Source organism: Calliopsis andreniformis, chromosome 5, assembly GCF_051401765.1.
Source record: "Calliopsis andreniformis isolate RMS-2024a chromosome 5, iyCalAndr_principal, whole genome shotgun sequence".
NCBI classification, from domain to species: domain Eukaryota; kingdom Metazoa; phylum Arthropoda; class Insecta; order Hymenoptera; family Andrenidae; genus Calliopsis; species Calliopsis andreniformis.
In genome coordinates, this window is record NC_135066.1 from 4,427,996 (window position 1) to 4,956,551 (window position 528,556).

Below are 528,556 nucleotides of genomic sequence, written 5' to 3' on the forward strand. Positions count from 1 at the left end.
ACACGTACGTATCACCTCGCCAGGCGTCCTTCTCCGTCGCGATCGATCGGCCACTGCTCTCTCCTTCTCCCTCCCGCCACCTTGACAAGGATACCCCTCGCTGGAGAGACGAGGAAGGGGACACTGCGTACGTAGATTATCGTAATTCTCCCTTCCCTCCATCCCCAGCGCCGCCGATGGCTCTGGTTTTATCCCCGAGTCTTCGGGGACGCTCGTGTTCCCGCGCAGGAAGATGTATCCAGGTACCGCAGGCCTACCCGCGGACGTTCGACGGCTAAGGTCGAGCACTTTTGCCAAGGTGAACGAAACAGATAGCCAGGCCACGTGTGATCGGCCGTCACTTCGTACCTGAGCCCCGAAACCTTCCGGGAGGCTACACTTCGACTTTCACTTCGACTTCTCTTTGTCTTGAGCGGACCGAACGTTCTTCGTCAATCGTCTCTCTCCTTTATCGAGCTTTTTATCGAGGCCAGAGAGAGATTCCTCGGACGCTGCATGAAGCTCGTTGGTTGGTCGGCAAAAAACGACACCCCCTAGGAGAAGAGGAGCAGAGAGAGTAGTGGACGAGGAATAATGGGGAGGAAGGAGGGCAAGGGGGGTCTTGTATCGATAGAGGCACAGATACACGTGCGTGCTATTGATTCCACGACGCGCGAGGGTATATAGACGCAGACGGTGAAGAGGAACGAAGCTGCCGTTGCTGCTTCTGCTGCTGCCACGGAGATGGACTCCGGATCGAACGAGCGAGAGGCTTGGTGGCAGAGGGAGCAGAGGGAGAGGAGGAGAGTGCGTGAGCTGCGATAGAGGGAAGGAGAGGCAGAGGAGAAAATGAGCGAGGGACCGAGACGAACGTGGCTCCTCTTCTCTCCTCTTTCCTCTCTTTCTCTTCCTCTTTGTCCCTCCGCCTCTCTGGCCTCCCTGTTTGGTCCTCCGAGCCGTGCACGAAGGGAGAGATTAAAAAGAGAAAAGGGAGGAGATGGAATTAAAAGAGGAAAAAAAGACGAGTTGTGGAGAGGAAGGGACAGGGACAGAGAGACCGAGAGGGAGGGATAGAGGGGGAGGCGCGGAGGCGAAGCGAGAGGGAGAACTCGTGAAAAATGGGCACCCAGCGAGAGAAGACAGCCTCGGGCTACGTCGCGCGATGCGACCCTGCTCAGGGAGGGATCCGTTCTCCTCGAAAAGATATATAAACTTCGCGGCGGCGAGCGTGAGCCTCGCGTGGAAATTATTCTCGCGCGTTTCTGCGCTAGACGCTTCCCTCCGCCCCGTGGGATCTTTAGCAGGGAGTAATTAGGGGATCGGCTACGTGACAGCGGCGCTGACCAGAGGTACGGATCATTTGAATACGCACGCCTTCCCCCGTGAGAATCGTCGCGATCGTTACGCGTGCACACTGTGCTCGCGTGGGTGGCTGCACGCAACTGCGTGGGCGGACCGAGCCGACGAAGGAGGAGAAACGACCGCGTTTCCTAGCAGAGGGGGCTCCTTCCCGCGTTTTCAGACGGATTCTTTCCTCCTCGACCTTGACTCTTTTCCTCCTACGATCGAACGCTTCCGATCGATTCAAAATAACACGATAGGCACGTCTTTGGGGTGACCTCGAAGTTGAGACTTGAATTTAGAATCTTCTGTTGTATGGAGTTCCAGGGTTCCTTTTCGTCTAGAGTCTAGGGTCTTCTTCAACTTAAGACTCTCTTCTCTTAAAAAATACCTATTGACAACACTGATATTATAATTCTTCATTTCATTCAAATACCTGAGTGTTTCATAGATTCCTGAAATTTCCAGCTAAAGAATGATTCAATCCATAACCACCAGTAAATGTTTTCCGACTAAATATCTACCGTGGTGCGTTTCAATTGGTCGATCGATAGCCTTGAGTTTCTACGATTCATCATTCCGAACGGTAAAGTTCTGCTACGTTTGGTGAAAAGCTCGCGAGAAAGAGTGGGTAAGAGGAATCGCAGGTTTCACAGGGATACAGAGAGCAAATTAGTCGAACAGACATCTGCGAAAGTGCTCGTTCGCATGCAGCGGGATACTAGCATGTTTATTTTATTTGGGATGGCCACAGAGTATGCATCAGTCGACTATTTCGATGGAATAGTGTGCGAGGAGACTCTGTCGTAGGTCGTGTCGCCTGTAATTGCACGCATCTTTCTGGAAGTTATTATCGGAGAAACGCACGTCCTTCTCGATGAGATGGCTATTTGTTATCGGCCACGAAAATCCCTCTTTCGTTCAATTACTTATTTTATCGTTAAGTCATGACTTGAGTTTCTATGAATACAGTGAAACATTGCGTTTTCGTCGCGAAACTTGTATTGAAGCCTAAAAAATTCTTGCTTCATTGTGAAAAGACCTCAGATAGTGCTTTTCACACATAATTTTCCTCAAGAGTTATTCATTACTGTTAATAATAAATAATTTCTGACGCGTTAATATCGCTTGGATTTAGTGCATGTAAATGGAGAAGATGCTGGGTAGTCAAAGAAAGATTTCAATCTTGTGAATTATTAATTTATATTAGCTTTCATGTTCTTAAATTTTTTAAGTGTACCCAGACCTCCGTCTCGATTAAAAATTTAATTATGTCGTTATTACGCTTTACGCGGCAAAAAACGGAGCGTGTAATTCGCTCGGTAATTATGCGAGCAGGAGAGAGTTCAACGCGTGGCGATTGCTTCGGTTGAAATCGCCAAGGGGATTCGACGCTGTTCCTGTGCAAGCGTTGAAGTCACTCAAGGGCTCTGCGCACAGCTTTATTCGTCCTGTGACTTACGAAATATTTCCTGCGCATAAAAATTAAAGATAATGAGTGTCATGCAATATAGATACAGAAGAATGCAGTACAATCTTGAAAATTATATTAAATTATCTGGGAAGTACTTAAAAATATTAAACTTCTCATAATGTACAATTTTATACTGCATTTACAAAAATAGTATAATCTCAGTGATGCATAAAATACAATAGAATTACAAATATAAATATTTGCCTATCCTAAATAATTTTAATTATTTATTCTATTGATGTAAATGATCGAGTACTATGAGGGGAACAATTTCTCTAAAAAATCGAGTAATTATTCTAATAGTCGAGTCTAAATTACTCATTTGATTGTATTAGAAAAAGCATTTCTTCGAAGCTGCTCTAATAATGCTCAACTCCGGTCACCAGGTAGCCCAGTTAAGCGCGCTCGCGCTCGTGTTCCCCTCGTATAATGGTTGACCGACCGGTTCACGCGTTTCATTCAGAGAGACGTCAATGTTGCATCTATTCATGTGTATATATAGGCACAATACATCACATAGGCTACCTGTTCGATGAAAGACCGGTCACTGGTCGGTCTTGCCCGCGTTTTGAAAGTAAACAGAACCCACTTACGATCGAGCGAGGCTTTGGCGTGTCCGCTCGCGTACGACGAGAGTAAAACAATTCCTCGTTCAATAAAAGACAAGTGCTAAAAAGGATTTTACAGCGAGCCATCGCAGCGAAAGAAAGAGCCATTGTTAACGCTTCAGACTTGCGAAGTGGGATTAGTGATTCTCTTCTCGGAACTCGATGTTTTTTCTTCCACCTATGAATTTATAGTACTTGGAAAGAGCGATTTGCATGAATCGCGGAGGCGAACAGGGAAACACTTTGAATTGGTTAAAATATGTTTGTGTACGTTATTTATGAATCATAAATAATCGTTATCTTCTGCTTATCAATTTTACACAATATTATTACAAATATATTCACCATTGCAATTAGTCTCCATTATAATTACTAACCAGGGCACAATGCTCCTTAGAATTTCCTCCAACAAGGACAAATACCTAGTAAGCGTCTCAAAACAAAGAAAAAGCTTGTCGAAGCGAGCTATCTCCCTCATAGCAACGCCACGCGAGTCTCAAACTTTCACCAGGGGCCTGGTGCGAGCATGCACGCGTATCTCGTTAAAAAATATTGTCACCACTTCACCCATCAATTACTGACTCGCGAAAAAAAACCGGATCGTGTCTCCCCCTCCAGCAATTATGTCTCGCGACTCTCGTTTTGAGGCGTTTCCAATCGTGTAAGAAACGGCCCCGCCGCGAGAATCGTGGCAGGAAGCGCGAGTCGCGTCGTGATAACGGTATCGAAAGTGTTACGCATACGAGCGCGCCAGCCTGGCCCGCGAGGTTATCGGTGGTTAAACGCTACGAAGACGCGAGTAAGTTCGCGCGAGCAACCTCTAATTTACATCGTGGAGACAGACTAGTCGCCGAGGAAAATTTATTTTCTATGGGCCAACATCGTCGTGGCGCTTATCACTCGACGTCACAGAAGCCGTGTCACGATTACCTGTAGCTGCTCCAGAAGGGAAGATCGAGCAATCCCGACGTGTTCATCAGGGGAACTCGTTGACAGAGTTCTTGCACAAACTGTTTTGAATTATATATTATATTATTTATTAAGCTGAGAATCGATACATTGACGATGGAGCAGCAGCTGCGGGCTCGTTGAGTCGCTGCTATAAAGGAAGTGGTTATAGCGGATCTACGTAACCATGATCATTTATGAAATAATTATGTTTAATTGGTAGAGTAATACAATCTACTGGGGATATAATTCTTGAAATATTTTATAGAATTACCTGAAAAATTGTTTAAGTAACGCACGTCTGCGAGAAATGTATTACAAATCGGGAATGAAAGTTGGAGAAAAAGTGAAAATAAATAATTATTTAAATAAAAGGCTGCAGCTCCCTCTTTCCACCAATTTCGCCCGACACACGTATCAGCTGACTGCCCACAGACACAAGGAACTGTTCAATAAAAGGGAAGTAGCTAACGGGCACACTTGCCTCACTCTCGACAATGATTGACTGCATCGATTCGCGCACCACGATCCCTGAATAACCAGCCTCCTTTATCTTCTCTCGTTTTTATCAAATTCCAGCGTTCATACGTAATAATTCAACACTGCATACAGCGCAGCCGAGAATGGAACGATAGCCGAGCGGCCATAAAACAGAATTTATCGCTGGAAAATATTACGAGGCCCGTTATTGTTTGCTGAATTCAAATTTTTTGCGAAAAGGCTGCCGGTGGTTCACGCAATTCATCGCGACTCCGCCAGCAAGCTGGCCACTGTTCGATACCCAGGCGGGAACGAAACGCTTGTTCCTCGCGCGATATTGTTAAGCGATGATCGTTATCGGGGACTTTCCCATTCCTGAGAATCGGTCAGCGCGGAAAGCGAACGGCCAGCTGCAGCCGCGTTGTTTTCACTTCTGCACTTTCGCGAATGAGGCGAGAGGTGTCATCGATTTTTCGCGTTGCAACCGCAAATTTCGTTTCCATCGATCATGCCAGCGATATATGGTAAAGATAGTGTTGTCTCGATACGAGCTCGACGATACATTTATGTTCTTGAGAGAATATAAAGCCTCAGAGAAGGCTTTGAAAATCTGTAAAATGAAAGTTTCAATATTTGAAAATTAGCAGAGTAGAAAATTTGAAAATTTGAATATTTGAATATTTGAATATTTGAATATTTGAAAATTTGAATATTTGAATATTTGAATATTTGAATATTTGAATATTTGAAAATTTGAAAATTTGAATATTTTAATATTTGAATATTTGAAAATTTGAAAATTTGAATATTTGAATATTTGAATTCGATTAGGTTGTGAAAATACTTAGTATTTGGGCCCTTCAGTGGCCACTTAGAGCTAATCTTTAAACGCCTAACTGGATTCCAAGTCATCTCAAAAGCAGACAGCTCTATGATCCTCATCTCGCGGTTCGTCTGTGTATTTTCACCCATAAAAGAATCTAGTTGAATTCTTCATGGGATCGGTAGAAAGCCGAAGCGAATTGCGCGTGCTCGTGACGAATCGACGAACGTTTTCCTCCCTTTCTTTCGGTGTTGTGTAATCTTCGCGCAATGCCGCCGCGGTACGCGCACTCCAGTGCTACTTGCAGCATAAAAACTGGTCTACTAACCGACCGTGTCTAAACCAAAATCATTTAATCGAGTCACGATTAATGGATACCATTAGTCGCGCCGGGGGATCGTTGGGGTGCACGATCAGGAACCAGGCTGCCTCGCTGACCTGGCCTGTCCAGAAAAAGGACTTTCTTCGCGCGGTCGTCGTTTCATTGGGACTAACGTATGCGAGCGGATCTACTGTAGAAAAAGCTGGTAATTAATTTGATCAGTGGCTTCAGTGGTTCTGTCTTTTTTCAGATAGTTAGTGGTTAATGAGAGCTGCTCTCTTATTTAGACAGTAGTTCTTCTTTCGTCAAGGTAATTGGTGTTTTGTCATATTTCAATGATTACTTGGCCCATTAGCAAGGAAACCCTGGTAGGCTCTGATAATTTAAAAGTAGGTAGTATGTAAGAGATCTTGTAAGAAGGGAGAATACTGTACGAATTGATATACTTGTTCAATGATAAAATATAAACACGAAAAAAATAAAGTATATTTAATTATACACCTGCTGCCTTATCGTTTATCGATGCAAAACAGTGTACTGTTATGTATGCAACACGAACTCCATTCTGGGAGATACGCGAAATAGACGATAACGTTATCGAACGACGCATATTACAAAGTAACACGATTGTAAAGCTAAATTCTAATTGCTGTAACTATAGTATATCCTGTCTCAATAGTAAATTATGTACACATCGGTGAATTATTAGACGCGTTTCTTTCACGAATTTGACGTTAACAGTGCGAAAATATCGATAACTATTCATAATTTATAGACTTGTGTATGAAAACTGCTTATGATTCCTTATATTAGGTATTCGTCTCGTTAATGAATGAATATCTATCAACTAAGTGTACCTATCTCGTGCAATAATGTTCATAAAATGACATAGGCATTTATCAACGTCTTCGGCTAACCTTTCAGATAAATATCCGACTTGCGTGAAATATATTCAAACAGTTTATCGCTAAACAAAAACATAGACAATATATCATTAAAACTTTACTTTATTATGACATAAAGTCGTTATTTAACGTGCTCGAGGAGCTGGTTGTATTAACCAAGTAGGTAAATACCTCTAAGACTGTTGCGTTATGATAAAACGTATGAAACATATCGACACCTTAACAGATGTGAAAAAAGTGCCTGACGCGTATAAAATTAAACATGCGATATAAATTATGAAAACTTAATAAAGTAGCCTAATAGATAAAAGAATTGAAACTATTTACTACTTGTTACATAATCTCACCTTCGATCTTCTGTTATTCCAACCACATTCACTCGTCATTTAAAAATTCCTGTTCGTCAAGCTCTCCTCGACTCGTCGATCTATTTGGGGACTCGACTCGTTTAAGGAACAGGTTAACGTTCCACGAAAGAAGAGGCAGTGCAGTTAAAGGTTAATCATCGTGGAGGGAGGCAACCGATCAACGGCGGTGCCCTGATAAATCGATCGGTCGACAAATTAAGCCGCTGTTGCGTAACGGTACGTGAAAATCGCGAAGATGCCTCAGGACCGTTCTTGCACGTGTTCGCCGCGAATCAGGGCGAAATCGCGCGCCTCCATGCCCGTTAACTTTTCGCAAGAACGGATAACAGTTACCCCGCTCAGACATGCGCGCTCGAGGGGATAAGGAGAGCGTTTCATTGACTCGACAAGCCTTAATGGCCCCTGTGAAACCTACAAGAAAATCCCTCGCGGCTTCCGCTCTCTTTTCGTTTCACTAACGAGCGGAAATTCGGCTCTGAGCACGTCTTCGATGCATTGAATAAGGTTTGAGTAATCCAAACTGTTGCAGGTATTTGAGGAAAACGTGGAAACAAAAACAAATTTCAGAGAGTTTCAATTTGTACTCCAAAATCACGCATAAGTGTCTAGATAAATTAGGAACCCTAACACGAACCCTAGTCTCTAACCTTGAGAATTTTTTAAAACTACCAATTCCTATTCAAGATTTAAAAATAGCATCTAGACACCACTGTCAGCGTCTACAGTATTGTAGAACATTACAGAGAATCCCGATGGATCGATAAATTAAGTAGAAGGTAGGATCCCAAGTGGCAAACACTTTCTCACCGGAAATGTAGCTGGTCGGTAAAAAGCCGACGACGGAATTTGCATTCTGCTTCGTTAGAACAGCAATCGGGTCGGTGGGCCCGAAACGGAACCCAGATATGCCCAATCAACGGCCACGAGGAAAGAGGGAACGCACACAGTTACCTGCGAGTGTGCGACACTTAAGAGACGCGTTCTTGGTCTCCGTGCACGGGCTCGTACGCTCGACTTATGTATCGTCGACGGCCAACACGGACACGATTCAGCCATCGTGGATTGGTGAACAGCCATTGGGGGCCCGCCATCAAGGATAGGCCTGAAACCGAGCGGCTTTTTATCGGCCGTCGTGCTGGCCTCGCTTGATATCGCTGGTGATTTGAATGCCGGGCTAAGAGATGCTCGCGCGCTCGAGGAATCGAACCGATCGGAATTATCTCGATGGAAATATTATAAAATTCCTCGGGAATTGACGTTTAACTGGTAGCTACTTAGAGTAGTGGAATTCGAGATATGCAGAAATATATTTAGGGGACTCTGCCTTTGAAATGCCTTTAGGAAAGGTTAGTAGCTGATTAGTTTTGTAAATTATTGCGAGATCCTTTGCAACTTTCGCTTTCGATTTGATTGAAAGTGGAGGTGGGAATTATCTTACAAATGGGCATTATGTTTACAGTGATTTCTAGATGTTTTAAGATAAATTAAACCGTTTACCGGATATTTTAAAATAAATATTTCTGAACTTGATTTTTTACAATTTAGAAGTTTGGAAAATTTGATACCTACATTAAAGAAGTATATCAAGAAATCCCAGAATAAATTTCCGAGAACAATAAAGAAACGATTACTGAACTGAATCGAGTAAATAGGTAGCTACCACAGAGTCAGAACAGATCACGAATCCCTCCAATTTATGAACGACCCCGAAGCCAAAATTCCCCACAACTTCTTCGCCCTATTCCAGCTAGTCTTCCAAGAAGCCATTCCCTGAAGACTTGCTAAACAGTTCCGTGGAATGTTGGGAAATAAAGCGTCTGGCAGAAAAGGCAACACGCGGCTCGGTAACAGTTCCATCGAGCTACGTGATATCATCCAGCGGACGTCGTGCTGGCATTCTTCCCGTTACATCGACGAGCCTCGCCGCGAAATCGCGCTTGAACGTTTCCAATTCCCCTATTTAATAGAATTCTGTTTGCATTCTCGGCTCGGGACGCGATTAAGTTCCAATCGAGATTCGGAAGCTCGTTCGCGGGCGAATCGTTATTAGATCGCCATTAAACAGCGTCGGGGGATAATAACACGGCGCGGCTGGCGAACGAGCGTCGACGGTAAACAGCGCGAGCGGCTTAATGATTCCGGTTTACGCGCGAGTAAGCTCTTAAACGATCGTTAAAACCCGAACGTCTAAATAAACCGATAACGCTACATTGCAACTGTCCGCTCTGTCGAAAGTTCGCGACAACGTCGACTTTTCTGCGTCTGTGCTCGCGGCAAAACCGATCGCGGAAACGATCGAGACGGCCGCGCGCGGTTTCACGGTGCGTTTTGCATTTAAATCGTTCGACGGCGGGGAATTTATGTGGGGCAGAGCAATAAGGAACAAGGAACGCGAGATCGTGGGCTGGAAGCTGTTGTCTGAGCCTTTGTTGGCTCACTGTTTTATTGCATTCTCTTTTTAATAAACAATACAGTTTTATGGAGATATAGCGAAGGCGGTGAAGGTAATGGAAAAATGAAATTGTAATTGTAATTAGTGTTCTGGCGTTGAAGGGAAAAAGGGCGGCGCGATTGCGACGAAGATCTAATCACGGCTGTCCCAGAGATATCTTAGGCATCCCTTACCCCAGAAGAGGAATTTACGGTGTATTAGGGGAGAAGGGTTCGAGATGTTAGAAACAGATAGCATTGAGAGTCTGAAGGGAGCAAGAAAAAGTACTTAATTAAACAAGCCTCGCAGATTGGCTGTAAATGCGAGGGACCAAAGTGCAGTATCCTGTTACTTGCTTTGGAAGAATTATTAATTTGAAATTTCAGTGGAAAGGGTTGCTAGCTACAGTACTAAGGGTTCCTAGGTACTGCTTTCAGATTAGCTCTGTTCTACCACTTTGAACGCGAAATAAATAACAGAGTTTCAATTCATAAAAAAGTCAATACTCTACCTACGATCTAAATTAAAACAAATTGAATATTAAAGATACCTAGTAATAACTTCATCCGCTCGCCATCCACAATTTTTCCATTGCCTGCAAGTTTCGACCACTGTCGATCTTCCGACGAATATTAATGATCCATCACTGTTCGGTTATGTTGCAATCGTCGTCGCGATTTTCCTTACTCACACGTACACAGATGCAACGAGGATGCACTTCTCCGTGCACACGTGAGCGCCGCAGCGTCGCGCGTGGACCAACAGACGACGAGATAATTTATCATTAGACAGTTGCGCAATTAACGTTGATGGTTACGCCTCTCCCTCGCTCCTCCGACCAACTAAAAATTTCAACCCGTCGCAATTTTGTCGAGGGATATTAATTATTCGCTTGTTGCGCAATAATACGACAGTTAGCGATGTTTACCGCGATTGGATGCTGGGGAGAGGCACTTGGATCTTCCTTCGGCGTTCGTTTCGCGATACTGGAATATTCGTATGGCATAAAGAATATTAGTATATTAGACAGGTTCGTTTAATGATTGTGATGATTGATGACTCGAAAGGAAAATTTGGAAGGGATAGTATATAAATAATGTTGTGTATTCGAAAGTTTACCTACTGATATTCGATTAAATAATAGGTGATTAAGGGCAGACAGGTTGCGGAAAAGGTCAATCTAAGAGATGAGGAAGTGAGAGTTACTATGTATTAAAGAAGATTAGAAATAAAAATTCTAAAGATTATATATTCGAAGTTCTCGTGTAATAAAACACACTAAAAATGGATATCTCCTATTTCATCCCCTCACTCTTCACAAATCCCCCATTAGGAACCCTTCCAAAAAATTCCAGTTCCAGTCCCCTGTGCCACCTGCAGATAACCCCAATAAAAGTTAGCTCCGAACTTCCTCCACCTCCAACAGAATCCCGCCACGAAAGTGAGGGAGAAAAAAGGAACGCGATCAACCCCCTCACTAGCGATTCACCGCGGATTTTCCACGTGTCTTCCTCCCCGCCGTCGTCCCGTCAGATAATTTTTTTTCCCTTTAGTCACTTGGATGACCTCAGGTAAGGGTCCTGTAGGTATACGGGACTCTCCTACCTGCCTGTCTCGTTCCCTGCGTTGCCTTCATCTACCTGAGCGCGAGGGTATATTTATCTCTCGGCTCGTGTACGTGCATGGGCACACAAACGGAAGCGCGGCGCGCACACATCGTAGAGGATGAAGCGTTGCTGCGTCCGTGGATGCGTTTCGGGCGAAGATGGTGCTCCATGGAGAAAACGTCGGGATGAGATGCACCTGTCAGGTCGAGGAACACCCCCGTCAGGGCTTTACCTGGCGGAGCGTAAAAAGCCAAAAAACCTTTACCACCTCTAGTGGAAGGATGGGCGGAAAGAGGGGGAAAGAGGGGACAGGGTTTCCCTGGTATAATCCGGCACCGTAACTTTTTCGTGGTGTCAGAAGAGCGCGCGAGCGCAAGGACCGCACATTCCAGCCGTGAGAACGGCTTCTTTCTCGTATTTTCGAGGATGCTTTGCTCCGGAAGTTGATGATCAAAAGTCAAGGGAGAAGGATAGGGAGAGTCTCGATAGCATTGGGAGTTTCGAATTGGTTAATCGGTTTAGTAAGAAGGAAGTAGTAAAGTGATTTCTAATATGAGTGCTAGGTGGTTTTAGTATCGTCTGGATACTAAATTTAGTATTGAAGTGATTCCCTTATTTTATGTAACAGTCTTTTTTTATTTTCTATATTTTTATAGTGTCTACTCCGTTAACAGAGTTTCCTTTCAGTCGTCTAATAAACCCAATATCAGTCTCGTCACTCCTGTTCTTCACTGTTCACTGAGCGCACAGTGAAATCGCTTCAGCAGCAATCAAATTCTGAAAAAGAAAAAAAATTGTAACCGATACCAATACCAGTCCAAGTTCTTAAAGAGTGTCGTCGCTAAAAATCGTCAAAGCTCGGTCACTATTATTAAGCAGAATTATTGAAATTATCGCGTTCCACGCGACCAACGTCCTTATTAAATTATGAACATAAATCCGTCGAGCGATTAACATTCCAAAACGGAAAGCCACTGTCGATCGTCTCGGCAACTTTCCCGCGACTCTTTTTTCTCCCTGCTTAATGGGCGAATTCGCGACGGTGAAACTCCTTGCACGAAATCGCAATCGGTGCGTCGATTATACCGGCCATTTAATTTACCATGGTGCCTCGAGAACGACGTTACGTCACGGCCGCTTCAGAGAAACTTTCGACGACGCCGAAAATTGAGTCCTTAATGTCTCGTGGGATCCAGTTGACGTACTTACGTTTCACGATCCACGGTTTCCGGTCCATCGACGATTCGAGCGGGCCGAGAGATCGAGGGCATTCGATTTGAATGTGGAACGAGGACGGACACCTGGTGATATGATAATTAGGAGGACGATCAATGCAGGATGAAGTTTTTAAACAGAATGCGTCAAAGCATTTTCGCTGGAGCCGGACGATGCAATTGGCGATATGATTCGCGGTTGATGAGGGTATATTTTCTGGAGAAGTATCGCGGGACGTGAGTGCTGGATATTATTTTTAGGCTGAATTTTTCTGAATTTCTTCTTACCGTAGAATTCAGGAATGAATTAAAGCTTGGAGATCCGTGTCAAGTGAAATTGATGCAATTTTCTGTCTGCTGGGGAATTGATATGTTTCTCTTTTAAATATTAAGGAAAAAAGAATTCTGTATTATTTCAGTCGAAAGTAGTTGAAATTTCTACACTAGCTAGAATACAAATTTCTAAAGTCTTCAACCTGAATGAAACTTGATCTAGTTCCCTTCAAACCCTTGTCCACAGCATTAGCTAATCTACTGTATTCTTTTTTAATAAAAAACAAGCATCCAACAGTATTTCCTTCTCAAAGCTACATACTTCCTCACCTCATCAATGCAACGCTCCACAGGGTTTCAAGCACATTCACCAAAACAGCCCAATCAGTCGCCATACCAAATCGACTCTTTCAGTACTTATCAACGAGAATCTCGTTCTTGCTCTACTGAATCCCTTTAATCAACTCAGCCAGAGCACCGACCGTGAGAGTCAGTAGTCGTAAATCAGACGGTTATTCGCGGGAAAATATTATCCATCGACGACGGAACCGGTGAGCGCGTAACACGGAGGACCAAGTAGCGAACAGGATCTATATACTCCGGACAGTGGACGAGGCTCACGGTGGGAAGCAAGTCGAAGGGGGTGGGGGGGTGGCGTGGCAGAGGAAAAATACGCGGACGACGCAGGACGACTTGCAATACGAAAACGAAAAGGAAAACTGCTGCGAGGGGGTGAGGAGGGGCGAGCAGCCGTGGAAAAAGAGAAACTGGAATGGAGCACATAGGCGTTTCCTATTCCCCTATCAGCAAATTGCAATTCCCCCCAGTGGCGGGGGACGGCTGACAGCTTTGTGGACGCCTTTTACGTTATTAATTACGACCAGGCATGCGAGACGATTCGTATACGCGGGTTTTCTGCGAAACGGCTCTACCGATCATAATTATTCTGCCAATAATAATCGGCCGAGCGTTTCGTGCGCTCGCGATCACGCCGCCTCGTACAGAGCCGTGTGTCGATGCAGGATTTATGGATCGGCGATCGCGTCGGGCGTAAACAAGACAGCGACTACGATCGTGACGGAGAGCGGGAAAAAGTCGACGCAGACGACGCGATAGTCGCGAGAGGATCCTGCGAGACGGTGGATAGCGACGACGAGGTAAAGAAAAAGGGGTAGTAGAACTGAGGAGACTACGGGGATGAGGTAGCTTCACTTTTTGTACGAGTTTTATTTTATTACGTGTTTTGTGAAAACCATGTGATATAAAAAAGAATCCTTAATGGAGAATTTTTTAAAATTGGGATACCCCATTGTTATAGTGTCTTCGATTAGGTATCTTTAGAGGATGTAGAGCGTCTGTTGAGTGTAGTTTCTAAAATTGTGTTGTGAATTTATGGTGCTGTGTTGATATACTTCCTGCATAATTTGGAATGGTTTCTATGGGAGAAGGTTGAAGAATAGAAGATGTATTAGTTAGAATGAGAGTATTCAAGACATCTGATCTACTTGAAGCGTAGATACCTACTCAATTTCCTCATCTTCTGAATGCCCATAACACAACATGAGTTCCTAGAATAGGCTGTTCCCGCGGATTCTAATCAGGTCGAAGATTTATTCAACACGAGCCCATTGATAAGGATCGCTACGATGAAGTCGTAACGATTGTTGCTACGGGCTAGGCGGAAGCGAGCAGCACGAAATATGAATGCCATCGGTTCGTTTGTTGAATCGCTGCTTTATGGTCGCGTGCTGTGGAGACGTATCTCGGCATTTTTCTAAAGGAGTAATTGTTATTGGGATTGGTATACGAACCTTTGTATAAACCAGTCAAATTGGACCTATAACTTCAGAAGAAGTAACGAAGTATACTTCGTTCTCTTGGACCATAAACTGCATTAAAACTCTGCTATCATTATTATTGTCAAGGTATCCCATACGTAGTATCGTTTCTCATTTTACGTTTTAAAATTTGTTAGAATTACAAAAAAGAACAAGAATCCATGCACACTACATGAAATGCAAGATTCATTAAAGATCCTCTATCATAGCGCTACCAAACGCCATAACAATGCTAATACAGCGACTCTATCTCTTGAGAAATTCGATCTCTTCGTCTCGGCAAGCAAAATGAGCTCCTTAATTACCATTTCTCCGTTCGAGCGAGGAGCAGCAAGTAGCAACAAATTATCATCAGCGTGGCGCGACGCTACAGCTGCTGATTTATGCTCCGTCGATTTCGCGGCGGAGCTCGCGATCCTCGCGTTATTTACGCGTTCGCAGTATCAACCGGTCTCCGATGAAAGAACCCTCCCCTGGTCGCGAAAAAGCCTGCTAATTTCGATTTCTGTCTTTCCCTCGGCCCGCTCGTGTCACGATGGGGCTCTGGGCCTAGCTCCACCAAGCCCCGATCTGAATATCAATGAAAGAGACGGTGTCCCTTCGGGAATCGGCGTTTATCATCGCGTCTGTACCTCGCAATCGGCGGAGATCGCGAATCCAGCCGCGTTTTGCATTGCTAAAGCCGACACGGTGCCAGCGTATCGGTTCAAGATCGAGCCGTATCGCGAACTTCTTCTGCGCGCGTGTAACACCTCGGTGTTACGATCCCTGCTACAGCGCCGGTGCAAATAGCAGAAATAATCGATGGTAATAACGCGACAGTGTTGGACTATGGCTTCGCTAACTAATCTAAATATCAATTCCACGCGGATCTGTCGCTTCCGGAAGTCGGAATAGGCGTCGGGATCAGGCAGTGGTTCTCATGAGAGGATTTAAGAGGCAGGCTGCAGAAATGGGTTTAGTGGATTAGATGGTGCAAACTCTCATTACAGAATCAGGAGTAGGGGTGTCAGAGAATTCCTGGTTGAGAGCGGAAAGTCAACCCTCGCTACGTCCCACACCCTCGAATATCGAATACTTTATGGTCTTTCTTCTACCGATCAGGAAATCTCTGGCAACCTTGGACTAAACTGTGAGGACTATCTATAGACTGTCTTTGTACCTTGAATATTATGACTTCAATGCCTAAATATTTGCGCTCCAGTTATGATTCGTGCTGATTCTGTAGTACCTAGTTTCAAGACGTTTCTAAAATCGACTTGTATACCTGACTGCTCACTCTGCTTTCATCAAAAAAGCTCTGATGCCTCTGATTTCACCAAAGAAGCTCCAAAGCTTTTGTCTGACGTCCTAGTCTCCCAACTGGGAAAATGAAAAATTTTCAAGTTGAACTGAAATGTAACCAAAATTGTTAAACAAAGTATTAGCAATTGAGAGACACTGAACGACGACACTGGTTACGTCTATATACGTGCAGGCGATCGCGAGGGAATTTCTGTCGGTTAATTTCAGATAAAACAGAGATCGTCGCGGCTTAATTACAATTTGAATGTAAATTCCAGCGAGAAGTAAGTTACGTCGCGTGTAATTTCAATGAATGGCCTGGACATCGGGGCGGTTCGAAAGTACGCGCGAGCGGGAAAAACGAAATTGTCCTCCGACGCCGGCGCTGTAATTGGATTGGATAAGAGAGAGGAGAGAGACGGGGCGAAATGTCGACGATGTAATCCTGTCGCTAATAAAAGTGCGTTAATGCTCGAGTCGTTCGCTAATAACTTTGAAAAATACGACGGTACCGCTGAATATCGTATTAACGGGGAGGCTAAATACGAAAAGCTCGTTTATTCGACGAGTTATTGCGAAATACGGTACCCTGGCGTCCTGAAAATTTAATTAATGAAACTGGCTGCGACAATTTAGGGACAGAGCGGTGCACGAAGGAACTCCGTGTCGAAATCCTCGAAATTCCATTTTATTTGCCTTTGCGGTTGAGGATTTAAAAACTCGTAGCACAGAAGCTTCAACTTATTACATATTATACCTTCTAGCCAGCAACACACCCTCAATAATAAATTCTTGGTAGGTATCCTAAATTTCACGAGCTCCAAAAATATTAAGAGCTCTCTTCACAGTCAAATCTCAGCTCCAATATTACATTATATCACACAAATCGCAATAGCCATTCTCCCCTTGCTATCAGTCTTACACACCCTCCCCTGAAAAGTCCCAGAATAGATCGTAGCCCCTCCAAAAAGAAGAGGGGGTAAGAAAAAGAATCACTTAAGCCCCGTCAAGCCGTTCCTTACTTCATTTGCATATATTACGCTCCATTACGTCGTTCCTCCGTGACAAAATTGCGGCGTTCTTCAATTTATGGCGGCGCAAGCCGCTTTTCCCCGTTCCATCAATTCAGCGTATCGCTCAACCGGGATCTGCATTGCAAAATTCGAACGAGCGGCGCGTATCTCGTCGCGTATCTCTCGCGAGCGTTATCGTTCGCAAGGGACAGCTATCAGGGCTGGGCGAGATAGCAGGAAGGATTTAACGGAGCAACACGACTAGCCGCGCGGATGGAAAAGGGACGAGAAGACGGGGCGGAGGAGAGACAGGGAGAGAGTAACCACGTTTACGCTGTTCGCGAATCGGACGGCTGCCCTGTCGGTCCCGCTTATGCTGATAACGCGGCGGACGCGAGCGAATGCGCGAATCGGAGGATCCAGCTCTCTCGTGATCGAGCACCGACACTCGTTTCATCTGGATCGATCCGCCGCGACGTTTTCCAAGGATTTCGACGTCTCTCCAGCTGCTGGTGGGTGGACGTTGATTGATGGACAAAGAGAGGAGCGGTCCCTCTCCGAGTGCTGATTACAAGGACGGTTAATGAGGAAATTTTATACTTGAGGGATCAGCGGGGTGCTGGTAATCGACTGCATTTACTGTGCGTCTATGGCTGCAGAGACCGCGATTTTTGGGTGGGACTGGGTTTAGATCATGGGAAGCTTCTGAGGGTGAGTTCGAACGAGGGTTTGTTTAGGAAGCTTGATGAAGTAGGTATGTGAATTTAGTTTATGACTTGGTTTATGTAGATGGACGTAAGAAGGGATTACTGTTCTCTTTTGATTGGCTGAGGCTTCAAGCGAAAATTTATAGACCATATACTATAATATACTACCTTATACCTACTATAATATACCTTGCACTTGTTTTTCTTCTACTCGTAATTTAAACCAAACTCGCCTAAACCACTCAAAATCATCCACAACTTCTAAACAGCAAACACTGAATATCCCCAAGACAGAAACTTATCTCTATTTTCTTGCACCCTTCAATTACATCCTAACAATATCACTAATTCCAATTACCACTATATTTACATCACATTGTCATTACCCTCCCTCATTATTGCACACTCTATAAGCACTCAATATATGAGCATACGAATGCATTACCATTACAGATCTTACTCTACCTCGAACCCAGCTTTCCAATCCTACCCCTCAATCCCTTGCTCCCTCGATAATTATGAAGCTCGCCAGAACGGCGTCGTTCCTCTAACGCGATAATGGTAACAACGTGTCTGTCGCGCGTGCAACGCGTGCACCCGCCACTATCGGAAGGTGGAGCCTGCCTGGGGAATGGTTATGCATTATGATTTACGTTCGTGCGCATTGGTGCCGCAGTTGCAACCCACCAGCTACATCGTGCAGTTGCATTAGGTGTGCGTGTGCCACGTCTCCTCTAGGAACATCCGTAACGTTCCGCTAAATTGTCACCAGGCCCAGTCAGCTACCAAGGGTCCCGGGGGCGACTGACCCGACTTTAATTAGACTAGCATGAATTCGCTTTAATTAACTCAGATGGATGGGTATGCCAATGCTACGGCATCTCTCCGAGGCTTTGCCCTGTTAGGGAGTAGCCGCTGACACTGGATGATTTAGAGGCCCTGATGCTGCCGATGACGTCTGGGCTCGCATTGCCTCACGGTCTCGATGCTCGTTATCGATAAGATGAGGGAGCTGGATGGGGAGAAGTATTATGGAGGGGTGGAATATTTGGGAGTAGGGGGAGGGAGGGTTGAGGTGGATAAGTTCTCTAGGGTAGAATCTAGAGCTAGCGCAACGATAAAATTTAAACTTTCAAAAATTTAAAATTTTGAAACCTGAAATTCGAAAATTTGAAATTTAAAAATTTGAAAATTTGAATATTTAATATTTCGAAATTTCGAAATGTCTCTTACAAAACCTAAGTGTATCTTTTTTCACTCACAACTTAATGTTTATATTATAGGATCCCATAGTACATAATTCCAGCACACTACCAGTTTCTTTCCTCTCGCCAAAATCTTAAGTTGCATCCCTTCATCTATATGCAATAAATTCCACCCCAGAAATAGAACAATGAAGACGAGTCTCGACTCGCTACCTCCGGATTATGACGTCGCGATAATTAAACGTGGATCGTTCATGGAACCAGTTTAATTGTGAATTATCGTCGGCCTCAGATCGGCAAGGGGGTATCGAAACGAAACAGATCGCGGGCGCAAATCGCGCGACGACATAAAGCATGCCGCGGAAAAACTCGCGGCTCGCTCTCGATACGAAGAAAAATCGTCTGCGTGCGGAACGGCGTTATATCACTGGCGATATAATTTATCGCTGGTCCACGGGGGAATTATCGCGACCAATATAGCGAACATTTATCAGAACCGGCACGGAGATAATGTTCCACCATGTAATTTAGTGTGTATTAATGTGTCGGGGAGTACGCGCACCGATCGAAGTTTTAAGGAATACTTAATTTAATAATACCGCCACTATCTAAAATCTCAATGGCTTGTACGCTCTTGATCTCGAGTGGGGTCCTTATCTTACTTGCTGGAATTAATTGAGTCGATCCGTAGGGCATTCTGAGACCAGGGATGGTTCTTGAGGACTTAGTTTCGCTTATGCAACTTGGAAGGTTCATGAGGATCGATTGAGCTATAAAACTCGATCGAACTTGTTACTTAGGAAAAATTTGAAGAACTGCTTTCAAGAAAACATGACACCCCCTTGAGAAAACTGTTAAAAGATACCAAGAATCCGTGGATATGAATGGAGGATGAAAATGAATCGCTTTGAATCCTCCCTTAGATATGCTGATTTTTAGATCTACATGAATTGTCTCTGAGTTAAAGAGGAACCGCTCGAGTGCTCTAAAATTCAAGCAGAAATTCATGAAACACGCAATCAACTGCGTATTCTATGCACAGTAGTTGAATGGGGAGTAATTCCAGGGAGAGATAGGCGAACTCGCGTTTCTATCGCGTTCATGGCGCTACTTGTGACATTTATCACGCGGCTCCCACGTTTTATGTTAATCTGGGATTCCGCGACGGCGTCGCCGGCAAGGGATCGATATCTAATAAAAGCAAGGGAATCGGCGAAAGGAGAGAAAAAAGCCATTCGTTCGACGGGGAGAGCTAGCGCGGCGCGTCCGCGCGCACGCAACTGGTCATCATAAATCATACTTAACTTCAGCGAAACCTATAACTTGTTGGCTCGCAACGTAACCCTGGCGAAAGACGCTGAAAAGCCCGCAGCATGTACGATACGCCAGGGTATCATCGATTTATGATATCTGCAATTCAGTTGCACCCGATCGAGAACCGCGTGAGACTTTCAACGAGCGCATGTGCTGGTACCATTTCATAAACTTGCACATCCCTGTGAGAGGCTCGCTTCTTTTCTACCCTTTAATCATTTTGGCCTGTCATCCCCTTTGCTCAACTCTTTTACTTCAGTTATTTCAGATTTTCGTTTTTCTTATTACCTGCGAATATTTTGGGATGTTTTGAAGTCTAGACTTTTATTTCTCTTTTGTACTACTGCTACTCATAGTGCTATCCTTTCTTCTTTTTTTATTTTCGATTTAACTTCCTTCTCGATATCGATGTTTATTCACAGAGTTCTTCCACTTTTTAGTATTCTCATGAGTTTCTATAAATAAATTACTATTCTTATATCAGATGTAGTAATGAAACAGTTGTCTTCGTTATAATCGTTTCAGGCAACAATGTGACATTTTGTCAAGTTTCCCTCTTTCCGATTTTTCCTCCCCATCTCTTCACCTCTCTCTACCCTCTGCAATCCACGGCATTTAATTTTCTCCTTCCCCAGCCGCTACTCCGTTCCACCTTGTTTTTATCCTTTCGTTTCATCATCAAAACAGGAACGAAAAAGAGATGACGGCGAAAAAAAGGAGAACTGTAGAGGGAGAAGGGACGATGGGAAGCGAGAGGGAGCGATCGAGCGAGAAATCTGGAAAGGCCAGAAACCGCTTGGAATCTCTTGAGGCGGGACGATGCGCGCGGTATTTTTAGGCATTAAAATCGCTCCATAAATTAAATCCGCAAAACGACGAGGCTGGCCCGCCGGAATGGAACAGCGCCGGTGGAATCGTTTCGGGGCCTTCTTGAGTTTCTCCGTCGGCGTCGTCTCCTTCGTGGCAGCCCCGTGGGAGATAAGCTCATAACATGACCTGACTTAACGCGCCGTTCTGCCTGGCCGAGCTCGCAAAAAACGACGCCTGGCGAATCGTCTTCGACCATTGCGAATGCCTCTGACGCCCGAAATCCTCTAGTCGATGGTGCAGTGAAAAAATCGTGGAAAATCGAAGAGTACTAAAACTACTTTGCAAATTTTAGGAGATAAATTTTCTTCCTCTAGCTATTCATACAAATTTAGATTCTACTATATTTCTACAAATTCATTCTTATTTCTACTAATTTTTCAGTGACCCAATACTGTTTCCACACAAATTGGTTAATTCTGAATGTCACCCAATTTCGCGAATAACCGTACTTTTTGCGAAGATCAACGGCGCCGCGCGTGAAGATAAAAAATGAGGTAAATTAAAGGACACACTCGTTAGGGAAGCGATAATTGGTGGATGGATAAAATGTCAAAATTTCCATCCACAAAAATGCAAGCGATTCGGTATCGAATGCGTCCATAAATTATCCCCTCGATCGGAGCGTTCTACCGCGCCTCGCCTGGGAAGGACGCTCGACTGATAAAATTATAATTTTTATTGCACGCTTCATCCGGCTATTTTCGTCGACGACGTGTACCAAACCGTCCTGGAGCTCGAACATCTTTCGACATGATCGTGGAACATCTTGTAGGAGAACAGAGGAATATTCGTTTTCGATCGTCGACGAGCCTTCGTCGAGGATGTTTCGTGGAGGTTCTTAAGTAACTAATAAATTTTCTGTGGATTGTGCGAGGATGGCGCGAGGTTTCGTAGATCCGGGCAACGAGTCAAATGAATTGCCAGCAGTCGCTGATTTACGGCGAGCGTTTTTATTATTGCGGACGTTTATCAAAATTCACCGCTAAACAGCCGCGGAGTCTTGTAATTTATGTGAAAATCTGGTCTGAATATTTGTCAAGCCCGCGAGAAATTCTTTTCCCTCGGACTTGGGAGAACGATGCATCGGGATTCAATTCCAGAACAAGTTTCGCCTTGGAGAAAAATAGCCGAGTGTTTTAGATAAGAGAAAGACTGTCTCTTTTGGCGGGAATATTGATTGGTGACATTAGTGCGCTGAAGTTTCTTGAAAGTGACGAAAGTTCAGAATAAAATGCAGATTAGATATTTAAATTTCGTTTATTAGTAAAGTTATTAGTATTCATGTACAATTTATTCAATATCTTTCCCTGTATCTAAATTCCAAAGTAACTTTTTTGTAAAACAAGTTCACTAAATTAAATTAAATTTCACTTATGGCGTATGGGCAAGTATACCCAAGCGAAGACCATGGAAGACCATATCAAAAAATGTATTCTACAGTGCAGTCGGATTTCCCTAGTAGAGAGTGGCTGATCACGCGAGGCCCGTTTCAGATTTCTTGTTATCGAGGCTTCACGTGTGCAATACTCATTACCCTGTCGAAATGGATTACTCAAAAAATGAAAAGCACCGTGCGTTTAGCGTGCACCACGTAATAAGAACGCAATCGCTTATGATATAGTTGTCAGCGATATGTCGAGTTCACACTTCATCGGGCCTGACACCAGCGACCTGTCTGACGAGTCGACAGCGCACGGACCTTTTCTACTTGTCGATACTGCACCGAAAGATTGCTCGAGTTCTCCGTAATCACATTTTCTATACTACTCAGAAAATAACTAGGAAACGATATCTACATTATAATTTCGATCTTAAGTGAGTGGAACCTACTTTGAGACAGATAGGAAGACTGCAATTTACATAAGAAAATTTACATACTCCGTTATTAAATTGTATGAAAAATGAAAGTGACAAAAATATCTGGTTCCAGACCTACTTACTATCTTCAACCTTTAACTAAAGAAGAATCAATACTATCACGTTCCATCCTAAAACTTCCATAGCCATTCAAGGCCCAAACCGCATGAAGTATGTCCCTCTAACCAACTACAGCACCAAAACCCCTAACTTAGTACCCATAATAGCACACGTTCTCGAAACCTCAACGTCTCCTCCACCCCTCCCCAAGTCTTCTGAATCCCCGGAGGAGCACGAAAAATCTGCACGCAGAACCGTCTCGTTCGACCGTTGTCCGGTAGCACGATCGCCAGCACGATCGCCAGCACCCCGTTCACGGGCCACGAGCGTGGAAAAAGGGAGGAATTGAAAGGAGCGCAACGATAGCCGAGCACGAAACAACGGACAATGCGAATCTCCTCTCTTGAGAACTCGAACCACTGTCCAGTTCTCACCGACTGCGGATTGGTACCGAACGTGGCCACGCAGATGTCTGCGGGCTCGTGCACAGGTGAACGTGAGGAAGAAGAGGGCCCTTCGGCCTCGGCTGGTTCGACGGCAACCGACTCTGAGGGAGGGGAGGCAAGGGGCCAGGGCAAACGGGGCCCCGCGTAAGACACACGTGAAACTGACCAATAGATCCGGTTTAGCGGGTTTCCGGATTCCGCGGGTCATCGGGCGGGACCCCGTTGCAGCGGTACCGTGGTCAGCCCCCGTTTGCTGCGTCCTCGGCCCGTGAGAGAGGGAAGCGGAAGGTCCTCTCGCAACCCCTTTTCCACGACCGAGCGCAATGCCCATCCGCATACATTAACGCTGTCCATCCTGGCCCTGGAATCCGGTTTTCGACAATACCTGACGCGACGTGCCGCGTCTCCGGACCATCGAGACCGAGGGAGGGAACCTGCTGTCTTTTGGAGGGGTTGGTCGACGTATGAGGCGCGATGGGGCTTGTAGAGAGGGATGGAGGTGTCTGGGGACTGATTAGGAGGGATGCAAAGAGAAAAAGAAGTGGAGAAGTAGAGGAGGACTTCTGGGGAAATGGTTATATTAATTTGTCAGTTATACAGCATTCTCTGTGACATTTTGGAGTTTGGGAATTCTATTTCTGCTAAAAATAATTGTCTGTGGTACTGATATTTTAATTTTGAAAGGCAATTTTATGAGTCGTGGAGTAATTATGAAATGTACAGGATCAAAGAAGGACTTCGCAAGCATCATTTTCTATCATACCTACTTCTTCTAGTTCTCTGAAGGCAGTTCGAGGTAATTTTACAGGGGGTTACAACCCCCTTGGTGATTTTAATGCGCGGATCATCGGTATGCATTAATGGTGTCCATCCTGACCCCTGAAATCCGGTTTTCGACAATACCATCTACGCTGTTAGAATCTCGGGTCACCCTCTTGGAGGGAAGAAATCGGAGGAGACGAAGAACTGGGGATTGATTCGGATCTGACCGAAGAGGACTGAAGAACAGAATACTGCCCCTCCAAATCGGTTTGAAGACGTAAAAATAGAAGTAATGTTCATTTTCTATGCTGACCATGAAGCCCGATCCCTTAGACGGTGACTGATAGTAATTATGTTGGAGGTCCAACCGCCTTGGCGATTTTAATGCGCGCAGACCGTCCGCATACATTATCATTGACTGTCCACTGCCAGGGAAATCCGGTTTTTGACAATGCCCGACGCGCGCTGCCATCGTACGGTATTTTTCTAAGCTGACCGAGGGTCGAACTTTTCACCTTGCTGGGGTTGCGCAAGGGAAACCTTTGGTAAGGAGGAATCAGTACGATTTATAATGGTGTATCTCTAATATGGTAATTGTTCACTTCGAGGGAAGACGTGTAGCCTGTCGACGAAAAGATTCCCTGTCCTTTTGCGTCAGCTAAAAATAAGATCTGAGGATTGGATTGTAGTTGTATGTATTATACAGATGTAGAAACCTAGAAACAGGGAGATGGGAATTTTCACTGCATAGAGACTTAGCTTTCGAGTTATTATTGACACCTCAATCTTACTATCATCACTTTTCATCAACTTCAAAGTATTAGTATTATTTTTACCCTCGGTATCTACGTCTCAGAATATCCATCATTCTTCAAATTTCACCCCTAGAATGCCCCTATACTTGAACTCTTTCAAGACTTCACACACTTCCCCCAAAAATATACGTCTTCCATAATTCCTCTTTCATCGTAATCTCTCGCAACCCCTCAAGAAGCTCCACGAAACGCGCCAGTCCCAACCCTCGCCTGTCCACCAACCCCGTTCCCCGAACTGTCCCCTGTCCATCTCGGCCATCGGTGCCACCAGCGAAATCCGGTTTCCGGACAATGATCGCGAAGGGGATCATGGGTCAGCCGGTTTCCGGCAGAAGATCCACGGCAACCTGTCGAAGAGGTGTGAGAGTAGGGTCGCAGGGAAGAAGGGACAGTGGCCATACCTCTGTCCAGCGACGTCCTTTTCGGGGATGACCACCGATAGTCGCACAGGGGTTGCGCGACTTCATTTTTTTAAAGTCTCCCTCCGCGCTTCTAATTCTCCTCTTTGCTGGTTCTGTGGGAACGAAAACCTGATCGCGGGAGTGCTCGTTTTCACGAACGGGCCAGGCGATAGACAGAGAGGAGAAGCGTCGACAATGGGCGAGGACCGTTCCGAAATTCGCTGTCCTCGAGATATTTATTCGTAACTGCTGCTCGTGATCGCGCGTCCATGCAACGGGCCATGGGAAAACCGGACGAACAGGACGCTGGCCAGTGGCGGAACGGAAGCGTTCGATAAGCCGCCTCGCGTTTCAGTGTGCATGCGCCATCGCGCGCGCGCCCATCCTGGCCCGCCGAAGAATGGAAAAGAAAAATCACCTGGCAGTTGGCCTCGAGATTTCGCGTGATCAGGCGACGGTTACATCCACGCACAACCGTGTCGCCTTTTAACGATCGCCAGTTGGAGATTTACCGCGAGGGGTGGTTTCTTCCGTCGACGTCCTCGAGGACACCGAGATGATCGATCTCCACCGTTTGTTTTTTTTTACTGGCTCTCTTTCGAACGGTTGTATCCGTTCCAACTGAAACGTTTTGTGCGATCGCTTTGACGATAGGGGTGCTAGTCAGTTAACGTTCGGAAGGATTAATTGGTGCTTCACTTGTGTGCCAAGAAGTTCGAGAATTTGAATCAGAATTAGGATATTGGTTTAGTGAGGTCTTCAGGTGATATAGAGACTAGTGTAGTTTTGTGGTAACTCGTTTTCTTGGTGATTTTTGAGAAGCTAGTAATGTCTGATCTTGAAAGGCAAAACTACTTGCGGTTGTACTACTAGCTGTTGCTAAACTACTTAGTAATTTTATTTTCACAGTAATTGCTTTACTATCTGGGATCTACTTATCTGTCTAGAATGCAGAATATAAAACCTGCTTATTTAGAATCTAGATCATGTCTAAAAGTGTCTATAAAAATACACTTCTCCATAAATTCCAGTTAAAAAATTCTTGTTTCATAATTTCCATCTTGTAGTCCACCTCCACACAGCGAAACTTCATTCTTCGTTTAGTTTCCTTTACCAGCGACGCAAGCGTCTCAACAAATTGCCAATTTGCTAATGTCCCCCGAGCTGCCTCCGACTCTGTCAAAGGACCCCGCTGCGTGTACAGGACCTCGTCTTTGCAGGGTTCGCTTGTCTTTGCTCGTGATTGATCGATCTCTGAGCGTTCGTGTTCACCTAACCGCGATCCGATTTGATTTCTCCCGACTGATTCCGCCTGTCATAGTCTGAAGGCTTCATTAGGCCGCTGGTCTTGTTACCCCATGCTATTATCTGGTTCGGAACGCACTGGAACGACTAACGCGGAAACGGAGATTAAACGGTTGATAATTGTTGCTCGTTGCTTCGCCTTCACTTTCGACTACTGTTCAACTTCTGTTCTAGGCTTTCCAATTTCGTAACAAGATACTTGACCAACGTTCTGGCTTGATTTGAACTTTGAACTCTGTTTGATCTCTCGGTGCATGTTTGAAGTAAGAAGGGGTTAACAAATTGTGCTCAGATAACAAATGATTATTTCCTATTACTGAAGGCAGCTGAAAGTATCCTTGGCTATTTTTAAATGAAGCTGAAGGGATAAGTTAGAGATGCATGAAGGGAATCTTATTGCAGAAAAAGGAATCAAGAATCACTTTGAATTCCTTCTTCTTTTGTTTCCTTTTTATAATGTTCGAAACGTCAGAAACCCTCATTCCACATCTAATTTATTTTTTACTCACCCAACGTGTCGTCATTATCGCCCTCGCCATCACGAATTCGCAGTCTACAGGGTTCAGGCTCGTTTTCCTCCTTTTTCAACCTCAGCGAGATGCGTTTTAACGATGCGCCAAGTGAAAATTGATGGCGCATAAATACATGGAACATTGAGCCTGCACTTAAGTCGGCCAATGAATGATAGATTCCTCAAACTTGGCCGCGATAAGGAGCTTGGAGAGGCAGCGATACTGACTGTCAGAGTGACAGGGCTGTCGCTCCGAAACGCACAGGTAAACCGTGGAAAATACTTAAAAACCTTGTCGATATAGAAGTCTCTATTAAAATATTGAAAGTGTTATGATTAATTGCAAGTAGGAAAGATCCTTGCGAGAATGCACGTAAATTGGAAAGCTGAATGCTTATACATATCTCTACAAACTCTTCAAGAATGTCGACATAATAAACAGTATCCCACTAAATTCTTCAAATACCATTCTCTTAGTTCCACGACTCATTGAACAATACGCAAATACTTTTCCCATTCTATTCATTAGTTATACTAAAATCTATACTTATCTAAAGTACTCGCTGCGTTTCTTAAATTCAATCTTAATCTTCTCGAGAGTCAGTGACTACAAACAATCCTTTCAGTCTCTTTTACATTCCTTTAAACTTATCAGCAAGTCTAACAATGCACGTCAAGCTATCGTGCCTCCTATTTTCAAACTTAGCCCAGGCAGTTTAGACTCCGTTCGTTGCGTGTCGTTTCGATAAAACGATCGGAAAGGCATTGCTAGATCGGCGCGATTACTTCGGCCCGCAACCGCCGAGCAATTCTCCACGCGTCAATGGATAATTATGAATTCCGCTGCATTGTCGAACTATCGACAGTCGAGACACACCGTGTAACGGTGATTACGTGCCGCTTTTATCCTTTCCCCGTGTTTGCCCCACGCAATCGTCCTCGGCCTTTAATGACGCCGCGAAATCCGGTTCTCATGTTGTCCCGTGCCCATTGATACATTTTAAAAAGTTGAAGGAGAAGAATGGGATCCGATAAGGCGAGACCATTTATATTTAGCGGGCCTTTCGTGACTTTAGCTGGGGTTTAAGCAAAGTTAAGATGATTAGCATCGTCGTTGGTGGTTTCAAGGAAACTAGGTAGGTACTTTATTTGCGGAGTAATCTATGAAATTTTTTCTTTAATATTTGGATATGCGTATAATACTTTAATAAGTACTAAGCAGCAACTATAGCAACTAATTTCAACTCCAGTAGGCAATTGAAGTACAGCAGGGAATTAATTTGACCAAAGTGACCCTTGAATTTTTTTCCTCAAACATCGACGGGAGGATCTCCAGCAGCTCATTTCAAACGATGAATGAGAAGCCTGTCTTATTTGCAAACGTCCCGCGGACAGGCCTGCTTTAACGCCACCGACACAAGCTAGAAAAACTCTCGACTGTCCGTGTACCTGGAAGCGCCAAGACGTATTAACTACTTGGTGAATGTCATCGGTCGTCGCTAACGGGCCGCGATTCCCTCCCATAGTCGCGACTGCGTTCTTTCTTGTCGTGAATATCGCGACAAGAGTATTTACTTCTAGCACGGTTCCGATACTGATACGATGGTACCGTTAACGCGATATCAACCTGCCGCGCCGTGGGTTGTCGACGACCCGTGGATTCTCGAAGGAATCGCTGAAACAATGCGACTCGCTGCGTGTTCGCTGACGGCTACGATAAATTGATGATACAGGACTGAAGCGCTGCTTTCGACGAACCTGATCGCTGCTTCAGTGTTCCTTGAGTAGTACAACCAGGGAGGGATAAAGAAAAACGCTTGTAGTTTGATGCGGCTTGAGGATACGCCTGAGAGAGCAAATGTGTGGGAAATGTCAAGTGCAAGGTTGAAGGCTATGAGGAAGTGTCTCGTATGGAAGAAGAAAGAGGGAGTCGCGCTTTTTGTAGGTACAAATTTCAATGTTACTGGATGTGAGTGGTAAGCGCATTTGAAAACGTTGAAATTGAAACATTTGAATATTTAAAAATTTGAAACTTTGAAAGTTTGAAAATTTGAAAATTTGAAACTTTGAAAATTTGAAAATTTGAAAATTAAAAATTTGAAACCTCAGCTATTACAAATCTATTTAAATTGAATTTCATAACTATTCCTCAGCAGCACTTACTTTCATCACTCTTTCCTCTCTCCCAGTATACTTTGTATTCCACCAAACATTGAAATCACCTTCTTCATGTACTCCGTACCCAACAGGAAATTCTACACTCATTTCCTCTTGGAATCCTCACGCAATCCGTTTCAAGGATTCATGTATTCTGCTCAGAAGCTTATAATTCATCACATCGACTCTTTACTTACCTGTAATATACTGAATGCCGAAGTGCTTACTGCTCCCAATCCTATCTCGGAATAATAGTATCTGAGCAGCATCCAGGCGTGTTCAATAAATAATTATCGATAGTCTTAGACAGCCCTAGAAAAAAAGAACTAAAACGTAATCATCGTCCTGTTTCTTTATTATAACAGCGGCAATAGTCGTATTACATGTGGACCCATTTTATCGGTTTCCTCAACGTATTTTCACCAGTCGATGGTATAAATTCCATCGATAGGATCTGGACAAATGAAATTACAGGGCGGGCCCCCGTTAGGCCGAGCTACATTGTACAGTGTGATATCAACGAACGTCATCGACTGATGCTGGCGACTCCGGTGAACCGAAGTCCTCCCATGCTGCACGAGACTGCAGCAACAGTGAGCGTTGTATGCCAAGCATTCAACTTTGTTGAGAATCTTGCAGAGATTGATCTTTGTTGCATTTCATTTTTGAGTCCTCTGCTTTAATGTCGAGTGATCTTAAGATGATAGAGGCTAGGACTATAAGATTAGGAAGTGGAATTCTGTGTAGAAGTTGAAGTCGTGAAGATCGCTGACTGATAGAAGGCATATTAAATCGAGAAGCAAAGACTCAACGAAGAATATTCTGGTAAAGAATTTGAAGAAAGTTAAATAGAGAGATAACTCAAGTTTAAGGATTCCTCACGATCACACATACTCGAATACAGTAATAACGCGACGGTCGTCGGGTTCACAGTGTTGTCTTCATCAGGTCATCAATCCGCGTAACATCGTCATCTATTAAACCACAACATCTGAGAGGTGTTTACAATCAGCCTTAACCTTGGCAAGCCTGGCGTATCGATTTCCTCCACGATCGCTTCAGTGTCTCCCATAATTGTCAGAGGACAGCTGAGAGCCTTTAGACGCGGAGCCTCGAAGCGGTGAGGAATGGGAGAAGTTAAACCCAAGGGACACGCATCCCGGTGGAAGTAGAGAGAACATCCGTGGAACAGTTTCGTTCAAACGACCCTCGTTCCGGTTGTCCTGATAAATAATTACCGACGCTTAGCCGCGTCCTAAAACAGCGTTCACGGCGTCGAATGAAGGCCATTATGCCGTTGGCCGCGATACTGGACGGTGTACGAGGCCATATTCACCGACATCGCCCGTATAAATACGGACAGGGACTCGCATTCGTTTCGTTAAAAGCAACGTGTCGTTATTCCCGCGCCGCTGTTCCTCGATGACGATCGTGATTCCAACATAGGATCGCTTAATTTCGGATCTGCTACGACGTGTTGCCACAAAGAGAGGGTTGCCAAGTAGGAGAGTCAGGAGAAGTGTTTAAGTTTATTGAACGTTTATTTCAAGGTATAAACCTACGTTTACATTAGGCGACTTTTGGTCGGGCAATTGTGTTGACCAACCTGAAATTAATCAAAGTTGTTCGTGTACGCCCAATTTCAACCAAGTTGATACGACAATTTTGATCGATTTTAGGTTGATCAACTCGGCTGCCTCACCAAAAGTTACCTAATATAAACGTAGTTTTAGAAGGTAATTGGCAAAATTCTGAAATGTGGTAAATTTTAATACATTAATGTCCAGTGGATTTTCTGAAGAACTAATACCTGTGGTCAGCTATTTTTCATAGAACCCTCTCGAAATTTTAGTCTTCCGATGAAGAAAATACTTAATGTGTCAAGAGTTGGTCTTCGAGTTAGAAATTAGATCACCGAGAGCCAGATTACTGGTAAGTCAGTTAAGTCTTGACAAACAACTTTCGTAATAGAATCCCAAAAATGTTTCGATCCTAATACCATATCAGGGAAGGGTAAAACAAATGTTCCAACTCCCCGTCGATCAACCCACACAGGCCCTTTCCGAAGTGCAGTCCTCGCAAGCGCAGACGAGACCCAGGTGTTCAGAAAATCCGCCGCTGAAGACAGTGTGGCTCAACGCTGATAGAGCGCTCACCGCGCAGTCGTATAACCGAGGGTCGTTCGATAAATAATCACCGTCACTCCAGGGCCCCGAAAGTGGGCCCGTCGCGTCGAACGAACGCCATTACGCCGTCGGCCACGATAGCAACATTATACGAGGCCGTATAGATCAGCGTATCCGGCCTAAGCGCATAAATTCCGTTGCGCGCGCGACGTTCCGCGCTGGCCAGAGCGAAATCGCCCGTGGATCGTAACCGATCGCTCTTCTGTGCCCCCCTCGCCAGGCCGTGATTCCTCGCGGCCCGTTCCGTCGACCGGTTCGCAGGTCAAACAAGGAAGAATCCTTACGGGGCTGGTCCGCGCCATTATCCACCGGTCGAGCTAATTTATGAATGGATTATGAATGGACGCTCTAGCGCTCGTTCCTGTTGCACCATTGGCCCCGACCAACGCGAAACGCGACTGAGATGGAAAATCGGCTTAAACGGTGCTAGGAGATAAATGATTCTACCGGTTGCCCGTAACGAGGCTTCCTTGTCGCGCGATGTGTTCCGTGCCTTAGTCTTCGTTTGATCTGGAATGATTTAAGGCTGACGAGGCTGGAGGAACGATTTGGCGAGGCAGCGCTGCGCGCTGGGGTGGCCTGCTCGTCAGGCGATGGTGTCGTTAGTGATAAGAGGCTTAATTGTCTTTTGGGGGTAGACAGTATTAGATAGGCTAGGAAGCTATCGCGAGTTGAGAATATAAAATGTAAAATAGTATACCCATAACCCACCCCTTGAGTCAGGATAACCTTGCTCATTCGTCGAAAGTGTATTTGAATCATTTTTGTATTTAGAATAGAAGACTATTACTGTTTGCTAAGAACAGTCTTGGTAAAATACACTGGTCTCAGGTGGATTAAACGAAAGTTGTGCAGACCAACGCGAAGTGTTCTTCAATGTTTCCTGGCGTCGATTAGAAGCAACTCGCAATTAGCGCAGTTCGATAGCTTGATGCACCAGGAGGCGGCGCTGGTTCGCGCGACAGCGAGCGCCTACCTACCAGTCGAGAAGTCGGGGACCCATTGGTCACCGCAATGACCAATCATCATTTGACATTCTTTTACCTTGCTCCTAGTGTGCGGTAACCCACGTTGGTCGCGAGTGCAACCGCACACCACTGCTGACGAGAAGAAGAGACGTCTCAGTGCAGTCAGCTCTGGCACAGTCTCGTGCATCGAGCGTTGATAACCCCGTAGGGCCTCCGTGATTTGACTTGTTTGAACCCCGTGTCGCGGAGGCGCGTCTGTTCATTAGAAACGCGACGGAACCGCCTTCCTTACGCACTTTCATTTGCAAGTGTACTCTTCTGGGTTAATATTTGTCCTCGAAGACATTCATTCAGAGATAGACATTCAGAGACTTTCAAAAAATAAATTGAGGGAAAAAGTTTAGTTAAGAGCCAGAGGTAGAAATATTTCAGATAGAGAAACCTCGAGAATTGACCACTATTTTATCTAAGATGCGATTCGCGAGCTGAATTAATGTGGAACGAAGAATCCTCTACCTTCAAAAAATAATCTTTCAAATTACGTCCTTTTCCTAGAAAAGAGGATTTGTGGATCCTTCATTTTATAAATACTTAAATCACTACAACTTCTCAGGCTGTTTCCTTAAATCTGCTTAAAACGAATGTACTAAAATACCTTTAACAGATATTACTGCTTCCATGTTAATGAACCTCAGTGAGTATACTTGAAGCCTGAATTCCAGGAGAGCGCTATCGATCCACTTTTAGGATGCCACAGATTCCCCACGTAAACAGATTTCCCGTAACACGGTATGCTATGCATGGGTGTGTCCCTTTCCATTTCGCGAGCCGAACGCTAGTGCCTTTCGCCAACGCGCTCCGCGCAGGCTCCAGGAATGTCGTGCCGATCTCCTTCTCGTCGATTCGCGATACCTGCGTTCGAGCTACGGAATTTCATTGACCGCTATCGTCCAGGGATCGTCTCGACCTCCAAACCGACACCGCTTGGCAGCCATTTAAAACTGGAAACTTGTTTCAATGAAACAAGAATCTGCCTAGGTCTTGGACAACGTTGCCCGTAGTTCTTTCTTTGTGGTCCACTCGCTATCACTGGTCGCTGAGGACCTATTTTAACTTTGGCTCTTTTGAAAAGCACCTGTAATGCCCAGGTCCCCCTGTTATGTATGTATCTATAGAGATTCTTAGATAGAATGAAGGTCATACTTCTGAGATCGGCTGAAGTATATATAGCCAAGTGCAGTATTCTCGAAAATACTGTGGTGCCAGTGACAGAGTATGATAAATTTATCAGTGTTAAATAACTTCAAAATATATTTAGTATAGTTTCCCTCAAAATAATACTCTACCTTTGAAAAAGTACCAAGCTCCTCTCAAGACACATCAATCGCGCAATCAATGATCCCATAGATGCCTCTAAACAATTTCCCACACAAAACCTGTAGCATCTCGGTACTCCATAGGGCAAAAGTCTCCATCAGCCAAACGCCAAGAGAGGTACGCTGCTCGTAAAATGCCAGAGATACTTTTCTATCGTCCCGCGGAGCGAACACGCTTGGTCGTGCAACGACTCGGTCGTTCGTGATCTTGGATGTTGTCTGGGCTCGCTGCGGAGTCGCCACGGGGCTTAGGGCACCAGGGACACGGGGGTTGTTGATCTCGAGCTCCTCAGCTTACACGGTTGACGGAAAAACGTCGACTTAGGCATTCAACGTCAGCTGCTCGCGACCGATTCCCCGGTAGCACACGCCAGACCAGTTCAGCGAATTGAGTAGCTCCACTTGCCATATCCTGCCGCGTCCTGCAGACATTTTCCTCCCTATTACGGCTCGGGTCGGATCGGCCTCGGGCAAAGAACTGTTCAATGAAATTCTCCGCTCGGCGAGCCGACGATACCAGGGAACAACTCGCGGCTACTGATTCCGCTTCCGTTCTGACGACTCTGGGTGAACTGTGGATTATAGTTTATTAGTTTTTTTCAAGGGAATATTAATTTGGAAGCTTCTTGAAATATTAATTGAGGAAGTTCCTGAGAAGAGATAAAGATGTTTTTTCTCTGGACAGTTTTATGGGAAGTGGAAGTTGGTGGCTGTACATACGTAGGTTTATGAGCGAAACAAAATAATAAAACGAGCTACACTTTTACAGCAGTTAGTCTTAATTAACAATACAATGTATCCGTAAAGTATCCTAATTTTGAGGCCATGTTCCACTAAGTTCAAAGATTAGAAAGTATTATAGTGGATTGAGGCTGCACAGATTTTCCCTCTTTCTCTCTCTAAAAGTCCATGATATCTCGAGAAGATCTTCCGCAGCGTTTCTAAGAATAGAGAGGCCTCTAGAGGCGATGAATAATTTCCCAAGGGAGCTGTTTTCAGAAAGACTGCCATTAATAGACAGATATATAACTAGCCGTGTATGTGAGCATTCTGGGTATGGATAATACAGGCGCATAATATCTAGGTGTATTTTCTCAATGTGGAGTCAGGTTCAGTGATCCATCTTACCTATTTTATTCTTTTAACACCATTCGTTATATGTTACAATGCGAGGGTGATGCATATGAAACCAGTTCAAGCATGGTCATCCTAGTCCAGGGAATAGTCGAGGGAATAGTCCAGGTCCACTCCAGGAAGTCCTCCAGAAGATCGCCTAGAGGCTCCGCACCCGCTGGAGGCCCCGCAGCGAGTGAAGCACTCGTAGTCCTCCAGGGGTATGTATACGACCAATGAAATAAGTTCTTCAATGGTGAAAGTTCCGAGATTTAATAAGTTATATGTATAGTTTAGGTCGAATTATGATAATTATTCATTGCTTTCTATTTCATACAAATTATTCCACTACTATTCATTTATTTCAATAATATTCTACAGTGAATTATAATTATTCCTTTAATTATAATGATTCCTCCAGTATCGTTCTCAGCTCAGGTTGTTCCAACTCAAAATCTTGGCCTAAGGATCATGAAAATTCCAATCAATTTGAAATTTGTCGCGAGCTGCGCGACACAAGCGCATAAATAAGTCGGGGACAGGCGTTCGGTGTCGAGTATGCGTTACGGTTCGCCGCGGAAACAACAATTGCGTGAAAAATGGGCATCGCGCAACGAAGGTCGTTTCAAAGCAGCATTGGCCACTCAATCCACGCGAATCGGTCAGCAGTGCACGCGACTGACCTTTTCCTCGGCCTGTCAAGCGTGACGGTCGTCGCCGGATGGAAAATGCAATTGGTAATGAGTGAAGGTGCAGTCAGCTGAGAAAAGTGCAATCAGGAAAGGTCTTTAATCGTAATAAACGTCGCTCTCGTTGATACCAACGATGACTTGAAACGATATTGGCTGGCGGGGTGAAACGCTATGGCTTCGTATATTAACGTTTCCAATAAAATATTGAAAATATTGTTAACTAATCGAAAGAGAATGGTAATATTGCTCTCGACTTAGCGGAGGTATGAAAATCGTTGACGGTTTACCGATCGTACTCGTTGCCTTGAAATTGCGTACCTCTGTCATAAAAGGCTCTTAACTGAAAATCGAACGAACGCTTTTAAGCTTAATATTCGTTTAACGTTGCAATATGGTATAGGATGATAAGCGGCATATAGGTTTAATTCGTTGTAAATCTTAGGAGATTCTATTACCCACTAAGGTAGACCGATTATACTCGCACGGTCCGTGAAGTACCCTAATGAACTCATTGCAATTAAAGAGTGATTCAAGGATTCAAGTCTTATTTAATGTAAAATCACTTAATACGTACTAGCATGTGATCCCAAGGCTTTCGAACGGTGGATTATAGATAAAAGGGATGTAGAGTCAGAACGAAATCCAAATCGTCTGCTCGTAAACAGAGGTTGATACAGCCACTTTTATATTGTAATTTACGAAATTAGTTTTACTGGCTGTTTCGGAGACTTAATATGAGTATGGGTCTTTTTGCCATAAATCTGAGCGGCTGACACGTCATTTCGGACGAATCAAGAGGCGGATTATTAAAAAAGAAAGAGAAATTATTGTTACGTCGAGCATAAATGGGATGCATTCGGAACTTTCATTAAGCGTGAGTGGAAAAAAGGACGAAACGGGATCTCAAGGATTACTCCGCGTGGCGCAGGACGAAGGGAGGAGTCTCATTGGCGTAGACGTTGCAAGAATTTTTCATCGTGTCTCGTATAAACGCGTAAGTGTCATTAAAAGTCGACGAGGCGGACAAATTAGTTACGCCTCTCCGCTAATGACTGTATCATTCTAATAAAACGTCGCCGATAAATGATATTCTGGGGACGGACCGCCTATGACTATCGAATTGGTACACATAAACTTGCGGTACTGAACGGGGAAGGTCCAATGATCGAATTTTTTATTATTCATTTCGTGCGCATATCTTCTATTATGGCAATGCTCACTGACAGTGATGTTACCCAGTAAACGTCGGCCGCTTCTAATGGGAACTTGGAAATCTTTTAGCGCTAATGACAGAAATAATGAAATTTCATTTGGAGAGATTGTGCTACTTATTAGTGATCTGAAGAGCACAGGCAAAGGGTAATAAACCGATCAATGTAGAAAAAGAATTTTCCTCACACTCTTTCCACAGTTCTACCTTCATTTTTGCTCCCATCAGTCCCAGGAAAAAATTCTACGAATACTACCGATAGAATCCCCCATAAAATCTAATCTTCAAAGCTCCTCAAAAGCCAGCGAATCCTTCCTCCACCCGGGCGTCCACCTCAACGCGCACTTGCTCCGCCGCCCTTTCCCCGAAGCTTCATTACAGAATTTCCTCATCTGAAAGAAAAAAAATCGCCTTCGACCGATCCTCTTGCGCTCGTACGAAGCGTGTGGAGGCTGGTGTGCGTGCTCTTCCTTTCTCCGCGTCTCCGGCTCGAAAAGTCGCAGGAAGGCCGTCGGCAGGGAAGAAGACAGGGCGTGGCCGCGATCTCCCGCGCCGCGAAACGCGTTTATTTGATCGAGAAATTTCTCTCGGCTCCCTCCCCCCTCGCCAGCTCTCTCTCTGTCCCCCTTTTTCACCCGGTTCCTCCCTCGCTCTTCCACCATCTCCTCGCTGCGTCTCTCTCCTCTCCGCTCGCGACATTTCCCTCCTCGTCCAACCGTCCTCATCGTCGTCCCTTTTTCTTCCTACTCCCTCTGCGTCCCCAGCACCCTCCCCTCGCCCCTCAGACTCTCGCGATCTCCTTTTTCCTCGTGGTTCTTCCCTGTCCGCCGTGCTCGAACGGAGGTTCCAGCTCTTTTTCGTCTCCATGCCACGGTTTCCAGCCAGCGACTAGGAGCATGCGTGCGTGCGTGCGCGCTCGCGTCGAGTCCTATCGAGAGGCGCGTCACGCGCGCGAGTCTTGTCCACGGTCGCGAGGGAAGGAATCGCAGGGGCGCGAACCGAGGAAAAAGCCGCCCCCGGCGGTGCTTTAGGCTTGGAGATCGAGGAGACGAGGTCGAGATGGCAAGAGGGGATGGAGGATTGAGGGAAAAGGGAAATTTATGGTGGAGAGGCTAGTCATCGATGGATATAGGATTTGGAGCAGGAATGAGGAAGATATCGGAGAGGAGGGATTGGAATTAGACAAGAGGGTGAAGAGTGTGGCGTTTGGAAGTGTCAGAATAGTGGTGACCTGAGTTTAAAGGGTACTGTTTAGTTCTTCAAGGGATACTGTAGGAAAATAGTTAGAATTGGTACTGAAGTGTCCCTTGAAGCCTCTCTATTTTAGTAGGTATTGATATTCTCATCTGAGATATCAAGAAGGGGTGGTACTTTTTTATTTTGTAATTTTGTAATTTCATGTGTCCTCTGCCGTATAATTTTCTCCTACACTTGCTATCTCCTTCCCATACAGGGTAAGCTTTACTGTATACCATGTCCACTGAAACACAGCTACCCAATAAATCATTTGGCGTCTAAAAACTATCTTATCCACCTGCTGATAACGTCACATTCTTTTACAGTAGAATAAATCTCTCTTAGAATATCCTCACCCTCCTTGATTCATAAACTAAGGCATCAAATTAGCTTTAAGTTAACTCACTGTTCTCTACTCCCAAGCTCTGTCTCACTACTTATCTCTAATTTTCATCCACAGGTCTCTAAATGAGGACATCAGACTAGTACCGACGCGTTCTTCGTAGCGCACGCGAGTTCCGCCGACAAAATTACATCCCCTGATGTTCCAGTTAATTGGGGAGAGGTCGGGGCGTTTTTAACCACGAACGCTAACGAGTAGCGCCGCGGCCTCAGAGGCGTAATTACAGGGCGTGGCAGATGTGGCGCCAATGCTCCGCAAATACTTAGCCTCTGGGAATGAAATTAATCTGCATTAAAGGGAATAGATAGAAACGCCGACGCTCTTCGAGCCCGCCTAATATAACTGATAATGAGGGAAAGGGGAGGCTGACGCTCTCGTAGATATCTACAAGGACAGATGGTGGAGCGCGCGAAAACTATATACGGGGTGGTCTTTAAGAAAAAGATTCGCGAAGTCTAAGGTATGTATATAGGGTGCTCGACAACAGATGTCAGAAATTTTAAGAGATGATACGACATGGGGAAATATATGAAGGAAATATGCCTGACTTGCGACTTATTCTACACTCGTTAAGTCAGACGCAGTGGAGTCAGTAGAATAAGCCTCAAGTCAGACAGACTTTACTTTACCTGTTCTGAAAGGAAACCTTAAACATAAAATTTTGTAATTCTTGATTTTTATTCCATTTTGGTATGCAGAATCTCCCTTTAGAATTTCTGGCACCTGTTGTTGAACACTCTATACACATAGTACTTTTGATGCAGGTATGAGTTTACCTAGAACTCAGATTTCTTTCAAGAAGATTTAAAATTTCATACCTAATGGGTAGCTTTCAAAGTAAAGATTCAAGAATCATAGAATCTCAAACATTTAAAACTGAAGGGGTACACTTTTTAGAAATCACCTAAAATCAACCCCAACCAAATCTCACCAAGGATCCCCAGCTATCCTGAAATTGAAAGTCTCCTTCCCACCGATCGCAAATCTATCCGCAGTAGTCGAGTCGCGAGCAAAAGAAACAGGTCGCTTCCAAGCGACACTGGGCTCAATTCGTTCAGCGAAGGGGATCCGTCGATCGGTCCGCGATACGCGTATCTGTCCAGGGAACGACTTAAAACCGTCCCCAGGCCGGCGATCTCAAAAACGACCTCGATTTCGAGGCGACGTATCGTGACACGGGATCTCGTCAAGGCCGCGTGCACGCTACCGGAGACCCGGAATCGTCCGCCATATATCTCGTGAAACTCGGTCGAGATCTCGAGGATTCAGCTCCCGGAGAGATCTTGGCTCGCGCGCAGCTCGCGAACCGTGCACCAGTGGAAGCATACATTACCGTTCCGCGGCGAGAGAGGTATCGCTTGTTGCTCGTTAATTATCCTTTAACCGTCGTCCACGCGAGACGATCGTTTAGCTGGATCGTCGACGTTAAGTCGGAATAATCGATCCACCGCGCAGAGGTGTTCCCGATCCCTTCGGTGTTTTCAGTTTAATAGCCCCCGGAGACTGTGTTCTCTTAAACGTTCACGCTAATTGCTGTTTGACGAGAGTCAGTGCGCGAGGAGCGGTCCCCTGCCGCCGGCGCGTTCGTTTGCGTCGTTTTGAGATGGCGCGGGATAAAGCCACGTTCACGCTTGCAGCGGGGACCGTCTTAATGCGGCTCGGACGTGTAACGTTGAACGTTACTGCTCCCCTAACGGACTGGTAATTGTGCGATAACTCACTCTGCCAGTTCGTTTGATAATATGTTTGCTAAGCTCATTAAGGGATCGCAGTGGGGGTGGGGCAGCTTACGAGAGGGTGGGGAGAGTGATGACGAGGACTGGGTCTGTTTTACTCGTTGTGTATCCTTTTTTAGAGGGAATACTGTTTAATGTGGGTATCTGTAGTCTTATGTTGTGAGGGAGATTTAGTTCATAGGGACGTTGAATTTAGGTATCTTGAGATTACGCGTGAAATAGGTGAACCTTCCTTATGCTTCATTTCATGTTAATTAATAGCCATTGAATTCTTTAATCTTGGAATGCACTGAAACAAAGTATATTACATTAAAGTTACGTTCGATATAAGAAATTAAAAGATACCCAGTGAATCTCTATCAGAACCCAACAGTTTCCTGTACCTCTAAAAAGGGTTGAAAGGATGCCATAGGATTGGTGTCAGAGATCTCGGCAATAAAGTGCGTCAGCAAATTTCGTCCGTCCCCTTAAAAGCCAACCACCTCGGATCATTATCACGACCGAGGACAGCTATCGGGCCGACCTTCGAGTTTTTACATTCGCGGATTATATTATAGCGCTTCTCACGTTTCCCGATACGCAGCCAGAAAAAGAACTGTCTGACCAAGGCCGTGTCTGCCTCTTCCCCTTTCATACAGGGTGTGCCTTCTCTTTAAAATTTCAACAAGAACTCTCCTTGAATCATTAGCGATAATACTTCCATATCTGCAATTTATAAAAAATTTCGTGAATATTACTAAAGAAGCAGAAGAAAGATACAAAATTTGAACTCTGAAAGGTAGAAACAAATATCGCCTTGGCGAGATGAAAATTATTCCTCCTACAATCTTCGATATAAAAAAGAGGAACCCTCGGGGCAGCAGAGGCGAAGGGAACGTTTCACGCGATAAAGTTAAGTGCCGTGTACCACGGTCGACCAACGAATTTTACTCCCCCCGTCAACTTATTTTATCATTTCCGCCGCGAGCGTGGCTCGGATTCGGCGTCTTTTCGAGCACTCCAACAATATTAATCGCGATAATCCGGTCCACGGTCCACGGCCATAACGAACGCTGTTTATAGGGAGATCGTGGTCCTTCGTGTACCCCCACACTCGCCATATTGTAACCCCGAATTACTGTAAACGCTTTAATTCCACCGAGGCGCAGGACAAAAGCGCCGATCCTCGGCTAATTATCGAATCCTCGGCAGTTTTCTTTATATCCGATTACCTCGATGTACAATTTCTGTCGTAGTAGGATGTCCGACGATGTCACCGTGAAGAACCATCGAGGTTCTTGGTGGCTCGTTAAATTGCCACGTTCGTAAAACTGCACCGTGTGGGGGATAAAAATGTGCGAACGATAATCCGATTCGATTGCTTATTTTGAGGGCGCGCGAGGTGAAAGAGGCAGGAGAGAGGGGGGATTGCCAAAATGGTATTTACTTGCATCAGAGGTTTCAGAGTTTGTTTTTTAATGTTTATAGGAGGTGGGAAATGAGGGAAAAGGGAGAGGTTGAAGGGAAACGACTTTTAAGGTTCACAAGGTTTCTCATTTTTCAATTATCAAATATTCAAATATTTAAATTTTCAAATATTCGAATTTTCAAATATTCGAATATTCAAATATTCAAATATTCAAATATTCAAATATTCAAATATTCAAATATTCAAATATTCAAATATTCAAATATTCAAATATTCAAATATTATCTTCAAAACAAAAAATGACTCTCAAACTGATTCTATAACTTCCTCCCTCTTTCTTATACAAATTTTCCACTTTATTTCAACCTAATTCCCCCAACTTTCATATCCACCTTCATACAATTCAGAGAAAACTCCCCACGCCAGAGTGCATTACATTATCTTCATCCAGGGTCGCGTCAAAATCGTTGGAAATCTGATTAAGGCGAGGTGCACAAGCGAAGGAGACAGAATGAGAGCGTCAAAGGATGAAGCTGGGAAAGACAGAGCTGTGGTAAAGAGAATAAATAAGAGGAGGAGAGTAGAAGGCCGCGAAAACGATGTCAGCACGGTCTGGCAGACAAACGGAGGCGGGGGCAGAGAAAGAGTTTAACCGGGTTCGGTTTTCTCCTCGGTTCCCGTGATCGCGACCGCCTCGATCGGGCGAACAGCAGCGGCAGTCGGTAGCTGGAGCAGAGGAACCAAAAAAGAGAACGTTTCATGAGCGAACTCATGCGGGAGAGCGGATTTTTGCATCGGTCGCACGCGTGTGCGACTCGGCCGCGAGTCGTGGCTCGATGGAAACTATCCCTCTGTGCATGGTGGTGACGGTACGTGGTGGCTTAGAAATCGATAGGGGGATCGCTCGAGAACTTCATCCGTGTAATGAATCTCCGTTTATGCTGGATCGCTTCGTGCCTGAGTAATCCACAATTTGGAGCTGAACGAGAAAATATGACAGGATACTTTATTATACTTACAGATTTAGTGTGATTTGGAATATAGTAAAAGGCAGAAGATCTTGATCTTAGATCTTGAGAAGATCTTAGAGTTTATCAGAGTCTATCAGAATATAAAAATTCCTTGCATATCATTTGCTAAATTTCTGCCTAAGAATATCCCTCCTTGGCTACAATACCATAACTCAAAACTTGCCATTTATAAATTGCCATTTTCAATGGAACAAACAGAAAAACACTTTCTGCATCGAATAACAATAAGAAAATCATATTTTTCAAGTATCCTTCAGAGTCCCATCGCAAACTAAAAATTGCTCCACGCCACAGAACACGTTCACCCAAATTATCCATCACCTACTCTCTCCGCTTCGAATTTAATTACCTCTCTTTAAGAACTGACGAACCGACCTACACGAAGCTCGAAAGCTGCAGAAACAAAAAACACGGCGAGACAGCACCTCGAGGAGGAGAAAGTCCACCTCGGCGATGGCTCCCATGCTACACTTTGATCTCGAGTCGAAAATGAATGGTCTCTGGCAGGACATTGTGAGCCGCGAGGAAAGCGAGCGTTCCAGAGACGTGTCGGTGGCGAGGCGGATTCCTCTTTCGTCGAAGGGCGCGGAATATACTTTGTCGAGATGCTGCGGTGCACGTATCGCGTCGGATTACACGTGGCGTTTGCGGTTCCTCGGGAATGGATACTCGGTTATGGGTTACGGTTACGAGCGTTCACGTCCAGCCGAGCCGAGCCGCGAGATGTGGCACGATTTAACCGTGAACGATGGAAATTACAGCGGGGTGCAGTACGTCCCGGAATTTCGCGCACCGAAATTGCGGTTATTGCAACCGCTGTCTTATAACCAGCGATCATTCTTGTATCTCAATTAAGAGGATTAAGGACAAGCCACTTATTTTTCTTAAACTTCATTTTCTCCATTTATAGTTTCTGTCCTATAATTTTGGGTAGTTAAACAACTGGAATCTTTCGATTGCCAAATACCTGTTTTTCAATATTTCATTCGATCCACTCACCATTAATCGGTAAGTTAAAGAAGTGATTGTTCTGGTAATTATTGTGAAAGTGGTCTAAGTTAAAGCATCCGAAACGTTGAATTTATCACTTATTCTGTAACATAAATCGAGGTATTACTAAATAAGCGATAAATTCAATTCTATTGTCTTATTCAACTCATCGATCTATATTCGCAATGTCTGCACTAGTTGAGTTAAGTTCCTGTCTATTTATACCTGAGCCCAATAGAGCACCCCCCAGTCCCAGTACCCCGTCCTGTCCCACGTGGCCCATTCTAGGGCAGGCACAGACACCGAGTGGAAACAGCAGCGCTTATTGTATGCAGCCAGACGTCCTCCATCGTGTGGGACGTCCCGAGGGCCAGAGCACTGGGCAGCGTCGCAGCTGCAGCTGCCGCCGATCGCGTAGGATTCGCCGCGAGTACATAAAGCGTGACGGTCCGTTTCGCGTCGCGAAAGGCCCACGCTCTCACCGGTGTTCATTTGCACTCGCTCGCCACCGATCGCCGCGGTTTCGAGCGAGCTAGCGCCTGCTCGCATCTGTAACACGCTCGCCCCGTGTCAGTCGAGTGAGCAATTACTTAGGACGATCTGCGAGCGCGCGACTTGCGGTACCTTCTCTCGTGTTTCCCTTTTTATCCTGGCTCCTCGCCTTCCTTTCCTCGTTTCAACCCCGACTGGACGCGCGGCCAGATCCGATCGCGCGAAATTGCGAGATAAATTGGCTCGGGTGTAATCGGAAATTTAATAGCGGCGATTAACCGCCCCGACGAGCAAATTACGGCTTAGAGCAACCGGTTGCTCGTCCTCGTATTAGAAGCCAAGCTTCCACCCGCTTCCGCGTCGGCTAGGGGCGAGTTTTGGTCATTGATGGATGAGGCAGAATGGAGAAGGTAAGGTTGAGAATGAGAGTTCTAAATTGACAGGAGGTGATTGGTATTATACCTGTCTGAAGAGGAGAGGAGGAATTTTAATTGTTGTAAATATTGATATAATTAGAGGCCAGGACTCTTCTAATTACAAGAGCGAAATCTTCGCAGTTGCAAGTGTTAAACGTGATCTTTCATCCCCTATTTCTTAAATGACTTCCAGTGAGTATTGTGATAGTATTGATAAGAAATCTAGTGGAAGAGAAAGAGTAATTTTTGTTAGAATATTTGATATTAGTGCTACTAGAGGGTGAATTTTCACACAGAATAGTAAAATATAGTAATTTTGTGGAGTCCGCTTATCCTATACCCATAGGGTATCATACAATTTGTTTATTTATACATTTATATGTAGTCTCAGGGACCATACCGTTAATAAAGACTGTAAAATATGTATTGTGTAATAGATTCGAAAAGTAAAATGCATATATTCATCGCAAAAAATGCAATTTTCAAATTTTGCCCAATTCATGGACACTAAAACGCTATAGCCATCTAGCGGCGATCCATGAACTAACATTTTCATACCATGTAGGAACTGAATAACATGCTAATCAAGGGGTGGGGGTGGAAAGTATCATGATGATATCACTGCTAGATGGCGCCATCAGCACCATTGCCTCAAAATCGTAACATTAGGATCCGGTGCCTCTCCTAATTATTTAAAATCGTTGAAAAACAATTAATTAACAATACTTTTAGGTAAAACGTTCAGAATAGTCAATAGAGGCGATAGGAGTTGGCAAAGATATTTATTTATTGCTATAAAACTTTGTAAACAATTCGATTAATTTACTTATTCATTCTGTCACCTGCAATCTGAAGGTTCATACTTATTAGAGAACATTTATTAAGGCATAATAATTACTAGAATAATATGGTTTTTGTCTACAAGAGCCACTTGTGTATTTGATTGGGGCGAGAGGTGCGAAGAGGCAGCTGCAAAAAAATCCGATAGATGGCGCGAGGGGTATTATTATGAGAATTTTAGTTCACATAAATGGTGTAAGATGATGCAAGCTGTATTTCCTATCTAAAGTGTGATTAGTTTCAAGGTATTTACGCTAGATGGCGATAGAACTGCAATAGCAGGCGCGATAATTTTATAGTTGAATTCAATTTAAACAATTATAATATGGCAACTTTAGACATAAAGCTTTTTTAATGGATTTTCTGCATAAACTAAAGTATTGGCCTGATTTAGTCGCAGGGAAACATTCTCTTAATATATCGTTAATTCCTTGGTAAGTTTTTAAACTTGCAAGCATAAAAAATGGAAAGCTTGCAAATGCGTGAGCTCAAAAATTCTCAATCTCAGAAGTGCTGTATTATTTATTTATGTAAACTAGTTTTTTTTTTTTTACTAACAGAATTAATTTAAACAACTTATACAATACAACTACAAGGAAATGAATTCTATACGAGTCAACTACGCACATTCCTACGAAAGCTCATGCTGAAGAAAAGTCGAACGTGAGTCTATGCTGCTATAGTGTGATTCTTTTTCGCGAGTACGCGTTGACCAAGCTGAACGTATAAACCAGCACTACACGCTATGGCCTTCATCCATAAATGGTCAGAAGGAGTATGATACCACTAAGGGCATGGCATACGTTACCTGGCTGCTCTTAAAAGGCCGAGAAATGAATAGAAGTAACACGAAGAAACTGTGGAAGTGTACCGTCTTCTTCGTTCTTAAAGTTTGAAGAAAAATTGGCAAAAAGAAATTGAAAGGCTCTTTTCAGCCTTATGTATAAGTATGATCGTGTGAAGAAATGAAGAAATAAATAGACCTACCTGCATTTCCTCCTGTGAATGCAGAACAGGAAGCAGAAAATTATACAGTACATGAAAAGAGCTGGTTCGATTGATACTGCGTGCTAATTCACAGATGAAGCACCTGCCATGTCAACGTAGCAATAGCCGTATCGATTTTTTTTTACTGTAAAACGATAATACTTCTGCTTAAACCTGAAATCATCACGATACAATCTTCAGTTTTTAAAAACGAAACTCCTTTCTGCAAATGGAATGCTTCTTACTCTGTGTCTATATCTCCAGTCAGAAATAAAACAATTCATAACGAATTTATCTTCGAAGAGCGATTCAGCAACAGCACCTTCACCGTAATTAAATAACAATTAGATTTCTTCACGTTTTAATCTCGACAATTACCAAAGTACCATAATTACATACGAAATTCCGTCTTCAAGATTCTTAATCTTAATTAAATTCCTCTGACTGTCAATTATCATTTACCAGGGAGTAGCAGAATTGCATAGAAAATTCAGTATGCCTGATTTCAATGCTCATAAATTCGTTCAGGATACTATTAAATAATTCCCGCTCAAGTTTTCAAGCGAACACTCCAAGACAAGATATTTTTCATTTTCTCACCAGTTTATTAACCCTCACAATCCATCCCTCTCTTTATTGCACATTGTCCCATTCCGCAGAGCACGAACCGAACAGGCTGTCCGAGTTTTCAATGACGTTCGCGCGTCACTCGGGGAGACAGGACGACGTTTCCCCCTCGCCCCGACGTGTCGCGCGTGGGCGTTCTCGTTACAAATATCTCTCGTGCCGGGGGATGCAAAAAACGCGTACCACCGGGGAACAAACGACGATTATAAAAGGGTTGATGCCGGAAGAAAGAAGCAGGGGATATCGAAGGTTCAGAAAAATTGTGCGTTTATTAGTGAAGATGACGCTCGAGCAATTTCACCGTAGTCCACTGTTCGCCGCGGCACGCGCCACCCCCGCCCCCTGTCCGCCGTTTCCGCCCCGTCGGTGGGGATGCTCGAAATCGAGTGTCTCTTGATCGCGTGCCTCGAGGGTTCTTTCTTCGACGTCTCTTGCGTGAAACAGGAACAAAGCGGTGGACGAATAAGTAAGGCGTTGAGTAACGATATCTATCCCTTCGATAACCACCCCGTTTAGAGGGTAGTTCGATCTTCTCGATTGGAATAGTCGAGTGGAGCGAGATCGTTGTTGAAATGACGATGCTTCGAGGAGAGCAAGTAAGGGTCGTTTCATCGGCGGATCGATTCGGGGCGGAAAGTGACCAGACAGAGGTAGCGAAGCATTCAGGGGGTGCACAACCTCGTGTTAACTGAGAACATTCGCGGATGAGGTGTCCTCGCGCTTTGGAACAGGGTTTAAAGAATGAAAAAGTGTCCTCGTGTTCTCCTTCTCTCTTTCTCATCATTTACGCTCACTCCCACCCACTCTCTCCCGCCCTTTCTCTCGCCCTCGCGCCCGATTCGCACCCTTGCCACCCTTACGCTGAACATATTTAGCACATGTACGTGATTTCATATATATTTATAATATATATATATATTTTTTGGTTTTCCTTTTTCATATTCATATATATATATGTATATTTATATATCTGCATGTATAATTAGTTTATCCACCATCCTCGTCGTGTAACTCTATCTATTAATATTATCTACAGGGCAGTAGCCAAATGCTGTGACTGACTGTGCGACTGGTTTTCTCTTCTTCTTCTTTTTTCCCCCTTTTTTACTTCCGCTGTTGTGCAATCGACGATTTCGTTTGATCGATCTCGCGATCGAGGTCTCCTTTCGTCACCCTAAGCGTCGGTGATCGACGAGTTTCGAGGTCTCGTGGACAGCCACGTGGCCAGGGACCAGTTTCGACCCCCCGTTTCGGAGAAGAGAGCTCCAGGAAGGAAGAAATCTGTCGCCAAGTAGATTGGTATATTTCCCTAACAATTGATGTTAAATTCTGTTCTGATTTGATTAAGTTTCAGGGAATGGAGTGACGTGAAAAGGAACGTGATCCCAGTTAAGACGTGTTCACGAATTTTATTGTTCGATTTTCTTTGGTAAATAGGAAAATTTTGCAACTGGAGGGAAACGAAGCCCTGGTCACGTGTCTGATCGTGTGCATGTGTTCGTGTGTGCGTGAGCGTTTCCTGCGCGCACCGCTGAAGAGCGCGACACGTTCAACACCTACTCGTTTCCGGTTCGTACATTGAGTAATCGCGATGAGATCAATTCGGCTATTTGTATATTCGAACAGTAGAGGATGACGTTAATTGCACCGATTAAGTATCCTTTCATAGCGAAAATGAATTGTTTCAGACACGAGGGGTTTACATGGGGGCTGACTCTAAATAACTACTTCAACATTTGAATAGTATTTGCTGCACAATTTCAGTCATCTTCATGCTCGAATAAACCAATAGCCTAAGAATATTCTATTTCAATCGATCATTGGACTTTGCCAACTTTCGACCACGAAACGTTTGTAACGAGTAACTTAAACGTTCCGCGCGAAGGAAGCATACAAATGAGAGACGAAATGTCATGGCACGATCAAGCATCCCTTAATTCTTTCACAATTACAGAATCATACACTCTACACCCTTGCCTGAATCACCTAGTAATTCACTAAAAAGAAACTGTGCCCCCTCAATGATAACCTAAAGGAACAGCTTGCTTCTCCTTAACAAGAAAAATATAAAAAGTTATCAAATCAATTCTAACTTCACAAGAAAGAATTTACTCTGAAATTATCTACTCCCATCCTGTCTACTTAACTATGTAATTATAATTCTAAAAGGAAGGTTTCTACGTGCCGCGGCATTTCATCCCCTTCAGCGATGCGGTACCAAAATGGCGACTGAATTCTGAGAAGTTCGAACTCGCGCTCCGATTGAGTGTTTCCAGCTTAGGCCTTGTTTCCTTTCATCGACGCCATCGTCTCCGATACTGAGTAGAAGCTCGTGCATTTTCACCCCTTTCGTCTATCCTCATCATTGTCACCCTCTTCTTCTTGGTTGTCGAGTTCGAGGCGCTTCGAATCCTTGGAGTGTCTCGTTGGCAGTAACTCGTGGCGCACATCCATTGGAAATGACGAATTCTTCCGTTCGTCGAACGCGTCGCTACGTCGACCCTTTTCACTGTCGACGTCCTAATGGAAGAAAGATGCCGTCGATCCTTGCGAGGCGTCGATGAGAACGGGGAGCTTTTTCTCTTTCTCTCGTCTGCTTCCTCTTTTTTCGTCCTTTCGAACGAGAGGGAACAGAAACAGTCGTCGGTGGATTTTCGATGATTTATGGGTCACTTGTGCTGGAGCTGGTGGTGGAACTCAGTTTGGCCGCGTTTTGAGCAAGGACGAGAAATTTTCGCGGACACCAACCCTTTGCACTCCGAGGTTAATATATCTCGATAGGGTAATTGCTTCTAGGATAGTATTTTCGTTATAGGAAACCGTATATTTTGTGCTTTGGTATGCTCGAAGCAGAAATAAGTTAAGGTCGCTGGATGGAGAGCGTCGAGAGGGGTCAGAGTGCAAGGAGTTGACTCGTTGCCGCGACTGTGAATTTTAATTATTAAAAGGGAACGCGTGATGTGACTGGGTCAACCTTTAATTGCTAATGCGCATCTATTCATGGAGATTCGTCGACTAGATTTGTGCTTAAAGTACCATTAAGTAGAATGTTGAAAAAGGAAGTCCTTGGCATGCGTCATTAGCAATTCAAGGCTGTAAAGATTTTACAAATTATTGTGCTTCGCGATGGACGATTTATTCGAGTTGTTCTTACTGAGCGATCAATTGTTCCGTGAAGACAACTGAAGTCTCTCCTTTAATTTCGATCAGTTCCAGAACGATAATACGAAAGAATTTCGTCCTTTCCTCACCCACAATTTAGAATTCATCGATTAAGTACTCGAGAGTTTCTGAAAGGCAGAATATAAATACAACTCTGCCCTTTCAGTGAAAAATGGTAACAATTATCAACAGTAAATCTTCCCCTTAGATTCTGAATTCAATTCTACGGGCATTAAGAACACGAAATTCTCAGCTTTCGTACCACCGTTCCTCTTGTTATTATCAACCACTCTGCAAAAGAGGCCCTCAACCGTGAGCTAATAAATCGCTTCTCCCTTCTCATGGTCCCGTTACAATAATCGCGATCGCGGTGAAACTGCTTCGCCGCGATATCACAAATAAGACCAAGCAAAATGAAAGTCTCCCACGAAAGAAAAAAACCAATATTCTTAACACTCCTCGACGATCTCTCCCTTAGGAAAAGTCGATTTTATCGAGAGCGAACGTCGAGGGAGGAATGTCAAATCGTTCGCGAGAGTCTCGTTTGCAGAGTGGCTCTCCGCGTAAGAAGCTTTCTCGATGTCTTCTCGCGTATCTCGTGCACGGATTCGATCGACGAAGCTCGTTTCCAGCGATGGGTATTGCTTTTGTCGTGCTGCTCGCTACTTGTTGCGCTGGTAACGCGATCGAAGGGAGCTTTCGCTTTCCTCTGCCGCGCGCAGCGCCACCTAAGTCGAGGAGACTCGAGGGAACGTTCTCCTCATTCAGAACGCGGACTTTCCGAATGGGAAACGAAGGGGATGGTCGATAGAAGAAACGAAAACGGTCCACGAACTCGGTAACTCCCATCGAATCATTCCTCGACGTATTCTGAGTCTGGCACGCTTCGATCGATACCCCGAGGACCACCCAGACGCGACTATCGAGAGGATACAGTAGAAGAGAACGAACAACAGAGAGGGAGAGAAGCAGGTGGGGTAAGCGAAAGCAAAGCAGAGAGAAAGAGAGAGAAATAAATATCGAGCGGCAGAGAGAAGACGCGGAGCACTGTGCCGAGCAAGGAGAAAGAGAGATGGATCATCGATCGCGATGATCAGCCACAAGACACTCTCGGACGCTGAACTTAGGAACTTCCTTCGAAAGGTGAACGTCATCCCCGACCGATCGACCCTCGCGTGCGTATGCTCCGATCCTCGATCGTGCGTGTCATGTGAACGTGTGTACCAAAGAGTCCTGGAAGGAAGAGTCAGTTCAACCTACGCGACGTATACGCAGTATCGTGCTTCTTCGTTTTCGTTATTCTTATTCCCTTCTTTTCGCAGCTTTTCTCTTTTTCAACCTTCCTCGTTCGTTTCGTTTTCTCGCTACTTTTCAATTCATTCGTTCAGTCCATAGTCAACTTCGTGCACGTTCGCGTCGCGGCGAGCGTGGCACGTGGCCCCGATGTGGCGTCGCGCGGAAGAGCGAGTCGCTTTGCGAGAAGTGCTTCGAGATGCCCCTGACCATCGCCCAGGGACACCCGACCCCGTTTCGAGATTTCTAGGGGGGAGAGATCGAGTAGTCTCGGACCCCGCCACGGTCCCCCCCTCGATCGTCGATCGCCGATGGATCCCGTCATCGGCCAGCGTTGACAGCGTCGCGGCCCCTCGCGGAGGGCCCAACCGAACAGACGGAGGGTGTTGGTCCGATGCCACCCTTAGATTACGGGCTCGAGGGTCGGCTGTCCAGTCTGGCTACCCGTCGGTACATCTCGCTGTTTATGAAACGGGGGTACGAGTCGCGGTGCATCAGGGTGTAGATCTGCAGCTGAGCCTCGTCGAAGGTGTGCGGGGTCGGCTGCACCATGTTTCGATTCACTATTTCGCGCACTTGCGAGTCCAGGCTCACCTGGGAACAATGGTCCAAGTTTAGGGGGGAGATAATACGGATTTTAGATAACAGGCTTAGGTATTTAGTCGCTATAATCTTGCAGCTGTCTTTCAATTCATTTTTTACATGAATAAATTTGGGAAATGTATTTCCTGCATTTTTTAAGCTTATTGTTGATAAGAAATTATGAAGCTATAGCGAGTGAAGACCCTGAAAAGTCTCCTGTTTTTGGGGAGGAGTTTTTGTGAAGATATTTTAAGATTTTCTTGTGATTGAGTGGACTAGTAGAGAGATATATGAGGTGAAGCTGCGTGGATGTTTGAGCGATGATAGCAGTGAGATAGAGGTGTTAGCAATGTTTCCACAGGATGTTAGATTTCGTGTATCCTGAGTGTAGAAGACATAAGATTACGAGAACGTTTGGCCACCCTGAGGGGAGACAGCAGATGGCTACTTTGGACACTTCATTGATAAAGAAGACGTTCAGGGACACGTGTTCCAGAAACGTGAACACGACAACAGTTTCTTACCGAATTGTATCATTAAAGCGATATTATTAGAAACCTGTTGGTGTTATCTAAGATAGCTTTTAAACAGACTAGTGTGATTCAAGAGAAGGCTCTCTATATTTAGATCAAGAATACACTCAAATCTTGCCAACTGAATTTGACAAGCTATCTTTAAACCCCATACAAATACTGGACCCGTCATCACAAATTGATATATTACCAGAATTATTCTACTTCACTACACAGTGTCCCAGAGCCAGTGGTACAAGTAAAGCTTCAGAATAGCTTGTTACATTTTTAAGAAAATTAATTTCCTTCTAGCACAAAGAAGTTACATAATAGTTCTATACTTTCATATAAAATTGGCTTTCTATTTGCACCACCGATTCTGACTCACCTTATATAACATACCTAAAAGCTGAAACTCTCCCATTCAATCTTCTACATTTCCAGACTAAGATTCTGAACCCCTACTCCACTAATTCACCCACTTCATTAACGTTCCAGTAATCCCATTGCCACACCACTATCTCTAATCAAATAATCACCATGCAATAGCTCTTAATTAGATATTCTGCACGAACCCTGAGGGTAATTCAAACTATGGCACAGGGCCAAGGAGCTCGTACTCACTTCCTTCGGCGAGAGTATGGATATGTAATCCTCGTAGATGAAGCGCGCCTTCTCCTCGATCCTCTCAGGATTGCTCTCGCGCTTGAGCTGCTCGCAGGCCAGCCAGAATGCGATGTTCTCCTCGCTGTACTCGCTCACGAGGAACTCCCTGAAGATCTTGCGGCCCGCGGGGCTCTTCATCAGCTTCTCGAAGGACGAGCCCCAGGATCTGATCTCTTCCAGGCTGCACTCCATGTTGCCTTCGAGGCCATCGAGGCCATCGAGACCATTCCCAGCACCCCCACCTGCGTGGTCGCCGCCGACTCCAACGCTACCGTGGTCCCCGCCGACGCCCGCGTTCCCCTTCTTTTTCCCCTGGTCGCCCGCACCCCCTGCGCCGCCCGAGTTACCACCGGCTGCCGCCAAACTGTCAAACCGATCGTACCGAACATTATTTTATTTTGTCGTTGGCTTTGGAAAACAATGAAGACTGACTGATTATAGATTTTGGGATTTTTGTTCTTATACTTGTTTGGTTTTTGTTGAGTTGTTGAGTTGCTGAGAGATAGCATGAAACTGACTGGTAGTGTTAATGGGGATGGGAAAATTGCGTTTCAGTAAGGAGATGTATTTAAAGATAATGTTAGAATCGTGGATTTTAATTCCTTTTAGTCCCTAAACATTTTCAAGTTTTCAAGTATAGAAATATTGAATTCTGAAAAGTGGCGCCACGAGGATGTCACAATCTTAGAGACTCCCGCATAAAGGGTTAAGAAAGCTCTGGCCAACGTTCCTTCCCTCTGAATCCCTATCGACCCCCTCGCCGAGCAACTTTCCCGCCTTTATCTTATCAAAACGCAATCAGGGAAATTCACCGTCGTAACTCCGGGCGTTATCGCGTCGCGACGCGGCGATACAAGTTACAAAAGCTGTGGAGACGAGGCAGACACGGAAGAACGTCCTCTTTTCCACGCGATCGTTGCGGGGAAGTCGTAACAAAGCGCAATGCTTCGACGATAAACCGAGCTGGGTCGCGGAACAAACGGAAAATAAAACTGGCTTCTCTTCGTTCGCCATTATGTATTCAGAGAGAAAACATTCTCCTGCCATTCTGCAAACAGTCGCCCTGGACCGATAACGCTTGGGACGAGGAAAACGAGGCGAGTGGATAAATAAGCAGATAAGGAGAACCGCGAGCCAGCGTGGAAAACCGTCCCCTTAGAGCTGGGACAGATTTCCACTGGGGGTGGACACGTGTTACGCAGCCAGAGAGTTTTCTTTTTTCGTGACGTGAGCAAGCCGCGTAATCTATCGACCCGAGGGCAGTTATCGCTGGGAACGGTCCTCGTCTGGAAAAAATTGCCTTCTCGGATGCTGGATGGTTCTATGAATATCTTTGGCGTGGGGAATGCTTTGAGCAGGCGATATCGATATAGTATCTACAGTTTTCGAGTCTGGCTAGGTTATTGAATCTGGAAGTGGGGGTTTCTAGATGGGTTTTCGGCTGGAGTGTGCTTCAGTTGAAAATGTTTCAGGATGTTGCATATGGAACTGCTCTGTTGAATTAAAGGATGTTTGTCTTGTCAAGGTTTCCTAATGAATATTGAGATAATGAAATGTTGCCGTATTTATTGATGGCAATTTCATATGCATTTCGGTATTCAAGTTTACTGTGAAGAGTATACTTAGAAGGTTTTTAAATATGTATCTTAGAGTTGCTTGTTTATCGAGGGGGATGATTGAAAGTACTTGTGAATATTTTGTGAGATGAACATCTGTACAAACAATCTGTATAAATTGGACAAAATTGAGTTTCCCTCTCATTTCTGTTCTTTAAAAAATAAATACAAGTTAATAAATGCAAGTATATTTCAAAAAGTCAAGAATTGAAATATTCACTACCTGTCCAAACGAATCAGATTATAACGATTCTAATCCTCCCCTCAATTTAATCTCATCTTCCAATGTAAACCAAAGGTCTGAAATTTTCTAGCGCCAAATTTTGAATACTTCTTCGAAGATAAATCCTATTCATCCTTATTTCAACCCCCGACGTTTCTAATCCACATTGCGCGACATTCAAACAGGAGAGAACGATTCTCTTAGACAAGCAGCTTTAACGAGTACAGCCCCCGTGGCCTGCTTACCATTTTTTCCTACAGCGCGGCATGAAACAGAGAAAGAGTGAACGGTAGGTACGGCTGCTCGACAGTAAAATAGGTCGTAGCTCCGTTTTAAAGACAATGGACTGACATCGTTCCGCCGACGATTATATTACGAAACGCGGCGATAATGGATTGTCACGCGGCAGGATATACGAGTTATCGCGCGACGGTTTCGAGGATCGATCGTTCCCCCCTCTCCCGATCCCTCCCACTTCCCTTTTCGCGAACGTGGAAACGCGATCGACGAAGTCGAGCACGTCTCCACTGGAGATTCGTTTCAGGCCATTATTTCTCCACCGTATTGACTTTTCATTCCGCCCGTTGTCTTTGAAGAGCTTCCGACATCCAGAACGGAACGGAATTATTTATTGTTAATTGGGAGGAGTTCTGCGTTCTGAACACGGACCGAGGGACGGAGTTAGAGGCGACTGCCTTCGTCGGGACGAATTTTGTGGCACAACTTGTTGGGTGCTTTTGTGTACTAAAGCGTCTGTAATCTTTCTTCTTTTAATGCAATTATATGAATATATATTTTCTCTAATTTTGTGTATATCATTTTCGGTAATTAGTTTGTTATTTAATTTCTAGATTATAGTGTATCTAATCTGGCACCCTTATTATGCAAGGGATCAAAAAAGGAACTGAATTTTTCTACATCCAAACTACTTCCTCAGAAACAATATTTCTCACCTTAAGAAGTTCAAAAATGTTACGCATCTCTATCTCGAAGCAGACCCACCTCCAGGTCGCACAAATCTCGTCCCGACGAAGGGTGATAAAGCAGAAATAGACAGGAGCGATAATACCACGAGCAACTGCAACAACAGCACCAACACAGGCAACAGGTGTCCTTCTTCGATCGACCCATCATCCCAGAGCCCTGTCGTTGCTGTTGCTGCTGCTGTTGCTGCGACGGGGGCGGCTGTTGTTGCTGTTGCTGTTGTTGTTGCTGCTGCTGTTGCTGCTGCTGCGAGGACTGCTGCGGATTGCTGTGCTGCGACGTGCTGCCAGACCCCTGAGCTTGGCTCTGCGCGCGGAGACGGCAACCACCGGCGACACCCTCGCCGCCCCCTGTCCCGTGACTAACGCCGATCCCCATTGCAGTTGCACCGATTCCGCTCGACATCTGCAAACGTCATCTCCGTCTGGTCAGACGACCAACCCTCGCTAAAAATAATCGTGCCACTGGTCTACGCTTCGCCTTCGACCTTAACCTTTGTTTGGGCTCGCAAATGCGTTCCTTTTGATGGGGGTGAAAAGAGGAAGCTGTGGCCAGGGGGCGTGGAGGATACTATTTCTCTATGAAGAGACTGAGATATGTGAGTATGTAACGAAGAAAATGGTTGAGAGGCTTGTGGTAGATTTATGTCCAATTTTAATTACAGTAGCTTAAATTAAGGCTTAAATTAACCAACTCATAAATTTTCTACAGAGAAGGTAGATATTAATAGGGTATTTCAATGTTTGTTCTATTATTAAATTAGAAAATCTAAGTCCTACTATATGTATTTTGGAAAGCTATGATCTACTAAAAACACTTGTACCACTTTTCAAGGGGTGGCTTTTATAAAAGTCAATACACGAGCCTGTTCATCCAATCTGGATACAGTAACACTTTATTTGAACGACTGAAAAACATCAGAGATTCGCGTGGCGAGCGCACGATAAAGTCGTTAAGCTTTAATTGAAACAAGCTGACCGTACGGTAATTGTCACATAAGCTCTCAAAAGGCAGCCAATTAGTTTGGACAGCATTGTCGGTGCGCTCAGCTGCGACTATCGATCCCCTCTTGCGCTCCCAAAGTTGACGCGGAAACAACACTCTCTGAATGCACGATTCATTTAAGTGATTTACTGTTCTTGAATCTCTAAGGAACAGTGAGCGAATGAAAGGTTATTTCTTCTTGGAAGATCGTTGAACTTTCAAGTTTTATAGCCCGATCAAAATACTGTGGGCTGGAAGGAGTAATTTGCAACAGGTGAATAGGAAGGTCTTCACAATGAAAGTAAGAGCTTTTTTTAGTGCGTTTCTAAAATCTGAATGAGTCTATTAAAGAAGGATGAGTAAGAGAAAGTCGTACTGAGAACAGTGAAGGTCTTCATAAGTTCATGTGTCATGAAACCTATTCTCCTGAAAACTCATGACTCAGAAATCTTCTAGAAGCTTCAAGAAACAATCAAACGCTCCTGACCTTGCGATGTACGAACTTCTACTATCTATTAAAACAAGCATTCCTCCAAGTCTACCAGGCAATCTTTGCCCCCACCTTACATATCCTTCTTTGAACTAAACTTCAATAAACAGGTCTGAGCAACTTATATTTCTAAATGAAACTTTCCTAAGTAATAATAACACCATCAGCCCCTTCTGACCTCCACATAATCTTCCATCAAATATCCTTCGAAAAAGTGTTCCAATATCTATTCATATGAGAAGTACCAAAAAACAATTGAGAAGACCCAGAAAAAGTGGAGAAAAAGTGCCTCTGTCCCAAACCCCGTAAACATTCTTCCAACAAATTTGTGTCTGTCACGTTCACCGTGTAATTGCTGGTCCATCACGGTCCAGCAAGTGCTCAGAGCCTCGTGGATCGAGGCAACGATGAGCAAAGCTCCGCGCATGCACAACTTCTCTCTCTCCTCTGTCTCGGGGGCCGCTTTATTTTTACGCTGTGGTGTACATCGATGATCTGCTCCCGCGAGCCGCCTCGCACGATAACGACCATGCCCGAGAGTCGCTAATACGGGCTGTGGGCAGCGATTGATAAACACGCCAGGCAAACACACGAGGATCCACGTGCGTGTGCGTGTATCAAAATGGAAGATCGCTATGTCAATCGGTGTTCGATCAAGTGGTTCATTGCCACTGCTGAAAATCGCAGTCGCGAGGACGACTATGCGAAGAAATGCTAGGGAAACAGGAAATTGAATGTTTGGAAGAACTGGGCTTCTTAAAAGTACATCTTCATTGGAAAAATTCTGGGTTATGGAGTCGATACGGAGATAAATTTCAATGATGCATTGAGGAGTTTGTTGTTCTTAAGATTTGTGAACAGATATGAGGAAGGGTCTGACTTGATTAAATTTGTGTTGTGGCGAATTCTGGAAAATGCAGTTTGGACACTGATTTCCATGTAGCTGTGTAGATATTTTTGGGTTGTTGGATCTGGATACTGAAGATCTACCTTCGATTTTATGTGGGAGTAATTTCACCTAATCTGAGTAAAATTGTTTAATAATTGGTTTTTTGGTAAGAGAAAAAGATACCTAATTTTCGCGACACAGAGATAAAGTTGAATTGAATCCTTGGTTTCACAACTGGGTATTTTTGGAAAAATTCTCCTGCATTTCCTCGACAACAACAACATTATATTTGTACTTCCGTCTATTTTTACACGAGCGTCAAGTCTCCTCAAAGAAAATTGTTTTGCTTCAAGAACAGACACGTAAAAAGCCTCCATTAAGAAAAAGTTTATTAAGAGAGACGGAGATAGGAGATATAAATCACATTTGATAAAATAATATTTACAGGAAACGCAATAGATACACCACGAATGAGGTTCTCGAGGTACTGAATCACCGAGGATCGATTGGAACGTTGCCCAAAAGTGCATTCGCACAGTGTTTACATTCCCCCGGAAAATATGAAAATATTTTGGCGCCAAAAATACCTGTTTTATAAAAGTATTGTCCCTACAACTTCACCCAGATACCTAGTTTTATTATTATTACTATCTTCGAGTGTTTTTGAGAACGTAATACTTGCACTAATTATGCAACGACCTAAGACACTTGTTGATGCGCCTAGTACACTTCACTTGACATTAATTTCGAACGCTTCTTGAAGTCCTACGATGGCTCGTTATCGACGCCAACGTATGTAAGTACAATCGATCCGTAGAAGTGTTGCTCAATTGGAGCACGTGTATAACATGAGGAATTCTGAGTAAACTTGTTTGGGTACGCTTTGCATATTGGTTTGGAACGCTTTAATTGAAGACTCATCAGCTACTATGTAAATTTTTAAGACTCAAATGCACAAAGACTTCTCTCTACAGACCAACCCTAAAAATAAGCTACACCCCAAGGGAGTTTAGAAGAATCTCCAATACCGCAGCAGATAAATTTTCCCCTAAAGCTCTAAAGCTACCACGCGCGAAAGCTCGTTAAAAATTAAGGGTAGCCTCTCTGCCCTCTCATCGCAATTTATCCTCCGCTACCGCGGCTTCTCGAGCTTCCTCCAAACAACACACCCCCACACCACGCATGTCAGCCATCCTCTCTCGGAGAATCGCGTTTCCTAGTCTCGGCGCGTGTCAGCGGCAACAACGGTCATCCGTGACCGAATGTAAATCTCCAGTTGGATCAACAGGCTCTGCCCAACTGATCTCCCCAAACCCAGGCTTCCAGGTGTCCCTGAACCCAACTACCCCTGACGACCCATCCTCCCTCGAAAGGCACCAGTCCTCGTAAAATAAGGATCGAGTCGAAGGCACGCGCGACCACTGGCATCCTCTCGCATCTCGCGGCCCATCGACAGGCAGTGGCACGCGAATCGATATCCAGCTCACCTCTATCATGTTCCATGCGCCCGAAAGCGAGTCCAGCTCGCTTCCCGCGTTCCCTGCGTGATCTCAGCGTCGAAGGACCGCGACGGGGCCACGAAGCAAGTCACCGTTGGCCACCGTCGATCACCTCTCGATCTGGTCCCTTAACCGGGCCCTCCAGCGGGACTAAGGCCACTCAGGGCCTCGCCCGAAGCCAGCATGCTCCCAGCAGCTCTCTGCGCCCCTCGGTGTGCCGCGCCGCGCCGGAACTCTTCACGCACTCGCGGACGGACACATACGCGCGCGCCCACGCACTACGCACGTAATAGAACGCTCGGCTAGGCCAGCCTCGTAGTCGTTGGCCGACGATCGCTCGAATCGCGAGGTCCAGCCGGACGATCCTCCTCGAGCATCATACACAGGCCATTTCCCGCTCTCACCAGCCAGCGTCCAACGACACTCGACGTTCCGTCAGCACGACGTGACCCAACCCCATCCACAAACGCAGAGAGTCGCGGGCTCCGCGCAGATCGCCTCCTCGGCCACACGCACGGGCGGTACACGCACACGGACACGGGCACAGGCACACAGAGGGCACACAGAGAGAAAGAGGGAGTGAGAGAGAGAGAGAGAGAGAGAAGGGAAGGCGAGTGGCGGATGCGCGACGGTCGATCACACGAGTCGAGGGAAAGACGGACCCTGTCCCTCAATGGCGTCCCCTATGGGCAGGCAGCGCACCCGCTGCTCCAGTGCTCCTGTCCCGTCGGGACGACCCGCTCCTGCCCGCGTCCATCGACCGTGCACGGCCAGCGAACTTCCGGGGCGATCGAGGAACGACGAACGAAGAGACGAACACGATCGATCACGGGCCACTGTCTCCAGGGGGCTGGTTCACTCGTCGGTCCGGGTTAGGCGTCCAGGTGTTTCGCGAGGGACGCGAGTCGCGGCTGACTCAGGCCGCTCCTGCCTCGGCGCCGCTTCCCTTCGGGCTGTTGCTCGCGTGGGTGGCCGAACACGGCGCTGTTCTCGCTACGTCGGCCGACTACGTTGACGGTGTATAAATAGGCTGCCGTGGCTGTTTCGAAGCTTCAGGGCGCTGGCGCGGCCAGCTAGAGCGCCGCTACCGCCGCCGTCGTCGTCGCGACGCGTTCCCACCGATGTCGACTGCCGTCGCCGAACGACGCTGACGGCTCTCGGTCGCTCTCGAGGGACACCGGCGTGGCTTTTAAAAGGGTGGCGGGCAAGGAGCGCCGGAAGCGAAGGGGAGCGAGGCGGACGGAAGAGGAAAACAGGGAAGCATCGCTTCTGGATCAACGCATCTCCACGACCTTCTTTTTCCACGCTCGCCCGATGCTTTCGATCCGACGATCGGCTGGGTGAGACGGGCCAGGGAAGAGAGAGAGAGGGACAGGGAGAGGGAGGCAGAGAGCGTGAACGAGTCGGTGCGCCGGTTATTGATTGGCAGGAGACCAGAGGGAGAGACGAGCCCACGGCGCTGGCACGCTGGCCGAGCTGACGTCCACGGGGTCCACGTTTCGTGACAGAATTCAGGGATAATCGATCCCTAGGATCGCGTGCGGGCCAGGACGCGACCCTTCTCGCGGTAGAGTCGTCCCTTGGATCGAGGACAGTGGTAGCCTGTTGTTGACACGGCCGATGTCACTGATCGGGTTATTAGGGAACGCGGTCTTCGGATCCACGGTGCTCTTGTTGACAATCCCCTCACTTTTCTCGAGGCTCTTCGAGGGTCGGACTAATGGTTGGAGCAATGTCGCTTCGAGAGACCGATGTTCGCTGTTTCACTGGACACTCGAGCCACGAATCACCATAAACGGTACACTACCCTCTGCCTCTCTCTCTGTTCTCCCCCTCTCTCCTGTTCACCCTCTTTCACTGGTCGTGAAGAGCGTTCGAGGCGTATCTCGGCGTGTCTCGCGGCGTTGTTGCCCTCTTCCACCACCCCCGTCGCCCTTCGCTCGCGGTCGCTTAACACGGCACGCTGGTGCGCCCTCGTTCACCCCCTGTCGCCGCACAGGGGATCTCGAGGGAAGGTTCGCGAGCAGCCTCTGGCTTGAGAGAGTTCTCGCGGCCAATATGGCGGATCACGCGCTCACGCGATGCGTTGGCCACCACTGTTGCCTCCGTCGACGGTCCCAGCGACGCTGACGCGAGGCGCCGCGACGCGAACCTACCCGCCGCGCCACCGCCGCCCGTGAAAACGCCGACGCCGACGCAGCCCGGGCCACCGCGCCGCCCCGCGCCGACCCGCGCCGACCCGCGCCTGGCCATGGGTTCACAACACCGATCCTGCGTGCGAACGACCCGCTGATGGACGCTCCCGTCTCGCTCTCTTGCCTTCTCTATCGATGCTAGGGAGAGGGTGAGGCAGACGGTGTCAATGAGACGATGGGACACGGTATCGATGATTTCGAGTTGGTTTCAGCACTCTTCACTCTTTAATCGGCTTCACCTGAGGGTGGTTTCAATTCCGCCTTAATGGCACTTCATTTATGAATCGATGTTTCGAGGCTGTTCAAGCGTTAACCCTTAACTGGTATGGTGTCAATATTATGACATAGTGTAGTAGAATTTGTGTTATTTTATCATCAGAAATAAAGGTTATTATTTTCTATAAGTAATTTACGAAGGTTTTACACAAGAAATATTAAAAATGAAGTAGTCCACCATACTAGTTAAGGGTTGATGTTGGCGATATTATAGGTAATATTCAGGGAAATAAATTTAATTCCCTTTAAGTACTTAAGTTCCAAGAATTCGGAAATTTTGATAGCATCTGATACAGGAATGATTATCTGTTACTTACATGGGGGAGTATTTTAGGGGAAAGTTTGCCGAAAACTTAATCTAGAATTTGCTATTGACAGTAGATAGTTTTGGTGGATTTTATTGCCTGTAGTTAGATCACATCTGTTAGAACTGATAACGCGGAATGAATTCAACGTTAGTGGAATATTTGAGTTATCTTTTTCACCCTAAGTAGAGCATGATCACTGTGTTTATCAGTGGTAAAGTATTGACTGTTAATAAACAAGGAATATTTTCTCTACGATTGCTGTAACAGGTGCCGTTTCCCGTGTCGTTCACGTACAATAGTACGCGTGTGATCTGCGTGAGAATAATAAGCGATGACGCGCACCACGTGCAACACGGTATGACGTAGAGCTTTGACGTCGACGAGGTGCATTTAGTCTTATCACGTACTTCGGAAACTTTCTTCCTTTTCAAATGCTCCCAGCAAACATTTTTCCTTGGAAATGTGCTCAAGACGGATTTATCAAGTAGTAAATTAGTTTTGTATTGACAAAGTTCCTTATAATTAAAGAATGAAAAATTTTCTATTGCTATTTTATAAATTGATTCCTCAGCATTCACAAACTCATAGCTGTTGATTATTATTAATAATTTCTTCACTTTTTTAATCGCATAAATGCGTAAAATTCTCATAGACTAAATATCCCTTAATTTTACAAGAAAATGATCACACACATGCACCATAATTTTCCCTTACGCTCGCACACACTTGCACATCCCCATGCGTCATCTTTTACGCAAGATCGAGTGCCCTTGCTGTCCCTTGCATGCACTTGCTTCTCACTTATTTTTAGCGAACCGTGTACTGTAAAAACATGACAAAATACCACCTCGTTCAATTCACGAATAACGAAGCATTTATGCAGGAAAACGTTGAATATTTTAAATTTTCTGAAACTCTCTTATTCACTGTCTTATAAAACCGAGTTCGTCCTATCATTGAAATTCAGAATTCTTAACGCGAAGGAAAACAGGGGAGGATAGGATAATGGGGTGTCACGGGGTAAAATATTCGATTCATCGATGAAACACAATGGATGCACCAGGTAAAGAATACCAGGACAAATTTGTCTCGATACGATCCCTCATCAGCCTCCAATTCTTTTGTTAAGAATAAGAAACCCTTAATCTTTCCTAAGACACAACAAGCGCGTTAAATTTTCCAAACATTACTAAACTTAGAATTTCATAAATATGTTAATAAAGCTTCTAAAGATCTCCCAATTTGCATATCGAAATTTCAATAGACATAGTATACAATCACCCTAAAATTTCGATTTTCGAACCACGTACGATTGAAGGGGTTGATTCATGCTCCAGTTCTCATTGAGAAAGTCGACCACTTGCATGATAAAGTTGCGGCAAACGACTTCGAACCGAAGCTGCTGGCACCTAGTTCCGTCGAGATCAAGCTTAGAAGGTAGCAAAACGAAAACGTCGACAAGGAAACCACCGAGAACGTCGGCGTTCCCTTCTCGTTGGCAAGGCAGTTACCTGTAGCTCGGCCAAACACACGGACACACCTTCCCGACACCGCTGGGCCTCGTTCTACCAAAGTATTTGTGATCTCCACCAGAAACCATAGAGCCAGAAGACAATGAGGCGATTCCTTTGAGCCTTGACTCTTTTACTGCTTAAATTAAACGCTCGACGAGCGGCTATTATATTCCGTAAATGTTGCCTTTAGAATGGATCAAATTTTCCCTGTTCGTGGAAAATTCCTTATTTTTCTTGCCCCAGTTTCGCTGGCGGGGAGTTCGAGCATAAAAAGAATTGGGGTAAAGTTGCTGATTGAAGGGATTGAGCCCTTAGAACTTCTGAGTTTGGAAGAATCGAAGGGGAGACAATTTTCAGGCTCCGCGCCTGATGATCGATTTCTACGACCCAGATATCGAATTTTCCTATAAATAGAAGGCCTCTGAAAAATGTGTTACTTTTATTCGCTGCCTCATGCTTTGGTGTTACGTTCTTGCTAATGTGTTCAGTGTTCCTTTTTTGAAGAGGATTCATGTGAGGATTCTAGTAGGGCAGGACGCATCCTTGACGTATGTATGTCAGTCTGCAATCTCTCCACTTTGATTAATTTAAAGTCTTATGAAGTTCTTCTGATGGAAGTCATATTTAAATATCCCAGAATATTAATCTCTACTCTGCAATATTTTATTCCACGCTGTTACTGTATTTCCTGCCTTGTGACTTTAATAATTCTATATGTATATTATGATATTACTTGCATTCCCTGATCTTCACCTCTTTGAAATATGAATGTCCCTGAATTTCAATGTTGTACCAAATGGAAGCATTCTGAGTCTACATAGAGAATATCTCAAAAACCTCCAGATGGCGATCGATGCAGAGCCTCGAAAAGCCCTCGACGGAATATCTTAAAGGGTTCAACTTGAAATTTCCCTGATCCCACGACACCCAGCTACCAGCAGTTCCCCCATCGACTTCCGTCACCCCCGTTCTCGAGGCAACAGCAAGATCCAAGCAGGGCCAAAAATACAGCCAGAGGGGCCTGCGAAGACCCAAAAGGTTCCAGACCCTTCCGAGGAAAGGTTCCCTCAAGCAAGGACCTCGAAGGGCCTCCGTAAATTCTCCTCCCTCCCCGGTTGGCAGGGAATCCGCCCCTCTGGCTGCCAGGCAGCCTGCGTCCCGAACACGTGCAGGGAGGTTTAGCTGAGCTCTGCTCATGTGTGTGTCCGTGTTTACGTGTGAAGAAGGAAGAAGAAGATGGGGCCCACGGATGGAGAACTGCACGCACACGCACCAACACGCGTGTGAGGCCATCCGTCGTGGGGCTGTTCGAGTGCAGGAAGGAGCAAGCTGAAACTCCGACGTTTCGAACTGCTCGATTTGCTTTCAAGCTGCTTGGAAAAGTTATACTCTCTAAACAGTCTAGAATAGTCGAATTGATGGAGTTTATTAGATCTTTGTTGTGAATCTTTATGGAATTTCTGGGAATATGATTCAGGTACTTATGTTTAATATCGTCGGGTTGCTGAAACAGGGATAGAATTAAGGAAATATTAAAAGTAGAAAATTATTACGTACATTGAGAGTCTTTAATAAAATATTGTTTAGTATTAGAAAAAGGATTAAGCTCTATTAGGAACTGTGATATTCTTCCTATTGAGTAGTATGATTTTATTTTTTTCATTTTATTTTATTTAGTAATTATGGCACTTGGATTGTATATAATATTAGCTTATTTTTTGAGCAATTCTTTTGCAGCTATCTCGAGATTGACGATTATTGATTTGTGCTGTCTTCAGGTTATATTTGTGATAGGTAGTGGGAAGTAAGTAGCTTGAACAGAAAACTGCATACTTAAATGGAGGAAGAGTAGTACAATCAAGCCTGTAAGAATGTAAAAGGGTTGATTTAACCCCCAAGAAACCTCGTTTTCTTAATTTCTTGTACCTATGACCATCCTTTCATCTAAAAACATAGTCCTAATTACCAGACAAGCAAAAGTACACCTTCCTATATTGAATAGAGTTTTAACTGTTAATTACTATCCCCCTCAAAATTATAAATCATAATCTCAGCTGTAAAATATCTTCCAATAAAAACTTCCAGTATCTACATTTTATATCACACTTCTGCATATCCAGTTAACTCTACTAGCGCTCAGTAGTAACTACTTATAACTAACCAAGAACTAACGACTACAAACCGATGAAAAACCCTGAATTCATTCCTCCCGGGGGTGCAAACTCCAAGATTTCCCCAGCAGCGAATTCTCTGCAATCAGAAATTGAATGTATTCCGTCGTCGTCGCAGGCATCATCCTCGTCGTCGTAGATGTTTTAGCCCGCTGGATGCGTGCGGAGAGGGAGGAGGAGGATGAGGATGAGGTGGAGGAGGCAGAGGGTGAGGAGGAGGAGGAGGAGGAGGAGGCGGAGGAGGAGGGAGGGTGGGAGGTAGCGAGGGGAGGGAGGGTCGGGAACAGGCTCGACTGCTCCCCCTAATACTGCAGGATTGAATGGGCGAGGAGGGTGGTATTGGGTTCCCTCACCCCACTCCCACCACCCACACGCCGCTGCTCCCAACCCACCCGCGCCACCCACTTCTGTCCGCCTGCCACCCCGCCTGCCCACCCACTCGCCACCCGACTGCCGTCGAGGAAACAACCTGCAACCGAACCAGCACAACGTTTTCTCGAACAACGAATTTCCATCGGCGGATCGGCCCTGCCTGGCCCTCTAGGAACACCGTGAGTACCGCTCCAACGCTCCTCTCTCGTCTTTCAGCCTCGTCCCGTGGTTCGCGCGCGCCACGATTTTTCCTACCGCTGGGCCCCCCGGCCCGCCGTCTTCTTCCACCTTTCCCTTCTGTCCTTTCTTCACTCCTGTCTCTCCTTCTCTCGGCCTGTCACCGTGTCGTCCCTTCGAGTCCCTTTTCTGCTCGCCTTTCCGCCGCGGCGGGACATCGAATCGGATCGGATCGATGGAGACACGCCGCGAGAGTGACGGGGACAGGAGCACTAGGAAGAGGAACGAGTGTCGTGTGCATTACTCGAGTGTACGTTCGCGGGTGGAAGGAGCACAGTGTCGCGGGGGTGGAGGCGCAGGATTCGACGCAGTTCTACGATCAAGATCCTTTCCAGGAGGTGACGTTTCGCGACACTGTGACACCTGGAGGGCCTCGACGCGCCAAGGTGGACGCGGCTGCACGATGACTGGACGCGTCTGGCGGGCCGTGTTCTCGAGGGGCTCGCTTTACGCAACACTTGGGTGCGCGTGGAGCGTTCCACTGTGCGTCTTCCACCCACGGCGCGCGTCCTCGCGCGTAGGCAGAGCCGAGCCGCGGGAAGGTAGGCGCGCGTGACGCCGGTCCGCGCGCGAGTGGATCGCGCGATAGTCTTCGTCTCGTCCCGGCGCGAGCGAGGGCCGCTCGATACGGGCTCGGCCGCGTGTGCGTGTCTCCTCTGGCTCTGTGTGCCTGCGTGCCTGTGTTCGTGGCCACTTTCGCGCCATGGCCAGTGTCGGACCGGACGGGACGTCGTTTTGGAGCGTGACGTGGTGGTCCGCGCGCGCGTACCGTCCTCCGAGAGACTATAGTACGGACTCTGCCATTTCTAACTCGCTGCGTGCCCGACACCGTTCCGTTGCGTGTGCACGCACGTGAACATACGCGGGGAAGCGCGCGCGCACACGCCAGAGACCCGCTCGCCGTCCTTGGTTAGTCGGTAATAATTTCCGGATGAATTTGAATGGCACACTGCGCGCGCCTTCTCTCTCCCCACCCTGGCCCCCTTCCCCGTCGCTCCGTTTCCTCGCCACCCCTTCCACTCCTCCCCCCACCGCTTTCTCCTTTTTTCTTCTCTCCGTTCCCTCGGACCGTGTGTATGCCTCCCCCTGGTCTGCCCACCCGCATCTCCCCTCCACCCGTCGACAGTTTTCTTCGGAGACAGCGGTGCTCAACCGGCGCAGAACAGACTCGAGCCACCCTTCCTCGCCATCTGTCGTCTCCGAGGGACGCGTCCCCGATCGCTCGGAGGGGAATATTGATTTATTCGCCGCCTGTGTAACCCCTTCCACGAATACCGAGCGTGCCTGACCACCCCCTGGCACCGCCGTGTACACCGCCGACGCGCAACGAACACGCCGTGCACCACGGCTAGGCTTGCTCTCTCATCCCCCCAGAGTGGGGACCACCCCTCTCCTCCTGTCGTTTTCCACTCACGCGGCCGATCAATACACCCGGCTCGCTCCTTCTTCCTCATTCCGAGCGAAAGCGTAAGAAGAACTGCGTCCTTGCTACCGATCGAAATGAATTGGAGTGGGGGTTGGATCTAGATCGATGAGGATTTGGGGATGTGGATCATTGGGGGTTGTTTTGTTGGTTTTTTCTTTGGGATCGGATTGCGTTTACCGATAGAGAGTGATTTGGTCGTGACACTTTGCATGCTAGTTGAGTTACTGGGAATTTTGGCTGAGGGTGTGGAGAGGTAACTCGATTTTGGGAATGTTGATTTGGAGAGGGTTGTTGGTTGGGTAGTTTCTAGGGATGTGGAAGTTGGGTTCTTATTTTGGGAAGTTTTTTCGAGACGAAGTCGTGATTTGATGAAAATTTGAGCTTTGAGTGATGAAGTAGTCCAGTATCCTATCTTGTGAGTAATGTCTTTTTTTTTAATATCTTGTTTTCTAAAGGGTTCAGAAATTTTGTAGATGAATGCCATTAGACACTGCGGTTTAACTTTTGAATAGCATCGCGATGAAAGATCCCGGCACACTCGCTTCGTTTCCTACTAAAGAGGAATTTCCCATGTTCAGGGTCGAACGGTTTCAAGGATCCCTCTTAGCGATCGAATTTACCCTGACGTTTGGAGGGTGGGCGATAGAATTGGCGATCGTGTTTTAGCTAATTGAGTTCTGGACTTTTGTTGAACGTTGCCTCGAGCGACGGAGTAATCGAGTAACAGAGTAATTGATCTCGGCCATTCTTGGAGTTTGATTGGTGGGATCCCTGATGAAAGGGATGCTTTTTCGATCTGCTTTTCTAATTTATCGAAAAAATATCAGGCAGTCTATAAAATACTTTAAAGATTACCCCTCGATGAAAAGCTTTCTCACTGCAAAATTTCAATACTCTATTGAAGAAGCACCCTTTACACTTCCGTCAAAGAACCGAAGGCTTGCTCTCGTTCAAGGTATAAGTGAAGATCGATACCACTTTTCAGTCAGTCTCGAAATTGTACCACGGTCCAAAGGCGAAAGATTTCCCGTTCATGAATATTTAACGCTCTGTAACACAATGGGGGGTGGTTTCCTCCTCCCCCTCCCTCGTTCAGGGATGTAGCCGGTAGGGAAGAGTTAAGACTGCTCACGCTCGAGTGAATTATAAAGTGGCCTTAAAACTTTCGATCGAGTTTCACAAGATCCTCGTGAAATATCCGTAATTGCTCGCCCGTTCCTTCTTCATTATTGCGGTCCCTTTGAGAAGTACACCCGCCTTGAGTACTTTCCCAACATTCTTCAGTATTCCTGAACCGTTTCCTACATCTACAAAGTTAAATTCTTCTAGCGGACAAGGAACAAAATATTACACAATTTCTCTCTGATCCTTTGACTACTGAAGGATGCAAGTAATTCACAGAAATTGTCTGCCGTAATTTCTTCCTTTGCAAATCGGCATTCAAGAGAAAGGAATTGAAGTTTAATTGGATAAAAATTTACAGAGTTAGGTGAGTGTGAAGCACCTCTGCTTCCATGGATTCCTTCATTCGAATCATAAAATCGCATCTAGAGTTTCCTCTCAGGCCGATAGAAGAACGTTCGTCTAGGCACACCCGTCGCGCATAGTAATTACTTCACGTGGGTGTACTTGATTTCCGTGAGCCTCTAATTGAAGATCCGTAACGTCAATCGGTGCTCCTAAACGCTCTGTTACAAGCCCCGATTCTAATCCCGTCGCACCACTCCCGTAGAGAACTCGTTAGCGCCTCTGAGAGGAAGCTTTGCATCCTCGCGAATTCTCCGTATTTAGGAGTCTAGAGTCGCGAGCATTGAACCTCTATTTGCAATGAACAGTGCGGAACTGGCGTTGGTATTATGTTGCCGTTGCTTTGTTCGCTTTGGAGCGTGGTAAATGGAATCGGAGAGGCTGTGCACTAACTTAAAAGAAATATGTTACTTAATAGGTATTATTTCTTTTATAAGAAAGAGAAAAAGGAAGGTTTCCAATCATTTTCGAATACAAATTTAGATAGAGATAGTGTTATTTAATTTATGTACAAGTGGGTACGTGACTTAATGTGCCAACTCAAGCTGTAAGAAGTATTATTACTAATAAGAGTATCAATATTTCCCTTTCTATGCTCCTGAGGATAAAATTTTGAAGGTGCATTTGCAAAGTAGAGTACTGCTTTTAGGAACGAGATGTCTCACCGAGTTGCAGCTGAATATATAAGAGATAAGAACGAGAGGGGACGAAGTGATAGATTCCAAGGAATCCTAAGAGTTTACTTACAAAATACCCGTATCCACTTGACAAAGCGTCGATTTTCAAATTTTTCCTCGAATATTCCGTATGGATAGGAGATAAATTGAAATATCGTGTCGCGGATCAAAATACAGCAGAAGAATTCATTTTTTATAGAAAACGTTACAAGGAACTTCCATTATTTTTAATCGTTGCTTGGACGTCCTCCTATCACCGACGCAGTCCAAACTTCGAAAAATTGAAATTCCCGAGCGCGACAATATTTCACGCCGTATGCTCCGATAGCAGACCCATAAATTCGCGAGCCGATCGAAATTTCCCAACGATACATCGCCACTTAGCACCAGGAACGATTGACTTCGGGCGAAACTGGGACGCGAATCCGACGGGAGTTTACACGGTGATGCATACACCGTCGAGATTTACGAAGCTACCAGAATTTCACAATCCTCCTTCCGAATCCATCGCGAAATCGTCGTTTAAATTCGTCTCGAAGGACACCAGCCACAGCATAAACAATTTCCATCCGTATTACCTCACCCTTGTCTACTCTCATCTAAATATTCCTCTACGAAAGAGGGAAACTTTCATCTGAATAATACATCCCATTCCACTTAACGAAAATCCAGCATTCTGTGCATTTCCGGTGCGTTACCTCGATAAGAGTAATGACGTAATCCTGCTGGTTACGCGAGTCAACCATTCGACCCGAGAAGAGGAGCGAAATCCTCGGACGCCTATTCCAAGATTCAATTAAGATTCGATGACCCAATTAACCGACGTCCCTCTCATCGACTCGACCCCAATTGGCCCTCGGCAAAGTTTACGCTCTTGTAGAAGCGACAGAAGCAGGGTATATACGCGTGAAAGAGTTGCCGCGGGCTGGCCCCGAAATTTAAGGTCAGAGGTGGAGAGGAACGGTGGAAAAACGGACAGGGGGACAGCGTTTCGAGGGATTATTAGTCGTAACCCGACTTACCGCCCCGTCTTCGTTCGCAGGTAGACGAGCGGGAGAGTTTATTGTTCCAAGGATAGTGGGTGACCGCTGAGGGACTTCGGAAATGGAGGGCAGCGGCACGGGAATTAGCAGGCTGGACTGCTACGAGGATATGTTCAAGGAAATCACTAGGAAACTGTATGGAGAGGATCCTGATCACAGAAGTGAGTCATTATACTGGGTTCTTAATATTATTAGGAATAAAATTCTTATAAAATTAGGTTCTTAGTTTTACAAAGTGCCTCGTGGAGTTCATACTTTTGCTTGTGAAGTTCATACTGAATAATTTATTATGAGGCTAAATATGACGTGGATCTAAATTTAAGAGAAACTCAAATTTCGAGGTATTCTAGGGAATCTGATACTTATTTAGTCCTCATCTGTATTTGGCACAGCGTCCAGCGTGCAGAACGAGTTCGAAACCTCGGTATCGTACAAGAACGACGACGATACCGGAAACGGCACCGACGGAAGCGACGATGGGAATTGGACATGTGAGGAGGAGCCACTGAAAGGGACCGATGGCAGTCGCATCGCGGCTTATCATGCTGGAAAAGCTACATGGAGATGCTACGAATGTGGTTGGTAGACAGCTCTTCTTCCCCTATCACCTCGAAATACTTGAAAACTTCCTACAGTAAAACCTCTCCAATTGAAGAATCCTTAACCATCAAACCACCATTCAGAAAATTTACTTTTCCTATTAGGGGAACGGAGGAACGGAGCCTCCTTGCGGTAGCTAAGTGAATTAATTCGAGTCCCTTTTAGCAGAGAAGCGTCTGGCCACCTTTGAGCGACGAACAGTGTTTAAATGTGAGTCACAGAGGTCCGCGCAATTAGTATAACGATGTTGACGACATAGTCGAATTTTCGTTGCGCTGAGTCGAAAATAACGGGTCAGGGGATACGAATGGTCTCTGAGTTAGATTGACACGGAATTGAAGAGGTCAACAATACAGGAACACCAAAGCTGTTCGGTCCTTCCTCGGACAAAGACGGTTTTATTGTCCTCCTGAGGGGCGAGGGGGTGGAGCGCCCCTTCGGTAATTTCCAGAATTCTGTGTCATCGAGGCGGCTTAAGGTTTTGCGTGCTTTGGCGATGGGAGACAATGGCAACTCGCATCAGGGTCTAAATATCCTTAAGCTGGATAATTGTTGCTTTTCTGCCTGTTTTCGAGGAGTCTACAGACTGTTAGCTCGACGCTTTGCTGAAGCAAAGTGACGTGAAATCCAGTGAAAATTACGATAGGAGCTGAAAGTGTTAAGACTATTATGAAAAGTCTTTCACTTTGAGTGCAATTTGTTGAATAGGTGCTTTACAATTTATAAATTAGAATCTTGAGTTAATAAAATTTAGAACTATAGGATAAGTAATTCAGAAATTAGATTATTTAGAGCAAAATCAATTCCCACATTTTGCAATTATTATCACAAGTGATATAGAAATGCTCTCTCCTTCTTGAAACTTCGAGTATTTACATACAGTTGACATTTGGAATTGTGTTTCTATTTCTTATGTGTACTTCTGAGCACGGGTAGGTCATAGTTCGTCTAGTATAGTTCCTTCTATCAGATCAGATTCATACAGGTTGTCAGTCTCTGTTGATCCGTCGATATGGAAAATTATATCAACCCAATTTTCGGATCTTCTTTTCTCAAGATTGAAGCTAAGTATAAATTCTGTTCCCAGCAACCTAACCGATACTCGAAAATATCCTCTACTAGAAATCCAACCTCACAAACCCAGTTTTCCAAAAATTAATCAAGAACTACTGAAAATCTATTTACTTACAGTACTCCAACCCCCACTCTTGTAGGTACCCAACCACCCAGTCCAACTCCCCCAAAAAACCCTCAACCCCACCCCCCCTCGATCCCTCGAGGCGAACCTTCACGAGACCCTTCCAAGGGTACCGGGAGGAGGAGGTGGGGGGAGGTGAAGGAGGGTCGAAAGGTGGTAGGTTGTTGGTATAATTGACGAGTCCCATTGTCCAACAGGCGACGTGATGGGCGGCGGACCGCGCGACGTCGCCGAGCACTTTATGGAGCTTCATTCCTCGAGGATCCTCGCTGACGACAGCAGGAACAGGCACCATTCGCCGCGCAAGGATTACCTGCAGTCTGAGCTGAAGGTCGAAGACGTGATTACGTACCTGGAGAGGCTACGCGAGCGAGCAGAGCGGGTCGCTCCGCCGTCCAGACGGACGCAGGAGACTCAAACAGTTCCTGCTGCCCTGTTGCCTGTCACGTCGACGTTCCTTCTGCAGGAGTTACCTTCTTCCCCTGCACCACAGCACCTTCATCAGGTAAGTTCTGAGAAACACATGGTACCAGTGAGAAGTAGACTGCTGTTGAATGTTGTGTGAGTGAATGTAGAGAGGTTATTGGTGGTGTTGGCAGGTGGTACAGCGATGGGGGGAGTAGGAGGAATCAGATGGTACCATGGTTCATCTGAGAAAATTGGGTAAAAGGGATCTGGGATTGGATTCTGTAATTTGAAGATTACTGGTGAAAGGGATTATATATAATACCAGGAGTATATTTATGTAGTAGAATTATAGTAGATAGTTTCATGAAGACAGTAAAGTAGTTAGTAAAGTGATATGTGAATTGATTTGTTTTTCACTTGTTGAAGTACAGTAGTGAGAATTTAATATGAAAAGTTCCATTATTAGAAGCTTTAATTTCTGAAAGGAACATTAGTACGTGGAACATTCGTGGCGCAGGAAGTAGTATTTAATATCTCTTAAAAGTGGAAACTAATTGAAACTCTATAATAAATGTATTTCAATATTCTCTTCCAAACTAACATCCATCTAACTTTACAGAACACCACAACAATGCCGACGTCAGCCACAGTGTCCGCGAGCGGAAAACGATACACATGTCCGTACTGTCCTTACGGAACAGACCGACGCGACTTGTACACACGACACGAGAATATTCATCGCGAGGAGAAGCCATTCCACTGTTACATCTGCTACAAGCCATTCAACCGTGCCGACCACGTGAAGAAACATTTCCTCAGAATGCACCGAGAGCACGGCTACGAGCTCTCTAGGATACGCAGACCGGCAGGATCGAGTGCACCAAAGCCTCTGCAACAAGACTCTGCTGCAGGGACCACAGGTACAGCGAACACGAATGGCCAGCAGCAGCAACAGCACACGAATTACTCCTCTGGGTTCAACAATAATAAGAGTTACCAGCTGCAGCCAAACCCTGGCAGTGGCGCGACTGCTAATACAGCAGGGATCTATCAGGCGACCACTATGCCTGCGCCAAGTATTATGCAACCGGATGCAGTGAACTGCAATACTGGGAGGAGGGTGCAGAATGGAGGCTGCAACAGCAAGAGTCATTTGAAAGGTGGTTCTAAAGGTGCTCAGGAGCGGAGGTGAGGTTTCAGGGAAAATTTAAGCTGCGTTTAATTATGATATTAAATTTAGTAGTGTAACATTGAGAGGTACTCCTTTGAGGTAATTAAGAAACTAATTTTTACACTTGATTGACATGCTTTGTAATTTTAGGTACACATGCTGTTACTGTTCTTGGAGCGGCGTGGACAATTGGTGCTTGAAAAGACATCTTAATACGCATCTGAAACCCTTTGCATGCACTCTGTGCGAGTACAAAGCTGCACGCGCTGAGCGTCTTGCGACACACGTGCTAAAAGTGCATAACAGGAGGCAGTGCTCAAGGTGCTCGTTCCTCGGCGAAGATGCGGCACAGTTGCAGATGCATCAGTTGCACGTGCATCGTGTCAGCAGTGCCAACGCGCCTGCAACGTCCACAGCTCAAGCCCCACCGCCACCGAATAATCGTCATCAGCAAGCGTTGCAGTAAGGATGCATTTTTACCTACTGAGTCAGAGTAATATAATTTGAGGGTGGATTTTCACGAGGAAACTTTTGTTTCTGAAAGTGCAGTTAAGTTATCTAGAGATTTGAGGGTGGAATACTGTTATAGTAATATCAAGAGATATTATTCTGTACCTCGCAAGGTAATTTTGATTTTAGAGGAAATTTACATAAGCAGATTTCTATTACCCAAAGATTTGAATAGTTATTTCCTCTCATTTATGGAGTACTAACTCTTTACTCTGTAATCAATTCCACACGTGACGTTAATGATGTCTGGTCGTATCTCTTCTAAGTAGTATCATTTCATTAATTACGATGCACTCTCATCAGTTTGATCACTTTCTCTTGACTAGCTTTCAAAAGCTTCGGTAGGTACTAGAACCACAATAGAGATGTTCCACGAACAAAAGGGACCGCTCAGGATGCTTCCGCAGTTAAGTCCGTCAGAACTCAACGAGCACTCATTGACTTTCAAATACCGACATTTCTCCGTAACAACCACTGTTTGTAGCGGTCTCTGGAACGATTATTGCAATTGCTCTTTGATCACCGCGGATTCTTGCCGCAGGTGCCCTCTTCCGCGAACACCCCTTTGACCGCATTTTAATCGCCCTCTCTATTCATACCACTTCTTCGCCAGTTATCAGTACTCTCCAAAGACTCCGAACACTCGTTCCATTCTACTTTTGCAATTCAAAAGACAACAACTGGATCTGCAAAAGATAAATTCCACCGTCCCCCCGAAAAGTTGATCAATTCTTTTCATCGATTTCAAGCCCCGCTGTGCCCCATTTACATCGCGGAGCGCAATCACTCTTCGCGAAAGGAACCCTCCAAAGACCACCCCCCATTCAATAAATCGAACCGTGATGTCATCCCCAGCTCATCCGCCGCCTCTAATCACTCTGAAACCCGATGGAACGACAGGAAAACGAGAAATTCGGTGGCGCACGAAACGGATGGCTGGCTGGGATTCTCGTCCAGCTCTCGTAACATTTTTCCTCCGCGCCAGGCCGTTAATTGAAGTCAGATCGAACGGGGCTGTAAATTCACGTCGGCGTGTTTGGTTTAGCCTCGCGCGCCAGTTTCACCGGGCTGACGCGGCCCGAATGCACCGTCGCGCCTCCGGAACCGTGCCATCGGGAAATTCATTAAAACGATTTAATTGGAAGTCGATCGCGCCGACTGATCCCCGTTACTTTTTCGCCCGCGCCGCACTCCCAGGCGCAGAGCAAACACGTGTAACGAGCGCTCGACGGGTTTAAACTTCGATCGGGACCCCACTCGTGTTTCTCTTTCTCGTTAGCTGCTCTTTACACGGAATTATTCACGATCGTGCACATTTCCCACCCGACCGGACGGGGTCTGTCGATCTCCCGTCGATCGGGAACCGTGGTTGCTGCGAAAATTAACTGTTTGCTTTGGATTTCCAGCGAAACGCTTTGTTTTGGCTTCGATTAGAGTTTCAGGATGGATTGAGGGAGAGTTTTTGCTTGATTTTTCGTTACAGGCGTTTTTAGACCGTGATTAATAGTTCTGTTAGTGTTGAAAGGGAGGAGGGAGGTTTATTTATTGCGAAAGGGTATGAGGGTTCAGGAGATAGTGTTGTTTTTGACTCTATTGTTTATTAGTATCTCGAGAATTGCAGGACTCGTATTCTATTGCTTTTTTATTGATCTTCCTATTGCTTCGAAATTTTTAACTAATGGTAACTTAAGATCTACTTACTCTGGAGTTAAGATTGAATTTAAATCTAATTCTAACTTTAATTTTATCTCCATTTCTGACTCCATTCATATTGAAAGATATTTTATTTCAAAAGCAGTTTAGCAAATACTAGTAACTGATTATCTTTCGCGAAAATATGAATCACGGTAGTACAGTAGCTCATCGCTAATTTGTCGATGGCATTTATTTATCGTTAATTACCGAATTTACAGCCCTGCGGGAGGAGGTCGACCGCCACCTGGTCCGCCAGTTTTTCCAGCACCAGCGCCAGCAATCGCACCTGCTACCACCGTGATACCACCGACAACGATTCTCGGGTAAGCATACTGGCATCCCTGTTATCCGTGCTACTTGTCTGCTTTTATTTTCACCCCCACAACTGAAATTTTCACATACGTGTTTCATGAATTATCCACGCGAATTTCGATGTCACTTCTAGATAGTGGGAAGTCGAGTTGTACAAATGTCTGTCTTATCACAGATGCCTATTGTTAAAGTTTGTATAAAATTTTATTTTTTAAAAGTATTTCTCTTCTGTATAAACCTGGACAAATGTATGGAGTATAGAGGAGTATTTATTTTATGAAATATGTATTTTTTAGAAACCTCTAACTCTGGCAGTCTGATGAAAATAGACATACATCACTTTTAGTAGTTCTCGTGTTAGATTTGTGCCACTCACTTCTTGGAATCTTTCATCTGTTATATTATTTAGAGTTGAACTGACTATTTTCCACGGATGAGTATACTTTCTAAGGAAAATATCTATCAGTGGAAATTGTTTTTAAATCAAATTAGCATTAATAGCATCTAGAATAGAAATGAATCGTTACCAACGTTGGCGAGATCTTGCTTTATGTGTTCAGTTGCGATTTCGATTCCCGCGCTTTTTTTTTCAAACTCTATGTTAGTTCATCTCGCTGGGTCGACATTACCTGCAGCAGGTCGCAAGCAAAAGTCGTGTCAAATTTTGTTATTCAAAAGAGCAGTATTTGACAAACAATAATTACATATCTTCCCTCAGGACTCTAAAGAGATAGCTAGAAAAAGCGCGGTCACATGTGACAATCAAGATTAAAATCAGAGAGAAAAATTGCGATCTGCCTGCAGTGCACCCACTCCCCTCCTCTCCATTTTCTGTTACGTTGCAGCGTCATTTTTTGGTTGGACGTTTTTTCCGTTTGTGCGTGCACGCTTCGTTTCGTTTGCTTCTCGGTGTGCCGCAGGACACGCGCGTCCTCGCTTTGACTGTTGTTCACCGTTGCCTTTCTCTCTCTTTGTGTAAACAAAAAAAGCCAGAAACAGATAGAATAATAATAATAATAAAAAAAAAAGAAAACGTCTCTGTCGCCCCGTCGACGGGCGGTCGTTCACTGGTAGAAAAATGACGCGAACGTAACTTATGGAACAGTGCCGCGGTGGTTGCAGCCACGAGATGGTAAACTCCCCTGCAACTGCAGCGACAATGGCGTACCCGACCTTGGAAGAGGAGAGGAGGCGGTCGAGCGAGCACGATCACGACCACGACCTCGTGGACCAGCCCAAGGTGGGCCGTCGCGACGCCAAGCCCGAGCCGTGCGTCGTCTGTCGTCGCGTCGGCGACGAGCACCCCGATGAACGCGTCGTCGAGCCTTGCAGCGCTTGCGATCGCAGCTCTAGACCCTCGGCCGACACTGCTACTGTACTTAATCGTGATTTTGCGTGCAGCTACCGAGCAGTTCCCGAAGCGACCGAAGGCCAGTCAGCCAGGGAGCCATTCGAGTGGTCTTGGAGCATGGACAGCCAAAGGAAGCCGAACGAGAGGCGATCGAGGAAGCAGAGCCAGCCCAGAAAGGTGACATGGAACCAGGAGTTCGAGGATGACGATCCAATCGCTCCTGACGCAAAGAGTCAGGAAAGTAAAGAGACAGACTCGAGTCCTAGGCCAGGGAAGAAGGTCCTCAGGTTCAATGAGCTCAGGAAGAGGTATACGAGAAGATACGCTGGAAAGAGGCTGCTCAAGTGCCGCTTGTGTCCTGACGACTCGCCTGCCAGGGGATCTGTTTGCCGACCTTATCACACTAAGGCCTCTCTGGCACTGCACAAGCTCTGGAGACATGGCAGACGCAAGAGGACCTTGAAGAACAGCGTGACCAAGGAGCGTTCGACATCCCAGGTGTCTTCTATTACCTTGAAGGCTACCGTATTCACCAGTCCTAGCTATGGGTACCATAGATAACCCTCGTTGAATTGGAGGAAGATATATTCTTGGTTCCTGGGGGCGTAGTGAAGGGGTTCGAGGGTGGATCTTGGAAGACAGTACAGTGGAAGTTTTTTAAAAGAGGGTGAAGATTTTTTTATACTTTAAGATTTCGTCAAGTATTGATTTATATTGATGAGCTTTGTGATAAGTATTGATGTGAACCTCAGCTGATATTGTGTTACATTATACCTGTTTGTGATAAGGTAAAAATGTTTATAATATCGTATAGAGAATTCACAGTTTTTTGCTTTATTGATCTAGAGTAAGTTATTCTTGAATCTTTTTTAGAACCTTCTATAAAAAATTTGATTACCAAAAGGACTATGACTGCCCTGTACCAGTTTTAAGGTTAATGCATTATCATCCAAGATCCACGTACTCGACTGCAATTTTTGGATTCAGGGTATTTAATACGATGCCTCTCGTTGCATCTCAGAGTGCAACCTAAACTAAGATGACGTGCTTCTGAGGAATCTTGGTGTCTCTAACCCCAGGTCACACTCTCGTGTCCATCGAATCGGACGCTCTGCAAAGGTTCCGAGTGATGACTCCGTCAGAGCCAACGAAGCTGGTAGATAGAAAAGAATTTCGTTGTAAGAATAATCGTCGAATGCGACTGTGAGAATATAGTTCGCCTGAGGAAACCAAAAGAGTCCCGCTACCTTGAAGAATGGGACACAGCGAAACTTTAGGATTTAAGTGAGACTAATCGAAAGTACCTTGACTCGTGTTTCCTCTCGATTATTACTGGTCCCGTAACGCGATTAAACGAGGACGAGGAAACCTTAACGCACCGTGACCATATTTTCATGTAAAAATAACGCGCGAATTAAAGATGTCAATGTCCTTTGAATCGATGTCCTGTGCATTTGTCCATCGTCCATTACGCGGTTAATTTTGTTCATTTTCTCTGGAATCAACGGCTGAGAAGAACGCTCACGGATGTAGTTAGAAGGGAAACGAAGAGAAGATCGAGCAACGCGAACACCGCGACGCACTTGATCCGGCAAGCATTTTTATATAAGGGATATTTGTACAAAAAACCACTGTCTTGTTTACGTTATTATATGAAATATATTATATCTATTGTACTTAAGCAGAGGACTCGAGCGATTGGAAGTTCGTAGATTCTTAGAAAACCGAGTGAAGGAGTTACTCTGGGAGTCTGCGAATTTTAGTGTTTCATTTTTTACACCCTTTCCTTTGATTAAAGATTTAATAGTCTAAGGTACATCAAAGCTTATTTTAAAGTTGGTCTGAAGAAGATTTGGAGAAGGGTAATTAATCTTAAATGAAAAATTTAATAAAATCACTATCTTACCATAAAATATCAACCACAAAATTGATGAGACTATTTGTTAGCTCAAGTTACTGATAAAGTACAGAACCCCTGAATGTAGGCAACCTCACTCAAAGGTCCTTTTAAGATCTACTGAAATCTAAGGTATTTTTCACAGTCAAAGTAGAATATTGTTAAACAAAAATTAATATCCTTTTAGATCTTATTTTTACCATATTTGTATACGTACATTGTTAACAAATTGCAAGGAATTGTATATAACCACCTAGGGAAGGCAGCCTAGCGTTACTCTATTGGTGATAAAAGGCTTGCCTCCTCCAAGGCGACAATCTTAAAAGAATTGCAGTGTTGAGTGACGGTGCCCGTACATTTTCCGTGTTTTTAGCATTCTCTCGACGATCTCACGCGAAGGAAACACGGCGGATGCGTCTAAAAAATGCAGAGACGCCGTTTTGAAATTCAAGTCGTAAATTATGAGGCAAGCGAGAAGGTTTTCGCAAAACGGGCACAGCGACTGCGCTCGTAATTCGTTTCGCTTGAATATATGGATGAGTCTACTCGCTTTGTCACTTTTACCAGGTCTAAATTTTCAGCGTTCACAGCTCGCCGAGCGTTCAGAAATGATGCTTCAACTTCCTCGAAACTTCTGGACGATCGAGTGATACCTCTAAGCGGGGTCATTTGAATACTTCACGCTTGTTGCCGCGAAAATGAGAGAAGAAACGATTTAAAAAGTGGAATTCCTCTACGGATAAAATATTGTATGTCCCGGTGGAAAATAACCCTCGAGGAAATTTTCCTGGTTGAATTCTGGAATTGCTCGCAGGGTTTTTTAAACAGTGACCACGTAATGTCTGCGTGACACCTGCATTTCTCTTTGTGTCCTATGGAACACCGAGTTTTGTCCTTACTGCAAGAGAATATTACCAGTTGCGAAGCGTAGTTGCGCTTTTCTCCTGAAAAGAATTATACAATTATTCTTAAAGTAGAGAGCGATTACTTTTTCAAGTATTAAAGTCTTGAAGCGAGGTATATAGAAAACGAATGCTTAGAATTCAAAATAAGACGCTGCAACTTTTTATTATCTCGTAAAAAGACTTCGGGCTCCTAAGAACCTAAAGAACCTCGGTGCAAACTTCTTTTTTAGCACGCCCTTTTCAATCTTTGGAAGCAACTTCGCGCCAAGAGGTTACATCACGCGGCTCCAAACAATAGAATAAGTCAGACGATTTTGTCTGAGTGCCATAACCTGTGTCAAAAAGAATTCTTCTAAAAAATATCAGATTTTCTTTTCACGAGATCCCCAAAGAATTAACTTCTAGTTTGCATTAAATTTGTCACCTTTTTAGAGAGTTTTCTTAAATAAAGGGAACGATGGTGAAGGTGGATACTGGAACCGAAAGCTCCCAAGTCATTCACTATCCCAGTGCGAGCATCAGTCGAATGGAAAACCCCGCAGAGAACGTGAAAACCGAAGCTCGAAGCGGAAGCACGCGACCTGTCGCAAATTTCGCCCTATCGGGTCAACCACCGAGGAAACTAACCGCTGAAGCGAAACAGGTTAGGAAGAAAAAAAGAATCGAAAAGAAGAACGTCGCGTGAGTGTACGCTTGGTCGCAGTCGCATGCGAGCCGCCGATTTATGCGGATTAGTTTAATGGCTTCGCGAGTCGCGACTGCTCAAAATACGCGAGCGATCGTACACGTCTGGCTGTTGATCCTGATGCGCGATTAACGCTGTTAATCGTTCGGTTCGTTCCGGGTTAATTGATTGGAAATTGGCGGGGGTTGGTTAATGATCGGTGAATCTGAACCTTTTTTTGTTTTTCGTTACAGGGATTGGTGAAGTCTAGGGATATTTTCATTCTTTTTTTAAAAGAAACAAGCTTTACCAGATCCCATAAATAAAATTTGTGTACCTCAACGAGTGCGTTAAAAAACTGCAAAATAAAAAGCTCGCTTGTATAAATGCTACGTTCTACTTATCGTTCCAAGGTGTAGAAACGTCAACCTAATAGAATACAAAATTCAGTGCTCGCACCGTTTAGCAATTCCTAAAGAAAACGACGCGGAAGTTATCCAATATGGGGTTGTTAGCGCATTCTTGAGGTCGTGAACGATGAAAGTAGTGGCAAACGCGATCCTCCTTATGTTTGAACCGCCTCGCCTCCACCCACTAAGGAATGCACTTGCGAGCGAGTCATACGCGACCACGTAAAGCGTATTCATGAATGAGCTGGATATCCATAGGACAACAGGGTCGCGTAATGGCGCGTAAATTATGGCGACGGCCCTATCTTCGAAAAATACACTGTGCGTTCTCGGCGTTAACGACACTCCCGTTATCGTCCTCGCGCAGGATCACGATTATCTGGAGGTTACATTACTTGGATGCACTTGCGACACTAATTCGCGCGAATTCCAGTGACAAATATTAGAAGGAGCGCGTGTTGAAAGAGGGAATTGAGAAGAATAGATAAAATTTCGGGGAGCACCGCGCAGAAAATTGACCATTTGTTTGAGTTAGTGAAACCTTTTTGGGGAATGGAAATCGGACGTTATATGCGTAATAGGTTTTAGAAAGTGAATATTTAAATACGAAGCGGTGAATTAGAGGAAACGGGTCCAGGAGCATAAAGGGTGTATATTGGAAAATTTACTGGTAAAAAATAGAAAATTGGGAGGAGTACCATTAATGATCTACTTGTAACGATGCGCGAAGAAATTGCGCTGCAGATGGCATCGGCGTTGAAAGTAGTGCAATTAAAATGCAAAGCGCATTTCGCGGGCGTAAATGAGGTACAGATAAACGATTACGAGCATCAGCGGGGCAAAAAGATGTAAAGGAGGCGAATTCATCATTTGGTTGCACTTGGCGAATGCGAGTTCCCAGACATTTCAAAATGCATCTGATTAAGGAATTAAAAAGGGCTTGCTATGAATATTCATGCGCTAATGCTGCACACGTAAAGATGAAAATGTTATCGTATAGAAAGTAGGCGTTTCTCTGAGATCGATTCAGTGTGTTGAATGCTTGAGTGTTCATTTCCACGGATTTTAAACCATCTGTTCTCTGCACATACGTAATCATATTACAACAGCATATAGTAATTTTATGCAGATTTGGTACTTTAATTTCCTGAGGATATGGGAAATATTAAATTCTCTATAATATCGGCAGCTTCAAATTTTGTAAAATATTAGAGAACCGAAGTAAGCGATTTCCTGAGGGCTCAGAGTATTATAATGATTATTTACTACACCTGTTGTTGAAGAAAACTGATATGATTCAAGAGTACAGAACACGGGGAAGGAAAATCTCGCAAAGAAGCTAAGGGGAAGACAGAAGAGTCGAGTTCCAAGTTTCGAGAGTAGTACAAGCCCCTCGAGTGTACTCCTGTCGCAACTTTGCCGAAAAATTTGCTCATATTTATTGAAGTACGCGGCAGTGTTAACATAAATTCGCAAGTTTCGCCCCATCCGTCCCCTTGGCGTACGAGTTCTCATCACCTGAGCCAACCATGGCATCCCCTATTTCGTGGCGAAGACATTTGTAGAGTTAAGCCCGCACATTCGCCAAAGTAATACTTCCCAAAGCATTGACAAAAGATTTACATGAAATTTTCTCTTTCTGATAAAAATATATAAAGACGGTCAGACAACTTAAAACGCTTTTTTCTAGCTACTTCCCAAACTATAAAAATAGATTATGCATCGATTAAACAATGTGCATTTAATAATTTTAATCAGTAAGCCTTATTTGAGATATTAGAGCCAGGATGTTAAAAAATAAAGATACTGTTTATAGAGGATCCAGCTAACAAGAGGACTCTGAGGGATCATGTAGCATTTAGCCAAGAACCTCCGAAGAATATCGATCCTGAATTTCTATTTAATAAAGAAGTCACCCTAAGTTACAGTATAATTCGTCTTAGCAAATATTGAATGATAAACAGTCTCCCCTGGCGGTCACAACCGCTTCCTAAGGGAAATAAGCGGGATTGAATAAACAGCTAGGTCAGATGTGATCGTTCTACGTCACTCAAGGATTGCAATTAACCACCAGCGAATTAAACTGCTCTGATTGACGCGTTCAAACTGGGATTTAGATTGCAATTAACGTGGATACCTTACATCACGAAATCATGCACCATCCATCTTCGTGCTTTCATCATTTCATTACTTTTATTCTCCTGGATAACTGAAAAAAGTACAGTTAAGACCGTTGAACACAAAAAAATTCAAATTTACAAATTTTCAAACTTAAAATTTTTTAAACCCTCAAATTCAACGAAAAAGCAAGGCGCAGGATCCAATATTTCAATTCTTAACATCTCAAGAACTATTAATCCTACACCCCCAAATGATGCAGTAGTGGCACACTCTGTATAATCTCATTATTATTTCCTCTCGTTTCGACAATAACGAAACTCTGTAATTCCCAGGAATCACAGGTCGGAGATTGACAAGATCCGCGCATTTCTCGGCAGATGGTTTAATAAATATTACACCGAGACGTCTCTCGAATCTTGGGACGTAGCTGAATCCACCATATATATTCGTGACACACTTCGCGCGGATGCTGGATGCTCCGCTGCATATGAATACTTTTCTTTCGTTCTCGAGGCCACGACGTCATCCCCGGATGCGATTTATACGGCTGTGTATGAAACGCAAATCCATCGGACAGTTATGAACTCGCGCGGCTTTCTGCCTCGGGAAGCTGGAGAAGCGGCGGAATCTTGAAGAATTCCGTCGTAATCTCCAACGAGATCTCCCCGCTTCTCTTCTCACGTTGAGGCTGTTTCGATGATTGGAGGCGCCGAACGGGGGTGGGAAGTTTTCCACTCGCTCGCGAAAGAGTTTCGGGGTTAATACGCGGCCACACGACATTGTTGCGAGACGGGGGTCGACAACCTGCGGACACGCGAACCGATTTTCTACGGTTTCCTCTGGCGCAAAAAAGAATTTCGATCCACGGGGGATTGGTTTTGTGATACCGCGACGGATGGAGTATTTGGCGCGCTTGGCTGCGCGCGATCGCGTGATTCCGCGGCTGATGCCTCGGTGCCAATGCACCGCTGATGTCTATTGCTCCAGCGGTGTCGACTGGTCGCTCGGAGGTACCTCGTGAATCGTGTCTTTCGCTTGAGCGATTGAAATCGCGCCTATGATCATTTGGCTGAAAACGTGAGACGCGGGGACTTTGATGCTGTGGGTGATTCGTGTGACAAATCGGTGGAGATAAAATGCTCCTTTGCTGAGGGCGTGAGTCCCATTCATGATGACTTTGTAGATGGAGACTTGGAGATACGGTTCTGAGATCAAATCATGAGTTAGTAGCTGTAGGGTTGAGGACTGATTTATGGTCATAGTTTAGTCGGGCGTAGCATTCAGTCGTCCTGTATAATTACGAAATGAAATGAATATAAAAAGAAGTTACTGTGCTCATACAGGATCATGAAAAATGTTTCGTTATTCTAGAGAATTACCGACAAGTTAATCAAAATTTCTACTCGATTGTCGGTTTTTATTAAAACCATACGATATAAAAAAGTCTCTATTAAATTAAAGTTAATACATACAGAGTCGCTTTTAATTTGCGAAGTAATTACAAATTATTATACAACCACGTAACAAAATGGTATAGGTAGGCAGCCATTGCTAACATGTTCGAGCGATATTTCCCTACAAATCCTCGCAGTATTACTTTCCTCCTTTTCAATATTAAAAACGTGTATTGTTCTGATACGAATATCGAATAACGCGATAATTAATCGCAGGGGATGGAATCGCGTCCGAGTTTCGATACGTCGAGTTATCCAGGGATTAACGAAATGAGATGGATTCAGTCCATGATCATCCGCGGCATTTTTCGCTCGCGTTTCACGATCGTCGCGAATTTTCGAGCGCGTAATTAATCGCCCCCTTAACGCCACTTCGCTCCCATTTCCCTGTGCTTTTTTTCCGTTCCACGACGCTCGTGCCCGCGTTTTCGTACCGTTGCACGACACGGACCAGATCCTCTAGAAAGATATTTAACGTTATTCATAACCATCGATCCCGCTACCGATAAATAATCGCATTAATAATCGCGTAATCAGCGCTTTATGGCCACGCTCGTGCCACTCGCGCGAAATTAATGCGAAGGAACCGTCGCGTGCTCAAGCCATCGACGAACGATCTTTGATGGTGATTCGACTTCGTCCAGTCGCTTGCCGCTGTGTTAAAATGGGACAATAAAAAGTGCACGGTACTTTGAAGGCTTTCGACTGGAAGGTAGTTCGCTGGTCACTCGCGTGTGGAAACTCTGAGGTCTTGCATTATGGGAGATCCAATTTGGTAGAAATTTTTCGAATTTCCAGATTGTACACTCAGCTCAGATGAATCTGGCCGTATCGATATTATGTGTCTCTTTCTTACACGGGAGCCATTAATAAGAACCAAGAATAAGAGGGAGAGAAAGAATGTGGATGCAACCAGAATCGTTTGAGTTGGCCGTACATCGTACAGTGTTGAGAGTACTCAGGGCCTAACAGTGTAGATTTTTAAGAGTCCCTATTTGTGATTTTCTAAAGCTCTGCTGTGTCAATTGATCGTTCAACTCTTTCTATACAAAAATAATTAAAAAAAAAAATGAATTCTCAAAAAATCCTAGACTCGTATAAAAAAATTCACGATTAACCACTCTGCCCCTTAGCAAAGTGTTCACAGATTCCTTCAAAGGCATAGAATCAAAGAAACAAGGTGCCTCATCCTTTCACTCCCACCCGTTTTAGGAAGGCACCTCGCTACTTAACGTGCAGATAAACTTCCATAGCAGAATCTCGCCGGCCATCCTTTTCCCAGTCACCCTTTCGCCCCGGCGCTTTCAGTAAATCGCTCGCGAAGAGATTATCCCTTGAAATCAATTTTCGTTTCGCGGCCTTATCCCGCAGCCGTTCGATCGCCTCGATTTCGTCGAAATAATAGCCAGAAACGATCTCGACTGCCTACGCTCTCGCCACTCTATTCCACGATGTAATATGTAATCTTCCGGGCAGGCGATGGCCGACAGTGGGCATTATTTCCCAGCGTGGCTGGGCAATGACGGGCTTCATTACATCGTTCACCGAAATTTTGCGGAGCTGGTGCCGAAATGGATTACACAGGGTTTCCGACATTGTTAGGCAGATCGATTCGTGGGTTTTATTCAATGATCAACCTGCTACCGTGTTTCCTACGCTGGACGAATGAGCAGCGACGGGTATTAATTAAAAACTGTACAACGCTGCGCGCATAAATTTCACAGATACGAAAATTAAGTTAGATAGTATTTATTCAACTCGTGGGAGGATTTGTGACGAGTGAATTCAGTATTTTATTCGAGTAGGTACCTACGTTTGTTTAACCGTGATTGAAAGAATTTTATGTTCGCAGAGATTGTCTAAAATGTCGATCATAGACTATTAAGTCGAGTGGTCATATTGATAATTAATTTACGTAATTGAAAGAGGCAAAGTTCTCCGCTATTGAAACATATAATATTCTCAAACAATGCTCTGACGATTGAGCTGAACGCACGCGATAGATTTGTACCGTGAGTCTTCTGCCGCAATAATATTCGACGCCTACCTAGTTCGAATCAACATCATTACTTCGAACGATTATTAAAATTATCGGACTCGCTGTTTCTCGAGCGGAATTGATTGGAATTTTGTACAACAGACACCGGCAGATAATCGAGATTGAAACGTAGTACGATAACGGCGAATAAAATAATTAACGAACTGTTCACACAGGGGCGCGCACATGCAATCGTTATATTTGACTTTCCTTATCCAATCAGTTCAATCAAGTGTTCCAATGCAGCAGCTGTATCTATTTTGTGCTCACCGATTATCGCAAATTGAAGCCAATTATAACATAAAACCGATCGATTTTGCTGGAAATTATTATTTAGCGGTTTCTGTTTGCCCATGATACTCGGCTGATGAAATTACATTTCTATTATGGATGTAGCGAACTTTTGATTACGAGATCGATTGAAAAATATGGGGGGTAATCGCGTGTTTGACTTTATGCCCGACCGCGGTCGACGAATATAACAATCGTAACGCACGGATGGCTTTGCATGCTTTCAAGCTGTGCAACAACGACAATTATCAGCAGCATACAGCGCTTTGTCCCTCGTATATTCGTTCCGGAAATGACACTGACCCTGCCTCGTTTCCTTCCTTCCTTCCTTCCTACCTCTGCGTGTCCCCACGTATTGCGGTTGCAAATTCGATCGTCTATTAAGGCGGATTCCGATGCCAGTTTCGAAATGCAATCTCATGAATCTGTCGAGGGGAATTTTCAGTGATGCATGATTTTTATTAACAAAATATACTTGGAAATAGCTGCAATTTCCCGAATTTTCAAATACGACATTTTTGAAGCTCCAAATATACAATTTCACAAATTCCTTAATTTTTTTCAAATTGTTTCACCTGTAAACCCTTTGTCAATTATTTTCAATTACTGTGGAATTTTATATCTCGACTGTTTTCCCATGCCTCAATCACTCTTTACTTTAACGATAAACCAGATAAAACATTTAAATATCACGTTGATAACTCAACATGAAATATTTCAATAATGTATTCCAACAAGTGGAGTAGATTAAATATTCAGCTTTTTATTTCACCTTTCATACTTTTATCTACTTGATTTACCATTAAAGAGAATGCCTGAAGCTCCATCAATTTCTGTCGAGGTATAGAATCAGACTGGGAATATTTTGGCAAACTAGGAAGACAGATGGTTCTTTCTACTTTCTGCCTTCTCACTTCCCGTGAGCTTTCAAATTTTCTGGCTGTTAACACACAAGTTTGCAAATTTTATCGCACCAAGCGCTTGAGCTATCAAGTGTCTGTACTGTTAACTCATGATCCTTTCGGTTTCCTAACCACTACTTCAACTCTCAAGTTTCATTAGTATAGAGGAGCTTGCAGGTTTTTTCACTGCTAACATCCGGGCTTACAGATTTTTTAGCCATTACCGATTGAGCTTTTAGGTTTTATAGCTGCTGACGTCCGAGCTGGCGGGTTTTCTTGGCCACTTGTACCTAAGCTTTCAAGTTTTCTCGTTAGTGTCTGAGCTTGAGAGCATTCTTCCCCATTGGTCCCTCGTCTCCCGAGCTTCACCCTTCCTCTAATTAACGAATAGAATTCAATTCTGAATAGTCACTGTAGCCTACATCCTCTACATTCTACATACTAATGCGACAGACATCCGAATATCATCTAATTCTTCACTTATAATAGGAAGTAACGTCACTTGTCAAAGCAATTATTCCTAAGGTAACGAACATTTTCATGAAATGCCTCGCGATCGTTTCTCTCCGTCGACCTGCGATCCTAATTAATGTAGCTCGTTAAGACTCTCTCGTAGCCTCGTTCCACGTGTCGCTTTATCGCCGAGCGGTTCGAATCACTCGTGATAGTGTCCCAGCCTCGATCCAGATCGAGATACCGAAAGTGGGAAGAAACGTGAAGATCACGACAGTGTTTACCAATTACCAGGTCTCGAAAGTGGATTTAAATAAAATTAACGACTCGGTAAATTCTCGAGCACCAGGGCGATATCATTTTTCCTCGTTAATCTCGCACTCGTCCCGCGAATACCCGCCTCTGAAGAATTCTCGAAGCTCCTCGAGCCAAAGGCACTTGGAATCATTACCAAGATCCAAGCGGTCTCTAATGATCATCGAGCAAGGCTTCATGAGATGACTTCGCGACGCGATTTACGGCTGAACGCGTTCACTTCGACCTAAAATGTATTAGGTCGTACAGTGTCGTGAATTACTTTGTGATCACTGGTACGAGATATATTGGACTCTTCAGGAGGTGTTCCAAGTTAGGCTCTTCTGTTCTTAAGATCCCTATACACTATTCTATAGTGTTTCACATTTTTCTAGTGTTCTTATTTCCATTCTATAATATTTCAAATTTTTCTAGCGTTTATATACACTATTCTACAGTGCTTCAAATTTTTCTAGTGTTACTATACATTATTCCAACGTGCTTAAAAATTTGGCGACAGTGTTCGAAGGAATTGATTACGTCATATGCTGTAGATATCAGTGTAATAGAATCGATGATAGATTCTTCTTGGTTTCTCGGCTGGAACTGATGGAAATTTGAATCGCAATTGACGCAGAAGCCGAACCCATTATCAGCGATGGGCACGGCGTCTATCGCGGTTAATGCTCAGCCTGAGCGAAAAGATTATCGGTGCACGTGTCGAATGCAAGAACGCGTGTTCGACGATGTCGTCCGATCTCAACAGCATATGTGACCGGCCTGGAAGTCTCGAATCGCTTGATAATTAGCGCACATCGATCGGGACAGTAGCTGAGTCTTGTCGGTGAGGAACGTTGCTGCGAATCGACTGAATTACTTTGCCAAATTATGATTTCTGGACGAGGGGAATAGGAAGAGCATGATAAAATTTCTATTTCTAATCAGAATTGTAGGATTTTAAAAGTTGAACAGATTGTGTGGAGTTGCTTGAAGAAAGGAGCAAATCAATTGCATCACCAACGGGCGATTAGTTAGTGAACAGGACGGGAAAATAGCATCGACAGGTTAGAGAAGAAAAAGGGGTCCATTTCGGAGCGATATATCTCGACGAGTCGAGACGCAATGATTTATGTATTAAAAAGAATCGGAAAATCGATCGACCATTAGCGCACGCGGCTGGGAAATATTATCGTGACACGTGTTGCCTCGAAGAATATGAAAATGAAAACGTTCGCTGGACAAACTGGACGTGATTGCGTAAGACTGTATGCAAAATGACGAAAAAGTTATCAAATATTTAAAACACGTAGAAAATCGAATAAATTTATGAATACTAAATAGCTCAGAGCTAGTGACATATCGAGATTGCGTATTATCAATTCTCTGTGGAAAAGTTAAAAGTTTAAATAATTTTGCCCCGCTAAAAAAGTTATAAAAATCGTATATCGTCTCGAATATTACAAAAAGAATTATTGAAAATTATTCCAAGCACAGCGACTTGACATTTTAAAAATTGATAATTGTCCATCGACAAATAAAAGACTCAAGATTCCTTCAACCAGTGAAATATGGAAGCTGCAGGCCTCCAGCATCTCATCTATCAGCTCCAACATCCAGAATATTTTTCTTCAAGGGAATTTTGATTAATGAGTCTAAAGTGGATCTGACAACCTGAAATTCCGACTCACGATGCCGAAAATTTTCAGCTGCACGTAAAACGTCGAGCTTGCAACGAAAATTACCGCAGCGCATTCCCCATTTCCTATGCTACATTTCACGAGCTACTTTGTATCAGTTCATTTACTGGAAGACGAATGAGTGTTTAAGCGGAGTCGCGCTGCTAATGATTTCGGATCGATGTACTCGCGTTTGCGGGATTATTAAGCCCCTGATTAATCGCGTCAGCGGCGTAAATGATTGTTATTAGACAATGAGACGAGCCATCTGACAAGATTGATTGTTGTCGCGAACGGTACACTGAACTCGTGAACGATCGGCCATTGTTATCGGCGAAGGGGGTTGCATTGTTCCAAAACGCAGGGTGAGGGAAAAATACTATCGTCGCATGAGCGCGAATGGCTACGCGGGCATTCATTAATTTTGACGTGGTCGGCCTATTGGCTTCGACATGGTCGAATTTTAACTGTACCTCCACGGTTGCGGTAATTTTAAATACCTTTACTGAAAATGCTGCAAATCTCCGAGAAAATTTATGACAAAAATCCATATCAAATTTGGCGCCTATTATTTCAACAGATCTACTAATAATTAAGTAGTCACACTACCAAACATACTTTCAAATCTCAACAGTGAAGATTACCTAAAAAAAAGCAATAACGTTACATAGAAAGTACATATTATAGTAAAAAATTATATCCACATAGGTGGAATGGAACGAAGAAAATCCCATCCAAGACAGAACCTCTGAACAAAGCAAATTCCATAGACACAAATCCGTGAAACACGAGGCGAGGGGATGAAGCATCGATCAGAGGGACAAAACCGACTCCAGCGTAAAAACCTCTGCTCGGGTCGAGGAAGAAGCTTGTCGAATCTACTTACGACCCTCTCAAAGCCATGTCCCGTCCACGTGACTACCACCAATTTCCATCCACCCCCAGCTGTTCCTGTCACTGAACGTCGAGCGGTGGCCGCGTAAGAGGGCTGCAAAATCGATCGGTGATTAACGGGCTGTCCCGGTAAAAAGATTATCGTATCGCGTGTTAGCTAAGAGATGGAGGATGGCGTCCTCGGCTGAGGAAGGAAGATGGCGAGTATCGTCATCCTGACGCTCGTCGAGCCAGAAAATTGCCGGGACGTCGTCGTCGTCGTCGTCGTCGTCGCTCGTTCGCCTGCTGGATTTATTCCACGCAATTACCGCGATAAGGGGCCGCTTTAATAATCGTTCGTTAATCGTCAACCGCCCGACCCGCCCCTCGTTCATCATTCGAGCTACCCCGCTGCAGATGACCCAGCCTCCCTGCCCGCGATCTTATCTGTTACAAATGACGCACGGACGGTGTTTAGACGTTTTCGAGTTTGTCTCTGTTGATGGATAGTAATGGGCTACTCGTGTTCAGCTTCGACCTGAGTTTGAATATTTTCGCGAGGATTTGGAGCGATTTCCCTCTGCAGCATTTAGGTGGGGTGTGGTTGGGGGTGGTGACCGTTTTGGGTGTTTGTTCATCTTGTACGCGCTCAGAAAAATTGTGATGAGTGTGAGAAATGTTTTAAATAGAGTGTTGTTTGGATATAAGCTCGATGGTACTTATGGTACAGTAGTTGTGATCTTGATAAGTAGCATGTGATTCTTGGCTGTTGTCGTTCATATATGTATGGTGGAAATGGTACGGTAGATTTGATAAGTAGTGAATTCTTCAATAGCTGATTATTTAGTTTCTTCGCTAGACGTATACCTCCTGAGAGGCGAATAAATAGTACGAGCCACGCGCTGAGGAATTAGATAATTAAAATAAATCCATTAACTAGCATGCAGAAGTCAGGAGGCTTAATAAAGGCAGGGACACGGCTGTGCAATTATTTGCCAAAGAGACTGAGCCGACTCATCCTCTCGCGGTCTAATAATACACACCGTAGGTACTAATTACTTCTACGATAATAAAAATTAATTAAAGCTCCGTGACAGGCGTGTCGACTGAATTAAAAGCAGAACAACCAAAACTTTACGCGGTACATATGTATAATGTTACACTCTTCTGATCCTTATTGCGTTCGTTTTTCAGCCAAGTTTCCATAGGCGACGGAACGTTATTGTTATTTTAATTAACAACGACACCGTTCGATATACGTACAAACTCTCGAGCGAATTCCCCAGTTGAACTGTGTAACCGAGGACCCGAAATATTGAAAATTCGTTTCGCCGATATACACGTGTTTCGTATCAATAAAATCAGGGGCGAGCGTTACGCGATGGGAACTTCCAATTACCAATTAATGAAAAACGCGCCGTTAGGGGAACCATGCTCGCCGATCAATGCGAGCGAGAAATCGAGGTGGCTCGCGTTCTTTGTCGATCGGTCTGTAGCGAGAAACTCGATATCTGTTCGAGAGGGAAAATACACGGGGAACGAACGAACGTGGAAACGTCGAATCAACTGGAGGCTTAAAGAAAAACTGATTAAAAGCGAAGCTCTTAAAGCGCTTGAGAATTCCATATATCCTGTACCTACACGGTTCCTACGCTGAAACGGAGAGTAGCGTTTGGATCTACCGATTGGCTTCCATGTGAATTTCTATAACGTTTTAACACGATTTTTGAGTTAGAATATTTTCGCTCTTGGGGTTAGCAGATTCAATTATAATGTGATAACAGAATTTCGATATTAGATATTTATTCGCGGTAGTTCGATAGGATGCAATATATTGGATTATCGAAATGGTTAAATAGCCTCTAATAAACTAATATTTACATATACATATACCACTAACACTTAAATAGGTATAGAATTAATTACAAAATTTGAATATTTCAATATTTGAATAGATATATATTTGAAACGTACAAAGCAATTTAATTAAAATTAACCCAGTACAGTATTTCCTAGTTATAAGCACACAGCTGTCTCTTTTAATCTTGAAAATTATTCTCTCATTTCTTCTTCCTAGGCAAGATAAAATACCTTATCAGTGCTTAATTTGATCCCTCCAACTCGTCGCTTACATCAAGTAGCCCCACCTGCAAGCGTTCAATAGACTCTGTTACAGCAACACGAGAAACCTGAACTATTTTGCTTTCAACAGTTTCTTCTGATGTTCCTCAGGATCTCGAATTTAGGACAGTGGGACCGTCATTGATCCTCGGTTCAGTCAACAAGCTTCCAACTTTTAAAATCAGTTTCGACGGTCACAAAGAAAGCTGTTTGAGTAAGAAAAGGGATGTTCCATGAGGGCATGCTCCGCTAATGAAACACTCGAAATACAAGAGCTCTCAGGAAAGGAGAGTAGTCGGGTAATGGAGGTTCGAATAATGGAGGTCCTACTGTATTAGGGTTGTTACTTATCCTCACATACGTCGAAAACCGGAGTCGTGTAACACGGTTCCACCAATGCCCCCATTACTCCGCGACATTACGCGTTTCCCCTCTTCGCGAGCGTCTCAACCCCCGACTACGAGAGTTACGTCAGCGAGATATTTACACAGGGAGGCGAGACCTGCATCAGGAAGCTGGCGAACCTACGTACGTGACGAGCGACATAACATCTCCTCTACCGATCGTAAATTATAAGCGGCTCGAGCTTTCGACCGTTTCTACACGAGCAATTGCGCAACCTGTCGCGATTGTTTCAGAATCATTGCCTCAGGAGAAACGCGGTTACGTGTATGTAGATTACTTGGAAGAAACCAATATGATGCTTTTTGAAAACCTCCATGTGATGGGGTAGTTAAATGGGATGGTTGTCATTAATTTTTTTGATGGAGCTAGATGGTATTCCTATAAATATCTTATCATACAAGTCCCAAGTCAGTTTTCAGAATCCATAAGCTACGATACTTCATCTAACTTCATCCTCTCATGACATCAACTGAGAAGAACAGAAATATACCTATAGTAATAGATCTTCTCCTTTCAGAAGATTCCTCAGTTTCTCGAGAAACGTCTTCCCTCAATTTTCACGTTCGATTTGAACTTCCGTTTCATGTCAATCCTAGAGTCGTTCCAGCTGCTCCCGTCAGTCCAGCGCGCGCCGTCATTAACGTCTAGGCTGTATCACCGTTCAAGTTTAACAATTAACCTCCGACCGATCGAGAAACTTCATCCAGCCGTCTTCTTCTTCCTTTTCCGATCCCAACTCGACGTCGCTCTCAGCCGCATTATTCCGACGTTAGAACCGACGTCGACAGGTGCAAAAAGCTCGATGCAGTCACTCCAAGTTGACGGTTTTTTCGCAGCTATAATAAGTCACGGTGGCTCCTCGACGCCTTCGAGTCTCGTCTCGTTTTTCTTCCGCGCGCCACCGCCCCCGTCGGCCAGTCATTAGCGTTCGATAACTTCCCCCCCCCTTGGTAATTAATAATTAACGACCGGGGCTCCGTTTCCACGAGGGGATCCGCGCGACGCGACAAAGCCTACCCATCGAGCAGCAGATACGCTATGCGCGCACTATAATTGGATACCGCGTGCAGCACACTAAAGGGGCTTTCCACGCTTGATCGTTCGCCTGTGAAGCGGCCTCAACAGTTCGGCTCGTTAGCCGTGCTTTCGGGAAAAATCTTCCACAGGTTCAATCACCTTGACGAGGGGACTCGAGAGCCCATCGATGGGATTTCTTTCCATATAAGTACTTTAGAGTTTAGAGATATTGGGCAACGGCTTGAGACTATCTCGAAGGATGGTGAGGATACTCGGCGAGAAGGGTCGCTTATGGGTAGAGGAGCACGTGAGGTTTTATGAGCTATTGATGGCAGTCATTAATGTATCACTGGAGTTGGATCAGTCGAGGAATTGATGGAACCCGATTCTCTCGGATGATGGATTCGTTGAATAGAAAGACCTTGATAGAGCTTCTGTAGAGAGCTACAGAAATTGGAAAATTCAGTGGGAGAATTCTCCAGGTGGAATCTATTCAGCTTCCGTATCTTCAGGTACTTTATTACCGACATTAAATTCCTATGTCATTAATAGGAAATACTTATAGCTCTCTCAGCATTTGCAGACCCTATTTCCTTGTTAGACTTTATAAAATATTAATACTTAGAATATAATAAGAATAACTTCATTCAGACCGTGCAGGGTTAATATCGTCTCTCCATCTGGTGTCGAATTATCTAGTAAATTAATGAATTCTAAATTTCTTGTATAAGGGAGCTCTCCAATAGAAAACCTTCGACAGTACCTTGTTAAATTACAAAAACTAAAAATAATAAGAGTTCAGAGACCATTGTTGTCGACATTCTCAAGTTGCAGGCCGTTAATATCGGACCTGCATTTGATGTCGAATCGGTACGAATGCAGGATCATTAGTATCGGCTCGTAGGAAGTTGGTTTCGCTGGATATTGGATCCTCCGAGGCGAGCATTATCGGTATCGGGTTTCTTAAATCTACCCATTCTAGCACAGGCTTCTCCTAGAAACTCAGAGTTTCTGGATTTTGTAAACCAGATTTGTATTACCGAGAAACCTTCCGATTTTTCTTTCCCATAAACTCTCCCTCCTCTAATCCCTTTCTCACCTTCTCGCTCATTTCCTCCTCCCTTAGACCCGGAATCGCAGTCATCTCGAATCGATTCGCGTTATTACGTGGAGGGCGACAGCAAGCACGACAGTAACAGGTGGAACGTAAACCTTGTACTTAGCCTCCTGTAAATATTTGACGAACAGGAGCTATAGCCTGCGGATACGTGGACATTCCTCGACTTAGAACCGCCTGCTGTGGACGAGGGAGCACGAGAGAGAAACACGGCTGATTCTCACGTTTCTCTCGGTTGATCTAATTCGCTCGATTCGAGATCAATGTCAAATACCCATAAACGCGACATAACAGCTTAACACGTACACGAAGCATCGTTGCTTGAACAACGATCGATGTCGAAGCTTGAGTGAACAGTCGAAACAGTCGTGAACTGAAATGTTTGTGAAACAATTTGCAGAGAACTAGGAGTAAAAAAAAAAAAATAACGTTTAATAATCATTTCATCTGTGGTCTCGAATTTACCGAACCCAAGTCCCCAGCTGATCCACTAGCCTAAGTAAAAAGTAACAAAAGTTATGAATTTCTGTGCGCAGTCGTGTCCCCAGTAGTGCCACTTTAATGACTCCACTTTCGGGGGTTGGAGTATCGCAGGGATACTTCACGTGAACCGTGTTTCGAGTTCCTACTTCTTAGTATCTTTTTACGCCCGTATTATCGTGTCGTGACCCAGGTCGAACATCGACATTAAGGCTAGCGAGAAGTTTACGATCCACCTGTTTCCTCGTCTCTCAAAGGGTTCAACGTGCACCATGTCACTTCTAACTGGAGTTTAACCCTCTTCAATGATGGATATAATTTGTCAGCGACACTTTGTCGTGTAATTTTCTTGAATAATTTCCACGCGATCAAGGACACGATATTTTACACTTCTGCTGAAGTTTCGACGTCTCGAATGCTTGAATGTCGACATTGAAATGGGCGTTTCGTGCCCGAGAGGGAGAATAATAGAAAGGGGATTCAGTGGGCAGGGAGATCGTAGATTTGGAGATAGATAGACCGAAATTCGGCACTCCCCGCCAGGTGAATACTGAATACATTACCGACGTAATGCAGTTCGCACATAAATTAACATACGCTAACCGCGGAGTCGTCGTTCCACGAAAGCTCCTTAAAGTTTCAATGGGCCGCGAAAACTTCCCGACGAAATGAAAATTTCCCGCGAGCCTCCCCCAGAGCCCGCCGCTCAATCTTTCCCCGTCAGTTTTACGCAAGTCTCCGGGGTTATTATGAGTTCGTTAAAGTGCCGGATGGAAGGATCGGACCTTATCTGCATCCGCTCCATCGATCCTTCGCACTTTCTGAGCTCCATGGAACCTCTTTGCGACAGGGGATATCTTGATGGAATTTCTGAATTATTTCCTTTTTCCGTGACAGCAGAAATCGCGAGGGCAGATATTAATGAAATTGTGAGAATTTAATTTCATCTTGGTAGAAATTTCTATGATCTTGAGTAATTATGATTTGGTCTTGATATAATATTGAGTTTTTAATGTAATCTTGGGTAATCTTGGGGAGTTTAACTTGATCTTGAGTTGAGTTAATTTCAACCTGATTTTAGGTAGGCTCAAGCAACTTTGTCTTGAAATCTTGAAATGACCTACTCTTTAATTTAAGGTAAAGTAAATTTGAAGAGTGACTGACTTTATTCCACTTTAGCCTTCAAGTAATACTTCTATTATAATCCAATTCCCAGTGGCTACATGTTCATTTTGTAGGTGAAACAATGCAGAAACAGTATACCATTCCATCCCTTTGCCTAAACAAACCTCCATCTTCTCATACCTAAATCCTTATTCCAAATACTCTTTACCCAAGCTATCTAACTCTCGCAAAAAAGAAGCACACACTAGAACCACTATATCCCGAGTAATAACCCAGAAAAGCTGATAGCACCCTCTCTTGACTGCACACCGAGCACACATTTCACTCTAGAATCATTAAATACTTTCCTCATTTTTCAAAGCAACTGAGACTTTGTCATACGAAGAGGAGCAACAGGCTCCAGCTCCAGCCTCCACGCCTCCCTTCCCCCAACTGAGGGACTTAAAAAGGCTTTCACGGTTCGCAGGATCACCAAGGGGGCGCGTCCTGCATCAGCTCCTACCTCTTCTTCTGCGGCACGTTCCTCTTCACTATGGCATGCACGTTGCTATCAACCGGCGTCTGGTGTTTCCTGGTTCGGTTACCCATGATCCATCTGGTGCGCGGGCCCACGAGGATCATCGTGGCCCTCAGCGGTTACGTCGTCACCGTCGCCACGCTCACGTTTCCCGCCTCATGCATCCTGTACCGCGAGCACAACGTGACACGCCGCTCTTTGCTCCCGGTAAGTCGACAACCCCCTTTCACCCCGAAGCTTGCGCCCCTAGGCCGAGGTAATTAGGGAAATACTGCGATTACGTAAGAGCGCGAGATAATTGAAGGGCTTCCGGCTGGTTTACGGTTCTGGGCGGGACGCCTCGGTGAAAATTGGACGACGTTGCGAAACGGGCCGACGTCTCGCGACGTCTCTCGCGACGAGGGGACATTGTTTGCCAAGTGTGCTGCAATTTTGGCGCACCCTTCTTTTTTCAAAGGGGCAGGGAATTTAAAGTAGAGGGTAATAAGTTTTTGGTGGCCTGGTGTTAAGTTTGTAGAGAAGCTTCACGAATGATAATCGCTGTGATTAAAAAAGGGGGAACTTTTTAAAGGATTTTTTCCTTTTAGAATCTGGCTTTTTAAACGTTATCCTTCGGAATGGCTCGTTTACTAGCTTTCCATAGGACGGCTGGGACGCGTTCCCTTTTATCTGTCGCTTTTATCGCGCGACAGGCTTCCTTTTTTTTTACCAGACTTCCAATTTTTTCATTGCCGCCAGACCAGATTGCACCGGAAGATCTAAATTAAAGCGTTATCTCGATGGAACATTTTGGACGGTCCAACTCGTATCCGATCGAACTCTCTGCACGAGCTTCCTATTCCAAACTGGCTTCTAATAATTTCCCTGGAAAATACTAGTATCCTAATCCTTGAACAATGTTTCATACACTCTATCCCAAATTACTTGATCACTATGGACTACCCAGCAAATTTAATCTACTCGAAACTATTTCTACCTCATCATCACTCGCAACTACTAAAGTTTTCGTATAGAGTCAAGCACGTACCGTCCCTAGGAATGGAATATCGAGTCATTGCATGATCGATGAGGGCAATGCCATCCTCGCCAGTGATAATCTAGCGTGCTCTGTCCACAGGACGTAAAAGACGTGGTGCAGTGTCGTCAGATCGTGTCACGACCGAAACTCTGCAGGGAACGTGCCATTCCGCGCCTGTTTGCCTCGCTACCCGTGGACATCGTTCGGAACATCTGCTCTAAATGGGTTAAGAACTGTCGGGACAGTTCACTGCCGACGTTCCCAGCCTCGTTACGCTTGTACTCTGCCCAGCCGATGCTTTCATTCGGTACAAGCCACGCTGACCGATCCTGTTACAGCGTTTTAACAGTGCTCACAGACGCGTGTGATATTTTCGAATGCATTCGGCCAGGATTTTGCATTGGACGACTAAAATACGCTGCTGTTACTGATATCAGTGATAATGGACGATTCGCAATGGTTATGGGGACACATTTTCGAAAATCACGTAATTTCGACGGTGAAATTTTGATTTGGGAAATGGCTTTTGTAGGATGATAAAATTTCAAGCGCTGACGCTCGCGGGTCTGCATCGTTTAATGTATTCTGCACTGTCACGATGGAATTTTGAGTGTTAAAAGTTGAGGAAATGAGTTTGAAGTCATGAGAAACTAGTGGCTGCGTTAGACTCTACTTCAATTCGATCTAGTTTTAGATAACGATTATGTTCAATAAATTGTGAATCTGGGTACAAAGATATGGGAATATCGAAGATAGAATTGCCTCTAATAAATCAACGTCACAAAAATCTGAATTAAAATTCTAAAGATTTCTGCTCCTTCGACAATTCCTATCTTCCCAAATTTTCTACGAGCGAAACAGTCATCCGTTTCTCTAGCACCCGAAGTCCCAGGATCCTGTCATTACCGAAATCGTCGATCACAGCGATCGATTCCTCCCGTGCAATCGGTATCCCCGGAAGTGGCGCGCGCCTTCAGTTCACGCGTGGGTAGGAGCGACCCTGGCCCCGGTGAAGGGGAGCAAAATATATTACGTCGTCGAAGGGATCGCGTCGAAAGATCTTACTCCTGGTAGCATTTTCGGCCATAAAGATAAATTCGAACGGTTACGAGGAAAATCCAGTTTGTAGCCGTCGAGCTCTTTCACGGACTTCCTCGCTTGATAAAATCAATGAAACTCAGCCCCTGCGTCTTCCTCCTCTCGCAGTCGATCAGCCCCGACCCTGTGGCCGCCTTTAGGCTCGTCATCGTCCTGGTTCGAGAGGCCTCTAGAGGGAAAGAACCACTCACCCTATTTCGACGGCGATTCGGGAGTGGACGTTCGCGTAAAATTTGAGGGAAAATTCGGAAGGCGACTGGCGGCTTTCGAACACCTCGAATCGACCACTTAAATCTTCGCGGACGATTTCACTGTGATCTAGAACGGGCTAGATAAATTTCCCTGGGGCCACTGCTGCTGCGTCCCCCGAGAGCCTGCTCGACCTATTAACCCTTGACGCTTCATGGTGTTTCTTTTCTGGCTGAGCTGGCAGGATCGAGGAGCATGGCTATATTGAGGTCGTTCGGAGGGGGGGCTTTGCTTTGTTTAGTGTCCTGTTGGCTCCTCCTTAGAGTCTCCGATACGTGGTTGATAAGAGAGTTGTGAAGAGGTTGCGGCTTTTCAGACTGAAAGGTTTGAATAAAAAACTTGTAGGTTTGTGAAATATCGGGTAATTTAGAGCCACTAATAAATCAAGTAGAAGAGCTTGGCCTGAACTTTTGAATTAGCCTGTACTAGTATGTTGCTATTTCACTTGAAATATTCAGAGGTGCATAAAGTGTTAATTGAAACAAAATTTTTGGTGTGAACATAAATCGCTGTTAAAAAACTGTAAGAGGGGAATAAACGAGGAGTCGATATTGGCTACGAAAGGTGCGGTTATTGATGCATTCCACGCTCTTCGTGTTTGTTAATACATCAGACTTGAGAAGGCCATGTTGTTGTTTTCTGCAGTTGTTCGCCTCGGTCAATTACGGCGTCGAACGAAGATTAATCGCGCTTCGAGCCGCGACCATTTTTCATCGTGCGTGCCGTGCCATCTTTTATAATTATCGTTCCGCGAAAAGTGCTCCGCTCTTTGCCCCCGGAAACAAAACAAAGCGAGGGTGAAGTGAAGTTCTTGGCAAACGTATAGCCGTATTTGATGTATTTCTTCAGTAGAAATATACACTGTGAAGGGGAATTCTTCGATATTTAGTATTTTCATTATGAATTAAAACGAGACCTGTGAAAATAAACGGTCGAATTATTGCAAAATTCGAATCAGTTTGTTTATATCATTTAAGAAATAACTTCTGACCAGTTATTGGATATTCTGTATAAAACCTGATAAATGATCACATATTAATCGTCATTGATTTCCCTGCAGCACGATATTAATGTCAAATTATTTACGCGCCCGCCAATAATCGAACCAGATTTGACTGCTAGTGATTGATACAGATTTAATTCAGGTTAATCCTTTATATTTTCGACATTGCGATGTTTATTACGAATATATTACTGCTCGAAAATAATTCTCTTTTCTGGAAAATTACATATAGGTACCATGGTTTCTTGAGTTAGCTAAAATAATTCATAGTACCGCACACTAAATACATATAGCCGAAAATTGTTTGCTCATTACATTATAAGGAGCTTTACAGATAGTCATAGAACAGCTTGCATTCTCGTTATCGAGTTTCCATTCTGCTTCTAATTGTTACACGTAATAACCGACAGATAATTTTCGTTCTCTTGACGGACATAATTCAGACCGTAGTATTTAAATTTGATACGCTCCATATGAAGTGGAAGATCCAGTTTCAAATACCTAATTTCAATTATAACCAATTCCCCCTATGAATTTTCATAAATTTTGCTCAATTTCCGCTCTTAGATCCCTTGAACCTAAAATTAACTTCCGTATTCCTAGAGAAATTGTAATATTAAGCAATCTCTCCCAATAACACATAACGCGAAAGATAAAAATGTAGAGACCAAAGGAGAAAGATAACAGTTGTTTTAACAAAGAGGAAACGATTTAATGCCAACGAGAGTAGCGTTTCGCACGGCGCGTTTTGAACCACTTTTCATCACTTTGTTTCGCATCAGAGGCCATAAGAGGGGGGACAAAAGAGACCAACTATTTTTCAATATTTGATAATTCTGGAAAAGGGATGTGGCGGCGTGATCCTATTATCGCGCGTCCGTTTCGTCATCCTGACCCGCGAGCACCAAAATTTCAGCTAAAATTACACTAACCTCGTCGGAGGCTGTAATGTTATATACCGAGAAGCGAAACCGATGTTTATATTAGTCTCGCGAACTATGCACTCCGCTGGCATACGGGACGCGAGGATCGCTCGAAGCGTGACGGTAAATTTAATCTGTTGGCAAATCGAGGCGGGCGCTGTGTAAAACTGCCCGTACAGTTTCCCGCGTTTATTAAAACGGTGCTCTTTTCCCTGGATGATAATAGACCGACACTGCGAGCAGCAGTTTGTCAGGGGGAATCTGGAGCTCGATTGTAGCGAATAGACTGCCACGTTTCATTGACTTTTGGTTTAATAGACAATTGTCAAAATAGCGTGCACGAAGTGAGTTGGATAAGCGATACAATTTTTACTTTATATTTACGTGTATAGTCGAGTAGAATGATATGATATGTGATTAAATAGTGATTAAGTAGAAAAGATCATGATATAGCCAGACGGAGCTAAAGAGAATTAATCATGATGTTGTTATCACGAGATAAGTAGAATATACCCGTAATTGAGTACACACAAAGTGATTAGAACAACGAATGTATATATCAGACAGTTATGTGAAACATGTCAACGAATAGATATGCGTATACTAACTAGAATAAAGCACTATGTATAGCGAGGTACTAGGCAGAGTGGAATAACTTGCTCCCTAGCTACCCGAGCAAAGGCTAAGTGAAACAAGTCGCTACATAGTCAGCCATGACAAGTAGAATAAGGCGGACGATGAGCAAATATAGTCTACGTGGAACAACTATCTAACAAGAGAGTAGACACTGTAATAGACTAAGTCAATATTCAGGCAGACTCTGCGTCAGTAGAATAACCCAATAATAGCCGAAACACTTGACACAGCGAATTTCTGCTTCAGAATTTCTATAATAACAATTAAATCCACATCGTTTAGAGGTGCTATAACTTTAACCGTGATTCAACGTCGGACAAGTAGAGCACGGGTTAACGCCCGGACAAATGGTGAAAGATGGTATCTCGCGAGACAAATGGCGTGGCCAAGAATGTGGTTGGTCGTATTGCCGGTAGAATATGATCTGATGGTCGATTCCACCGCGTAATCAAATGCGCAACGACTAATACCGCTATGAATAATACGCTATTGGTTGGTTCACAAAAGATTTCCTAATCGAATTTTCTTCCTTCTCCCCGCTAGTGAATTTCCTCGCAATTTTCATTTTTGTCTCTCTAGACGTGGCCCTCGACCAGTTTCCTTCTAGGAATTTCGAGTCAGCCTCAGTATCAGGTGCAGCTGAGTATTCATCAGTATGCAGACATTGGCATTATAGATCACGTACTGGATTACCTGAACGCATCATGCGGGAGGAATCTAAGCGCAGGTCGATCGAGGCAACCATGTCAATATTACCCTGTGTTATAAATCAGCCAGACATGTGGAGCGATCTGACTGCCTATGACGTCGTTCCAGTTTGCTGACAGGCGATATCTAGCATACGTTATAACTGCACCTCGCGATCTGTAATTAAATATGTTGCAAAATTCCTTTCCTTAATTAATCACAATTCCACGGATATTGTCTGCTAGCTTCAGTCAAAGCAGATTGAAATTGAAACAGAGTCAACAGGCGGCAGCCACAGCGAAACCACTTCAGTGAAATCAGATGAAAGATACCGTCAGAAAGGGGAGTCTCAACTCGATTGTGTCACTGTCATTCCACGTTCCCTTTTCTAGAGGGCTACCCCTAGGATAATATTCAAGTATTTTTATTAAAGTCTCGTCAAATGACGCATCTCTTTTCTACTCTGACCCCTCTATTACTCGTTAACATCTGTTCCTCCCTCGATCCACGTGCCCACCCTCATCTGCAATATAAAGCTAGCGTTATTCAAGCTCTCGTCTTCGTTCCAGTTGCGAGTCGATTCAATCGAGGCTCCCGATTACTCCACTGCCTCTCCATTTTACGCGACCCGTAAGAAGAAGAATACAAGGGAGCATCGATTTTAGATCGTCGAAACGCTACCGACCTCTTCTTTCCGAGTTTATTATAAGCGTCTTGTTCGCGAGCGCACAGGAGACGTAACGAAAAGAACTTCCGCCTCTGACGAGGAACGAGTAAAGTAAAAACGAGAAACGCGGGGGAGGATGGTTTAGCATCAGAGAACGAAAAAAAGGGAGAAATGAGGCGAGGGAAGAAGTAGCGAGAGGGAAGACGGAAATGGTGGAACGACAGAAGAAAGGGAAACGAAGGAGAGCACAGGAAGTCAGAGGGCACCTTTGGGACTCCGCGGCCTCGTCCTCGAAGGCAATTTCACGAACATCTGCGTGAAAAAAGTGGTGGCAACCAGCGTGAAACGAGACGACCGAGAATTCATTTTTTCTGTGACGTAGGCCGACAGGGGATGCTCTTTGCCTTCCGGTGAACACACCGTGAAATTATCGATAAGCTGCTATTTTCCTCTGATTCTTCCCTCTGTTCTCTCTATCGTCCCAAGAGCTCCCCGAATCTGACGAACTTTTTTCTCCTCGAGTCAAAAGAGCGAAATTTTCTGTATCTCAAACTGTCGAAAACGCTGCGCTCTGAATCGTTGCTACGAGCACGCACGTTTATTGTTGCAGTCTATCGACAGGCTACACTGTTTTGACACAACCAGCGCGTTTCGAACGAAATTACATCCTCGATTTTAGCCAAAATCCAACCGAAACTTCAATTCTATCGTTCGATCGATGGTTCACCGCGAAAACAAAAGAGCACGGGCGACGATCGAAAACCGGTGACGACCACAAAAAGCAGGCATAAATTAAATCCTCTTTCTACCGTGTCGATAACGGACGCTGAAATTTACGTCGTTTTCGGGGGATGAAGCTGCGAGGTATAAATCATCTCTACGCGTTATCCGAAGTGATCCAAAAACAGCGGTAGCTGTTTTGATCTTGCATAGCGTCCGTGACGCCACAAATATCGCCTCGACGTGGTAAATAAAGTTGACGTGACGTTACCGAGCGTCCTTACTTGCAGTTAATAAATAATTATTCTCTGGAAATTGTGGCAGAGAGGAAACAGATGCGAGGATTATATGCGTCAATCATTGTATTTGTCAATGTGAAGCGGATTTTCTTTTCTAGATGCAATGAAAACCAAGTATATGTTGGTATATCTACTTCAATGTTGGCCTCGAAGAAGACAAAAATTGACAAGCATCTCTTTTTATATTAATCCCTCAATTTAGGTACAGATATTGAGTCGCCGTCACATCTGCTGTGTTTAGTGTATTTCTTTTACCTCTTGCAGTTTCACGCTGCTCAGTGAAGCAGCATAGCATCCCCATCGTCCATTCCGTCCTCGTTTCGCGTGAGAATGGAGAAGATAAACCCAACAAGTTAAAACATGACCCAGTGCTCATCCTTCCGTTTGCAACAGCATTACAATTACAGCAGACGATGGCGATACATCGCGGGAATTAAAGGAATTTTTCTCTACCTTGAAACCCCGATTCCCGTTGATCATCTGCCTCGAATGCAACCACCTTCCTTATTCTCCATTCTCCTTGTTCCTTACATTTTTCCCTGACCTACAGCGAGGCAAACTATACCACGATTCTTTCGCCTAATTTGCCCGATATTTCTGTGTCGACCGAATTTATGTTTCATCCCTGTCTTCTTATTTCTCTTTCGCGACTTTCGTGAATCTGACCGTGATTTTATGAAAATCAAGACCGAAGCGAAATTTCCAAGAAAATTATACCTCGTCGCCCCAAAGTTTCGCGAGCTTCAACCCCATGCTAACCGAATAAATCTCTTAACGATCTTCCCCAAGAGCCAGCTCCTCCGCTAATTGATTCGAGCCGATAAATTCAACAGCCCTGGCGAAACGTTATTATTACATGCTTATTAATCCGATAAATTCGCACGTCGATAATTCTCCACCCACTGGAACTTTTGCGTATTCGATCTTCTCGAGCGATTCCTACCCTAGTCCAGCGTGAGCTCATGCATGAATCGAAAGTCAGCTCGCGACTTATAAGAGCTGTGGTCTGGCTTCCTGTTGCATGGAACTATCGGTTCATGCATCTTTTCTTGTTCAGGCGATCTCCAGTCCGATCGTCTTATCACCCGATGAAAAATCCCTCTTACCATCGAGTTCCCTGGGAATTTACTGCCTCGACGACACCGAGCTCTGGGAATAATTTATGAATTAAAGGTGAACGTCACGCTCTGGAATCCTCCCAGTTTAATATCCTTCCACAGCCTCTGATTTCGTTTGAGTGATGCAAACAGAGAAATGCATGTTTTGCGTGGATTTAGGGAAATATATTGCATGCACTATCGGCTGGAAGTTTGGGCTCACTTCCTAACTCTCGTTTAAGTTATACTATATATCAGAGGATACTCGGCTTGACGTTATTACTTGGAATAATAATTACAATGTACTTTGTATCAACAGGATGCAATACATTAATACAATTGAATATTGCCATGGAAACTGTGTGTAAATTTAATTCAGAGAACGGTTCCAAACTTTTGGTCAATAGTGTACGATATATTCTGTGTAATTTGGAAACAATAGAGTTCGATATTGTTCAGAATTGTAACTTTGGGAAATCCTGGTGCAAATTTAAGAGCATTGATTAAAATTTTTCAATGCTTCACAGTCTTGGAGATCGTGGAATTTCTAGTATCCATAAATGATTCAATGTCTTCTCAATGATGAAATATAAAGTATAATGGTTATGAAACGGAACGTGTTCAATGTTCCTTTAAAATTTCATTGAAATTCTTCACCGAATTCCAAATTCTCTACAAAAGCTATTTAAATTAGACCATTCTTCTTCTTCGTTTAACAATTAACCCACCTTACTGGAAGAAAAGTACCTCGAATTCCCGGTCAACGATTCACACTTCGTTGGGAATGCTCCCAGCCGCAAGCCAGAAATTAAGGGTTGACCCGGGAGTGCACTCGAGAGACGCGATACGTGGTCGAGAACCGAATTTTTCCGAGGGAATTACGGGCTAATCGGCGAGCATTTGGGAAATTAAGATAAGAGCCATTTGCTTCTAATCCGGCATTTCTTCACGTTGCATCCTTTCGCGAGTTCCCTTCGATTATTCCTCGACGTGGAGATCGTGGTCGACAAATAATGCATCGTGCTACTGTAAAATATGTATACAGAGAGAAAAATAATGCCAAGGTGTATAAAAGTCGACAAAATAGACGCAACGATCGATCCAAATGTAAATATCGTCCTAAGTTCTCTTTTCCTCACGGGCTTTCCTTTATATAGCTCACTTTAAGTTGACTTTCGTCTGGATACACAATCTCAATCATTCCCCGCAGCGCCAGCGCACGTACACGCACACGCGCCTCGATAAAGCCAAATAGAGGCTCTGCAAGTTGACTAAGAGTACGGACACTTTGCGGCTGACGGAAACTTTAGATTGAACTGAACGTGTTATTATAGAGAAATATGGAAGCAAACTCTGAAGTTGGCTTGCCCTCCTGATCGACAAAGTGCGCCTGTTCTTTCATTCCTCTTTCTCTAGTATTATCTAGCTCTGGTAATTCATTTTGAGTGTGTGGTGTCTCCTCACAGTTAACCGTGAAATATAGACCGAGGGGGTAAGAATTATGGAGGTCTTTTATTGTGAGACTTTTGTGTAAGGAATTATTTATACTTTAGTAAGATTTGCAAATTTCGTTGAAGGAAAAGAATGACTATGTATTCTGAAAAAGCAGAATGGCCAGAATCATGATAGTTGTAAGAGGACCTTCGTTTTAAGCGATAGTGTTAGCTAAAAGAAGTATTACACTACTTTCAATTTTGATATTTTTCTTTCTAAAAAGTTCAAGACTTCGTCTTTCTAATGCCTGAGCTCGATCACTTTGCAAAAACTTCCACCCTAGTGCAATGGCAATAAAAGACATTCTCCTCGCAGAGATCGAATCAGACTGTTGACGAAAAAGCGAAGTAGAAAAACCGATACGCTGTAGAACCGAATCAATTTCTCACGACCGACCATGACTGACCCATTCTACTTAGATGCGCCATTCCTCAAAATTCGCCGTGATGAAATCTCTGTAATCCAGGCCACGAGACGCAGAGGAGGACATAAATTTCCGTCTGTAAATCGAACATTACCCGATGCTTGATCGTGTTACGAAATCATCGGGTTTAATAGTCGAAAGCAGCGTATCTACACAGAAAGCTCTTGCCAGGACAGAAATCTGCGAGCTCGCGGTCCGATCGATCGAAATTCTAATACCCTCGCTCTATTTCTTTCCCGAACGGCCCTTCGACGCTCGTACCGATGACTTACCGAGTGAAAAGCCCATTTGTCCGGGGCCAAGTGGCTCCGTTTCGCTGATAAAACGGTTGACCCTATGAATATAAATCCGACTGTTCCGGGAGCGTATTGTGCGCGTAGTTTTAAGCGGCGAGGTGTGATGTACGCCCTGGAAATTTATCCTTCGCGCAATGTCCCGCACTATTCGCCCTTCTATCCTCTAAATTTGATTATTTCGACTGTCTGTGTACCCATGACAAATATTTTACATCGCCATACAAGTGAAAGCATATTCTACTATACGCCTCGTAGGGAATCGGCCCATTGTAAAGCAAACACCAGAGTTGCTCGTTGAAAAATGAGCAAAAAAATACGCACACACCCACAGCCGTATCCATTTCGACAAATTTCGACAGATCGAAGGCAAAGCTGCTGTATTTACTTTCGATCCATAAATAGAATTACTCCGTGCTGCAGCCAAACACGAATAGCCTTTTTTCGCCCGTAAATTCCGTTAGTCATTTCCAACCAAATGGCCGAAGACAGATTTTAATCAATCGCAGGTCCATAAATCTACTCCGATTCTTCGTCAATTATCTCTGTCGCCTGTTTTTCGATATTAAACAAATCCGCCGCGCGTACCTCGCGCGTGATAAACAACCGCGAAACGTGTCTGGCTCGGTGAACGACAGGGGGTGGCGTGGGAGGGGTCGGGGGAACAAAGCGCCTGCATGGGAATTCGGAAATATCTGCGTAGAAAATTGGTCCGTGGATAATTGCTACTGTACCTGAACTAAATGCCCGATATTCGGAAATTACAGCCAGTGACGTGGCTCGGAAAAGCTTCGTTCCTTCTGCATCGTGTAAACAATGCAACGGCGGTCAGTACAAAAAAATTCATTCGACTGCAGGTAGGTGAAACTCTACTCCCAGCCCTGTTTCTCCCTTAATTTATCCCGTCGTTTGGTCTCGTCTCTGCAGTGGTTAAGAATCGATTGCAATGAATGCTAGCAATGAGTACAGTCGAACCTAGATCAATCGGTTACGGAATAAATTCGAAACAACAGTGTCTTTTTAATGTCTAGAATTGTCTAACTCTTTTTATAATTAGTATATTAAATAAATAAATCTCTGAGTAACGGAGAATATAGATATTCGAGGTCTGGTGAATCGAATATTTTACAAAACTATTTCAAAGACGTATCTATTCGAGGGCATTGAACGTTCCACATTTTGTCGAATCGTCGGGGGTGTTTTTGCAGCGCACGAATTTCAATTGCATTAATGCATGATAATTTAATGCAGCTCCTGCTTAATATTCGTTTGCTAAGTGTCTTTTTGGGGTGGAATGGGGTGCATTCCGCTGGCGTGTACGATAGGTATTGTAAAGGCATGGTATGCGAATAGAAGTGCCAGGGTGTCCTAATGTACTGGTCTCTCCAAAATGCATGGACACGCGAAATGTATAAAGAGTGCGTGTTAAGTGCACAAAGAGAACATGCTGGGTGCATGCTCTGTAGTTAATGAGCGGACAAATGTAGAGGGTGCATTTTGACTATACAGTGGATTCATAAAAAATGCATTTAGTTGCATATGAAATTCATAGTGCTAGATTGTACAGAGTGTCTCTAAATTTGTTGAATCCAAAATACAAAACTTAAAAAAAGAAATAAACATACATATGTGTGATATGATCTTGTACTACAGATACCTATAGTTAGATCTGTGGTTCAACGAGTATATATTTTCGAAGTTAGTGACCATACATGGAACATATTATTGAAAATCAAACCTCCTCAGGCTCCCGCTGCAATACTTCCCAAGTATCGATCTTACTCAACACCCCCTACATTTATTCACTATTAATAACCTCAGATTAACCCTACCTCCATCGAAACAGAGACATCTAATCCCAACTCTATCCTCTCCAGCAACGTACCCCATTCTTTTCAAAGCAACCCCGAAAGTTGATCAAGAAATCCAGCAGCATTCTCAAAGATAAAGTACGAACTTAATCATACCTGACAGCGGCAGCACTTGTTCCACCGATGATCGAAGTGCACCAGTAATCCTTTCCCGTGGTCCCGTCCAGCTCGCAGGATTCCTGCAACGGAACACACGCGGCACGTTAAAACCAGCCTTAATCATTTCCAGGGACGCAATCGCGGGCTTCGTCGCCTCATAAATAACCCAGTCGCATCTGATAAATTGCTGGCCGTTTTCATTTTATCACACAGCACGTTCGCGTTAAAGAACATATCGCGCCGCCCTTTAAACCGCTCGCTAATGCCCAGCCGCGTTTAAACCGACGGCCACGAATTTTCCGCGAGTCGCTCGCGAAATTCCTGCGGTGGAAAACGCGATAAATAACGGCGCCTAGTTAAGGAGAGCGCCGGAACTTTCCTCCCGCCTTCCTAAACTTTCGAACCGCGCGTAAATACGCGAGTAGACGTTTCTCTGTCTACCTGCGCGTATACATGTGGTTGCGTTTGGAAAGAACGAGCCCTCTGTAACAGATGTTACGCACGGTGCGTTGCATCGATCTTCCAGCGCGGAAATATACGTCACGGAGGGGTTGAAGCTCGCAGTGCCGTGTTCCTTGTTCGCTGTGTAAATTCGTGCCAGGCGTGTTAATACAAATTGACGTTTTATTGAGCTCACCCGCGGATGCTGCAACAAGGAGCTGGTCTATTTATGTATATAGGGAGGAGCGAAGTTTTCATTGCAGTTGTTTGCTTCTGAAACGCACCCCTAGGCGACCGTGACATGCTACGAGGCTTAAGTGGCGTTTGGCAGGGAAGATGATGGAGGTACGTTGCTGTAACGCGTTGAGGAGTGGAGAAGAGCGTATGCTAAGACAGCGCTTAAGGGGTGTTTCTTTGGAGGTTGGAGTATGTGGGGTGACTTTCCACGTAATTTTAGGTATCACAGTAATGAATTCAGGTTATTACAGAGCTGCTAAGAAGATCTCAAAATTTCAATATTGGAATATTTGAATATATTTTAATTTAAATATTCGAAAATCTTTAAATTTTAATGGTTATTTCAGACTTGAAATATTTAAAATATTAAAAGCAGTCGTGAAACTTTAAACGTCGAGCACTGAACTCCAGTACAGACAGAGGAAGCTTCAATCTCATGATTTGTAATTTACTTTCAGTGTTGATTAAATTTCAGAGCTTGGCGAAGTTGAAAACGGAGAAAACGTATACGATTCTAAGACCGAGAGTTTCGTGTCACGACAGCCACTTCCGTTCCCCATCGCGACCAACGAATTTTCACGAAAAATGAAAAGCAAAGAAACCACACGACTCGTACTTCCTCCTCTTTCCGCGTCGTAGTTGCGTCCAATGAGTCTCGCGAGCTTTCACACGGTTTCGTTTAACCAACAAGCCTGACGGCGACTAATGGATTTCCAAAATAGAGCTTTTCGATTTCACGATGCAGGGATCCTCTGTCCGACTGGACTACCGGAAATCAAGCGAAACAACAATTTCATCCTCTTGTTTTTTGTCACCGTCGACTGTGCTGTATTTTTCAAGCAACGTTTGCGAAACGCTTCGATCGATTTTTCCGTTTCGTAAAAAAATGTTGGCCGAACTTCGTTCGTGGATTTCCTTTTGGCGAGAGTAAGAATTGTTTTCCAGAATATCACTTTTTCTTTCACCTAGAGATTATTCCCCTTTAAAGTAAGTATGTGTAGGAGAAATGAATTTTTCTCTCTCTGTTAGTATTACAAATATTCTAATTGCGTAAAAACGTAGAGAGTATGTACCCTTTCCAAGTTATATCACTGCTGTCGCAGGAAGCAGATAAGGGAGGAGTTGTAGGGCAAGGGTAAATCGTAGGACGGAGGCAGAGGACATTACCCAGAGAAAAAGTGTAATTTCGTTCAGGGTTGTTTATTGGACTCATTAGTAACGCTACTCGGGAGGCTACCATTTTACGCAGAGGGATAATCTTATGGCCAGACTAAAATCAATGATCTGTACAGGGTCACAAAGTCTCTAGAGAGTTCAAATATATTGAATTGTTCCACTCGATCAGTTTTCTATTTCTTTCAGTAGCTTGGGCAACTAATTCAATATATTTTTACGGAATATAAATAAAATCACTTTCATAATCTTTCACCCTGTTCCAACATACGTATATTTCTCTGTTTTGATATTCTCGTGTCCCGTTTTGCATATGCATTCGATAAATTAAGCTGCCAAATGATTGCCATCTTAACATACTACAAACTACATCAATCTACGTTGCAGGCAATTGTGCTGCTCTCCATATGCACAGTATTCTTACTCTGCTGCGCCACCCACGCAATTGTCTTCCGCAGATCCGCCTATACCGATCTCGAGGATCCATCAACGGCAAGTATAAATTTAAATTCTCAACGAAACTGACTCAACACTGTTCGTTCACACGCGTACCGAATGCTAATCGAGTGTGACTGTTTGAAGAATCAATATGCGATGAACCACAAAGAATTCTTCCTTAGTCAAAACTAACTGGCGGAAAATTTTAGAACATATGGACAGCTAGATTAAATACTCTAAGATATTCTGATTTGAAGACTTGAGTATTTGAGGATTTAAATACTTAATAATAATTGTAATACTAATATTGATATAATAGCAGTAGAATTAAACAAGAACTCACCCTAATTGTTCAAAAAGTCCCATCTATCTGTATTCATTAAATTTCCTCCGAGCCACATCTGCTGATGGAAGCTGAAACCGACAGTGTAAGTCGCGAAAAGAACAGAAACGCTGGAAAATGAGGGGCAGGAAAAGATGGGAAAGCAGAACGAAGGAAAATACACGAATTACCGGGGCGTACTCTTGTTTTCTCGGTGCGCGTTTTCATTACGCTTGCTAGCCGTGGAGTCGAGAGGCCGTAGGGCTCTTATCCTTGCACTTCCGGTTCAACAGGCATTAAGATGAGTATCGTTGACATCGTTTCCTGCCTGCAGACGCGGCCGCCGCGCAAAAGGAATTTAACACACAAAAGAAAAACCGTGAACAGGCACAGGGGGCAAAGGCAGTCCGCGTAATGCTTCTGCGCCGCGGCTTTGACCGTTGACGTACTTCCGGTAGGAGCCTGTCTGTGCGACAAAAACCGGAAACTGGTTTCTGTATGGCGGGAAACTACCTTGACATTCGTTTTTCGTAGTTTTTGGGGGGTGAATAATTCGGAAGTTTCAGCGTCTATATATAATTTTGAGAAGTTTGTCTACTTAGAAATATTTCTAAGAAAGAATTGCTTTCCTTAGAAAGAAGTTTAATCTCGTTTTTAATAGCGAAAACTAAATAGATTACCACCCAGAGACAAATCCTAACAAAAATGAAATTTTAAGTAAGCTTGAATCTCCCGAGTCCTACTACCCTTTTCGTAACTTAATCTTTGACACGTACTGTTACTGGAGCCACAACGAATCAGCCTTAAGTCTCGGTCATGTTTCGCGGCATCATGTCAACGACTCCCTGGACTACCCCAAGCTCTCCCGATTGTGTCAGTAACACAATTTCCTCGAGATGCTTGGTAACGAGCATGACGATTTACTTTTTCCCGCTGTACGAACGTGATGCAATCAGGCGACGTAGCTAAAATTGCGAGTCGACGAAAGTGCTATAGTTAAAGGGACCGTTCCTTTTTTTCTTCTTCTCCTCCTTTTAGTCTGTGGCATTATGAGTCGCGATACAGCTTGAGCAAGCGCGATTCGAGTTATCACGCCAGCTCGTGGCGACCAGAAGGAAAAAGTTTTGTCTTTCCTCGTCGTTAGGCATTCTTGCGCATTCTGTCAAGCGGAAGCGCTTGATTGAACCTTGAGGCCGAAGTGCTTTTAAATTTCGTTACAAAAACTCGAGTCGAAAATTTTACAATCGAGGACAGTCACGAAGAAAGAACACTTTGCAAAGTGAATAATTCATAAAATTCTGAGGTACAAAATCAGAACTCAGAGCACGGAAAACAGGTAATTAGAGTTTCGTAGCGTGTGTACTAGAAGCAGTGCGAACCAGAATCTTGCCACTCGAACAATTTCACAAGGCGAATATCCAATAATCGCGATATAACAGCGTGTTCGGAACGCGCGCTTAACATTCGCGTTGGTCGATTAACATCTGCTCACGAACAAAGTCTTGCCCTAGAGAAGCCGACTATTACGCCCTAATTAAAAGACAGATTTAGAAAATTTATGGTCAAACGAGGAGTGCGAGCGTCATGCAATGTAAACAGTACAGAAAATCTTTGCAAAAACCTTCCCAGTTTTTTAACCCATTTCATCATTTTTCCCAGTGAGATCTAAAAGCGATGACCTTCGCCACTCTTTTTATCGAACATTACAAAAGAGTTTCGGGTAAGTACGTATAACAGTACGTTCTGATATTGGACCAGTCAGAAAAGTTTTATGAAAGAAAACTTTGCGACAGCTCGTATTGTATAAGCTATACATCCAAACACAACTTACCCCTCGAATTCTTTTGTACGAGTTCCAGACAGATCGTAAACCTTTCCACGGAGTACAATCAAATTCTTGGAGAACAGGAACCCCGTTACGATATAAGTCAGCGTACGACAATACCTAAATACGTCCCCAGCTGAGGCTTCGGTTCGCGGGAACTTTCGCGCAGGATCGGCCGGAAGCCTTCAAGATGGAGAAAGGCGATGAAGGACTTCCGTGTCGCGCTGCGTGGCGCGCTCTATGTATATCTACATGTTTCTTCCATATATCTTTCAACTATTCGTTTTCGTGAGCAAACAACTTTCGCCGCCTTGGCTTCAGAACAATTGTTGGAGCTCACGAATGCCCCAAATCTCGTAATTTAATTATCTCGCGGCAGGTTGGGAGGGGAAATTTTGTGGTAATAGCCGAGTGCTTTGTTAAATAATAATTTTAACAAAATTAGTAATTTCTAATTTTCCTGTGTTCTGTCATGTATTAAATACTCTACCAAATCAGTGATACCAACTTCAAACAAATTTCGTTCGCTTTCTTCCACTAAATTAATATCTAATTTAATGACAATTAATATAAATTCAACAGACCTGTAAACTAATATAGTTTTCAACCATCTAAATAATAGCCAACATCACCACATGTTTGTGCAACATAATAATCAAAGAACCAATTACGTATAGTACAACCTCAATTAATCGAGGTACAATTATTTGCAGTCCTTTTCACTCAGCAATATTATGTAGTCTAATATTAATTATAATTCAATGACCAACAGAACATTAATTAGTACATGACCGATAGTAATAGTACTCAACTGAAAATAATAAAATAATCCATCAAGAGTATCTTGATCAAGTACTCATGTTAAGCCTGTTAATTGAGTTCCTACAGAATTCACGCACAAAAAAATGAATTAAGATTAAAAAAAAGAAAAAGAATAATTACCGTCTCGTTAGTCCCTGCAGAAAGATGACCGTGAAGAATGCCAGGGCTAAAACGCGAACGAGAGAACGATCGAGGGGCGTCGATGAAGAGTCGTTTGAATCTCGTGCACTGATTCCGCCGGATTTCCGCGTACGGCCCATAAAAATCGCCCGCTCTTCGTAAATCGCCGGACATTTCGGATTTCCGGATTAGCCCCGTCCGCGTATCCGTTCAGCCTGGCCGGTCACGTCGCCTCGTAAATTCTTTTCGCCGAGAACGAGTCGTCGGGCGAACGCGAACACCGCGAGCGTCCTCTCCCCACCCGATTCCTTGCTTCCCACCCCTGTCCTCGTTTGTTCCGAATCCCTTCCTTTACGGCTGGAAATCGCTGCTTCTGCCGCGAGGCAAGTGTCACGGGGGATCATCGAACGCGAGGAGTGGTTTATGGACCGCGGTGTTCTACGAAGGGGATGATCAACATCTTGTAACAGATGTTACGAAGGAAAGGGATATTCTTGGGTGGGGAAGTAGAGAGGAGGGGAGGAGGAGGAGGAAGTCTATGCTCGTAGAAGCAACCTTCGCGGGGAGTAGATTGCACCGTGATGCAGATGTTGCTGTGTGGGAGTTTGCCATTTGTTAAAGGGTTATTAAAATTCTACTGGTAGAACGCATAGTGTAAATAGTTTAGTCCCTTTAAATTTTCAGTTGCGAGAGATATCGAGTTTCTATAAAGTAAAGTGAATGCAAGTTTTTGGTCTGTATAGTTATTAAGACTATTAGTAAATTTTGTTAGAATTGAAGTTTTAATTGTCTAACATGTTTGCAACTATTCTGAGCTCTTAAGACATCAAGAAGCAAGATCTAACCAAGAGAAAGGTAGGAAAAAGGTAGAAATAAAATTACAAACTTTCTATATTATACTGTACTACTGAAACTGAACTTCTGAGTAGTACAAACCAATAATAACACCGTAAGACTTTACAAATAGACTCGAATGTGCATAGGAACCTCCACAAAGCTCAAAGGACACAAAAACTAAACATAAATAGAACTACAGATCCTTTAGTAATCTCCAATGTCCCAAGTAGTGCAAACCAATAATAATACAAACGTTATCAAAAACTCACCGCACCTTCTGCAACTCTCAAAACTCCATACTCCGATCCCACAAACGTCTATCTCCTCTTCTACCCCTAAATCCCTCTCCACGACAAGGTCCAATCGCTCTATCCAAACAATGAAGTCAACTTGAGCCCAACGCCTACTTTGGCCACCCCCTACGAGGATCGAACGCTGTCGCAGACATAATTCCAGCAACTTTCCCTATACATGTAGGGTCGGTGATCGATAAACAGAAGGTGGTCCATCGTATGTACGAGGTGCCAGTTAACGACACGGTGCAAGCAAACAGCGTCTGAGTCAGTTTCGTCGAGGTCTACGAGGGGTGCTGGAAGTTCGCGAGCGAGATTGCGCCAGCGTTGATTACGTGGCCGCGTTTACACATCCACTTCGCTTCAGATCGCTGTAACTTTGCCGTTTTCCAGCAGGACAGGGTTTTATTAATGCCACGGCGAGCGGAACGTCTATTCGGAAGGTTGCGCGGCAGGATTAACGCCACGCTTACTTCTCGTTTACCAGATTACCCGAACTACTCGTTCGTCTGGGATTTAATGCAGGTACGTAACCTTGGGGGTTGGGAAGACGTCGGGGTGGAATGGGTGGCGGTGCCTGACAAGCGGGTGAATGAAAGAGTAATGGGACGGAAGAGGAAAAGCAGAAGGGGGTAAGAATGTGAAGGGGAGAATCAGAAATGATGCCAGACGTGGATGAGAGAGAATAACTGAAGACCTGAGAGAAGTAAATGATAGAAAAGGTGAGAGTGGGAAGGCAAAAATATTAGATCATTCTATAAGTAATGTTACTGAAGATTATTTGATTCCTAAAACATTTGTGTTTATATTTCTATATAATTATTGGGATAATTTTGCGACTTCTTAAACAAATTTATATTCTTCTGAAGCAAAGGGAGAAACGAAAAATGATACTACTTGTGGTGTGACCTAATAAGATTACAGAAATCTGTAAGAAGGGAATGGTTAAAGAGGGTTAAAGAGGACATGAAAGACTACTTAAGACAGGTGCAAGTAGTGGAGAGAGTTCAAGCGGTCAGGGGGCATGCGAGGGAATCCAATAGAGGAAGGAGGTTAAGGGAACTAGGAAGTAGCGTGGAAAAGGATGAGAGAGGGAAGACATAAGAAGGTGCGTCAGAAGGCGGAAGAAAGGTACGAGTGTGCAAAAGTGAAACGGGGGTAGAAAGACGTGGATAGCCAAGAAGAGGGTGAGAAGTGCAATAGAGGACGGTCGGAAAGGTAGCTAGACAGAGTGCAAGATAAAGAACTAATTAAACAAGAAGGAAGTCGAGAAGGTCGAACGAAGAAAGGGTAAATAAAACTAGAAAAAAAGAAGGGAGAGTAGATACGAGGCAGGGGGTGAGCAAATTAAAGGGCGAAGGAGTTATGCAAGTGACAGTTAAGGAGGGAAGAGGGAAGGAAAATAAAATGAGGATGGGGTTGGGGCGAGGTGGAAAGAAAGTTAATGAGCAGAATCACAGAGTAAAAAAAGGTATAAAGAATAAAGAGGTAAAGATAAAAGGACTTCTTTGGTGGTCGAAAATAAAAAAGTTGATCAAGAACCAAAGGTAGCTAAATAGAGACAAGAATCTGGTGCTTGGAATTGCAAAGTCTGGGAAAAGGACAAAAGCGGCGAGAACAGTAGCACAGCAGGGACGAAACTGAAGAGACACAAACGTCTGATAAACATCGTAACGCATTAGCTCTGTTTATCGATGTACTAATCTTCACAAAACGGTGTCGTCACTTCAGGGACACCGACACGCGGAAAAGAAGGGTGACGGACGACAGCGTTGGCAGACTGCCGTTCAAATTATCTAGCTAGAGATCGTTATCGACCTAGTTGCTAGATGACGTCGTTTTTTCCGGTCGAGCACAGTAATTGCCGCTTTTTCGAGCTTGCCCTGGCTATAGGTCGCGGCTTAACTTAATCGATTACTGCTTCCTGCCAGCGGGCTTGTCGCCCCTCTATCAACTCATTGTCAGAGATATTTGATCGATTTTTGGGGGATCTAACAGCTACCATTTTGATCTCCAAACATATACAAAGAATTATCGTAAGTACTTCTTAGCACTTCAACCTATGAATGGCAGAATCCAATTCTAATATAATAAGTAATAGTAATAAGTTAAATAAATTATTATATCTTATGCTCAGTATCGTTTATAGTACTATAATTCATAATAATTATCCGAGACAAGTGTTCCCCAAAAATCGAGCCATCGATGGCTTCCGATTCGGGGGTCAATTCTGAGAGTTCAAGCAGAGTCTTCCGTCAATGGGTCAGTGGACTCTCCACAGCCCTCTCGCTCTGTAACGCGGAAATAAATCGTCTCTGCCGTGGAAAAAAGCGCTGAGAGGCCCGTCAACAAGCTTCCTGGCACGGTGCCGTTGGAATTTCGTCGAAAGATTGTCTTCGACCGCGTTGCCAAACCCCCAAGTCATGCCGCGGAAAACGGGGATTTTTGCGTTGCGAGCCTCCCTTTCACGCTTCCATCGTCGCGTTTCTTCTAAATCAGACTTCAGAACTGCAGGAAATTAATTCTGCTCCTGGGAACTCTGACTTCTAGTCGCACAAGTCATTAATTATTGCTTTCATTAACTTCTTCGCCCCGCGGCAATTCATTTTCGTTCCATACCTTTTTCGAAAGTACAGTGCGCCTTCTCAGAATTACTGATCCATGTACAAGGAATTTCGAAACCTGTAGGCTTCACTTCAAGAGTGAATTAAAAGAAGGAAAAATCTGACTGCATGAAAACAAGACAATATTTGAAGAGACTTTCGTTATTATTATAGACACTTTCTGAATACCGATAACTCTACTATAATAAGTAGAACTCCAAAAAGATTTGCATTACATCGTACACCATTTACTAAAGTACCCGACACTAAATCACAGTCTTTCAAAGTAATTCAATAATCCGACACTGGTACGCTTTATAAGTATCGACAACTTTTTGTCAAGGCACGCTTAGAGTGTTGCGGCATGGATGAAGACGCGGAGTGGGTCAGCAACTCGACGACATCGGCACCCCGAGCGCCCTGTTCCATCAGCCCCAGGTACGTAGCCACCTTACTCGAGAACAGCCTCGAGTGTTCGAGACGACACGGTGACAGAAGTTTCGGATTTAGCGGCGAGTTGCCCTGAGGTCTCGGGCGCAGATGAGAATCCGACGAGCCCGCTAAGCGTCTGAGGCTCCTCTTTAAAGAAACCCTCTCGGTGCCACTTAATCGATCCCGTCCGGCTTTTAGGGCAGGAGGGTGGCACGCTACCGAGCGTCTTCTTGCCAGCTCGCGGAGGACGGTTCAGAGGCCGTGCGATTTATCCTCTGGGCTTCCCTGGGAATTAGCGATTTAAGCTCCCCTTGAATCTTCCGGAAATTTAAGATCGTGTCACTCTTTCGCGTGAGGGTTTCGGTGCCTGTCTTCGGGTTTTGTGGTTTTTCTGGGGTGGTTGGATTTAGTTTCATGGTATTGTAAGCTCTGAAGAGCGTATAATATTGGGGTAGTGTGAGAAACTGATGGAAATGTTGACCTCTGAGATCCCATTTCATGTTTGTGAGCCACTGAACTGAAATAAAGTGTATTGCAGGGGGAGCAAAGGGAAATTGAGAACAAATTCCAATTGCAGGTTATAAATAAACTGTAAGTATTAACGTCATAACTTGTGTGTGAGCTCGAGGTTACTAGAGACACCTCGCAAGTGGTATGTACCCGTCGCGATACCGCCTGTACATTGAAAGTGGGAAGTTCTACAGTGAAGAGATAAAATTTAATGAGAATATCAGCGAGCAGAGTGGCGAGGGTGCAAAAAGAAGAGGGTCGTAACCATTGGTATAATAATAATTGCTACTCGTGTGTCTGGAGGGTAGAAATTTTCGAACCTCCACGATTCTGTGACCTCATCGAGGACGTAATATTCTCACCTCTTCTCTGCCTTGGGAGGATTATAGAACTCGAATATTAAGATCGAAAAAGATGTTCCCGCGAAAAATAGTGCAACAACCCTTGCAGACATCGCAAATCTCACAGTGGTAAAAAAATATAATCCAGGCCAGCGCGAGGAGTGTTTCGAACGTAGAACGGAGATGGTTTTTGCCGAATACGTTATGAAATTTACGAGCCAGTGGCGTGAACCGGAAAAAAGGAAAAAGGGAGGAGTTACTTTCCGGTTGAATTACGAGCGTAGCATAATCGGGTGCTTATCGTGTTCGACCCGACACGAGTTCACGCAAGAAAAAAGAACACCGACGATCCCCAGCTACTTGCGGCCGCAACCCCTTTTTGCCACGGGGGTTGTTGCTTCGCTATCAATTCGACGCGCTGCCGACACGACAACAATGCGAACCAATGCTAATTTCTGGCCATGGATACAAGATCGGGACACGGGGTGCGATTTGCTTTGTGAACTTGCGAATTGGAATGTGTTTTGCTTGTGATTTAGGGGATGTAGGCAAGTGCAAAATCGACTCAAATGATTGATAATGGGATGAATGAAATATGAAGGAGAATAGTAGCAATTACGATTTCCATCCCTTATTTCAGCTAAATTGCAGATATATAAACTTTGGAATATTAGAATTTTTAAATATACCAAGTTTTGGATATTCAGAAGAACCAAACACCGATATATTGGATGTCAAATATTTAATTTAGAAGATCATTTTTTCTATTTAAATTGACACTAGATGAAACCAAACGAAATAGAGGATTCATAACATACAACACGTATTGACGATTCCATTATCAAAAATCTCCAATTCCACAAACAGGCACCAGTTGATAGTCCACAACTAACAGAGGTGTGCTCCCTATCACCTGACGCGAGTCACTCCCTCGTTCCCTATTTCCTGTTAGAGGGCAGTACGAGGGACTAGCTTCGTGTTCACGGGTAAATTATTTTTATCTACCGCGTACAAAGAGGAGGCTGTAAAAGAACGCGGAGGGTTGTCCTACAGGCAAACGAAGCTGAACGCTAGCCTGGAAACGAGTAGATCGATGCCAGCTTCCTGCGTGAAGAGTGTCACGCAACTTTGTTGGCGCATGGACAGTCAACGTCCAAAAAAGCAGAAAATAAAAAAGAAAACAATCGTGGAATCTCCGAGAACGCTGCACAGGGTAACGCAACTGCAATTTTCATCCCCTTGCTTCTACCCCCTTTACTCTGTGCTCCTCGCCTGTGCCTTCCCCTCTGACGCTAATCTCATGAGATCTGTTGATAACGATCGCGCCAGTTGAACTCGTCGACCTACTCGATGAAATTTTTCGTGCGACTGTTCCTCATGATGCTCGATTTTGGAGAGCGAAAGGGACACGCGTCAGGTGGCAGTTCGTCGACGAAATTGATTGAAAGGTTCAGCCAACGAGGGTATGCGGAACATGGGGAAACTTCGCTGCGAATTTATCAGCGAGGACCCTTCGCGAATGTATATCGTCGAGTAGCTTGTGTCTGGGATTACAAAATCTAGCCATGGCCTGTTTCCCTCTTCTGCTTTTCCACTATTTCGCTTTTACTTTGTTTTTTAGCGGTTCAAATGTCACGGGTGAAAGCCGAATGGAGAATTTGTGAATGTTTCTCCCCTATTTTTCTTTTGCCAGAAGCAAATTTTGTCGAGAAGGCTGATCAACTGAAACGGTCGCGTTTAGTGGAGATTACCGCGAGATTGACGCTAATGGAATTCGGAGCACATGGACATGTGAACACTGGTATTCGATAGTCCCGAGAGTATCATTGTTATGCGGCTTGCGAGTAATTAATTGCACCGTTAATGAGGCCTTTGAGTGGATAATATTAGGATTGTTGTTCGAATATGTATGATACATCTTTGAAGAGCTGAGAAACGAACTTGGATTAGTCCGTGTATATCAATCATAATTATATTGTTCATGTATTCCTTCTCATTGTATTGCCTTATGAAACCTATCTCTGAATAGTAATTAAATTTCAATCTGTATGCTGCCAGTGTTACCCTGGAAATAGTACATCGCAATTACTCTATTACAAAAGATACATAGTAGTTACCATAGTTACATAGAGCGTGAGTAATAACTTTCATGAAAAACTACTATTGTAAATAAAACAGACCAAAACCAAACAAAGTCTGGGTCTACTTTCCGCTCCACAGAAAAACGTTCATTCCCAATTTCCATTTCCCTTTCCCTTCACCAACGTCGCGTCAAAATGTATTAATCACCATTTCGTAATCTTATCCCCCCTGCAGCTTCATCAAATAGTTTGATGTAATTAAATCCTTCATGGAAACCAATTGTCATCAATAACCACATGACTGTGAGCTTAATATCGGCTGTTGTGACTGGAGAAAGCGTAAATGAAATCTCTGGCAAACATTCGATTCTCTGCACAAGCTACTTAACAATGATTTTAACGCGAATTTCCTGTTAACGCAATTGCCGACGAGGAAATCCGATTTTCTCTGTAAATCCTGAAGCGTGGCAAAGAACGTCCTCGTCCTTCGTGTACTTTTCGTTCGGATATTTTCAGCGATAAACACGAGTATTATTCGGCTGTTACTGAACGAGCGATTCTATTGATAGCAACTGCTGTAAAATTTATCAACTCAGTTGGCGCGTTATGGCATCAAGCTGGACTGTGTTAATTTTTAACTTTGCATCAACGTCGATGGACTTAAGCAAAGGGAGAAGCATTAATACTATAGCTTTTGGAATAATCATTGACACGACGAAGTTTCTTATGCAGAGAAAATTTGACGGAGCATATTGAAACGTTCATTAAGTTCTGTGAATGCTGCTGGTACTCTTCGATTTGCTTTCACGGACTGATGTTTAATATAGTAGTGAAGTGGAAAATTTGAATCCCTCGTTGCCTCGAAAGTACCGACGAATACTCGGATTTAAAACAAATTTTTTGCGGACCATTTAATCGCATTTGCATTTTTAAACGGCATTTCAGCGACGAAAAAGCTCTCCGCTTATTATTTTATCTCCCAAACAACCGCGAACAATGCAGGAGGCGATGAAATCTTCGTATATTTTTATCTCACGCACTCGTTTTCGAATGGAATTAAATGAGGCTTGTATTCTGCCAAAAAACTGAAGTGTATTTTCAATCCACTCTTCTCGGCTCAAGAGCACATTGATTTTTCATATACAAAGAAGGCTGCGAAGTGAATGGTCCAGCTGTGAACGCTTCCTAAAAGAGCTAAAACATGGATTGAGGCTATAAAACAATAATCATACTTATAAATTTAAAAACTTTCAAATATTCAGAATTCGAAATGTCGAAACTTTTCTACCAACCAAGAACGCGGCTACAATTAATTTTATCGTCACAGAAGTCGCTGATGGGTTCTCACAGTGAAAAGCAAACGGTACAGGAGGATGCATTGTTCGCAGGGTGCTTATTGAAAGTCGAGACGCCAGTTCACGAATTTCCACTCTCGATACGTATTCCCTGTGTATAACAGGCGATTCGAGCATTCCTCCTTATCAGCCTCGTTTCCAGAGAAACCCGGTCACGGAGAATCTGAAAATGTTTGCGATCTCACTTCATACACCACCCTGATACCTTTCGAGATGAATGTCTCACTATTCCTCTGCTTTAAGGAACTAGGCTCAAGAAGTTGGGGGAATTCTCTTCAATAACTGCAAGCGTACATTGTTTCCCTGATCATGGAAATGTGTGACCATTTTCTGGTGATTTATGTATTAGGGAAACACATTTGGGGGAGAAGAAAGTACGATGAGGAAGTAAGATGAACAAATATGGGGGATTTTAGGGGCGGTTAATGAAAATTGATTACAATCATTCGTATGAATGATTTATTGGGCTGTCGTTGGAATTATCTCGTAAGGAAGATTGGATGAAAAATACTTCAAATATTTTGTTCATGTTTTCGAGATATATATTAGATTGAAGATCTGGACAAAATTTAATATTCATTAATATGTACTAAATTTAATATTTGGCAAAATGCAATACAACCTTCAAATGAACCTGAACAAATATCCATCCTGAACTGTAGACTCATTCAATCCCATCCCCAATGTCTCTTATAAGCGATCCTCCCTTCCAAAAAAGGGCAATTAGGAGGATGCTAGCGAAAGCTTGGGTTTATACCCCGCGATCCCTCGAGATTAACGGAGGAGATACGCCCCCTAAAAGCTACTGAAACCGTAACCAGGGTTAGAAAAACTCGATATATGTGCTGACGATATCCCGCAGATAAGGTAAATCGAGTCGATGTCCATCGAGGTCTAACTCGAAACTTGTTAAAACAAGTACGGAGGCAAGAGCGAAAAATGATCGCCGTTCAACTTTCAAACGTAAATATTATACCCTCCCATGCTCCTTCAAACTTTTCTCTTCCATCCACCCGCGGAGAAAAACCTTCGTCACGTTTCTTCTTCGAAGGGAATCTACAGAAAATTCTGAAGAACATCCCCCGTCGAAAAGCGTCGCCATTGTTGTTAAAAATAGTACTCCATCGCGAACAATACCCCCAAAGAAGCGCTATGCAAACTCAACCACTCCCGCTACCTATACCTCTCGGGGTCAACTGAAACGCGTTCGAAACGGAACGAAGGGGGGTGAAAAAGAAATATCGTCCCCGAGCGTTCCGAATCCATTCGCGAACTTGCGAACGTGGAAAAACGCTGACTACGCTCAACGCGGCTCCTTTGTTCCGTCTCCTCTGCGCGCATCTAATTACCCCGCATGAATTAAATTCTACCCCTTGTTCCCGGCGGATCTGCCCCCCATCCGTGCCGCTTTCCGCGTTCCCTCGCTCCGCGCTCGACGTGAACCGCGCAAAAACACACATGCTCGCGCGCACTCGGCGCACCATATTTACCCTCGCCCCCCTAGCGCGCGACCCCCTTCCACTCCCGACACTTTTATGGGCCGATCGTTCGCCGCTCCGCCAGGCGTGAAGCGTTTCCGTTATCGACGTCCTACTGCTTTTCCATGTACTCGCAGGCGTTAATCGCCCCATTGTTCGCCACGTCGGACGTCGTCGTCGTCGCCAGCGACGTCGTCTTCGGTAAGCCTCCTACGAATGTACGCGCCTAAGCCGCCCCCTACACAGCAGGGACAATACACCGACGAGGCCCGAGCCGATAAACACGGACGTCCGTCGTGTATATCGGGGACAGACCTGCTGGCCAGCCGCCCTGCTCGCCACCGAGGCTATATTCATCCCCTGCTCTATGTGTGACACGCGAGCGGACCACCTGGAAGGAGCTTACAGGGGAATTACAGGCCGAAGGGGAGCACAGGCCGCGCCGACGCTGTCCAGGAATGACGTTGAACTAGATTCGCTCTAGTGCGAGAATGGGTCCCCTGGTGGCCCCGATGTCATTGATATTTTTCGACCTCAGAGTTAGAGGGTATTAAGTCAGCCTTTTCAAAGTTTAGGGGAGGGAAAAGATACGAAAGCCTTGAGGTTGAGGAACTGCTGAAAATGTGCAGGTAATTATCTAAAGCCAGAGGAGAGATGTTGTATTTTTTTGTCTGAAACTGAAATTGTGTAGTGGGTATTGTTGCTTTCGGAAGTAAGAGGTAAATTAAATTCAATGCTGGAAAAGAGGTAGAAAGCTGAGTGTGAGGGGTATATTTTGGGTAAGCAAAGTTTGATACATTTTGAGGGGTTGGGATGTTGATATTTTGGGGAAGTGTGCAGGGTTGTTAGGGAAGAGATTATGGTGGATGGTACGTGTTTAGGTTCTGACAGGTGAATTTTCTATGCTGGAAGGTTGTTGGGACGCGTAATTGATGGTAGTGAATTTGTCAGATAAGAGAATCATAAAGGATGTAATAACTATGTGCATAAATATTTTGAAAGGTGGAAAGGGAACCCCAGTATAATAACTTCTACCATAGAATGTTCTACCTGACTGTATTTTGCAGTAAATATATCCGAAAGCTAACATATCAGAAGAAAGTTAAACAGATCTTCTCTTCATCCTCATCGACGTTAAAATAATCATCATAATAATAATAAACGAACGAATTAGCATAGTCACAGAAAAAACCCACCGAAAGCAACCCAGCAAACCAGCAAGTCGTCGAATGCATACTCAACGACCTTCGTTCTTTCATGTAACTAGGTAAGAAGGGAATCCAATGATGATATCGGTCGGTCCAAAATTGCGCTGCCTCGAAAATTGCATTTTTCGTGAGCGCGGTGCACTCGCAGCCGCACTCGAGGCGCACAATGAGCGTGCGGCGAACAACACGCCAGCCTCGGAAACTCGAGAAAGTAAACCAGCACGCGTGCTAATAAAAAAGTGCAACGCGTCGGCGAAACGACGGCGAAGTGTTCCTGAGTGAAGAGGCGAGGATGAACCGGCGCCTGACCGAGCAGAGGGGGGAAGGAAGGAGGAAAAAAAGGAGAAGAAAACCATTTTCCTTTTTCCTTCGTTCTCATCTCTCTACGGTTCTCTGCATGCTGGCAGAAGCTCGAGACGAGGCCTATGCTGTAAGACGCCTCAACGGCGAGCATCGCGAACAATGGGGCAATTAAGACGGCAAGGCAGCGACGTCCACACGCGGAAAAGCGTTCGGCGAGCGAATGGAAAATGAAAATGAAAACGAAGCGTGAAAATGCTGCGCGCTGCGATCTATGAGGTCGTTCGGGAAGGATAATAGCGGCCAGAGAAAAACAGCATGGACTGGGAAGTCGAGGAGTGAGTTTTTAATTAGGGGAAACGTTCTCTCGGACATGCGGCGTGGTATTATGGCTTTTATTGATGTAATGTGGTCATTGTTCTCGGAGAGTTCGGAACATTTTACTGGAAAACTTGAGAAATTTTCTCTCTGATTTCAAATTTAAGATTTTTCATTATTCATCCCATAATGCAACCAAAATCTAGAGTAATGAAATAAAAGAAATGTTCACCGTATGTCTGACCTATACTATTCATTCTACTTACGCTAGTCTGATCTGGCTGACGCACGCTAACAGTAGAATAAGTAAAATAAGTCAGACGCACTCCAAGCTTATTTTAAGTACTTCTTCAACAGATATTGGTTGGAGAATGAGATATTTTATGTCTCTATACAAAATGCGATTTTAAACTCTTTATTGTTCACAATTTATATGTTTTAGTATTGTCGAGCATCAGAAGAATTTTCCAAAACTCCAAAAGCCCAAAACTCTCAGTATTTTCCTTTCTCCAGAAAAAGATTATTTTGATTTCCTGAATTGTATCGTTTCGCAAAAAAGAAGTAAAGGAGCTATTACCATTAACCTTTTTATTTGCAACTCAAAGCTTGGTCCCCTTCGGTCCACGTATCTCTCCCAGCATTTATATCTCAAGAAGCGTAAACACCATGTATTTTACTCAAACATCTTCGCTCCCCAGCCCCCAATAATTAAAGTCATCAGACCGAACTTTAGTCCGCGTTTCTCTAGGTGAAAAATAACCACGAACGTCTGGTAAGAGCGGAAGAAACGGGAGAGGGTTGTTACGCGCACGTAGACGCAGGGCCGTTATCGCGTTGATAACGTCGGGAGACACGAGGCACGAAACAGGCGACATTCATTAATCGACGCCACGGCATCGTCACCCTTTAAGCGCAAAAGCTTTTGCGTCTCATTAGTGTGGCACCGAGAGAGGGTTGCATCGAAGAAGAGCCACGCCAACGCCACTTCGCATTCACCGTTCTACCCTCTTTCCCTCCACTCTCTTCGCCAGTGGCGTAGACAGGAATTTTCATTCGAGCAAGTTCACTTCACGCTCTTACTCCGACTCAGAGGTAACTTGATAAATTTGTTACACTCTAATGTCAATGAACGAAGCTATTGCTAGAATTGGAATTCGGGAGTCGATAAAAGTGTCTTTTATTTTTAGTAGTATTTTTATGAAACTCTACGCCGCGTTTCTCCGAGGAAAATGACTTGTGTAAGGGGAAAGGTCAAAGGGCGTGAGCGCGGAAGTTTAATAGCTCAATCAACACCATTCTCGCTAGTAACACCGAGAGACGCGATTTCGAATCCCGTGGGGACGTACCGCAACCCTCTCCCGATTGCCACCCTATGACTACCTCGATTAGAAGAGACTAGGTGCACTTTCCGCGAAAAAGCGACCCGAGCACTGTAAATATTCGAATAAACTACGTCAAGGAAAGGTCTCTGTTAGGTTGCAGTGGCGGCAGTCTTGCTCCCCTGATAAGAAGACAAAGGAATTTGAATTAAACCCCCGAATATCCAGAATAATCTTTTCCATCCATTCCACATTGATATTACTTATAGGCCCACCGTGTTAAAGAACGATTTTGTATAAAGCGACTAAGGTGAAAGGTAAATACGTAAGTGACTGAAGTAGTTTCTCGAGGAATTAATACGTGAGTATAGAGCCCATCGAGTTTTGCTACGCCACTGCCTCTCTTCACCATCTCGTGAAGTGGAAGAGGGAAAGATAGGGAGAAGAAAATCGCTGGGATGGGGCCCTACACCAATGTTCCCTTTGTACTTAGCCACGACGAAGACGATAACAGTGGGGAGAAGAAAAGAAGCACGCGGCGACTTGGCTGCCTTGATGCGATAACGTTGGATCTGATGTGGATTACGGCGTACATTGTCGGACTCTGTTTCATAGCGATCTTCGCTGACGTTCTGGTGATCTTGTCTATTGGACTGCTCCTCGGGACGACCGACTGACAGGATGACTGATTAGGCTGGTAAGTTCACTGTTCCCTGAGCGAGCATTAGCAGTTAAGTGAGCGATAGGTATTTTTTGTTTCTGTACTCTTGCGATTTAGTAGATTCATGAGGGTAGCAGTTATGGTACACGACACTGTCGTCTTTGATAATAGTTGGGAGTTCTTGAAGATCTTGAATATTTTTTAGGGAGGAAAAAAGCTACGTGCAATGAGTAACGTTTGCAACGAGCTCATGTGAAGTTATGCAATGTTAACAAAGATCTGATGCATGAGTCTCACAACGCAGATGATCCTAGACATACAGAAATGGAGCAACATGGAACAAGACGTTATTAAAAAAAATTGTATTAAGATTGCAAATAATGTTTGAGAATTAATACCTAATATTCAACACATTAAATACATGCTGCAGTAAATTTCAATTATTCTCTTTTTCTTCTTACCAATCTCTACCAATGTCCTCCCTCTCTCTCACAAACCAGGTTCTAAAGAAACCTCAGCAACCATCGAATGACCATAATTTATCGACACAGGACAGGTTCGTTCGATTCCACATGCATTCGATTCCCCACAAAAAGGCAACTTTATCCATACATTTCGTGGACGAATTTTTCCCCGGTGATTCAATGGAAAAAACAGAGCCGTATAGAAAACGTAGAAAAACGGCGAACAGTATTGTCTCCTCTCAATTTTTCCACGGGGGAACACGTAAAAGTGAAAAGTGGAAAGGAAATTCATCGAGTGCTGTGCTTTTGTGCCCAGGGAGCGACGACAATGGAGAAGCGTGGCGGCTCCATGGCGAACAGGATGTCCCGAAAGCGTCGAAGATGCCGTGCGCATCGCGCCGCACGTTATTGGATTTTGCCACGGTGGGAATCCTTGCGTAGACCAGTTGAATTCTTTCAGATCGTGCTCGATCTGCCCAAATTGCCCAGGATTGATTCGTTTCCCGGCTACGGCGAGCCATCGAACTTTGTCGCCGGTGTAAATTCACTGGTCGCCGCTTCATCTGCTCCAATATCGAATTTGAAGGATGCTGGGAGACGGAAGGGACGAAGGGCGACGTGAAAAATACCCTCTGTTGTTTCTCTGTTGGAAAAGATACACGACGATTGAATGGGAGAGAAGCTATTGGCAAAATTCCGACGAGTTAGTATCCATGTTCTGAAAGGATTGTCGAGAAATCTTTCTGTGAACGACTACTGAATCTCTTCATTCATTAGTAGCATTTCAAATTTTAATATTGAAATTTTTTAATTTTTAAATATTCAAGTAGCTATTCAAATAGGTATTCGAGCTTGCAAAATTTAAGTTCCAAAAATTAGAAAAGCAATAGTGATAATGGTACTTTGAATCTGAGTTAGAGAATGTGTTAGGAGGAAATAATTTCCTTCAATGTTCTTTTTCAGCCAAGATAAGGAAATCCCCTTAAAGAAGATATTGAACCACCCCCGCAGAGTGTAAATCAGGGATGTGTCGTTTTCGAGGCTCCTCAGCGTATAGTCACCGTTTCTCAAGCAGAAAGCACAAAAGAGACGTCACTTTCTTCCTTGTTCGCTCTCGTGTTTCTTTATTTCAGCCACCGCGCGTCCTCGAGGCGGTCTGGAAAGAGGTGATTTAAAGCGACCGAAATTAAATTTCCCCCTCCTTTATGGAGAAAGAAACAAAGGTTCCGGAAAGAAAGAGATTGACGTCCTCTTAATCGCGGGGGTTTGTTACAAAGGTGACCCTTTTTAATTAATTTTCTCCCCATGCATTTACTTCGATAACAAGTCTCCGGCGATTCCCTCTAATTATATTCTCCGCGTACATCCTCCCTTTGGCTGAAACTCTATTGTACGCGACAGTCGCTGTGAAGATCATCGCTGCGAAGATAGAGATACGCGGTTCTGTAACACGTAATACGAGCCAGAAGAACGCCATCTCCTTCCTTGAAGTCACAATGGAACTTTTCGAGTTTTCACAGGTGGATCAGCCTCTAATTATCTTAGCAATCAGATAGCGCGACTGGCATTCATTTTGCCTTCGTTTCCCTCACCCTTTTGTCCGAATATATCCTGTCTTCTTCCTTGACAGAGCTCGGTTAGTTAAAGTATTCGTTTCAGCTCGATTCACGTGAAACCATTGACCAACTTTTGAGAATTTATTCTGCTAACTTCTGACAATCTGACTACTTTTCCGTATCTCTGTCACACTCTGTATATTCTACAGAATATCCTTAAATCTTCACCAACTTTAAGAATATATTACGTTGATCGTAATGATAGAGGATGTTACATGAACATTCGTATGTAAATATTATTACACTAGTAACAATTTATAGATACTGAAATACATTGCTTTCCTATGTGAAGCTACTTGTAAAATATGAAATGTTTAATGTTAGAAAATCTCAATTTATTCATCAGAATATTAAAGATATTAAAATCATCCCCCATTTAACTCTTCAATCCTCTTATTTCTCATTTCTAGTCACATATTCAAAATGCTTCAGTATCCCTTTAAATCATATTACGACACATTACGACCAATGTTCTAAAAAATATCTCCAAATGTTTGCGGTATCGCTTGAATTAAATTCCCCGTGAACTCGTTACTTTTCTGCTTTCATAATTTCCTTGGACAGTGTTTATCTTCGCCCCTATGCAAGCAGAGAAAAGCGTTTCAAGCATCCTTAAACGAGACATAGTCTTTACGAGTCTAGACGTCTCAGATGTTCGTCTTTCACGACTGATCTCGTGTTTTCATCCCCAACAGAACACTCTCGGGGAATTTGCATCGCGCGTCAACGGCGCTGCCCAAGGAAAGTGTTCCTTTGTTTCGCTTCAGTAAAGGAAAAAACGATTCATTTGGTCTGTGAATGGTCATATTTCGTTCTGACCATGAGATGGCGCTCTCATGAAAGGAGAAAAATTAATTTCCGCCCTTAAACGTTATCGCCAATTGCGATATTGACGTCCTTCCTAAATGAACAAACGATGCTGATTACGAGAAAAGAATTACTATGCCTGTAGATAACGTGGTTCGTGATTATTCACGAACGTATACAGGATATGTACAATTAGGGGATATTCATCCTTGAAATTGCTACGTTTCGAGGGAATAATAATGCGAATTACACAGAACGTATAATGTTCATTATTCTTGTGGTAAGTGGGTATTATATGTGACCTACAAATCTGTACACGATATCGGCCATAATAGCGGTACTGGTATCAACAGTCTTGAGGTATAATTTCCATTGAAGGAAAAAGTTATTACGCTATTATCAAACATGCTGGAATTACAATTATCAAGTATGAAAATAAGCAATTAATATTTTGTTCAGACACAGTGTCCATTCAATTCATTAGATTCTGGCTATGTACTTCACTTAGTAAACAAAACGTTTCACAGCAATAACACTATTTTGTAGCAAGCGGAGGTACACATACGACATATAGTCACCCTCCAGGGCATGCTATTTCATTTGGGTGCTCGAACTAGCCACAGTTCTTCCATTAACGATGGATTATCGATGGATTTATCTGTTTACATCGACGCTTCATTATCACGTGTTTGATTCTACTTCCTCGTTAGAGTGGAGAATGCTGACCACGGGCGATGGATACGTAATCGACTGACCGAAGGAAGCGATGTTCCCCTAAAACGATCCAAGTGCTTGGGAAACGTTCAAATTGAGCTCAATCAATGAGACGATGTGGTAAGTCCGTGAGAAAAGGTGACAATTTCGAAGCATTCAGAGTGACTGAATTTTAAGATAAATTGGGATACGCAGAATACTGAGGACGTGAGATTCAATAGAATACTGAACTAGAGTTCACTGTATTATTTACGTACCATATACGATTAGAGCTTGATGTCAAGCTAGATCATTTTAAATTATGCGCCATACACTAGTTACCATAAAGCCTCAATAATCGTGTAAGCAGTGGAATAAAATTCACACAATACAAACAAATATACGTTGTATTGCTATCTTGGTAAGTATCCAGTACCACAAAATCGCAGCAATTTAGGATACTGTGTGATAACGCCCGTCGCCAGACAGGATCAGAGGGATTCTCATTTTCCAGACGGGTGGAGCATCAACGCGTGTACGTGTACGTATCTACGCGTCCAGTAATTTCCGAGTGTAATTACAGCGCGATTAAACGACACGCTACGGGGGTCGAAAAATCTCATTTTCACCCCGCACCACTGAATATTCGAAACAGCTGCGGCACACTCCATGGATACGTCGCGTTCGTCACATTCGTCATTATATCGAGGGCTAATCGATTCACAGCGATCTTCCATTACCGTCGATGGGCTGAATGGCCTAAGCGGTTCGTCTCGCGATCAAGGACAGGGATGACGATCGTGAAAAGCGGCAACAATCGAGAATCGTTTTCCGAAGGTCGCCGTGGCCAAATGAAAAGGAGGTAATCGATGGAAAAGTGGCAAAGTAGGAGCTAAGGTGACTCGGAAGATATGAATGTGTTCCAGAGGATCATTTTTTTCAAGATGATCGATAAACTAGTTCGAAGGCCAGAGAAGAATTGGAGACAGATAATTCTCCAATAATTCTAACGTTCGAGCTCTGGCAAAGTGGACTTTCTGGGGGGTTTAAAAATTGATGTTCAAATTTAGAGAGTCGGTACTATGAGACTCTAGCTTTTACGATATCAGATTTTGTGTGCTACAAAATTGGAAATCTTGATGGACGTTAAAAAGATTAGAGCTTGCTGTAATATTAAATTATGGGGGTGCTATATTCTTGCCATCAACTTCTATCTATTTATCGCGTACCCAGTTTTATCTGCATCATCTACCTATAAGTTCATCACTATCATTCCCCGATATTTGTCCCATCGTAGTCATCGCATCATAAATCGCTATAAAGTTATATCGCAACTCGAAACCCCACCACTCAGTATGACAGCGATGTAATTCTCGTATAGCCGTAATATCGAGTTTTATCGAGTAGCCGCTTTCCAGAGCAGGGAGAGGACACAAAAAGCGCAAATCGCGCATAAAGTATTTTGATCGCTACCTAAATGTAGCAGTTTCACGTAAACGTGATCAAAGATCATTCCTTCATCCTGACCAGCTATGTCCCGTTTTACGGTGGAGCTAGAAGTCACGGCGAACGATCATAATCTGTTTCTCCACTCGAGACACGTTTTTCTCATTTAACGAGATTAATGTGACACCCCAACGGACATCCCCCAGGTTAATGATCGCCTCTGCGGCTTTCTGTAATTTATTCGTGTGAGGAATGTTACTTACAGTTAAATCTGAGATTTTGGGTAACATGGGTAAACGACTTCTGAGATATATTCAAGGATTCTTAAATATATATAATTATACAGGTTGATTCAAATCAATAGGTCAACTGACAATGGGTAGAGGGTTGAAGGAAATTATGCGAGAAATATTTTGTACTTCAAGAGTACAGGTACTGTAGGGCTTGAAATGATTTTTAAGACGTTCATTATTTGATTGATCCTCAATATTGAATCGCCTTGTACATTCTGCTACACCAACACAAAAAGACAGTTCGTTATTCATAATCTATGCGCATGCACAGTGACAGAGGGTAGCGAGGAACAGGGACGTATTCTCGACGTATCCATCCAATTTTAAAAACTTTGTCGTCGTGAACGCGGGACACATTTTCCCGCGGCAGTCTCCGCGCCCGTTTCATATTCATGATTTCCGAAATCTATGCGGAGCATATTATTTATGTGACGCGACACGGACGCCAAGCTGCCGCGGCACCTGCATTTACACTAGTAATATAGTGTAATGAGACCCGGGCAGCGTTTGGCACACGGTAAATCCGCGCATAATTTATTGCCGGGCATCGTCTCTCATTTCCCGCTGAGTTAACCGAAAATCTTTGGTAGGAAAATCAACCCTGAATTATCAATGATGCCTTCCTCCTCCAAAAATATATCAAATAAAAGAATCTGCCCTTAAGAAGAGTTCCTTCACTGTAGGGCTCACATGGATGCATCATCTTCTTCAACGATTTGAGGATCTGGAGATTTTCAAATATTCAAATTTAAAAATTTTCAAATATTCAAATATTCAAATTTTCAAATTTTCAAATTTTCAAATATTCAAATATTCAAATTTTCAAATTTTCAAATTTTCAAATATTCAAATTTTCAAATATTCAAATTTTCAAATTTTCAAATTTTCAAATATTCAAATTTTCAAATATTCAAATATTCAAATATTCAAATTTTCAAATATTCCAGTTTTCCCTCCAAATACAACAGTTCCAAATGAAAATGCTACCTATTCCTTTAACTTCCTTAACGATATCTTAATACTCTCTAGTTTCATAACGAGTACCAAATTATAGATCCCACAGCACTCATGTGCAAGGAAGAAATTCAAAATTTAGTTATTAATCATAATATCAACCTTAGTAAGTACAGCCCTACGATCTATGACCCTCATCAAGGAAGATTAATCCCCTGGAAAACGCGCCTACAATCCTGACGAAATAATTCAAACCACTGGCATAGAATCGACTCGAACGCATCAAACACGCAATATTCTCCGCCGTGGCCGCATTATTCAGTTCACTTCCTCGAATTATCCAACAACCGTATTTTCCTAATCATTCAAAACCCCTCAAGCAGCGTATTATTAGGACGGCGCATGAGTATCCTAACGAACCCTTTCGCACGGAAACAGAGAGATCAGCGAAGCTAGAAAGTGATGGGATCAACGTTAATGCGAACAATACGACGGTCGTGATTATATTTTCATTAGGTGGAATCATGAATAGAAATTACGTCGTTAGCGGTCAAAGGTAATGCGAGACTACTCGAGAATCGGTGGTCACAGTCTCTGCCCTGTTTTTTAATGGAGCCCTCTCCCCAGGCTTTTTTCAGCAGAAGGCGAAACCTATATGCAGGTGGGAGTGGTGTGGAATCAAGAGAGAAGAGAGACAGGGAAGTGGTTTTGGGCGGAGAGCAGATGAAACGCGGCGTTATTTGCGTTCTCTGTGCACTGCGTTCTGAACGGTGAAAAATTCAAGGTTTAATCCGGATCCGGATTTAGATCCATTTGAGAGACGGCCATACGCAGCTGACATCTCCGAGTTAGCTTCGATTCCGACGAGTTTTTGACGGTATCATTTTCGAGGCAACTTCCAAGCGTTTCGGTGATTTCTATCGGACAGGGGCTGCATGAAATACAAAAAGTTCCGATACCAATTTCATTGTTCTCAAAAAGGTTTCTCCATTTTTGGACCTCGCAGGAGACTTTCTACAATAAAAATTGAGTGATCTTGAGAAAACAGTTTTAATTTAGGTTATTAATGGAACTTCAATGAAATTTTGTTTGACAACTATCCTTGTATTACCACATTGTGGAATTTTGGATTTTCGATTTTCACTTACTCCTATAGTTACTAAATTTAAGGACTCTTTAAAGATCACTGTTTTGCAATTTTAAATGACTGACATTCACAGACAAATTAATCGCTATTACTGAAAGCACACATTTCTGTACAGACTACAAATAGTATTCCAGAAGTACTAATTTACAGCTTTACCTTCACAAAATACGTACACTAGTCTTTCGAAAGGTTTCGAATCGTTCGTTCTAGCCACAAAAATTGCCCAACAAACGAGAAAAACTTTCAACATTCCAAATCCTCCAAAAAATCTACTGTCCCTTTCTGCACAAGTCCTTCCGCCCCAATAGCGAATGAAGACACGTATTTGGGTCACGCTCTGTATTAATGGGGACGTTTTGATGAAGACCGCATTCGGCCAAGTTCCCTGGATCGTTGGGGTGTGTGAAAAATACGGATTAAGCGTCAGTATATTAGCAGGGGATAAATTATCGTCGTGGCAGGTCGGCAGCTGCCGCTCCCGGAAATAATTGTTGCTCCCGTTGCAACCAAGTGGTCGTAATTATTACCACGACGTCGATTTATGGTCTCGTTCGCTGTTTACGAACTGCTCTCGCCCCGTTTCGAGACTTTGGCTTACAAATCGACTGACCAAGCCCCCGAGCGGTTCCTGTTAATAAGGTGCAGCCGTGTTTACGATGTAACATCCCCCTCTCGACGCGCTGTAAAATATTCCCTTCGTTATGAAGCGAAATCAGAACGCGGAAAATTCGGCGAAAGGAGGCGAGTCGAGTGCAAGGGAATATCTGATGTGAGCTACTTTGGGGGCGGATCCGATTAGCTTCATCTTGTGCAATTTTGAAGGAGACTCGTGAAATCTGCTACAGAGAAGAAACAGACACGTTATCTTCCATTAGGACTGAGAATTGTGGAGACTCTAGAAAAGAGAGTCGCTGAGTAATCATGCCGATTACTTGGGATCAAAAGAAAAGCTTGTTAGCGTTCCTGGGATCTTTAAATTTTCAAATTTAATGCAATGATACTAATACTTCATGTCAAACCTATGGCTATAAGGCAAAGCAATAATAAGACAGTAAATTTGAATTAAAGTTTTCACTTTTTGTGAAAATGTGACAATGTGACATGTTTTGTCATATAATCTCATAAATGAGGTCTCTCGTTTTCCATGAAGTAAAATTATGGAAATATATACACGTCAAGGTGATGTCACGTATTTTCATTATGATCACTGTACATGAGGATTCGGATGACATATCAAATGATATTTATCTTGAAAATTTTGTTTAATGGTAACATTGTAACTATCAATGGGCTGCTGATCAATCACTACTCCGTCATGTTCTCGATTATCCTCCGATACCCTTCAGTCCTAATATTCAATCCCCTTGTATCTAAAGCAGGATTTGTCAGGTAATCTCGCTGACAGACCCTCTGCGTGACGACCACAGTAAATTATATGGACCGAAATTCGTTCCGAAGAAGCTATCTCAACTAGGTCAATAGTCGCATTATGTGAACCAAGTTGAAATGCGAAACAGCTTTAGAAATTATTTCAACAGCATTTTTGAGTCTTTTTCAGTCGACGAGAGATATTTATCAGAAAGCACGGTTCTGGATAAGGCAGAAAGTGACGGAGCAATATTTTGCGATTCTGGCGCATCGCTGCTGACGATATTTAGATAGAAGCCAGCGTTTAAAGTAAATATTTGCGTCGCGTTTAACACGCGACGGTTCTATATGTATTATGAAGCTTGCGAACATCGCACCAGGCCTGTCCGACGTCACATAGTATTTAATTTGATGGCCTTTTTCACTCCCGTTGGTTATTAAATCATCGTGAAACTGGTATTGTCAATGTTTTCTTTTTATCTCTCATGCTACGTGTATCACGTTCAGCTTCTTAAAAAAAAAAAAAAAAAAAAAAAAAAAAAAAAAAAAAAAAAAAAAAAAAAAAAAGAATTCTGTAGCCCTTGTTCGGAGTAGGAACATGACATCTAGTTAGATCACTTCTGGTTAGAATATTCTGTTCAGTCGCTGGTACAAGTGAGACTTTGAAAATGTTTTGTCCCCCTTAACTGAGGATTATGCGGACAATATAAATGAGAAGAATCTCCTCCGAAATTAGATGATATAAAAGCTAACATTTATTATATCCTGCCCCAGGTTTCATCCCTAATGGCAAGTTTTGTAAACTTTTGAAAAGAAAGTTTGCTTCGAGGAAGAGTCTGTTTGGCATTCAGATTTATGAAGCACGTGGCTTTAGTAAGGCTGAGATCGTGACTGTGGTTGTACCGTGACCCCGTTAGACTGTCTCGTGGTAGTAGTATTCGTCAGCACTCCCAAACAGAGGCATTCGATCAGAGGTGTCGCGGTAAATTGACAAACATCGCTTCACGACGTTAATTTATCTTTAAAAATATCTTTATTACCACCAATGGCGGGAAAACATACTCGACAGTAGAAAAATGTGACTTTCAACAAAATCCTGTCACCGTGTTTGAATCAATGAATACAGATTCCCTTTAAGGACGAAGTTTAGTGGATAGAAGATCCCTGGAATCGAGAAAATTTATCAAGTGTCTGGGCGTTGACAGTGCCGCGGTTGTCTTAACAGCGTTTTCTTCCCCAGCATCGTTGAAAGACGTTGTTTTGCTTGGCGTTGAGTCGATGATCTCGGGGTGAAATCGCTCCTCAGAAGATTTCGAGGCGCGGAGCATTTTCGAACCATGCTGCCACGCTATCGAGGCAAACTCCTGATAACAGAGTTGGAACTCTATTAAGTTTAAGCGATTTTATAAAGTGAACTAAGTGAATTCCCTCTGAAGTAGCTGTTGCTTTCAGCTTTTTATTCGACACAATGAAAATGTTATCGCGAAACTGTTCGAAGTCTCTGTGGTAGTCTTCCTTGATAGAAAAGCTTACTCGTGTGATCAGCGAGTCTTCTCCCATTAAATTTTACGCAAGTCTCAGCGACATTCGTTGTTGAACAATATTTATTCCAGGAAATTTCTGTATGTGCAAGAATGGAGTTTTCAATTAAAGTTGAATATGAGGAAATATAAATGTTTTGAAGAGGAGAAAACTGAGATGAATACTTAAAATCTGGATTGCTAGCTTAATCATACAAATCAGTTCCCGATTCGTGGATAATATTTTCGCTTGGTTTTTCAGTATTTCATCAAAAAATCGTCGACGGATCTCTCTTGAGCCATCTAAATGACGTGACGAGAGGCGAATTTTGAACGTGTAGATATGAAAGGGATAAAAACCGACCTGTAAAAGGGGAAACGCGTATCATCGATCGAAATTTCTGGATATTTTTGCGGCAGGCATTCAGTCGTTTGCAACGACGGTCTAAGCGTGGATCGTCAAAAGGGGGTTTCATATTTCCCCAGAATCGATAATTGTTTCCCTACAGCTAGTGATGGATTTGAGACACTTCGGGTTCCGGTTCGAATTCCGCATAGTATTTAAACTTTAAAATTGTGAATAGTAAATCTGAAATTCCGAAGCTCAGTTGTCTCAAACAGAGTTCAATACCTACATGTTTAATTATCCAAATACCTACCTAAATGCTTAGGTATTTTAATTTAAAAAATGCCAAATACCTGAGCTTAATACCCATAGCTATATACAGGATTTAGTATGCCAAATATTCAAATTTCAAATTTCGAATTTCGAATTTAAAATTTCAAATTTTAAATTTCAAATTTCAAATTTCAAATTTCAAATTTCAAATTTCAAATTTCAAATTTCAAATTTCAAATTTCAAACTTCAAATTTCAAATTTCAAATTTCAAATTAAAACTTTCAATGTTCAAATATCCAATAGCCTAAGCATACCAAATGGGTCACTGACATCTAAAAAATTGAAACACTTAAGTACCCAAGAGTCCAAATATTCTAAACTCTAAATCATCCAGTCACCTGAATTAATCTCACCTAATCCCCTGAACATGTCGTTCCTGTGACAAAAAATTGCAATAGAAGTTACTACGCAAAGGGTCGTAATTCTCATCGCTAGTCAGGAGCAGCGGGAGTGAAAAATCCTGCGCCGATTCAACCGATAGAGCATTTAATTGATACAGTGCAACGGTGCCATATTTCGACCGCGCCGGATTTCAATGGTGGAATTTCCGGTCGGAAAGCGTGTGGCCAATGAATGCTTTAATGCGAAGTTTTTGGGGCGATAGAGCTTTAAGACTAGTCTGCGCAAATAAAGACCGATTTCACAGTGACTGCGCGCGTACCGATCGACCACGTGCGTGTCAGCTATTTTTTTTTCTCTACATAAAAATCGTTCAACCGTCCTATTTCGGCGAGAATCGCGATTTTGCCTCTGCATAGAAGAAATGGACGCAAGCGTTCGTGATGATAACGCTCCATCAATTTTTTAATTTCCGTTTTTTAAATAAACACTGATTCATGATTGTTGTTTAGTTTGAACATGGAGCACGGTACAGTTTTCACGATCACTTTCGTCGTTTGATGAAATGCATATATTTATAAAAGAAAATTGGCGCGGAGGATATTACTCAATATATTAATGAAAGCTTTTGTATGTTTTCAGCATTGGTATTAGCTTTTTGTGAGTTTTTAAACAGCGGAAGAAAGAAGACAATCGAATGCTGTATTCTTTACTGTCTCTATCGATATTTTTTTCATTGCCAACGAAATTGATTTCCGTTTCTTCCATTTTGTAGAATCTTATTAATCCCAGCGATGCTTCCAGCCCGTTCTTCCTCCCTTTCATTTCGTTTTGAGCCCCATCTCTTCCGGGTTTCTCATACATAATGATCGGAAGAATGTTCGATCCGATGAAATTGAAAAGGTCTGACCCGCGGTCCTGCATTAATCGCGAGCTGACTAACCGTACCCTGCTTCGTTTCATAGAACCAACGAAAAAAAGAATCTATTCCATTTTACCCGAGCAATGGTACATTTTTTCCAACCGTGTGGGATGAAGTGCAACGAGCTTCATTGAAACAATCGAATTTCGAATGGAATAACTTCATTTTCGAATCGTATAATGAAAGCAGTCACACAATAAATTAATGCATTCCCCATAACTAAATTTCTATAACAAAATACCTTAATAACAGTTTTGTTTATAATTATTAACCATTCAATTCCCTTTCAGTTATTTCCACTGATCTGTATATTAAACTGCATTATTATAATCATATTGCGAGGTGATGGAATTATTAATAATTGCATGTATCGACTGAAATAAATGTATTAATATATTCTTCAATGATGGAAATTACTTTAATTCAAATCAAGCTTTGTACTCTCTAAAGGAAATGCTAGAACCTACCAAAACCAAATCGAATTTCAAAACAGGATTCCAAAGCACAGCCTGTCATTCAATTTAGTTAACATTCAAAGGTTCAACCACCCCTCCCACGCACCCCAATCCATCCCCCATTTCGATCATTATTTGCCCTCGTATCTATGCATCGACGCACGCAGTCCTCGCGACGTACGCGATCCCATGAAAGATCGAATCTTCATTAATCTTCAACCCCCTCTCCCCAGAGTCACACTATCTACAAGTCATACTTTTCTTTGTTGACGCGATCGTCCTATTCTGCAACGTTCCCTTTTGTTACCTCACTTCCACCGCCCCCATCATCCCCTCTTTACCTCCGTTTACCACTCTTTCCTTCTAACGTCGAAGACAAACACCAGCTCGAACTTCTTATGCAGCCTTTGCGCATACAAATGACCGTTTAGAGAGCTCATCCCCATCGTTGTGTTGCTGCCACCCCTTACTAGATCTCCGAGAAAAGTTGCACGCGTAGATGGGAGCTAGGGGTGAAATACTTGAATGGAGATTCTTGAGATAACAAGGAAGAAGTTTTTCTTAATCGAAAGTTAAAATTGCAAGTATTCAAATGACAAGGTATCGACGATTTTCGCTTACCGAACCATGGAAGTATTGAAGCGTTATTTTCGAGACTTTAGTATTTCACTCCGAACGTGGATTAAGACTTGAATTTCTGAAAGAGCCAAAGTGAACTTAACTTAAACTGAGCATTTAAGCCACCCGTTTCAAGCCTCCCAAGGCCTTTCAATGGAACAGCTCCACACAGGAGCCAAATTACAACTTTGACAAATCCTCAAATGAAACTCATCCCTTGGTCCTCCAGCTATCAGATATTAATATCCTTCTCGAACCAGCTGACCCCGAAAATCAAGTGGTCAAGCTCGCAGCAAACATTTAACCAGCGTTAACACCTCCTGCGGATGATGTAAATCATGTAAGCACCTCGACGGTGTTCCACATTAAACAACCAAGGTTAAATCATCAATGTTTCAACAGGCTTAACAGAGTAAAACGAGCACCAGTGGGTCTATCGCGAGTTCCGAGGCCTTTTGTCCCGTTGAAACGAATAATGGATTTTCGGGCAGGGATTTCATGTTCCCGAGCTAGCGAACCAGCGTCGGAATTAGAGGTAGGGGGTCGTGTGAAAATAGAGAATGTAGTTGATAAATGTTGTCCCCGGTAAAACTCGGCTAACGTTGCCTCAGTGAATTATGAACAATTCCGTGGTACGCCAATCGGGGGGATTTAATTATCGATGTGGTCAGGAAGCATTAATTGAGCAACGGGGTCGCAACGCGGTCGCACTTTTTAACGGCGTTGAAGAGGGACTGGGGAATAAGTAAATTTTTAATCGGAGGAACTTGCCAGGTCCACCTCTGGCTCGTGAATTTAACTTTCTTTATGAAAGTTCGTTGGGTCTTCTGATATAATTTGAGGAAACTGACTCTTTTTCTACAAGGAAAGAAGTGAAAGCAGAGATAGAAGAATATTGTGTATGTACAGTACAGGTATAGAGACATATACGATACTGCTAAGTAGCTGCGAATAAGAATTAACCGCACAATAACCGCTGAAATTGCCGCATTTGTGACGCAGAAACATGACTCCGTATTTGCCATCAGTAATGCATGTATTCAACGAAAAACTCGAAGAAAGCGCATGTTCCCACATATTTCACAGGAAACGATCGACAGAAATTTATGCGCGACAGATATGTCTCACTCCTTCATCTCTAAAAATATTAAAAAGTCACCCCGTAAACCTGAATATGTTCCCCCACACTCCACAATTTTTATTTCCATGGAAACACTTCTCTAATATTTTTTGCACACGCTACTCCTCAGTTCCACGCCCCGACAACCCCCTCATCTATTCGCACAGAAAAATAGCAAGTGTCTCAAACACCTTCCCAAAGGATCGTCTAGAATCCGTCGCAACGTTTCACTGTTGCCAGACGAGACGGAAGAGATCGAGCTCTCGACGGGAGGAAGGAAAAGGCAGAGCTTAATAAAATTCCAATTTAGAGAGATTACTCGTGGAGAGCAAGGGGAGGGATTCTGTCGGGGATCGTGCAGAATGGGAGGACAGAGCGAGCATCTACGAAGGGGCGTTGTAGGTGTTGACGGCTGAATGGAGAGAAATTACCTCGAAGAATTGAAATTGCTAGGGCGCAGTCGGGCCCTTTGATTCCGCAGTTTCGACGGCTCGATCGCCGCTTCGTACACAGGAACCATCGCCAGCAAGGACCAGGGGGATGCTGGCTGCTGAAGGGGGTGGCCGAAAAGGTCGCGCGAAACTTTTCATCGCGTCAAACGCGTCCGCTTCTTTGAATCGCTTCCCAGAGCGGTTTCCAGCGTCCTCGTCCCTCACCGCGCCGACAAAATAGGCGGAGAGAGTAAGAGAGCTGAGTGAGTGGACAAACGCGAGCAAAGAGGGAGTGAGGGTGGATAAAGATGGCAGGACGAGAAAGTTCGGCTGCAGGGAGGCTGGACGATTGGGAAATAGCGAGCGGGCTCGAGGGGGATGAAGAAAGCTGGACTGGGTGGAAAGTGCCACTATTTCCGGCTGCGTTTGTAGAGGCTGCTTCAGGGAGGGTGTGTGGTCTGTGAATTAGAATAAGGAAGGTTTAGGGAACTAGAGAATTATAGAGAGGATCTGGGATTCGAAAGTTTAACCTTAGTTGATGAGGTGGAAGCGAGAAGGTTTAGTAGATAGTTAGGTTAATCTTATTTTAGATACTTAAGGAGGAGAAATATCCACAATACACTATGGTAATCACTGAAACTTATTGCAGAGTTAATGAAATTGGTTTACAATAGCTTGAGTAAAGGAGAAAGTCGAGAAATAGCAATTTCTGTTCCTGGTTCGCGTACGGCTGATCAATGCCAGGCTATACTACTGAGTAAGTAGTAAAAAAGTCCTCTCCAATTTCCAGAGTAACCAGACACAAACTCCACGAATACTTTTCACTAAAAAGCATCTCATACCTTCTCATAAATCCTCTCTCTACTTCTACTTAACAAAACTCACCCCAAAGTCGGACCAATCCCTTTGAAACACCCTATACCTCGCAGTAAATTTGTAACAATTCGTGATCGCCGTCTCCATAAAAGAGTCCACGACACTGGAAACGATTTCCCAAGTTCATGCAAAATCCCTAAAGGTTAAGTAGAAGCAGGAGCACTTCGAAATTCTTGAGTAACTTCGAGAAAACTGAATCTTTTGAAAACAGCTCTCCGGCGCGACGGACGGGTGAGTTCCTAGTTTCAATGGCAGCGACCAGCAAAATGCTTCCACTGCCTGTATGCGGGCAAGCGCAAAGTGAACAACGAGTCCCGTTAAAAATTCGTATTGGCAGTTATCGCGGTTCGCGAGCGACGCGGAAGAAACGAATGCCTGGTGGAGCCGCGCGCAATATGCAACCTCCGCCCCTTTGAACAGCAATTTTACGATATCGTTTCGCGGCGTTTACCCCGTAACATATTACAAGCCAGCCGAGCGCGCGGCTTGCAGCTGAACAAATTACTCGTTTATGCACGCGCGAGTCTATGCTCGTTCGACGCCTCGCGTGCCTCGAAGAATGTCGGTTCGAAATTGCCGCAGCGCGACAGGCTCTTAGAAAGAATGGAAAGCACGCGTTTCATCGAGAGAAAATCTATTCATAGAGTGGACTGGAATTATGTAATCGATCGTCGAATATCATACGTCGCTTAATTCAACGGGGACGAAGAGCTCTATCTGTAGTAGTATTACAGGTTTTAATTCTGAAATGGACAGGACAGCGTGTTCTTGATTACAGTTTCAATACGCGAGTTAATTACACGGAAATTTATTAGCCAGAGAACAAAGGGATTTTTGATTTTTAATATTTCATCCTTTCATGAAGATTGAATATGTAGATTCTGAATATTGCTTCCCAAAGTTGCGTCTCTGGTTTTATAACGTCGCGCGTCGATGCCAACGCTAGGTGGTAGACTGAGTGGAGAGCTGAGGGTTCGTGAGCATTTCGTTTTAATGATCGTAAATTAAATGGGGTGCATGTTGTGTATGTTTGTAATTTTTTAACCAGCGTGCAGCGTGGAACCACAATTGAACGCAGTTTCACTATTGCTCGCATAAATGCATACGAGCTAACAACACCACAAATCGCTTTAATGAACCTGCAATGTCAATCCTCCCATTACACCCCTCATTACGTTCCCATTACAACCTATAATCTAACGTTCGCTTATCACCTGCCTGGTTCACCTCCAAATCGAGTTCCACAGAGAGACCAAAATTTGGTTTTCTAACTCTTGCAACTATTAAAACGAAAACAAAAATTGGTAGCCATCCCCAAACTGCTATATGTATAACCTTCTTGTACCCATTCAGAATTCTTAACAAAAAAATGCAGTCTTCCAATATCTCCACAAAAAAAAAAAATCCCAGACTTCCTTACCAATTTCTTACTTCATTTATTAATTTCCCAGCCCTAATGAGGGGCGCTAAGCCCAGCTCCAAACCCAATTTCTCCCAATATCGGAAGATCTCTCTCTAGACCACCCTTAAGAAAAGAACCAAGCCCTCCTATCCAAAAAGATTCCTCGAACCCCCCCAAACAGCCATCTCTCACGCCAACCCTTCATATCTCTTCAACCCCTACAAGTCATGTGGAAGCCGCGGTGTCATCAATCAAAAGCTCGTTAGCCAAATAATACAGGTAACACGCGCGTACAAGGCCAGCAGTCCAAAAAGCCTCGGCGAGAACACGAAACGATAGGAGAGGGGAGCGAAAGAACGAAGGGTGGTGAAGTCGAAGTCTCGTGGCGAGGGGTTGCACGAGCAACGAGCCACTCGTTGGTGCAACGATGTCGTTAGATCTTAATGGCCGACAACGATGCTTAAGGACATTTCGACAAGCAAAACGACCGCTCGGTCGAAGTACTAGGTGGCAGAGGGTGGCCAGACCGTTCGAAGTAGTAGGAGGGTGGAGGGTGTGCGTGTCTGGAGACGAGAAACGGCGGTTTCAGTGGTAGAGCGCTGCGTTCCCACAACTGCTGGGAGAGTGCTGGGAGAAAGGTGGCAGCTACGTAGACGTAATTCTACGTACGTAGCTGGTACGTGTGTCACGTGAGAGTCATGGTGAGAAGTCGTATCACGTAGGAAAGCTGCGTTTTAAGATCACCGCCTGAGATTCACTTCACCCCAGGATCCTGACAAAATTTACTCCTCGGCTGCGCGGCAACGAGAATTTATCGGCCGCGCGCTGAGGGAATGAGCTCCTGGCGTGTACAAAGTACACGGGCCTTTTGTTTTCGTTCGAGGCTTCGGGGGGAGAACTTACCCGCTCGAGCAGGTCTGCTTTAATTTCGTCTCGAAGAGAATTCTCTCTTTGATCGGAGAAAGTTCTGAATGAGTCGTAGAAAGAGGTAATTCGACTGCGACCGACTGGCGGGGCGGGGGAGAAGTGGAATTGAATGAATAATGTGAGGGTCCTGGAGTAAGAGAAATTCAGCTCGAAAGGAGCTTGACGGTGCCCCTTAATGGGGTAGAAATTTTGCTTGGCAGATAAGACAACAAAAGAGAGGAGAAGGTAAGCGGGCAAAAGCGTGGACGTGACAACCGGCGGAACACGTGAGTACGAAGGATGCGAGCCATTGAATCGAGCACCCTACACGAAGTCCAGTTCTCGAATCGAACTTTCAAGCACCGAACTTCGGCGGACAATTCAAGAGGGTTCGCTTCGGGAGCGACGTTTCACGCGGCTTTAACGCGAATGAATTTTTGTGTCTACCGCAATCCAGGGAACGGAGGAAAAAGTTGAGATTGGAAAGTAGAACTGGATGACATAATGTCGATTATGTTTTGTACTCGTCGGAGAAGAAAATTCATTTGGGAAAACAGTCCTCGTTAAACTAAACCATTGTACATCCGTCTCGATATTGTGACACTTCCATGATCGTAGTTTTAATGAAGAGTGGCGCCAGGCTGGAACACCGAGCCATTAATTTAACGACCAAAAACGTGTTAGTCGGCTAAATCGATTGCTCAATGAGCACTGATTAATCAATCCAACCGATTTGCCGGTTAACCGCATCAGCAGCAATTAAAACGCGTCGGTGGTGGTACAAGATTTTATATGGGTCATGGTGACGGTGATTTACTATATACCCGAAGCGCGCAAGCATAGGGGTGTGCAGTAGGGGGTACATATTCGCGAGAATGCCGGCAGTTAACTTTGATATCCTCTGTAAACCGGCTAGGATCTTTCGCCTTATTCAAATGCCGTTCCGTCGGAATAACAGCGTTGTGCAAATTGACTATTGGAATGCATTTTCTGCGCCTCCATTTTCCCTTGCTACTGATACGCGAGAACGAATCCCTGATAAATCGCAGGATCAACGGCAAAACAAAAATTGCATTGCCTTGTTGAATGAGAGACAATTTCAGAATGGCGTCGCAAAAGACAAAATAGGCAGAGTAAAAAAACTTATTTTAGAAAAAATAGAAAGTCAGTAGATATGACCTGGAAAATTGGCAATGAGATTATTTGCAAACAAATTTAGGTCAGAAACCAAACATCAGTGCATGCTTAGGTAAAAAGGTGAAGATTACCTGCAAGTTCAGGTAAAGAGAGGAAGATAACCTGCAAACTCAGGTTAAAAAGTGAATAAAACCTGCAAACTCAGGTAAAGAGTGAAGAGAACCTGCAAACTTGAGTAAGAAAGTGAAAAAAACCTGCAAGCTCAGGTCGGTAAGTGGAAATCACCTGCAAGCTCAGGTAAAAAGTGAACACAACCTGCAAGCTCAGGTAAAAAGTAAGGAGAACCTGCAAGCTCGAGCCAGACAGTGAAGACAACCTGCAAGCTCGAGTCAGAGTGAAGACAACCTGCAAGCTCGAGTCAGAAAATGAAGATAACCTGCAAGCCCGGCTCAGAAAGAGGAAAATCACCTGCAAGCTCCGGTCAGAAGCACAAGGTATCCTGCAAACTGAACCTTTCAACAACACTAAAAGTCCAAGTCACGTTTTCCAAGCACAAAGCAAACTGAAACTTTGTAGCATGATTGAGAGTAACAAAGAACACTTGAAAGCACAAACATTAATACCCATGAAAGCCACGCTTGTCAAGCTTTATGCGAAAGATCAAGGCAATTCGCAAACTCAAACAATTCCTGAACGAGAGCCGCAAATTTCATTCCAGCCTTGCCTGATGATAATAAAATATGATTACGCGGTGGCAGAGCTGTTGTAGAAAATTATTGTCTCGCATAAATCAGAGGCGCGAATGAAGTTACATAGTGCGAACGATCGATCGCCTTACCGCTAATCGATCGCACCATCAACGCGGAAATTGAATTTCCACGGGACAGCGATGAGAAAGGAAAATGTGGCTCAGTTCCAGCCGACGGATATATGCTTTCATTCTTTCCACCAATTTATCCGTAGACCAGCCGCAAGGACGTCTGCGCTCGACGAATTTTCTACGTGGCAACAGAAGGAAAAGAAAGACAAGGGAAAAAAGGGAAAAAGAGGAAGGTAAAAATGATTATCCAGCCGGTGGCAGCGGCAAGGAAAAAATCCTCGGTCGTGAGATCGGGCTTAAACAGTAATTTTCGAGCAAGGTGCAAAAGGAAACGAGAGAATCCCGTTTGGAAGAATCCTCTGCGCAAAAATCGTCCCCAAGCCCATCATCCTTTCAGCGGGGATTATCCGTTCGTGCTCGAACAGATGGAAATGAGCTCCCTGGTCTGGCCAGCGCGGTTGGCCGATTAGACAAACTCGTTAATGGCGTAATTCGCTGATTAATTAATTTAGCTGCGGGACGATATCAAACCGGGGAAGAAAGACTCCTGACTCAGTCGCTGGCTTTGCGATGATAATGGTGGGTTCTGAACAGGGATCGTTTCGAGCGTCGAGACACTGGCCTGAGTGAGATAAAGGCTCGCAAATATGAGACTTATTCTACTAGATCGGTCAGAAATAGTCGTAGTAAATTCTCATTACGTTCGGTAACTGAAATTGTTCGCTTCTGCCATGAGCTTAGAGGGAAACACGTTAAAACAATACTGTCCTGTATTAATTTATACAAGCACGGTGAACCGTATACCGACGTTCGTTTCAGTTAGTGACATCAGTTAACGCGTATTACACGCGCGTATAAATATGTGCCGACATGTGTAAACTCGCGATAACAAATATAAACACGCCGGTTGCGTGAGTTACTTTATTTGCAATCGCAAATGTTTCAGACTCTGGGATTCCATGTAATCCACGTTTCGAGGAACGAGTTAACTGAACGATCAATGTGGAAATAATACTTTCCTCCTACAACGAGACGAAGGGTGCGTTATAAGGATTACGATACGATGCAATAAGGTACGAAACTCTTTGTCGTGCTTAGAAGCAGCCTGGAACCAAATTACTCTCTCACAATCGTTCGCCAGATACAGGGAATCGTATGCATCTGCTTCACTCGTGTGTATCGCGTAGAATATCCAACAGTAAGTCCTCTCCACGTTTCGACTGCATTCAATATTCCTTTGCGCAGCGAGAACGTTCGCGACAAGGGAAACGCGATAGCCTGTCTCCGTGAATATGCATATTGCATTTTTCCTCGTAAGTTATGGAGGTTAACCTGTGCTCAGATTCCACAGGCCGCAGTACAGTAATGCAAGCAGCACAAAAGCAACAAGTAAAGCTGCATCCAGAGACGACTTAAGTCGCCCATGTCGATGAAGAGTTCGTGCCACGAGCTCGAAACATTTACGGAAATATCCTTTTAACAATATTAGTGATGTCGGTGAAAACGAGGGTGGCAGGGAAGTAAAAATTCGATGCGAGTGAACCTTGATAGAATCAACAGGTAAAGGTTAGGCCCACGTCAGCGACACAAACGACGGATGCATAACGAATAAAACGTTAACGTAACTATGAACTATCTTGAATCGAATTGAGACCTCGATGGAGTGTGTGATGTAGGTGGATGCGAGGTCCGACGTGAGAGGTTGCCTTGTTTCATACTTTTCTACTGGGAATCACTGAGTCGATGTTTTATGAGAGTTCGGAGTGTGTTTATGCACAGAGTAAAGGCCAATAAAATTACAAGCGTGGTAGACGCACTACGTTCGTTTATAAATCAAAAGTTTAGGCAGAAAAGGTAAATCAAAAGTTTAATGCAGTAGAATGGAGATGGGTCACCTCTCATGTGAGAGTTACACCAAAAATATTGGTAGATATTTTTAAAGTAGGAATATTTATATGGTCCATACTATGTTAATATTAAAAGTGAACTAAAATTTCCTAACAAGAATTGGAATCTTTACGAATAGTTAAAAAATTTAAAAAGTTCCAAAGCCACGCGAGAAGACAAACTTTATCTGGAGTAGTTTCCACACATAGTAAATCCTGGTCATGTTATCAGTTTCTAACACCTAGGAACGAAATCACCACCTCAAGGGCCACCATGATTACTATTGATTTCCACGACAGGTGAAGGATCTCGACAGTTTTTCGACGGATCGAGCAATCAGACACGATGACACGAACTCTCCCCTTTCTCGATTCTCGATGGTCCGCGAATATATGTGCTGCTTCTCTGGAACCTCCCCGAGGTTGCGAGACGAGAATATTCGTCGTTTTGTCCGGGTCCCAGCGGCCGTCTCTCAATCGAATATTTGCAGCTCGAATTGTCTGATAACGGCGTCCATCGATTTCGCATTTGCCGTCCACACGAAATGCTCGTTTTTGCCCCGCTTCTCTTCCCCTCTTTCGGCCCCCTCCCCCTCAGCCTCGTTACACGTAATTTTGAACGCTTCTGGTGGTTCAATCGCTTCCGACGGATATCGCGCAGATTCCTGTCGTCGCTCGTTGCGCCAACTTTATTCGAGTTTAATTATTCGGAGATGAATGGTCCGACTGGGGCAAGCTGACTTCGCGAGAACTGTGACACATTCTGGGTGAAGCAGTAATTTGGGAATTTTGGGAGAGGACTGACTTCGCGTACGTGGAAACGTCTACAGTTGTACCGAAGGGCTGATGGTTGGCGATGGTAGAGTGCTTCATAGTTTGAGCTTGCAAATTTGAAGTCAGCTCTCGTAGCGTATTGCAGAAGGTACCTTCAAGTATCGGTGATTGCTCTATTTTAGATATAAACTCTTCTTAATATGTACTGTGTTGTCAACTGTACTTCATGCAGCGTCCAGCACACTTGTAAGCGTGAAAATTAGAAACCACTGGTGCTACAGCACATTAATTTCAGCTGAATGGAGTCCCCTATCAAGATCTTGTGACCAAGATCAGCCTGAAAGTACAAAGAAACAGTTCCAGAATAAAACCCGTGCTAGGACCCTCTATCCCTGCTAGACAATGGAAGCCAAGAGACCAGAGGATTTCAAAGTTCACTCTTTTTAATCCGATCACGATCATACGATTGCTAAACAGCGTCGCTCGACCAACTTACGGGCTCTCTCGAGCTTTTATTACTCTTGCTCACGCTCCTGGCGAAAAAAACCAGGCACGTGCTCCGCCAAAGTTCTCGCCCCCGCGTCCTTATAATCATTTCCTTCGGGCTTACGACTCGGTCGCACGCTATAAATTGTAAGGAAAACGTAATTCATTTGCGGAACGGCTTAATTGAATGAACGCTCCCGACTCCAGACCAACGTTCCCTTCCACCCTCTTCATCCACGGAGTTTGTTCCACTCCTCTGCGATAACGTCGCTGCTGCTGAATTCTTAAAGGCCCTTTTAAATCGCAGATTTCAGGAGAAAAAGCTTGGTTTTTGTTTCCGGGACAATGCGACAATGCTTGACGAGTTTCTTGCGCAACATCGACGAGATTGTTTCGGAAGAGACACACAAGAGAGATTCAAGACGATCTCGAGTTCTTCAGAGCGGTCTCTAGTCCTGGATCTGTATTGTCTTCCTCAGGCGATTGTCGGGGAAAAATGCTGCACTGAAATCGAGGTCTTGAACTGTTAAGAACCACTGTTCGGGTAAGTATTTGGGTATGGAACTCAATGGCAAAGAGAATCGTACTTACAAGGGGGTCAGTGAGATTGTTCAAAGTTGCGCAAGAAGAAAGTTGCAGAAAAGTGAGGGAGAGGATTCAAGTGTCACTCAAACTCCAATTTTTGAGAAACAGACTTTATCATATTGGAAAACTTGGAAAATGTGGAAAAAATGTGATTGGAATGTCCAACGATACGAAGTGGTGAGAAGTTCAGCAATGTGCCAAATTAGGTTTCAGAAATCGAGAAATTCAAGATATTTGTAGGCAGAAATAATTTTATCTGCTTGGAAGATATTTTGCTAACTTTATTATCAGCGTACTGACAGTGAAAGGAGATTATTTTACCATTTCACAGAAGTATCGTATCTCCGACAAAGTGACAATTCAGACTGACGTACTGGCTTATCAACAGGATTAACTTCCTGATCCAATCAAACCAACACCATTCGACGTGCAATCACTATACGCCGTTGACCCCTCCATTGGCTTACTGTCGTTTACTTTTATTGGCTTATCCTACTCGATAATCCAGAGACAACTACAGTCGATGAAGCACGTAGATTGACAACTTACTTCTATACTTGGACCAGCTTATTAATCTGATGATCTCATTCGTCGTCGCCACGAAAGCCAACCCTTACAATAATTCACACAAAAAATAAAATAAAAGACACTGCCAGATCCTACAAAATAAAGTATGAAATTTAAAAATTAATTTTTCTTGGTCTTCTATATCTTTTATAATCTCCCATTACAACTGATTCACTTTTTCGTATTTCAGTGATACAAGTCTAAGAAAAGTCTGACTTTCTTATTATTTTCTACTCAGCGTAATATAATTCATAAGTCCTCAAATTTATTCTCCCAACTTAAGATTTAAATCCATTCTTAACTGCTCCAAAGTTCATACAACACTGCTGACCTTCTTCATCCCGCGCGCGTGTCAAAAATTCAGCTGGAAGAATCCTGCTCGGTACCATTTAAATTTAGGTCACGCTCGTAGAACTTTAATCCGAAGTCTCGCGTAACTTTTTGTTTCATTCCGTCAGAGTACATACACTTAACGCGATCGCCTCTAATAGAAGCGAGTTCAGAACAATATTATTTCGACCCGGCAGAGAAGAAAGCTTTCCAGCTTTTATCGTCGTTTCAGGACAGTTGAGAGCGGCGTGTAAAGCTTCCCCCAGCCTCGAGTCCCCGTCGAGCGTAATGTGTTACGTCGATTGGCGACTCGGTGTAATCGAAAAACTTTCCCGTAGAATTAAATGTACGGGTGCCGTGGATGGAAGAGGAGAGAGGCAATTTGAAACTTAAATAACAGCATCGACGACTTTCGAACTACCCTAACGCACTCGTCGAGGAAAAAAGCGGAAGCCGAACGAGCGATCCCCACCCGTTAGTCTTTGTTACCCAAGAAATTACCAACTCTCTCGTCAGCGCGAGCTATCGACGTCCTCGCCCATAAATCGTAATTTACATGCAAATTAATTTAGACAGTAACATAGTTTTATCATTAACGTAATCCATAGTTTCCCCAGAAGAAATGCAATTCGTACATATACATCGGATCACTGACTGCGAAATATTACGACTCAGAAATCATAGAAACTGAGTTCCTTCTATTTTCTAAAATGCAAATGAAAATTGAAGTTTGAAAGTCACTCGGATTATTTTCACGATCACCAGCGCCAATAGACTCTTTAGCTGTGCAAAAAATGAATGGAAGTACAGTGACCTCCAAGTTCAGCAAATTTCTCGTTGCGACAGTAACGACTTCACTCGGCAACGTTCGAATACAATTATTTGGAAGTTCGCCAAGGGCTTTCGCTTCGAAATAAGCGAGGAATGGGGCAAAGGGCTCGCGCTCGGACTTTCTTGGGACTTCGTCAAAGCTGCGCCAGTCTAGAGCGTCGGGAAAGCGTAATTACTTCCACAAAACGGGACAAACTTTTTCAGCCGTCCAACCCGGCCACAATTATCTTCGTCTGCGTCGCACGCGCCCACCCACCTGGCCACCCCCGTTTCTTGCCCCCGTCGAGACCTCGTCCCGACGGCTGACGAAGAAACGACGAGACGAACTCCGATAATTGCCGATGGGAGGAAAACAATTCGTGCTAATTATCGCGCCGACGTCGGGCGCAACATCTAATTACCAGAGTATCCACCCCCGCCGCCCCCTCGCGAGCGTTCCTCATCGAGATCAATTATTGAATCGCTGTGTTTATCCACGCGGAACTTCTCTCTTCGCCAGTGGGAAAGGGAATCCACTGAAGTGAAACAGAAATGAAACAAGTAGAAAACATGCAGTGGAGCGGGAAGATGTTCTTTCATGGTTTCCACTTTTGAAAAGAGAATAAGATCACGTTGGCCACTGCTGTTTTAAATGTACAATCTGCACTTAAGGGCACTTCCACCACTTTCCAAGGGATTACGCGTTGGTTACAGGTGTCCGTGGGTGTAAATGTATGCTTGTTTAATGAAGATTGAAAGATAAGTACGCCCAGAAGGGAGAGACTTTAGAAGGGTATTTAATATTTTACGTCTACAGGACATTTCGTGGTTATTGATAGAAGGCTAATGGACTCTTCGAGTTTGTCAGCGGGTGTCGAAGGCATTGAGATGAGTGACAGCTGTCTTCATGGGACTTAATGGAATCTATGATTCAAGCAGACGAAACTTGAATGGATCATATAATAAGAGCGATGTAGGTACATTTTCAAACTTTCTTAGTCAAAATCCTTCAAAACTCTAAGGCATCCCTATTTACTACGCTTCTGAATCTCCACTCGGAAGCATTTACAACCATAGCAACAGGAATTTGCGATCTTAAAAACAGAAACCACACAAAATGAAACCACATAACTCCCTCGACCATACATCGAAATAGCACCATACCTTCAAATCAAACCGAACCGAACCGAAACCTTCACATTTCCTGCTTCACGAACCCTCCCAAGCCCAAGACACAGACTGCCTCCATTCCCCAAGCATTTTATTATCCCACGCCACCATGGAAATAATGACTAATCAACTGGAGAACGCGCGGAAACGCGAGGCAGCGGACCAGGTTCTACCCTGCTCGTAAAATTGCTGTGCAAACGTTCAACGACCCACTCCAGTGTTAATAACCTGCCCGCGCGATACGAATCGGTGTGGTTGGAACGCGATCCAAACGGCGGAGTTGTGGAAGAAGCGTGGTGGAACGAAACGAGTGAAGTCGAGTGCCGAGAATGGTGGAGAGAAAAAGGCGTGCGCGAAGAAAGGCGCAAATGACCGGCGAGACAAAACACGCGGAGGTAGAATGAAATAACGCGATAGGGAGGGGTGTTGGAGCAGGCGAGACAGTGGAAAACATCGAAGGAAAAATAAGGAAAGGCGGGGCGGGGACAACGGGCAGCATTGGGAAACGGCAGCGGCACGAAGTCAAGATGTAGGTGGAAACGGAAGAAATATGAGTAGGCCACAGCAGCGGGGAAAAACGCAGGGCAAGGTGAAGAGGACGAAGAACGCAGCCGACGACTGCTAACATTTTCCTTCGTCCGTCCGAGGATTCCATTCTTCTCCCAGAACTTCCTTGCGCTCGTTCTTTGTCCGTCTCGCCCGTCCACATCCAGCCATCGTAAAAAGCTAATTTCAGGAACGTCACATCGGGGAGCGTCTCGCGGATATCTCGTTCGCTGCTCTCCCCCCTCGTCGCCCTAGAGCTTCCTCGCCATGTTTCCCGTGCAAGCTTTCCGCCCTGCGAGCCGCCGCCGACGAAACAGTGGGACCAGAGTCGCGTGAAAAACTCGTATCAGAGAGGAGACCACGATTCCAGCGGTTAAGGAGAAATTAAACGAGCTGGAAGTCTCGAGTCCCCTGCCATGGATTCGTTATGAAATTAACGCGTTCTGAGGGGAACCAGACGAACGAAATTCTGTGCTTGGGAGAATTAGCAAGATGTGTGCTGCTTATTTCTTGTTGCGAATGTCTGACGAGCGGATTTGGTAGACAGAGTGCTTGACAAGTGTCAGGAATTTTTAGGGTAATTCTATATGGTAAAATAGAATGAAATTTAAGAATGACGGGCTTGGGGCTTCATTCGAGAGTTATTAATTGTTGGAAAAACGTCTATGGTTCGAGTCAAATGTGTCTGACTTGGGACTTGTTCTACTGCCGACGTGCATTAGTCTGGTCAGACACAGCAAATCCAGTAGAATAAGTCCCAAGATAGATACAGAAAAGTCAGTAGAATGAGAGTCCCGAGTCAGTCACATTTCACAGTTTTAATTTTGAATATTTTGAAAAGATATTCTGCGTTGTTACCAACGATGCATTATCGATTTTACTAACAATATGTAAAAAATAAATACCCACAGATGGGTAGAGTGCAAGATACTTTTTTACCTTTAATAATATACAATATTTGTTCTTTTTTGAAGTTCTACTGAAAACCCTTTTCGAAGTACTCGTGATACGAGTTTAACAATTTTCTGCTGACCTACTTTTAATAAATTTGGAGCGCGAATTGGAATCGTTAAAATAATTCAACTGCATTTGTTTATTAATTCACACACGTGATGGGAGTGTTTTACTGCGAATAGTAGGCCTCGTACAAAGTAACGGAGACACGGGTAACTGGGCAACAGGAAACGGGTCAATTTTCGCCTCGACTGACAAACACACAGTTGCGATTCGGTGTTTACCATTGGAACGCCAGTGGCGCCGTGAACTTTGTAATTCGACTATAGTCAATCGCTGTTATTAATCGTGCTTTGTTCTTGCTGAAATAGGAAAAAGCAGTGAATGGGAAATAGAAGACTCGACCTCTAAAATGAGAAAACCTACAAAAAAGAAAATTTCATGAAATTAGGTAGCACTGCGATGTAATTTTTTCAAGATGTAAAATTCCCAAAAGTCTAAAACAGCAGTTTCAATATCAAAAACATAAAGCGACTAACTTAATTACTTTTCCATTGAAATATTGCAAAAAAGGACATGTCGTTTTCGGAAAATGGAAATATGATGAGTTGATTCGCAGTTACGAATATAAATTGTTCAAAATTTTACAAAACAAAGAGAATGTTAAAAACAGACGACAGAACAGTTAAACGGGGCACACACGGATACACGAATACAAAACAAATAGTGAATTCAAAATTAATTTAGCATATTACCGTCGGTTGGAAACAGTTTTCTCATCAAATAGTGGTCGATGGAATAGGAGATTCGTATTCATTACTACGCACGAACAAAGGATCGATTATACGTATTATTAATCCCTGGTGCAGAACACAGAACCAGAAAGGCACCGAATCCCATCTCTTGTATATCCTTAATCCAAAGCAACATGACCTATTATTACATTCGCATAGTTTCTGTCCTTAAGCCCTATTTGACTTTGTATGTTCTTGCACGCAAATGTTTTACATACTTATACAAAAGACTTAAAGGAGCGAGCAATTCTCTTTAACATTCCTCCTTCCACGCAAGGAATATGTGTACAGACTGCATTAAATGCCTAATGTAACGTAAAACAAGGGAATAAAGATTACTACATCGAGGTATTCCTATAACAGAAAGAATAACGCTCGAGAGGACAGACAGGTAAATCTGAATCGAGATATGCTGAATAGGCGAAAGCCGACCTTTTGTCTTGTTTAGTCATCGTGGGTATATTCATGGGGAAATACGCGAAATATGTATAATACACATTCAGTGGAACGAGCGATTCGCGAACTAGCCGCTTGCATAGTCGGTATGTAGCGTGTAATAATTCTGTTCAGCACGATGCCTACATTTAAAATTATTGAACGTGAATTCAGTTACGTACGTGTAAATTCGGAAGTGGGTCAGGACAGACCGATGCTGAGCAGAGAAACAACCACGCAACAATCACATTGTTTCGCACTCGTTCGCCGCCTCCACGAACGCATGAGAACGTCCTCGAATTGAAATCCTGAACCTGCTCGAAAGTTCACTGCATTTCAGTACCGAAACATTATTGGCTTCCTGCCCAATTGCGGATAATAGCAATGCTGGACCACGTGGCCACCTTCGTTTTCGAAAGTTTTGCGAAACTAACGCATGCATCGCGAGTGTCTCAACGTTAGGGACTTGAACCTTTTTTAGACAGAAATTGAAATTTTTGTTGGAGACTGGAAATCGAGCTGTAAGTCTAAAATGATCAGTCCATCTACAGGCGGATTCAGAAAACAAACTTCTCACTGTTTACTAATTTTCATTTTCAGTGTTTAAAAATGCTTCCACATTGACCACTAATTAAACACCGAGAAACGAAATATTTCCTAATGTGATGGACGAGTGTATTCAGTATTTTCACCGAGGTGTTGCGTCGCCACAATTTACAGGATAACAAACCGGCAGCGTTCATCCACGTTTGTGCAAAATGCAAACCGGAACCGCTCGGGCTTAATAAAATACCGAGGGGTCACTTGGTGCGCCGTCAACACGTCGGACCGCAGCGATACACACACGCTACAAGCCCCTAATTCAGCACAATGAGGAAAAATTACAATGGTGCTAGCTCGCAAAAACTGTTATTCTAGTCGACGACGTTCCTCACGGGCGAACTTCCGAAACTATGCTTCCTCTTCCTCGGGAGGAGGGACCATAACGACTCCTGGCGGAAAGTAAAGAGAGGAAACTCCGTCGAAGCGGATGATACGTTTCCTTCAACTCCGAGCAAGTATAAACATTGACGAACATCTCCCTCCAGCGATTTCTATATAGAAACTATTCCTTCCGAAAATAAGTCGAAATTCTTGCTTCGTCTTCGGGAGACCATTTTGAAGTTCGATGCATAGGGAAATTGATTTTCACGAGACTTCGTGTGTTCATAGAGATCAAAGATGATCGGTGTTACTTGAAATATGTCAGATCTGGAAGCATTTTTTATAATATATTATTTCAATAAATGTTCACGGTGCTTCATTTTCAGAAATAATTTTTGGTACGGTAAAATTGTCTCCAGTAACTCAATATAATTTTATATGAAATTCTGCTGAATTAAATTTAATTTAAATATATGGTTCTACATACTGCTATGGCTAAATGTTATAACAAATTTCAAAAATTAATACATTTTCCCTTGGATACTACTATAGTAATTATTTAATACTAGTACGAATGATTTTCTACTAAAAACTGATGATAGAATAATTCTAAAGTCTCAAATAAAAAATCGAGACGTTTTACTTTCACAAGTCCCTCTTCTATTTCAACCAGAATTCGTTCACGACTGTTGCACACATAATGCAACTCGTAATTCCACCCGCAACACGTGTGATATGCGCGACATTTCTTTGATTCCACAATCGATCGCGTGTCTGCGTGCAACGAGCCTCGCCTTTGAATTTCAAACGCGCATTACGCCCTGCACGCCGTGTCACGCTCCCCCGCAATCTGTCTCACCGGAAATCGGTGTCGCGCCACCTTCCTGTACGAGGGAACCCACTCTACCAAAAGAATCGCGTAGGAGCACCTGCGCTTAAGCTTCCATTTTAGCGAATACGTATCCCTTATTTTTCTAACGCTTCGAAAACATTTAATAAGATAAATCAACAACACAACCCCTATGAAGTGAACTCAAAATTCTGAATAGACTTTCGATATGTTTATTGTACCTATATTAGAACGAGTTTCTGCACAGAAATTGTTATATTGCACCTTGCAGCATTTGGCACACGTGCATTGCACTTTTCAGGCATCCACTAAAATGCATTCACTAAAAGTGAAGGGTAGAAGGAAGGACATTTTATCGAATTCATCTTAGACAAAATCTGAAATTATCACCAACTTCTAAGTCCACTACTAACGAATTTCAATTGAAATCCTCACTATTGTGATTGCTCGCTTTGAAATAATTCTGAAGAACCTCGAAAAAAGATTAAAAGGTTTCTAAACTCGCTTATTCTGACTAGGCAACGAAAGGGTTCGTCGTCCAACTTCGTAAAAGATAATATTCCCCGCAAAAGGTACACGTTCTCATAATTTCCCGCGAAGAAAAGTTACAGGCGAAAGCCGTAAGCCTCCTAATAAACTCTGCGCGAACTTTCCTGGCTTCTTTGAATGCAGGCTTACAAGTTGTGCGGCGTTACAAAAACGCGTGTAACACGAGCTAAAACGTGGATTTACTCGGAAAGAATCTTGGCGAAAGTATAATTAAAAATTTCCTGCTGCAGCGCGAAATTATTAAAGCGAAAAGAAAGCGGCGCTGCAACACGGCCAAGTTAAACTAAATTCGGGGTTGCTTTTCCGCTTAAATCCCCGTCGAACTTGCCAAGGAAATGAGAACGACTTTTCTCGTCCGTGGAACTATTTAATAACACTTCGACTCACAATCGTTCCTTGGGCTTTCACAGATACACGAGATTCTCGAGATAATTTTGTTGCCTATCTTTGTAGCAATGGATCAGTCATTTACGTCCGTGAATTATATACAATTCCATCACACTCCCTCGACGTACCTGCCGATCTTTATTATTTACGTCGCCCGGCGATAAACAACGGTTTTAATTGCATAAATATTCATCACGGGCCGACGCGTTCTCGCGTATAATACGTAATTCATGAAACGTTAAAAATGCACGCGATTCGTCAGCCGTCGCGGAGCGAGTAGCAAGGATTCTCTAGCGCGAGAAACTACACTCCACCCCCGCAGCCTTGGTTATTATTATAATTTAGTGCATTAAATAGCCAAGTTTTTCTTCCGCGCCTGCCACTCGCGACAACGCCAAAATTCAACCGCTGCGAAATTGCATCACCTTTAAAGTAGGCGATAGCTGCGCGACATTTGGGGAACGCGAGCGCCGTAAATTGTCGGAGGTTGCACTCGTTTCGACGAAAGAGGGGAAGAACTTGACGCGACGTTTGCAACTCTGAAACGTACATAGTAGCTGGCGCGTCAAGTACGCGAACAATGCGACAACTCGGTGAATAGTTACCGCGTTATCTAATTAAGAAGAAATCTTTTTGCAAGTGTGACGCAAAATTTCCATGTTTTCAGTAAACTCTGCACGCCCCGTGTGCTTCGTAAACGCACCGTAATTAAATACACAATATTTTTTCGCGAAAGGTTGGAACTGGACTTCTCGTATAATAGGATCTCCAATTAGACAAATTTGATTCGCGAGAGGGTGGAGAACTGTATCAAAGAGCGCTGTTTTCAACGAAACGTTTCTACGCTTGAAGTAACTAAATTTCTCGCTAATGACTGGCGCGATTCGAAATGGAGATGAAAAAGTGTATAGTGAATTTTATACGTGCATCGTTCCATTGGGACCCCGGCGGGGGTTGCTTGGGAAAAAAGAAGAAACAGTGGACTAACGAGATTCTGTGGGTCTCATTGACGGCTCCAACGATACGCATTGTCTGCTCGCGGGCATTTCATCGCGTATGCATCGGGCTAGAATGTCTCCCGAGGCGCATATGCAGCGCGTGTTATTATCGTTTAGGTACGGAATGCAGCGTGCGACCCGCCATAACCTGCAATTCTACGGTTAAGGCAATATTCGTGTAAGCAAATAATTCTCATAGGCAAATGATTGTGAAGGACGAGAGGGAGTCCAGCGAAAGGATTTCTACCATAGAGTGCGAGTTTTGCAGCGATAGAATTTTTTTCAAATACCAGAGAAAGAAGGCGGCTAGAAGAATTTGTATACAGAACAGAGAAAAAGATTTCGCTTCCACAACCACGAGGTTCTCTGAAATTCAGGGTACGGAAGACAAACAAATTTCACTTTATTAGATCTTGCAAACTATTTAATTTTTAATACTCTCGTGGCAAAAACTCTATATGAAATTCACTGGCTTTTATTAACGTTACTCAAAGTGTAGGATAGTATAAAAATCCATTTTACTGCACTTTATGGAACAGAAATTAATTGGAATATATATTCATACCATACTTATTTGAACAGTGGACAAGAGGGAGCTAAATTAATTAAATGAAAATTGTCATGGAATTCATTGAAAACCAAAGAGAAAGGAAAAAACGTAGATTAATTTTGTCAAATTACTTCTGCAAAATCAAAACGAGAAGAATCATACTCATTAGTAGATTGTTTCTTCAGACTCTAGAATCCCTCGATTTGGATCGACTGGAAGATTGTCCCGACTTTCGAGAAACGAAATATATCGTTTCTCAGTGTCACAGGTATGATATGGCTCACATTTACGTAATATTTTCCTAGATTTATTGTTAGCACTGACACTACGTTGCTGCATCGTTTTTCACGGAAAGCGCACTCTCCCCCTCTTCACGTGATTCTTCGACGTCGCTGGCCGCGTTCCCCGTATCAATTCCTCGAAACGGTTCGCCATTTCTAATAATTCATACATTTTTTCCCCCACACCTCGACGGAGAAGATAAAGTACGTTTTCTCGTAACAACTTATTGTTCAGATTTATAGTACGATAATTCACGAGAGCGTCTTGCGAAAGAGGGAGAATTTCGCGAGTAAGACGCGATTAACGCTTCGTCGGCGAAAACGTTTAGACAAATTAATTATTGCGTTTCGGCAAGACGTTCACTCACACGCGGGATAATATTTCTTAAGCTCAGGGAATCGTTATTAACAGAAACGCGAGAACTAATCGGAACGTTGCCCCCGAAAGCGATTAAGACAATTGTTCATAACCTGAAGGCAATTATTCCCAGTGCAGTAATTAGTCATGCAACCAAAGGCAGCGTGCTACTCAAATGAGCACACTTACGGTACTATAGCATTGACTAACAATCAGCATTAAACTGTCTTCTTTTCGTTTGAAATCGAGGAATGGTTCCTTGGCTCGCGAATATTACATAAAAGTTGATAGACGAATATGGTAAGTTGTTTAACAAATTTTGCGAATTCACTCACTACTTCGTAGTCCGTAGAAATCCAGCAGGAAGTTAGCAGAGGTCCACTATTGAAAACGAGCGCCAAACATTTATCACTGTGATGTACAACATTTTCAGTCAACCACTGTAACAAAATTTATTCACCTTTAATTTCGATTCAAATATTTTATTGCTATAGCACTACACACAAGGCACACTAACATTGATACACTAAAGAATATCGAATTCGAACATTCAACACACATCGACTCTGATACCAAAATGTGAGATATGTTTTCGAAGGCAGATCATAACGCGACCGCGGTCAAAATAATACTGAGGCAGCAGTTGTCCTACGAAGGACATTCAGACTTCGAATAGACAACAAATAGGAGGTGTTAGGAAGAGCAGGGGAGGGGCTACATTCTCGAGGTAAGGATTGTTTACACCTAAAATTTATGAGGCACTCGCGTCGTAAATTCTGTTCTATTATATCAGCACATAGTCTCCTCGTTTCAAACTTAAAGACTGTTTCAATTCACGCTGTCGGAAAAATAACCTCCCACCTTCTCCTCAAAATGTTCATTAATAACCATTTTTGTATAAATATTGATAATCTCATTGAATCATCCAGAATTTGCTAAGCCTCAGCTACTTGAATAATACAACTATAATTATAATTATATCAATAAAGTATTTAATTATTCCTAATTAAAAAAAATATTTATGTATTGCAATGTTCCATAATTTCGATTCCGCGAGAGCCGGAACACCGAGAAATTCTATCGGTCGATGTATAAACAATTAGAACGCTGCAACGACGACTGAATTTCATTCTGGGGGAGTGAAGAGGAGAATATTGATATTAATATTGCAGCGCTCACGTCACGGAAATGAAAAGCCACGCTAATGCATTCCGATTCGAGAGCGACGTCGGAGAATTTACGACTCGAATTTACCATGGATGCCGGCAATTCTACAGCGACGAGAGTTAATCGCAGAAAAGCACGTGTCCCCGTGCCCCCTGACCGAAATACGGGCGCGGATTCGTCAAGAATTCCTCAGGGAGGCGCGAATCTCCTCAAGGAATGGCTGAACACAACGGTGGTCTCTGCTCTGTGCGCGACAAGCCGTTTCACCCCTAATGACCGCTATTCAGAACACCCTCCCGACAAGTTTTTCATCGAGTCAAGCATTCTGAAACTTCGCGCCGTCCTCGATGTTATTCGAATCTCGGAATCATTGGAAGTTCTGATAGCCTTCGAGTGCCTCGAGGACTTTCCTGTTCTGCCACCCTCTCGAGAATACGCCTGCGAAATGTATGAACGTGAACTTTCCGTTTCCTTTCCGATCCTTTCTTGGAGCGACACCGAATCTTCGTAATTTGTTGCCAAGATTAATCAAGGAATAAGAATATTTCAGTCGATATGTGTGTTGCAGAAATATTGTGGAAAATATTATCGTTTATAAGTGTATTAGTTATATGTTAGTAGATAAATGGAGGAAAGTAATTTAGTTTGAAAGTAACTGGAGTTTTTCAGAGTCACTACCTTTTCTAATGCAAGATGTTATGTGAATAGCTCAGAAACTGGGACTTCTTTTATCCTTCAATACTATTCACCTGATAATACTTGTATCTCCAAGTTTTCTAAGCATTTATGGGGAACTTTACGTTACTCTTACGTTACACTTTCTCTTGACTACGTTCCTTTTCATCGTAAAAGCGAGTGGAAGAAGCTCGCAATGGTCATTTATTCCTGCCAAAGACACAACGAACACAAACACTCCATAATTTTTCCTGTCAAAACGTAAACATTTTATCACGTATTTACCCTGTATTTCCACGTCTCAAAGTCCTATATAAAATTGTATTTATAAAGGGGCAACCAGTGCACTAGCGTAATATCCAGAGACCGCTTTGCATTGGAATTACGTCGAACCCAACATTCAATTATTCGAGTTTTCATACATTCCCGAACACGTGTTATTAAATTCGACGCATTTTCGCTCGAGCCCCCAGGTGAATTTATTCGGACGTACGAAATATACATACGTACATATATCAAAAATATGTACCTCTAGCATTCCAAGAACCGATATCCCACACTATTTTCTCTTTTCACACCAGAATCTAGGGAAACGCATTATTCATCCTATTGGTATTACTTTCTTCTTGAAACACAAAAACTTAACACCCTTAGCAACGTTTCATACTGCTTCGCTAATCACGTTCACGCTCCTCCCTCCTCCTCTTTAATCAAATTCAATTAAGGTTACTATGTATAATTAAAAGCGAAAATCGTCTTGTATTTTAACCAGCAAATTGAAGGAGCAAACGTTCTCCAAAGCCATTCACTTAAAATTTAACGTCACGTCGACACCTTCAATAGTTTATTTTTGGTATACAATTCCGGCATTAATGAATAAACAACGTCCTATAGCAGAGTCTACCCTCTGAAGCAGACCCCCTTAAAAGTAAATCGCTCTCTGAGAAATACGAAAGAGCATCTTTCACCGAAACTACCTCTACCTGCGCGAAACTATCGCTCGACGCGCTTAAATATCGAAAATAGAGCGATAATCCTGCTACCTTCGGGCAGTGCAAATAATTTCCCGACTGAATCGTGCATTCAATTTCGATTAGTCCCTCCACCGAAGGCGAGCTCGCATTTTCCACGATTTTTCCGAGAGATTACCAGAAAGGGTTTCGGGTCGGGGAACGTTGGGGATGAAGCTCGAGAGCGCATCAACGCCGATGTATACAGACAAATCTGCCCATGTACGCGCGGCTAAGACCAATTTCGTCCTTCGGATCATCCCTTGGACGTCCTGCGAGCCACCGTCACTGAGCGTCGTTTTTCGACTGAATCCTCACGCGAAAGGAAGACGACGAAACGTTGGCGTAGCACAGGTATTACGCTCACGTTCACCTTCAATTTTTTTCTTCTTTTTTTCCCTCCTTTTTTGGAGGATAAGACTATACGTGTCCTCGTGAACGGTACATCATCATGGAGGATCGTGTTACGCGCTGTCCCTTGGGATTGTTTACCCGGGAAAAATTTTCTTTCGGAGAATGACCTCTACTAATTTCAGGTGAATCCCCTTTTTTTGAAAGTTGTAAGGGTAGGATTGGTAGTTTGGCTTCTTGCTAAGGGGTTAAGCTGTGTTCACGTTGATTGAGTTACTTGGCTTCGGGGAACTTGGAACTATTTTACTTATTTGGAAATTATATGGACTTTATTTTAAATTTGAAAGAATAATAGAACATTTGAATACTTGAATAGTTAAATATTTGAATATTTGAATATTTGAATATTTGAATATTTGAATATTTGAATATTTGAATATTTGAATATTTGAGAATTTGAGAATTTGGCTATTTTTGTGAAAATTCTCTAAAGAGTAAGAAAAGCTAATTTTTCCATATGAATGCAACCCTTACAACAGATATGTAATAAACCACAGTTCCCTCAAAAGAGATGCGTTGCCACAAATATGCTAATGTATATGAAAATCCCTCCAGCCTTGACAGCGATAACAAACAACATAATTATTGTAACGAGCAGAGGATCTCTAACGCACAGACCGCATTCTTCCGTCGCGGCAGGTCGACGCGAAAACGCGGAAAGAATCAACCCGTTTTCAAATTCAAATTACCGTCCCATCGTTGGCGCCTCTTCGGCCGCTAGAAATTCGCGTTTCCCAAAGGAATTAGTTTTATTTACCGCGTCTCTCCTTTTCAACGGTGCCCCTTTTAATCCTGTTGACGTTGAAATAATAGTAAAATGTAAATGGAGGGAAATACCGGAAACGGAGCGAACTCGTTCCACCAGCCTTGCTTTTTTCCGCTAAAGCACTTTTTATATGCATGAGTTACGGTTTAAGTTCCGCGACGAGAGCGAGTCGGCGAAACGGGACCGGGTGAGGAACAAAAGAGAAGAGACCGAGTAGAATGTTTAAACCATAACGCGAACGAGTGAATATCATTTCGAAATACGTAGCCGCTGCTGCGATCGAAATTCATGGAAATCCCAAAAATGTGACACGCCATTTCGAAAATTATTTTTACGCTCGGCCGATCCTTTCGCGATACGTTCTAACGTAGAAAAATCCTTAGTGTCGAGCTGCTTGTTTTTCGCGATCCTCTATTTATCTGCAAGCGTCCCTTCTGGCTAGAGAATTCTTTGTCGATAAAATTCCTGGCGCACGGAAAACGCAAGATAAAAGGGCGGCAAAAAGAGGGTCGCAGATAGAAAGGGGCGCAGAGAGATGGTCATATAAAAATTTAGGACAGCCGATCGGCGGAGGTTATCGAACAGAAACACATGTCATGTTTAACCCTCCACCCACTCTTTCTTCTTTTTATGACGCTTTTACCTGCGTCGACGTTCGATGCGTGCAATTTCAAAACTCTCGCGAATTCTCCTCTCTTCCCGTCGCTACGCGAACATTTCCTTTTTCATCGGCGGCCATCTGCTCTTCTCCCATCTCTCCTCTCTTTGATGCAAAATTTATAGCAGATAAACGTATCAAGGTCAGAGGGAGAGCCAGGAAAATCGGAAAACGCTAAAAATATTAGAAACAAATGAAACGGAATGTCCGAAGATGATAGAATTCTCCAGCTTCGTCCTTCTGTTTCATCGAATTTCAAATTTTCTTTTCTACGAACGTAAACGCTGGAATTCGGATTGCTGGATGAGTCACGTTGAGAGGGAAAATAAAAGGCGAGGAGAAGCGGGAAATCACAGCGATATTAGATTCCCGAGAAAAACGGCGGAAGATGGAACAGGAACGAAAGAAAGGCCAAGCAAAAATGGAGAAAGATCAGTGTGTTTCACTCTCAGTAATTGCGTGCTTTTTGCCCGTAGTTGCGCGAATCGTGATGCAAATGCGACTCCATAGTCAAAATTAAAGCAAATCCTTTCTCCCCTAACCATGCTGATCCCAATGAATACAATCCACTGAATTCCTCAAACTTTTCGTTTAGCATAAAAGTCGATTGATTCCCTAAGAGTTTAAGCAACCTTAACGGGGAACAGTTTCCTTTCAGTATTTCCTTCAATTTGTAAAAGTACATTAAAGGATGTCGGGTACCTTATCCTTCAGAACACATTTTTTTCTGAGAAAATTATTTTTTAAAGTATTGTCATTTTATATGTATACTAGATTGTAAGCATGAATCAACATTACCCACTAAACTGAAATATCAATAAATTAAACTACACTGAACTAAATCGAACTATCACTTTAACAATAATTACTGAAGTAAATAATTTCAATGGAAATGTGACTTCTTTACTATTCGTACTTACCATTGTCGCAACAGGAACAGCAAGTCACTATGCAGTTTATCGAAAAAATACAAAAGCACGACCAAATCGTGGCAGTTTCATCGCCCAGTCACCCTGCAAATGCAAAAGCAACGTCATGCTCAGTCGAGCCTCATTTAAAAAACGTGTTAGAATAATTAAACTACTATATCATCGCGTTGTTCCTCGCAACCATACGAAAACACTGCGCATTTGTATAGCCCGAGCAACAAACTCTAGACTTTACCCGAGTTTCCATGTTTTTAGAAGTATATCGGGGCGAAACCGGGTCATTATCGTTAACATAGTTTCAGATTAATCCTCCTAGCGAAAGTAATCGCATTTTCAATAAAAAAAAAAAAATGTATCGTCGACGTACCATAAATACCGTGCAGCGATATTTGACGAAGCAAGTGCACCCCAGCATCCAACGAAGGGGGAGAAAACGTCGAAAGGAGGCCAGGGGACGGCGCATTCATCGCTCAACGCAACGTCCTCATTAACTCATTCATCTGGCCGTACATTCGTGCCAGTACCACCGTCATCGGGATATTATGATTACGCCGAGCACACGAGCTTCGTTTCCATCGATCGCCCGCCGATACGCTCTTCTTTTCCCTCCTGCGTTCCATCCGCGCAGTATCGCGCGGATGCATTCATGTATACGCAAGGAAACGTGCTCAGAGATGCGTCGGAACGCAAGCATCGCCGCGAACCCCGATGGTTACGCGCTCGCGAACCGACAAGATAATAGGGGAGGCGAAAAGCATTTCGAAAATGAAAGGACGGTAGCCACGGATCGAGAATGGTATTCAGAAACGATGAAGCGAGGCGGGAACGATAAATATACTGGAGGAGAATCGAAGAAGACGGAACAGTGAATCAGCGCGACGATAAACGCTCGAGATACGTGACCAGCAAGGCGAGAGGGCTTGGAATAACGAACGGGGAGTGAGCGAGGGTACAGTATACGGAAGCGCGAGTTTCAATTCTGCTCTGTACTCTCGCAGATTTTCGATATGGGCTGGAAAAATGGAGGGAAAATATGTTTGATCTGCGAAGGTCTGTAAATTTACAATAATTCAATTATTTTTTGTTTACCCAGCTTCTTGTTTCAATGAAAATTCTCCTGTACTTTCGAAAACCTTAGAACCACGTAGTCTTTATTAAAAAAAGGGAAAAAATCGATCTTTTCCAATTCCTATTAAAACTCCACAAGCGAATGTCCTTCGAAAACTTCAATATATGAGATCTCACGACATGAAAAAACTGTCAAGGCTTTACATCTTTCAAAAATACGAGAAACTAAATGTACCAAATACTTCTACGGGGTCATTGTCTTTCAGCGGAGCAAATAAATACATATTCGAAAAGCAGTTTTGTCCAAGCAGCGTTGGAAATAATTCATCCAGCGCACGGGTAGAAACAAACGACAGGAAAAGGAAAACAAGGGAGAGCAGTGTGTGGCGTCTCGCAAAAAATGATAGAGCGGGTGACAGGGAAAAAGTGTCGTCAAAGGGGCGGGAAAAAGGAGCAAAAGGTGGTCGCGAAGTTCGAAGGAAAGTGTGAGCCCGTGAACCGCGGAAAAATGCAGCGCTCGAGGGGAAGAACAGCAAAGGGTGGTCGTTTCGAACGTAGATATATCAAGAGTGTTCGTTTATCCCACCGCACAGACCACAGAACTTTGACTGTATCGATAACTTTTCCATCGACAGATATTTTTTTCTATTTGGCACATATTCCATTAGTTTCTTCATTGACAAATTTCGTCCTGCTGTTAATAAAAAAACAAAAAGAAAAAGAAAAAAGAAGACACAGGAATACGAAGTTTTCGCGAAGAAACTTCGTTACGAAGTAAAAGCGAGACGGAGCAAAGCGAACGGCTTAAGCAAACCAATTTATAGAAAAAAAGAAAACGCAAGGAAAACGGAAGTTGAGAGCAAAAATGCGATTAACGTGGGGAAGAGGGTGCAAGGAGAGCTGGGATAAGGGTGGGAAACCCTCGCGCAAGATCAGAGGGAAACAGGTGAATTTGTTTCTCTCTGTAATTAAACACCCTCGACTTCGCTGTTCTATTCAGAACGAAGCGGAGCTGGGACATCGCTATATCTGGCATTAATATAAACGCGAACCTTTGTCATTTCCATTCATGATTCTTCAATATTTTCCTCCTTCATCCCTCCAGCCCTCTTGCCCTGCCTCCTCCTCTCGTTGGAAAGTTTTGCATTCGAGCACGAACACCGACACAAAGACGGGCCTTTGTGCCCCGATAAAGGCAGAGGAAGGAGAAGACGAAATAAAAAAGGAGAGGATGGAACGGAAACAAGTGCGCGTGGAGGACGACGACGGAACGAGGACGTTCGTCGTTAAAAAGAAAGGAAGGAGGAGAAACATGGAGGAATTTGCATTCGATTCTCGGTATAATTGACCGAATCGAACTGATTCGCGCCTCTATTCAAACGTCACCAGGGAGAATGTCGCTTTATTTCGAATTAATAGGAATTCCGTCTTCCTTCGGGCCAACGTTTTCTTTTATTCCTCTCTCCATTCTCCGTTTACATTGCTGCTGTATCTTTCGTGCCCCGAAGCTTTCTTCGCGAAGACACGGTGCTTGATTCCGTTACCAGAAAGAAAACAACGTGATCGATGGGATGACAGAAGAAAAGACTGCGTAGGAGGAGCAGGAAACTAGAGACTGAGACACAGAAATGAGAGGCAGCATACGGCTGAATCAAAGGAAAACAGAAAGGAAGTAATTTATGCGATTAGCCCTACCAGCCCCGTTCACCTATTCGTTATCGAAATTGGCAGCGGCTGGGTCTGTATTATGGAACTCTGACCTACATCTGTAAAATAAGTGCGAAGCTGCCTCTAATGTGTTTGGAACAATTCGAGCGATTTATTGCAGAAGAAAACTATTCCTAGTGGAGGAACACTATGGGTCCCACCTGCTTGAAAATTTTAATCTGAAGTCTCTTCGTTAATAAGGAAGCTATGACTCTTACCCCGGAATAGTGGTTGTAAAAAGATTTAAAATCATCATGAAAGTGACCTGAATTCAGGGGACTTAAAGTATTTAGTTATCAAAGATACGAGTGTCACCCGAAAGAAATGAAGCTCATTTACTCCGATATCTAGTATATATTAATTAAAACGTTACGAGCCATACCTAGCTTCATTCGACAATAAACTCCACTCTCACGTGCTTCCTATTATCCTAAACACTTAAACAGAATCATTCCCCCAATCCTCAAACCATATTCACCTATCTAGCTCCTCCAATTCCTCTCCAAATACCCACATAACTCGATCCCTCAACCCTCACGCGCCTTGCGTAAACTTCGACATCCACGCGCAACCCCTTCAGCGTAAATCCCCCTCACCCTCTACATTCATCTACCGGCTTCTTTCCTCGGACCAGCACGCTACTACGCGTTCTACTACTGGAACAGGCGAGAGAAGCAAACATAGGGTGCAAGAGGTTGAGCCGGTGCACGCGGCAGCTCGGCGAGGTAGGACAGAGACAAACCCACGAGCGAACGACCACGCGAAACGGAGAAGACAGAGCTGCGTTCAATACGCATGCGAGGTAAAGCATGCGCGCGGGCGCGTACAACAGGGCCTCTTTTCGATCGACGTAGCCGCACGTCGAGGACCACGACGACGACGACAACGACGTCGGCGACGACGGCGAGGATCCACGACGTCGACGTCGGCAGCTGGTCTACCCGCAGTGGTGGTGGTGGTGGTGCTGCCAGCCGTGTCGCGCCGCCGATGTGGTTGCCTCGGTGGGGATAGTCCATCTAGTGGGAGCGATAACGATAGTGGGGGTAGTGGGCACGACAGTGGCGACGTCAACGTCGGCCGCGGCAGCTGAGCGCAGCGGTGTGCACCGCACGGCACGGTGCTGATACACAGTGCGGGAGGCGAGCGAAATCTCGCTCGAGTGCGAGTGGCGCGCGTTACGTCGCTCTCCTTCGTCCGTCGGAATCGCTTCGCCTTTGGCCGTCGAAACCCACGGGACCGCGATTTCAAAACCGACGTGATGGTATGACAAACCATTCCAGTGAGGAAGTTTGAAAAAATCGAGCGCGGTTGGGGGACGAGGAAGGGGCGAAAGATCGGAGCAGAGAAACCGGGGGAAACGTGCAAAGGTGGTATCGCGTGCTTAGATAACAGTGATGCTGTTGCTTATCGACAGTGATTTGTAAATATTATATATCGTGCCTGGGAAAGAGGCAAGTTACCAGTGATCGAGTGTTCCGTTTCGAGTAGCATCCGCTTCCGGATCGACCGTTGCTCATTCACAGACGGTGCTCGACCGTGACCTGCCGGTTCCCATTGTTTGGTGTCGATTCGTCCGCGAACATGGTAGTGTACGTGCACAGGGAAGATGCGTGAGGGTGTCAGAGACACGGTGGATACTGGAAGACGGTGAACGAGGAGCCGACGGGGATCGGCGAACGGATGCTGTTCGACGACAATCGGTTGCTATGATCGAGCCGCGGAGAGTTCACGTGGAACGATCATGATTTACCTGAGGCTGCACGTCGGGAGGAGTCTACGGTGCAACGCGACTGCTAGGCACTGGAACGTGTTCATCGTGCCGCTCTTCCCACTCTGGATTATCGGCGCCTTCTGCGTGAAAGACAGTGAGTACTCTTGAACGTCTATGCTACTAACAAGGTGTAAACGAGTATTTATAAACAACGTTGTATGAAAGAAAACCTACCTGTTTAAGGGGGTTCAATTTTTTTCTGCAAACATGTAATGACTCTAATTTTTTCAAACGGAGCTGAAGCCTATAGGCACAGGATTTGACGTAAACTTCGCGTGCTGAAAGCTAGATACAAGAACCAACTTAGCTTGCTAGTTAACCAAGTTCTACTGTTCAGAATTTGAGATTTACTTTTTGTTGAGGAGTACCTTATCTATTTCCACGCTTCACTGAATTTTCTTTCCATATTATGCGACTGTTTCGGCGTGCTCTGTTTCGTTTTGGTATATCTTGGTTATTAGTATATCAGCTTTGAAGCTTTGAAATCTCTGTGAAGCCAAGGTTGACAACGTGACTCCCTCAAATAGAATACACTCGCGATCAAAGGCATCGTTCCTTCTGAACGCCTCGCTCCACTCTCGTTTTTCCAACGACGGAGTTCGATTGTTGCTTCTTATTTGATATTCCATCGGCTTCGTCCTCGATAATCTCAGCCATTCTTGCGTAAGACTTCGTTCGCCTTTAGGACGGTGACTTCGCGACGTCGTTGTTTAAGATTACTCCGCGAGAGAAGGGTCTGCATTGTGGGGGAGGTAATAGGATCGCGGTAATTTCAAAATGCTACTAGAAACTTCTCGCTTTGTCACGTGATCGCTCTGTGCTTCACGTTTATTGGTTGAAGTAGTTCAGGAATTAATTTTGGACCAATCGCGTCGCGTTACTGATAGTTTATGGCTTAACCGATAAGGAGTATAGATTTTCTACTGCGATTGATAGTCTATATTCGGTGACTGTTGTGGAAAGGCAAAAAGTGACGCGGTTCTGTTGAAATTCAATCAGTCTTTATCGGAGGTTTTGGGAGATTATTGTGAGTTGCGGTCATGGAGATAGACGTGGTTTATTGCATTGGAGGATTCTGCGGGGAACTACTGTTTTCTTGGTGAATGTACAGGTAAAAATAGAACAATTGTTTCGAATCGATATTGATGTAACTGTGATCGAGTGGAAGGCAAATTGAATACTAAAATTGTGTCTCGTTTATATGGAAATTCCGCTGATAGATAATTCTTCCAATTCTAAATTAAAGTAAATAACTTAAGTTACACTCTATTTCTGATAAGTAAGGAATTCTCGAATTCTGGTTCTGGGTTAACCTTCCACTGGTCACGTGACCTCTGGAAAAGGCTTGTCAATGAGCGCACGCAACTCTTCTAATGCTTTAACCTTTCTGGTACCCGAAGAGTCAGAATTTAACCTCAAAATGGTTTTGTTAACGAAGCATACACAAACAGAAAAAGAATACTTACATTTCTGTTATTAATCACCACCAGGAATTTTAGCATAATTTCTGAGCAATGTTAGTTTTTCACTGCCACTTTGAGGTTACTTTTTCATGCCTCCTCGTATTTGTCTTTATTCAGCTAAACGCATAACTTTGCTCGCGTTAATCCAAGCTCAATTTGTTACACGACGTCGTAAAGTGCAGACCGGACGTAAAAAGTTGTCAGCACACCATAAATTCAGCTTATCCTTTACTACTAGTCGTTCAAAATTTACGCTCTCAACAGTGTACCGAAAAACAAGGTATACACAATCACCAGTACAAGTCACTTCGACGCAAAACAATAGTGATTAACCCTCGACGTGGTGCTTGTTTCGCTTGAGACATGCGAGCGTATTCGAGCGAATTCGAGCGTGATCCAATGCGCAGTATTGAAGCGTGTTCGAACGCCCGAGAACTGAATTATTGGGTTAGTATATATGAAATTGTAATTTTGGAAAGCTTGAAATATCAGAATATGGTTTCATTAATAAAATTGTATCAGTAACAAAACCATATTGACTGAAATGTAGAGGCACACGTTACCACGTCAAACTCCAATACAAGAATAATGTAATATGTTGTAGAGTTTAACAATAGTGTCATATAACAGCATTAGCTATTCATAAATAGTAGAGAATGTATTGTAAATTCCAACTCCCATGAAATTTTCTATAAAAGTAATAATAATTAGAAATAATCATAGATGCTCTTGAGAAAACACTTTGCAACTCCCTTAAGGATGGCAACACACAATTTAAGAACCCAGGATCTAAATATTCCTAATAGTTCTATTTGTACAATCGAACTAATTATCACCTTGCACACACTGACATACTTATAATAATTTCTCGTTTCCTTCTTCTAAATGAAAATAATGAAATTTAAAACAATTTACGATCGGTAATTTCACGTGCACCAGTGCAATGAAATACGAAGCTCACCAGTGGCATCGTGCGCATATCGAAGGGTTAATTAAAGATTCCGCGGATCGATCGGCCGTAGCCACCGTAATTGACCCGAAATCATGGAAGTTCTCTCGCGCGTTACATATTCATCGGGAGCCGTGGACGCGTCTCGACGCGGCCGTTTCGCGTCAGCTCAAAGACAACTTTCCACTTTGACGCAGGACCACTATACCGTATTAAGCACCGTCTAGGGGGTGGCTTTTACTCCACCGGAACAAGACGAGTTGGGAACTGGACGATTGGTTTCTCTTAGTTAATATTCAGCTCGTTTCTTGGCGTTAGCGGCGTAGGAACGTGGCTCGAACGTCGTTTACAAAAGGTGTGTTGCGAGACGAAAATGGTTCGATTCGTCGCGCTTCCCTTGAAACTGCAACGTCGACGCGAAGTCGAGCGGATTTTGGGAAACGGTGAAGCTCGTGGGATCGTGGAAATGCTCCCATTTGGGAGACAAAGTACGGGGCGCGATGTTTGCTCGATTTTGCGACTGCCACGAGCTCTGAGTTGCTCGACTTTGCATCGATGTCGCTCTCTCGAGCGAAATGCCTTTCGCGGGGAATAGAATGAGGAGATATATCGATATTTCAGTTCCTCTGAGTTCGTGATGGATATTCGTTCTCGCTTTTATTGATTGATATGATTAGATACAGATTTTCTTATTTGGGAATATTATGGTTATGAATTATTTATATCGTGTATTTTGGAATTATGTTTTGTTAGGTGTACCTATATAGGCATAAGTAAAGAAATGGTTCATTAAGTCCTACGTGTCTGCTTCTAAATAGACATAGTGAATATTATAATTCAGTATTACTTTGGCTAATGTCATTATCGGATACTAATTTCATCTCTTGAATTATCTACTATTATAAAAGTATTCTACTTTCTAGTACTAATTTAAAACTATTCTAGTACTAATTTTGATTACACTCTTGATCACACCCCAATTTAAACAAAATCCCCTCGAGTTCTTCATCAAACTCTGCATTTACAAATTTCCTGATTCACAAGATACGACACAATACTCAACTCCTATAATAGACCGTAGTTGTTTATTCACGGGTACTTATCCCTTGATTTCACGAAAGTTAGAAAGGGCGACAGCAGGTTCCGGCTGGTCGTGTATCATAATTCAAAAAGTTCTGACGGGTGCCTTGCCGTCGTCGTTTACACGTTCATCATCGATCGAGGGCTTCTCACGACTCGTCACACAGACGGATCACGTCACCCCATTACGAGCTACACACCCCGTCAGGTTCATCCTGTCGACAAACAGATTCCAATCTGTCGCCTCTCACCCGTTTCCTCAAATTTTCAGTGGACCTAGCTCCTGCCTCTCGTCTGCTAATCGTTGTGTAAATTTAGCGACCGAAGATTGCTTCATTCGTTATTTGCCCTTGGATCTAGGCCTTCGATCCACCTTCATTGATTAGGTCAAGGTCGAGAAGCTAAAGCACGACTGGTATCGCCCTCGTGAATCGCTTTCTTCAATTTCACTCAGACCTTTATAATTCAATTTAAACTCGTTCGAGGGATCATTGAATTCCACTTAAGTGAAAATTAAATATTTTTTAAAAATTAACTCGATGGTGACGCTGAATACTAGATGAGGTTTACCTCAACCCTCAATTGGTGAGACGAGGTTCTGGATACGATAATTATTATAAAATAACTCCAATGAGAAGCTGTAGAAGTTTCATTCCTTCTATATAACCAAATTAACAGTTGTTTAAATAGTCCATAAACAGCGAGAGAAATAAATCAGTAGTCCACATACAAAACAAGGTTCTTTTTTAAAGTGGAGTACATGGAGTCTTTTGATCGATCAATGCTCCAAAAGTTCACCGTCCTTATATATATAAGCACCGACCAAAATAGATACAAAGTTCCGACTAAATCAATTAAACCAAGCAATTAATTCGCTACGTCAAAATAGCACTGCACCCACTTAAATTTCTCTACAGCAGCAACTTTGTTCCTTTAAATCTCGGCAACCTAGTCAAAGGATCACATCCCGTATTATCGTCGTAAATTTCCCGCTAGCAAGGAGGAAAACGTCGAAGATTAAATGGTCGACACGAGTCGTCCATGTCTTCGTTTCGCTCTCATAACAGGAACGTCTGTAGCGAGCATAATCATCCGCTATAATCTTATTATCGCATAATTAGAGTAACAGGGATTCTAGTGGCTACATTGTTGCGCGTTCTACAGGAACATTCGCATATTATTCGACTAGTTCTCATGATATAGATGTCTGTCGGTTTAGAAATACCATCAACCGAGCTTCCTGCGTCCGGATTACGGATATTCACTGACCCTCGTTACACGTGGGTACAGGAGAGTCAGTCGAACCCCACGTTCCTCGATTCGTTATCAAATATCTCACGTATTACATTTGATCGTGCCTCTTCTTTCGTTTTCTCTAACCGTAGAACCTCGTTACCCTTCCTTCGAATTGTCAGCTGTACCAGTTGGAGTTTCAACTTCCTGGGACGTCTGGATGCTTGATTTTTTAGCACATTAAATTTTCTAAAAATTCCTCTTGAAAGTTGCCTTCTACCTAGCAAGAAGTTTGTTTCAGATTTTGCCTCCGAAACTGTGTTTTTTTGTTTTTGAGCTTTCAAGTAGGGGCCTCCCGAAACGTTAATTACCACATTTTAGTTGAAATTTCATAAAAACTGAATTCACGATTCGCGATCTCGCCCCTTTAAGAGTAGATCCTTGATACTCGAACTAGATTAAAAGACCCTAAGCGCCCATGAAAAGGGGTCTTTAACAGCTGCTGTAAGTCGGAAGTATCTTTTTTACCCAGAACCAAGATAGATTCCGCACCATTAATTAATACATCCATATTTCACGAGCGAAACCCACCTCGTTCATCCATCACCCTCAACTAGAACCGTTTTCACCTCGAAGGTGAAGCTTCGCGGCGAAACTGAAGAATATCTCGCACAGTATTGAAGTTTATCCTCGAGGAACTCGAAGTGAGCGGTCGTTGGCGCAGATACGCAGCCTGTCGCGGGCCGACGTTGATGGAAAGTAATAGGATTTCCGCGTCGGCTTTTATTACAAGCGTCGCCCAGGCATAGCTAATGGACGTGAAAAATGCACGGGTCTCCAATAACCCAAGGAGGGTGTGAGAAATTTACGGGCCTCTCGAACGCACCACGAGACAAAGTTTGGTCGAAAGTTTCGGGGGTGACCGCGATCGAAACTGGGAAGCGGATAATTGCGTTATCGCTCGGCGTCTTGGGGCGATAAAGTTGCAATTCGTGAAACGTGATTTCGAGTAATTGCATTATGCGAAAGGTTTGTTAACTTACTGGGGGTAAAATGTTGGTGTTTCGTTTTCCGCCTGCTAGGAGGAATTCAGAGGTGCTTTTGAGCGTAAGAGACGGGTGAAAGATAGGAATTTTGTCTTAAATTCTCCCGAGAAATTCGCTTCAACAGGTCAGGAGTTGAAATTCGAGGACGAAGTTATTTGAGATGTCAACGAATTGAAGGCGTAGCGAGGGAAAATCGTCAGGCTCGTAAGTTTCACGGGCGAGCGAAGTTTACGGGGTCCCTTGGGTGACGTTAATTGCAGAGATTTTGCAAATGGAGCACGGGGAATTGCAGGGCGCTCGAAATTGTAAGGCTTTCCTCCTTCTTCCCTGTTTACGATTATATGCAAATTTCAGGTAGCAAACATTTTATTCGTTTCATTTATTTTGTGACGATTAACGAGTGTTAAGTAGCAGCCACAAGTGTAAAAGTAGAGAATAGTTAAAAGGTGATTGTTTCATCAGAGTGTGATACTTTTCCATTATCTAATTCTACTTGAGAATAAAAGAGTTGCCCGGATTTCGTGCGTAATGTGATTTAGCAAATTCAACGCAAAATGCTGGATTGAAAGGCGGAGCGATGCTCCAGAAAAATCGTCCCATTTATCTGGTCGGGCTTCCATGAAATAGAATTGAGCGCGCCACTTTTTTTCCAAAAGCGCCTTTGCAAATTATGCAAACGTCGTCAGTCGCAGAGAAACGTGAACGATTTGCGGAAATCCCTGCTTTCTGAGCGAGCTGCGCGAACGACTCGAGAATCTATTTGATTGGCGAATTATGCCGCAATATGGTGTGGTTCATTGTAAAACCCTGTCAATGTAACGCGAATCGGATTTCCTCCTTCGGCTCGACGACGGCTTTCAACGCTTTCTTCTAGGGTGAGAACAACACTGAGACGCGATTTCAATCCTTGCTTTGATAGCCTTCGATAGATCAAGGAAGAAAACCTATACAATATTTTTACTATTATTTTATATCTATTGACAATTCGCAGTCATTGCAGACTCACTGGGAGATAGATGGAATCAAAGTTTCATCAATCTCGCTTTAAAAAAATCTTAAGTTCAAACCTTGAAATAGTAAATCGAAGATATGGATGGATGGTAAGTCTAAGAATCAGAAATATTAATTGGATTCATCTTCTTTTGATATCTTCAACCGGTGGTTATTTAAACCTTATGAGTGTATAAATTGAAAATATTAATTGAATTCATCTTCATTCAATGTTTATGTAAAGCATACGAATGTAAAAATTAGAAATGTTAATGAAATCCATTGGTGGATTGCGACGTTTTAATTTGCTACAGACTTAAATGATAATAACGGTAATAAAAAGGGAAAGCATTACATTGGGGTTCGAGTTGGGGGTGGGACAGGGTATGTATAAAATAGGGGAAACAGCAGAGAAGGGTCGGATATATACAAACTGGGGAAATAGAATAAATAAATTTGAATAAAAGTTACTCAAATTTGAAGTTCAGGATGTCCAGTGGTCAAGTTGCCCAATGGCTAGCGGAGACTGGGGCGTCCAGGGTGGTCATGGGTCCAGGGTGGTCAAGGTTCCAAGGTGGTCAAGGTTCCAAGGTGGTCAAGGGTCCAAGGTGGTCATGGGTCCAGGATGGTCATGGGTCCAGGATGGTCATGGGTCCAGGGCCCCTCTAGTGGATCCCCAAGAGGATCCACACCCGCCAGAGGACCCGAGACGAGTGAGGCACTTGTGCTCCTGCAGGGGTATTTATACTGTCTCGGGAAAAATGGGGAACCAATCATAGAAGTTCCTCGGGCGGTAGGAATATCGAAATTCATCTGTCGAACAATATTTTGCTATAAATTGATATTTTCCATAAAATACTCATTTCAGCAACAATTTCTGATACACATATTGTCAATAACAATTACACACTGTGTGCAATTGTGCAAATTATTGACATCTGTAATTGTTTGTTAACGAATCTGGCAATTATTCTTCGTTCGTTTAATCTCACAATTTAATAACTGGTTCCCGATATTTTCTGGTCATTCGCTATGGATATCCCAACGGTTGTGGATCGTCCTGTTGATAATTTAACGCAGAATTCCTTCTTTCTTTAAATTTAGTCATAAAAAATTAGGCATCTCGTTTACAATAAATATGGTTTTTGTCGTATAAATTCTTTGCAACAATATCTTTTGTAAATAACATTTTCATTTATTATTTGAAACTATAGGGATGGTATGCAACACTCATAAGCTTTACTCAGCTTGCAACCTTCTCCAACTCTTAAATCACAACGATATCCATTACTAAAGTACACCCTGTGTAAATCAGTTCCCAACCCATTACATTTATCGTAAGTGAACCAATTCCCCGCTAGCGATCTACAGTCTCAAAGCCTTCAGAAAGTGATTCCCATGTAGTTTCACGTTGCTAAAGTTCCCCGATAAAACGCGTCAGAGTCTAGAGGCCCGATGCCCAGGAGAATTGTAGCTGGTAAAGCTACATCGTGGCAAAAGGCATCAGGGCGCACGTAATGCCGTTTCTTGTACGGTGAATATTTAAGCGTTCGTACTTGGCTGGCAATTTTCATAAAACTCGGTTTTTTACTCGAAGGAGGACGCGTGAGAGGGAAGGGTCTAGCTAAAAGCGCCGTTAACCAGCGGCGGACGTAAAAGCCTGTGGCCTAAATTATTAGCAACATTATTACCATTCTTAATTTAACGTCGTCTGGCCTGGCTGGCCTCCAGCGTTCGTGGCTTCGCGAAATTAGCATCTGCCCCGTATCTTCGACGAGGAATCCATTCTCTGTGAAGCGATTCTCTAGACCAGGGTCCCTAGAGACAGCTAGGAATAGAACCGAACCGCATGGTTCATGTGGACTTGGTTTTGGCCTGCAGATATTCGAATTGTCAATTGACTAGAAACACATTTATTGATGTCCAAGCTGAAAACAGGAGAACAACAGAAGCAGATTTAATTTTGTCATACTTATATAGTTATTGAAGGAATTTTCTCTCACAAAACATTATTGCAAGCATCTCTTTAATGCCCCTTAAAAGCAGCTCTGAAGCGCGAAGGAACGAAATTGCTTTGTCGGAAACGTGAGAATTATATTTGTTAAATGGATTAATAATTGAAATGAAATTCTCGGACCCTGCTGTTTGGCGGAAGTTCAGTGTTGCAGCGTGTAGCTCCGTCAAAGAGGCTCCCTCCTTAAAAGTATCACTTCCTCGGTTGCGTGTGTCTCCTCGTCCTTATCTATTATTCGCGTACTCTAGTTACCTCGTCACTTGCCGCGGGTAACGCGTGCACACAAGAGACCTAGTCCTATATCATAGTGCTCGTCGACGTCGAGGATCTTCGCGCTTAATGCACCTTTAGCTGACAACGATGTCGTACTTCGAGAAACCCTCTATCGGGTATTGTGTTTTGGCATCACGAAGACTCAGTGAGATACCCATTCTTCCGCGGCCTTCGAAATCACTCGACCTACATGATCGAAAGTTTCTTGACATTCAAATGGCCGGCAGGAGTTCGAAGTGTCTGTTTTCTGAAATTCCCAGCCTCGTTTGCTCGCTCTCGTGCTATTTTATGGCCGGATGCGGTCCAAATAACGAAGGTTAAGTGTCTCCGCGAGTAATAATCGAGGGGATGTGTCCTCCTCAGCGAGGAAATTGGTTCCTGACGCTTTCTGTCCATTTACCAGGAAACCGCTCATCCGAGCTGTGTTTAGTTGCTCGATTAAGGCTCAGATTGTAAGCTCGTTACCGATCTAAACTAAGTTCAGCTGAGGGCTACCTACCAACTGTTCCATTTAGATATGGAAATTTGGGGATTAATTTGGATTTTCTGGACAGTAGCAAATGGACGGTCCAAAGTAAATAGATTTGTAGCTTTTGGAATAGTGACATCTTTTGGTTTTGTGTTTAGAGTGATTGAAGAGTATTCTACAGAAGTGGAAGTATGATGTAATGCGAGTCATGTGTTATTTGTCGAATTTTATGTCGCTCCGTTTGCGTTCACAGCTACACGCAACTCTGATCGTCACTTCCATGACACGAATGTAGTTTATGCTGTTTTCGAGGATATTGTCGCTAGTTCGAGAATTTCCAATAGATACTTTCGTCGTTCTGAATAGCAATATCCTCTTCTCGATCGAGGCGTTCAACGTCTTTATTGTTCTTGACGATATCGTTGTCGAGAACCTTATTTTTCACATTTGACGACCGTATCTGTTCTCAAATGTCTCGTCGTCTTGATTCAGAAATAGTCTGTGCAAAATAACGGAGCAATATCTTCAAATAACATTCAATAAAGTCCAAAACCAGGTTATAAATTAGAGGCAAGATAATATTTAATACTAAAATTCTTCTACACCTAAGTCCACTATTCAATAGATGTAGTGTTAATTCAGTTTTCAGGACCAAGAAATTTCCTAATAGTACGTACACATCGACCTAAGTTTCGACTCACCCTTAGTGTCTGCCTAACACCATACTCTACTACTAGCTTCCGCGCTACGCTCAGGAACAAGTAGTACTGGCCATTATAAGTCAGCCAAACTTCGAGGTCCATTATTTCATGGACCACCTCCTCCTCTTAATTTCTCTAAAAGCTTCTAAAAAACAAGTCGACCGTTTAAGTTTGCCCTTCAATCTTCACCGTTAAACTGATTTCACAGCGAATCAGCTGATCGAAGATCATCCACGATAATTAATCCCACATAACCCACTCGTCCACTTCTATCGAACTTCGCTCCGAGTTTAATTAAAAAATCCATGAAGGGCGCTCGAAATTAAGCAAGGAGCTTAATGGCAAATGCAGGACGTTCCAAAGAGGTGTCTTAAAATTCTTCCAGTTCGTCCTGGAGAGGTCGTCGGCTTAAATTATTCAGCCGTGCTTCAGCCGCGTCCGGAACCTAACGACACTCCATTAACACTAATTTGCTGGTTCTCGCGCGCCCCGAACACTGTTGGATTTCGAATTCGCCAACATCGCGTCCTCGCTGCTATCTTCATAATTAATACGTTTCTCAGTCAACGTGACCTCGTAGTAATATTTCTCCCCGAACTTATGAGCAAACTTGCGCCTTCTCGTCATTCATTTTTCCTTCGAAAAGGAACGTCGCAATTAAGCGAATTGATAACACTGATAGAAGGAAAGGGGAAGAAACTCTCGACAGAAGCTATTTCTTTATCTCCAACGCTTAAGCGCCATTGAATTCTTTCGATATTGGAGTCGTAACTTCGACCAGACCGATGGAACTTGCCTTGACACGCAGCGGCAAAGTTTTTTCATTAATATTTCTCGAATGTCGTGTTCGATAATCTCTGCGTTGGCTGAGACGCATTTGGAGACAAAATGGCGCACCATCGACGCTAATCTTGGCAATCTTCATATCCTGCGAGTGCTCTTGAACTCTGCATGGGCACGAAAGGTGCTTACTCGGCCGATGCCACCGCTATCGCATTACCCCCAAAGGCAGCCGCGTCGTGTTATCCTCGAGGGCACTTGGCGGGCCCCCAGGCACCTTAGACGAGCGCGAATTACGAGCAAGAAGGATGTCGTTGACTGAGCCCGCGCCCTGGTGTCCTTTTCCATCTCTGCGATCGTAGTCGAACTGTCTCGTGTTGCCTGTCATGCGATCTCTCGGGGAATATCGAATTATCTGGCGGCTGGGATCGACTTTTAGCGAAGATTAACCTCTGATCGATTTCGTGAAGACTGTATAGGAAAGAGGCTATTGGGAATTTCCTCTGTTTTCCCTTTGTAAAGGTGACTCTGGATGTGTCCTCGGAATTGGTATTTCTTCTCATGTCTTGTCGAATTCAAGGAATAAAATCTGTTAGTCTGATGATTTAAATTATCAGGAGCTTTGATCAATTCGACATTATATGGTTTATTTAATAGTAATCAAGTTTATGCTACAATGCAAAATATTTCCGACCAGTCGTACGATATTTCACGTTGACTTCAAACCCCCGTATCTTATTGTACTTGATAATTTCTTCCCCTGTATCTCTTTGGGTGCTTCTAACGAATAAATATTGTATTTTCCCGTCTCCGACTTTGCTACCCTCTAGAAGGCATAGAAAACAGAGGATCCCAAGTAGCTCCAACACAGAAGCTTGAAAGTAAACGTCACGCTAGGGAGCACAGTAGACCGACGTTTTCTTGCGATTCGCCGAGAGCGGTCAATGCAGCTCAAGTATTCTCGGGTCGTTGGGGAAGTTAGCGACGGTAACCTGGAGCGGCCACGTCGTTTCGACGCGCTTAGCTAACGAGCGGTACCGCACGTCCCTTTACTTTCGATGGAAACCGAATTAGCCCTGGCGACTAGTCGAAACAACCAGGACGAGTTCCCATCCGAACGTCTGGCCCCGAGTCCCTGAGTTCTATAACTGGATTTGCGAAATCGCGAAACGACCGCTGCGTGATTTCCTGGAACGCGCGGCACGCTCCCTCAGGTCCGAGGTTTTTAAAGAATTCTCGAGATGCCGGGTCTCGAGTAACGCCTCGGGCGTGCTGTTGCATCAATTAGCGTCTTCCCGTTGCTCGGGAGACCGGCCTCTGACCTCTTCCCTCGGCTTTTATTCCCTTTGCTTTTAAACGCTGCGCGAACTGTCTCATCGACGTCTTGGAAATTCTTTCGGAGACATTTTGTGGAGCTTTTAATTCGTTCTGATTACTTTGATGGTAGATAGGATTCTGGTATTAAATATCAAGTATTGAATGTCGTGACAGAGAAATTTGGTGTTCAAGATTTTAAGTTCGTAGAAGTCCAAGTCTTTAAGATATGAGAATATTCAGGAAGTATTTATGTGTTGAGGATCAAGGGCCAAGGTTCAAGGCTATTCAAGGATCAACATATTAAAGGATTAATGTGCTGTAAAGTTAAGGATCGGAGTACATATGCACAGGTCGACGAATCGGAGGGTTAATATGAGAAGTTATTAATGTCTTCAAAGTTCAGGACCTTTAGGGTCAAAGGCTGAGGCTTCCAAAGGTTAAGACAATCAGGAATTGAGGGTTATAGTCAATACTCTAAAATGAGACTCTAAAAATTTCAATTTCTTTCAATCAACTTTTTATCAAAATCATTTTCCTAATCAAGCTATCTTTTCAATCCAATAGCTAAGTCTCCCTCCAAATGAAATTTATGTCAACACTTCAGCTGAACAATTTAACTAATAGTCATCCAACCAGATCTTCATTTCAATTCCTTCTCCAAACAGCTTGGACTACATAGTTTGAATCACAAGGTAATAAACAGTGGTTGATGAAACGGAGAAGGGTAGCCCGTGATGATTTCGCTTGTTTACCGGAGAAAGGCAAAGGCAGCACTAAGCAAAGAATCGTAATTGACGAATGTGCTTGTCTCTACTTGATGGAAATTAGTTTAACGCGTCGTGTCCGTCTCCAAGATTGTTTCATTCAGCCATGGGAACCGCGTTTTCCGCAGTTGAATTTACACGATTGCAAAGTTGTCCCGAGCTTTCCGTGACTGGAAGTTGACGCGGAACATCGTTAAGAACGATACATCGTACTTCCAGCAAAGTTTCCACGAGATTTTTATCCTCGACTTAATTACCTCGACCACGTTCTGACACAAAAAGGTAAGGCAAATTTGCCTACCTTCCTGAAGTCAAGTAATGAGTTTCGCATTTTCGCAAACAATGAAATCTTCGTGCATTGAAAACGTGTTCACAGCTTTTCGAAGCGTAAACCGACGATGTTCGCAATTCCACGGAGAGACTAGCACTAGTTACATCTAAAAAATATATTAATTTGGCGTGAAAGCTTCATTAAAAGTACTTTGACTTAACGATCAACGAGGGATGAGAGGCGAGCCGTGAAATTAGTCCACTATTTTTGCCAACAATAAGCTTCATTTCCGCCAGCTTTCGCGCATACTTGGAATATTCGCTTATAAATTATCGCACAGTCGAAATGGTTATGTAAATTAACTTTCATACGATGCAAAATGTTTGTTTTACACACCAACACTATGAAAAGCCATAATAATCATATTCATTTTGCATCATTGCATGGGAATAAATTTCTAATTCGCATTGAACAAGAGATTCAAATTCGAGATATTTCCAATTTCTCTTTTTTCCCATTTATTTTCACTACCTTCGTTCCGCGTCATATTCCAATATTGGTCAAAATTAGTTACATAAAAAAATCGAAAAAATACTGTTTCACCTTTGACCTGAACAATCTTACTCACAGAGTTATGCGTTCCTAGGAACTCTCCGTATGCTATACACACATCACTAGCAGCTTATTACCACTTCTATACCATTTCACTCGCACTCCTCAATTCTAATTCCCTCTAAGTTCTCTCCAACTCGAAGTTTCCTTGATACTGACACTCCGTCAATTTACCTAATTGCCTCCAAACCAGTTGTCCATTGACGTAACAAATAACCCAATTCGCCACAAGATACCTACTAGCGTATAGACAGCTTCCTACTCTACTCAAAGAGTTAATATGTTAATTCTATTTGTACGATTGTTTATCAAAGGCTCGTTAAGAGCAAACGAAATGCTTTAAGCGTCCGTATCATAAAGCCAGTCGCGACTAGGTTCTAGCTCGAAAACCAGCTCTCCACGTTGATCTCAGTCGCTGGCCACGCGCCACCCTCTATGCAAATTACCGGCTGCACTCGCCAATAAAACTGTCGGGACTGCTCGAACTTAATTATCGCCGGAAGTTATGTAACGGATTGCATTGTGCCCCAGCAGGGTCGAGACGAACGGTCGAGCGCGCAGTGGGAATTAGTAAGGGTAAATAACGATACCAATGGAAAGGGAAGAAGGGAGATATGGACGCAGAAAATTCGTTGGAGGGCTGCCCTACACCCCTTCTCGAGAATTCGATTAATTATGGTTTCGAATTAATGAAATATCTACTTCTAAAGTTTCTTTATACTTTTTTCGTTGTAAAATATTCTTCAGTCTTGGACCTCAATTTTGTCAAAATTGAATAGTTGAAAAAAGTTATTCACTTTTCAATATCCTACTAGTGATGCATAGGTCACTTGAGAGTAAGTTCACGAAGGAGCTTGTAATCCAGCTACCCCTCGCAGCTCCTCACTTGAGAATCAGAGTTAAAGAATCTTCGCTTCTTCCGTAGTATATTCAAAGTTGGGCCAGGAGCTCTCTACGTCAGTCGTTTCGCAAATTATTATAGTTCACATGTTCTCACGCTGTTCGCGAAGCAACGCACACAATAGGGGACGCATAACTTTGGACTACATTTGAATGGAAAGTGCTGGTACTTATTTATTCAGATTGGCGCGGAGTTAGCGTGAAGAATACGGTGTGCAGCATGTGTGGTATTCGAGCTTGGCGCATTGTGCTATTGAATATTAGCATTTTAAATGTTTCATTAGCGGGGTGTTAAGCCCGACCTCCTAATTCAGTGGAACTGCTTTAAACGGTCTGCCACTATACTTTAAATACCACGGCAAACCCACTTCATGGGTGTTTCAGAACCCCGGTAAATCTCTGAAAAAGAAACAGAGAAATGTACATAAATTAATTAATAACAAATGAAGCAAATGTCAAATAAAAACTCGAAGAAATGTTTATTATCGAGAAACAGCTTTCTATAACCAAAAAAGTCGAAAGTCCTCGCGGGAGCAAAAGCAGGGGACGAGAAAAAGCAAACGAGTGATGAAAAGAACGTCGGATAATATACAGAGGCGCAGGAGGGAAGCTTCTCGTTGCGCGCAATTTCATTCTGCAGCTAATAAGTTCAAAGTAATGCAGCAGACCGCGCAGCAACAGCAGCGGCTGGAAAAAAGCTCGCGACCGTCTGCGTGTTCCAGCGCCGCTTGTTGATCACATCTTAATATCCCTGTGGCGCGTGTACCCGTGCCTAGCTTCGCAGTCACGTACCGGCCACTCTGTGCTAAAACTTCGACTTTACTCCTACCACCCTCCGCGGCGTTAATCTTCCTTTTAACGCGACCGAAACCGCGTCCCAGCTGCCGTTCTGCTAAATCGAGCACCGAGAAAATAATATTTTCCGAGAGATAAGGGGGTGCATGCTTAGCAGAATAGCTTGAACATTCGAGATCAATTTAATTTTACGGAAGTTTTAACTTCTTTAATTAGTATTTATGGGGGATCCTCGGGGAGCCATTTGGGAAGGGGTTTAACTCTAGATTGGTATGGTTTGTACAAATTTTTTAATATTCAAATCTTCAAATCTTCAAATTTTCAAATATTAAAATTTTCAAATTTTCAAATATTCAAATTTTCAAATTTTCAACTTTTCAAATTTTCAAATTTTCAAATCTTCAAATTTTCAAACTTTCATATATTCAAATTTTCAAATTTTTCAAATATTCAAATCAAATTTTCAAATATCTAAATTTTTAAATTCATTTAGTTCTTGAAATTTCATTTTATTAACCTCTATAATTTCTAAATAGCAAGAACGGAGTTGGTATCAGTGCTGCAACTCCCACTATACAGTTAACGATTCAACATTAAATAAGGGTCAGTGAATACGTGTGGTAAATACAATGAAAATGACCTACTTATTTCCCCTGTTCTATAACTCCTATATTAACGCAATATTCCAGGAATTGCAACAATGCAATCTATGAAACTCGCAGTGCTACACAGTGCTACGGTCAAAACAAGAGAAGAATTACAAGCTAGAACTTCACTCGTTAGGCATCTAACAGGTTTCCATTTACATGGATTCTTACGTTTATAAGAGCTGTGTAATCTGTGTCAAGACTAACGTGAGTCGGCAAGTAACAAAGCGAATCTATAATCCCTCATATCGCATTCTCTTTCTGCATATCGAATAACCGGTCGACTGTAGATCAAGAATAGTTGGCTGGGCAGTTTGAAGGTAGGCTACATCAATACTGGTATTAATTATAGATTAATAATTGATTATCGGGGAAATAGCCTCCACAGAGATTGATGGAAATAATTTTGTCATTGGAATCTTCAATCGTCGATAGAAAGTCGAGAGATTCTCGCACAAACATTGATGCAGTGGAATGACCCGAGCCATAATATAATCTGGGGTACAAAGAAAATTAAAAAACGGCAGCTGGACATCGTGTTTATCTTTGTCCCTGCGTCGCTTCTTTCGGTTTGCACTCTCTGCTGCACCAATCGATATCCGCGTCCATTAGCGAACGAGTCGCATTAAAAAAGTGGCTCATGTCTCATGACGTGTTTTCCGCAAAGTGAACCAGGGAATGTTTGCAATCATAACGAAACTCGATTCCGGAGAAAAAAAAAATATGGAGGCTCGATAATGCCTGTTGTGACTGTATATGATATTCTTGAAACCTACGTGGCCTGATCGTTGGGGAATAGTGCTTCCATTATTAAAGATACTAGGCGGAATAACTGATGGCTACGCCAGCGTGGAATTTAGAGGGCTGTAAAATGTTGTGGGACCCTAAAGTCTACAGTAACTTTACGAATAAGAGTTAAGAGAGAAGGTATTAAATCCACTTGTTTAAATTCTTAAAATATTTTATATTACATTCCTACTGTGACTCTTAGGTTCTTGAAATCCTCCTAGGAGGATCTTCAGGTGGAAAAATCACTTTCACTTTATCTCAGCTCAGAGATCAGCATTTTTGAAAGCCTAAAGTTAATGACTCTCTAATTTTGCTACGAAGTGTATAATAATTAATGCTCGTATGTATAAAATACTGATCCATTAAACATCTCTACAACTCCAAACCAAACTGCATATTACGAAACTCAAAAAGGCACTTCTCCCAAGTCCAAGAGTCTCAAAATCTGAAAACTCAAAATCATCTACCGTAGTTACTCTCCAAATTACATCCTCTGTTAACAAAGCTTGTACAATCCATCGTTGTACACTTGACTAAATACAGCGAGGCAGTTTGAACAAACGGCCCTCTAATTGTTCGGAATTAGATATATTTGCCATGGGTGGATTGGAAGTGTTCTCTCGGTTCGAGGTTCATCGAACAAAGAGCGAGCACACCGACGGTTAGCTTTCCCGAGGAGCTTTTTGGCTCGTTTCTCCGTGGAGAAACGTCGGGAGCCGCTCCGAGAAGTCGAACTCGCTTTGATCCAGTTATTTCGGACGAGCGAATTGCTGGAGGGTGGCGGAGGTCGGTGCCGATCCAGAATTCTCACTTTCGACCTGGCTAAGGTTACTCGAGATTTCTTTGTGGCAAGGAGATGCCTTTCTCGTTTTCCGATTCCTAGGGGCTCTGTTGGTCGACTAGCAGCGACCGATTAACCCCTTCGCGGTCGAATTTCTTTCCGAGTGAGTTCGGGGAAGTTGGACCTCAATAACCGTCAGGGAAGCCACTTCCGTCCGGGGATTTATAAGATTGTCTTAACGCGCCGAGTAAATTTGCCTTGGGGGTAAAGTTTCGGTGGTTGGGGGCCAGAGAAACTGACGCGAAATTGCGAGGAAAAGTTGGACTTCAAAATTGACTGCTCATTGTACTCGCCACCGAGGGCGAAAGAAGCTCGGAAGAGTGCCAGAGGTCTCTCCTTTGGTTATGAAGTTTTCTGGGGTGGTAGTTAGTCAGCTTGGCCTCTGAGCGAGGACCAGTTCTCGTCCCAATCGTGCTCATATCGATCAGCTATCAATGGTCACGATGCTCAGCCGGTTGAGTAGTTAACAGGTGGTCAAGAGATTCGCAAGAGCTGTAATTGAATCAGTCTGTGGGGTTGCAACTGACACCCCCGGGAATGTAGTTTTATCGTTCATATTGATCTTCACGTCTGGAGAATCATGCGCCTGTAGTGGGCAGCGAAGTTAATTCCTGCAGGGGAAACGTTTGTCGCTCAATTCGGGCTAGGAAGGTGGATATTACAGCGTGGATAAGGTAGGATAGAGTGGCTCGGACAGCGAAAACATGGTCGCGCTCGCAATTAAGGAAAATGGAACGTTCTGTAAGAGTAGCCGATGCTTTTGAGGGAAACTGGCACGCAAGTCTTCGCTAACCAGGATATATCAAAACTTGGAGCGGTAAGAAACTTCGAGCTCTTCGAGTTTTTCAAATCCTTCAAATCCCCTGGGCCCTCCAACTTCTAATTACAATTCGAAAGATTCTCGGTCAATGCGCTAGCGGCTTACAATCGAATCAAAAACGAAACCAGAATTAAATATTCTTTCTTTTGTAAGGTTTTTTCGATTTTGCGTGGAATTAGTGTTGCTCCTTGTCGATTCAGAGAACAGCGAAATGTGAAGTGGGAAGAAGCTCTAGAGCGTCCAGGTTCTCCAAGTTTTCCAAACTCCCTAGCCTCCTTAAATCTTACAGGTCCTCAAGTCCCCTAACTTCGAAGCTCTAATTACACCTCGAAATCTGTTTACCCTGTAACTAGCAAAACTGTTGACGAAATTCTCGATTGCAAAACCAACAGCGAAACTTCTTCGTTGCTTAAAGGGTTTATGGAATAATTTGGAGTTATCTCCTGATAAATTCAGCGAGAGTAGATTCAAGCTTCAGCTTGAACAATCCAAAAGATATCCTTTTCACTATCACATACCAGTAGCCTTCACTTCCATTTCCAAACCACCCTGTACATATAGCTAGAAGCTATCAATGCGATATACAACAGCAGAGAATACAGCAGTTGAGTAGCGGCACTACCAGACACGCAACCCCATTCGGTAACCGGAAGATAATTAGCCGCGTGCATTAAACGACCATCCATCGCGCGTCGTCTCGAGGAAGTGGCCCATGAAACCGTTGTCCCATCCCCAGCGCGGTCGATGACGACAGGGTTGGAGACTGCAGGGGTCGTCGAGCAACGATGCCGACGGTTTGGTGGGCCAGGCAAGTGGCGTGACGAGCCCCCATGAAGAATTTAAGCCGTTTCGCCGCCTTCGTTCGCCGCGATTAATTTTTCACTCGTTTTGGAATTCCTCGAGCTCGCGTGTCCGCTTCCTCTGTCTGCCGACGGCAATCCAGCGCCGCGAAATAATTACTCGCACGCCGACGTGTTTCGTGCCTGGGCCCAGCCGATTAATCCTTCGGTTGTCTGGTTAATTTTAATGCGTCTGGGTAAGCGCTAGAACGCGCAGATCGATAGATCGGGCGAGGAGCAGGCCAGGACTCCTGTTGAATTTTAGCGCAACGTTTCTAGCGTCTGAGAGTAGTCCCTTCCTGTTCAGATGAACTACACTTTACTACACGATGCCGCGGAGTTTGTCGGGCACTTTGTTGGAATAATTTTGTTTCTCCTCTGCGGAGATTTAATGGAAGAATCTCGAAGTGGCCTGCTTGGACGACTAACACGATTGAGAGAGTATTTCCCCTGGTTTTAACGATATTTATAGGCGGAGGCGATCGGTTCGAATTTCTTTAAGCTGAATTGTTACGATAGGGGAATTAGTTGGACCGTAGATACTGCTTCCTTATCAGCATATTTAACGAACGGGTCTCCAGGGAGAGTTTATTGCTCTTCTTGTGTCTTCTATCCCCTTCTTTCGTCGCTGTTGCTTTTTGCCACGTAATTTCACAGTTTCACTGTTCTCCGACAATTTACAACGACGACCTCCATAATCCGAGGCGATCGGAACCACCCACCGCCTGTGGGATTACAGGGGTGTTTTAAGGACTTTGTAAAATCCGTCGGGACCAATTGCGCCAGGATCGATTCAACTCATTACGTTAATTGTCTGGTGAATGTCGATAAAGAGGCTTGGAGAATGAGTAGCTCGGGGAAGGTGAAAAGTCTTCATACATTTCGTGGTCTTTGTTGGTAAGTGATGATTGCTTTATCTTTATGGGAAATCTTGTGTTTTAAATTATCTATCAGTATTTCCCTGTGGAAAAACTTCAAAGAGGTGTTGGAAAGTCTACAGACTGAAGTACAATTTTTTGGTAACATGCTACGCCTTATAAAAAACTGGACCTGACCGTGCATTTTATATACGAACGTACAATTTTCGAGGCTTGAAAGGCACTTCACTAGTGACCCTATTCAATACAAATTAAAAGCATTTTTCCCTGTAAAAAACCTGTGCCACAGTGCACGTGTACTCAACTAGAATTGAAACTCAATTTTTTTAAAAACACAATTGGATATCAAAAAAATTGTATTCCACACTTTTCACTTATTTTCTCACATAGTTCGTTTTCACATAGCTCACATATATCGTTTGCTTCACCTCGCATATTCCACCTATAAATTCAAACAAATGAATAGATTTCTCTCATCTTCGTAATATACACAACTCACCTTCCACTCAAAAGAAGAAAAAGAAGCTAAAACAAGTCACACTGTGAACCACATTCCACCATCGAAGTACCTTCGTTGCATAGCAAATCACGTTCCCTATCGTGACTAGTAGGTTACCAAGCAAGTGAGTAGTCGCCAAGAAAGGGGTGAATAGGTTGAAAGGCAGTCTCCAGTGGCCCAGGGTAACACAGGGCTCAGATTAGTTTTTTCACTGCAATAGAAAGAGGCTGTCGTCGCTTAAGTAAAAGTCACGTTCGACGGTTCCAGCGAGTGGCACTCGTTCGAAACAATCGCGAATCGAGGCTAGGGACGCTCGTGGATTGTACGAACCCTCCTAGCTTAATCGTCGCAAAGTGGCGGCAGATCGACCGATAGAAAGCGTGCGCTACAATTAATCCTTTCACCGGTGAAACTCGAGCGCTTAGCGCGCGAGCTGTGCTGAAATCTTCCGGTTCTGAGCGTTAACCATATTCATCGAGGAGTCTATAGGCATTCAACGCGGAAGCTGATTGATTAAACGCGTATCTACGTTCGTGGTATCGGGAGGGTGAACAATTCGATGTAGTGGCAGTTTTGGGGGTAGGAATCGGCTTTTAAACCACGCACCCTAGTCGAGAAGATACTCCAATTGCTCGAGGAAATGTTCCCAGTTCTTTTGTTGGGACAAATTTCGGTGCATTTTTTTTAACATTCTAGAGAAAACAGTTCTGGTGATACACTAATTTCGAGCACAAATATTGGACTCGCAACTAAAGTGCAAATACAAAAATAGAGATATAGGAAATGGTAGCCAAAGTATATTTACGCAACTACTCCGAGAAGAATTGTTTTCTCTGGGAATTTCTAACGCTTTTTGGATCACTAATCCAAAAAACAGTCAATAATTTAGGAGCTCATGATGAAAACGACTCTTCTCAATTTTTACCTTTTTAAGATAGAATAAAAAATATTCGAATCAAAAAATTTGCTAAGGATTACTTTTTTATGAGCTCTAATTACTCGACCTTAATTACAGAAACGTTCTATTGAAACTTGAGACCTAGAACATGAATCCTAGCATACGTGAACGTTAATTGACCTCCCTTAATCGTGGCATGAACAGGAGAGGCGGTTTTCGTTCCGCAAACGCAGAAAAATCCACGCAACACTTGTTTTCCCCGCTTTATTACACGGATTGTAGGCCGTAGGGGATCAGAAAATTGCAGGCCGAAGTTCCGTCGCGCGAACTTCGCTCTAATCGATTACATTATGCTGGCCGTAGTGTGTGCTGCACGCTAACGTGCATGGAGGCTTGATTATCGCGGTGACGCTGCATAATATCGAGGCTGAAAGCGCGGGGACGCCGAAAGCAGGCCTGTTGTGCAGTCGAGAAGCTGTCAGATGAGAGGCATAAAAGCTGCGGTGCAATCAGTAAACGCGACAGGAAAATTGCTTGGAGTGTTAGCGAAGAATTTTTTGAGGTGCTCAGGATGTGGCTATAAATCACTGCAGTCCTAGGTAGGACTTAAAACTTGCATGAAGGCAGTGTTTATATCAGTGTTCTACAGCGTGGCGAGTTCGATACTTGCTGTACCATGGGGGTTTCAAAGTTGGGCTATTACTGTCGACCTTGAAAGCGAAAGCATTTGGTCAACTGTGCAACAGATGTGGTTGGAATAGGTGGAAGATCGTAGATCTTATACAGGAAGAAAGTTACTAAAACACTTGCCGCTTTAGGAATCGTGAAGAAATCTATTCCTGAGGGGGTAAAAATGGTTCAATCGATTCGTTTACTTTACTTACTTCCAGAAGTTTAAATACATACCTGATAAGCCCTGAGAAATTGGACACAAGAACTAAGCAATCCCCTAAGTCATAAAGTAGGATTATAGTAGAATCTCGATTAATCTACTCATGACCAAAGTCGAAGAGCAAATACCTCTTTGAAGCCCAATTTTCTAAACTCCATTACACTGTCATTAAGTCAGGCTTGGTACCAATCAACTCCCTGAATAACAGAGAATGTGGATACTCAAGATTGGGATAATCAAAGTCCTACTGTTCTAATAGCACTACTCAGGTGGAGAATAAATGGCAATAGGAGGCCATCGAGGTCATAATAGTCAACTCTCCTAACACAGCACGTGGACGCCTGGTTCCCCTTTTTCCTCATCCTCTGGAGCAGTTACTGCGATGAGAAAGAAAATCTCGGACATTTCCCTTAGAATCAAGGGGAAGTTACTCGTGCTCGCAACACGCCGCACACTGAATGCTCAGCGTGAAGCTCCCTCGCGGTGTTTCACGGAAGTTGTTGGCACAGAGAAGTTGAAACGAAACGTTGGATGGTATTTTACGGTGGAGATTGCCGCTTCGAGTAATTGAACGAGTGGAGTTCGTAACTGAGACGGGAACGAGTGGGATTCGCGAGTGAAAATGAAAACTATTACTGTTGCGTTTTCAGATGCGAAATCGTTTACGATTCTTACAGACCTTAAGGGCCTTTGATGAAAGTTTCGACCTCCTGCATAGTTGAAGAACTGGTGAATCCTTTCGGAGCTTAACCCATAATCTCGAAATTGAAAATTGATAATCAACTATCTTGATTAATATCCTTTGACGTGTAAATCAACTTCGACACGTTTACCAATGAAACGTGTGTAAATTTTCAGACCGAAGCTCCATTTAGCGATCGAATGGAGTGAAACTGACGTAGATCAACACTTTTTTGGTGAAATCAATGAAAGCAGTGAATGGTAATATTTTACTGAAGACTCAGTTTCCTATAAAAGCTACAAAAACTGATCATTGATGAATCGCGAATATTTTTCAAAACCAGGGATAAAACTTCAATATTGACCAAAGCTTGGGCAAGCTGAAAATCTATCGTAGTTTAATTAAACGGTGTTCTGGGGTAAATACGAAGAGGAAATACGCGAGGCGAATTGAATTAACACTATGTAAATACGTAGAATTAATTTTTCGTGCAACAGACTCTCGCAAAAACGTTCCTTAGAATTCTGTGAAGGAGAGAGCTGTATTATTCGTAGGAGCAAGCGAATTAAAGGAGATACGTACACGTGGTCTTTATACAATGAACTATGGAAATACGAGCCGACTATAGATCCTGTTCTAAACACGATTTTAACGAACTCAATTAAACGAGAACTTTGGATATATGGAAGTTTCCGTCATAATTCGCGATGTGACTCCTCCGTGGTACCATTCGGCCAGTATTACGTTTCTATAGTGTCGTTTTGAATAACTTTGCCTGGCGCTTTGTCGCATCTAATTCTTGCGTTTAAATGGCACGTTAGGCTATACAAACGACCAACTAAGTCTGCGTTCCCCTAAGGTATAGTGTCTATTTCACAGAGATCTGTGGCTATTGCTTCGTTTCTTAGGAATTGAGGTCCAGATACTGAAATATACAAGACAATGTTGGACACTATTGGAAGTTTGAAATTTCAGTCTTTCTAAATTCGAACATTTTAATTGTCAGACAAGTATTTCCATTTTTCTAGACCTCCTCACCTCTTAAATAAAAAAGATATATTCTCCAATTCAAAACATGTCAGCGCCAAACAGGGAACTAAATCAAATTATCTCTCATTAAGGGGCAACGAAAGAAACTGAATTTTTATCCTTTTCCGTGTTTTATCTCCTCTGGGTAAAATTCTTTTAGCCGTCTGAAGGGTAACGCGAGACCCCCTGAGGACATAGTTTTATGCAAATTACGGGACACGTAAAACGGCAGACAGTAACAAGCGGTTACATCGCGGAAGTGACTTTAACGAGCGTAATTAACCGGACAAAGGATGGCTGGTGAAAAGTTTTCGTCGCGAGCGTATCGCGTGGAAGTGATACCTTTCGTTGGAACTTACGCTAAGTGATTTCCACTAGCGACGATTTCCCGTGGAGATTACGCGATAACTCCGTCGTTAATTATAACGATGCAGACGAAGGATGGAAAATTCGACGAAAAACCTGTCGCCGCCTGAAACTTTGATCGCGGAATATTCGATTTTCAACTAGGGTTTGGAGCGACGCGAGGGAGGGAAAATGGCAAAGCCACGTGGATGGAAACTCGGGGCGCGAATAAATAAACCCACGGCAAAAAATAAACAATGTTGCCGCGCTGGGAATTATCGAATAAAACGGCGAGTGGGTATTACGGTTATTTTCAAAGCGACCCACTTTAATCCTTCCAATTCGATTACATCATCGCGGGCGATATGTGGTAGTTCCATAAAAAAAGAGCCACAGAAAGGGGTGCCCGTTCTAAAGCACGCCATGATTCAATAATAGAGGATTTTACTCGCGAATCTCGTGATCGCGATAGACTGCTTCTACATAATGGACGCACTCGTGCTTTCGCCACTGCGCTAAAACTAATTGCATGGATTATTGAATGGATGATCGGATCAGGTGGAACGAGTTGCCTAGGTGTTTAACAATTTCGCTGAACGCTACCCTAATCAAATCAGAAAATTTCAAAAGTTATAGACAGTACTACACAATTTTTGTCCAAACTCGTCCGCATCGATGTCCTCCTAGATTCAATAATATACCCTCGTATCCACTCTTCTCTGTTGCTCTACGCTCCCAAACAATCCTTTTCTCCCCCTTTTACCACCCTTCCCTCGGGTCCCATGTACGTGGGGCGCCGTTTTTCACGCAAACGTCACGCGTGTTCGCAGAGCAAACACATTTGTTCCGGCAGTCGAAGGGACAAAATGGGCAAACGTTGCTACGACGTCGATAGCAGTTGCCGCGACGAACCACGATCGAACAAAAGCTTTCGCGGCCCTGTCCCCCTCTGTTTTTTCCGCCTGTCCATTTGATCGACGCCAACACGCATGGCCGAATATCTCGAGCAATTACCACGGACATCTCGACCGGTAAGTGGCGTTAACAATTGAGAGGTACTCGTTATTTTCGGTGTAACGGTCGGTGGAACGCCTATCGATCCCTCCCGTTCGCGATTTGAATTTTCGAGCTGCGAACTGTTCACTATCCCTAAAAGGACTTTCAGAGTTTCGGGCGTATGACGATGGTAAGGAAACGGTGCGTGAATTTGGCTGACGTTCCTCTGGAGCAGTCTAGCTATTCATTGAGTAAAAATATGGTCCTTAGAATTGGTGTCGTGGACGATAAAATTTCGGTCTCTTGAATCGTTGAAGCAAGTCCCGAGACTGCTTGGAAATATAAATAAGAATTGCTGTTGATGTTGATTCATAGAAGAGCATTTAAATTAAATAGATTGGAATTAGAAATTAGGGGTATTGGAGTGGGGAGAAAATTGGAGACACTAGAAGTCAAGGATTATGAAGTATTTGGAAATGGAGTAGAAGAGCAGGTTAAAGGGCGGACGAAGAAACTTGTATCCTTTTCTCCCGAGTATCATATACCTCGTCATAAACTCAGAGTCCTGAATCCATAACAAAGCAAACACTATACATACATACATGCCTCTTATTCTAAATCAGAGCTGCACAACTGGCGGCCTAGTAGCCGCGCTGGGCTTTCACGTTTATGCCACTTCCTTCATTCGTCGCTCATGGCTCGGGGTGGATAGACTCGCGATCAGTGGTGGGGATGTCGAAGATATTGTAAGTATACTACTTGCCTACTGGGATCGTCTGAGTTACGCAGCCTCAGTCTAAATCAATTTTACTCTTTTGTGAAACACTCTATCTGTACTGAAGATATACATATATCTATATACCGAACCAGCCCATCCACATTGCCATGTATATTCTCTCTAAAGATTGTTTAGCTCACATATATGCTACCATTCAATTTAGTTTGTATTACCTGATCCAATGTTAGAATTGAACACCATTTTGCTGGGGGTATATTCGGGGGACAAAAGTGCACCCCTTCCACGCTTCACGGCGAGCATAAATAACGAAACGGAGGCGAATAAAAATTGTATTACTGTTGCCGGGTTAACGACGAAGCCACCGTAAAACATTTTATTCTGTGTCGCTTTGAAGAATATGTGAGCGCGGCATACCGAGTTCTACCCTGGCTAGGACACTTTATCAGTTTTCGCGCGCGAAACCAGCCCCTCGCTGGGACCATGAAATATGAAATGCAGGTTTCCGGTGTCGTCGTGGAATGATGGGGTCTAGGAATTGGTTCGAGACAATGAAATCGAATCGACGAAACCGGCCAGGTTATTGTGAGCATGGCGACGAGGCTATCTTTCATATATTTTCACGATCAATTCCTGATCATTTTATATTATTACCATAAATGGATACATGGATATGGAAGCGCATAGAATGGATAGATTAAAATTTGGAGGTATAGATAGTGTATGTATTGACAGAATATTAAAATTAAAATTATCGAGATGCAAACAATAACAACGTGAAATATCAAAATATCGAATGAAATTGGAGGGCATCGATGGTGAAAACCGTAGTATGAATGTATGGAGAGTTTAATGCCTTTCGAAGTATTCAGCTCGTGGAAATTTGTATTTAAAGAGAAGTATGTAAAAGTTTCAGAGTATTAAATTTTAGCTCATCGAAATTGTAACGATCAGATTATCGAAGTCACTAGTTTGATTTAACTTTGAATAAAATTTCCATACTGAAATTTATGCAACAAATTTTGCTCCATATTTCGCATCAATTTTGAACGCATCGACCGACAGCGGTTGGTTTATTGGCTAACGAATATTCATAAAAAGCGCACGAATATTGTTTCCCTAATTCCTCTTCCGACTAGGTTGCCTAGGTGGTCGGTCGTAAAATTAGTTTCTGCGAGTTTTAAATTTAATCGCCACGGGTTCGCGCAAGTTCGCAAGCCAGCTGTGAAACGCGGACGCGCAACGAGGCTACGGAAAAAAGTATCGTGTGGAAAACATTATGGAAATATAAAGCGCCCGGAAAATGTGCTACAGTAATCTACTTTCTATGGGAAGTTTTAATTATTTGGATTAGTTCTCTCCGACGCGAAATGGAGAAATATATCCTTCGAAACATGTCCTCTTCTCTGCCTATTATGCGAGAAAAATTGATAGGAGAGGTAAAATTTTGTCAAAATAAATTGAAGTAACAAAAATTGACAAACATTCCTTTACGGTTTTCTGATCAGGTGAAATTAAATGTTAAATCACGTCTACACGTAAGTTTTTATGCAGAGGTAATTAAATATGTGTTTTAATTAACGTCAGAAGTTTAGCCAGACATAATTCAGATTTAATTGAAACACGGAAGTCCATCATAATATTACAAAATGTGTAATCTATTAACCTTTCAAAACTTCTTCTATTCATTCCTGGAGAATCGTCAATGATTTCATACATGATTAATACTTCCCTTTTTTATAGTCTCGCGTTTTGTCCTCACCCCCCGCGAACAGTTCAGTCCATGCGTGAGGCAATTTATCAAAGAATTTCTGTTACCGGTTTCATCGTCAGCAGTCGTACTGAGTGTCCTCTAATTAGAATTCACCTAGCGAACAAAGGATCGCAGATCGTGTTTTCCCTGGTTGCATAATCAACGACGAATCTTCTTTGTTTCGGCGCGATACGTGTCATCGCGCGAACGCGAGGATGAAAGAAACGGCACGGCAGAAGTACGCGTCGCGGCAAGCTTCGATTGCTCTGAATATTCATCGTGAAATTAATTAACAGATACATTCGGAACGAGAAGCGCGCGGTTACCTCAGCAATCATGTTTGCATGAGAATTTATTAAGAAACCGTTGGAACAGTGGATCTCGCTCGAACGTGACGCGGAAAAAGGTGGCTGCGAGCCGCAGGAATATTCACGATGATATTGTTTAGAGGAATCGACGAATACCTCGTCGTTTCCGTGAAATAAAATTCTCACCGCCTTCCGAGTGGAATTGATCCCCATTCCAGCGTTTCCTCCATTCCCGAGGAATAACTCACGCGGTGGAAATAAAATTTTTATCGTCCACGGAATACAGCGGATCTCGTTCCGTCGATTTATTATTTTACGAGTCGAGCTTGACGCGCGCGTGATGCTTCGGAGCAATTGTGCGCGGTATCCTGCATGATGCATTCGGCTATTACCCTCTACTGCGTTAGAAATTAGAACTTGGAACCTTTGAATTTCTAATCTCGAGAATCACTGACCTTTGCTAGACGTAAAACTCCTTGAGTTGTCCCAAAAGTTCAGGTTCTCAGAGGTGAAAGCACTTGACCCGAATTACCAGGATCGCTTAGAATGCAGCCATGCAAAAAAATAAATAAAACAGCGCTCTAGACTTAGATCCAAGAGCTCTGAAAGGAATGATCCGAAATCTTCCCATTGAATGATCCTCTCAGATCTAGAGCGACGATAAACCGTAATAGTTCCCTGCTGGGACGGGAAAATATGTGCTCGAAGGGGATGCATTTGACTGTGCCGATGCAAGGGTGGGGCTGGCGTGGTGCATTCGCTCGACACACCGATCTCTGACCAGAAGCTCGTTTGTCCTTTATGAATTTTAACGAGCCGCGTCGGTTGTTTCGGCAGCCTTGCGAATATTTAGGGGAAACTGTTACCATTCGACTTCCCATTTTTACGAGCTGCACCAGCTCGTCGACTGGTCTCATTGAATTCGAAAGCCGTGAAAACCGACTTATATATCCGGCCACGGGAAATGGAGGGTCTGAAGAATCGTGAGGGCGCTTCTGCTTTAATAATTCATTGAGCGGCGAATAATCCAAACGATCGGGTCTGCGGGCTGGGTAATGGTCGGAATACGTAATTACAATCGGCGAGGGCGTTCGTTTGTGGATCGAACGCCGACCCCTTCCGAACGGTCCTCGAAACTGACCAATAATTGTACGAATTGTCTCATCGAATGAAGTAATTGTGGCCACACGAAACTTGCTCCTGGCCGCTTGTCACGAGTATTAATTGAAGGGAAAAGTTGGGAGCGTGGAATAGTTGGACCGATAAACGAAATACAGTCAGTTGATGAGGTATTAAAATTCATTCATAAAATTTCTTGCCTGTTTAAGGTCATTGGGTGGAGCTACCCCTTCTACGACTTTCTGCTACTCCCATCGCATTTTGTACCTCCTTGTCACTTGCTAGAATTTTTTTAGTTTCTCCAAGCAAAACAATAGAAAGGGATTAAAGGGAATTATCAAACAAATTACATGCAGCGTACTCTTGTTTACGATTAATTAGCAGGCACACACACGAAATGCAGAGGGGAAATCATTAGTTGCGATGACTAATTGCTTGACAAGCGGTTCCAACGATGGAACTAATTATTTCCCAACAACCAAGCTAAAGTGGAGGATCATGAACTTCGTAAAAAACCCTGTAAAATCGCATCTGGGCGATTTCGATTCTAATTACTGTCTTAATTAGTCTGGATGGGCTATCACGGACGCGTTGATTACTCAAGGTATCTCCGTCTAATTAAGGTTAAAGCCTCCTAACAAGTCGAACGGGTTTTCTTCATGGACTCCCCAAGATTGTGACTCGTTTCTGGTCCGATTTAGTTACTGCAACTTATGAAACGAAAGAAGAGCTAAAAGGACCAGTTGTCGAGAGCTAATTGTGCAAAGTATTTGCATCAAACACATTAAATCAGCTACTTTCGAGATATCGAGAGTGAATGAGCCTAGATAGAAATGTCGAGGTGAAAAAGGGAGGTTTCTCGAGATCTGGAGCAATCTTTCTATTGAGGAAGCTCTGTTTTGTCCAGAGGCCATCTAACGAATTCAATCGACGCGACGTTTGTTTGTATCTCGATGCTGAAGAATAACTCGAAGCTTGCTTAGATAAATCTTCAGAGTGACTCATAGACAAAGTTTTTTTTCTGATAGTTATGCAACGAACGAATGTTTCATGCATTTGTTTGCGATGCTTTCTAAAGAGGAACTTATTCTGTGCATAAATAAATTTATTAGCCTTTTGGTGATCCTTTTTACAGATTATCGAACCTTCGTAATGTGTTAGACAGTCATAGTTTGTTCAATAAAAAGTACCAGATTCAAATATATTTCAAAATTATTGTATCTGTATAAACACAATAGTGAAACTCAGATGCAGTGGCGACAGCTACACTTACATGTTTTCCAAAGTTGCTCTTGCAGGCGATTCCTTATCGAATTGTTCGCTTCGGAGTACATCAGGGATATCCATTCGAACGAAAGGTAGTCTGGAGATATAATACGAGCGTCTGATTAAATCTCCACCGCTGGGAGGATATGATATCTCTAGACTATGGAGCGACTAGCAAGAGAATGCATCGAATTGAGTGACTCCGTGATTGAAACCACCTGATTACTATCGTGTTTTTATAGTAAAGCGAAACCAGGAACCGATCGATCACCAAAGTCTGAACTATCTGGCTTTGTACATAAATTGTGATCCATCATGACTGAACCACGCCTGAGTAGCCAGTTTTTTTATTAATTTCTAAAAGTATTTCCTATAAAGTCCACTTGCATGAATGTAGATCCTCTGATCTAGCAATTTAATACATCCATACTATTCTATCTAGTAACTACGAGAGATTTCATAAAAGTTGCAAATTTAAAAATTATGTATTTTCCTAGTCAATGAATTTGAGCAGTTCTTCGTAGCTGTCTTCAATTTTCTAAAATAGACATACACATCTATTTACAATTTTAATTAAACTTACGATATTCAAAGTGTTAGACGGTGATACATCCCTTTAAAAAAACGCAACTCACGTCGCTAAGTAATTCACTAGACAAAATTCGACAATTTTCAAGGTACAGTAGAAGCTTCCCTTTCATTTAGTCTGTATTCATCAGGTCACTACTTCATCAGCGTAGTACCCAATCGTTCGACAGAGTCCCGAATAACGGTGTGAAATCCTCACGTCGACAACCCCAGCGTAAGCGAGGCGCGATTATTTCCAGCCGGTTTGCCGATCCGTTCGTCCAATCGAGAAATAACGAATTAATTTCGAAGTGGGAGGGAAAGCCTCGCGGGAAACCAGCAACCTGTAGATGCTCGTTTCCTGTCATGCGAACCGCGAACCCTCTGTAATCCCAGCACGTCCATGACAGCCGCGGATGCAGCTGCGCGGATCGTGAACAAAGACGACCTTCTAGGCCGGGTTAACTAGAAGACGAGCGTGATCACGCCAAGCACGTGTTGCTGCACCGCGGTAAATCGTGCACAGCATTCTCTGAAAGCGCTACTTTCAGTTAGCAAAAGGAGGGTCATGAAGATGAGGAGGTGCTATAGAAATCTAAACTTCAGATAATGGAATAGTGAGAAAGGATTGATACTCCCTTTTCGAAAATAATCGTGAGTGGAGGAAGACCTGAATTGAGCTGAATTGAAATGAGGTTGAATTTCAATCGATCGAAATACGAGTTTGGTTTTGTTGAACTGAATTTGGGTTGAGTAGAGTTCAACTAGAATTGTAACAAGATTCATATTGAGTAAATTCAAGTAGAGTAGAAGTAGATTCCCAAATTAAATACTTGGATCAACTTCACCTTCTGATGCTTCTTCCAAGCTTTTCTCATTATTTTACCACTGTGTCTACTATATCTTCCACAAAATAGCTAAACAACTTTCTTCCGACTTAAAGATTCCCCAGAAGTTTAGGTCTCCAGCAGCTCCTTTGAATCAAAATGTCTGATTAAACCTCGTACCGACTTATCCTCAGAACCTCTACAAGCTTAAAGACTCCTGACACGAGAAAACTTCTCGATCAACCATACCTCACAGAGTGCAAGTAAAAATAGCTGATCCAAGACTCCCAGACAGACTTCGGTCTCGCCAACCCCATAGACCCTCAGGTGTTTCCATGCTAGAGATTCGTGTCCGTGTGCAAGATGCAGCTATCTGTGCTCGAGGAAGAAAAGTGGAGCCAAGCTCATGCATCATGGCCGTCTCATGCAAGGGGATGATAGGTATGGGCAACGCTATCAGGGATCGACGTTCGAAATTCTCAATGCTAGAGGGGTATCGAATTGAAAGAAGCTCACGAGAAATCTTCTCAGGGAAGTAGATGCAGTAAATACGCGATATATATGCATAGTACGTACCCAGTGAAATTCCGTGGCGAACTAACAACCCCTTAGCGGCGTATTTTAACCGCCCCTTTTCCTGTCGTAGCGTCAGCCCTTCGAACGAGACGAAAAATATCGGAAAACTATGAAATGTCCCTGTGCGTCGATGTCTCCCCTATTTTTGAGATTTCGACAGGCAGTCGCGGAGCGTTCGCGGATTACCAGGGAATTTCTGTATTCACGATAATGGGAGGGGACCAAAAGGCTCGCCCCGATTCGATCCAGATGAATTATCGGAAGCCATAGCTTCCGGGTCCTGATCCCGTGGGTCGTGCAAAACTTCCTGTTGTGTTTGCTGGGTATGGATACTGAGCCACGTATAATAGGATTCGAAACACTCTGTAGAGTTTTCTTACGGAGCATAGAGACGTGAATTTGAGTGGACTCGAAAAGAATTAGGTGTTCCAGGGATCTAGGAGAATCTTGAAATGAAATAATCGCTGCTTTTGGTATGCACGAGGATTAGGATCTGGTTTTCTTCCAATATACTTTGTACAGAATAGTGGAGGGTCCTGCAACGTTAGACCTCCATCACTGTGTAGAGAAAACCCTACGCTGCAGGAGATTTGGCTTCTTCCAGCTTCCTCTACAGATATTCGTCCTCTCAATTACACAGAAACACCGCTGACAGAGATAAACAGCCACGGGATTAAGGACTCCCTGGTGAGGGGAGGGAAAAACGTAGCCCGCGGCGGTCTGGCTCAATTTTGGGTTCCAGCCCCGCAGAATTTATGTAATTAGTCGTGAATTATCAGGCGGCTGTGCTTCTGGCTGATAGCAAAGTTTTTACTATGCTGATTCGGTGTTATCAAGTAAGACGTTCCGCTGGGTTCTTTATGGGTCATGAATTTTTAGAAAAACGGGAGAATGCAAATTTTTGGGGCGAAGTGAGTGGCAACTGGTACAGACGTTCTGGGAATTTGATGGTGTGGAAGCTAAGGTATGTCAATAGTGTGGTAATGAATATCTTAAATACCCGTATATTCTAATTGCTGTGACTCATGAATTTGTGCAGAAGTATTATTAAATTCAGTAGGTGCTCAAATTCTGAAGATATTTCGACTTAAACTCAAATGCACTCAGGAAATACCTCCACCCCAAGTACCTACTACCCCAGATACATTACTCTCTCAATATCCCAGGTACTCCAAGTACCTACTATCTCCAACACACTATTGCTCCAATATCCTACGCATTCCAGGTACCCACTACTCCCAGGCACACTACTACTTCGATATCCCACGTACCACAAATACCCCCTCCTCCAAATATTATCCAGCTTCAAGTGTTCGGTTCCTTAGCCACTTTGCCACTCTAAAGATTCAACGTCACATGCACTTGAATGCACCAATTATCCCACTAGCACTACTACGAAAGTTCCTTTACATGGTGAACTAATTTCATCACGAAGCACACCCCTGTAGGTGATCAGCAACATTAATCTAACAGGTAACTCGTTGTACGCGCTCCGAACAGAACGTGGTGAAAGCTAATCACCGTCGAACGTCTGAACGATCGAATAATTCCGCTCGGGACACGCTCGAGGGTAATTAACGTGCCGGAGTACTCTAGATTTAACTCGAATGATCAATCATACAAGCTGCACGCTGTTCCCAAGTTTCTCGTGTTCGAGCGCATCTCCGTGCCGACGGTATCGCGAAATCTTGATCGAACTGGAGCTCTTGCGATTGCATTAATGCCTGTCGGTGCACGTTCCGAGAGTTCCGACTTTTCCTGTCGCAGGAAATTAACGGTGAATCCAGCTAGGACACAAAACCAACAGCTTTTCGTAAGGCATTAACAAAGGCTTAAGACTCGCTCTCGAGGGAATCTGCATCCCTTCTGATGCACAGTAATTAATTCCAATAGCTTTAGAATCGATAGCCGAAGGTCGCAGAGCCTGACGGGAATGTTGGCACAGCGAATTCCTGTATCGTATTCGGCCCAGCAAGAATTGGGGCAGGCACAGTTACGAATCACACGAAACATAATGTCGAGTCAGCGGCAAACGAACTCGACTGCCACTCTGCAACGCGCTCCCGACTACCAAAGATGTCCCCGATTTTTATTGACATCGCCTATTTCGTAATTACACTCAGCCAATATCGCTCTGGATCGAAGGCTCGCGTGCAAATAGAGTAGGTGGCCAGACAACATCCTACGGGAAAAATATGGGCACGAATGGCAGTCAGATGGACGAGTAGATGAATGAATAGACAGATACAAAACGAGCGCTTCCCCCCCTCTTCTCCTTCGTGTATCTGGCTGTCTATCTTTCGCGGTACGTGTCTCTTGTATTCTCACCGACGGTTATCCTGTCCCTCTCGAATCATCCATGCAGTCGCTCATCGGGCTTTCAGCGAATATTACAAACCTCACCTTTTTTCCGTTTCGTGAATTGGACGAAAGGCCGACTGTGGTTGCGCTTTTGGGTAAACGCCGTGGAACAAGATTCTTTGCTGCGATGTTCTGTGTCTCTCGTTTGTGATAGAACACAAGGGGAGAGATATAGATAATTGGTATGGATATTTGCAGTTTTGTAGCTGTTCTTTTATAGTGGGAGAAAGTGTTCTGTGAAATATTATAAGGTGGAATAAGTTTGCAGAAATTTCAAGTAAAAATAATTCCGACTGAACCTGTACCTACACGCGTGCAGGTCGTACACCCCCTGATCCGCCTACCAGAACCATGTCATCGGCTACGAAGTTCTCGCAGCCTTCTAGGGTTCAGAAACACCGTAACAACTTAAATTGCTTCGCGTTCGATTGAACCATTAAAAGAATCGTGCACGAAACAACGTCAACTACCACCCTTCGATCTTGCAGTAGACCGAGAAATAATCTTCACGCGACATTTCCGGTAACAATATATCCAGCAGTGAAAAATCCACCGAGAGATTGAGCATTCAATCATTTACAAAGATTTATCGATTTTCGGCATCCTGCTGCGTTCGTACGACTCTTCCTTGACGAGCGAAAAAACAAGAAACCAGAGATACAGTCGAACAGAAGATATGATTTATAGCGAACGTAGCAGAACTTTTACACCCTCGTAGCTGCGTAGAAAATTACACAGATTCTCTGTAGTGTTTGATACTCCCCATCAAGATTCCCTCGGAAATCTCGTACTAAAGTGTGCTGCAACAGCCCGGATCAGTAGAGAATCCAAGAAACAGCGAGACAGTTGGTCTCCGCAGGATCCTGGAGCGGCACGACGAGGGAAAGGGCTCGTAAAATTAATGCAAACGTCGCGGCAGCTAGTGACGACGAACGACGCGGGTACAATTGGTCCACGAGAACCTTCGTAACGACTGTTTATTCTATGATTTACGTTAATGAACTCCCCAAAGTTAATGAGGTCGTTCGCGAAACGAGGGTAAAGGGGAGGGTGAGATTAGAGGAGGCAGCCGAAAACGTCTTTATACAATTCTGCGTCTGGTTCTTACAGTCACGCCACCCTTTGGTGCCATTAGCGACGCGTTGCATCGCCTTAATAGTTACTTATAGTCGCGGGAGGTCCGTTAGCAACCCTGCGGTTACTTATAATGGCCGACGAAATTAGCGTCTCCCTCATGAAATACGTAGATTCGAGAAATTCGAGCCGTGCCAAGCTAGCCAGCGTCGCGCTCGAGTAATTATACAGTAGTACTACTGGGAGGGCGCAGAAACGCGTGACTATGCTACTTTCATCGCCTCTTGGAGAAGGACGAGGCATGATGGTGTCGAAGCGTCGCGAACGGTCCCGTGTAAATGACTTTTATTTACTTAACATTAATGGAAAGTTTGCCTCAACCTTGGACCGAAGGAGACTCGAGTGGGAGGTTTCTTGGGATTTAACTCTTGCCTTGGGACGAGACTTTCGTGAACGCTGGGAAACTTCCTTGAAGGTTCCGAGAAGCATGCAATTAACTTCAAATTAAAGGGAAGCTGATTAATTCTCGAGGACGATGGTCTCGGGACGAGGTAGCAAACGGTGAAGCGTTATTTGGATATCTTAAACTTCGTAGAATAGCTACTCTACGCTCCTATATTGCGTTTACGGTATATTTAATTAAAAACGAAATCGCGAAGTTTGGAGTTGCTGTTGCTGGTGGTTAATAAGTTTCGATCTGGGCGTGTCGTTATGGCGGTATTGCTCATTCATGTGTGGGATGGTAGATAATGCTTTATCTAGTAGATCATACCGGGGGAAAGGGTGGGAATATGGGGCATCGAGGTTTGGATCTCTACGTAGCACTCATGTGTTTAACAGTGTTTGGAAATTAGGTGTTATGAAGATTATAACGCTCTCCAATAATAATTGCCTGCGTTGGTTCAAGCTAATTTATTGCGTATTCTAAAACTAATTGGAAGTAAATTCTGATATCAAATAGTTACATTAATTTTCTGTAAAATAATACTCTCTCGTATTACTACCTAAATTTAACATAACCAAACTTCAACTCTGTTATAAAAAAGAAAAAGATCTCACAGCTATCACGAGATACCCCAGCTTAAAATACACAGATTTAATATAGTACCCGAATTGTCAGAATCAGGCTAAACTTCATCCTCTCTCACAACCAGTAGCAATGCCCACTCAGAAGTCGTCATTTCTCGACAGACCGCTAAGTTAAATTATACACTGTTACAGTTGTTCCTTGACCACCCAAGAATCGCCCTCCATGCACTGCAGCCGAATCGTACCAGACTCCAAACCCCCTCTCTGTAGCATACATTTATCGAAAATGCACGCTGCATCGGGCGAAACTCCCCGAACTACAGCACAATCTGTAGCTCGCAAGTTGGCAAATGCACAGTGGTGGCGGACGTGTTAATTGACCGTTTCTAGGGTTACACGATCCCTCTTGGAGTACCCAACCGTTTCAACGGCGCTAGGATATAACTTAGGAAGCAAGGCGGCGAGATTTGCTGAGCAGCTGGCCCCAAAGACGAACATATTCCGTCAAAGACTCGAACAGCCGTTAACTGCCTTCAGCCAGTTACGTATTCGCTGGTTGTTAATAACTCGGCCGACGTCGTACCCCCGCCGCGCGGGCACGAAGCACGCAATCTCGCTCGTCTTTCATAAATGTCGCTTTGTGCCACTTCGACCAATAGAGAGACTCAACGACGGTCGCAATATCGGCGCGTTATCACGGAGCGTCGGTCAACGAGCCCTCTCTCGTAATAATTACGTAACACCGCCCAGCGGCTGATTGGTTTCTTCAGGGGTTGGGTGGAAACGGAGCTGTGGCAATTACTCGAGACACTCGAACCGTTTCCTCTTCCTTAATTTGATGGTGTCTCCCGCTGCTTCCTCTTTCCTCGTTACCTTTCCCTCCGCTGTATCCTTTTGAACCTTATTTCTCTGTCTCTTTGCGAATTGTACTCCATTCTGAGAGTACATCCATACGTGAGTATGGAACGTCTTTCTCGTTCCCTCGCTTCTCGTGAGGGAGAGGGGTTTCTCCTACGTTCGGGCTGGGACGACATAATCTCCACGATCGCGAGACGAAATATACTGTTTCGTTCTGTTTCCCAGCTATCCTTGCCCGTGGCCGAGGTGTCTCGGTATCCAGGTGTCGCTCCATGAAAATGCACTCGCTGCTACGCGGCAGATGTGGATTGCCTCCTCTCCGGACGTTTCCATCACGCTGTGAAAAACGAGGCCCTCCGTGGCCGCGACGTTTTCCATTAAGAGGATCGGCGACGTGTGCAACACTGGCATAAATGGTTCCTCGAACGTGACGTCGTAAACAGATGCCATCGCGGAAGTTGGGCAGCCCAGTGCGAGGACACGCGGTCTGTCATAAACGCCGATAAATTCACGGCACAAAGTCAATCGGCCGCGGAAAACGTGCGCGGAATCTGTTCGAGTGTAATTGAGATTTTCCACCGTTTCTGCGATTTTTCTTGTAATATCAAGTCCTCTGAACCAGAGGTTTGGTATTCGATTGGTGTAGAAGTTGAAACCTTAGGTTACTCTTAAATTGAAGATTGAGTTGTGTTCTTTGCTCCTGAGTGTTCTATATGACAGGGTGAGGAAAATTTTAAGAGGAATTATGTGTCATAAGTGAATAGTATGGTTTTGAGGGCTTGCTAACGTTTCAGCGAATCAAGTATCGTACAGCTGCTTCTGGAGGCGGAGCATTCCCCCACTTTGCAGAAAGGTCCAGTAACGTGGGACTTGGTAGGGGAATGCTCTGCCCTAGAAATTATTTTATCCTATTAAATTGGTGAAACTTGGTAAGTATTTCTATAGAAAGTTCATCGATAGACTACAGTTCGTCTTAATTCCTAGTGATAGATATTTTTCTTGATTTTTATTCCTCCTTAAGAATGATCTCTTTAAGGTGTGATATTTCAAACCAGGTTATACTAGTCTTTACAGTAGCGTAAATTAATCCAGAACAAGTGTCCAGTAGTATAAGTCAATTCATACCAACTCCCCAGTGGTGTAAGTCAATTTAGAACAATTATTCAGTAGTATCCTTCAAATCCCCCCAGAAGTATACTAAACAAAAACTTCTCTGAAGGAAGACAAATTTACTGGCGACGCACATATTTAAATAAATGAAGTGCATGCACTTGCTCCGTTTGGTCGACAAAATCCCGAGGTCTCTGAATTCCAGCCGTTTCTTCGTCATCCATTGTTTCGCAAGAACCGAATAACTTCCCGGTGATGCAGATGGTACGGGTTCAATTAAGCGCTCGCTGAATCCCGAAAGATTTATTCGTGTTTGGACGGGGCAGGAGGCGGGAAGCGGAAGAGAGAACGGGTGTGCGCACGTTCGCGAGGGAAAAACTGAGGGAAAGGCGCGGAAAAGGCTTTTGTTCGAGCTTTCCAGCGGCGTCTAACGAGCTGGAAGTGTCGCGGCCACGTTCCCGCGACGCACGATGTGCGTTAATGCCAGCCGTGGCTCGAAAATGCACGTACCTCCCCCGTAAAAGGTGTCCCAGTCGAAAGAAACGTGCGCCAGGCAACGCAAGAGCAATTAACTTTAATTGGGAACAACACGTAGACGCACTCCATCGCGCAGAAATCTCGCTTTCTTTTCCTGCCTTCGCAACGGGTGTTCAAGGCTTGGAGTAACCTTTTTCTTCTGTACGAGCATGTGATATTGATTGTGCTCTGTAAAACTGATTAGAAAATCAATGGAGCTCTTTCTTTATAGAAAAATCCTGTATTGGAATAATGGGTTGCTTTTCTTTGCGAAGAAATTGTTTGGAAATCTTTTTCAAAAACAGTTCAGCACAATTAATCTAATTGTAGGTTGCTTTTCTTTGTTTATGACTCCTTTAATATTTTGGAAATATTTAGGGCAAATACATTCTTTCAGTAGAATAAGTCAATTTATATGAAAGTTCAGTAGTATAAGTCAGCCATTAGTACCTTAAATGTTTCAAATCATCCTCGATTCTCACTTTCTTTATTTAATTATTCAATACAATTACAATTACACTGCAGTCCCTCAAGAATACTCGCTCAATCATATTTCAGCTATAAAATCTCTAGCACCCACGCTGTTGAAATAAAAATATTACTCCGCAGATAGAGGTGGGCCGAATGATAAGAGGCAGTAATTCCATGGGGTAGATCTGTCAGCTATAAGTAAATTATCGACACAGCCGTGAGGCTGGCCATTCTCCTGCATCGATATAAAACGTACACCCAATAATACCTACTAATGATTATCATGACGACGTATGAATATGCATGCCACGTTAGCCGCCGCTGCGTCACAGTAACAACAACCCCTGTTTGCAGGCGTGAACAGCGAATCGCAACCGTTCGCTGGACATCAAGGCTGTGTCCGTCGGACACGTTATAACAGTTTGTCGGCTTCGGGGACAATAAGCGTGTTATCACGCGAGTAAACCCCAGAAGAGTTTCGCTCCGTAGTGATCGAGTTCCTCCAGTGTCTCTACGCCCGACTATTTCGCGTATATTCTCCTTTTCCGCTTATCTCGAGAATTGTTAGTGCTCTTAGGTCGACAATGGAAGAATCTATGCTGAGAGAATTTATAGTGGTCCTTTGAACTTTAGGTTCCTATTGATGCGTTTGGTGGAAGGTCTTGATTTATTAAATAGAATGGGAAATAGATCGCGTTGAATTTGGGTCGTTTAATTTTCAGTAGAGTAGATTGGCGTGTTCCCAATGAACAGTCGGGGTTTAGAATATTCCAGGGATTCCTCGATCCAACCTGATCTTCGTTCCGTGATCCATTTCCATTTCCTATTCTCTCTGACGGCGAGGGATGCCTCCAGTGAAAAATATATCCGTCGGTAGACTAATTTATCGTCTAATATTTTATTTCTCGACACTCGTAATAATTGAGCGTCTATATTTGATGTCGTAAAATTTCTGTCATTTAAAAAAGGACAGAGTATACGAAACCTATCAAGACTTGTCAAAAATTGAAAAATTTGAGAACCGAATTTCAATGCCCATTTGCCCATCGTCTCTCTTTAAGATTAAATCTCATATATTCCAAATACTCAAGAATGTACTGCATACTCATTCCTCAAAGTAAACCGCAGCTCGATGAAATGCACACTCAGCGTGCTTCCCACCATATTAGTTTACCAAGGAGAGTACGAAGACAGGAGTCTCAACATTAGCCAATTTGCCTACAATCGTACAATCGCGTTGCCTTCGGTATGTTATTCAATTCTCCAGGAGTCGGCTACAGCGTAAACCAAACAACGGAACATCAACTCGCGCGGCGCGCATGCATTTCGTACGGCGCTGAATAATATTTGAGAATGCCGCGACCACCGTCAGTGCAAATCGAGCCTCGCGCGTAAACGATCGAGCTTCCGGTTCCAGAGTGGCCTCCAAGCGCAAATATGCCTGATACTGTCACGTCCCGAACTACTCTCAGCTACCCTAACATAGCGTTTGACCCAGACTTTTCAAACATTTCGTGGCAGTTTGTTTCGGAGGACATGCACTTGCGGTTACAGCGGCTTGCTTGAAATCATCATCTCGATTAGTAGGAATGAGTCCCTTCTTGTAGTTGAATTTAATTGAACAATAATTAAGGGTAAAATTGGAGGGGATGTTGGTTTTATTGTGGTCATCCAGTCCTTTCCCTAGATTTAACCCTGTCTATCCTTATGAGATACTACCAGGGAATTGAATATGCTTAGGATGTCATAATACCTGTTTGAAAAAATATCCATAATTTGCATTAACCCCTAAACCAGCTCCAATACTGGTCCTATCCTAATCCTAATTTTCTAGTATATCATATAAACTAGTTTCTAAACAAATTTTTATGTCCCCTACAAGAAAAAAAGGAGGAAAAAGAATCATCATTTAATTCAAAGGCACTTGTAATCGAAGATCAGTTTCTTAGGAAGACTCATTTTTTCCAGGAGTTCCATCCGCGAAGTTCCATCTTTCCTCGAGTTCAATCACTTCGAGCTCGAAATGATTTGCAAATCAGTGTGCAAGCGTCGAAAGAGTAGGGCGTGGAGGTTTGCTGGAACGGATGCGCCGATTTTATCCGGGCGCGTGCAAAAATCGCAATTGCGTCGACGGTGGGTCCCTGCGGACGCGAAGTCATATTTCACGCGGAACTCGGGGAAAAAAGGACGTCACCGGCTGATGCAAGATCCGAGCAGTGATATCTCCCAGCCCGGAATGAAATTACGCGATATCGTGATAACCCGCCGTCGTTCTGTCGGAAGGTACTCCCCTCGCGCGCGTTGACGGATTTTCGCGAGCCTCCGTTGATGGATTCGAGGTTCCTTCCGGCTCGGTTAATGGTGCGGACGGATCGGCTGGTAGGTCGGTCACTTAAGCCGCGTTCTCGCGTGAAAAATATCTGCTGCTAAAAATCTGTGGAGCACCTGAAGGAAATAATTATCCCGATAAAAGAGGTAACGAAAGCGTCTTAAGCCACGTTCTCACTTGTGAACATGATAACTTCAAGGAAATATTAAACATTTCTTTTAGTGGTACAATGAAGTTAGGGTTCGTAGTATCGTAGGTATATAAAAAAAATGTAGTGAAAATATTGGCAAGACTTGTCTTCAAAATTCTTCTGATCCACATACGGGTTATGAGACTGTGAAAGTGTTAAGTTCATTTTGTATTGTAATTTTTCTACCAGGAAAGATGGGTTTAAACACCTCCCATGCAAGGAGATAATGCTTCAAGCGTGGCTTAGTTTGTATAGAGACATGGATTTTATTATTTTTCATATTGTGAATCGACCACGTGGTAACGCGGCTTTATGCTTCCGTAGAGATTGGGTTCGCGAGGAAGCAGTCTTTTCAGACGGTATCGTAAGAAGGTACGCTTGAAATGCATAGCGTTTTTGTGACTCCGTCGTTGCACCGCTTCAGCAGACACAAGAAATTCCTTTGTACGGTCGAATATGAGAACAAATTCTACTGAAAGGATACTTGGCGGTGCATGAGACGCATACATCACACGACCTCCGAAGATCTCTAAAAGAATCTTAAAGAGTCTTAACAATTCAACATCGAAAATAATGGTATTTGGGTTAATTACCTTTTGACTTGTTGCATCACATGTGACAGGTAGAATCTCAATTAAAACTCTTAACGTTATAGAACGCATAATGGTATCAATAATAATCCAACAAAACGCCAATTTGTCGCGGTGGCTACATGTGGCCGAAATTTATGGTAGCTCATGAAACGTTAAAAACTCGTTTCACGCGACGTCAAAACCGTCGACGAAAAATGCCTACGTCCGGCGAATGTATTTTAATTGCAGCTAATTAATATAATCCCCAGGTTGCATTTCGCATTTTCCGCGTTATTAATTCCCTTGCGTGGAATGGGACTTCGTTCATTAAATTAACTCGTTTCCAGCAACGATAAAAATACGCGGTGAAGTGCAGCGATGCTGGTCGGTTATTATTGAGTAATTAAATTTCGACAACGCCACTGTTTTATGATCGCTAATAACCTTGCTGCTACGAGCAACGATAACAAAATATAGTATATTGCCTATCACGGTCGAGTATTGGCGATTCGAGACTTCGCATTCCGGAAATACAAAAAAAAAATATACGTATCGTGGCTCAATTTCGCTTCGATCGTGTATCGCATTCCTGAAACCTGGGATTTTCGTTTTATCTCGAAATGATGAGATGGTGCTTGTTACGGTGAACAACGAAAGTAATTAACACGAGATTCTTATTCAAGGGAGTTCCACCCTTAAGCACGAAAGTTTGTCTAGTCGATAGAAAGACGTGTAAGAAGGCTACGGTGTTAATTGAAGCTTTTACGATATAATAGCAGAGTGTTTATACCAAGGGGTATATTAAAAATTAGTTGAAGCGTGTTACATCCCATTACGCGGAAATTTAGCTTGTCGAAAACTGACACCGATATTAATTCATTTTAAATTCTGCTTTTAGGGATTTATATTAGCCTATCATTCCCTTTGTATAGTATGAAACCTATAGACTATTGAGAGTAGATTGAAGAAGAATTTATGCAACTTCAATGGGAAATAACCCGATCGAATGATCGCGAATGGGGCACGCAATCGAAGCAGCAAATTAATTAGCAAAAATGGGAGTTTAACATTTTCGATTCGAGCGAAATGAAAAGGTCCAAATTAAAGGCAGAACGTAATTTCATGACAACGCAATTGGAACGTTACCTCCCAATCATTTTGAATCGCTCTTTACTCTCCCGTCAAAAGTGCGCGAAGAATGCTCGTGAATCGTTAATCGTCGATTCACGGAAAATAACACGTTTGGTAGGGGATCGTGTTCAGTTGATTTTAAATGAAATCCAAAACTCGAAAATTGATCATTAACCTGTATTCGGTTCAAAGCTCCCCCTGGTATTCCTTTAAAATCTACCCCCCGATTTACCATGCTTTTACTAAAAAATATTACCAGTTTATTTACACATGAATCTGTACTGGCACGATTAAAGGATAAAGATTACCTCAATTCTAATAATCTCGCAACGTCAAGCGTTGAATACATCAACATTCAGCAGCTTCGTAATAAAAAGTAAACGCGTTTCGCACCACCCCGTTTAATCCCGCGCGAAACGATCCTGGCGCGTTGTAATGATAAAAAAGAGGTCTCTCGGCGCGCTGAAACAACAGACTCGGGAGATTTCCGCGCGTGTAATCGCATAGTCGAGGCCTCCGTGGTACCTCGCCGCTGGTCGACGAAAAATCGCGGGGACAAAACGGTAGCAGAGTAAAGAGTTGAGTAAATTTGCGCGGGTGTTCGTTAACGAGATTCAGCGGGATTCGGTGCGTGCGTTACACGCTTTAAGCTACTAATTTAATGAAGAACGCGAAAGGGGCGTCACGGTCGGAAGGACCGGGTCATGGGACACTCCATGGTCCTCCTGGAATAGGGAAGAACGCATTTAATTCCCCGTGTTTTTCTCCCTCGCTCGTCCTTTCCCCGAGCAGGCAGATTCGCTCCATTTTATTCATTACAGGCTGCTGGATCCGATCCACCCTGCGGCCCCTTCTCCTCCGCGTGTGTTAATGAATTCAGCAGACGTGCCAAGGGGAGTGCGCGCGCGACCGTGAGCCAGCGCCCGCGTTACCCCGTTTAACCCGTCGAAACAAAGGGACGACTGGGCACAAAGGGAGATCGCGTCATCCGAGGCGACGTTTTAATCCGTCCGTTGGTGTATAAATCATTGGTCCTCTACGGCCTCCGCGTCGCGACTCGTCGCTGCGTTTGACGCTGAAGAGAGTCTTCTGTGGAGAGGCTCGAGGCTCGGATGACGATTGAGAGAATGGAGTGTGAGCCGAGCGTGGGAAATTGGTTCCTTTGCGACCCCCTTCGCGATGAGGCTGCTTTCAGCGCGTAGAAACTGCATGGTCATTTGATTTCTTGAGGAGCCACCTAGGTAATTGTTGGCGGAGAGGATTCTGGTCTTTACATTGGGTGAGCAAATACGAGAATTGCGGTTCAGATTTTCTCCCCTTTCTTTTGTATTTGATTTGTGGTAGGGGTTGGTAGAGTACTAACTTTGGGCCTAAAAATTGTTGATATTTCAGCTGACATCATATTGTGAAAAATAATCGTATTGCAGTTAGCCTGGGCTCATTTCTAAGGATAAAGTGTCTACGCCAAAATTTACTCATCGTTGCTATGTATCCTCATTGAAATTCCGATATACATAGAAGAGACACAAATGCAAAAGAGTAGAAAAAAGATGTAAGCACTTAAGGGTGAAAATAGACTAGTCCTCTCTCAACACCTCCTATCTCAAAATAGCTCTAGAATCATCTAACAGAAGACCATATAAATCTCGTACCAGACGATTTTTCTCCCAGCGAAGCATGTATAGTCCAACGTGATTGTTAAAGGAATAGCGTATTCGATCATGTCGGGACTAGCACGGTCCACGGAGCACGGTTCATACTTCACGGGGAGCATCGAACCATTCGCGTCGAACTGGCCGCGTCGAATCCCTCCTCGAGCGAAGCGTCGAATTCGAGCGATTGTGGACGGGTGGGTAGGGGGCCGATCACTTGGGGCTTCCACTGTTTTGCATTCAATCTACTCCGAGCCTCCCCATTATTTGCCCGGGGCCACTCGACGTACACACTACCCCTCGCTCGAACCCTCTACACACCCTGTAACACGTACGTGCGATGCCTTTTGATGGTTCACCGAAATGTCGATCATGGACGTGCTGCGGTTTGTCGCGGGCTCGCCAGGGCCTATGTACACCTCTATAGTGGTTCAGAGCTGCACAGAGGCGCGCTTAAGAACCATAAATACCAGCATGGTGCTGTTTCATAGAGGCACCCATGAACGTTCACGTCGATGAAACGACGGAATCGATGGACCTGAAAAGCTCCCCCACGGGGCTAATAGAATGGATGCAAATTGAAACGGAAATGTCCTCGTACAGATGCATCGAGGAACTGGCACTTCGGGAGGCGTGTAGTTTTCTTCCGAAAGTTAGACAGCGGTTTTTATATTCGATGCTCGTAAACTGTTTCGAGCCAGTTTTACTGTACGGTAGAATTATTGACCGACCTGTCTGCTCGCTATGGGCGACTGAAGCTAAGACGATCGTGTGGCTGGGGTCTCTACTGTCCGTCAAGTGAGCTTTAGGTCTCCCTGTGGCTTTAGATCTGTCTGGTTTTGAGTTTTATCTGAAGCGTTGTCTCTGGATCGCATTCGGGAAAGACGTAAATCCAGAATCTCGAAATGAACTTAGATCTTTAACTTTAGAATGGAGTAATGCATCAGACTGAACGTCTGGTATTTTATTTTACAGTCCGTTTAGTCTTAAGCTCTAGATAGAAACTGATTCTGAAGCACAATATCCAAAGATTCTAGATAGCTTCCAGAATCTAAATCCACTTTCATCAGCTGATGGATAATAAAGCTCTACTCTTACACTGTAATCATAGATGTAATCATTTTTGCTTCAACTTGAAAATTGATCTTAGAATCAAGATACCTAAAATTTTCTAAGCTACATACTGACTCTAAGTACTAAACTTGTACCAATACAATCCTACAGCCCCAAATCTTCTCTTCAAGTCCTCATCATTTGCTTCCGATCGCCCCTCACTTAGAACTTTAGAATGCCACTCATTCCCCAAAGATTCTTACTGAATCCCATCAATGCGCTATTCTCTTCTAAACAGCAGAAGCCATCAACATCCGAGGTCATGACCCACGGGCCATCCAACCCGCCTGCACCGTTTCACTCATAGCCTGTAACGCCAACGCGGTTAAAGTTCCTGCTGACATCGAGCAAAATCCGTCGAGTCCACCGTAGAGCTCGCTCGTAAAAAATGATGTCCGTTGCACCGGAAGTGTTCTGTGCCGGACACGAAGTCGCTCGCGCGAAGTAAACCACAGAGAAACGCGTCAATATACCCGGGTCACGAGGCTGGAGATAAAATCCAGTGTCACGCGATCGTCAAACGAAGGATGGGTAACAAGCGTTTAACGTATTTTCGCGAAAACAACGATCGGTCACGTTTCCCAGCCCTCCCTCCCTCCCTGCTGAACGCTGGTGTGTTTCGTCGGGAAAACACGACCGGCTCGTAACCGAACGAAATGAACGAATAAATGACACTGGTGCTCGCTGCGCTCGCTGTCAGGCCGCGACGAACTCCTCATTTGCGCTTTTATCCCTCGGATTTTCGATTGAAAATGGCGCTGGGAAATGGGTGGTTAACCAATGGGATTGCTCGCTGGAAATACGAAACATGCAGGGCTGAACTTTGGAAATTAGTGGGGACTCGAGCTTTGGTGGTGACGGTTAAATGATCGCGAAGGGAGAGGGCTGCTGGGGCAGAAGTTAGAGACAGGTGCGTTAGAGGATGCAGCTGGGGCTCGGTTGATAGCTTACGTTGGAATTAGTTATGATAGTGGAATTTCTCCAACGTAGTTTCTTTCTGTGAACCTTCGTTTCCATTAGGCAAAAAGGAGGTGATCGGGGAATTTAATTGAATAGTAGGCAAGAGAAGGAAATTTGCTAATTCACCAGGGTATTCATTAATCATTGTCTTAATCTACTGTGCTCGGTTTCCTCGATGTGGCTTCTTAAGCAGGAATCAGTGATGTGGTGATTTTGTGCCCAGGAAGATTAGAAATCGTCAAATTTAATTTTCTGTAAAACTTCACTGTAAAGCAAAGGAACCTTGTTCCTCAATTTTTGCAAAGAGAGAAATTCCTCCCTGTAATTGCGACATCCATTGAATTCAGTTTCACAGAGTACGCTAAAATCGAAGGACGCGAAATAATTGTAACCGGCTTCGCTTTGCAAACACGTATCGGTTCACGATGGTCCGCCACGCGTCACGCCGATCCTCGAGGGTGGAAAATTTCGGTAGAGCTTAACAATTACACGATCTGTTACGCAATTCCTCTCTGGGGACCGGGCATTTGGCCGGTCGGAAAATCCATTGGCAAGCCGCTCGTTAATCAATTCTACGCGCCGATTGCTAGGCATCCGTGGCTTTGGAATAAAATGCGAACTGTTCGCTCGGTCTGTACAGAGGCAAGCACTGTTTTCATCCCGGACAATTACATGGTGTAATGTGGTGGCGCCAGTACCCAACACCTGGCAGTACACTAAATTAGTAAGCTGAGTTTCAGACCTGATGGAGTTAAGATTTTTGGAAGTTTCGAATGAAGGATCAATTAAATTAAATTGACGATTTTAGCAATAAAGTGATTTTAAATGCTCTTTTCAATTTCTGAGTAGTAGAGTATTGATATTATGATAAAAATAGCGTAGTAGGTTTTTGCTTAATTCGATAATGGAAAGAAGCTTAATTTATATGCGATCAGAGAATATCCTCAATTGCGTGAATACAAAAATTCCACCACCCTTCATCACGGCAGGATTGACGGGTGAAAAGTGCGCGCAAATATATTACTGGTGCGCTTAACAGGTGAATTATAAAAGTTGGCCGCCGGTAACGATTTAATAAATCATCCAGAGAGAGGGCTTTCCGCTGAAGGTTTTACCACATCGATTAACCAGCCCGTTTCAATATTCACCGTGGCCGGGGCTGGTCCCGGCTAAAAATCTCCTTACAATTCGCACGGGGCCGAGCGAGCGATAAAAGCCGCTCCTGTCATTATAAATTTTCACGCGACAGCTTTTCTCCAGCTATTAACTGGGCTGCTTTTAGGGCGACAGCTTCTCCGACCGCTATTAACCGCGTCCTTTTACTTCATTCCGAGCCACCCTCTAATTTCGCTCGGTCACGTAGTTACAATTCCCCGAGCTTAACGACAATCGTCCCATTGCTCGAAGGTCATCGTCTCTGGGACCTGTCGTCGCTTCGAATCGTTCAAAACCACCCCCTCTTCAAGCACCTGTGAATCGTCGATGAAAATTCAACTTTCCCGCTGGCCTCTTTTCACCCTCTCTTAGTCCTCTCTCTCGTGCCGCTCGTAAGACTACCCCTACCAATTTGCACGATGGTTTTCATACGCTGCTGTTCGACCTTCATTTTCTACCCCCTGCTGTTTGTATACTTTCTTCTTTCTACTAGTTTCCCTTCGTTTTGCCTACGTGTTCTACAGTTTTCATGTATGTATTATTCTGAAGTGTTCTTTATTCTCGAACACCCTCTTCATTTTTTTGCTCCACCCCTGTCCCCTCTACTATCTTTTCAAATATTTTTCTTCCGTCGCAGCATCCCCTCGCGGCAGTCGTTTCGTCTCTCCCTCGCTGTTTTGTTCTGCCTCTTCTTGTTCACCCTCCACCCTTGCCCACCATTTCTCTTGGCGGCCATTTTTCGTCCTTTATTGCGCTGCTACTTCTTCACCTATGCTACCACTTCGGCTTTTCTTCCCCTTAGTCGATCCCCGCGTTTGACCTCACCATTATTTCCGGAAACCCTCTCATACCCCCGTTTTGGCGATTCAACGACTGCTTTCGTCACGACCGTTCAGCCATTCGATTATTTCGCTTGGAGTTGTTGGCGTCCATTATTTTGGTACACCACTTTCAACACCCTTGTGGTTTTTTTTCTCACTCTGTCATTGCCTCTTCATCTTTTCTCTTCTGGAATTTTTCCATCCAGGCACTTTTAGTTTCTCGATTTAGCACCCGCTTTTCCGCTTCCTCCTCCGGTGCTCTTTTTTCAATTTTTTTTCCACCCTCTCCTTTATTTCCTTCCTCCATTCTTCTCGTTCTCCACTCCGTGTTCCAATTTCTCCCTCTCGCTTCAACTTCCGCTTCTACCCTCCCTTCCTTCCCTTTTCACTTTTTCTTTCCTTCTTGCATCATTTCCCCCTTTCACTTCTACTTTTATTTTCTCTCCCTCTCGCTCCAGTTTTTTCCTCGCCCCAGCGCCAACTTTCCCCTTCCTACCGTTCCCCGTTTCTCCCCCGTCTCTGCTGTTTTCCTTTCTTTCTTCGTGTGTCCTACTCTGTTGTTTTTTTGTTCTTTCACTCTCCGCCACCCTCTCCCTTCTACGTCATGGCCAACGCTCCGCAAAATAAATTTCCCCCAACACCTCGCGTATCGGCAGTCGAACGAGCACGATTTTAAATATCTACCCAGCGAAAGACGGCAGCCCTGCTCGGCTGTAAAGCGGAACTGGCGGGCCAGAGGCATTGTCTTTCGAATGGCGCCGATAGCGTCTAATACTCCCATTTTTGAGCTGTCCTCGAGGTTAGTACTCCTCTCTACTGTGAGTTCTCAGAATACAAACATATAACATTTGACAAATTCTCTCTTTATGAATATCATTCTCGTTTTACTAATCATTAAGCCTGTAATTTCCAGACAAACTTCCCAAAAAGTTGTATGAAGTCAAAGTTTCTTCTCACAGGCTCCAACAAAGCATCATTATAAATATCCACAAATTTTCGCTTCTCCTGTAGCACGCCCAGTACCTACCTACCTCTCAAGGCATGGATATTTCACACTTATCAGGTTACAGGGAACGCAATCCATCTCCAGTTTCACTTCTCTAGAGATTTCATAAACGTCATATTACAGACTTTCCAAGGAAGCTCCAAAAACTCAAAATTTTCAAGCTCCACACCTAAAGCTCTGAAATAAACTTCACGCCCTTCGCTCTCCTCTACGTCACCTTCGCCTCAAAGTCTCAAAGCCTCGGAACAGTCCAAGCGCCAAGGGAGCCGAGCCAGCGGGAGCAACGCCGAACGGCGGCCAAGTGGAAGAGGAAGGGTATAGTACGGACGGGGTGCGTGAGGGTGGCCTACGAGAAGGCTCAGACTAATTTGCAAATGGAAGGGGGCGGAGAGATTGAATTTTACGTAGAATGGGAACCGGCAATTTTCTTCTCACGGTCGCGTCGGTAGCAGAGACCGGTGGGGACAGAGATTTCGCGTCGAACGAGCCTGTGACACGTCACGTGACGTGATACCCGAACCCTAGGACGTCGTTCTTCCAAGGGGAGATCTTTTGACATGCACCGGGACGTTTAATTTCTCGCTGACTCGGCCCCGCGAATTTCTGCGACATATTGAATTACCTGGGCAAACTTTCCAGCCCTCTCCCCCGAAGTTATAAGCTGGCTTGGGATTGCATGCACTTTCGGTCGATTTCAGGGCGGTCGATTAAACGGAAAACAGACACGCCTTCTGGCCGCTTAAGGCAACGCGATTTTAATCAACGCCGACTACGGTTCGCTTTTCCACCCTTTGCGTTCCGCTGGGCCTCTTCGAGCGGAAAAATTCGAAGGGCTTCGGGGGAGAATCCTCGCGGATGTTCCGTGCTAGAATCCGAAGACGCCTTTGTAATATATTGTAATGGAAAAGTATTACTGTTGATGGGATCGCGAGTGGAATGGTGAGGAGCGTTTCAATGTGCTCAGGAGATGCTTGGAGAATTCAGTGGAAGGGAGTGCTGAATTTTTTTTAGTCTTGGTTGGAGAAGTCTCTGAGTATTGAAAGGGGATTTTCAGAGTTTTATGCGAGATTAAAGGTTAAGAGTGAAATTAATATGAGAATTATGAGAGTACTCGAGATTAATTTAAGAAATTGAGAAAAATTGGTTTTTCGGACTTTGGTAGCTTAAATCCGTGAAATTTAGATACTCAAAGTTGTTAAATTCCTTGGACTTTTAGGTCGTTCAAATCTTTAATGGATCCCTAGATCTATGTAATTCTTGGTCCTTCTTAAATTTTTGAAATCCTGGGCTACTTGAACATTTGAGTCTTTGAACACTTTGACCTTTGGACTGTTTGCTCTTTGACCTCTGGAATCTTTGCACTTTTGGCTCTTAAATGATATATCATATATTCCCTGAGCATCCTTGTAGGTTTAGCTATTCTATTATCAGTTTCTTTTTTACATTCATAACATTTGAATTGAAAGCAATCTCACATATCACCATGAGAAAAATTTAAGCAAAAATCATTCCCTTACCGCAGTGGTGTTATTAATTTACGTAAACGAATGGTATTGGTTATTTATTCACTGAATATTCGTTCGCCAAGGGCGACAAGTACTGGCCGAGCCCAATAAATAGGCGTCGAGAGTGGCGTCGAAGCGTGGAAACATTTATTCTCACGAAAGTATTCTTTCCATCGAAATCGGGGAACCTCATCCCTCTTTAGAACGCCGGCTTTTATAAATTACCCCTTGTTGATTCGCTCCACTCGTTATCCGGTTACTAATCGCCCTACTCGACTGCAAACTGAAATATTCAAGACTGATAAAATTTTAATCGACTTCTGATATGTTTCCAAAGACCTTTGATGGTACTAGTAAAACTTTTTTATAGAAATAACTAAACGAAAATAACATAGAAATTGGATAAATATAACTAATTATATTAGTTCTGTATTTTCTGAACTTCAAGCCCCAAAGCACTCTGAAATACAATACAGGCTCTAAATATTCTACTGTGAAATGGATCTCGTTTTACAATCTATTTTTAGTAGCACTTTAGCGTACTCTAATTTTATAGCCATTGCATATTTCAAATGAGCCATTAGAGTGATTCAGTGCCCCAATACTCCACTATTTCACTGGCTCGACATTGTATCATCACAGTACTTGAGAATCATCTCTGCAAACAAGTGCATTCCCAAATTCATATCTGAATAACACCGAGTACATATCGAATCGGTATTCACGGATTTGAAAGTTCAATGTACGGTCGGAGCATCATTGATGGCGACACGGCAATCATCAGTTGTTATTCGTCTATGCCGTTCTCTACACCGCCGACTCGTTATCACTTCTGAAATAGCAATTTCATAGCCGCTAACAAATGACACGTAGAACATTAATACAGGTGATATTATTGCGTATGCACTGTGTTGGACGATTTTCCGTGTATATATCTGTAATATGAACAGCGAATCGCTGACGTAGTAACCGAGATATCGCCACAGTATAGCGGTTTACTCTCGAACTCGTCAGCCTCGATCGCGCACAATGGCCGCGATGTTCGAGCAACCGCAATTCGTTCGCATAAACGCGACTGAGACCGGCCCTCGGCTCGATCGACACTCTATGGGAGAGGAAATCTCGCTTATCAAACGCTATACGCTGTGATCATAATTCGAGAGAATTGCAACTGCATGGTTAATCGATCAAAATCTGATAGAGAAGGTAGCGCATAGTGGCGAGGAAAATATAATACAAGTGAATGTACATAGATACGTCGAGTATTCAAAAAATTCGAACAACGCTGTGCGATAAACTTCTCAGAATAATCATTAACCCCTTATCTTCCTTCCTCCTTGTTTCTCCCATCCACCACGGAAACTAACTCCTGTTACGTATGATAAATGTGCAATACCGTAAGGAAGTGTCTGAGAGAAGCTCGGCTACATCGTTTATGCAGCTATCTCGAAGCGATTTGAAAAATGAATCATGTTCACGAAATCTAATTTTCAAGTTCTGAGCTCCGTACAAAGCTCTGAGTTTTAAAACGCCGTGCCGCACAGAATCCTCATTAATTTAACGAATTTCCACTTTGAACTGTTTCGTAAAATACCGAGCAGAGAGGGATCGTAATGCAGTAGAGTGAACGAACGCATCCCATCTGCGCCAGAATCGTTCTCTCTCGACGATTGTCTGCAGACACGCTTACGTCCCACAGCGGCGACTGACTTAATGAGACGAGTAAATGATGCGTGCAGGATCGAAAGTTTCGCGCGGGGCTGTTCATAAAGCAAGGAAAGGCAGCCCCGTCATGCCATCCGTCTTCCAGTGGAAACACCTCATCAAGATTCCCGAACTTGCATCGCCCCCGCGCGCCACTGTGTCCGTACGAGGAGGAACTGCTCCGCGAGAAGCCACCGCTCGAATTACGTCTCATCAGCGCGAGTAACGCGCAATATTCAAATTATCCTGCCCGAGTACTGCCGCCTAATGAGACTGTATGCAAATAATGCGAGCGTAGCCGAGATCCCGACCGCCACGCGAGTCGAAGGCGCCTGATGCCACGCGTGAACCTACGCCAATTATTTAGCTTACCTAATTAGTGTTTGGCGGAATGCAACACATTGTATTGTCAAGCAACGAATCAGATATGGTGCCAGAGGGATTAGTGCTCTCGCGATCATTTAGGAGATCCTGGAGTGGACTTCTTGGAAAAGTGGATTTGATAGTGGTACTAGAAGGATGCTAGAAGTTTGGATTTCGTAGTGGGGAAGTTGGGTATGAGAGGGTTCGTGTGCTGAGGGAACTTGAATCTTTTGGACTCTGGGGTTTCATGGATTTTTGGGATTTTTGGACTCCTAGATTTTCTAGGTCCTTGGAACATTAGATTCTTGGATCTTTTTGGCCCTTGGAATCTTTAGACTTTTAAATTTTGTGAATCCTTAGGATTCTCATACTCCTGGACCTCCTAGCCCTTGGGATCCTTGGATTCTTGGACTCTTCAACTTTTACCTTTCTTGGGTTACTGAATCCACATAATTTTTGGACTTCAGGTTCTTTGAATTCCTCTGGATCTCCTTACCCATGACCTCTTTTTTTCTAGTATCATCAAATTTATAAAAGAATTGCCATCTTCAACTCCAGAATCTTTGGTGTCCATCGATTCTAAAAACTTGGACTTCTCCCAAATTTCTCAATTTCTTCCGCAACATTTCGCCCATTCTCGTCTGAAAAAAACACTATTTTGAGGTTCAGAAATTTCACAGCATATGTGGATACAGGATTGTCGTTAAAGTCGATTGAAGAGCGTCAGCTTTTTGTTCCCGCCATATGCAACCATTTTCCACAGTTGTGCTTCCGGGAAAAGCCATCGCGCAGTAAAATTTTCGAAACCGTATTCCGCCCAGCGGACTGTAGGATGTCCTGTAAAACGTCACGCGCGATTGGAAACGGTTTCGAGAGCTCCATTTAATATCCACTCTAGATGGTATTAGCTGGTAGAGTGAACTAGTAACAAGCACCAATTCATTCGTTAACCAACGATGCAAAAGAACTCTAAACGAAGTTGAAATTTGTACACGTTCGATTGTTATTGCCATTCACCATTAACCCGACGTTGTATTTTTATCGAGATCGAGAGCATTCTTGTCTCGTTGTTAGCTCTTTTGACGCGGAGCTCACTCTTTTTTCAATCTAGTCAGATTGATTGCGCCACTAGCCGAATGACTGTCGGCTTTCGTGGCAGTCCCACAAAGAAACGTTATTGAAAACACCACATATTCATTGCTTTGATCGACGACCAGCTCGTCGAAACGAATTTCGAACAGCTGTTTCGTCTACGATTATTCCTCTGTATTCAGAAACTCGCCACAGTTCTCTCAGATCAACCTTGCAGACATTTGCCTCATTGCAACTAGCATCATGGTTCGTTTAGGATCAGATAAAGACCAAAGTTCAAGTTTTCAACGCCAGACCTCTCCACAGCCGTAAATGCAATTGTTTTCCCTTTGAAACTAGACTTCCTGAATTCCACGCTGAAAATACTCAGCATAAGCAATATTGAACAATATTCGATGCAATCAGTTTATAAGGCCCTCAAGTTAAGTCCGCAACGAGGCAAATTCATCCCATTCAACCGACATACGACCCGTGTGGCGTGCCTAAATTATTATTGAGTCTAAGTAGACCAGCAAGGGTACTCGAAAGCAAACAGAGGGTCGGAGCTTCCGACCTCCATTCTCCCCAGCCGCGTGCAACTATTTGCGTTGGCTAATTATCCTCTACTTCGTCGAGGACCTCAAAAGACTGGTATTTCCGTCCCAGCCAACCTCTTAATTGACCGTGGCTCCATCAATCTGACCAGACACTTAATAGTAGCAAAAAACCCTAGGCTTGGATTCGGATTCGACTTCACCCTAGAAAAACCGAAGTCTGACCTATCACATGGAAGTCTAAGGGTCAGTTTTTCACGCCCACACTTTCTACATATTTATTTTCAAATTATTTCAAGAGGGATTTTTGAATATTAAACATAAGCTGCATACGACGACAAATTATTTTTTGAAAATTTGTTCACAAAAAGAAATAACTCAAATTTAATATTTCTCTAGTTCAGGGATTAAGAAACTCTCCTCCCCTGTATTCCTAGGATTGATATAAGTACCTAGAAGTGTTAGCTCGTTCAATCATCGATGATCACGCGGTCGAATGGCCGATCATCGACCATCGGCTAATTACCAGCGCGCGCAAGCGATCGTCTATTATTCTAACTTAATTAATCGACTGTTGTTCCAAGTGGCATATTTAAATTACTCACGCCTAGCGTCAATTGGACGTACAAATAATCGGGCAGCCGGTCGGCTCCCAGCACGATCGATGAATTAATTATTGCCCCAAAGCTGACATTAGTTATACAACCGTTGATGCACACGCAACGCCTACTCACGCGAGTTCGAATTACACCCATGTCGCTACGCTCCTCATCCCATAGAAAATTTCGAACTCCACTGAACAAATCCTTTTACAAAACGTTCGAGGTGTCTCTCGAGGAAAGTGTCACGCGATGATGGCCCCGTGAACCATTCTGATATCGTAATTTTCTGTTAGGGAGAGTTCGCAGTCACTTGCTGGGTTAGCTGGAGATGAAAGAGTAACAAGTGGAGTAACAAGTTTGTGAGATTTACCGACACGGAACAGGTGATCGCGCTATCAACGAAGAGTCAATAGGTTCTCACTACGTCAATGTATTCCATTCACCCTTTGCATTGTAAAATCCACTCGGTATACCGATTCACACTTCGTTTGACGTTACATTCGTTAATCTACAACCCTGGAAAAAAAGCTTTCCATCTTTCATACTCCTGTAAAGTGGAGTGCTCAAATTTCACATATTTCGGCAAATATTTTCGAAGTCCGCAGGCTATTCTGACTACAATGTTCCAAGCTCGTTCTCGTCCGAATTTTTCGTCGATCCGTCGTTCCTGAAAACGGGGAAACGGTTTTCAGGAATTTCGCTGAACGACCTATGGAAACCATCGGCCGTGCCGCAAAATCGCGTATTGGTTTCCAAACCCTCGTTGCACCCGGTTGCCACCCCCGCTGTGCGTTTAAGGGAAAATAAAATGTCGATATAAAGTTCCGACGTGACGTTTACTGGCCGTGTGCGCCCCATCCGACGTTTGGAAATACGAGAAACGTCTGCACGATGGGAGATAGATCATAAGCGTCAGAAAATAAGCTCCGAGAATGGGACACGAACGATCTGCTCCGTGTGGAATCGTTCGATGCCAGGGTGCTATTATGTCACATTCGCGACACGTTGGTAAACTCCCTGGCAAAAGGTCTTGATAACGTGAAATCTATCTTGAGCTTACATTCGGCTTTTTTAGGGACATCGATTGCTTGATTTTTTATACTCGCGAGACCCACTTTGGTAGAGTGGATGAGATATTTCTGACGAATTTTCGCGTTTCCTTTTTGGGGGAGAAAATTGACAAGTAGAGGGTCGATGGAACTGCGTTGATAGAACTGCGTTCTATTTTCAAGTAGGAGGGTTGGGGTTCTTTGAAGAAGGTGTTGGAAGTTAGTTTAGTGGTGGAATGTTTCTGTAGAATGTAATATTCGCTACCCTCCTAGCAAGTGGTTATCCTAATTCAATAAATAACACGAAATGGTGGAAAAAAATGTATTGACATCTGCGGTTTCTATTATAGAAAATTGACTTCGAATTTTAGCCAATTATACCTAAACTGAATTGCAGAACCTTGGGTGCATAAAGGGCGAGCAGAGTGAGTGTCATGTACTCTCAGGAGCTCACAAAATATCAGACAGGACAGTCCAGGGGCCAGAGACGTGCTCGACTTACTAGAAGTAGTAGTAATATCTGTCACTAATCAGCCACTCACTAACAGTACCAACAGTACCCACTGCTTTCCAAGCAAAGCAGCACCTGCAGATAATTCCTAGACACCTAGGTAATTCCTACATACGAGAACTAGTCTATCCAGTCTATAAAGTTCGATCGCGCGGGAACACGGCGCAAAAATGGCGGATGCAAAGCGACAAAAAAAGGGGGGCTAGAGAGAGGAAGAAAGGAACGAGAACGAGGCACGTCCGCGTGCATTGTGCGCGACCTCGGCTGCGCTGCCGTCGTGGAAACAAAAGTTTCGCTCCCCCTTCTGTAGGCTTCTGTTCCGCCACGTACACGGCCGCTCGCTCCAGGGAATAGCTTTCCGGTGAAGCGTCGGAGAGATTCTCGTCGCGGCGCAGCTCGCCGCCGAAATTGCACCGGTGACTCCTCTCGCGCGACCCCTGTCTCCCTCTGTCACCGACCTCCTTCCTTCCGCCCCCGCGACCACCTCCGATCCACGGTCTTTTTGCTCTCTTCCGGCGTGGATTTTTTCAGCTATCGAGTCGGCAGAGAACGGGAAGCGGATTTCGAGAGGAACGATCGCTTTCAACGACCCAGTCGTTGCGATGATCGCTTGAAAGGGGAGAGGAGAGGGACTCGTTGATCTAGAAGTTTATTGGGAGGAGCTTGAGTTTGGAGCAAGAGTACTGTGTTATTTCGAGTAAAGTTCGAGGCAAGTTTGATGGTTCTTGTTTATTTCGAACTAACACTATATCGAACTAACACTGTATTTAAGTACTTCTGAAGATATATGAAGTATGAAGAACTTCTTTAAGAAGAGGCCTAGAGTTCTAGAGTCCTATAGATGTGATGTGCGAGGTATAGGTGGTTTCTGAGTTCTTATCTCTGAGACCTGAGCTGAAGAATCTCCGATGTCTTCGAAAAACTGTGGATCTTTACGATGGAACTTACATGGTCCTTAATAGTTGGGAGAATGAATGTTCAGGATCTTCGAGCAGGTCAGGGAGATACTCAGGATCTTTGGGGGATGGTCTCAGAGGTGTTCGAGGTTTCTTGAAAGTGATCGTCAAGGTGCTACAGATACTCGAGATCTTCAAGATTGGATCTACATCTGTGATATCTATGAGGGTTCTCCAAGTCTTCGATAACTAATTCAGAAGGCTTTGAAGATCTACGAGATCTTGGAGGCCTCTACAAATGAATCAGATCTCCGATATCAGTACTAGCCGAGATGCTCATATGTTGATACTCGAGACCAGCAAGCAGAAGAGTTTTGATTCTTAGAAAATAATATATCTCAAACTACTGTTTCCTACTTTGTATAGAATGATTTCCTGCAACCAAAATTGTATTTTGTATAGTAACTTCTCACAGCTAAATTTCCTACATCTAGACAGATCGGCCATCCAAACTTTTGATGAGACGTCTGTCCAGATCGCGAATTCGAGCTGGGAAAAAAGCGAATGGAGGAAACATATAAATCTATCCGACGTACGTGCAAGTTTTTTGGAGATACGCTGCATAAATCTCGATGGTCTCTGTGTGACGAGCGAATCGTGTTTTTCTTCATCCTTTTTGCTGTTGTAACACTCCAAACGCATGTAACGCAACGTGACGGGACGGGAGGAAATGTAGGACACTGTGACGGTGAACGACAAAGCTAGATATTTTAACTTTGAGACGTGGTATTCGAACCTAAAAATATTCTTTGGACCCTCGAACCTTCATACGTTTGATATACGAAGTGGAAGATTCCTAACAAGAAATAGCAGCAGCCTGGAATTCAGTTTTCTAATACCGCAAGTATAGTATGCACTGCTTAGTCAGCCTTTAATCAAAAGGGGGTCTATCGGAATATTTTACTGCCCACCCAGGTCTATTATCACTCGGGGCAACGGGTAATAGAATTTCACGGAGAACTTCATTACCGTGAATTAAGTCCCTTTATGACCGCGGGCTTAATTCGATTTTTCTTTTATGCAAGGACGGGGGAAATTATATTGCACAACTTCCAGAAGATTGCCGGAACGGTATACTTATAATTTAGCATCGGATATTAGCAAACAGGATTATCAAAACACAGTGAAATTTTCATTAAAACGAAGATAGAATAGCTCGAAAAAGAATGAATTCGAGCTGCATAAATTGCTCTGTGAACTTTATTAAATCATAGTCTGCGGTACTGAAATCGCTTAAAATCACTTTGCTAGAAACAGCGAGTAAAAATTTCCCCGCGAGACACGTTTCAATCACTCTCACACCTTATATATATTTTACAGTCTCCACTACTCTAACCTTAACAAAAATACGAATGAAACCATGTTCTACCTCTTTCTCACAAAACAAACATCCACTAAATTTAATTAAAAGACTCTTATCTCTCTAAGCTCCAGATTGCCACCTACATTTTAGACAACACCTCTTCGCAATGTTACCAACTAAAAAAACGTTTTCCCCTTAATTCTATTCTTCCAAGACACCCACAGGAAATCGTCAAACACTATATCACACGATCCAATTCGAAAAATCCACAAGGGTCTCGAAACATTCCTTTCGCGGAGCAACCCTCGGCGAGGTCGCGACAGAATTTTTCGTATCGCTCGCAGCGGGCTCAAAGCGCAGCGCAAAGTATTGAAGCAGAGCTCCTTCGAAATCCGCGAACTCGCGGCAGCGTTTCGAGTGGGCTTGTAGCGTGTGACGCGTTCAGCAGCCCCTAATCCGTCGAGTTGCCAGATTCGTTCGTTCCCGCTGCACTTCGACGCCACTTCTGGACGAGTATCGCGGGACGCAAAGCCGTGGCGAACCCTAACGAGGTGTTACACCGTTCCCAGGCCGTCCCGGATCCATCCCCTTGAAACTCAGTAATTAATCTCCGGACGCCAGCTCAGTTTCCGTTTCGCGCACCGCGTCGCCTCGCCTCGCCACGCTTCACCGCTGAATAGGGGGATCCACTGTACACAGAGCTGTGCTTCGAGGTGCACAGGCCGCGGAGAGACCCGCTGCCAGGCATTTTTCGGCACCGCCTTTCTCCTGCGCCCCTCGCTTCTTTCGCACTCTTTGTCGACCCCCTCGGGGCTGAACGTGCAAACGCGACGACAGAACTCGCTGTGATACAATGCCTCCCTGCTACGATTTTATGCTCCAAAGGAGTTTGCAGAGGAACTAGTGAATTCCCCGAGCGGGGGGTGTTAGGCGGATTAAGGGAGGGTTTTGTTTCAGCGAGATTTCTAATCGGTTTTGATTTCGAGGCTGTTGGAGGGGTTTCTTGAAAAAGAATTACAGGTGGGGGGTGATTGATTCTGTGGTTGTTGGAGGGGTGGAGTTGGAGATGTACAAGGGAAAATGTGAGGAGTTGAGTGCCAAGTATAAGCTCGAAGAAAGGTTGTAGTGCTGGCTGTACAGTGGTGCTATGCACAGGTTGGTTCAGTGGAACTAATGTTCAAGTGAAATTGAGGAATAATTTAATCAGTCTACAAAACTCTTAAAACTAGTGAATATTACGTTCTTTAATTCTGGTAAGTAATATGAAGTTGGGCAATTTAAATTCTCGGTTGAATAGAAAATAGAAATTTAATGCAGAGTAGAATTTTCCAGTAGGCAGGTTCCAATCAGTAATTATAAAAATTAAATGTCTATTCAGGGGAAACCTGTGAAGTAATTATTCGTAAATATAGTCATAAATACCTGTAAAAGTTGATGAATTAATGAATCTTTATGGAACTCCAAGGGAATAATTAATATAATGAGAATTAATTTTTATTTCATTTTCAGCAGGCTCAGAAAATTACATTATCCTTGAATCCGTATAAAAGTAAAATTATGATAGAATGGTATTAGTTGAGAACACTGTGAATTTTAGAATTCTTCTCCCGTAAAATCGAAAATGTAAGTTAGTTAAAATATAACAATAGCTCAATTTCACGTTCAATTGTTCCTGCTCAAATTATCTCTGCAAAATCTGGTCTCTCCAAGTCTAAAATACAAAGCTTTAAAAATTCTAAGAAAACTTTCCAACATCAAGCTGACTTCTCAGAACCACCAAGCTTTCAAAGATGTATTAAAATTCCACAAGTGTGTCTAAGAAACATTTATTACATTTAAATGAAGAGAGATGCAAGTAGGAGCCCTCCCTCAGAGAGGTTAATTACATCTAACTATCCCCTGAACCCTTGATACCAACGAGAGATTACGAAATCCTTCACACAAAAGGGAGATATCACGCCGATCGTGAAATCTTGAAACGTCTGCGATAAGGGGCCGGGAAACGTGAACTCTATCAAAAATGCAACCGACCTGTGCATCTTCGTATGGAAATCCAAGCCGATTTCTAGATAAATAGACCCCAAGGCTCGACTCGAAAACGGCGGACCCCACCGGATACCGATTTAGTTTAAGATGCGCCGTAAAGTGTGCAATGAGAACGGGAACAAGGGGGAACGCTTTATAACGCGATAACGGAAAGGGATGCGGCAGGGAGAGGAGGGGCTGAGAATCGTAGACGCCTTGCTAACCCCCAGTGAAGTTTACGAGAACCGGTTTAGAGAGCGATTCGATTCGAGAATTGCTGCAAAGTGTGAAAATAGAAGTCGATATCGGATGCAGTTGCCTTGGGAACGTTTTTCGTTTCCTGTTTGTTTCTTTTTTTTTCGGAAAAATCCGAGAAGCCTGGGAACGAATTTGGTCGAGATTGGAGATAGAGGAATGGAATCTTGGCACGATCCTACGCTGACCGGATGCGTTGGATTGTTTGCGATTGTGGACTTCTGAGATTTCGTGTTTGGAATTGTTGGGGAATATAATTCGGAAGAAGTAAGTGGGAAACGTGGATAACGTGGAGGATTTAGTTGAGAAAGGTTTGGAGAAAATTTTGGAAGTATGTTTGAGAAAGTTTTACATGTATGAAGAACCCGTAAAAAGACGAACAAGTTAAATGGAAACAGAATAATCCTAGGAAATTGCTGAAATTGTGTTCAATTTGCTTTCAGAATTTTGAGGGAGCTGTATACGACTCTTTAAGTAGCAAAAATAAGAAGGGTGAGTAATGAACCTTCACTAGTTAAGTGGTGTTAGGGTTATGTCTTCGATCTTCGAAGTTAAATAGCCTTAGGAGGTATCTTATGTTAGGAGGGGTGTCCGTTTTTCATTAAATTAGACAATAAAGTAGTATTTAAGTTATTCGAAAATCGATCTTCTTTAATTATCATCAACTTCTTCTTGTGGTCAGACTTCTCTCTATACTCTTCTTCCACTGGACCCCTAGTGGTCACTTAATACTAGCCACAAGGAAAATATACATTTGAGATTTTTGGGTCTTGTGTCTTCAATACTTTCACTACTTTAGAGTGTGTAGTAATTGAGTACCTTAAATTTGTGATTCTTTAAGATGTGAGATCTTTTCAAGGATCCTTAAAAACTTAAAAAAAAATACATTTAAATATTCAAAATAGGGAATGGAGAGAGCGAAATATATAAAACATTAAAATGTTATTAAAAATATTAAAATACTTAATTTCCACGTACGAAACACTACTTAAGAAAAGATCATAAAAAAAAACTAATAAAAAACGTGCAATAAAAAACTAAAGAAAAGGACCAAAAAACAAGGAAACGACCTTATAAAAAAACACAGTACGATGATCTAAAAAACAATGCAACAAAAAATAAATTAACAAAAAAACACAAAAGAATCCGCTCTAAAAAATGGGAAAAATCCGCTCTAAAAAAATCTATAAAAATCTACTACTACCACTAAGTAGTAAAAAATGGAATGCAGAAGAAAAAAAAAGGAAAAGATGCAACAGTAAAAATAATTCCGACATAATTCAACAGGGTTTTGAAGGTACTGCAAGTAAACGCCATTACGCGACAGTCTATGCAAAAAGCACTAAAAAGGTGTGATGAACGAGTTAAAAGGGCATCATGAACAGTTCCGCGATTACACAAGGCAAGGAAAAGAGAAAAACGCCATATGCAAACATGTCATATCCATTGATTTATTCTCATTTACGAGGAGGTACTATATTTACCTAACCTTTACCTAATACACTATCATGAAAAAGTAAAAATTATTACCTCTGATTCTGGGTAGAATGTTCTTCTGCCAGCACACTTTGGCTTTTTACGTCGAATTTAGCTGCATCTTGTGCCGCGATCCATTGGTTTTAACTCGCGTTGGAAAACACACTGAAACAACTCTCCGCTCGCGTTATATTGTGAGTTACGTCTGGCGCGAGACCATTTTACCCTGTGCTATCGAGAAACTGCACTCCGAAATATCTAAATCATTTTTCTCTGCCTATATTCTCTAGGTTGCATAACTCCAATCAAGTCACCGCATGGTATGTAAAACCATTGATTTTTATACGTGAAAGAGAAAAAAAAGTTGAATGTAAAACTAATGAAAAACTATCGTGATACATTTCGTCTCATTCGTCAATCTAGGTTTCCGCCCGGAAACCATCAACGCAACCTTCGTTTATTGCTTTATCCCTCATGTATTATTCAACGAAAACCGCGTTACAATAAATAATTCGACGCGCACAGATTGGGTAAAAGCATCTCCTGAATTCTTCACAAGCTGCCTTGAGCGATTATCATCCGCGTATCGACGTGTAATAAATTAACGAACCACAACTCGGCCAATAATCTTTTAAATTATTCGATTTCCGTTTGTTAATCTGATTCTCCGATGTCCTCTTGCTGAATCCACGATGCGGAAAATTTTATTTATTCTGAACAATACTAAATTATGCAGGACATCTGAAGATACTTGTTATTGAAGGTAGTGGATCTATTATATTACGTCTGTAACGATATCTGTCTTCTGTTCGTAACTTTCAAATCAAATAAATTTGTATAACATTTAATGATCCGTAGAATATAAGGCAGGAAGATGTAAACGAGGAAAAGAAATAAACGGACGACGACAGAAAGCGTATCAGCAGAAAAGAGGAAATTTTATCTGCAGAAAAGCTAGAAAGAGTGAAGGAAAACTCAAAAGCAGAAGTTTCTCTACAGAGAATTGACATAACTATTACTGCAAAAAATAAACATTAGACTCTCTTAAAACTTTCTTTAAAATTCAGGGCAAAAAGAAACAAAAGATAATACAAAGTAAAAAGCTGAGTTTCTACTATTTCGCAAAAGTAACAATAACTACCAAGTAAAAAAAAATACAATCTAAATAAAAGGTATTAAAAATAAATTAAGATTATCACATCCTGTCACATTCACGATAGGTGACAGGAGCTGATTAAAAAGAATTATTTTTGTTTAACTTATTATACAATATTTTTGGTTATAAATCAATTGAAGGATATATGAACAACCAGGAGTAACAAGAACGATATATCTGACTCGGGGCTTATTTTAATTCTGGCTCCCATTAGGCAAATCAATGATCAGTAGAATACGCCAGCAGAATAGAACTAGTCAGACACACTTCAACCACACTTCAAGTGTACCTTTAATGATTAATAACCGAACTATCCTAAACTATACCTTCGACCTTCCTCTTAATTCATCATAATTATCAATTTTCCACGTACCCTCTTCAAACCCCACCCAATCACCAACCGAAACCCAAAGAACACAAGTCCTCGCGACAAATCCTCACAAAGGCTGCAGACTGAAAGACCGAGAGGCGTCGCAAATAGCTCGCTCGCAGTCCGACCAGTTTAATACAGTTCCCCTTGTTCGCCTGACGTTTCACCCTCTCGACCCCCCTCCTCGAGGGTCTCCTCGAATCCCCGGATGGGGTGGCGCGATCAAAAGTGCCGGCTTGCGGCGAACTTCATCAAAGTTGCAACCGTTCCGCGGGAAAGTCGGCGTCGGGGAATCTTTCAAGCGACGTTCGACGGGCCAGGATAAGCTGGCTCCAGGGGGAGGAGTGATAGGGTCGGGTCGGGTCAAAGGGAAACGAGGGTGCGGAGTCTAGTTTCAGCTCGTTTTCTCGAGGTGCCAGGCCGAACAAACGGCCAAGTGGCTGCCGCGGCGTCGATCCGAATCCAAGTTTCACCCGCGACGAGGGTGTGTGTGGGAGCTGTCGAGACAGGAGACGATGCACCCACGGGAACGGGCCGCGTCGGTGCATGCACACGATGACGCGGTGCATTAACCACCACGGGACTTTGTCTGCTCGGCATTGCGTAACGCCCGCTTTCAGGATCAAACTTTCATCCTGTTTCGCTCGACGAGCACTGGATGCCGGAGATTTTCCATGGGGGTGGAACTCGGTAGACCGGGTGCTCGCTCGAGCAAGGGGATGTCTCCCTGATGACTTGATTGGTGTCTCGTTACCCAGACGCTGTGACTCGTGGATTTGTTCGGTGCATTAGTCAATTGAGAAGTTTAGAACAGAAACTATCCTTGTTCAATTTTAGGACTTTATTAATAAAAACAAATCTACTAACCAAAAGGGGTGTGTAATATTTGAAATATTTCTGTTACTCTTTTGTAATGCTTCATAACAACATTTGTGAGTGGGTATATAACAGGGTGTTTTAATGTTGAATCTCAGTATTGAGCTAATTAGTTAGAATTCTAGTGTACTTTCCTTTGAGGGAATTACTTTTGAAAACCTACCTGCTATAGATTACAAATAATAGAATTTCGTATTCTTCCCATCTCTGAACAATCGTCCGCCCAAATTCTTAATTGAGTTATCCCTTGCATACGAATAAAAAAAGAACGAAGATCGACTTCCTGTTAGAGCGACAACCGCATCGATCAACGAGACGTGCTCGGAATTTTATATTCGGAAATTTTTCCAGTCGAAAACGACAATGGACGAGGCGTTCCTGCCGCATGGCCTCCCTTCCCCCTCCCCCCCTGGTTTAATTTAATTTGAATTTCAGCCGTGACCTGCGCACGCTCCGCTCAATAAAATTCGAAATAACGGCGGCGAGAATATAGCCATAAGAAGCGTACCATTCAGGCAGCACCCTGCGTGGAATTTTATTAATTCATTAAATACATCTTACCCCGCGTCCCACCCCGCCTGACGAACCAGGCGATCGTTGAATTTGCTCCCGTACCTGGGACAGCTTCAACTATGTGCTCCTCGAGGCTTTACGAGCTCGCCTCTCAATTTTCATTCGAGTCGCTGAAACTCACTTCGTTTTCTACAGCTTCTCGTTCCTCTCGCGGCGGCTTATCACCTGTACTGTATCTTGATTAAATAGGCTAACGTCGAATCGTCATCGATGCTAAAGCCTCAGATGGAAGAATGCACTTTCGAGACTCGAATTGAAAACTACGATTTTTTAGCACTTTGCAAATGGAAGGATTTTAAATAACCTGTGATATTGCTAAATACAGTATATCGCAAGTGTTCCATTTGGGATAGAGTTTGAGAAATATGGGGATGACTGCAAACACATCCCGAGTACTTTATAGAGTATATCATTCGACTTCGTAACTACCTTACGCAAGTGAATACTTAATGCCACGTATATCACTCACGAGCATTAATTTCTGAAGTTAGTATTCCTGATGGTTGTTCAAATAAAAATACTCGCGATATACCGATATCCATCACTACCTACGCTATTCAAAATAATTATTGGAAAATCTCTCATCTCTTCCTTCAGTAATTTTCCGAACCTCGAAGTTTCAGAAATTCATCGATACGCAAGGTTATCTAAGCCCCAAATGACTGTCGCTGGTATCAATTCCCTCAGACTGCAACGTGTGTCGCGCGCAGCGTGGACATGCATATTTGCAGTCTAAAGTAGTTTAGCACACGTTGCGCCTTCGGATCCGAGCCGATGTTAGCAACTTCGTTTATGTTCCGCTGCTCGTTACGCTATACTGATTAGCTAATCGCGAATTCCACTTAGAAAGTTGTGAGCCCGAAACCGTGTAACATCTCGATATTTGCGTTAAAGCACAACTGCGTCCCCATTGTTCATTAACCTCGCCTTCCATGGAAACGCTCTGTGCCTCATAAATTTCAAGTTTCCCTCGTAGTTCGACGCGAGCGAACCTCGTGTGCTCGAATGTGGACGTGCTCGCTCGACGCAGGTGATTTGAATCGAACATTTTGGTTAGGATAATTCTGACAATGGACAAAATTAATCAAGCCTCGAAACTCAAGGATTATATATTTGGGAAATATAGTACTTTCTTTCAGTCTTTTAACACAGATTTCTTGGCTCGATTAATAGTGCTGTTTATTCAAATTTTTAATTTTGGAAAAATGAATCTGTATTTCAGGATACTAAGTGTTCTCAATTTTAGCCACCATAAGAGACAATTCATATTCTGCAACATCGAATCGCAGAACTATGGCATCAAATCCTCGTTTCAAGAAATCTTTCGGCAGTCGAGGTAAATAGGCACAACAATCGACTCGTGCAACCATGTGCATTCTACGTCTCCACGTTTGTTTGCAAAGATGTTTGCAATAGGAGAGTCGAACTTTATATCGGCGATTGTCACAACATTGCATCGAGTTTCGGTGTTTCCTGAACAGGACGAATCGAAGCCATCGTTTCGCGTGATTCCTTGGTGAAACAATAGCGACAACCACTGTGCTTCAGACCTACGTATTTATTATTACGATTCAATCTACCTTGGTTAGGCCGATCCCCGACTAGCGCGTCTTTCTGGAAGCTTATGGAATATTTAAATGCAATATCGTTTTCGTTGCTGCGTTACAGACCTCGAGAAATGCTTGCTAAAACAATGCTAAGGGGGAAGAAATAAAAGCGATATTATTCGATCGCCACGGGGAAGGGAACACTGTGCTGCGTTACAATGGCTTAGAATAGCATTGTTTGCAGTTTCGGAAAATGCTCTTGTAAACAGCAACATATTGGAATATCAAGGCACAGAGAGACTTGTCGGTGACCTAAATGGAAATTCTGATTGGAGCTCGCGGAGCTTACCATGATTGTGTAATCAATCGATTCCATGTCGAGATACTTGTAATTGAAAACTATTACTGCAGAGAAGGAGTCACTCCTTCATTTTAGTACTCAAGGTATCTGGTCTTTGATACTCTCTCTCAACTTGTTTCGTAAAGACAATGCTTCTATAATCATTTCAGTAAAGTCTTAAAAATATGCAGCGACTTAAAAATATCAAAATTTATTTTCAAGGAGTGAAAGAAATTTGATTGCGCTACTCTGTTATCAACTTGTTCCAAAGTTCTTCCACCCTTATTAAAAAATTACATTCACATATTCATACTATTTTCTAACCACAACCCGAGCCATTCAGTAATATTACGTTTATTTTACTTTGAAATTTTTATATAGTTTCATATATTATATTCATTCCCCACTGCTTTACATATTTAAATTTCCCATAAATGCAAGAACTTCTGCAATTCAACTACTCCCCAAATTAAAGTCCTTCGCTTTTATATAAGAGATTGCAAATACAAACTTAGGTTCACACGGTTACACATTGATAAACTTAAACTGTTTCAATTAAAATGGAACTGAAAACAATTGAATCTGCATTTGACAATGAATTAACATTAAAAATGGATTTTAAATGGAATTGAATCTAGGAATTATAGAATTTCTCCTGAAGTAAAATTGAAGGTAAATTAAGTATCAGAAATATCAACTGAGAATTGAAACTTTTTCAACCAAGAACTGAATTTCACCATATCAATGATTGAAAATTAGTTAACCAAGGATTGCATTCGCAGTGTGATTAAAGCCTTCCATTCAACGACCAGCGACGTCGTTCTACTTACTGGATTAAACACAGTATGCCCTGCATCGGCTGACTAAGAGCTATCCTGATCTACTTAATTACCTAGTCATTATCCCATTCTACCTGTCTGACGCGACTCAGACCCATCCTACTTGCCTAACCAGACGCTGTCCTATTTCAGTCGTCCGGTGAGGCATGACCCTATTCTACTTGCCCAACTAGACACCGTAAAACTATATTTATTTAACCGCGTGAAATCCTATTCTACTTGTCGGGCTGCATGTGGTGCTCCACTACTCACTTAACCAGTTGAAACAAGATTAAAGTAAATGTTTAATGCCTTAACGCGCTGCAGTCGGGACTGCATCCCGTGTTAGCTGATTACGTTTAGATTGATCTTTCTTAAAACAGTATCCCTAGGCAACCACAATGTTACATTATAAAATGTATAGCTTGGAAACGGAGTGCCTTGTTAAAGAATAATTATAGATCTGTGTTTCGACTCAGCATACCTCTAATTAGGGATACCTACGCCGTGCAAAATTGTGCATAAAAAGTATTTCTCGTGTCCCTTGAGTGGGATATAGCCTAAAAAATTGGAAACTATAATCTAATTAGGGTAATATAAACTCCATCAGAATCCATCAAAAAGTTTACATTCAAGCAGCTCCTCCTACTACAAAAAATTCCTGGGCTTCCTAAACTTTCCTATCGAGTAGTTGCACATCGAGAACCATTTGCCAGCAGTCTTCCCCTTGGTCTGTTCACATAAATAATTTCAGCGGACAACGGAAGCACGTTGCGCGCGGGGATCGCAGAAAAATAACCGGGAAAACAATCTAATGGAAATTTATGATGCCAGATACAGGATGCTTATTGGATTTCCCGTTAAACGGGGCAAGCGTTGCAGTCGGGCCACTTCAATCGTCGCTGATTACTTCGTTTACATTCAGCTGATTTCGTTCGTTGATTAAACGTCGTACGGCGTTAATTTTTACCGCGAGTGTCGCTCGGACCTCGGCTCGCGGCGTAACGAACCCAAATTGCTCGAAAAATGTCGAGCCCCGACCGAAACGTGTTTCTTTTGTTGCCGACGACGACACGGCAATCGTTCGCCGTCAGCAAATTGCATTTTTCGCGTGGCAAATGATGTTTGCGCAGTCGTCGCTAATTGCGGTACAACATAGTTGACAAAAACAAGTGTGTTCGGCTACAAATGATAGTGGATCGGGACGTTCTATCTAATCAACGCGGCCTTGGTAACGGCGGGATCGTAAAACGCAGCAGTTTTCAGGTGACGACGAGGAGCGAGGGTCAATAGCAGTTTATGGTATCGTATAAACTTTGTAATACGGCTGGCACCGTGGCAAGTTTCCTCGAATACTTTTTGCAGAAATTAAGTGCCCTCTTGAATGGCTCGCCAATCGTTAAAATAACTGCACGTTGTTTAATAAAAGGCGGCTATAAAACTGCAGTCGTCTCATCTACAACGAAGACGGGGCAAGACGTCTAGGAAGTGATGCCTGGTTTCTGTTATTCAGGAGATCATGTCCTGTCGCGGTCGGACACGTCACCGAAGTTGGACGAACTTCGACGAGCCCTGGAGCGACACGATTGAAGAGTATTTTCGTGTTTTCTCGAGGGATTGTGAGATTTTACTCTCTTTCTCGGTTCGTTTACTCGCCATTCTGTATCTATTAGGTAAATAGACTGCCAGTTCTGTATTTATAATGGTTTCATACGATTGCAGTTTCTGTAAAGTTCTATTACGACTCCTCGCATTTAGGGATAGAAAATGGGGGGATAACGCCAGTTCGTTTTCCTCGCAATCAAGTTTTCCTTCCAAGAAACGACGCTCGACACGTTCCCTTTAAGTCGCTCGGAACGCTGCGGAATCAATTATGGCGCAGTAACGTCGAAGCTGGATTCGACGCGACTTAACAAACAGCGGGTCTAATCGAATTTTACAGTTCCGCATAAATGGCAATTAGTCATCGGCGTAACGGCGCATCGTAAATGCATAGCTAAAATTCAGCTCAGCCACGAAGCGCATACCTACCCGGTACGATTCAATCAGAACTAATTACTTGGTTTACGTGCAGTCTGCAGATTTTGGCGTCTGATACATCGTTCGCGGACATGATATTAATTTCCAAACACTGAGCACCGTGAAATCTGGACCAATTTGCGATAAAATCGTTTGATCCTGCTGAGCTACGCGTTTCATCCAGCTCGTCCCGAAGAACTCTACGATTCTTCCATCGAGCCCGACGAGTTCGAGTTCACGAACAGTTCCCTGTTATGCGTTTCTACTTCGACAACGACTGTTTCTGGAATGTCAGGAGCTTTCACGGTTTTGTTACAAGTCCACTCGAATCGGTGAACGCCGCGCGCTGTTAAATGTTTAGAGAGACGATGGGATAACGTTACCCGTCATTATCGGGCTGATTACTGTTTGCGAAGTTGGAGCAAACGACGAAAGCGTACCTAGAATTTACTTGTGTAACGCGAGCATCGCTTGGTCATTCAATCGACGGTGTCACGCTCGTGTTCAATTGCTAATTGTCACACAATCTGCGCCCAACCACTCAAACTCCCGCCGGAGACTTTTCAGCAAATTGAATTCCGAGGCAACTGAGATGACAAATTCTGTGGAGCACTTTAGCGTGGACCGCGAGTATCTACTCGACAAATTTTTATAACCTTCATTATACGAAGTATCTCAATTCATTTCTCCGCTTGGACTCCTGCAAAAGGAATATCAAGATAATTGTTACAAATGTGAGAACAGGAAAATAGAATTTCATTTCTTAATCTTTAATAATACATTTGGATCAGAATATTTTTCCTAACTCAAAGTGTATAATATACACACAAGATGAAATATAATATATAATCTCACAGAAATTAGTAAAATGAAAAATTGTGAATTTTCTTAATGTTCTAGTATACGTACATCAGTTTTACTAATGAAATACTAGTGGTCCCACCATATTATGTTACAGAATTGACATACTGTTTGAGAGTTAAAAATTAAATGTAGTTTCGCGTACTTCAATCATCTTCAGGAAGACCCAGAGTTTGAACGGTGAGCTAAGAGCAACTTCGCAGAGATGTTGAAAGCGTATCTCGTATTTTGTTACGGGAGAAGAAAAATGAAAGCGGAAATACGCTCCTTATCGACGGGCCACGAATTCCTGAGGTTATTTTCTCGGAGAATGGCGCGGCTGTTTTCGCAGAGCCCCGTTGCACGACCGACTTTTAATTTCTCCGGCGAAAGAAGGGAGCGAACGAGTCGCCGACTGTTTGCGGTTTATTTCCTTGAAAGCGGGGGTGACGCAATCGCATGCTCTGGGAAAACACAACTCTATATTTCTGTTTACTCGTCGAGTTAGCTTCCCGCTGCAGCCTCCCGGCGAAAATTTGGCGCCAAAACTTTGGATTTCTAATTAACCAGGGACTTTCAGGAGATGGGAAAAAATAATTAACGTCAGAGAGCGTAGAAACATCGTATCACAGCATATACATATAATACAATATTTCAGACTGGTGCAATATTCACGATTAAATTCTTCTTAGGTGCTTTCTAAATCCAAAAGCAGAGTTATTAGCCACTTCAATTAAAATTGGTTCTCTATATTAAAAAAGAATCACTTAAAATCATTTCCAACCACTTCAAAACAACCTGTCGCTCTATTTCATTGAAAATTTGCGAGGGAGGAGATTTTCGATGAAACAGGAAGCCGAATAGCAATCGAGAAAGAACATTATAAGCGTTCTCGAAGTCGTTACAGGACTGAGGGTAATAAATCGTTTAGGAAGTATCTTTTATTACACAAATCGATCCAATGAGGGGCGACAAGGGAAGCGTGGAAGTGTCCTGGCACGCATTATCCGTGAAATTACCACGGAAGGAGGTTTACGAGGGAAGGAAACGATTTCGTCAGTCGACGCATTCCTGCAAGTAGCACGAGCCTCGAAGGACAGCTGTAATTCATTTTAAACTTCGCCATTATAGAGGGCAAGGCGCGTGTAATTTGACGGAATCGTTTACGCGAGGCGATACGTCCTTTTGTGCGAGGGGGAAAGGGGGCACAGGACGCTTCATTCGTCGCGGTGAAAAGAGAAACTCGCTGCGTTTCAGCAATAAAGTGGACATCTTCGCCAAGGTTTGTCGCCTCTCTTAGCGAAAGCCAGTTCACTGAATGAAGTGGGATTGGTTCGTCGGACGCCACTGGCTTCCTTCGAGGTTTCGCTGAAAGTGTTCCGAGAACGAGGTAAAAATTTTTCTGGGCCTTCACAGCCTTCATTCGCGAGGTTTCTACTGGGAGTTCGGTGAAATAAAGAAGCTTGAAGAGGATGGAAATGAGGAGACTGTGGAGATCATTTTTAACTTGGGGTTTCGAGAAGAAAGGTATGAATTTTTGTGCAAGCTTTCTTTGTAGTTTTATCCTTGTGTATTCTTCAGGTAATTATTATATACATGTATAAATGAATTAATTTCACTATCCAAAATGCTGGAATATTTTGCTCTTTAAATAGCTGCATTTTATTTGTGAGATTTTCATCTATAAGTCCTTCGAATGAAGTAATAAGTTACTCGTAATTCTACTGACAAGAGTTCGCAGTTCCTAATAGTTTGCTTTCATATTTTATTCTAAACATTTTTATCTATTTAAAGCTTGTAACCATTTCTAAAGAATTCGTTCTGATTTCTATTTCGCGTTACACTCAGTCGTCCGATCTCGAAGATCGCAAATGCAATCGCATTATCGTTGCATCAGTATTTGCTTTAAGCTCCACGAGTAGAAGTTACTGCGCGCTATCGGGGTTCCACACGACACTCGATATTTTATTCATCCAGACCAGCTGATTTCGATTCACGCAGGTGCTTTAAGCTCGATTAGCATGGGCCACGTGACACGCAACGCTTTCTTGAAATCTAAATTTTTAAAAGCCTCCCTCCTCCACTGAAACGTTGACAAAGTCGAGAGGTGAAACTTCTAAAATTCGCCTGAGTCCATCGAGTCGGAAGCTGAACGATCTTATCAACTGAAATTTAAAAATTGCATCTTGTTCGATCGAGACAGTTTTGCGATGCAATTAATATTGCGAGTGTTCGACGAAATTCGTTAACACCTCAGTGGTTCCTCGATGACTTCGCGAGATTCACATCCATTGAAATAACGGGACAACGAGGAGAGAAACCAGAGAGGAGGATGCAGGAACGATACTCTCGAGTTTCGATACTAATTAACACGGAAATCTCTGGTGCGTGGCGTGCGTATATTCAATTGCTCTGTTTGTCCCAATTTTATTTGCAGAAGATTCCTAGATGTTTCGAAATTGGAGATACGTGAAACAGAGACTACTAGATACGATACTATCGTTCATATTCGATTGGCGAATCAAGTTAGAATTCTCATTTCGATATAGAGTAATAAAATACTTCGTAAAATATTCCTTTTTTAACCGTTTTAATTACACAAAAGGTAATTGTAATGCAAAGATAATTTAATTAGTGGCATCACTAATAAAGGTTGGAATCTCTTTAGTAGTATACCCCTTATTTCAGAATAATAATTAAACAGTGAATTCACAGAGAGTATCACACTTAGAGTATTTTACACCCCCAGGGGTTGAATCTCATTGCTTCGGGATATTGTTCCCATGAGTATGTTTCTCAATACAGAAACTAGCGATCCCAGAGTCCCTCTCATCCCGTCTTTAATTATTTAATTAAAAATCACTTGAAGTAATGAAGATTAAAAAAGAACGAAACCAGGCAAACCATGAAACTCGGCGCTACCACTACAAAGGTACCTACATTGAAATTTTCGAAAAGCGTGAAATAAAATAATCTTTTGTTCACAAACAATGCGTAACGCATATCAAACAACCCGCTGAATGCAGTTAATCGTCGTCCGTCTGAATAGTTACGGCTTATCGTATTTCTATCAGCGTGAAATATGATTCCGTAAATGGACGTGCGACACGCTTTGCAAACGAAACGGTTTGCTACACAACTTTGCGTTCGGTTAACCTTTCAAGAGTGCTGGACAATCGTTCGAAATAAACAATGGAGTTCCAGCGTGGTCAGCGAACGATTTTCACAGAACCTTTTCCGGTTTTAAATATCGCGCGGTACAGGAAACTTTCCACCATTGTTCGCTGAATAATTGTGCATTACTTCTGCGATTGCAATCATAGACTGGAAATCTGGATCAGTTACTTTCTCTTGGATTAATATCTTGAAATATTTCTCTTTAGAATTGCAGGAAAAATTCAGCTTTCGAAACCGAGGAAAAATATCTCACGGTTCTGGGTTCATATTTTGAAAGATTTCATGATTTTTAACATATCGAGTTTTATAAACAGAATTTTTGCTAAATTTACTTTCGCCCCAAGTTGAATCATAAAATTGCCCCAATGGATTTCACTGCTAAATTGTGCAACTTTATTTCAACCTATGCAGTTGAAATGGTATGCAAAGCTGTCTGATAAGATATCACGGTACGACGTTATGCAGGAGGGAACGCGACGAGAATGATTAACGTGTCCTGGAACTTGGTAGAGTGAATATGTCGTCAGTGGATAGAATAGCTCTCGAAACGGTTAAGGAAACATTTGTCGTTTCCGCCCCAATAACAGCCGTTCCCCTAATCACCTCTGAACACCCAGCAATTTTTCACTCGGCTCGAAACTCCCAGCAAGCGAGCAGGAGCACGCGACGCGGCAACCCTAAGCTCGTTACTGCTCCACGCGACGCGGTAAGAAGCGTTCCATTTGCTCTCGACCGTGTTAAAGGATCGCTGACTTCCGCTGAAACCCTCGACAGCAAACCAAATCCGACAATCCTCCAAGCCATTCTCGTTCTCAGCCCTCTTTTATCCAGATTTACTAGCTTCCTCTGTAGTTTTTCAATATTTTACCTTCGCTCAGAAACAGAGGGAGAATTCAGTGAAGCAGACTATGTCCTACGTGTACTAATCTCAGTTGGTCAAGGAGGATCGAAGAGACCGTCTCTCTGATTAATCTCCCAGATCCTCCCAAATTTGTCACCTCGTCTGTGTATGCGCTACTCAAATCGTAATTTCAAGCGTAATCGAAACTTTCCCAATACGATTCTATAAATTGTATCTTCGGTTCCCACGGAGCTAGAAGTCGTCAGAACTATTCAAGTTGCACTTCGAGTGAGATCAACCTCCCGTTGACGGTACCTAACATGTGTAAGCAAACCCTAGAAATAATAGGGATGAATAAAGAGTTCCATGCATGGTTCGACGACGATTCACTGGGGCGCCGCTGTCGGGTCGACGCATCGCGTTGCTCCATTTTTCGCCCCACAGCCCCACACCGTGGCGAAAGATTAAATGGACTTCGTATTTGCTGGCCGCGAGTAATCCGCGTCTTGTTTCTGACCTCCGCGTCGTTGACACCACGCGAGGTCGAGGAAGGGTGGGTTCTCTGCCCTCATTTCTAATACTAATTGCTGCCGAGGATTAGTTTCCGTCCCTTGAACGGCGAAGAGGATTTTGAGGAAAGGATTAAGGGACTTGATGCTATCCTTAAACTAAAATTGCATGAAGGTTTTCAAATTTTTAAAGCTTTTAATTTAATTGAATTCAACTATTCAAACATTCATATTTCCAAGTACAAACTGAGCATTACACTCAAGAATTCATCCTCAATTTTTCGGTTGTGCAGCATCACATTTACTTACTCTATTTCAATAACCCCTTGAACCACTATCCTGCCGAGGATCTCAATTCATTCTCAACTATTCAATCATCATATCCATCACCATAAGTCCCAAAGCAGAGACTATAATACCAACTATAATCTCCCATAAAACCAGCATCGAACAAAAATGTTCACCAGTAATCCTTCACAGCTGAATACACCCAGCTCCAGGGCCCGCAACCTCCTGAAAATGTCCACTCTTCACTCCACGCATTCCATCAGCTTCCCGATCAGCTCCGAAGAATTACTCTCGTATGTCAAGCTAGGACGTCATAAATTGAACTCAGCTCTGGTCTCGAACGAGTCCAGGGGACCGAGGACCATAACGTTCTCGAATATTATGAACGTGAATATGAATTTCTCCGCGGCACGAGAGCCCGAATGTCTCCGATAAAACGGGATCACCCCCGACCATTATCCCCGAGCGCAATAATTGGCTGGTTTACCATGCGACGCAAGTGTACACCGTTTAAACGGAATACCGATTAACCATGCTGGAGCCTGAGCATGCACGAGCCTCGTTCGTCTCCCAGGAAAAGTTTAATTGGCCATTCGTCGTTCGTTGGCGTGACGCGCGGATAAAGCGTAAGTTCCTCTCCCTCCCGTTATTTCGAGCAAGTTCGATTATAAATCTCGAGTCGCTGATAAATCATCGAACCCGCGATCCCATGGGGTGGCGAGGTCGCGAGAGTGTCCTGAAAGACCGAGAGCTGAAGTTCGACCGAAGGGAGTTCGATTGCTTCTGGATGGAATCGCCGTTGAGGCAGATCATGGTGGCGATTCGAGTTCGAGAAGAATTTGAGAGTTTCTGGAACTACCATCGTACACTATAACTGGCATAGTCATGAGCTACATACTGTCACTGGCACCTCTGTGATTGTGGAAAAGACATTATATGTTTGACTTATTCTGTTTATTCTACTGCCGCGGCGGGAGGTAGGCAGCTAGGCTCAAGTGCAGCGACAGTAGTAGAATAGGTCAGTAGTCAGACGGAGTCAGGGGACTAGTCATTAGGTGTACTTTTAACAACTCATGACAGAAGGAATTGTAGTCTTTGAATACCGAAATAGTGACTTTCACTCGAGTACTCCATTCTTATATAATAATCCTTTTCTCTAAATTTAAATATTTTTCTTTTTTTAATCCCCGTATATAGACTCTAAAAAATCTCGTAAATCAAAAGTTGGAAAAAAAACACTCTATATAGTCTTCCAATGTCAGACCATGCCGATTAATCGATCAGAATTTATCCTTGGTAGTTTTGCTGATTTACTAAATAACGGTACACTGCGAGACGACAATAACGCAGATGTCGTAGATTTTCCAAATTTTCCCGTCGTTTCACAGCTAACTCGGTTATGTATTGTCAGTATTTAGTTCGAGCCTGTTTGCGCAATTAACTCGTCCGTCGCGAGTTCAAAGATGGCTGGAGAGAAGAATGGCAGAGCGTGTCGGTTTGTTTTGCCCAGTTTTTCGTTTGTTCGCGCAATCTACGAGTACACAAGCAACACTCGCCGCCTCCTCCGCCCCTCCGAGCTCCTGAATTGGCTCTGGTGTCGTAATAAACTCGACGAAATGAGTACGAGGCGAGCTGGTCGTTTAGCTGTGTTATTTGTTGTACAAGTTTCGACTAATACGATCGGCGTAATGAAAATACGCCCGCAGAAGAATAATGAAGCCCATTTTTCCCAGGGATCGTCCCGTGGTATTCGTTCCGAGCGTAAATTGAAGCCGCGCCGCGCTGAAAATCAGATCTCTCATAAATGCTGAGTTCATTTTTTCACCGCGCACGCTAGTGGTCATTGATAATTACGAATTTTAACAGATATAACAGCCAGTGCTTTAGAGCAGTTTTATTCATTTGCTCGAGCATTTCTCGTGAAATATTACTTCCGTAGTTACGAGAGCTTGTTAAATATAACACTCAGTTTTATTGACGCTCCTTTCGAGGATGCATATATATCAATAGTTTCTGAAATACTAACAATTAAGATTGTACCGCGTATTTTATATTTTAGAAAAATTGTTGAATACTTAAACTTCCAAATGTTTGCAGTCATAAAAGTGATAAAGACTCATTAAACAGTGAACATTACATGTGGTTTTCTCTCTTCGTTAGAAGTACTTTAAGTATCACACGGTAATCGCGTATATAAAGCCAATTAAATGTGGCTAATACAATATAATTCTCAGTGAATGTCTGACTATGATACACCACCACATTTTATAATTCCGTAGAAATGGTAATATTATATTTACGCGATGATGAAAGTAGTTGCGTGAAAAGCAGAGGAATTTTCCTGTCACAAGTTAACTCGTTTTCGGTACTTGAAAGGTTAATTGCGTAATTTGCATACTAGCTGCAATTGAAGGGAATCTACGAAACCTATTATGAATTTTGTAATTTCGAGTAATAATCCTATCGAGATTAGATTCATAGAAGCTCGTTACTCTTAAAACCCTGAAAGCTGCTTCTAAACGTGGCCATTCGAGCGCGTTAACTCGCTAATAAATTTATTCTGGTGGAACGGCGCGAACGCGTATCGAGATCATAACCTAAACTTCCCAACGAATTTAGCTTCGTCGTCTAATTATAGTTCGTAACTAGCCGCGCGATCTGTTACGGAATTTCACGCCGACGACGGTTTTCCAATAACGTGGACGCAATTTCCTCCTTTTCCCGACTTTAATCTTCGATCTTTCGACATCTCGCTGCACTTTCCTTCAAGTCGTGCAATTATTGTCGGTACCACTCTTGTATATTTTTTAAAGCATTTCATAACTCTCTATTGAAAATACACATTTCGATAATTGCATTATCGAACTTCTCCAACCTCTCTCTCTCTTTTTTTTAATTTAGTTTGCAATAATCTCTAGTCCACTGAAGGAATATTAAACTGCTTCGCAAATATTCATTTAGCAAAGGTCGATCGTATTTTATGAAAGGATATTTGCTGTTCTCTCATAAAGTTACAAGAAAAAATGTCGTTCGTAGATGGAAGTTGATTTTAACCAACGTAGAAGTTTATATTAAAATTCTGGTGGGCCGTGATTCCAGTCGGACTAAAAAAAATAAAGATCGAAATGCAAATATTCGTTCAATTACGAAATTTTCCAGAAACGTTCGCCGCGTATAATTTCCTGGAAAATTACACGGTTGTTCTTCCCCCAGTGATTTACATCCTAGCTCAGGGGCTTCGTACAGGTGGAAAAACTACCAGAGCTACCAGAAAAAGGTGACAGAAGCGAAAACGTTAGTCGACTCTACTACAGCGACGTAAAAATAATTGAGTGTTTTCACTCTAACTATTACTTTCCTATACAAAGATTTATTTCCTGAGGCTTAGCTTTAATCGATGTTTAATTGGAGAATATAGCACAGAATATTGGTATTGCAACGATACTCCTATGTATATTATTGAAAGTGAATATTCCGCCATTCTATAGGCCATTGTGTTGCAAGATACAAAACATAAATTATAATAGCAAGTTTATCATACTGTGATCGAAACACTATTAATACTCCAATTAATGATATCAATACAAAATGGAATAGATAATAAGGAAATGAAATTTATTATTAATAGACACTATAAAGCCCGATTGCGATAGGAATTTTCAATTCAGTCTAATATAACTTGAGTAAACATTCATATCCACTCGAGCCATTTGCATCTTCAATTCTCATAGGCGTCCAACCCTCCAGAACTCTCGTAACAGCACAGAACCCAAAATATCTCTCTTATCCCAAGGAAAGCCGACTTATGACTGATCAAACAATCTCGATTCCGCCCCGTGGAATCTCTCCGAAGCGAATTGGAAATGGCGGCTGACCGTGTAATCACTATCAAGCATTGATGGTTCGGGGCAAAGGTCGCGACTCGCACGTATTTCGCGTTATCTCAGACTGCTCGAGCCGATATCGTGTTTTGCACTCTGCGATCTCGCTAATAATCGAGATGGATATCGAGGTCACCGCGGTCTGTGCGAGAATTTAAATCAGCAACGATTATACTCGTTCTTCGAGGAATCGGATAGACTGGGTCGACGTGAAATCACGCGTCGGTCGTCGCTGGGATCTAATAAGGAAAGGTTTCACGGAAACACGCCCCTGGCACTTCCTAACGACCTCCTTCCCGCCTATCTGTCGATTCTCACGGCCCGTGATTTTTACGACGAGCTTCGATCGATCTGCAGCGAATGCCGAGGCTTCCTCATTTCACGATGAAACCAGCTTCGAGATTTCTGTGGCTCTGCGGTGAAATGCTGAAGGTCGGATTTTTAGAAAAGTTGAGTTCGTGGTTTGAGTGAGGTATACGAGTAGCGTTTCCATTTTTAGAGACCTTCAATATTCAAATCCTAGAGTCACTTGGAATCACAAATCTCTCGGTGCCCTTATTTCAAAGACCATATTATTTATTTACGAGACTCCAAGTAAATCACATTTACTGAAAGAATCATTCATGGAAATGTGAACATCTTCCTCCTCATGAATCGTGTATTAATACTACTTACAGCAAAGCGTTCAGAAATGTGATACCAGAGTGACGAAGCTTGTTAAAGGGAAATCGTGAGCTTGCTAGGGTATTTTTAATAATAATAATGAAGGGTTCTGTGGGTTCAGATTCTGTGGAGACTTTGAATAGAATTGCCAGGAATAGTATATGTATACCATGAAAGTTCCAGGTAATTTGAATAACATTTTCTCAAAACAGTTTTCGGAATAATGTTGGGAACAGATGTTGCCGAGTGATGTAGCGCCTGTCACGGTGGGTGCGAAATGTGTCTGGCTATAGGCAGTCCACTGTCACTTACACTCTGTTCTCTTTGCGCTTCCTGCTGAAGGTTTTCAGCGTGCGCATTGTTCTAGAAAATTCTTTTCCATAAAAATTGACTAAGACACTACAGTAACATTATACTTCTTCAGAAAATTCGATGATTCCTTTCTCAGAATAAAATTGTCTGTATTCTTTAGAACCCACGTAACTGTCTCAAGTTCAAGCTCATGTTTTTATTTAATGCTTGACAAGAATCTCTACGCCAAGTTATGTAAATGCGGCATTGTGGAAAGAACGGCACGCCAACGAAGAGAATTAATTAGAAAATCCCTATCAGCCACTTAACGCGGCAGATTACCCTCGACTTCCTGGGGAACCGCCTTTCGTATCGAGATCGGCACCCTTCCAAATCGCTCCGAAACAAACGCGATGCAGGGCTGCCTTGTAAATTCTCCGCGAAATAATTGAGCCAACAACTTCCTAATCTTGCCGCAGAATTGTCTACTTATCGTGAAATATTTAGACCCTGTTCACGGGCCAGATTTATGCCACGCAGATGACGCATTTCGGTGGAGATCATTATCGTCGTTAATTATGGCACTCTGAGTTATAATAACCATTTGTTTTCATAAATCTTTTCTGGGTGAACTGTTTAACGATGACAGTGAAAGGTTCATTCAGAAATCCTCTCGACATTATCCCTCTATCAGTGAACAAAAATCAAAGTTCGAAGTCCAGTTACTCTTAGAGTTAGTCCAGAATAATCTTCGAAGTTTACAAAGAGCATCCTTACATTTTCCGGTATCCACTCTGGTATCTCTCTAGACCGTCAACTCGAACTGCAAGGAATACTCACAGATCCTGCGATAAATAAAATCCTCTGGAAGTACTGGGAGGTTGATTGGAATCACTTCATGGCAAATGCAAAGATCGAAAGTCTGGAAATTTTCAAACATCCAGCTTTCCCTCCTCTGCAGAAACACTTCTAGAGTTACACAGTGGATGCATACTTAATACTAATTACAGCTTCTTGCATCTCCTTTAACCAACATCCTCGAAGCTCCCCAACAGAAAATTCTCAGCGATCCTGCAATAAATAAAATCATCTGAGAGCTCTCTAGGAGGCAGGTTTCAATCATTTCTTGGCGTGGAGAGAACCGAAGGCGCTCTTCGAGTCTGGAGTTCCGAACGTTCCTCGGCGGTAATTTCAGCGAGTCGGCGCGAAAGTTTGAAACCCAAGCCAGCAATAAAACGCTTTGCATCGCTCCTTAGTGCCCGCCCTGGGCTGAAATCTCATCTGCGCGCGGTTTCCCGTCAGCGGAGGAATTCGCTTCCTCTCGGGGCACGAAGAAACGCGGGGATGAAAAATGAGGAGCCTGGCGCGGAGTGGTACGCGGAAGGCGAGAAGTTGCGAAAAAAGAACGTGCAGGAGCGTTCGACTCGTCGGTGGCCACGAAAAAACGAGAGCCATGATGTTCGAACCAGTGAAACGCAATCGCTGCTGCAAGCCTTGAAACTAATTTATAGTGTCCCCTCGAAAAGACCACGTGGAGGAGCGGGCAACTGGGTCGAGGGACTTTCGTCGAAGATGGAGGAGAATGGGTCACTTCGGGGTGTTTGATGTCAAAATTGGCCCTCTAACAGCTGAACTTTCAACCAGAGAGGAAAAAGAGAGTAGAGAAGGCCTTTGAAGTCGAGGATTAAAGATAAATTTGTGGCACCGACATTCTTTGGAGATTCTTTCTGGGAATAGTGGGTCGCTGGAATTGGAAGGAGAATCGCAGAGGTTCTCTTGGAATACTACTTTGACTCCTGATGAATCAAAGTAGTACAAATAATTATACTTTTATGGTTATCTGTTTTATGACTTTTTGTTTTTTAGATTATTCTACAACCTTAAATTTCAGCTAAATGCATAAATATTTACAATCAGTAGATAACTTAATTAAAAATAGATTAGTTAATACTTTCTGTTTCTGTTTTTTCAATTTTGGAGCACAGCCTAGAAAACAAGTAGAAGTAGTTAGGAATTCTACGAACGTATTCAGTAGTTCAAGTCAACGATAGAAACTACAATGACTCCCAGGTTCGTTCACACGTATTTAGAGCAGCATTTAATCATGAAATTTGCCGTTCTGCGAACCAAGCGACTTTTAAAATACAAATTCGCAAAGCTAATAATCCTCCACGAACAAACTTGTGAGCCACTCTGTCCAGTGTACTCTGCCCACTGTACTCTGCCCACTGTACTCTGCCCACTGTACTCTGCCCACCAAAGAAAGCAAACTTTTGCAAACAAATTAGCATCGAATCAACCAAATTCACTGGCTAATGACCGTCGAACATTAAAGAGACATCAAACACAGACGAAAAAGAAATCCCAGCCGAATTAGCATTAATGCGACAGCAGAAACGCCGGCAATTAAGGTCGCTGTAATTTGTCGACAGTGCAAAATTAGACAAATTCGCGGACGTTCGGCAAATTTCGAGAATTGCGCGGGAGGAAGTTGAACGAAATTCGAGGAAATTTTGTCCCACTAATGGTGGATACGTGGCGCGTACGCTGACCGTATTATTCAAATTTTCCTCGCCCTGCTACCACCCCATTCCCTTCGGAAGTTTTCAAGGGAGTCACGTCGTAAATCTACCGCGGCGACCACAAATAGAATTCGCGGACCGCGAACTTAATACGTCGCGACGGCTTTAATCCAGATATTTCAAGAATCCACGGTCTTGGCAGACACTTGTGAAATACTTGCGCAACTATGCGGGGTCCCGTAGTTTCGAACTTACCGAGTCAGCGTTAACTTTTAAAGCACGGCATAAAATAGCGTGTAACGTGCTCGATATACATAATCGGAGGCTGTTCAAGTGGCGACTACGAAAGTTCATCGAGGTAATCTGACAATTTACAGGGAGCACGTGTACTTTGCTTTTGGCCTCGTCTCCTTGCATGGGAGTGGGCTGCTAGTGTTCCAAGATTGCGCTGAGGCGAGAGGCTGGAAGGTAAAATAGTTCTCGAAAGTAAATTTCTAAATTTAAACGAAGTTAACAGCACACCATGAATATATTAAATTTAGTAAAAAGATTTGGATTTGTTTAAGAGCTATAGCCATTAGATATTTTATAATATGTATAACAAGCCTCCAAGAATATTTTCCAAAATTCCTTCAATTTTCAGTGCATAATTCTAGTAGAATTTTTAAAAATTCTTGAAGCTTGTAGAATCCACTATGTCAAAGGAAACAATTTTACACTGGAGTCACAAAGAACATCAAGCATTCTAATCTCAAGAGAATGCAAACAATAAGATAAAATGTAGAATCAGGGATCTTGTTTACAGGGTAGTGAACTTGTGTTCAAATTCTGACACGATCTTCAGCTTTTTGTGTGGATTCTACACTTGTACGAAAGGATGCAGAAGCACTTCGTACACAGGGAGTGGATTTGTGCGCAAGAAATATACGAACACGTATGGAATACCAACGAGCTCCCTTTGGAGCAGCGGGTAAATCTCTCTTCTACCACGAAATAGGTCAGTGTTCGAATTCTAGAAAATCCCCAGATTGTTCTACTTTTTTCTTCCTTCCTAACCACGCATTAGCATGTAAAGAAATCGTTCATGAAGTTCGAGCAAGTTCCGAGGAAAATAGGGAAGAGATAATCCCAGTCTTCGAGTTCTACAAATGAGGTTCGAACTTGAATTTCCCGAAGCTATCTGGTCCACCATGTTGATCGTACGTGTACTTCGGCGGAAGTTCATTTCGCGCAGATAATGGACTTTCGGAAGTGCAGTATACAGAAAAGTGAAAGAATACGGAGGAAAAGTGCCTTCCGTGGCCTGGAATGGACAGCACTCTCGCGTCACTGATGAAACGGAACCACATTCGAGACCCAGGAGAGTCCTCGAGCTTTCTCCTTCCCTTCACCCATGGATCTCGTGCTCATTTCGCGGAATCAGAAGTGTCGTCCGCAAAGACAACCGGATTTACACTCGTGAAATACATTACCGCGTGACAGACCCCTAGATCCGAAAAAACAAAGTCAATATAAAGGATGAAGTTTCGTAGAACTTTGTTCCCAATTTCAGTTCCTCTTCGATGATCTCCGATAAACACTTCGGTTTGGTACACACGATAAAACATATAACAGATGCTCGGAAGTTCGGTGATAAGCACGTAGGTAAATTGAGCGAACAGCTGCGGCTCTCGGCATCAAGTTCGTTCTTTGCGCAGCCTGATCCCGATACTCACGGCTGAGCAGTGACAGATTCAAGAACTTCCGCTAGTCGATGCTAGTATACGAGTAACCTGATCCAAGAACGACGTAGATAGAGACTTCGAAGGCGGACAGTGGTAGAACAAGTTGGGGGAAGTTTTGGCTCTCTTCGGAAACGAGAGTTGTCCTCGAAAACAAGGAGAACGATGGAGGAAATGCATAGATGATGAGAGCGAAGATGCTGCGAACGCGAAAATGTGGTAAAGGATGCTAGAGTTGGGAAATGTTTTGATAACTCCTGGGAGATCGAATCTACCAAGTAATATGAAGTGGAAACTGCAGGTACATCAGTATATTAGGGTAGTAGTCGTTAGCTGAAAGTGTAGTTTGCATCTAATATGTATGGTATAGATATTGATGTAACACTCGTGAAGGTTTAATATTAATTTAATCATAGCCGAACTGAGGAAACATTTTCCAGTCTGACCAGTGACTGGTTCGTTCTACTTGAAACCACTCCAAACTTAAATTCAGATCTGCGTTTATATTTCATGTTCATTATTCATTGTAGACCACCTCTGTGTCTACTACATACCAGTAGATAATGTATCAAGACTCGCTTGAAGCTAATAGAGCCTCAAACTTAATCTAATTACATGTTATGTAGGAAAACCTGTCAGTGGCCGACTATTAACCGAGTTCTACTACTTAAACCCACTCTAAACTCAAATTCACAATCATTGTCCATCATGAAATCCTTCTTCTACTAATACACAGCCGCGAGAAGCTAATAGACACTTAAAACTAATTTACTTACGTGCTAGGTAGGCAAACCTGTCGTCGCCTGACCAATGCCCGACCCATACTACTTAAAACGACTCCAGGCTCAAATTCACATTCATTACTCACCGTGGTCCCGTCCCAACACCAGAACGCACAGTTTCACCCTTGTTTCCCGCGAGCCCTGTCCCATTCAGCCCCATCCTCAGCTTTCCACCCCTAATTGCTTGTCCCGTCCCCCACGTGGAAGCGAGAAGGCGGCCCGATGACAAAGTTGTCGCGGCAATTATCTCGAAACGCGTGGCAATTACATCCGTCGAGTCGAGGGCAAACTCTGCAAGTTGAATAGCAGCGTTGGAGGGAATCGAATGGTGGAGGAGGGGCCTCTCGTCCTTTTGGAATTCGAGCCCACGGGGTCAGTTAATCACTGGGAGCCTGAAGGAAAACGAACGACACGAAATTGCCCCCTCGGCGAGTTCGTAAATAAAGGCCAGCGCGTCGTTTTGTCCGACTTCCGGTGCAGAGTTTGCTCGGGACGAAGCGAGAAGTAACCTGCTCGCTAGGGCTGATAATTGGGAGCGCTGTTCGCAGGGTGTTCTTAAATTGGCTGCTGTTCAGTGGACATGGTGTGTTCTGAGAGCGAAGCGCTGACGATGATAGTGATCTTCCGAGATGTAATTAACCCTTTGTAAGGTCAGGTTAAGGAAATTTCTAGGTGCTTTGTTTAAACTTTGCTTTGTTATTTCAGTGTTAATTATGTATTCGAAACCTCTGGTTTCTTATGGTTTCTTATGTATGAACAGTTCCCTACGAAACAAAGCATTTGCAGATTGCAGTCTAATTATTAATTTATGACCATGGGAATAACATTTACCATTCCTGTGTTGGATAATTGTGTTTTCATAAGTAAAGAAGATAGAGGATTGCGGAGGGTTAATCTGTTGGTGAGTGGAAAGAATGGAGGAGGATTATCTGGGTCCACTTTTTAAGATATTGTCTAAGCCCAGGACTAGGAAAGTTATACAAAGACTTCATTTTCCACGCTGGATTGAACGTGTACGAGGTACTTGAGTTTGAAGACTGTAATCTGTTAGGAGAGTTGCAATAATAGATTCATTCGAAGCTTCCTCTAACAGTATTACTTGGAGAATTATTGTTCGTCTTCAGACCCTTGTGAAGGGTTTCTCAAAGATCCTAGAATAACGCGAAACCGACTTCGAAGCTTTGAGTCTAAAATCAATAATTGATTCTAAATTATTCTATTTAGTACAGAATTGTTCTATTAAAATTATTCCTTCGTAGAAGTTTCGTTTATTGGTAAAGATTAAATTACAATCAACCAATACCTATCGATTTCTCTTTCTTCAAGGAAAATAGTATGGCGAGGTTTTAATAGGGTTTTCAAACAACTCGATTAGGTATAGGATGTCACAGGAAATTCCAGCCGCCAACCCGACGAAACACCAAGAGTGGATTTAAAACGTTCTTCGTGCACCTGACCCAGACCTTTCCCTCGAAATTCGATACTATCGAGTCGTTTGGCTTCACCCTCTGATAGGATAGATGGAGGTCGCATGCTAGCCACCTTAGTGCCCCCATAAATATCAGCCTCGACTCGAAGGGCTGAATTTACGCTGGAGCTGCAGCTTCGATCCCAAGCTCGAAGATATATCAACGGCGAAATTAGAGATCGACTTTTAAGAGGTCTTTTCGGTAAAAATGAAAACCCTGTCGTGACACTCTCGACACTATAAAAAATTTATAAACATTATGTGAAGACACAAAAATTCGTAGATACGAGCCCTTGAGGTTCGATGACCCAAGAGTGAAAGTTGGAAACTTCCCATGGCCCATGAGTCAAGATTCAGAGTCCTACGGTCCAAGGACTACCATATCCCAAGTTTGATAGTTCCAGAAATGGGAATCTAAGGATCCAAGCTCTGAGCATCCCCAGAGAATCTAGCTGCACAAATTCAAACTTCCTAGGTCGATTCAAAAATTAGGAACTCTGGGATCTTAAAGTGCAACGAAGCAAAATTCAGCAATTAGATCAGGTCTAAAATATCCAAAACCTAACAAAAAGTAAAAATCCAACATTTTGGTGTTCTCTCCGTTATTTCCATTAGCATCAACTTTCCAAAATAGGTGTGCATACTACGAAGACAAATAGAAAACAAAAAGGCAACCCTCATAACGTAAGTCAAAGGTGCTCAGCAACCTGATACGATAGAGCGGTACAAAGCTTCTAGGGGCGCATGGAATTTCCACGGAAAAAACAGGTGAAAGTAATAGAGGAGCGATGAAATTATAGGGAGGACGAAAGCAGCTCGACAGAATTGCTCCAACGTGTAAAAGTGGAGGGGGTGGAAGAGAGGAAAAAAATAGAAGTCGCCGTGCAGCTCAGTCGAAGCAAAAGAGGAAAAAGTTCAGTTCGTTCATAGAGACCGTAAAATAAAGCCTGGAACTCTCTTGATGATAATCGTTCTTGCTGCACGGAACTTCCCGACCTTCTTGGACGACACGCACGAAACCGAAACTTGTTAATCGCACTAGGGAACAAGTCCACCCTCCCACGTTCCTTGGAAGTAGAATTCCACGATCGAATCCACAGTCAATTCCGCGATTCCACTTCTGAGAATTCGCCGCTTTTTCCCTTTCGTGGAAGCTGTTCGAACGCTCGAGTTTTCCTTCTTTATTACTGCTACCCCTTTTTCTTGGACTGTGTGCGAGAGGATGGGGGCTGCGAATAACTCGAAGACAGGGGAAATGTGTTGTAGATATCTGGTTTCTTCTCTGGTGAAATTAATAGATCGATCGTTCTCTCGGGGTATTGAAAAATGCATTGATATAACACGATGACCGTGTATATTTCCTACATACCTATGTAGAAGCTATGATGAATACAGGTGAGATTTTTTATGTGCAATAATATTTCACGGTGGGAGCGAATATTGAAAGTGGTTTTCGAGTTCGTTGTGTATATCTTCCATTAAAATACTCGCAGTTGTACTCGTGTTTGATGGGATAGTGAAAAAGTAGTGACGTGTGATTTTTGGTCATAGAATAAGAACAGAGTACTGCTACTAATTAATGCCTATTTGTCTTGCCTCCATGTGGCTCTTTCATTACAGAACCTAATTTATAGTATACAAGTTTCAAAAAATGTTGGACCTCTCAACACACTAGAATCTCCATTAACTTGACAGAAGACTCACCCCTAAACCATCCTCCTAATATCTATTTTTATTATTTTATGATTTCAAATCATAGTTCAAGTTTCACTACACCAATATTCCATCAATCTCTTCTCGCTCTTACCCCGAATAAACCTAACCCCAAATAAAAACCCCTAAAAATAATTGATCCCAGTGAATCAAGTTTTTCCCATACCACTGAAAGCACCACGTTCGCTTCCATCCAATCGCCCTGAACTTCTCCGACCTCCCTCAGCAATTACCTCACCCTCAAGACCGCACAACAAGTACGACAAATTCCGCGCAGACCATTTCACGGGAAAGGTTGACCGGTCGGGGGAAAAAAGTGTCCAGCCCGTTGCACTTGAGGCTGCAATTAATCAGTCGTTGGGGATGACGGATCGCGGGCTGTCATGGACGTCGGCCTGTTTAAGCCCCTGCTAGCGTTCGAACACGAAAACCCGGTTGCCTGTTCGAGCCACTCGATAAACGGGAATTGCGTCGCAACAGCGCTGCCCATGAATCGCGATCGAGCACGAAATTTCGTTTCGAAAAGCGTAGAAAGAGAGATAGAAAAATAGTCGAGGGTGGATGGGCGGAGGGGGTGAACGGGCAGGGGCGCAGAGATGCTACGAAAATTCGCTCGGGCATGGAGGGGACTGAATTTGTTTCGTCCGCGGTGTTCGCGCGTGCGAATGAAACGCTTCTCTCGATCGACCGCGTTTGTAAAGTTAATTTCTCCCTTTACTTCGAGGGGAAAAATTTCTACGATTCCATTTGGCTCTATTGAGCCGCGAAATTGATTATTGGGTAGCTGCGGGGGTGAGCTACCCCGTTTCGATGGAGACGGAATCGAGAGTATCGTAAATAGTGCGTCGATTAACGGTGTTCCGGCTCTATTTGCCTCGACGAATGACCGATACCTACTGTCAGTGAAAATGTATACGCAGGGCTATTACCTTTATCCTTCTATTGACGACTATATAACTGACTCGTTCTACTTTCAACCGAATTTCACAAGTATACTTTCCAGCATTCGTTCGAAAAAAGCTTCGCTTAAATGAGAAGAAAAGCAGTCCTTGGCGCAGAGATGGCCAGTATAAATATACGAAGAGGTCCTTCATTAAAAGTTAAAGATAGCAAGCCAGCGTGGATGTAAAATTTACCTCCATGACTGTCATCAACACGATGCCCTGTCGGATGAAGAACGCCCGCCCCGGGGTGGCGGAAAATTCAGCGCCCAGAACTTATTTGTCTCAACATTTGACACAACCTCGCGCTGTACTTACCCCCTTACTCCTTTCGCCCTGTTTAGACGAACTTTGAAACAGTTCGTAAACTTGCTCGCTGCTTACATTCACGGGTTATGTAATTAAAATCAGAAATCAACGAACCGTAGGAGGAGGCGAGCTGTAATGTCTGGAAAGGTTAGATTTTCTTCAGTATTTCACTCGCGGCTGTTTGTGTCGAATACTATTTTGGATTTTTCAAATGAATTAAATCCACCATCGATGAACCTTCTTTAAGTGCCTTTATTGCTGAGTTTCGCCGCAGGAACAGCGGATCGATCGTCGAACCACTGTAGATGATGGTTTAAGGAAGATGAGAGAGTTTCGCGCCTTCGGCTTCCTTGGATCGGCTCCAAAGTTGAAAAAAGCTTAACCCCGAGGCCGTGCGCATTCTTCACCGCTGTATACACACCTGTCGCGCGATATATCAGCGAAGAAAAAAAGAATTATGAATCAAACGAATGTAGGGGATTGCAGAATCTATCTCTCTAAGAATTTTTAGAAAATTCTCGAGCTGCCGTGGTTTCCAGAAAATTTTTCAAGCGAGACAACCCCAAATTTAACTGCGACCAAAGATCTTGGAGAATTTCATAATATACCTGGAATTTCACTTCTACATACACGGTACATTTAAAAAATTATACTAAACCAAGGATAGGAAGAATTTTTAATTTTCAGTATCATAGCTCTAAATGGCGTTCCCCTGAGATTACACAAATTAGCAGATCTACTTTTTTGATAAGCACGAAGCTTGTGGAAGTAACTCTAGAACGTTAATTATATAATCAAAGAAGCTGCATGGACTTTCTGAGGAAGAGAAAACGAATAATAAGTAGTCTGAAGTATACAATTTATTCATTTGCAAAATAAAATGCAGTGAGGGCTCGACAGATATTACAATACGATACAATGAAACCATATAATTAATAACCCACTATTGTTTAATGAAATTGAAGTATCTAGTATATAATGAGGTATAGAGAGGTATTCATGCACACTTTGTCATTCACTAAAATATCATAAATTAATTAATTATGAAGAGAGACATATTCCGCGTAACATGATATCAAGAACTTTTCGATATTTGATAACCGATAACTTTTCACGATTTTTCTTTGCAGTAGAACAGATGCCATTCCATTCGTGCGTCATATAACAATTACTCACGTTTTTCTGAACCAACGGAACGTTCCGCGCTGGTGGAACAGAATAACAAAACGAAATGCGCATAAAAAATAAAGGAGACCTAAAAAAAAAGCACGCACGCGAATGGCAGATTATGAAACATGTATTGCTACGACTTCGAGCAATTTTTACATGAATCTGGAATACAAGAATCGCACGGGTAAGAACCGAAATTCCATGTACAAAAGCAATTCTATAGAAAAAAACATTCACTGTATTATTACTTCGACATCATTTCAATAACTGATAGAACTAATACCTCATGAAGGAAATTCCATGTAATCCCACCCTGGAATTGGAGAACCGAAAAATCCTGAAAAAGTTTAATCGAAATGTATCCCGACACGATTCCCCATTCCCGATTTATTTTATAAATAATCCTAGCTGATATAACCCCGTAAAACCTCCCGAAAATTCAAGTTGAAATATCTGTGGCTATAAAGTAAAATGGTGTAAGTTACATTTTTTTAAAATTTGAATTCATATCTTAATCGAAGTCTAAAAAATATGTAGAATCTGTATTTTTAGCAAATCTGAAATATATAAATCTTGTTCGTAATAATACGTTTGATATTTCTAATAAATAAGTAAAATTTGTATTGACTTTCTGAATATAGAGACTTTGCAGGATTCTGAACATGTTAAAATTTAAGACAGAAAATCAGTATCTTAAAAATACATGTATGTCACTTACATTATCTCACCTTATGACCTCAGAGGGATGACATTTCGTGAATTTTTCCCAAGTAACAACGTTGGAGAGATCCCAGAATAATTTAAACAATCGGCGTCGAGTTCGAAACCATCAGCCGCGAAGGAAGTAAATCACAGTCCATCGAGCAGCGTGACGGAAATCGGGCGTCGCGTAGCACGATTCGAATCTCGAATTGAATCGACGCTCGAGGGCGTTTGAACCAACGGGGACGAAGGGAAAAGAAACGCGAACGGGCCGGAAAATAACAAAACAAAAAAGCTCCAATCAATGGCAGCTCTCGTAGGAGGAAGAGCAGGAGGAGACAGAGGAACATAGAGAAGAAAATTCAAGTCCTTGACTCTTCCTCAAATTTCAAACAAAATAAAGTTTAGGATATTAATTCTTACAATTTCATTTATGAATTTTATGAATTAAATATGAAGTAAGACTCGTTGCTCTGTCACCTGGCTGTGACTGTCTGTCTATTCGAGGATAAATGTGTCTTCCTCGACTTTGCATTACAAATTCGAAGAACGTGAATTTTCGATAAAAAGTGACGCTCGGATGCGCGACTGTTTTCGTATGCAAACAAAGACCGAGGGAAATGGAATCGCCTGACAAAAGCACGGGGCTAAAGAAGATGGATACCTTCGATGGGACGTTGTCACAGAGAACCACGCATCGAGAGGGGAAATAATGGAATCTTCTGCTTGTTGGGGAGACAGCTCGATCGAACACTTGCAGCAAGGGAAGCCTACTTTTTCGTACTCGCAGTTACGCTGACTTGAGGGATTTACTGTTGATATTTAGAGAAACTATCGCAATTTTACTTGCATGTCAGTGTACTCTTGTAGTATTTTAACACAGCAGAGAAAATTGAGTACTGTAAAGGAAACCATTTTTTATTTCATTTGAAATTCTTTACTCCCACAATGAATTCTAAATAAACCGAGCACATAAAATATTCAAAAAGTTATAGAATCTGAAAAATCAAAGTCGTCGAGATTGACTAAATCTGATGAAATAAATTATTTCTTGTTCTTCGTGACAGCGTCGACGTGAAGATGAAATCTCGCAGGGTTATAAAAGTGACCATTCGAACGGACAAAAGGCGAATAAAAAAAGCATGGGAGCACGCTTAACGGGATCGTATGAATTTGTCGAGGATTTCGGGGCAACGTTCCGAACGAGTGCGTCTCTCTCAACCGTTTCGATTCTTCCCGGACCGATGAGTTTCATTCAGTTTTTCGCAGAAAACTGGCTCCTCCGAATCCTCTGAACGTGAAACCCGATGTTTCATACTAGAGACGAGGAAAAAGGTCGAGGATTCTTATATTTTTATTTCGGTTCCGTGTCCAACAAATTTTACTCAATTGCTATAACACCTCCCTATCGTCGTCGAAAGTTTTAATTTATCGTTTAATGTCCTAAAGGGTATTTTTACGATCGTCGGTCATGGGAAACGCGGTATTAGTGACATTAAAGAGGTTGGTCACCCTGCCGTTTCGGGAGGAAAGGATCCATAAAGGGTTTCAGGGGAACGTTCCAATAACCAAAGAAGCTGGTGATTTATGGTCGCTCGGATTCTTCGATGTACAGAGGGAAGATATTTCATGGTGTAATGGTGGTCGTTCGACGATCGAACTCACGACAGGAAATATTTCGGCGTTACGTATCGGGTAATGATAGATTCGAACGGAACGTGAACTTTTTTCCAATCTTGACCACTCGAGAAGAATATACGCGGTGAAATGGGTTTTAGGACGCAATCGATTCGAGTATAGAGGAGGAAAATGTTACAAATTTTTATAAGGATTTTAATCTTATTAATTTTACTACTTGATAACGATTTGATGACCAACGACAGCTGGTCAAGCGTAAGGGACGACCAGTGGAAGCTGGTCAAGGGTAGAGGCTGACCAGTGGGAGCTGATCAGTGGGGGAAGTGAGTCACTCTGCAGACAACAACCAGATCGAATGAAATCGATCAAAACTGCTCGAAAGCTGAGCAGTGACTGACGCACAGGGTTGCAGGAAAATTTTCCAGCGGCGTGATGTAGTGGGGAGTAGAGAGGGAATAAGTTCCAGTCGATGGTGGGGTACTGGGACCAGCGATTGCCAAGCGACTCACCCCTCCAGTCCCAGATCCCCACCACCTGCTCCAACAGAGGGGACGCGTCGCTCGGCATTCGGCAATCAGCAGTCCCAGAGGGCCCACCGACGACTCTACTTTGTTCGCTGTCTAGTCCCTTCACGTCAGAGGTTACTACCGTAGTCGATTTTCTTACACGAATAAAGTAACAGTGACTTTCGAGTGACAGTGTTGATGAAATCGTGGACCCTGCAGACAATTTCTACCAGACGGTCCGATTGAAAAACGTGGGGATCGTGTATAGAAGACGGACTATATTTGATAACGCAGACTTAATCCTGTTGAAGAATTTGTGAGTTGTGCTGATAAATTCTACGGTGCAGTTAAGTTAAATAACGCGAGGTGAAAACGTGTGCGTTATTTTATTATTGATATAATTTCTCAGTTCGACAGCAGTGTATAGCTGTTTAATTTTTTACTACATTCTGATATTAGTAATTATTTAAAGGCAATTATTGTAATATTGAATTAATAATTCAAGCATTCCCAGTAATCGAAAAATCTAGTCCGCCTTTCTTGCAATAAAATGAAAGCTTTCCACCGGCTTGTCGTCGAAGTAATTGACTCGTACTACTGACAGGAACATCGACGATAAAATGTTTCTTTCGCGGCTGCAAATACGATAATAGTGCCTTCAATACTCAAGAATTCTAGCTTACCATCCGCTGCTTAACAGGTTCGGAAAATAGGGGCTGACGCCCTATTTAAACTTTCCGAGGAATCAGAATAGTTTCCAAGATAACTGCACGAGCACGTTTAAACGTAGCAGCTGGTTTAAGCTGGAGCCATGTATGACGACGATATACAATACATATAGGCAGGCCTATTTACATTTAAGCACACGTAAAGCGGAATAACGAATAAATAATTTGCTCGATTTCTGTGTCGCATTGAATGAAGTGAAATGGGGAAACGAACCGTAGTGAAACGATTCTTGGTGATCACGATGGCTTCGTCTTTTCCTGCAATTCGTGGGGAGGCAATAGTAGAATACGAATCACAAAAACGTGAGTTACATGCCAATGTAGTCGTGCTAATGTTCTCTATATCTTGTGGAAAATTGGTTGTGTATCACGAATTATGCACTATTTATTTCTTGATAAATAGATACTCTATTCTTTAACAATCTGACGTAACTATATAAACATATAAACGAAGAAAATAGGAATGAAATCAGTGAGAAGGAAAGAATGAAAAATGCATAAAATATGAAGCGACAGGACGAGTTTCGCTCTATTGTGCTGGGATAATAGTTTCCCGATTGCTATAATAATTGCTTTAGATATAACAGTGACTGTAGACACAACGTTCACTTGAAAATTGCTGACAATTTAGAAATAATGACAATATCTCTCCGTGACGCAATGCCACTTTTAAAACCCATATTCAGACGTCGATTGAATTGCATTCGAGTAGAGTGCCGTGACGCGAAACCCAAGCGTTCAACGAAAAGACCCTGTACTCAGTGAAAGCAATAGGGTACTTAAATTTTTAAAACAGAAATTTGTCTGCAGGAAGCAAGAAAATTCTGGTAAACTGTATTTAAGATTCGTTTCTGGTTTTTCGATGATTCTTCCACGAACCACCACCCTATTAAGAGATACAGGCTCATGTATGAGCACGCGCCCTCGATGAAAATACACGCTCCTGTAGCAATCAGAAACAGCGCCCATTTGCCGCGATGTTTCCGCCCAGCGGATGATGGATCCTTGTAATTCTTCGGCATCGAAAACCGTACACTTTTCTGTTCAACTTGTGTGTTCAATCACTGCTTCTTTTCTTCTCTGACATACTCGACGACTCAGATTACTACACAGTAGGATCTCGATTATTTGGAACACTGCAGGATTTTGATTATTCGGAACGCCACGAGATGCAAACCTAAAACAGCCTTTATTATCTTCGAGAGATTTCTATTAGGTAATTAAAACTTAATTGACGGCCCACTGTACTTATTGTTATTATTTTCACTGCATGAAATTTATTTATTTTCCGCAGCCAAGCTTATTAATGTGGAATTAGTGAAAGAGTATTATCGTTTCTTTATATTAGAGTGCAAAATGTTTTCTAATCAGTGGTATAGAGTATTAAGAGAGTACCCAAGAGCAATTATCATGAAAGACTCTCAAGTGAAAACGTACCTTTACTCTCTGTTTTGCTTTTCCACCGTTTCAGTGATTCATCTCAGTGATTTCAGTTTATTCAGGTTTCATCATAGATCGCATCTCCCTAGCGTACTGGCCCACGACAGCACTGACTCAGTAACTCAACAATACGTTAAATTGCTCACTCTCTAGCAAATTGACTCCTCCACTTTCCATTTTCACACGGTCACCCAAATCGCCCATGTTCTCTTTCACCCATTGCCTCAGTGTAGCAGTTATTCACACCTACTCCCTCGTTTATCCTCCACCTGTTTTTCCTTCCCTGCTACATACAAAATACATACGAACTCATTTATCCACACGGTTCCATTTACTCGCTCTCCCATTCAGTAGCTTGCTCCCTCGCTTGCACGCCCTTTCCTCGGCCCATCGTTCGTCCCTTTGCGTGCCTGCCATTACACGGCCTCTGGTTTCGTGTCCAGCATGAAACGAGCATCGTTCGTGCCGTGCGATCTCCATCATCCCCACAGAAAACGACGGGGTGGAACTGAAACCACAAAAAGGCACAGGGGGGCAGGGAACGAAACGTGGGACTTTCGATAAGGGATTTGTGTAAAAAAAAATCTAAGATTCTACGAGTAAGTCTTACTAACAACAAGTCCACTAGTAGACCTAAGAAGGAATGCACCCTCTCCCTTTTTCTTCCCTTTTCTCCTCTTTTTATTCTCTCATTAACCCTCCTAGATCCTACAATATTCGCAACGATCGCCATCCTGACAATGAGTTTTTTATCCCCTTTCTCGCGAATGGAACAATTTTTCCTATCTTGTTCACCCTCTGTTTCCCCTGCACGGCGCTATGCGCGATTTGGTGCTAGACTCGCTTGTCCTATCGAGCATTTCGCGAAACAAAATAGCTCGACGCTCTTGTTCGTGCGGCTATCGCTGGTTACGGAGGCCAAGGGTGACCGTGGCAGTCGAGGGGGTGGCGGTGGATCGATAGGCGGGGCGCATGGCCGCAGAGAGCCACCATGCCGCACAGCACCGAAAACTTTTAGCCCCAGGAACAGCGAGATTGTTTTTTACACCGAGGGTGCACGCTGTCTTGTGAAACCTATCCTTTAGGCTTTATCTCAACCCCTTTCGCGCTCTCTCTTTCCTGGATATCAAGAGTTGATGGGGATAATATTCAATGCACGGGATGTTTGGCTACAGGTGGGGAAAAATTTTAAGGGTGATTCCAGTGGTGAGAATGGTACAGAACTTTATTTATTATTTATGAATATTGAGATCAAAAAAGACCAAAGCTTATCTTTAGACTCCTTCAGAATTATTTGTTCCTGTTTAACTGCATCCTCTTATTTTTTTAGGCTTCAGTTTTCTTCCACCTGTAGCCAAGCACCCAAAGAAACAAGTATATGTGAGCACAAAGTATTACATTTACTTCAAATAATAATAATACAGACGTCCAGAGTTGCAACACTCGAATGAAAGGTCCAGAGCCCCTAATTATGCAACGCCCACTGATGCACTTGTTCCTCAGAGCTCTATGGGATGCTACACAAAGAGCCTCTCGCCAAAGAAAGCCTCCCGGAGGTTGGGGCGTGTCGCCACGGGAAGTTTTCCCTTGCAGCATGTTTCTCAACACGGGAGCTGGCGATCCCAAGTCCCGAGTTGGCTACCTTAAGCTGAGACCGTGAAAGAGGCATTGCTAGGAGAAGTCTGTGAGAACGACAGCTCCGCCCAGGCTTAATAGAAGCGACGGTGTTGGGTAGGATCATTTAGAAGTATCCTTTTGCTAGTTCTACTAGTCTGTGTAAAAGTTCAGTTCGCCTTTCGTCTTCTAAGCGAGGCTGGGACACTTTACTGAGGGTGAAGTTGTCAATCTTGGTTTTATCTCTGAGGTAACTAGATTCTGCAAAGCAGGGGTTGGTAAATGAGGTTCAAACTACCTGCTACGTTGATTCTTAGGGTTGGTAGAAAAATTAGTGGTAGGAACTTGCAACTGTGAAGTGATGAATCTAATTCTTTCAGAATTCTAAAATGGACCACTTTTATAATTATAGACATATATTTATAGTAGAATATTTGTTTAATACTCTTGGATAGAACATTTCCTAGTCACTTGAAAGACTATCGCATACTCCTATATTACTCACTCCATTCTTTTACATCACCCTGCGTGTTATTCTACATACCTATAGTTCCCAAACTCTCAGATTCAATCCTCTGACTCTTCCCGTAAGCGCCCTCTCAAAAATCCTTGAACCACTGCAAAGCTACCCCTCCCAGCTTTCACACAAAGCCAGTCACGCATTCCTACCACCGCGCATAGTTTCCACGTCAGCCATGCATTTTCTCGCCTCATATTCCTTACTTTACGACTTTCATTTCGTCGCTCAATCGTTTCCGCATCTTAATTCCCGGATTCAAGCTTGATGAACGATTCGACGGTTGGGTGTCACATAATTCTCCCCTGATCCTCCGTGCGGCGCGTTTCGATCCCCTGCAGCTATTATCGCGCGCACTTGCGCACCTCGCCATCGACGCAGGCAATAAGCGAACGCGATGTCTGTTTCGCAGTGGACCATCCACGCGACGGTCCATTCGCTTCGACAGGCCGAATTTTACTTTCCAATAGACTGGATAACAAACTGCGCAGTGGGACCGCGACGAAATGAGCTCTTCCTTTGCGAATCGCGCGACTCGAAGCCCGGATCACGAATGAACTCGCATGAAGGGTGAATTATTGCCGAGTTTTCCTGATGTTTCAAATCGTCTGGTTCTTTTATGCTAGGCAGAAGTGTTAATAGTATATTCTACTGATGAAACTTTCGATGTGCTCGCTGGTTGACAAGTTTTGAAGATTGTATTTATTGACTTGAATGTGTGCGAAAATGAAATGGTAAGTCGTGTAGTAGCTGGTTAGAAATTTTGTGAGAATACTCGTAGCACAGTAGTACCTATTATAACAGAGTGCAACTTTCAGATAGTACAGAGAGTTTATTATTTTCTCATAAATATAGGGCACGAAGTAATAAAAAAAACTCCAGAGCAGAGGATATAAAAAAACAGTAGGATCAGTAGAACAAATATTTCACGGGTAGAATACAGCAGCATTTTCCCATTCAGCCTCCATCATCGATATTTTGACTCCCTATTCTTCGTCCCCCTTTATTTGCAAATCTCGCGGAAATTTTTATGCAGAGGCAATTTTTTATTAAATTCCCAGGCACCTGGGAAAATAGAAAAAAAACTGAGTGGGAATCGGCAAAACCGGACCAAGTCTCACGCCATTTGAGATTCGCAAAGCCAGGAACCATTTGGACGGGTCCGAGTGCAGAAGCAAAAACATCCCCTCGCGAGATTCTTTAATCCGGCCGGGTAAAAGCGCAGAAGCCGAGGCCGCGTGCAAAAATAGAGGAAATAGTGTTTAACTTACGGGAGTGCATTAGAGGCTGCCACGGGCCGGCGTGATAGATCAGGGAAAAAAAGCTAATATGAATATATCGCGGCCGTGTAGTTACGCCGAGGCGTAAATAACAGTTTCGCTAACTTCTGCCGTTCTACTGTACCTCCCTCCACTCCACCCCAGCTTTTTCCTTCGATATTCCTCTTTACGCCGCGTCGTTTGTCCCCCGAACGTTATTCGTGCAACTCCTCCTTGCGTCACGACATCGTCATCTCTGGAATTGCCCGATAATCGAAACTAATTTACTTTATAGTGAATAGATCCTAAAATTGAGACCTTATCCTCCATAAAGTACTTCTAAAATTCAGGATCCGTGGAGCCACAAGTTCTTCGAAAAATTTGACGCGATACAAGATCAAGCGGATCGGGGTCAACGCGTAATGATAGTACATACTAATCCACGATATGGATTTTTCATGAAAATGTGCCGCGGTTACCGTTATCGATACTGACGCTGTAAAAATGGCGAACAGCAGACTACAGATTTACAGCGGCTCGGTGCTTTTATGAAAGTACAGGCGCTCGAAGCTGCGGGTACGAAAAGGATTTACAAGGGTGTATCCTTATGCTGCTACACCCATCTGAAGTAAAATGGGTAGGTGATTCTTATTAGGAGCGCGATAAGCTATTCCCGAAACGTTTGCCCCAGACCAATTTTCAGGGAATATGGCGCTGCAAATATATCCCTAAACGGCTCTGGGAAAATACTGTACCAGTAATTCTTGGGGAGCGTGTACGCCGTCGAGATTATGCGCGATATCGTTCGTTGGACTGTTATGAAATTGTTTCCACTTTGGAAAACGATAAGAGAGGGCCGTCCTTATTACGGAAGAAATGCAGCTTGCATCGGGCCAGTGGATCGTGTCGTTCGACGTTTCTTTGTTTAAAAAAGAGGGAGCGCAGAGTTTGCCCCACTTTCCAGAATCGGGTTACTACTGCCATACTTTTCATGATACCGAGGCGAAAAAGAAATATTAAAAGACTCATTACGGGGGGACGATAAACCTTTTTCCACGCCAAGATGTTTCCTTGAGGGCAATTTTCGCAAGAATAATCACCGCGCGAAAAGGGCTCCTTGACGCTGTTCTGGGAACGTTCTACGAGTAATTCACTCAAAGAGGGAGAGAGAGGGCTCGTCGAACTACTCGACTCGCTCGAAGCTGAATCGTCAACCTTTTCGCTTCGGGGAAAGTCGAGACTCATCGAGCAAACAAAAATGATTCTCGGAAAGTTTCGGACAAGCTTCAGAGCTTCGGGCAAGGTCGAAAGCTCGGTTCACGGGGCGCTTACCGAAAGTCGATCGAATCCCAAGTTTCTTCCACTTATTAGGCTTCGAATCTACTGCGAAGTTGTAGTTCACCAAACTGGATCTTTTCTGAAAATAACTGGTAAATATGTACTTTTGAAAATGTTTACTCTTTCGTATATTTTTCTGAAGAATTTATGAAAAATGTTTCTAGTCTTGTTAAAAGAGGAAATAGATAAAAACTTAGACAATGTATCGGCGAAAAGGTTAACAATCTCTAATTAAGCCCTCACAATATGAATAGCACCATAAAATGAATAGAAAAATTCCTGAATGGCAGAGAACAAGACTGTACCTAAAAAAGAAATGTCTGACTATCATAATGCACAGAATTCGCGAAAGTTGTTTAAATTATTTTTGTGTTTCAAAATGTTTTTTAAATTCACGTAGTAAATTTTTCCTTCCATTTTATGAATCCCTACATGGTGCATGTGTCTTAATATCTGCAGAATATCCCCTATTTGCACTAATTTCTTCCTTGACACGTCTGATGCATGCGCGTCGCATACTACTGGGCGCATAAGATCGCCGCGATTATGTTGAAATAAATAGCGCCCTGCATTTCATTTAGAGGCGCATTTATAGCAGGCGAGAGCGGGCAAGATTTTAATGGGGTTGCATTAAATAGGAGTATTACACGGGTGTCTTTACAGGCGAAATTAATGAAAAGGTTGCGGTCGGAGCGACAGGGCTTACGCAGAAAATAATCGTCCCTTTACGCAACGGAGGTGCAAACTATGTGGGAAACTGTGCAAAACGTCGCGCAATTCCGTAATTTAACGATTCCTAATGATCACTGTGTATCTGTAGGTGTAAGGCAGAACGACATATATGACATTTTCAAGGAATTAGATTCAGGGTCTTAATTAAGACCTAGTACATAGAATTTATATTTACAGCAAAGAGAAAAGGCATTAAAGAAAATATCTTCACTTAGAAATGAGGATTCAAACAGACACAAGTCCATAAAACACTATTAAAATTGGAAACTTTATACGTCAATACCTGATACCTCGAAATTAAAAGCATGTGATTTAGGTCATCTTGTCTGACAACCACAGATATATTCTACTGTAGGTATATTATGGATTCTTCTCCACAATGAACACTTTATATATTAAATCCACTTATGTCATCGTTCCTTTCTCCCTCTCATAGATTGAAAAGTATACAATTTTTTATTTACCACCTCCCCATCAGAGATAGAAAAAATACCCTTGGAAAAGCTTGAAGCAAGCTCCATTGCAAGAACTTCTAAATAATTCAATGCTGCTTGAACCCTTCTCCAGGCGCGATAAATTGGCTCGAATGACAAAAGACCAAGGATAGAACACACTAAAAGGGGGAGAAGGAACAAGAATACTTTCGTCGCGATAAGCCTCTTCATGTGGAGGGTCGAGCAAAGTTAACTCGATGTTAAAACAATCCTTATTGCTCGGAGAGGACGAGGAGCTCCACTCGAAATATCGAAGCCGCTTCTGTCGAGTAATACAGCTCGTTTCTGGTGAAAATTGTCGATCCCTGAAAAGTGGGAAAAAATGGACAACCGGAATACATTAAACATAAAAAATGTATATTCTCAAAATGTGCAATAAATTTGAAGGCAGAATTCGAGTAAATCGCAGAGGTTGTGGAAAGCAGTTCAGCAGCTATTCAAAAGCAAGTTCGGATTACGCAGGAACTTAATGGTACGATTCTTCAACTTCGAAAGTATTACCTGAGATCTGCAGTGTCGTGAAAGTTGAGCAACTGAAAACGTGCGAGGCTACGCGAAACATGGTCCCTCGAATCCAAGTTTCCGCGAAACATTTCCGCCTCTGCTGCTCCTGCCGCTTGATTAAAGACTGTACCTATAAAGTTTCTGGTAGGTGGTATTCTCTGCCTTCTCTTCTCGTTAATTGATTTGTATACGGACGAAAGCGTGAATAGTACGTGAAAGTTTGAAAACAATGTATCCTCAACTTCGATATTCAAGAAGTATATGGATCTGGGCATTTATCTTGAAATTATCATAAAGTTATAATTATTAAAATATAGACAGTGATATGGTGATTTAAAAACTGATAGTTTGATATTCTGAAAGCTCGAGAGAGAAATATCCTTCTCTGAGGAAATTGACGGATCCTTCAAGGTTCTCAAGAGTTATCGCCAGCACTTAGAGGAAAAACGGTAAAAGACAAAGAGGAAAGGGAAACACTTCTGGTAAACGTGTCCCCTTTTTAAGAACAGAGTCACCCATGGTCGTGGTAAATTTTTCCCGATTGGTAGACGCGTAAGAAGCGGTGTTTATGTAAGCCCCGACCGGGTGAACGCTTCGATTGAATGGCGGGCCTCGAATTGAAAACGCTTTCAAGGGATATCCGTGGAGTGCTGGGAATTTTTGAGTAGCTACCGAGATTCTATGGAATGCTGCGACCCGAATGCACCCGAGCCAGGTTATCGCGAATTTTGTGACGTGATTCACCCCGAGATCCACAGTTTACGACCGCGTAGTAACGCCAGGGACGTTTTAATGCGAGCCTGGTAACGCGATTTCCACCGAAAATACTTGCATTAAGACAATGCGATAGAGTGGTTGCATTCGTGCCACTGCTTTTTTTTCATGCTTGGATAGATTCGCCATTGAAGGTTGGAAGACACGTAGAAGGCATTCTGATATGCAAATGCTGAGAAGACCTCATTACAATAGTCCCCTATAAAAGGATCGATATTTAAATGATTTTAATCTTCAATGCCGCCTTTACGACCCACGGAGAATATCGGATGGGTCCGCGTCGAATTGCTGTAATTACGTAGGATTCCTAAGGATTTTTACGTCTCCTACTTTCCTTCCACGTTTGCTATCATCGCAGAGAAAAGAAAGTCTTGGAATCGAATTAGAATGTTAGGACTCCTCCGAATAGTGGGCGGTAAAGTCTTATCAGGTCCTAAGAGCAGTCGATGCTCTGCATCCCCTCTATGCAGAGTCAGGATCATGGTCCAGAATGGAACGTGGAATTAAGTCTCGCACCACTCGTTGCTGGCACAACGATACTCGATTCTGGTGCCTCCTCCATATTGCCCCGGAAATATTTCGGGATTTACGAGGTCGTATAAATCCTGAAGTAGATGGGGAAACTTGGCCCATAACTTTTGTTAGCGACCGTCGCGATCGAACCATGTACAACACGTTCCAACGTGTAATCTGCTGCAGTTGCTCCTCTAGAGTCGATTTCTCGCTGTCTTCGGGGGAAAGAAGCCGAGTTGCGCGGTTATCGATACGGTAGGTGTTGGTACCAAGCCAGATACTGGGGCGAAAAAAGTGAAAACGAGGAGGATTCGATGGCAGTCGACTTGTTGTCCTTTGGGGAGTCGTTTGGTCTTTCGAAATGAGGAGAAACTGCTGTTGTGTCGAGCGAAAGTACAGCGGACAGTGGAGGTAAAAAGTCGCTGTCTATAGAACAGGTGAGACTCTATAGAACACCTGAGACTCTGCACTCTGTTAAACATATGGTCTCTTTGGCAAATAAGTACTGTTTCTAACTATCAAACTAGGGCAGTATTTTTAAGTTAAGGAAACTTTCCTGAAATGGTGTCAACTTTTATTACTCATTTTTGACAATTGAAATATTTTCTAGTGTGTGTTGAGTGGAGAGCATACCAAAACAAGACTATAGTTTTAATTCTGACGTCATTACGTCGTCCACCCTCAGTTCTTCCAAATATTTGTTCGACTGTAATGTACAATCATCTGGAGAACATTAAACGAGTGCCTTCCGGGCAATTACGCGAAGGATCGACGCGGCTAAATCAGGGTTGTACTTAAAGCAGGACAAACGAGTCATTTGTAGCTACTAATGACGCGATCTAGATCATGGCCCCATTGCCGTCTCCACTATATTTTCGCAGGCAAATCGCTAAACGGCCAGCCAGATTACGGCCGCGCAATCACGGCTCCGCAATTATGCGATTAAACCCTCCGCTCCTAATGGTGTGCCCCGTATGCTCGCCCAGAGCTGCTTTCGAACGTGCGAAAGATGTTTGGAAACATGCTTGAATCGATCCATGCCTCTGATTTTACTCTTGATGAGATGCAGTTGGAAGCTGCAGTAGAAAAGCCGAGTTTTAGTCCGACATTCTTCGGTAGAGTTAAAGGAGACTCGAAGATGGTACGAAAATAAAAATTTGGGATTATAGAAAAATCTCAATTAATAGAGTTTTGCAAGGAAATTTTAGCATCCGGAAATTTTAGTTGCATAGAGGTAATAGATTAAGAAAATCCTCAGAATTTAGAATTTAGATAAAGTAATACGGAAATACATTTAATTTTTAGCTAAATAGTCCTTTACAAATATACAAACTTTTAAAAAAGGTTAATTTTCAGAGTACCGAAATTTGTGAATAATTATTTTATCAATTATTCACAATCTCTATGTGTCTATTAGATTAGAGGTAATATTTAATAGCGATAAGTCAACATGGGATTCTCGAAAGTCAGCATCACTAATCTTGTAGATACAGGCCTGATCCATTGTGCAGTGAGAGATAAAGGAGAGGGACAAATCGACAAATCCTCAATTCATCCCCAGATCGTAAGCAGTACCGTAAAACCTGCACTTAGAATACCTCATGGAGATTTGATGGCACTAGAGACGATCAGACAAGAGTATCTCTACTTGTTGATAACGTATTCATTGCTGTACTCTTAAACTGCCCATAGCAGCTACTTGCATTGATGCCACTCACATTTGTCGTTAAAAATCTCTAGCTTGTCGTCCCAAGGTACATTAACCCCTTTATCACTTATATGCTGTTTCTCAATAAAATCCACAATACCAGCAAAACATTATAAATTATCTCGAAAATTACGAAAAACAAAGACCATCCCATAAAATACACAGTTGCCAGTAATCAACATTCATTTGGAACAAAGAATTCCTGTGTAGCACATTTTAAAGAACATCGACAAACTTTACGAAGACACAATTCAGCCCCCATCACCTGCAACCACCCCTCAATCGCTTGCTTCTACTCGTGTCCTAAAAAACGCGGAGGATTCCATCTTCGTCTCACCCAGATCAACGATAGAAGGTCGAAGAACTCGTGTATCGAGGTGTCGTCCCAGCGAGAGGATTATCAGACTGTCTTGAAGAGAAAACGTTATCGGTTTCTTGCTAGCTGCTTTTCGTCGCCGCGAGCGATCGCCTTGGAAAGTTCGCGGATGGCGTCGAAAGTTACCACGAACTTCATCCCCCTCGGTTTTTCACCCTCCCCCGTGGTCGGGTCGAGCTGCACGCGAAGTTGCGCGTTTTATTGCGACCACCACGCTATTTTGTCCCGCAGAACCAGGTTACCGAGCGTTCTTTTAATAAAATTTCACCGTCCCTCAGGGGTAGAAGAGGAGAGAAAGGGGAGTGCTTGTTTCAACTTCCCACGGAAACATCTCTTAATCGTCGTATCGGAGAAGTTACCTCGGGGAACGAATTTTTCCCCTGACTGTTTCGCAGAATTACAGCCGGAAGAACCGTCGCTGGTCTCGCAAGAGGAATCTGCGTTTAATCAAACAGGGGATCAAGTGGAATTACTAATGGATCGTCCCGAGTAAATTGCGCAGCTACGATCGGTCGCTCGAATATAATGCGAAACCGTACAGAGACGGGATACGGCTAATCCGTTGTACGAGCAGAACCGTGATACATTGCGCGCGAAGTGTCTGAGCCGAGCAGCAGGGGCATATTTCTGTATGGGACCGGTGCATAATGCACGCAGGCTCACGGCCGCGGGCACGTACCGCGCCCCTCCACGAATATTTAATCCGCTTTGGAACGCAAACAAGGATTTTATCGTAGATACACGTTCGGCCGTCCTTCGACGGTATTAACTACACCCGCGTCAACGCGATTCCCAACGCCGCAACGTAAATGCAAGTCAATTTGCCGAGGTAACGTGTTAGAACGATCTACGCGACGAAATTGAAACGTTTATGAGAGGGATTAAATATTGCAGCGAGGAAGATATTCGGTGAGCCTTCTTGGAATAATGAATTAGCGTCTGGTAATTAGCTTTGCGCTGGCGGGGGTCTTACTGTAATGAGCTCTCCACTTTTGGTAGTCGAGCTGAAACTGTTTTAGCGAGAAAGAGCTGTTTCTCTAAGGTACTCGTCTTACAAGGATTTCGTGATAACAAGTAATCCTGACAAGATCAGAAATGAATATTATTTTAGATAAGTCGCGTAGTTTACATAAAACTACGATCTGTCTTATAAAACAGTGAGTAAAGTAGAATTAATCTTTAAGTATCCCATGAAGTTCAATGAGTGTAACATTGAAGGAGCTCATGAAAGATGGATAAATCGAAGTTCCATAGAAGACACAAAAATTGTAAAGTATACAGTGAAAGAGCAGTAAACTCGGCTACCAGTGTAGCGAAAATACAGTCGCTTTCAGGGCAGATAAAGTTTCCCAAAGTTTCATATATCCTCCCAGAATGCCAGGAGCACCTGTGCTGTGGGTCGAATAGTTCTTACCGAAAAATGTTCTGGTGAATGGCAAGCCAAAATGGAAAGCTTCCGTCGTTCTACTAATACATCTGCTTACCGATATTCCCCAAATGTGGAATCCAAAAATAGAAATACTGTCTGAATTGTAAATCAGACCTCGTTAAGGTCGCTTGAGGAATATTCCTTGATATTAAAATTCAATAGTTCCCATTCTTAACTAGTCATATCACATAGCTCTACATTACTAACAGCTTTCTGTGACAGTTTCGTATTAAGAGTCAAATCTTTTCTGCGACTGATAGGAAATGAATTATTTTAGTACCTGAAACCATGTCATGACACTATCATAAATTTCTTAAGACTACCGCGTAAGAGTTCGGGGCGGAAGGTCCTGACAGCAGGGAAGCCAGCATTTGAAATGACCGAAACCACATTATATACACGAAATTATTCATTTGGGGGCATCCCAATGGAATAGGGTCCGAAAATTGACCACTTCCGTGAGGGAAGGCAAACCTCAACCGGAAGCTCGATGGTTATTACACACTCGGTATATACTAGTTAGGGGATGGAGTCTCTTGACGAATTGAGCCACGGTGATCGTGTCGAGGATACCATCTTGACCCCAACATGTAAAAGGGACTATGCATTTGCTAGTCAGCAACATTACTAGGCGCGCATCCCTCTTCGTGGCTTCCTCTCGAACCGTGCACTCAAACAAAGCGGATCGATCGATCGGCGTTCTTTGCGTAGGGTGAAAAAGGGGTGGCACCCTTTGCGGGCTGCTTTAGCTTCGTCAACTACTGCTGCCACTGGGAAAGGCGATAATCCTGTGGGGGACTATAACAAATCTGCGAACTTTGGCCTCGTTAGTTAAAGACATTAATGGAATCGAAAGATAGCTGAGGGTAGTTGAATGAATTATCGAAGTATTTGGGAAATATTGCACAGTAACAGAGGAATCTAGAAAATGGCAATTTTTGTTATTTGAAAGATCGCTTTATCGCGAGATATCTTTGGAAACAGATTGTATCAAAAATATTGCTTGTCAAATATCAGGATTCAGATTGAATGCAATTGGGATGACTCCAACAAATAGGAACGCGTAAAATAGACAGCAAGGGGTTCTGGTGTAGACTGTACCCAGGGATATCGATCAACCCTCGATATTTCGTGGGTACGTGGCACTCTTACGATCACGTGTCGAATACACTATCGTCCACCCCAAATATTCATGCTCGGCATCATCGCTATGCTGTGCCGCGACGAGACAATTCGAGAGATTCCACTTACGAGGAGAAAATGCGCCAACGTACGTGCGATTCGAGTGCCAATACCTTGATTCTTGAAAGGAATGTTCGATACACAAAGTGGCTGTGGATGCTGCATCGGGCCTATCACCTAACCAATTATAATTTTTAATTGCACTCTGTTAAATTAACCTAGATACATACAGATACATAATAATTATAGAAATTCATCTTCGTGAATTTCAAGAAAAACTAGTTTCCTAAAAATTGCAATTAATTATTCGTCCTCTTCCCATTATCCATAATAATTATATTGTAATTAATTTGTATTTTCTCTAGTGAAACTTCCCTTTTTCATGGCCCCGATAGTAATAATTAGAAGGCTCTGTTTTGCAAAGGTCTATTCGCGAATCAAGACAGGGATTCTTCTGCAGTGGAATTGCATTAATTACAGCAGGATGCAAGAAACGATCGATTAACAATGAAAAAGTGAGGCACGGAAGAAGCGATATTAATTGAAATATGATATCGCGAAAGAGGCTCGCGTGCAGCCGTCGGAAACGGCATTTATGCACACTTTCCATGCTCTGATTCGAATTGCTCGACAATCGGGCAAATCGATTTTCAATCACGCATCGAATCGCGTCCACATATCGCGTATACGTAAAAACACGATGCCGAGAGCGAACATGCAAATCGTTAATGTTCCCCGAACTGGCCCACTATAATAATGATATTGACAATCTGGTCGGATTTCATTTTTAGCTCGTCACTTTTTCCCTCGACTTTGGAATCCCCTGCGACAGGAAAATATGACAATGGCAATGCGTCTGTAGGAAATGCAGTTTTCCTTGATTTTCGAGTAAAGATTTCAGGGAGTAACAGCTTTAATTTCAGGACGAGTCGATCATTGCTGGGGACAGGTTGTTGACATTTAATTAAAGATAATGGTGATGTTGATCGATGAATTTCTCGACAGGATTGCCACTTCGATAGTGAAAGTGAGGGGAAGCTAGCCCTCGAAGAAATTGTACTCGAACAATGCAAAACAGCGGTAAAGACGGGTGTGATTGATATCAGAGCAGGTGGATGGAGCTTGAATTTAGCGAGAGCTGTTAATAAATTCTGCGATCGTTCAGCTCGGCGTCGAGTTTATGAGCAACGAAATGTTGACTATCTAAATATTGAAGGAGCTGATTACACCGAAAATTGGTTACCTCTACTATCGATTGCGCGATGCAACGTTTTACTGGCTGTGGAGTGCTGGTATTTCACTCACAGTAAATGCTTCAACAGTTCGCATCAAACGGAAAGATTTATCGGGAACGCTTGACGATTTTTCGGATCGGCGAAGGCTGCTTTTAGGAGTAATTAAATGAATTTAGATAATTAATAGATTTTAGGGACAGTTAGTAGCTTGAATTTCCTCCTTTATTACTCTTCAGATTGCCACTTTCAGATCGTATAATCAACTGAGCCGAATGACTACATTGAATTTTAATGTTTAGTGCGTTCAGAATACTTCAAACTAATTGACGAAGCTTGAAGCTATTTTGACTCCTTAGTGGGCTCCAAACTTCTAAATTTACGTATTTGGTGGGTAGCAATAATTGCTCCCTGAACTAATTTCATGTACTTTAAATTCAGACACTTGAAAAAGTTCAGTCAACCGTTTCTAACATGCGATCCAGATTCTGCTGCTTCAAACTCGGACTATACCACTTTATTTAACCGTGTCACTGTACGTAACCATATTTAGCTCTAAATAAACAATTACAGAATATATGCTAACGACCATAAGCTTGCAATCACTACCTAAATTAAAAAAAAGAGATGTGGTTTGTCTTTCTAAACATAAAATTACAAATAAACAATCAACCTTTCATATAACATGATTAAAAGGTGAAGGAAACTTGAAGAACTTTAATGATTAACTTTAAAAAGTTGACGGACTACTAACTACTCTGATTAAAATTCTATAAAAAAAAAATTTAGGTCCAAGACCCAATACTATTACTACAACAGCATTACTACCTAATTAAATTTGTTCTCTGGCTCCACTAGCAAATGCAAGCAATCTGCCCCGCGATCACTTAATTAACGTTTACCTTTTCTCGCGTAACATCTACTGACAATCACTAAAAGTGTTTTACATATTTTATGTATTATTACGCTGTCATCCCATTATAGTTAATAAGCGTCAACGTAATAAAAAAATGTTAACTTTCTTCCAAATGAGTCCGCCCCTCTAAAATCAGGGAAACGATAATCGCTTGGACGCTGGGCAACTCATCACCTCATGAAAAGTTAATAAACAGCCAGGGTGACGGGTCGATCGATCGCGCAGCAATCCGTGTCACCGAACCCGTTCCCGGAAGTGGCTGAACGATCTGCCCGCCGTTCGACAGCATCCACAGTCGCTAATAACTCGTCAGCTTCGATTCCTGTCCCCACCGACTGAATTAGTAGCTCTGCCCAGGACAGGGAGCAACTTTTTTAACGAGCGCTTTTCCGCGCGAACAGAGCCTTCCTTCTGTAATTATCAATACCCTCCTCCACTTCCCTCCTCTTCGCTAACAAAACTTGCTGCCGGTTGCAACGTGGAATGGTTTAACGGGAAAGGCCCCACTTAATTTCCCCGCGAATACATTTATCCATTTATCCGTGCGGATCGAGCCACGGTTTTGTAACCAGATTACCCAGCCAGCCCTGCCATTGGCTAAGAAGTTTCTGTAATGCTGCTGCACCCCCTGCAATCCCCACTTCTGTTACGACCGTGTCGTATACACGGCAGTTTCGCGGTACGTAATTCCAGCGAATGCGCCGCTGTTTTCCGCTGCGTGGGAAAATCGAGGTAGAAAGGGGGGGAGTTGAAGCGCGTGGACAAAGTGTGTGGGCAGGGGAACTTGATTTAAAGTTTAGGGGAGATTTCGGGATTTCTGAGTGAACGAGTTTCGGGAGAGCTGTGCATAAGTTCCACCTGGAGCAAATGCATGCAGGGAATTATATTTTTTATCCTGGTGCAGTTGCCAGGTCGAGGGAGCGGAATATTGATTTCATAACACGCGAGCGGAATGCCATAATTGCTGGGAATGGGAGATATTGATTTTGTAACGCGTAGGTGGATTCTATTGGCTGTTCAACGAATCGCGGAGTTTTCGGATGGTTTGAATAGTTGGTGATTCTTGTGCTTTGGTTGATATGCTTGCATAATCAGCCGAGAGATATGGTTATGTGCGTTATGCTATCAAAGCCCAATTCATTTTTCTGTAGCAGTGAAAGAGTATCCGAAGAATGAAATTGTGATGAAATCTTCTTCGGCAGGAATCACAGTCGAGTGATCAAGAAAGGTGGAACAGAATTAATTAAAAAGCGACGCAAAAGTCTGCCTTATTTTTTATCTCTACAACAAACTTTGCCTTCGTTTGAATACTGCTGTACGGGAGCCACGATCAGCTCTATTATCGAGCGAGAAAAAAGGAAGAAGAGGAAACGTTGCAACCGCACGAACATCCGTGATCCCAGATTTTCCCAACCGCCGTTTAATCATCACCGCTGTGCTACTTTTTTTTAAGCCAACGAAGACATCGATCGAGTTGACCGACGTGGAAAAGTAAATCTGGGGGGAGAAAAAAGGAGTATCCTACTAAAACCTGAACCAGCGTATTTATTGATACCACTTGAGCGTGTTAAAAATTCGCAAGAAAAATTCCGAGGAAGAAAAATTCTGTCGCGGCACCTGTTGGTCGCGCAGCGACGCCTGACGTCGCGTCACGCCGGTTGAATTCGGCTTTTTCCCTTTGCCGTCCCTCTTTGAACTGCAGTTTATTCGAGTGCTCATCATGTGATCGAACACTGACGTAAAGTGTTAGTTTATTTGAAGTTTATTCTCAATTGGTGATACAGGAAGTTTAAAACCTCAAAAAGATGAATTCCTTTAACTGTGAAAAGACTCAGTTCCAGGAGCCAACGAAACTCCAATTTTTTGAAATCTTCCCCATGAAGGAACGCCAAGAAGACCTCGCACATAGGATAAGTCTGCTTATTTATCTCAAAGTACTTTCGCTGGGACGCACACTGAGGACTTCTAACTAGACCTTCTATTTTCAAAAGGGGTAGTCCTTTAACTCAAAGCCTGGCTTATCTGAAGCACCGAATAGGCATTTCGGACCACTTTACTCTACAGAAAGGAAACGGTCCAGAGGTTTTTAAATTCAGGAGAAAAAGGCGAGGCGCCTGGAGGGATCCGTCAGGTAGAATAAACGAAATCGGAGATCGAATCTCGGCAATCGACTGTTGGTGGTACTCGGTCGATGCTGGCTCCCTATTCGGGGCTATGCGTCAATAGCTCTGCGTCTGTCATTCGGGATTCTCGACGGGCGAAACATCTGTAGAACACGTGTACTGATGCACTGCGGGGAATCGAACGTCAGCAGATATTTCGAATAATGAAATAAGGCGCGATTAGGGATGCAAATCGCGGTATTATTCGGATCGCGTGCTCGGCTGAATTGTTGCTCGATGAACTTTACCACCCACTGCTACGTGGAAGTCATTCTAACTGTGGGCTGTCTTATTCGACAGAAGAATCTTGTAATGTGTGAAAACACCGAGGGGAATATTAATGCTGGTAGAATGTTAACAGAGGCCAGTAGAATGTCAATGAAGGTTTCGAGTTACGGTCACTTAAAATAGGGATAAACTTGGCGAGTGTTTCTGAGTTTAGTAGTACTTTCAGGGAATTTTGGGTGAACATATCGGCGGTAACTTTGAATGTGTATTGTATATTTTTTATACAGAGGAGAATTAATGACACAATATTTTAGAAATTTGAGATATTACATGTAGAAAAATATTGAAATACACTTACCCTCTCAGTGAAGGAAAGAAAAGACGCTAGCTGCTTAGACAGCTGAAGAAAGTAAACTCTGTAATATCTATACTCTCTCTAGTAAAATTCAAACCGCATTTTCATGAATGCTCAAGACCCCGACAATACTCAGGAAACACGAATACTTGATACTTCCACAAATCTATAAGTTCCACCAATTTATAAGTTCCTGCGCAGCTGCTATTCAGAATTCTCTCCCCACAGATTCCTCATTTTTCCCCATTTTCCCTCCGACCATAAGAGATCGCAAGGCTCAGAAGAACCTCGTGAAGCCGTCAGTAAAATAGACCTCGGTTCCATCGCGATAGCTTCGAATTCTTTTCAAGCACTGAGGAAGAAGGATAAGGGGGCCCACGGGAAAAATAGCACATCAGGCGCAGGAAGTCGCGAAGGACAACCAAGGTGGTCCCATCAGTTCCTCTGACAGAGCCACGGATCTAATCAAAGAGCATTGCCTGAAGTATCACGCGTATCCACAGGTTGTCGATCGACGATGTGCTCTTCGTCGCTGTTTCCAACAGCTCGTGAATGAACCGAAACGAGCTTTCTCCAGGTCGAAACGAAACGATAGAATTCTCCTTGGCGAAACGGAATTCGAGGATCGGTCTGCGGAGAGCTGGACCGTGCAGGACCGCAGGAAGGTCGTGGCGCGCGAAAGCTGCGATTTGCTGCAATCGGCTAGCCATTCTACGGGCGCCAGCCTCGTTTGTCTAATCCTGGACTTAGGCGCTGCGGCCAGCCGCGATCGAAGCGGTCCCAAGGACCTGGGTCTTCTGATGGCCACGTGTGTTTCATTTGAGCTATTCTTTAGAGAGGAGAAATACTGACATTTCAATTGTATGGAGTGTCGACATAATTATAGTGACTGTTTAAATTAGTATGGTCAATTATTCTTAGAGTTATCGGTCATTTGAAGTTTGCATAAGGATGAGACTAAAAATGCACTTAAAATAATTATTTTTGTTAAAAAGAATTCTGGTAGTACGTGATATATTCCCCTGATTGTACTAATTTGACTATCCACTGCAAATAACGCGATCCTTTGCGAGAGATTCTCAAGTGAAATTCTACGGTACGACGAAATCAGTCATGTAGTGTTCAGTAGTGAGTCTCAATGTATAAATTGAGGAATATATCTCAATTTTCTCAGCTTTCAGCATCTGTTCTTCTGTTTATAAAAGCTTCGAAATTTTGAAAATTTGTTATTCTCGCCTTTTACGAGAGTATTTTCCTGCTCCACATGAATTTTCTAAGTTTTATATGAGACAAAAAAAATTAAACAAAGATCCCTCAGATATGTAAATCTTAGTCACCACGATGGAAAACAAAAGCGTCATCAAGTCCGCTACGATGAATACATTCTGTCTTTCACCTTTGACCTGTTCCACCTGCATAAATTCACTTAACTTTACACAGACCGCCGTCTGTATTTCATGATACAAATTTAAACTTTACATAGAGGTGGAGATTATTCAAAGACCTCCTTAAATTCGGAAGCAAGCAGCGTTATACTATACGCAAGTGAAAAACCGTACTATTTGCTCTCCAGAGACTCCGTTGCTGGGTTCTTGTTTTTCCAGCTGTTTCGTCTGTTTGGATCCATTATCGTTGTAGGTGGTGCTTGTAACTTCGTGTTACGAACTTCCAGGCCGTGGAAAAGCGAATGTACTGAGAGAAACTCGCCACTGTTTCGAGCCTGAAGCCGAATCTCGCCTCGCCATGAACAGGAGTATTGCCCGTTATACCATTGAGCTTTTCTTCGATGTTCCTTCGTTGTGCCTCTGCTTTTTACCTCGAAAATCAATACCGCCATAGTTTTCCCATACTTTTTCCTTAACTACTCGTTTCGATTTCATCGGGATTCAATTTATTAAAATCTGCAATCAAACTTCTCTTTAAATTACAATTTTCCTTATACGTCCTCCGTTAAAGAGCTTCAATCATTGAATCACGTAAATTCGTGACTCGTAGTCTCGGAGCATAGTCATTATACAGCAATAACTTTCGAAGCTCTTGTCATTGAATCAATTCAACGATGTATCACGGCGACATCATCGAACTCACCAGCGCTAGTAGCAATCCGTCTCTGTCACGGCGTGGACAGTGACAAGACTATTAAACAACTTGAAGCTTCCAACGCGAGCCACAGCTGCTTGGGAATTAATCTAACAACGGAGAAATCTATCAACAGCTCGATCAACTTTTCCAGTTACAGTAGAATATCCAAGCTGCTGTGCCTCGACTTATTCCTCTTGCAAAGTACAAATTGTAAGCGTCTAAATAATGTGAATGTATACAGAATGCTTGACACCAAAAAAATGCATATAAAATGCATTTGATCAATGATCACAAAAACCTAAAGAGGTAGAAGCTTGTACTTCTCGAAGTGCACAGCGACGATGTTTCAAATGATGAACGAGTTCCCTCGAACTTCCGCTCCTAATCTGGTGTAGAATTCCCTGATCCATTGATGAATCGCGCAAACAAGGAAAGGGGGAAACGAAGGGAAAAGCGCATCCTGGAAAGAATTTCTTACGTTTTCCTACGGTGTACAGTAAATCATGCTCTTCTCCCGACTGGGTTCAGAATTCTACCATAAAAAGAGAAGTCGAAAGGGGAGATGAATAAGTGAAAAAAAAACCAGCGTGAGGAAAGTCCTCGCTACAAGCAGTCAAAAATAGGGAGGAAAAAGTCTGCAGAATTTGCAGCACCTGGAAAACACCAAATACTATGAAGAAAGAGAAGCACCTGAAAAAAAAGGCAAAGGCGAAAGGGAACAGGTGGAGAGGAAGGAATATAGAATTATTCCCACTGAGAGACGCAATCTCCCTGAAGTTCGCGTTCCAGCAACATTATACGCGCGATATCGCGCGTAGAAGAGCGTAAACGTGTAACAATTAGTAAGGTCGACATTGGAGAACGACAGGCTATAGGGTAATGTGGACATTCGTAATATTGGCAGTAATCCCGCAATAACGAGATCACGGGGACCAACCAGTTCAAATATTACGAATATCCTTGGCTTTGGTGTGGCTCTAACGAGCGAATCATTTCGCATCGATGGCCGTTTTGGTCGTTGTTGTTCGAACGTAACGCCACGGGTTAACGTCCGCCTCGCTATCGCTTGGAGTTACAACAGCGTTGCAGTTACATGATGATCAACGTGCGTTTAACGTTACGTCGAGCTGACGGTGACGTCGTGTCAACGCTGAATAGACGGAGCGGCGCATAGTGGTGTAAGTCACGGTGGATGGATGATGGCGAGTGATGAACGAAACATTGTTCCAAAAATGTTGGATGGCAAAAAAGAATTTTATTGTCCGACAATTTTTCTGAATATTCCAATCTTTTTGATTATTAATTTGTATGATGGAAGAGCTTTCAGGTTTAAAAGTACGATTAATAGAGGTTAGAGGTTTTCTTCATTAGAGAAGCATAATTTCTATCGTTTAATGCAAATTAATGCTGGAAATTCATTTCGAAAGAATTTCGTTCCGTTGCGAAAGGCAATCTCGAAACACAATTTTCAAGCAATCATATTCATATTCCGATGAGAAAGGGCACGCGGAAACGAATGTTATTTTTCGGGGTAATGAATATGGATCTCTGCGTTCTCGTTTAACATGCTTGTATGTGAAATGGATTAGCTCGTGAAAATGATACGGAATATGAAGTTGTAGAGGTAAAAATTCTAGGTTCCAGCGTATCCAATTTTTCGGCATTTTCACCGAATCCTGTCACTGAAAATTTAATCGGATTTCCTCCCAGATTTCAGAGTTTCAATCGCTCTAGCTCCATTTCAGAGAGGGGTAAAGAACAGATAGTGGAATTTCGGAATTCATTATGTTTATGTAAATAGTTATTTTAAGCGTGCAGAAATTTTCATTTCCTGGGAAATGATCTTGCCTCATAATAGGGGGATACAGTATTTAATGAAATAACATTCTACACCTGTTCTTATTCTGTACAAACATACAGCCATTATTAGGTGCCTGTGGTGCACGAGTGTACACAGAAACGTTTCTTAATTGGGTTACTCGTAATAGGTACACGGAAACAATTAGGCCCTGTTCTACTAACAGCAGGACAGACGTGTCGGGGACATTCTCCTCTGCAATATTGGTCACTGATTCGAACTGTTCCTAATATCGGATTTTCCTTGGAAAATGACTCTCATGCTTAATACACTATTCCCACATGACCCGAGAGTATTCCCGCTATAAAAAATTCTGATACTTTTTTCATGTTCTAAGTATTCACAAACCTCTTAACTTAATTCAGAGTTAGCCACCTTTACGCTCGCAAAAAAATTCAGCTCTAAGTTCCGCAAACACTTAAGAAAATAAGCTCGATGCAATTAAAATCAGATTTTAATTAGGAGTTTAAAAAAATTGCAACCATGCAAGCTCGTTAGACGATATAAAATATCATGCATATTCAGCGTCAAACTTTTTCTCAACACCAAACTTCTGCCAGGGACTGCTCAAAACACGAATTTCTTCCTTTGAATATGGATTTGCCGCGAAACGAGAGAAGTTAAGCCCGCGAACGGCGAAAAAATGCGAGAAATTCTCGAGCAAAATTCGACGATAACTTGGAACAGAAATTGCCCTGGCCTTCGCCTCGAAAAAACATCGTTGAAACGAGACGAAGGAACGAGACCATATTACACATGAAAGTTTCTCCATTTTACAAGAAAAAATCACAAAAATCGTTCCATTGGAAATTGCTAGCCATGTCACTTTGGCAGCTGGTTAAGACGTGAAATTTTTGAAAGATTCTAAATTGCGTGTTATTAAAAGTAGAGGACTAACCACTCGAGATTCCTTCTTGGATCTTGTACAACGTAAACTCTTTGAGCACTTTAATCTTGAAGTATGAGTTAAAATATCTTGGTGGATATTGCTATTCCCTCAATAAAAAGTAATTTCCTTCAAAATTTTTATTATAGAAAGCGAAATTCTTTATGACCGCAATTGGGGTTTAATTTTCACTCTGTTGAAACGTTCACATCAAAAAATCATCTCTTGGTTGTACAACAGTATCAAATTCCTTCATATAGAAGCGCTTGATTATAGATGCGTTCGAAATTCAAAAACGAGAACAAATAGGACTTCAAAACCTTTATAAATTTGAAAATTCGTATTTGAAACTTGAAGATTTAAAAATTACAAAAATTTAAAAATTACAAAGCAGTAGAATTCAAAGTTTGAAGAGTAAAAAATGTAAAATTTAAAAAATTTCAAAATTTGAAATCTTGAAAGTTGAAAAAATTGGAAGCTCGAAAGCTTGAACACTTAAAAATCTCCATATTAGAACACTGCGCACCGTCTCCCATTCTCTCCCAATCTCAGTCTCACGATAACTCCAAATCCCAGTCCTTATTAAAAACAGTCTCCCGAAAACTCCTTCCAGCTTCAGTGACCCAGAACCAACCACCTCAAGCCCACTCTTAATCCAACCAATGTTCGATCCTCGCGCCAGTTCACTCTGCGTTCAAGATTCAAGATTACCAGTGAACAGACGGAGTAAAGACCGAGTGCATCGACCCCTAAATTCGGTGACGAGGGCGCGAAGCAAAAGGAAGCCAGGGAAATAAATGAAATGCGGTGGCCGAGGGGACCAGCTGGCTCGAGCGTCGAAACGAAGCGGGCTGGCTGGTCGAGCAGTACATCCGGGGCTCTCGTTTGTCCCGATCGATCGTCACGACGACCTGCAGGTGGCTGCGAGAGGCTACGAAGCCCCAAATTCCTTCGTGCTGGACGTGCGGGTGCGTACGAACGCGATACGTCCATCAGTCGCGTTGTCTGCGATCATGTGGAACTGCGCGTGCACTCGCAAGCTGCCAGGCAAACTAACTGCTCGTTTGGGCTTCTCTACCAGGCTACCCAAACGGGAGACTAAGAGTTTCCGTATATCCAGTTGGTAGACGAATGAAACTGTGTATTCATGGTTGGAGAAGTGAAATGTGGAGAAATATAGAGAGTATTCTGTTGGGGAAAAATTTAACGTAATGGAGACCAATGAGCTAACTGTTAGGTCAGGAAACAGCTGTCTTCAGTAACCGAGAGCACAGCATTTGAGTCATTTTTATACTTAGAAGACTGTTGTTAGCTGCTGAGGACAGTCTTGGGAAAATACACTGGTCTTGAATGTGTTCGGAGAATATTTTCTTTATATTTGGTATGGATATTAGTCGGTTAATGTAATAGCGACCGAGTTAGTATTCAAGGGGATTGAATTGTGCGATCTACTGCACCATCTGGCGAATCTTGTTACGTAGACGACAGAAGTCGTTAGATCTACGCGAGGCACCTGCACGCTGTCACGCAGCTGCAGGAGATCAAATGAAGATCCCTTTTGCTTTGATCGAACATTCTACGTAATACTGGCCAGCATGCATCTACTATATCTTCGAAAATGGAGTTGGCCTCAAGTCAGTTTATGGGATATCAGGTTGCTTGGATTTTCGAATACGGTGAGTATTGAAGTCCTAAATATTGAAGTCCCTGGAATATTAAATTACCTGTGTATTGGAATACTAAATTATTGGAATGGAAAGTCCCTGTCGCCTCTCCTCTTCTCGTATATCAGACAGTTTATATAATATTGATCTACATACGTCTACAATATCCTCAGAGATATATTCCTTAACCTGAAATCTATTTCACTCTAAAACTCCAAGATGTTGTTTAGATTCCAATTTCCCAAAGATTTCTCTTCAATTTCGGTTCCCCAAAAACTATACGCCATCTTTCTTTTCCCAGAGTCTTCCGCAGGGATTATGATTTCAGCTATAACACTTTGTCAATGGAGGGTACACAGGCTCGTTAAATAGAAGATAAAATCCAGTCGAACCTCCCTGACAAACGGGAGCACGGATTATCCTCGCGTATTTTCCGCGGGAAAAAGATGCTGGCAATAATCGCCACGTTTCTACTCCAGTCGGAGGAGAACAGCGAAAGTTCAAGCCCGAAAGGAGGAGCATTAAGAACCGACGGGACCATTGTATTGAAATTGGTCCCATCCAGATAATCCGAACTTATGCCGGCGCTCATCCAAAACTTTTTCGCTCGTTACAGCGATCGCCTCTTTGCTCTTAGCTCGCGGACTTCCCTTCGACTTGCCAAGAGCTGGAACAGGGTCCGATCAGTAGAATGGAGTCAGATCTTCTTGAAAAGAATTTTCGTAGATTTTTGGCCAGGGAAGATAAAGCTTCTTCAGTACGACCAATCGAGAAAGACTCAAACGATTCTGTATTGTAATAATTCTTGTGAAGGGTGGGAATTATTTGAGATTTTTTAGGTGGTAAAAATTAATTTACAACATTTTTAAATAAATGCAAAAATTGAATGTCAAAGGAGGACATATTATAGGAGCATTGTGTAATCGAAAATAAAAAATATTACAAGGCTTCTGTTCTCTAAGCTAAATGGTACCTACATACATATTATACAATTACTGAAATTTGATTTAACAAATTTTTGTAAAGTGAGCCTTCTTCTAAAGAGCATTTAATGATGATACTTCAAGAAATAAAGGTCCCTTCCTGAAAAGAATCAAAACTGTATTAAAATTAAGTATAATTGCTTCGCAAAACAGAGCAATGCAAAGTAGATTCCTCCATCAATGTTGTTTCGATAACACAATTTTACAAGCGAATGAATAAGTAAAAGGTACGCTGAAAATAAGATTCTTGGCGAATCATAGAATACATGGCTTTGCGAGGTACTTAGGAACCCCTGAGAAAGAGATCAACATAGATATCAATGGCAGAGTTGGTACAGTTCTTCTCAGTAAATCAAGAGGACCCGAGATCAAGTCTTGTCTATACAAAGGGCAGGCTTTTTCTTACTGAATCTCCCCTTTCATAGATTCTGCTACATATTGCAGGATTGGGAACACTTTCTATAGGGAGCACGACCTGGAAGGACCTCCACAGTATTATAGCGGAAATAGAAGAAAGAGGTGGCTCCAACAAAGATGAAGTTCGAATTCCCGAAGGCCTTCTCCCCAGTTCCAGGAATCTCGTATTCATGCTCTAAAATTCAGGAGACACGTAAGAATATTCCCGGAAGAAAATAAAAACCCACGAAAGAAAAATCACTGCGGAACATCCATTCCTGACAATCCCACGAATCACGAAATCGCTAAGATACTCCTCTACCTCGATGCGTTCGTTTAACCTCGAAAGAGTGTTAAGCTCCAGAAAGTGAATCAATTGACCCATGAATCACAGTGTCGAATATTGAAAGCATCTCCAGCAAACCTTTCCCAGAGGAGGCGTCGATATTTGAAAGATAGTGTCTCTCACTCCCAACTCGAACGCTTAGAGTGCAGTGATCATAAGGTGACTAGGAATGCAGTTCCTATTGGTCGTCGATGGGGTAAGGATATTAATTACTGTGTAAATACCAATTACTGTTTTACCAAAGGTATATAAATATTTTTAGGCACTTACTTTACTAAGGTTACTATGTCTGACTTGAGACTGAGTCTACTGTCTTCGCTGTATCTGACTTGCGACTTAATCTACTGGCTTCACTGTGCCTAACGAGGCTACTGGATGTCGGCAGTAGAATAAGTCCCAAGTCAGACACATTTCACGAGGACTTTATCCCCAATTTTCTGGCACCTGTTGTCGAATACCATGTACATGAAAATAAAAGGGAAAGAGAGGCGCAATCTGCTTGCAACAGAAACAAGGCTCCAAATCCACCCCATCACAGTCGTGAATAATCCCAAAATAATCCTAACAAAAACCATGTTTAATACCTCGCCCAGAGTTCTACACGCCGAAAACTGGAATCTACCCTAAAAAGAGCCTAGAAAGAACAGCTCGCAGGGTGGCGAATCACCGTTTCAGGGCATCCGCAATATCCTGCGTGGAAGGTGGATCGTCTCGGCAGTAAACCCACGGCAAACGGCCGATGAACCGCTCGAGAGCGTCCCTCGGGGGTGGAAAGACTGTGAACGACGTCGCCTCGGAGCACGGCGAAGCAGCCGCGCGTTTCGGGTAATGTAATCGAGTGGACGACAGTTCGAGCGGGAACGGAAAGATGTCCATTGTAGCGGAACATCCGACGCGAGATCAAAGTTGGAGCGCGATCTAAACGGCAGGTTGCCATGGAAATAGAGCGTCCTCAGCCTCCCTTTTTATTCTCGGCGCTCTTGCTCGCCCAAACCGCGAATCTGGGATCGACTTGGCAGGTTTCTTAAGATCCTTCGAATAGAACTCGATCACCAGGTTGCTGGCTTTCCCGAATTTCGCCTGTGGTATATAGGCAAAGGGGATCACACCAGGCTACGTCAATATTGAATCAGGCCGCGATAGTTTGCCAAGACATTTTTCTACCACACGTGCAATAACGCCTTGGCTGCGGCGTCGCGTGTTTCACGCTGCCATGATATCGGCTGACGAGCGTTGAGCTCATGGCAAACATCGTCGATGAACTCGGTGCGATAAGTCGTTGTTACGAGGGTGGATGGTTTGATTCGTAACAGGGTAGCATGTGATTTGACGAGGAATGTAGGGTGACTCTTGGTGGAATTCATTAAGGGTTTATAGGTGTTATCGGAGGATCGTTGTAATTGGGATTGATGATATTCCGTCGCGTTGGATGACGATGATGTAAATAAATGAACCTCGCGTGCAATCTTCTGTGGTTATTCGTGATATCTGATTTAATTGAAGGTTTCAAGCTTTCATATTAAATTGAAAAACAGTACAAGTCCAAAATTTTATATTTTTAAATATAATATCAAATTTATAGCTGGACCTCAGAGAGTGCGTGTATTAAGTCCACTTGTTTTCTATGTGACTTCTTAATCCATTTTGGCTCTGGAGTCCAAATATAATTTTAATGAAACTAACTACAGTATTTGCAAAATATTTTGAAATTTCTTCTAAAAGAATGTAGCTTATACCTGAAAGCTGTATCACTGAGAACTGATATTTGATTTGGTGCAGATGTTGCACGACAGGGCAGAATATTTGAGAATTTTTCGAATTTCTTCTCCCGCCAGCAGTTTTGATCTTCCACGCGTTTTTGAAAGCGCTTGGAGATTCTACGAGAGAAGAGAAAATTCGAGAAGCATCGCGCAAGAAGTAGAGTAAGAAGACAGTGTATATTGGCTCGTGCACGATCCCGCCGTCTGGCTACTTTCATTTTACGTTATTGCGAAACCCGAAACGACAAAGTGTTCCCTCGGTTCGCAAAGAATGGGCGTGGGCCACTTATATAATTTACAAGGTCCACCATTCCACGGTGACACGTTTTGCGAGCACTTTTATGGCTGGTCTGAACCGTAAATACGCTGTCCAGGAAGCATAAAGTGCCTATTACTGTGCAATCAATAACTGGCGTATTCGTCTTCTCGCGAAACGCAGAATGGTCATTATCTGCGATTGTTGAGGGACTTGTTAGGGTACACGTGGGGAATACGATGCTCTGAGACGTAAAATAATATGTAATAAGATTAAACGATATGGAGAATATTGGATTAACCCCTTGAGAGTCAGATTTTCTTTTCAAATTTCCAAGCTAAAGGCACTCTAATTTTCTTTTGCATTGGTGCACCCCTATTGGTGTATGCAGTATTTTTTCTGTATCCTTGGCTGTGCACAAATTGGACATGCACCTGTGTATTTCACAGGCTTGAACGTTAATGGGTTAACGTAGAATTAGCGTATCAGGAATATTAAGCTCTTAAATATTAGACTATTGGTGTACTGAATTCAGTAGAGGAGTAATAGAATATTTAAATCTTAGGATATTATGATACTAGAGAACTAGGTTCTTCAGAATTTGAGTCACTAGGATTATATGGTTCTTGAATAATTAGAATATTGACGTATTAGAATATCGAAATATTAACGTAGCATAGATTATTAGGTTATTGAATTATGTCACAGCATAATACTTCTACTAGATAAACAGTAAAGCATTGAAACTAAACTAAACAGCTCGTCGATCAATATAGTAACTAATTTATGAATCAGTATTTCAAAGCATCAAAGCAGGAATACATCAAATAACCCAGCTACTGATACTCCACTTTCCAAGATTAAAATTCGTGGACCAACCAAAGAGTTACCTACTACCCCACGCATTCATAAACCGTCACGTAACGCATGTAAACAATTAAGCGTACGATTAAACCTGTTCCAGTTGATAAAATCGGCTAAACGTATGCGCGTGCACGAGTCCTCGTTACGAGACCACAAAAACACAGGCTTTTTATTCCTTTCCCCCTTCCTCCCTCTCTTTTTTATTTTATTCGTGCAAATAATTTTCATAATTAAAGCGAGCACGGAGGTCTCGAGCTTTTTTCTGCGTCCTGCATTCGAACTGCGGTTGAATGTGCGTGTCTCGTTCGTGGTATTCAAAGCGCACACGGGTGCACCTTCATCGCGGATTAAACGGTTATTTCTCTTACCTTACCTCTTCTCTCCTCCTTTCCAAACTCAAATTAATATTAAAAACTCAGCTCGAAATTATAGAAATCCATCTTCCATCGATTATGCAAATCACGAAACAAAAAAGATTTGAAATTTCCATTCTAACTTCTCAGCTGTATCGCAAACACCGAATAACACTCGAGCTGGTCCCAGGAGCGCGAACCCCTGTTAAAATAAATCAGCCACGACGTAAAGCAGTCGCAGAGGCCAGGTTCTCGCGGAGAACTCGTTAACGCGACTCGACCCTGGCCACCGCAGTGCGAGTCAGGCTTAACGCGAACCAGGGAACTCCGATGAAACAGAGACAGACGTGTTTCCATAGACACGACGCTATTGGCTTAGTATCGGCTTTTCTCCGACTGCATTTTCATACCTCGCCGTGTGCTTTGTCACGGACGAGCTGCCTCCGTTATGCGTATGTAATCACTGCGGCCAAGTCGCGTCTGACAAAGCGAAAACTCGACTAATTACGGGGAGAAGCACCCCCACGCTTTCCCTACCGATAATAAGTTTCCCTTCGATTCGACAGGGAACAAGGGGAAATGTAATGGGGACGTTATGTGGGAACGTTGCAGGGAGAAATGGGATCACGAGAAAGTGGGTCCCCGTTAAAATATACCTTGCACTCTGACAGCAATGGAGAGACGAAGGGATTTACACTGTGATACGAGATTCTGCCAAAGGCAAGTACTCGAGAAAATTTAATTTGTTAGACTACAGGATATAACTTCCAACGGGATTTTAAATTCTTTCGTAATACCATTAGTTTGGAAGCTTACATATTTGCGTAGCAATGTCGGATACAATATATTTTATAAATGAGGATTTTAGTTACATTTGGAATTCAGAAAGGCGAATAAATAGGCTTAGAAAGAAGATTCGAAAATTTAGTACACTTATAAAGACTTGGATATGTCCTACAAATTTCGAATATTTGAAAATTAAACATTTTTGAATAGGGATATTTGAACGATTTAAATTAGAGCTAAATTAAGAATTAGAAGGATCGGTAAAAAATATTACCTAGGGTAAGCTTGTGTCAGAAACTTCAGCGAAGTGCTTTCCTTCACACTCTGTCCTTTTTAGGAATTAAGAGTGCGTTGGTAGAACGTGTCGCGGTGCACCGAGGATTAATGGGGTCCGATGGAGCATCGAAACCGCGGACAACGAGGGTCGCATGAAATATAAATTCCGTATCAACGGGAAGCCAGGGCCGACCGGATGAATTGGCGGAGCGTCTTCACAGCGGAATTATTCCGAGCACAATGAATCGCATGGCGAAATGCGAGAGAATCCCCCTTTTGAACTTCGTTGCGTCGCACGAGCGGGAGAACAAAGGCGCATTTCTGCACAAAGGAACCAGAGGACCGACTTCCCGAGTCGGTGTCTTAAGGGAGAAAAACATTTACCCTGAAGCCACTGAATCGACATGGTCGAGAACCGATTAATGGGGTGTCCCCTGCATTTGTTCCGCGTTTGTGGAATGGAATGCTTGATTGTTGAGCCCCCTGGGTCATTTGTCGGATTTATTGTAGTGTATGATCAAATTATTATGAACACTTTGAAGTTTCCACTTTTTTTAAATTTGAGCAAGAGTAGAACTTATATAACAATGATTTTATAGCTTTTGGAATTTTTTAGAAGGTATATTGTAGGTAAATAGTCAAATGGAGGCTAAATTGTCTACGAGTCTTCCAATAATCGCCAATACAATTTCTTCGGATATTCGTTTCAGCATGTTACCGCTGATAGACCCTTCAACCTTCGGACGAATCGTTCCCCAGTACCTCAACCTAATAGCCCTTTAACCCTTTGCTCAAGACGCTCCTTAATCCTAGATTAGTCAGGGACGGTATTACTATTCTCAGAGCTACAAAACAGAGGGAAGCGTAAATTATATTCTACATCCACATTCGTGAAATGCAGTGTCTCGTGAACTGCGCCGCGTTAATATTCGTGCCTCTATGGTTCAGAATGAGAGCGCGCACAAGAAAAGGAGCGCTCAATGGGAACAGGCAATGATCCACAGCGGAGCTCTGGATATTAGCAAAAAATTGAAATAAATTATTCCTATCGTGGGGCAAATTACACATACCACGGTAGATTAATTTTTTTTTAAATTCAGCTCTTGACATGCTTCCTACACTTTAAAACATTTTTGCTAAATATGGATTTGGGTTGCGAACTTCGAACAAAAATAGCAATTGTAATTATCAAGATTGGTAGTAATCTCACTTCGAACGCTGAATTTGAGAAAATCTTCATCACTGAATTATCCTCCTATCTGAACCCAATATCAAAGACACCATTTTCCATGGAAAATTTACTCCCAAGCCAACTTCGTTAATCGTTACAGTCACCGATTGCACTCTCGAGGCCGCAGATAAACAGCAGACTCGAATTCTGCGCGATTTATCGTCGAGTCGGTCCGCCAGCCGCGCAATTCTATAAGTTGCATCGCAATTATGCCCAGTGTTGCAAACAATTCGAATATCTGAACGAATCGCAATATTCGGGATCGCGGGCCACGGTCTTGAGCGGCTCCCGCTGGAAAACAGATATGATTAAAACGAGCGCAGCGTCGAGTCGCTGGAATGAACATTCCGAAATACGTTTCCCGGGGCTTTTAACAGCGCTGCCAGAAATATTCCGCCGCGTGTTTCGCAATACTGAACGAGGCCACTCGAAAATTCGCATAAAATATTGCGAGAACGGGTGTTCTATGCGAGTTCAGCTATCAAGCCACATGGCCTGACGATGATATGCGGGGAATATTTTTAAAACTTGCCTCGATATTGCGATGAGCAAATCTGGGGCACAATAAGGTAGTGGTGAAGGGTCCAAATAAATGTCAAACAGTACCGATTTGTGAGTAGAAAAATTTGGAATGCATAAAGTACCGACACAGGGGTACATATTAATTCACTTTGACTGTTCAACGCTGGAGTTATCGGGAACTGACTGGTCCCAGAGGATGGTATCGTGTCACTCAGATTGACCCTAGCTTAATATTTGATTTTAAAACAAATGTACGTATGGATTTCTCTATTGTTCTCAAGTTCATCATTATAATAATGATCACACGTTGCTGATAGCGTGTAAGAACAGTTTAGGTGCCATTTTCTTCGAATTTTATGATGTGAAAAGGAATATGGGAAAAATGACGAGTGGAAGAGGAGAAAAATCGTTCGTCGAGAGACGTTTCGAGAGGGAGAACGCGTTCGTGCATTGGCGTCCCGCAAAATTAGTTTCATTCAAAGAAAAATGAGTTGGGAGAGCCATTCTCTCGAGGTATCGAGAAAGAACACGGAACGACTGGTCGATAGTGGAACGCCGCGTCCGATTTGTCGAGCAAGCATCGATCGATGATATCGTAATCGACCAATTAAAACTTCGGGGTCGGGCAATTTCCGAAATAATAACCGGCCTCCGCTCTACGTCGGCGATTATATTCGACATTTCAATTATTGGTCTAATTAGTGGGGCCAACAATACGTCAAATGAAACGAACCCGGACGCCAACGCGATTCTGCCAGCCAATAATCCTCGATGCGATTCTACCGCGCTTAATTCTGAGAAATCATCGATCTTCCCGACTGCAAGTCATTAAGTTAGTTATTTCAATTTTGTGGTAGTAATTTTAGTAATTTTAGGGGTTGGCTTTTACATCGAAGATCATTCAAGTTATCCTGAAACGCCGTTCTTCAACCATTTTCTTGTAATAGTGCCACGAACTGGCGTTTAGTTAATAAGAATGTTTTTTTCGCGAGTCGACAAACACCAAATGGTGGACAAAGCGAATCCAGAACGACACGCGAACCGCCAGCAGAAAACCACCGTCGATTTGCCCGGATATGAGCAATAACCGCGTATTTCCATGAGCTTGAAAGCCTCCGCTATCATTTTAAATCCGATTGCGCGTATCGTGGCCATGTCAGGAAGGAAATACCCGGAAACGCAAATATCATTCGAAAGGGATCAGATTCTGCACGCTCCGTGGAGCCAATGTGTCCGATACATTGCAGCTTATTTCTTTCCTCTTTTTTTATTTATATCGCGCAGACATACGAGGCTCAGCTGCTGGTAAGCTGGAACGATAAGCTCCCCGTTTACGTGAACCACGATAATTTTACTATTTCATGGACTTCGAGGTCCCAGAATGGACTAGTGGAATTTGGAGAACAGAAGGGACCACATTTTATCAATAATTTTTTTACCTTATCCGTGTTTATTTCAGAGAATAGATCCTCAAATGGTTGCTATCACCTTTTTAACTTGGAAATTTTTATTCAGTCATTGGGCAGAATCAGGTGATATACAATGGTGCATGAAACGAAATTTTGAATTAAAACTTATGTATAGAGTATTAGATACTGTACCCATAAATATTCCACAGCTTCTTTTTGGAAAATTAATATATATATTTCCTTTCTTTTCCTTTCTTTTCTTCGCCACTATAGCTGCAGAAGTACAGCAGTAGAAAACTCGAGCACTGGTTGGACACGAAATAAAGGACCAGTTTAAGGAACTTTTTTAACTTTCCTGAGAATAAATTCTATCTCAAGTCTGCATTAAAGACAAGTTATTAGCAGCAGAATTATACAAAGAGTTTGCTGGTAATATCACTTTTACCTTGCATAATAGAACGTACCAATGGCTCCAAATCTAGTCTGTCCATAGGCAAATGAGCTTCAGCGCGAGCAATAATTCAAAATTCCACGGATTCAATTGTTTAGCGAGGACATACCGGCGCAAATAATGCTTGAAAGCGTTAATACTGTTATCATATTATAGCCGCAAGGGTACATCGATACTGTCATCCTTGTAAACGCGATTATGTGCACGTACGCACAGCTCACGACAACATGTTCCTATTATTATGTAACGAATATTTAATGATTCCCGCATAACCTGGTCAAATACGGCACTTCCAGTCGCGGCCGATTTAATTAAATGATTCGATCTGCCGTGAGATTCACGAATAAATTATCATTCGCGAATTTCCTCGTTAAATAATAATAAACAACGGGAACCGCGCAAATAATGGGATTCTGTTTGCTTGGTGTGCTTCCTATTTGATTCAAATCACCGAATTGCGTAAGGAGGAACGAATTTTATTTGCAACACTTGTATTATGAGTACAGAAACGGATTCACAGTGAGAGCATCTGAATCATGGGCCATTTAAATCAGTAACGCAAGTGCAAAAGCTTCAAACGTGAGTTCATTGCTAAAATGCTAAATATGGGGAGTCATTTGTTATTTGTGGAAATTCTTGGGTTTATATTTTAGGGAGTTCCTAGAAATTAGATGACTTGCGCAGTATTCATGAAATCGTGGATTACCTCGCAGCGAGGAATCTTTTGCAGAGAGAAAAAGCTTCGTTCACCTCGTGGAACGAGATCAACGCCGAGATTAGGACCACGAATTCCATCCACTGCGAGTCTCTTAGAACTTTTAAAACTTGTTGATCTTGTCGAAGTTGCAGGACTTCATAGGATTTTGAACTTTTCCCGAATCGAGAACTTCCAACCAGACTATCTTCCCGTGAACATCGTTACCAGATACGATTGCTGTGTCGTTTAATAAATGTTATTGTTATCACGAGTATCCTTGCAACTCGCTAAACGATAGCGCAAAAACTTTTAAAACGAGCTCTCATTGCATAGTGACATATTGTAATAAATACCCCATGGAATTTATTAAACTTTCATTTTGTGAGCATAACAGGGTTTATAATGTAACTTTTGTTCATTACAATCCACTGTATAGGCAGATAAATTAGTAATCAATGTGGCTATAAGAATCAATAAACTTGGAAGTAATTATCACTAATATTTCCAGCGTTGGAACTGAATAAAAATGTCAGTACAGTTCTCTCGATTAAGTATATTGCATTCCAATTGCCCAATAATGCGTTACCATCGTTTTCGAGTAATTAGTTCGTTTGCCGTTTAAAAGCGCTATAAATTTCTCTCTGAAGAGAGGAATTCACTTTTGAAAATTACTGTTAATTCGATGTTACTCATCGTTACGTAATGCATCTATCTCATTCACTTCGAACTCTAAATTGCTACCAAATATACAAATTCTTTTCATGAAAATATGGAAATCAGTTTCGCGAAAGTAAATCTTCTTTCCCCTTTAAAAATTTTAGACTCCTGTCACCTGTTGTTTGAAGAACCCACCTACACATTTCAGTCTCCATATTTCGCTCGAGGGTTAAAGAGGAGTACTGACACAACGTGTACGACACGATTTCCACATACTTTTTTTGCACATCATATTTTCGTAACGATCGATTACTGGCCTCTTCCATCATCGACGCTCGAAGTTCCGCTCGCGCGACGAGCACTTTAGCGCCGATGGACATTTATAAAACGTCACTCGTGGGACCTCGAGCTTTGTCATGAGAGGTTTTGAAAATTCCCCTCGATGTATCAAAGGAGTAATCGAAGACGAATTTTGCCAGGCCTCCAGAGGGTCTGACCAGTTCCCTCAAAAGCTTCTGACCATGACCACTCGTCCACTACTTGTCCAGAAAATACTTAAGTGTATATGAATGATGAGAATATCGAATAAAGTAGTATAAGTCGAGCAATGGTAATACGTGAATATAAAATTTTCAAATAGAAAATTTCTTGATGAAAATCAACTACCTAAGCTTTCTACTAATAAAAAGGTAAACGATACTAGCTAACACAAGAATTCCATCACATATCTCTCACAATATTCCCTCGGGTCGCCCTAAATCAAACAACAAACACCTTTCCTATCGATACACATCTCAATATCCACATATCCGTAAATACTTCATTTCGTCCAGCCCACCTTCCCGTTCAACCCCTAAAACGACTAAATGAGATTCCCAGTGGGCAAGAGAAAATCCTCTCACCCCCAGAACTGTGAAGCCCTCCTTCAGGGTTTAGATCGCCTTTGCAGAAACGCTTCCCACAGGAACAATTCCAGCGGGGTGCGTTAATCAGCGTTTTCGATAAAATCGTAGGGGTTCGAAATCCCTCTGCTCACTATTCCCACTTATGTTATCGATTCCAGCGTCGAGCCGCGCTGCTGGTTACAGTTGCTTGCACGACAGCCGTTTATGTACGCGTTTCCCGCGATATGACAAACAGCGTGACGCCAGGCGACGCTCGTCCCTATATAATGCACGAGCGTCGTTGATACGCTGTGAAACGTCAAGGCGGCTTTTCGTGTGCCCGTAGCGCGGGTCGAAAGGGGTCGAAAGGGGTTGGAATGTTCGGACGACGTCGCTTGAATTACGTCTGGAACAGTTCTCCGTGCCGAAACTCCTAGCCAGCTGGAGAAAAATGGTCCCTCGGACGATGGAGACGTTCGAGTTTTCTTGAACCCTTTTTTCGTGAAAAGATTGTTGGGAACCTCGAAGGGTGGTTGTCATTTGAGGTTCAATGGGCGAAAATGTAAGACTTTGTGGCATCATTTATGGAATCTGTGAAAGAGGGTATAGTTTGTTCTACATACGAACTTTTTACAGAAAAATATGTAGATATTTGTTGGTGACAGAAATAGATTAATTACAGTAATAATAATTGATACATCAAGGTTATTTCTGGCACTATAGGCGTTATCACAGGCAGTTGCTTCAGAGTCACGTCAAGCGTGGTTACCAGAGCATGGGAGTATTCTCATTAACGAGAGAAGTTTATGATTAAATATATGATGCATAGGTAAAACTATTTCGTAGCCTTCAATTAGACCTTACGGTCAGTCAAGAATGATTGTACTATAAGGGTCAGTGAACGGAGAGAATCGGAAATGGTTTCGGTTCGTGATTGGTGATTCAATTTCAGAAGTGGACGTAAGGATGGCGAGGGTCGTGAAAAGGGATCAACGATGAAGACAGAGAGGGAGAAATTTAATGCTGTCATGAATTTCTCGAAAGGACTAGCCAGTTTATGACGGAGAGTTCTACTAGCCTGTTTTATTGTTATAGACGGCTCTGACTGAGATAGTCCTTGGGGGTAGCATCACTCCCTGTAGTCCAGTTTTCTTTTCTGAAAGAAACACGATTATTCCATTAATAAACGATTGATCTATGATGATCGAGGAGATTGTATAACAATCTCTCCCGGAAATTGAGGGGCTCATGTCAAAATCTACCCTTGTCTCGCATATTTAATTTTTGCCCCATAAATCAAATTTTCTTTCAATAACTTAAGAATATACGTAGTAATACCTATTTAAAGATCCCTTCCTGTTAGGTTTTTGATTAATTCGAAGCGTTTGAAGCAAAATAGGAAGTTGCATGGAACAATAGTGGAAGAAGAGAGGGTTGCATGCACGTGAGGTGCAAAGTGCGCGGAGGATTGCGTTGCGAGTGGAAACTGATCGTTTGTTTCGCGGCACAACTATGATGGCATTATTTTGCATGGAGTGTTTCGCGCTCGTGGCTGTACAGTTGTGATTCGTACGAGAGAATTATTCGACGACTTTAGAAAGGCCCTCTGGGACTCCGCGGATATTTTAACAAGATTATTTCGTGCGAAGAAGTTCACGACGATGTTTGTAAATCAGCAATGCAATAATACACGAATATTAACAAATCGCACAGCCACGAGGCTCGAATTGCTCTGCCGTTCGAAATTCCTCGCGTTCCCCTGCTATTATAAGAAACAGAACAAATATTCGCTCGTAAAGGAAGATCGTTCGCCTCGGTAAGGAGAATCACTCCACAATTCTCGGACCAACTTTGACGATAAAAGATACCGGTGTGTCAATTTCAGGTTACTCCAGCTTTTATCCGGAAGAAAATCTTGAAAAGCGTACTGATCTTGGGCTCTCCAATTAAGTTCCATTTCTAGAATAATTATAATTCATTGAAAAAAAATTAACGTCTGCGCCAGAGAAAACTGTAAACCGAGCTTCAAGGGCAGTTTGCTTAATACAGGAAGAGAAAAAAGGAACCGCTGTTGACGAAACAGGGTGCAGTTTAGTCTGAAACGTGAAATCGCGACGAGGTGGATGCACTTAAAAGTAATTGAAGCACGTAACGTCGTAACCGCGCCTACTTTTTACGGACCCTAGAAAGCAATTACTGCATGGTTCATTCTATAAAATTATCTGCGATCTATTTCTCTCCCCTAACAGTAAACTTTCAACCTTTATATTTTTTATATTTATATATTATTTTCTAGATATACTGAATATCTTTTACTTACTAAAAAGTATATCCCATAAGAAATTAAATACATAATAACAACTTTCATCCTGGAAACTTAAAATCCATCAAACATACACTTGTTTCATTCGAACGTATCTAAAAGGGAAAACTTCGCCTACCGCCTTCGACCAAGCAAAAATCTCCTTTGAAAACTATTCTTTTTAAACCGAGCTACATCATCCCCTATCTCTCTTGGACCAAAGAGTGAATCTGGTCCGCCTGTCAAGCGTCACGGAGAATACCTCGGGACAAGTTCGAATATCAATAAAGCAACGGGTGGACCGTGATCATATTTCACCAGTGACAGGGGGAACGAATTCGAATGGTGGAACCCTATCCCCGACCACCCTCCCCCAGTGTACACCCACCCATTCATTTTCGTACATCTCGATCGGGCAAAAATCGCACGCGAATGATAGACGTCAGGCGCGATAATACCGTCTGGCGTCGTTGCGCAGCCTCATCTCCGATATTCTCTGTGTGACACCACGTCCCGACGAGAATCGGCAGCCAGAACGTGCCAGAATAGAGCAACGACGTCGGTGCCATGGCTGGAAAATCGACGGGGGAAAGAGGATCGTAGGAGCGCGCCAATTTCCGCGGCGAATGTTTCAAATTTCCTTTTCTCGACGGAATTGCACCGAAACACCTGTATTCTGGGGATATACGTAAGACATTTGTGGCTGCAGAGGGGTTCATCTAATTTTCGGGAGAAGAGATTCCAGATACGCAACGGATGACGAGCTATCCACGGTTTCGAAAACTTCATTGGATTTCTAAGGCACGTCTTTCCTGTGGACGCTCTGGAAACTTTACTTAGAGTCGAAGATTTGCTGCAAGCTTGGATTAAGCTCTATGAGGGTGGAAAATCCAACTGAGAGTCATTAAACTTTTTTTTTGTGAGAATGGGGAGGGAGAGAGGGGATGGGGTGGAGGTATGGATCTTAATATTTTCGGGGAGATAAGTATTAATTTATAAGGGGTAGTTCTAACTGAGAAGGGTGGTCTGATTAGTCATTGACTTGTACTACTGAGTCGTGTGTGGTATTGGAAGCTTTGGGATTTATAATGACTAGTATTGTTTGAGAAGAAAAATGGTTTGATATATCGTTGACTTGTACTACTGGCTCGGGTATAATATTGAAATCGAGGACCTTGAATGTAGTAATTCAATAATCCATTTAGAGACGCCGAATCTTGGAATTCGTCGACCGAATATTGATCTGTTTCACTTGATCCTAATGCCTCTAATTATTATCTTATCCCTGCTAGCGCCAATAATGCAAATGCCTGCTGAACAGATACAGATTTACACTGCTTAATCTTCGTGTTACAGTCTCGCCCATATCGTGTCGTTAATTATTGAGTCACGCTACTTAATCTTCCCATTATGATCGTATATGTTCCTACTAACTACATACCGATCTATGCTACTTAATCTTGATATTACGGGTGTTAAATCGTCGCGGTAACAATTAACTTGTACAGACAGCTCCCTCAGTTCTGGCACAACATACACATAAGCATGGAAGTGGAATTACCTCTACCGAAGTACGTGCCAACTTCACTGTGGTGCATGCAGTCTGTCGATGCTACACAATAACCTCGCACGAAAAAACTTCAGTTTTACCTATCCCTGCACTGCTATCTTAATTATACTACTGAGGATAGAAGTAACTTCTCAAAGTTTCGTGCGTCTTCATTTTTTGTGAATGAAAGTAGGGCAGTGGATAAATAAAGAATAAATTAAGGAGCTATTTTTATCCCGGTTAGAGATTATAGAATATTTGAATGTTCAGAAATACAAAATTGGTTCAGGTCCATATAGGGTAATTTTTCAGAGTACTGACATATTTTGTGTTCCAATATGTTATCGAAATAGTCCAAATTTGATTTATCAAATAAACTTTAACCAACACAGCGTCATTAAGAAAATATCACGTGGGAGAGGGTGGTTTATCGTTTATTAGTATCATTCTCCCACTTGGCTCAGTAAAACAAGGAAAACAGGCGGCAGAGTCCGAAACGAGAAAATCTCCCGGGAATCTGTGTAGCTGGCTGCAAATGTTGCGTCAGAAGTCTTCAATGGCCGCCACGACCGGCGCTAAGCGTATTACGTTACCCGCGGGTTTACTTCGCAGAAAAGTAGCTACAGAATTCGGTGTTCTTTCCTGGCTCTACTTACCAACAGAAGCGAATGTAAAATCTCGCGAAAGCTAGTTGTCCGAAAAAAATACAAAAAAAACATTCAGGTAGCTTAAAAGAAAGCAGAGCAAGCAATCGTTTCTAATTCCTTCCAAAACAGCTTCCACCCCCTCCAATTCGAATGAAATCATACGAAAATAATGGAGCGAAATGAAAACGTGACACTCTAGCAACGCTCTTATTAAGTTTCGTTCTAGTTAATCAGAAAATTGGTTTCGAAGCGAGCAACTGCGAGTCTCGGCGCGATTAAAACCATTTACGTAACAAACGGCACGCGAACGTCCATTCGGGCACGCTGAGGGCCAACAATGGCCTTTTGTTCTCCCTCGCTTGTCCTCGCGTTACTCCGACACACAATATCCATTTATTCCGAAGATAACGGCGGACAGAAGAACGACGTTTTCGGCGTCGCGAATGCACCCGCGCATTGTCCCTTCCGCGCTGCCTCGAATGCATCGGAACCTCCCTCCCTCCGTACGCTCGTCTTTAACCTTACAACGCTCGCATATCTGGGTCACTCGAGGACGACTCGAGAACGCCAACGAGCGCACTCCTCTCGTTTCGCTCTTTCGTCAAGACCGGTTAAATATAACCATCTTCATCGGAGCTAGAAGAATAGGACCTCTGGAGGGACGAGTTGAGTAATGTTTTTGAATGGTATCGCTTTATTTTCAGGGCAGAGTACATGCATATTTTCTTTCTGAAATTCTACACGTAGAATTCTTTGGTAGCTTTGGATCTTGGTAATTGATGGGAGGTTTATACTGAATTGAAGTTTCGGAGATAAATAGTGTAGGATCCGGGATTAAAGAGAGAACGAACAGTCATAGGATTTGAGACGCAGGTTTTCGCAATGGCAGAAACTTAGAACACGTTTTTTATGATCAGAGATATATGCCAACCTAAATAAACTTCAATATAATGACATTGAACGAATTCCAAACATTCCTTAAAAACAGACAGTAACAATACTCATTAAACATTCCTAGCCCCAAACCTACCAAGCTGAAACACCCTGTGACGTCAATAGAACATTACCCATCGATCGACGTAGTACCACATCTCGCACTCCATTACTCTGAAACTCACGTTTCCGTACGTTTCTCTGTTACAGTACCAATATCGCACATCGTGGCGCTGGTCGGGGATCCCACGTATCTTCCTTGCGACATATCAACCACCCACGAAGGGGACTCGGTGCATCTTGTGCTCTGGTATCGCGAGGATCTCGGCACATCGGTTTACAGGTGAGATGCAAATCAATCTGAGCACAACTGCTGCCAGCCGACGTCTCCGTGTCTGCGCAAACTGCCGTCGGGCGTTTCGCAATCGGTCCAGGACAGTTGCGTAAACAGAGTCGTCGACGCGACGCAAGATTAGTGACTGGTTAGATCTGGCTAGTTGACTTCCGGCCGCGCGAAAATTTATCCCATTTCACGTGGGTGGTCGCTGCAAGCCACGCTGCCCTGAGGGTTCGATGATTTAGTTTCCCCTCTGAATATAAGCAGATTTAATGGCGGAAGCTTCTTATTTAAAAAAGTAGACATAATAAGATGGAAGTTTATAATATGGAATTGAGATTCAAAGCGTGTGTAATATCCCTAAATTAGTTTGAGAATATTTAGCGCCTTTTCGGACTTTAATGTCTAATAGCAGTACGAATAGAATTAGTGAGATTCATTCACAGCCTCTAGAGAAACATTTATTCACAACTCTACTACTAACAAAAACCACCATAATTAATTAAGGTGTTTATAGAAGCGTTATAAATTAATTTCCAAAGTAGCCTTAAGTATCAGAAAGTTTGGGAAGTGATTTCGCAGGAAAGTTCGAAGAATATAATGATGATTCTGGAACTTTGGGTATGTATGAAGATTTTTCAATTTTATTCCAGTGTCGATGCGAGGGATCGGGATTTCGGGATTGCGGAGAGATGGTCGGACGACACAGTGTTCTCGAATCGTGCATACTTCATGCCAGACAAGAAGCCAGCCGAACTTGGCGTCGATCACATAAGAGAAGAAGACGCTGGCATCTACAGGTGCCGAGTGGACTTTCAGATTGGTCAGACCCGCAACTCCAAAGTCAATTTAACAGTCATAGGTGAGTCAGTGAGAATCATAGATCTCAGGTTTCCACAAAAGCTTGTTCTCTTACATCACTAAAAATTCCCTCGATCTCGCAGCAAACATATTTCTCTGCTTTCGAACAAATCATCTCCCTTATCCAAGAGTCAACAAATTTGCATCGTGCATATGCTTACATAGTAAGAAATTTAAGCCTACAGCATAAATCTATAGTAAGCTTCGTTCAGGAGCTTGGGCTCTGGCATTTATGAAATTTAAGACATTGCTGGCTCCGTGTTTACTCCAGCGCCGCGCTTCAGATTCCTCTTGGACTCTCCCCTGCACAAGGAATCATGGAAAAATACTTTCAGACCGCTATTGGACCCCTTTTTGGCTGGAGACAACGTTATGTTCGAGAGTTTTTCGGGCGTCTCCGCGGAGAGCGCGCAATGACACAGAATGAGGAAATATATCAAGATGAAAACTATGCCAGCTGGAAAGCGTCGTCGGTCGGATGCTGCACACGCGTCGCGCGCATTCCCCGCGCATTCTCGCGAGGCCGCGCGTGCTTTATCTGGTCGGCGTATCTCCGTGCTTGAAGTTTTTAACGGCCTCCCCTCGCTGGTACAATTTATCCGGGAGGAATTCACAAAAGGGAACCGCAATAGTGGCATACGACGCGATTTTTCAACGCACGCTCGAGGAAATTGCGCGAATTTCCCGTGGATTTTTCTGTACGTAATGCTGCGCACCGGAAACTGCCATTATTTTGTATAAACTGTGCTGAGAAAATAACTTTTGTTAATCAGAGCACGGATTACATCGCCGAGCGCCGAAATAGGCTGCTAGTCTGATCATCTGTTGAGCTGTACTACTTAGCGAGCGAGTGTTTGGTTAATACTTGAGCTTTACTACTTATTGAGCAAATATTTAATGAACCCCACTGGTCTCTCCAGGAGATGATTTGTATCAGTTGCATAGTTAAATTCTACAGTGTTAATAAAATAAAATTATTTGATCTAAACTGTATAGAGAAATGTCATTTTCCAATCATAATATAAAGTAAAATTATCACAGTCAAGTAATAAATACTAGACTCATAAATCATCGAGCTTTAGTACTCACTCAGCAAATATTCGTATTTCATGAGTACTATAATGTTTATGTCTATCCAAAAAGTAACCTATACTACTTGCCTCGACTAAATTCTACTATCGACTATTTTTATGATTTATCTTCTTCAACTCACTTTAGAATATACACATCCCCAGTGCAGTGTATTTAAATAACACTCACAATTCTATTTTATGCCCTCCAATTTTTTAACAACAGTCATTTTATTCCTATCAGCGCGTCTCGCGCGAAGGTTAGTCATAAAAGACTGAACGGTCCAACCAATCTTCCGCAACGTCAACGTGAAACAAATACGAGACAATATTTATCCACTGTCGCGGAATCTACAATCTACTATGCTCTGTAAACAGAGTAACTTCTCGTTCCTGTAGCGACAAAAAAATATATTATTCATAAAATATCCGGTCAGTCTTTTACAAGCTGTAAAACGAAAGGCAAATAGAAAAAGATAGAATTTTTGAGCATTTTCCCATGATAAGAAGAGAGCGGGGAGCTGTTCATCCTGCCTCGATGATCATTAAAACCGATTAGCGATATTTATAGTTTCACCCAGGCAAATTGTGAGCGCAAAATATATGGCGACGTGCGTCCATTTGGATATTAAAAGTTTCCACCGGACGCGAACACGGGTAATCAAATGTAAAAACAATCGGGAGCAAAGATTTTATCCGCGTGACGCGCCGCTGTTATTTTTGCCATCGCTTGGCCCGATCACCGCTCTAAATCACGCTCGAAATTATTATTTAAAATGATCCCGGGTATTAACGCTATCGCGGATGATGTGCCATGCGGTAATGCGTATTTTCGCTTTAATCAGCGCGACGTTCCACGCGATAAATAACCGTAAGCGTTCGCGTAATCGCCTTGATCGCATCGATGAAACCGAAACAGTGTCTGCGAAAAGGAGAATAAATTGGAAAACACTGTAATCGATGATATAAATTCCCGTGATTGCCGTTTCACAAAAGTACGCCCCTCTTCTTTCGCTACTTTTCAATCTTCCCGTGTTTCACGTCGATTACAATCAACTCTCGAGATGTAAATTTTCAATTTCGTTCGGAAAAATGGCGCTTTGAGACGAGCTAAAGGCTTTTACATTTCCGCTTCAAAGAAAAACGCTTTCTTCGAGTCGATACAGCATGATAAAAAAAAAAGCTCCTCGTGTGCTTAATATTGATCGATTACTGTTGAACCGTATCACGATTTCCGCTACTGGTATGAACTTTTGCCGACTGTAATGAATAACTTCTTTTCCGAGCTTCAATTTCACCACCGTCACCCTCTCCTCCTCCGCCTTCTCTCGCTGCGCTGGCAAAGAGATGCGACGGATCAAAAAGTTCCCGAGAATTTTCATTTCTAAGGGAAGTGGCTCCTCTTTCGTCCCTTTCCGTGCCCCGTCCTCTGATTTTTGCTTCGAGCTCTATTTCCTGCAGCGCAGGCAGATGCAGGCCAGTCGAAGTCTAGGCACGAACGTACAGGGTCAATACGTAGGATCGCGATGTGACGTAATTTACGATCCGAGAGTCCCTTTAACCATTTTTCAGGCTGAACTCGAGCGTGCGGAATTTCGCCAGGGAAATATCGCTCGAGCAATCGTTGCGTAATGCGTTCCAAAGCTGAACACGTTGCATTCTGAAGCGTTCCCTCGATTGTTGAGGAATTTATTCCATCGCGATGCAGCTGGAAATAACGTGACCCCTTTCACGTTACACCGAAGAATCAGATGAATATATTTCGTTATTAGATTCGGACTTTGGAATGCAATTGTAGAGTATTATGGGAAATAAGTTTTACTTGAATTATTTTTGAAAAGATACAGCGATATAATACATATGTGTTACTTGGAACGTGTTATGTGGTGTAGCAGTTATTGAGTGATACTACGCTTACTGTTTAAACATTGACTTATACTACTTGGGATACGATGCGCTAGATATTTCCTTAGCTCTTCAGTTGCACCACAGGAGATATTAATCCTTGACTTTTATTACTTGAAATGGGTTGTTTAACAGTTATTTGGCTATAATACACGTAATTTCGAATATTGACTCCGACCACTTCGAACGCGATCGTTATTTCTTTATTTTTCCAATCGTTCTACATGGAGCTTTAAGCCCTGACTTTTACTACTTAAAAGACGCTAGGTAATTTAGCTAGTATCGAGTTACATTACTAAGAGCAAAAACTGACTTTTAGTACTCGTGGCTTCTTATTTATTTTCCCAGCTTTAAAATCGACGCTACGAATAGCGTTATGCCTGATTGGTACTACTTGATAGACCGCGCTACTACAAACAGCATAACGCAATTCAACTGCACCCTCAAAATAACTTCAATGCCGACCTAAACTAATCAAAGTGTATTTTAAAAGTCTCGCTACTTTACGACCCCCTGAACCTCACTCCAATAAGAGTGCATTTCCAAGGCGACTAGACGTAATATTCTCGGAAACGAACTCGCATCAGAGGCGTGAAACGCCAGTAAAAGTTTGACGGCCACTCCCATCGCGCCTTCGATATCCTCCCCTGGTTCCTGAAGAGCTTCCGGCTGAACGTCGTCGCCATATTCTACTTGACGTACCCCTGCGCGACGGACCACCATAGGGAATAACGACGCCCCGAGAAACCGGAGGGCACTATTCGAGACACGAAAAATAAAAGCGGCGGAAGTTGGAGCGGTAAGCAGGAACGAAAGGGGTGGAGAGGGGTCGGGAGATAAATAAAAGGAACGAGGAGGAGCAGCTGTTAAAAGGAAATAGTCGAGGGAAACCACTATTAAGTGGTGTCGGTGGAGGGCAGAGGGGAGAAAGCGCGCAGCACGCAGACAGACAAATAGGTCAAGAAGAGGAGTAAGCGAGAGGAAACGGAGAACCGATGAAAAATGAGGGACGAGAGGACCCTACCATGAGAGAGAAGAACGATGAACAAATAGGGCGAAACAATTCCTCGGAGAAGGACCAACGGGGAGAAAAGTTAAACGAGAAACGGTGGAAAGGTGGGAGAGGGCACGTTATAATGAAACGACGCGCGCCCGTGGGCCCCGTGGAAAAAAAAATCCAATTAACAATCCCGTTGAAGAGTTATGGAGATGCTGCTCGCCAGGCGTTAGAACCGGCTGCACGTTGCTCGTTCTCCATGCCCCGAGGAATTTTTCTCGCGGGATAATTAGCTTCCCTCACCCCGCCCCTTCGGCTGGCCATTTCGCGCGATCATCCCTGCCCCCATAACCCGCTCTCTCCCCCAGCCGTCTCGTAGTCACTCGCGTTGGTAAACCTTTTCCAGATGAACGCCAATTAACGTGCTTCCCCTTTCCTTTCTCGTGCTTCCGGGGAAATTGCCAGTTGCGCGCCGGCTCCTCTTTTTTCCGCTATTTTCCGCGGCGAACGCCGTTCCCTCCTTTGCGACGTGTCGTTTCCAGCGCACGTACGCCAGAACCGGACGCCGCAATACCGGCGTTTCCGGTGCACGTTCGCCCCGACAATTTTTCGGGCACGCTCGCTAGCACGGCGGTCAATGAGGCGTGGCTCTGCCCGTTTCCGCTCGTTCACCGGAAACGAGCATCTGAGTGATAATAATTAGGTTTCCGCGGGGTCTAAAAGCGTGAAGTAGATTTGAAATTAGAAATTTGAATGCGTAGTTGAAGGAATACTGTGACTAGAATCGATACGATTTTCGTTAGATGTTAGAAATGTAAGTTGTATAGGTAACGCTTTTGTCAGACGCCGAGTATGTAAGTAGTATGTGTAGGATTTTTGTCAGACGTTTGAAACCTAAGTAGTATAGATATGATTTTAGGTAGACGTGGAGTATGTAAGTAGTATGTATACGATTCTTGTCAGGCGTCATATACGCAAGTAGTATAAATACAACTTTCGTCATGCGTCAAATATGCAAGTAGTATAGGCGCGATTTTGATCAGACGAGTGAAATAAACACTGAAATAAAGCTTAAGGTAGCGTAGTATTCCCTCAAGATAGGCTCGTTTGTGTATTTTCGTGATCAAGTAGTACAGAAGTTAAAATAGTCCTGTAAGTAAACCACAGAACTGCAGCAAGTAGTACAACCTAATTTTAATCAGCCGAACAGTACTCCTCGAAATCATTACACAGACAATTATCTATCAAGGAAGACACTTTGATCTACCTAACAGCACAACCAGGTATCTACAGCAACCGAAGACTTTCAGCTCCCCTTCCCTTCCTAATCATAATAAAACCAGCCCACTGAGGCGGAATAAAGTACCCATGAAAGTCTGAATTTCGTGGAGGAACTATCCAGGCAGCAGTTGTTCAAGTTCCCCGACTGTCAGGAGCGTACGACTGCCGCAACGGTAAACTAATTACGCGCGATGATGCTAAATTAATTTCCCCAAGATTCCGATCGTTGTTTCTGACCTTTGTCGCGGGCTTAAGCCGACGGGAGGGGCTCCTTTGTGCGCGCACCTTTGGGATCCAAGTTGCGCGAACACTTCTCTGAGAAACTCCTTCCTCCACTGTGCGCCGCGCATCCCTTTGTGATCCGTCGTTTGTCCAAGTTCAAACGCTGCGGACGCGTGCACACTGGCAAGGGATGCAAAGTAGCAACGGCGCGCAACGTCTGTCGGCGTCTGTTGATCGGGCCAGAGAGGAGGAAGAGAGGCAGGGCGCGAAGGGGCGTTAAACGGTGTACGCGCGAGAAATTTAAATCGTCGAGTCCTTTAGACCCCGTCGTCTGCATCGACTCTGGTTCCCGCCCGAGAACAAAGAAACGCGAAAGCAAAGCTTGGGTACGAAGAGAAATACAGCCGAGCGGATTCTGGTCCGATACACCCTGTATCAAACGGCGCGGGGAGCAAAGAAGCTTTTGATGAATCCCACCAACGACTTTTAAACAGGGGAAATGGTAGTGTATAAGACGCGCCGCGGTGGGATATGATTCTAGGCGAGGCATGAATTTTGATTAAACTTTGTAGCTCCGCGGACCCGTGTTCGAATAATGCCGCGAAAGAATCAAAGGGGAAGCAAGATACTGGAAGATATTGAAATATTTCGACGGATATAAGAATAAGCTATAATAATAATATTTTTGCCTGGAAGAAGCCTTTTTCGAACAGAGATTACTTCCTTCAGCAAAATACGAGACGGGAATGCGTTCCTCGAATTTTTCATAAAGCACGCTGCTCGAATATCAGCGATCGTTCAGGCCGTGATTTCTGTTGGGAATACCGTCCTCGATATCATTCTGATAGTCATTTCGATATCGATGTAACAATCGACTACGACCCGAAGACACGAGGGGGTGGAAATCACTCTGCCTGGATTTCACGCGGCGTTTCCACGCGAAGATACGAAATTTCCTCGAATCACGGCCGTGCTTCCGTCGCTGGAATCTAGAAGAATCTATTCTCGTCGAACGATCGGCGTAAAACTTCGAATCACGAAGAAACTTGAAGCCAAGAAAGTATAAAAGGGTGAACGGTAGGGGGAGGTGTAGAAAAAAAAAGAGAAGAGGAATCGTCGTCGCGAGGACAAACGTTCTTTAAAAGAACGATCGGAGATTTCGCTTTAATAGATTTCCCGGCTCCAAGAGTGAATTAAAGTTATTTCTTCGGAGTTTCGACGGGTGGTCGTTCAAGCATGAGGGAAAAAGTAGAGTCGAGAATCCAGCGCGGACGAGCCACCCCCTAGAAGCTCTGGAACTTCGCTACAAGGCGCCATTTGTCGCTTCGAATTGTCACTTTCGTTCACGGCAGAGCAGGACACGGGAACGGAACAGTAGCGATCCTTTAACAGAGTTTTTTGGTCGTTACTTGGCTCTCGCTGGTTCGAAGAACGTTTATTGCAGGTGATTGCAAGTGCTGCTCTTGAAGTAACAGATGTGATTTATTCTGCGAGTGATACATACCATTTAACAGATCCAACTACAAAAACGTTCGAGAACGCTAACAAGATCCCTTTGACAGTATTATTTATTCAAAGGACATGAATTCGCTATTTTTACTACGAGGAATTAAAGAGTCGAAGGGTCCAGAGAATTTCCTCTGCTTCCGTAGCAATCGTTTCAAACAGACTCGTTTGCGTCCTTGAGTCGACGTTCCGACTCCCGAGTGTCGCCGCAATGGTGCAATTTATTCCAACTTTCGGTGCAGAGGAGGATAAAAGTATAGAGAAACGTGAAGCAAGTCTGAACCTTATCTGGGACTCGCGTAGGGTTTTGCGCCAGAGGCACCCTGAACAGGTTGTTTGCCCTTTCGTCTGTTTTCTTCTATTCTGAGCCAGGGCACAGAATTCAATATCGCCTTGGCCGTCCCGAGTCTTTCAACCCAGTGAAACGAGCCGTGCACGCCGTGGTTAACGATAGTATCGAGGGAGAAAGTAGAACAAGAAGGGTGGAGGACGTTTGTTACCCCCGTCGAAGACGTGTTCCCCTTGAATTCGAAGAAAGGTGATACGTTCTTAGACTAGGGCATTAGATCGATGCTTTGCAATCTACCAAGGAATTGTTTTGTTTGTGCGAGACTTAACGAGCAATACTCATCAAATCAGTCAGAGTTTAATCAAGCAAGTAGTACAGATGAATGTGTAGCTAGTGAGAGTCGAGAAGGATTAATCAGAAAAGTGATATAACCCCGAACTTAATACTACAAGTGGAAAAGGTGTGAGGTTAGTCAGACAAGCAGTATAACACTGTATCAGCTTGAACAAGTAGTATAACTCAATGTCTTTCGACTAAGTAGTCTACTGCAGTGTCTAACCAGACATCGCAATAACTATTATAACTAAAATATTACTATACCTAATAGCGTCATTTGAGAGTCACTGCAGTAAATAGTACAACTCCACCATAAATCAGACAATGAATCCAATTCGCGATAGCATGTTCAAGAGCCTCATCAGCCCTGCTGCGTAGATCAAACTACAGTAATGTGAGTCAAAATAAGTGACATGAATGAGGCTCAGTCGAACAAGTAGTATAATCCAGGGTTTAGTCGAACAAACGACGCAGCACAGTAGTCATGGACATAGGCGAGACAGTAGTATAACCCAGGAATAAATTTCGTGGTCGAGTCAATGGTTCGTGGTCGAATAGAGAATCATGCGGACGGGCCAGGACGGAGAATACCGCGTGAAAAGGAAGACGAGGAGGAAAGGAGACGTCCGACGACCACAGGAACGCGCATTTTGAGCGCGAGACACCATTTATCTTTTCAAATGGATCTTCTCTGTAGGGGAAAGGAAAACAGAGACCGCAGACTGGTTTTTGGTGGAACGGGACACCGGTGAATTCACCAGCGAAATTGAAGGAAACGCTTGGACGGAAATTCTGTCAACCAACCGCTGTGTACGCGTTTAGGCGAAGAATTTAATCAAACAAATACGCGTTTGATACGAATCTTTTTTTATTAGAGGAAATCGAGCCTCTTGATTCGAGAGGAAATTCAAATAATTCCGTCGACACGAGATAGTCAAATATGCTTTACTTTTACAGGGAAATCGGCTACGATTGGGGAAAAATTTTTTAAAAATTTGTGGGGATAATCACTGCATTTTTTAAATATTTGTGATTAACAAACGAAGAATCAACAGAAATTTTATCTTATTTTCAGATTTAAACGCACCCTTTAAATATTTCTCACGTGTAACACAACACCCTGTATATGACTCGAGACACCCCAAGGGATGTATCTTTTCGTGCTGTTGATATCCAGTGGAAATGTAAATTTCCCGTAATATTAACCACGATCACACATGCAACTCGGTATTCCGCCAACGCCATTTCTAGTGGGAATACTTCCAATATCCACGCAACAATACGATCCATCCTCCGGTGTCAAGAGAGTTTGGAGTTAAAACAACGGAGGGACCAAGTCCATTGCGACTGTGTAAATCCAGTATGAGGCTACTGCTTTATTGGACGCTCTGGGTAAACCCTTGCAATTGACCGGAAGAGGGAGACGCTTGGACGTGTCCAGTCGAGGATGTGCTTGATTACTCTACTCGGCGACATTGTTCAATCAACACTAGGCTGATAAGATGCTTATCTTCTGGAGAGTGTCAAGTATGAAGATTCTGCGAAGATTTTATCTCATTAGAGTGAATCTCTATACTAGAATTTTTTTAAATGAAAAATGTGCAATCCTCTGAGATAGTAAACAGAAATTGGGAGAAGATAGTCTCCTGATCAAGTAGTACAGATCAATGGTTATTCGTACGTTTATCTTTCCAGAAGTGGATCTCCAGAAGCACGATTGAGATATTTCGTCTTATCATGATATCAGCCTGTAGGATAAAGGGCGTGCCAGTGTTATATCTATGTTATAGCGCGTTGTACGCTACGATAACACTGATCTTCGTTCTTCACTTTAAAACAATCGAGTCTGGTTTACCTAGGCTCGAAGAGGCCACCTGGATTAAATGAGATTACCGTCTTCCTGTTGCAGCCTGTTTTTCGTAGTGAAACAATGATGCTTAAGATGTTCCTCATCCGCGTCCTCCTTTCTCGTAATCTCGTTCTTTAATGAATGCGAGCAGAGTTCCAGCGAAAGCACTCATGTATAAACACACTTTCAAGCATCCTTTGGCTCTAATTTTAACTTTTCTCTCTCGTATTTTTCCATTTTACTAAAAACTCAAACAACAAAATATTTACTTAAGATCCCTAGACTTTTCTGAAAATTTCAGAATTCAAATACTACTGCATACTGTTGAATTTATCAAAATATGTAGACTGTACAGAAAGCGCTTTAAAACTCATAACTATTTTATATACGAAACCCCATCGATCACGACATATCGGAGCTGCACTTTTTCTCCAATCTGTCAGCAGAGCTCGTTCGATTAACAGTCTCAGTGTCGGATCGATCGGAGTCGCCTTATACGGCGTTATAATCCGGAAGATAAAATATCTACTCGCGTCAAGCGAATGGCTTCCATTCGCTCGCTCGAAAGTTCAGGTTGGAATGAGATCCGCACCTTCCGCAGCCCTATCTGCACACGAACTTCTCGTCGCCCACCTCTCTCAACCGAATTGTTCCCTCGAAAAGGGTAATTGATCTGGATTTTCCCTCTCTGGCGCCTTTTCCACCAACTTTTAATAGTATTTTACTCAGGAACACGGCTCCCGTCGCTATCGGCCGCGCACCCGTCGCGCGCGAGAATTTCAGCTGATCGAATCCCGGATTTCGTGCTGTTCCACCATCCCCCCGTCCTTCCTGCGACGAAAGAAAGCTGACCCCGTGCGAAAGTTGATGAGATTGGCGGCGTTTCGAGGCTGGATTGCCTCCAGAGTGCCCAGACTCCGATGCATTGCGTGCCACGTGTGCGAACAACGGCTGTCTCGTCTCTTTTTGATAGGATCAGTGGAAGAGATCGATCTTTACTGCGACGAGGCTGCTTTAGAAGGTTGGACGACGTGGGTTTCTTTAAAGGTGGTCGCGTATTGTGTTTTATGCTGTTGGTTGGTTTGTGCTCTGTGTAAGATTGTTGGCAAATCAGTTTTCTTCTGATTTAAACATCTCTTAGTGATTCTTAAGTGTTGTTAAGTGTTTTGTGCATTGAATTTCATGTTGAGTTATATACTATTTAACATACTATAATCTATTCTGTAGATGTCTCGAACTGCTCTCGAGAAGAGTTTCACTTTATTTTTATTTTTCATCTCTTCTAATTGTTTTAAAATACCTAAATTAGAATTGAATATTCTCTTCTTAATAGCAGCATACTCCAACACAACTTTCCCAATACATTTACCTAGGAAGATGGATACACAATCGAGCCCTCGTTGCCAAGTGTTCGCTAAATAATCGTGTCGTCGCGAATACAATTAATTGCCCCTGGTTCCAGCCAGCGACGATTTATTTGTGGGTCTCTGGGAATGCAATAACTGAAACGTTTTCGGCCGACTCGTCGCGAAGACAGCAGGAATGCTTGATCGCAGCCTCGGTTTTTGCATCGTTCGCGACGCTGTTGCCACGATTACAAAATGTTTTTGCAGTTGATTGTCGACGCGTGCATAGCAACTGAGGCCGAGTATCCGCGCAAATAAAAACACTCGAACCGCGGAAGAAGTTGTTTATTCAACGCTTCCCTCAGCGTGCTAAGCATTCAAACAGCGAAAACACAAGAGGCGAGCTGAGACGCGATGTCTGAGGCGGGCGAAAACGCTGTGAGAATGATGGGAAAAAGAACGGAGGAAAATAATTGTAGGTAACAATAACATAGTATAGAATTAAGCACTGTTCTCGCTGGAACAGGAGGATAGTAAGAAATGCTCAAAGAGACTCCGTTGTCTACCGTGAATCACAAAGGCTGCAAAGGTGGTGTGTCTTAAATGTATGAGATATAACGCGAGCTACGCGAGTTTAGCTAAATGGAGGGCTTCGCGATTTAGACGGGAGTGAGGCATAGAGCAAAGCAATTTGATGGTACAGAGCGCTTTGTGTGGGTCTGTGGCGAAAAAAACTTGATTAACAACGGCTCCATTGACAAAGAAGACTACTCTTCTTGGGGAAAAACCTCTATGCTATGAGTTTTGAGGAAATTCGAGTTCCCTGTTGTAGATGATGATGAATAAAACTTGAATAATCATGATATGAAAATAGTGACCAAAGAAGAGGATATAATTTTAAAAAAACTAAAATAAGAAGATAATTAACATTTAAAAAATGCATGTATTTATTCACAACTTCCGAAAACAGTGACTTAAAACCCATTAGAATTCGACAAAAGTTAATGCACTGCATATTTTAAATTTTCCATCGAATAACATTTTCGAAACCACAACTCGGATTTCCTGCTGAGCCAATAACGCCACGGAATCAACAGTGAAGGAGCTGGAAATGGGGGTGGAAAGGGCAACAATCGATGGAGCCGTAAAAGGGATCGCAACCTCCACTCTAAACATTGGCCGAAGACACGTATCTGGCCTCGACGATAGAGTTAATCCGTTCTGGCGTCTGTTTCCGGACGAAGGGGGTATCCAAACCGCTCGAAAATCAGCGTGAAACATCCCTCTAAAACGTGACAATTGCCCTATCGAATTACTACGTTCAGAGGAATGGGGCATAATTGGTTTTGAATGATACCTTATTTTCTCTTCATCGAGTATTTGGAGAAACTCGAGTGAACCAGATCAATCGCTGATCTTACTACTTCTAGAAAATTAATCTGACTTAAATTTAATTTTAATTTTTAATGCTTCGTCCTTATATTTTATGAAATACTAATTGTTTCATAGATATTTGAACAGTGCAAAAGGATTATCTGGTTTGCAAATTGAAACTTTCCATACAGACTTTTACGAAATGATTACGGATGGAATTCTCTTCACAAGCGATAAGCATACTGCAACAAAAGTATCCTTCCCAATCAGCCTACCAAATGAGAACCGCCCCTTAATAAGAAGAATATCGAAGAATCGTACGCCCTGCGTCACGACCTTAATTTTAAAGCGAGAAAACGATAAACGGAGCTCGAGGAATCGCGTTATCGAACTGCAGTGGCTGCTGCAATCAACGAAATAAGGGCTTAACCTCGTTATCCTGTCGAATCGCGTTCGCTAATGAATTCTCGAGTCCTGGCCTGGCAAGGTATTTATCGTAATTACTGGTGGTTATTGTCGCCCCAAATCGGTACACTTTCCAGCAGCACTTTGTTCTTTGGAGGCGTCTGTTAATGTCACATAATGAGCAGAACGAAGAAGAAGGGCGAGATCGAGAAGCGTGGACAAAGTCGCCCGTTGGTGGAACATCCCAGATGAAGATTTCCGTAAACTTGCCTCGGGTACCAGAGTTTCTTCTCGTGGGAAGTTCATTTCGACTCCGTCGCGGCGAGCTTTTATTTAATTTCGTGTTTGCGCTGTTTGTCAAGACTTCCGAGCCCCGAACGCCGTGAAGTTGCCTAAAGTATTTGACAATTAGAATCGCGAGGACAGATAATGTTGCTTTCCTTTTAAGCGACGGAGTTATCAATTGTTTCTGAATTATTCAAAAGGAAGAGGAAACTGGTACTTTGACAATTATTATTTGCAACTCTATTGTAATTAAAAGTATATAAATTGAAGCTAACAATTCGATGCATCGATGCATACAAACGTAACTAAATACTTCTATTCTAGTATCAGATATTAACTTCCCAACAAATTCATCGAAACCACTACGGATTCTTCATAAAAACAACAGTTTAATTTTTAACATTCTTCTAAAATATCATTGAATTTTGAAACACGCACCAGCGACTCACAAAAACATTCTAACTAATAGAATATTACAGAATAAGCCAGTCACCAGTTTCCCGCTCCAGTATAGCAGAGTATTTCGTAGTATTTCGGGCTCCCGTCGTCCTCTCTTTTGAGTCTCTGCCTATGAATCCATCAAAACTTGCGCAAAACTTGCCGCCCCGGCGGATGAGTTTCCCTCGTCCCCGACTTATCCGCGGTCCAGAGTTACAAAGCTATCGAGACATTCCAGTGAAATCTAGGCCGTCGTCCTATTGGCGAGCTGCTGGGCGAACAAAGATGCGAATGTCGGGACGTCTATCGCGAACGACCGCAGAGAGAAGTCCTGCTGTCCGCAATTTGGAGCGCGCGATGCTGTTGCTCGCTTTGCGTCCCTGTCTCTTCGAGCATTCGCTTTTGGGGAACCAAGAATTCGGACAGCCCGATCTTTGGTGGCTTCAATCGAAAACTATGTTGATATCGAAACTGGGCTTGCCTCGATCTTAGAAACTATCTTGATCCTACTGCGGAATGGGAGGACAAACGATGAAATGAGAATGGGGTGCAGATAATTTTAATATATTTAGATATCCTGGATTCGAATGAGTTGAGGTTCCGTTTCTGTGGTTGCATTTATTAAAATTTGAATAATAAATTTTGAGAATTCTTTAAGGAGACTATTTAAATTTTTATTCTATCTTAACAAAAAAAGAACATTGTGAAGATAGTGGAAGAATTTTCTAAAAGTAGCCTTGTTTAAAATTCTGAGGATGAACCAAATGTCTAATAGAGTTTTTGGCAAATGTAGCATGAGAAAGTTGAGTAGAATCTGACCATGTTATAAAGATACACACATCGTCTGATTACACACCGAGTCATACTACTTACTTTGCCAGTGAAGGACACGAATTACCGTCTTGTACTATCGTACAATCCCGTCTAACTATACACCAGGGTTCTTTCACTGTCATGACCATATTTCAGAATAATAGTACTTTTCCTGACCATGTAGCATGTTATGTACCGAACTTATACTACTTATTTTGGCCGTGTACCCGAGGTTATTCCACTTATCTGACCATATAACGAGTTATTCCACTTGTCTGACCATGTACCAAGGGATTATACACCCTTGTCTGACCAAAGCGTGACCTATTTCTCTTGCCTAACCGTGTATCGATCGGTTCCCCTCGCCTGCCTCTATCCCATCACACATTGAGCATACGTCGTTTTTCCTGTTTCTCAAATGTATCACAAACAGCCATCGATGTTATTTTAGAACCTCTGGAATAAACTTTTGTGATTCGGAAACATGTCTCCGAGTAATTTAACGGCGATACCGACCGTTCTGCTTTCGCAAATATATTCGAAACAAATACGTAACTCTGCGCGCACTGTTTACACGGATACGTGAATGTATATGATCGTTTTTAATGATCATACCTATGTCGATCTCCAATATTTGTTGGTGGCAGATATGTAAATGACTTGTCGATATATATATATAAAAATAACAAACATGAATCGAAATCGCCCGGTGTTCTGAAACGACTGTTTGTCTGCAAAAACTTACAGTTCGCATTAAAAATGTATAAAACATTCAGAATTGGTTAGTCTACTAATAATTAAAACTTTCTATAATTATTCTATTTTTGAATTCAAAATATTTGAAGTAAAAGTTGAATTATTTAACTAAAATGAAACCACTAAAAGTAGAAATAAGGATCTTCGAAAATGTAGAAATTTACTAACATACAAAATTAAATAATTGAAAATATTAAAACTTTTGTTTCCGTTGCGACCAAAGAACCACTTTTTGGAACACTGCAGCGCGCAGATTGAGTCAAGAAGCCTCGCTCGAACCTCTCACGACGAATAAAATAAACGATGGCAGCGTAAACGGATAACTTTTTACGACGATATTCGGAAACAGTGAGAAGAATGTATCACTTTAAATTTACACTTCACGGTTACTGCTTGCTCAACACACGCGATAAAGCGAAGAGTTGTGCTCGTAAATTCCGTTACCGATATTCTTGCCAGCGAAACAACCGAAGGTGCCTTTTCATCTTCGCTTCGATTTATTTAAGGAACCCTTCTCGAGGAGTTTGATAACAAAATTGTTTTGGTTTGTACTCGTAGCATTTTGTTTAACGATGATTTTGTGTTAAAGCTTGCCATTGCAAACAACAATGTGAAAGAGAAAGGATACGTTCTCTTGAGTTTCGTGTACGAAAGATACTCCGAAGTTGCTTTGGATATAGTAGAATGCCACGGTGGTATGCGTTCCACGTTAAGCTTCGTGAAAACACGTAAATGCCTTTGCAGTCGCTGTGCAAAGTTAACTTTAACCTGCAATCCTGCTATATATCCTTTGATGGAGGACCTATGAATCGCTTTCTATGAACTCTTACTCGAATCTGTATACGTTCATAGGGAGCAAGATGTACCTATACCTCTTGCACATTCGAGGATTATTTAAACCCTTGATTTCAAATACCCAAATAATTTTGTATATTTTCTACAGACACTATACACCTACATATTAGATATTCAAGTATGAATGCGTAACCCCACACTACTTCGAGCACTCAACAAATTTCAATGCTCTATCTTCCCTCAGATAAAGCTTCTCCCAGCAACTAATTTCAAATTTAAATTAATCACAAATCCTTGCGCGACAGGATGAAGCTTCATTGAACTTTCTTATCCATCGAAACACTTCGTTACGTAATTCTCCGCGGCTTGTATCATTATGATGCCTTCGAAATTTTCATCCCGGCTGGTCGAAAGAAGCCCGAGGTCCAGGGGAATCTTTCTTGCGCGATAAACTGTAAACAACTTTTAGTCAATCTCCGCAGGGCTGGTACCCTTTCGACGAAGAAAAAGCAATTTTGCTTAAAGTTCGAAGCGTTTTCGTCGGTATAGAGTCGTCCCGATGCCCAGGGATCCGCTTGTGTATGGAAACTACTCGAAAGTTCTCGAACTTCGGGCAAACAATTTTTAAAGAACCGGCGGACGAATAAGGCGCCTTTCATCGTCCTAATTTCAGACCTGGAAACCGTATTTCGCAGCAATTCTTACGGACGCGGCTCGCCTCAGACTTCCGAGGTTTAAGTAACAAACATTTCCATCCCTTTGACGCGACGAAACATGTTTCCCTCAGCGGAACTAGACTGGATAGCTATTCACTAAATCGAAAATGGAATTCTTATCTTTTCCATCCGAAAACTGTATTCCTGTTTCCTACAAATTTCTCCGACTACTGAGGATTCTGCAAAATCAATTTGTCTCTCGATTTTGCAGAAAATTCTGCGAAACTTGTGTGATCTAATTTTCGCATTTAGTAGACCGTAAATGCGTTAAAAAAATTCAACCACCATTTGGCAATCTCCAAGACGACCAAGCCTTCATAGAATCCTAAATCTTCCAGACTTCTTTCCAATTAAACCAATAATGGCCCCTGAATAACGATACGCTCTAATCACGTGAAAAAGACGGCGGTGCACAAAGAGCTCGCGTAATCGGAGACTTTGACCCAAGAAAGGTCCACTCAGGGATGAAATTAAAAGCCCTCGGAGCACCTTGGAGGAGTCCAGGGGGGACAAGCTCTATCCCCCTTTCAGTGGATCGTGTTTCATCGACGGATCGACGGGGATTTATATTTCGGTTATCGGACTGTCTGCGATTGAATCGCGGAAACACAGTCGCTGTACAAACGGTGGAGGAATATTCGCGCGATTCGACCTACCCCTCAGTCGGATCATCCCCTGCGACGCGATTGGATTCAAGGAGAAATCCAATTCATCGCCGCGCTGGATTTACTTAAACGACACCGAAGGAGGGATTATAATCTAATCCCGCCGATTGGTTATGAGACTTATCGCTCGGTTCTCGCCCGTGCTATTACGCAACGCGAGATTTGCATATCCGCGAGCGAACGATACGCCGCGTACACAAACCCCTTAACTAAACCGTGTTTCCGCGTCAAATATTAAGCTGACTCGCTTTCCTGGCTTCTCTTGCTTTCCACGGGGATATTCGAGATGTTGTTCACGCGGAAAACGTGAACTTGTGTGTATACAGGGTGCTTGACTATACGCGGTGGGAAATTTAGGAGGCATTCCAGATATCAAAATGAGAATAACGAAGTTGCGGTTTAGCCTTCATTTATTATTTATGAGTGTTCAACCCTCCGTAAGCAATCTGGATTATTGCTGAAACAAGCCTCATCATCATTCATTTCGCAGAGATTCCTTCGGATTTTTATTTGTAGAAGACTGCTGAATATTCCAAATTTTTAGGACAGTACAAGAATAAGATTCAGTAGTAAATGATTTACTTTGTCTAATTGTACGAAGTATAGAAAAGTATGTTCTCCTATAAGTGGTTAAAAATTCGTCTCTTTTTATTTGTACTGTATTTTCTCGTTTAGAATCAACCCTTAAATTTTCCCCTGTAGCTTGCTTAATGTTCCAAAGAACCTTTAATTAATTTTTATCGTAAGATACTCAGCTGCCAGGCCACTGTCAACTAATTAGTTGACAGATAATCGGTACAGGAAACCCGCAACAAGCTAAAAATAAATTTGTTGCACAATGCTTGTCTTACTTCTTTCTTCGCGAGGTTTGCCATGTAATTAGAGGAACGGTACGAGATAAAAGAAGTTACGAAAGCCAAGGCTTTTTTAACTTCCAAGGCAAGAAATAATCACCAGGGGCTACGTTGGTAATAAACAAACATCATTAAGGTTCAGCATCCGGGGACTCAAAGGACCTCATGCTGGCATCCTAGTCGTTACTGCAAAGCTTAAGAAAAGGTTCGTAAAATAATCGCAGCGATTCATTTTGTGTAGTCAAAACCAGAAAATAATCTTATGTTTCAAGGAACCGCCTTCGTACCCTATTTCTCGGAGAGCGAAGTAACTTTGCAGAGTGAAATTCCTGCTGGGATGGTAATAGAAAACTTTTCGGGTAAATTGTGAGGAAAAAGATCCCTTTTCGGCCCTCCTAGTCAATTGTTTCCCTGAGATATAAGACAGCCTAGTAGAAGAGCCGCGTATGTGGTCAGACTTCCCTGAATACCTCACAATAGCTAACAATGAGCAATTTTAATATTAAACATAATATTCTAAATTTACTACAGTCTTATTGAAAACTTATTGAACATTTTATACTATTTTTTATAATTACCTTTATCTCATAAAATCATTTTGATGATCCGTCTACAGCAAAAGGTGAAATACATTTTCCAAACAAAAACAAACACTTAATGTTGTTAGTAGGATATTACCTTTAATACATAAAGTCTCCACGATATCATGAGTTATCAAACAGAGAGCTGATTCATGAGAAATACACTCGACTACTCCAGGCACATAATGTTTTTCCATTTAATCCCAATAAGGTATATCGAAGGCGGCCTTTGAAAAAGCGACGGGCACGGTTTGCGCACGGAGGCGAAGGCTGCTGCCTCCCTTTGCCCGACGAATTCTATTACACGTGAATCCGGCCCGTATTCCTTTCACGGATGGGAATCTCCAGGCCATCCTCTCTATCCGAGCTAACGGAATCGAAAAGTGGGTCTCTCGACGCGCTAGGACAGCCTTATCGTGGCGACGAGCTGACGAGGAAAGAAAGAAGACACCTACGAGCCCCGTGAATGCGGGAGTTTGCCCGATTCGCGAGAGGGTCACCGTCTCCACGAGCGCATTTTCTCGCTTTGACAGCAGAATTTACAAAAAGGTTTCGTCTGTGCGCGACCTCTTACTGCGAGTAAATGAAGTCGAGAAAAATTAAGGAACTTCTCCTCAAACCGTGTGTCACTCGAAACGGTGGCCGAATTCGAATTTTTCTTCCAGCTGAAATTGAGCGCTCGCTGATCTAATAGTGTTGAAGTAGCTTCACAGAGAGAGCACTTTCAAGTTTCGCAACGCCTGGATTGTTATAGGGGCATTGACTACTGTGGACGATTCTGTTTCAGGAAGAGGAATCCGAAAATTCAGACATATATAGAAACTTTGAAATTTGGAGATTTGAATATTTGAATATGTAAATATTTGAAAATTTGAAGATTTGAATATTTGAATATTTGAAAATTTGAATATTTGAAAATTTGAAAATTTGAAAATTTGAATATTTGAAAATTTGAATATTTGAAAATTTGAAAATTTGAAAATTTTAAATGTTGAAGATAATATATTCTACAACTTGGAAACTTAAAAGTTTGACCCATTTGAAACTTCTTCCTAAAATAACCATTTCCCAAAGTCCTTTAAGTATACCCCAAATCTTGTCTGAATTTTTCAAAGAATTGACCTTCCTAGGCTATTTTCCTGCTAATATAAGTGCATGGTGCAATCCCCTCCTCTTTGTAATCTCTCACGTCTCGATGCCCTTTGACAGAGGACTTCGCAAAGATCATGACACGTGATTCGCTTCCTATCGGCTTCCCTTGCTCCTCTCCTCTGGTACACTTTAAAAATAGGACCGATACGGAAAGGTCTCGGTGACGACGGGGCAAGATCTCGTCGGCAGAGAGCCATCGTTGCTGTGTTGGTTCAGACGCCGGCCGAGACTGCTGAATTCCTTCCATCGCGAAAGGGAAATAGGGTGTGAATGGATTCTCGGTGAAATGGGACGCCGCTACGCGCTCTTTTTGGCCTCCGAAGCGGGATGAAGTTAATTCAACGCGACGCTGTGAGTTCTGTGAAGCGATTCGGTCCCTTCCGACAGGGTAGAACATACTTTGCAGCAAGAAAATCAATGGTGTATTTTAAATTCGAGATGTCTTGATGCGGAGGTACTGTTCGATTGAAAACACTCATAGACCAATAATAATGAATTAATCTCTCATAAAGATTGAAAGTATGCTCATGATATGAATAATAGATAACACAGAAAGCTTTGGATTTTCGAGGGTTTAGAATATTTGATAGAATGATGGAACCGCTAATTCGACCAATTTCGAAACGTTATTTCAGTTTATTCAAATATTACAGAGTATCGGGGTGATATGAATTTGTAAAGACTGCTAATGCATCCATTGAAAACCATCGATTCGAGCTCGATACATATTTAGTGAACGACTCGCAACAAATATGGTGATTGGTTTCAAATGGAAGTACGAGAATGAAATCCAAAACACTGTCGTTCAATTACTTACGATATCGTAGCAATTAGTTGATCGCATGCTCGTTGAAATAAATGCATAATTAATAATTTCGTGCTGACCTACACCAAGCGATTGTGTTATAGAATTTAATTATTTATCATTGCACGTTATTTATTTCAATTTATTTACACGCAATATTTTGAGAGAAAATAATAATAGGTACATGTCATAAATACCATCGTTCTTTAAATCCCATTTTTATTTCATCGATAATCTATTGTTCATCTTCAACGGACGACACATTTCCGTCGTGAGTTAATTTATTCGTGAAACGCTTGGAACATCAATATCGATATTACTCTCGCGAAGTCCTCTCTCGTGGTGCGATTTTCCTTTAAAATTCCAGACACGTCCCCACATTTTCAGAAATGTGAAACAAAAAAAAAAGAGTATCGATCGTTTCTGCGCGGAGACATTGTCGTTGTGCAGAAATTGCATCTGATGTTCATAGCATTATAACGATAATCATTCTACGACGTGGACCTAGCCAAATCCCTTTCCTCTTTGTTGACAAAGGGCTTTTATAATTAATATATTAAAACTTAAATCAGTGACAATAAAAACAGCAAAGGAATTTAAGTTCAAAGAAGTCTAATTAAGAACAGAATAGGTATTTATAGACACAACGTAATTAAACAGCTGTCTTTAAAGAAAATAGCTCTACGGAATTGCTGACAATCCTATAACTACGCTATTTTCTATTTGAATATTTTATACAAAATCTAATTCACACAATCAAAAAGATATTAATACAGAAATTTCCCTAACTTCTCAACACAATATATACCACACACAAATCTTTGTCGCCAATGACCTTCTTGCCACCAGAAGCCCTCAAGAGGAGTCACAGAACCCCAAAGGGTTCAAAAGTCCTTGTTTGAACAGCACTACCTTAAACCTTTTACTCAATTTGCCAGCCCTTAACAACAGTAACATCCTCTCCCCTAAACGATTACCCGAAGACCTCCACATGGCCCAAAGATTGTAAAATAAAAAATAAAAGCCGCAGAAAATCCACTCAACATTCGAGAATTTAAAATTGCATACCTTAGACTAGCAAAAGGTAAGGGAACAATAACCAAGGAGAAGAATTCTAAGAAGTAGAGATCAAGGGAGTCGTTATATGCGTTTCACCAAGGCTGTTGTTCCGCTCTCTGATAACCGTTCGGATTATACTGGATGTGTATCCGCCATATGTACATGCATCGTCGCCCAAGCACGTACCAAACTAAAGCCCCGCGTGTACCGGTTGTATGTACACAGTATACGGACAAATATCGCCATGCCTTCACCAAGATATTCAGGCTGTGCAATTTTTCCTATATGATCTCGTAGCCAGCACAGAAACACAGTAGAAACGCGATCGAACCAGTAAGATCGCGATACGTGATCCTAGCTGAAGGAAAACGAGCTGCGGACAGTTCCTGAGCAAGGCAGCTGCCGAAGCAATTATTGTAATGAGACCATCCCGTTAAAGGGACAGAACGGATGGCAGGTCGAAGATGCTGGGAAACGAGGCAGCCCCCAAAACCGCTGACTGAGTCAGCTCCTGTCTTCGAGTTGTCTTGGTGTTCTCCAGAGAAGGAGGGGACAAGACGTCGAGGTGGAAGGAGTTCGTTTGCCACGGTTTGCGCGCTCTGATTCAATTCTTCGTGGCCTGATGACGCGGAAAATACAGAGAGAGACTGGAGGAAAGAGCGCTGGGTATGACAGCGGAGAGATAATGTTGAATCCTTCGACTCTTGGGACCAATGGAATTTTAAAGGGAATTCGCTTTGTGAATCGAATTTGGCCGATCAAGCCGTTTCTCTTGACCATCGGGAGTTTAATCAAAGTTTCAGAACCACAAATATTCATTCTTCCTGGGAAATTGAGTTCAGTGGGAATAGTGGCATCGAAAAATACGAGAAATCACTGGCCAGTTTTCCCATCGGCTGCTTTATGCAGGGGCCGCGAATTTGGGTGAATGGAGGGGACAAACCTATCGCGGGATCGGTTGAATTACAATACCCAGAGGGACGTGAAACGCGGTTAACGGCGTTCCACCGACGGCCACGTCGATCTTCCTAGGGTGGAATTAACGAACGTGGTTCGAGGAAAACGGGTAAACGAACGGAGGAAGGAGTCGACGAAACAAACGACAAAGGTGAGAGGATGTGGGGCGACAGGGTATGGCAGGATCGAAACGGGAAACTAGAAACGAATTGGATCACGATATTCATCAGTGCGGCATCGGCGAAAATTTGAAACGGGCTCTTTGAAAATTCGTGCACACTCGCGTGGCACGCAATATCGATTTCTCGCGCGGAAGGTGTAAAACACCCAATCATATTTGGCGGCACGAAAAAAATTCATGGTATTTGAAGGGAAAATTCCTGTTACAGTAGATTAAATGCACAACTGGCTCGGGTGTAATTAAATTAATACTGAAATTTAAACACGCGGATTTTCATTGAAAGTGAAAAAAGTGATCAGGAAGTTTTTTGTTTTCTTAGTTCAGTAGTGTAAATTTCTATATTATCTAAAGAAAACAAGTGATTCTGCCCCCAGAACTAAGTCGAAAGAACAGAATAGCTGTATCAACAATGAAGGTAACCAGATCCATGGTCCTCGGACTGAGGAAATAGAGAAGAGTAGCACAGACCTGTGGAACTGCCATTTGAGAAGAAATTAATATATATATAATGGAGCATTTCTGTGTTTGGAACATAACTTTAATCTCGTTGGTGTACCTGGTTAATCCAATCCTAATTGACATGTAATTTATAATAAAGGCTGAGTGACGTAGCAAGGGATGCAAATCCAAGATTATCTTCGGATATTATGCAAATCTCAATGACATGGGGCAGGTCTCGCCGAGGGTATCGATGCCATCTAACATACTCTTCACCCGAACTCAAACAACCAAATATTGGCTCGGCCACTGCGATTGCCGGTGGAACACCGCTGATACACGTTCAAATAGTCTAAGTTACAAGGGACAGCTAATCGATCCCTCTAATGGTACTTGCACCCCGCAAAATGGGTCGTTGACCATTACAGCGGATGAAACCCTGCCAAAGTGCATTAACAAAAGAAACGAATTGATTTCTCCGCCGAGCGAGTACCAAGAGAATATAGTGAATAGATTGAATGTGAGTAGTGTAGCACTGTGAGATAGAGTAATACAATTTTCAAAGAGGATTTAGAATCACATGGGAGTAAACCTATTGAAGCACTCCTTTTTGGTTCGAGAAAATTACATCTACACTGTAACGCAGAGAAATGAATTTAATATTAATATTGATATTCAATGAAATAATATTTCAGTGGGTTCAATTCACAGATTAGTTGAATCAATGTAATTGTCTTCTTCTTTGTGAAGGTTATAAATACGATCCCATGACGGTCAATTCCTCAGATCCTTCTCTGGTTTGCCTGGGATACCATTTCTCTACAGATCCCTTCGGTGATACACCATGGGTACTCACAACAGGGAATTCTCCCTTAATCTTTGATCCACCCACAGAGGGTTTCAACCCTTACCCTTTTCTTCTCACTTCTCTTTGAATCAAGAAGGGACACAAAAGACAAGGAACTGAAGTATAAATGAGGAGAAACAAGGAGTTGGAAATTAGCGACAGATAAGAGATGAAAGACACAAGAGAAAGAAGTGAAAAAATAGAAGCTAGAAAAGGGTGAATATTAAATTTAGTAAAATTTAGTAAAATCACATTATCCAAAAGTTAAGTTAAAAAGAATTAATCAAAATTTCTACTATTTAAGCAGAAAAATCTCACAGAAGAAACATCAGATTTCAATCCCATCGTTCCGCCACTCCACATTTCCACTCATAACCCAATCTTCCTCGACCCAGCCCCGGCAGCCCGACTACATCAAGACCGAAACTACTTTCTTGCCATCGAACGACGTTCAGCGGCACTTGGACGTCCCCCAGTCCCCCCGAAAAGGCGACATCGGCAAATAGGAAGGGAGCGCGCGTACGACCGGTCGAGTTAATGGCGTTTCCTCGGTTTCCGCTTGGTTCAGCATTCTCGCGGCGTCGTCGAAGCAACGGTACACCGATAAAAGTCGGCAGACAGTGCTATCAGCGTGCACATACATTACATTTGTCCCGGGAGCCGACTAGGGGGATGGGCCGTTATCGACGCGGCCGCGTCATATTTCCTCGAGGAGAACGTCCACCCCCGCCGCCGGAGATATATAATGTATTACACGACTCGCGGCGATACTACAAATACTACAAAGGCTAATACCGATAAATGGAGACTCTCCCCGCGGCATTTGTCAGGATCACGAAGTCTGGGGCGGCTGGCGGTGCACGTGCTCGAGACAGAAGGCGAAGAGGCTGGGGGCTTCCTCCTGCGCGAAAGAAAGCATAACGTCCACCACCCCCGCGACTGTAATTCTTCGATTACTGTTCCGCGGACACTTATTCCGACCCCCTCGTCTATGGCCTCTTTTCCTATGCAACGCGGCGAGCCACGAGGACGACTTGCCGCGCCGTATCGATTTCAGATTCCAATTTAATGCCGTCGTGGTATCCCAGCCACGATCTCCCAATACCAATTTCACGTTATCAGCCCCTGCTCCAGGACGACGGCTTCCGTCTTGCCTTGGGTACATGTCTCTCGCAACTTGACGCGATCTCGTGGACTTCCACCGACGAATTCTTCGGGCTTTGAAGCGCAACGAGGACACAGATCACATCCTCGATCGTAATTACTGCTCGCGAGAGTGTACACGTGGAGGTGTATTGAGTCGATGGAGCTGGCAAAAGGGGAACGGTATTGCGCTCTCTGAGTAGGAAATTTACGTTATGCTCCGTGTAAGTTGTATCCAGACTAGGAATTTTAGGGATGCGAGTGGATTCTAGTGTCTGTTAAATAATCCAATATAGGAAATTTATGAAAGTCTCCTGAGGATATGTAGAGATAGGTAAAAAAGTAATATAGACAGAATTGCAAGTGAACTGTTTGAGAACTCCCTTTATAAAAACTGTTTAAAAAAAGGTTAGGTACTTATGTTATAGTTTCATAAAAAAAAAGGTTGACTTATGGTGTGCCTCTATTTTACATTTAAATTTTTCAAGAAAATTGAAATACTAGAACCTCCTCGACCCTAATGTACAGATATCCTATACCAACAAATTCCTATACCACAATCCCTCTTATCAGATTACAATATTCCCACTATCACCCACTTTACAAATTCCCCTCCAATCATCAAACTGTACCTCCACCCTCTATCTCCAATATATCTTCATATTTCATACCCTCGAATGTCTAAACCCATCTAAAATCGTGAAACCAATAACATGAAACAAAACGACTATCCTAACGTCGTCCTTTTATGAGGGTTTCTCGTTCAATAAACGTATCTGTTTTCGTGTTCCAGTTCCACCGCACAAAATCGTGATCGTCGATGACTCTGGCATCGCTCGGGACAAGATGGTGGGCCCATACATAGAAGGCGACACTTTGCGGCTCTACTGCGATGTGTACGGCGGTGAGTAGGACGTAATATTACGTCGGTCCTGTTACCATGGTCAGTTTGGGGAACTGGCGAAGTAGCCACTGTCCAAAGCAATTTCAAAAACGGGCCGAGCTTTCGTGGGTCGTTGAAGGCTCGTTTACAGCGAAGTTTACGCGGCGTACCTTGGCTCGCGAGGGAAACGTGCGCGCACGAAGTTGGGTCTCTTTTATATGGTAGATTACATTAAATTGTTTAGTACCTACGAGTAAATGCAGGAATATTAAATGTCCTGTAAAATAAAGTCAACGTTGGAAACTTTATCAGATTGATTATGTTGTTTCTCATATTTTCTTTAAAATTACACAACTTTTTGGAAAGGAACGTAGAATACGGTCGCGTCGAAAAACATCCGTAGAATATAGTAGAATTAAAATTCAGAATTTGCTGCAAGCTCCAATCGATTCCCGTAACAAGCAATCACAGAATCACTGTACTTCGATCAAAATCGATGCATTTTGCATTTCTGCATAACCGAGTACAACGGTACACTCTTCGCTGTAAGCGAGCCAATTCAATTCTACCAGTATTTCTAACGCGGAAAAATTGTTCCACGTATTCGTAACTATTCATCGCGCGCAGTTGAATTCCGTCATCGTGCTAACCATAAAAGCGCGGAGAAAAAACGTGTATCGATTGTGATCGAACCGCCAAAGAATTAATATTCCACGTTTGAACGCGAGAAGAGAGGGAGAGGGAGGGGGGACGTAATGACCTCGCAGGCGGAACAAAAAAATTTTTTCCCGACTCGAACACGTAACTCGACGTAAAAATTCATATTCGAGAAACGCTCACAATTCTCTTTCTCTCGCTTCTCGTTTGTAGCTTGTACGTATTTCTTTTTTTTTCTTTTTACCTCTGTAATACATTCTCGTTGGGTCGCGATGGCTCGAATCAGGAATAGGATTTGACTGGTTTCCGCAGGTAAGCCCTCGCCGACGGTCTCCTGGCACCGTAATGACAAACTCGTCAGCAACAAAACCGTGACCGTGCGGAACGGCGTGACGCGCAGCGAGCTCGTTATAAAAAATTTAGGACGGGACGACGTCCGGTCTGTGCTGACCTGCAACGCGACGAATAATAATAGGTCGATCCCGCTCTCCTCGTCTGTTCACCTGAATATGAATTGTAAGTATGCAGTTTCGTCATAATGGATAAGAAGCAATGACCACGTCCTATTTTGTTGTCCCCGAGATTATTCTCTTATTAATGATTGCTTAATTATAATTACTTATCTCTGCATGGAATATTCGTCTGCTGTAGCTCGAAGTCGTGTCTCCTATTATGAATCATTTTTATTCGATTAGATTATAGTAGTGGGAGAAGATCTAAGATTGGAGTGGGGACAGCTCCATCAAGTAGCCTTGAGCAACCAATTGATTCTATGCTGACTATAATTCATTCCCAGCTTCCTTCGCTCATCCCTTCAGGCACTTTCCTCGCATAAAGCCTTTCCATTTCCTTTTCAATTCCTAGTACACTATAGTACCTACGGAAATTTCACACTGAATGGAATCTCAACTGAAACCTTAGCGATGAAATCCTTCTATCACTGTTCATGGATTTCCACGTATTCGTCAAATCCCATTAGGAATGAGTGCTCGTAACGTCCTACCAAATTTCATATAATAACCATCTATAATGTATTAGGATTTATATTGACTATTCTGTAAAGGTGTCTCACATCCAGGAATAAGGAAATAAATAAACTACCCATTTTTTATTAATTAGAAGCAAAGAGAATCCATCGAATATTCTCCGCTTCTAGAATAATCAATCGGAAATATGAATCGTTCCGACAGAAATAAACATCCGTCACCCACAGTGAATACGACGCGGCATACAAATTGATGTTTAGCGCAAATATCGATGCAATAAATGCACCGTGGCGTGCATTTACCTAGAACCCCCGCTTCCTGCCTGGCCGTCTTCGCGATAGCATTTTGCTATTGACAAGCCATCGCTGAGAGATGTTTATCGGGATAATAGAAAAGCCAATGGCCATTTTTCTAGCCCCGTTCGCGGGCTATGATGCGGGTTCGGAACAAAATACCTTGTCGATGCGAAGAGATGAAGTTTCCACTTGCTGAGCAACCGAGTTTACATCGACTCCGACCTAATCTCGATCTGAGTCGCCAAGAAATCCGATTGATTTTCGGGGAACCAATAAATAATGGGACAAACGGGCCATTGTTATTTATGCGCAGTTGAATTATTATTAAATTCCTTCGGAGCTCGTGAGTCCATTATTTAAAGTCTGCTGAAAAATATTGCAGAAACTATTTTTGAAATATTAATAGAAAAAATTTCCCAATTCTGTTATGAAATACATTCCAGTAATTTAGTATTTCCAAAAATATTTCCAATATTTTCCCAGATAAAAACCATTTTCTCTCAGGGCAAAAAAGTTCCCAATCCCAGCCGCGTTTTTAATCTAACTCGCTAGGGTGGACATGAAATAATAACTGTGGACGTCCAAACGGAATCAAGATGGACGAGATAAGATCCAAAAGGAGGAAGCACGCAACGAAAAGCCCCAGGATTCCCTCGAGGGATTCGCTCATGTTCTTCCAGCAGCCAGAACCATTTTCCCGCGGCGGTGCGTGGGATCAGCGAAGGGCAAGTGGCCGCCAGCAGCCATTAAAGGATGAATAACGCCCTAGGGTCGTCGATGCGGCTTCTCGTCGAAAGGAATTCGATTATCTGCACAGTGATTTAAAATATTTCCGATAACACTAGCGGATCGGGGAATGGCCTCGATCTCGACCGCGTGGAAACAAAGCGAGAATATATGTACACTTTTATGTACCTCTTCATCGTTCGGAGGTTACCTAGGAGGGATTCTGCTTTGGCTGGAAATGATAGTCAATGATGAGATCGGAGGGGCTGATACCGTACTATTCGAGTCCCACGAGAAGTGCGTACGTTTCGAACTGAGAAATGGTAGTGTCGACTTAAAGAAACTTCGATTTTGACCATCTCATATGTCAACTATATTTTTAAAAATTGTATAGTCTTTTATTTGTAGATTCAAAGGTTTGAGAATAGGAGAATGGACAATTAAATTACTTAACTTGTCAAGGACTAGAGTGGGGAGCTCGAGAGCCAACCAGCTGACTCCCTTTTGTCTGCGACGGCAATGACAATAGCAACAATTGCTCCACTCAGCGATAATACCGTCGGTCGAGTTGATCGATGGAATTCGTAGTTATGTCGATAGTCGAGCGCTGCGCAGACGACACGGTCGATACGCGCCAGATGACTCGAACAGGACTCTGCCTTGTCTTTGCTCTCGCAAAGTTGCACAGGATTGTCGTGCAATTTAACAGGGCAGTGAAGTTTCGGTTGATAGCCCCGTTTCGCCTCGTGCATTTCTTAAACTAAGTTCAGGGCCTTTGCAAATGGCTACTGAGATGCTATTTTCTTCAATGTTCTACCTTTGAACGAGTTCTGCGTTTTCCAGGTCAGAAAGAATTCCACGGCGCTCTGTTAGCGAAAGAATTTTCTGTTTAGTAAAGAAGATCCATCTTCCTTTTTGGTTTTAGTTTTGCACCAGAAATTAGGTTAATCTCTGGCTTCAATCTTCCAGTGGTCACATAAATGAGAATTCTCGTTTGTCATTGCCCCTGCTGCTAATGGATGCTTTTAGATTCATGACGACCACGTAAATTACTTGGCTGCATTCTTGAGATCTATTAGCTGTACATATGTACAGAATATAAAATGGCTGAAAGTCAATGCTAACATACTATGTATAAAATACTGGTTGTCTGCAAATAATCGGAGCTATACTACTTATCGGAGGTCTAGGTTAGGTTTAACCATGTTCGAGCCTTACTACTTACTGGACGTCTGACCGTAGCTAGATTATACTACTTACCCCATGTCGGAACGTATTCACCTGACTAAACTAAGTAGTATAGCCTCGAATATGGTCAGACACCTAGTACAATACAGCCATCCAGCTTAGTCTCTCTACTGCAAAGCAAAGTCATGAAGTTTCCTACCATACTCACAAATATTTCAACCCATCCTACAGAACTCCTGTATTTTATTTTCCAAAAGGAAAAGAACCTGAAGGTAGTACACTTCAGTGAAAGAAAAAAGCTAAAGAAGCTCGTAAAATTGTACCCCAAGAAAACCCTTCAGCAACAAATACTGAATTTACGTCCAAAGCTCAAGACCCTAATCTTCAGAAGACCTTCGTTCTACACTGTCTGTAGATCCCATGAAAGCAGACGGCAAGTGCATCTTGTAAAAACGGAAACAGACATTTTTCGATCTGACCTGGCCCGCGTAAATCTCGACGCGACCGTAAATGCCCGGACGTCTCTCCCGGAAGTCCACGCTCCCCGATTCAAGCCCGTGACTCGAAAGATGTCAAGCACCCTCAGCGACAACGTCCACTCGTGACACCTGTCCCTACTCGACGCACTGAACATGGTCAGCGTACCACTCCTGTCGCAGCGGGGAGCTACCACGGCTGAACTTTAAATAATTTACCCTCTCGTAATTCCCAGAAGTGGCACGGGAACGTCCCAGTGTTTCACATTGTCGCGAGCCGACTTAACGCGACTGGATACCTTGGTCTCGACGGGATGTATTGTTCGCGTGGCAACTCTGCCTTACATTTACTCAGTTTTTACGAGCTTCCTACTTCGTTTCTTCTGGGACCTCTTTGCGGAGAGGTTGATGACGAGAATGTAAGCTTCCACCCTTCTTGAGTTCGAGAAGGTTGTTCATTTATTTTTCTTCTTTTTTACTCTAGACACACAATTCTGGTTGATACTTAAAAATTAGAGTACCTTCATATTTTGATATTAAAATACTAAAACGTTTAAAGATTTACAAATCTATTTTATGCGAGGGATCGCGCATACCAAAGCCCCTCCACATACAATGGACTGCCGTTAATAACTCTAATTCGTTGCGCGATCATCCCTTTTATTACCGAAAACAATCTATCTTGGAATTATCTCACGGGATAGGATATAACGCTAAGAAGGGTACTAAAATTCGGCCTGGGAGAAACTGACCATTCGTTTGAACGAGCCCGTTTTAGCGTCTTCGCGAACCCGTTTATCGCATTCAGTCATAAAAACTTTTACTGGCTTTAATCTTGTCTAGGTTCCTAGGGAAAACGGCCCCGTTAGATCGGTGGCACGGTTGCACGGTCTAGATAAGCCGAAATTTATCCCTGGCAAAGGGAGAAAAAAATATCAAATTTTCGAGGGTGGCCAGATAAGAAGACGGCCGAAAACTTGAGTCTCTGGAGGAAAGTTTCGAGAGCGGCAACTCATTAAATTACCATAACGTCCCTGATAGAGGGTGTTATTACTTTGTCACCAAGGTGCATCTTGATCTTGCCCACGTTACTGCTAATTAAACATCGATTGCTCGCTTTTGATTCCTCAACAAACTTGCAACTCAAGGTTTGATGAGGAAATCTTGATCGTTTCTTCAGGAAATGGTTTGATAGTCAGTAGTTTCTAAGTTTTATATGGATAGAGAAATTAGAGTTGCTGTAAGGGGCAATCATTAACATCTGTTAGTAGAATGAATTCTTCGAAATTATACGACATCTCCTTTGGTGTGTGATAACAACATGATTCGATGTAATCTATTTCTCTTACCAATGAATAGGGGTTGTCATTATACCGAATAACACTAATACTGAGTAAAAGAGATCTAGATAACCGAGCTTCTGCTAGTATCTGAAACATCAAAACCAGTCGAGGAAAAGAAGACTTCAGAAGAAAGAGGATTCTGTTTCACAGCTGAAATGATATTCCAATTGTCGAGATTTGCGCGATCGGCGTCCCTTAGAAGTACTTCGCACGAACGCAAAGCCAGCGATTTATATATTTCATACGGTATCTGCGGTCGCTCGAAACCAGCGACCTCGAAATAACAGAGTAAATTTCGCTCTAACACGCGACGGGGGTTAATAGCTAATTATTCCCGATAACGCTGAATTATCGGGCAATTATGCGTATCGCAAGAGAAGAAAAGAAGGAGAGAGCTGGCCGTGCAACATTTCCACGTGAATCGGAATATGCAAGTCGTTCTCAATTATATCGATTCATATCAGTAACTAGGAGTAAAGCGAAAAACCATCAGACATAGTGTAAATTCCATACTCGATTATTGAGTAATTGACCTTTTTAAGAGATACAGCCTTTTATCAAACAGTGTAATTAGCGTCCCAAATTGCCACCGATGATACGAGGTACCTTAAAAAGACCTTATGGATATCATTTAATAGAAAAGAGCAGCCTTTTCAAATATACAAAAATCTAAAAATTGATTTGTAAGCCCATGTGACTATTATCCCTCTCTAACATCACTTGCCCCGAGCACTCCATTAGCATCCCCGCAAAACGAAACACGCCACGCTATCTTACGTCCCTCGCAACTTAAGTCCCACAAAAACCTTACCCTCAAGCCCTGAAGTACTCAACCGATTCCCCCGCAATCATCCGACACACAAATCTCCTCTGGACTCGCAACCCCTAAAAACGGTGCTGCTACACGGTTCTTGCAACACGAATCGCGCGAAAAGCGTCGCCACGAAAGGGAGAGATATCAGGGTGAGAAATTCGTGTGAGCGAATAGCTGCGTATCGCCACGGTGAATAGTAAATAAAAAAGGCTGCTCTCGACACTATTGAGAGCCAGGATCCCTTTTGGCGGGTCGCGTGAGCAGCGTCGCGCTCCTCTGGCGCGAGGAACACCGGAAACGTATTATTAACTCGGCGAGTGCCAAGGTTGCCCTGAATACGGCAGGCAAAGCCCGTTTCTACCGGGTGCCTTTGTCAGAGGGGCGCATAGAAGCGGCGCGTAAAGAGACGCGCGATGGCTTATTTTGTTCTCCCTTTTCAGGGCATAACGAGCCACGCGTGCGCCACTCGATGGAACGCTCGGCTGACGTCCTTTTTCCCGCCCTCGCGTGAAGCACTGTCGCTTTGACTCTCTGAACGATGCTCGTACCTCTGCTTCGTCGTTTCTGAGAAGCGTTGTCGTGTTTGTTCAATTAACGCCTCATCAATCTGCCCTGTTTTTTTGTAAATATCATTATGCAGCTGCGGATCTAGGTTTTGGGTTCTACGTGTTGCGTTCAAAGAGCCACTGTACAGAAAAGTAGCTTACCGCGGTCCATTGGCCTAAGAAACGAACTTAGAGAGCATGAGAAGTGCTGTGCGCTAATTCCATTGCATTAATGGCTTGATTTTATGATGTCAAAGCCATGAGTAACGAAAAATTAAGAAATAGTTTCTGGATATTACAAATAAAAGTGGAAAGCTGTCATACTTCTCTATCGAACATGATAAAATTATAAGTTTCAGTTGACTTAATGTTTGGTTGCAAATAAAATCCCCAAGAAATACAACACTAGGTATTCTGTAGTTCTGTGAGTACCTCTATGGTACTCCTGAGGACCTTACGTGTGATTTTAGTGTAGGTATATTTATTACCAACACGCCTATATGCTCAATATGCATAATAGTGCATATTCTATATGCACAATAGTAAGGTAATGGTTAGAACGAATTTCCACGCTTTTAAAGCTTCTTAAATTATAACCAGTTACAAACAATTATCTCTACAATATCAGTAAATAATAAATCCCATTTTTTCCAACATTAGGAACCTCTTGACACAGAATAAAGCATCATATCGAACGAGATTCGAGACAACTTTAAACGTTTATTTGCAAATTCTCTAATAGGAGCTACTTAGGGAACAAAATTCCAGCAGCTGTTCGTCTAAAGGCTGTCTGAAGCCTCGACGAGAGCTGAAACTCGCGTCTGGTTATTCCTCAACGTTCCATCAACGAAAACGTCTCGCTGGTGCAGGGGAGACGCGGATCCTCGAAGAGACGTACCAAAATGGGAACAAGGGCGATCATACGCCGGTGAATCGTCCCGTTTTCCCGGCTGAATTTCATTATGCGAGCGAAATTGGATCCCGCCGATCAATTACCCGGCTGAGGAGAGAGGCAAGACGCTCTCGCGAGCGACGATCGTTGCTCGAGGAATGGTTCTCACGGCCGATTAGCGTCCCTCCGTCCTCCTTTCAATTCGTCGAAAATCTCGCAGCCAGACTGCAGCCCTGCATCCCCTCGTAGATCTTGCACAAAAGCGCATTCGATTCCAGACGCGTGCTGCACGGAGCAGAATGGTTTGTCACCGTTCACTGCTGCGCTCTGTGTTTGGAGTGGTGTCTCGAGTGAAGAAACGAGTGGAGAACGAAGTGTATTTCCGAGGGAAAAGAAATTTTAGAGGTGCGCTTGAACAGAAGCAGTACAGAAGCTTTGTATCGATTTCTCCTCAAGTTCCCATTCGTTTGAGCTAGTACCACTCGGTGTCTCCGTACATATGTGTAAGTAGTTCTAATAGCGTGCAAATAGCTAAGCACTGCTGTACTCAATATTTAGGAGGGTAGAAATTTCAGAAGGGCTCTCAAATACTGTCTCGCATTCATACTTCGATTTTAAGTATTTTACTAGGTGTGTACCACGCATATCAATCTATTATGCTGTTGTGACAACTGATGAGAATGAAAAAGAGAGAGAGAGAAAAAAAAAGAGGTAAAGCAAGTTCTGGGCTTGCTAGTGAACTTGTCAATAAAGCTACCTTAGATCCTGACTTCGATACGGAGATAGTCAGGTCAGATCAGAGATTGTATTTGTAAGAAAAGATACTTAAAGTATATGAAAATGTTTCCCTAGTAGCCAAGTATACATGGAAGTGGTACCGTCACACTCTTAAAAAAATTATTTAGTAGAATAATTCTATGCATCACCCACTCTACGTTCCTCAAGAAACTAATTTACTAATTAATATAATAAATAGACAAGTATTGAATAAAAACTACCCTTTAAAAACGCCTTTACTGTCCCACATCTATTGTACGTGTCCCCTTCTAAATCATAGAATTTTACTCCATGTAAAAAGTAGCAGGCCACCCCAAGACTTCGAGAAACGGAGAGTCCGCCCCGGAAGCTGGCTTCTCGTTTTTCTCAGTCTCTCCGTGCATCCGTCTTGGCGGAACGTCGACTCTCAGATCCGCGACGTAGCAATTCTTAAAAGCGCTCCCTTCCCGCCCTCTTTCCATTGGCCGACACCTCGCATCGAACCGCGCGTAGGATATATCCGTGGCGCGCGCGTTTCCGCGGTTGCATTAAGTATTCTTTTACGTGTGGATCTCGCATAGCGAACGTTTTATTCACGACGGTTCATACAGTGTTACACGTGGCGTTTCAGCGGTAACTGACATTTGACGGGCCACGGAATCGATTTCTGTTTATGAGCCACGAGGAGACAGTGGGAAATGTTTCCTTTATTTCCCGAGCGACGATGATTCACGGGCTCCTGTAAAACGTGAGACGCCTTCTAGCTGCCGAGAGACTCGGCGCACGCGAAGAATGCTGAATGGACACGTCGGGACAGGTTGCCCTAAATTCTCCAAGACGAAAACGGGCAGCGAACTCCCGTGGATTCCGAGGGCAGAAGCACCCTCGCGAAAAGAGACTCTGCCCTCGGGCGACAGAGAGTCTAGGATCGACGCGGCTACAACCCCTTGCTTTCTATCTTTCTCAGTACAGAGATTTTTACGCGAACGGGAGAACCAGGACGCGAATACTCCTTGCTGCCCTCGGGCCAACGGAACACCTATCGACGGACCTTTTCACCCTTGTGAACACTTCCCTCGAAAGCGGCACGCTCGTGTTTGGCGAGAAACCAGGGACACGGGATTGCCTTTGCGGTGAAAGAAATCATTACGTGGCTGGAAATGTTTGTGTAGCTTGGCCTCCTCTGACACGAAGATGGAGGGCCCGGGAGATGAAAGGATAATGCGCTGATTCTCTGTGGCGTCGATTACAGGGGCACTCTCATTGTTATTCATCTTGGAGCACGGTGGCCCTTCAATTTACTTATAAGGAATATTTCATCACTATTGAAGGCAAATTTTAATAACATTGCTGATAGTTATAAAAATTGTAGATTTTTCAGAAGGTGACTGAAAAAATATTAATAGACCCATGAGAAATTGGAGAGGCTGAACGTCTGACACTCACAAAAGAATTTTATGTTCATAAATTACACTACCCACGCTAAATTACAACTCCTTCCAAATATTAAAAATTAGACACTTCTGAAGAGAAGAATGAAGAAGGAAGAAGGATTAAAGATTGATATCTCGAGGATTACTCACACATTGCAATCACTCTGGCGCTTGCATCATGGACGACAAACTCACGCATACACCCACGTATTATCGGGCACATTTCCTCCAGGAACATCGGATTCCCTGCAAGAAAAGTTTCCCAAAAAGTGGGGCATCCCTTGATCCCCCGATGACACAGTGGAATGGCGTATTTCCTTGCGATGAAGTAAATCCGGTTTCGCTTACCAACGGATCTACCAGCATGGCCCATTTTTTCGCGGGTCTTGTGCTAATGTTTGCATAATGTACGTGATAAATCCTGCTCGCTGGATCGCGATTAACGACCGATCCAGGGTTCTACGACAAGTGCTTGTCGCTTGTTTATCGTTGGCTGAGATCCTACGCGTTGAGAAAACGGAAAACATCCCTTCGCGGTGACACGAGATTACGAAATTTTCCTTTGAAATTATTTTATCGAACATGTAATAAGACAAATTTAGAGCAGAAATTCTTGTAGGTAATTGTTACTTGAGACTCAATTCTACTACCTATTTGGTATTAAGAATAAAATCTAAAAATCGTGCTTGAAGAGTAATATCTTTGTAGAGGAATAGTTTTGAGAAGAAATTCTGAGAGGCTTCTCTGAGAGAAATGAACTAATTTAGTTTACGATTTAAATTTATATTAATTTCTCATGCTTTATACAATGTCATTTTTCATTTGTCACGTGTGTAATAATTCTTATTTCAGTCAGCTACTGTATACAACGCTGCTTCAATAAATTCGGATAACTGAATTATAAATGAATGAATTTAGTGTTTATCCTTTTCCCAGAGGAGAATATTCTAAAAAGCGTCAGAGAGCTTTCACATAACAGATGGCCGTTAGGAAAATTCATCGCGCAATATTCGGCCGTATCTCCCATTTCAAAGGGCGTCTGCGTTTCACCGGTCGCGTTAACGCGACGAGCGTACACGGCCGGCCGAAATTGCGGTATTAAATTTATTTCAGGTCCGGGCAACTCGGACAAACCGCAGCGAGTCATCGTCGCGGTGTCGCTCGAGGAAAAAGCCGATTAAATTTCGTGGTGGTGGACCCACTGCGCCGACAGCAGGGCAATCTTTAACGAGAAGCATGCAGTGCACGTGCATCAGCCTCGCCACATTCCCGTCGTAAAGAGTGATCTCATTCTATTTACTTTGAGTAGAAATATTTTAAAAAATTAGCAAAGGAACGATTAATGATGATCATTGCGGTGGAAATGAAACTTGAAGCTGAAAGGGAGGGTAGAAAGAGTGCATTTTGGGAAAATTAGACACACGAAACCTGTATTTGTAAATGTTGAAACATGAAACATTAATATTACAGCTGTATCTTGATGAATAATATTCATTTCTAGATGTATTCACTTTTGCTTCACATTCAGAAAGAACAATTTATCCCAAATTACTCTCTTTTCAATTTATCAGAAACCTCGAGGACCTCATTCTAAATTTAAATCCCAACCCCTTCTTTAAACTATTCCCTCGCAAGGTAGAAAAGTAGTTAATTAACTTTTGATACGAATCTCCATTATTACCCCCCTATCAACATAACACAATTTTCTCTTTTATAACTCTAATCAGTCCGAAATATAATCAGTGTCCATAGCAGCGAGAAATATTGCGAAGCAAAATTCCGTTCACGATTTCCCGTCCCATCTCCTCGTGGAAGTGTTTGCCGACGAACCAGCGAAATCGAGACACAGCGCAGCATTGTTCTCGGCGAAAGCGTCACTGTGGCCACCATTAAAGGCCGTATCGCACTGGTACAGCCAGGAAAATTCACTGCACGCAACGGCGTGTGTATATCGCAGTCGGCCCGCGACATTTCGCGTTCAACTTTTCCTTTTGTGGCGACGTCGGCCACGCCACCGAAAGCTGCACGAGTTTCCGTGCGGTCGTGAGTGTCGTGCAAACGCGGAAAACCGTTCGTCCCCCTTTGTGATCGTCGAAACAGACTTCTGATGCTAACTTCTCGCGTTAATTTCTCCCGTGAGCAAACTCGTCACGATTTCTGGCTTTCTTGACCCGATCCTGGAACTGAGGCGAGAAATTTCCAACCTGGAGGTGGACTCGGTTGCCTCGTTGTGTGTTGTGACGAAAATACATGAAGTAAATAGGCTGTCGACGGACTGGAAAAACGTTGGATCTTTGGGAGATGGTAGAAGATACCTTTTTATAATTGAATTTTTGGATGCACTGGTGTTTTATAATTATTACTAATATTAGACAGGTGCTCGGAAATACAGTAGAATAATTCTGAATGGCCATATATAGAATCATATTGTTGAAAGAACTGTTTGGAATATGTGTCTCAGCACACATTGTTTCGTTTCTCTTGTCTAGATACGAACCGTCCCATTCTACTTCCCTAGGCAGATAAGACTGTACTCTACGCTTGTTCTAATTCCCTGGGAAAATAATGTCCTGTTCTACTTGTCTGATCAGATACAGTCTCGTCCTACTTCTTTGACTACGTACAAAAGTGTAGCCTACTCGCATGTCCCACTTCCCTGATCACTGCTCTATTCTGTTGCTTCGGAACACGTTGACTTGTTCTACTTGCCGGACCACGTGGCGGTTTGCCCTACTCCTGCGGTTATGAACCAAGTCCTGAACTCGCATAACCACAATACTGATCTTTATCACCTATGTGCGCACATCTTCAACTATTCTACTTGTCTGACCACACATTGACCCATTCTACTCCCACAGATACCTAATCTAAACATGTATTTAAGATCTACTAAGACTCCAATTTGAATGAAACTTTATAGATTCAAACAACAATCAGAAATAATAGATATTACTAATAACCAATAGCTGGTAACCCATTCTCTTCAGAGACATTTCTTTTTCTACTAATTCACCGCGACTACTCGAACGAAAATCCACTTTGCAAGAGATACGGAAGTGCCTCTCCTCCATCTACATCGCGAAATTTTTCGCGTGACCGATAAGTTTCTGTAGCAAAAGGAACCCCACTGGATACGCTTTTACATTTCACAGCGTCGTCGTGCTCGGGATATTCCGTTCGGTTGGGGGGTGCTCGATGACGAAGCAGTCAGACGTCTACTGGTAAAGGATCAAAGCGCCTTCAGTTTACGAGCAGAAATCGCGCGTGTGCACGTTGTCTGGAATAAACGTGACGAGACGGGTCCGTTCATAGGCCGTCGCATACGTTGGAACACTACCGCTACGCTAAATGGAGAATTTCGCAATCGCACTGCGCTCGACGTATACAGGAAAGACGAGCTACGGGCAGGGGATGACTTGGAGAGGGTGGGGAAAGAGGCGAACAATTTTCTGAATAACTCGATTCATCGTACAGGAGCCTGCGACGTGGCGTCGATGATGTATCACTTTATAACAAAGAGAATTTATCAATGTCAATTTATCGCGCTGGTAAATACACACCCCTGAAGAGCTCAACGACGATAGAAGGAAGAACGTGGAAGATAGAGAGAAAGGGACTGGGTGACCCCTCAATTTTCGCTGCGCAAGATTACACTTCCATTACATAGGTCAGACAATAAGTGTATTATCTTCCTCAAACTACTGTTTTTGAAGAGATATGTAGTTGCCATTAGATGGTTCCTAGGCTAGTCCAAAGGAGAATCCAAGGGCTAGTCTAAGGGTTGGTCCAAGGTATTGAATTGTAATTATTTCTATCTCGTGTCGAGAGTCTTTCGATATAAAGCCGAGATGGTTGAGAAATAGTGATTGTATGTAGATTTACGTTAGCAATAAACAAATATTTCTTCTATTCATTCATAAGTTTTTTAAAACTGGTTGTAACTAACTTATTGGCTGACGTACGTATATTTGAACGCAATGGGACTAGGGCTAATTACGAATTCCTCCCATTTGTTTCGAACAGTGTTTGCCACCGCCCTTTGTTCCAGCCGAGTATGTAAATGCGTGCCGTGCGGAATTAAATCGTTTCAAGCTGGCCTGTGACTCGAAAGGATTTTTCATCACATCATCTGTATGTGTGTGTGTGTGTGTGTGTGTGTGGAATTTCCTTTTGCAACGCGACGCAATTACAGCGGGCCAGGAGGCGAAAGAACTTTTCACGAGGGGATGTGTTAGTACAGTATTGGCTTCGTTACCATGAGCGCTCTGTGAAGCAAGCAAATCAGTAGTAGCTGTCTTTGGATGCTAGAATTTATTTGTCTGAGAAAGCGATAAAGAGTTGTAAATTCGTTTTGCTGTTTGCACTGTGTCATCATTGGGAAAAGTTTTTTGTGACGTGAAAAGAACCGAGAAGGGGAATTGATTAAATTTAAATTGAGCCATTACATCATTCTGTTGTGGCTGCGTCCCGCGAGGTATGTGGGACACGATGTAGTTCTGAGGGGAGAAAAAATAATTAGAGGCAGTGAGAGGGTTGGAAAATCGATGGTATAATTACCCACTTCATGGGAAAAATAACAACAGTATAAAAGAGGGGTAAAAGCTTGTATGAATATAACAGTAGTTTCAGAAAAATAAAGCAGTGAGATTTGAAGCTCGTACCTTAGCAAGGAAAGTTACTCAGGAGGTTATTAACTAAATTTTGTGATAATAGAGTTTATTTTAGTTGACGTAGCTTCATAGGCTGATCAAGTATAGTCTTATTCCACTTGACAGCATCTAAATTAATCGTCTGACTATGCACATACATCCTGGCCTAATCCACTTATCTACTAAAGCACTTTCAATCTTCATCGTTCTATTTGTTTACCTACAGTGACTCGCAAAATTTGTCATGAAGGATTATTAAATTCCCGTCTTCCAATTATAAAAATATTTCCTTTGCTGCATTAAAGCTATGAAAAAGATGAAACGTCACAATACGTCACAGAAAACATTTGAACAAACATGTGAGTCGCCATAAGCTTCCGTATTCTCGATGTCTGCCCATTTACAATCTTGTTCTACTTCCACCAGTGTACTACCCTTTCCTGTTTACCCCAGCTCACGTTGACCCGTTCTACTGCTTCCACTCTCTTCACCCTCTTCCATTTCAGCACTACTTGTCACTATTTATCTGACATTAAACTGTTGCCCGACATCACGCTTCCCACCAAATCGAATAATACCCGACACCACTCATGCCTACTCACTGCCTATTCGCCTAATCCGTTTGCTTACCATACCACACGCCCTCTTTATCGTCTAATTAGTCACTATCACATTCTCCTCACTCGACCCATCCCTCTCGACTGATAAGTAATCCCCATTCCTTTTGTCTCACCGACCGCTGTCCTAAACTACTTTCCCATCCATATACGGACCTAATCTACCTGTCTGCCCAAGCGCCGCAGATACCACAATATCCTTACCACGTCCTACGCAGTCGTTTATCAACCGCCTGGTCTTATCATTCAGAACGAAACTTCTCAATCATTTTTCTACCCTATGGATCACCACAGGACTCCCTAATTACACATCCCACTTATTCAATTTTTCTTCGAACGAGACACAGTTATAATAAAAATGAACGTACTTGCAGTCAGTCCGCTGGACATCAAGATAATCGGCGCGAACCAGCCACTATCCGCGGGCAAGAAGTACGATCTGGTGTGCACGACTTCCGGTTCCAGGCCACCGGCCACGGTTACCTGGTGGAGGAACGGTCAGCAGCTGGTGGGCTCGAAGGAGAGCGTAAGTACAAAACCATGCGAGTGAGATGGTGCAACGAATGCTGGCTATTCCCTGGTCGATCGTAAATCGATCCCACTCTCTCGGTCCATCTCTGGCTCTAAATCAGTGAAATATCCTGCAGCCGAGGTGTGTATTTGCCAAGGGAAACGAGGGCGAGGCGGGGAGTTATTGAACGAAGCGTGATTGTATATATAGGCCGAGAAAACATCTGAATGGGTACAATGTTTCCTCGATATTAAGTATTGTATAAATTAATGTGAATACGACTATTTACAACGAGACAAATTCGAAGATTTACTGATGCCAAAACAGGAACACGTTTTTTGCTAAAAGGTTAATATAGAATGTAGAATATTGATTTTATCAGTAATATATTTTACACATATGTCTTCAATAACATAATCTGTGTTCATATTAATTTGCACAATACAACAGCATCGTCTTCCAAATCACGAAACAGACTCATCTCCATTTCCCAATTGCTCATCTCCATATCCAAAATATATCAAGGAGACCCTGCATTGCTAGGGTACCACTCGCGTAGGACAAGGCAACGGGGGTAAATGGGGTGCCGACGACACTCGATATACAATAATTGGTGCACTCGGCGTAATTTGTAATCCTAGCTCGGCTCAATCCCTTAAAGGAGTCGTAAAATAGGCGATCCTCGTGCGTGTCATGCGGGCGCAAGCAGTATGTGTCGTGCGCCTCTCCAGCGATAGCGTGCCGGGATATCGTTATCGCGGGCCACGAGCCTAAGCCACGCTGAAAGCGCCATTAGATGGAGAATAATTTAAATCGAAGCAAACTGGTGACGTGAATAACGCGCTGTTCCTACTCAACCAGCGATATCACCCCCTCGTTACCCTCGCTAATTAACGCAAATTTGTGCGTATCCTCTGTGGTACAGTAACTGGGGTAGAACCAATGCTCTTTGAGAGAAAAACAGCCCCTCAGTTGAAGGAATTCGGAGATATAAAGGTTAATTTTCAGAATTGGAAGCGAGAAACCAATTGGTAACCAGAGGAGTTCGAAAGTGTTGGGGTTGTTATAGAACTTGCCAATTGGGGTTTCCATTGCACTAGGGAGAAAGTACATGCGATAATCTTTTAATGTTTATATATTGTTGCTTGGGACGATAGTAGAGCATGCGTTTGCACACCCTGTAGCTAAGTTGTGACATAGTTTAGAAATTATTCGGGTAGCTGTTCGAGCGTTGTGTTGTAACCATGCCTACAAACGATGCCACAAGTTTAGGTATGAGGGTAGTTTTGAATTAAAGTTGTGCTCTTGACTCGAAATTAATAGTTTCACAGATGATCGTAGAATTCTTTATATTCGTAGAAAATTTATGTTAGCTATGAAAACTAGGGACTTATTACTTCATAAATGGTCTCCAAAATATGAAAGCTTAAACTTATGATATTGGATATGTTAAGAACGTCCCCGATCACTTGCCCAGTTTACCGATAATTAAATTTTTTATAAACCCTCTAAAAGAAGATGGAAAAGTTTAAAGGAACTTTTAAGTTTTCATAAACTCCTATTGCGTTAATTGAAATTTCTATAGCTCTTTAATACTTCACCCGAACAGTATGACTGTTCAGCAGCGACCGATTAAGAAACAGGAAAATTCCTAAGAAAATTCGCGGTATTTCCCAGCAGGAAAGTATGTCAACCCAAGGAGATAGGTTGATGCACCATGTAAGCGTGTTAGCGCGGAAACTAGAGGGGGTGGACGAAAGTTTCCAAACTGTAAGATTGAAGGGAGAAGAAGGACAGGGAAAGAAGAGGAAGAAGAACGATCTCGTTTCCTCGACTGGTTCCCCCTATAGATTATAGTTCGTCCGCCGTATTTCTTCCTACGGTTCATCCTCTTTTGTTTAACTTTCTTATATAAGCGGCAGAGCAAAGTCTTATGGAATGAGGAGTATCAACTACGGGAACAATATTTTCTCTGTTTCCTCCGTGGCCGCCTTTTCCACCCAATCCCTCTCAATCTTATATCTTATATTTATATCTCGATTAAGTAACACGGCAGAACGAAAGAAAATTGACAATGGAAATTAAAGTTTATAATTTATGAACGACCAAGGGTTAATCGAAACACCGCTGATATTAACGTTTCGTTTACCGAGGCAGACAAGCTTGATAGCCTTAGTAGAAATTCCCGTAATTCAGACCTTCAAGATAACGCGAAAAAAAAGTGGTAGAATGTTCCCCCCGTCTTGATGGAACGAACCGAAAGAAAAACTTGGCAATTTCGCTGAGGATCCCCGAAGCAACGCGCCCTTCGATACATCCATGCTTAATGATAACATATTGCCGTATTATCGTTGGGAACGATCGCGCAGAAAAACGGCGAGAAAGTTTCGTAGTTTTCCTTGACGATAAATCACCGGGCGCTCTTCGTACTCGACGAGCCGTTGCTCGGTACAGAGGCGCGCTAATAATCGAATCAGTGAAAGGATCACGACGTGAGCCGGCATTCGTCAAAGTCATCCTTCGATTCCTTCTCCCTCCCCTTTGTTTCCCCGTTTCCGAGGCTGGCAAGTGGTGAAAGGGGAACGACATAATAGATACGTGGGATTGACTACAATAGAAGTGCATTAGCACGGGAAAAATTCGCGAGCAAAAGCTTCCGAGATGCTCGTTAAAACTACGAGAAACCACGAGTGTTCTAAAAAGCTACGTTTTTAGCGAGTTGAACTGCATGTTGCCTATTTATATTTACCAAAATAGCATTCTAATTCGTGAATCCCCGAGCTTGGGGTCGTTAGTGCACAGGGACATAGGAAAATAAATCGGGTCGGCGAATAAAAATGTATTACCGTGAAATAAAGGTAGCGAGGGGATGAAATAAAATAGAATTTTTTGAGGATAATTGGAGGTATGAGTGAATTGTGTCAAGGGACCTCTAAGCTGAATATCTGTCTGTGCGAAAACATATTTGAAGCACTGTCATTTCAATCTGTGTGTTATGAAGAAGAATGTTCGCATCAATGTAATATTTGTGAGATTTATTAGGAATTCATTTATATTGATCTGTTTCACTTGTTCGTCTGACCTGACTAATTATCTATGTGTACTACTTATTCATATGCTTGACTTACTTTACTTATTCTACTGCCTAATTACTTTTCTGTTTTAATTAAGAATAATCGTATTTCTCTTATCTGTTGAGATACTGTTCTACACCGTTTGTCTGTATAAATACGGTCTTTATCTACTAGCGTAAGTCTGCCTCATTCAGGTTCTATTCACGTAACTGAAGATTTTCTGATACTGTTTTATCTACCCCTATACTAGCTCAATATACTTGGCTGATGTAGCATCATTCAACCCCTTTCGCTAACTAGATACGGAACTTCACCATTTGAACACGATTCTACACTACTTGTATCTTTACACGTTGGTCTATTCTACTTTTAGCGTGGAGTATCGGTTTCACTAATCTTGGCTGATCAAGTACTGCTCCATTTCTTTAGTCTTCCATTCTCCATCCTACCTCTATGCATTCCCCTATTTCAGAACTACCTTCTCTCCCTGTCAATGAGCATAAATATAGTACGTATTCAGACCTCAATGTACAGAAGTAAATATCGCTTAAAATTCCTCTACTATTTAACATTTAAATCTCATAAATTCCAGAAAAAGAGTATAACAATTCGCACCTCCATTTATCCTCTCGTCTAATCCAAAATTTATCATGCTCGATCGTCCACCAATACGACACCGTTCTCCCTTTATTTCCCACGCCCCCCGCCGACTGAGAGAGATCGAAGAAACTACGATATCGGAAAAACCAGACGCGCAGAAGAAAAAAGGAAGGAAGAGGCGAAGTCGTCATAATGTTGTTACAGACTTCCAGCGATGGGAACACGACCACCAGTATCTTGTCTTTCATGGCGACCAAGGCAGATGCTGGCAGACACTTGTCGTGCAGGGCTGAAAATCCAATCATGGGAACCGAGCCGATAGAAGACGGCTGGATCCTCAAGATACAGTGTAAGCGTATTAAAGACACACTCGAGATCCTCTTCCCCTTCCCAAGACAGATGGCTGCTCGATCTGTCACGATTATTCGCCAGGCGCCGACTTACTGACGTTTTCAATTTACAGACACACCGGAAACGCGGATACAGCTGGGCACGTCGCTGAATCCCAACGCGATACGCGAGGGCACGGATGTCTACTTCGACTGTTTAATCCACGCTGAGCCACCTGTCTACAAAGTCGAGTGGCGACATTTGGTAAATGAATACTGATTTTATAACAAACTATGTCGAATTATTAGGTAGGCCTAGATAGACATAAACTAGGGTTATTTGGTACAAATTCGAAAGGCGAGCTTCTATCAATTAGAGACTATGATTAATCTTAAGAATACCAAAGGAGAAGGATTGTAGGGGTTTCGCGTGAGTATTAAAAAATAGAACCCTTCTAAAAATTTCAATTGGAAAATGTACAGCATTCATACTCTAAAATATTCAAAAAATTATGGTAGAATTGCAAATCTGCAAATTGCTGCACTAGCAGTCTGTCTCAATCGATGCATCTAATTTTTATTAATTGATATTTGAAGAATTATCAGAGGTCACGTCGATGCAGCAATAGGGTATTAGTACTTTTTCCTGAACTAACTTTCATACTCAGTTTGTTATCTTTGAAAAGTTATTAATACACCCCCCAAGTCACCAACTCTCTAATCCCTTCTTGCTTAGTCTCTTCCACCCCCTTATAATTCAGCCAACACATTTCGAACTTCCATTCACATTTCAAGCCCTGCGTTTGCATATTCAACACTTCCATCATCATTACCTAGCAACAGCCCTTTCGGCAACACGGTCCAATACACATCGAGCAAAGGGATTTCGCGATGCAGCATGTCTTCTCATCTTCCGCGAGCGGTTCGAAAAGACTTGTTTCCCGAAGATCAAAAAGTTTCCAAAATGACCCGTTTCCAAGATGCACTTCGAAGGAAAGTTGCACGGTTACTGCGTGTTGTTTTTGAGCGTGACTAAAAAGAGTCGGAGGGCGTGCGGAACTGCTCGTCTATTAGTATAAAAAGGGAAGCAAAGTTGGGGCGAGCAAGGTATTCAAAGTTTTGTAATAAGTTTGATCGCGTTGGGCGAGGTCTCTTTATCTTGCTGTACCTTCGAAGGGAACAGACGGGAGAGATGTACACGTACAAGCGTACACACGTCTGGGTGCGTATTTCCCGTGGGGTTTAGGATCCACCGGCGCTTTTCACTGCATGCACCAAGGGTAAATAAAATTCTACTGCAATTCTAAGAGAAGTTACTTCTGCAGTTGATATTCAAGAGAAAGAGGACACCTGGTTCCTCGATGAAACTAGTGGATATGAATCGCGTTAATTTCGCTTCGGAACACGGCGATCGCTCTTTGTTCCAGGGCAAGACACTGCACCACAATATCACGCAGGGTATCATAATCAGCAATCAGAGCTTGGTGCTGCAAGGCGTCGACCGGAAGAGCGCAGGCAATTACACCTGCGTCGGATACAACACCGAGGGAGACGGGGAGAGCTCTCCGTTCTACTTGAATGTGATGTGTAAGTGTCGCCGCCTTGAATAAACGATCAGACACTTCCGCTTAACTGCCTTTATACCTCTCTACCAGGAAGCTCCTCGAGAAGCATTGCTCTTGCGCACGAACTCCTCCAAATTTTCACTTGAACACTAAGCATACTCTTCTTCTATGGAAAATGGCCGGGAAAATGAAATATTTAACAGCAGAAGTAGCAATTGTCAAAGTCATAAATTCTTGCAAAAATATGCGTGTGCATAATTGAAAAGAAATAAGGAGATAGAATACACAGAATATTCTTAAAAAATAAATCGTTAATATGACTAATATACTTTATTTTTTAAGAATATCTTATGAAAAAGTACTATGTCCTAGAATTGAAAATTTCTTAAAAATAGATCCAAATACTCGTAAAAAACAGTTAGTAACTTTGTGAATAAAATCAAGAATTAAGAATCATTTTCGTTTCACTTGAAAGTAGTTCACAGTTTTAAGATCAGCTGAACTGAATTCGGCTTTGAATGATGATTCCAGTCGCGCCGACCTGTAAACCGAATCAGACAAAGGTCCACGGTGTGGCGAAACAAGAAAAGGCGAACATATCCTGCCAAGTCGACGCGAACCCGCAGGAGGTGCAATTTCGTTGGACCTTCAACAATTCCGCGGAGAGTATCGACGTAGCCGCTGGTCACATAGCCAGGGCAGGCACATCCTCGATCGTCTCGTACACGCCCATGAACGAATTGGATTACGGCACATTGCTCTGCTGGGCAACCAATCAAATTGGACATCAACAAGTGCCCTGCGTCTATCACATCATACCGGCCGGTGAGGAATCTTTATGCTGGTAATTCGATCATGGAAATTCCCATCGACCATGAAACCTCGTCTGCGATAATACTACGCGTGAAATATTTCGTTGTACCGATCGGAAATTTCGTGATCGAGACCGAAGGGAGATGGATTTTTTGCTCGCAATTTCTTAGCGGTACTGAAGTCGATCATGGATCGCTTACTTGGAATTGTTGGTTTAATATAGAGGCGTATGATACGAGAAGTTCACGAAGAAAATATTGGGAAGGTATTGAGAAACATAAAGGATCGAGAAGAGAAATCGATTTTTATGTCGCTCGAATGCTCCTGGATTAAGGCGTCCTGTTCTATTTGGCTGATATTGCACTGGTCTATTCTACTTGCTCAAGTTACGCGTGTCCTATTCTAGCTGGCTGAGTATAGGAGATTATTCGACTCGGTTTCCTATCAAACACTTTGCTAGATTCAACTCGCTGTGCAATGTAGTATTAGTCTGACCATGGCGATTTTGTTGCATTTCATGGACTTTTCGTGCTCTGTTTGTGCCTTATCTTACTTGCTTGAATATATATTCAACTCGACAAATTTTAATCTTATTCTGTTTAATGAACTTGTTCATTATCATTTTATTCCACTTGGCTGACATGCCCTACTTCATTTCACTTGGCGCACTGACTTATTCTATTTAGCTAACCAAACACTGTCTTATTTCACTTCTGTCACTGACCGATTCCACTGCGCCACGTCTGTTTAATCATTGTATTATCTACTCACAGAATAAACTACTCTTGCAAAGTGTTCCCCAATTAGCGATGTGGTTTGCAGACAGAATAAGACACTTTCGAATCATCTGATTAGAAGTTTACCGAACTGATCGTATATTTTAATGAATTCAAATTTTTTGGAACATTCGTGCTAAAGGATATACTGAAAACTGTACGACACATTCTTGTTCATTTCGAAAAATAGCAGTGATACATTAATTCAGAGTTGTTCGCTTTACACTGACTTTTCAAAAAGTGACAATCCCGTAGAACGGAATCGAAGAATTCGAGAATTAAAACGGAAGCTCGTTACAGAGCCTACGCATGTGTGCGCACGCGACGATAGCCTTTTTTTTCGTAACAAGCCATGCTATTGATCTATCGAGGCGATCCAATTGCTACGGCCACAGAAAGCTCGGCCGTTCGAAAAACCACGCGAGAGCCCACGCTTGAAAGCTCGGAATTTTCATTACGCGTGAACTGCTCGATAACTTCGCGATCACCTGCGCAATTAACTCGCTATTTTCTGGTATATTCTCCTCTCGTTCCCCAAGACTCACAAAGGATCTCGTACAGTCTGCATATTTACACAAGTGTAGATTATCAAAGCAGTCATCTACTTCGATATTCAAAGGGAAAATTCTCTATTTTCCGCGAAAGGGGAAAGAGCTTCCAGAGGAGCTACGCTCGCGAGGCATTTCAGTAAATCGCAGCTGAAGAATGATGAAATGAGAAGTCAGCACCGCGTGATTACAGCAAGTATTCATCGCGGTCGTTTTTCGAACGCTAAAATGCATCTCTCCTCTTCTTTTGATGTACTTTTGTCATTTAATTAGTATTCTATGACGACGGAGTACTATCTGAATGATAGCTGAATACGAGCTCATAGAGTCATGCATCCGCGTTAAAAATTTCTGCTTTTATATTTCGAGATATCTCGATTAAATATCCTAAGTGTATTTTTTGATACATGAAAATGTTGAAGTTCGAAATTCTCGCTTAACATTTTTGTCTGTGTCAAATTACTCCATGTGCAAAAAAAATATATGTGTTCGATAAGAGATATCAGAAATGTTAAGGTATTAATTAATATGAATCTGAGGCATTAATTGTGAAAAATATACCTAAAATGCGCAGGAATTATGTCTGACTTGGGACTCATTCTACTGCCGTTGAGTATTAGCTAACTCAGGCGCAGCGATATCAGTAGAAAGTGCCCACGAGTCAGACACATTTAATGTGTATTTTAGACGTTTTCTACACAACTAATAAAATTGAAAACGAAGCTTCAAACGCAATTTCGACATTTCTTTCGTCTTACTTTGTCGTGTACAATCACTTCTTAACATTACCGATACCTCTTGTTGGACACCATGCATACAGATCAGTACCAGAAATACAGCAGCAGGAATGGTGCCTCTCTCACGATTCTCCAAACGCTCTAACATTAAAATTACACAAGAGAACAGGAACGTACTCGTTCCACGTTCGCCGTAGGTACAATTAAAATGGCTAACATTATTCACCGGCGCTGCAGGTCGGCCAGACATGGTACACAACTGCACTACTTCGAACACATCGACGAGCTCGTTCTCGGTGCGATGCGCCGAAGGGTTCAACGGCGGTCTACCGCAGTCGTTCCTGCTGGAGGTCAGGGAGAGCAACAGCCAGGAATTGCGTGCGAACCTGACGTCCCCAGTGCCTCGTTTTAGCGTCACTCATCTCGAGCCAGGCGTCCTTTATCAAGCCTGCATCTATGCCTACAACGATAAAGGGCGCAGCGAGGCGATGATGGTGCAGGCTGGTACCCTCAGGCTGCCTGAAAAACAATTAACATCCGAGTCAGGTGAGTGCAAATCTCTCTTTCTAGTCTCTATCTTTACGCTCTAGCAGCAAGTAACGTACAAATGAATGACTCGAGCCGCGAAACGGGCTTTATACCAATTTCATTAACTAAAGGAAGAAGGGAGCAGAGGAAGGCGAGCTGGATGGATATTCTGAATCGCGATTGTGACGAGATCTTTGTCTGCGTAACAATTCATCGTTCCCTGTTGGAACGAAATTGTTCCATTGTACCGGTAAAGTGATTAACTTCCGACGATCCCTTCTCCAACGATCGCGAAAGTACTTCTACATTTGTTACAATTAATCGTAATCCACCCTCGGCCCCCTTTGATGCTACCAAATTCGAGAAGCTTGCTGTTTGGCGTAACTGGTGGATATGTATAGGAGCTGAGTGTTCGAGGGTGGAAGAGGGTTGAAACGTAGAGGAAAATGCAATATTGCGAAGAATTTTAGCTTTCAATCTTTTTCTTGAGGCTGAGAGTAGTTTATAAGGCAATAAAATATTCTTCAGAAAACAATACGGGACACTTGTAGAGAAATATCTGACAAGTATTTTTACTTTCCTATTTTGCTATTGTTCTTTTACATATGTACATACTACTAAGTTGAATGAACAGTTTTTTTTAATATCACTGTTCAATATTGCAAATTAAAAGTATAGAGCTGCTACAAAAAATAAATTTTAGATTAAAATAAATTCATTATTTTTTTCCAGAGAGGCCAAGACAGAATATTAGGCTGATGCCAATGCTAAGCGTGATGATCGGCGTGGTGACCGCACTCATCATCGTGGCGGTGATCGTGATGGTTGTGCTTAGAATTCAACACACGCAGGTGGACGAGCAGAGCAAGTCCCAAATGGAGGATCACGCTAAACAAACCAAGACGATCCCTATCCAAAGAGAGCTCAGGTTCCGCGAAGGGAACAGTCTGCTCTCGGATGAAAAACACCCCAGCAGCCCATTCAGAAAGCTCGAGAGTAGTGGTGATATTAGTGAAACGGATGAGAAGAATCCTGATATCATACCTCAGCAAATCACTGGTTCGTCTCCTTAGAATACTTATTCGATTATCGTTCTCTGAGCATTTTCAAATACACATGATTTGCTCTTTTTGGTATAGGGTGATACAGAATTGCAGGTGTATGGATAATTTCAAAAGACAACTATTCTTTCTTCGTTGAAAGAACGAAGCACAATCTGAAATATTCTAATATTCGTAGATACGAAATATCTATTCCTGCCAGTCCCTATTCTATTAATCAGCAGTTCTGAATCACCTTGTATGAAGCTTAATTTTCCACGCATTGATCTCTATATAACTTTGAGTAGGCGACGAACCGTCAGAGTATTTGAGGAAGAGGCGACTGGTCTCGACGATCGAGACATCGCCGTCGAGAAGTTTGTTGGAACACTCGACGGCCACTTCCGTCAGCGGTCACGGCAGTTACGTCGGTTATTGCACCATTCGCAACGGCATGCCGCTCCACGAGTTCACGAATCTCGCGACGAAACATAAAAGTGTAAGCTTCAATTTCCGCTAATGCGCCCCTTGATTATCCACCATTACGCGTTCGATGTTACGCTCCAAACTGTTCCCTTTCAAACTAAATTCGCTTCTCTGTAAACCATTTTAACACGCCACCAACTTTATCCCAGAAGCCAACCTGCATACAGCAATCTAATCGTAATAGCGTATTCATAGCAGTAGACAAAAAGAGACGATACAAAAATAAAGATGATAATAATATGTAGTAGCTTACATAGACTGCAATAATGTCAATTATTAAATGATCAACAAAAAAAAATGAGAAAATCGTCTACCAAAGTTTAATCATTTCACAATATACCAATACACAATCTCTCTCCAGCATACATGCTCATATTCTTCATCTTCTACAAAATCACCTTTTCCCAATACTTCGAAGTACACTTCACTCTTCCACTTCTCATATTTCAATCTCAGTTTCAGCCAATAGTGGGCGACGTCTACGAAACTGGTGTGTGCACTCTACCAAGGCAACACTGGCCTAGCCAAAGCGTCCAGTCGATGTCGATGACGATGAGTCCTCCTATGCTGTACACTAGCTTGGGGGTGGTCAGCAGGACCTGTCCAAGTAGTAGTCTCTTGACCAAGGACGTTGAGGCGAAGATCCCCGGTCAATGTTGCATCCAGTCGCAGAAAGATGGAAAGATGAGCACCCCAATCGTGATGGCGAAGAGGGAGAGCTCCGTGTGACATTTTCGTCGTTTCCAGACCAGTCATGTATAAAATTCGCGACGCATTCTGTTTTGGTCGACGTACCTATCAATGCTGGTTTTCGTATCGAGACATTATGTCCCATGAACGAATCGTTTCATTCAGTCGTGCAAGTGTGAGAGTGAACCGTGAGATTGGGAAGAAATTCTTGTTAAACGTTTGTGTTTGTTGCTGTTCCGTTGATATGTTGAAGTGACTGTTATAGAATACTCGTGTCCATCGTGGTACAAGGATCTTTATTGCGAATAATGTTTAACTAGGCATCAATTTTTAAAATATTATCTAAAATTTCGAACGATTATTATTAGAGTGATTTAAAATTCTAGAGTGCAAAATATTGCTCGAAAATTTGCAACAAGGGATATTAAATACTAAATCACTAAATATGAGTTCCAGATTAATTTTCTCTTGACTTAATTTTTGTTTTCTCTTTCTTTTTTTAATGCGGTTTCAATAAGGAAGCGTTCTATTTGTTGTACCACGATCACACGGGATACTCGGTATATTTTTCAGGCAACGTTCGCCTGTTCCAGGTGTATAAACTCTCGCGTGTACGAAACCGATACGAATCAAGGATCGATGAACGAGAGGCCCGCTTTTATTTCGCGGCGAATTCATTTTTCTCCCTGACGCGCGATTGCCATCGTCGCGTTTGCGTTTCTCTGTTCGATCAAGTGCCCTTTTTACATTGAACGGAGCTACCGTACATCTGCGCGAAGTTGTAAAAAGCTGCGTGTTGTACGAGGTTGAATTTATCGATACACGTGAATATAATACTTCTATACATAACTCGCACGAGCGTTCGTGCGATTCTGTACATAAGATACACTTGAAATACGGATGATATTTTATACAGATTGCTAGTATATATATATATTATATACATAAGAAAAAGAAAATGAAGAAAAAAGTTTATTCCCCACTTTTACTATGATACACTGTACAATTCGTCTAGTCGATGTAAGAAAAGAAGAAATTATAAATAATTGTGTATATGCGAGCAGCCAGAATAACGTACACTGAAGAGGGTGATAGACACGAGGATGCAGAAGAGTCAATGGGAACAAGAATTTTCGCGTGTGCATAGGGCGAGGGTGGCGAGAAACGAGAGCACAGAGACATATCGAAAATCAAAACAAAAAAGAAATGGAAAACAAAATAGAGAGAGAGACAAGAGCGCGAAGAAAGAAAGGAACGCGAAGAGATACTCATTAGTTTCGTCAGTATGCAGTATTCTGGATCTTTTATCTCATTAAGCATCTTGTACAATGTATAAAGTAACAATTCCCTTTCCTATGTGATCGCACCGAGCGCGAGGACCGTTTTAGAAAAGAAAGAAAAGAATACTGTTTTCACGTTTTCGCGCTAGACGGAGATCCGTTCGCGAACCAAATCACTGGTTCTATCAACGAACGTATTTGTATTTCGCTTCGCTCTGTAAATGTCTCTACCTTTCTGTAACGCGATCAAGGCATCTGTGTGTTTAAAGAGGGGATAATGAAAAAGAAAAAGCCTCGAGGAAAGATCTGGGTACTTAATAGATAACTCGGTGTAATTATGATTGTAGAAACAAAAAATGAACAGTGTTCTTCTCGGCGAGTTCTGTAATATATCGAGAGAAAGTGTGCGTGAGTGAGAGTTAGTCGTTCTTTCCAAATCCTCTAGATGAATGTGTTCTTTCGCTCGCCTAGTCGTTAAGTTTTATCCTCTGCGGAGGAACGCGCGTCTATACTGTTCCAAGACGCACGAGGAGGACAAAAAGAAGCGTGAATCGTTGTTTATTATTGCCATTGATGGAATTGATGTCGGTACATAGAGAAACTTTACTAATCGTTATCACGGAAACGCCTATTTCTTCTTGCATTAGCGTTCGCGCAAGCTGACAGGGTGAGAATCACGTGAATCTCGATGGCGATGGGACAGAACGGTTTCCACGATTCTGAGGACCCTACGAGAGCTAGCGACACAATAAATCACGCGCAAACTGCCAGGATCTTTTCATAATTTATTCGTACAAACTTCCGATTAATAACAGAGCGGTCTAAACGTGTATAAATGGCCAGTGAAATGAATTTCGGAGGCAGAGGATAGCAGAAACAAAGTGTGTACTACCTTCAGAACCAATCATATGAGAAATCTAGGGAACTTGAACGGCGAGTTACATCAGGCGTTGCTTAAGGCGAGAAGCACGAATCTCCTTAATCGAGGCACGCACAGTGCTCCGACGTTTCTGTTTCTCTAATCCTCCGCGGAACATGAAGTCGAGGGGTGGCGGCCAGATGGTGTCTGCAAGATAATCGTCATCTGTTAAGTGTCCCCTATACGATGAGACTTGCCTTGAGACATGCCTCAAGGCGAGTAATGGGTTCAAGATCACTTGGAGTTATTTCGAACTTCTGTTGTCTTGAATGAAAATCAAAACGATTCGATGTGGTCTGATCCAATTACTAATCACAAGACATGCCTCAAATCAACTCCCCTCATGTAGGGGATAGTTTATGAAGTGTTTAACTGTTGCACTGAAAGGCGTTCCTTAATCTTGTGTGAAGCTACTCTTGTAGTGCAGAATAATTTGATCGGTGTACGAGAAACACTTTGTGGTCTTAGCACGCGTAAATTGAACTGCATCAAAGAGATTTATGTTGAGCAGTTATAGACCTTGGTCGAGTACACGTGTATTTAAGAGATTCTGAACTCAAGTGCAAGCGTACTGAAGAAAGCTTGAAGTTGAGTGCATTTGTATTGTAAATGTATTGAACTTCAATGCACTTGTACTTTGAGAAAGCTGAGAATTGAGTACGAGTGTACTTACAGTGTATTGAAAGGGTTGTAAAATCAGATGCAGCAGACTTAAAAAATTGTGAACGAAAGTAGAGATGTACTTATATCCCAAAATCAATACTACGTATACTCGACAGATCTTCCAACACTGTTTTATAATGGAAAGACTTCGTTTCACAGTTTTAACTTATTTTCACACGAGAAATCGGCTTCTCTGAAAAGTTTTCATTTGAACTCGCGCGACGACCACAACATCCAATATACCGACCAGCATTTGCACCACCAATTCGCTTCGTTACTATGTATCTTAGAGTAGCCAAGGATAAGAGCCAAAAAAAGTCTTTTTAGATTAAGAAGTACATGGAAGCATCGTTTCAGCCGTATACCGCCTGTACGTCTTAACGAACGAGTCTGACCAGCTGCTTTCGCGAGAAACAAACCATTCGAATGGAGTTTGTATATGTAATTAGTTTAGCGAGGTGACACCAGTTTCATGTACCCCATAAAAAAAGAGACGTTTTTTTGATATTGTAAATATTCTGAAATAAATAATCGTTTTTATTCAACGATCGCTGGTTATCATACCCCTCGTTTAAGGTTCTCTTTTCTCTCTTAAGAAAAGAATCTACACATTCTGAATTATATAAATCTGTGAAATTGTTACCTTGATATAAATTGATAAGTGGCACCGTGGAACATATTTCTAAATACTTCTCAGCAGTCTGAAGAACAGGGCTGTTCGCACTCAGCAAGTATTCTAATACAGTGCTCTCAGGCAACAATCGTGCTACTTTGTCGATTATATTTTGCATAACATTTTTCATGGGAACTGACTATCTAGAAGATAGGTTCACTGTTAATTACATTATAAGTATATACAAAGACTTAATTGTTCATGAATGATTAGAAACTTACACTATCACGAGCAGTATTTCCAATAGTATCACATAAAGTGTACACTTTGGTCAAGCAATTGGACACTTGTGTTTGAATATCGCTGAGCTCATACGATTGTGGTTTCTCTATTAATGTGGGCGGTATGGTATGCACGTGAAACCATTCTGTGAAGAATCTCTGAAAATTTATAGGATATAATTTCTATGTAATGAAGATCTAATGATTTTATTTAATATTAGGCTTACTTGATGAACGTGGTGATAAGATGGAAGAAATATTGACTTTCCGAGTTTGCAATCCTCAGTTGCTTTATTAGGATCGTATAGGTCTTTAAGATGTTGGTATATAACATCATCCTCTGCCTGTGTTCATGAGATATTTATTGTTTATCAAAATTATGAATTATTAGAATTGTGATTCAAATAATTGAGCTTACATACTTCTAGCATGTGAACATAGTTTTCTGGATAAACTAGAAAAATGCCACTTATAGAAGCGCTAACATAATCAGCTGCCAAATTGTCAATGATAGTTTCCATTTTCTGCAAATTATGTCGCACTCAATCACTAATTAATGTTTTTTAACTTTCATTTTAATTCTATTTATTATTTATACCTTTTCTAAGTCAGAAGGCGAACCAAGATACTCTCCGATATATACGATTCGTGATATATATATGTCCTACAATTAACAAAATTGAGAAACTTTGATTTTCTAATTATTCAGTTTAAATAGCGCCGGCAAATTGTATGAGAAGCTGCATAAAAAAAATGCGCGTTGAATTTTAGAAAAGTGAACTTTTTTACACACAAATGAAAAAAATTTACATTCACGTAAATTTCTGCAATCCTTTTTTTCTACAGAAAAGTATAGCGTTATTTAGTTCCTACATTATATCTAGTTTAAGAATGTAAACATATTTTAACTTTTTTCTGTTTGACTTTTCACTTAGTACTTGAAAATGTTTTCTTTGACGCCACAGTAGCACACTTATAGTAAGAGAGGAAGAAAGACTGTATAACTATTACAATATTTATTTGTAATCGACTAAAGTGAGTAATAGTAAAAATAAGTTGTTCTTACCTTGCCAGCCGCACGAAGATTCTTCTGCACTACGTCCAGCAGACTCTTTCTCGCGGGCTCAGTCACTCGTTTCATGATTTATAGTTTTCTGAACACCAAATTTTTAATTCTTTACTCATGAGAGAAAGAATATCACTTAATCACAATATTTTAATGCACACAGAGATACGTAAAACTTCTTTTAATTGACAAAATTGATGGAATGTTACTGATCTCACCGATGAACGATCAAACGTTTCGAAGTCAACCACCGGATATGCGCAATGGTTACACGATTACTACGCTAATTGTTAAAATATAATTGGATTTCTATTTTTCAACCATAAATTAATTTTTTAAAGAACCTCAGCAATAACATTAAAAAATACATTGTTAATGGTGCATAATAGGTCTACATAAATCACAAATTATTATAAATTTCAATTTACAGTTTGAATAACGTAGTCCACAGAATTCATTTTTATTTTACAATTTCAAATACGCTCGAAATGGAATATCCTTTACATTTTTTAGTGAATAATGTATGAATAAATGATATAAATTTATTTTTTATAAGATTTGTATTTTAATTTTATCAAATACAAGTTCTTTCGCATAAGTCAAGATTAATATACATACGATTACAAAACAGAACTTATTCCTCAATGGTGATAAAAATGTCAAGTCTATAAAATAATGAATCTTACATATATGTATAAAATACCAAAAATGACTGCGCAAATTTATTATTATAATAATAATTAATGCATTAACTATTCCTATATATTACATCTGTGCAATACTGATAAGTACATGTTCAAAGAACTAAAATTAAAAATAATACTCTTAAATAATGTAAAAAAAGTATTTTACATGCTTGGAATCAAATACTCTCAATTCGTCAACTTAATAACTTGACAAACTTAATACTTATGTTAATCTCAGTTACTTTTTTGCTTTGGGACACTCTAGAATTGGAGGTGGTGGTAGTGTTGCTTCGCTGGGATTTCCCAGCCAGACAGATTTACTAAAACGACCTTTTGTAACAGGTGCTTGCCATTTATTGATGCACATTACTGTAACTGTAGGTTTTTCTGCAGTGACAGTTGCTACAGTTATTGCTCTGAAAGTGAAATAAGAATTGTTTAGGCACATTTTACAATTAATCAGTAGCCAAGCTGTCTACTACTAAATAAATATGAAGAGACCCTCGCATAATTGAATTACTTAACATTTTGAGGTAGGAAAAAATAAAAGGCTATATTGTAATACAAATACAGCATTTATTAAGTAAAAAGTATATTACAAGTTGACTGAAAAATCTGTTTCCTTTCAAATATGTTCCAAAATATAAAACAATGCATTCGAGAGTAGATATGTAATAATTCAGTATTTACAATAATCTTAACGCTGAGAAAGATATATTATTTAATTAATTACCGTACCTAAAATTTATAATCCAGTAAAATTCGTATAAGACATAATTGACCCTTTTCACAATTCTTTTTTTAATTTATATTCTAAGACAATCGATACTTTCGTTAACCGAAAGCAAATAAATGATAAATTTACTGCTTTATAAAAATCGTCTAACGATATTTCTTATACAAAATTTCTACTAAAATATGTATTTCATGCTTATCTTATTTAATGAAAAATACGAATTACTAAAATAATAGGAAAGTGTGCAATAATTACAAACATATAATCAATACAAATGAATTTAGTACTACCGAAAATAAAAAAAATATAATTTTGTTACAAAACAAGAATAATCAGTGTTTTTATTATATAAATATAAATCCAATAGTTTTTCACACAAGCAGTGCACAGTTGTATGAAATAACAAAGAACATAGAGTCATTATATATGGTGAAAAAAGAAATTATTATTTTTAATGCCAAGGCACTTGGTTTGGATGACTGATGGAACCCAATTTGTAGTACCTTGTCGTGGAAGGTGTTTGTTGCGTCCCTGTCGAGTGATTCGGTGGCGTTGCTGCTGTAGGAGTTTCAGCACTCTGAGCAGATGTTCCATCACCTTTCAGAACAGCAACACACTTCCAATTATTAATATAATTGTCTTTCCATAACCGAACACAACCGTCATCTCCTGAACTCGCTAAGATAGTACCCATAATGTTCCAACAGACACGCCATACGGTAAAATCGTGATCGGAAAATTGTGCTGCCGTAGTAATCTCAAAACGTTGCGCACCACTTTGTACAGTATCCCTAAGTGACAAAAACTATTTTTTGCAATTTCTTGAGCATGAAATATACATACAAAACTCGGAATTTATACTTACAATATAGGTTTCAATGTAATTATCTTTACATCTTTTGTTGCAATAGCCAATGTATGAAAACTCCTACCCAGATTTGGAGCAAATGCAATGTCATGCACAGGGTCAGGAATTGCTAGTGTCTCTGTTTTTGCCCATCTTCTACTGCTCTCAGAATATTCATATATAAAGACCTTTCCTCCAGCAGATGGATTTGAATCATCACTTCCAACTGCTATCATTGGAGGGTGTAACCTAGTATACATAACAAATAATAAAACATGTAAAACATTGATCATATTCACAGTATATCTATATCTATTTACCTTGAAAGTGACGGATTCCATGTGAGACAACTACACTGCAGCTTACAACTAATATCATGTTGTAGTGTCCACTGACTCAAATTCATAACATCAGGAGCTTCATATATTCTAATTACTCCATCTTCACTACAAGTTGCTAATAATAAACCCAGAGTTTTAGGTGCAAATTTCACATCTGTTACAGATTTTCTAGAATCTACCAAGTTTGTTCTCCTGACCCAGTGTCTCATGCCACGTTCACCTGGGCCTGATCCTTCTCCAACTATAAGTAATATAAAATTATCAATTATGTAATCAACCAACTACAGTGCAGAAAAGGAAGCAAAGATCAGTTGTAAATCTACCTATTTCTTCCCACACAGCTGCTGTCCGATCAAAGGAACATGTTGCAAGAACTTGACCAAATTCTGGATGTGCCCAAGTAACTTTCCACACAGATCCACTGTGAGCTTTCCAAGATGCAGTCAAATGCCAGTTCCCATGTTCGTCTTCATCCCAGACCTATTTAAATTCGTGAATTTCTGCATATGACTACAATAACAAAACAAATATATATTTCTTACTTTTACAAATTGATCACTGGAGCATGTTGCCATTCGTTGCCCATAAAAATCGTATGCAATATCGTGGATCAAGTCTTTGTGTTCTGCATTGATGCTATGTGCTTCGAACATCCTTAACTTTTATATAAATATTATTGTATAAAACAAACTTGCACTATGAATAAGTGCGCGTGAACACAGGAAGAGGTTAAGTGACAATGCTGAAAAATTTGTATATAAAGTAAAGCAAATATCAAAACACTGGTGCCCTTAAAATACCTAGTATGATGTGCAACAAAAACATCAAAAATTAATAACACTTACTTTGTCCGATGTTTATGTTAAATTTCTCTGTCACTGAAGAGGAGGGAAAATGCTACACAATACAACAACTGGTTTAACTAACATGCTTTATATTTCATTAAGGAAACTAGATATACATACAAAATTTATGAAAAATATTATTATCGTTATATTAGCAAAAGGAGTCCTTTTATTGTTTAAATTTTGAAATTCAAATTTATTATTCGAACGCATTTCAATGAACCGGTTCAAAGATAGTTATTGCTAATAGATATGCGTACTCGACAACATTTTTTGCGACTTGTACAACCATGATGTGTTTGAGAACATCTAAATTTTTTCAAAGTTTAGAATGTTCGACGTCTCTGTTTATGTCACCATAATTATGTACTTTTATATATATTAGATACCAAGATTATTATTTATTGGTATCCGAAAAATTGGGTACTTTGAAATAAGACACACACATGTATCTAGAAAATCAGGTAACTCGTAACAAGTGCCTGGAAAATCGAGTATTGTGAAACAGGTACCTGAAAGTTAGGTACCTTGCGGATAAGTACCTAAAAATCAGGCATCTTATTGTAGATAGTTAACTCTTTTTCTTTTCGTGGTATATCCTGCAGCGCCGCAGGTGGCATAGTAGTGAAGCGTATCTCTACTCTTTACTTAAGAGCTGAAAGTATCCAGCTTTTGCGTGCATGACAGATTGTTACTGAATCGAGCGTTACAAACGTGTAACGTGTTATAACGTATCAAACTTGTATTTAATTCAAAGGCACCGAACCGCTTAACGAAGCAGGGTTAGTTACACTTCTTTAATTAATCTAATATGCAAATATTTCGATTTTTCTATTGATCTTTACGTATTTTTATGGCTAAAGAAGTAACTAAACCATTAGGTTAATTCTACATGTTTCAGATGATCACAGACGTACAGCTGGCAGTTTTCTGCAACATTCTTGGAGCAACATTGTTTTGCTTAGTATTCCTGTTTCACTACATAAATGCGAATTATTCGAAATGAAGAGCTAATGTATTATTTACGATGATAACCTCAATCTATGTCATTAATTATATTCATACGCACGAATGGAGACTGTGTTGAATCCGGCATTGTATGAATGTGTATCAGTCAATATAATTCTATGTTTATAAATACATTCCACATTTACTAAAAGATGTTTCTTTTATCCTACTTTTATTCATATTGCTAATATTAAGAATTTGTATATATTAATTATAAATGATATCTAATAAAAAATATTAAAAATATAGAAAAAATTACTAAAATGTATATATACACATATATATATATATATATATAAGTATTCTTAAAATTTGAGTCCTGTAAAATAAATACGAAAATATAACACTGTAAAATATTGATAGCCTACGTGTCACAATTGGTTCCTATCTTCAGGTAGTATTGAAGATAGTGAAGTTAGCTGATGGTACATCAATTATATATAGCAAAGTACTTACTGTCTTTGCATATAGAAAATTCACAATATAGTTTTGGACATCTCTTACGTTTAAATTTAGAAAAGTTAGCCAGCAATGACCGACGATTCCAATGGGGAATCTACGTTCGAATTTGTCGAAAGGAAGACCGATGAATCTTCCGCATCTGGAGAAATTGTCAAAACAGGTGAGATCAAGAAGCAAAACATAAACACCTGCATAGCTGTCAAACATTTTTACCAATAAAAAATCTACCATTCACTTTAATATTGTGCTCTTGTTTTGATGCAGTGGCAAACAAATTTACGAATTTAATTATAAACAAATTCAATTTTATGGATTATAAAAAATGCGGAGTACATAATAAAGACAAATTATTTACAACATTGCAAATAATTTGCGATATGTTTCCTAAAAATCCTACTAAATTTTATTCTATAAAAAAAGAGAGAATAATTAATTAATTTAAAAACAATTTGTTAGCATTAGTGTTCCATGATTTGTAAGAATAACAAAGACAATATGATTTACAGATTCATTCAGCAGCTTATCTTCCTCTACGTCTTTATTAATGCCATTAGGGGTCTCAACATCTACAGGAAATTTGTTATCAAACATAGCACCACCTAGTGCATTACCTAGCTTTGTATCAAATTCAGGGACATTGTTGTCAGAGAGATCCTCTCATAATCTGGAATCACCCATACAAAAGAAACATGAACCTGTTAAATCAATGTTAAATGCTCCCATTCAACCTAAGCCTTTGCAGCCAGAAACATATCAAGTACCACCAACTACTGTCATTAATCCGTCCATACAAAATGTACAAACTACAGTGCAATCTGAAAATCCGGTGCAAGAAACAGGAATGGTTGGTGGTGGTTTACTCTCATGGGTAAAAGAAACAGTGGTAAACAGTAATGTCTTAAGTAAAGTTGCAGAGAAGGCAAAAAACAGTGTTAATACCATGATTACAACATTAGACCCCCAGATGCGTGAGTTCATTTGTAAGTAAGAATGTTACTAATGCTGATATGCAAGTAAAAGTGATTTACACACCATCTATTTTGAACATTTACTACAGTCTGTCTTGTAAACATTGCGCTTAAATGTGTGCCAATGAATGTATCTGTATATGTGATTATGTTATTGCATCATAACTGAAGAGAATATATATATGTACCATGTTATTTTTGGATGACCTGTAAGCCAAACTCAATTCAATGAACTGTGGTTTACAGTGTTTCAACTGTCATTTATAATACAAGATATTGAAGGTTCTTGATAAAAAAGTTATCACTTTTAGACATCTTTTTAATTATTAAATAAAACAGACTGTGTAACTGTAACGGAACTACAATAGTGATGTAAAGTTTCTATATATGAAATGAGTTCGTATACAGATCTGACAGCAAATCTTTCATATTTTGCATTATAAATACATGCAGTAATGGCTTAACCTTTACTAGGGAAATAAAAAATTTAGAAAAAGTATATCTTGTACTGTACATATGTATATTTAAACAGTTCAATGATACCTAGTGGCTATGCAATATGTTAGTTAATGTGCAAGCATACATGCGGACCCTGTTAAAAATGTACATTTCAGATTCCGGTGGTGATGTGGAAATTGTAGTTGCTTCAGACAAAGATGTTAAAATAAGTCCTGTACGTCAGGCTTTTCAAACAGTGTTTGGCAAAGCAACAGTAACGTAAGTAGCAATAAACAATTATATGTATTCCTTTATTCATAATTTAGCATTTCACTCTCTACCACTATACTTTTACTGAACAACTTACCTTTAGTGGTGTAGCAGTTGAAAGTTCAGCTATTGCTACTCAACCAGTTGGTTTTGCTGCTGGAGTGAAGGGGGCAGAGGAGAGAATTAATTCTGCACGAAATAATCCCTCTCTTCCAAAAGATATACCTATAATTGCTGTGGAGAATTTCTTGCTAGAAGTAGGGGAAGATAAGTGGTATGATTTAGGAGTAATACTTCTCAATGATCCTAAACATAACGTGAATTTGCAAACATTTACGCAAATGACACCAGTACCAAGTCAAATAGTAACAATGGCGCAAGAAGCAACACCCGAAGACTATCCTCTTAAATGGTCTGGGCTGGCAGTTACTGTTGGTAGTTTAATGGCAAGCAGTTTACAGGTTTGTTTCAGACAAAACAAGTATATATTCCGATGATCTTTTTACTAATGTAAAAATAAATGCATGATCATCAGGTTTCTCACAATGAGTGGCATAACGCACTCACTGGAGTTTCTAGAAGGGACATTATACTTCTAGCAGTTCAATCATTGGCTGGAATCTACAAGAATACAATTAATCCTGTGTAAATTTTTACTAGTATATGGGTGCAATTTATTGATGCATCGTGTTTTTGTAAATACTTTACTAATTTATACTATACTTAAAAAAAATTTATCAAGATTCATTTGATAGGATTGTAATTCTAACACATGTCTAATACTTTACATATTCAAATCAAAAATTTTATTTAGTTTAAATAAACATAACATATTCACTAATGGTTATACGTAAATTGAAAAGTATTTTAGTTATATCTTGTAACATATATATAAAAAAATTAATGGAACTAAAAAAAAATATACGAAACAATAGATTTGGTATATTGAACGTTATTTTATAATTCTTTAATATCTAAGCATAATGCAATGATATATTTTGTTATCGCAATAAAGTTTTGTTCTTTTAATGAGTTTCTATTTACTGGTAACATATGGGTGTGTAACAAATGAACGAAACATTTTTTTTTCACTTCATTTTTAATTTCTTGATGTCTTTCTGTACGAGTACATTGCTGTGATATTTTTTTCCGGTATCAGTAACTTCAGAATTCGTCCAATCGTTTTAGAACATCAACAAAAAATAACAGACTAATTATAGTAAAAAAGCAATGTAAAAAATTACAGTTTCCATTTTCACCGTTTTTATACGAAATTGACAGCAAAGTTGTCACAATAAAAATAACAATCGAGTCTTTATCTGATGTTGATATACGCTAAAAACTTGAAGCCACTAGAGTTCTGACAATGTGGCGTGCTTACTTAAATAAATGTACAAAATATTCCTCCCCGCGCTAGCCATACATAGTTTCCGTTATAATTACAATTTATTATCCTCCTTTTTTAATATTTATAATCATGTATTTCTCACGATTCTTTGCGCAAAACAAAGGTCATAATAAACCGATGCAATTGTATACGGCTCGAGCGATATTAATTGAATTACAATATTTAAATAGGTATTTAAATATGGTGCGCGATCTATGGTTACAATTTGTCAAGGTATGCACTCAGATCTGGGAGACCTTCCTTCAATCCCTTCCTCTTACGTGTTTCCTGTGGAAATGAAAAAACAAAATAAATGTCTATTCAGCTACACATGCACGTACGTGAAAATATTTTTCAAAAGTGATGTTCTGTACGTTTTCCTATTCGGGTAAGACCAGAACATACTACTGGAATACCAAAACAAAAAACAATTTCTTTTCCACGAGATTAAAAATGGTAATATATTTGTGTTTATCCATTACCATCAGTTATGTTCGTGGGTAATTTTTCCCCAATCAAATCTGACTAAAATAAGACGGAACATTTACCTGCACAACTTGGTAAGGTCTGGTATTGGATTCCATTGGATCTCCGGGCAGGATCTGCCAATGGTCAAACACACACTGTGGGAAAGCTTGTCCTCCGGTGTTGGAACGCAAATCGGCAGTAAAGCCGAAGGACTCGTTGACTGGAAGATATGCTTTAACTACGAACATAGGTGTACCAGCGACTTGTTGCTCTTCGAATACGTGACCTCTTCTGCGATTCAGGACACCGTAGATACCACCGACGGCGGTTTCTGGGCACTGCAAACAAATTAATCCAATTAATAGAATGAACAAGAAATGATTAGCATATATGACAGTTGAGTTGTGGAACTTAATTTACCTGAATTTCACACAAGTAAACTGGTTCCATGAGACGAGGAGAGGCAGTGAGGAGACAAGCATAAAGACAACGTCTCGTGGTAGGGATGATTTGACCACCACCTCTGTGAATAGCGTCAGCATGTAGCGTTACATCATGAATGTTGAAACGTACACCTCTCAAGTTCTCTTCAGAGAGAACACCCTGTAATAAAAATAATCATTAGATATCAGAAATGAAAAGAACATCTTATTCAACTATTTTTAAAAATATTACCTCTTTTGTGGCCCACTGGAATCCAGCTACTACAGAATCCTTAACTTCATTAAGATACTGTACTCCCTTTGTGCAGTCTACTAAAATGTTTGGGCCAGTTCCATCGGGACCGAAGCACCAGATCTTCCTAGCTTCAGTTACGTCATAATCGTATTTCTCGCTCAAATAACGTGCACGTACTTTGAAGTCATCCTTTGGATTGACTTCACCACTGTCGATATCTTCAGCAAGACCGTCAGGCATAGGACACGCCATCATGAACAGACGATTGTGTTTGTTGGGCGATTTTGAAAGACACATTTGATTCGATTGTTCCGAAATAGTTTCTCTGTAGGATACGACAGGATCCGATTTCTTAATAGGTATGCAAGCATGGTCCTCTTCCAAATCTTTCAAACAGATTTCAAGATGAAGTTCTCCAGCACCAGCGATAATGTGTTCTCCAGATTCTTCGATGATACATTGTACCATAGGATCAGATTTCGCTAAACGTTTGAGACCTGAAAACAAGAAATCTTACTGTAGCATAATCTTTTTAGAGGTACATATATTGTAAGTAATTGTCAACTTCAGATTTTAATAAAAAATCACGGTTTGTCATAACCCAATGCTCTAATATGTAGTTTCATCATTAATCAGTTACCAAATATGAATGAATTATGTTTAATTAAATATAATCTGTAAACATACCTTCAACTAACTTGGGCAAATCTGCTGGATTCTTAGGTTCAACAGCGACACGCACTACAGGAGAAACTGAGAACTTCATAACTTTCATGTTGTGGGCATCTTTGAATGTTGTAATTGTACCAGTCTTTACCAAGAATTGATCCACACCAACAAGACCACAAATATTACCTATGTTAAAAAATAAAATAATCTTTAATTCCATACTTATGAACCTCGTATGAAATATCATGAATTTAAATTGTCAGTTGGCCGTTCTATTGTCGTCAAAAGAAATCGGTACAGGTCTGTGAGAACAATCATCATCTAATTATTTTTTTACTAGTTATAAAAATAATTAAATATTGAAAGCTTTACTAACCAGAAGGCACATCTTCAATCGCCTCAACATAACGACCCATCATCAAGATTGTACGCTGGATAGCTTTCTCATAAAGATCTTCTTTCTTGCCCGGTTGGAAGTTGGGGCCCATGATACGAGCTTTCATACCAGTGCTTACTTTTCCAGAGAATACACGACCAAAAGCGTAGAAACGACCTTTATCAGAAGTCGGTACCATTTTTGAGACATACATCATGAGTGGTCCATTTGGATCACAGTTCTGTAAAATAAAAATATTAATTAATAGAAGTTTTTCAGCCAACATACTTAAGATTGAACTTAGTGTTGCACACTAATCAGTTAAAAATCATAATATCTATCATTTATCTCAGTACAGGTCTGTGGATAAGGATCATCATATGTGATAAGAACTAATGACATTTTATAATAGCGAAAATGTGTACATACCTTAATACCAATAGCAGCCTCATCATCGAGTGGACCTTCATACAACATTTCCATACGGTATTTTTGAGCAGTGACGGGAGATGGCAAATGGATGGCAATCATCTGAAGCAAAGCTTCTCCAGCTGGTAACCATGTTCTCATGACAACCTAAAATATTAAGGAACTATCATGCAGATATATAATTTAACATTTGTTTAAGCATATATGATTCCAACATATTCAGTACATCACGTTCATGCTATCACTCAATAAAATTCAGAAGAGGTGTCAGAATTTTAGAACACTCATCATAAATAATTCTAAACTACAATATCAACATAATGGTAAATTATTTGACTCTAAATTTTTACCTTAAGGAGAGCCTTGCCATCCTTATCTTTATCTTCAGGCTTCAAAATAATTTTCAGTTTTTTCAGCACATTATCTGCTTCTTCTTTCTTATAATTCATAATACTATCGAAAACCTATGAAGTAGTTGCACATTAGAATTCATAAAAAATATTTCATTAACTTAAACAATGAATGTGTATCTTAAACATACCTTATAAATTGGATCTAGGACATACATGCAAAATGATCGTTTGTTATCTGCTTCTTTCTGTTTGCTCCACTTCTTGGTTTTAGGATTGAAGAACGATTCTCCCCACAATCTGTTCATAAGCTTCACGACATCGATATTGAACTTTTCTGCGTACATTTCAGAGAACTGTTTCAATGTAAACGCCCAACCATGAAGACCAGAACCAAAACCAACAGATCCCTTGCTTGGATCTACTCTGACTTCACCCATAGGGCCATCATCGTCTGAATACGTTGCAATAATAACGTTAACGTTTTCAACGATACGCTGGAAAGTTTGATAAAGATCTTCAGGATCAAGCTGAAGTTCCAATAGTGCTCTGTCCATTTTGTTCATGAACAGTACAGGCTTAATACGTTCTGCGATAGCCTGACGAAGTACAGTTTCCGTTTGTACACAGACACCTAGAGAAACGAAAAAAATGCATTGAAATCTTGAGAGAAGAAAACTAAAAATTGTAGCAATTGTGTCGTAGCATGCTAGTAACGAACATAAAGATAGAGGTCCACTAACAGCGTTTAAACACAGCTGCCATTTTAATCTCCTTCCATTAGCGCACCGTCAGCACTGTCCACGTGTATTAGCCAGTAAAACCAGCTTATACACTACAGAGTAACACTTTTTGTGCTGGAAGGGACTCTAGTGTAGTAACAAATGTTGCAATTGTAATATACTTACCAGATACACAATCAACAACCACAAGAGCTCCATCAGTTACACGCAGAGCAGCTGTTACTTCACTAGAGAAATCTACGTGGCCAGGTGAATCGATCAAGTTGATCAAGAAACCCTTTTCATCTTTATCACGTTGGTCTGGATTTGTGATGAAAACTAAATCTCTCTCTTCGAGTTCGAAGAACATAGAAATGGCCCTATACAGGAAATTGAAGTATTAATTACAGACAAACAAAAAATTCATTACTTATTCATTAAAGCATGTGAAACTTACGTGGATTTAATTGTAATACAACGTTCTTGTTCATCCTTACGAGTATCAGTAAATCGGGTTTCACCAGCTTTGGCGCCGGCAATAATACCGGCTTTGGACACAAGGGAATCAGTCAGAGTTGACTTTCCATGATCGACGTGTGCAATGACGGACATATTTCTGATGTTTTTCTTTTTGTCCATCATGGCACGTATCTCGTCTACCGTGAAGTTCACCTGAAACACACAATTAATTTTATCATGATATTTTGATCAAACACCAGTAAAAATACATAAATTAAAATCTTTTATATTCAACAAATAGATAATTTCACATTCTCTCTCATTCAATAGTGTTTTAAACTATGAAATTACTCTCTATAAAAGTCATTTTCAATTGTGCAAAAAGAGTGTAATAATTGTAGTACTGACCATATTGCAGTGAAAGGTTTGCAAATCTTGAGAAATAACACAGATACATTATAATTTACAAAAAAAGGGAATAGGATCCTTCCATGTGGACATTTCTTTCTCTATAGCGTTCATGTATTTCGTGTGGAGTAATTTTCGACCTTAGAGGAGCGTCAGGACTTTTTCATTCTCTATATGCATCAAGTTCGATACGTTTCTCTTCATGCATTCACGATCATGGACCATCCTCGTGTGGTTGCCAATTTACGAGAAACCGTTAGAACCGTTTTTCAAAGACTCACGATGTTCTTGAAAGCATGCTGCCTCGTATCAAGAGCCCTGTACAAAGCTTCATGACACGTTGCCTCCCGAACAAGGGACGAAACATATTTGAACTTCAAACACCGCTAACTGAACCTTTGCGGCGTTAAATTTTCAGGAATATTCCGCCGCAATATTCGTAGAATCGTCGCAGATCTTTGCACAGGCATATCCATCGTGAACCTCGGAAATTCGTCCTCGAAAGAAGTTGCGCAATCCCAAGTAATCCTCCAGTTTTCAATTTTGTCCGAAGCCAGGTGACACTCGGTCTTTAAAAATATTCGCACCTCTGCACTTCGCACACCGTATAGATCTACCGACTCGTCTTAATTCTCTACAATTATACGTACCATTTTGGATGTTGTCCGATTTCCGTTGGCCTGGTCAAAGAAACATACGTGCACCAACAATGGCGGACTCCCCGGGAAAGAACGCGATATTCGTGAAAGGGACGAACGTTTCGTGCACGATAGAGGGCACCCGTTGTCACGCGTATTCGTATCGTGCACAGGACCAATTGGAATTTCCTGATCCCTACCACGTGGCCGAACTTGCGCACGCAGATTGCAGTGTGTTAACCTTTAAGTGCAATTCTATCGTATCTGTAGTGGTGTCATACTATGGCAGCTGTCGTACGCGGTGCTGCCACCTGCGCATCATTCAAATTAAAATATAAACAAAAAATATACACTTTTATTTTATTTATCACTTTTATGAGAAATAATAATTTCGCTTCGATAGACAATTCTATTAAATAATATTGAAAATATAAGGCGTTGTTAATTGGCAAAGAGAAGGGGGAGGAATGTGGTAAAGGTTTAGATAAGTTGAGGAAGATTACGAAAAGGAGGCTGGTTAGACACAGATACATTTTATCGCTCAATGTTGCTTTCTTATTCTCTGTTACTCTTACAAAATACTGCGCTGATTTAGTTTCACATCTACTGTACGCAAATAGATGTGTACAAAAGACATTATGTATAGACTCTGAGAATAATGATTGTGCGTTTTCTTGTCAAATCTGTCTCGTAATGTGCAATGTACAGTACATATAAATACTATGTACATACTATGACGATAGTTTGCTATAATTATTTTGCAAGTTTTTGAAAATGAAAAGAGGAACAGTATTTTGAAATACATTACTCAACAACAATTATGACATAGAAAAATTGACCAACTTTGACTGACGCTGACTCCGCGAAGAATCATCATAGGGTCATGATCTTTTTTTAGATTAAAACTTGGAACCTTTGCTTTAAGATACTATGTCTCAATTTTAGGTTTAATGTACCCCTGACACTGGAATTTCCTAAATTTAAGGGCATATTTGTCATATTAAAAATTACAAAGTTTGTTGGCATGCACGGACTTTCTAAAATTTTTTTTGCTAATGTCGTTTACAGCAGCATAAAGATCGATCCTTTACCTTCAATTTAAAAAAAAGATCAAGTCGCTGCGATTTTTTTTCGCAAAGTTACAACACTTTAAGAGAACCCCTGTAATTTTGTCATGTGTTGGCACTATTTGATATACTGAAAAATGCAAGGGCTCCTTCAAAGTGCTGTAACTTTGCGAAAAAAAATCGCAGCGACTTGATCTTTTTTTTATATTGAAGGTGAAGGATCAGTCTTTATGCTGCTGTAAACGACATCCGCAAAAAAAATTTCAGCAAGTCCATGCATACCGACAAACTTTGTAATTTTTAATATAACAAACATGCCCTTAGATTTAGGGGGTTCCAGTAGTAGGAGTACATTAAACCTAAAATCGGGACATAGTATCTTATAGTAAAAATTTCAAGCTTTAATCTACAAAAAAAATCATGATCATATGATAATTTTTCGCGGAGTTATCGTCAATCAAAGTTGGACAAGTTTTGCCCAACATTTTTCTATGCCATCATTTTTTCGAGTAGTGTATGTGCACTATATGTACAAGACGAACATATGACAATTCTATTCCTTCACACTGTGTAAGACAAATAGAGATTCTCTGTACTTAAATCTATAAGTACTTTTATCGCTCGAGATATGTGATACATTTTTTGCAGTTATCTAAGATTAGGATTCTGCAATGCTCAAAAGAACAGCGTAAATTTAACGCTTTCCTTTGCACGTTCGTTCGTGGATGCTAACGCGATCAGGATTGAAAGTCCTTTTGCAATGCTTGCACGGGACTAATTGGCTCAAGTGTGATTTCCAATTGGCCTCGGCCGTCGCCACCGTGTCAATTACCATGTTTCCTGTTTCCGGATCTCCTGTTTATAGACATTTATAAACATTAAAAAATTATTTATAAACTGGTAGCTTAAATTTCACTTTATAAGAGTACAACTACAGCTGTTTCACAAAACTATGTCACTTACAGTTCGTAACTGTACAGTTCTTTGATCGATATAATTAGACTGACCTACCACCACACAACCAACATTTTTTTTAAAGAATATTTACTTACGAGTGTAGACCATTTCAGGTTTCTGCGGTTCCTTTCTCCTCTGATTCGGTGGCAATTTCTCATTCTCCGCATGCCACTTTTTCAGGCACTGTGGCTCGTGAATAGCTATACTGCTAGATCCGAAGTCTCTGCCACATATGTAGCACGCAATTGTCTTCTTCAAGGTATCCTAAAACCAATTACCTTCGAATTTCTATTTCGCCAATTACCCCCACAAATAACACTTGAATATAAAAGACACATATTTATTGCACGTAACAATGAACATCGATTCTTATTCTACAAAAAATTTCTATCACGTTTACAATGGCATCTGATATAAATGATCGCACAATGAACATCGAAAAATTCAAACATACGAATATTGAAGAGAATTTATTCGTACAATGTGAACATTCGGCAAAAGTACATCGAAGTTTATAAATCATGCAAACTGGATAATATAAGCATGCTTTCCAATACGACTCACCCCCGTCGGGTTAATCGGAGCTTCTTGCAGGCTTGATATTTCAAGCTTTTGCTGAAAGTTCGACTCTTTCCTTCGTTGTTGAACTGCCTGTCTATCATTCTCGATTTGAGATCGCTTGATGCACTGAGGTTCGTGTATCTTGATGCTCTTCGTGCCAAAGTTCCTGCCACAACTTTGACATACGACCGTGGGTGGTCCCACTTTTGATGTGCTGACTGATTTTTCGGGAATAGGATTCTCTGACTTCTCCGAATCGGAATTCTATCGGTTCAAAAATTCCTTCTTATTAATATAAAAAACAACGTTCAATTATATACATTGATGAAGTGATTTCACCTTTGGTGAAGCTTTGCAGCTCTTCTGATGAATTTGTAAACGTTCTGGGAGAAACGTTCTTCCGCATCTCGAGCACGGAACTAATTGTGCCTGAAATTACGTAACGAATCAAGGGATAAACTCTTGGAAAGAAAAGAGTTCTTAATGAGTCGCAATGCGGCTCTTAGTTTTTAGATCAAACATGCCGTTAGTCTCAGGAAGTAAAGCCCGTGCAAGAAATGTGGAACAGCACCTTGAACACGATAGGGCTGGGGGATTATAGTGCGTGACGCGTCCTCCACGTGGAACCAGAGACCTCATAAACGACTACTTGTTATTCGTACTTATAATTCCAATGTATGCATATAAGGCGTATAAGGGCGAGCTTGGACATGTCACGTTACCATTACGCATAAAAAGCTCGCGACCCTACATCATAATGTTAGAATTGATTCTCTTTTTTTGAAACTACTTATTACTAAAAGGTTAATTACTTCTAAAAACCAGGAACGTTATTTACTTTTATGAGAAGTAGGTAATTAATCTAAAGTAAGTTGACTGTGAATTAAAAAATGTTAACTTTCGTGATTTGGAGCGATATTTTACAGTGACATTTGTTTTTTATTCTTTGTCAAACTTTTTATTGTCCCTTTACGTTTTCTGTCTCTTAAATTTACATAAAGTTAAATTCTAAAAATAATAGTTTTGACTTTTTTATTTCATTTGAATCTGTAATTATTAATCTTGTGAATGAGTTCGCATATAATTAATTTTATTGAACACTGTATAGAACCGAAGTCATCCGTAACTTGTTTGTATTACATCATCGACTATTAGAGATCGTCGACTGGTCTGATGAATTTACATAGCAGATGACTCATTCAATTCATCAGAATATATTGCCTGATGTCATCAAATACGGAAACTTCAGAGGATTTTGGTTCTTTGAAAACGTTGTAGTTGCTCGAGTAAAATATTAAACACAAGTATATGAAAAAATTACTTTGCCTGGTGTTGTAGGTACAATGTGCACGTGTGAAAAGAATTTCAAATGAAATACCTGGCTTTCTTCCCATGCAGCTGCATTCCATTCTGAATGATCGATCGCTACTTCGGGCCTTTGAGGTGTCGGACGTCTTTGACTCGGTGGCAAAGAGTTATTTTCTCGCTCCCACTTCTACGACGATAACAGTCATCAATATTCATGCTACAACTTTGTACATTATCAATGAAATAAACCCAGAAACCAAGTAATACGTGAACCTTACTAATTCCTTATCATTTATGTAAATCTTTCAATATTAATGCGCTAGAGATGCCACGTTTGCACATTTTTTAAAATTGTGCTACGAACATGGATAGACAGCTGAGGTCATATATGGATGTATCTAGCCTACATACTTCTGCATAAACAATAGCTCACGCGCGAATCATGACCGTACGTGGATCACCTCGTGCGCCTATGACAAGATAGCACGAAGTATCGACGGTATCTATAGTCATTCCGATATCAGATCCAACAATTTGCGCCGTACGTACAGTTCTATCGATTTTACAATGTGCCTTGACGTATTACGTGCTTTCAGAGACATTCGATAATATTCATACACCGCATCCGACATGAGTGTGTGAATAATGCAAGTTCAAGTTCAACGTAGATCAATCTTGCATGAGCAATCCCATTCACTAGCAAACATGAGACAGGACATCAATTATCAAAACGATATTATATTCTCCTACTTCCCTTATTTTCAAGAGCCAGTATCTAAATGTCATGCAATGTCATCCAAAGCGACCAGGCAGAATAATATTACAATGAATAGATAGTTCCTAGAATACCTACTTACTTGCATACACCTAGGCTCGTGAATAGGAAAGCTGGCAGTGCCAAATTCACGCCCACATATGTAACAAGTGATTGTCCTTGGCCCTTTCTTAATCTGCGCCGAGGATGGCCTACACGATGGACTTAATCGCTCCTGAGGATTGTCTGATTTAGATTTTGTCTCTTGAACAACTTCCTCGACCTTGTTTTTGCTCTTATCGCTACGAAAATTCAAGGCAACCGGTTTCTGGATGGACTTCGGTACCGTACTCTTCGACTTCGTATTTGTGGGACTGTCCTTTGGTTTCTGGGTGCTCTTTGGGTGGCTATGAAATCGTTCGGGTTGGTCGGGTTTGCCGCAGCTTTTGCAAGGTTCGGGAGCACTCTTCGTCGAGGAGGCTGTGAATACCTCCAGCTCGCTTTGTATCGTCGGTCTTGAGTTTTTCTTTTTCAAGGTGGAGAGAGAGGGTACTTTGTTGCCTGTTGCTCCATTTCTAACCGCAGAACTATTATTAATGTTTAATATTATTTTAACTACTTTGTGGGATTATGTATAGATTGTGAATATTTATGAAGATACTAATTTTTTTTTAATTTCTGGAAACGTGAAAAATAAGCTTGGTACTTTCGGAGAAAAAAATGTTTAAAATTCAAAATATCCTGGTAGGTACAAAAAATCTAAATCTTTCTCTACCAGAAGTTGTGAAATTTTCGAATGCGCCACAGGATATTTCAGCAGCTAATTACATCGTATACCTAATGTAAAATGATTATTTTTGCTCACAAATTAATTTTAGCATATTTTTCGCATATCCTGTATATTGTCTGCATATTCCTTGCATATTTGAATACATTTCAGCTTTATAAATATTCACAGATTAATTGTCAAACTCCAGCCAACATCCCATGCAACTATATAGAATAATCACAAACCTATTATTATTATCATCCAGTTTTCTACCATCGATATTCTTCCTCGTGGACAGAGAGTCCTGTCCAATGATCTTCGCGTGTTTCTGCATCCTCGGCGATTCCGTGGCGATTTCGACGTGGCCAAGTTTCGCGTCCAGGATCTGTTCGAAGCTTCGTCGCTTGTGTCGTGTCAAAGTGGAACCGTTGCACCACGTTGCCCCACCGTTCGACGTTCTAGGACTCTGCTGCTGTTGGCGTCGTTCGGCCACGGTGACGTCTTGTCGGCACCTTGACGACGATGGGAACGACAACGTTCCCCCACTGATTGCTTTCGAGAGACGAAACCTCGTCATAGAATCGCTGAAAAGCTCCTTGCTCAGCAAGGACATATCAAGCTTATCGACCAAGTTGGGGTCCAGGACGCTCGGTTTCTCGAGGTTCGCGGTCTTCGGTCGCTCCAGGTCCTCGTAGACAGACACCCCACGTTTCATTTTTGGTGGCCAGGTGCCGATATCCGGCGTCTTCGATTTTCCTCGTTGTTTTCCTTTTTCTGTGTTAGTTTTAACTATGTACTTTGAGTTTTCGTAGATCGACAGAGATGTTAGCAAAATAGAATTGGAATTTGAGGAATTATTTTTCAGGAACTATTTATTTTTATATAGTACGGTACTTGCTCCTACTTCTGTACACTCGGAGTAAAATTATTTGTAAAAAAGAACTTTCATATAAATTAGGGAATTCTTTTTTTTTATTTAAATTTATTTATTAATTACATCAACCAAATCAGATCAAGATAAACGTCGTTAATATTTACTTACTTTCCAACATATCCAGATCATCCTTAATCACCAAAAATGTTTTTTCAGAGAGGAATTCTGTTGGTCCTTTTTTCCATTTCATGATTTCCACTGTAGACACTGTGATCGCGACTGATCACCTCGAATTTGAAGAGTTCCACGCAAGAAGCGATTCGAAATGATTATTCTACAGTTCCTTTGCGTCACTGTCATAAACACGATTTTACGTGTCGAAAAGAATTCGATATTTCAATATTTCATGATTTAGACCTCTACATAAATCGAATGTACCCTCTTCCGAAGTGATTAAAGCATCAACACTCTAACTGCAATTAGACACACTTAAATTTCATAATCGATTCGATCTGTTGTAAGTACGAATCGGTTCCGTAACCTTTTTTGGTTATCGCGATAAATAAGCCGATTTCCCTTGTAACTTCCGAATCGTTCTCGCTGACAGTTCACTGAATTCAATTTCCTTTGGAAGGTTCATTATATTATTTAAACCGTCTCACGATTCTCGCGATTAAGATACAAACGCAATTTGAATTCAAAATTTATTAGTTACGCTCGACCATGTATAAAAGTTCCAAAGTAGTTTGTATAATAAAATTGTTGAAGACGTAACACCACACGTGTGAAATTATGAATATTTCAAACAAAACGAATGCACCACTTATATCAGTTCCTGTTTCAAACACGATACAAAGCACAAATGAAATCTATTTATGTCTTTTAACAGGAAAAAATACGTCACTATTTTTACTGTTTTAAGATAAGCTTTTTATAGGACAAGTATTCCTGTCCTTGTTAATCGTTAAATTTCGATTGAAACTATGCGCGAGTTTTAAGGTACAAATATGATTTTAAACGCGTAGCCCTTTGTCAGCGAAACAGCCGGTGAACTGAGGCTCAGTTTACCTTGCCATTGGTTACATATAGCTTTTACCTTTCTCATTGTGGTCGACTGTGTGAAGAATACAGGTGGCCACGAAAATCGATCCAGCGAGTACTATTAAACAACCATATCGTCAACTCATTTGAGTATATTTTCGTCATCACTTGGAGGCATGCTAAGACGTTAGACTATTTTGAATGGAGCGACCCTGTCACGAATTAACAACAACAGAAATTTTTGACAATAGATTCGACTTTAATTGTAGTTAAAATCAATCATTTCTTAAAAATGTCATCATACGATATATTCAATATCATTCATAAGGTACTTGTTTTTTCTTCCATCGATTTTTACATTCTCCCGCTAATATCGAATAAATTAACTCTATCTCAAATGTTGCATTTTATACATGCTTCATTTCAACTTATCGAATTCATTACTAAATTATGCAGACGGTAAAGTGAAACGTCAACAGTATTTTCTGTTTGTATAACTATTGCAATCATATTTCAAAATATGTAGGTGTTTCACGAAAAGAAAATTTTTGTTGTGGGTTTGCGCACATAATTGCGCAGTTTTATTTATATATTTCATCAAAATTTTCTTTGTCCAGATAGAACAATCACTATAAAAATTAAATACGTAGTATTTTTTACATTTATAAATGTATTTACAGAAATGTAAAATATTAGAACACTATCGTCGATAACGATATCGTTTGAAATGAAACCACAACTGAAAGATATTGTTATGGAATTGACATCTAAATCCTCGTTTGTACGAATACTCCCATTCCCTGTTAACAATTTTAAATGCGATGTCTTCGTAAGGTGGCCCAGCGTGAAATCTTAAGATAGCAAAGTCTTTATTATCGGCACAGGGTGTCTGAAAAGTAATAAAACATTTGTTAAGAGTGTATTCTTAAATTATTGTTAAGGATAACATACATTTGATCAAGGAATGTATCTTACCAAGAAGTACTCTGGAGTTGTGTTCTTATCTATGAGATCTGGATAGAATATGTTAAATTTATAGCCCTGAACAATCTTCGGCGGTGGATTATCCATGTCATAATGCGTCTGATTGTATTTATTCCATTCGAAACCAGTATGTACCCGATTAAAGTACCTTGGTTTTCTAGGTCTATACTTATCAGACCACAAATAGATTTGCGCTTCCAAAGACGATTCGACGCTAAACTGTGCTTCATCGGAGCCCATATTTTTACGTGCTTCTCTATGCATTGCTTGCTCCTCAGCGGTCATTACATTCTGAATCTTTCGTCCCGTACTAAGGACTTGATTCCTAGCATACTCCAACCGCTGATTATCGTCCTCTTCTAGAGTGACTATAGTTCCTGGTTCAAGCTGTGAATAAGGTATATACTTTGGAGAATAACCCCCAGATTCATATTCACAGAAGGACTCTGACAAGAGGTCATCAGCTGCACTGGTACCTTCTTGATCATCGCTATAAAAACATAAAACAATTATATAAATATACACAGTATTTCACGATATTTGTAAATATAAACATATGTTGAATAAAATACGTACTCTGATTGACTTTCTTCGCTCTTTTCTACAATTGTATTGACAGACGATTCTTCTTGTTTTTCTGACTGTTCGCTAGTAGCTTCTCCTTGCGCTTGCGATGTTTCTGCTTCTGTTTCCGTTCTTGCTACACCTTGTTCCGCGATTAGAACTTCCAATTTCTTACGTAAATTTTCTTGATGTCGATCTCTCAACCGTGCTCTCGCCATATGCGCTGAGGAGAATAAATAGCTAGTACAAATATATTTGTTAAATGACGCAATTTCAATATACATGGATAACTTTTTTAGCTTACCTTTTAATTGAGATAGAAGACTTTCCCAATATCCTATATCAACACCTTCGGGTTTCCCTGTAATCTTTGCTTCAATTTGTAACTGCAAGGCTTCCAATTGTGCTGCAGTTTTTCCTTTGAAAATAGCAGTAACATCTTTAGCTACTGATTCATGTATACCTTCTCTTCTTCCCACAGCTAAAACAGGGTATATTTATATATTAGTATTTTATCAAAGTATCCTAAAAACAAAATTGTTTTTACTCTTTTAGTAATTACTTACCAACTTCATATTCTGATCTTTCTAACTTTCTCAACTTATGCAACTCATCCTCCACAATTACTGTAATATCATTCCAATAATCTAAATTTTTACCACGTTCCAATTCTTTGTAAACTTTGATATCTTCAATGAGATCTTCTAGATCTTTTACATGCAGTCCACGCAAATAAGTATATGGTTCATGCATCTCCACAGCATCAACTTCTTCTTCTGCACTAATATATTTTGCAAGGAGATCAATTGGCTTTGCACGACCATCCTGTATTCTAATACGAGATCTCAGTCTTGCCTGTTCCAAATGAAATTGATCTTCTTGTCTTGCCCACTGTTCTAACTGTGCTGCTTCTTTTCCTCTTTGTAACATTGTCATTTCTTCTTCCCTTTGTTGCCTTTCTAACTCTCTTTCCTGCCTCCTTTTCTTAACTTTCTCTAACTCCCTTTTATTTTCTTCTTGTTTATGTCTGTTTCTAATCTCTAATTCTTCTCTACTAACACCAAGCAAACCTTCCTTCTCAAGTTTCTTAGACCACACAAATGTGGACAACAAATTTCCATCACCAAATGGATTGTCTGTATTTGTATAATGTAAATAGTCATTGTCCCAACCCATTCTTTCTTTACGCTTGCGTTCTTTAGCTTCTTTCTTCTTCAAACGGCGTAATCTTTTCTCTTCTGGTGTTTCTGTAGCTTTCATCAATTCTTTCTGACGTTTTCTCTCTTCAATTTGTTTTTGTCGTTGTTTTTGTAATTTTTCTAACAATTTAGTAAAATCCGACGAAGAATTGGATGACGTACTAGTGGATTCACTCGAATTTGAAGACGATGATGAAGATGACGAATTTGACGAGGACCTAAAATAAAATAAACGATTGTATAGCGAATACTTACTCATATTATTCCTTTACACTTACCTCTTTTTGTTTTTGCGTTTCGAAGATTTTTTACGAGACTCCCGCGATTCAGAAGAATCCCTGTGCCTAGACTTTTTATGCTTTTCACTAGAACTTTTAGAATGTTTATGTCTCGATTTCGAACTTCTTGAACGACTTTCATAATCGCTATCGCTATCCCTGCGCGAAATCCTATCTTTGTGTCTATGTCGAGCTTTCTCTTCCTTTCTGGATCTACTGTAATCTCTTCTATGAGAATATTTATCCATTTTCTTGATTGATTTGTACGTTATATTTCCTCATGCAAAATACTCCGTGTTAACCTTAAAAGTGTGACACTTAACCTCACAACTACGATCATTTACGACGAAATAACATCCGCCATTGTGGAATTCTCACAGCTGATTCCGGTTTACTACGTACAAATTACTGTTGTGAATTTAAAAAAAAAATACGGTACATCAGACATTCAAAATTTTAACGTAATTCTAAAAAAAATTATAGTTCTATAAAAATTGGTCTTTTAATTGTCTTATTTTTCATTAGAATTATTTTTCATTGACCGTCAACAACTAGAAAGTACTTTCCCTCCATTCCCCTGAAGGCTACATCCGTTAAAGTTTCAAACTGGAGAGAGCATACGTTGGAGGAAGGTTTTCGAAAATTCTCGGGCGATCTTTGTCGCGTTCAGCGATCGTACATCTGGTTTTTGAAGTTAGTGAATAGTTGTGTTTAGTGGACTACAATGTCGCATAAAATCTACTACTCGGATAAATACTACGACGACAAATACGAATACAGGTTGGTGGAAATAACGGCCACATATAATGACCCATTTAGGATTTAGATTTTGATCAATTGTGCCATTTTGGTCAATTGTGTTGTCACGATATGTGTATAATTCTTCCTAAAGTATTGAACTAGTGTTCGTATTTCATGAATCAGTGCAAAAAAGAATCTTTGACTAGTGAGAAATACATTGCGCAATATTTTATTTGATTTAGGCGTAATTTCTTTGTTCAATTTTTGGGACAGACGTACGATGTCAGTACGTAACATACATTTAAATGAGCGTCATTGTTCTCTTTTATTAGCTTTATCAGCGCTGCATCTTAACTATGGAGAATAAAGGATTATTAGAAAATACAAATTTAATTTAAATTTTGAAACATGTCTTGAATTAGGATTATTTTAGTAAGAAATAAGATGCTTTCAATGAATATTTGATTATTAACAAAACTATGCGTATTTTTTTTCTAGGCATGTGGTGTTGCCAAAAGAGATGGTAAAATCAGTGCCTAATACCCTGCTTTCTGAAAAAGAATGGAGAGCTATTGGTGTTCAGCAAAGTCAGGGATGGGTACACTATATGATACATAAACCAGGTATGCTATTTCAGATTCTTTCACATCCCATAATTTGTACTCTTTATGAAAAAAACACCAAAGTTAAAATGAAAAACATGAAGAACTGTTTGTGTGTTTCAGAACCTCATATTTTGCTCTTTAAGCGAAAAATAACCACCAGACCGCCATCAGATGATCAAGTAGCTTAATACGATTTATTGTACCAATTTGTAAATAATGCTTCAGATCATTGTTAATATTCATAGATAATCTTGATTATCAACTTGACAATTGACTATATAATATTAGGAATAGTTGCCATATAACTTTTTATTTCAAAATCTGTCGAGACAAAAGAGGTGCAAGAAATATTTTAAAAATTATAACATCATTGTGGCCTTCTTCCATATATAATGTCAATGAGTCATTCATAGGAGCAAAAGTATTCTGTATATATGTCTATAAAATGCCTTAGTTCTTAACTGCTATTTACATAGATCTTAATTTTGGAATTACCATGACAACTTGGTATTTCGTTCTCTATAGGGAACATGAACATAGTCAAAGAAATGAATGTTCAAAGAACATAGAAATATTCTAGTTTTTTACAGAAAATCGAAGTTCTGAAGCAGACATAGCCATTCTGTTTGGAATTTAATGAATAAGGAAAATCCTCATCACTTTGTGATTACAGTGCCTTGCACAGATGTGCTGAACTTTATTATTAAGATATACTTTAATATTATTCTTAGAGTAATCATTCCTTATGTTTAATAAGTAAGATATGTTAAGAAATATGTCTTTAAGTTCATTGACAGTATACATACGCATTTAAAATTTAATTAACTATGAATTAAGCATTAAATTTTATGTTTATTGTATACCTTGCCATAAGATTTTTATATTAATCAGAGTTATATTATGCATTACGTTTGCTTTATGTATAACTTCATTCAGACTCTGCTCTCTAATGTATTTTTCGCGATATTATTTTATCAGTATTCCCCCCCAACAATTTCGTATGCTTAGTATTAACTGACTTTGATGTGTTCTTTTTGATACAGAAAATACGTACTGTGAATTCTCAAATAAATGTTTGTAATTAAAATAGTTGGTCATTATCTTCATCCTCTTTATCCTCTCGCGACAAAAAGGGCGAAACAAATTCATCCGTATATGCGCGAATTGTGTCTGACGAGTATGGGACAGAATAATTAAAACAATCACGTGACTGACCTCAATCCAATTATACAAACATTGTCCCTAGCGGTCAAGTAATTCTCACACCAATTTTTGTAAACTGTTCATTAATTAAATCATCGTTTATGGACTGACGTACACACGTATTGCGTATAATAGTTCGTTTCTCTTTTATTACATAATTTCGTTGTGGACACCTTGTAACAAGGAAACAAGTAATCAACAAAATCCGTTAAAATTGAAAAAAGTAGATAATAATCGTTTATTTCCAAATATATTTCGAAATTATCTTTCGCGCGTAAAAGGAAATTAAAATATTCAATTGAAGAACGAGACACTCATTTAAAGTGGTTCAAGATATCGAAGTAATATTTGCCAGTGAGGCTGTGGTACTCTTATCAACAGTTTTCTCGTGATGTCAACCGTCATGTCGCAATGATTGTGATTCAAAATATACGACTACGCCAACGCTGCCAAATATGGCATAATAAATTCCGACAAGTTTCGAACGCCTCGATCGGACTCATGCGATTTCGTAAACGAAATTCACATGTGTGATATTCCTATACAAAACTCACGTGTCTGTTACATGCTTGGACATTAGTCGAACAAAATATTTATAAAATGTGATTACACATTTGTTAACACTGTATTTGAAATAGTTTATTGCTTTCTTTTCTTGTGTTTTAAAATCGTATCAACTCGTTAGTTATTAATGATTATAAACTATTTTGAATTTTACATTAAGATTTACAATAAGCTGAAATTTAAAATACATTATCTTTCGTCAAGTTCCACTACTTTTTGTTTTATGGAGCTGATCAGTTTAGCGTTAGAGTATCTCACGTATAAATGAAAGGTTTTTGTTTTCATTTCAAAATAAATTTGCCCAAGCCTGTTATATTAGGTTTAGAATAAACACGCTATTGCTAGAGAGTCCCTAGTGGGGGGCCCCCCATAAATTCTATGTGCAAAGGTAAAGCAGAAAAAAAGGCACGTGGGGAGGGAGATGGTGATCGAGAGTTCAGTGAAAGAAGGCAAAAGGAGCGGCCGGGTAAAGAGAGACACAGACAGAAAAAATGGCATTGGCGAAAGGGTGATGGAGAGGGAAAGAGATATGTTGATCTGGTAGTCTGGTGGGCACACGTGTTGCATCCACGCGACGAAGGGCTTCTGTTCTCATGGAGCAACCCGGCACTCCACGAGAACGAAGCGCAGAGACAGTACGACGATCGTGCTCGCGAGAACAACATTTCGCGCCTTACGTTGAATCAGAACGTGCTCAGCATCCCAATTTCGAAAAGAACACGAAACGACCTGATCTCACAGGAATCCCACAGTTGCATGTGAAATTTGTCTCCACCCACACTTAATCGTAGAAATATCCATACAGAAGGGTGAGTTCTTTTTTGTTTTTTAATTCATATGTTTACCAATCAGGAAATATTCAAATGAAACTGTTCAAATGTATGACTGTTGATATAGTTGGGGGAATGTTTTTCGCTCTGGTAGATACTCACTTTGGTATTATATTCTCGATAAAAATTTAATTAAGCAATAAAGAAACAAAAGAATTCGAAGGGTAAAATCGTTTGTTGACGCGTTCTGATTTTTGCCCTCTCGATAACTGTTTCTGGAAGCAATTTAATTAGGTGTTTACTTATTGTGCGTCTGTTGGTGGTGAGATGAGACAGTTTAATGAACTGCATACAACAACTTCAGTCGCGTCTGCTGAGTGTGAACCGAACACGTGCGCTGGAGAAATTTGAACTGTTCTGTGGTGACTGTTGCGGGTCCTGGCCTTGTAACTGCTGTAGAGGGAGATAGAATCTGGGGAATACATAGTTCAATGGGTTGAACACTGAAAGGAGAAATGAAGAGTGATATACTGTAGAATATTATTTAAATTATTGGCCACTCTGTGAACGTCTGTTCCAGAAACTGATAACACACGACTATTAACTGAGTATCGCGACTACTAATCGTGCAAGAGTCGAGATCACTAAACGTGCACCATTGCTTTCTCATTTATTGACTGTTTTTTGCCGTACAATTGGTGCGTAGCTTGCCCCAAGGAAAACTGCGCAACTAAAAAAGCGAGAGTTTGTTATGCTTTTATTGACACAGTTAAAAGGCGTGTTATGCAATTTATGTTAAAATACCTTTCAAGATAATATTTTCTTCAAGCTTAATTTTTACTTCGTGTAACAAAATTTCGATGCTTATAATTATCATATATACATGCAATTAGTATCTATTATCACTTGCAATTTTGTCGATTTAACAAATAATTCAAATTTCTTTGAATATTCATCGTATTTTCGCCCCCAGCGATTTAAATACAAGCGGCACGTGTGACTTGGCTGACTTTCTTTGTCATCGTACCACATCCTCCGGTTGATCTATCGAGACAATCATCGTTAACGGAAGGTCAATTTTGATCTTATTTGGGGTTCCTGTTTTATTTGTACACCCCTTCGCGCGTATGAGTAAGAATAAATGGGTGCGTTGAAACTCCAGGACAATAGTAGATTTTTTTGTAATATACGATTTCATTGAAGGATGGGACTCTGGGATACACAGACAGATTTCCAGGACAGTTTGAACCGGTTAATTCCAGTTTCTACGAGATACACACGCATATATACGTACATGCAAAGCGCAGAAATAAAAATCGCGATTTTTTCCTTTAGAATAATTCATTGATCATCGTTTCTTGTCAATTGAATAAATACATCATGCATGTTTTTTATATCCTTTATGTCAAACTAATATTAATAGGCTAGCCTATACTAGAGCCTAGGCTATAATAGAATAGCCAACAAATTTTATTCTCACAATACCGGTCCATTATACATCTTATACCGGATGTGCTTTAAATTAGGAAACAGGGCTAAATTTAACACCATCTGCTCTTTTTTTTTTTGCGTTAATTGGGTACAACAATGAACGTATGCATGACGATCATTCCAGGCGATGCTCGAATTAACAATTAACACGTACAAATATTTCGTCATGTTATATATTATGTATGTTGAATTCTATTATCCATTATACTATGGTTAATTGGTATGCGAGACCAATTACAATAGTCTTGCACCATGTAGTTTTTTTCCTTGTCACTTTTGTAATCACATGGATGTAAATATGTATTTTACAATCGCATTTCAACGAGGAAGTATTTTACTGAATATTAAATTGAATCTGCTAATTTTCGATTACATACTATAATTACTATATATTTATAACATTAATATTGTATAACGTTAATTCCAAAAAAGAGCAATTTTTAATAATACAGCAAAAATAATGTAATTAAAAAATAATAAATAATGTAGCAAAAATAAGATATATCCATATAGAGTGTGTAAGACTTCTAATCTGTAATTAACGCTTAATCAATTTTGATATAAGCAAATTGTTCAAAAATTAAATTTCGTTGATTACGTAAATTAAAAAATTGAATCGTAATCTGGCGGTCAAGTACTCTTGACCGCTACTAGTTTGGAAATGCTGATTATAGAACAATCAACGTATTTATCTGAATTAATTGCTCGAGAAACTCCACAATTATCAAAACTACGAAAGTTTCCTTGATCTTCGCTTAATCTGTGATTTCACTTGAACAAGTTCGTCTTATCGCGATCCAGCATGTGTAAATATTTTAATATCGATCATATGAATTTGTGATCATATGAATAACGCGTGTTTTGGCTGGCCGACACTCAAAAAAAGATGATAAAGAAATTACAATTCGTCAGTCTCTACGTGTGGTTTGCTACTTCACAATCTTCCCTGAGGGAACCTTTCGTTATCATATCGAGAGGAAATGTTACGCAATGAATTTCTGCAAATCGCAATGTTGCTTCAGACAGTTTTTATGTAACCGTAAATTCTACATTTTAGGATCAAAAGGAAACGACGTCATGGCGCCACCTAAACGATTTAAAAACTTTATGTCAGAAAACATGCTAACAATGCTGACAGTGATTGGTGTTGTTGCCGGTACTGTCCTCGGCCTCATCTTGAGGTACTCCAGGGACGATCCATGGACGAAACGCGAGATCATGTATATTCAGTTTCCAGGAGACATATTTCTTCGAATGTTGAAGGCACTGATTCTACCTCTAATCGTAGCTAGCATTGTTAGCGCGATTGGTGGCTTGGATCTTAATTTGTCTGGTAATTCCTATACATTATACAGCTCTTTAGTCATCATAACAACCTGATCACCTGAGACGAAGAAGATTGTGTAGGCGTGCGAACTTGTTTACGCAATATTGAACCATAGAATTCCAGTATTTTCTAGAATAATTTAATTCCTTGCATTATTTAGATAACAAGTACACAACCTCTATCTTGTTAAACTACCGACTTATACTCGTCAGTGTCTTGATGATTAATAATACCCGGTTACGTTCTGTCTTTTGATACGACCGTCTGCTAATCGAGATTGTTATTTCCTGTTTAAATATGCAAAAATGTAGACTTTCTATTTTGATGATCTTTTAAAATATTTAATAAAGACTTTTTATTACTAAACAGGGTGAAACAATAATGTATCTTTTTCTTATAGGAAAAATTGGTATAAGGTCGATTTATTATTATGCAGCTACAACTCTGTCTGCTGTGGTTCTTGGTATAATATTGGTCTTACTTATAAGACCTGGTGAATTCCACACTCATGAGGTATCTGTAAAAGAAAATGTAAAGACACCTAGAAATGTGACAACTGTAGATACTTTATTAGACTTAGTCAGGTATAATATTAAACACATCATTTATGCAAATAAATTGCCTTTATTTTTTTATTAAATTTCTGTTCTTAAACTTTCAGAAATGTGTTTCCTCCAAATCTTGTACAAGCTTGCATTGCTCAAGTATGTATAAATATAATTTTGTAGTCTATATTTCTATGATTCCATCCCAGTTTAACTTGTTATTTTATTTCAGTACCGTACAATCTTAATAGAACCCAAAAATGCAACACAAGGTAAAAATTAGATTTAAATAAGTTGTGTTTATTATTTAGTGACCACATAATTTAATATCTTTTTTTGCTTTAGCAAACGACATACAAAATTGGGAAATATCTCATCAGTATGGGGATGGCATGAATACCTTAGGTTTAGTTGTCTTTGGAATTGTTTTTGGAATAGCTCTCAGTAAAATGGAAGAAGCTGGAAAACCACTGTTGAATTTCTTTGATACTTTGTCTGAAGCATCAATGCTCATCACCAAATGGGTTATATGGTAGGTATAAAATACAGTTTGGTCTATTATTACTTATGTAAATTTTACTTTAATCCTTTTCCTCAATTATAGGACCTCTCCCATTGGTGTGCTATTTCTGGTTGCTTCAAAAATCCTGGAGATTGAAGATCTTGGTGCTATTGTTGGACAACTGGGCCTATATTTTCTCACAGTATTATTAGGTTTATTCATTCATGGTTTTGGATCACTCTCTGTTATATTCTTTATTTGCACAAGGGAATTACCATTTAAATTACTTGCAAAAATGGGCCAAGTAGTAGCTACAGCATTCGGTACTTCGTCGAGGTAAGTAATTGTATAAGTAAAATATTAAAAAATATTTCGAGTAAATGAAAAATCTACTTTTGTAAACGCAGCACAGCTACTCTACCAGTAACAATACAATGCTTAGATAAAATGGGTTTAGATCCCAGAGTTACAAGGTTTGTTGTGCCAATTGGTGCTACTATAAATATGGATGGAACTGCATTGTATGAAGCAGTTGCTGCAATTTTCATAGCTCAAGTTAGAAGAGTCCCATTAAGTCTTGGTAACGTTATTGGTGTTAGGTGAGTCAATAAATTAAGCAATTGATTAAAAGTACTATTAAAGATATTATAATTGTAATATTTTTATAGTATAACAGCTACTGCAGCAAGTATAGGGGCTGCTGGTATTCCACAAGCTGGCCTTGTTACAATGGTTATGGTTTTAGATACTGTAGGGCTTCCTGCTGAAGATGTAACGCTCATCATTGCAGTAGATTGGTTGTTGTAAGTTCGCTACATTTACCAATTTTTTTTTATCAATTTTTTAGTAATTGTTTCATTTATATTTAGGGATCGTTTCCGGACAACTATAAATGTTGTATGCGACGCACTTGGAGCTTACGTTGTCGAACATATGAGTAAAAAAGAACTTGAAGCAACTGCAACTTTGCAAGAGGAAACAATTGAGCTAGCTAGAGTAGGGAAAATTGATGCATAATGTGTTCATCTTCTCCTTTATTAAAATTTTGCCATATATCACATAAACACAATTTTGATGTGTTTATATTTTTTTGTATACTTCTTAGGTAAAAATTCATTTCACTGTATACTCATGTTAAGTACAAATCTTGCTTTGTACATTAATCTATACGTATTTATATTATCGCTACATCAATAAGATACTTACCCAGAGATTTAAAGAGAAACTATGGAGCACTAATGTACTTTAAAGATCTAATTTTCATAGACTTGGATTCTCAAAAATATTTTAGATACATTGTTACTGTTTTACTTAATAATAATGCTTTATTGCAATTGATCTTATACTTAAAATGAAAACGTTACATAATACATGTTACTGAGACATTCCATGTATTTATTAAATGCAGCAAGTATAAAAACTTATATTCAGTACTCTTTCAACATATATCATTTCTGTACATATATAATATTTATTATATAAATATAAATTTTACGAAATAATCATATGTAATCATACTTATTAATGTACTTTTTTAACTCATATTGTGATTAAATTTTACACATACTTCAACCTATGAGTTTATTTATAATTCTCACTCAATTCTTTGACAATGCATAAAATATTTGTAGTGCATATAAGCATACGTTTGACAGTAACTAAACTTTGTATTTACATAATAATGATCTCAAAACACTTTTTGTACAATTACCCTTTCAAAAAAATTTTACTCCTTGGTTGTCATCAAACAAAATCAACTCTGCTTTTTTATTTACTTCTAATGTTTTAAGTGCTCTAATTAGTACTTCTGTATCAAGCCCATGAAACTCTAAAAATATGATAACAATTATTTAAAAGAGTAAAATTATTTAGGTATATAGAATTCTGTTAAATCTACATTAGTATTCTACATTACACACCTTGATCTACTGTATCTTCTCCTTGTGTTAATTCAAAAAGAGTACATACAGATCCAATGAGTCCTTTTTCTTGGACCCAGTTATAAATAATTTCGCCCCATTCCTCCAAAGTGTGCCAATAAATTAACCATCTCTGTTTACTTTTATCTAATGGACTTGCATTTCCTGATTTTGCTAATTCTTCCAATATTAACAAAACAACATCGGATGGCAACTTTCCTATCATATGTGTTAAGGAATGATTTTATTATTAAAGTTAGCAATATTCGTAATTTCACTTATTGTTTACAAAGGATACGATTGATTGCAGTGTTATTAAATAAAGGGCTTGAATGCACTTCTCGTACATCTACAATTGCTTGTTTTGTGACGCGATAATATTCTAATAATAAACTTTTCCATGCTGCTATTTGTTTAGCTCTAGTGTCAGTATGAGGCTGGAGACTAAAAACAATAATAAACAATAGCGTGATCCAATCACTTCTACAAAATTATATCAAATTAATAATTGGAGTAATTAAATGTAGCGTCCCTTCGTCTACGAGTGATTACGTTTAACCTCAAATTTTATTTATTATACATTTTATTATAAACTTGTTGTAAGATGATTCAATATTAATCAGTAAAATTGCTTCTTGAAAAATAAGGAAAAATAGATAATTAATATAACCTTATGACACTTACGTAAAGAAAGGGGGAAAACTATACTGCCACGGCCACTCGATTTCTGCCATTGTTATCGATGTATCCGAGATTTTTAATGAATCACTGTAAATGATTACAACTTTGCGATATTTACGGTTGTTTTGTCGAAGCTACAAGAAAATTTATTTATAATTAGGACTTTTTAATATACCACCGAATTCAACTATTTACACTTTAATTACTAGGTATATAATCACTGTTAACATTTCATAATTATTTACGCGATGTAATAGAAATGTTAATATAATAAAACACTAGTTATAAATGGGAAAATGGGAAAACATGGAAAAATGTGTATAACATTGTTCCTTTCTGTCTTAATTTTATTTTAAAAACAGTAAAAATTAATTGGTACTTAATAAATTTGTATGAAGTTTAGAGTAGAGTAGTAAATCGACTAAAAAACTTAAAATAATAACTTTAATCACAATGATTCTTATACTTCTATTTCTTATAATATTGTATAAAACTTTAATTAACAGCATTTATTATGCATTAAGTTTTTATAAATGATTATGCACTGATTTTGATAGTATATTCCCTCAGTCTCAAAATCCCTGTAAGGTCTCCAACTTGAATATGGATTTTCTTCAGAACATATACATTTTACATTGCTATTTAAAATTCTATTGATTTTCATTTTTTCTTTCTCTGCTTCTGATTGAGTATAGGATGTCAAAATAAGTGGACAATTTTGTTTATTTATTAAATGCAATGATTGTAACCAAGTATCATTCTTAGAGTCTTCATATTCATGAATGCCTGCATTATACCCAATAATAAAATTTGGCTTAATATGCAAATTGCTATGCACATAATTATGATAGACTGTACCATGCATCTGAATTAAAAATTGTTTATTGCTAGATCTGCAATTTTCACAAAGCTGCAGTGATATAGAACCTGACAATAACTCAGGTCCTATTAACACGATAGTTGCTACTGTTATGTTTGGTAGCCAATGCAATAAAATTTCCCAAAGTTCTATACCATTGATTTCTACCATGTTAGCTGCAATAATATGAATAACAATATTCTCATCTCTTGACAAATATCTTAATTTTTGTATTGCATAAAGAAAAGTTAAAGGTCGTGTAAGATGTTCTGTGTTAATCATTATTTCTTCTTCCCTGGATAAGTGTAAAATTGGTTCACTTTTTATATAGCAGTCTATAAAGTCTTTGATATTTGTTGGTAAATTTACATAATTTATACAATTTGGTATTTGAAATTCAGGTGTTTTTCTTTCATACTTTATAGCAGCCAAATCTAATATGAAACAAGATTTTAACAGAAAACAGAGTTTATTATGTTTCTCATCATTTTTATGTTTTGTACAAAAACTAATATTTGGGCAAGCAGGACAGTCCACAAGTACTTTTGAATTCATATTATGACAAACTGTGCACGACCTAAGAAACTTAAACATTTGCTCTTCATAATATTCCAATTTTCTAGAGATCTTCAATGCTACCAATAACATAAAGTTCATTTTCATTTGGCTCCATTCTTCTGCACATAGATTTACTGTATCATTCAAGAAACTTGACATTTTGTTGTCTTTCAATACATTACAGATTGCATTGCATAAATCTTTGTGTTGTGACCAATGTTCTTTTTGATGTACTTTTGAACAGTATGCTATCATCATACAATTTCCACATCGTTTTAAACAAACCCCTTGACCAAAACATTTACAAATGTGGCACGCGTTGGCATAAAAAAAGTAGTTATATTTAAGATCCATTTAAATGTTGTAAAGGTGTATACAAATTTACGGGTATAAGGTATAAATTTATCAAAAGTGTATAAAATTGTTAGATGTTAGAAAAACTTTTCTCTATACATTACATTCTGTGCGTGTTTAAATGAACAGATTTTTACACTATTACACACTACACATATTTAGAAAACAAGTTCCATTCATAGTTTGTATATTACTTTTAATTTTACTGCAACAATGTTCTTGATAAGAGTTACTAGCTTAATTTCACGTAATAAACATTGCTTCGGCTTTTAACTAGTGCTGCCATCTACAATAAGAAAAATAGATTTTCGGTGCACTTAAACATTTACCGTTTTCCTTTTGTAATGTTTGATAACCGAAAAGCTTGCAATAAGAAACAAACAAAATGTATATTAATTGACTAAAAACTAAAGCATATACATTGATATATAACGCAATCCTACAATAGCTATTTGTTTGTAAAATATAGTTCCTTGTAAGTTGAGTGTTTACGACAATTCTAACCTTAAACTTGTGTTATTGAATAGTGAACGTCATAAATGATAATTGATAATACACTTTTGGAGATTTATATAGATAAAAACTTTCAAGTTCTTTAAGTACAAAATAATGTAACTTCAATTGTCACCTTGATTTTAATTAAAGTATAAACGTCATTGAATACAAATAATATTACGATTCTTTTTAAGTGTTCATTATATTTCTTTACATCGTACAGAATCGAATTTTTCGTGATTCTCGATAATTTTTAATGCTGTTATTTGCTTTTAGATTTGCCGAAAAAGTTATGATCACCTTAAGAGGGAAACTAAAAAAAGATGCTGACATAGCTAACTCCAAAAGCAGAGACTATAACAAACGTATTTCTGTCCGTGATAAATTGTTAATTAAAGAGGTACAGTAATATAGACACAAATGAGATTGTTTTGAAAATTTCAGAACAATGGTAATTAACAACACTGTATAGGGTTTTTTTTTAAAATTTTGTAATGTTGTTTATTTACATAGGTACAAGAAATGGAGCATACTTTGCCCAATACCTGTCAAGTTACATTTAATGATCCACATCGTCTTCATGAATTTACACTTTTAATTGTTCCTGATGAAGGGTATTGGATTGGAGGTCGATTTTACTTCCAGATTTATATACCTGAAGATTATAATATGGCTGTAAATATTTAATATTTAATATTATACAGAAATTTTTAATTGGAGAAGCAATAACAGAGTTAATTTCCAGCCACCAAAAGTCAATTGTTTAACAAAATTGTGGCATCCTAACATAAGTGAAGAAGGTGATGTTTGTCTTTCATTGCTTAGGCAAAATAGTATAGATGGAATGGGGTGGGCACCAACTCGTAAGCTTAAAGATGTTGTATGGGGTTTGAATTCCCTTTTTACTGTGAGTTTTTTTAATTTAGTGTTATAATATGTGTTATATCAGTTACAATTTATGGTGTTCTTTACAGGATCTTTTAAATTTTGATGACCCTTTAAATAGAGATGCAGCTGATTTATTTATAAAAAATAAAGAATCATTTAGAAAGAAGGTTAAAGATTATGTTATGCAGTATGCAATGAGATAATTTGAGTTAGACAATATGTTATGACAATGTAATTGTACATTTATGGAATTTCTTGATTGTGACAAAATTTCAAAAATCTTCATTCAGAAGCTTTTTCGATATTTTCTCTGAGGTGATATTAAGCAACTTTTATTTAATGTTTTGCTACTAGTCTTCTCATTTTAGAAAGATCATATTTGTTGCCTTCAGTTCTACTAATTGTATGCAGCTTTTAATTGTTTCAGTACTTCATTACAGTTACAATGACATTTATGTGTAATTAAAATAAAATTAAGTAATATTTCTTTATAGAGCATTGTAATAATGGAAGATAATTTGTAAATAAATTCCATATTTAATAACGAAATAGATTATTCCTATATGAAACCTTTAATTGTGCATATACATTAGGGGTACTGCACAATGATAATTTTAATATACAGCTTCTACAAACATATTACATACAAACGTTTAAAAATTCTGAATCGATACCATGTATTTTATTAAATCATTTTTGACAAACATATGCAAATATTTCTGTACAGCAATTGTACTTACAAAATATATATTTAAACCAGACAGTATTTGCCTTTTAATAAGTATTTTTATTAAAAATATAACACAATTAAACATTACGAGTAAAATTGTGGTGGAAAGTCTAGGAAAACTTTGGAACAATTTGGAATCTAGTGCGTATCGGAACACTGAAATAACCGACAGATGGTAAGAGTCTATCCACTTTGAAGACCGTTGCGGGCTCACAGCCCAGTCATCTGGTTAAATCGTAATAGTAAAGAGGAAACTTGACAAACTAAGAACAATGCAATTGGATGCATTATGTCAATCAAAGTCCCAAGAAATATTAAAACTGAAAAAGCGGAACAGGAATGATCATTACGTTCAGCAATGAGCTTTGGAGAGATTTTTATAAAACGATCCATATGTTTCGAAGAGAATGACAAATTCCGTATGAAGAAGGAATAGTAGAAAACGTAGAACACAGAAATACGAAAGGATTGACAGAATGATTCAAATCACGAATCGAGACACAACGCATCAAATAAAAGGAAATGTTTGACTAAATCCTTGTTTTGATATCTTCATTCAATGGTTACCTTAAGCCCTGTAAGATGAAGCATTAGAAATGCTAATAAAATTCTTAGGCGAATGCGATATCTTCGTTCGATAATTGATCTTCAGGTAAAGAATGAAGAATACCTAACTACCTTTACATCTAATACAACATGCACAGCCATTAGCACGGGCAGAGCCGCCCCAGGTCTCACCACGAGGAGGTTGCTGTGTGGGAGACCCACAGGAAGATAGATGGAGTCAAAGCTCCATCGATCTCCCTTTACAAAAATCTTAAACTAACAAGTCAAAGACATGAATGGAAGCTAAGTTCCATGCATACCTTCGGCGTGTATCTTAAAGTAGGAAACTGTCGAGTTATCATTACGAAGGGTTTGATTAAATAAGACTCTACAGCTAATGCAACCGTGAAATAGACGGGCGATGGTGTGAGATCTACCACCTTGAAGGCCGGTAGGTCGGAGAGGCGCACGGCACTACATGATTCAGTCAATTGTCCATTGCTCCCTGCTGCCACATAGGAGCTACCGAAGTAGACCTAATTCCGACAGGCTGGTAAAGAGAATGTGCAAAAGGCGGAAACGTGTAGTTTCCACAGTCGAGTGTGTCTTTCCACACACCCTACTGTGTCCGTCGCGTCGCTCCTAGTACAGACCCCCAAGAGGAGAACACACTCCACCGACCGACGATTCCACGGTTGGTCACATGCTTCTACCAAGAGAAGCAGAGGTGACTTCCTCATCAAAGATGAGGAACAAATTTCAAGAAAAGAAGTTAAGAAATGACAACTCGACAATTGTACAGTGATTTTAAACTAGAAAGGCAAAGACATGGATGGAAGCCAAGTTCCATACACGCCATTGCCTTGGTATTAAAGTAGAGAAGTGCCAAGTAATCATTGAGTGGAGATTGAGAATATTTAGAATCTACCGCGTAAGGCAACCATGAAATAGACAATTGGTGGTGCGAGTCCTTCCACCTTGAAGGCGGGTACTAGGAGAAGGCGACTGGCACCTCACAGCCCAATCAGTTACCTGATTGAACTGTGGGGTTTCCACCTGCAAGTGTGTCATACCACACACCATTCGGTGTCCACATCGTCTCTCGCTAGTACAAACCCCCAAGGGAAGAAGAACAAGCTCCATCGACCGCCGATTCCACAGTTGGACGTTTGCTTCTAATAAGAGAAGCAGATGACCTCCTCACAGAAGGTGAGGAGGAAGTAACCGAGCAAAAAGAGGTAAGAAATGACAACTTGGCTGTGTTACAATGAGTTTACAATGGAAACTTACAAATAGGGTCTTAAGAATATTCTAAGCGATTGCGACTTATATACTAGAAGCGGTGAATCCCTCGGCGGATGCGACGTCTTCGTTCTTCAATCTTCAAGTTAATATGAACGTTTGGGGGAGCCTCCCCAAAAATACCCCAACGATGGCACAGCCATTGGCCCGGACAGAACCGGCCCGGGTCTCACCACGAGGAGGTTGCTGTGCTGGAGACCCATATAGAAATTACAGAAATGAGAAAGGATTGACAGAACAATCCGTACTCCGAGTCAAGACAGAACATATTTAGACAGAAACCAAAACGGAACAACGTTGATTGAATTCTTCTTCGATGTTCACCTGAACCCTGAAATATTAAAAATTATAAATACAAATGAAATCCCTCGGGGGTACCATGTTTTCGTTCGATGAATGATCTTCATGTGAATGAAATAGGAATGATAATTATAACCAGCGATGAAATTAATAAGAAAATATAGAGACGTGCAGCAAAGAGTGAAGGAACGAATAATAGAAGTATATCAATGACTGGAAAAACACGAGAGTATCCAGAGATCAAGAGACAGAAACAAATGTTTAGAGAAGCCCCCCCAAGAACAATTAAGCAACCACAGATGTTCTAGAGATCGTAGAAATTAATTCACACTCCTACGTAACTATTCTTATATCTAATACATGATACACAGCCATTGGCACGGACCAAGCCGCCCAGGTCTCACCACGAGGAGGTTGCTGTGTGGGAGACCCACAGGGAGATAGATGGAACCAAAGTTCTATCGATCTCCCTTTACAAAAATCTTAAACTAACAAGCCAAAGACATGAATGGAAGCCAAGTTCCATGCATGCCTTTAGCTTCGACCTTAGAGTAGGAAATTGTCGAGTTATCATTAGGAAGGGGTTGGTTAAGTTAGACTCTACCGCTAATGCAACCGTGAAATAGACGAGCGATGATGTGAGCTCTACCACCTTGAAGGCCGGTAGGTCGGAGAGGCGCACGGCACTACATGATTCAGTCAATTGTCCATTGCTCCCTGCTGCCACATAGGAGCTACCGAAGTAGACCTAATTCCGACAGGCTGGTAAAGAGAATGTGCAAAAGGCGGAAACGTGTAGTTTCCACAGTCGAGTGTGTCTTTCCACACACCCTACTGTGTCCGTGGCGTCGCTCCTAGTACAGACCCCCAAGAGGAGAACACACTCCACCGACCGACGATTCCACGGTTGGTCACATGCTTCTACCAAGAGAAGCAGAGGTGACTTCCTCACCAAAGATGAGGAACAAATTTCAAGAAAAGAAGTTAAGAAATGACAACTCGACAATTGTACAGTGATTTTAAACTAGAAAAGCAAAGACATGGATGGAAGCCAAGTTCCATTCACGCCTTTGCCGTGGAACTTAAAGTAGAGAAGTGCCAAGTAATCATAGAATGGAGATTGGGAATATTTAGAATCTACCGCGTAAGGCAACCATGAAATAGACGATCGGTGGTGCGAGTCCTTCCACCTTGAAGGCGGGTACTAAGAGAAGGCGACTGGCACCTCACAGTCCAATCAGTTGCCTGATTGAACTGTGGGGTTTCCACCTGCAAGTGTGTCATACCACACACCATTCGATGTCCACATCGTCTCTCGCTAGTACAAACCCCCAAGGGAAGAAGAGCAAGCTCCGTCGACCGCCGATTCCACAGTTGGACGTTTGCTTCTACTAAGAGAAGCATATGACCTCCTCACAGAAGGTGAGGAGGAAGTAGCCGAGCAAAGAGAGCTAAGAAATGACAACTTGGCAGTGTTACAAATATTTTACAATAGAATCTTAAAAGTAGGGTCTTAAAAATATTCTATACAATTGCGACTTATATACTAGAAGCGGTGAATCCCTCGGCGGATGCGACGTCTTCGTTCTTCAATCTTCAAGTTAATATGAATGATTGGGGGAGCCTCCCCGAAAATACCCCAACGATGGCACAGCCATTGGCCCGGACAGAACCGGCCCGGGTCTCACCACGAGAAGGTTGCTGTGCTGGAGACCCATATGGTAATCACAGAAAGGAGAAAGGATTGGAGGCACAATCCGTACTCTGAATTAAGACATATCATATTTAGACAAAAAACAGAATGGAACGACGTTGGCATTTGGTCGAATTCTTCTTCGATGTTCATCTAAACCCTGAAATGTTAAAAATCAGAAATGCAAATGAAGTCTCTTGGGGGATACGATGTCTTCGTTCGATGAGTGATCTTCGTGTAAGTGAAATGGGACTGATAATTGTTACCAGCGTTGAAATTTAGAAGAGAATAAAGAGACATGCAGCAAAGAGAGAAAGGACGAATAGTAGAAGCATATCACTGATCTTAGAAACACGAGAGGAGCCACCCCTACCTAACTACCCTTATATCTAATACAAGATGCACAGCCATTAGCACGGACAGAACCGCCCCAGGTCTCACCACGAGGAGGTTGCTGTGCTGGAGACCCATATGAAGATTATAAAAATGAGAAAGGATCGACAGAACAATCCATACCTCTAATTAAAGGAGAACATATTTAAACAGAAGACAGAATTGAACGACGTTGATATTTGTGCGGTGTATTCATAGGGAGGTAGATGGAATCAAAGTTCCATCGATCTCCTTTTACAATAATTTAAAAATCCAAAATTGTGACTAATAAGGAAAAGAAATGATTGGAAGACAAGTATAAGAAGTATAAATAGTAATTGGATTCTATTGAACCCAAAATTTGATAGTAATAAAGAGATAAAACACAACATTTATCCCAGGAGGAAGGCGGGGTACACACAGAAAGGGTTAAATAGAAAAGGGGACAACAGTAGAAAAGAAAATTCAAAAATTGAGCAAAAACTCACCAGTTGTTCAAGATGACCACTGGTCATCGTCAACTGACCATTGGTCATCGGCCAACTGACCACTGCCCAGTGGTCAGTGATGTCCAAGGGTCCAGGGTGGTCCGAGGTCCAGGGCCCAGGAGTCCCCCCCAGGTCTCCAGGGAGGTCCGCACCCGCCGGAGGACCCGCGGCAAGTGAGATACTCGTGCTCCTGCAGCGGTATTTATACTGTTTCGGGGAAGATGAGAAACCAATCAGAGAAGTTCTTCGGTTGGTTTCAATTTCGAGATTGATCTAATGAACAATATTTTCCGAAAAATTGATATTTTGCATAAAATAATCATCTCAGCAACAATTTCTGGTACACATATTGTTAATAACAATTGCACATAGTGTGTACTTGTGTAAATTATTGATATTTGTAATTGTTAGTTAACAAATGTGGAAATTATTAATCGTTTGTACATTATTCTTCGTTCGATTAAGTTGGTAATTCTTGAAAATTTCTTAATATTTCTTTAATTAACAATTATAAATGTTAATAACTTGCATCAAGCACTGTTTAGGATTGTTGTTAACAATATGTATAATAACAATTGTTGTTGCGACGATTATTTAATGGGCAACATTACTTTTTTTGCAACTATTTTTCTGTCGATTTATCCCTCAATTTTTGCAAATTTTTGATATTTCGTTAATTAACAATTATAAACATCAATAACTTGTACCTGTAGGATAGTCCAATGGGACACCGTGTATATTAGGTGGTATGGTAAGAATATTTTGTCGTTTACTGGCATTACCAGCGGAAGTGACAAAAACTCAATGTGTTTTTACATCCATCGCTTAAAAATAGCAGAGGGCGTTCGAAAACCAGTGGTTTTTCGAGAAGTCGGCAATCCAGAACGCGAGACATGATGTCCAGTTTATCTTGTATTATCAAGGAAGTAACAATACTTCATTATTGAGTTCTAAGTAGTATCGATACTTTCCTCGAGAGGGCACCATGATTTCTCTGTTCGCTACTGTCCCCTTGCGGTAACTCAAATAAGCACTACAGTAAACGTGCATACCTCTAATAGTTACATGTTTCAGTAGTAAAAGCTATCAAAATTTCTATAAGAATATCATTTCATTTTACTATATGTAATTGTTTCTAATTTCACGTTTCGTTAGTTTCTATTTCAATAACAAATTATCATCCACTGTAATCCTCAATTCAAAGATCATTGCACATTTATATACTGACGTGCAATACTTTGTACCTATGATAATATAACGTCGTCAGTCAACAAAAAAAACTTCATTTTTGTTCCTGCTATAAACGCTGAGGAAGTTTGTACTAGTCTTTCGACATAGAAATTCCGGAAAAAGGGTGAATCCATAAACATTCAGTTCTCTGAATTCCCGGATTCACATCAATATATTTTGCTTCCCTTAAAAAATAAGCGCAATCCGAATATCCTCGAATCGAAACAGCGTGTATCGCCTTTAAAGAGCAGCAGGATATCTGTCGGTGGAGCCACGCCCGGTCGCCAATCACAGGCGGTACCAAGGTTCGACGTGCATCCTTTGTGTCCTCCGGACCCTTTTAGTCCCTCTTTCTGGCTGTTGGGAGCCCAGGGACTCGGTGGCCATCTCTGGACGTCCATTAAATACAGAAATGAGCCTTCCAAGAGCGTCTCGAACGGGTCGGACCAGATCCTCCGGTCGGGCCCCGACCATGGTAGGAAAAGAGAGAAGAGAGAAAACGAGCGGGGAGAGAATAAGAGCGAAAGAGAGAAAGAGATAGAGATAGAGAGAGGGAGAGAGCCGGGTCAGACCGGGCCACGTTTAGCTGAGGTCGCCCCGGGCCCCCAGACCATTAACAAGGAGCGGAGCAATTTATGGACCGGCTTGCTCATTTCCACTTTATTATTATTTTCTCATCTCATAGATGGTCTTCTGTATCGTTTTGTTCTCTCCCTGCTCCCCTCCCCGCGGCTCTGCTCGACCATCCTTGCTCCTTGTTCGCTTTCCGTTTTTCTCTTTCTCTCCCGGAATTAATACCCACGGCGGAACCGGGCAGAGCCACCGGCGCACCACGAGGCCCCGATGAGCCCCGAATGGAACTCTCTTCTACGGCATGGACAAAAAATTGCGGAACGCGAAATATTATTGCCCGGGACCGCCTTCTTCCCTTCGCCGAGCCAACCGTCGATAATACCTCCGCTGTGGCGTTCCCCACGCTAATTTCACTCGTTCAACCCGCTCCTCTCTGTGCCCGGAAGTCGTCCATTTTTGCATTCGTTCGTTCCACCTACACCTCTCTTGATTTTTCATTACGCTGTGCTGGAATGCTGTCATTTTTTAAATTATTTCATCTGTATGGCGATATAAAACTATATGCGTGTTTTATAATGCATGGGAATCGATGACTTTATATTTCATTAGTATTCATGAATATTTTTAATGCACGTATAAAGATGATTAAAAAAATTAGTGAACAAATGAGCAATGAAATTTTTATAATTTCCTAAGGAAAATGTATGTGTATGTCTATATCAGCATAGAATTTGTGGATGCAATAAGTAAAATCAGGGGAATGTAGTTTATGCACAGCTGCAGAGTTATAACTGGTATAAGAGATTTAAATAGGCATCATTTAGCTTTTAACACCGCTCTATCACATTTAGGTTATGTCCAAGAACTGTTTATTTCTATTTTAGTATCCTGTACAATAATTGCGTGACTCAAAGCTCGTCTCGTCTCATTTTAAAGGATTTTAATATCGTTAAATATCGTAAGCCATGTTTTGTGCACTTTGAATGAGCTTGAAAATCGCGCCATCTTTCGTTTTCATAGTAAGGAGAGGTTCGCGCGCAATTGTTCCCGAGGGATCTTGACGGAGGTGCGTCGTTCGATCTGCCAGAGCATCATTTTGAGGTAAAATTATTAATTTTTGAGAAACTTTCTCCATAAAAGTATATAAAATGTGTAGATAATAAAGTTAGCGACTCGAGGATAGTAAAGTATCCTCGATGAAGTAACTTTTTGCGATAATTACCCATTCTGAAAATGTGGCGTCTTGCTTGAACTCCGTTCGATTAGTCTGTCTATACTTTTTCGTGTATTGTCACTTTGTATAGCTCATATATGTATGTGAAGAGGGAAAGTATTAAATCGTTTTGGCTAAGAATGTCTTATAATACAGTTTTTATACCAAATTTATACAGTTTCATGCAAAATTGTTTGGTTAATTATAAGTAATTCTGTGTATTGTTAGTAGCTATATTTGAATGAAAATTTCAAAGTAATAACAATTTATCTTCTAAAATTATGTTATGGGAATGAAATACTATAGGTTTATGCATGTTTGCAGGTATCACGTTCAAATGTTTGCGAAGTCGTGTCTCTGCGAAGTATGAAGTGATCATGACGCGACGGCCGCCATGTTGCTTGTGGACAAAGCGCGCGTAAAAACAAATGGAAGAAGGACGATACTCAATTTTAAAAAATATGGTTCATTCGTTGACCATATTTTTATTTTTTAATATTGAGCTATTTATTTTAGTATTTTCTTGGAATATGATATCTTATAACTTTCTTTACGTTATACGAAAGTGAAACGGGAGTATAATTTTTTTCTACAAGTTGAAGTTTTTTATTGGTTTTAAAAATCGTAGTTTAATGAAAATTAGTTAAGTTATTCCCTCTTCCATTGCGTTTGCACGTCTCGTTTTTAAAAAATTTGTATTACTTGGAATGAAGAGGAAGATGAGTATCAGCGATGGGAGATCAGGGATGGTTGCATTAGGACGATGGTTTCCGGATAGTCTACAAACCAAGTATGTTTCTTTTTCTACAAATTCTTTACTTTCTTGTTTGAAGATTATACTATTTTCTATTATTTTTCAAATGTTCTGTTATAAAGAAGTACTGGAGTATTGATCCACTTATATTTATACAAATATTTAGATACTTTATACAAATGGACTCTTATACTTTTTCTTTAAATTAATACGGATTCTTGGACTATATTTAATGAATTATTTTAAGTTCTAAAACATTTTTGAAATAATTATTACTACTTAGGCATGTATCCAAAATATTACATTAGATTTTGAGACTCAGCAAAATCTAGTACTTCTTTTAACATAATTTACAATCTTATGTTTGTGTAAATGTCTTGGTACTATAATTTTCTATTGAGGTAATATGAAAGAATACTCGAAGAAGCGAAATCATTTTGTAGAACGAAACACCTAACTACTATTAGTTAATACTCTACAAATCATTGCCATTTATCTCTCATTACGCTTGAAATTGAACTCCACTCATAAACTACTTCGCCTCCTCAGTCTCTCGAAGACTGTAAACTCCTAAAAGCTCCGTTTCCCAACAATACCCCATCAAGGTACAAAGCAAAGAAACTAAGGGGGTCAAATCACAGTCAGCGGTCGGTACACGATTGTCGAACACCGTGGCTGGTGAGGAACACGCCGAGTGAACGGTGCGCGGTCGTGGTACACGTAAAGTAACATTTCTCCCTGATATAACCTCGCGTGACCGTGTACCACCGCGTGCTGGTCGGCTCGATAAATCCTCGGTACGCGAGTTAATTTTAAACGTTCACGACTCCCAGCCGCGATGACAACGCGTATACGGCAACCTTTCCCTACCAACCACACCGCCACCGACGCCACCACCACCCCCGACCGTCTCTAACGATCGGGTACCACCTCGAGATGAGCTCTCCATTTTACGACTCCGGCCGTATACGCTCGCGGCCGCGCGGTCGCGCCGAGCGAAATAGGCGGCTTTCGTTGCCTCTTCACCGTGGGTCCGGAGGTGGGCCCTTCCTCTCGTTTTATTTGGTCGGTGCCCCGGTCCCTCGCGGCCTGAACACCGTCGTTTTCGCTCTTTTCTAAGCCCGGCTCGCCCATTGGCGCAAGGGTAGTTGTTATGAAATTAGCATGAGCGATCGGGACCGAGGCCTACGAGTAGGTAATCGCTTCGAGGGCACCACGTCGGGATTGGACAAGCTGGCTGGAACCGGATGCTTTGGCCAGTGCCGCCAATCGTGAACGCGAGACGGTACCCTCGCCACGTCCCATTGGCCTGCCACGATTTACGAGCCTTTTGCCCCCGGAACACGTCGTTGCCCCGTCGATAAAAAAGATCCTACGCTATCTCTTTCGTTCACCCCCCTCGCGGTGCACCCTTGGTCGACCTCGTACGGTTTGCAATTAAGAGTTCCGATGTCTCAATGGTAGCTACCTTGGAGATCGCGGTGGGAAGCTATGCATCTTTCGAAATGGTTTACACGTTCTTAGTATTAATTGCATGCATTGACATATTTTCACATCCTTTTTTTCTGTAGGTGACCGAATATTCTTTTATTAGGGAATTCACGTGTATTACAAAATCACTTGCAACTGTAACGTAAATTAACAAAGTTACTGATCTACAGAATAATTTATTTAACTCTGTCTTATCTCGTAGAGGTATCAAGCTAGCCACGTTTTAGAGCAAGTGTATAAACAACTTTAAAGTCTTAATACTGCAGTCATACGAACGCAAAAATGTTTAAAAAGTATGCAAGCACATAAATCCTTAGTATGAATATAAAAGTAGGTACCCAAGTACCCAATTATTGACACAAGGTTTAAGCTCTTCCTCCTCTCAATCAATTTCCCTGCCAGAGTACCAAATCGTACTCCACTAATACTCCCCGAAAGAGCATCTTCACTCTCCCCAAGTCCATCTCCGAGGCACTCGCGTCGCAGTCCTGTACCCCCATAATTAAACGTTAATCACGGGCGAACTTGAGCCAGTCTATTCGATCCGTATCGTCCGTATTTAATTACACATATCAATAATTACAGGGCCCGTGGGCTCGCGCATCTCTCCGCGCAGATATTATCGTTCGACGAAACTAATTACACGCGCCGTGGCCCGCAATTAATACGCGTCGCGGGGCCTCGCGGATCCTCGTCGTCGAATTGAGTCGTCCGTCGACCGTGCGGATTCGTTCCGGCGTTCGTTACATTCGGTCGGGCCCCGTGGCCTTTTTTTGCGAGCGTACGCGGCCGCACGGTGAAATCCGTGCCAGGGGCCCGATGGAATCCGGGCTCCCTCGACGGTAGCGGCGGAGCGACAGAGGCCCTGGGATCGAGGCGAAAGTCGTTTGACGTTTGACATGACTCGAACTGACAGCCGCCTTGTGTAAGACAGGAATCGCGCGCCGTGAAACGGCTGGGACACTCCCTGGGCCCGTGGCTGGGGCAGTCACGGGTCCACCAGGCGATTTCAGGACCGTCAGGGATGATGGATTCGCGTCACGCGTCCTCTTCCTCCTCCGCCGAGCGGAAAGGCTCGATCACGAGGCTCGGCTCGCTAGGAACGACTGTCTATGAATTTATTCGATTACCAGCTCGTTCCTCCCTTCGACAGCTGAGAATGAGGGGCAGTAAAGTAGCCGTTTCCGTGGATCTGGGATTCCATCGCGTGATGTTCTATCTGAGTGTAGATCGGTTAATTTCATGTTCCAAACGTTACCTTTGACAGCTGACACGGCTGAAAGTGACACCCGACCGTCTGTACACGGGCACGCAGCACACGTTCAGGGGAACGTTTTTTCGGTCTGTTTGGGGCCCGAGGTTCGAACAGGGCCCGATGATGGATTCCCATCACGTACCTCGATCGCTAAACGTTCTCCGACTGTCCCTCGAGAAATTCCCTCCGTGCGTTCGACTACACGCGTACGTGCTGCTATAAACGGCGCTATTATCGACAATCTTTTGTGTTGCTCTTTGATGAATCGCTGGGGCACGGTTCTTCATGAATTATCTCTCGTGCGTGGTTGCTCTGCGGTTGCACGGTAATTCTGGGCTTCTGTTGGGAGCAATTAGATCGTTTGACCGTACCTACTATGTATCAGGTATACCCAGTAGAAAAACTTTGAAGACGTCAGCTTTGGTGTCGTGAATTGAGATATCAAGACTGTAATAGGAAATCTCTTAACTCTAGGAATACTAAGCCGTTTTACATATTTATTCATTCTGCTAGATGATTTTAATAAGGGCTACTGCATATCAAGCTTAAAGTCTATACATCAGTAAAAATAACTTTATGAGAATTTAACATGCCTTAAATTTTGGACTTTGAAGAGTATCACTCTTACTCTCCCTTAATATTCCTAGGGTTAACTAAAGACACAATTAAGTCTGCACCTTCCCAAGACTGAAACCTAAGATTTACGCATCATCTAGTTCGAACACTGGCTACTATCAACTCGAATTCCTCCAAACAGGAACTTGTCAAGATTCTGTAACCATATCTATCCCACTCCGCCCATCTCGAGGACCCTCGATACCCAACGTGACAAGATCTCCACTTCCTAAAGTCAGGCTGGAACATCTCTCGACACCGCCCTCTGAATCCCCGTTGATCCTCGGGACACGGCACGGTAGGAACGGATGTTTACACAGGAGACAAAAAGCCCCGGGACAATGATGACGTTACAGTTTCGTTGTCGATCTGTCAGACGCGCTTACAAGCCATAACGTTCCCCTGGAATGATTAACCGGTCTCTCGGTGATCCGATCGACGGCCTGATCGGTCTTGGATGAAGATCCAGTCGGGTAAAAAGGGGAGAGGGAAGAAGATCGCGGGGAGAAAAAAGAGCCGAGTGGTCGGCGTGACGAGGGAGGAAACGTAGGGGGAGGGTAGGGGAGGGTAGAGGAGGGACGGGTTGCCTCTTTTGGAAAGATAAAACGGCGAGTGGCCGAATCTCCTCGAGCTTCCGACGGTGTTCCTGTACGCTTAAGCATAATGCTGGAACAAGGAGAAAGGGCAACGGACGGAGGAACACGATCGAGAACCCCGCGGTGCGACGCCGCTCGATCCAATCGGCGAGCAAGATTGATGGTTTCTTAATAACCGAGAAAAACCGGCAAAACGATCGGCCGTGCACCGTGCCACCGCGGGTGGCCGCAATACGCATTGCACTCGGGCGACACGGGTTTTTCATCGCCAACACTGCCTGATATTTTCTCTTCCTACGCCTCTCTGTCGCGATCTTTCGCGCGACACGACTTATCGAGAAATTGAGTACCATTGTTCCATTGGTTCTTATATTTTCCTTCTTGAGGTTTCTTTGCCTTGGGGCGGTAGCTTTCCTTCTGTTGCTAATTATCTTAGAGCGTTTCGTTTGAGTAGGATGAGAATTGCTGAGAAAGAGGTTTGGAGATACACGTACATTGGTATTTTATTATTTACTGATTGCTTCTGTTGTATGTAAATCATCTAACCTGGGAACCTGGGAAATCATCTACCTTTGAGTTATTCAGTTTTTGGTGATCCTTGAAAAAGAGCTGTTCCAAGTCTGTCTAGTTATAAATCTTAAGCATTCCATACACAAGTCCTACAATTTTACCAAGCATTTGTGAAAAATCTAGCTTCCATCGTGAAGCCTTTTTCACGCTTAACAATTCTACCATAGAAATCAAACTCTTCAACGATCAAACATAGAAGGGCGTCAGATCGCAGGATAACAAGAATTGCGCGACTAATTCGTGATCCAGGACACCGTAGACGCGATCCTGCTGCTCCTTTTTGGTGTTTGTAGCAGGGGAATAAGAAGAACGAGCAATTTCGGCGTCGAACGCCGCCTACATTGGTGCCCGAAACGAGCGGGACAGCGAAGTCAGTTTGGTTCTTGTCACATTCTTGTCAACCGGGACAGCGTGCCACGTCAATCTCCCGCTCGGCTACGCTTCGCCACGGCGTGTCCCTTCCTTCTTTAGAGGCTGCCGGGGACCACGAAGCCCGGGACGGATGGATGGACGGACAGTTGGACAAGCGGCCGATGCGTCAAAGAAAAATATAACCGGCGCCCCTGACGCAGCCAAACTGCCTCATTAGCCCGGTTTTACCAGCAAAAGCGTAACCGTTCTCGAGTGGACTGATCCGAACGCTCCCTTTTCATTGCTTCACAAATGGTCAATCCTTCGATGTTAATCCTGCGACTGAACTTAACTGGAACTCGAAATAGTACAGTATAATGTTAATTGAATAACGAAATTGAATAAGTATTCCATTTAAGGATATGTTCTGATACGAAAGAAGAGGAACTGAGCAGAGATGTTGTTAACATAAGGATCACTTGGATTCAGATGAAATTTAATATGAACTCGTGAAGGTTTCTTGGCATCCTTTGAGGAACTGATGAAGGATCTTTGGTACCTTGTACAATATACACTGTTTAAATACTAATTACACATATCTAGGTGGTACCACTTCCTTCCACAAACCCCCAAAATCGGAGCACCCCAAAAAGTTGCGCAATCAAGCACTGCAAGTTCGGACAAGGCGAAGTCTCATACAGAAATGGGGACCAATTATCCCAGCATGGACAAGGAACGTGGATCGAAAGGCGAGAGGAAGGCGGTCGGTAGCCCGTCGCGGCTGGACAACCTTCATCGGAGCGTGTAGAGCGCAGCCGAGAAGCGGGGCCGAAAAATACGGCGGCGACGGGGCCCAATTCATCGCGGGGTCCGCGGCCATCGATCAATCTATACGAGCAAGGAAAGGGTGGAACGAGGCGGCAGAAGAGGGAAGGTAGCCGCGCAACGTTGTACGCGGAGGGACATTAATTGACACGAGCCGAAGGCGGGGTAGAAAAGAGGCGAACACGGGGCCCACGGACGCTGGATGGAACGAACGAAGGAACGAGGGGGGGCTCGGTTCTCTTCATCGAACGGGGAGGGAGAAGAGGAACGAAAACAACGGGTGGCGGCTGTCCGATCGTGCTGCCGTCTCCAGTCAGCAACAACAGCAACAACAACGCCCGGGAAGGACGAAGACGAAGGGATGAGCGCAGAGAGTCGAACGTAGGCGGAGCTCGGGCTTTGTGAATCGGTCTCGCCGCTCCCGTTCGCATTGGTCGCCTCTTCTGGCGGAACTTCCGAGCCCAGAGATCGTCTTCCGTCAGCCACGTGATCGCCGATTGTTTCCTCCGCGAGATCCCTAGCTTCCCCTCGGCTCGGCTTCACGTGAAATCCTTCGCTGTCGCGGCTACCGCCGATTCTTTTCTCCTCTCGTTCTGCTCCTTTTCCCTCTGCCCCTTCGTCGTCCTCGTTGCTTCTCAGGCCGGCTCTGCCACGGCTGAACTAAAATTTATACCTGCCGCCAGTTGAGACGTTTGCGCGAAGAGATTGGACGAGATACAGGGGAGGGCCGCTACGCCGTGTGCACAGAGGAGACACCGCCGGTAACTGGACGATGATAGTGAAATATGTATGGGCCCCTTGCACGGGAGGATCGCTCCTGTACACCTGTAACGCTTTGTAATCGAAGCAGCCCGCTGAGATTCGATGTCGTACTGGAAGTGGTGATGAAAGTGGAGGCAGGGCAGATTTTTTTCGGTTGACGAGGGTGTGGAACGTCGGAAGGAGGGTTTATCAATTGAGAATGTTAGGGGTGTTCGTTTTGACTACTCTGTGCACATTTCTCTGAGATCTTTAGGTCGTGGGTAAAAAACTGAAAAATCTCGAGTTTTCGAGCATATTATAGTAGTGACTTTTAACCAGTCAAGGGTTAAGTAAATATATGAGTGATGAAGTTTCTATCTTATCTCACCTCTTTGAGTCTCTACAGACTCTAATTGCAGGTAGCCACCTTTCGAACTGCCTACTGCCATCTAAATGATTACTTTCTCTACTTACTTCTAATACGCCTTCCTTCTGAATGTAACGAATTATTTCTTCAACTAGTTTAAATCAACGGTCGTCAATGTCTTCTATGATTAATGACCACCGTGCTTCCTCTAAGAGCAAAATTGAAAATTTCGAGCGAAAAATTCTCAATCTCCACTGAATGGTGTGTAATTAAAATAGATTGAAAACTGACTTAATTATACGCGGTAGATTGCAACGGGAACGTAATCGGTGGCGAAGGAAAAGAGTGGCTGTCTGCGGCGTTTAAAGTCGACGGGAACACGGTGCGCCTCGATTCCGAGTCCGTTCAGGTTTTCATCATTCCTGACGTACGCTACTAGAAAATATTAAAGGATTATGTACGATCGCCCACGGCGACCGGTTCCCACCGCGTCCGTCGGAACCGTCTAAATAACACGTCTCCGTTTAATTTCACTTCACTACTGTAAAATTGCCCGGCAATAACGCGAAATGAAACTGTTCCACCGGGACCCCGCCTAATAACGGTGATTTGTCTCGTTTCTTCGCGGCACCGTGAAACCTTCCTCGACCGGTTGCGGTTTCAGGATTTCATCCTTTGATAGAAATAATCTCCGATTCGACGATAAATTACAGCCCGTGGTACATTTAACTCGAAGTAGAAGCAAAATTGATATTTTCGCTGTCTCTAATAATCTTGGCTCGCGAAGGTTCATACAATGAAATCCCCGAGTCGTTCTACGTGGAATATTAATGACCGACCCCCGATGATCGCAAAAACAGCATTTTCATTAAGATAGGCAGGAGCGGGTAACACTTTTCCTCGCGGCGTAACAAACTGGATGCGATCTGAGCGGATATTAAATCAGCACAGAGTTGAATAACGCGTCCCATCGCTTTCCTTCTCCGCTCTGCCACGCTCTATCCGTGCATCGATCTCTTTCCCTCGGTATCTGTATCTAGAATCGCGCGGTAAGCTCGACCTCGTTCGTTTCGTCGCTAATTATTTTAATTGGCCGGCGCACATTCAAAAGAGATACCCAGAAGGAAGGTGGATAGCTCCCCTAGCGGTGAGACTCTTCTTCGATTACCGATCGACTCTCTTCCTCCTCGTCCTGGGTCTGTTTTATTCACCGTCCCTGTCCCTGCTACCCCGTCTGCGAGCCATGGAATCGCTCGTTAGCATATTGATTGGCGATGACGGGATCGCGCCGCGGTGGTCCCCGAGGGAGAAAATTAAATGGAATCACGAATTAATATCGCCGTTCTAGACGACGCGATCGCAATAACTAATCGGGACGAAGGCGAGGTTCTTTGCGCTGAATCGATCAGTATGTGACAATCGGGTCGTTATGGGGTCGAAGAAATTTTAGGGAGGGGTGGAAATTTGAGGGTGTAAATAAGTAAAGTAAATCTGACAACAAGTAGGTATTTTCGCTCTCTGCACAGTTATCGTGGACCTACAATTTGCATAACAAGTAATGAATCCATCCTCACAGTCTGAGCTGTGTCCTACACTATTAAAATTCTCATAATATCTAATTTTCAAATATTACACTAGATTTTAATGCTGTGTAAAGATTAAAACGTTCAAGTCACACATTTCTACTGCATCTCATACTCTTATCTTTTCCTCTAGTATCTAACCCAGACCTAACCCAAAGTTTGCAACGTCAGAGGTCCATTTTTATGGGCATCCTCTCAGTCAGAAAAACAAGACAGTCGTAAGATTGAAACAAAGGAACGCGATTCGTAATCGATTACTGTCCACCGATCCCTGTCGAAACATAATGGCGTCGAAGTTCTCAGCGCCAGATTTACGTATAGAGCAGAGCTGGCTGTCAAAGTAGAAACAGACGGTGCGGGTCCTTCGTGAATTTACGAGACAGCCGGGCCATCTTTTACGTACGGCAAGGATTTTCAGCCATTGTATCGGCCGTGGTCTGGCCTTTGATAAGTCACTGGCTGACTAACGAAGCCTGAAGGTACTTCGGCGGTTTTCACCCCTTCCCTCTTGCTCCCTTTGACGTCTCCCCGTTCTGTCTTTCTACTTCTTTTCTCCTGTCTTCTCCGTGTCTCCACAGCGACTCTGAATCGATTTTAATCAACCGATCCGGATTCACGGGGGCGATAGGCGATGGACGAGCTCCGAATGAGTAATTAAGATTGAAGCTCGCATAGATGGGGATTTTTCACTTCGTGTGATCCTGGAGTATTCAGAGTGATCGTGATGCCACTCAAATACTTTACTGTACTCCAACATGCCGTTGAAATCACTCAAATACTTTAGTAACTACTTTGATTTCTGATTAATTCTCGCACCTCTGAGCTCTCTTAACGAGAGAGACTATTATAACACTATTCATGGCAGAATTTTTAACTGTTTATATTTCTCAAATGTGAAAAAAGCTGTTGTAGAAACTCTTATCCCAATCTCATCAATATAGCTAAGCAAGGAAACTAATCCTCTTAATGAATAGTCAGGGATCCCCAAACCCCTATGGGAAACAAGAGTGTAGGTTCCGCCAGGAACTACTGTCACGACTCAGCTGACTTCCAGATCGCTCCGAAGACGTTAGGGATATCCTAGATCGAGGGACGTTGACAGGCGAAACGGTCGGAGGACTCGGGGCGTATCGCGGTCGTCGTCGTTTATTTCGGCGAACGCTTAAAACATTGTCCTGTTGAAGGACTGCTGCCGCTCTCCGACGAAACCTGACTCGCGTTCGGAACGGTCGGGGCCGGCGTTTCATTTATTCAAAGTAAGTTATTGCGATCGCCACGGCCACTATATTACCGGCCAAAGACTCCTCTCCTCGTCCGTCCATTTCTCTTTCCACTGTTTCCGTCTCCGTTCCATGGACGATCCGTTGTCCCGTTCTCTCGCGTTCAACCGTTCGCCTCCTTGGTCCCGATTTCCAGGTAAGATATTCATCTAATTCCCCCCGATTAGCTAGCCGCGGACGACCGTATGGCAATCCGGAGTGCCTATATAAGCTTTTCAACCATTTGGACAGCTACCACTAACTTCTACGAGACGGGACAATCCGTTATATCGCGCAAGCATACGAACATACTGGAGGCGGTCTAGGGCTGCTCCGCTTTGGCGCGATTGATGCTTGTTTTTGAGGAATATTTCCCTTATGAGGAATAAGTGTCTCTTACGGTGGTCATAAACAGAGGGCTTCAATTTTTTAGTCAGAGAATGTAGGGAGTTGGAATGAATGTTGTTCCATTTAAAATCTATTTTCCAATGATGGCTAAAATTGTAGCTCGCGAGCTGCATATGACTCTTCTAGATACTTACTGTGGCTCCTAGGTTCTCGCTATTTATTCACATTTCAAGAAGACAGCATCCTGGTACCCCCGAGTATTCAACATTGATCCAAATACCGTAGCATTTCTCCTTGCCTCAGATATCTCACAGTCTATATCTATATCTCCATTTTTCAAACAACAATCAACTAATGTTTCTCCGTCTCCAAATCCTCTTCAGCCATCCACCCAAAACTCCATCCCCAGAGATTTAACGCGCACATTCATCAACATTCGCTCGGCCAGCTCCGAACGATCATTCAGCGGGATTCACCGCGCAAATGGGAACACAATACGCTGGACAGGGCATAGTTGTCGGGGCACGCGGCGTAGACGGAAGTTCGCGGATATCTGGCCGCTCAGTATGCCAGGGCGCGTCGGTGGAGGGCCCCTGGGAAATTTCTTGACAACGGCTGCCGCCGTTGCACAACGTGGGAACAATTTGCAAGCCCGTGGCGGCCCCGGGCACGGTTCGTAACATTCCTAAGCTGAACGGTAAACGGTTATTCGGGACGCGTCCTCCTCGTACGTGCGTGTACGGGGCAGAGCCGACAGTATCCCGTGACGCCGAAGACGCCGGCTGGAATTCCGGAATTCGCCGGCGAATTCCATTCCCTTTGCTATTCCCTGCGTCTTCCGCGGTCGAAAGGCGCTCCTCTTTTGTCCGCCCTGTCGCCTTACGGAACTGAGCTGACGTACTAGGAAGAGGAATTTTTGGGTCGCTCTCGAACGCCGCGAGAAGTCCTCGGATAGTCGCCCTCGGAATTTCACGCGGGTCAAGGGGAGGTGAAAGGATCGCGTGGTTCTTGGAGATTAGAGGCGTTCGGTTGACGATCATTCGTGAATAGGGTCGGACTGGGGATCTGGAGAACCTCGATTAAAGAGTTAACGCTAGACTCACACCTCGAGCACTCGATAGATAGGTTATCTTAATTCATACCTCGAGCCTCAACCGATGTTGTAATCTGATATAAGTACGAGTTAACTAAATAACTTTAGCCTTGAGTTAAAGAGACTGTGAATAATTGAAACTCGATTCTACCGTAGGTACAGTTTCTTGGGGTGGTAGGATTCTCATTTCAATTCCAGTTTTATTTTCAATAATTCTTATTTTATCTTTGAACTGTTATAGATATCACAGACCTAGAAAAATAAAAAATTCTCAAGTACTTATAATTAGTAGACCTACGAAAATGGTGATATTTATTCTTCTATTTTAGAATAAGCATAGGAATGCAATCTTTCCATGCTCTAGCTCCCTGGTACACATTTGCTCGCTTTGAACCAAAAATACGATCTTTGATTCAACCACACACGTTTACGCGAGGCGCCGCGGTTACGCGTGCAAACATAAGGGAAACGAAAAGGAGGACTGAGATGTCGTTGCCAGGGAGGAGAATTGTAAACGCCGTCGCGAGTGACACGCGTATTTCGAGCACGCGGGAACAAAATCCCCGTCGGTTCTATTTGCGGGGTGCTACGGTGATGTTTCACATTGACGGGCGGACGAGCCTCTTCGCGCGGTGAATCTTCGTAGGCAGGAAAACTTGAGCCCCCTTTTTTGTCATTGATAGACGTCCCACGACTTTATTCCGGATTCACGCGACGTATCGCCACGGGCTCTCGTAAATTTTTGCACATCGTGAAACGTGCAACTCGTTTGTGTCTCATTCAGAAGGTGGAGCAAAGACCTTGGTAGAATTCGTATTTCTGATTCTACTAATAAAAAAAGAATAGGAGATTATCACTAGTAGGTCCCATATAAAAATGCAGAACACTATTTTAAAAAATTTCTTACCACTCAATTGCCTTTGATAATCGCGAGAACACGTGATTCTCATATTGAAAGAAGTATTGACGTAAATAAAAGGGATTCTGAAATTCCTAGCACTGAAACTGATTGCGACGTTCTAAGTAAAGCTAGACTCAACGCGCCATCACCTGGCCACGAATCAAGAGCGGGGTATAGACTCCTTTTACCTCGAGGGGGTTGTTGGCGACCAACCAAAGCAATCGTAGGCTCGTTATGGGGCCACGCGGGAAGGCATGGCGAACTCGGCGCTCGCATATCCACTCGTGTGAGTGACGGATAATGCACACACCACCTGCGTGGCCATCGTTCGCGTCTATGTGGTTTCCTTGGCCAAGATGGCGATCGTCAGGGGTCTCGTGCCCCGACCCTGTACATTACAGCTGCGTGTAACTGTCTTGTTACCCCGAAAAATAACGCGCAAGTAACTATCTTTTATCGTGTTGCCGTGTGAAAGTGGGGCTGCTCCTTCAATCCCAATTAAAAGACGGTCTTGTTGTCTGAATGGCCTTTAAATTAAATGTAATCCCTACTAAATTTGAAGAATTTACGACGACGGTGGGCGGGCGAATCGGGCGTAATTTCGTGAGCAATCTTTAACTTCCCGCGTCATTCCTCGTAGATGGATGAAATGAAAGTTTGGAGCACCTTCCGTACTCTATTTTAGAACTAGGTAGATTCCTGTTTCTCGAAAACTTCTGGCGAGAGACACTCAGTATTGTCTTGTTCGCAGAGCAAATTAGTATTCTGCACTTCAGTTCTCATAATGTCTACTTTCTTCAACTATTTGCACCTCTCGGATTTAGTCGAACAATAAACAGGTCGCAAGAAAAGTTCTAAGCTCGTTTAAGACTTCGAGGTGGATAGCGAGACTTATATCGATCACGCGACCGGTCACGCGAACCCTGGGTGGGGTTCTCGAGAAAAGTATTAGGTCTTTGTGACCAACGCGTCGTTACCGTGCCTCGAATTGTTACTGCGATCATTATGGCGGCTGTTCGAGCTGGAACGGCGAACTCGAGGTACCTCGACGCCCACGCAGTCGATTACGAGGGATCATGGCGGTCTATTTAAATCCTGTTCAATAGAAATTTATGGCTACAATGAGTAGGTGAATCAGAGTCCTTAAATGGGGGTGGGTTCTGGGACCTTCCACACTTGGCAATAATTAGCTTCCTTTCAGAAACGTAAGAATCGTCAAACACTGACTCAAAACTTGTTATTAGTTGACTACTAGTAAGCTCATAGGTACTGGTTGATTATTTGCTTTTCTTGTTAACTCGAATTGGGGAATTTTAGAGACACTCAAAATGAAGCACTTTAAATATGCTATGCAAGAACGTTCTCGGATCAGAAAGGGTCAAAATCGCCGTGCGATTATCAGTAATGCACGAGGTCGGTGTCCACTAATTAGGCGAACTTTATCACCGGCGTTTCGCGAGTTATCGCGTGCGTTCCCCGAGGAAAGTAACGCCTTAATGGTCCCACGTTGCTTCGTAAATCCACCGCTTTTTCATCACTAGCCGGTCGTCGTAATTTCGCGGGAAAAGGGGGCGCAGCCGGCGAGAAGAGAAATTCGAGGCAGATGCTCGGCGCGGGCCGTTCGTATGATCGCAGGCGAGACGAGCAAGGCCCTTCGTGCGCGAGTTTCGTTCGCCGAAGGCGCGCCGCGGAGAAAGAGGAGGGCCTCGGCGCGAGAAAGGGATGGAAGGGTGACGGGGGTTGAGGGCCGCGAGTGTAAGTAACGAGTTCAGAATTTCATTAGCGGACGGGCGGCGAGATTATTTTAAAGAGATACGGAATTACCTGATTAGGAGGGAAAAAGTCATTAACTCAGGCGAAACTAATTAACGCTAGTCCCGAGAACGGCTTCTCTTCTCCGTATGGAGGAAGAGTGAACCCTTGGCTCGTTGCGGCCGCGACTCTTTCTCGCTTATTCCCTGTTCCTTCTTTTTTTTGCACTCTTCCGTTGCTGGATGCCTCTGGATTATCCTTGTGCAGGAATCGATCCTTAGGTGTGTAAACTGGAACAGTTTGTTAAAGAGAAACAGGGGATGAAATCCTAGGGGTGAATTTCTTATTTTAAGGATTCTGAAGTGGATTATATAGTCATAAAGTTGTTACGTCGAAAATAATATTGCAGGGGTATTATTTATATTCTATAATAGAATATAGTAGGGGAAACAAAATATGCCTATTTTTCCACTTCTGTACTATTTTATGCAGAAATGAGCGGGCGTTTGAAAAGTGTAAAAATGTAGACATTAACTTTGAGCTCATTAGTGTAGGTAACACGCCTTTCTTTAACACGAATTTGAAACGAAATTGCAGGTTGCACAATGATGTCTTCGAATGCAGGATACAGAACATATTCAAACGGAAATGCTCGAGTTTATTAACATCGAGAACAAGCATATAGTCAGATAAGGCTCCCGTCATAAGTAGTATAATAAAGAGATTAATAGTTCCAGTTGGAGAGGCACCGGTGGTATCTATGCGAAAACCTCGCTGTACATTGTATACTAAAAAATCATCAGGAGCAGAATTATCAAGTCTAATTTCCAACTACGCTTGTTTATTACTTCCCGATGAATTAGATAATCGACGTAACAACCACTAAACTCATGCTTCGAGGATCCAATTAGCAACAAAACAAACACGTTGCCTCTCGTAATTAGCGTATCGACCACTCGACCGTGCGTCGTAATTTTTCGATCGGGAGATCCTCTTGCGGGAACAATGCTCAGGTCGATACGCTTATCCAGAGGGGCTGATTATCCTGGACGAGGATTTTCAATGGTATCGCGAACGTATTAACGTGCGAGGAAGACTTCATCGATTGCGGCGTCGAGGCGGGAATAAAATTAGCCTCCCTTGGTCTGAGTAGACAGCATTATCCTGAGCACGGCGATTCATAACCGTAACAAGATTAGCACGGACCTCCCTTCGTCCTGCTTTTATTGTTTACACTTCCCTCTTTACCCTGCTTCCGCCCAGAGGCCTCTTCTTTTTGTCTTCGGTGCACTGGACCCCTTGTCTCCGCTTGTCGACGTTCTGGTGCTCCCTAAAATTGGGTTACAGAATTAAGAGAAATGATCTTGGGGTTATTACATTCATTGATGAGCAGTAAAAGTGTGGAGGAAGTCTAGGAGTTTCTGTGCTTTGCGTCAATTTGGGTGATTAGTATTCTGAGTGGTAATTCTGGCCCTTAAAAAAAGTTTCAGAATTAGTTCTGAAAATATTTAATGAACCTTGTGGATCGTAGAGTTAATATTTTTCTTAGATTGAGTCTTATCTAGACATCTCACAATTACTACGTATGAGTACTGGGGTTAATGAATTCAGAAAATTCATTGGGAGTATATTAAGAATCGTCGAAGCATAATCTCACGGTAACATTGAAAGAGATCATAAACCTTAACCACACATTAAACCCCATAAATTTTTCTCAACAATACAGTTATTACTTGGTCATTATGATAAGCTGCAGTACGATTTCACGCCGTTTCAAGGACGGACCAATAAAATCCTTGGCCGTGAACAATAAGGCATATGCATTCATAGTTGCATCATCGTTGATTCAGGTGTAGGGTAAACTGGAAGAGCGACGACGAGCAGAGCTGGTCACCTACCCCCACTCTTTTCATAATCCTTCGACCAGTCGCATCCGCTTGAAATAAATATCTGCTATCTGATCGAAAAGTGACTGGTACCATAGCTTTGGGACGCGTGTAATTCGCTAATTAAATAAAGATACTGGTCACTGATGCAGCCGGCACTGTTCGTTGCTTACTCGTGCTAAGGGAGTGCACAATTTTGCATTGAAAGTACCGTTCTGACTCTTCTGGTACCAATGGCACCGTGTGTACAGTAGCACACGTGTTAGCTTACAACCGGAAGTTTCAGATCAGTCGAATGGTTCTTGTGAGTATCTAATTAGTTTCATTCCGAAAGGAGTTAAGATCTTGAAGAATGCAGTTCCCACCTGAACGTAATGAAAGTGTAAAACGTGTAAGACACTTATGTCAGTTACATTTGTAATTGAGAAATACATATTTCTTAAGCTGTGCCACGTGCTAGCAGGAGTACGCTTCTATTTAAATATCTCAATTGTTAACAAGATATTTTGTACCTATGTATTTTGTACAAGTACCTACTATTTTTAGACTACTATTGACCCGCACATTTTTTCAAATTCTTCACTAAACTTCACTATACTTTTTCTATGAAATAAAGTAAGTAGTTTAATTCAATAAATTGTTCCATCCGTAGGCAGAAATTCTTCCTAAGACAGTCCACTGACAACCCCTGTTGTCGACTCTTTACGTCCTACTATGCGTCTATCTACTTTATATCCAGCTACTCAGAGACGCCCAGCAGTGAAAAAGCCGTAATGATTTTGTCGTTCTTATCGCGATCATCTAGTCGTATTTTCTTCGCGAAGGATCCATAGGACGCTCGCTAATTGTACGAAGACATAATGAACCAAGCGAACAGACGCGTATCGCGGCACGTTCGTTAACGCAGTAGAAAGAACATGGTTTTACGAGAGGCAATTATTGCGTTAATAATTTATTCGACTAAAATATTCATCGAGCGATGGCTGCCCGATGCAGATAAGGCTTTACTGTAACTGTACCGTAGAAGTCACTTAAAAGAGGGTGGTCTCTCGGTTTTCTTCTATAACTCGATCAAGTTTGCCCATTTTCAAGCTTTCACACCCCTTTTTGGCGAATTAAAATAAAACAGCGAGTTGATAGTACGGCCAGCTACCGATCATCCCCTTATGGGGTGTTCGTTAGGCCAGAAATTTTCAGAATCTCCCTGTCTCAACCCCATAAAGTTGCGACTAAAGCCGGCGACAAAAATCCTCGGAGTTATGGGTGAGCCGTTTTAACGTGCAAGCATGCAGACCGTTTTTAGCCGTCTCTGCAAGCTTCAGGGTTGTTCTCTCCCCCAGACTTCCTCTCCTGGTTTTTCTTTGTTCCTGTCTATTCTGCCCTGCCTTTCTTTCTACAGGAATTCGTCCTTTTTCTCGTGGACCCCTTTCCTCCCGTGCACATGCAATTCCCATGCATATTTGCGCAGTTCTTTACGAGGTACATTTTTTCCGCCCTGTCATCGTTGTCTTGCTGGATATTCGGCTGGGAATACGCTGTCTCTGAGGGGCGTACCTTCCGTGTACTTAATTGGAAATCGGTGGTGGGTTATCTGAGGTGGTGAAAAGACTGAAAAGTCATTATTCAGAGATTGTCAGTGATAATTATATTAAGGTGTGTAGTAGTGGGTGTATCGACTTTATTTGGTTCTTCGTAACAAGATAAATACAAATATTCCATATAAAAAGTTTCATATAGAAAGAAAACACTTGGGACCAATTTTACGTATTTTTATTAACCCTCCTCTGCGGACTCCCAGTTTTAAGATACGAAGACTTTGACTAAAACCCATTGATATTAAGTATTTGTAAAATTACTGTGATATTAATTGGAATATAGAAACGACGTACGACATATATTTCCAATTTTCAGCAAGTATAAAGTCTTTCATATTTTAATATGGGTAATAATAAAAATATTTGCATGAGGGTAATAACGAAAGTACATTTAATGAGGGTAATAATAAAAATATATTACCTACGTGGAGTGTACCACACTCCAAGCCAGCAATTAAGGGTTAACTAGCATTTGCAGCAATCTCCACAGAAATGAAATTTCATCACTTGAAGCACATTATTAATACAAATAATACCGACCTTAAGATTCACCATCGGATTAGATCTTCCCCAGAGATGCAGGTCGCGCGACCAAGCAAGACCCTTTCACGGGCCCAGCCCCTTTCCACTTACGCGACGCTCGATCGACGTAACGATCCCCGAAGTTCAGTCAGCGTTATGCATCGATGAACTCGAGAATGCAACTTCATCCCGTGGCTGGTCGACAGCCGTGCATTCCGTGCCGCGTTCCGAACCGGTTTCGCTTTACAATATAACTTACGACGGTAGAAACGAGCGGTCGATAAGCTGATAAACAAATCTGTTCGCTACCGAAGGAACGATTATTCTTCGGCCAGAGCAGACATCGACGATCGTTACCGCGCGAAACGGCCTTTTAATCGCAACGATTTGTTGCCGATCGCTCGTCCCATTTAATCAATAAAAATCAGATATCGTTAAAAACGTTGAAAATTGTTGGCTAACTGCTGCAGTTGGATCAACTACAAACGGGGAGAGGGACGCGAAGGGATGAGGGTCAGAGCGTGGACCATTGGAATAAACAATTTTATGGAGATATCGAACGGCTGCACGGTAATCCTGCTTCGCGGTTTGGATTAATTAAAAACGGATTAACAGCGATTCAGCGAATCCCTAATTTAGCAAAGGCCGTGGGCGAGGGAACACCTAGCGAGTTGGACATTGATTTTGAACAATCAGTAGATATTTTTTACACGATCACATTCCTGTTTGCTCTTAATGGACCTAATTTCGACTCACACTGTTTCCCGTGTACCTAATAAATACTGAAACCTTGTGTGCATCGCGCGATGACATTGTTGCTCCTCTGTTAGGCTTTTCTACTGCATGTTCCAAGAACTGGTTTACTGAAAAATTGACTGGCTAACAAGATGTCGACGGTGTTTCTTATGCCACATTGCATGCTGCAGAACATAGGGTTCAGGAGAGGGCTTATTTTATTCCTCAAGTTACCCTCACTAACCCAAGAGAAATATTCTTCGAGCTTCAAAATCAAATATTTCATGGACTATTCGGAGAAAAGTTTTATCTCTATTTTTACTACTCACAAATATTCTCGATATCTAAACATGAACTCAGCAAGTGAAAGCAAATCCCAAATCGCAATTTTCCTCAGAAACATCGTCTTTCCAGTGGCCCCAGGCTTTCGAAAGCATCGACACCGTGGCAGATCATAAGACCGCAGACCGAACGGTTCCAAATCGATACAGGAAGGCAGGGTAAGGACTCGTTACCGAACGAGGCCACAAAAATCCAGAAAAATCCTCGCGTCGAAAGCCGACTTGGTCCAGCAGACGGTTAAGGGCCTCTAAATATCCAGCCGCGTCCAGTGCACGGAACACGATGCAAGTTTACGCCGTGGTCATATACGGGGCCGGCACGTGTAACAGGAAACTTACCTTAACCTCTTCACCCTGCCACACTTATTTCGTGCCCGCAGCCGTGGTAGTTTTCATGGTCTTGGGTTATATAGTAAGCGATTTCGAGAGACTACCGGAAGGGTATATACGCGGGGGCGCCCCGAAGGAGTCACGTGAGCACCCAGAAATAGAAGCCGCCGCCGTCGCTGTCACTGTCAACGCCTAATGAACAATATATATAAGGAGGAGAACAGCCGGCTAAGAATCCAACATGGCCACCTGCATCCCGAAGGATCGCGAGGGAATCCTGTGATTACATTCCTGCTTCCGTCTTCCTCTCTCTCGCCACCCTCGAGTTCTCGTTCGAACCACCCTCCTCGCGCCTCGATCTCCCTGGGACGTTATTTCAAGGAAGCCTGCCGCGTGTCTTGAATAGTTTCAGAACATCGTCGCGTGACGGCTGAAAAACTTGCGTCTTGGGAACGGTATTTAATAACGTTTGCACGATTCCACGACCAGTTACCCTTTTGAAGGGTGAGGGAGTTTGAATCTTCGTGCTTTCATTGGTATCGGAGACTGATTTCTAATTCCTCTTTTGTGGCGTTTCTCTTCTCATTTTGCAAATTTCTACAAGAATTCTTTTTTAAGTGAAATTTTTGTAAAAAAAGTTGGATCACGTTGTAGATGTTACTTATTGCTTTTTATTGCAGTAGCCAACGAGGAAGGATGAATGTGTATATTCCATTTCAATATTTCTTTAACTCCACGGCCCACTTTTATCGCGTGGTTACACAGGATTATAACTTTGTCACAGCTGTTCACGAGCGATCGTGCGCTCGTGATAGAAACCTCGTGCACGAAGTTCATGTGACGCTGTTTATATTCAAGGATCCATCGATCATCGCGGCATTACGATCATTTGGACGTTTTCGTCCCACGTTATATACACGAAGCCGCAGGATAATTTATTCTCTTGCACCTTACTCGACCATAATCCTGGTCGATCGTATTTCCTGCTTCACTTTGAAATTATTTATTCGGTTCGCGAGACTTTAATCAATATCCAGCTGAGATTTAGAGTCGATTATATGCTGACAAAAATTTAGTCGACTGCTATTACTTTTTTAGTTCCTATTTTGTGGATCAGTGATTTTAGAGTGCAGATTAAAATAGTTCCCTTAAATCGCAAATATTTTATGTACGTTGTGAGTTTTAAAGTGCAGCAAAATGTGAAGCTTGAAAGTAACGATTAGAGCCTCCCATGAAATTAATAGCAAACATTAAAAATTTTCGCTTCCTCGAGTTTCATCTGGGAGAAATTGATTACAAGTGTCTGCTCATTCGAACGCCGACACTCGAATGCTTAATGAGCAACTCTTGTGGGCTGCTCGATAAATTTTCATGCGCTATTGAACGCGATGGTTACGCGACCGCAATTAGGCTCGCGAGTTCGTATATTTGCCCAAGTGACGGAATGCTCGTGACTCTAAAAACGACGTAATCGCGAGAATGGATAGATAAGCGGTCACGTGAGGCCGATAACGATAATCGTGTGTTAACATAAAATTATCACGCGGCGGTGAACTTTTCTTCGCCCCGCTGGAAATGGTTAAAACGGTACGATCAACGAGAGACAGTTTGATATTAATGCTATCACTGTCACAGTAGTCTTGATAAAGTATGAAATGGATACAATAATTTGTCAAAAACTATGCAAAATAATTCAGCTGCGTGTCTCTTTTTCTCGTCATGTAACAGCTATCGATTTTAAGCTATCTAGAGCATGTGTCATAAGAAACATTGTCGTTGGTTAATAATTTAAGTCGAATCTATTCCACGTTTATTGACACCGCCCCGATTCCACGCTGCGTAAGATTTAATTTAATAACCTGTCAATAACGAGCTCCCATCGACAGGCTTTGGACTTTATTCCAGTCGGGCGAAATCTACGAACGTGGAGCGTCGTTTATACATACGAATCGATTACATCTGTGATGGAAAAATACATCCAATACTCGGAATTGCGTGCCGAGAAGTAATTACGTTTCGATGGAGTTCGAAATCGTTTAAAAATTCTTCCCAAGAATCTGATTATAACGTAGTTCATATCTTCATTAACTATTGCCTGGATATTTTAATAATTCAATTTCTTAAGGAATAAAGAAGCTCGGATTTCCATTAAAAACTTTATGGGGATGAGCTCCCAAAAACAATGCAATCGGTTTGCAAGCTTCGAGTCGCATCGAGAGCCTCGCTATTTAATTTTACGTATATAATAATAAATATCCTGGTCGATAGCAAGCCACGCCGCTGCCAGTGTCACGCATGATGAAGCTTTTCAATTTCACTCAACAGATAACACCGCCATAAATATTTCGCGTCGATTAAAAAAGTGGTGGAGGAAAAACCGCGGGCAAATAAAAAAAAAAGCATTACTCATTATAATCGCGCGCGTATCGACGCACCACTTTGCAAATTGCGTTCATAAATATTCATCGATAACGCCGGGTCCGTAACGAAAGCGGGAACTGTCGAAAGCGGCCCGAAATTTATCGATCGACCGGACCCGATCTCGAATCGACTCGAAGATCCTCCTCCGAGTGCCCCTTCTGCGTCTCTTTTATCCATCTTTAAACGCTTCGAGCATTCGGCTCGTCATCTACTTTGAAACGAACCTTAAATGAGGATTGCAATGACAATTGTTATGTTAATACTTTATAATGGGTTAATACTGAATAATTTAACTGCACGTGGAAAGTATAGGTTCGAGCGTTCTCTTTCTGAATTAAATACGACAGGTAGTTTTATGTAGCCTTCTACAGTGTTCCGTACTTTATTGATACAGTGTTGCTCCGATAAATTCTATCTGGAGGGTGCATTTCCATATCTTCATTATTCTGCGGTTAGCAGGTGTTGCACATGCTTAATGAGGCATGCTTTATTTCAATTAAAGCCACGTTACTTTTCATTTATGGATTCCTGCGGGTAGCAATTCATATCCTAAGATCCCATCTCTTTCTGAACAAAAATTATAATAGTAAAATATCTGTGAGGGTGCAAAGTTCACCTCATCGAGACTCACAACTCCTACTTGTCACTTCTGCCTCGCAGGAACGTTCGTCATTGACTCCAATCGTTCGTAACACATAAGTCACAGCTCCGTGCAAACATTTTCGAATCTCTGACAGCCGAAAGTTGTACCAGCACATCAACAGGCCCACCTAGGCTCATTAATGCTAAAATCAGTTGCGCAAAGAACGTTCCATCGGTCGCACGCGAGACGCAAGACCAGCCTGGCGTGTTTTACGCAATAACTAATTATGCAAACGAGAAAGGAACTCGCTGGAAAAATGCACGCCGGGAATAATAATGCTGTCGATCATGCTAATGGCGGAAGTGAAGGCGAAGATAATCGTGGAGGTAATAACAATGGCTACGCTGTGTGTCCCTACGCGGCCGCTGACTGAGAGCGCAGAGGTGATAAGGTTGACGTTAATACATTGCGATCGGAACGGGTACACGATCGTGAAGCTGTTTCGTCGTCTTTCGTAATTTTAGGCATCGGGACCCCGCGGTATAGGAGGGAAAATGTTGTATGGCCGTCGTTAACTGCGGCCCCCGAGCTGACAGTGACACCATTACTGGAGATCTGCTGTCGTTAATACACGTCCCGGCACTAAATCATGAAAATATCATCGACGGTATTAATCACTCGCACGTGCTCGATTACGGGGATCAAGATTTTTGGTATCCTATTTTGGGAGGGGAATTTTGGAACGAGTGAATGAGGTCATGGGAGAACTACGTATGTGGATTGGATTTGCAATTTATTAAGAATTTTTTTTGTGTTATGTCTTTGATTGATATTTATAGTATATTTCAGGAAAAGAGGAATTAAAAATAGAATGATTTCTGGGAAGTAACAATATAAATTCTACGTTTTAACAATGCTTTAAATTTTTCAGGGTTCTAGACATATGCTGCAAATTCTGTTGGTATATTTTCCAAGTAATGATTTGACAAACTTAACGTAACAGCGCGTTAAAGTTTTATGTTCGAGTAAAACCGCGTTAATTCTTGTCCAGGGGATTTCGTGTGACCTGATTCTTTTTTTTTATTCGAGCAAGCGTTATTAGAAAATTCCGAGCGTAACTACGCGAAATAACGCGAACAATTGACCGGCGTCGTTTTTGCCCCTCGCCAGATTAAAGTCGACTTTACGAGCGAGCTTGCGAGGCAAAACGCGGTCCGAGGGAAGTTCATCATCATCAAGTCGCAAAGTACGCTGCGTGACTGGGCTGGGGCTCGAATCTAAAGCGAATTTATACCTTTTACGGCTACCGCTCGTTAGGTCCGCGATTCAATGACCTTTCATTCCCCTGTTTCTTCTCTGAGCTCTCCACCTTCAATATAAATCTGCTTCATCTATAATTAAAAGTATAAATAGACGTATCTAACATTGATGCATCAATTTGCAGCTTAATTGTTATCAAATTCTCTCGAATCCTCTGTCCAGTCGTATTTCTGACAAGGATTTATTAAATCACTGCACAGAACGTTGGGCAACTTTAACGACAACCTGTCGTTTGCATTTGAAAAATTATTCTCTGGTAAACGGTGCTCTATCAGATTCACGATTAGGTATATTGACGTTTCCTGTGATCGCTACCGCAATATTACTGGTGCTTCGTACCTTTTGGTCGTTTTACTGTACAACTTTGTATAATTATTCCGCAATTATTCCGATTCGCTCCATCACTCGGACGCGAGTCAAGGGAATGGAACAAGGTTGTTTTATTCAGAAGAATAAGGTATCGTGAGCGGGTCTATGACGTTCCCGTGGGCTTCCTTTTCTATCGTCGACGCGGATGGCCTGTTGGTAGCGGTAATTATCCCCCCTCGCATTTTAAATACAGTAATCTTTGAGTTTCTTCGCCGTCTTGTTTATGGTAATCCGCCGGCGCTGCTATAAATATTCCTACAAATACAAAAATTGCAACCCTCGCTCGCGCGCTACGATCGCGATGGCTGCCGCTCACGCTAGCGGAAATCACCTGTAGACGTTGAAAAAAGAACGAACTCGAAGAAACTCGGTTACAAGACGAGCGAACGTCGGTGATATATTTTCGACAAGCGGTGGTTAAGTGTTTCTCAGGTGGCTATTTTCACGTTTTTTCGCGGGAATGCTTACGTAGAGGACTCATGACCTCGGTTCATTCGACAAGAATAAAATCCTGGGTTCTTCAATTTTTACGAAAATGTCTCAACTGTTTCTTTTGGCTGAGTCTAAGCAAATTCTGATATTTAAAAAAACCCTCAGGAGCCTCAATCTTAGCCAAACTCAAGAATTCTCTTTACTAATGATTAATAAAAGGGAGTTGTTAATATTTTTTCTACCATAGTCGGGAATGCTTGGAATGAAACGATTCTTCTTGAAGCAGTAATTGTGGGCAGAGTCAGCCGCGTGACTCTTAAATTAATCAAAAGGGACGAGCACGGAGGGGGCGAATGGCTCGCAATGCAAATTGCAATTCTCTCCTTTCATTCGTTCCAGGCACCGATCGTCATTTTCGCTTTCCCATTTCGCCCCAGTGGATTCGAGCTCACGACTCCAATCCGAGACGTCGGTAAACACGTTCGTGCTCGCACGATATTTGCGATAGACAGTCCCTAACGAACAGCCGGCCGAGAAGACAAACGAGTTATCCAGTCGATTATTGTCTCCGCCCACGCCGTGGGCTCGATTCTCTCTTTCTCTTTCCACCCTCCCCTGTGCACGGTCCCTCGATTGCTTCTCTTCCTCTTCCTCTTTCGCTGCCGGCCGTTATCGACCAGCAATGTTAATGTTAGATGAGCGGGGGGCACCTGGCGCTCGCGTTGTAGTTATTGTCACGAGTCGCTGAAACTTTAATCGGCTTCTTCACCTGGCTGCCTTTCATCTATTTCCTTGAGTCGTCGATGAAACTTTATCAAAAGGGATACGGTTCGGAGCAGAAAGGAATCAGAGCAGAGAGGAATGAAGTTGGAAATGGAAGTAGTTGCAATACTAGTGGAACAGTAGTAGAAATCGAGTAGACTAGTAGAGTACTCTTTCGTTCCTTATAATATTTATATTTCCCTTTTAAGTTTAGTAAAGAGGAAATATCTATCCCGCAAATACCTATTCTATTCTTTCGCTAAGGTACATTACCTTCATCTTTTCTTCAGAGAGCTATTACTTGACTCATTACTCGACCCTGTAAGTATCCTCTAATTCCCCTGAAAGCGTTCATCTTCCAAGAGCCATCTCAAAATAATTATAATTTAAAGAGGAGCCATCCAAGGGAAGGAACTGGCCATCCCTAGTACCTACCTTGAGTACATTAAAAGATTCGAGTGCATTATTCAAATTATATTGCCCCGCCATTACGAATTCACTCGGAGTCACAATGGACCCATAAACTACCTGTAAAATCTCAGCAGATTGCGATCCGATTCAAAGGCGCCTCACGGTTATCCGATCCACCGGTAGCCCCCACGGCTGAATTTCATTTACCGTCTCTGAACTTTCAATTCCCCCGTTCCGCGGTTGCGATGTTTCTCAATCTTCCGCCGGTAATCGAATAATGGATCTAAAGGAACGCACGTCAGAAACGCTAATTATTCGCCGGGATGTCGCGCATTCCAATCCAATTACCCGACAGTCGACAATCGCGCCACTCCGATCCGGCTGTTAGGTAATCACGCGTATTACCCGGTAATTACTGGCCGCGGTATCGTCAATTTATCGACAACGTTTCAGACATACCGCTTAAATTAGCCTTTTGCATAATGAGATAACGCGGCGGTATCATTTATCTCGATCGCTGAGGAACCGTCAGGCGATGCAATCATCCGGCCCCTTATCGACAAGCTTCTATCCTGCAATTATTATTGAACTATCCTTCCATGACGACTCTTCACTCCCTGAGAAACGATTTGTTGCTGCTGTTACCAAGTTGCTTATTGTTGGACGAGCAGTGTGAGATTAGGAATTCTTTGCTGAGGGTTTTAGGTCTTCTCTGGACTAGAGTCTTTTGTAATTAAAGGGTGGACGTGTGCGTTGAAGTATCTTGAAAGAGAATTGTTGCAGAGAAGTAGTTTCCAGTGTGGGACATGCTTTCTTTGGTAATAGGTAACTACTCGACATGGGTAAAAATATAGTTCATTCAGAAATTTGTATGTTACTTGATGTAAGATGCATTTTCATATGATGATATGTATCTTGAGTATTACTATCTACTAAAATTCGGCGAATTTTATAATAAAACTGTGGTAAATAAATAAATATCCACCACAGTAGTTTTCTTATGCTCCACTATAGTAAAAAAGGCACTGTTATAATACATCCTCCAATTAGTCTAGACTTTGGCCTACTCCTACTTCCTCCCCCAGAAGCAGATACGGACTACCCCCAAATTCTGAGGAAGTTTGAGCCAAGTTACGATAGGACAGAACAGAAACGAAGAACGCCTGTTGAAAGAGCAAGGTGGAGTCACGTCCCTCTCGAATCCTTCTGCCGAGCGAATAAAAGTAGCCGTTCTCTAATAACGTCCACGAGAAGTAAGCCCGACCGTGCACGTATGTCACATTTTTCCGCTTAATCGCGGCACGTACGCGGGCGAAGTGGGTTCACGATGGGGTCGCGATCCAGCGTATCTGCCGTGATACCAGTGGCGCGAGAGGAGCCGAGAGGGGGTGAGTCTCCTCGAGCCGGCGAGAATGTAATTATGAAGCGGAGATCTACGGGAGGAGATAAGGCCCCGCGAGCGTGATGGATGTTTTCAGCGTCTGCTCCGCGTCTGCTCCGCATTACTGACTTACGAGCTCGCAACTATAGACACATCGTCCTTTTCCTCCTTCTCTGCCTTCTCTCCACGCTGCTTCACGTCCTCCACCTCTTCTTCTTCTCCTCCTTCTTACGGGCTCTAATGCCGCCGATATACGCCCCAGCAGTCGGCCATTCTATGTAAATCACGTCGTAAAAGACCCGACACCACCGCCGGACCTTGAGGAGGCCCTACACGTCCTATGGTCCTCCTCCAAAGGACGACGCTGTGGCACGACATTAAAACGGGCGACCGCTTTGATCGCGGAGGAAATTAGAGTGCCGCGGTTCGACGCTGGGACGCGTACTTTGAATATCGATACCTTCTCGTGTCTTCTTTTTTTTCCTTTCTTTTGGCTCTCCCCTTTTTCTCTCCTTTCCTGTCTTTGCTTTATTCGACTCTTCCCTCGTATCGTCTTCTCTGACTCGATGCTACTGATACTGTGATCGGAGCACGAAGTGAAAACGAGTGGTTATTGATAAGGTTGATGGTCGGTGAAAGTCGCGAGAGATTTATGAAAATTGGATATTAATGTTGCGTCGAAGGGTACGTTCCTTCTACAGCGTTTTGATGCGGAAATATTGGTACTTGTTGAATGACTGCAGGTGGTTGGAATATTTCTTAGGTAATTATGTACTACCGTTATAAATGGCTGGCTCAGATCTTGCCGGGAATTATCTTTCTGTGTTCCTGCTAATGCTTGCAAGACTGTTGATTGAATATGTCATAAACGATGGTGAGTGATTTGTGGCACGGAGTCGAATAATAAATGTCTTCTAATGCGCCTAAGTATCCTGGAATTAGATAGAGTAAACGATCCCGATTAGCGATCGTGTCGTTTCCATTCGCTAGGTATTTTTGTTTCTATACTAAAAGACTCGAGGTTGTTAACATACTTCGTAATCGAAACAGAAGATTAGTGGTCAATGACAGCGTTAAATGTAGGGACCAAACTGAGCCTTAAGTTCCTAGTATGAAATTAACACACTTTTGTCACAGTGACGATAGTACTAAGCGTACGATACCTAAGTCTTGGTAGGTATCTATTATACTATGCTATAAATTAAGATCTCAATTGGGACTGGACGCTTTATCTCCTCCTAGATGGAATAATTGAAGAAGGATATCTTTGAGTTCCAACAAAATAGTACTCGCTAAATTGAAATCTCGTCACCCCATGCCTCAGGAAACAAAAAGGCCCCCATACATCCCATACATCAAACGCGTCCCTCTATAATCTCCATTGCCGCGTGAAGACGGCAGGCATTCCTAAATCATGTCTCAGCCTGGTTTACCAGAAAATCAACACCAAGCTCCGTTCGTCATCCACAGCTCGGCGGGACACGTGTTTCCTCTCGGTGAAACAGAACGAAAAGGTCGCGCTATCGAGTCCCTATATCTAGGCCCACGTCTAGCCAAACGCGTTCATCCCCCAGAAAGATCGCTGAGAGGGAACGAAACACATACGTATATCCACGTTCAGTCTGAGGAACCGAGTCTGCCCCACATACGCGTCAGTGTGTGCACCAGACGAGTTCTCCAGGTCCCGCCCAGGTCCGTCGGCCAATAGTCATTAGCTGGGCCCATTAAACCCCCGGACGTGCACGCACTCACGCACTCCGTGAGCGGGTACGCGCGTTTGCACGCGGCCAGAACCCGAGCCACGAAGGCGGTTTTCGAGGAGGAATGACGAGGACGGAGCGACGATCGGCAGCTGCGAAAGAGAGGGACGTTGGAAAAGGGCTGAGCGAGGAGGAAAGGGTAGAAACACGACGAAGGGAGGGGTAAGCGAGTCGGGGGCCGAGGGGTGATGGAAGGGTAGAAATGGAGTGAAGGAAGAGAAGGGAGGAAGGAGGAAGAGCTGGAAGAGAGGGAAAGTGGCGTGGCGAGGTTGAAGTGAAGTTTTGAATACAGGGCTTGAGGAAGTAGAAGCTGAATGTGAGCTTGGACAGAGATATGCCTGGACGGATTTGGGTCTGAAGTGAAGGACTGGGACGAATGAAGTTTTGTGGTTATGGTGGTTTGGGATTGGGCTGCTAGAGATGAGGTTTATAACGAGGGTCTCTGAAAGTAGGATTATGTCTTAGGCAACTGGAGAAGGAGTTACTTCAGAGTACTTCAAGGTCCATGTGTTGTCAAAGCACCGTTCTTGCAGAATTCATTAGAAAGTCTTGATTTATACTCAAATTTAGCGACTAGTCATGTTCAAAATCATGTTTCTAAATTAGTATTTAGAAAAACTTTAGCTTCTTCAAATCAGCTACTAAGCAATACTTAAAAAAGGACCTCCATTCTATAATACCTCACGACTAGTGTTCTAGGTACGTGTAACCATGACATAACACAACTCTTCATTTTCGTGACTCATCCCACTACGATTCTCAACCCTCCATATGTAATCCTTTTATCAAATCCCTCATATTTCAATCTTGACCTCCTAAAATCAAACTTCTAGTACTGTCATCCACACGAAGCAAATCTCACGCCCAGCTAAAGTACCAAAAACAATTTCCTAAAAAGACGAGAAGTATACCACACTGTCATCATAACTTCTTCCATTGTACCTTACTCAATGCCCGTACTTCACCAGTTCCGACGCATCGAAAGGCAACTCGACCAGCAACTTCATGGCCAGCAAGGCTCGACAGCGTCTCACAGTGAGAGAGACGGCGAAAACGGTGGGGGCTCGTGCACAGGAGGCAGAGGCGGGCCCGAGAGGCGGCTTTAACGCCCGCCTTCCATCGACTTTATAGCGGCTGATAGCGGGCAGCGTAATCAAACGGCACTTGCCGCGACGTCGAGCGTTATCGTGACGCGGCTCGTACCCGTTGGATGGCGGGCGCCGGCCCGTCGACGTGTAAAATGGGCATAATAATGGCCGAAACTGCGGCCGGAATCGCGGGGCTCTGGCCGCCGCTGTTTTACGGACGACGTTAAGTTACCTCGCTTACGAGAGCCTCGTAATTCCGTCTCATATCGCGCGATAAACGCTCGATATTGGCGTATCGAGCGTTCTCCCGAGCTTTTACGATCGCGATGATCGTTTCGGGGCGTGACTCCTCTTTGCATGTCTTCCGGAGGACTTTTTGCTGTTCCTCTCTCAGAGGAAGCAAGGCAAGTAGATACTCCAGAAGTTCCTTCACTTTATGAATCCCCTTTTCCCATGCCGAAGACCTATCGATCTACTTCACTGATCACTTCAAGGAACCAAAGCGTCGTCTCACTGCTCGGCAACATTGGTAAGGACCACGACACCATAAAGAACACTTTCACAGGAAGAGCACTCGCGCTGAGTCAGAGAGAGGATCCTTCAAATCCTTCATGCGTTCTCGTGATTACGGAAAACCGAGGAGACGGCACTTCCGTGGCGAGGAACGTCGCCTCCTGGCATCGTGCGAGGAACTGCGGCGGCCCGCAGCCCGTGCGAGCCAGAACAGGCAGAGCAACGGGCAAAGAGCGGATATTTCAGCTGCCGGCTCCTGCTGAGATGCGGCGATTATGTTTGTCCATTAATATGCGCCGAGACAAGGCAGCTTGGTCCTTTATCCGCTCGTCCAAGGCGCTCAGTGGGTCTCTGGGTCTGCGGGTCTAGGGCCTCCCGGTACGTCCTATCATTTATCACCGGGCTTTCACGCACACTTTTCGCCCTGCCCCTTCGCCTCCCCGCGACAGAGAGACCGTTAGTCTTCCTACTCGGCTGCTTTGGAATACGAATAAACGAGCAACGCTTCGTTCTGATGTCGGACTCGTTCTCTCTTCCCTGTCCGCCCTGGAATCCAGGACTTGGACTTCGAAAGACACTCGAGTATTCATTTTGGTTGATAGAGTTCTTGCAGGGCTGTGCTCTTCTTGTTTTCGATCCTACGATTTGGTCTGGATCTTGGGGGGTGGTTTGAGGTGATTGGTTGAGATTGATAGTTCTGTGAAGATTAGGTTTGGGTTTGGGTGTTGGGGTAGGGTTTGGTGGCAGCAGGGTATTGGTTTGTGAAGTGATTCGGTCTTTGGTGTTATGTAGCTTGGATTCATTGAATGAGGGGTTTGAGAATATTATATAAATATACTATATACTACAGTTTGTAGAAAGCCTTATATCAAATACAACTTATTTACTGTACATTATTTAATTCTCAGGTCTGTCTAGCCACGACTTGCCAATTCCACTTATCCAGCATCCATTCGTTCCGCAGCAATAATTCCATCTGTATAGACACAAATTATTGAGCTTCATTGAAACAAAAGGTTGGTTCATTTTAATGGACCGAGGTTTCGGATAACCGACGCGATAACAATGTTACAATAGCAGTCGGATAAGTCGGATCCGGAAGTGACGGGGGTATCGCGAGCACGTCAGGAGCTGTCGTGCCGGATGACACGTGGATTTCGAGCATCATTCATTATTACCGCAAGTAGCCTGTCGCAAGGGGATACGCTTGTCTCCTATTTTTATTGCGACGCCCGCAATGAATCGCAAGAAATTCTTCGCTGTCACGCCACTACCATATCTCTCGTGGCCAGAAAAACGCACCGTGCCCGATTCTTCCGTTCGATTCGCGTGTCCCCTCTTATCCTGGAATCATGACTGTGCAGCTGCGATTCTAATTACGACACGGATCCATCTTCCTGACGAATACCGGCTCTTGGACATTCGATTTGGGTCAAGCATGCCTGTCGTTCGTCGGTGGCTGAGATAGAAGTCTACGTGTCACTCTTTGCAATGTGGTACATACCGTTTTGGGTTGATTAAGTCCGGCTGACGTGTGTTTTGAATAAAAGTCACCTGTACACTTCCAGTAGATTTGGTTTCGAGTGGATTACTGTAGAGAAAAGAAGGAGAAGTAAGATGAAAGATATCAGATCCCTTATTCTAGTTTCTCACAAAATTGGAGATTCCCAAGTATTTCTGATCACCAGAACTTTTACTTAACATCACCATAGCATATTACTGTCTACCAGAGTCACATAGTCGAGACGATCCTCATGAATAATCTACCACTATCCTTGATTAATCGAACTCTCTTTTAAACTCATATAACTCGATAACAAAACGCTCTATGGAATCCAGAAAAATTGAACGCCCCCCTATCCTCTGAATCGATCCAATCAACAGCTAGTCTCTTAGCTCTAACGAGATCCAGCAGGGTCTCAAAGAGGCGACGCACCTGAGTCGCAGCGGCTGTCAGCTATTCGAAAGTGGTCGGGTTACCGGTATTAATAACAATTCCTTTTCGAGAACGGTTCCACGGTGGGGTCCACAGATGATTTAGTAACTCGACTGTTAACTTGTTTCTTTTTCCACGGGTGGACCAGGGTCCCGGGGCCCACGAACATCGCGTCAATATGTTAATCCACGGAATATAATCCCCTCGATATGAGAAGAGGGGCCCGAGGTTATTAAAGCTCCCGAAGGCCCTGTCCTCGTCCCACGAGCGCGTTATACCCCCGCACGTCGTCGTAAATATGAAATATCGAAGCCCGGATCCACGAATCGTCGGTTTCGTCCGGCCACGAATCGCCAGGGCGACGATGATCGTTTCTAACGTCTCCACCTCCTTCGTCCAGTGGAACGGACGCTTCCAATCCTCCCCTCAGCTCCATTCGACTCCTATGCCAATTAAAAATCTTCCTTTCGGCGATTTTACGAGAGAACGAGCTCTCTGACTAGCGAGGCGTGGGACTCGCTCGAGCGGAGCCTCTATGCTTCCACGGAATTACCGTCGGGACGGGGAAATAATGTCTTCTTCGTTTTCTTGTTGGACCGCGATCGCCTGGAACTCGGACTTTTGTCCTCGTTAATCCTGCTGCGAGGCTGCCTCGCGGTCAGCGAGCTTGAATCGTCGGGATGGCGAAAAAAGAGCACGTGGATGTATTTTTACTCGGGAATGCGCGAAACGAGATGAAAGTCTGGTTAAACCTGCCTCTCCTGGGTTTATCTCGCTGGGAGTGATTTTTCTTCACTCGTGTGTGCGAAAGAACATTTCCTCGTGTGTTGGAAACCTGAGGACACTGTATCTTTATTGTTAAGAGTGTTTTAGTGTGTGAGAGATTGACGACATTTTAGTTTATCAATTTTCCCAGGTTATTTCTTGTAGTTTATGGTAGCAAACTGATGTGAACGAATATTTGTAAACGATTGATCCTCCAGGATGATCCTACAATTTGTATATCAGAGTTTGAAATTTTTTATCACACTTTAGATTGATACGTAATAGGTAAACGTGAATTTACGCGATGCTTAACGTCGCTCACGAAGATTGATCCAATTGATTAGTAGATATTTCTGTTTTCTGCGCGCTAAGTGATACAAACCGATATAAATGAAGCTTTAGATCACATCGGATTTCTAAAGATCCGAGAGCGAAACCGGACCGAATTAAATCTGCGCCATTAGCGGCAGTATTTCCCGCGCGTTCTTGTGACCATTCACGATCGTAATCGAGGATTAAACAAGAACGAAACTCGCGATATCTGGCCATTTCGCGTATCGATCGCGATAAATTGTGCCCGATGTAATTGCGCCATTCCTTCCTTCTTGTAAAGGGCGATGATCAGAAAAAGAAGCAGAGGGGACGAATTAGAAAAGGAAGACGAAGTCACGGTAGAAGAAGAAGTAGAAGGTGAGGAACGAAAGAAAAAAATGAAAGATAAAGGTACGATAACCGTGCTAAAGGAAGAACAGGCGGAAGCTGAAGTACAAAAAAATATTGCGTGAAGTACGCTGGAAGATCGTAATAAATTAAACTATAGAAAGAATTTGTGACTTGCAGAAAAAAATTGAAGCAACTACGAGGGGACGACGAACCAGCGAGTTGAAATGCAGAAAGCATTCGGAATTTCGAAAAGAACGAAGAGAAGTCGTGGTGGCAGAAAACCGAGGGCGAAGCACGGGAGGAATTATGGAGCAGAAAGTGTAGAAAAAAAATACGTAACGAATTAACGCATGGGAAGAATTTGAAACCTCCGAGAGGAGCAGCGGCTACTGGAGAAGAGAAAATGTATGGCGAAGCGCGGGAAGAAATACGGCTCGAGTTGTACCGAAAATGATTTGCGGGACACGAAAGCGTATACGATCTCTGAAAAAAAAAGCTTGGAACTTCGCGAGCAACAAAAAAGACACTAAACGCAGGAAGAACAAAATCGCTCGAAAAACAGAATGGTCTCGCAAACTAAAAATTTAACAAGACGATCATCGCGATGTCCTCAAACCGAGGCAACGTGGACGATAAAAAAACGAGCAAAGCGCCGAGGAAGACGAAGAGGGGCAAAAGAAACGGGGCAGAAATCAGCTGCTCGTACGAAAGTGCGCCCGATAAGACTGAAATTTATCCGCGCGCATCGTTCGCAATAAATTCGGATCAAGGTGGCTGCAGTCCCTAAAGCTGGTCGTCTCCGTAGCTCGCATCTTAATACGATCGCAACACTGTACACAGTCGCGTCAGGCTATCCGGGGCGAATCCTCTGAATGGAGGAGCAATCTTCGAATGAAAGAGCGCGTCTACGATTTCTCTTTCTTGTTTCTCGCTCGGACGCGACGGTTCGCCGCTTTGGGAAGCGAAAAAAGGTGAGAGGAAAGAAACGGCGGGAGACGGTCGATCGCGGATCGAGAACGGCCCCAGAGGGAAGAAAAAGGAGAAGGAGGAGCGAGCGCTGCTCGGCTGGCTCCGTTCGAGGAGATTTTTCAAAAAGGAAATTATAAAAGCGGACTGGAAACGAGAGGGGCGGCTATAAAGAGGGATCTTTACGAGACATGGGGCTGCCGAGGCTCTGGCTCTCAAAGAGAGGAAGCGCACGGGACCTGCCGTGACATCTCGCCGTTGTTTATCGAGTTACGGAATTCGAAGATAAAATCGTGGACAACCGTGCAGCCTCTGGCCTGGCTAAGGGTGTGCCAGGAGGGATGAGACCCGAGCGAGGCTTCTCTCGTTAAAGAATCGCGAACATGCTTGTTTAGCTGACTACGGAGATGTTCTTTTGTTGGCTGCTGGCATTGTCTTTGGGGATGCTCGTAGATTCCTCTCGTGTGCTTCTTCTTTTATGTTTCACGGTGATTGGGACCCCTTGACACCTCGGTTTATCGAGCTCAGAAGATTTCAGAACGTTTTTTCGCGAACTAAGGATAGTCTTCTATTATTTTTATCATTTCAGAGTAACGTAATTCTTCCTTTACTTTGTTGAATATTTAAGTTTCCTGTAGATCCATAAACATCTGAAGTTTAATTAGTGAACTGGCGTCTATGGAGTTATTACATTCCACTGGGAAGTGCAACTTATGGAATCGTCTAATTGATTAAATATCTTTTTTCTTTCCATTTGTATAAAATTGTAAATCACTTTGATTCTTACTTGAGATCTAACTTAAATGAAAGGGGGCAAACATAGATTACGTATTCGCACAGCGTGGGACAGAGGCTAGTAGGGAAGCAAAGAATATATAATTAAAACGTAACGAGAAGCTGTTTACCGAAAATTCCCAACGAAGACGAAGCACAGGGAGCGTGGGGCGCGTAAATTTCCCTGAGTAGAAAATAAACTACCGGTAATATGCCGGGACTCGTCCGCGAGAAAAGATCGTCGTCATTATAAAGATAGAATTATACTCTGACGATATTAACTCCGCGCAGAAGCTCTTCGCAATTTCCAGAACGATAAATAACCCTCCTTACCTCGCGAGATACACTCGACGACGCTTTTATTGCGCGTCACCTGAAATTAGTGAGAGTCCGCTTGACAAATCTCGCCCTCTTCCTGCCTCCGTACCTTCGATCCCTGCGTGATCTACGAACGTACACCTGTGATCACACTGCCGTCATTATCCTCTCGAATGGAACCTGTTCTTCTAGCCATCTCAAGCAGGACTCGGTCCTCGAGATACTTATTCGCTCCGATGATAATCTAATTCTCGATACCGCGATTAGTGGCGACTTTTTCGATCAAACTTTCTGCCTCCACTGTTAATTGCTTCTAACTGAATGCATGATTAAATACAATAGTTCTTCATCGACTCGCAGGATCATTAACGCGCTGAGACACGCTATCATAACGTCAGACATTCGTAGGAGAAAAAGAATTGGTCCTTCATTTCCATTTTCCAGCGACGTTAAATGAGAAGTTTCTTGCCCGCTAACGACGAGTACAAATTGCAACGGGCAGCATTACGATAATTCCTCCCGCAGCGATACTCGGAACGCAGAGTCCATAAAGACACAGGGGAGCTTAATTTATCGAACGATCACGCGAAACGCTTCTGCGTCCCTTGCCCGCTCGAATTCCGCGATTTTCGCCCCCTTAAACCGTGGCCACCGGCCAGCTTAAGCGTCCCTCGTACCTCATCCTCGCCTTTATCTGCAATAATCCGCGACGGGTCGAGTTAAGGCGAACCCACGCGTCGACGCGAAGCGCCACGGGAGACGCTTTCATAATTTCGTGACGCTGAGAAAGAGATGGCCTGCTCGAACGAAAGGAACGTATTTACATTTCAAATTGCCCTCGAAGCTGGCGCGATTTTTTACTCAGGACCGAGATCGCAATAATTCTGCGTCCCGATGAAGCGTCGTGGCCCAGACAAATTTCGCGGACGAATGGAATGATCTTCGTACTCTCGAATCTGAACGATTTTTAATAACTCATGGGATTTTGATTAACAAACCTCGATTACGGTTTCTACAGCCAGAGATTGTTGGTATGTACCGCGGCCAAGGGCTGATTTATCGTTGAACTTTAGCCGTAATGCGCCTCGGTTTGCTTTTACACGATGATGCATATATTGGCTGGTTCAGGTAGAGTTTTGTATTCTTGAGAGAGATGGGTTTTTGAAGGAATCGGGTCGAGAAGGTTTTGGTTTGGAGCATTTGTGAGGATACTAGAGAAAATGCAGTGGAAAAGGTTGTGTAAAAATAATGATTTTTTGGGTCTCGGTCTTCCTTTCAATATCGTCGTTTCTTACCGATGTCATAATGATACCATATCCAAAGAGCTCACATAACCAGTGTATAGTATAGACATCAATTTTCGCAGTAAATTCCTCAGTGCAATTCCTCCTGCACTATTAAGTGCATTAAACAGTTTATCCCCAATCAGCGCGAATTAATTACCGCATTAATGATCAGGTATTTAAGAGCGAAATGGGTGGAGTATTGGAGGCCTCCTTTAGGTATACTCGCGTCGTGCCACCGATTATTATTCCGTTCGAAGAACGAGAATTCCGAAAGAACGTGCGGGCAAATATTTAAAGCGCGGTAATATTCCGCGCGCAGCAGAATCGCAGGAGGAATAACAAAAAGGGACGCGTACCGAGCGTTCTCAGTCGGGAACATCTGTATACACACTCGTTAGCGACGTAATCGACTGAAATTTGAGTAAAATCGAGTCACGACCAGCTTTCACGAAATAACGAAGACGAGGCGTGGTTTACGTCCCAAATTTCCCGTCTTGGATATAATGAACTCCGATTAGTCGCGTATCGCACTCGCCTTGCCCAATATTTTTTCAGAATTATTCCTACTATCGAGGGGTCCCCGTGGAAGCAGCGTTTACACACAAGCTCACGCTTGCGGTACACGTGCACGCAATCGAGCACGAAGCGCGCGCGCGTCAGTTGATTTAGCGTCAGATTGGTCACGGTTTGTCGCCTCACCCTCCGATCCTCAGCCTCTCTTCTTTCTTCCCTACCCCAGGACCCTTCTATCCTCTGGGCCCAACACCCGCAATATTTTTTCGATTTTTCTTCACAAGCTTTTTTCTTCCTCGTCGCTTTGGCCTCTTGACCAGTTCGTAAGGGCGCATCTCGGGATCTTTGATCACCCCGCCGACCATCGAGAGCGACCTGATCATCCGCGGTCTCGCGTCGAAAAGAAACCGATCCCCCGATGCCTTTTCTTCTTTTTCTACTCTGCCTATCCTTCCCTCCTCGATGCAGCCTGCTCTCGTGCGACTCGATGGATGCTTGGATCATTAGTCGGGCTTTCTGCTTCGTCAGAAAGGCGACTTTTCGAATTTATCTGGTTTGTTTACACCAACGATGGACCGCTCGAAGTTCAGATCTGGGCGGAGACGTGTAATTGCGGTCTCTGGAAAATTACACGATGGATCAGTTGGGAGTTCTTTAGTGTGATGGAGAATTGTCTGAAGCGGAGTAGGAGTTATTTCGTATATCTACTGAAACTGAGAGCTGCGAAAAATAGCCAATTATGAGAATTCTAAACAGGATAACATACATACCTATTTTCAGTAAAAGAAGTTTGAGTTAAAGAAGCATCTCCCTCAGAAAACAAGACTTACAGGAAGAGACAATTTCATAACACAGAATCGGCGATCTAAACCTCGAACATCAGTATCTCAAAAATAAAACTACATGACCTATACTATTCTACCTGAGAATCTCAAGTTGTTCATACCAATTAACGAAGAGTTGAGTCAGTATAAATCCCGCGACCCATGCCATCTACGGGTCAAACATAAACTACAACTCAAGCAGCCAGCAATTTCAAGCACCACAAAACCATTGCCCGAAGAATCCCACGTCATCTTAACAAGCAGGAAAAGATATGAACAGTAGCAACCGAGCCGTCGTTGCAACCCCTAATCGGAGCCGTGTGTTTTCCAGCGACACCATCGGCGCAGAAACCGATTGGTAACGTTTCATCTGGCCAGAGAGAGCATCGCAATCTTCGCGGTTGGAAAATTTGTTCCGTCGCGTGGCCTACCATTATCGCGATTAAATGGTCGGGAAGCGTTCGTGGCCGTTCGTAAGGTACAATTTCGTGAGGCGCAGCTGTGATCCGTTCACGGACAGACTGCTCGTGCCTGCCTCCGTCCCTCTCTCCTTTTCTCTCCTGAAGCAGGCTCGTTTCTCCGACTGCCTCCTAATGCCTAGGTGTGGAAATGACTTGTGGGATCGGCTGGTAGCGGAATGGCAGAAAAGTGGTACTTTCGAGGCGATCCCCTAAATCATGGAAACGGGGGTCGTACGGTCGGTTTATCGTTAAACGAGATCGCTCGTTCTTTCTTTTCTTTGCCTCACTTTGCTTTTTCTCTTTGCCACGAGTTTTACTTGTTTGGGTTGGACGGGGTTGTTGGTGGTTGATGTCGGTGAAGGAAGAGGGATGATTAGTGATTTTTCTTGCCATAAGATTGTGGTTCAGAGTATAGCAGGTGTTTTTCTACAATAGGAATATTTATAGTGGTTCTTTGAATTAGTGATAGGAGATAGAAATTGGTGTAGTTAATTTTTGAAGGGTGAAAATAGCTTAGTTTGCGTCCAAAGAATCAATTCTGAGCATCGAATTAACAGAAGACGTCGAAAGGTCAAAAGGTATCTTTCAACCGAGTTTCGTCAATTGTAATTATGTCCAGGTAGGCGGCTAGCGCAGAACGAAGTGAAAGACGTAGGGATCATGCTGAGAAATAAAATACGAAGGGGGATGACGGCGGCGTGACGGACAGGAGGCGTCTCAGGGCGGAGGGGGCGTTTACTTTCGGGTTCGCTCGTTCACCGGCTGTTGCTCTGCTTCCTTTTTTCTTAATCTGTCGAAAACGCCTCAAACTTCACTCCTTTCGAACAGAAAATAATTGAGGGGGTGAACCAGAAATAGGAACTGAATAGAACATCAAATGAAGCTATTAGGAAATAACCTAGTCGAAAAGAATTTTTTAAAGACCACCTTATCACAAACTTTCTTCATATAGGCATCAAATATCAAAATATCCAAATTCTACAATTTCGTTTATATAAAACAAGGGTTCTAAGAGATCAAAGAAAAAGGGAGCAGCGCTAAAATTAGGTACTAAAAGTTTTACTTCCACGAGGACCTTCAAAAATATCCGAACAGGACAAAAAATATGTATCTAAATCGATCATTCGTCCATCGTCCCATCGTCCATCATAATAGGTCACCGAAAAGTAAACGGTGTTCAGCAGAAGTTGTCGTGAAGTAACCGTTCATCCGCGGTCGCAGCGGATGAAGGATGGATGGCTCGCAGTCGGAGATTGCGTGACAAATTATCAATAACTCGAGCTCGAGTCTAGCAAGATGCTCTCTGGGAACGAAGAGCAGGAGGAAAAAGGAAGACTAATGACGAGATCGATGTCGACCGTGTTGTAGAAGCGTTGTAAAGAGAGCTCGACGACAACCAACGTACGACGAGCTGAAAAGCATCCTCGTATCGCCTTGCCAAACAACTGTATATCACTTTCAGTCAGTTGGAGAAAAAGTTACTACTCCTTCATGGATTCTCGCTGACTTCCCTTAAATCTGAATGTCACAATTCGTATTCATATTTCTATTAGAAGATCCTTACGTAAACTTGGATCAACACTTACTTTCAGAACCAACATAGATTACAAAAATATTGAACTTTCTTATTAAAAAAGAATCTAGATTCAGAGAATTGCAGAATTCTATAATACTAAATTATTCAATTCGCGATTGGTTAATTCCTCCAGTACCGAGTAAGATCGATGCAAATCTCCGATCTATAGACGATTACAGTTTCTAGGTCGGTGTACAGAGAAACGCAGGCTAAGTACTTAAGACGGGCACGGCTAGAGTTTCACTTAAACGAGGAGTTTATCCGAAACGAGCTCGTTCCGCGGATTAAAGCATCGCGCCGCGGACGAGACTGTCTGCACGACTAGGAACAGATGGCAGGGCACAAGGCCACTCGCCGAATTGGCTAGTAAACGTAACAGTGTCTTCGTGTAAACGTGTATAATGAGTACGCGAGCACCGTGGAATAATAAGCCGCCGCGTTCCCGCGTCAGCGAGTCAACTTGCGCGCCACGGGAACGTCGCTGTATTTACGCCGCGATTCAACGAAGATTTATACCCCAGACGCGTGAGCTTCTGCGTCGGGCGGACGCAAAGATATCTCGTGGATCCAGATTTCGATCGGGCGCCGTATCAAACCGCTGAGCTCATGAAAAAACGATAAATCACGGGACGGGACCTGGAAACTTCTTCGGAAGCGAGTGCTTACTGAATCTTGCAGCGAAACGCTTTATCGACGATGGACTCGATGGTAACTGGGCTCACTCTCGGCGCGAAAGAGGCACGGTTCGGATTTGGATCGCCTATCAATCGGATCATTGGATCCTTGATCGAGTTGCTCTGCTGCGGCCATGGCCACTTCTCTGCCTGGGGAAAGTTGTAAACTGGTTGAAAGATTAACGGCGAAGAGAATCGCGAGGAGAAGTAAATCATTCCAGAGCTGTTTATTTTTGCTCGCAGGAAATTGGAGAAGCGACCTAGGGGAGAGCGTGGACTTCGCGGAAGCGGAAGTGGACATCGAGTGGCTGCTTCAGAAGTTAAAAATTCTTTGGCTCTGGAACGCGTTTAGCACTCGAGGTAATTGTAAAAGGGAAATCTATCAATTGATTTAGACAAAGTGCTTTCAAGTTGAGATGAAAGGAATTTGTTAGAGGAACAATTCAAATTGGAACATACGACGTTTCTTTCGGAAGATAGTGTGACAGGTCATCTTGATGGTGTTCGGACCGAGCCAAGGCCACGAATGACGGCCAGGACTAATTCAAACATGGAAGAAGCTAATGGAGGCTAATGGAGGTCGTATCCTCAACCGTACAAAAATAGACTAGGATTCGTTGCAGAACGTCGTTGTAACGACTGGATCGTTCATTCGATCAGCCTAATTATCCAATGCGATTAATAATCGATCGAACGCTGTACGTTTGCTTAACGGATCTTCACTTATATCGATCTCCGTCGCGAACAACGATTAGCGCCGAGCGACGAACGTAACGCGATTATGGGACTCGATACGATCTCCCTGTACACGTCCAATTTGTTCGATTTCCTGCTTTCGATGAGACTCCGCGATGGCTCGGTAGCGTCGCCTGCTTATTTGCACTTTCGTTACCGACTTCCTGAATTATTTTAACTTTATCTTACGATCGGAGCAGGCGACATTTGTCTCAACTGCAGTTGAAATTCATGGACTGCAGCGAATTTTTCAATGCCCGAGATATTTTAATTATTTCTGGGTGGTATGATATATTCGCCTCTTTTTTCGTTTCGTATTCGTTCACATTTGTTTTTGGTATCTCTGGAAGCAATCTTGGAGCAACAACTCTTTCAACAGTAAAACTGTGTCCCCGGAAATTGGACTTCTAACAGTTTTCTCATTACCATCTTCGCTTTCTGCTTCTCGGTCCTGTGACCGCGCAGCTTCTGAGAAAAGCGAATTCTTCAGAGCGGAATCCTAGAAACGATCAGGGTTCAAGACGAAGTTCGTTCGAAGCTGAAGCGGTGGGCCGTCCCCTAGTCCTTCTGCTTTTGTTTCCCCGCGTTTCGGTGGTATACCACGGCTGGTCTTTGAGCACCAGAAGAGGCGCAGAGGTGGAGAACGAAAGAAAGAGAGGGCCAACGAGATTGGACGAGGCTCTCGCGCAGCCTGCGGTATAATTAAAATACAGTCGAGCACCAACTGCTTGCCCCGTGCTGCTGTTGTTGCTGCCTTCTCTTCTCCTCTTCCATCATCCTGCTTTCTGCCCTCCTCTGACTCCTCAGTCTCATTTTCCTCTATCCTTTCTGTCCATGCTTTTGCGACAGGGCTTGAAGATTTTGGACTCGTAGGGAGGAACTTCAGTTTGGAATAATTCTTCAACTTGGTACTCTAAAGTTTTGGGGGGTACATAACCCAAACCTACTTGTTTCATTTTAAAAATCGACGCTTAAAAGAGGTGGGAAAATTTTTAATTCAAAATATGTAGTGATATAATTGAAATTAGTGAAAAACTATTTAGCACCTATATAATGTGTCTATTTTCATAAAAATGCAAGAACGTCGTGGTCGAAGATGAAAAAGGTACATCAGATACGTAACGAAATTGCAAGGCGAGACATCCGACTGGCCGAAAATTTTTCATTGTCACCGAACGTGCTCCCGGCACGTCGGTTCATTACGCATAACGAAGCGATGGCTCATATCGATGCGAGGAGCACGCCAACGGACCGCATGGATACGCGGATGGCTCCACGCCGGCAGATTACAAATTACGATCCCTCCATACGCCTCCCCCCTCGTCCCTTGTCGTCGTCCTGGTCGCCTCCGTTGGCAAATAATTAATATTCATTACGTATTAACGAAGCTATCGCATAAATCGCGGCACCAGAGGCAAAAATGGTGCCATGGATAGCCGGGCGAGCGTCTCGCTGAAGGAACCGAATAGTTCCCCTGCGCGCCGGGAGATGTAGCGAGTGGTATCACTTGGGGACGAAAAGGACGAGGAGGATCTGTACTTCGAAGCTTTTGGTTTTATTAAATACAACTTTTTCTGAATTGGAGGAAATCGGAAAGCTGAGTAGAATGTAGGGAGTTTGAAAAACATAAAAAAAGTGATAGTATAAATATGACATTAACACATACAGTAGCACTAAATAGGTGAAATATAGTAGGAAGAAATTTTTGAGAAAGAGATGAATCAGGAGTGGAGAGCCATACTTTATCGACTAAAAAGTTTCATATTCAAGAAAAATTTTTAAGTGTATATATTCACAGATCACTAATTCTGAAGATTTCTCTAAGGGGACGTGTCCACGCGGAATTTCTCAAGAATCCTAGAAGTTCTCAGTTCCATACCTTCGTGCTACTTCAAGCAAACCCTAGTAAGCCTTCTCCTAATCACAGAACACCTAGCCCGTAAAACGGGCTTTTACCACCCAAGCAGAGAACAAAGTACATAAATCACGAGTCCTCGCCAGGATTAATCACAGCTCGGACCAGTTCCTCGATTCACCGTGAAATGGCTCGTCACCGCAGGTTCCCAAGGTTTCCCAGCTTCCGAGCTCAGACGCGCATATCGCAGCCGGCTCATTTTTGATGTCATAAAGAGACGTTTTATCGGCGCGTTTAAGGGTTATTGTACAATAAAAGCGGCATTATTATCAGTTAGCCGGCGCAAGGTCGAGGGCCAACGGAGGAAAGAATAGAAGAGGGTCGGGCGTTCTCCTCGGAAGCGACTCGTGAGAAGCACGACCGACTTTATGACTCGTAAAAAGCTCCCTCTCCTTCTGCGTTCGTCCTTTTTTCATCGACGACACGCGCCCTTCGCTTACGCGCTGTGAAACCGAGCCTTTGCCTCAACTTCGTTTGCTAGCTGATACTCGCGAGGCTCTCCTCGAGGACATCGACTAGATCGTTACTCTTCTTTGCTGCCGCGCCTGGTTGGTTCGCTACTCCCGAGGCCTCGTTGTCGGGGGCTTATTTCGAGATGTCCGGATTAGATACGCGCGGGCCTGAGATCGCAGTGGATACGTCGCTCAGCGTGGCAGGCTTTAATTAACTCTTCCGCGGTTTCGAGCAGCCCTCGAACCGCGTCGCTGGATCGTGTTTCCGCGAACTCCGTCGGCGTTGAATAAATTCAGAGGTCCAGGGAAACGGAGACGAAAGGACGAGCCGAAGAGACTGGTCCAAGGGATCGAATTAATCCGATGGTTGTAAGTGGAAACGTGTGTCCACGTGTTAAGAGGTTTGAGCATTGACCCTGAGGGATTCGACAGTGATCGATAGATATATTTCCTGGTCGTGTAGCTTATTTCCAGAATTCATAATTCACCCACTCTCGCCGCGACACGTAGACGCTCGCTTTCACTGCCGCGATAAATAAAACTGGCAAGGATATCGGATCGCGGACGTAAGTGCCGTGTCGATGATAAACGCTGACTAGGCAGCCGACAGCTGGCCGAGATTTATTCTTGTTGGACGATCATTGTTCCTCTGCCGTAATAAATTCATACGCGTTAATACGACGAGCTTTTTTCGTCTGTAGTTGACTTCTTGTCGGAACTTCTGTCTACATTGTTCCGTGGCTCCTTTTTCGTTACCGTTACTCGAAGACAGAGCAGCGACCACGGTTATGATAAAGTGCCCCTTCTTACGAATGCGGCGCACTTAAATCCCCATAATTTTATTTCCTGCGGTGGCGAGAACAAAGTAGTGTGGGAAGAAATATATCATCGGCGGAGGTTTAGAATCTTAATCCGTATGAATAGCTGTCGCGGAGGATTATCACGCAGGGAGTGATCTTTGCAACATTGTTACTTACATGCAACCTTCCGTGCGATTACCCTCTTATCTGACATTTTGCCTAACATCTGTTGGTATTTCATAAAACTTTAAGGAGCGTTTGATAGTGGCGGAGATTATGTATGCCGTGATGAAATATCCAGAAGCACTCGACATTCTATTATTGAATCAGACGTTGCAGCATTTTGTTCTAATCGCTTTGATTGCTGGTGGGATCTGTTATGTTGCAACGTTGATAGTTGCTTTACGATCAAGTTTTCAAATATTTAAATTTTCGAATTTTAAATATTTAAATATTCAAATTTTCAAATTTTCAAATTTTCAAATATTCAAATATTCAAATATTCAAATATTCAAACTTTCAAATTCTTAAATGTTCAAATTCTCAGAATTTTTAAATACATATATATACATTTCTTAATTCTTCCACACCTCAAACTTTCCAATTTAGTCTCCTGTCAGTTACTCAAGTAGCTAAATACCGTATTTATACACATATTTTTCAAGTGGATCTCTTATCAAACCATACACCCAGCTATCTCACCCTTCTTGAAGTTCATTCTCCATCTGAATTCCAAATATCTATTACTAGATACACACTGTATCTTGCAAACTGTAACCGTCAAAGGAATACTACTTCTATTTGAAACCTTTGACCACACGTTTCCCCGTCGCGATCCATTTTTCCCCTCAGGGCGAAAAAGCTTCGCGTCTCGCGTGCAAGCATAGCCGAGGAACCCGTCTCCGCATTGGCGGAAGGGCTGTTTGAGATCCGAATGCGCGATACGTCGGCGATAACGTTTATGTAGCGAGGTTGGTACGAGCGGTCTGGCGCGAGCAAACTTCCTTCCAGGTTGTACCGGAAACTCATTGTAAATCTCGGTAGTCAGCGAGGAGGAGCGTTGCGAGGACGGCACGCGGACTCGGTTTCCGTGTGCCCGTTGCTACGAGAACACGATAACGTGTGCGCGGGGGATTCCAGGCTTTCCTCAAATATTGAAGTTGGCCCCGATCTTCGCGAGGCGACGAGCCACCGTCGCGCCAAAGGTGGCGTCAACGCGATCAGGAAACACAGCTGGCGTGCCTGAATTAATCGCTGTAAATCTCACGCGACACCGGCCTCTGTTCGCCGTTCTCCTGCACGCGGCTGACCCACGAGCTGTACCAACGATATTTCAGGGGTTACGTACACCTGGACATTTTGAAAAAGTTGCTGTTTGCTGCTGGAGATCTCGGGAATTTTAAATTTAGAAAATACCACGTTGGTGGCATCATGGGGAATTTTTGAAACCTGAAAGTTCAAAGGAGATTGATTTTTTTACACAGAGCTGATTTATATTTTGAAATATTTCTCCAGAAAATTCGATTCAAAGATACTTCAATATTATCAGTAACCAGTTACACCTGGCGAGGAGCAGCCATGAAATAATACCGAAAGTTTGCTGGAATGTCAAAGAAAGTGAGACTTATATATTTCAGGGTAACTCGGCTCCGCGGTAGCGCCAAGTTTAACCATTGAATATGATTTATTCGAAGCGTCTGAACTTTCAGTTTAGCTTCTGGAAAGCTCCAGAATAGTAGACCCAGCAACTCTGTATCCATCACGCGATTAAAAGAGAAACCTTCGATTCTCTACTAGCACGATTCACTCTTCTCAAGACCTCCAGAATTATTTCTGCGATCGATCCCACGATCCTCTCCACTTTCCCGGTCGCGATGGCGAAGCTGGCAGGAACGCTCTGCGATAATTAACCGCCTTATTCCGTGGCCGAGAGTCTCGACACAAAAGGGGGGAAGAAGACATTGAAGAATGAAAAGCTCGGCGGGGCAGTCGTATAAAGAAGGATTTTCGATTCAACGGAGGGAGAAATCCTTATAAGTTGACGCGTCTTGGATCGGTAATCCCGAGCGTATCTTGGCAGAAGGACGGCAGAAAGACCGGCGCTGACTTCTCGATGCACCTCGCTGTTATTTGCATACTGCAACACCGGTGACACACACGGCCGTATGCAAAGTTCTGACGAGAAACAAATACCAACTAGTCCGCTGGACGTTCGAGAGGTGCGTGCACCTCATTATAAAGCAGCAGCCGGATCCGCGATGAGATGATTCGAATTTACGGTAGCGCGCATCGCGCGGTATTCAGTTTCTTCGTTTTTCCATCGACCAGGAATTCGCGATGATCCTTCCACGCAGTACGTTTCCATCGTGGATGGAGTATCCTTTGATTAACATGATTCGTGTACTTGTTACATGATCCTAGATCGAGCGTCTTCTTAACGTCAAGTGGGAAATTGAATTAATTGCAACACGTAATGAAACTTCCATTATTAGTTTTTATATACTCTGGACAGGCTTTCATTGAGTATTCCAGTTTGGAGATTTCATGGAGAAAGAGTGAAGGGATTTAATTTATTCAATCTTGATGGCATTCACCTCTTGCCAGGATTCCACTCTTCCTCAGTAGACGCAGAATAAGTAACGTAATGTCTGAACATCGATTCCAAGACAAAGCATGCAGCATAAAAGAGTGTCTGCCATGTTCATTCTTCCATCACATTCATTTTTGCAAATTTTATTCATACCGAACTCCAAGTTGAAGAGTCTCTTCCTAAGGTCTCTAACGTTCGTCTAGCATCTCTAAAGATGAAATATTTCTGGAGTTGCAAAGCCAGAGGACTCTCATGGAAAACTAAATCCCTCACAGTCTCTAGAATTCCTTCAACTTTTCCTTTCACAAAAATTCTCTTCTACCCTTCATGATATTCACTATACTCAATGTTCATTCGCAATTTCTTTGTCACTCAGAGTATCAAGTCTTTCCATTTTACTCAGCGTAGAGCGAGGTACAAGGGAACAGAATATTCCAGAGTGAATATACAAGAATTAACGTCCAGACCGACAAATCCCGCGTATTACAGTCGTGTATCGACGAAGAACAGCTTGCATCAAGAGGCGCGACCGCGGGGAAGGTCGCTTGCAAGGAGAAATAAAAGCCAGTAAGGGTCCGTATAAGAATCGTATTCCACGGTCTTCATAAGTCAGCGTAACGATGCCGACCGAATGGGAAAGAGATAGCGGCGGCGAGGGGGAGGCGGGTCAGGCAAAAATAAAGTAAGGAGATAGAGAGTCCTGGCGAGGCCGAGGACTCCGCAAAAGTCGCCGAGTTTCGCTCCTCCTACGAGCTCTTGACGCCGCGGCAACCCCGACTAAGCGTGAATACATTTAAATGGTAATCGTCGAAGCTTGAGTGGCGATACAGTCCCTAGATGGAACGTTCGAACACGCGTGTAAACCACGCGAAACGCGCTAATATCGCGAGAAACATATAACTTGAGTCAGGAAAGTATTTTGTATTTCATTTAATCTTCATAATATTCACTAAGATACAGATGTACCCCAGACATTCAGTTTCAGTTATATCAGCTTTCCATCTCGGTATTACGAACATGAATAAGTAATTGAATGTGGTAACATGGATAAAAGTTTGAAGTAACAAGCTTTTACTGTAACTCCATTTCTATCACCAATATAAACACTGTCCTAGTTCTCAAAAAGTGAGTACATACAGGATTCATACTTCTCATGTCCCAGGATCAGTCAAAACAATCAAACTTCGACGACCCATGCGAAGCTCAACCAAGTCCTGTAAATTTCGCTTCTTTGAAAGTACGAACTTCGACTTCCCAAGCTTCTGAAACGAACGAAGTCAGCCAAACCGAGGAACTTCGACAAAGTATCGATCCCAAGGGGAAGAGCAATATCTGACAGAGCCGACGAGACGATATATTAATCCGTGGCTCGTTACCGCGTGGATTTCGTTTTCCAGGGTGCACCGAGTGGCCACGCTGTTTACCAGGGCCCCGATCGGCCAAGACGCTAAAATATATATATTTGTGGGCGTGGGGCAGTTGGTTCACGGTCGGTAGGCAGGGAGAGCATTGAGTTACAACTTCAGCCTGCTTGGCCACCGTATACGTTGTTCCTGCAGCAACGCGCAGCAATAACAACCTCCCCAGTTACGCTGCAACGTTCCACCACCGGATTACTGGTACTCACCCCCTCATTGTTCGGGAAAACTGCGAGCAACGGAGTGGATTACTCGTTCTATTCCGTGAACACCTGATCGCGAAAAGGGAACACGGATCGACGTTCGCTTCTTGTTTCGACGAAGCAATGAGGCGGTGCGCTCGAGCTGTAACTTGGATATTTGCTTCCGAGGGAGTGGAAAGCGCCTGTGGATGTCAAGAAATATTGAAGTGCGTTGCTATTGAAGAGTTCTGGAAGCATACTCTGTTAATCTGAACTCTTTTGACTATCTCTGGCTCTCGACTATACATTGACGCACTTTTATGCATATTACTGAAACCAAGAATATTTTATTATTCAATAATATATTTCTCATTTCACTTAAAATTGTAATAGTATAAAGGTGGCTTAAAAATTGCTAAGTGTTAAGAAACATTGCACACCAGAGTGTCGAGAAAAATTTGATGCATCTGAAACTCTACTTGACTTAAATATCAGCGAGGAATTTTTCCACAATTACTGGGCGTCCACCTTAATTTTACGTGTATAGTTGAAGTGAAACCGGTCGACGTTGCTCGTCGGATCGTTCAATAGTAAATCGATAAATCACCAAGCGGGGGATCACCGACGCGGATCAACTTAATCCCGGACCCTCGGCTCGCTTCATTTCCGAGCGGCCGGTACACGATAAAGGACAAGATAAGACGCTAGATTTCGCCGGTCGGAAATTTATGGATCGCGGGTTTCATCGATCTCGGCGGCTCGTAATTTTTAAATCTACCAAGGTACGAGGCATTTCGAGTATTTAAAGCGTTCTGTAATTACACGACAGGAACAGGGTGGGAAGGGGATGGAGGAGGGGGAAGGAGGAGGCAGGCGAAACGAAAGGAGAGAATTCAGACGCGAAGGGAGCAGAGCGAAGCAACGGAGTTAATTTACCGGGATGTCGCGAATACGTTCTCCCCCTTGCCCTCCCTCCTTCACCCCCTCTCCTACCCCCTCTCAACCGCGTCTCTCCCCCTTTTCCTCCCTCTCCCTTTTTCCTTTTTATCTTTCTGCTACGTCGAACCGGCTGCGTTTCCCGCGATAAGATCTCCGGGCTCTTTCTCTCCGGAGATCGAGTTGCAGGAGGTCGAGGCAACGAATGCACCGAACTGCAGCGACAGGATGCAGGTTGCTCTCCCTCTCTCTGGGGCGACGTTGCAGAGACTCCTGCGGTAGCCGAAACGCGGTTCATTCCGTGGATGCTTTCCATTTTCTCCGAGTCCGCGGGGAGCACACCGTTCGATCTCGAACGCGTCGCCGTTGCGAGAGGACCTCCGTTCTATGTGAATATGATTGCTTCTGAGGATGGGAGGCAGATCCTTGGGTAGATTAGGTTTGAGGGGAATATTGTTCCGGTGGAAGATTATGTCAGACCCTCTTGTACGATATCGATGCGGTTTTGGAGATAGGAATTATTTGGCGAGTCTGTTTGGTGTTTGGAGGTTTCTTTATATTGGTGGTGAATGTAGAAATAATTGCTCAGAGGTGTGCAATTTTTAATTTTGAGTTGAGAGGTTTAGAAGATGCTTAGCTGTGTTCTTAATAGGTATAATATTGTGCGAATTTATGTGAACATGGGTTATTTTATTGAGGAGATATATGTAAGTTATACCTGTTGGTCACAAAGTCTGTCTTAAGTAGAAGTGTAATGCGTAGACTGCGAACTATTATGCAAATACTAATTTTCATGAATACTTACTGTTCAAATTATTAAAGAACTTATAAATACAAAATTGTGCTCCTTTTCAAATATTATACTATGCAGCTTGCTTCTGATAAATTTGTGTATTTTTGCATATAAAGCAAAGAGTGTTCTGCACTTTCCTGTGCACATAAATTTTCCATAAATGCATACAGATCCGTAGCATAACTAAGCTCTGTTGACTTTTGTAAGTTCTCGTATTGATTTTGACATAGAACCAGAGAAATCTAATCTTTTGTTGATATTTAAAAACCTAATCTGAAGCCATCAATGTATTCACATTAATCTGCACACTATTATAGGTACTTTGACACTACTACATTTTTTAATCTGAGAAAGTTTCTTTTTCAATAATCTTCTTTCCTTCACCTTCTTAATTCCAAGTCTCGTATTCTTCTCCTCTTCAGAGTACACTATACGCCACCATCACGACACCATAAGAATGGTACATAAAACGAAATTAAAATTTCTTAATCCCAGTATGCCCAAATATCGCTCATTATCGCTCCACCGGAACACGAAAGACATTAACCGGCGAATGAAAAAACCCCGAAAATTGGCTGCAATGAAAAGAAGCTTAAAAGAGTGTTCCAGTCGCGAAACACAGGAAATACCATCGTCCCAGCGAGTATTTCCACGCAGCCTGCAAGTGAACGGTGACCGTGCTCACGGGCGCGCGTTAATGGAGTCTGAATATTTATTAAGAACGTTAATTCGAATTCGCCGGTTTCGTTCTCGGTTAATCGAGCGGCCCTCTTCCTGCTCCTCTCCATCGTCCGCGGTCGCCGCCGATTGTCGCGTTTAATCGCGGATCCAAGTCCCCGAATTAGCGACCGGTCGTCCCGTAAATCTTCCGTTGCGCGATTAAATACGCGAGGCAGGATGTTCTGCCGCGTAGGCCCTTCGAGAATCGATGACAGCGATAACCGCGCCAGCGGAGGACGATTTTTTATCCCGCGGGGAAAGGAAGATATCAGGCGTTATCGAGGAGCCAGGGCGTCGGGACATCGGCCGAGTTTGCGAAACACGCAGCGCGCAAAAATATTCACCGTCGAGGGCCCTGTGAATTCAATCTAACGAATGATTAAACATCTCACTCCGGAGATCAGCCCCGAGCGTGCCGGGGGACGACGGAGAAAAACGGAAACGGAGCAGCGTGCCGTGGCAGAAGGAGAGAGAAGGAGGCGGGGAGAAGGTTAAGGGATGGGGGAGCAGGATGAGACAGCCAGAAAGGCCGGGGTATTCCTCTCCGAAACTTTTTCTTCTCCTCGTTCCTTTATTTTTATCTCGGAAACCAACCGCGTCCCCGTACAAATTGCCTTTCGTCCCGCTTATCTCGCCGTGGCCCCTCGTGCGCACATATTTAATTAGAATTAATGCTCGAGCCGCGTGAAAATTAGCATCGTGCCCAGCGCGAACCGCCGACCTCTTCCCCCCCCTCTCACTCTCGCCACTGGCACGTCGACCGACAACTTTCGTCCTCTCTCTTACGTCATTACCGGAAATAACCTGGGCTCGCAAGGTGCGAAAACCCGAGTGGCTGGCGCGAGTTGCACGGCCGCCTGGGCCATCGAGGAGTGGCCACGAGATCGTTAAGACTCGGAATCCTTATCTGACCGGATCGAGGATTGGTGAACGCACCTTTGCTCCTTGAGTTTCACCTTTTTTTTCACCGAGCATTTGCAACGAGAGCTGTTAACGAGGTATGCACCTCTGTTGATAGAAAATTCGATTGCGCGATAGTTCGCGCGGTGTAATTTATGCGGCTGGAGGCGTTTGAGGACTGTAATGCCGATGGCTGCCTGTGATATGGGCTGTAAACTGTGAGTACTTCGTAAGGGTGAAGGTAGATTGCAGAAACGTCGAAGGAGGGAGATTAGTTGCTTGTGAATGGAGGATTCTGGTTTTCTGGGAAATCGGTGCAGCTTGGAGCTAGTGTTGGTAATTGGGGTTACAGTAGAATCTCGATTATCTGAGCTTCAATTATGTGTAGTGTCGTTTATTCAGGATTATAGCAAGGGTTTTGTCGATTCATAATAATTGAGTACAGTAGAACATCTGTTGAAACTTTAGGTATGATTTAATAGTAATCTAGACTTCTAAACTATCAGGAGATCAATTTCTAATTAGGAATATCAGGTGTTTAGCACTTGAACTTAAGAAAATGAAGATTTCCATTCAAGGAACGACCCATTTATTGCATCAGCTCTTCGCAATCATTCAAGCGCAAATTTTACGGAAGGATTTCCTCAGAATTCGATTTTAATGCAGAACCTCTAGACACCCCGCAAGGGGCGATAGATACGTAAGCGACGTTTGATTTGTCGTGCTGGTGGCGCGCGTTTGTTAGAGAAAGAGTGGCGAGTGTAACGCTGTTCCAATAGGGGGTGAGTTATCGTATTGGACTCGAGGGAGGAATGATATTTTCGCGCGAAAACCTGAATGCCGAATATAATATATGTCCGACGTTCTAAAATCGTAGGATGCAAAGAGGAAAAGATATTCCCCGCGAAAATCCCGACTCCCTTCCCAGGGGATGTACGATTGCGATACGAGGGATCGACAGTTCGACATTCGAGCTATAACTATCGATGGGCCTCGATGCACGCGCGCTACCCAGTTTCACATGATTTACGTTTCAAGTTATTCCACTGCTATACTTCAGTAGTACAATATACCATAATATAGATTCCAAAAAATACCAAATATCAACTACGGATTTTCTACTCACAAATATTTTCTAAAATTACTTCAAAATATTCAGTAGATACCAGATACTTAACCACTATAATAATTTCAAAACATCGAGTCAAGAGTCAAAGGGAATGAAATCTACTCCAACCTCCAAGCAGAACTCAAAAGTTATAACTCTACAGTACTAACAAATTCTTCGACTCTGAAGCCTTTTCCACGTAACAAGCTCCAATATCAAAACCCAATAGAACCATTAAAACTCCTCCCATCTCTATTCCCATCTGCCCGAAAATCGAAGTATCCCAAATCGAGCGCCCCATCTAATATCCCAAGAGTGTCCATTCAACACCATCGCCTTCGCAATTTCGCCCCATCGATCGGCAGTGCCGATCTAATTATCCCCAGATAGGTTCTGTAGTGAACGGGAGCCGCGAGGTGACAATCGCGCGTCTATATCAGGGCAACGATATCGGCGATGGTTCCTGGGCTGCTTGGTCGGGTCCGTCAGGGAGCCAATCACAGCGGAGCCGTTCCCGTGCCGGAAACCGGAAGCGAAGGAATCTCGGCTGACGCGGTGTACGTGGCGGCGTACGCGTACGTACGTACGCGGCCAGCTGCGAGGCTGTTTCGCCTCGCTTCTGCGTCCTCGTGCTACGTGTGCGAGAGCAGGAGGATATTGAGAGCGACTCGCATCACGCTGGACATAATTTCCGCCCGACGAGATCGGAATTGCTAATGACGTCACTGCCGCCTCTCCGCATCATTCACCGGAGCACGGAACGATGGCAGGTTGCTACGGCTTGGTTAAAGACAACCCCTCCACGTTCTTGCGTTTCACTTGTTCGGTGTGCGCGAGGTGGCGGGGGAATCGCAACCCTCGACGTGAAAATAGAGAAACGTGTCTGGGTAAACGGGTAGCGACACTGGAGACAATAGGATCGCAGGATTCAGTGGTAATAAAAGAATGTTTACTTTTCTCTCTTTGCTTCAGATCTTCCCGTAGAAAGATCTTTTATTATATCCAGCAGCATAAATTCCATCAAAGTCAACGGCCACGAGATTATGGGATTAATGTCCCGAAGTAGCCACAGCCGTCGCCCCGAAACAAAGCGAAGTTCAGGGGTCGAACAAAGCTCGAGTGTCACGTACGCATCGAATCCAAGGAAATTTACGAGCTCGATCCTCCCGTCTGAATCTTACAAATTCCACCGTACACGGTTGTGATACGAGCTTCGATAAATAGTCGCGGTTGGATCGTTGTCAGCTCGTGAACGAGAAAGAAAAGCTCGGCGAGACCCTCCACCGCGCCCCGCGTGGAAATTGTCTCGAATGAAAAGCGTCCGTATACGTGCCGATATTTATCCGCGGCGGCATTTTCTTCGCGAATTTCAATCGCCACTGTCGCTCCAGCTGGCAGTCTTTCTCATTAGCGTCACACACGCCGATGAGGTTTTTCATTAGTCCCCCGCGATGCATTCCTGTTAGGCAGCGCTGACGCCTCGACGCACAAGGCTGTCCGATGGGGAAGAGGGGGCGGAAGGGTGAAAAGCGAGGCGGAAGGGAGACATTTTTAATTACAAGCCGGAGGTGGCGGCCTCCCTTGCGCCAACTACTCGCCATCAGCTGCCAAATATTTCCGACGTGTCATTGGATGCCTCTTCATCCCCTCTTAGCCATCGCCACCCCTCGAGACCTCCCACTCTTGGCTCCACGGTGACGAATTTAGTCAATTACTTTAAATTTCTGCGATTTCACGATGCATCGGCTAGATACCTTCTTTTGGGAGGGTAGGTGGAGTTCATTAAGTTGTATTTAGTTGGAGGTAAGAGGGAGGAGTACTTATAGAAGCTGATACTGCAATTTGTGGTTCTATTCTAATTACAAGTTGCACTCTTTCTGAGGAATTTTCTGACTTATATTTATATAACTTTTTCTTGTCCTTAGGAAGCGTAGAATGTTCTACTCAAAGTGACATTACTTATTCTTGCTGTCACCTTGTATACCTTAGTACTGTCAGAGCATTGTTATGTAATCAATACAGCTTCTCAATTTCTGAAAATGTACGCGTTTAAATACCTTTATAAAAACAATTTTCATTGGCCCAATTTCAATTGGGGACTCGTCAGACGTCAAACGTTCCCAATGCTCTCTGCGTGGAATGAGTAAAAACGCTACACGCATCGAAGGGGGAACGTCGGAGCAAGGGGTAACATGTGTGACATTCACGAGACGACGTTAATATTTGAAAGCCATCTTCCTGGTGGCTTCTCCTCCTACTTCTCCATCTCCTCCCCCAGCGTTCTCCGCGCACCCCCCGTTTTCACGCGGAGTGACACCTCTCGTACGAGCGAAGGCACTCGACGATTATTTATTTATAGGCAAATGAAGTAGAGGCTTCCATTAATTGATGGGCTCTCAGTGGCCGCCAGTCGGGGGATGACGTCTATCATTTTAATTTACCGCGTCGTTATTAAATCGTCCCTACCCGACGCGAGGAACACTCGCCACAAACTGCACGCAGAAGGGAAAACACCCGCCCCTTACCCTCTTCTAGCACCGCGCCGATAGGGGTGTGAAAGTTAGGCACGATATACGTACGCGTATATATTTTTTTTCCTCTGGTCACTCTTCATCGCTTTCCGAGGTGACGTTCCGTTGTTTCGTTTCAGGAATTATTATCGCAGGAATTACAGCCATCGCGCAGAGGCATTCGAAACGTCAGAGGGAGAATGAAAGTGCCGACAGGATTTATGGGCGATCAAATGGAAGCATTTTGGTATGTAATATGCAAAATAACGATAAAGTTACATTTACGCCGTGGCGTGTACCCTTTTTGCTTTTTATCGATTCGAGGAAAGGCGAATCCACTTGGAGTCTTTTCGCGAGGTAAAACACCTCTGTTTAATACTAACCCTTGAGTAGGTATACTTTTCGGATACTGATGCCTTTGGCTTACAAAAAAATTGTACAATTCCCTTAGTATAGACCTGGTCATGTTATCTCATGATCGACCATCTCTTAGGTATCTCTTTACCTACCCTTAATTCTGTCTCTTATTATTAACCACTTTAGCATTTCGCAAGATAAAGAAAAATCGTTGCACCCTCGTCTTGGGGGCAGCAGGCGGTCGAAGGGGGATGCAGTTGTTTTAATTAGTTTTTAATTTGTTTCGTAATGGCGGGGCGTGCCTTCATAATTCGTGGCATTTTTACCGCGAGCACCACCCCTTTTCACCATGGCCAGTTCGCTCGCAGTATCTGTGCGCTCGTCCCGAATAATATTCAGACCGTGAATGGTCGGTGGGCTTCAGGGACCCCAGGGATGAGTATATCACCGAGAACTTTCTGCAACAGGGTAGGGGTGGTCCGTTAACCAGGGAGAATTACTTTACACTTAAAAACGCATCCTTACCCGCTGCGTTGCCACCGCTTTTCATCCCTCCGGCTACTTATCTCCTGCTCGCGTCTGAAAAAAAGGGGTTGATTAAATTTTACTCGTTTTTACGGCGCGTCCGTCGACGTGCTTGGATTATCCGTACTGGTCGCCTTTATTTGCGACCCCTTAAATTTGAAAAGCAATGTATCAGGGAGCGATACGATTTCATGGGGCTGTAATAAGTTAGATAGCGGAATGAATTTTACGCGCGAACAGTGGGCGTGAAGTGTTCCGTTTTTATTGTGGCAAACAATCGTCGATAAAAAGTGGTCGCAGTTTTAATTATAGCGCTACTGATTTAAATTTTGCTTCGGATCGTGTCGACGAAGTTTTTCGAAAGTAATAATGTTAAATTGTATCGACGTGTTTCGAGGATAATAAAATTCGCGATGAAAGTTGATTCGATAGCGAATAATCGTGGTTTTATTTTTGTTGTAAAAAGCACTGAGCGGCGAAAATTTAAAATACTTTGTTTAATTATGGAGAAGTTGTGTGATTGATAGATCTCGATACTATACAAACTTCCACTTGCAGAAAAATAGTGAAAAAGTAAATAATACATTATTTTTCTAAAAGCTAACGACAAGAAGAAAAGTTTTATCGACTCATGAGCAGAGTCTCGTAAAATCTCAACAGTGAGGTGAAACTTTCTGACTAGGCAGGAGTTAACCTCCCGCGACGAACAGAGAGTTGCTTGCTCGTACTTTCGTTGTCCCGAGGAAAAGCACAGACAGAGCGGCAGTCGTTCCAGAGTGACGAGGAGGTGTAGGATGAACGACCAAGAGGGGTAAAGAGAGGCCCGAGGAGAACGAAGGACACTCTCCGTCGGCGGGTAAGCCCAGGATTTATGGTAGCGTCGCGACGTCCGTCTTCACTCGCCGTGACGCCCTTCCACCACTCGAAAAGTCCAAGGCGAGAGCGCCACGGGAAACGGCCACCACCGACGTCTTTCTACTTCGGTTTCCTTCCTACGCGCGATAGGGATAACGTGTCCTCGAAGGATACGAGTAAAGAGCGCGCAAATTGTCGTTATCCTTGCGGGAATGCTGATGGAGGTCGCTTACTTATAGAAAGGAATCTTCTTGGGATTTTCTGTCCCCTGGCGCTGGAACTATTCTTCTTTTCAGGATTTACAGTGAAACGTAGATAGGTAGATAGGTTGATAGATACATATTGGTTTTATTTCTAAATATTTTCAAATTTTCAAATTTTCAAATATTCAAATATTCAAATATTCAAATATTCAAATATTCAAATATTCAAATATTCAAATATTCAAATATTCATATTTTTAAACTTTCAAATTTTCAAGTTCTCGAATTTAAAATTCTTCATACTCGGAGAGCTAGAGCGGCAAGTATTAACTGGAGAAAAAATATTACCGGCGCAAGACATAGTCAATCGCGAAATGACTCGAAAATTCCTTCAGCGCTCGCAGGATTTAAGAGCGTCATATCGTAGGTCATCTCTCGGCGAAAACGCTGCTTTCGGCGTGCATTACTCGCCTCCTTTTCTCGAAAGCGAGGATTCCTCCTGAACGGGTGAGGTTACAACAGGACCGTTGACACTCAGGATGGCCAGTCTGAAATTACTTGAAAATTCTGACCGCGGAACGCCCGTGGGGGGTGGCTGGGAGGGCAAAAGGGTCTCGTGGATATCCGTTTCTCTGGCGCGGCATCCACGGGAAAACGGTATCAGTATGCGAGCTACGATTCGGCCACATCTCGCGCTCATCCCTCGACTTATTGCGGCTTAGCTCCCTCCAACGATGGCACACACGGCCTCCTGCGCTCGTCCCTGTGGTCGCCTGGTCTCACCCTGAACACATCCCCGACCACGGCAGCCCAGACCTGGCCGCACACGTCCGCCTCGCAGCCAAAGCCTCTAAATTGTTTCCATCATAAGTCCAGATACTCGCAGCGCATATATACACCGGGATAACCTTCCTCGCGGAGCCTTCCTGCCGCGCCACGAAAGGTGCTCGTGAAATACGCGAGCCCCTTGTACCATTAACCCCTGATGATAAGCCAGCGGAGGCGGGAACCTCCGCACTTTATTCCCTCCATCTACTTCGACGGCTGACCGTTTATTCCTGACTCTAAATGACGTGCCTGCATGCGGGTAGGTTGGAACTTACAGGTGACGAGACGCTGAGTTGCTAGACTTACTTGTGAGGGTGTTAGGTTTGACTTCGCTCCTCGAGATTCTGGATTGGACTACTTGTCCCTGTCTCCTGAATTTTTAAGTAGCCTTTGGGTTGTTCAGGGTTTTAAGATAGATACTTTAACAAGTTTAGTACAATAGAGTCTTGATTAAACTTAAATAATAATCTACTAGTATTTGTCTGAAGATAATGGAACTAGTTATCAAAAGAATTCTTCAGGCCCAAATCTTGCGGTATTACAAATGATCTAGGTTCTACTGTATTTTCTAGTAGACAGTACAATACCTAAGATCGAGTTCTTCTCCTGAACTTCTTTCACAGTAGAATCCCTCAGACTCTCCTTTCATTTTTCTTCCCTCGAAGCTGTTGCCTTTCATCCTGAACGAACTTCTACACACATACATCGCACGCAAAGGGACTGGCCAAGTTCTCTCGAAGACGTTCGCTCATTTCGATATACGTTTGCCAATAACCCCGAAGACCGTCTACATTCTTATCCAGCCGGTGCCAGCGGACCACCTACCAGCACTTTAATACCTCTGCATCGAAACCGGCAGACCGGATAAACGTCCCGATGCGAGACCAGGAGTTATGGATCCGGTAGCCGCGCCGCGTGGATCTCTCGCGGCGTTCGCCAGTCGCTCAAACGATCAAGCGTTCCGGTAACGACAGCAGGATGCAAGGAACCCTTTACTAACGAGCGCTTGTAACGAAATTGCTCGGCCGACGCTAGGGATACCTGTTTTGGAAATTTAGGTGATGGGATGGGGTAGAGTCAAGGCGTTTTTATTTCGGGGGGATGCGAATGATGGAATCCTTGAGGAACATATTTCGAGGACAAAAATTGCTATCGAAAAGTTCGAATAGTATATTATAGAATTATATAATATTGAGTGTTTATTCAAGTTTTGAAATTTTTTATGGTCCTGAAAATGATTGTCTAGATTTTTTTTACGATCTATTTTTTCTATTCCAGATATCTAAACTTGTAATATAAGTACAATTATCAGGCGTGTCAATTGTTTTTAAAGCACTGTATAATCTCACGACCTCTAGTTTCTCAGTATTCTTAGTATCAACTTTCCACAAACCTTCTCGTTTCCCATTCCACAGAAAAGTATCCAGGTAGAACCGTAGCAAAACGCCACTCGAGCTTCCCCATCCGTCGACGTCAAAGTGTCGCAATGCGGTACAGAAGAGCTCATACGTGTTTTATGGTGGTCGTTGTGTAAACCCCGTGTATCGGTATGAGCGCGTGTTTCGCGCCCCGAGAGCAAGAGTACAAGGGTAGGTCGACGGGGGGATGAAACCGCGTCTACGACGATGGAGCAGTCGGTGTTTCCGCGAAGCAACGGGGACGAGAGGTGAAACGAGAAACACGACGGGTTGTTGGCAAGGTGAAACGGGTCGGGGCACGGGGCAGGACGGGATGATAGCGAGGTCTGATTACGTATTTACTAGGAACGGAGGCAGAAACGGAAGGGAAAATTCGCTCGGTTCCGCGGTTCCACGGACGGCTGTGCGACTATTTGAATTATGCATGGACACGGGTTGCCTACAACGTGTATTGTTTGCGGTACGCGATTCCGATTCTTGAGTTGCCGACGGCGCACGTATGACGCCCGGGGAAACCGACGATCCCACGGTCGCCTGATCGTACCTGAAATTCGAATTTAAATTCGGCTGGACTCCAATGACCTCTCCTTAGCTTGCTTCTCTTTTGCTTGCATGGAAACGTTTCACATTTCGTATCGCTTTGTGAAGCTTCTGAGAGTTTTGATTGAAACTCTCCTGGCTAACAAATTCTTAGTTCCCCAAATCTCTACCAAATTTACAAAACCTCATTTATCCTGTAATAACCTTCATCTTCCTGCAAACAAATCCTTCTTTAAGCGTTCTCATACCTAAACAAATCACAGAGTCGCGATACCACGCGTCCAAGAATCGCCTCAGTCGAAGCGTCTCGGGCTCATAAAAAACAGAAATATGCAGATGGTCTTGAGCGAACAGTGTGGTCCAAATAAATCCTCCGGAGGCGGGAGTGGGAAACAAAGAAAGCAACGCGGAAATCGGCACGCGTGCACTGTTGTACAGCGCAGAATTCCAGGGGTTCCTTCGATGCCGCCTTTCGCCCCCATCCCGTGCCCGCTATTATCCCCTTTTTCCAGCAACAGTTTCGCGCGAGTGATCGTCGCGGACGAGCGTGGTTTTCCTTTTTGTCAAGCTCCCGCTGAAAAACGTCGTCGCAGCTGCGGAATGCTAATGTACAGCGCCATGGTTCTGCTCCGCACTTTAAACTGTCGGCCCCGCGAAACTCTTCCTGCGAAAAAGGAACACACACCGCTGGAGGGGTGGCAACGAGGGGAGCCAGGACGCGGAAACACCGGGTTCAAGGAAAGGCAAGCTTTCCCCGACGATTCTAGCAAGCGGTGCACCGTGAAATTCGACGCAGTAAATTCCGATAGTGCAAGCTCTGGCTGCTGCCTGCTCTGCCGCAACCCTGTTCCATTTCGGATTCGATATCGGCTATCGATAAGCATTGTTTCACGTTGCCACCGCGCTACGTTCTTGGGATCGGTTAACGCTGATACGGGGGAGGCTGGGAGACGAAAATAGCGCCGCTGTTGGGGAGCCCCGCTTTTCGAGCGAGTGGATATATGTTTTGTGTGCTAAGATGAAAGTTTTCTTCGGGAGAATATGACTGTGTACTTGCTCTCTCTGCGAAGGTAGATACGGTTCCTGGGTTCGAGCGGCTGTGTGAGTGGAGTGTTTTGCTCCTTCAAACACAGAGGGAAATAAAATTATGGATACTAATTCAGTAATTATGGGGCGGGTAGGTGAGAACTCCTTGTGAACTTGTTATTGAGTTGTTTTGTGTGAGTTTGAGAAGGAAAATCGTAGGGTCAGGTGAAATATGAACAAAAGTAAGATCGACCCGAGTGTCTGTGTATGAAGTCTACATCTACTTCCACCCTGATGATGCATCTACTCCACACGCTACTTCATACATAATATCGTTTCTTTAATATTCCGTTTTGGTTCCAAAAGGGCGTACTCAGTCACTGCCAACACAAAGACACAGAGAGCTGTCGGAGGTCTCCGAGGATCACAGGGGTGGTGCAATTAAGCGCGACGCACGCGTCGATTCCTTCGCCCCTTAATTTTCCTAATGGACATTAAAGCATAGCGGGGCCACTTAGCCGCGTCTTCGGGAGCCAGTGACATTTTCATCGGGAGATTTTCTGGGATAAACACGCGGGAGCCGGAGTAATGCTGCGGTTCTCGAAGCAGTCGCGCTGAGCTTCGTCCTGCCGGTAATCCGGCGTGACACATCGCCGATGCATCGAGCTGAACGCCGCCCGAAGGGACGCGGAGACGGAGAGGGAGATGCATTTGCAGCCGATTGTCACGGGCTCTGTTTCGGCGAGCGCCAGACGGAGAAAGAGACAGCCGCACTCGGCGTACCAGAATCTTGCGAGAGAGGAAGAGAGACGAAGCGAAGGGGAGAGATTCTGTTGCCGCGACCGTGGTTGCCTTAAGTCTCCCGGTTGTTAAGCCGCGAGACGAATTCCCCTGGACGGCAGCGTTTCTTGCTAATGCCAACGCCGTACCTAATCTGCCTTTCGCCTTTCCTTCATCCATTCCCGCTGCAAGGCTCGTTCGGTCTCCTTAGCTGCCGTACGCTGGAAAGCTCTTTTCGTGCATTAACATGGACCAGCCTCTGTGCGCCACTTAGCGGCTCTTGTGGCGCTATGGTTTGACGTTTTGAAATTTTGAGTTTAAGGGTGGTTTACAATGGTAGGAGATTTATAAATAGTTTTACCGTATCTGTAATTCCTATTACATCTCGAATTAGTAAAAGTTCATCTTTTTTATTTTTTAAGCTCTACAAAAGTGAATCTTAATCCCTAGGATAATCTAGTTATAGTATCTACCCTATTATTTCAAGTTTCTAAGGTAATCATACGCGTGTAACATTTCGAAAGTACCATAACCAGGTGGCTATCAAACAATCCTCAAAGAGACAAAATGGAGAGCGAAAAAGGGAAAAGATCAGCCGTTCCCGCGCGATCTTATGAAAATTTCTCTCTGCAACAGAGTCTTAAATCTCATTAAAACGCAGAGCTCGCCTCGGGGGGGTGGTCGAAGGGGTGTACACCGAGACGAGGAGGAGGAACGAGGAACGAAAGAGAGGGAACATTCGCGGGGAGGTTGACGACGTTCCGAGGGAGCAGTGACTGCAGGGATGCCACCCTAATTACCTCTGGCTCGATAAAAAAAAACGAATTAAAGAAAAGAATGAGGTGGGGCCGAGGGTGGGCTGCTCGTGACAGCCAGCTAATCGGGGTGTTTAAGAGTCTACACTGATCGCCTGGGCCTCGTTAAAACCGGGCAGAGGAAAAGGCTCTCGCCGCCTTATTTTTGCCAGGCGTGATAATGGGGGTTGCTAGGGGGAGAGGGACAGGCGGGAAAAGACGGAGCGGGGCAGAAGGAAAGAATGCTGAATCGTATGGCCACCGCTCGGTGATTTACGGCCGAAGGTTTGCGCCACTTTGCATACCGATCGACGAAATCGCGCCCGGCCATTACCGAACGGCCAATCAGAGACCTCGATGATTCATGTATTACGTGCAAAAAATTGCGCTCGCTTGGGGAGCGTGATTGCGGATAATTTTGGCGCTAATTAACCGCGATGTCAAGGAAACTTTTTCGCTACTTCGTGGATCTAACGAGAATGGCCAGTCGTAAGTTATCGGAAGCCTCTTGCGTTTATAGTGGAAGGTTAAGGGATGGTTATGGTAGTTTTCAGTCGATGCTGTGAACTTTTATTTAACAGGTGATTCATTACTTTTTCTATAAGATCGAATTTGTACTAATTTTACTTTTAAAATGCAAAAACCAGCTACAGTTTCCAAGTTGGATGCACCATGAATTTTGAACCTTTGTTCATGCATATTTCTTCTATCTGCTTCGAGTCGAATTTGAAACGAAGACGTCGAATTCGACGTTAATAATGGAAAGAAACGAGATAACTACGCGTCCATTTCCCTGGGTGACGTAAGTGTCAAGCGAGGGTTGGAAAGAGACGTAATTAAATAAAGTCACTTTTTTCCGTTCTCCATTATCTCTTATCTAGACGTCGCGATGCCGCCGCCATCGCCGACGCGTCGCCGCGACGCCCGACCGAGGCGCGAGTCCGATATTTTATTTATTTAGATGCCGAGATGAGAAAAAGTAATCAAGGGTGCGCTAATGGAAGGGCTGGCTCACCCTCGTTTCTACCGTTGTGAACTCTTTTTGTTTCTGTTGCTCTCGCCTCCATCACTCGTTATAATTACGTAGCGACTGAGTTCGCGCGCACCGCCTCGTTTTCAAGTAAATAACACAAATGAAACTCGTCTCCCTCGGTGATAACGATGCTTCCTTGACTTGGCTTTTTTACTTCGAGGAAGGAACCTGATGGAAATCGCATTTAGTGCTCTAAGAAAATTCGTGCCTCAGGTATTTGCATTTTTAGCGAACTTTGAATGGAAAATTCTGGGACATCCTGTGAACTGTTCCACAATTTACTGTACACCTTCTGCAAGAGTAAATAGAAATTAACCTTTCGATTTTCCTGACCTTTCTGCACCGATACGCGAGTCCTTTTTCCTGTTCTGTTTTCTCGCCCCCTGTTTCCCGCGGTGAGTATAGGGACCATCAGATTGTGCCTCAAGGAAATTGAAACATCCACCGCCTCGAGGCGAACCAGGGCCATGATTTAGGGAACGGCTTTGAGTTATGCGTTCTCCTATATTAAAGTATTTCGAATGCAAAGCTATTTCGCCGCACTGCCCTTCCTAGCGCCGTCCCTTCCTGCGCTCGGTTTTTTCGTGAAAACGGCTATTCGATGCGATTCCTTGACACGCTCGTCGAAAATGTTCCCTGTGAATTATTAAGGGGAGCGTGCGTTCTGGAGGTGAAAATCGTGAGGATCTCTGCGGATCGAATTTGGGCCACGACGTTGGCTGAATTTTTTAAACGGTGTCTTACGATATTAACGTATCGAGTAAGGTAATCTATATAAATCCATCAATGATTCAGAACGTCTCAATTCCGAACGTGCAGCACCCTGAATTTCACCGACTACATGAAAATTGATTGAACTGCGAATTTTGATTTATGGCGCAGAAAGAAGTCAAGGGACTCATTTCTCACGTTGGCTGGCTAGTTTGCCGACTTTATTGGTGAGACAATGGAACGTTTATATCTTGCAACATTGTCTATCGCAGTTTTCTAAGACCATTTCAACTCTCAAAGACATTCCTCAATATGTTTCCTATAATATTTTATTATGGTATGATATTACTTATATAATGCACACAATAATTATTATCAATACTAGTCACAATACTTTACACCACCTGTGTCATACTGTCAATCTCTTTTTTTCGATTCCCTCGCAAACCCTTTTAGCGCCTCGACGCAAAGTCGCGAATGTAAACGCAGCAGCCTCTTCTTCGTCCTTCAGTGGCTCATCTTTGAAAGTCAATCAAGCCTGGATGACGAGCACGGAGAGGCGAACATCCAGTCTCGTTTGTCCGATCGTCGCGAGGGCGTCGGTTCCTCGGAACGCAACTCGTCGAGGCAGGAGGACGCAGTCAGTTCCGAAATCGAATTTATCTCTCGCGACGATCCATTATCGAGCCATCCCTCCGCCCTTTTTCTCGACTCCCCTCGCGCCCTGACCCCTCGTGCTCGAAGGAAAACCGGTAGTCGCGCGCGTACACACAGGTAGCGAGCAGCCACGGGCCCATGCATTATGTATAATACATCACGTTATTGGTTCTCTCAGTGATTCCACCCTTGCCAGCCTTATCGTGTACCGCGCCACGGCCTAGTAAAACATAAGCATCGGGAAACGATAAATAAGGGAAACGTGGGCCGCATGCTGCGCCACGTTCCTCGCAGAAACAGAGAACGTGCTTCTCTCTTTTGATGCCTTCTTCTTTCCTTGTCTCTCGCCTCCTCGTCGTCTCTGGGCTAAGGGGTAGCTGTAACCCCCGATGAAACGTCGTCGAGGCTTTCTACGAGGCTCTCCCGATCCCTTAAAAAACGGATCGAAAACGGGAACCACTCGATCCTCGACCTATCACGTATGCGTACTCTCGAGCACCCTCGCGGCGACGCTATTACGTGCTCTTTTCGATATCGTACCAAATTGTTTAGGTTATTCGTCGAGATTTATCGTGGGAATTCCGGAAGCGTTGTCGGCGGAATACCCCCCGGGGAGGGGGTGCGACGGGGTTCGTTATCATTTGACCGGGACTGAATTATTGTCGTGTTTTGTTATCGGTTCCATCGTATTATTAGCTAGCGTAATGTTAATGAGCCAGGGTGAAATTATTGTTTCGAGGCGTGAGATATTCTAAATAATAGCGAACGTCAAAGGGCGGGTGATAATGATACAGAAAGGTTGATGGTAATTTACATAGTTGTGATTTAATGCCGTTGGAACTGTGATTTAATACTCGCGTTTGATTCTAGCGAAGATAGGAAAATCAGTGTTATCACTTGTACGTTTGGCAACAGAAAAATGATATTTATAGAGGTACACAATTTTTCACTCCCTTACGACTCCACTCACATTCACCACCCACTTTTCCTGCGTTCGTTTTTCAATCGATTCACTCTCACCCAATGATCCGTAATACGCTAACCCATATCAAAAGGGGTTCGCCGATTTTTTCCAAAAGCACAAGCTGTTCGCGTGTCCCTCGAGCTGGGCAATCGATCATCTCTCGTCAATGTCGCGATACGGTTACTCGATACTCGATACCGTCGTTCATCGTCCGCCTCGGTGATAGAGTGGGGCGAAAAGGGGGCGAGGGTCTCGTTCACCGTGCGGGAGAACGGGCCTGCATTCATCACGTTATCAAGTCGACCGCACACGCAGCGTGTTCATACACAATTATGCGTGGCAACGTGCACGGCCACGGCGACGACACCGGTGTCAAGAGTCAACGAGCCAGCCAACGTCTACAGGGAGACGTTTCTCGTTGGAAAGAGGGGCTATCCGGCGTTTATCATACGGCACCGAGTGCCAGGCCACGGTGATCCATGACTCCTCGGAGAGCATCGTGGAGGAACGGAGAGCCAGAGTTAGGGAAATAGGTTTGGGAACTTGTTTGCCGCGTCCCAGAGCGTCCAGATCCTTGGCGGGAATACGGAATCGCGAAACAGGAGGTGGTGAAATTGCGAGGGGAATGCTCTATCTTCGGATCTAGCGCTGCTTTATTTTCTAGAGGCTCCTTTCGTATTCCGTTTTAATCTTATACTCGAGTAATCTCTGAGAAGCAAAGCTGTGATTTTCCAAATTTTCTGTATGCAATCACGAGTTAATTTTATAATATTATTTAGATTCGTAATAAGCGTCTTAGTAATAGGGTGGAAGAAATTTGCGAAAAGATTGCACAAAATAAGTAAAACCCTATTCCCACTATGTTACCGACTAGAGGTCCTCTAGAAATGCTATAGCAGTGAAAATAACTAATACCAGCATCACAACATCCTAAATCCATTTTTTAAAAACGCAACAAGATTGTGTATTCAATTTTCTTTACCTTCTAACTTTGATTTCCTCTTTAGTTCCACCCCGAAAAAATGTTCACCCCCTCCAAGTCGCTTAACAATATTCTCGCCATTTTGTAAAAACATTTTACATTCCCACGATTTTCTGTGGCACCTTCGTCGATGGCCATCTCGTTTCCATCGCTCCAGGCTCGACGACTGACGAATTTATTGCATGGGAAACGGGTCGAAGATTTCGCGGGACCGTGCGAAAGGAGCAGCGACAGAGAAAGGAGCTCACGGGTGCGGGAATCTCATTGAGAATTCATGCAGTACGTACGAGCAGGGCTCCAGGACACAGAGGACCGTCCTATCGGACGCGGAGGGGGTGGTTCGTGGTGTCGGGGAAGATCCTTCGCCCGGGAGAAGAAGAGAACGAGGAAGGATAGGACGGTGAGAAAGGGTGGAAGGGGTGGAGCTCTCGCGCGGTGACACTCTCATTTCGGGGAGAATTTACAAGCCACCCCTCCCTCGCATGCCTCGCATAGTCAGACCTAGTCCGACCTGCTATATAGATATTCTCAGCGTGGCCAACAGTCTGGCATAGTTAAGTGCTCTTCTACTTGGTGTACGTTACTGCTCGCGAGATTCATTGACTCAGTGGTGGTTCTTGGGGTAAACGGTCGTCAGGAGAGTGAAATGATACTCATCGGATATGAAGTTCGAGTGATGAGTATATTGAAACTGATTTTGGCAATGTTGCGAGAATGGGTCAATTTAGATAACCTAATATGAATTCAAGAAAAGGGACCTAAGTATTTAAGAAGAGATACCTAATTCATAAATTTTGTATACATCTTGTAAATTATTAAATCTCATTCAATCCACCGCTCGTACAACAAAAATTCAGTAGTCCAATACATGTTATATCATACACTTCTCGAAATAGCATATTCCAACCCCACGTCGATTACTTCTATATTTTTATTTTCACCAGCTGAGTATTAGTCACGATTGTTCGCACCTCAGCGTTAAACGGGGGTGAGTTATAAGCATGATAGGGCGATCTCGTGCCAGAATTACCTGGGGGGTTGCGAGGTGCTCAGGCACCACCCCTCGCCGTCCCCACGTCAACGCCGAGTCACTGTTCCGCATTGGAGCGTCTCTTTTCGTTCCTCTGCAACATAGGCGTTATCCACTCGGCATCGTCATCCACGGGAACACCTCACTACCGCTCGGCACGCAATCATTACAAGCTTGCCACCGCGATACTTTCGCCGTCGGCTAGGCCAACAGAATCGTTGCGCCATTATGGAAGTTATGTGGGCGTGCACGATCGCAATTCGCCGGTTGCCAACTTTATTTACGAATTGGTTCAGTCGACGGCACGGAAGCACGATCGCGCTGCGAGAAACCTGTTCCTTTTCGCGCGACTGCTTCCGACCGAGCTTCCTCCCTCATCCTCGCGTCGTCTGGAAAATTAATGATTCTTCGACGACACGGTATTTATTTGGGTTGATGAAATTTGATAAAGCGTGGCGAGGAGACATTAATAAAATTTAATTCAGTGGAGTTTCATTTTTGGATGGAGAATGTGGAAATAGAGATTTGTAAAGAAGTCTCATGTTTAGGTTAAAAATATGTCTTTATATATTTTAGTAGAAGGGAATAGAACAAAGCCTAAAAAACTAAAAAGTCTCTTGATAAGTAGGGTAGAAGTATGATAGTGTACCAGAGGCAGAAGCTTCGGCTGTCTGGCCACGGACGGTTCAATGTACCTATTCTACTTAAATGGTAGAATCACATTGCAGCTCCGCCAGAAAATTCTCAGAAGCAAAAAGTTTTCAATTTCCATTTAATTCTGTGGAATCATATCTAAATTTGAATAACATCTATACTTTTTACTAAATATTATTTCTTTCGTTTAACTTTAGAATTTTATGGTTTTCGACTTTTCGAAAATTCGACAATTTTCTCACACATGTAGAATGTATGTACAACTCCACATCCATCCCAGAATGTCTACTTAAGTCGAATTCTATACACCTAATCTTTAACGCTCAAACAGAAAAAAATCAATCCACGCCCATTTCCCACTATCCCAACTAACACCACTTGAATTTTCTAAAAGTATTCTCCGTTATCATGAGCGGTCCAACAAAATTCCATTTGCGAGCGTAATAACTTAGCAGATATCTCGGCAACCATCGGAATTCCAACACTTTGTTCGTATGGAGTAGCAGAGGTCCTCGGTGCTCCGAAGTGAGACGCGCAACTTCGTCGCGGTTGGGATTCAAAGGTTGCGGGGACGGGAGGGGACGTTGGATAAGGATATGATAGGATAGGACAGCGTCGGCGGGGAGGGTTGAGGGGCCGGGGGTAAGGTACATGTCGCCGCGGGGAAACTTACATGCATATCCTAAGGGAGGCCGCGGAGCGGCGTCAGGTTGGCACAAGGGTGGCAGAAGTTACGGCGTCTCGACGACGCCACTTCCTAAGTCTGCTCTGCAGTATTACCTTACCGCGTCTAACCCGGTATCCGTGGCTCTCTGCCTCTGGCTATCCCCTTTCAGTTTCCCAAGGCTGTTCAGAGGCCCAGGTGTTGCTTTCCAACCGGTTAAAGCTACTCCGCCCGCCGCTGTCGCTTCTATGCTAGGCCTCCATCGAGCCTACGGGGTTGCGCAGCCGAGACGACTTCTACGACTTCGGGGCTGACTCGCGCTGGGTTGGAGCACCTGCACGATGGTCGTCGGGGAACCGACGAACTTGATGTGCCTTCCGGGCCGAGCTACAAGTTTCCGAGAAGTTTTCCGTGAAGGGGCACCAGGCGGCAACCAGGGACGGGGGAAATTTTAACGCGGCTGGGAATATTAAATTTGTTTAACAAGCCTTTCGCCTCTGCCTCTCCCTTCGGTTCGACTCCCATAACTTTCAGTCCTTCGTTCGCGTAGGGAACTAAAGGGATCGTAGAAGCTGAAATTAAATTTCGTCTAATTAACGGGTGCCCGCGTCAGGGACGTGATAACCTCTCGGTTGACTCTTTATTGCCATTCTGAAAATATCTGGGGAAGTTTTCCGAGTTTTATTTTTCCTGATAATCGCTCGGATGTTTATTTATGGTTCTAATTTGGTGAGTTTGGTGGTACTTCGAGGATCAAGCTTTTTATCTGTAAGGGTAGAAATTGAGGGACAGTGTAATTTGAAATTTGTTCATAAAAAGTCTCTATGAACACATGAAAAAATATTCCACCTTATAAAAATTCCACTTATTCAATTTCTAAATATCGAAAGAAACATGTCATTGAATGCTTTATATTCTAAATATTTAAGACCCTCATAAAACCTCACTCACCACGCTTCACCCATCAATCGAGCCACCTAATTACCGCATGAAACCTATCAATCCTATTCCCCTGAACGATTCACACGCCGTTCCACCCTTTCCTCGCGATCTCGCATAAAGAAGGAAACGTCGTGGCTAATCTGCCGGCGGCGCGCAGAGACAAAGCCGAGGACGGGCTGCGACGGTCAGGAAGATCGGGATATCTTCATCCATATCAATTACTCCGCGATTAGATGGATGAAGATACGTATGCCGGGGAACGTCACGAGAGAAGGAGCCCAGCGTCCAGAGACGGCGGGACCTTCGCGGCGAGGAGAAGGGCCCATCCTCTCCGTGATTGACAACGAGACTGCCACAGCCCGAACGGGCCCGGCCTGATTCTTTGATTGACCGCTGTCACCGTCCCGATAAGAAACGGGACGGCGAATATCTTAATGAGAGCCGCCCCGTAGAGAAGCGTCGCTCGTTGGCGAATCGAGCGAGCCAGCGCGCTTTACGCGGCTAATTAACTGGCCAGGATCTATTTACGCCGCAGGGTATCGGTATTCGATTGACGTTGCGAGCTAACGTCTCCGCCGAAGACTCGAGCTACTGCCAATTAACGCCGGTCAATCGATCTTCCGCGTTCGCTGCTTGCGCTCTGTTATCGTACGTCGCGCGGGAGCCCCCCTTTTTTGCCGCGGTCGCAAGCGGAAATCTGACTGTCAGACGGAGGACTGACCGTATCGATCGGTAATTAAAGACGGCCGCGTGTTAATTGGTCTAGAAGCTGAACGGCAGCCGCTCGGATGGATAACGCTGTCTACTTCCACGGGGCGCGCGTTTAATGATGGAAAAGGGTTAATGCGAGCGTGAATTGTGAATAGCTTCTCGGGAGACGCGGCGTTGAAGGGACTGACGGGGTGCAAACAGGATTTGCGGAGGGTCTGACGACGCGATGAGTACATGGAAAGAAGATAAACCTTAGGTAAGTGTCCATTTAAGAACTAGTTACTCCCAAGAGTGCCCTCGAATTGTGTGTTCACTTATTATTCTTCGTGGTAGTTGTTCTCTGCAAGCTTTCTTAATATCTACAGTGGCAAATTAGACTCTCAGAAGCAACTCATGATAGCTTGCATCTCGGATGGACAGGTATCTTCAGAGTTCAGGTATGATCTTCTACTGCACGTCTCTGGGGAGACTTACTGATCTACTATGCTTTTTTTCCTGATTATTTTTATAACATGGATGTTCAATCCTACAGCCAGTTACAGCAACAGTGGCCTACAGTAAGTCTTTCTTTTAGAGCTAGAGCACAGTCACGACCAAGTGAACCCACCATCACTTAGCAAAAATGGCCTATTACAACTCGAAGTGTTCTTCTCCATCAGGACCACCATCGATCGATCAATTTCTCTCACTGTACAATTTTCAAGCCCCCTTCTCGCTGCGTTAGTTAACAGCGTCGAGTACGGAGGCAGAAGTCGATAAATCCTCCGGTTCCTCGACCGCAGAGTCCCGTCCGAATATTCATTCTCGTCGCCACCGAAGTCCCCCAGTCAACTGTCAATGCGCGGACAACGGGAAGGCGGTTTAGGTGGACAGAAACGGATCCAGAGAAAGGAGGTTGCCTCGGAGGCACCTACGATCCGCGGAGGCTGATGTATTTATAAGGAGGAGGATTTGCATACGATGCAGCAGATCGCCGATAGCGAAGCCCAACGTTGGGGCGGCGCGCCTCTAAGATTCAAAGAAGCTTTGTGCCATTATATCCAGCCCCCCTGCCCCTCTCCTCCACTTTCGACAGCCGGGCGTCCTGCCAGTTCTCTTTTAGCGAGTGAAATAGCGGCCCGTGCTATATTTCTTGTTGCGTTCTCGATTCTGTTCCTTCGGCCTTCTCTATCGAGCCGAAGCGGCGTCCAGCAACTGCGACCGTTTCCCTGATTGGCGTTGACTTATGAAGCGATCGCTTTTCGTCGTTCTCGGTCTGGGCTAGCGTGGGACGATCCCTGGAAGCCTCTTCTGCGATAGATTCTCTGCTACCAGAGACTGCATACTGTATGCCAGACTACTTGAAATCGTGCTTCAACTTGGATTTATTGTCGTCGCAGAAATATGTACAGCCGTGGTAAATTATTGCATCGAGCCCTACGAAAGGCTGAAGAGTGAAGATTCTTACCTTCCAACATTGTGCTTAGAGTGATTCCAGATATCCAAAGATCCTTATTCCTTATTCTAAAATCCATCTGAGGTTCAACTATCCAATCAGGTCGCGCTATCAAAAGACCAATGAAGATCAAAAAGGCTGTGGTAAGCCCGACCTCGTCCTTCGACTAGTACGCGGCCATACACGGTCAGTGGCAATTAAGGGACGGCTAATTAATGGGTAATTAACGGTAACACTGCGAGAAGGAGACGTCGACGGGAGAGGCCTGGCTCCCCCATAGCCTGATCGGGCCTCTGTGTCCCCTCTATCTCTTTGTGCCGGTATCTCCCGACTTGGAGGATCCCCTTGATCAAGGTGCACCTCCTGCGTGCCGGTCCTTCTTCCTTGCCGCTTCGCCTCCACCGACTGGCATTGTTAATTGTTTGATCGACAAGATAACGGCCGCGTCTTACATGCACCGCATCTCCTTAACTCTTCCACGCTTCCCTTCGGCCGACGTTACTCCCACTCTTTTCTTCTTCCTCGTTCGGCCCGCTCTGGAAACCGCTTTTGTGACTCTGGTATCTCGATCGCGCACGCCCTGGCTACTGGATATGAGAGGACTATCAAGTGTAACTTCCATGGTACTTTCTTATAGAAGAGGCATTGATGCTGAGATTAGAATGAGGGATGTGTTTCTGAGGTCAGCTTGTATTCTGATAGGTCACACTATGTAATTTTGTTTCAAGGAATCCTTTGCTTTAAATAACTTTAAAGAATACTAGATCTAGCATTGAATTATGGCGAGTGGATCTTGTAAGGTTCTAAGTATCTATGATTCTCAGACAATTCTCAGTTATGGACTTGCATCACTTGCAATCTAAGTGTATTTACTATTTTTCGCATATCTAGGGATATCTATCATTGCAAGCCCAAATCAAAGCCATCCTCAGAACAACAAACTTTCCAAAATTCGTAGTATCGGTGGAGCTGAACGCCTCCCCACCGAATTCACCCTTCTTAGCAGCGATGGCATCGGTATCGCGATAAATCTTGCGTCAGGGCGCGCGTGTCCCATCGTTTTTCGCGGTGAGGGAGCATGGAGATGAGGACCACCGGTGAGACGTGCGCGAAACTCTCGAACGTGTTTCGGCGGTGATTTAATGCAACGACGTGCAGGTGTCTGCGCTGGCCACGGCCAGGTATCACGCGCTTCAAACAGCCCTGGCCGTCCGCGGTGGGAATCGAGCGGCCAGGGAGGTGGCGTGCATTCTGATGGAGCCGATCGCTCGTTCATCCGGCCCCCTGTGCCGGCGTCGTCGCACAATGAGACACGCATCATCCTTATCCTGCCACATCTTGTCACGAGGCCGACGTACTTAAGGCGTCGCGTCGATTATAACGATTTGTTCGCGCCGCCGGGGGCAGGCCTGACCGAAATGCCAAAACGAAGGGAACACGAGGGTTTCCTCGAAAATTGGAGTCTTCTGTGCGAAATCGTGATTCCTGTCGAATGGCGCCGATTTCGACAGGTTGATCCTATCGCCTCGTCGACGTCTTTGGGTTGCTGATGGACTTGGTGGGTGGCGAATATTTTTGGTACCTGTTTTGGCCTGACAGATGCTTTGGTTTTAGTATTTTAATGATCTAGATATTTATTGTATTTAGTATATTCACGATCAGAGATAAGTGCTACAAAATTAAAAGAAGATTAAAATTTACTTACTGATTAAAAAGGGTATCGAAATCCAAGGACCACGAGGAGTTGTCCTTTTACTCCAGTTTTGCAAGGCGAAATTAATTGCTAGAGAACACGATGACGGGATCGTTGAACACAGAAACACAGGGGACATTACGATGCGTTACATCCTCGTCGTATTTCCATATTTTTAATTCTCCAGCCGGTGTTACGAGAAAAACGTTAGCTTCGCAATTATAGATAACAAATGGTTTGTTTGGTGGTCGACTGGTTTCAGAGAGTGGGTAGGGTCGCGTACACTCTCGTTATTTCGTACTTGGGAAATGCTGGGGGGCATGGCAGAAGGGTGAGGAGGAAGCAATGGGGGGAGTCGCAATAATGCTGGCCTGGAAAAGCTGAAAAAGAGGGCCAGAAGGGCAGCCATTACTTCCGACGTTTCGCGTCCAAACGATCGCCATTTGTCTCCTCGCGGCCGGTGTTATGCAAAGAGCTCTCTGCTCCTGTCTCGCTCTGTGTTGCTAGTGAAAGTTATAGACTAACTGCGTGACTTCGTTTTTCTCCGGTGCCAATTTGAGATCGTGGAATAATAATATATAAAGGAAAACAAAATATTGCGGATTAAGAAACAGTGTTATCTGTTCGAATAGAAAGAAGGAATAAAAGATTACTGTTTCCAGATACTGAATATAAATTTTTTAATTTTTTCAGCCGCACTGCAGCTTGAAGCCCTCACTAGCTACCAACCAGCGAAATACGAGCGTGATCGTATGGAAACGCGGGTCAAGAGGTGACCAGATGAAGGCGAAGACAATGTACGTCCCTGACGCCGCTGGACAAAGACATCACAACGCCCAGAACGTGAGTACCATCTGCAAAGGATTCTGGCCTTTTAGTTATCATTATCAATCACAATTTATTATTTCAAAATATCGTTTCTATCATTCCATTGGAACGATTGCACTTTTGCTAAGAAAATTCAAATCTCTTTTTGTGATTCTTATAAAATATGCTAGGAAAGAAGAAAAATATATATAAGTTGTTTCATATTGAAATAGAATTTTCAGTATTTCTATTCTAATATCTTGAAGTAATATAATGATGTGATGTTAATTTTCAACCTTTGTTGATCGTAAACCATTCCAAACAGTATCTCTTGTTAATCAAGTACCGCGTCGAACCTTCCGCGGAAGATTCCGGTACAAATTTTCCATCGATCTTTCGAAACGTTGTTCTCCCGCTGTTCGTTACCCGGCAGACATATAAAATGTGCAAGAACCGCAACGGCGAGTCGAGTTACATGGTAGACGATGGTCGATCCGACGGCCATTAGCTCCGGGTAAACAGAGCTATACTTTATTCGAGGGGCGTCACTCTTCCTCCAACGAGGAACCGTTCCTTTTCGCCCTCCCGAAACTCGTAATGTTCCCTGTCAGAAATACGTTCGAGGTCGGAGCAGCAACTATGTTCCTTTCGGGTTTAAACGCAAAAAAGATCCCATCATCCGCCAAGAAGCATCCCCCTTCCTTTCCAACAGAGTCTACTTTATCCTGGCAAGCGCCCAATTGTTCTAGAATTTACTTTTAATTAGACCTGATCACGAACTCTGAAGAAAACGAACAGCCATCTTGTTGAATCAAGGGAAATATGATGCGAGGAAGGTAGCGCATGGCGCGAATCTAACACAAGGGAAAATGGCACGTGTGATACCAGAAAATCCCCTAGTGGGCCAATTAACGTCGTCCGTGCGAAGGGTTGCTTCCCTGGTGCGGAGGGTGGAAGATTGAAACAACGTCGATTCTTCGTTGTTCCTTTTATGGGCGAAGATCAGTCTAGCGTGGTAATAGGACGAGTTATGTTAGACAGTCCTAATAATTGATTGAAAGAGAACTGATTAGATTCATCTATCCTAAGTAGGGGTTGCTATTTTGCATTATAATCCTCTTTTAATAGCTGGATCTTAGAGATGAAGCACATAATATATTAATAGATAATCTGAACTCCAGCTCAACTACCCTAGACCCCACATATTCGGCTTCAAATTCCTTTTTGTCTAAGAGAACGAGAAAAATTCCATGTAAGCGCGAGTACAGGGAAGCACGCGCCGTCGGGTGACGTAGTCTCCGCGGAAATGGAGAAATATGCCACGGAACGGAAGTTCCGCAGACGGCGAGACACCGCGAACACCTCGTCGAGCCAGACGACATCGTCGATCGTAGGGACGACCTTGTCGATCGGCTACATGCAGACCGCGTTCCACCTTTCGCGGAAACTTCTGGGACGCGAGGAGACGGATTTTACGAGACAGACAATGTAACGCGCGCAGGTTAATTGCTGATAAGGGCAATGCACGGATAATGGCCCAATAGCAGGAGACAATATTCTTCGTGGGTGTCTTCTCATTGCGATCACGTTCTCCTTTGCATCTGCTCGTCGCTACTTATTACTTTTTCTATCTTTTTGTTCGGTTGGTCTCACTGGAGATTGAATATATTTTAATTTTATGAAGGGTGAGGAGCTGCAGTAGGGAGAAAAGTAGTTGGTAGAAGAACCTTGCGTTAATACTGCAAAAGTACCTAATTATACAATTTTTTAAGCATTCAATTAAGTCATCTAATTTCTCCCAAGTGTCTAATTGCATCTCGTTTAACTTGTTACTTTGGTACAGTATTAGTATCTACTCCGAAATTATCTTAGACTTAAGGAGGTTGCAAAAATCGTAAACACAGAGCCTACAGGGTCTTTCGAAAGCTCCTCGAAAAACCACCCACCTTTCTTTTCATTAGTACCAGCCTACTAACCACCCTCTTCCCAAAACTCTCCCGTCGATCAAAAAGCCGACATCCACGTTCCCTCGCGCTTGATCTCTACCAGTGGACGTCGAAAGCTCGGCAGTGGCCGAGGGCCAGGTCCGTTCAGCCGGCGATAAATTCTTGTGTTCTCGAGCAGCCCTCGAGCGGCGGATTCGCGGCGGGGAAATATAAAAAGCCGATTCCGCGGCGGGGCGAACGAGTTGTATCGAGGGAGCGCGCAGGAACCCCGAGCGAGCGGGGAAAAAGGAAGACGGCGAGGTGGCGGCTCGGTGAAGGTAGAAAGAAGGAAGAGGAGACGATCAGAAAGGGGGCAGCGAGGAGGGCGACGAGAGAAGAGGAAAGGGGAAGGTCTTCGAAGGGCCAGGTCTTCGGGGATAAGGAACACGCTGGAGAACGGGGCCAAACGGGCAGGCTCGTCGGGGCGAGGGGGAACGTTCGTTAAATATACGAGTGTATTGAAATTCCGCCTGGAGACGGAGCGCGATGGGACCCGGTCGTTGTGGAAGGACAAGATCGCATGACGGCTCGAGGGCTTGGGAGCCTCCCGCTGTTTTGAATACGATCCACCGTCCGTAAGTCCTCGTGTTCGCCGCGGCGCGGTGTGCAGAAACGAACCGCCCGTATACACACCGGGTCCGCCAGGAGACGACAACGACCCGACGCGACTCTCCGCCACGCATACCGTCGTCCACTCTAATTTGAATGTAACAACGTTCCGTTCGCCCGCAACCCGATACCATCTCCGGGCTCCCTCTCCTCCAAGGGAGCCTCAGCCGCGGTTCTTTGCACCGACCCCTGCATCCCCCCGATCGCGCTGCGTCCCTTCTTGTCGCTGCCGCCAGGATCCTGGACAAAGGGTATCATTACTGGAGCGATGATCCTGCGGCTAGGAGTTCTCGATACCGAACACGACGATTGTTCCCTCTTGAGCCTGTGCTGCTGCCGCTTTGGGGGTGATCCTCGGGATACTGAGACCTAGCGACTGTTTTGGAGGATGTAGTAGGGGGAAGAGGAAATGTGAGACTTTGAAGGTTGTATAGTGGAATCTTAATTGATCGGAGCTTGATTATTCCACCCTGAATGGCAGTAAGAGTGCTTTAGTTTTGACTCTCATGATATTTTAGATAATTGAGGATCTACTGTATTGAATTTCGGCGGGTGAAGGAAATCGAATTTTTATCTTTGGATTTTTATGATTTCTATGAAGCAGCAGAGAACAGTGTAATTCTTTGTTCACGTATTGTAAGTAAAGTTTAACTTTGTGTCTGATCAGTAACGTCCGAATCTCCTTATTCGCACAAACTAACGTATCATGTTTTCTGCTGAAGCAGAGAGAAACTCAGAAACTTCTCATGAAAGCGTAAATTGTCCATATCTCAAGAAAAGAGCTTTCAGCTTTCACATGACGTAGTCAATAACAGCGTGAAGGTAAACACCTACTACAAAGAATGAACGTCGTTTTGTAATGTTCCATAAAATTCGCGACAATACTTCTGTACATAAAACTGTCTCTATAAAAAGGGAAACGTCTGTGAGAAGCTAACCGAACATCGTGTGTCCATACGCGTAATAATATCTGATTACACGCGTTTAAATACGACAGGCATTAAATGCACGTCGATTGTGTCAAGCAAGATGCCTGTCCAAGCAACGTTGCACGAATTTACCGTAATGTTGCCTGCAGCGATTCATGTCACTCGTGTTCCAATCGGCTCGACAGTCTTCGATTTCTCGCTGCGCGACCGTTACGTACGCCCGATCGCGAGAATGGAAAAAGACGAGAGTATGATGAAAGGGTTGAAACACCTCCCCGGGCTGGCGCGATCGTTCATGACACAATATTTGGTTACACACGACCCCCAGTGTCGCTCGACGAACGTTGTTTTCCCCGTCACGATGGAAAATTACCTGGGAGCGCTGTACGTCACCTGCCTCGTCCTTTTTCCATTCGCGCCAAACCGGATCGGTCGGTCCAATAGACTCCCGTGTGTTCTCAAAATCAAATTCTATGCCCCTTTCGGGTTTATTTTTGGTGGGATATTGAGAACGCTATGGACACGAAAAGGGGGTAATAAAGCGCGTTTACGAGTCTTGGATAGGTGATGAAATTGGAAGCTTCTAAGGTAGCTTATTTTTAGGCTATGATTGATTGAATAATAGGAACCAAGAATTTGTATCGAATTGGTAATATAGAGTACAGTGTTTTCTCATTAGTCTCAAGGTTCAGTGACTACTTCCTTCACCGACGAACTCTGTACCTATCTAGCATGAATTTTCATTTTTTGCACATATTACTCATTTAATACAAGAATGATATTACTCAAAAACTAATGATTGCACAGTGCCTCTACTTTTCGAGGCTAACTTACACATCTACTGGTAATTGGGAAGAACCAAGCCATAGTTCACCCTTTCCAATCAACTCTGTTGATTAAAAAGTGCTACCCCAACGCGAAAGCACCCCAATATTAAAAGATAAAATTGATGAAGACAGAGTCCTCTTCACTATCCGCCGAGCTCAACAGCATCCCAGTTTGCGAACCACTGTTCAAAACGCGCGCCCTTCTCCCCAATAAATACAAAAGTCCGAAAGAGCAGCGAAACACGGATTGTTTACACGATCGAGTGGCCGTCGGTGTTTGGTTATATTACATGCAGAGTGCGCGATGACGGGGACGTGTCTCTGGATGATTGACGGACGACGGTGCACCACGTCGCATCGCAATGCAGGACGTCGCCCGGCTTCCCGGTAGCCGCATGACGCGAATCCGCAAGTTCTGCTGCGTCTGTGCGTGGCCAGAACAGGGGAGAAAGATCACGAGCGAAGGAGGGACGGGATAGTGTAAGGAGGACGATCGAGAGAACGAGAGAAAGAGGAGCGTAGGCTCGCGGCGATTGCGAATGCGTGGATGGTCCGGCTGCGCCGAGGCAAGGACGATCCCTTATCTTCGGATGGCTCCTTTTCCAGGAATCCCCAGGCACCGCGCCAAATTACTATAAATAGGCGCTAATCGATGCGGTGGGAAAAACGGCCGGACGCGAGACGAATACCATTCGATCCCTTAGATTTGAATTTTAGAGTGGAAGGAAGAGGGATGGTTCCGATGGAGCGTATAAGCATTCTGTTCATTAGCTACTGTCTGGTTAAGAGAAATTGCTGGTCAGTGATCTGTGACACGAGCAGGGACTTTTTATTGGCAGATATACATATGGCGGTGATTAAGAAATCGTTTATCAATTACTGTAATTTGTAACTTAAATTGATATAGCACTGAATGAGTGAGACACGAGATATCGTGACTAAATCCAAGCTGGTACCAACCCCGAACTGAGTCTAGAATAGATCAAATTGAGACTTGCCAGACGCTAACGATTCTCCTATCACGCTTACTCACGAATCCCCCGTCAGAATAAGAACAATCGAACCCTCGCAGCCTCGAAGCCAATAGATTTCATTCCCGTCATCGCTTATGAGAGACACAACAATTACCACGATAAATCTATACGGCCGATAGGAATCTTCCAACCGGCTGGACCCGCTGGCGGATCGAATATAAACCGTGACATTTTCCTTTCCTTCGATAGAGAACGTCGACGTCTGCCTTTAATTAGTTCCTGACAAGGGACCCGTCCCCGAGCCCCGTCGCGCTCTCGCGTCTGGGATTGCTTTTTGCCGTTATAAAAGTAACCGAACGTACGTACGTCAAGCGGGCGAACGGGTAGACAGGGAGGAGAGGCCAGTCGATTTGGCAAATGGAAAATACGTAATCGCGGGAACGACGGTCCGCGGACAGCCGAGGACAGGCTTCAGGAAATGAGTTTGCCAGGAGCCCTAGCATCGCTGCGCGTAACATCAAAAGAAGTCCAGCACCGGTGCACGTCGGACGTTCCGCGCGCGTGCAATCAAGCGTCCCTGTGTCCCGATGTGGCCCGCGTTCCGTGTCGATGGGGAACGTTCTGGCATCGGTTCTTTGTCTCGAGGACATAATAATCGTCACGTCTCCCGTCCAGCGATTCTTTGCGGCGATGCGTACCTCTGTGTTTTTCCGGCCAGGCAGGCAAATTAAAATCGGTATTGGACACGGTGCCCTCCCCTCCGATATTTCACGGGCCGATTGCGTTACACCGACGACACTTGTGATTGGTTGTCACCCTGTCCCGCGGTCCTTTGTATATTTTTCAGCGGACGTCGCGTTTTAATGGGTCCGTGCTGCCGTTCGTTTCTCGAATGGAGGTTCATTCTCGATTTTTCACGAGGGTAGTTTGGTCCAGCGATGCAAGATGCCGGGAGAATTGAGGAGGAATATTTTTCGAGTCTTTCAGCGACTGCGTTGTTTTCGCTGTCTTTCTCTTTGATGTGGACAAGAGGAATGTTATGTTAATTATTTAGGGTCTGTAGATAATTGTCTTCGTCTTTTTCTGTCGGGACCGACTTGACATTTGCTTGCGAACGATTTCGCCATTAACGTCATTTTAAGATTGTATAAAATATCAGTCGATCGAATCACCGAATTCAATTAGCTACCCGTTGGAATAATATAACCATTTTCTGTACGTCGAGGCGTATAATTGCTTTGGGAACATACTTGACGTTCTTTCACAATCCCTTCTCTTCTTATGCAATTGTTCTTGTATTCGCCCGTCATTCCAAATGGATGGATATTAATTAACGATGAATACCTGGTCATACATTTCTCTTATTAGCGTGTCTGTATCGACGATAACGTCCATTTGGTAATTCTTTTAAATGTAAAATTATTTATTAGTACCATTTCAATGATCGTTATAAGGTACAAAAGTCAATGACCCTTAAAAGATTTTGATAAATACCATCCAAGAATTCACAAGCACATCGATTAGTATTCTGTAGCCAAAGTTTGTAGTAAAACTTGAAGAAATTAGCATCTCTTCTAATATTCTGTCACAGAAATTACGTGACAAAATTACTGTCTATTGGTCCCCCGTGATTTAACTTCTGAACATCGTAATTAGCCTAAGCAGTCGTAAGTTGTAAGATTCTCTTGATTTATATCGAAGACTGGGCATCGTTGAATGGTACAAAGGGGATACTCTAATGTGACCTCGCAGAGAAACACGGGTTCTCCAGCGGACAGGTAGAAATTATTCGATACACCCAAGGAAATCCTATATGGACGACGAGATTTAAGATTAGATGAATCACCTTCAACTCGGAGGATGCTGTCTCACGGGGATTGGGTTCCTTGACCCACGAGCTTTAAATCCACGCATCCGAAGTTGAATGCCTTCGTTACAAAAGTTACGAAATCGACTATCTATACATTCTCTGTCGGATGAACGAACTTCTACTTCTCCGAGTACCATGCTGGATCTAAAATAACTGAATCTTAAAGAAATATCACGTTGTGATACTTTTTCACGACGCAACTTTTTACAGTCTTCATTCATCATAACTTCAGGGTCTATAATTTTATCTACAACTAGAATTTGTCCAATTTGTCAACTTATCTCGGTGGATCTTGGGATATTTATCAAAACTGGAAGGAAATTAAAATAACTAGAAATTTAAAACAACCTTTACGTATATATTTCTGTAGATTCAACACTTTTTGGTTACTTCTAGAGTTTCACCAAAAATCTTAAATATCATCTTCAGATAGGACGTGTTAATCTCGCTCTGAAATTTAGCGAAGCTCATACATTTTCCTGGCATTTCTACTTTCTAATACAAGAGTATAAGTTATCCCCACGATACTTCCTTGCGTTAACCGAGGAAACCAGGTACAGTTAACCGAGCAGAAAGCATAATGTCCTCGTATCGCTGGAAAATACAACGTGGGCGACTTTCGAGCGTCCTGCCAGACGAATACGTAAGGGCTAGGCTATTGGCGAACATTTATTTGCGGGTCGAACGTAAATTTGTTTAGGGGTGGACATCTAAGGGACGAGTAGAGGACCGTTCACCGTCACGGAACATTTGCCGCGAAAAAGTGCTTTCACCGTGACCGCGTCTTCGGGTTTCCTTTCACTTCCTGTGATCCCTGAATTTCAGCAACGTCACGGATATCAGAGGGGTAAGATATTTCTCGCAGAACTTGAATTCGGGTGAATGGGGCCTTGAAGTACCACTATTCATTATTAGAAATCCTCTCTTTTTACAAATTTTGTCATATCCGACTTGTGAGAGTTTTCTTGCTAAGGTGAGCTATATGTAATGGTACCACCAATATAATATTTTACGATTGCATGTGTTCTTTGGTTTTTGATAAAAATTGGGGTACTAGATATAGAAATATGATACAAGATACTAAATTTACTAGAATAATCTAAGATCCATTTACTTCAGTGTAAAATGAATTCAAGTTAGTATTCACTATAAATTAGAATTACTTGAGATTGAAGTGCATGGGTGTTTGATCTCCAATCTCCCAAATTTTTCATCGAGATCAAAGTGATCTACCAACACGCAAATTAATCTCGCGAACACGTCATCTACCGCAAGGAAGTACTGTAAACCTCATCCTTCACGATATCCTCAAAACCTGACATTCTCCAACCCTTCTAAACCTTACAATCACAGTTCCTTTCAAGGAACTCCTCGAGTCCTCCCATACCCACTACCCCCCCACGTATATCCCATATCAGCCACGAACACCGTATACTCCTCAAAAATCGTAACCCATCAAATCAATCAGACGGCGTGCTTCACGATTCCCTGACGAACGCAGTCACGGCGCCTCCATCGCGAGGCACCTTCGCAGCGATCGTTGGTCGGTTCAAAGGGGCCGTAGGCCGCGAAACGACCAGTCCCACCGGCAGTCTTATCAATCAGAAAGCCGTAAGGTCGCCAGCACGGGTTACGATACAATAAAACGAGCCATCCTGGCGGTCCTCGAGTAAGTCTGCATCGTATTTATACGTGATTCTCCTCGGTGTATCCGCGCGTACGAGACGCACGCGTTCGACCGTAGGCAGGGCGAGGGGCGAGTCGTAAAACTCGGCCATCCGAGCGACATAAGTTCGCGGTGTAACGTGACACGTGAACGCGAATCGTCCTCCGTGGCGCGGGGTTCGAGGTCCTAAGCCCCTTCGGGACATTTTTAGTCTCGAAACGCGATGGATACCCTTCGTTCTGCCGGGGACACCGTATGGGAACATCGTGGGTCTCTTTTACGAGCACATCATCCGGATTTGTACTTACTTAGGAAGCGCTACTGCACCGAAATGGAGATCTTAAACGACGCTCGTTCACGTTCGGCGCTAAGGGCCTTCTTCACTGTTACGATTATGATTTACCCCTTTTTTTACTGCGCCGACTATCTTCCCGGGGCGGCGGAGGGTCAGGGGAGAATGTGGGTCAGGGTGTCTGGCTTTTATTGTGAAATATCTATGACAAGAATATTCTTCGTATCGCTGGTTCTTCGAGACAGTGTGGGGGGTAAGGAGAGTAAAGTTTTCGGGAAGACTGTTTGGTTTATATTATCATTGGATTTACACTATGCGTGTATCAGAGTCTATGCTGAAAAATACTCGGCTCTCGAAAGATTCATTCGAAGAAGGGAAACATCGTCCGCGTGTGTTCCTGAATTTATCGTCCTTTCATCATGGCAACAGCCTGCACAGTTGCGCGCTATCATAACGACGGCGTTATCGCGTTTTTATCGCGTATCGACACGCTCATCTTCAGCCAATAAAAACTCCGCCAAATTCCGTTCTATTAATCAACACGCTCGGCCCCGGTCCGCTCGTTTCCCATAAAAACTTATCGGCCGGCGCGTAACGTTTGTTAAGTGATATCCGCGAGCAGCGTGCTGCTGCACAATGCGCGCCGCGTAATATTTCGCCGGCAGTGCCAAACGCAATCCGCGCGCAGTAAACATTCATCGGTCTACGCCCAGATAGAGGAAGCTGATAGAATTGATAGGTCCCGAGCAGTCTGGCCATGCCATATCTGCATGCCGTAGGTCGTGGATCGTGCAACGCGAAAATTATTGGGAGTTGACAAATCAGCAGCCACGGGGATACCATTATTGTATTTTAATGTCTGTTTAATATCAGTTTAACTTAACTTTAACAGACTCGAAACCATTAAGAGATGCTTCAGCCTCTGAGTTATGCAATACCTCTCTCCAGTAGTTAACTACCTACTCATAATTTTGGACTCTATTACAATTATAAAAATGATAACTACTGAGGACAGTTTCACCAAAATATGAATATCTCCATCTCTGGAAGTCGTTGTCTCACTCACTTCATCAAGCTCTATAAATTTGTACATATATTTAAGTATCTTCTTTCGTTTTATATACCATTGAAGATAACGTCTATGACGAATTGAAATAGCAAATAAAAATATTCCACGATTTCAAGCAGAAAATTGAAAAAATTGCCCATTGCTGGTGGATTAAATAAGGCAGACGAAGAACTGACGTTCGCGTGGAAGAAGAAACGAACATCCGAAATTCGGTCATACGTGATCGAGAATGGTCTCGCGAGTGTACGTCAGAAACGAGTTGACAGTCATGTAGCTGTCCCCAGTGGGGTGCGTTTGTATCTGCAAATAAGGTATCGATGGCAACGCGACGCTGCCCCGTCGAGCGCGCTGCAAATTTCGCATTTGTCCGAATCCCTTCCGGCCTTTTTACGGACCCGAGGCGGGATCGGACGAGCGCGTAACGACACCCATAGGTACGCACACTCGTCGCCGATTATACAGCGACGCCCCGAAATCGCGGGTCGGTCATTAATTTCGGCGCATAAAAATCAATGAACAGCCCATAAACAACACCGGCCGCTCTACGGTCTTCTCTCTCCCATTTTCCAATTTGCAATTGCGAATCGCGTTTTTAATTATAACGAACACAATGGCAGCCGGCCACCCCTCCCAACGCTTCTATCGCGTTCCTCACTCTTTCTCTCTCATCCACCCCCTCTCTGTCCTTCACTCTTCGCCTCTGTCTTTCTCTCTTTTGATACCTCCCTCTGTCTCCCTTTTTCGCTCTCCACACGGACGATGCGACCGGGAATGACATCCGGCCGGGCTGCCTCACCCCTTCGTCGCACCCTCGCCCCCGTATCCATCCGTTGCGCAGCGAGATATTCCGTTTTCACGATAATTATTGTCGTTCGATTTCTCTCTGATTCGGCCCCTCTTCCTCTCGCCTATCACCTCCCGTCCCTTCTCCCTTCTTCACCCTCTCCTTCCTCCACGATTTTCCACCCTTCCACCGACCAGATCCGTGTACCAAAAATCGCAGCAACGCGCGATAACCGTTCGTCCGTCGCAACGGCAAACATTTTACGCGTTGATGTTCTCCACCCTTTCCTTTTTTTTTCAGCTTGTTTCGTTTTGTTTTTTTTTCTCGTCGAGGCACGCAGCTTTTTGATTCCATCCCCGTTCACCCCGTCCCCTTGGCACGCTTTTTTTTCGCCGTTCGGAGAGTTTTTACGAGCCGTAAGTGTTTCGAACGCGAACGTGGAGTGAATTTTACAGCTCGGTAATTTTTCTGATAATGCTCGACGATTAATTTCGCGCTCCCTCTTTTCGTGCGCACGTAGCTGGCTGTACGCCCCCTGTGCCTTGAAAGTTTCGCTGTGACGGAATGGGGAAGCGCGGTTCTCTCGCTTATCTATGTTATTTCGGAAACGTCGATGACTATGCTGTCGTCACGGTTCGTCAAGGGGGTGAGTTCGCGAACGACTGCTTGAAAACTCGCGGAAACCGTGTAGCTATTAATGACACGCTGTGACGTCTATTCGAACGCATTATCGGGCCGCGATTGTTCAGTAATACGTTGCGCATTTTATATTCTACATACGTCATACGCATCGGCGAGCACGGAAATTTCAAGCGGGCCAGCCCGAGGGGTAGGGTGCGGAGGGGCGGCGGGTCAGGCGGGAAAGCGAATCAGCTTTCAAATAAAAACGTCGAATTCACACGCGCGGCCGCGTCGAATGCATCCTCTATAATTTAAAACGGCTACGTGAGCGTTGAAGCGTCAAATAAAAACAATCGCGCGCGCACGCCGAGGGGGATGATGTAATGAACGATATCGGATTTTCCAGCTAATTTTTAATCGCGCGCCGCACTGCATTTTCGCCCCCCACTTCGAAATATAACAAGCCAGGCCCGTTCCAACACGCTGCGCAATGTATTTCGTACGGCCGAGCCGGCGTGAACGATTTTGTTTAAATATTTATGAAATTCTTTGCGGCCAGCCTCGTTAATCCCACCGCCCTCCCGCATTATCGTGTAAATTTTTTGGTCCGTGTTTTTCATACCGCCCCTGCTACGTAGAATCGAGTATTGGTGAACGAGTAAATTTCCATGAGAGGTAGTTCGATAAAAAGCTGATTGTTTTTTGGGTACATTGTTCTGGGCCTCGAGCGGTGGAATTAGCGATTAAATAATTATAAATTAATTGTCGGCAAAGTGTTGTTTAATAAATTATAGGAGTGAGGGAATTCAGTTGGTACTTTTTTTGTATTTTTTGTAGTGGAAAACTGTGTTGCTTGGTTTCTCGTAAAATTATCTGTGAAAGTTGGAAGTGTCCATTGAATTCGTAGAATTTCAGTCGCACAGTTTTTTGAGAAATTATGTTTTATTCGGGAATAATATCTTAATTGGGAATAATGCAAATGTGATAGCATAATTGACGATGAAAGAGAGGAAAATGCTCTTGAGAGTGTTGGCACCGAGACTACTTCCGTCGCGACGCAATAAAACAAAATACCAGCGCGATACTGCGGGGTTACGCAGTCGTTAAGAGTTAACGACGTAACGATTATGTCGCCATACCGGATAATCACTATCGCCACCGATACAGATCTTTATAACTTCAAACGCACCGGAAAACACGCTCCCTACGAATCAGGGTCGGAGACTTCACTTGGAAAATAGTAGAAAAGCCGAAAATCTGACACAAACCCAAAGCTAAATCTAAGTAAGCAAAGTCCTGAAATTGGTGACAACATGATAGACCATTCTACTTACATAAGTATATACTTAGTGTACAGGGTGACTAGTTTAACTGGAAACCCTCTAATGAGTGTTGGCAGCACTTAAATACTAACAGCATTTACAATAAATGCTGCCAACGCTCAGAAGGTTTCTAGTTAAGCTGATCACCCTGTACTATATACTTACTCTTCAATTTACTCAGCGCATAATTTCCATAAGAAGTACCTTCACCCCTCGATAGGTCGAGTATACACCTCCATACCCCTGTAATTGGATGCAAATAGTAAATGCAGGCTAAGATATAAAATCGTCGTCCTAGAAACGAGGCAGAAGGCGTCACCGTAAGCGCGGTCGAAGACCAGGCCAGGAGAGCAAGGAGCCTAGATTCGCCAAAGCGAAGAACACGGCTGGAGCAAAGGACGAAGGAAAGGGATAGAGAGTAGAGATCGTGGACGAAAGGGGGAGGGTTCGGTAGGTAGCAATATACGGGAGACTTAGCCGTGATAAATCCTTATATATGAGGCCGCACCGCGGCGGCCCTCTATATGAAACTCCCTCCGGAGCACCCCACGGGATTACCCTTATACCTTTCTGGTCGACCTATACCATCGGAGAGAAAAGTCGCTGCGTTGCTACGCGAAGCAACGACGTCGCGGCTAGAAATAGAAAACAAATGAGACGACGACGACTGTGGGTCACGTCTGGGTCGAGCGATCGGTCAGGGTAATCTTACAATGGTGCCGCCACGGTGGAACGTGCGGGCTCGCTGATAAGCTTCGAACCAGTTGATGAAAAATTCGACCTTAAAGCCTGGGGAATCAGCTAACCGTGCTGTTAGCCCGCCGTGAAGGATAACAGCGTGGCTCAGCTGATCTCCTCGCAAACCTCATTAGGCTCCGCGAAGTTTGAATCTGGGATGATGAATGCCAAGCTGGTCGGAGGAGTCGGAACTGCTTGGTTCAGGCTTCCTATGCTTCGCCTTGTTCGTCCGAGGTCGTGAACTCTATGGAAGCATACGGGAATCCAATGGTGGAGCAGTGAAGCTGTTTAGGTAATTGGAAACTGGGGTAGAGTATTCATTGCTTGGAAAGGGGGGTACCTAATTATTCTAAATTGACTTGGGTGGTCTAAAAATTTAGGGATTGTTGTAATTAGAGAGGGGACTTATAGATCAGCAATCAGAGACCTTAAATTAGGTTCTTCTGCTCTCTTATTTTTATCAAACAATATGCGGGTAGCTTCACTCAAAATAAAACTTCTAAATACTGTACTTTTTCACGATCAAATAATCAGACTACCTTAACTCTCCTAAACAGAATAAAAAAGCGTTTCATGGGATGATTTCACGATTCAAAGATGTTGGCGCATCCAATAGATAGAATAAAGTTATTGAAAAACCGTGAACAAAACGCATTAGGGCACGCCGCAATTCCTCCCCGACAAAACCCCTTATAGGTAACCATGACCTCTTGGTGTACAGGGGTGTTCCATGGTAGCGTATACAGGGAACCAAAGAATGTGCCTGGTCTCTGCTTTTTTTCTCCTCGATTCTGCCCTACGAAAATGTCTCTTCATGCCTTTTATTCCGAATCAGATCCTGGATCCACTCGTATGACGTCGCTTCCGTTCCCTCGGGGGGATTAGGACGTTTCGCCTTCTTCTCGCCTCTCCTTGCCGAGGATTCTGCTGCTCTCTTCAGGCTCCTTCGAAGAGGAGATTCGAGGAGGTCTAACCACGGCGCTCGTAAGCCGGAAAAATAGGGTATGTTATCGAGAGTTTTCCGCTGTTTTGGCGCGCAGGATCAGCGCAACAGGATATTTTCAGGACACCAATTTTTGAAGCCTGCGTTTAGAGTGCCTACTTTAGAATCCAGTAGTCTGATAAATGATCGTGATGAGTTTGATTAGTTTGTGAATAGATACTTGAGTCTAGATTCCTAGATAATTTTTAATATAAAATGAAGAGTACGTAGAAGCAATCCTAGAAACTTTACCAAGGATTATTAAATTCACATCTCCAAATTCTGAAGATTCTGTTACCTACTTTTCGTATCAATATTAAGGAAGCTGAATTAAGAGATGAGAATCCTCTAGCATCCTCTTCCATCTCCTTACACCAAGATTAAACAATTCCACCGCCACAAGCCTCCGTCACGCACATGAAAATAAATCCAGGATCCCAATTCCCTATCACTCGAGCCACTCGTGGGAGGATCGTTGGACCGATTAAACGAAATAATTCGCTCGGAATTCCATCATGCCGTTTAATCGCGTTGGCGTACGCGTTCAGACGGCTCCAGGAATGTCTCGGTCGGTGGAAAGTGGTTCCTAGAGGTAGGGCTGCCTGGCGAAATCGCAAATTCCTCGTAGGTGCAGGGACCGTGGCATTTTGGAAGGACCGGCGTCGCTCGTCGTCGCATTAACTCGCGCGGCGGCCACGGCATCGTTAGCGGCATACCTTATCGTTTCGAAGCGCAAGGGCCCCGTTTGGAATGCGCAAACACGAGTCCGTTACTTCGAGGGGTGATTCCGTGCCCCCTTCTCCCCTGTCCCTGGAATGGCTGTCGTTAAGTCGAGTTTACACGAAGAGATTGACAATGGGGGGAACACATGAATCATCCGCAGGCTTGGACAGCCCGATTACGCTCGGGCGTTGATTATTTCGCAGCGCGTGCGATAAGGAAATCGTGGCATCATTTTTACTCACATTTTTTTTATCTTTTTCATTTTGTTATTGTTAGTTTAGGGAACGTCTGAATTATCTAACAACACATTAGTAATTTTGTGATTAATGTTGCTGAAGATTATTTTAGTTCTGAGGAAATCAATATTCTAAGTTGTAGGTATGAATGTACTGTCTGAAAACTCAGAATTCATTTTTCACCCCCTATCTCAAAAAATTTTAATTGACTCATGGAATGACCTAATTAGAATAATACTCTTAAATAAATAATTCTTGCAATGATGGTCAGTAATAAACGTGATGCATTCGTGATAAAACAAAAACTGAAAGAATCGTAACAGTGGCAACCGCGATAAGTACTCGATCGGATCTCGCAGTTCACCTTACGCATTTGTTTGACGAGAAGAGATATGAGTAAAAAGGTGAAAATATTAATGACAGAGGCTGCTGAGGAGGATAAAGTTACGACCTTGGGTAAGGTCGAATTGCCCTCTGCAGCGGACGAAACATTTCCGTCCGAGCGTGTAAAGCGGCCTTTAGGCAGAAGCTGGGTTCTATCGCAGTTCGCGAATTCCGTCCTGTCATTTGTAACTGTCGGGCTGCTCATTACAATTCCCCATTCCTCGACTCCGAACCACCCCTCCCGTCCGGCACCAACCCCCTCGCCCACGCTGCCCTCGAACGTCTCGTTCCTGCAGCGGGAGCAGCGAAGGGCTCTGGCGTTTCTGCTTCCACGCTTTCCCTCTTCGTCTTTTCCTATCCACGCCTGCCGTGCCCCTCTCCGCGTTCCTCCTCCCGTGTATGCGCAAACGCAACCTATTTTACCCCCAACGTGGCAGTCGAGGAAGAAGAACGGGCTAATAAAAATATTAATTTTTAATTGTCCGTTTAATTGCCTCCGGCCTCGGGAATCGAGTGAGTGTTTCACGAGTCGTCGAGAAGGGCTATGAAGCTGACTCAAGGGAATTCTAAGAACAATATATAATTAACTTACTGTATAGATACATTTTATTTGATAGATATCGAATTGAACGAATTACAAGCGTCAGAAAATATGCCACGTGATTTGAAGTCAAAATCATACCTCCTTCCTCGAGAACTTCCCTTCTTCTCTGTCTTCGTTCTCGACTCACCCCCTACTCCTGGTTCCCATTTTCTTTATTACATTCCTTATTTCCTATCCACCAGCCTCTGTAACTGTAATACAAATTCCTATTGTGATTTATGTTGATATCAATGGCAGCCCCTCGGTGTCGTCCCGTCTCGCCCCCTCGTCCCTCTCCGAAGGACGCTCCGCTCACCCTCCCGTCCAGATATTATGCTTTATTGAATCAGAGTTGTCACTGTTATTGTTGCCTTCGCGCCCCTCTCTTCTCGCTCTTCTCCCTGCTGCTCCTCGACTCGTTCGTTTCACGGCTGCCAGACCACCCCCCGAGGTTCAGGGGGGTTGAAGCCAGCCGCCACTGGATCTCCATGAATTTTATTAATAAAACAACATCGGCGAGGAATGGACCGACAAAGCGCGGACTGACAGCCCACAGCCGCTCTTAGGCCTTGTATCTCGGTTCGGGGCGGACGAGCGTGGAAAATTCGAGCACCCCTCGACCACCCCCGCGACGAAAGGAAGCGGCGTATTCCGGTTTTCTAAAGCGGGACGAGTCGAAGGCACCTCGCTACTTATCGCCGCGGAGGCTGGGGGATGCCTTTGTGTCTCGGCTTCAAGAACTCATTGTCGACTGTCGCGGATTCGCTCGGTTAACTCGCCAACCGATAACGCCTGGCCACAGAGAAATCGCGACGACTCAGAACCTGCCTGACGGTTCGGCGAGTGTCTGACTCCTTCCGGTTAGGGGATCCTTCTACTGTGGCGCGGCTTTCTGGGTCCCTTTTTTGCGGTTTTCTTTTGTGCATGAAGTTTCACAGTTTTTGTCGTCAGTATTTGTGTTCCTACGTATTCATTTTTGTTTTAGGGTATTTTTAAACATTTTTTTCCTGAGGAAAATGTACTTGAAACTTTAGAAAACCTGAGAAGGAAAGTTGATTTTTGTAGTTTAGGCCATTTTGTGTATTCGAAATATACAAATTGAAGATTTTAAGTGAGTTTGAATACTGTTTAGGGTAGAATAAAAGGAAAAATTGGCAATTATAAAATAACAATTATAAATGATTTTTATCTTGGATTTCGATTTTTTACTCAGTCAATAATCAAAGTAATAATCACAAGTAGGATGGCTGATGCTCGAAGTAACCTCTAAAAATGAGCAATAGAACCCTTCTCCAGGCTTACCTGCCGCGTCATCAGCGAACCTTCTTCAGAGTTCCGCTGTCTTGAATGGACCCAAGACCCGATGCTCCCATTAACAGTTCGACGGAAGTTCTTTTCGAATATGGAAACCGAGAACGAAGGTGAAGGCTCGAGAATGGAGGGGAATCAGAGCGCGCGTGCGTTTACACAGTGTACTACGGTGACTTGCGACAGTGGGCCGCTATAAACGTGATTAATGGACACCAGTCGTTTACCATTCTGATACTCTTGCTGCAGCCGGAACAACAAGGTGTTCCTTCACCCGCCATTGTCCTCTTCCCCTTCTAGCTTTCGTTCTCCTCCAGCAGATCCTTTTCTTCAAACACGATGTTCCACGAGACCTTTGATATCTCCCAAGCTCTATCCTCGTTTGACGAGCAATTTGAGTACGATATTGTGAGTTAGCAGTTACAGGGAGGTTTAACGAGTTCCAAGGTTCCATTCGAAGGAACCCAGCCGCGAAAACGACAGCTGGCTTTCGAAGGCTTAACCTTTGCCCGCTTGGCGCGGATCGCGAAATGTCATGGATTGCGTGTCGGATCGCGATGCAAAATTCTGCTATGTCGGACACGGACTTCGCTGTCGTGACGACTCAACATTGTGTTAGATTGCAGTTCTGTTAACAAGTTGCATACATACTTTCTAGCGTTTAATTCTCATGACGTTTGAGCGGGACGAGTGTGCAGTAACAATGCAGCAGAATAAGACTAGCTCTCATTTACTATTGATATCGTACAGAAGAGCATACGATAGCAAGACGAACATCCCTTCCGTGGTGACAACTCGCATGGTATGCCCATGTAGGAGCACTCTCTCACGGCAGGACAGCGCAAACATTCTCGATTTACACGTTAGCCATTCCATTTGGCTCGAATCGGCTGGAAGCCATTAATATCGGCGAGCGTGAAAGCCACTCTCGAGCTCCTGGCTCGCAAGACAGCCCAACCCTTTGACTCCACGTTGCAACCATCCAAGGACAGAAAGTCGAAAAATCTTCACCCTCTCTTGATCACTTATCCCACACTTTTTCCTGCATTTTCGTCCCTGCACCATCCCTGCTCCTCTCGTTCACCCTTTCTCCCAGTGACAGCCCTCGAAATCAATAAAAACATATTTGTTCGACACACATCGGGGCATCGGCTATCAATGACACTAATACCATTAGTCGGGACCTGACGCAGCACGAGTCGTTCCACGATGGAAGATGGACAGAGGGGGAGGAACGGGATCAAGGATCGATGGGGGAGGGCGAGAAAGCAGCGGGAACGGTTTCTCTCGTTCCCCTGATTTCTGCAGAGTCACGTTACAAATGACTGCGATCGTCTTCCATCCTCGTTATCGAGGCGACATAATCCTCCGCGGCCGTAACGCACGCTGTATCAGGATCTAGTCGCGCGCGGATCCGCGGCACGAGCCCGACGTCACGCAATGACGTAACGCCGTTTAATAATCCCCTATCGTCGTCTCTGTCCATCAGGAACGCTGTCGGCTGCTGGGCGTTCATTACCGAGAGATACTGGCCTGTCGCGGCCGAAAGATACGCGGCTACTTGCTGTTGGATCGCTGCGAGCTGGTAGCGTCCTGGCGTTTCGATATTCAGCGAAAATCAACGCACCGTGGCGTTTGCTATACTTCGATGCGAATTACGTGACTGTGGAAATTGGATTGGGTGATGAACATGCTGGAGTGCCTCGGTTGCGTTGATTAATTATTTGGCACAGTGTTCTGCAATCCTTTCTGAGCTGGAAACTCTCTTTTATAATCGTTAAGTAACCTGAGGGCTTTCACGGCTGAGTGAAAAGATATTTCTAAGCGGGATTTTAATATTTTTTATGTATATGGGGTGAAGCTTGAGTTAGGTCTTTTTAGAGTTATCAAAGTTTAGGAATACGAACGTGTATAATAGAGTATTGCAGGGTAAATTTTTTGAGATTGTGTGATGAAATTTGCGGTACAAATAATTGCAACTGGGGACAGATAATGTAGTTTATGTCTCATAATGAATACTACCCTTTTATGTAGTATGGAACTCAGGGCAATCCTAGGATTCAAATTAGAAAGTAGGAACAGTTCTCGATCAATCTCCACGCGAGTACCCGTTCCCTCTGCAATTAGAGAACAGCAAAAAACAAGTACAAACAGTAAGCGGCGAGTCGGTTTTGTTTTGCCATCGGTAATCCCGGAGGGGAATACGCGCGACCCCCATAGGCTTTGATCATAATTTATGGTTGTATAAGAATGCGAAAGGGAGTCCCGGCACTGTTTACTGTCGTATACCGGATTACACGTGATACCCATCCATTAATTTCGACGGCTATCACCTGTCCCTTTTCCTATTCTGCTTCTGTCAATCGAGCCGTGTTGACTGTCGAGGAACTCGAGTATGCAGAGATCAAGTCTTCTAATCTATCACCGCTTATAAAATATTTCGCGAAGTATATTGCACTTCTTATGGAATATTTCCGCGTTCTCTGACAAAACAGTTGACACAATAGAGACATGTACGTTCCATTAAAACCTCCGTCACAATTAGCTCCTCCGCAATATCTATTCAAACTTGATCCCCCGTCCTCCCTCTGTCAATTAAACAAGACAGACATAAATCACCGAAACATCGTCCGCGCGTGTCCATCAGCGCTTCAATTTATTTTCGAGCGGGACTGAACGAAGGCTGTCTTGCCAGGCTCGAAATGCTAATTCCAAATCCGGCAATAAAAAGCCCCCGCTGATCCCGTTGATCAAAACGAAACAAAAATATATCAGCCGACGTTCCGCAGGAACACCTGCTGCTCCCGATCAGGGAAAGAGTTCGAGTGAATTACTCCTGGGCGCAGTTTTCGTGAAGGACGGCTCACCAATAAGCCCCGCGGAAGGGTGTGTTCCATCGCGGATGGTTGTACAATGTTGCGTGTCTGTGCCCGTGTATCTGGTGTCGCGTGGTGGAGGGCCACGCCATCTGCGCCAATCGCGGTTACTCCGTTACGTTAAAGCCCCTCAGCCAGTTTCCAGTTGGCAGTTCCAGTACGGTCGTTTCCAAAGGGTTTTAGAGTCGTAGATTCAGTCGGTCGGTCGGCCGCCAGCCCGCCATTACTCATTCCAGGGACGCGGATACACGCCACCCCAGACCGCGCAAACAATTTGTTTCAGGGAAGGGTGTCTCTCGCGGTCGTTGCTACAAGTCGCGCGGAAGTGACGACGAAATTATGGAATTAATCGGTGGGATTCGACGAAGAGGATGTCATCTAGTCTGTCAAATACTGGTAAAAAAAGGAGGGGACTTAAAAGATAGTTCGACACTTGTGGACCTTTTGGAAGGTCTATAACAACGATGGCCAAACTGTGACTCATAAGCCGCATGTGACACTTCTGGATAGGTACTTCCTGTAGCTCCTCGATTTTGTAAATTCTTCTAGGAACATTTTCAGGAATTAGCCATCTTTAACTTCCCTAGTGTATCCAAGTACTAAGTCTCTATGAGAAATTTCAATTTAGGGAAGCAAAACTGGAGGCTTTCCTTTCTAAAATGAGCCCAGGCTCAATACAGTACGATTTGTTTTTATAAAGTAGAGCTCAAAGATTGATAATTTGTAGTTACAATATTAGTGATTCTTCCACTGTCACAAATAACCAATTCTCCGCGTGTCCACTCAGGAACACAGTATATCGAACGACTTACATTTTCTATCATACACTGCAACTCTGTCGGTTTATCTGGCTTCCGTTGGCGAAGGTGGTTCCGCTATCGCTGGCCACACCATCGGGGGCATAAATTGATACGGATGCGAGTTAGCTGAGAGTTTTTCGCCTGGATCCAGCGGGAATACCAGCGCGGATGGAAAGAAACTTTCCAACAGCGACGACGAGAACCGTCGACGAAGAAAGCGAAGCCAGCGGCCCCGCCTCCGCTAGCGAAAAATGTCTCGGTCGCCCCGAGCGAGATCTCTTGTTCGAAACAGTTCTGCAGCCGAGAAAAAACGAAGGGGGATCGTTGACCCCGATAGAAAGGATCGTTCGTTACCCAGGCGAGCTTAGTGCGACGCAAGTGGGTCGAAGGTAAACCGATAATGGCTCCGCGCGAGGCAACTGGACTTGTAAGTTGGAACATCGATTATGAGTTAGTGTAAAACGACCTGGGGAAAAAGTGGCCCTTACAAATTACCATTACCCGGGACTAATAATAATTTAATGGCGCCAGGAAGCGACCGAGTTTATTGGGAAAAGTCTACTGCGACCTGTTCGCTGAATGCGAAATGTTGGACGTGAGGCATGGTTCATGAATTCGTCTATATCGGTAAATCGAAGTTTAGTTTGAAGAAGTTAAAGTTACTTAGGGTGTCTCTTAGATAACACCATGTTCAACAGGATGGTTTCCCTGTTCGCGATACTTTTCGGCGACTAAAAACAGTCGTTCCAGGACCCGCGTCAGAGATCTTGATAAATTGTCCCATCTCCCCGTCTTCGACCCTAGAACACCCGGTTAACGATCGTTTAACGATGCTATGGTTAAATGTTCGAGCCGTCTCGTAGCGAGTTGTGGGGGTACCGCGATGTCCCATGAGTATGGCCAGTCGTAGCGGGATGGTTATCTGCTATTTTGATGGATCTGAAAAAGAGGACTCTTCACTTTGTCATCTTGTCTCGGTACAGATAAGGGAAGAAAATGGATTGTTAGCGACGAGACGTTACATGACTATCTTGCTTTTTCAAAGTGTACAAGTTTTCATTTTTAAACTCTTCCACTTGTAAAATTAGTAAGTAGCTATTCTTTAACTTAATATTAAATTATTAAATACGAATAAGTAGGACCTCCAATTAACCGACTTATGTAAACCTGAAGCACTCTTCTCGTGTCAAATTTCATTATTTCGAGTGTTCTACTAATCATAATTCAAGCCTCAGTCAGTGTTCTTCTATAATCTCATTCTCGTTAGAATAAGAAACGAAAATTCTGAATAAAATAACCTACGAGTAATTGAGAGCAGGTTAATCGAGGTTCTATAGCACCATCCAGTCGCAAATTCAAGTATCGAAGGTTCGGTCGAACCACGAAAGGGCAAGTTTATGGTTCTCCGTCACCCTCGACGAAGCAGCGTTCATTAATAGCTCCACCTCGAGTCAGGCTAGCACGACGTCGTGGCAGTCCGGACGGTCGCCAAAGCCCGACCGGCTTTATGGCCGTTTAATTGGCCGAGATAGACGACGATATATTATTATGCTAATTTTCAAGGAACTTCGCGGCCACGGGAATCGTTACCGGGAGATTAAAGGCCCTGTGTGACATCGTACCGTTAATTACCGCATTGAACACAGACCGCACGATGTTAGCGGCTTATCCGGGCTTCCTGGACTATTTGTTCTCTGTTTACATGGGAGTGCCGAACGGCGTTTACAACGAAAACGCGAGAGCAACACGATCCATCATTTCTGACTTAAGATTCTGATTCGAAACGTAAGGAGGTTGGGTGTTAGTTTTATTGATACCTTGGATCGATGTTGTAGAGTAGTAGAATTAGACTTGAAATCTACCTTGGATTTAATATTTTCCTTGAATTTTAATACTTAGTATGCATAGAGATAGTGCTTCATTTCTTCTAATACCTACCTTTCTTGTGACTATATTATTCTTAGGAGGCTCGTATGAGTAAATAATGATAGAAGTTTAAAAAGAAAACAATTAATAATTAACCAAAAAATTGCACTACAATTAGCAGTATTCCCTTTCTAAGCCAAAACTCAATTAACGAGTGGTAAAATTCAGAGGTCAGAGAAGCAAAAAAAAAACAGGCTGCCGGGAGATGTAAAAAAGTGTTAAAAAATGGTCGAAAGCATCGAGCCCGTGGATACTTCACGGTCGATTACCCCCGAGCCGACGCCAATCTTCCCGTCGATATTCAGCGCGGCGCCGCGAGGGGCGAAAGTTCATTTGCGCTTAATGCCGCGCGATTAATTGCCGGCCGCTACTTGCCGAGAGGTTGTAAGGCCATTTACGGCCGGGGCTCGGTCCCGTGTAACCGAGTGCCTACAAATTCGTTCGCACTTGAATTCCATCGGTCCGTGCGACCCGATTTATCGACCCTCCGTGGCGGAGGAACCACGGAAACAGGGCTTCGTACGGCGTTCCGCGCGGCGACCCGCCGATCGTCGGCTGGTACTCGATCGTCGACGTGTCTCGGACACGGACGGAGGTGAAACGGCCACGTAACCCGAAGCCAGAAGCCTCGGGGACACGCGCGGCAACGTACCCGTGACAACTCTTCTCCATTTCCGTCCGCTCGTGTTCGAGGATCGGCGCAATTAGCAACGACCTCTCTCCTTGACTCCGGCCAGCGCGAACCGGCACGGAAACGGCATTTGAATTGCATTTACTCCGTGAGAGCATTGCCTGATTCCGTGTCTGGCCGACGCAAGGAATTGCCCTGGCCCCGTATAAGCTGCGGATTAAGGGGCTTGCCGGCCTGCCTGGATATGGGATACCGTAATCAAATGGGACGACTCCCACCAGAGCAGCGATTCTTTTCGATGCTGGAATCTCGGTCTTCGGAGACCCTCTGGCACGTGTTTCGCTGACTTTGCTAGAGCGTTGAGTACAGTTTAGCTGGCGTGAAATATGTTGTATTTTAGACCTGGGGAATCTCCTCTTGTTTTCAAATCAGTTGGTATGTGAATGGGTGCTGACTTGTGGAGGTAGTAAATCGTGGATATTCTAGCACTTTGCACGCTTCATTTGGAATGTGTTAAGGCTGGTGCAGAGGTGTTATAGTAGGAATAGTAGGTATATAGAGAGCGATTTTCGAGACTACAGGTGGGGGAAGAAGAAAGTAATTCTAGTCCTAAACGTGAAACTAAGGCGAAAATTAAAAACAACGAAATTGCAAATAAGGAAAAACGGTAAAGTTTATTTAACACTCAGCAAATCAAAAAACGCTTATTCCTAATGCCGTCACAATAATCTCTCTACGATATAATATAATGTTAACGCCGTACTAACCCTGAGGTAAACTGCAGTCTTTGAGTAGATTCAGCAGTTGATGCTACGACCCACAGCCAAGATAGATACCTACTTCTACCATAAGCTACTAATATACCTGCATACCTCACCAACCCCCACCCTTATTAACCTCCCAATATGAAATAAGCACATTTCCCCGTTCAGTTTCCGCATGCCACGACAGCACGCTTCACCTTACGCCGCGTTCACAGTGGAAAGGGCGAAGAGGAAAGAACAAAAGGAGCGGGGGAAGGAGGAGGAAGAGCAACAGAGTGAATCGCGCGTTCGCTCGGTAACGATCGAAACGGCTGCCCCGGGTCGGTCGCGTTACAACATTACAGCCCCGTGTTTTACAACGCGACACCGCGCCGCGTCCCGTACGCCCTTAAATCTCGCGATCGCGTCGCGACGGTGGTCCGTGGGAAAATTGGCGTGTCGAGGCTGGACAACGCGCAAAAAATTACATGAATTTCTAAAGGGCAAAGGACACGGGGAATTGTCGAACGGGGCCCTGTGTGCGCCGCTCGCGAGAGCGACCGCCGCGATCCCGCCTGTAACGCGATCCTACCGTAATTCACGTTGGTTTTACGCTTTATGCGACACGCGGAACATTGCGCGCGGCCGCGCGAATTTACGGGGAGGCAGGCCGCGGCGCGCGGCGCGCACCGCCCGCTCCGGGGACAAAACCTTTGCGACCGGAACGCTTGATGGACGCCTGGCCGGTATTGGATTAAACGCCTCGAAAAAAGAGGAAAGGAAATAACGACGAGCGGCCGGCGAGAGAGCAGTCAGCCGCTTTTTCTCCCCCGTCTGTCCTGCAAGACTCTCCGAGCGATACTCGCCGCGCTCGCTACGACGGAATGAAACAGATAACGCCCGCTCGAAATGCTTTATCGGCCGGCCTTCTTCCTTTTCTGTTCGCTGCGCTACGATCGGCTGCATATTCTGACTTATAGGTCTATGCAAATTCTGGCAAACCGGAGATACTGCTTTGTTCGTGCCGCTTTTTTCCTTGATACCCTTTCCCCGTTTTTTGCGCACGGGCACCGAAGTTGAAGTAAATCTAGGGTTTGTGCGAGGAAATCTGATTGTAGGTTGTGGAGAAATTTTGTGTCGTTGTGTGAGGAGTGCTGATTTCAAGTTAGTAACTCTGAGGAATTTTAATGTATGAATTGATATACTGTGATTTATTCATTTCATAGAGTTCTCAGAAGTCATTGAATTTCATTTTCCATGGTATAGAGGTATAAGTAGAATATCCTCGTCCCTGGCCAGACAAGGCAAACCAAGCAGTTTCTCTCGATAAAGCGCATCTCTCGAACAACAATTTATTCGAAAATATGAATTCACAGCCCTTCTATTACAAATATTGCCATATCCCATTCATGAAAACCGAAAACAATACCACCTACACCAGAATGAGTTGATAACAAACGCGAAATGCAGGGTGAGAGTAGAGCGAGAAAAAGCACGAGATTGTAATAACACGGCCGATTTTTGAACAAACGATGTTAATCCTTTTTACAAACGACGTTACAGTGGTCGCACTGTCGATTTTATTATGTGAACATGTAGATGGTTAAACGGTCATAAATTTCGGTAATGTTTGGAGACCAGCAATGGGGCTAACGCGGTACATAACGCATCGAAAAGTTGCGAATAACCGTTTTTATATTTACATGGTAATCCAGCGATAAATTCGACGCTCCTTTCGCGCGCGGCCGAGTTATTTTAAATTTTAATTTCGGGCCCTGGCCAGAGCACCATTCTTTCTGGCGAAAAATCGTACATAGTAAATCCGTGGCGATTTTTCATTAAGCTTTACCGCCGCTTTGCACATAGAACCGTAAAAGCCACGATTTTATCGCGCTACATTTTTTCGATTCTTAATTTTTCCAACGCAGAAAAAGTTGAAAGAAGAACCTGGCAGGAGAGGACAGGGAAACCCCAAGAATAGAATACACAAGAATAGCCCACCGGATAAAGAACTGTAGAACGCCTGAAAAGTCATATTCGGATGGGCTCCAAAATTTCCATCGTCCTCGATTCCCGAATAAAAAGGAGAATGAATGTCAAGTGGCCTCGTGTTTCCGCGTTGTCGAGCAATTCCAATAATCCCTTTTGAGCCTTTCCCTCCCGTCAAGAAATTCCGAAAAAGGAAACCCTCCCATCTCGGCCAATCCTATCTCGACAGATACGCGCCTCGATACACTGGCCCGGTGAGTCGACCTTTAAAGATTCAATGGCCGAGCTATCTGCCGTTACCTGGCTTTTGTACGGAAGCTAACACACGAGTGGTGCTCCTAGCATACACAGACACACCTACACAGAGGGGACGGCGGCTTGCTGGAAAAAGGGTTGAAAGGGTAGCGATAAGAGAGGATAGCCAGTCGGAGTGCTCGGTCCGCGAAAGAAGAAAAGAGGAAGCCACGCGAGGAAAGGGTAGGGGGTGGCTGGCCAAAGGGGAGGCTAGGAGGGTGGCAGTCGCGCATTGTATCGCGAGCTTTTTGAGCTAGCCCGCTCCAGGGACGACGGCACGGCCGCGCTAGCGCCGGCAAAGGCTGTATTAAGAGGGCGAGGGCGCGGGGGTGGAGTGAGCGCGGGGTGGAGGGGGTGAGTCGGTCGGTCTGGTGGGCGAACGTCTGTCTGTTGGCTGCCAGCGAGCCAGTCAATCATTACGGGCTGCGCAGGCGCCTGCGACCGACCTTCCATCTCCTCCACGCACCCCTTCGTCCTCCTCTGCCCTTCAACCCCTTCGCTAGCTTTCTCTCTCTCCCTTCTTCTCACCCTCTCTCGCTCCTCTTTCTCCTCTCCTCCCCTTCGTTCCTCCCCGTCCCCCCCTCTGTCACCTTCTCTCCGGCTCGTTCATCCCCTTCATTTCCCTCAGTAGCGAGTTCACCCCGTTGCTCCGTGCTACAAGCACGCTACAATGCTGCCCGCCGCCGCCCATCCTGCATATTTAAGCGAGCTGTCTTGCTATGCAGCCGTTACCACCCGCACCACTGACTACACCGACAACCGACGTTCTCCACCGACCCACTGTCCACCCCCTCGCGCGCAGCGAGGAGGACGCGCGCTTTGTCTTTGTGCAAGGCCCCGCTCGCACCGTTCCCTTTTGTCGCTTTCGAGTGTCCCCCGCGCACGGTTCAAGAGACTCTTTTTCAGAGGCGTTTGAGGGAAGCTTTTGGAGGGACATCTTTTAGAGCCGTGTGGAGTCTTTGATGCAGTTATCCTACAATACCCTTTCGTATATGATTCTCCTTTTCGCTATTATCCCGAAGATTTATTAATACTATGTGTCTTAATACATATTGTTATTTACTGAAGATCATACTACCCCCATCCATTTGTCATCACTGGCCTCTAACGTAAATAAGCAACCAGCCTCGTAATCAACATATGTCTAGAAACCACCCTCACTCTAGGAACAACCCTCCTCAATCTCATCAAAGATACTAAGTCCTCAGTTCTCGATGGAATCAAGCGTGGCGCGTCCACAGGCGCCACCAGCGTGGAAGGTGGCGAAACGGTGAACCCTCGAGTGTAGCCGTGGGCATGCGCCGTGGTCGGTTCCGCGGGGGTGGAGGCCGCGGAGGGCGACGTGGAAACGACGAAAGGGTGGCAGCTCGACGGTGGCGTAGTGGTGGAAGCCCGGGGGTTGCGTTACGCCGGCAGGGATGGTAGTCGCGCAAAACCGAGGGTCGCCCACGGCTCCAGCTCGGCTCACACTCGCTCGTGCACGCTCGTGCCCGCTCGCCGGCTGGCCGGGGGTGTTTCCATGGATACGGCGCTCGCGCCTTGACATTGACAAATGGCTGACCGAGGGTGAGCCGAACACAGCGCCGCTTTTACATATGCAGGGACACCCATTTGTCCGCGCGAGCTCGGGGGAGGGTGCAACGGGCGAGGGGGGTGGAAGAAGCAGCTACGACCGCCACCTACGACCGCCACGACGCTCTTCTGGCCTACTCTCCTGTCGCCACCCCCGTCGACCAAGACGAGACCGTGAAACGAACGTTTTCGGTATTGATATAGTATTGGTACGTCAACTGTTAGTCTTTTGTAATTGATATGCCGTGGAAAATGTTGATGCGGTCGCGAGCCAGTCGAGTAATGAATTGGGGGGATGAATTTAATCTTGGAATGGCTGGCCGGCCTGCCAGACCACGTCGAGTTTGTTTACCTCGTTATTTTAGGACGCTACGGGTAGCAGCGCGGGTGGAACGTATTTGGGGAATTTGTATTCAGCATTCGTTTCGTTAAACGACTTCTGGGGTTGGGGAATGTGGATGATTGACGTGGGGGATTGGATCTTAGGAGGAATCGTGTACTTCAGTTTGATGGGATTGTATTTTATTGACGTTGCTTCTCTTCTTCATTGAATCATTGATATCCACTTTGATATCTGCAAAGTGGTTCTTAGGTTCTCTTCAAGAAATTTTTTGGTCCTGATACTTCCGTGTATCTAAGATAGACATACCCATCACTTTGACCATTGGATCAGGGGTTACCTAGGAATTGTGTTTCCTCTTTTCTTAACTTTCTGATTTTATCTGGCTTCCATTAACTCCTGTACATAGCTCAGATAATTTAACTTAAAATTTAATTCTAATCTTTAATATTCATTTCTTACTTCTTATATATATACAAAAAATATAGTTTTTTTTATTTTATACAGCAGAAAGTAATTCCATTATTTATTTGTAATAGTACCTGTGGAGGTAATATATAACATACACATTAACCTATCTAGTAGTCACAGTTCTTGCATCAAATTTCACTGCGTTTGTTACTGAATCAACAAATATTCGTTCAAGGAGAAGTCGAATGTGGGATGGTGTCGACTTTCCGACTGCACTATCGTCAGTCACACGAGGACGCAAGAAGAAAACAACATCCTAATCGCGTCCCAGGAGAGAAAACGATACCAGTCCCTTAGCTGGTACTCCCTAATAATGACCCTCGAGCTCGTACGGCATAAACGGTCGCCTATCGCGCATTACTACCCCCGAAGTGGCCACTCCCTTCTGCCAGACCAACCTCGAGTCTAATATCTCATTACCGCGCCACCAGTCAGCCGTGCCGTGCTGCCATTACGAGATTGTTTGCTCACGGGACTTTCCTTCTAATGTATTGCCAGCTTCCTAACACTGCTCGAACGTGCCCGACCACGATGACGCGCTCGTTCGATGAACTCTCAAAATGGTCGAGCATCTGTACAGCTGTTCGTTGCTTTCACTTCTTAAGAGACATGTTCTACTTCGAGGTACATTTACTCGTCTGGATTTTAGGATAGAGTCTCAGAACTATTTTATAAATTTGTTAGGATTTCATTTTCATTTATTAAAGTCTAAAAACTGATACCACAAATTCTACACTTTCTCGTTTCATTTTCTCTCAGGAATCTCTCACTAAAGGGGCTCAGTTATTTCAATCCCACGTCAGAGAAACGAGGAGCGGCTGAAAAAAAGGAGAAACGATCGACTGTCGCATGACGGGGCGATTCCGCGGAAAAAAGGGAGAAATTCCCGGCAGCGGGTACTTCGGGATCCACGATTTGTCTCGTTAGAAGCTGGAAAATGTCGACAAAGCGCCGACTCGGCGCTTTTCCGTCGCTGACGCCAGAAAGCATCGACGCTAGCAAAAATAATTGGTGCCTTCCCCCTGATTCTCGACGCTCGCGTAACAAGGTCCATTTCCATGGAATAACCATCAGCGGTAATTGGCACCTACAGTAGATACGCGGTCCCTATCATATTTCAGAACGCGGTCGGGGATGGGGCGGGGGGTGAAGAAGAGGCAGGAAGAGGAACTTCGGTCCAGGGGATGCGTCGCGAATCGCAAATGTGCGTTTTATACAGCGACGGCACCCTTTCGGTTTTTAGTCCGACTGAGGGGCGACCTTTTGCGGATAACAAAGCGCCAGCTATCGACAGCTCGCTAACAACCCTCTCCGTCCACCTTGCCGAGTTTCATCGACGCATAAAGCGTCGTTTGTACGCGACCTGAACTGTCTTTGTTGCTCGAATCTCGTTCCGTGGTCTGCGATGACGTTGGACCTTGGGTAATGACTTGCTAACTCGATCGTTGCGTCGAGGGTTGAAGTTTCTTCCACGAAATTGAGGGCGAATTTTCAGGGGAACCATCGAGTTTGATTAGAGGTCAGAGGTCGTTGAATTTATTTCACTTACCTGCTTCGAGAGAAAGGAAAGTGAGTTCTCAAAGGCTTACGACGTTGAATTATGTTTTCTGGAAACTTGAGTGATTTCGTGAGTAGATTAGAAGCTGAATTTGTTGATTAAGAATGATGAATATATTCGACACGTGAAGATAATTTTGTTGTGGGGAAGATGTCAGTTTACCTTAAATCGAAAGAGTTTTTAGTCTAGCAATGACTCGTTTAAGGAATTAAAGGAGATTAAAGATTCAGGGTGATTTAATAATCCATGTTTCACCACTCTCCGCTGCACGTTAACATCTCGCTGACTTCTACTGAACAGATTTATTACTCCATCTGCAACGAGGTAGAATCACCGAGGAAATGTAATTTGGTCGAAATGTAACAGTTTCCGATTGGGAAATGGAAATTGTGGGTAAATGAAATTTAAATTTCTGTCTACAGTAGAACAATCCCCAATGTTGACTTCGATAGAATATTTGAAAATTGCCCGAATTTCCCGAATCTCGCAGACAGGATAAATGGGTTTGGATCGGCTTGTCACTCGTGATAAAACGCGATGCACACGCGTGATGCTCCAACAAAGTCGAAGGACGATTTTATGCAAGACCAAGAGGAATAAATGAAGCAAAGTAGTGAGAAAAGTAGTCAATGCAACGAGCATCACCCGCGTCGACGGATTTTCTCGCGAGCGTTCGTCGAATGAAAGAACAGCACACAGGGGGCGTACACAAGATGTAGCATTTAATGCTCACGTTTCAAAAAACACTATACAATGGACACTCTCTAACATAGACCACCTTTGACATCGTCCTTCTTTTCATCGTCATCACGCCTGCGATCCGTGAGTGCTCCTCGAACAGAATCGATCGCGGCTGATTACGCAAACTGATCGACGCTGTTCCATCTCGCGTTTCGAGACGTCTTCCGTGTCGAACCACTTCCGTTCGCCATTCCTCCGTGTTCTTCGCGTCTCGACGCGTCCCGTGGATGCGTGTACGCGCGTCCCGACGCTCTTCCGACGGACACCGCGCGTTCACGCGATCCGAGCTCGTAATACTAATATTTTACATCGACAGGTATCGTTTTCGCAGTACTTCCCTCTGCCTCGTTTCTTTTTAGTTTTATCTCTTACGTGTTTCTCCCG

At 43.0% G+C, this 528,556-nt stretch overlaps 14 protein-coding genes across 26 annotated transcripts; 8 read left to right on the forward strand and 6 right to left on the reverse strand.

Annotated features, from left to right (window-relative positions):
* The first annotated feature begins 38,777 nt into the window (after positions 1 to 38,777).
* Positions 38,778 to 42,298, forward strand: LOC143179573 (uncharacterized). The gene is made up of 3 exons (XM_076378867.1): positions 38,778 to 38,790; positions 38,862 to 38,962; positions 42,098 to 42,298. Exons 1-3 carry the CDS (start codon positions 38,778 to 38,780, stop codon positions 42,296 to 42,298), a joined length of 315 nt encoding a protein of 104 aa, XP_076234982.1.
* A 9,594-nt stretch (positions 42,299 to 51,892) lies between these two features.
* Positions 51,893 to 60,053, reverse strand: Dhit (regulator of G protein signaling double hit). Of its 2 annotated transcripts, none has more exons than XM_076377488.1 (4): positions 59,918 to 60,053; positions 56,156 to 56,472; positions 53,203 to 53,608; positions 51,893 to 52,078 (listed from the first exon to the last, which is right to left on the reverse strand). In XM_076377488.1, exons 1-4 carry the CDS (start codon positions 59,924 to 59,926, stop codon positions 51,893 to 51,895), a joined length of 918 nt encoding a protein of 305 aa, XP_076233603.1. In that variant the 5' UTR covers positions 59,927 to 60,053. The 2 variants fall into 2 exon arrangements, with proteins under 2 accessions (XP_076233603.1, XP_076233602.1); XM_076377487.1 differs by having other exon boundaries at positions 56,153 to 56,472.
* A 6,805-nt stretch (positions 60,054 to 66,858) lies between these two features.
* On the forward strand, positions 66,859 to 80,483 carry Chn (zinc finger transcriptional factor charlatan). 4 transcript variants are annotated; one of them, XM_076378668.1, is made up of 8 exons: positions 66,859 to 66,944; positions 71,675 to 71,836; positions 72,068 to 72,253; positions 73,671 to 73,978; positions 74,501 to 75,069; positions 75,203 to 75,514; positions 77,476 to 77,580; positions 78,692 to 80,483. In XM_076378668.1, the coding sequence occupies exons 2-8, from the start codon at positions 71,737 to 71,739 to the stop codon at positions 79,479 to 79,481; spliced, it is 2,370 nt and encodes a 789-aa protein (XP_076234783.1). In that variant the 5' UTR covers positions 66,859 to 66,944; positions 71,675 to 71,736; the 3' UTR covers positions 79,482 to 80,483. The 4 variants fall into 4 exon arrangements, with proteins under 4 accessions (XP_076234783.1, XP_076234786.1, XP_076234785.1 ...); XM_076378671.1 differs by having other exon boundaries at positions 78,971 to 80,483; XM_076378670.1 differs by lacking the exon at positions 66,859 to 66,944 and adding an exon at positions 67,760 to 67,911.
* Positions 80,484 to 99,695: 19,212 nt separating this feature from the next.
* On the forward strand, positions 99,696 to 101,479 carry LOC143179574 (uncharacterized). Its single transcript, XM_076378869.1, has 2 exons — positions 99,696 to 99,887; positions 100,798 to 101,479. The coding sequence occupies exons 1-2, from the start codon at positions 99,696 to 99,698 to the stop codon at positions 101,233 to 101,235; spliced, it is 630 nt and encodes a 209-aa protein (XP_076234984.1). The 3' UTR covers positions 101,236 to 101,479.
* Positions 101,480 to 175,247: 73,768 nt separating this feature from the next.
* LOC143179047 (neural cell adhesion molecule 2) lies at positions 175,248 to 369,818 on the forward strand. Its single transcript, XM_076378039.1, has 14 exons — positions 175,248 to 175,876; positions 315,633 to 315,765; positions 316,413 to 316,621; positions 342,479 to 342,589; positions 343,538 to 343,741; positions 358,321 to 358,472; positions 362,336 to 362,480; positions 362,595 to 362,725; positions 363,888 to 364,047; positions 364,557 to 364,850; positions 367,137 to 367,445; positions 368,160 to 368,486; positions 368,776 to 368,966; positions 369,410 to 369,818. The coding sequence occupies exons 1-14, from the start codon at positions 175,753 to 175,755 to the stop codon at positions 369,680 to 369,682; spliced, it is 2,763 nt and encodes a 920-aa protein (XP_076234154.1). The 5' UTR covers positions 175,248 to 175,752; the 3' UTR covers positions 369,683 to 369,818.
* A 5,304-nt stretch (positions 369,819 to 375,122) lies between these two features.
* Nup44a (nuclear pore complex protein Nup44A) lies at positions 375,123 to 378,419 on the reverse strand. 2 transcript variants are annotated; one of them, XM_076378035.1, is made up of 7 exons: positions 377,921 to 378,419; positions 377,618 to 377,817; positions 377,399 to 377,555; positions 377,055 to 377,316; positions 376,753 to 376,983; positions 376,391 to 376,678; positions 375,123 to 375,567 (listed from the first exon to the last, which is right to left on the reverse strand). In XM_076378035.1, the coding sequence occupies exons 2-7, from the start codon at positions 377,726 to 377,728 to the stop codon at positions 375,390 to 375,392; spliced, it is 1,227 nt and encodes a 408-aa protein (XP_076234150.1). In that variant the 5' UTR covers positions 377,729 to 377,817; positions 377,921 to 378,419; the 3' UTR covers positions 375,123 to 375,389. The 2 variants fall into 2 exon arrangements, with proteins under 2 accessions (XP_076234150.1, XP_076234151.1); XM_076378036.1 differs by lacking the exon at positions 375,123 to 375,567 and having other exon boundaries at positions 375,947 to 376,678.
* A 402-nt stretch (positions 378,420 to 378,821) lies between these two features.
* On the forward strand, positions 378,822 to 379,079 carry LOC143179046 (dolichyl-diphosphooligosaccharide--protein glycosyltransferase subunit 4-like). Its single transcript, XM_076378038.1, has one exon. It carries the CDS (start codon positions 378,822 to 378,824, stop codon positions 378,924 to 378,926), a length of 105 nt encoding a protein of 34 aa, XP_076234153.1. The 3' UTR covers positions 378,927 to 379,079.
* Positions 379,080 to 379,397: 318 nt separating this feature from the next.
* On the forward strand, positions 379,398 to 382,353 carry LOC143179940 (protein PRRC1-B-like). Of its 2 annotated transcripts, none has more exons than XM_076379392.1 (5): positions 379,398 to 379,550; positions 379,897 to 380,370; positions 380,973 to 381,075; positions 381,170 to 381,527; positions 381,602 to 382,353. In XM_076379392.1, the coding sequence occupies exons 1-5, from the start codon at positions 379,460 to 379,462 to the stop codon at positions 381,713 to 381,715; spliced, it is 1,140 nt and encodes a 379-aa protein (XP_076235507.1). In that variant the 5' UTR covers positions 379,398 to 379,459; the 3' UTR covers positions 381,716 to 382,353. The 2 variants fall into 2 exon arrangements, with proteins under 2 accessions (XP_076235507.1, XP_076235508.1); XM_076379393.1 differs by having other exon boundaries at positions 379,897 to 380,358.
* On the reverse strand, positions 382,147 to 387,781 carry Eef2 (eukaryotic translation elongation factor 2). Of its 2 annotated transcripts, none has more exons than XM_076379390.1 (12): positions 387,663 to 387,781; positions 386,603 to 386,817; positions 386,332 to 386,525; positions 385,615 to 386,057; positions 385,424 to 385,537; positions 385,074 to 385,220; positions 384,645 to 384,885; positions 384,287 to 384,454; positions 383,597 to 384,096; positions 383,342 to 383,524; positions 383,002 to 383,259; positions 382,147 to 382,741 (listed from the first exon to the last, which is right to left on the reverse strand). In XM_076379390.1, exons 1-12 carry the CDS (start codon positions 387,663 to 387,665, stop codon positions 382,673 to 382,675), a joined length of 2,535 nt encoding a protein of 844 aa, XP_076235505.1. In that variant the 5' UTR covers positions 387,666 to 387,781; the 3' UTR covers positions 382,147 to 382,672. The 2 variants fall into 2 exon arrangements, with proteins under 2 accessions (XP_076235505.1, XP_076235506.1); XM_076379391.1 differs by lacking the exon at positions 387,663 to 387,781 and adding an exon at positions 387,013 to 387,218.
* Positions 387,782 to 388,988: 1,207 nt separating this feature from the next.
* On the reverse strand, positions 388,989 to 400,425 carry Cactin (cactin, spliceosome C complex subunit). The gene is given in 25 exon segments (XM_076378870.1): positions 388,989 to 389,569; positions 389,725 to 389,938; positions 390,239 to 390,499; positions 390,575 to 390,664; positions 391,614 to 391,730; positions 392,401 to 392,884; positions 393,312 to 393,855; positions 394,109 to 394,219; positions 394,279 to 394,293; positions 394,379 to 394,409; positions 394,466 to 394,551; positions 394,656 to 394,809; positions 394,944 to 395,099; positions 395,150 to 395,173; positions 395,215 to 395,238; positions 395,286 to 395,348; positions 395,395 to 395,408; positions 395,486 to 395,610; positions 395,683 to 395,870; positions 395,957 to 396,455; positions 396,542 to 396,752; positions 396,834 to 397,010; positions 397,096 to 397,946; positions 398,007 to 398,414; positions 400,407 to 400,425. Coding segments are annotated over 24 exon segments (4,845 nt in total). The 5' UTR covers positions 398,255 to 398,414; positions 400,407 to 400,425; the 3' UTR covers positions 388,989 to 389,411.
* Positions 398,612 to 407,036, forward strand: Cks30a (Cyclin-dependent kinase subunit 30A). Of its 3 annotated transcripts, XM_076379222.1 has the most exons (11): positions 398,612 to 398,786; positions 399,246 to 399,370; positions 404,438 to 404,713; positions 405,108 to 405,291; positions 405,369 to 405,411; positions 405,485 to 405,524; positions 405,598 to 405,784; positions 405,857 to 406,090; positions 406,162 to 406,353; positions 406,423 to 406,557; positions 406,624 to 407,036. In XM_076379222.1, exons 1-11 carry the CDS (start codon positions 398,731 to 398,733, stop codon positions 406,769 to 406,771), a joined length of 1,620 nt encoding a protein of 539 aa, XP_076235337.1. In that variant the 5' UTR covers positions 398,612 to 398,730; the 3' UTR covers positions 406,772 to 407,036. The 3 variants fall into 3 exon arrangements, with proteins under 3 accessions (XP_076235337.1, XP_076235339.1, XP_076235338.1); XM_076379223.1 differs by lacking the exons at positions 398,612 to 398,786; positions 399,246 to 399,370 and adding an exon at positions 401,792 to 401,928 and having other exon boundaries at positions 406,624 to 407,027; XM_076379224.1 differs by lacking the exons at positions 404,438 to 404,713; positions 405,108 to 405,291; positions 405,369 to 405,411; ... (4 more) ...; positions 406,423 to 406,557; positions 406,624 to 407,036 and adding an exon at positions 399,473 to 399,819.
* Positions 407,037 to 407,299: 263 nt separating this feature from the next.
* Positions 407,300 to 410,370, reverse strand: Vps25 (vacuolar protein sorting 25). 3 transcript variants are annotated; one of them, XM_076379231.1, is made up of 5 exons: positions 410,320 to 410,343; positions 408,358 to 408,441; positions 407,972 to 408,117; positions 407,674 to 407,892; positions 407,300 to 407,582 (listed from the first exon to the last, which is right to left on the reverse strand). In XM_076379231.1, the coding sequence occupies exons 2-5, from the start codon at positions 408,405 to 408,407 to the stop codon at positions 407,470 to 407,472; spliced, it is 528 nt and encodes a 175-aa protein (XP_076235346.1). In that variant the 5' UTR covers positions 408,408 to 408,441; positions 410,320 to 410,343; the 3' UTR covers positions 407,300 to 407,469. The 3 variants fall into 3 exon arrangements, with proteins under 3 accessions (XP_076235346.1, XP_076235344.1, XP_076235345.1); XM_076379229.1 differs by having other exon boundaries at positions 407,302 to 407,582; positions 408,358 to 408,488; positions 410,320 to 410,370; XM_076379230.1 differs by having other exon boundaries at positions 407,302 to 407,582; positions 408,358 to 408,488; positions 410,230 to 410,357.
* Positions 408,438 to 410,355, reverse strand: LOC143179836 (uncharacterized). Its single transcript, XM_076379225.1, has one exon. The coding sequence runs from the start codon at positions 410,123 to 410,125 to the stop codon at positions 408,854 to 408,856; it is 1,272 nt and encodes a 423-aa protein (XP_076235340.1). The 5' UTR covers positions 410,126 to 410,355; the 3' UTR covers positions 408,438 to 408,853.
* Positions 410,371 to 410,434: 64 nt separating the features above from the next.
* On the forward strand, positions 410,435 to 412,006 carry LOC143179837 (NEDD8-conjugating enzyme UBE2F). 2 transcript variants are annotated; one of them, XM_076379226.1, is made up of 5 exons: positions 410,435 to 410,600; positions 410,897 to 411,020; positions 411,134 to 411,295; positions 411,366 to 411,527; positions 411,595 to 412,001. In XM_076379226.1, the coding sequence occupies exons 2-5, from the start codon at positions 410,913 to 410,915 to the stop codon at positions 411,709 to 411,711; spliced, it is 549 nt and encodes a 182-aa protein (XP_076235341.1). In that variant the 5' UTR covers positions 410,435 to 410,600; positions 410,897 to 410,912; the 3' UTR covers positions 411,712 to 412,001. The 2 variants fall into 2 exon arrangements, with proteins under 2 accessions (XP_076235341.1, XP_076235343.1); XM_076379228.1 differs by lacking the exon at positions 410,435 to 410,600 and having other exon boundaries at positions 410,961 to 411,071; positions 411,595 to 412,006.
* Positions 412,007 to 528,556: the final 116,550 nt, after the last annotated feature.

Excerpts from the sequence above, each read along its gene's own strand:
- LOC143179574 (XM_076378869.1), top strand. The coding sequence starts at position 99,696 with ATGGCATGCACGTTGCTATCAACCGGCGTCTGGTGTTTCCTGGTTCGG. Across the intron at positions 99,888-100,797 it reads CACGCCGCTCTTTGCTCCCG|GACGTAAAAGACGTGGTGCA; the intron begins GTAAGTCGACAA and ends CTCTGTCCACAG.
- Vps25 (XM_076379231.1), bottom strand. The coding sequence starts at position 408,407 with ATGGCAGAAATCGAGTGGCCGTGGCAGTATAGTTTTCCCCCTTTCTTT. Across the intron at positions 408,118-408,357 it reads AGTTTTCCCCCTTTCTTTAC|TCTCCAGCCTCATACTGACA; the intron begins GTAAGTGTCATA and ends TATTGTTTTTAG. Across the intron at positions 407,893-407,971 it reads TAATAACACTGCAATCAATC|GAAAGTTGCCATCCGATGTT; the intron begins GTATCCTTTGTA and ends CACATATGATAG.
- LOC143179046 (XM_076378038.1), top strand. The coding sequence starts at position 378,822 with ATGATCACAGACGTACAGCTGGCAGTTTTCTGCAACATTCTTGGAGCA.
- LOC143179940 (XM_076379392.1), top strand. The coding sequence starts at position 379,460 with ATGACCGACGATTCCAATGGGGAATCTACGTTCGAATTTGTCGAAAGG. Across the intron at positions 380,371-380,972 it reads CCAGATGCGTGAGTTCATTT|ATTCCGGTGGTGATGTGGAA; the intron begins GTAAGTAAGAAT and ends TGTACATTTCAG. Across the intron at positions 381,076-381,169 it reads TTTGGCAAAGCAACAGTAAC|TGGTGTAGCAGTTGAAAGTT; the intron begins GTAAGTAGCAAT and ends ACTTACCTTTAG.
- LOC143179573 (XM_076378867.1), top strand. Across the intron at positions 38,963-42,097 it reads AAAGATTCGCGAAGTCTAAG|GGTCGCGTCAAAATCGTTGG; the intron begins GTATGTATATAG and ends ATCTTCATCCAG.
- LOC143179836 (XM_076379225.1), bottom strand. The coding sequence starts at position 410,125 with ATGGATCTTAAATATAACTACTTTTTTTATGCCAACGCGTGCCACATT.
- Dhit (XM_076377487.1), bottom strand. Across the intron at positions 53,609-56,152 it reads TGTTGTTGCAGTTGCTCGTG|TTTGGCGGCAGCCGGTGGTA; the intron begins GTATTATCGCTC and ends TCGGTTTGACAG. Across the intron at positions 52,079-53,202 it reads CCATACTCTCGCCGAAGGAA|GTGAGCCTGGACTCGCAAGT; the intron begins GTGAGTACGAGC and ends CATTGTTCCCAG.
- Chn (XM_076378668.1), top strand. The coding sequence starts at position 71,737 with ATGGAGGGCAGCGGCACGGGAATTAGCAGGCTGGACTGCTACGAGGAT. Across the intron at positions 71,837-72,067 it reads AGAGGATCCTGATCACAGAA|CGTCCAGCGTGCAGAACGAG; the intron begins GTGAGTCATTAT and ends TATTTGGCACAG. Across the intron at positions 72,254-73,670 it reads ATGGAGATGCTACGAATGTG|GCGACGTGATGGGCGGCGGA; the intron begins GTTGGTAGACAG and ends ATTGTCCAACAG.
- Eef2 (XM_076379390.1), bottom strand. Across the intron at positions 386,526-386,602 it reads TGTATTACAATTAAATCCAC|GGCCATTTCTATGTTCTTCG; the intron begins GTAAGTTTCACA and ends TTTCCTGTATAG. Across the intron at positions 385,538-385,614 it reads TCCTAGATCCAATTTATAAG|GTTTTCGATAGTATTATGAA; the intron begins GTATGTTTAAGA and ends ACTACTTCATAG.
- LOC143179047 (XM_076378039.1), top strand. The coding sequence starts at position 175,753 with ATGATTTACCTGAGGCTGCACGTCGGGAGGAGTCTACGGTGCAACGCG. Across the intron at positions 342,590-343,537 it reads CTACTGCGATGTGTACGGCG|GTAAGCCCTCGCCGACGGTC; the intron begins GTGAGTAGGACG and ends TGGTTTCCGCAG. Across the intron at positions 362,481-362,594 it reads CTGGATCCTCAAGATACAGT|ACACACCGGAAACGCGGATA; the intron begins GTAAGCGTATTA and ends TTCAATTTACAG.
- LOC143179837 (XM_076379226.1), top strand. The coding sequence starts at position 410,913 with ATGATCACCTTAAGAGGGAAACTAAAAAAAGATGCTGACATAGCTAAC. Across the intron at positions 411,296-411,365 it reads CTGAAGATTATAATATGGCT|CCACCAAAAGTCAATTGTTT; the intron begins GTAAATATTTAA and ends GTTAATTTCCAG. Across the intron at positions 411,528-411,594 it reads GTTTGAATTCCCTTTTTACT|GATCTTTTAAATTTTGATGA; the intron begins GTGAGTTTTTTT and ends TGTTCTTTACAG.
- Nup44a (XM_076378035.1), bottom strand. The coding sequence starts at position 377,728 with ATGTTCGAAGCACATAGCATCAATGCAGAACACAAAGACTTGATCCAC. Across the intron at positions 377,317-377,398 it reads AGCTGTGTGGGAAGAAATAG|TTGGAGAAGGATCAGGCCCA; the intron begins GTAGATTTACAA and ends TATTACTTATAG. Across the intron at positions 375,568-376,390 it reads CAAACACCTTCCACGACAAG|AGCAATAACTGTAGCAACTG; the intron begins GTACTACAAATT and ends TTTCACTTTCAG.
- Cks30a (XM_076379222.1), top strand. The coding sequence starts at position 398,731 with ATGTCGCATAAAATCTACTACTCGGATAAATACTACGACGACAAATAC. Across the intron at positions 405,785-405,856 it reads ATCACCAAATGGGTTATATG|GACCTCTCCCATTGGTGTGC; the intron begins GTAGGTATAAAA and ends CCTCAATTATAG. Across the intron at positions 406,558-406,623 it reads ATTGCAGTAGATTGGTTGTT|GGATCGTTTCCGGACAACTA; the intron begins GTAAGTTCGCTA and ends ATTTATATTTAG.